At 49.4% G+C, this 459898-nt stretch overlaps 11 protein-coding genes across 13 annotated transcripts in view; 5 read left to right on the top strand and 6 right to left on the bottom strand.

Annotated features, from left to right (window-relative positions):
* Positions 1-548, bottom strand: part of LOC139680245 (cohesin subunit SA-3-like) — a 20209-nt gene extending 19661 nt beyond the window's left edge. The window contains exons 1-2 of the mRNA XM_071572690.1: positions 528-548; positions 311-361 (exon numbers count right to left, since the gene is read on the bottom strand). Coding sequence (XP_071428791.1) covers positions 311-361; positions 528-548 — 72 coding nt within the window. The remainder of the gene's footprint in view (positions 1-310; positions 362-527) is intronic.
* A 592-nt stretch (positions 549-1140) lies between these two features.
* Positions 1141-25587, bottom strand: CEP250 (centrosomal protein 250). Its single transcript, XM_071573123.1, has 24 exons — positions 25440-25587; positions 24653-24759; positions 22294-22521; positions 21651-21747; positions 21084-21182; positions 20171-20332; positions 19683-19861; positions 19050-19232; positions 18759-18903; positions 18354-18500; positions 17952-18182; positions 15983-16176; positions 15497-15624; positions 15148-15317; positions 14157-14336; positions 12485-12628; positions 11758-12038; positions 8578-8737; positions 7693-8005; positions 7141-7265; positions 6831-6951; positions 5856-6010; positions 2757-5366; positions 1141-1203 (listed from the first exon to the last, which is right to left on the bottom strand). The coding sequence occupies exons 1-24, from the start codon at positions 25494-25496 to the stop codon at positions 1183-1185; spliced, it is 6237 nt and encodes a 2078-aa protein (XP_071429224.1). The 5' UTR covers positions 25497-25587; the 3' UTR covers positions 1141-1182.
* Positions 25588-34663: 9076 nt separating this feature from the next.
* GDF5 (growth differentiation factor 5) lies at positions 34664-37651 on the top strand. The gene is made up of 2 exons (XM_071572913.1): positions 34664-35297; positions 36783-37651. Exons 1-2 carry the CDS (start codon positions 34664-34666, stop codon positions 37649-37651), a joined length of 1503 nt encoding a protein of 500 aa, XP_071429014.1.
* A 23243-nt stretch (positions 37652-60894) lies between these two features.
* UQCC1 (ubiquinol-cytochrome c reductase complex assembly factor 1) lies at positions 60895-115380 on the top strand. Of its 2 annotated transcripts, XM_071572651.1 has the most exons (10): positions 60895-61006; positions 66687-66791; positions 68650-68754; positions 73637-73744; positions 76617-76689; positions 83863-83920; positions 90117-90225; positions 107821-107898; positions 109964-110077; positions 114117-115380. In XM_071572651.1, exons 1-10 carry the CDS (start codon positions 60983-60985, stop codon positions 114249-114251), a joined length of 909 nt encoding a protein of 302 aa, XP_071428752.1. In that variant the 5' UTR covers positions 60895-60982; the 3' UTR covers positions 114252-115380. The 2 variants fall into 2 exon arrangements, with proteins under 2 accessions (XP_071428752.1, XP_071428753.1); XM_071572652.1 differs by lacking the exon at positions 66687-66791 and having other exon boundaries at positions 60938-61006.
* Positions 115381-123581: 8201 nt separating this feature from the next.
* Positions 123582-149842, top strand: FAM83C (family with sequence similarity 83 member C). Its single transcript, XM_071572776.1, has 4 exons — positions 123582-124417; positions 131405-131572; positions 135977-136101; positions 148492-149842. The coding sequence occupies exons 1-4, from the start codon at positions 123863-123865 to the stop codon at positions 149432-149434; spliced, it is 1791 nt and encodes a 596-aa protein (XP_071428877.1). The 5' UTR covers positions 123582-123862; the 3' UTR covers positions 149435-149842.
* Positions 149843-153634: 3792 nt separating this feature from the next.
* On the top strand, positions 153635-163081 carry EIF6 (eukaryotic translation initiation factor 6). Its single transcript, XM_071573007.1, has 6 exons — positions 153635-153875; positions 154564-154649; positions 156214-156389; positions 157532-157708; positions 159967-160148; positions 161184-163081. The coding sequence occupies exons 1-6, from the start codon at positions 153769-153771 to the stop codon at positions 161191-161193; spliced, it is 738 nt and encodes a 245-aa protein (XP_071429108.1). The 5' UTR covers positions 153635-153768; the 3' UTR covers positions 161194-163081.
* A 2006-nt stretch (positions 163082-165087) lies between these two features.
* On the bottom strand, positions 165088-223061 carry MMP24 (matrix metallopeptidase 24). Its single transcript, XM_071573034.1, has 9 exons — positions 222684-223061; positions 219786-219934; positions 212058-212174; positions 208868-209172; positions 186636-186797; positions 172168-172382; positions 170784-170922; positions 168909-169175; positions 165088-167651 (listed from the first exon to the last, which is right to left on the bottom strand). Exons 1-9 carry the CDS (start codon positions 222810-222812, stop codon positions 167314-167316), a joined length of 1821 nt encoding a protein of 606 aa, XP_071429135.1. The 5' UTR covers positions 222813-223061; the 3' UTR covers positions 165088-167313.
* A 13181-nt stretch (positions 223062-236242) lies between these two features.
* Positions 236243-257678, bottom strand: MAP1LC3A (microtubule associated protein 1 light chain 3 alpha). Its single transcript, XM_071573075.1, has 4 exons — positions 257568-257678; positions 244982-245037; positions 238736-238842; positions 236243-237616 (listed from the first exon to the last, which is right to left on the bottom strand). The coding sequence occupies exons 1-4, from the start codon at positions 257605-257607 to the stop codon at positions 237454-237456; spliced, it is 366 nt and encodes a 121-aa protein (XP_071429176.1). The 5' UTR covers positions 257608-257678; the 3' UTR covers positions 236243-237453.
* A 4314-nt stretch (positions 257679-261992) lies between these two features.
* DYNLRB1 (dynein light chain roadblock-type 1) lies at positions 261993-269983 on the bottom strand. Its single transcript, XM_071573126.1, has 4 exons — positions 269871-269983; positions 267168-267243; positions 264566-264733; positions 261993-262488 (listed from the first exon to the last, which is right to left on the bottom strand). The coding sequence occupies exons 1-4, from the start codon at positions 269961-269963 to the stop codon at positions 262445-262447; spliced, it is 381 nt and encodes a 126-aa protein (XP_071429227.1). The 5' UTR covers positions 269964-269983; the 3' UTR covers positions 261993-262444.
* Positions 269984-273241: 3258 nt separating this feature from the next.
* On the bottom strand, positions 273242-339656 carry ITCH (itchy E3 ubiquitin protein ligase). 2 transcript variants are annotated; one of them, XM_071572578.1, is made up of 25 exons: positions 339578-339656; positions 310924-311014; positions 307502-307640; positions 305485-305609; positions 303301-303438; positions 301239-301281; positions 299157-299326; positions 297314-297548; positions 295660-295755; positions 293758-293932; positions 292703-292769; positions 291201-291285; positions 289483-289611; positions 288775-288847; positions 287328-287399; positions 286632-286720; positions 285104-285263; positions 283982-284115; positions 281232-281372; positions 278974-279094; positions 277963-278067; positions 277662-277758; positions 277228-277300; positions 276481-276619; positions 273242-276183 (listed from the first exon to the last, which is right to left on the bottom strand). In XM_071572578.1, the coding sequence occupies exons 2-24, from the start codon at positions 310991-310993 to the stop codon at positions 276520-276522; spliced, it is 2637 nt and encodes an 878-aa protein (XP_071428679.1). In that variant the 5' UTR covers positions 310994-311014; positions 339578-339656; the 3' UTR covers positions 273242-276183; positions 276481-276519. The 2 variants fall into 2 exon arrangements, with proteins under 2 accessions (XP_071428679.1, XP_071428678.1); XM_071572577.1 differs by having other exon boundaries at positions 273242-276619.
* Positions 339657-363086: 23430 nt separating this feature from the next.
* AHCY (adenosylhomocysteinase) lies at positions 363087-391611 on the top strand. The gene is made up of 10 exons (XM_071572835.1): positions 363087-363184; positions 365302-365492; positions 368981-369056; positions 371204-371356; positions 376627-376739; positions 381218-381425; positions 382393-382480; positions 383348-383465; positions 386665-386859; positions 390652-391611. Exons 1-10 carry the CDS (start codon positions 363157-363159, stop codon positions 390781-390783), a joined length of 1302 nt encoding a protein of 433 aa, XP_071428936.1. The 5' UTR covers positions 363087-363156; the 3' UTR covers positions 390784-391611.
* Positions 391612-459898: the final 68287 nt, after the last annotated feature.

Raw genomic sequence — 459898 nt, 5'->3', positions numbered from 1 at the left:
ACAGATGATCTCAGAAGGCTTTTCCAGCCTTAAGGGTGTTATGATTCTATGATCCTGATACTTTCAGGTGACTTCCAGTGTTCTGAATTTCCTCCCAGCCCCTCTCCCACACTGCATGACCTTTATGCAAGTCAGAGACAAGACCCAGGTAAAGGATGTAGTTTGGCTGTTGCCAAGAGGAGCAGGACTGACACTGCCTGGGGCATTCACTTCCTGACAGTCAAACAAACCTCAGGCTGGAGCATCATGCAAAGCTGCACCCATCAATACAGCCACAACAGCATTTGAGAAGAGTTTTCCTACTCCTCACCTGCTCCTGTAACTCTGCTAATCGCTGACTGCAGTGAGCATGAGACTCCTCCTGTGAAGAAAAACAAGGATTTCACTTTAGTCTGCAGCCTGCTCAGGGCCATAGTCTTATATCTGACTTCTATTAGGTCTCTGTTGGGGGCTACTGCCACTGGGATTTGCCATCACTCCTCTGTATGGTCAGAGCCTCCTGCCAGCAAAGAAGCTTCTGTTCTCACCTGTCTAGAAGTGGACACCATGTGCTGGTCAGACTGGGAGAGAGACAATCCACAGGCACCTGGGAGCATCTGACCCAGAAAACACCTCCTCAGCCTCCTCCGTTCACGTTCCACCTGCACATTGGATGGCAGAAAGGCTCACAGAAACCTGACAGAAACCCTGGGCCAAAAGGACCTGTGGACATCAAGGCCAGGAGGTCTCTGCTCACAGACCCTTAATTGCACCAGGGAACAAAAGAGCACTGAATGTGGTCTATGGAAGAGAGTCAGGTGTGTGTCTGGGGACACTGGGCCCAGGAGGGGGGCACTGCAGTGAAGGTGCATTTGTGAAGTCCTTGGGATGCCAGAAGAGAGAGAAAATAAAAGGTGTGCACACAGCGGGGAGAGGGAGAGGGAAGAAAACAAGGTGAGGACTCCAAAGTGCTGTCTGGGAATGGTGTTGTGTTCCAGACAACCGGGAGGCTTTGCAGAGGCAGCAAATGCAATTTTACCTGCTCAAGAGTCCTCCTGAGCTCAGAATTTTGTTGCTTCAGCTCCACCTTCTCATCTTCCAGCCTTGCAACTGTTCGCTGAAGACATTCCAGGCTCTGTGATATGAGTCTCTTCTCTGAGAGCCATGACAGCTGCCCCCCTTCTGCAACAGCCTGCTGGGCATTCAGAGAGGAGATTCTGTGAACTGGTGCCATATAAAGATTAGAAGGTGTTAGAACCAACATATCGGGGAGAGTGACCACAACAGGAATGGATAAGGCCCTTCTCCCCCTGGTGCACAGGCTGAGGCAACATCCCCTTCTCCAAATCACAATGGAGAACTGACTTGTGTGTTCTGGATGTGCTTTCTGCTAGTTTTGTTCAGTGTCCTGCAGTGGAAGCAATCATTTCCTATTCAGCCACTTCATAGTTTTACAAAGGTCTGTGGCATCTCCAGCTCCCTTCCTCTCAGCCACTTCTTGTTGATTGTGAAGAATTTCACATTTACTCTTAGGAAAATTTCCTCTTAGGAAAATTATTTACCCTCTTTGGTCATCCTCTTTGACTATCACTGCACATTCTCCTATCTAGAGTTGTACTCTCTGTCCTTAGACAACCCAACATGTGCAAGCTGTGGGTGAAGCATGTATTTGTGCACTGATGGAACACCATGGGTTTGTTCTCTGTTCTCTTTACCTGTTACATCCTCACACAGAACTGCTCTGTAGAAAAAAATCACATTCTTAAGCTGTGTGTGCTGCTCTAAACCGAGTCAGGAGTCACCTCCCCTGCCCTGCCTTTCCTCATGAACTGCTCCTTGGAACATGGATAAATGTGGCCTTGATACCAGCACTAACCCAGTCTCTATGATGCAGCTGCATTTCCTGATCGACTGCTCTTGCACAGCTCATCTACATGAATGGAACTCAAATCTCCCATTGTTTTCATGTTCCTTCCCCTGTCACCTCTTTACTTCCTATCAGCAGGTCCAAGACCTGTCAGCATCCTGATCAGGCTGCCAGTAAGGTTTCTCAAGTCATGTGCAAATGTGTAATGCATAAATACAGTGTTTTATTAGCAGTTTTTTCTACACCAATACACTAATGGAATGCCAGAATATTGGCAAATCCCTGGCAAGGCTGTTGCAGCTGTTCCACCAGCAGGACCCAAATCAGTTCATCTGGGAGAAATCCACACAAATTTGCCTTTGTGCTTTTTGGATGGTGGAACAAGCAGATCCTGAATAAGCACTGAAGCCTTTAACCTGATCAGGCAATGGTATAAATCCCATTCCTTTTTAGTACACTGTACAAGCTGTGCCTCCATCTCTGAGAGCATCCTCTGAGCTCCAGCAGTGCAGCTGCTGTTCAGCCATCAGTTCAAAACCCTGCCAAGGTCAGTCCATCAGCCTGCTCAGTGGCTCCCTTTCATTTCCATGCCAAATCCAAGCTACCACATGTTGGCTGACCTTGCCTAGGCATGGGAGAAAGAGTTCCCCATGGGCAGCTTTTGGACCTGAGCTGATTGGAACAGCAAACTCCAGAGCTGTGTCAGTCTCTGCGGGCCTGCCAGGAGACATTCTCGCAGGTGAATGGTCTCTGCTGGAGCCACACAGACCGACGAGGCTGCAGCCCTGGCTGCTTTGCCCAAGCTGCTCAAGTACTGATGGGAATCTCTATTGCCACCTCTTGGTGGGGAACATCACTGGAATCCTTCACGGATGTTAAGAGTGGACTGAGGATCAATCCTAGTGCCTACCTGTTGATGAAATCGGTCTGTGTCCCTCTCTGAAACCATTTTCTGCAGGATGACTAATTCTTTCACCAGAGTCCCTTTGGCCATTTCACTCTCATCAAGGGCAGCTCTCAGTATTTGTGTCTTCTCTCTCCATTCGAGTTCTCTGCTTTGTGTCTCCTTCAAAGCAGCAGCCACACGCTCCAATTCCTCCCCATTTGCTTTCCTCTCAGCCTGCCATTGTTGCCTTAGCTCCTTCTGCCTCTGCCAGAGATGGTCTCTCTCATGGAGAACTTTCGTCTTTTTTACTTCCTCCCATTTTTGGAAATTTTGGATTTGTTTCTTTAGGGTCTCCCCTTCATCCTTCCATTGCAAAGTTGATGTTAATTCTTTCAGGAGTTCACTCTGCCTTGTGAGCTCTTGTTCTCTCCCTGTCAGGGTCTCCTCTAAATATCTGACTCTGTCTGTTTGGCACTTGATCTCTTCATCTTTCTTTGTCAGAGTCTGCTGAACAAGCTGGAGGTCTTCCTGAAGAGCTCTTATTTCCTCTTCTAATTCCTTTTGCTCTCTTTGAGCTTTGGTCTGTCCTTCTTTCTCAGGGAAGGCTTCTTCTAGCAGCTTCTCTTGCTCTCCCTCATGTCTAACCTCTTCATTCTTCTTGGTTGGCCTAAGCTGGAGATTCTGCCAAGGCTTCACTTCTTTTTCTTGGTGCCGGAGTTTTTGCAGAAGAGTTTCATTGTCTTCATCTTTGTCCCTCCCCACTTCCTCAAGCAGACCTATTTGCTTCTGGCATGATGTTAGTGCTACTTTCATGCTTTCTTCCTGAAGCTGGAACATGCTCATTTGTTCTGTCTGCTTGAGGAACTCCAAATGGTTCTCTTGTGACGTCTGCCTCATTTTGTCTTCATTCTGCTCTATACTTTGAGTCTGCCTGCCTTCCACCTCCTTCTGCTCTTGAAGGTCCTGGACATGCTCTTGCAGAGACCCTCTCTCTTGACCTCTGCCTTCTAAAGAGGATTCAGCATATTCTGGTTTTTGCATGCTGGCTTTAGTCTGTCCCGCTGTCTCCTCCTTTTGCTGTTGCAGCTTAGAGATGGCTTCCTCCAGAATGCGGATCTTCTCTTCTCTTTCTTTCAGAGTCAGGGCTGCTGCCTGGAAATTTCTTTGCTCAGCTTCATGCTCTTCCTCCTTTTCCCTGCATGCCTCACACTGCTTTTTAAGGGACAAAATTTCCTGCTCTTTTTCCTTTAGTTCCACTTGAAGATGCTGCAGAATTTCCTTCTGCTGTTCAGAGTCTTCTTGTTGTTTTTGGAAGGTCTCAATCAGTTCCTTCTGAGATTCAATCATGACATCCTTTTCTCTCAGTACTGTCCTCGTGTATTCTAAGTCTCTGTGCAAGACATTGATCTGTTGTTCTGTTTGTTCCTCATAGTTCTTTGTTTGTTGCTTTTGGATGTCTATGAGTCTGTCTTTTTCTTTTAAGGTTGCCAAGGTCTGCTCCAGTTGGTCACGGACAGTCCTTAGCTGCATTTCCAGGGCTTCTTCAGCTTCCTGGAGTTGCTTTTGTTGTGACTCAAGCTCTTGATCTTTTCTAGATAAAGAGTGTGTCATGTTTTCTACTTTATCAAGAAGCTCTTGCAGATGCCCCTCTTGCTTTTCCTTGTGCTGCTGCAAGAGCCTTAACTCTTCCCTTTGAGTGTCACACTCACTGTCTCTCTGCTGAAGAGCTCCCCTCAGCTGTTCAAGGCTGGCATGCACAGATTTCCCCTGTTCTCTCTCCTTTTCCAGTTCTTGAATCTGCTGACTCAGAGACAGAAGCTCCAAGTTTTTCTCCTGCAGGTTTCCTTTCATATGATCAAGGTCCTCAAGCAGATTTCTCACTTGTGATGCACCATGTTGTTCTAGAACCATTATTTTCTCCTCCTGGGATCTGATCTCCTGCTCCCTCTCTTCCAGCTGCTTGCTCACCTTGCTGACAGCAGCGCTCTGCAATTCCAGCTGCTTCTCCAGCTGCCCTATCACTTCTTGCTGGGATCTGATCTCCTGCTCCCTCTCTGCCAGCTCCCTGGTCACCTTGCTGACAGAAGCCCTCTCCATTTCACGCTGCTTTTCCAGCTCCAGTATCTGTTCTTCCTGGCATCTCATCTCCCGCTCTCTCCCTTCCAGCTCTTTCTTTAAAGCAATCCTTTGTTTTTCTTGCTGCTTCTCCAGCTCCTTTATCTGTTCTTGCTGGGATTCTGTCTTTCTTTCTTTCTCTGTTATGTCCCTAATAACCTGATTGAGAGCATTTTTTTGCATTTCTTTCTGCTTTTCCAGGACTCTCATCTGCTCCTGATACATCTTCATTTCTCTCTCCCTCTCTGACAGGATGGCTGTCATACGAGTGAGATTCTCCTGCACAACTTTCCCCTCTTCGGCCTCTTTCTGGAGCATCTCCATTTTCTTCTCCTGGTTTTCAACTTCCTCAGTTTTCATTTTTAAGATGGACAGTGCAGTTTGGAGTTCTTCTTCAAGGGAGTGACTCCTCTCTGTTGCTAAATTTGCTTGGATTTCAGAGGCTGTAACCGATTCCTCAAGAAGTTTGATGTGACACTCCAGTTGTTGTTTCTCTGCTTGCAGCCTGTCCCGTTCATGCTGCAAAGCAGGGACAAAAAGAGTCAATCATTCCATCTCTTGTGTCTGCTCTTCGTGGCAGATCTGAACTCCTGCTGCAGTGGCAGGCACGGGCTGCCCCTCTCTCCCTGCCTCTCGGGATGCTGCAGACCTTTCCTGGGCCCCCCTTTACTCTGCGTCTTTCCCAGCTCCCTCAGCCAGTCCCAGCTGCCTTTCTGCCCTTCCCTGAGCTCTTGGAGCTCTACTCGAGGTGTCCTTTGGGGAGGAGCTGCCAGAAGTGCAGGCAGGATTCCAGGTCAGACTTAAGCCTGATTTAGGCAGTGCCATGACAGTGTGCTCTCCATTGGGGAGGAAGGGAAGTTCAAAGGACCCCAACCTTTGCTTTCCTGGGTTTGGGGCAATAGGGAGTGGTTTTTAATCTCTCCTGTGTAGAGTTTCCATGCTCCCATCCCCTAGAGGATGATCCAAAACCAACAAGAAAACAACCTTTCTGGCTTCTGCCAGTCTCACCAGCGCATCCTGTTTTAGCTCCTCCATGCTCTGCAGTTTTCTTTGCAGAGACTCCACCTCCTGACGCAGAGTCTGAGCCTCTTCCTTCCTTGCAGAGGCCTCTTCCTTCAGGGCAGCTTCTAGGGAATCTCTCTTGTGTTCTGCTGTCCCCAGCGCTGCAGCAGGAAAGGCCAAAGGGCAAGGGAAAAAGCAAAGAAAGACAAACTGATGTGCATCCTGCAGACACAACAGCAGTGTCTTCTCTGCCTGTCTGTGTCACCCAGGGCCTAAGGCCAAAGGGCTTCCAAAGCTGACAGAAATGTGGGAAACTTCCAGGTAGAGAAAAAGGGAGAATAAAAATGGAAAGGTTCAGAGGAACATGAAAGTGTGTTTGCCCTTCTGCTTGTTGAAAGACCAGGACTGAGGGTTTGGCAGCCCCTCAGCCACAGTGTTAGAAGCAGGGAGAACAGACATGGGGCAAACAGGGAGAGAGACAGGAGGGGAGAGCCAGATGCAGGGTCCCAAAGGAGAAGGAGGAAGAGGCAAAAGCCAAGACTGACTAGGACCCTGGGAACTGACCAGCAATACCTGAGAGACAGTTTGAGGCAAGGAAAACAAGACACTGAGGTGAAAATGCAGTTGTGAAGCACAGTGGGCAGACTAAGACAGGGAAATGGGCAGAGGTGCCTGTCCAGCCACGTTACTGACAGGCCAATAGCTCTGGAATGGCCTGGAGTTTGGAGACATCAAGGTCCTCCTACTTAGCAGAGACATGGGACCTGAAAGGCACCTCCTCTGCACAGGATCCCGGTAGCACAGCCAGATGCACTGCCAGCCATGGGATCCTTCTCCATTTACAAGCTTGCCCTGGGTCTTCTATGGAGAAGTCTCCTGCTGCTTGGTTTTTACCCCAGGCACTGCACTTTTCCTCTGTGTGGCATCAGAGATCGCCAATGGTGAGGCAAGACAGAGCAGTGGGTGGGAAAAAAGCTGTACCTTCCTGGGTTTCAGCCAATTGTTTGTGCAGCTCCTGACTGCGGGCACACCAGTGGTCCCTCTCAGTCTTTCTTGTGCTCAGTTCCAGCTCCAAGACCTGTGTTTTCTTCCTGGTGTCAGCCTGGAAGAAGTAAGAGGAGCAGAATCACCTCTCAGAGCCACTGCTGGCACAGTAATGGTAGATATGATCATTATCCTCCTTCCTCCCCGTGGCAGTGAGACAACCCCCTCTTAACAGGAGTGACACCCATCCTGGCATTGGCACTCTGCTTGTGGGACAGCATTTCTAGGTGCCCAGGGCACACATTACCAGATCTTTCTGAGTCTGCTCCACGTGCTGATGCAGGTCTTGTAGGGCTGCTGCCACTCTGTCCACCGTGAGCTCTGCAGAGAGGTCCGTGGCCTGAAAAGCAGCTTGATCCACATGACCCTGTTCTGAAGAGAGAAGACATTCTGTTTCAAAACTTAATCCAAGGGTCTCCAGCATACAAGGCCTCTTTATACACAGGAGAAGGTGGCAGTGCCTTTGCCATCATCCTAGAGCTCGAGCCACAGCAAGCCATGTGTCACAGGCTGATGTTATTTGAGGACCACTCATGTCAGTGCTGCCCTAAAGCTGACTGCACGTGCCCTGTGCTGTGACAGGACTCGGGCCCTTTTCCGTTCTGATGCTGATCATTTCCCCATATACAAACATGGACTTGTGTCTCTGCAAAGATGTCAAACTTTCAAGACTTCCCAAGGCTTGAGGCAGCCTAAAGTGAAAGGATGAGTCTCTCAGGCCAGGATGACCACACAACACCCCTTCCTCCACCTGCTCTAAAAGCTCTAGAGATGTGCTAACCCAGCGCTCAACACTTGCCTGAGCTCCAAGTGACAAAGTCTCTGCTGTCACTGATCATGCCGTGGAGAACCAAGTGCAGTTTGTCCAGCTGGGATCGGGTTTCCTGGTGGGCACTGTTGGCCTGTTGACACTCTGTGGCCAAGGCCTCTGCTCTCTGCTCAGAGCTGTGGAGCCTCAAACGCAGATCTGACCTTTCTGCCTCCAGGGTGTGCAGAGAGTCCCTCAGGCTCTGCTCGCTTGCTTGAGACTCCTCCAGGACCTGCAGCAGCTGCTGCTGTCGAGTTGCCTGGGCAGCCTCCTTCTCCAGCACTGCTTCCTGCAGGGCCTGGATCTGGAACATGGATGCACAGAGTGTCAGGGACAGGGCAGCTCCTGAGGCAGCAGAAAGGGCTGTACAGCCAGGAATGAAGGAGAAATTCCTTCCAGCACAAAACACTCCAGAAACAGAAGGCACAAAGTCAAGGGTTGCAATGGGGAACAATAAACTCAAAACATGGAGAGGGGAGGCAATGGGAATGTTTGAGGGTGCAGCTCCAGAACACCAGATGAACTGGCTGAGGCAGAGGCACCTTCCCCAACGTGACAGAACCACCTCTGTGTCCCCACATTGCTCAGTGCCCAGCACAGGCACAAACTCCATCAGGGACTACACTGGCAACAGAGGGATGGAGAAGCTCAAAGCAGTCTGCTGCTTCTCCTCAGAGAGTTCATGCTGGGACCCAGGAGAGAACAGGGACAAACACAGGCAGGAGACACCAGATCCAGCCTTGACCTCAAGGTGTGGTGTCTCTGGGCAGAGCACAGGAGCAGCGTGTGCTGCTGGGAGGGAATCCAGTAGGGTTTAAGCAAGCTGGACATGGTATTGTATGTCCCTGGAGACAAGGACTCCAGTGCATAAGTCACCTGGTTCTTGAGCTCCTGCACTTCTCCCTTGCGATCTGAAAGGACCTGCTCAGTTTGGTGAAGAGCAGAATGGAGCTCAGACACCTCGTTCTGCTGGGCAAGGTTTGTTTCTTCCAGGGTTCTGATCCTCCGGTCCTTCTCTTCCAGACACACAGTCAGCCTGTGGAACAAAGTAACTGATGGTAAAAGGCATTCTTGTTTCTTGGGTGCCTCAGAAAGGGTGGTGGAGTTGCCCTCTAGGTGAGGCAACAGTTGGGATGTATCAAACCCTTTTTTGAGGCAGATGATGAGCACATTGAGAGCTTATGGGTCAGGATAAAAGGGCAGACAAGTAAGGGTCACTTTGCTGTGGGTGTTTGTTACAGGCCACCTGATCTGGAGGAGAAGTGGATGAGGCTTTCTACAGGTAGCCTGAAGCACCCTCAAAGTCACAGGCCCTGGTTTTTGTGGGGGACTTTAGCTACCCTGACATCAGCTGGAGAAGCAACACAGTCCAGGATGTTCCTCAAAAGTATGATGACAACCTGCTGTCACAGGCAGGGGAGGATCCCAAAAGGAATGGTGGGCTGCTCAACCTCATACTGACAACCAGGGAAGACCTTGCTGAGAGTGAAGTTTGGGGGCAGCCTTGGCTTCAGTGACTGTGGAGTTCAGTTGGGTGTGAGGGGGAAGGAAGACAGCAAGTAAGATTACAGTCAGGGACCTCAGGAGAGCTCACTTTAGCCTCTCCAGGGATCTTCTTGAAAGAATTCCATGGAAACAGGCCCTGCAGGTAAAAGGGGTCTAAGAGTGCTGGTTGATGTTCACAGATAACTTCCTCCAGGCTCAAGAAGAATGCATCCTAATGAGCAGGAAACGTGGCAAAGGAGGCAAGAGACCTGTGTGGGTAAATAAAGAACTCCCATCATTACTCAGGGGGAAGCATGAAATACACAGGAGATGGAACCAGGGTCAGGACACTTGAAATGAACACAGATGAGCAGAGGAAGCAGAAATAAGACAAGGAAGGCCAAGGCCCACTTGGAATTAAATCTGGCTAAGGATATCAAGGACAACAAAAAGGGCTTTTTCAAATCCATTGGTAACAAACGACAGTGTGTGTCTGCTCCTGAACAGAGGGGACACCCTGGTAACAGAGGACACAGAGTTACTGAACACCTTCTTTGCATCAATCTGCACTGACTAGACCACTCCTCAGAGATCTCTCACTCAGAACATAAGGGCAAAGGAATGCTGGAAGCAAGACTTTCCCTTGGAAATTCCTTGGAAAGTCTTCCTTTCAAGGAGGATTGGCTTAGAGAATACTCATATCCACATGGGCCCTGACAGCATGAGTCCATGAGTGCTGAGGGAGCTCACCAACACCACAGCAAGGCTGCTCAAGGTCATCCTTGAAAGGTCATGGAGACCAGGAGAGGTGCCTGAGGACTAGAAGATAGCAAATGTCACTCTGGTCTTCAAAAAGGACAAGAAGGAGGAGCCACAGAACTACCGGCCACTCAGCCTCCCGTCAGTCCCTGGAAGGGTGATGGAGCACCTCCTTCTGGAGGCCATCTCTCTCCACATGGACACCAAGATCAGAATTCACTAAAGGCAAATCCTGCTTGACCAACCTGATGGACCTCAACGATGAAACATCTACCTGTCTGGATGTGGGCAGTGCAGTGGATATTGTGCACCTCGACTTCAGCAAGGCCTTTGACACTGTCTTTCACAACATTCCCAGGACAAACTCAGGCAGTGTGGGCTGTGGACAGTGAGATGGGACTGAGAACTGGCTGAAAGACAGATCCCAGAGGGTCAGCAACGCAGGGTTTAGCTGGAGGCCTGTCACCAGTGGTGTCCCCTGGGGTTCAGTACTGGGCCCAGTACTCTGTAACTGGTTCAACAATGACTTGGATGAGGGGGTTGATGCCCCCTCAGCAAGTTCACTGATGACACAAAGCTGGAGGAGTGTTTGATACCCCAGAGGGTTGTGCAGCCCTTCAGAGAGACCTTGACATGCTGGAGAGATGGGTAGAGAGGAACTGTCTGAAATTCAACAAGGGCAAATGCAGGTCCTGCACCTGGGGAGGAACAAGCCCCAACACCAGCACAGGCTGGGGCTGACCTGCTGGAGAGCAGCTCTGGCAGAAGGACCTGAGGGTCCTGCGGGACAAGCAGCTGGCCATGAGCCAGCAGTGAGCCCTGGGGCCAAGGAGGCCAAAGGGACCCTGGGGGTGCATTAGAAGAGCATTGCTAAAAGGTCAGGAAGGTGCCCCTGCCCCTCTGCCCAGCCTTGGCAGGCACAGCTGCAGTGCCATGTCCAGCTCTGGCTCCTCAGCACGGGACAGACACGGAGCTCCTGGAGCGGGTCCAGCGCAGCCTGCGGAGATGCTGAAGGGCCTGGAGCATCTCTGGGAGCAGCCAAGGCTGAGGGAGCTGGGGCTGTTCAGCCTCCAGAGGAGACACTAGAGGGGACCTCCCCATGGCTGGCAGTGCCTGCAGGGAGGGGCAGAGCAGGGACTGGGCTCTGCTCGGGAGGCCCAGCCATGGCACAAGAGGAACGGGCAGGAACTGATGCCCAACAAGTTCCACCTGAACATGGGGAAGAACTTTGCTGTGCAGTGACCTAGCACTGAACAGAGCCCAGAGAGGGTGTGGATATTCCAGAGCTGTGTGCACACAATCCTGTGCCATGTGCTCTGAGATGACCCCGATGGAGCAGCGAGGTGGGACCAGAGGCCCCACTGTTGTCCCATCCAAACTTACACATTCTGTCACTCTGCTTATCTGGCTTTGATCCCAAATCATGGCCTTCAGATGGTTCTGCCAAGCACAGGGATCAGGATGCCAGGCTGATACACATCCCAAAAGTTTCAAATTCCTGGACCCAGGGTGTAGCTGATGGATGCATCCAGATCGTTACACTGCACCTTGTGCAGTGTTAACCCCCCCAACCTGACAACAGAACACCCCCTTAGAGGGGAAGAACTACTTTAAAGACCTTTGTCCTCAGAAGAACTGTAACTGAGGGATTAACATAAAATGAAACACAACATCAAGAGAATCACACACATCTGCATGGATAGTTCAGAACTCTGACACTTAGGAAATGGTGCCAGAGCCACTTAGAGCTGCAAAGATTGGAAAGAGGGAATCCACAACACAGAAAGCACAGTCCTACAGGCTTTCATTTACCTGGCTGTTTCCTCCTCTAGGGCCTTCAATGAAGACTGGAATTGTGAGTTTTGCCTCTCCACTTCTTCCCAATGGCTTCTTTCGCTCTCCAAGTTCTGCAGACAAACTTTCTGCTCCTTCTTCTCATGTTCAGCCTCCTCAAGGATCTTCCGGAGCTTCTCAACCTCCAGCACCTTCTGCTGTGACAGTTCCTGAGCCTCACTCACGTCTTGCTGAGCTTTGTGGGCAATGGCTTTCTGAGACTCTCTGGAGGCTGCAAGCTGAGATGTCAAGTGTTCCACCTCAAGTCAAACACAACAAAGCAGTCAAAGTACAGCTTGTCACTGTCAGCCATGTCTCAGACTGGGAGGAAAGGCAAAGGACAACTTTCAGTTCCACCCTGTCCCGACAGGATCAGATTCTCAGTGGATACAGACAACTTTCAGAATCCAAGGGGGTCCCCAAGGGCGTCTGAGAAACCACCTCAAAAAGCAATGCCAGCAGTAAGAGGCCAGCAGAAATCCCTGCTGGTGATTGCTGCCCAACAGGCCAAAGGACTAGCCCAGCTGTCCAGGGCAGCAGCTGAGCTTCAGCAGCCCAGGCAGTGTCCTCCAGAGCAGCTGCTTTGGAGCCCAGAGCATGAGGCAGTCAGCAGGATCAGCCCATCAGCTGCTGCTCTGCAAGGGAAAGGCGACAAAGGCACAAACCACCTTTAGTTGATAGGTGTGGCTGCTGCTGTTTCACTCACCTGTTTTTGTAGATCCTCCCTCTGCTCAAGGAGGAGAGTAATTTCCTCTTTGATGTTTTGGAGTTCTTCTTTGTATCTCTTCTCTGCTGCCTGGAATTCACTCTGAGCTTCCTGCAGCTCTGCTTGCAGCTCTGCCTTGATGGTCTGGGAACACAAATGCAGAGCAAGTTCCTGGATCTGCCCTTAGGCTCAGCTTTTTCTGCTTTCTCTCTCAAAACCGCATTCCTTCAACCACTTCTTCTGGCTTCTCTACTCAGCTCTGCTTTCATTGCAACCCTTCCTTGCTGGGGCTGTGCTCTGGAGCTCACCAGGCTCTGTGCTTTCAGTGCCTGCACTAGTCCTTCCCTTCTCAGTCCCAGGATCTGCATTTTATGTACTTAGTGCCCTTCACTCTGTTCTGTGGCTACTCAGACTTACCTGCCCCTTCTCTTGCTGCTCTTGCACCTCCTGCCTCAGCTGCTGGACCTGCTGGCAGGCTTGGCTTAGCTCTCCCTGAGTTCGGAGCAGTGTCTCTAATAAAACTCTTCTCATTCTGCTTTTCCAGCAGGACGTGCACAGAAACAAAAAGGATGGGTTCACACTCCCCATACAACATGTGTGTGTCAGGACACAAGGACTGATGGGCTCCTGCCTTCTCAGAGCACTGTGCTGCTGCCCTCCAGGGTCCTTCTCTGCCCAGGAGGAGACAGAGCTTCCCAGGGAAGACTGGCACCATAAACAGGGTCCTTCCATGATTGAAGCCCCAACAGACTCTCAGTTGTCTCCCAGGAAATGGGTGGCATTTCCCTGGTCTATGGCTGTGCTTCTGAGGGTGTCCCTCCTCTTCTGCCCTGTTCTCTTTATCTTTCAATAGTGACTGTTGCACCTTGTGAGCAGCAGAACAAGTGCAAAGCTGGTGAGAGCTGAAGGGAGCAGCTCCTTCACAAAACTCATGTGTTCTATGGAGCACATTGGTAAAAATTACTTCAGTTTCAAGGTATTCAACTGACTTAGGAAAGTTCTGACATTCCAGGGACACACTGTCATCCCTGAGCACTGCCTTGGCATTTCAATACCTGCAGACACAGTTTTGGGTACTGCTGTCCCCAGGCAGTCTGCAGGAAGAGCACTTTGGGGAGGACACAAGGAAGTCTCTCAGCATATGACAGGGTTGCTTTGGCACAGGAGATCTGGATGCAAATCAGCTTCCAGAAAATGACTTAAAGCAGAGTCCAGAAGACACCTCTGAGTTACTGCTCAGAAATATTCCAGAGGAGGGTTTTAAAAGATTTTTCTCTTGTCAGCATTCCTGCTGTGCCCTCCCTATTCCCACAAAAGAAAATCCTCATCCATCCTCCTGGGGATTCAGTTCCCACAAACTCAGTTTGGCTATAAACACTTATTAGTAAACATCACATGAGGACTATTAGAAGAGTGAAGATACTCTGAGGTGAGTCTTGCAAAAAACAGAACACAACAGCAGCACAAAAATCTCAACTGAAAGGTGATATTTCTGCCTGGCTTCTTATGCAAGGTCTCATTCCTAGTCCCAAAGAGAGGCCTGTTCACCCCTGGTGCCCCCAAATGCAATGCAGAAGACATGGAGGACGTGCTCCACCCAGCTCAATATCCTGCCATCTCCCACAGCTCCAGCCTTGTAAAACCACACCAATTCTCCTTTCACAATCTTTACCTCTTGTCTGGCATTTTCAAATCTAGTTCGTTCCTCTTCTTGTTGAGCCTGCAGGGTGGCAACTTTCTGTGTCATCTCAAACAGAATCTTCTCATGCTCCCTCTCTGTCTCTGCCTTCTCTTTTTCCCATTCCTTGAATATCCTCTGCACCTCTGCCTGGTGCTCTTCCTGTTCACTTGCCTGATAAAGGGAGGAAAAGTCTTCAAGTTGAAGTGCCTGCCAAGCTCCTCACAGAAAAATGTGAAACTTCATCCCTCCCACAAACCCCAACCTGAACAGGGCTTAGGAATGGCTTTCTGCCCTCCCACCAGAAATCATGACCTATTGTCATGGAATTTGACTGGAGGGGCAGCAGGTGCAAGAACCATGGAGTCATGAAATGCCTTCTGTTGGAGAGACCTTCACGAGCACTGAGTCAAACCACTGGAAAAAGGAGATGTCCATGCTGGCTGCCTGTTTCCTGGCACCTCTCTCCTCAGGCTTTCTCTCTGCTCTCATAGAGTCTCTGTGCTCAAAGTTCCCCTCCCTTTTCAGCCATGAGCAGGTGCAGATGGTCTGCAGGACAAGTAGGAGGTCAGGACCCCCATGACCCAGTCACAAGGACTGAAGGACCAGGGACAAGGGGCCTGTTCCATATACTTCCAGCCCAAAGCTGATCCCTCTGTCCCCAGGCAAGGGCAGAAAGGAAGGAACCAAGCTGCCTCACGTGCAGCTGGCAGTGCTGTTGGCATCTGCTCCACGGCAGGCAAGAGCTGGGGCTCATCTTGCCCTTGGGGACCACCCAGCCTGCTCTGGAACTCATCTGACAGCCACACTGAAGCCGTGGCTGCATTTACTGTCCCAGCATCATCCTCTGGGGCTTCCACTGCCTGGCCCAGCAGCAGGAGGCCTCTGGCAGGTTATTGCTCCCATTCCCTGTGCTCAGGCTCTGATTCTGCTGAACCAGCCCACAGAGCTGGCCCGAACAGTTTACACACTCAGTGTCTCCTACCAGGTCTTGCAGGAGCTTCTTTATTTCCCCTTGACGAGCAGTTTGCTCAAGTCTGAGGGTATCCTGGTACTGCTGCTCTGCCTGCAGGAGCTGTTGGGCTGTGTCTTCCCTTTCCTGTTCCCTGAGAGCTCTCTCTTCTTCCAGCTCACGTTGGAGGCACTTCACTTCCCCTGCAAACATGACCAATGGCAAGATTCAGAGTCTTTACTGACCTCCAGCCCTTTCAGTTTCAGTGGAGGGCCCTGCCTCCAGCACCTCCACGCCTCAGCAGCCCTGCAGACAGAGGGGCCTTTTCAGCAGCTTCTCTAGGCCAGGGCATCACCAGAAACAAAGCACATGAGGCTCCCACCTTGGATCACCTCCTTGGCCTGCATGACTGTGTGCAGCCGAGCTTCCAGGTGACTCCTGGTGATCTCCAGCTGAGAAACCTGCTGCTGAGCTGCAAACAGGCTGGATTCCAGGGTCTCCTTGACTGACCTACAAGGTGCAAATACAGAGATAAAAGAGTTCCTTGCTCCTGACACCCACAGAGATTATTCCAACATCACGTGGCTCACAATCCCCACATCTGAGTACAGAAATTGGGTGGCATGGAAACTTGTATATAGAAAGCATATTTGTGCCATTTTCATAGCAAAGCAGGGCCCTGTGAGGGAATGCCCAGGCCTTCCTTACTGCCAGGCCTAGGGCAGACAGCCTGGCCCAATCTGGCCTCAACAGCAAATCTACATCTGAAAAGCACAGCGGATCCAAGAAACCCCCGTGTAGCGTTTACCACCTTTACAATTACAGCCCTTCAGTCATGTCCTGCCCAGGGTCTCCTCCCTGCCTTTACCTGGCCTCTGCCAGCTGCCCAGAAAGGCCTTGTCTGTCCCGCTCCGTGGCTTCCAGTCGCACCTCCAGGGCAGCCTTCTCACGCCCCAGCAGCTCCTTCTCCCTGCACACCTGGGCCAGCGTGTGCTCCTGGCGAGAGGCCTCGTGGTGCAGCTGCTCCAGAGCCCTGCCAGCCGACTCCTTCTCCTGGGAAACCTGGAAGATGGACACGATACAGCTCGAGTCCTTCCTTTGGAGCCCTGTGTAGAGCCAGCCACTGCCCCCTTGGAGTCAGCCAGAGGACAAAAAGCTACTGCACTGTGGGCTCAAAGTTTCAGAGCATCTGCTGGATGCAGCACAGACACCCTGGGCTGCCAAAAGGCTGTCAACTTGGATGTGATGTGTCAGGCCCTTCTGGTTTGCCTGGGACCAGACACCTCCTTCATGACAAACATCCCTGCTCCAAACCATGTGCTGTCATGAAAAATATTGCATCTTTCACAACTGCCACTTTGCAAACAAGATTTCTATCAGAATCTCTTCCAGAGCTGGAAATTTTCAGACAAGGCTGAGCAGAAGCAATTTTCTTGCTGAAGCAAGTGAAAATACACAGGGTTTCTCCTTCTAGGAAAAAAACCCCACATGAAAGTGTCACCTGTCCCAGGGTGTAAAGCAGCTGTATGCACGCGGGCATGCTTGGCAGGGCAACAGCCCTTTTGGTGAGCAGTCATTTAGTGATGGAAGTCTGGCTGATGTGGCCAAAGCAGGCTCTATTTGTACAGCACTTCACACCACCAATACCATTTACTCGTCTTACACAAAGAAGTTGTGTAATGTAGCTTAAGAGTAACTGTGCTTTTTGAGCTGTTTTCTTCAGTATAAAACCTCTGCTGTGTATTTGTAAACCTACCACATCCTCCAAAACTCAGACTAACAGAGAAGAGACCATGAGAAACAAACCATTCTCTCACAGTTATCCAGTAATATCCAATATAAACCTTCCACTGGCACAACTTGGGGCCATTTCCTCTCCTCCTGTCCCTGTTCCCTCAGAGCGGAGGCCAGTCCCTCCCCGGTTTCCCCCTCCTGTCAGGGAGCTGCAGAGAGTGAGGAGGTCCCCCACCTCAGCCTCCTTTTCTCCAGGCTGAGCCCCAGTATGTCCCTTGGCTGCCTCCTGGTGCTCCAGACTCTTCCCCAGCTCTGTTCCCTTCCCTTCTCATGGCCCCTCAGTGTCTCTTGTTGTGAGGGGCCCAAAACTGACCCCAAGTTTTGAGACGAGTCCTCACCAGTGCCCAGCACAGGGGGATGGTCACTGCCCTGGTGCTCTTTGACACACTATTTTTGATACAAGCGAGGATGCCTTTGCCCTTCTTGGCCAACTGGGCACAGTGATGGCTCAAATCCACCAGCACCCCTAAAACCTTTCCCCCCCAAGGAGTTTTACAGCCACAAAGTTTCACATATGACTTAAAATGGAATTTCAGGAATTTCATGATGTCACACTGTTCTTAGCAGTACCAGACAGCAGCCATGGACTGCAGCTCTTTCCTGCTCTCTAGGCTCAAATAAATGGAGTTTTGAAAGCTGCAGACACCAGAACAAAAAGCATCAACTGAAACATGCAGCCCACACTTGTTTCAGAAAAAAGGGTCAGAATTACAGTTTGTTTCTTTTGCCACATGTGAGAGCAGTAGCCCCACTCAGATTCATGGGCAACACAATTGACTCTTTGCAGCTTATCAAAAGTCAAACAAGAGGCCAACAAGAGGCAGGTGGACTACAAGACTCTGCAGAAGCACAGGACAACTCAGAGAACTGCAGAACAGCTCTCCATGCCACCTACACTTTCCAAAAAGGAGCAAATGAAGCCTTATGACTTCCAGCTCTACCACATGTCCCCTTGACTAAACCACTGCAGAACCCAACAGGTACGGATCCCCTCAGCCAAGCAGCCAAATGCCCACCTGAATACACCACCGTTTTGGTCTCACCTGACAGAGTTTCTCCTGGGTTTCTGCCTTCTCCTCTCCCAGTGCCCTCAGTTCCAGCCGCAGCTGCTCTTGTTGCTCCTCTCTTTCCTTCAGCAGCTGCTCCAGCTGAGCTTTCTCTCTGCAGAGCTCTTCATTTCCTCTTTCACAGTAGTTCAGCTTCTCCTGCTCAGAGATCTTTGCTCTCTCCATCTCATCCACTTTAGCTGACAGAACTTCCTTCTCTTGCTCCAGCTACAATGAGAGAAGCACGGAAGAAATGAAGTACAAGAAGCATTACTATGAAAGCTTGGCTCAGACACAAAAGGAACATTACCATGGTCCGACTGTCCCCAGGCAAGAAGGCTGAGAAGATGCAATAGCTGGAGATGAACATCCGGCAACATCTTTGGCAACTCTGCTCACCTGCAGTACATGTTTGTTCAGCTGCACTTTATCCAATGCAAGAGCTTCATTGATGCTGCTCATCTTTGCTGCTGCAGCCTGTAGGTCAGCTCTTTCAGCATTCAGCTTGCTCTGAGCCCCTGCCAGCTCTACCACTGATCGCTCTGCCTGGAGAGGGACAACAAAAGCAGCAAAAACCCAGACTTCAGGCAGCAACTCCACCTCTCTGGCTGCCTCTGACATGCCCAGGGCAGAGCTCCCACTAATATTGTGGGGACCAACAACCACAAACAGTGAGTGTGGTCAGGTCACCATTCTCCAGGAGAACAACATTGCCCCTGTTCTTGTACTGCCAGAAACAGCATTTGAGGCACTTTTGCTAGCAAAAATCCCTCCAACAAGTGTCTAGGAATGAGTTGTCCATACCGTCTGCAGAGCCATGGTAAGCTCATCCTTCTCCTGCTCCAGCAGATCCCTCTGAAGCTGCAATATCTCCAGTGTCTGTCTCATGGCTAACAACTCCCTCTGCAATACTGAGTGTTTTCCTTCAAGTGCAGCCAAGTCCTTCACTCTATGAGGATAAGAAAGACAAGGTTTTTATTGAGAAACAGTCTGTGCTACAAATGTGGAGCATTTGGGCACCTTTTGTTCCTTTACACTGATCATCCTCAAGTCCAGCACTGCCCACACCTGCCCAGACAAAGCCTGAGCACTCACAGGAGCTCCTGGTCACGCCGCGCTGTCTCTACCCTCTGCTGCTGCTCTGCCTTTTCTGCCTGGGCTGACTCTTCCTTCAGCTGCAGCTCAGCTTTGCTCTGACGCAGAGAAGAGGCTTCTTGCTCCATTAATACAAGCTGTTGCTGTAGCTCTTCCTTAGTTTTCTCAAGTTTTCCACAGTCCCTGCAGAGACAAAGCTCAGTCAGGAGACCCAAGAGGCCTGGAGAGTCACAGATTCCATTTTCAGGACTCCAGGACGGAGCTGAGGGCAGTAAGCTAAGGGAGATCTTGCTCTTTCCCTCTCAAGGAATCCCATGAAGAGGGAAAGGAAGGCAGGCTTTTGTCTCCCTTCAGTGAGAAGCAGTGGCTGGGAAAGGGCACCCAAAGAACAGCATTCAGAGAAGCAGTTTGGTGACAGAGAGGTGTCTTGTGTTCCAACATCGCTGTCCATCTCCAAGACAGCCTTGGCAGTCACAGCAGAGCATGACAAGCGCTGACAGGACAATGATGAAGTGCCACACTGAGGCCTACACGTGATAGGACAGGTGCCCAGGTGTTGCCCAGAACACCTCTGAACTCACAGAACTGGAAGCAGAATGGCTCTTGAACACAGAAGGAGGAGGAAACACTCACCTCCTGAGTTCCTCTACTAAGGACTGCAGGTGCTGTTGGTGGCTGCTGGACCTCTTGCATTTTTTCTCCAGTGTGTCAAGCTTTTGCTGCACCTCCCTGCACTTCTCTTCCTGCTGTCTCTGCTGCTGCAGCAGGAAATTGTTGTAGTCCTGCCTGGCAGAAAGCTCTTCTCTCAGGGCCTGCAGGAACAGACAGGGAAAGAGCACAAACAAGCAATTAAGGAGCAGGGAAGGAGGCTCCAGAGAGCTGGCAGAAGCAGCAAGCAGAGATCACTCTCCTGAAGGCAAAAGCTTTGATGGAAAGAAGGGGTAAAGGGACAAGCGGTAGAACACAGAGCTGGTGACACCAGCAAGGCAATGAGGGACCACGAGTGCAAAGGTGAGAAATAAACTAACTCAACTGGCTGAGGAAATGGAAAGGTGTCAAGCTGAGCGAGGCATCAGTAGCTGAGCTTGTGGCCAGTGAGCAAGACAAGCAGAAGCTCTCACCTGTGTTGCCCCTCGCATCCTTGCCAGTGCCTCCAGAACCAATCCAAAGGCATGCCCTGTGTCAACGAGTCTTGGAGCCGAGAAGATGTTCCCAGACCCCGTGCGCTGGGAGCTGTCAGTGCAGATAATGCTGACCAGGCTGTCGCTGTCGTCTAACACCACCTGAGAGCCCAACAAGCTGTTAGTCTTTGCTCATTCTATTCGGTTTCCTTTACCTTGTTCTCCTTTGCCCCTCACTTTCCCCTGGAGTTATTAAAAACTCATTCCTCTCATTTCTTCAGTCCACAGAGGTTTGTCCCTGTGGCCTCAGGTACTCCAGGGATTTCTGAACACAGTTACTCTTCACAAGTGTGAGGTGGCTGGAGGCTGCTGAATGCTCACTTTTTTGAAGCTGTGTAAAATAGCTGATGATGAAACCCTTCTCCATCAATTGAATTTTAGGACTAAGTTAAGGTCACCCCTGAACAGTTGCAGTTCTGGGGAGATTATAATGGTCAGTGAACACAGAGGGAAGGAGCAGAGCTGGCAAGTGCATCAACTGAGTCAGTGACCTTTTATAAAAATCTGAAGAACAACAGAGTCATTGCTCAAGGAGGGTGGGGGAAGTGCCTAAGAAACCCTGGAACACAAATGTTAAATAGCACTCTCAAAGCACAGTCCAAGAGAGATCTCAGTGGGACAGTGAAGGCAAAGGTACTGGAACTTCTGGTGGCTCAGGTGAAATGTTACAAGATGGACAACTTGCAATTCAGAACAGGTTCTATGTCAGAAAAGTGGCCTAAACATTAAAGAGACAATGGCATTTAACACAGTCAGTACATGTCTCTCTGGCCCCCAGGCTAGTCTGTTGCCTTCCTCAAGTACTTTAAAGTCAAATTTATAGGGATGTGGTCCCTGTCAACTCTGTACTCACCTCAGTGATATTTTTAATGAGCTTTTGGAGGAAAAGATTCTCTTCTTTGGCACTTTTAGTCAATGAAGCTTCAAATTCTCTCTCTATCCTACTTGATTCCTGAAAATAAAGAAAGGGTGAGGTGGGCAGGGAACAGCTGCTCCCATCTGCAGCATTCCCATCCTCAGTAGCACTGTCACACCAATGAGTTTCAGCCCTAGTGATTCCAGTATACTCCTGCCTGTATCTAGTCCATTCCTTTGGTAAAATGAAGACCAACAGCTTGTTTTCATAGACTGCTATCAAGCTGTCAGCTCCAAACAATTCTGATCCCCAGAGACCTAGAAGTTACAGGCAGAAGAGCATTGGTGCAACCCCATGGAGGAAGACACCTGAACTGTCTGCAGATCCTTTGCCACTGCCTGCACCTGAACTGACTCCACATCTGCCAGACTCAGAAGGTTTAAGGTGCCTGATGTTCCCATATGCTGAGCATCTTTACTGCTCTCTCTCTTGAGGAAGCCACACCTCTGTGCTCAGGCTGGACAGCAAACACTGGGCTGTGTCCCAGGTAAAGGTAAAACATACTAGAATCTCCACTGTGTCGTTAAGTGTTTTCACGATCTTCTCCTTCTCCTCGTTCTGCTTCTGAGACTGTACAAGCAAGGCTGAGAGCTCCATCACCCTGAGAAGAGAAGGTCCATGTGCCATTCCAAAAGCTGTGCACACCATCACCTGTTAAAGAGCAAAGCAGCTCCCCAAAGCATAGCAGAGAAAGTTCAACCCAGAAAACTCAGCAATGGCAGCGCTTATCTCTGTGGGTTAGGACGCTTGATGCTGCAAAATGGTACTTCTTGTCCCAGAGGCCTCTGCCCTCAGTCTTGCAAGGAATCATCAGCACAGAGGTGCTACAGTGCTTGTGATGGCTCTGGGCAAATTCCTCCCAACAGCTTCAGCAGAACCCTGAGTAGCAATAGGGACACAATTCTCTTTATACTGGTTTTGGTTTTTCACTAAGAATCAACTAACAGCAAAAACACTTGTAAGAGGCAATCTCTTCTCCACTCTTGGCTTACTCAGAAGAGTTTCTGTCAGACAGATGATGTTTTTCTACCCTTTCTGTTAAGGCAAGAGTTTGCGTGGGGACAGAAATAGGGCTGTGCAGAATGGGTGTGTTCTAAATGTGAGCAAAGAGATAATGTTATAACAGCAAAGTGTCAAACACCTTTACCTGTCCTGAAGCTCCTTCTTCTCCAGGTCCCACCTAACTTGTAAGGCCACCACTTCCTGAGTCTTCTGGTTTATTTTCTGTTCCACTTGCTGTTCTGCCTGGTCCTTCAGGACAGGTTTACCCAGAGTGATGGACTTCCTGAGCTGCACGCTGGAGCTCAGGTGGGAGCAGTTCACAAGTATAGATCCAGAAATCCTCATTTGTTCTGCCTTCAGCTCTGACAAATCTCTGGAGAGAAACCAAGAAAAAGCCAATGTTCACACCAGCATCTTTATCAGCTGACTTACTTCTGAAGCATGTCATCATGCAATAGGAAATGCTGACAGGCAAGATGACAAAAACCCTGAGATTAACTCAGCTGGTTAGCACTTGGTTGTAATAATGCCAAGGTCATCAGTTCAGTCCCCTCTGTGGGCCATTGACTTAAGAGTTGGACTCGATGATCCTTGTGGGTCCCTTCCAACTCAGAATAGTCTGGGATTCTGTAAATGTGACCGCTCTTCTCTGCCCTGACAGGCATCTTTCCTGCAGAGTCATTCATGTGACACTTGGGGACCAGGACAAATCTTGGCAGCTCAGCAATGACTTTCCTGTTTTCTCCTCAGATAGGAGAAGAAAGATACGGCACTGCCAGAAGGCCTCAAGCACCCCTAATTACTCTTATTAATTGTTGCTCCTGTTTTATCTTATTAACATACTCCTGATTATCATAAAGAGATGTCAGGAATTTTACCAAGGTCCCCAGCTTCTATACAAGGGGATCAGCCTTAAATGCTGTTATCATCCCCACTTGGACTGCTAAGAGGCTCATGACCTTACCTAGACAATACAAACTTCAGGAAGGTGGTGAAAGAATCAACCTAAAATGGTGTAACACAAAAGCACAAAACCCCCAAAAACTAAATAGCAGGTGAGACTCTACATAATAGGGAAGACCTATAACCAAGTAAGACAAATGGCTGACAGTAACCCAGAGTTTGAAATTGCATGCTGACACCAGAAAAAGGTACTATTATGGCTATGTTGTTTTCCTTTGTGTAGAAGGCAACTGTGGGAAAGGAACCTCAGTGAGCCCAAGAACACGAAAACAATCATAAAAAGACGTATGAAACTAAGCAAAATAAATTGGATAAATATAGTAACAGGGTAGAGAAGCTATTCTTTCTCTCAATAATGCTGGGAAAGGAGTAAGTGGATACAAACCAACCAGAATAAATGTATATTGGAAATGAAAAGGGGAAAAAAAAAGATGCATTAATGATCCTTCTCTCAGGAGCAGTGGGAAAAGGAAACTGGTGAGATTTTTAAGGGAGGTTTTCATCATTCTCTAAAAGGGACTGCTCCATGCACCAAAGCATGCCTGTTGTAGTTTGGGATTATTATGTAAATTCTCTCCCCTGCCACTTAACTGCCCAAGCCAGCGGTTAACAAAAGAAGCAGTTAACTGTCGATCGCCCGGGTGGGGGCAGGTTTGTCTCTTTTAGTTTTTTTTGGATATTCTCCCCAGTCTTGGCTCAGCGGAACGCGGGAGTGGGGGCTCCAAGGAGGCAGCTGCCCTGCTGGTTACTGCTGGGGTTTTTCCTGGCTGTCTTGCCGCTGCCCACCTCGGACTACTTTTCGTGCCGTGCTGCTGCTGCTCCCTGCCTTGGATTTGCTGCTGGTTGCTCGTACCTTGGACGGGGAACACAGGGGGAAGAGACTGAGTCCATCTGAAAGCTCACTGCTCGTCTGTCTCGCTGGAGAGGGACTGAAACTCACTCTGCAGCCAGCCGGGCTGTGACATGGACACTTAAGTATAACCTTTCCTCCCGGAGAAAAAACCTGCTGGGTTTTGTTGTTGTTTTGTTTTTTTGGTTTTTCCTCTCTTGTGGTGTTGGGGAAGTGAGTTGCACTAGTCTGTTTACATATATATATATAGCAGTTATCCTTCTTGTATTAAAATTCCTTTTCTTAAATTTGATAAAGAGTGGTGTGATTATCGTGGAGGAGGCCCCTCCCCTGCTTGTGGGTAAAACATTTTGGTTTTTTCCCCTCAAACCGAGACAATGCCCAGCTTCAGAGAGTCTGTTCCCAGGTGTCCACACATGCTCACACATCACCACAGCCAAGTCACCTGCTCAAGGCCTCTGCAGAGCTCACAGCTCAAGCCCCTCAGCTGTATCTGAAAACCAGCAGCAAACAAAACGCTTTTGAAAACAGCCCAAAGCACGCTGAACAGCATTGCTTCCAACTGCCAAAGGAAGAAAAGGTAGGATAAATCCACTTTTGCTGTAACTAAGGCAACGTTGAGGTTCAAAAAGCAGGTGTGCAGGCAAGCCACAATTTTCCTGCAGGAGATCTCGCCACAGCTTCCACTCACCGGTCCGTGGCAGTCTTCATTTCCAGGAAATGACGGCGAAACGTCACCACCTGACGCCACAGGCCGAGCAGACGGTTGTGTTCCCCCCTTAAGTACTTGTCGTAAACCTAAACATGCAAAGACAGAAAAAAATGCCAACTCAGCCTTCACTGTCATTGTACACATCTCTCAGACAGGGCAGTACAACCACCATCACCAGGTGCCCTTTACTAACTACTACACCAGGGGCACCAAGGACACCACAGAAGCACACAGCACACCTGCCAAGAAGGGAACACCCACACTTCTCCTGCAGCAGTGGATAGCAGCAAAGCAAACTAACCATGATTCACCCCCTCACCTTGCACAGGGTCTCATGCTCATTGGAGGAAGACACACACAGGCCCTCCAAGCCCAGCATCAGGTTGCCTTAAAACAGGCAGTGGGTATGGGAGGCCTGTCTTGTTCCTCTGTTTGGCCACTTTGAATCTGAACACATACAGACCTCTCTGGTCTCCACTGCTCGAGACAAGGATTCAGGAGCTATTACAAAGACAAGCATTCCTGTGACTGCCCTACAGTGCCCAGCAAGAGCCACCATTTGCCTTCACGACTGAGCGGTATGGTCAGAGCAGGTGGGCATCTTCCACCAGCACCATCTGCTGACACTCCTTCCTCTCACTCTCCTGCCCCCTGCTTACCAACACCAAAACATCCTCAGCAGAGCCACAACCTCCACACAAGCTCTCTATGCCAGGAACAAAACACATTCTCATTCCCACCTGGCATTCCCACAGCCCATCCCTACCTCACGCTCATGGCGCCATTCACTCTCCTTCAACTCCAGCTCCTCCCGGGCCCTCATCCAATCCACCGTCAGCTTTCCGACGTCTTCTTTGAGGGCTGAATTAATCTCACTGGCTTTATTGAGGTGCTCCCGCAGGAGACTGTTCACTTCTGCCAGATTCTCACACCTTGGAAAGGGAGAAACAGCAAGGAGGTCACTGAACAACTGCTCTCCAGCATCCCCGGGAAGTTTCAGCTTCCTCAACACTGATTTTGTTGTCTGAGAGGCAGTAAAAGCACTTTCTAAGATTACTTAATAACTGTGATGAAAAACTCATATGCTTTTTCTTGCTTTGAGCCTTTAATTTGGACTAGGACTGTTTTCCCCTTTATGTTTGATGATGTCTACACTTAACAACTTGCTCCCCCTTCACGCCGATGCTCACTGGATGTATCACCTTTTTCTAGCACTGTCTGAGTCACTCACCTACTGACCCACAAAATAATTTAGGCTGGAAAGGGACCTTTCACTTGGCATACACACCCTCTCCCGACTCAAAGCAGAGCACACAGCACTATTACTGCACCACACAAAACAGACTGTGGGCCATTCTCCTGTCCAAGCAGCTTGCCCAACTGCTTCCCTTGGGGAGACCAGGTAGCACTGACAGGTTTTCCCTCACTTCCATGAGCATCCAGGAGACCAAGTATGAAGAAATGCTTCTTCCTTCTACCTTTGCTGCTCCTCTTCCACCTGAAGCAGGGCTTTCTCCAGGCTGAGGTCTGCTGTGGCTTCCCACCTGCCTGGCAGGGATCCCTTAAGAAGAAAGAAGTGTTTAGTCAAATGCTGGTGTCTCCTTCACCACTGTTACCATCCAACACGTTCCCATCCATTTGCTGGACATTTCAGGAGCTCATGGCTTTTTACAGATCTCATAGTGTTGTCACTATGGGAGGAAGGGAAGGGAAAGGCATTACTCAGTGTGAGTAGCTCTCCTCAGTCTCTCCCTGTTGCATCCTCACCACTAGATATCCTCAGCTCATAACCTCGAGTGCTGACTTTGATTTGAAGCCTGGGAATGCTCTCCTATTCTCCTACCCTTCAGTTCCTACGTTTACTTTAGCTGTGAAGCAGAAATAAAAGCACAGAGCCAGCACCGTATGTTGAACACCAGCATTCCTGCCTTTCCAAAGGCTGTGTTTCAACTGGTGCTTTCTCTAAGACAGCTACAAGATGTCACAGGTAGCAGAGCCCTCTCCTGAAACCCAAGACCAACGTTACTGCAGCAATAAAGCATTCTCACAAAATTAAAATTCTCAACTGAGCTTTTGGACTGGCATTTCTGGGATTATACTCTGCCCAAAGAATGGCAACTGGACAACATTGATGGGAAAACTCACAGTGCTTCTCTACACCCTCAGGCAGTAAGATGTTGTTTTCTAGTCATTGCTCTGGGGATGGTTTTTCTTGGTCTGTACTTAGGAATGCTACATACACTCCCTTTAGTTCACAACCTCCACACTCACCCCTCCAGCTTTCACTTGCTGCTCCAGCTCTCGACACCAAGTCTGGTACTGCAGCACCTGTGGATGCAGAGAACGAAGATGAGTCAATGCAGCTTCTAACAGAGTCGGCAGCTCCTGCATTAGTTCCTCTGAGTCTGCACGGCCCTAGCACAGAGCCGATACAGTCCACAAGAAGTGGATACAACAGCGTTAAGCTTCACTGTAACATGACAGACATTCCTTCACAGGTAGCGCTGTCTGCTCACCTGAGACACCGACTGAGGCAGCGCTGCTCGGCCTGCGGCCACGGCCCGCCGCGAGCAGCGCTCGGGCGCTCAAGGGGGTCCCTGAAGGGAGGGCAGGGAGTTTTCAGGCTTGCCTTGCAGGCAGCCCGGCCCGACCCCCGGCCGGGCCCGCCGTGCCCGCACGGCCAGGCGGGGTGTGCCGGCGGCGGGGCCGGGCCGAGCCCTGCCCGAGCTGCACCCGCGCCGCGGGGAGGCCCCGCCACCCGCTCCCGGCGCCGCGCACAGCCCCGAGCACCCCCCGGGCCCATCGCTCCTCACCTCGTCCTGCAGCTGCCGCACCAGCCCCGCCTGGCGATGCTGCGCCTCCTCCGCGCTCCGCACCCGCCGCCGCAGCGAGTCCGGGCTGCGCTTCCCGCGCTCCGCCATGGCCCGGCTGAGCCCGCCCGCCCGCCGCTCCCGGGCCCCGCCCCGCCCCGCCCCGCCGCTCCCGGGCCCCGCCCCGCCGCTCCCGGGCCCCGCCCCGCCGCTCCCGGGCCCCGCCCCGCCGCTCCCGGGCCCCGCCCCGCCGCTCCCGGGCCCCGCCCGCCGCTCCCGGGGCCCGCCCCGCCCCGCCGCTCCCGGGGCCCGCCCCGCCCCGCCGCTCCCGGGGCTCGCCCCGCCCCGCCGCTCCCGGGGCCCGCCCGCCCGCCGCTCCCGGGGCCCGCCCGCCCGCCGTTCCCGGGGCCCGCCCCGCCGCTCCCGGGCCCCGCCCCGCCGCTCCCGGGGCCCGCCCCGCCCGCCGCTCCCGGACCCCGCCCCGCCGCTCACGGGCCCCGCCCCGCCCCGCCGCTCCCGGACCCCGCCCCGCCCGCCGCTCCCGGACCCCGCCCCGCCCGCCGCTCCCGGGGCCCGCCCCGCCGCTCCCGGGCCCCGCCCCGCCCGCCGCTCCCGGGGCCCGCCCCGCCGCTCCCGGGCCCCGCCCCGCCCGCCCCGCCCCGGGGGCCCGCCCGGCCCAGCCCCGAGGGTCCCTCCGTCGCCCCGGGAATCCCTCCCTTCACCATAGGCGTCCTTCTCTTCCCCCGGGGGTCCCTCCCCCGCCCCGGGAATCTCTCTTAAGCCTCGAGGGTCCCTCCCTTTCCCTGGGGGTTTCTATCCAGCCCCGAGAGTCCTTCCCTTCCCTTCCCCTGGGGGTCCCTCCCCAGCCCCGACGGTCCCCTCCCCCCCTTCCTCCCCGGCCCGAGGGTCCCGCTCATTCCCAAGGGTCCCTCCTCAGCACCGAGGGTCCCTCCCTTCCCCCCCAGGGTCCCTTCCCAGCCCCGACGGTCCCCCCCGCCCCGGCCCTATGGTCCCTCTGCAGCCCCGAGGGTCCCTCCTCAGTCCCGGGGAACTCTCCCCCGCAGGGGTCCCTCCCTAGCCTGGGGTCTCTCCCTGCTGGGTGCAGCTGCAGCAGCCCCGTGGGAGGGAAAGCACTGCCCTGGCAGAAACATTAATTAATTAGAAAAAATGAATCCTCCGCATTCACCGAGGGAGTCAGTTAAGCCGTTGTTTAAAATAGTTTTTATTTTGGCTACTGAGTAACATCAATTTGTTTTCAGCCCCTTCGTTTTCCTGTGGCCGTGAATGCTTCGGCACAGACATTCTGGTTTTGCAGAGGGGTAGAACAAATGAACTGCCACCAGCATTTGTCTTTGGTCAGCTGTGTAGTTTGGGATCACTGAATCTCTCTTTCTCAAATCTTGAATCATTAAAACATGCTTGTATTGCAGAGGAACAACACCCGTAGAAGGCAATGCTGGCTAATTAACATGGTGCCAAGTAAAGGGACTCTGTAAGCAAATACGCTTCAAAAAGTTTGAAATAAACCCTGTATTTCTGTAATTGATAACAGGCAGAGATACCAAAATGTAGGAAGAAAAGCAATTCCACTTAGTTCAGAGTTGGGAGAATTAAGTAAAGATCCAAGAAACAAAAATAACATAAAAATTAATTCTGGATTTGGAAAAGCAGCTCTGCCTGGGCCTGAGCACCAGTTCGGGCTGGCTCCGAAGGCTCCCGCTGTCGGAGTGGTGGGAAGCAGCCAGATGGGTCCAGCCGTGGGCTCTCCCAGCCCCAGCCCTGCAGGGACAGCTCGGGGCACTCTGAGCCTCCTCTGTCCTTGGATCTGTGGTGGAAGCAAAGTCCTCTGTCCTTGCCAGCAAAGTGCTGTGGCCTCAGTTTAGTCCTCGTGTTCCTCAGACAGGCTGTGCTGGGGATAGGACTGGGGCAGCCTCACCTCAAATCCTTGGGGCACTTCTGCCCACTGCAACACAAGAAAGATCTGAAGCTGTTAGAGTGTCCAAAGAGCCAGGAAGATGGTGAAGAGCCTGGAAGGGTCATACGAGGAGTGGCTGAGGTCACTTGGTCTATTCAGCCTGGAGGACGCTGAGGGGAGACCCCTGGGGGCTGCAGCTTCTGCCTGAAGGACAGAGGAGGGGTAGCTCCAATCTCTGCTCTCTGTGACCAGTGACAGCACCCAGGGAATGGCTGGACCTGTGCCAGGGCAGGATCAGGTTGGATCTCAGGACAAGGTCCTTCCCCCAGAGGGTGGTGGGCACTGACCAGGCTCCCCAGGGCAGTGGGCACAGCCCCGAGGCTGCCAGAGCTCCAGGAGTGTTCGGACAATGCTCTGAGGGACAGGGTGGGATTGTTGGGGTGTCTGTGCAGGGCCAGGAGCTGCACTGGATGATCCCTGGGGGTTCCTTCCAGCTCAGGATATTCTGTGATTTTATAATTCTGTGATTCGTAGCTCTCCACTGTTCAAGGATGTAGCCAAGTGTCCTGGTAACCAATGACATAATTATTTCTTTGGCCTTCCAATTTTTTTACTTATCACCACAACATTGTAGCACACTGTTTTAAAATTATGCCACAATTTCCCATGGTAATGGGAACTTCATTATCTTTGGGTTTGCTCCAGCCAAAAATAACCAAGTTTTAATTATAACATGTGTGAGTTTTCTGTAATTCCTTCCTTTTAAAAAGCACAGAGCTATTAAGTTCCTTCCTAAAATTATAACTTCATACTTTTAAAAAACAGTCCCCCAAAAGCTATGGTGCAGAGGAATAAATTCTCACAGAAATAGAATGTCCATTAGTTTCAATAAGCAAAATCAATGTAACAGCAAAGGGCCTAATATGGGAGTTAATCCTTTTAGTCCTTCCTGGAATTAATTCACCTGGGATAAAACAACAAAATTCCTGGTAGATCACTAGAATAAAGATTTCCATGTGCAGCTCAAACTGCAAGTTTTGCAGCAGTGACCAAATTCTAACTCTTGGCATCACATACCAGCAGAGCCTCCTTGGAGTGGGTTTGGGACGATGAGCAGTGTCAATGTGTTTTACAGGTGTCCCAGTTCAGCAGGTGGGACCAGTTTCTCCCTGTGTGGGTGTGCCCAAAGCTGTGCATTCTAAACCCTCTCTGCCATTGCCCAGAAACTGTTCCCAATGGCCCATTGGCAGCAGCTGCCCAGGGCACAGCTGAGCCCTCAGGCTGGGAGCTGGCTGGGAAAGAAGCCTGGCAGAGGAGCTGGGAGAACTGCCCTGCAGGGAGTCCTTGGCACCTCCACACCCACCTGAGGGCTCAGCTCTGCCCATGGGCCAGCAACCATTCCAAAATCCCCCCTGACTGCCAGAGTCAGATCCCCCAGTGTGGAACTCCCTGCCCTGGGGGAGGCACTGGGGGCTCCCACCCAAACCTGAGGGGAGACAATCTTGGGGTTTGGGGACTTCTGGGACCACTCATTGGATGCAGAGGAGGAGCAGACCCTGGACAGGAGGAGCCCCCCACTCTCCACCAGACTGTGCCATCATCTGCACCAACAGGTTTTTCACCTCCTTTTCCTTTGGACTCAGAGGAACCACGTGGGGCTCAGCACAGGGGCCACCAAACCCCCCTGTGTTTGTGCCCCAGGGGGCTGGGTTAGACTGCTGGGTTTGGGGGTTAAACCCAATTTCTCTTTGTGCCATTGCATTTATTGTAATTTTTTTAAATTAAATTGTGACTGAGTTATAATCTTCTTTTGTGTTGGATTTGTTTCTCCTGCTGGTTTACCTTTAAACCAGCACAACGAGGCACCCTTGGAATTCTGGGCTCTGGGGGCATTCCCTGCTTGGCTCAGCCCTTGCTTTATTCCGCAGGGTGTGCTGACAGATGAAGCAGGTGACCTGAGCTGTCCCCAAGAAGGGCCCTGCTGGTACCTGCTGCAACACGAGGTAGGACTTCAGCTGGTTGGAGTTCAGTGGCAGTGCTGCATCCAAATGACAAACCTCCACGAGTGGCAATACAGGAGCAGCATCCATGCTCCTGTGGCTCCAAGCACTTAGATGGAGTTTGCTTCAAGAAAGCCTCTCCTAAAGATTAGTTTGCACAGCTTGTTTTGCTTGCTTTTCCTTTTTCTTTCTGTCTAACTCTATCCAGCCCACTAAAATATTTTAGTCTCAAACATGTAAATGTTGTTGGAACATATGAATGATTGTGCTTGTAATCTGATTTACTATGACATTCTTTTACCTCCTGCTCTTTCATGTCCATCTCTTAAAAAATTCGTAATTCTGTTTGCAAATCCCAAACAGGTTTCATAGAGCCACTTAAAAATATTAAATTCTTACAAGTGTTGTGAAAACTGGAAGCTGGATGGATTAAAAGTGGAAATTCAACATTCAGCTGCTTTTGTGTCTTGCTGGCAGGATGATCCCCCATGGCACAGAACCAGACATGGCACAGGGCCTCCTGCCCAGCAGACAGGTGGGCAATATGGGAAGGATTAAAGGATGGCGTGGCTGGGAGGGCTGTGGGATGGTGTGAAGTCACTCCTAGGGAATGGTTTCAGCAGAGGGAACTCAGGGACAGGCCGTTTTATTTTGAAAAGTAATTTCCAAAGTACAACTGACATCAGAGAAAGGTCCACTAGATCAAAATTAAGAAGGTTTTTGGACCCACCTTAATTCTGACATCTCTAGAGTTACTGAAATCTTCTGTCCTTCAGTTCCACCAAAAAACCAAGGTGAACCATTCAGAGCTCCTCATGTCATTCAGGCTGTTATTTATAAAAGCAGTTCAGTGTTTCTGATACCAGTCAGGGTGGGTGGGGAATGGTACAGCACACACAGATGAAGCCAAGAAGTGTTGTACCTTTTCACTTCTTGCCTCAGAAAGAAAAATCAGCTGTGGGAGGAGGACTGGGCTTTGGGTCAGTGCAAGATGAGAGATGGGACCCAGTAATGCCTGCTCAGTCCAGCCCAGTGCCCCATTTCCTGAAGGATCCCTTGGAACAACAGTTCATTTTTTGCAGCTTATGAAAGACATGCTTGGTCCACGCTCTCTCCTGCTGGGCTGAAAGCCTCAGGACAGCCGTGACACCTGGTTCCAACCTGCCAGCCTTCCTGGGGGCTGCAGCTCTGCAACATTTTCATAGAATCATAGAATGGATTGAGTTGGAAAAGACCTCCGAGATGCTCAAGTCCAACCCTTGGTCCAACTCCAGTCCCTTCACCAGATCATGGCACTCAGTGCCACGGCCAAGCTCAGTGGAAAAACCTCCAGGGATGGGGAATCCACCCCCTCTCTGGGCAGCCCATTCCAATGCCTGAGCACTCTCTCTGCAAAGAAGTTTTTCCTGATCTCCAATTTCCCCTGGCAGAGCTTGAGCCCATCGTGCCCCCTTGTCCTATTGCTGAGTGCCTGGGAGAAGAGACCAACCCCCACCTGGCCAGAACTTCCCTTCAGGCAGTTCCAGACAGTGCTGAGGTCACCTCTGAGCCTCCTCTTCTCCAGGCTGAACACCCCCAGCTCCCTCAGCCTCTCCCCACAGCACTTGTGCTCCAGTCCCTTTTCCAGCCTCGTTGCTCTTCTCTTCTCACTTGGGTTGGAAGAGACCTCTGAGATCATCAACCCTTGATCCAACCCCACTGGGATCACCAGCCCAGGGCACAGAGTGATCACAGTAGGGTTGGATCAAGACATGTTGGATTCTCTGTCCCTGGAGGTGTTTAAGAGGACACTCAGAGCCACATCCAGTCCCTTCTCCAGCCTCGTTGCTCTTCTCTGGCCCCGCTCCAGCCCCTCAATCTCTTTCCTCAACTGAGGGGCCCAGAACTGAACACAACACTCAAGGTGTGGCCTCCCCAAGGCAGAGTCCAGGGGAAGGGTCACTGCCCTGGGCCTGCTGGCCATGCTAGTTTGGATCCAGGCCAGGATCCCATTGGCCTTCTTGGCCACCTGGGCACACTGGTGGCTCCTGTTGAGCTTCCTGTCCCTCAGTCCCCCCAGGTCCCTCTGCCTGGCTGCTCTCCAGCCACTCTGTGCCCAGCCCGGAGCGCTGCACCTCATATTAAAACAAAGGCTGGTGTTCAGCGTCTGGAGGACAGCCGGGGGTTCGGGCTGTGTCCAGCTGCCCAGTGGGTGCGGATGAAGGGGAGGAAGGCGCAGCAGGAGGAGGAGGATGGCTGCCTGCAGGGTGCACTGCTGCCCCACCGCGCCGCGCCCGCCCGAGGGGCATCCCCTCCCCGGGAGCTGCTGCTCCGGCTGCGCTCACACCGGAGGGTTCAGCAGAGCAATAAATAAGCCGAAATACTCCGTCTGCGGGACGGCCCCGTTGTGTTTGTGTAAAATTAGACGTTACCCTCGTTAAGCGCCTGTGTTACAGCGCAGCCCTCCAACCACCGGAGGACAAAGCAAAGCTGCTGTTACAGTTCCCTGGAAAAAGAACTGAATGAATTATTCTTAGATTATTTAATGTATGTATCCAGGGCTCAGTTGTTGATCTTGCAGTTTGTCCTGTCTAAAGGTGAAGTTCATCGAGGGCTGAGGCAGAGGTCGTAGTGCCACTTGAAAAGGCATCCTCTGGAGTTTTGAGCCTGTGGAGCTGTTTCACATGAGGCAGAGTATGACTCATGCTAATGAAAAGGGTAAAGAAGATTTTTTTAAAGAAATATATCGCAGTTAAATTAGTTTAGACAGCATGACATCAGAGAGTAATTAAATAGGTTTGTTGGAATTCCGTTTCCAATTCCTGAGTTCAGGTTTGTAAAAGATTTCTGAGCACCTGCAGGTCTCTGTGTGTGAAATATTTTCACTGGAAAGGATTCAAAACTTTAAAAAAACCTTTTAACACAGAGGCAGCATTACGCCATTCTTCCTTCTTGGAAAAAAAAAACCAACCTTGGATTTAAACAGGACTCCTTCAAGTTTTCAGTCAGTTTTACAGAAGAAAACGAGGTGGTAAACTTTCTCTTTTCAAGAACAAGTCCTTTATAGCTGCTGACTGAAGTCAGGGGAGATCCTATCTGAGTACATGAGCATCTCCACTATGGGACTGGATACAAGTATTGAACAACGAGATTTGAAATGTTTTAATCTCAAACAAAAACCATTTTTGCTGACTTTGGTTTTTAATTTCTTTCATGTTTTCTTCTGCCAAACTGGAGGAACCTTTTCTGATTTTTTCTTTAGTGGCATTCAGAGGAAGACCAGAGGATGAAAATCCTGCATTTTCTCACTTTACTGCTTTGGCATTTGACTTGGCTGTCTCTGGATCTAGTTCCTGGAGTGCTGAGTAATTCTGAAGCAGGTCAGGGTAATCCAGGATCTAAACTAAGTTTTTTAAAAGCAGAAGGAAAGGAGAGGAGTCCCTCTGCACGGGCAGGTACACTGAGGACTGCAAGCCATGGATATAGTGCTGGGACCTCAAAGGCTAGGACTAAAAGCAGTGCTGTTCAGGCTGGAGCTCTGCTGGCCAAGAATGATGAGTCAAAGAAGGTTCCCTCAAGAACAGCAGCCACGGAGGGCAAGGTAGGACATCTCCCCAGCAGACCTTCTGGAGTAAGGACAGTGACTCCAAAGGTTCAGAATCTTAGCAGCAAGGTGGCTTTGAAAAAAACTGGCACAAGCAGTACTGACACTGATTCTTTCAAAACCAAAAAGACGAAAGAGCCTGTAACCCAGAGGGAAGCTAAGGAAACTTTCCGACATCCCCCGATAACGCCACATGAATACATGCTCTCTTTGTACAGGACTCTCTCAGATGCAGAAAGAAAAGGTGCTAATGGAAGTGTAAAACTGGAGGCTGGACTTGCCAATACAATAACCAGCTTTATAGACAAAGGACAAGGTAAGAAAGGAGCTCGTGTGTGAGTGAGTGTGGACAGAGAGATGTCTGAGAGTGTTTATACATGTAGAGAGTGTTAGAAAATAATCATACTTTTGTAAAGTCAAATAGCTCTTTTTAATGTAAACGAAATCACACGACTTTGCTGCGGATTTTGTCCTCCTGCCTCATCTTGGAAAATTCAATTAGAGGCAGAACTAGATGGTTGTGTGGCAGCCAAAGAAAACACTTAGAATATATTTTAGATGCATATTGTTGAAAATCAAGCAGTCTTTGCCTGCTCAGGTGTTTAAAAACATTTTGTAGTGTAATGTCTAAAACCATATAATATGCTAAGAATGGGGCTATTCTGTAAAACACTCCCACAGATCTCAGTATCAGGGGTCAGCCTGGTTTGTTCATGGTAGAACTGTGAGGACCTACACTGCAGAACCAGGAGCCATTATGGGTAGGGTGGAGGTAACTTTGTTAGCTCAAAGCTCCCAGGTAGCAATAAGGAGCCCACAGTTTGCACAGAATAACAAGAGTAATGACTTCTGGGACTCCAGAACTTGCAGTTCAACATTCTGGTTCCAGACATTTTTGGAAATTTGGGCTAGTGTTTGCTTTCACAGGAGAAATAACCGGGCTCCCAAAGAATGATGTTCACCTCACCCCTCTATCTGGGGAGCCCCATGTTGCTTCCAGTGAGGTTGGTAAGAGTTTTGTCACGTACTTAAGGAAGCAACACAAGCTTCAGCTGGTGAAGTAATGGGGATGGAAGACTCACCAAGACTGGATTTGTTTGCCATTTAATTATTAATAGCTTGGCTGCTGGGAAGGGATGATCCACTGCTCACAAGCGCTGCATTCAGGTTCTCAGCTCACCACTGTTGATGTCACCTCACTAAACCCTTGGCTCAGCCATGTTCCCATGTTCCTCAGCAGCTGAGGCAAGCAAATGTAAGGTCAGGTTGAAGGGAGGAATGTTTTCCTGGCCAGTTTGAAAAAGCTGTGAATCATGCAGAGTTCAGTTAATAAGGCAATGATCCTTGAGCCTGGCAGTTCCTGGGGATGCTGGTTTTAATGGACTAACTCACTACTGTATCATCTAAGGGTAAATTTGCTCATGTTTGGAGCCAGTGTGAGGCCTGGCCACCACGGAAGTTCTGTTTCAGTAAGGTAAGTAGGATATAAGTGGTGAATAGGTGAATAGGTGCTCAGCCCTGAAAAATTACTATTTTTCAATTGGCTTATCATGACTTTGAAGGTAGAAAATGCCCAATGGTGAAAGAAATGAGATTTCTCCAAGGCAAACTTAGAAACTCATTTCCCTGGTGAGTCACTGAGTTCTTCTGTGTCTCTGCACTGAGCTCATCCCTTAGATAAAAAATTCTCTTTTTGTTCAGTGGGCTAATTAAGGCAACTTCTGGGAAAACCACTAAGAACTGAATAAGTGATACTCATCTGTGCTTGGTATACATTTAATAATGTGTGTGCTTTTTTCAGATGAGCGAGCACCAGCTATAAGAAAGCAAAAATATATTTTTGACATCAGTGCATTAGAAAAAGATGGTTTGCTGGGAGCAGAGCTTCGAATATTGAGGAAGAAGCCTTCTGACACGTGGAAGTCTCATTCTTCTGGAAAAACTTCCCAAGTGAAATTATTTAGTTGCTCTACAAACAGACAAGCAGCAACACTGCTGGACTCTCGAACTGTCAGTATCACTGACACACCAAAGTGGGAGGTGTTTGACATCTGGAAACTTTTCAGGAACTTTAAAAACTTGGTTAACTTGTGCTTTGAGCTGGAAACATTTGACAGGGGGAGAGCTGTTGATCTCAGGAGTGTGGGATTTAACAGAACTGGAAGACAGGTCAATGAAAAGGCTCTGTTCTTGGTGTTTGGGAGGACGAAAAAAAGAGACTTATTCTTCAATGAAATCAAAGCTAGATCTGGCCAAGATGACAAAACTGTTTATGAGTACTTGTTCAACCAGAGGCGGAAGAGAAGAGCCCCTCTAGCAACACGGCAAGGGAAGAGGCCCACCAAGAACCTGAAGGCGAGGTGCAGCAGGAAAGCCCTCCATGTGAATTTTAAGGATATGGGCTGGGATGACTGGATAATAGCCCCTCTGGAGTATGAAGCGTATCACTGCGAAGGGCTCTGTGAATTCCCGCTGCGATCCCACCTGGAGCCCACCAACCACGCCGTTATCCAAACGCTGATGAACTCCATGGACCCGGAATCGACGCCCCCCACGTGCTGCGTCCCGACCCGGCTGAGCCCCATCAGCATCCTGTTCATTGACTCTGCAAACAACGTGGTCTACAAACAGTATGAGGACATGGTGGTGGAGTCCTGTGGCTGCAGGTAGCAGAACAGTCACTCACGTGAATATGTTATGGAAGGTAAATGACACATTGGACATAACCTCTCCTCAAAGGAGGTTAACTAGATTTCTTACCTCTAGGGTAAGGATGCTTACAAGTGCTGCTGTGTGTCTCTCCATGGGCATATTTCAGCAGCTGTCGTGCAGCTGGATACAAGGCCTTGTGCCAGCGACACAAGACTGGCTCTAACTGATGTCCATGGCAGACAGGATGATACCTCTACACCTCTAGATAGCCTGCTTTTGGCCTCAAGGCAGGGGATAAACATGGTATCAGCGAGCTGTGGATATGACCTGTTTGATCCTTTGAACTTGAGACTGAATTTATGTCTGATTCCCATGTGCTTTGTCCATTCATAAATATAGGAAAAGAGTTCTGATGTCTAGAAAAGAAGGTTGTGTTCTGGTGTGCCCCCAGCTTGGTGTAAATAGTTGCACTGTAATGTGATTTCTTTCTGATTAGCTCTTGAAACTATGCATATATAAAAAAAGGAGTCATTAAATATAAGGTGTTGGTTTAGTTTTAAGTTTTACATGAAGATAGGTGATGCAGGAGGTATTTGCTTCCATGTATGTTTTCCTCCAAGCTACATATATTTCTTAAGTATCCACCTTTCCATTATTATGTAGCAAGATATATTATTCTGTATAAGGTCCAAGTTGTTCTCAAATGCTCATAGTAAAAGTGTTCAGTTATGGAATAAGATGTAATAAATTATTGACACAGTGCTGCATTGTGTCTAGCTGTCCAACTCTGCATAATTATAATGCTATTAAGAAATTGTTTTCATGTTTTTGTACAATAAATACAAGTGAAAGGGACTTTTCAGTGCAGGAGAATACCAGGGGTATGCAAAACATGTCCATGTATTTTGCTGCCACAGGGAGAAACTGTGGAAACATTGAAAGAAAGATCAGAAAGGATGGCCTGGTTTGATCTGATGGGGGATAACACTACCTCTTGATGTATCTAGGGCAAAAATGAGTGATGCAGGTGGTTGCAAAAGAGCTCTGGTATACTTTTATTCCTCCCTCCAAGGACTGTGTGTTTGCATATCCCCTTTATTCCAGACATGGATTATAAATTTATTGTGGGTTTGCTCCTGTATGTTTCCACCCACAAAAGTAGATCCAAATGCTCAACAGCAGATGGACCAGAAAGGTCATATGAATCATCAGAAATTACTGAAGGAGTCTATCAATAGCATAAAACATAAGTGCTTAGACCATCAAGTTGTAAGATTTCTGGGGTCTGCCTCTCCTCTGCAAAGCACCACCAGTGTGGGCAGTGGCAGGGAGCAGGGTATGGCCCCTGACATCCTTCTGGGCTGCTCACACCAGCAGCAAACCATCCTAAATTCTTGCTCAATTGCAGCTCAGGCAATTCCTGCCATAAACTGTGCTACGAAGCTCTGCCCTTCCTCCTGAACTCTCTGGGCACCTGAGTCTTTAACCAGCTTAAAATGCCTGGGGAGGGGGCCCTGCTGCCAGATGTCTGCCTGGGGCTCCCCTGGGCAGGGATGCTGTGGGACACCCTCACCCACAGCTCGGCAAGGCACAAGCAGCACCGCAGGGAGGTTTGGTGTGTGGTGTCTGTGCCAGCTCAGCCCAGGGGTTCCTGCCTGCAGGGGCTGGCACTGCCTTGTGCAGACTGAGGTGCCCAGGAGGGCAGGTCCCCCACCTGCCTGGAATGAGGGGCACTCTTGTAACCTGTGCATGAGAAATCCTGGCATCTTATGGCTCTGCTCTGTGGGTCAGGGCTGTCCCCAGGGATCCTCCATCCATCTCCCTTCTGGACTCTCAGTGTGCACTTCCCAGGCCCTGCTCTCCCTCATCCTGGTGGAGTCTCAGGCCAGGCCCAGCACTATTCCCCACCAGTTCCTGACTCTTGCTCTAACTGCTTATCCAGCCAGTCTCAGAAGGCTTTCAAAACAACAAGTCTAAGCTTTACTAAACCTGATTATGATTTACCATTGCTACAGTAGGAAAGAAAACATTCTCCTGCCAAGTCCACAGCCAAGAGGGCAGCTCAGGCTTTTTTTGCCCGATCTGTTCAAGCAGTTCTTTCCCTGTTCTTGACTGTTTTCAGGTGACTGCCTTGCAGCTTTTAAAGATCCTTTGCCTTGCACTGGCTTCAGCTGCCTCCTGGGGAGGTTGACTAGATGATCGTGACAAAGGGTTGTCTCCTTTCTTCTTTATGTGAGAGTGGTGCTCCCTGGGCACTCTCTGGGAATGATGTTGGCACGTTCCCTGGGAAATCTCTGCTCTGATGCATGGCAGACACAGCTGTGCCATGCCATGTACCAACCACACAGCAACATTCCTTGATGGCTCAGGGTGATCACTATAAAATAGCAAATTCTGCCTACTTAAATACACTTGAAGCAAATCTAAGTTGCCTTAACAGACAACTGAACTCCTGGGATTAGAACTGCCTGAATTTTGCTTCAGTTCCAGCTGGATTTGTCAGATACTGCAACAGCTCTGAGGAAAAGTAACACTGGTGTTATACACAAGGCATGATAGTTTGGAAATCTGAGGAGGAAAACTCCTATTCAGCTCACACTGCAGAGCTGGTGACAAGCCTGAAGGTCCTGGTGAGGTTGGAAGTTTGTAAAACCCAGTAGGTATAAACCTGTCTGAGGTTCTTGCTTCCTGTCCTTGTGTGAATGCCTCAGTGCATGAATAAAGCAAGGTAAAGGTTCAGGTAAATGGTATTTAAATCAAGTATGTATCAGCATCTAAATGGAAAAATACACTAAGAATTTGCAATTATCCCAAAGCAAACAGGAAAAATTATCTGACGAGAAATTAAAAGAAAACTAAAGTCTTGGTAATGGTTCAAAACCCCAAGTTCTGCTCAGTGGTAGTTATATCTAGAAGGGAAAACAAAAACCCAAACCACTAGCAGGTCTTTAATATCAGTTAAAACAAATTCAAAACTACGTTGAAATGCTGGAATTATGGTGGATTATTACCACTTCAGAATTGGGTTTGGCCAAAACAGAAGCAATTTCAGCCTGAGTGTTCAGCGTAGGAGGCAACGAGACGTCCACATTGCTTGGCTGGAGCTCAGATGTGGTGACATCCAGAAGGGACAGTCCTGGCACTGCTCAGCTTTGGTTCAGCCCACAGTGAGGAGTTCATATTGGTGAGCATTATAACTCCTAAACTGAGTATTCTTGGTTTATATCAATAGTTATAAACCAGTGCTGTGATGTCCAGAGTATCATTTTGCATTGCATTATGAAATTGTTTGGTAACTTTGGGGATTCCAGTTCAACACTATTTTATTCTGACTTTCCCAATGGTGTAAATGTGTACTTGCCTGTAAGTGCTTTATTGGTACATTGTTGGAGGCATTGGGATCACCTGACACAGATTTCTGTCTCTGTAATTCATTATAAGGTATTTACTGAGTGGTTGTGATCACTTAAATCTACAGTGTTGAAGGGAGTGACCTCTTTCACTGCTCTTTTCAAAGCAGTTTGTTATTTTTAATTCTCCTGAAATTTCAGTATCAACAAAAAGATGCTGCCACAGTGAGCTGTCAGGATTTTCTCAGAATTCTCCATATTCCTTCAATATCTGCCCACAAATCATTGCCAATCTTGCCAAGACATTATATGTAAATCTACAGTTTCAGTTCTCTGGCAAGAGAACCCAAACATGGATCAAAACTTCCCAGGACTTGTGAATGTCACCAATGAGCACAACAGCACAACCCAGGTGGGCTTCACTCAGCCCTCGCTGCCCTCCAGAACCAGAGGCTTAGGGAGAAAGCCCAGTCTGGGACTGACACACAGCAGAGAAAGGGAAGAGAAACAGAGGACCTTGACTTTGGTTGAGGAAGTGGCGGAGTCACCATCCCTGGAAGTGTCCAAAACACGAGTAGATGTGACACTTGGCAATGTGGTTTAGTGGACATAGTGGTGCTTGGTCAGAGGTTGGACTTGATGATCTTGGAGGTCTTTTTCAACCTTTTCTGTGATTCCATGACTGCAGGAGTCTGGCAGTGCTTTCTTTAGCCTGGTCATTATATAATGTGCAAAGATAGACACCCTAAATCATTGTTACAGCTTTCTTCCCATGGGTGAGTTGGTGTGAGCAGCTGGATGGCAGAAAGGCAGAGAAACCTGAGCTGTAAAGCAATACAGGTTAAAAGTTCAGCTTTCCACCTTTATGATGGCAGGTTTCACTCTCTCACTGAGAATGCCTCATTTGTATTTACTTTCTAGGGTCATTATCTGTCCCACGAGAGTCTTTGTGAAGGTCCAAATTTCAAATAAGCAGTACACTATAAGACAGGTATGTGTGGATAATTTTTGTTGTATTTGGCTAAAATATGGGTACTAAGCTCAATAGGTAAACATAAAAGTATGCCATTGAAAACAATGCATTCCCATTAGTGTTTGAATATGTGCCTAAACTCCATGTACACTTTTACATGGTTATGTCATTTCCTGTGTAAAATGGGCTTGTTTATACAGCAGCCATATGAAAGATGCAGGAACCCTCTATGTGGGCTATTTGAAGCTTTCTTTAAGAAACATAAAAACCCCTTGACCCTTGTATAATAAAAGGTGTTAAAAGATACTGCTTTTATAACATCTTAGCCAAGACTAATAAGAATGTACAAAGCAAACAATATTTTTTTTAACTCCATAGTCCTGGTCAATCATGTGTTATTTTATGGATTTACTGTTGCTGTTGGGTAGTAAAATGATATTTAAAAATAAAATTGCAGGAGATTTCATTGCTTCTCAACAAAGTTAATAAACAATAATCTTAACTTTTAAAAAAAAAAAACCAAACCAGTAAATACAGAGCAGTAAATGCACTTTGCTGAGTGCTCAGAAAAGCCCATTTATTGTGTCAATCCGAGTTCACTGATGTCCCTGTTTTCCTGGTTGTTATTTTTCAGAACGAGTTTCAACTTTCTGCAATGATTTGGGCAGCTGAAGTAATACAAATGGATTCATTTTCCCCTGATGTCATTCTGAAGGGTACAGCTGTCAAGAAAAAATTACTCCATTAACAATAACACTGATTAATTGGCTGACCCTCTGCTAGGGTACAGAAAATGCTCTTTTCACATTTTTCTCCAGGAATCTCTGTGGTGTAGTATCTCGAGCCATGCTTTGCCATTCAGGAATCCAGGCTGAGCACCCTCTGCCCATCAAACTGCCAGAAAAATGCCATGAAATCAATTAAATTGAATTAAAATGAAGATGTTGCTTCTGCACATCCAGTTTCTGTCTGCCTGTTTTGACAGGACACCTTTGATCATGGCATAAAGTCAGAAATAAGCCTTTAATGGAGAAAACCGGACACCTTTCAGTTTGTTCATGCAAATGCCTTCAAAACATTAATCTTTCTCCAGAAATTTTGAAAGAGAAACACAACCTGTGTCCTCCCCATGCTGAGAGAAGGGGGTGGATGTCTTCCCCAGAGCTCTCTTTTCTGCAGAGGTGTAATAAGACTCATAAACTTCAGATGGCAAAGAAGTCGTGAAGTCCTGGGGTTGGTGATCAGGTTACAGGAACCCAGCAGGGAGGACGGAGGGCTGAGGGCAGCGTGGGGAGAAGCACACGCTGCAGGAGGGGGAGCTCCAAGGGAACGTGGCTTGGGAGAGACAACCTGAGGCCGAGCAGCTCTGGGGTGAGGCAGCCCCGCAGCAGGGGAGGGCAGCAGGGGCTGAGACTGGGCAAAGAGTGAAGAATAAGATGGACCAAAGGCAGGAGTGACTGAGGAGTGGACATACACCCACATGGGACAGAGAGGGGTGGGTGGCAGCGCTCCTGGGGGGAGCAGACATGTCCCAGGGAGCCAGTGACAGGATGAGAGGACACAGACTCAAGGTGTGCCAGGTTGGACATCAGGAGGAATTTCTTCATGGAAAGGGTTGTCAGGCTTTGGAAGGGGCTGCTGAGAGACAGGGTGGAGTCCCCATCCCTGGAGGTGTCCAAGGAATGCTGGATGCATCACTGAGTGCTCTGGGCTGGGTGACAAGGTGGGAATTTGGAACAGGTTGGACTCGATGATCTCAGAGGCCTTTTCCAACTGAAATGATTCTCTGAGTCTGCCTACATGCCTACCAGGAAAACCCCCAACTTTTTCTCAGGACTTGGTGCAAGAAGAAATTCTTTCTTTCCACTTGTCTGTCCTTCTCGTGCTAGTGGCTTCCAGGGCTTTCCTCAGACCTCTGCCCCAGGTGATGTCAAAGGCTTAGAGCAAGAGCAGGCTGGTGAATTACGGAGCCACAGAATCTTTAAGGTTGGAAAATGCCTCCAAGGCCATCGAGTCCAGCACTTCCAGGTTCACCACTAAACTATGTCCCCAAGTGCCACATCCATATATTTTCTGAACACCTCTAGGGATGATGACTCCAATGCTGCCCTGGGCAGCTGTGCCAGGGCCTGACCACCCCTTCAGGGAAGAAATTTTCCCTAATATCCAACCTAAACCTCTCCCAGCAGAACTTGAGGCCATTCTCTCTCCTCCTGTCCCTGTTCCCTGGAATAGAGCCTGACCCCCCCTGGCTCCCCCCTCCTGGCAGGGATTGCAGATCCAGAAGGTACCCCCCCCAAGCCTCCTTTTCTCCAGGCTGAACCCCCCCCCAGCTCCCTCAGCCTCTCCTGCTGCTCCAGCCCCTTCCCAGCTCCACTCCCTGCCCTGGACACGCTCCAGCCCCTCAATATCTTTCTTGTTGTGAGGGGCCCAGAACTGCCCCCAGCACAAGAGGATGGTCTCTGCTCTGGTCCCATTCGACACCTTTGCTCAGACAATATTTCTGTAGCTCAGCAAAGGCAAAGAACTCCCTATAGTGGCATTGAATAGCCAGAAACAGGAGTAGGTTCAGCACAACACTGACTGTGGCCATGTGTGCTGTTGTGGGAAGTCCAAAGCAACAGAGCTGGGAAACCTGAGTGTGGATGATGAGGGACTTTCATTTACAAGACTTCCAGGTGGATCACAAATGTCACTGCTGGGCCATAGGCACAAGAAGTCTGTTTTCTCCAAGCTAGAAGCAGCCTGGGCTTAAAAAGACTGATTATGTAGCTCTGGACTTTACAAAGTGTTTAATTTTGCCATTTTGATGCTTTTCACAACAGCCTTTGGCTCCAGCAGCTGATTCAGGGCACTAAAATAAGCAGCTTCCCCAACAGTGAGAGGGAAGAGCCAGGCCCTGGGAGAGTGACCTGAAGCCTCTGTGCTGAGCAGGAGCTGGTGAGGGGCAGCAGGGACAGTGCCCCAGATGAGCCTCCTCACTGGGAATGGGACCAGCAGCTGGGCCCTCTGTCCTGCTGGGATGCAGCTGCAGGCATGAGAGGGTCTTACTGTCTAGGGAGAAAAAGGAGAGGAGAGGCTCCTGTTAAACACAACAGCCCCTGGTTTTGTTGGGGCTTTTTAATTGTCAAGATGATGAGAGCTTGGGCCCAGTTCCTTTTCCCTGCTATACTACTTGGCTGGAGGCACCAAGACGGGGAACTCCTCGTGTTTCCCACTGCTACTGGGAAAGTCACATTCCTGCCTGCACCCTACAATGTGAAACTGAGACAGACACCTCCCCCTGAATGCCCTTTGGGGAGTAGTTGATCTGACCCCGAGGAAGGACTTGTACTAAATTCTTGCACATTTCACAAAATCACAGAACATGGCGAGTTGGAAGGGACCCACAAAGATCGTTGAGTCCAACCCTCAGCCCTGCACAGGACCATCCCCAAGAGTCACCCCCAGTGCCCCAGAGCATCATCCAAACCCTTCTGGAGCTCTGGCAGCCTTGGGGCTGTGCCCACTGCCCTGGGGAGTTTGCTCAGTGCCCACCACCATCTGGGGGAAGAGCCTCTTCCTGAGAACCAACCTGACTCTGCCCTGACACAACTCCAGGCCATTCCCTGGGTGCTGTCTCTGGTCCCACAGAGCAGAGCTCAGTGCCTGCCCCTCCTCTGCCCCTCCTGAGGAAGTTGCACCTGCAGTGAGGTCTCCCCTCAGTCTCCTCCAGCTGAACACACCAAGTGCCCTCAGTGTCCTCACACGCTGCCCCTCCAGGCTGTTCCCCATCCTCACTGACCTCCTTTGGACACCCTCTAAGAGCTTAATATCTTTAACTGGCTCCTTTTACTGCCGAGTCCTTGGGAAAGCAGCTGGGTTAGGAACAGCCTGGTGGTGTAGGTGCTGCTGTGGGAGCAGCTGCTGGATGAGAAACACTGAGAAACCCCGAGTGTGGGGAGGGAGAGAGGAGAGAAAGAAAGGACTTGAGTGACTGGCAGCAGCATAACACCATTTGATCAGTAAGCTCCAGAAAACATAAGATGGAATCTTTGTGTAGTATAAAAATGTTAAACACAAATTGATTCTTTGGAACCCCAGAACAATGGCCTGCTCTTTATCTCAAAACACAGTGGAGCTATCTGTCTCCCAAAACACTATAATGTTTTTGGTAAGAGAAAAAGCCATAAGAAATAATTCAATTCTTGCAACAGTAATGAAATATTCCCCATGCCAGTAAGATAAGAAAGTGATGAGGAGCATGTGCTGGTGTTGTCAGAGTTTTAAAACATTAAACCTGCACCAATAAGCCTACTGATTTTTAATAAATCTTGGAATTCTGGGGAAATTCCAGAGGTTTGGGAGACTCAGGAGAAAAGGAATTTAATTCTGTACTATGAAGGGTGAGTGTGCTGACCTGGCAATTATAAGGAAATTATGGGTCTGTTGATCCCAACTGAATCTCCCAGCGTGGTTGAAGGATGGCAATTTAATTCACAGGCAATAAAGGCAGGAAGAACAAGGACAGTCATTTGGTCTGATGAGTCCTGCTTACCTCAGGTGAAAAAATCTGAGTCCCTGAAGTGTCAGCTCAGTTTTTACTGCAATGAGGGAAGCAAACACAACTTTAGGAATGACTGGGAGAGAAATAGAGAACAAGTGAGAAAACAAAATACAGGCACTACAGGGATTGACACAACTCAAACACTCTGGGATACAGCAGAGCTGGAGAAGGATGGTAGGAGGGACTGGCAGTGTGGAACAGCTTCTGTGAGAGCAGTAATTAGAGTGGACCTCTTCAATGAGAGGTGACTGGGGTAAGAAGGACAAGTGATGAAGGATAAGAATGTGAGCTGGGAGTAGGTTTTCTCCTGAACAAGAACCACAGTGCACCGATGATGGCAGTTCAGGACAGGTTTCAAGCAAGCAGAAAGACACTGATTCCCCCAGGGTAACCCATCTGCAGAATTCCTGAGCACACCCTGGCTGGGATGCTAAAATACATGTATGTTTAAAAAATGGAAGAAAAATCCATACAAAGCTGCTGACCATGAGGCCATGGGACTTTCTGAGCCTGTGGTAGCTGGAAGCTCAGAAGCTGTGCCCAGAGACCCTTGCTGAACATTTGTCCTGTCCTTATTTTCTTTGTAGGGATCTGCTGTTCTCCACAGGAGATGAGCTCCATGGTCTGACCTGGCAAAACAATTCGTGTGTTTTGTATGAGGCCCAAAACCTGGCTTGAACTAATGCAGGGGGACCTCCTGGCCCAAACCAGTAGGACTTCCCTGGGGTTGGCCACTGTTCTGTTAGAAGAGCACAACTGTCCAATGTGGTCTCTGTTTCCCCATCTATTTCCTTTTTAAAGCCTATTTTTAAAGTTCCTTGGGATTAAATGACGCCATGCAATAGCTGAGTATTATGTATTTGGAAAGAGAGATCCAGGAGTGATTTAAAGACCGAAAGATTTAAAAAGCTCACCACATTCAGCTTTAAACTAATTTTGGGAATATTAGCACTTCATTTATTAATAAGCAGCTATTTCTGCCTACTGTCCAGTTTCCACTTTGGATTACTGAATTGGCTTCTTTGTCTGCTGCATGAAAAAACTTACTCCCATGGGCATTGTTCTACCTGTGCAGACTGTGATGACTTTTTTCTCTCATTTTCTGTGAAAGAGGTTGATTGACTTGGTTCTGCTTTTGCTGTGCACCTTTCTTGCCAGATTTTTATTTCTTGGTTGTTTTTTTTTAGTCTCTCACTTCTCCAAATGGTTTTAGTATGTACACACCAGGACTCACTTAATGTTGCAGTAACAGTCTCATCAACGCCACAGAGGCACCACTTTCTAATTTTACAGGATTTTGACCTTTTTAGTCCAGGGTTGAGCTTTCCTTCTCAGCTCCAGCATCATGGTAGGAGTTCAGACTCAGCCTTCTGTGATGACCAATGCTGCTTTTCCATAATCATGGCTTTCCAATGAAAAACTTTCCATTTTATAAGTTCTTGCCTCATAGCTGAAAATCCTTGTTTACAGCTGAGTTAAAAAGCGGTTTAGTGCCACTGAAACGTTCCTGCTTGACCAGATTTATGTAATTCCTGTTACTCATTATGAAGTAAAAGTTACTTTGCTTTTTAAGGTGAGGCATTGAGACAAGTAAAGGTGGAACCTGAGGAGCTTTGCCAGTGTTACTCCCTGGAGCAGAGCCCACTGTCCCAGGCTGAAGGGCTCTCCACCATCCCCTGCCTGCAGGAGGAGGGAGCTCCTCAAGAAGTCATAGGAGAAGGACACAACAGCAATCTGTGCTTCTGGAATGCTGAAGTGCTGGCCTTCAAGAGCTGGGCACACATATTTACTAAAACCTTTTGTACCAGGACATACTCCAGACATCCCAATGATGTGAAGATCAAGATGTGCTCTCTTTGGCACAGATTTAAAGGTTGTTTGAAAGCTGCTCTGGACCAGACACACCTGACTCCTGCAGATGTTGTTCTGCTGTCAGGCCTGAGAAGCACACACCCTTGGATTGCTGACAGAGGTTTGCACCTCTTGCTGTGGGTCCACAGGCACCTCTGTAACCTGCTTGCAACCTGCTTGTAGCTGCTTCTTCCTGGCCAGAAGACACTTGCCATGCCAAAGTTCCCTGCTCTCCCTGCCCTGAGCCAGCTGTCTTGAGGAGGGTTTAATTCTGGACACTGGGATGGCTTTTCTTCCCTGTGGTTTCCTGTGCAGCCAGTCCAGACACCCCAGAGCAGTGCTCACTTCCCTGGCCTGGCAGGACACCCCAGGTGTTCCTGGGCTCCTCCAGCTCCTCAGCCTTTGGGAAGCAGTGGGAGTGCCCTGCTGGACACAGCCCCCCTCATAAGGCTGGATCTTTCCTTGTTTTCTCAGGATATGGGCAGTACATTGGCAGTGCCTGAGCCATCCCCTCGAGGCTCTTTGGAGCAGCAGGAGTCTCTCACTGCCACAGGACAGGGCCACCACATTCTTTATTCACAGCACGGGGCCACCTTGAATAGCTCAGTTGGTTAAAACTTGGCTGTAATAATGCCAAGGTCATGGGTTCAATCCCCTGTGTGGGCCATTGACTTAAGAATTGGACTTGATGATCCCTGTGGGTCCTTCCAAATCAGAATAGTCTGTGATTCTGTGAATACACCTCTGGTGGCTCCTGTTGGGAGCCATGTGAAGGGAGGGAAGAAGGATTGACTGCTGGTGGGATGAGGGACAATGGGGACATTTCTCAGTGAGACTTGCTCCGTCTTTGCTGGGGGGTGACAGCGTGTCCCTGGTAGATTATCCAAGATAGCCAGACCTTGCCCCATATTATATGGTTTTCATCACAAACATAAAAGTACTTGGTATAAAACAGAAGGTCAGGAAGGTTTAAGACATGGTATATGAGAAAACATTTTCCAGATTTCAGCTTCCTCCAAGGTAATATGCAAGTGTAATTAAAACAGAACCTGGAAATATAGAGTACAGTACCCTATTGAAAGTGTGTTGTATGAGCTGAACTCCCTTCATTGATAGTTTTCCAAAACACACAGCTGCAATAATCTTTATCCAGGAGAAGGGAATAAATTAAGTCTGAACACCTCTGCATATAGTACAGCACAGTGTATAGCCCTGCACCCCATATAACCTCGGAGCCGTAATGGAAAGCTGAAAGAGGCGCAAGTGGAAAACCTCTCTGACCAGCAAACACTTTCTTCTTCAGAAAGCAGACAGATGGGAAGAAAAGCTCAAGAAACAGAGGCAGCTTAAGTACTGGGATGTCTTGTTCCTGAGGCAGTCTGCTCAAGTCGTTGGGACTCTGGTGGCAGGGTGCCAAAGCACACTCCAGGTTTGACAGGTGGGGAGGGGAACGTCCTGGGCTTGCCCCGGCAAACAGGGAGTATTGATGGCCAGCTAATGTGAACAAATAGGAGTTTATCATATTTAACAGTAGCAGCAGCCACTAGGATATAGAAGCTTGGAAAAAATAACCAGGTCCTATTTCTACACCCCCTGAATAGTCCAGCCATGGAGCTCAGGTTGTGCTTGTCGGGCTTCACCAAACTCAGCGAGGTGCAGCACGGAGCAGCCTGTTCTGCTTCATGTCTGCTTTTCCTCCTGCAGCACTGGTGCAGGAGAGGGGTAACTCCCTGCTGGAGACCAGAGCAAGGACTGCTTTGCACCCCTAGCCAAGGAATTCCAGATCACGGAATTGATCTTCATACTTGCCAAACCTTTCAAGGTCCATAATGCATTGTAAAGATTGTACTTTTATTGAAAAATATATCTTCATTTCATATTTTTCAAAAGCAATTATCCTGAGAAATGGCAATAGAAAAATGTCTGCACATTGACACCTCAGACTGAGTCTTATGGGAAGGACTAAGCATCTTTATGTTGCTAAAATATAATTAACTTCTGTCAAAAGTCGTTTTACAGCTTGTAATGTCTTCCAAAGGGTGGACTCAGTCTCAAAGTGTCCTGATACACTCTGTATGAAAAGGAGAAAAATTGTGCAAAAGAAGAGTATGCCAAATTCATTATGAACTCCCAGTTCAACCTCAGAAATGCCCTTTTCCTTCAGCTCCAGCCAGAGAAGGAATCAGCAAAGCCGGGTTTCCCCTGCGGTCAGACGGCCCCTCACCACACTGCTGGAACTCGGAGTTCTGCTCAGAGCAGTGCAGAGACATCCAAGAAAGCTCTGGAAGGAGTCAATCCACATCCAGCAGGGCTCCAAGGTATATGTTATCACTGATCTGTGCTTCAAGTCCTGATGGAGTGCATGAGACAGGAGGCAGTGCCAGAGCCGCCCCGGCTCCGGGGGTACATACAGGGCCCTTTCAGAAATGGGGCACCGGCAAAGACACTCACACTGCTGAGGGGGCCAGCTGGCACTCCTCTTCTATATTGGCACAGAACCAGAGTTAATAAGACCTGCTGGACCTGAACTGAGCTTTTTTCAACTGGGTTTCTCTTTATCATGATCTCCAGAACATCCTGGAATACCCATACAGACTGTTTTTCCTCTTGTTAGCTGGAATGCTCCAGCCCTGCTTGTCTCAGGTAACATGGACAGATCCTCTTTGCTCATGTGATCATGAGACTCCTTTGACTTTTCTTCTGCAGAAGCAGGAGCAGGTGGTTAAAAAGGAAAATGAATATAATTTTAAATCTGCACTTAGAAATTTGAGAGTGAGCAGAGAGAAGATCAAAGTTGCAAGATTTATCCTTTTGCCCTGGTCTAAAGCCGTGTTTGTTTTTCAGAAGGAGGAGGCTCTCCCCAGCAAATGTTGGGCTTGTTGAGTTGATTTTGATTCTTCATGTGGCTGAGATGAGAAAGATATGAGAGGTTGTTATGAGACTTTATATATTTAGAATATTTGAAGATGGTTGATGAACCTGTGTAGTTACATTTTAAAACATAAAAGCACAGGTTCATCAACCATGGAAGCAGGAAAAGCATGTGCTATGATAATGTTTGAAAGAAAATTATGCACTGATGGGACATTAGGACTGGAAGATCAAATATCTAAATGCCTTTGTTTAAAAGTTAATGACCTCGGAGGCGGCCTGGAGAGGTTAAATCCATAATCTTGGGACTGTAACAACCCCAGGATCCCTGTGCTGTGCATGGAAAGGCTTTTGAAAGTGGACAGAAATACACAAATTAAGAAAACACGTGGAAAATTGGTTCCCTGGTGAGTTAGACACAGAGGGTCTGGCTGCAGAGTGGTCTGCACAGAACATCATCCCTGCAGGAGAGGAGGAATTGTGGCAAGGGAAAAATACCAGGAGAAGTCATAAAGGTGTCTGTGTCTAAAGCCTGAAAAGTGGAAAATTCAGGAAAGATTTAACCTGCAGCTTCCAGCTTGGATGTTTATGCTACCAGTAGGGCTTTGGAATTGCCCACTCTCTCCTTTCTGTGCCTCTGCCCTCCCCCAAACTCACAGACTGTGCTTGTTGCTGTGTCCACGTGCTGGTGCTCGGTGTGTCTCCTCTCTCATTCTCCGTGTGCACATGCACCCAGCCCCACCATTGCTCTTCTCCAACATGTTTTAGCACTTTCAGGGAAGGATTGTTCCCTTGTCCCCCCTTGTTTTCCATTTCTTCTTCCCTTAAACTCCTCTTGACTGCTCCGTCCTGGCCCTTGCTTTGTGGTCCCTTATCTCCTCCCTGTAACAGCTGCTCCCTCCAGCCTCTTGGAATGGTAAACTCAAAGTCAGCCCTGCAGGTAAGGGAGAAGACATGATTAAGGCCAAATCAGGAGGCCCATTACATATAATTTATTGATAAAATAATTATTATTACAAATAATGAGAAACTTATTTTATAATTTATTCTGTACATTAAATATCATCATAGCCTTTCTGATCCTTCTGTGCTGTTCAGCCCCCTGATTGCCAACACACCTGAGGCCATTGCTGATGGTCCCCAATGTGTTACAACACATGTGACAGCAAGTTTCTGGGCCCCTTTAGTGGTTTCAGTGACAGGATACTGGCAGTGAGACAGGGCCAGGGAAGTGATCCTTCCTCTGTACTCTGCATTGGTGAGGCCACACCTTGAGTACTGTGTTCAGTTCTGGGCCCCTCAGTTCAGAAAGGATATTGAGATGCTGGAGCGGGTCCAGAGAAGAGCAACAAGGCTGGTGAAGGGACTGGATGTGGCACTAAGTGTCCTCTTAAACACCTCCAGGGACAGAGAATCCACCTTGTCTTGATCCAACCCCACTGTGACCACCAGCCCAGGGCACAGAGTGCCCTGGGCTGGTGGTCACAGTGGGGTTGGATCAAGGGTTGGATTTGATGATCTCAGGGGTCTCTTCCAACCCAACTGAGAAGAGAAGAGCAACGAGGCTGGAGAAGGGACTGGAGCACAAGTCCTATGGGGAGAGGCTGAGGGAGCTGGGGTTGTTTAGCCTGGAGAAGAGGAGGCTCAGAGGTGACCTCATCACTGTCTATAACTACCTGAAGGGAAGTTCTGGCCAGGTGGGGGTTGGTCTCTTCTCCCAGGCACTCAGCAATAGAACAAGGGGGCACGGGCTTAAGCTCTGCCAGGGGAAATTTAACTTGGATATCAGAAAAAAATTTTTTACAGAGAGAGTAATCAGGCATTGGAATGGGCTGCCCAGAGACGTGGTGGATTCACCATCCCTAGAGATCTTTAAACACAGATTGGACGTGGCGCTGGGTGCCATGATCTAGTAAATGAACTAGAGTTGGACCAAAGGTTGGACTCGATGATCTTGGAGGTCTTTTCCAACCCAATCAATTCTATGATTCTATGATTCTATGATTCTAACTCTGCTGCCTTGTCCCTGGGACTGCCTGTTGCTGATTAAGATGCTCTCCCCAGAGCAGTTCCACATGGAAGATCTATAACATCCACACAGCCCAGTAAGCAGAGGTGAGTGGAGGAACTTAAGGACAGCAAAAGTGTTCATGAAGGACAATAAATTGCTAGAGCTCTGACTGAGGGAATTCCTTTAGAGTTGAAATTGAAGTTGAGGTGCACAGGTAACCCTTCAGGCTCCACGTGCCATGGAAGGCAGTGTGCTGTGCTGTGCTGTGCTGTGCTGTGCTGTGCTGTGCTGTGCTGTGCTGTGCCCTGGGGCAGCTGTGAACAGCCACACTGCAGGGAAAGGGCTTGGTGCTGCTTAGAGAATGATGGAACAGTGACAGGCAGAGGAATCTTAGGAAGGACAATAACTTTCTCTGACTGTAGTGTGCCAGAATCCTCCTGTGCATCATTAGGTAGAGCTCACAAACCCAGGTGAGTGTCAGTATTTATCACACAGCTCTGAGTCAGAAAGTGCCTACTGTGATTGACAGACCACGTCACACCACTGAGAGACTCTGCTGGTAGCAAGAGCCTCTTCTCTGCACAACTGCACACTGTAGAGCTTCTTGAGATTCATCACCTTTAATGATTGTAACTCATTAATGGCAAAGAGCATTCAGAAAAATGTAATCATTTTCCTCCATCACCTTCTCACAAAAAATTGGCTGTTAACAACAGTACTTAATATGTTTTTGAGTCTAATCCACAGAGAACAGCTTAGCAAATAGGAAGCAGCAGAACTAGCTTTAACCTTCCTGCCTGGAATTCACCTCAGGCACAAGAAGGAAATGAAATGCAGCATTTCCCTGACAGAGATCCACAGTTCCCTGCATTGTTCAACATCCAGCCCCATGTCAGAACAACTTGTTCACAAAATACATTGTCAGACACAGTTAAAGCCCTTTCAGCAGGTAGCTGTGGTGAGGAAGAACACCTCGGGAAAGACTGGCTGCAGGCACAGGGATCTGGGATGCCTGTGGAAAGGAAGTCCAGGCAGGTGATTCCATTGGCCCCCTGAGGCCTGACATTTAAGAACATATGAAAGATTTCTAAGGACTACTGTGGAGTTTCAGGGCCATTAAAGCTGCTGCTACTGCCCTCCTGAGAAGCTGACATCCCAGTTAACGTGCTGGGAAAGAGGGGAGGAGAATATTATAGTTCCCCAAGCTCTCTAAGCCAGCACTGCTGCCGTGAGCAGAGCCTCACTCCCTGCCCCAGCTGCTGCCACTCACATCTGCACCAGCACTGCTGTTTGTGAGGTGATGTGGATGTGATCCAGATTCAGCCTAACCTGGCAAAACAAGCCAGCTTGGCTCATCCCAGCGGGTCACTGATCAGGCTCACCCTGTGGCCTCGTGAAAGCCGGTGCCAGCAGCAGCCAGGAGAGGGAACAGGCAGCAAGGACAGGTGGGATGGCTCCTGGCAGGGACAGGTGGGATGGCCCCTGACAAGTGGGATGTCCCCTGACAGGTGGGATGGCCCCTGACAGGGACAGGTGGGATGGCCCCTGGAAGGGGAATACACAGTAGGGACAGTCAGGATAGCTCCTTATTGGGACACGTGGGATGACCCCTGACAGGGACACGTGGGATGGCCCCTGACAGGGACAGGTGGGATGGCCCTTGGAAGCAAGATGCTGGCTCTGAGGGGCTCTGGGGGCTGTGTTCTCCTGGTACTATCACAGTGCTGGCACCTGTGCAGGGTTACACTGATGCTTGAGGCAGCCAGGATGGCCTGATCAACCTCACCACAGGAACTACAGTTGCTTCCAAGGTGCTCCCTCTGCTGCCCCTCAGCAAAGGCAGAGCTGCCATCCCCAGGGCTGAGAACACTGGGCATGCACAGCAGACCTGCCACCTTCATTGCTTCTGAACTGAACCCCAGCATGGTCTGGAGCCTCCCATGCTGTTGCAAAATGTGGAATATGTCAAGATTATCTTAAGGCAGGATGATCTTTGTGAAGTCTTTGTATACTTTCAAGCCTAATGGGCAAGAAAGGAAACCTGATCAGTGGAACAGGCAGAAGGAGCATCCCCTAGTCATGGACAACCTGGAACTAACAAGCGTTAGGGATGGAGTTTACCAAGATGTTGATGTATGTATATGAATACATTTTTAACTTCTATGACACGGTAAGCCCCCTGGTTGATCAAGGGAAACCAGCTGGTGTGATGTTTTTGGACTTCAGTGAAGCTTTCAATCCTGACTCTCTCAGGATCTTTCTGGACAAGTTGTCCAGTCCACATCTGGATAAACATCATGTGATGGGTGAGCAACTGGCTCATGTGTCGGGCACAGAGGTGACAGTGGCTGGGGTGACATCAGACTGGTGACCTGTCACTCGTGGGGTTCCACAGGGCTCCATCCTGGGCCCTGTGCTCTTCCACACCTCCATCAGTGACTTGGATGCAGCACTGGAAGGGACACGGAGCAAGTTTGCCAAAGTCCCCAACTGGGAGGAGCTGTGGAGTCCCTGGAGGGCAGGGAGGCCCTGCAGGGAGACCTGGACAGAGCAGAGGGCTGGGAATCACCAACCATGGGAAGGGCAACAAGGGCAAGTGCCGGATTCTGCCCCTGGGATGGGGCAACCCCAGATGTGCAGACAGAGGGGGAATGAGATGCTGGAAAGCAGTGCTAGGAAAGGGCCCTGGGGGTCCTGGTTGGTGGCCAGCTGGGCATGAGTCAGCAGTGCCCTGGAGCCAGGAGGGCCATCCCTGTCCTGGGGGCATCAGGCCCAGCATGGCCAAGGGAGGGGATTGTCCTGCTCTGCTCTGCTCTGGGGCAGCCTCACCTGCAATGGGGGGACAGTCTGGGGCACTGCAATGTAAGGAAGGGCTGAAGCCATTGGAGACTTTCCAAAGGGGGCAACAAAGATGGGGGAGGGCCTGGAGGGGCAGCGTGTGAGGACACTGAGGGCACTTGGTGTGTTCAGCTGGAGGAGACCTCATTGCAGGTGCAACTTCCTCAGGAGGGGCAGAGGAGGGGCAGGCGCTGAGCCCTGCTCCATGAGGACCTGGGACAGCACCCAGGGAATGGCTGGAGCTGTGTCAGGGAAGGGTTAGGATGGATCTCAGGGAAAAGTTCTTCCCCCAGGGGGTGGTGGGCACTGAGCAGGCTCCCCAGGGCAGTGGGCACAGCCCCAAGGCTGCCAGAGCTCCAGGAGTGTTTGGATGATCCTCTGGGGCACAGGGTGTGACTCTTGAGGGTGGTCCTGTGCAGAGCTGCGAGTTGGACTCGATGATCTTTGTGGGTCCCTTCCAGCTCAGCATATTCTTGGATTCTGTGACAACACTCAAGGTCTATGTATCCTGTAGATTAACTTTGCTCATTATAATACTAAAATCACATCTGCATGTCAAAAAGACCTCTGGGTTACGGAACTTGTGTGGAAATGACTAACCAGCCCTAGTAAAGGGACTGTACCTGGGAAGTTACCCACTCTGAATTTCTGTGTTATAAATAATGCTGCACAGTCTGGTGGGATGCACTGGGCTTGTGAAAACCACCCAGCCAGGTTTGCAGAGCTCTGAAATAAATAAACTTACTGACCTTTACTTCCACTGAGCAGACAATCATATGAAGCTCCAAGAATAGGACTGGGTGATTCCTTCCTCAAGGAAAGGTAGTGTCATTCAGAACCCCAGTTCCAGCATCAGGAGCTGAGCTCCAATATTGAATATGCCCAGGGATTGCTACAACACAAAAGGTTCCAAGAGAGAAAGGTCTTGCTGACCTTTACCTCCCCATCACCTGCACCTGAAACACTGGGGCTAGATGCTGTCCTTCCCATGGAAAAGCACTGTCATTCCCATCAGGGCCCCACCACCAGAATTTATGACTCACAGACTATTCTGAGTTGGAAGGACCCACAAGGATCATCGAGCCCAACTCTTCAGTCAATGGCCCACACAGGGGATTGAACCCATGACCTTGGCATTATTACAACCAAGTTTTAACCAACTGAGCTGATCTCAGAGTCATCCCACCTCCAACACTGAATACATCTGAGGATTGCTCACACACAAAAGGTGCCAGGACAGAAGGGTCTTGCTGGACTTTGCCCCCATGGGGCAGATGATCATCTGCAGCACCACCAGCAGCAATAAGTGTTTCCCTTCCCGAGGAAAGGTGCTGTCATCCACTTTCTGGACCCAACCTCTGCAATTTGGAGTGAAGCTTCAAAACTGAATATGTCCAGGGATTCTCCTACACAAAATGTCACAGGTCAGAAAGCTGTTACCAGCCTTTCATGTTGAGGAATACATTTGCTCCTGGGAGCTCGGCTTGCAAGCTGCAGATTGAGATGAGCTCAGTGTGGGAGCCCAAAACAAGAGGCTGTGAAAGGAGAGACACAGCTCGAGCAGGGAATTGCTGACCTTTTGGATAACAAAGGAGATGAAGACGTGTGAGGGCAGTGAGGTGGATGGACACACACGGGCAGCAGGAACCAAACACCCTGTGGGGAGAGAGTGAGGCTTACACAGGTAGACTGTGAGGGTATAAAAGCCATGTGGGGCCTTGGTTGGGGGTGCTCCCTGGGGGCATCAGGCCAAGCTGTTTGTGTGTTATTGTACCATGAATAAATTGCTTTATGGAACGAGATATCTGAGCCTCTTCTGTGGGAAGCCTGGTCTGTGTGTGGGGTGTGTGGGGTGTGTGGGGTGTGTGGGATGTGTATGTGGGATGTGTGGGGTGTGTAGAGTGTGTGGGGGGTGTGTATGGGGTGTGTGGGGGGTGTGTGGGGTGTGTAGAGTGTGTGTGTGGTGTGTATGTGGGTGGGGGGTGGCGTGTGTGTGGGGGGTGTGTGTGTGGGGCGTGTGTGGGTCTGTGGGGGGGTGTGGGGTGTGTGTGTAGGGGGGAGGTTTGTGGGGGGTGTGTGGGTGTGTGGGTGGGGTGGGGAGTGTGTATGTGATGGGGGTGTGGGTGTGTGTGGGGGGTGTGTATGGGGGGTGTGTGTGGGGTGCGTATGGGGGGTGTGGGGTTCGTGTGGGGTGTGGGGTGTGTGTAGGGGGGAGGTTTGTGGGGGGTGGGGGGTGTGTGGGTGGGGTGGGGAGTGTGTATGTGATGGGGGTGTGGGAGTGTGTGTGGGGTGTGTGGGGTGTGGGGTGTGTGTGCAGGGGGGTTTGTGGGGGGTGGGGGTGTGTGTGCGTGGGGTGTGTGGTGTGTGTGTAGGGGGGAGGTTTGTGGAGGGTGGGGTGTGTGTGGGTGGGGTGGGGAGTGTGTATGTGATGGGGGTGTGGAGGTGTGTGTGGGGTGTGTGGGGTGTGGGGTGTGTGTGTAGGGGGAGGTTTGTGGGGGTGGGGGGTGTGTGGGTGGGGTGGGGAGTGTGTATGTGATGGGGGTGTGGAGGTGTGTGTGGGGTGTGTATGGGGTGTGTGGGGTTCGTGTGGGGTGTGGGGTGTGTGTGTAGGGGGGGTTGTGGGGGGCGGGGGTGTGTGTGCGTGGGGTGTGGGGTGTGTGTGTGGGGTGTGTTAGGACACTGGGGAAGGCTTTGCAGTCACAGGTACACAGTTACAGTTACTCTCTCTGATAACAACCAAGGTAAGAGGAGCTAAGGATGGCTTAGTTGATGCACCTTGCACTGCTGAGCTGGAAGGAGATAATAATCCTTACATTTGTTCTGCCTGTTTTGCTAGAAAAACATTGTAGAAACACCAGTTAATAATTTGTTCTGTTTTGGTTACTGGACTAAAGTCTTTGGACCAAAGCCTTTTTTATTACAGAAAATATTATAGAATTTATACAAGAGACCACTGGGCTATGAATCACATAACTTAGATGTTTAAACTACATATAGGAGGCTCAGAGCCAGGACTTTGTACACTTGGAGGAGCTAGATCAGTGAACACAGAACAGCAAAGAATTTGCTAATATAGAATCATACAATCATAGAATGGATGGGGTTGGAAAAGACGTCCGAGATCATCAAGTCCAGCCCTTGGTCCAACTCCAGTCCCTTTACCAGATCATGGCACTCAGTGCCATGGCCAAGCTCAGCTGAAAAACCTCCAGGGATGGGGAATCCACCCCCTCTCTGGGCAGCCCATTCCAATCCCTGAGCACTCTCTCTGTAAAGAATTTTTTTCTGCTCTCCAACTTCAATTTCCCCTGGCAGAGCTTGAGCCCATCGTGCCCCCTTGTCCTATTGCTGAGTGCCTGGGAGAAGAGACCAACCCTCACCTGGCCAGAACTTCCCTTTAGGCAGTTCCAGACAGTGCTGAGGTCACCTCTGAGCCTCCTCTTCTCCAGGCTGAACACCCCCAGCTCCCTCAGCCTCTCCCCACAGCACTTGTGCTCCAGTCCCTTCTCCAGCCTCGTTGCTCTTCTCTGGCCCCACTCCAGGCCCTCAATCTCTTTCCTGAACTGAGGGGCCCAGAACTGAACACAACACTCAAGGTGTGGCCTCCCCAAGGCAGAGTCCAGGGGAAGGGTCACTGCCCTGGGCCTGCTGGCCACGCTATTTTCTCGGCTTCATCTTGGCTTGTTCTGAGGCAGGAGCGAGCCGTGTTTGTGTGCACGGAGCTGCTCTGCTCACCCCTCACCCCTCCATCCTCCTGTGAGAAATAAAACAACACGTCTTATTTTGAGCAAGATTAGTTAAGATTATTTTCTTTATTTAGGGTTTCTTTTTGTATTTTGATTTTATACAGGGCTTACAGGTGCACCACGAAGAATATAAAGTACCAGGTTCTGTGTGGACCTGACACCAGGGACTATTATGGGTGGGGACAGGAACCTACTCAGTTAAGAAACAATCAAATCCAATAGAATAGAACAAAATTCTCCCTTTTATTCAGCGCTGGGAACATGGGGGGTAATTCCACCCAAAGACATGTTCAACCAGACTTTTGAGTTTCCAGGTTTATATACTTAGTTACTACTGATAACCCTCCCCAAAGTTAAGCAGAATATTTTGGGTGACCTTTAACAGATCTAATGGGCTGCTCTTATCTCTGCAGCTATTTCCTTTTAACTAAACAATGTTACATCTTCAAGCCTCACCCTAGACAGATTTTCTGACTTACTTCTCACAGTTTAGCCTTTAATCTAAACAGGGTTTTGGTTTATTTCTTAAAGTTCAGTTTACAGCTTACAGGGTTAAATTCCTCTTTGTCTAAAGCTATGAATGGTTAAGATCCCTGATAAACTAAGGTACAAGCTAAAATGAAAAATTAATATAAAATACAAGGTCAGTATAGTTCTGGTTAAAAATTAGTAAAGACCTTATGATTTTATGGAGAAGAATCCTTTTCCTTGAGGGATCCCTCAATCACTAAAGAGTATCTGCAACAAAATGTAAGAGACAAAGGCCCCTGTTTTGGCACATGGAGGGCTCTGTGAAGAAAGCAGATCCTCTACCCGGTGTAAAGAATCTCCCGCAGCCAATTAAGAGGAGGATGACACCTCCTCCCCTCGGAGCAGACACCTTTTCCGGCAAAACCAGCGTATTAATGGATATGTTCAATCTGCCGAAACAGGCCTGGCTCTGTAAGGCTACACAAGGCGCCAGGTTCGAACGCGAGGCGCTGGGTCTGAGGCCCCCAGCGAGCGCTGAAAATAGAGCTGTCCTTCCTGTTAATATCGCCTTTGCTTCACAGTTTATTGCGGTCCTCCAAATGTAGGAAAGAGAGGAATTGCTCGCACTCCCACCCGCCGGCACTTCCCGCGGAAGGGGCCGGGCGGCGGCGGCGGAAGCGGGGCCGGGGCTGATGGCGGCGCTGGCGCGGGGCCTGGTGAGCGAGGAGGGAGGGACGGGGCAGGGAAGGGGCAGGGAAGGGGCAGGGAGGAGGCGGCGGCGAGCGCCGGGGCCGAGGGGGCAGCGGCGTGTGGGGCCGGCGATGTGCCCCGGCGGTGTCAGCGGGGGTGTCCTGGTGTCCCCCGGGAGTGTCACCCGGCGGTGTCTGTGCCCCGGCGGTGCCAGCAGGGGTGTCCCCCGTGGGTGTCCCCCGGCGATGTCCCTCAGGGATGTCCCCCGGCGGTGTCTGTGCCCCAGGGATGTCCCCCGGGAATGTCCCCCGTGGGTGTCCCCCGGCGATGTCCCTCAGGGATGTCCCGCGGCAGTGTCTGTGCCCCAGGGATGTCCCCCGGGAGTGTCCCCCCGGCGATGTCCCTCAGGGATGTCCCCCGGCGGTGTCTGTGCCCCAGGGATGTCCCCCGGGAGTGTCCCCCGTGGGTGCCTCCCGGCGGTGTCTGTGCCCTGGCGGTGTCCCCCGGGAGTGTCCCCTGTGGGTGTCCCCCGGCGGTGTCTGTGCCCTGGTGGTGTCCCCCGGGAGTGTCCCCTGTGGGTGTCCCCCGGCGGTGTCTGTGCCCTGGCGGTGTCCCCCGGGAGTGTCCCCTGTGGGTGTCCCCCGGCAGTGTCCCCTGGGGGTGTCCCCCGGCGGTGTCTGTGCCCTGGCGGTGTCCCCCGGGAGTGTCCCCTGGGGGTGTCCCCCGGGAGTGTCCCCTGTGGGTGTCCCCCGGCAGTGTCCCCTGGGGGTGTCCCCCGGCGGTGTTCCCGGGCGGTGTCCCCCGGCAGTGTCCTCTGGCGGTGTCTGTGCCCCGGGGGTGTCCCCAAGGGCTGTCCCCCAAGGGGGTCCCCCGGCAGTATCCCCGGCTGGTGTCCCCAGGGGGTGACCCCGGTCGATGTCCCCAGGCGGTGCCAGCGGGAGTGTACCCCGTGGGTGTCCCAAGTGGGTGTCCCCCGGCGGTGTCCGTGCCCCGGTGGTGTCCTGGTGTCCCCCCGCGGTGTCTGTCCCCCGTGGGTGTCCCCCCGCAGTGTCCCCCGGGGCGCTCCCCTGCCCTCCCCGCACCCCCGCAGCGGGTCGAGCCTTCCCCGCAGAGTTTGTGTTTGCAGAAGGGCTGCTGTGGGGCTGGAGCGTGTGCAGGGAAAGGAATGGAGCTGGGAAGGGCCTGGAGCAGCTGAGGGAGCTGTGGGGGGCTCAGCTGGAGTAAAGGAGGCTCAGGGGGGACCTTTTGGCTCTGCAATCCCTACCAGGGGAGAGCCGGGGCAGGGAGGTTGGGCTCTGCTCCGGGGCACAGGGACAGGAGGAGAGGGAACAGCCTCAGGCTGGGCAGGGGCAGGGGGCACAGCAGGAGGCATTTTTTCCCCAAAGGGTGATTAGACATTAGGATGGGCTGCCCAGGTGCTGGAGTCCCGGGAGGTGTTTAAGGAAAGACTGGACAAGCACTCAGTGCCATGGTCTAGTTGACATGATGGTGTTGGGTCATGGGTTGGACTCGATCATCTGAGAGGTCTTTTCCAAGCTAATTCATTCTGTGATTCTGTTGTGTGAGGGTTTGCGGTCCTGGCTGGGTCTGGAGACACATGTCTGTCAGTGTGGGCTCCTCCACAAAGTGTGTTCCCTTTGGAGGAGGTATTACCCTTATTCGAGTTTCCCTTCTCCTTTCAGAGGTGTTGGATACTGAGGGTAGTGTAAAGATTCCCGTTCCTGTGTGCCTGCAGGCTCTGACATGGCTGCCCAGGGCAGTGGTGGAGTCACCACCCCTGGAAGTGTTCAAACACCAGGCAGATGTGGCACTTGTGGACATGGGTTAGTGGTGGACCTGGCAGTGCTGAGTTACTGGTTGGACTCAGTGATCTTAGAGAGCTTTTCCAACCCTGCTGGTTCAAGTTGGAAGAGTTTGGGTCCCTGTGGATGAGTGGATTTCTAATCTCTCCATTCTTCTTTCCCATGCACTTGTGTGCATTTTTCCTTCTATTGGCCTTCAAAGTCTCTGCAGCAGAGTTCTTTATAGCATATAATCTAGAAAAGGGAATTTTGTACCTGGGTCTGCTCTTATGTCACCACACAAATACAGGGGTGGCCAGCACTGCCAAGCGGGGGCAGATTTTCCAGGATCAGGAAGAGCCTTTGACCGGAGGGCAATATCCACTTAGGAGATTAATCCACCAAGTTCTCAGAGCCAATAGCTCAGGATGTGGTTTTCACCAGCACAGTGAGCCCTGTCCTTTCCACTCTCAAGGTGAAAGCAGCCAAGCACAAACCTGCTCAAGAGCAGCTGAAATGGGGTGAGCCTGAGTTCCTGCTTCCTCCTCCCTTTCCTGCCCTTTCTCCATGCCCTTGCTCTGTTGACTGCAAATGCCTCCTCCAGCAGTTTTCTTGGCCCCAGTGGCAACATAAAAACATCTTTGTGGAGTTTTAAAGCATTAGAGAAGCAATGGCCAGCAGACAGGGAGGGGAAAGGCAGGCAGGAGGGGAGCAGGGAGTCAGTGGGGAAGCAGTGAGACACCGGGTGGCTCAGCTGTCAGTGGAGCTGCTCCCCGAGGGCAGGGCTTGCCTTGGACACCTGTCAGTGGAGCTGCTCCCCGAGGCTTGCCTTGGACACCTACTTCTGGAGGGGAAGGACTTGACCTCTGGGCTCACCCATCCCTGGGCAGATCCTCACCCAGCTGCTGGTGGCATTCTTGTGGCAAAGCTGATTCAGTTTTTCAGCCTGAGCAGACAGATTTCTCTGTTGAGGGGAGGAGACGTAGCTAGTTGCTGTTTTGTGATCTGAAGTGCACCACACTTCAACTCAAGCACTGCTCATCCCTGGCATTTCCCAACACCTGTTGCTGCCTTAGAATTTAGTGGTTGCCTGTTTGTATGAAAGTCAATCTTCAAACTTTCCATGTCTCTTCTTTCTACTGGAAATAAGGAAAATTTATTTTTGTTGTCTGTCTCCAAGACTTCTTTGGAGCTCCTGGTGTATGATAGAGGCTGAGGGAGCTGGGGGTGTTCAGCCTGGAGAAGAGGAGGCTCAGAGGTGACCTCAGCACTGTCTGGAACTCCCTGAAGGGAAGTTCTGGCCAGGTGGAGGTTGGTCTCTTCTCCCAGGCACTCAGCAATAGGACAAGGGGGCACGATGGGCTCAAGCTCTGCCAGGGGAAATTGAAGCTGGAGATCAGAAAAAAATTCTTTGCAGAGAGAGTGCTCAGGCATTGGAATGGGCTGCCCAGAGAGGGGGTGGATTCCCCATCCCTGGAGGTTTTTAATAGAGATTGGCATTTTTACTGAGTGCCATGATCTGGTAAAGGGACTGGAGTTGGACCAAGGGTTGGACTTGATGATCTCAGAGGTCTTTTCCAACCCAACTGATTCTATGATTCTGTAGAGTCCTGATGATGGGCCAGACATTTCAGCTCTACTCGTTAATACTGCCATCAGGATGAGGCTGGGTTTCACCAAGAGATCTTGATAAATAGCTTGTCTGCTACCTAAGACTTTCCTAATGGTTGCTAAGAGGATTTAGAAGGCCACAGTGATATTCTTCCCTCTCTGTCATGACAAGGCAGCTGTCTGCAGACTGTTCCTGAGTAATCCTGATCAGTTTAGGCTTGGTACTTTTTCTCTCAGCCAACAAAAGTATCACTTGTAATTTGAAAGAACGGTTGTGTTCTGCAAACAGTGGTGCTGTCTTAGAGAAAATTCCTTAGCTGCTTATATCCCCTGCTTTCTGCTGGTGTCTGTTTTCTTTATTACTGGATTCTTTATCACATCTCAGCTTTTAAGTGTGTGTTATGTTTATTTTATGTTTTCATATGTCTCTGTCTAGTTTTGTTGCAGTTGTGCTTTTCAACAGCTACGAACTCCAATATGTTCAATCTGAGCCATATTTCAACCTGGGCATGTTTTTCTTACTATTACAGAGAAAAAGCCTCAGAAAAGTTCTGTCAGATCCTTAGAATCTTGTAATAATTGTTGATAAAAAATGGCAACTTCCTTCTCACTGAAGTGTTTGGTAAACTGTTTATGTCAGAGCACTCAGTGCTGAGTCCAATCTCAGTTTAAAAACCTCCAGGGTTGGGGAATCCACCCCCTCTCTGGGCAGCCCATTCCAATCCCTGAGCACTCTCTCTGCAAAGAATTTCTACCTGCTCTCCAGCTTCAATTTCCCCTGGCAGAGCTTGAGCCCATCGTGCCTCCTTGTCCTATTGCTGAGTGCCTGGGAGAAGAGACCAACCCCCACCTGGCCAGAACTTCCCTTCAGGCAGTTCCAGACAGTGCTGAGGTCACCTCTGAGCCTCCTCTTCTCCAGGCTAAACACCCCCAGCTCCCTCAGCCTCTCCCCACAGCACTTGTGCTCCAGTCCCTTCTCCAGCCTCGTTGCTCTTCTCTTCTCACTTGGGTTGGAAGAGACCTCGGAGATCATCAACCCTTGATCCAACCCCACTGTGATCACCAGCCCAGGGCACTCTGTGCCCTGGGCTGGTGATCACAGTGGGCTTGGATCAAGACATGGTGGATTCTCTGTCCCTAGGGGTGTTTAAGAGGACGCTCAGTGCCACATCCAGTCCCTTCTCCAGCCTCGTTGCTCTTCTCTGGCCCCGCTCCAGCCCCTCAATCTCTTTCCTCAACTGAGGGGCCCAGAACTGAACGCAACACTCAAGGTGTGGCCTCCCCAAGGCAGAGTCCAGGGGAAGGGTCACTGCCCTGGGCCTGCTGGCCACGCTAGTTTGGATCCAGGCCAGGATCTCCTTGGCCTTCTTGGCCACCTGGGCACACTCTCCTCATGTTGGATGCTTCAGTCTCTTAATCATCTTTGTGGCCATTGAAACCATTTTTATTAAAAAAAGGCATATCCATTCTAATAATACATACATTATTTCCAGTGTCAATGCAGTGCATGTATGAAGGAGGCAAATGTTGTACTTACTTGAATATTGCAGAAAATGAAAGATGCAAAGAAAGTGCAGGCAAAGAAATCTCCCATCTCTTTTTTGTGTTTCTGACATTTTCATAAGAAAAAATAATTGTCTTCACTGGAATTTATTGGGACAATATGTGCTTTTGCAAGACTAAAATTTTTAGCCATGCCTGAGTAAAGTAAGGCAAAGATGCATAAAAGCTGGGGGTTGGATGAGGGCTTTTTGGAGCTCCCTCTGTCAATTGAAGAATGTTTCTTAAGCATTTGAATTTATCGTATAGACAGAAAAATTGCGGTGTGGTTTTCGATGTAGGCAGCCCACCATTTCCTTCCACTCATCTGTTTCTGCCATCAAACTGGGGTTGGATACTTGTACTGGAAGGCAAAATATTTTTATAATCAAAATTTATACCCCTGTCAAGCATAAGTTGGGAGTTGAATCTGAGGATTGTTAGAATATCCTGAGCTGGAAGGGACCCACAAGGATCACTGAGTCCAACCCCTGGCCCTGCACAGACACCCCAACAATCCCACCCTGTCCCTCAGAGCGTTGTCCAAACACTCCTGGAGCTCTTGCCAGCCTTGGGGCTGTGCCCACTGCCCTGGGGAGCCTGGTCAGTGCCCACCACCCTCTGGGGGAAGGACCTTCCCTGAAATCCAACCCCCCAACTCAGCTCCATGCTGTTCTTGTTGTATGAGTGAATAAAACCTGTGGAAGCTGAAGGACAGTTGAACTGGTTCTGCATATTTGGGTCCATTTCTCCACTGCTCCTGTCCCTGTTGCAGAGCTGCCAGGCTGGAGTAACTCAGTGGATAGCAGGATGCAGTGGATTGCTCCAGACTGCCACAGTCCCGGGCCAGTGTAGACGGATGCTCTGCAGGATTTTCCAGGTGGGATATCAGAGCATGTTAGTGTGTAAAAAAACTGGAATGAGCTTAAATTGCTAAAAAAAAAGCCAGGGTTTTTTAATAAAGAGTCTTCCCAAAGTGTCTTTGCTGTATTGCTGAAATATCAAGACAATTCTAGAACTCTCTGCTGCAAAAAGGGTGAACTCCCACTCTTTGTTACACATCTTCATTCCAGCTGTGTCTTTTCATAGATCAAAGTGATCTGTTGTGAGAAGATTAAGTGCAGAAGTCCAAATGTAGGTGTCACTTTTCCAAAGCAGCTATTACAAGCCCATCACAATTGCATGTAATTTCCAGCACCTTATTTTACAGAACACTTCCATGTTATAGAATGTCTCCACTGTACAGTGGCCTTGGACTTCCCAGTGCTGTTGGATGTTTAAATTGCTCAGCACAACATTTAGTGTTGTTACAGTGGAAGCTTTGCAGTTTGGCTTCCAGGTGTGTGACAGCAGGCACAGTGCCAGGGTGTGTCTGTCCAGAGTAAATCAACTGGAGCATCATGTAATAGCAGTTAATGATAAAGGGATGTGCTGGTTTAAAGGGAAACCGGCAGGAGAAACGGACCCAACACAAAACAGATTGTAAGGCAGAGTTACAATTTAACAACAATATCACAATAAATGCAATGGCACAAAGAGAAATTGGGTTTAACCCCAAACCCAGCAGTGTAACCCACCCCCTGGGGCACAAACACAGGGGGGTTTGGTGGCCCCTGTGCTGAGCCCCCACGTGGTTCCCTCGAGTCCAAAGGAAAAGGAGGTGAAAAACCTGTTGGTGCAGATGATGGCACAGTCTGGTGGAGAGTGGGGGGCTCCTCCTGTCCAGGTTCTGCTCCTCCTCTGGATCCACTGATGGTCTCAGAGGTCCCAAAGCCCAAGATTCTCTCCCCTCAGGTTTGGGTGGGAGCCCCCAGTGCCTCCCCCAGGGCAGGGAGTTCCACACTGGGGGATCTGACTCTGGCAGTCAGGGGGGATTTTGGAATCGTTGCTGGCCCATGGGCAGAGCTGAGCCCTCAGGTGGGTGTGGAGGTGCCAAGGACTCCCTGCAGGGCAGTTCTCCCAGCTCCTCTGCCAGGCTTCTTTCCCAGCCAGCTCCCAGCCTGAGGGCTCAGCTGTGCCCTGGGCAGCTGCTGCCAATGGGCCATTGGGAACAGTTGCTGGGCAATGGCAGAGAGGGTTTAGAATGCCCAGCTTTGGGCACACCCACACAGGGAGAAACTGGTCCCACCTGCTGAACTGGGACATGGGGTGAAAAACCTGTAGAGAAGGGGAATAGATGCCAGCTCTCAGAACAGAATTAGAGTCTGTCTCTTGGTGTTTCATTCCTGCATTCAATGAAACACAAGGGAGTAATACAAGTCATATGCTGTGAAGTTACACTGGTTGTAGTGGTAGCTTTTACCCTGTAATTTGTATTTTCTCAAGTCCTGTATACAAAGACAAATAAATGGACTATAAAGTGTAGATAAAAATTGCATAAAGTCTGTCTGTCTGCCAGATGGCAGGAAAAACAATTAGTCTTTATTAAAAGAGAAAACCATAACTAAAAGCAGTGTGAGAAAGTCAAAGCAGACAGCCTCTGGTTTTTGAGTGGAGTGTTCTGCCAGTCCATCCCATCAGTACATCTGTGGAACACTGGAAAATGTGTGGTGTGGAGCATAAAGCAAGGAGAGCCAGTTTGTTGTAACAGTTTTGATAATCAATCTGTGGGGTTTGTGATAGGAGGTTTTTCAGGATTAGCTAAAACTAATTGTCTTGGAAGCAAATCAAGAGTAATTGATGTAAAATGAAGTCAATGGTGTCTTAATTTTTTTCTTTTCTTTTATCATTTTTACTAGAGACACAAGGCTGGCCCCTTCCAGCTATCTAAATTCTGTGGAGGACTGATTGAAGCCAATGGAGCCACCACACAGCAAAACAGATCCTTTTACAATACAAATAAGGTGAGTAGAGTTGGGTGTTTTTAGTGTTGGAGGGCACATGTGCTGGGGGTTTCTACAGAGACAGGAGGCAAAACACTTCTCAGGACATGGAGGAGAGGACTCAACCTTTTTCTAAGGTATTTTAGAATAGTGTGAACAGAGGATCCAGTAATTTGAGAAGAGATGAAGAACTTGAGAAAATGAAGAGCTGGCATAGGAAGGTGCAGTTACAGTTGGGTTATCAGGGTGAAGGTTGCAGTGATAATCCCAAGGGCTTCCTTCCAGTGAGGAAAGAAACCAAGTCAAGAGCAGTAGTTATTGGTCTGGAGGGCAGGTGTTCCTTCCATACATAGTAGAAGTGACAGGATTTTTCCTGTTTCTGTAGCTTGGCAGTAACATGTGGTGACAGTTTTGCTCTCTGCTAAACACTGAAAATTGTCCTGCACTCTACTAATAACAGCTGATCATTGTGCAAGAATTTACCTGTACTATTTTGTTAATCTGTGGTCTATGTGTCTTGTACATTTATTGTCCTTTGTCTTGGCATAGAAGTTTTCTGGAGCATGAATCAGCCCCATAGGATTAGTTTAGCACTTAAATTAATATCCCTCAACTAATAAATATCCTGATTTGGCTTTTGTTAACCCACTGTGAAGAAAATGGCAAAACAGGATGCTTGTATGAGAAATGAGAGAACAGAAGGAAGAAGAGAATTAGGGATTGATGGGTAAACCTTCCATGAAAGCAGCAATCCCAGTTTGCTCTCTACCTGATAGTGCAGAGTCTACTCTGTAATGCACTTTGCTGTATAGAGTGTATTTTGCTGGTGTAGAGTTAGAGATACATACTAAGAAGGTTTTTAAATTGGTTATTTTGATATGGGTAGAAAAAATGAAGGAAAACAAGGGGATGTGTACAAGGAAAGAACCCCTGGCTGCTCTTTGCCTTCAATTCTAAACTAGAGGTTTTCTGATTTTTAGTCAGGTTTTCAGTGTTTTTCAGCTGGTGAGATAAACCAAATGTTTTGCAGACAGGGAGGTTGAAGCCTGTAAAAAAGAGTTGCACAACAGAGCTAAAGGTGTAATCCAGGCTCCCAGAGGTGGTGCATCCCCAAATCCCTGTGCCTGCCTGCACTGCTCTCTGATACCTGCATAGACAGCATCTCTAGAGCAGGTCTGGGAGAGCAGATCCAACAAACCAGGAGTGGCATGAAGGTCCTCAAGGCAGGACTCAAGACTTGCTTTTTTCGCACTGGAAAGAGCTAAGGGAGGGGTACAAGGGTTGAAAGATGAATTGGGAAACTTCCTGGTTCAAATAGCCTTAGTGTAAGAAGCCAGGCAGGATTTATGACCAGAGAGGAAGCAGTTTAAAACAGTGTAGGTTTGGGATGAGTTTTTGGGCTGCAACTTCATGATTTTGAATAGAGAAGTACTTACTCATCTTTGAAATGTGAACTTGACTATGCATTCCTGGTGGGAAAGTGGTTTGGAATTAATGGTGAGCCCAAGATGTTTATGTTTGGTGCCAAAATCAAGGTTATTTGCTTTAAGCACTGCATTGACCAGGAGAGGCAGCCTGAGGTGGGCTTAATGTCCCCTGCAGTGTCTTGATGAGCTTGTTTTGAGTGAGTTATAAAAATACTTCTGAAGTTTTTTCTCTGTGTGTCATTGTTTAAGCCCAGCTGGCAACTAAGCACCACAGAGCCACTCACCTGCTTCCCCCTCCTCGTTCCAGTGGTTCCTAGTTCTGGTTTTAGGGATGTTACAGGACTGTTTAGTTGCTGTTGGCTGCAGTCCTGGCATTGGCAGGGTGAGCTGCCGACCTCTGTCCATCAGCTGAACCAAGCACACTCTGCTTAAAGCCCCTCTCCATCTCCTGACCCAGTCCAGGCCAACTTGCAGAGGAATGAAGCAGAAATCATGGCATTTCTTAGGAAAAAACTGCTTACTGGCCAATCACTGTTTTAGTGATGAGCTAACAGCAGTTTAATTGAGGTGATTTTGATTTTGAATTTCCTCTGCATAGTGGAAAACCTGTACTGAGGGAAGCCTCGTAATGCACTTGTACATGAGAGACCTGTAGTGAAGTTCAGCCTGGATTCACTGGAGGTTCAGTGTGATTCTGATTCCTGTGGAGGAGGTGAAGGTTGGTGTAGTGAGTTTGGTGTGGCAATGGTTACTGGTTCTGCTTGAGCAATTCCTATCATTGTCTGGCTGGAGGGAGATTATGGAGTTAAAATGGAAGGTCAGGAGTCATTTGTAATGTGGAGGAGAGAATTGCATGGGATATTCTTGAAAAGGAGATACTGAAAATTGGTTTAAATATTCACATACATGGCAGTGGGCTCACTGGGTCCATGTGGAACGTGCCTTTGCAGCTGTTTTTGTTCTGGGTGGTGAGAGGGGACATGGTGAACAGTTTTAACAATCAGAGAAGGGTCTGAGTATCACAGGAGGTTCTGGACAGTGTGACACTGTCTTACTGGGCACTGACAGATGCTGAAATGGTGCTGAGTGTGTTTCTCCCTGGGCACTGGGCACAGGGGCCTCGAGCCCATAGCAGCCACCAAGGGCCAGTACACAAATGCAAAGTTTTTTATCCCAAAAATCACTATACTAGTGCTAGGAAGGCTATAGAGAATGATCCAAAATGGGAGAAGCTTTCTATATGAGAACAGACAATTTTAGGACCCTTCTAAACTAAGAGGAATAAGCATATGTATGATAGTGGCCTGTAACAGTAAAAAGACTGATAAGTGGAATTTTGAAAATTCCTACAGGAAAATTGGGAGCATCCAGTGAAATTAATCATAAAATAGTTTGGGTTGGAAGGGACCTTTAAAGGTCATTAGTCCAAATGACAATGTTGGATTTTAAAAAGGCACAAGGTTTTTGTTTTGCATCACTGAACCATGAAACTCAGTGAACCACAACTTTGTGTTATGGAGGTTACACAATTTCAACCACTGGGGTACTGAAGATACATCCAATTGAAGCTGCCAAAGATGGCTGGATACATACAGTGGAGGAATATCTGTCAAAATCTGGACAGGTACACCCCAGGAAGCTGGGGGTGTGTGTGCTGTGTTTCTGTGTTCCCCTGTCTTCTCCATGTATCTGCTCCTGGTCCTGGCTGGAGTTGGCATCCTGGTCTCATTGTTCTGGCCATGTATGGCAGCCTTGGTGTTGCTAAACTGCTTCCCTGCTAAAAAAATCCATGGTATGGTGATGTGTTAGGAGGAAACACTTAGGGTAAAATGCCAGCAATTTGAAACAGTTTAACATTTCTTTGGTCAGGGAACTGTCTCAGATTCTTATGGCTCTCAGATGTATTTCCTCAACTACGAGAATTTATGTGCAACAGATGGGTTAAAAGTAGAGTAACTTGTTGATAGCAAATGCCAATACTGCAGAGTTAATTGGTGGAAATTATTTGGGTAGTCCTGATGGCTGATTGCTGCTGCCAGGATGCTCAGGGGCAGAATGCTGTGGAATTTTCTTACCAGTTGTGTCGATCTGGGCTGGGGCAGAGTTAATTTTCTTCCCAGTACCTGGTATGGGCTCGGTTTGGATTTGTGCTGGAAGCAGTCCTGATGGCACAGGGATGCTTTAGTTCCTGTTGAGAAGAGCTGGCACAGAGTTGAGGCCTTTTCTGCTCCTCACCCCACCAGGGGAGTGTCTGGGGGGTACAAGGAGTTGGATGGCAGGGACATTCCAGACTCTGTGGCATCATTCTCCCACAAAAAGCTGTGGGGAGAAGGAGGAAGGGGACATGTTTGGAGTGATGGTGTTTGCCTTCCCAGGTCACTGTTCCTGTGTTAGAGCCCAGCTGTGCTGGCTTGGCTGGACCTGCCACAGGGAGTGGGGAATGAATTCCTTGTCCAGCTTTGCTTGTGTGTGGAGTTTTTCATTTACTAATTAAAGTGCCTTTATCTCAACACATGAGTTTTCTCACTTTTACCCTCTGATTCTCTCCCCCATCCCCAGCTGCCCCCTGGGGTTAAGCCACAGCATCAGCCCAGTGGTGTTTGAGGTGTGTGGTTGTTCTGGAAGAGAACATTTGTCCTTGTGTTTGCAGACACTGCAAAGCACTGGGGACTAAATGCTGACCTGATCTGGGTTTTCTGCAAGTACCACACGGATTAACTGTAAGGGCAATAACAACAGAGGGGTCAGGCAGCTTCATTGGTTTTAAAGTGGAGCTGCCTGGTTTCTATAATGTGTAATTACTCTAGAATATGATATATCTGTGAGAGGAAGAAAGGGAATGGGAAAGGTTAGCTTTATTTACTCTGTTTCTGTGATTTGTTTGCTTGTTTTATCTGCAGAAGACTTAAACCCAAGCTAAAACACAGACCTAGAAAGTGCTCAAGCTCTGCCAGGGGAAATTGAAGTTGGAGAGCAGAAAGAAATTCTTTGCAGAGAGAGTGCTCAGGGATTGGAATGGGCTGCCCAGAGAGGGGGTGGATTCCCCATCCCTGGAGGTTTTTCAGCTGAGCTTGGCCGTGGCACTGAGTGCCATGATCTGGTAAAGGGACTGGAGTTGGACCAAGGGTTGGACTGGATGATCTCGGAGGTGTTTTCCAACCCAATCCATTCTGTGTCTAGGATAGGAGCCACATTTTGGAAAACAGGTTTCTCTACAAACTGTTTGAAGCTGAGCTTCCACTGGGATGTTTTTATCACAATGGTTTTGCAGTGTTTGCATTCATAAACAGAATAATACCATGTAAGAAAACCAGGGTAATATTTTCTGAGAAGACCTAAATATGTGTTTGTTTTGTTGAACAAGGAAAGTAAGCAGAAACCCTAAAATTCTCCGTTAGATTTGTAGCTTTTCTAACTAAAATGATTTGTCAGATTTAATTGCTGAGACTGAAATATGTGCTATTTCAATTTTACAGCATCTTTCTGCGAAAGATTCCGTGCAGGCATCTGAAGAGAAAGTGGGTGCTTTCACAAGGATAATAGAAGCAATGGGGTTCACAGGACCACTCAAGTACAGCAGATGGGTAAAGCAGTCATTTAATAATTCCTTTGGTTATTTGATAGTTCTAAAAAGCAAACCAAAAAAACCCACATTTTTTTTCCTTGTGATAGGAACAGTAATGAAAAATCTGGAATTATTACCCATGTAAATACCTGTTTTCTGATGTAAGGAATAGTAATCCATAGCTTGAACCTCCCTTGGTCTGTGCATTGCCATCATTGACATACACACTAATTTGATCTGTATGGTCTAAAGCCTTCCTGCATTTCTTCAGATATCTGACTTTTTTACTTCACTTGTGCCCCAAAACCCACAGTAAGAGGCTTGCTATGCCATTCAAACACCCACACAGTCCACCATCTGGTCCCTAATAATGACCAATGGCAATGACATGGGGAGAATTCAATTACAGATAAAGCACATTGTGACACTTGTCTCATGTGCTCCTCCAGCCTCCACCAGGTGCCTGTTTCGGCACTTCATGAATGAAAACAGACACTTTTTGTGTAGTATTTATTAATGGATTTGCCTTCTATAAATTTCTCCAGTTGCACTTGGAACTCTTGTTTGTAGCACCCATAGCATTCAGTGTCAGGGAGTTCCACAGCCTGAGGCACCACTGGGGGAAGAAGTACAGTTGGTTTTAGTTGGTGCCTTTTAATTTTGTAGTTTAAAAAAGGATGGTTATTCTTTCCTCTGAGCTCCTATTCACATTCTGCCTTCCACTGATGATTTTATAGACCTGTATATTACATAATATCTTAGTCTTTCTCTGCAGTGAGAAGGGTGAGAGTAACTTGTTTCTTTTATTAAGTCTCTTTCATGTTTTGATTTTTGTTGCCCTTCTCTGAGCCTGTTCCAGGGCTCTGTGTTTCTGGGGCAGGAGTGTCTCCCAGGCAGCCAGCAGTAAGACATGGTGTGTGGCACTGCTCAGTGTAGCTCAGGCAGTCACAAACAGGTCCTTCTCTTTATCCTTTTCTTTTGAAATAGCCCTTTCATAAAACAGTTGTTAACACTGACTAAATGAGAGCAGTTCTGTAAGAGATACCTTCAGTTCCTTATGCAGAAGGAAGATAAAATGGACAATTTCTTTCCTGTGAACAGTGTAAAAAGAGTGAGAGGAAAAGGCAAATTGAAGGAAGGGCTGAGCCCCATTGTATTGGAATGAAAACTAGTTCTTTGAATAAAAAATATGTTAAAAATGTTAAGGTGCTTTGAATATCTGCAAGACAGAGTGCACCTCCTCTGAGTCTGGTCTGAAACTTGCTGATTGCATCTCACTGCTCAGAAAGTGTGAAGCAAAGACAACTGACCCCTGAGAGCCTTGGGTATTGTGGTTAAAATCAGTTGCTTTAATCAGGTGATGTTAAACCTCACGAGAGTGTAGTTTCTCTCCCATGTGCTTGTGTACATATTGTTGTAATAAAGATGCTTATTAGCTCTAAGTGTTGATTCAGAGTTCTCCTTAATTGCTGCTCTTTACTGCTTTAGGCTGGGGAACTTGAGTTGGGAGAGAGTTATTTTGTGGTTAGGGCCCGAGAGACCTGAGTTCATTTTTGGCCTTGCCATTGCTCTCTAGGAGATTTTGGGGAAGTTTCTTCGCATTTCTCTGCTTTTTTCCATTTTCCTCTCCCTTTCCCCATACCTCTTCTACACCCTAAAACTTCCATGATCAAATTTCATTGGTTTCTCCTTTGTTACCTGCCTTATTTAAGGGCAGGATTGTGGGAACTGTTCTTTGCAATATGTTTTTAATGTCTAGTAATGCCTGCTCTGGGGCAGTGGCTCCCACCAGGGACATCTCTGCTCCCAGGCCAGGCAGTGTTTCCTTTTAAAGGCAAACCCTCAGAACTCCTATAAGCAGTGTAAATTATTTTACTTCAAGAAGTTTAGAAATAGGTTTGATTTTTGACAGAAGCCTGAGATTACTGAATAAGAAAAATAATGGGCTCCTGTGTTTCCTCAGCAATCAGTTGCAACTTCTTTATTTTCCTTTTGGCTGGAGGGCACACAAGTAATTACTTTAGTGATTTGAACTGCCATTTAACAGGCAGGGCACTCATCCCTGTAATATAGTGAGTACTGAGAGCATCTATATGTCCCTAAAAATTAAAAACAAACCAAACCAAAGCAACTCAAACTCACCACCACTTCCTGGCTTAGGAAGGGGAGTGAGCTGTGAAGTTTTCATTTTTTAAAAATTTTTCTTCCCCTGATGTTAGCAAACAGGAATGGCTGACAGCTCTTTAAGATCTTTGTTATTAGTTATTGTGATCTTTGAAGTTTCAGCACATGTATCTGTGTTGTAGATGATGCACTGGACGTGTTTTGGGTGCAGTGGCAGGCCAGAAACAAAATGAGAACTGCCAAAGCACCTGGGAATACCTCATGTCATTCATCGTTAGGGATTCGTCTCTCACTTGTGAAGCTTAGTCAGTCAAGTTGCATTTTTCTAGGGGAAAAAAAGCTATTTTTAGGCCATGTCTGGTGTGTGACTTAATATTTAAAACTTAAATTATACAAAACACTCTCAATAGTGTACATCAATTACAGTTATTGGAGGAAACCAGAAACTGTGAATTATCTTTGGAGTCTCTGTAAGGAAAGCCACCTGATTTATTTTTCTGTTATTCTATCAAGTATTGTATCAAACTAGATTTGGAAGGATATTCAAGAAGCCATTTAATAACTTTTTCCCCTCAAGGCAAGTTTAATTATATTTCTGCCATTTCTGACAGATATAATAGTTTAATGTGCTCCTGAAAATCTCAAGTGATTGTGGTTATGCAGAGAAGTGTTTCCAGCCGATGGCAGTGCCTTTGACAAGCCCAGCAGTGCTGAGCAGCTCTCAGGAAGGAGTGGGTGCTCCAAGGGTTGTTTCCCTCTCTCTGCAGAAGGTGAAGGTGGCGGCGCTGCGCATGTACACCTGCTGTGTGGAGAAAACCGACTACGAGGAGTTCTTCACCAGTAAGTCACGGACTGAGGGCACTGGGCAGCTGCCCTGGGGAGGCAGCTTATGGTGCAATTATGGCATCAGGTGTATTGATACCAGTGAGTATCACAACAAAATGAACTGTGATAGTTTGATCCAGGCTTTTTCCTGGTAACCAGGTGTAACTAGGGAGGGGCTTGTCTCCTAGGTATTCCTCACCCATTCTTTCCCCTCCCTCCAGACAAAGAAGGATATGAGACAGGAGATAGGAAGTTTAGGGTTTTTTTGGTTTCCAGTGAGGGGGGAGGGCAGAGGGCTCTCTGCTGCTCTCAGTCCCTTATCAGAGCCATGCAGAAGATCAGAGAAAGGACATGAGTGAGACCCCCATGTGAGAGAAGGGGCTGGCTGCCTTCTAAGAGTGGTTGGTGGGATCGTGTTATACTGGTTTACTTGGTGGGTGGGTGGGATGTTTTTGTACCCATTGCTTCTCATTTTGTCTCTTTGTTGCCCCCATTTTCCCCTTCCTTTTTTCCCTTCCCTTTTCCCTTTCCCTATTGTGGGTGCAAATTGTGTACATATAATTGTAGACATTTAGAGAATATACATATATATATATATACTGACTTGGCTCAGTTTCTTTCAAGTTTTTTTTCCCCTTTCCTTTTCCCTGCTTTGGGGGCAGCTCAAACTGGGAGGCCAGAACAAAACCATGACAAGTTTCAGACCCCACCAGCACGTGGCCAGCTGGGAGCTCCCTGTGCTGCAGCATTCCCTTGAGCTCTGCAGGGAGGAGGGCAGACTCTGGAGTGGTGCCTGCTGCAGTGGGGAATGGGAACAGAGGCAGGACAGGTGAAAGTCATAATATCCTGGACTTGGAAGGATATTTCCTTTTTTATTACCAGGTGTAGCATGAACTGTGAATCCAAATATCTTTCCGCTTTTTACATTGGATAGATGGTCTCTGTGTCCTACACTGTGCCATCCCCAGGGTAACTGGGGTGCAGGTGTGACAACCATCCTCAGGGTAACTGGGATGCAGCCATGAGAACCATCCCCAGTGTAACTGGGGTGCAGGTATGAGAACCATCCCCAGGGTAACTGGGATGCAGCCATGAGAACCATCCCCAGTGTAACTGGGGTGCAGGTATGAGAACCATCCCCAGTGTAACTGGGGTGCAGGAATGAGAACCATCCCCAGTGTAACTGGGGTGCAGGTATGAGAACCATCCCCAGGGTAACTGGGATGCAGCCATGAGAACCATCCCCAGTGTAACTGGGGTGCAGGTATGAGAACCATCCCCAGTGTAACTGGGGTGCAGGAATGAGAACCATCCCCAGCTACTGATGCACAGTTTTTTATGGTGCAAGGTCAGTTAGATCACGAGGTCCTGCCTATCTCTGTCCCTCATGGCTGGGCCAGGTTTGGCTACAACTTAGAGACTTTTTACTTTTGTACTGGCCATGACCAGGACACATCTCTTGCCTGGGTAGAGAGTATGACTAGAACACAGACACAAGTCCCTCCTGTATGTATATAGGTATAATATTGGCTTGGATTGGGATGGTTTTTCCATGCTGTACACAGTCTTTTAACTATTAGCTAAAAGTCTGTTGCTGCTTTGAGCTTTATCAAGTCTGGCTGATGAAGGGGAAAGACGTGTTTTTGAGACTTACATAGGTTTAGTAATATTTTTTTCTTATGTGCCTTAGTTCCTGTGTCAGTGTGATTTAGTTGGGAGTAAACCCCTTCCCTGGATCTGGCCTGTCACGTGCATTCCTGAGCTACCAAGTGCCTTCTTACAGCACAGGCTGTGCTGCTGTGCTGCCTCTTGAGAGATCAGCTGAAGGGGCATCTTCATCTAGTGCAGAGTTTATGAGGATGGTTTGTTATAGGGTGTTGCTACTGCAAGATTTTCCAGTGGTTTCCAGAAGGTTTTCCAAACCTGTGATGTGGTTTCAGTGGTTGCAGGAGTGAGTGGACTCTGTGAGCAGTAGGATTCCCCACTAGATCAAAAACTGAGAGCCTCCTTTTCCCTGTGCACACCCCTCTCCCCAGCTGTGTGCCCTCCCAGGCTTGCTCAGATAAGTTCTCTTCTGTTTGTGGTATTTACCTCTCAGACAGGGGCTTTGCTGTTTTTAACTGGTGTTTCACTAACCCTCTTTAATTGTGCAAAGATACATAAATGTTGCCCTAGATTAAAATTTAAAGGGCTATCAAAGCATGTCTGTCATAAATATACTGGCACTGAATTTCAGGCTCAACACTGAGTAAAATAACTTCAGTTGTGGTTTTGATGTTGTCCTACTGTTTCATAAAGAACACCTGTATTTTGAAGGGCAACATTGCATTGCATTGACTTGAGACAGTTGCTACCTAAGGACAGTTTGCTGGGATTGATGGAATGCAAAATGCACCCATTGGTGGTGTAAGAACACCTGTGGTGCTGGAGTGCTTGTGGCTCCAAAGAAATTGTTGTTTTCCTATAGAAACAGATGTAAGAGGTTTCTTTTACTTCTGCCTGCTTAGAACTGCAGCTGTTTGGGGGATTAGCTCTAAAATTTAACAGGCTTGTGATGCATGTTTGAAAAGTAGTTCCCCTAAAACACAGGCTGTGTGAGGTGGAGGCTTTTAAAGTGATTTTGCCGTGGAGAAGCTTTAGGCTGTGGTTCCATGGGCAGCTGAGTCGAAGTAGGGAAAAGGCTCAGTTCTCCATCTTCCTGTGCCTGTGTCCTGGACTGGACAGTTATGTCCTTGGTGAACTGTTGAGGTTACCCAGTTTACTGACATCCTGCTGTGCTGTGTTAGTGATTAATGTGGCACATGGAAGGGGCTGGTGGAGAGCAGGTGTGGTGTGAAGCTGGTGCTGAGGAGTCTGTGACTGAGAGGGGAACGTGGCATGGAGCAGGATACCAGCTTTCAGTGAGTTCACCATGCCTTCATCAAACTGGAGCTGTTTTTTTCCCTTTTTAGCACAAGATGGACATTGCTTAAGGCCATTGCTCCCTCCTGAAGGAGCGGCCTGGGGGATGAGTAGGGACAGAAGCAGGTAACTCTGACCTCTGTGCCCCGGTGCTGCAGCAAGCCCAGGTGTGCCTGAGCCTGTGGTGTGGGTGCTGCACCCCTCCTTGATGCCATGCTTGGCTGGAGAGCCCTGAGGGCAGGATGGTGCTGCTCCCCCTCCTTGATGCCATGCTTGGCTGGAGAGCCCTGAGGGCAGGATGGTGCTGCCTGAGCCACCGCCTGTGCTGTGTTTATGCTCTGCTGGCTCCAGTTGCAGGGTGTTGATATCCAAGTGAACTGCACAGAGTCAGCTCTGCTCTCTGGAGAGCTTATTAGCTCTTTCTCTGCCGTGTGTGAGTGCTGTTAACCCGCTGAGCTGACCTTGGAAACCTGCAGCCATCCATGTGTGAAACCACTCCTGGGCTCGTTAACCCTGAGTGAGCAGAGCCAGTTCTTCACAGAGCCTTCTTCAGTGTTCTGGACATGCTTTTGTGGTGTGGCTGTGTTGTGGCAGCAATAGCAGCTGCACTGTGACCTTATGGAACTTGGACTGGTGTGTGGAATTTGTCAGAATTTGACAGAGGTGATAGTGTGAAGCGTGGATAGTGTGAGGACTAGGACAGGGTCTTATGGATGTCTCTTTCTATCTCACTGTATTTCTGCTGATGCCCAGTGGGATTTCTGAGACTTTCTGTGGCACAGGGGGAGTCCTGTGAACTGCCTGTCTCTGTATGTGCCTTAGAGCAGCAGTTCTCAGAATACAGACTATGGATGTGCAAGTCATAAGGCTGCTGTAGAATGTAAAGGGGATGTTTTAATTGAGACTCTCCAGTATTACACTGCACTTAATTTTATTATACCTGCCATTCTGTTGTCTCTTGATTTTGGATCATTCACTGACAAAACTTTGGGAACTCTGCTTTAGAGCCTGTATCCCAAATGTCTGTACTATGCTGCTTATGTGGAAAGTGGAGCTATTTTAGGACTTCAGCTGTTTCTTGTTTAAAGGAGAAGAGAAAAGCAGTAGAGGGAATAGCAAAGTTCCTGGTGTCAGGCTTGACACAGAGCTTGGGGAGTTCTAGAAAAGTGGAGGAGGCAGCCTGTGAGGAGAGAGCTTCATGCCTGACCTCAGGTTTGGAAAGTCAGAAGAACTTTTAGGATCAGGCAGGTGATAGTCAGAGCTGACCTGGAGTTTGGCTGATGAACATGGACTGTAGGGTTACCTTGAATTCATCTCCAGTTTAATACTGTTAATTACTCTCCTGTCAGGCAGCTGCAGCAACAGAGAGCTGGCCCTCCCAAAACAGCCTTTTGGTGGCTCCTAGTGGGGCTCAAAGCAGCCCCAGAGGGCTGGAGATTAGAGGACTCTGGGTTCTTGTGTCTCCCATAGCCTGTCAGGTGCCTTCCAGGCACTTGGTGCTGCCTGTCACACTCAGGGGAACACTGACACAGGGCACCTGTTCTGCAGAATGTGGGGATGTTATCCCAGAGTGTCCTTCCTAAAATTGTGGGAGTGGCAAAGATGATCTGTCATGAAAAAGTCCATGGTCAAGTTTTGCATCCCTTACCCAATGAATTTTAAGTGCAGGACATGAGTGCAGGAAAATGTGTGTCCTCATAGGAGCATTCCTGTCTCTTACAGTACCAGAGGTGTGACTGACTAGGGTGTGTTCTGTGCTCAGAGCAGGTTTATTCACCAGCTGTTATCACAGTCATTTCATAGGTAGCTTTACCAGCAGACATTTTTCTCTATCTAGTTGTATTCTGAGGGCAATAATTTTTTGTTTCATTTTAGGATGGAGCTTTCTCCCCAGTTGGTTTCCCAGAGTAAGGTGTTCCAACCCCCTAAATTTTAGAATTTTGTTCTTTTTACAAAGCTGATAGCTGAGGGAAAGATTGTTGCTTTAAAGGAGTCACCACTCCTTCAAATTTACCATGCAGACAGTCCTAATATAGAAGTTTAAAATTATTTATAAAAATAGAATTGCAACACTTGGAAAGTTAGAGAAAAAATTCTTCCCTCCTGGGTACTGAATAGGTCTTTAAAAACTTTCCATGTTTCCAGAAGTAGAGGTGTGAGCTTTGCTTTCCACTGCAGAGTGATTTCTGTGGTGGGGGACTGATCCATGGGAACTCCTTCTTGAGAACTCTGTGTCTGAACTGGGTGTTTGACTCTTGCCTGCGGAGCTTCCATTTACTGGACTGGTTTGGTTAATGCAGGCATTGTGTGCTCCTGCCCTAGTTAGAGATGCCTTGGTGGGGCTTTTGGTCAAAGGAGTCATTTCTAGGCACAGGAACTATTTCTAATAGGAATGAGAGAGCCAAAAGGGGAGAAGGGTGAGGGAGACTTGTGTTTAATCTCCAAACACAGACTGTTAGTGTCTTTGTACTGTCTTAGAGGTGATGTATGGGCACTGATGCTGAAGCTTGGCACCTCCTTGGACTGATGGAGTCATCTCTCTGGGGAGGGAGGAATAGTCATGATTTGTTTGGTTCTTCTGGTGGTTGCCTGACCGGAGTTGGCAAATAAAAAGAAAGAAGCTGTGAAAGTGTTGCTTCATGATCCAGGTGAATCTCCTCAGTAATACTTGAGAGCCAGGAAGTATAGGAGTCAGGAAGGAATATGTTAAACACAGGGAAGATAAGGTTGACTTCCTTGGGGCCCATCTGACTGGAGACTCTGTTTCTGAATGCTCTCTGGCCTTCTTCCAGCTGGGTTTGAGCAGCCCCAAGACAAGGCCAAGACAACTGTGTCAGATTCCTCTCATTAGGCAATTCCCTTAAAAACTTCTCTGGGAAGCAGATGTAGAGGTGAGTGCCTGGGAGGAAGGTTTAGGACTGACAGGAACTGAGGGACTTTGGGTGCACAGAACCCACAGGGCCGTTGTTTTCAAGCATAAGGAAGAGGAATATGGTTTCTGTGCCATGGACACGTGGAGATCTATGGTGTGAACACACACAGGGACCAGCCAGCTCTGAGAAAACAGTGGCTCTTGGAGTAGAGCTACACCTGCAGACAGGAGGCTGTTCTGTGGCCGGGTGCTGGTTTAATCCAAGTGTAGCCTGGCAGGCACACCCAGAGTGCTGTGGGCTGTGCAGACAGGGAGTCAGGCAGGGCAGATTTGCTGCTTTACAGAGTTACTCTGATAGTGGAATTGTAGCAGAAACACAGAATCCTGTCCTGTGGGAAGGAGGAGTGTAGGAATAGAGCAAAACATCAGTTCAGGAAGGACATTGAGGGGCTGGAGCGGGGCCAGAGAAGAGCAACGAGGCTGGAGAAGGGACTGGAGCACAAGTGCTGTGGGGAGAGGCTGAGGGAGCTGGGGGTGTTTAGCCTGGAGAAGAGGAGGCTCAGAGGTGACCTCAGCACTGTCTGGAACTGCCTAAAGGGAAGTTCTGGCCAGGTGAGGGTTGGTCTCTTCTCCCAGGCACTCAGCAATAGGACAAGGGGGCACGATGGGCTCAAGCTCTGCCAGGGGAAATTGAAGTTGGAGTTGAGAAAGAAATTCTTTGCAGAGAGAGTGCTCAGGCATTGGAATGGGCTGCCCAGAGAGGGGGTGGATTCCCCATCCCTGGAGGTTTTTCAACTGAGCTTGGCCGTGGCACTGAGTGCCATGATCTGGTAAAGGGACTGGAGTTGGCCCAAGGGTTGGACTCGATGATCTCGGAGGTCTCTTCCAACCCAGCTGATTCTGTGATTCTGTTCTATGATCCAGTGTGATGCCTCCCTGTTACTGCTGCTGTGGGACTTTCCAGCCTAGAAGCCACATGTTTGTCTCCTCCATTTTTTAATTTTTCCCTCCTGTAAATGTTACCCAAGTGAGCCCCAAACACCTGAAATCTTCTGGGATCTACAGCATCCTGTGGCTGCAGGTTTTAGAGTTTGAGCACAAACATGACAGTAAATTATGTCTCTTCCAATATGTTATTACTGAAAATAAATTATTATTATTCCTATTACTAATAATAATACTTATTATTATAATTACTACACCTGAAAATTATTACTGAAAATAAATTATTATTAGTATTATTATTGCTAATAATAATACTTATTATAATTACTACTGCTACTGAAAATTATTACTTAAAATAAATTTCCAAAGTACGTTCAGATTTTTGTGTAGTGAATTTCTGTTAGGGACAAAATGTGATGAAGTTCATATTAATATTGTTTTGCTTTTGTGTTTTTCCCCCTCTCATCAAGGGTGCCAAATGCCTGATACCTTGAATTCCTGGTTTCTAGTAGCCCAGCTTCATGTCTGGTAAGTGAAAAGCAAAATAGTAATGTAATTATTTTCAAGTAATAGAGTGATATGTACCTTAATGTGAGAAAAAAGTAGGCTCTGTGATTGTTGATAATAGAGGTTATATTCATTTTACTGCTGACTGAATTGCAGCAGTTTTCTGCTGAAGAACAAAAAGTCCCATACAGCTCAGAATTCCTCACTAATGGAGTGATCTTTGCCATGAGCTTTCTAAAAGCCTTCTCAGGCTATGTGGAAAAATCTTACTTGGGTGTTTTAGGAAAAGTTTAAAGTTATGTAAAAGTCATTTAAATCGGGAGAATTTGTGGTGATGAGAAGCATTTAACAAATTATAGCACTGGCATTCATTCTTGCACCTCTGAAAGGCACATGCAGGGGGGTGGATGCCAGCTTGGCTGCATGTAAAAATATTTAACACCTTAAACATGAAGGGGTTTTTTCCCTTTCTCATTTGTGAAAATAGTAGCCAAAAAAATCAGGTTTTCATCTAGCATTACATCCTTGTAAAGGTCAGGGGAAGCACAGGGGAGTACAGTCATTTTTGTGAGTGCCAGATCTTTCAGGGGCTGAAGTCCATGGGCTTGGGGCTCAGCTCTCAAAGGCTGAAAGGAAGTTTGTACTGAAATAGCTGCACTTCAGGCCCCTTATTTCCCTGGCTCCTCTTTTTCCCCTTCCCTCCTTTTAATTTCCTCAATGTATTGAAAAATGGGGCAGCTCATCATACTGAAGAGTGAATAAATGAGCAGAACCATTGAAATTATAGTCAGTTAATTAAATCAGTGGAATCAAGGAAGGATATTTGCAGGATATTTGCAGTTTATATTTTCTACTGTTCCCTGTGGGGAAAAAGGCATTAAAATTAATTGATAAGCTAATAATTCATATAGGTATTTGGAAAACTAGTGCAATAAATATTAAAAAGCAAACTGTGTCTGGGGAAAACCAAAAAGAGCTAAAATGAATCTTCAAAGAACACACTTTATTTCACATCATCTTTTTTTCTCATTGACAGGAAAATAAATCCTGTGATTGATACACAGCATCAAATTCAAGATTAATAATAAAAATAAACGAAGGGACTATGTAGAGATGAAACTGGTATAGGATGGGCACAAGTTTCTCAGCTCAAAGGTACATGGGCTGCTTTTGAAGGTGGCCAAATGTTGCCATGCTTTGAGCTGGTGATGTTAAGGAGAGTTTTACTGAGGAAACTGAAGTTCTGCTGTGTGTAAGATGTGGTGGGCAGGTGGACAGCAGAGTCCTACACAGGCAGGAAGGAACCAAATCCCTCTGCCTCGTGTGACAGCAGTGAAAATTTGAGTGTGGAGGGCAGCACTGAAGGGGAATTTTTCTGGGGTGTATGAGATTGGTTCCTCTGTGTTGCTGGCAGCACTGTCATTCTGGACCACAAATGGCAGATCCATTGTGATATTCCAGGACACAGGAAGCCTGGGACAGGCCTACTCACTCCTGGGTCACTGGGAATTGCTGCAGGCTTTGCTTGGGGTGAGCTCAGGGCCCAGCATCTTCCATGACATCATTTGCTTTCCCAGGCAGGTTCATTGCCGTGTTCTCTGGGAGTCTCTTTAAGCAGTTTGACCTCAGCAAAGTGGGAGCAGAACATTATTGCTTCTGCAGGCTCTGCCAAGGTCCAGGACATCCCACCCCTGCCCAAAGGCTCCTCTGTCTCTTCTGCTGGACCATTTGCCTCAGAGACTCCATGACCTGCCACAGAGATTCTGGTCACCATCTGCTCCTGCTCCCCCTTGCAGAGCAGTCTGTGTCACTCTCTGCTGTACTCACTTCTTCACTCTTATTCAGGGTTTTAATTTCAACTGATTTTCAGTGTCTTCTGGAGTCAGAGAAGGTGAGACTTTTTCCTAGTTTGGTGGACTTTGCCTCCTTACTTGCTGTTGTCATTTCCCAGCCTGCTCTAGTCAACTTTTCTGTGCTTTTTCATCCCAGCTTTCATAGATTTAAGGTGCTTGTCAGGATATAACTTCTTATGTTACAGATTCTTGGGGGTCCTCTTTGAATCTCTGGCTCTTATTTCTTCTTATCCGTGAATAGGATTTTTCTACTTACCTCCAATCAGAGAGGGAGGAATTCAGATTCTCGTGTTTAACCTCTGCTTTTGCAAACTCCTTTTGAGTTAATGCTCCTTTAGAAACCCTCCAGTGCCTTCCAAGGCAGTGCTAAAGTCATGCTTTAAAAAGATCAACCCATCAGTATTATTTACAAAGCCAGCCTGTCCTTATGCTTTCCTAAATGTCATGTTTTCATAGGCTGTTTCTATTACTTCACACCTTTGATGTCAGGAGGACTCTGCTTTATTTTTAGAAGACCTTTAGAACATCTCAAGCTGTTCATCTGCACTGCTGGGTTTGCATTTCCCATGCAGTGGCAGTGTGAGTGGGGTATTGGCTGAGGTTCAGAGCTGTTACCAAACTGCCAAAGAAATTACTTGTGTGACTGCTGAGAAATGTCTTGGGTCAACAGTTACCATGTAGATACCTAGAGCTCCCTTCATAATTTCACCAGACCAAGTATGGTGACATCTCTGAAGTATTCAGGATCAAAATAGAGTGCTGCTACAGTTCTTTTTCTGAAAGGATCAAAGACCTGTTGCAAAAGTTCATCCAAGCGTTGTTTCTCATAAGGAAATCTGCACTTGAGAAAGTTTTGCTGAGCCCAAGGGAGTCCAGAGGAGAACCAGAACCACCAAGTATGCAGAAAACAATTCCTGCAGGAAAAGAATTCTCTGATTTGTGTAGAGAAGGCTGAGGTCACTGTAATTCTGTGTAATGTGCTGCTTCAGAGGAAAGGGAGGAGACTCTGTTTCATGGTAGAGGACTTTAATTGCATCAGAACAGTGTTGCTTGAGAGAGATTTTAGGAATACATTTCTTGGATTGTCTCAGGCATTTAGCTGATCCTCCTTAGCCTGAGGTCATGGGCTCCAATGGCCTGAGCAAAGGCCCCAGGGGAGAGGAGGCTGTTCCCAGCCAGGCTGGGGCACAGGAGGACATGGAACCTCATTGGGGTGAGTTCAGAATTCTGCACATTGTCACAATTCTCTGCAGTGGAATGTCACAACAGAGCTGGAGACAAGTCTGTTCAGGAGCTTCCTGCTGTCCCCCAAGCTGGTGGCTGTCCATGAATGGCTTAAACAGAATAAAGCTTTCCAAAATTGCTGTTGATACTTGTGCTGTTAAGCCAGGGGAGTTTCTCTGAAGAACCAGAACATCACTCCAGGAGCGGTTGCCCTGGAGCAACTGAGGAAGGAGGAAAGAGTGACCAAGTGCAGGGGACAGCAGGAAGCTCAGGGTGGGCTTTGCCCTTAATGCATCATCTCACCTCAATGCATGGCATGGGGCACCTCCCAGCAGTCCTCAGGGTGGTGCCAACCCCCATTTCTGATGTTCCAGCCACTCTGGCACTCTGGGAATACTGACAGAAGCAGTTGTAGCAGAGGCTGTTGTAGGAAACTGATATCTCATCTAAGATGGGTTGGGTTATGGATGCTCCTGTCCTTTTCAGTCATCCTTTCAAGTCATTTTCTTCTAAAATGATCTCTCTGCATAACTTAAATACAGCAAATATTCTCCAACCCAAGCAGTGTGAGATGGACAGCTTTCTAAAGATAGTGTGGAGTCATTTTATTTTCATGGTTTGATGAAGATGAGTCAGTATTTTACTAAGCTACAGATTCTGGATTGAAACAATAAAATGTTTCACACTGTGGTGATCTAGTTAGGATTTTTATAGGTTTTAGAGAGTCTGTGTCTTAAACCTCAGAGAGCAGGTGTAGTAACAAACTCACAAACTTTCAAATAAACTGCAGAATTCCATGATCTCACTCGTGGTGCTGCAGAACAGCTCTGTGACACCACAATGCATCCAAACACAGAGCTGCCTTTTAGGCTGCATGAGCAGCAGGTTTTCCTGTGACCACCACTCCAGACCTGCTCATCAGTGACCAGTTGTTGGCTGTTGGTCTGTCACTGCTCTCTCCTCCTGCTTCTCCACCACTGCAGGCACACAGTGTAGCAACCACTGCTCATGCCTGGGAGGAGGTTTTCTTGCCAAGCCACTAGCTTTTTTCTTTTCTTTTTCCTTTTTTTCACCCCTGAGTTTGCATATTCAGCTAGAGAAGTTTAAAAATGCTTATTTTAGCCCAAAATTAGTCTTTTAAACTGAGTCTTTTTGATTTATTAAGAGTGGGATTCAGTAACTCTTACTAATCCACTTTTTTGTACAGCTCAGTTTTGTAAATGCACAAAAGGAACAAAGGTTTTGAAACTAGTGGAAGTAAAGCAAGAGTTTTAGGCTCTTAGTGCAGTTGTTTTGTGAAAGGTCTGGTATCTGTACAGCTGTTCTCTGGCCACTGAGCAGAAAGCTTTGCCATCTTTCTGTGAGCAAGTGAGGACTTGGGTTTGATACCATCTTAGTTGTATTTGTCTGCATGGACAGTGGTGCTGTTGGACAGACACCGAGTTGTCACTGCCATAACACAGCTCTTGGGAATCCTTACACAGCTGAGACACAAAGTGCCACAGCCTTCCCAGTGTTCCCTGGGCTGACTGCCCTGCCCTCCTTCTCCCATCCTCTCCCTGGAAGCTCTCAGTCCCTCCACCTTGGACTCTCCTTGCCACGCCTCAGTCCCTCTCTCTGGTCTCTGACCTCATTCCACCTGCTTGTGTTGGAGCTTGAGCTGCCTCTTGTACAGCCACTGCCATTCTAAGCTCTGCATGTAGAAATCAGATTCTGGTCTGTGGCCTTTTCTTCTTTCAATGTTGTGTTTCACTTCAATGGCCCTCGGATGAGACTTCAAAGTCTGGTTCTAACCAGAAAGAAGAATGTGGGACTGCTGCAGTTTTTGCTGCCTTCCATTTGATTTGTCTCTGTGACTATCCCTGGCAATAAGTTTTGCTTCTTTTGTAGGTTAATATCTTTTCTTTAGTAGTCAGTAGACAAGGCAATCCATCAGAAAGATTTGCATCTGGCTTTTTACAGGACACACTTCAGGTGTTTATGATTCTCCCTGTTGAGTTGGCATTCACAGGTCACCAAATACTTTTAGAGCCTGTAGATCTTAAATCCACTAAAGAAATGAACCTGTTAAAAATCATAATTTCTTCCTCTCAGCTCTTGTGGCACATTCACCATTGTTAGTATGCAGCAGCTTCACAGAGGCCTCCAGCAGCTCTGCTCTCTTGGTTTCACATGACAAGAATCACCTGTGAGCAGTTGCCCACCTGTAGCATGTCTGGGGAAAGCAATGACTTCTCTCAGCTCCAGTGTTTAAGCATCACCTGGTCTACAGCACTCAGGCAATCCTGGGCAGGCACCTGTGCCTCTCAGCATGGGAGCAGAGCTGATTTGTGAGGTAGAAGAAGATGGGACAGGTGATGGGGCTGGTCCCAGCTCAGTGAGGGATCAGCCTGGGCTTCAGTTCATGCACTTTACAGATGTTGTAAAAAAAAGGTAGAATAAAACATTTGTTCAGATGGTTTATTTCGTAGACAGAAGAGCAGCAATGGAGTTCAAGTAGCTTTAACGCTTTAAAAAAAAAGTAAAACTACTCAACCTGATATTCTCATTAAGATCCCACAATACACTTAAAAACCTCTGAGTTGGTCTCACGAGTGCTGCATGTGGGGGCTTTGCCAGGTGGTTGGACAGGTATCCAAAGACCCCTGTAGTTGAAATAATTTAGGACATTGTTAATGAGAATTTGGTTGAAGTTTGTAACTTGCTTAAGCTCCCCCAGCTTGGCTGGTTGGGGCTCGTGGAGCACTTGAGTGCACCAAGCTGAGCTGCAGCTGGCTCAGAGCCTGGGATTAGACAAGCCATGTGGTCCTGCTCTGGAGATGCTCTTAAGGCTGAGGAATTTAGGTTACAGTAGTGTTTAACTAGATTACAGTCCAGACAACAAGAATAGAGCCCACTGTCACTCTGCCATGGCTGGCTTGGCCAAAGTCCAGCAGATACAGCTCCAGAGCACAGAACAGAAAAGTTTGTGATGGTTTATTAAAAAAGAAGAAACAAAACCTGTCTCTCTGGTTTTCTTTTTTCATAACCACAAACATACACTGTGAGGAAAGTCTTAAATGAGCTGAACTATCGGTAATTTACCCTTTACTTGTGAAAAAGCCCTGGGAGCCCTGACTGGGGGGTGTGTGTTGCTGCAGGATGTGCCTGGTCCGGATGAAGCAGGAGGGGCGCACAGGGAAGTACATGTGTCGCTACATCGTCCACTGCATGTGGGAGGATGTGGAGCAGCGTGGCAAGGTGATGGGGGTAAGTCCTCTCTGGTGCTGGTAATCCTGATGATTCCCATCTTTCACTGCTTTGGGGACTTTGCATATTTTAGAATGCCTGAGAACCAACTTGCATCTGCTCCTTTGGGTCTTTATTAGCTTAAGCTGGTACGTGGAGCCCTCACTGCTGAGCTTTCATTCCCTCCCTGCTGTGCTGAGCCTTGTTTCTGAAAGTGCATCATGGCCTGGAGAAGAGGAGGCTCAGAGGTGACCTCAGCACTGTCTGGAACTCCCTGAAGGGAAGTTCTGGCCAGGTGGGGTTTGGTCTCTTCTCCTAGGCACTCAGCAATAGGACAAGAGGGCACGATGGGCTCAAGCTCTGCCAGGGGAAATTGGAGATGAGAAAAAACTTCTTTGCAGAGAGAGTGCTCAGGGATTGGAATGGGCTGCCCAGAGAGGGGGTGGATTCCCCATCCCTGGAGGTTTTTGGCCGTGGCACTGAGTGCCATGATCTGGTGAAGGGACTGGAGTTGGACCAAGGGTTGGACTTGATGATCTCAGAGGTCTTTTCCAACCCAATTGATTCTATGATTCTATGATTGATTTGTCTGAAATTAATTAATTTTCCACATGGCTTGCCATGTGATTACATAAATGGATTCTGTTACAACAGGAGGGGCATTTGGGGTTAGGAATAAGCAGCTGGGGTAGGGAGAAATGTGACTGGTGCCAAATCTATAACCACAACCTCAGTAATTCCAGTAAAGCTTGGAGTTTTCTCTGTATCTAAAATGGTAAAAGGAAAGTTAATCAACAAGGTTTTTATGTCAAGTTCCTGTAAATGACTATTACTAGTCATTAGTATATTTTTCATTTTGGATTCTCAGTATACCTGGTCTTTATCACAAAAGAAATGTTCTGAGGATTCAATAACTCCAAGGAGAGTTCATTTGCAAGTTTGAAGGAAGAGCAGGGTTGGATCTTTCTGGCCTATTCTGAGGAAGGTTATGGTAGTTAGTTGGAATGGTCATTTCTGGTGTTAAAGTCTGTAAGTGTCTCCAGTCCTGTGTTGGTGATTCCCTTAAGAGAAGGCTCTGCAGGAGCAGTGGAAGGAGGTGACAGCAGACCTGGGACAGGTGAGGCTGCCTAAGTTGAGGGCACTTGTGTGGGAGAACAGGTCTGGGAAAGGTCTCCTGTGCTGTGGAAAAGGAAAAGAACTGTTCAGTGATTAAACAGAGGTTTGTCTGTAATTAAAATAAATTAGACTGTTAGAGAAGTGACAGTTTCCATGTAGCACTAATGGCATATTGTCAAGTCTTGGTTGTCAGCTCTGTTGGAGAGGCTGCCAGGGTAACTAGTGAGTCAGGATTTGAGATACAATCACATTAGTAATTCAAGAAGTTTGATCTTTTATTTTGTGTGTGGTTTTGGAAAGTGTGCATTCTGGTGTAGCTTCAGTTATTCCATCAGCAGCAGAATTTTTTCCTGGTTATTGGGCATCTGTAGCTTTACTTTTTTACATGTTACTTTTAAAGGCAAGACATCCTCTGAATCTTCTTTTGGATTAAATCCATACATTAAAACATTGGAGAATTTCTTGCTATGTTAATGTGTTTACATAAATTCCAGTGTGGGAATCTCCTCTTTCTGACAGGGCAGTGTGAGTGAGCCAGGATAAATCAGGGGATAGCACCAGAGGGAAAGACTGAATGAATTGTGCATCTTTGTCCTTATCCAGTGCCTTCCAGGTCACATCAGTTGTTGGATGTGCTTTCTCTAGGAGCTGCACACAGCTCAGATCTGTGTTCTGGGTGTAAGTTTAAGGATGCTCTTCTTTTGTCTGCTCCTTTTGACCCTAATTTTGCTTTATATGAGTGAACCTCAATTGCCATCTTGTAGTTTTCCGTGCAGGGTTGGAAGCAGCAGAAATCAAAGAGAAGCCAAAGTGAAGCCTGGTGCAAGTTACACCTGTATTGAGAGTTCCTCAGTAAACAACAAAAGATACTGCCTACAGTCAATTCTTTGTAAAGGGAAGCACAGGGTTTCCATTTCTGCCAACTGAATTACTCCATTGCTTCCCAAAATCCCCCAAAGTATAAAAACCCCATCAGTGTTCTTATGTTTTCATCCAATCAGAGCATCAGATGTTAACACATGCATATTACAATGGTGTGATTGCTGTGTGATGGAACTGCAAGCAGCTCTGAAATTGCTGGAATGCCATTCATTCCCTGCCCTGGCAGCTTGGGCATCTGGGCAGTTTATCCTTGAATTTAAAGTTCACAGCCTTTGTAGGAGTGACCCTGCTTAGTTTGCAGTGCTGTGGCTCCTCAGACACACTCCTGGTGCTAACACAGCCTTTCTGTGGCCATGGCAGGTGCTCAGATGAAGTCCCTGCACATTTCAGGGCTTGAAACGCAAAGCAGTTGCAGCTCTGGGTATGTTTGGTACAGCTGAGTTGCACAGAGGCCTGTGCATTTAATGAGCCTCCTTGGGAGAGAACATGAACTCACTCGAGCAGGCACTGAGGATTTGTGAGAAAGCAGAGGGGACTCTCTTAGGTGGTAAATTTGGAAATCAGGCCTGTTCTCTTTCCTGTTGGTGAATGCATAGGTATTTCATTAGCCTCTAGTGATTTTTTATACTTTCATCTCTTAATTATTGATGATCTTTCAGTCATTATTGACAGTCAGTCCCCTGTGGAGACAGGCTGAGAGAGCTGTGGTGTTCAGCCTGGAGAAGGCTGTGCAGAGATCTCACAGCTCCTTCCAGAATCTGAGGGGACTACGAGGAAGTTGGAGAGGAGCCGTTGGAGAAGCTGTAATGACAGGAGCAGGGGAAGGGCTTCCAACTAAACAAGAGGAAATTTCAGTTAGATATGTGGAAGAAATCCTTCCCTGGAAGGGTGGGCAGGCCCTGGCACAGGTTGGGCAGGGAAGCTGTGGCTGCCCCTTCCCTGGGAGTGTCTCAGCCCAGGTTGGACAGGGCTTGGAGCAACCTGGGCTGGTGGGAGGTGTCCCTGCCCAGGGCAGGGGTGGGACTGGTTAAGCTTTAAGGTCCCTTTCAACCCAAACTTCCTGTAATTCCATGATTTTGTCAAGGCAAATTAACTTCTTAGTCTCTTCTGGTAGTATTTATTGTATATTAGGTGAAAGTAATTTATGCATTGGTGTTTCCAGATGTCAGCAGTTCTCTTGCTCCTTATCATGGCTCTGTTTTCCTTCCTCAGTGCCAGTGATCCTGCCTTCATATCCCACTTCCTCTGTGCCCCTGCTTGGCCAGGTCCTGGGTTCTCCTTGCTTGTTCACTGTCCTTCACTCCCCTTCCTTCCCTCTCACAGCTGTGCCTTGACTGAACTCCTTCTCTGCTCTCACCTTCAACAATTGCAACGACTTTGAAGTGACCAATAAAGGGCATTTACCCCAGTGTTACATTCTCTTTATTTATCTTGATCTGTTTATCCCTAATGATTCTTTTTAGCTGAAGCTGAGGCAATGACAGAGGGTCTGTGAGCTGGTGGAGGGATATGTGTAACAGCTAATTATTTTCAAGTCATGTAATCCTGCAATCAGTATATATTTACCTCTAAAAGAAAGTAGTCCAATATATCAAGAAGAGTAGACTAAAAGAAGGACATAATAATGTTCCCATGTCAATGCTTTGAAATTTCAGAATCTGAGCCTTTCTCACAAGTAACATAAAGGTAAAGAAACTTCACTGGATACTTTTAGAGTGATGAATTATCACCTGCATAGATCCTGGGAGGTTAGAAAATTCCACTCCCTGCTTTTTCTCTCATGCCATCTATCAAAGATCAAGATTTAACTCCAGTTCCTGTATTGTGGTACAAATGACAGCACCTGTGTGGAATTGCTAGTTGGATGCAATTAGTTTGACTTGCTGACAGACAGAGCTGCAGCTCTTCAGTTTGTTTCCATATCTAGCAATAATTCCAGCACTTGATGCAGAAAATGGACACTATATTCTGAATTGACAGCCATGGTTTTGTGAACTATGCCATCTGCTCTTTAATATACTGGTCCACTGGAGCCCAAAAGGGATAGAATGTAAAGCATTTTAACTGCTAATTTACATCAGCTCCAGCTCCAAATGGAGTTTGTATTATTTCAAAACCTGGTTGTTAAAACTGCTGAGATCTAAATCTCAGCTACAAAGTTTTGGGACCTGTTAGCCTGAGCTCCTTCAGCACTCCTGAATGTCGGCAAGAGTCAGAAACCCAAACTTGACACAGCTGTAAAAACACACAGAGAGCCTGTGGCCTCAGCAAATTCTACTGGTGCAGGCATATTTCAGATATAAATTTTACTCTGCTGTCCCTCGTACTAATAAAGTCAGTCTCTTTTGGTGGGTTTGCAGCCAGGTGTGTCCAGTTCTGTGGCTAACCAGTGCTCTTTACTTAATTTTTCCACTAGTGACATTTCTATCAAACTTTAAAAACAAACAGAAAAATTGGCTTGATGCAATGGCTCCAAGTGTTAATAGTAACATTAGGCTGGGTAAGAGACTTCCTTTGGATCCTGCTCTGCCAGAGATCTCCACCTCGTGGCTTGCAGGGAATGGATTTATACTGTGCAAGCTGGCAGCTGCCTCCCCAGTTTGGGAGGGGAATTCACTCAGGACTAGGCAGGGCTGCTGTTTGTCCTCCCAGCAGTGTCCTGGAGCCACCTGAGTGTTCACCTGGCTGACCTGAGTGTTGTGCTTTAGTAACTGTGTGGATATAGAAGTTGTTATAAATTTAAGTGTATTTTAATGCGATTAGATGAAGCTGCAGAGTTGAGCAGAAGGATTTGTAGGTGCTGGAGTTCCCTGGAATGGGATTTCAGCTGCTAATGGGACAGTAGGTATAAGGTTGGAAAAAAAAAAAAGACCCCACCCTCCAAAAAAGGTCCCAAACTGAAAAAGCAAACACCAAAAAAACCCCCAGCACTCTCCTCCCTCCCCCAGGCACCCCACAGTAATAAATCCTTCTGTGCTGTCTGAGAGAGACCATTTTAAGGCTTTGTTCAATACCTTGGTGTAGACTCACTCTACCCACGTGTGTTGTGGTGGTTTTGTGCTGCTGAAATGAATTCAAGTTGTTTTCAGTGCAGAAAAACAATTCATTTTGTAACCATACATGTTCTAAAAGCTGCCAAAGAGATAAGACATGGGGGGACTGTCAAGCCCAGTGTGCCAAACCTGTTTTAATTTATCCTAATCTCACTTTCCTGTTTTCCCACCAGACCACTTAGACCCCTGCCCCCTTTTTTTTTTCCAGGCACACATCTAGGTGTCTTTTGAATTCGTTTATTGGCTCTGCTGTACACAGCACAATAGAGCCTTTGTTGCACTTTTAGCTGGAGCTGTTTGTACCAGTGACCCATAATTTGTTCTCAATTACACTCGTGTACATCTGAAGTAATGCCATCAGAACCAATACATGGAACTGAGAGCTGGAATTAGCTCCAGGAACTTGAACACCATTTTCTGTCTTGTTACTCTTTGCACAATTAGAAGATTTCAGTTGATTAAAAGTGCCATTTCAGTGTACAGTAGCTACAGAACTTACTAAAATCAGTATAATTCTATTTAAGTTCTTCTTACTGTGGAGCACAAAGACTCTGTAAGTGAAGCCTCAGAAGTCGTGGTTGGAGGGATGCAGGATGGCTGTAGAGGATGGGAGGACAAGGTGGAACATTGATAGGACTTGAAAGCAGAGCTTGAGCTTTGTCTGAATTGAACTGTGGATTCACCTGCATTGGGAGGGTGCTGTGCTGGGATGCTCAGGAATCCTTTCCAGGGCTGTCTCTCAACTCTGACTGAAAGTCTTGCAATCGGTTTGGGATGCACATTTTTGAAAGCAAACAGGGGCAGAAAGAAGGTGGGTGCAGCATTTTGGGACTGGAATGGGGAGCTGAGCTGAAGGAAATGTGTTGAAGCAAAAGATTTCAGAGAAGGTACTGATTTTGTTTGAGGGAATGGGGTGGATATGAGATAGAGGACAGTGTTCAGTACTGCTGAAAAGAGTTTTTCAAAACCTATAAAACCAAAGAAGGAAAGGTTTTCATTTCAAATGGTCTATGCATATTTTGAAATACTTCACCAGAACATTTTGAGGAGAAAAATATTAAGATTTTTAATGACCACTTAGAATATATAATATCTCACCAGTTTCTAGTGTTCCCATTTTAAAAAACAAACTAAGCTCTTGCCAAAGTAGTGAGATACAAAAGTGCTGTGTGGTTTTTGTGCTTTTTTAAGTAGGATACCAGACATGGTAGGATTAGTTTTACCTGAAGTTTTTGTTTTAAGAACAATCATACTGTTTTAAGAACATCACAGAAAACAGTCCATCAACCTTGATCCTTTCTCAAAGAGCTTAAAAGTTCTCAGCAAGTTTCCAATATTTTGTCATTTCATAAATAAGTAGTAATATCAAGTACTGTTCCAGAGTAAAGTCAGTAAATTTGATTTTGGAAACCTTAATAACTTAAATATGCAGGACAATGAATGTGTATGGAATGTTACCTTGGACTATCTCAACTGAGGTGAGGTCTGGAACAAACAGTACACATGGTGATGCAAATTTAGCTTTACCAGGACATGGAGGTTTGAAATAGAAGTCTCTTTCTCAGGTGGTTTTTAATGTGGTTGTTCTAGAAGTTGTCTGTGGAACTAACACACCTGGCTGAAATGTTCGGGGCATGTCGAGGATTCCTGGTATTGAAATCAAGGTATAATATTTGCTTGGGTTCTTTTCAGCTGACCTGCCCCAGTTTTCTGTAGAGTCTGGCATAAAAAAACCAATTTGAATTTCCCAGATGTGTTGGATCCTGTTACTGTAAGGTGGTCCTTGGTCTGTTCTGTGCCTCACTCTGCTCCCTGCAGGAATTACACTGAAAGCTGCCTTGTGACACCTTCTGGAGATACCATTCTCATTATTCAGTATTACATTGCTCTGTATCAATTATATAGGGAAAGGTCCTTCCCCCAGAGGGTGGTGGGCACTGACCAGGCTCCCCAGGGCAGTGGGCACAGCCCCAGGGCTGGCAGAGCTCCAGGAGTGTTTGGGCAATGCTCTGAGGGACAGGGTGGGATTGTTGGGGTGTCTGTGCAGGGCCAGGAGCTGGACTGGATGATCCCTGGGGTTCCATCCCAGCTCAGGATATTCTGTAATCCTTCGATTCTCCCCATCCTCACCAGTGGGACTCACATGGCAAAGGTGTTGGTGCTGCCCTGTGTTCCTTGGGCTCTCCAGAACGTGGGGCTGTTGTCAAAGTCCAAACGTTGAGCAATGAAATGGCCTCTCCCCACAACTGCACCATTATTTTATTTTCACAGTGTGGAGGTGATGGTGGGAGCAGGAAGATGATCCCTGCAGAGCCTACCCTGGTCTCCAGGCTCAGCAGGAGTGTTGTCACTGTGACCTGGCTCCTGCCAGTGCTTTGTGTGTCACTCTCTCTCCACACTGGATTCACTGCTGTCAGTGCAGTGTTCAGTAACATGCTGTTATGTCACTTATTGTGGACATTTGCATTCTGAGCTTCTGGTCCCTTTAGAGTTTTCCCCAGAGTTCCTCAGCTGAGATCAGCTGGTCTGCTTGGCTAAGCCTTTTCAGACTCTTGGAACAGGGTGTCTCAAGAGAGGGCTTGGTTCTGTTTTAACAACTCTGAGCTGCTGCAGTGAAAACACAAATGTGCTTTTAAACTCCTTCATAAAAAAAGAAAATCCCAAGCCCAGTGTCTGTTCTAGATCAGACCCACAAACCATGGTGAGCTTCTCTGTTCTTGCTATACATTCTAATCATAGTGTTGCTTGTGCTTTTCACTGCAGGTACAAAGTCACTGGTATCTTCTGCTTCCTCTTCAGGGATGAGGAACTTCACTTTTCTGTATGTTTTTGTGCCTGCCTGTCTTGAAAGACAGTACCAAACACCAGTTAAGGATCTGATATGGTGCAGGGGGTACTGTGTGGCTTTGAGAACCTGCCCATTCCCTTCCCCTCACATAACTTCTGTGTCTCTGGCAGCCTGGGCAGCACCTGTGGGTTGTGGCTTTGCCTAAACCAGTATGGAGCTGCTGCTGGCTCTCAGCTCACCGGTTGCCACTGCCGCATTCTGGAGTGGCTCTGGCCATGTGCCCAGAGGAGAGGTGGCTGCCCCATCCCTGGAAGTGTTCAGGGCCAAGTTGGATGGGGCTTGGAGTTAATTATCATTACACCTCTGTAAAAGCTTGGATATTGTTTCATTCAGTGAGTCAGGAAATAATGCCAGAGGTTAAAAGGTTTTACCAAAATGACAGTGTATCTAATTTTAGGGATCTATTTGTCTCTAGAAAAGTGTGCACCCTGTTGATTTTCAGGCTGGTCAAAGGGCTTTGTGTCCACAAGGATAACTGCACATAAAAAGGGACATTGATCAGGTGGTGTGGATGTCGTGGGTGGGAGATGGTGTGGATGTCCTGGGTGGGAGGTGCTGGTGTGGATGTCGTGGGTGGGAGGTGCTGGTGTGGATGTCCTGGGTGGGAGGTGCTGGTGTGGATGTCATGGGTGGGAGGTGTCTGGGGTGGGAGGTGCTGGTGTGGATGCCCTGGGTGGGAGGTGCTGGTGTGGATGCCCTGGGTGGGAGGTGCTGGTGTGGATGTCGTGGGTGGGAGGTGCTGGTGTGGATGTCCTGGGTGGGAGGTGCTGGTGTGGATGCCCTGGGTGGGAGGTGCTGGTGTGGATGCCCTGGGTGGGAGGTGCTGGTGTGGATGTCGTGGGTGGGAGGTGCTGGTGTGGATGTCCTGGGTGGGAGGTGCTGGTGTGGATGCCCTGGGTGGGAGATGGGGGCAGTACAGTGTGGGTATGTGTGAAATGAGCAACGCTGCTCTGAGTTGGTTTTCAGATGGCTTGGGCATGGATTCCATAAATCCACATGGATTTGGCAGGGAACAGAAGGCTGGCCTGTGAGGGACCAGTGGGCTTAGGGGGTGTCACCTGGGCTATATAGTCATTTGTCTCAGTGGTGCTGAGTGCTGGCAATGCCTTCTGTTTGTAGATGCTGTAAGACTCCATTTTTCCAAAGTGAGGAAATGGCAGAGCCCCTGTAATTGATGGAAATCCAAGGCTAAAGCCCCAGAGGACAGAGCTGGGTACCAAGAACCTTAAAACCAGAACATCCTAAATTTGCCCTTTTGTATTTCCTATTTTATTATGTCCTTGCAGGAGGGAAGATGGCCCATATGTTGGTTCAATCCTGGTTATTCACGAAACAAATATTTGGCTTAAAATCCTTGCACACACTTTTAGGATCTTCTGGAAGTTTATTTATTCACAGCAGCATAGAGTCTGAATGAAATACAGAAGTAAGATGGAAAACTCACAGTATCTTACCATGCAGCTTTTTCATGGTTCACTTTCTTCCCTTGCCTTTTACTTGAGGGCAGGACTAGGGTAGAGAAATAATTTTTGTTCGCTTCTGAAAGGTTACAGTAATAAAGAAACTCTTGTTAACATCAGAGTATATGGCAGGCAGGAGTTTTCACAGTCTGGCATTGTTTATTTTACCAGCAATTTGGAACCTTCTGCACTCTTAAAATATTGGCAAGAAAATATTTAACTGTTAACTGTTCTGTGGCCTGCGTGTATGGAAGCCCTGGGGAGGAGGAAGGCTTGGGGAAATCGGGTTTCTCTCAGTTCATGATTGAAACCAGAAGGTGCAGAATATTGGTAGAAGGTGAAAACAATGTGACTTCAAATTAGAGTTTTACCCAACTGTGGAACTGGTGGGAGAATGTCAAACAGGTCACGTATGAGCAGGGCCCTGGAGGGAGTGGGAAGGCTGGTGGGGCAAACACAGCTCAGCCAGTCTGCCAGGCACTGCAGAAATGAGTTTGAAAGGGTGATAGTAATGGTGAGTATTTGCATTTGTCCTGTCCTTGATCACTGGATGTTAAGCTGGTTAATTGCTGACTAATTGTATGGGCTCTAGGAGCTGTCACTCAGTTTGAAATTAAATAAGTAGGTTTTTTGGACAGTTTTTAAAAGAGAAGAAGTGTGACTTGCTGCTCCTATCCAATAGGAGCTGGTTCTGGTCCCAGATTCTTGGAGAAAGAATGAGTTTTTTTATTCTTACTATTTTTCCCCTAGGGGAGGATGACCTATTTGCTATAAGCAGGATCATTCTTGCTCATATTTCTACATAAAATGTTGCCTCTTCCCATGAGGGTGCTAAAAGCTATGGTAAAGGTAGCAGTTTTTTTAATTGCACTTGCACTTTTCAGGTGAAATTCCTGCCAAGCCAGTAAAGTGACCTGATGTCTGGTGTCCAGGCTCATGGAGTGAGCTGTGAGTGGTGCTGGTGCCAGGGCAGGAAGGAGTTGGTGCCCAGAGAGAGGGGGCACCACCTAAGGTCAGCAAAAAGGGACAGAACTGAACTTGCTCAGAGCTCGTGCTGCTGCCAGAGGAGGGTGCAGAGTACTGTGCCTGCCAGTGGCCAGAGGGATCTGGGGAGAGGTGTAAGAAGCAGAACTGTGGATCAGGATTCCCTCGGGTCTGTTCTCCTGGCATTCACCAAGGAGGACCCTGAGAGCTGCACAGGGAATGTTGTGTTTGGGATCACTGACAGAAATCCTCCAGGAATGCACAGGCCCTTTTTTAGCTCTTTGGTATTTTTTGCTCTTCAATGCCCTGTGGCAATGACTTCTGCCACTTAATTGTGTTGCATGAGAAAACATTTTCTTTTTTTTTTTTTAAAGTATTATTTGTTCATTTCATCAGATTCTTTTCTACTTCTTTTTAAATGAGACACAGTGAACAATAATTCCTTATCTATCTGCTCAGTAGGACTTATGATTTTACCTCTCCATCATGTTCCTCCTCATTTAATTCTGAATGTAACTTGTATTTCCTTGTATGTCTCATCATCGTGGTCTTTTCTATTACTTTCAGAGCTGTTCTGATATTAAAAGGTAACACATATGTGCAGCATTTTATTTGTGGGTAGACAATGGATTTATGACAGAGCAGGGTTTCTCTCGTGGTTTATATTCCTTTCATAATAATTCATAAAATTAATTTATGTTTTTCTTCACTATTGAATTGTCAAACTGAATTTTTTCCTCTTTAAGATCCATTTCCAGAATTTTAGCTGTTAAATTGTTGTTCTAAAGCATGCACATTGTTACACAGATTTTATGAATTCTGTTTTAACACCTACTACTAGTGCCTGTATCAGCCCTGAATGTCACTGGTTATAATTGTGTGTGATTTTTATTTTCATTTATTGTGTTTTCTACTATTTTGTACTTACCTGTTTCTGCTGAAATACTTTTCAGAATTCCTGTCACCTTTCCTGGCTCTGCAGCCCTTTTAAGGTTATTGATGTGTTTCATTCTGTTGAGTACTTTGTGATCCCTGGATGTTTTTACTCTTGACTTTGGTGAAGTTCTGATGTCTTTGTCTATGGGTGGGTCATATCACCTGGAATAGGATGGACTGGAAGTGGTCAAGGCCAGGTTGGACAGGGCTTGGAGCAACCTGGTCTAGTGGAAGTTGCTGGACCTGGAGACCTTTTGGAGAGTATTCTCCAAACAAACAGCAAAGGTTGGGAATTACCTTGAGCTGGGATTGGTTGGGAGAACACTTGGAGGAAGCACATACCAACCTGTAGGACTGTGGCTTTTCTCAGAGCTTCTGGCTGCTGCTGAGGGCAGGATGATGCCCAGGGCCCCTTGCTCTGATCAGTGTTTCTGCTGTGACACTTTCTGACCATTCCTGAGATTTGTCCCAGGAAAGAGCTGGAGTTCCACAGCATCTCTTGAGTGTTCATTGTGAATATTTACCTTAATGATTTATCCACCTTTACTACTGTCTCCTCCAAGTGCCTCTTTTAAATTTGGTTCTGAAACTTCCTTGCAGTTTACCAGGCTGAATTCCTGGGCCTGGTGTGTTCATGATGAGTTTTAGGCTTTTAGCAAGTAGTTTTTTAAGAGGCATCACAGGAGAACCCCTCGAGAACTGCTCACCTTAGAGAATCAGCACAGCTCGACAGAGCACAGCAATTTGACCTCTTTTCCTTGTCCTGAGAGGTTGTCTGAGCTCTGCCAGCCACGTTCTGCAGGGAAGCAGGAATTTGGAACAAGCCTCCATACTCTGAGTACAGATTGGATTGTACCATGATCTCCCCTGCATCTCTACCTGGTACTGTGGCAGAGTTTCCAAATTAATAAACTGCAAAATAGGAGCAAACCTCATTTTCTGGACACCAGACAGGTAGGGATGAGCATCTGGTTTTGCTGAAACATGTAGGTAATGTTGTATAACTTTGCTGTGTCTGCTTGGAATAAACTTGCTCTAAGGAGTCCTATTTGTTATTAATCAATTAATAAGTGATTACACAATTGTTACAAAGGCAGCAGAGCATGTACATGATTTACCATTAACATGGTGTTTTTATGGATTAAAGATTTTCACAGGAGCTGGTTCTGCTACAACTTCACATTCAGCTTTTATCGAGGTTAACACAATGTTGGGGTTGGTTGTCACCAAATGTTGAAGGCTTTAAAGACTATTCTCTGAAGCTAATGATTACTGAAGTGTATTACAAAATTACTTATAAATTAAAAATTGCAAAATTTATCAGAAGAGTTAGTATTTAAAGCATACAGGGACTCACAGCTGTGGCTAATTACAAGCAGTAATCTGCTTTGCAGGCAAAGTAGCAGAGTGGTTAATAAAAAACTCAGAAAATTAATAATTTCTTCAATATCTTTGTTATTTCACAAGTATGTGAGATTGCCTGAACGAGCTGCCCTTTATTTACTGCTACAGAAATATTTTTCACCTGTTTTATTAATTTAATCTTTTTGATCTTAACTGCAGTCTTGGTCGTTTCAAAATCCCTGTCCTACAAGCACTAGTGATGTTATAGGAGGAAATGAAAGGGCTGCATGCAGCTCTGCCCATTTAATGTCATGTGTGTTTATTAAGAGGGCAGCAAACACTCAAAAGGCCCATATATAACTGTATGTGCTTAAATATTATTTATAACTAATGTAAACTACCTTACAAGTAATTCTTTCCAGTTGTGACTTGAGAGAAGGGGCATAAAAAAGTCTAAATGTTTGCTGGGTGACTTTTTTATCATGAAGGGTTGGTCCTGTGTCTCCTCCAGCAGCTTTTGCTGACGTTCCTGCTCCAGCAGTCAGAGGTGGCAGTGGCAGTGGGTGGTGTTTGTGGCAGTGGGGCTGCACAAGTGCACTCAGACCTGTGCAACTTGTTTTGCACAAGGGATGAGTTTATTTTTACTGTATCAGCATGAACCACTGCTTTGCTGTTACAACTCTGCCCACCCCAGCAGTGTGGTGTATCAGTGCACCCAGTGTAAACATCACCCGAAAGAGCCTCATCTTAGTTTGAAGAGATGGCTGTGCTGACACATCTACTGTGTGCAGGTACAGGAGCAAATGCATTGTACAGAAGAGGCTTTTTATTCTAACAACAGTGGTATAATGGGAATGAGGGGGTGGAAACCCAAGCCAGAAAATTCAAATATGAAATGAGATACACATGTTCAGCTGTGAGGGTGATATGCTTTAGCCAAACACAACTTAGTGAGCTTAGTACAGGGGGAAGTCGGTGAAATGTAATGGTCTGTGATATGCAGAGGGTCAGGTTCTATGATCTAATCATTTCTTCTGGCTGAAATCTCTTCATAAAAAAATCTAGTTCAAGCATAACTTACAGCCTAAAGAGAGGAATTGCTGCCTGAAATTCAATGACTAGTGCTTATACAAGGCAGTTAGAAGTGCCCCTTCTGGCTTTATAGACTATGGATGGATTAATGTGTTAAAGTAGCTTAAGGGTGCAACACGTGCTGGCAAAAGCTGAAGCAAAAAGAGACTCCTGTTCAAGTGCCCTCAGACAGTGCAGCCTGTGCTGTCCCAGCTCGGGCTGTGCTGGCAGGACATGGGGCTGGGGATCCCTGTGCCCTGCTCTGGGCATGGGCTGGGCCTGTTCCAGACTGAGCCCTGGGCTGGATGGCTCAGGGCACAGCACAACCCATGGGATCAGAACTGCTACAGGAAACACCATTAAAATCATCAGGTCACCATTGAACCAGCACCACCTCCATGTTTACCATTCAACTACATCCCCAAGTGCCACATCCATGTTTTCTGAACACTTCTAGGGATGGTGACTCCACCACTGCCCTGGGCAGCCTGTTCCAATGCTTGACTACTCTTTCTGCTGTTTCTTTTCCCTCATATCCAATCTAAACCTCCCCTGGCACAACTTGAGGCTGTTTGCCCTCGTCCTGTCCCTTGTTTCCTTCCAGTCTGTGCACCCTGAGCCAAAACAAGTGGGGAGGAGGAGGAGGAGATTTCCCAGGAATGCTCTTGACCCAACACAGCCCACTGATGTGATCCTAGAACAGTGTTCACTTTAAAGAGTGTGCCCCTTTGTAAGGTATTTTCCTTTGTGTCCAGCAGTACAGGCAAGCAGTGTGCTCTTGGTATCCTAGAAATCTTAGAATGCAAAACCTTGACTGAGGCTTGACACTGGAACTCATGACCCCCAGCACTTGGCTGTGGGATGATGCTCGTGAACTCTGTGAGGCCGAAGTCGAGGTTCTGTCAATGCAACACTGAGAAAGGACCATCTGTTTGCTGCCGTTGTCCCAGGGGCAGAATGTGGGATCACCGAGTCTCTCACTGAGGAGTTGTGACGTGTGGTAGGAAGATACATTAGCTGTACATTTCCTTTTGTAAAGGTCTTGCAAAGGTGAGATACGTACCAAAAATGGGCTCCTTGTTTTGGACTAACACAGTGCTGGGTCAGTCAGGCAATAGGACATAAATCTCTGCAGTGACAGCTCTGCTCTGGGTTGTTCCAAGGAAGGCAAAGGGGCGAAGGCCCGAGAAGAGCTCCAGATGTTACTGATTTTTTCCTTGTTATTAGCAATTACTCACTTGGAATTCTCTAGCAGTTTTCCTTCTTAATAACAGACTGTGGAAGAGTCAGCAGAATCATGACCAACCAGACAATGAAACTTGCCAGTGGTAAGAACATGCACAAGCTCTGGAAGAGGAAGCGCTTCCAACAAATGCTGATTTGGATTTGCTCATTTTTCTTGATTTATAAAGAGGGATTTTCTCCTTCAGTGTTTGTACCTAACCAATGCCAGTTGTATTCTTCAGAAACTGCAGTATTCCTTTAAATACCATTTTATTGCCTACGATATGGCTCCATCCCCAAACCCATATTTTACATCTGAAACTGTCTTTTAAGATGTATTTATTGCCATGTTTGTTTAACTTGGTTATCTCCTGCATCAATCTATTTCTTGCTAACTTAAAGCTGCTGCTCTTTGTTTTTAGTAGGGAAAGCTGCTTCCCCAGGGATGTGTAGTCCTGGACTTGTCTCTGTAATGGGACTATTTGTTTTCTTTGCCCCTTGCAGTTGCCTGCTGTAACATTTGTAGTATGTGTTAAGTAATCCTTGAGGTAACATTTTTATTATGTCATAAAAAGTGCGTGGCAAATATATAATAACTCATGGAATTTGTTTGTTTAAAATGGAAGGATAATTTATTGAGTGTGTTACATGAGACCTGCTCCCCCTTATTAGAGCTGTAGAAGTGCAGCTTATTTAGAAGTACGTTCTATTGAGGAAAACCACGATCTCTGACATGCACAGAGGGTTGGAGCATGGTTGGGTAGAAATGACATCATAGTTTATGTACTCAATAAAAATTTAATTAAGTCATTACAGAAGTTGCAGTCATCATTTAACCCTCTGATTTCTTATGGTTAGTTCTTTTTTAAAATGTTCAGTAATAACCAGTCTCCAAATCTTGATAGCCTATAAAATATCTGCATGAATTCTAATAGTTTATATTAATGGAAAAATATGAGTAACTGACATAAAAGGAATTTTCCTTGTGTTTGCACTATGTGCATTGCTATAAAAATCAACAGATGAAAAAAGACAGTGGTTTAATGGAAGAATATTTGAACTGGAGATTTGCTCACTTGGCAAAAACTAACTCCTATTTTGATAGAAAAGCTGTTGCTTAATTACTGAGGTGGGTACTTCTAGGAATGCTGAGAGAGTATTTAGGACAAGAGGTTCCCAGTGTGGTGGGTGTGATGTCTGTGCTTTGTAAAACCTGTCTCCAAGCTCATCCTCACCCCTGAGTGTCCTGCTGGTGTGCAGGGCTGATTATCCCTGTCATTTCTACTTCTGGGGTGTGTGAGATCTGTAGAAAAGAAGCACAAGTGCTGTGAGGAGAGGCTGAGGGAGCTGGGGGTGTTTAGCCTGGAGAAGAGGAGGCTCAGAGGTGACCTCAGCACTGTCTGGAACTGCCTGAAGGGAAGTTCTGGCCAGGTGGGGGTTGGTCTCTTCTCCCAGGCACTCAGCAATAGGACAAGGGATGGGCTCAAGCTCTGCCAGGGGAGGTTTAAGTTGGAGATCAGAAACAAATTCTTTGCAGAGAGAGTGCTCAGGCATTGGAATGGGCTGCCCAGAGAGGGGGTGGATTCCCCATCCCTGGAGGTTTTTAAGGTGAGCTTGGCCGTGGCACTGAGTGCCATGATCTGGTAAAGGGCCTGGAGTTGGACCAAGGGTTGGACTTGATGATCTCAGAGGTCTCTTCCAACTCAACTGATTCTATGATTCTATGAAATACTTGGATCCCTCCTGAGGGTCGGTACAGAGAAGCAGCTTTACTAAAGTGTTGCCCAGCCCTTGGGAGAGGAACTGAGTCACTGTGTTGAAAAGTACAGGTGGAAGGGACAGACTGTGCATGAGGGAGATGCACGGGAGGCATTTCAGCCACCCCTCTGCACCCAGCAGTTGCTCCAGTTCCATTTTAAGCTCACATGGGGTCAGTTCTCAAGCCAATGGGTGGCTTAGGCCAAACCAGCAAGTATTTAAGCAGTTGTTAAATTGAGTTGAAAGTCAGTGTGGAACTTGGACTGAGTCACACTTATAGCAGAGGGGCAAGTTGCTGGATCATCACAGATTCTGAAAGAAATGTAGTCATAGTCAAGGACTAGTGAGTCTGAGCTCCCAGAGATGCTGGAGAGGCAGAATTCATGTGCTTGCTGACTGAGGTCAGTGCTGACAGGGAAGGAGAGACCAGTGGCAGGGATGGTGTCTGTCTTTAGCATTCCTGTGCTTTCACTGCAGTAGCACATCCAGTTCTGCAAGTCTGTGCTTTGTGGATAAAAAATCAAAAACCTTTGAGTTTCTACGAATGAATCAAGGTCTGGAAAAGCTGCTCAATAGTTAAACTCCAGAGGAGTTTCCATTCTCTTGGCCTGTGCTGGCACTGCAAGGACAGCTTTGCTTCCCACTCCTGTGGCAGCGTTTTCTCTGTGCTCGTGCGCCTGTGGCAGAGCTGTTGGCTGGGCATGTTTCTGCCACTTGGACATTGAATAACACCCACTTCATTTGTGTCAGAATTAACAGAGCTGTGTCCCAGGGGGTTCCATGGGGTCTGACTGCACTGAGGTTCTGCTTACAGCCGAGTCCTCAGCAAGATGGGCTGGGGCACCCATTCTTTTCTGCCTGCTCACAGTGAAACTGGTAATATTTTCTCCTCACCCCCTCTTTAGAGCCTACACTGATGGTTTTCTGGTTTATTTTTCAGATTAATTCTGTTGCTCTAAGGGAAGATCTGAAAAGCATGGTAGAAAATTTCTATGCAGCTCTGTTTGGATATGATGAGGTAAGAAGGATGTTTTCAGAGAATATGAAACAACTAGACCATCTAATTCATGAGCACAGAATATTCCAGATGGGTAAAACATCCACTGTTCATATCTTTGGAGAAATCCTGAGGGAACAGACTTCTTAGTTATGTGCCTTGAATGAAAGTGCTTTAAAGGAAACAGCACAGAGCACGTGGGTTTAAACTGGGGTGTGGAAGGGGGGAGTGTTCTTGGTGCTGCTTCACCATCCCTGCTTGGCCATCACTAAATCATTTCCTCCCTCTGAATCCAATTGTACTCAGCTGTACTTTGAGAGCAAAGAGAGTATTGATGGAGTATTTATAGAAAGTCTATATGAGAATATTTATAGGCAGTACCTAATCATACACAGAGGCAAAAGCTCCACTGTGCACAACTGCCTGCAGGACTTCCAAGAGGAAAATACAATTACATCACTCTCTCAGTACCTATTGTTTTGCTCTAGTGAGTGTTGCTCTTCAGATGCTCGTGGTCACATGGTGATACTATTTTTTGCATTGTTAATATCTTGTAAAAGTAAACTCATGGAGTTGTGGACAGTGTTATACATGCATATTTATTATCTACTCTTAGGTATAGCCAGGATGTGTCTGCCTGTGTTTTGCTGACAATCATTTTGGAAACAAAATGTTTGCTTCAATTAAAGGCAAATGTTGACCTTTTTTATTTTTAACTGAATATTTTCAAGTCCTGTTTTGCCTTTGCCAAATGTGTCAGCAGAAGACAGGAGTTATGAGACTATGGTGATAACACCACATAATCTAAAAAGACAATAAAAGTGGGAGAGAATTTGGACAAAAAGCATGGATGGATGTGGTTTTTCTATAAACTAAAGCTAATATTAGATTTAACTCGAAACAACCTCTTGATGAGGAGGAGTTCTTTCTCATTTAGATTGAAAAGTAAAAAAAGAAAAACAGCAAAATCCAGACTACATTTCTTGAACATGTATTAAATATCATTTAATTTTTCTTTTCCAAGTGTTATGGGCTTCACACATTCCCAGGGGGTGGTGCTGCCTTCTCTGCAAGGTCACCATTTTTATGGTAAAGATTTCATAACACAGAAATGCAGTTACCAACTCCTACGTTAGGAATACCCCGACCCAGGTTTTTTCCAAATTAACTTGCCAGAATATTGGTTACAGGCTGCTCTGTACATTCATTTAAGGCCAGGGTTGTTTTTCCATTCTGGGAAAGAGTGATGCTGCTGCCTTTCCATGTGCACAGCCCGTGGCAGCTGTGGCGGCGAGGCAGGTGCCATGGCCCGGTGCCAGGTCTGCTGCCCTGGCTGTCTCGGGGCAGACCCTCTTCACGTGTGCTGGTTTAGAGGGAAAGCGGCAGGAGAAACGAACCCAACACAAAAGAGATTATAAGGCAGAGTTACAATTTAATAACAATATTACAAGAAATGCAATGACACAAAGAGAAATTGGGTTTAACCCACAAACCCCAGCAGTGTAACCCAGCCCCCTGGGGCACAAACACAGGGGGGTTTGGTGGCCCCTGTGCTGAGCCCCACGTGGTTCCTCCGAGTCCAAAGGAAAAGGAGGTGAAAAACCTGTTGGTGCAGATGATGGCACAGTCTGGTGGAGAGTGGGGGGCTCCTCCTGGCCAGGGTCTGCTCCTCCTCTGGATCCAATGAGTGGTTCCCCAAGTTCCAAACCCCCAGATTCTCTCCCCTGAGGTGCGGGTGGGAGCCCCCAGTTCCTCCCCCAGGGCAGGGAGTTCCACACTGCGGGATCTGACTCTGGCCCATGGGCAGAGCTGAGCCCTCAGGTGGGTGTGGAGGTGCCAAGGACTCCCTGCAGGGCAGTTCTCCCAGCTCCTCTGCCAGGCTTCTTTCCCAGCCAGCTCCCAGCCTGAGGGCTCAGCTGTGCCCTGGGCAGCTGCTGCCAATGGGCCATTGGGAACAGTTGCTGGGCAATGGCACAGAGGGTTTAGAATGCACAGCTTTGGGCACACCCACACAGGGAGAAACTGATCCCAGCTGCTCAACTAGGACATCACGTGCAATTTTAATCCCCCCGTGTCCTTCCTTTAGGGAATCTTGTCTGATGACCATGTTCTGGCCGCAGCTCTGTGGAGGAACCTCTTTAACAGGAACTGTGATGACCCTCGGCACCTGGAGCTGCTGGTGGAGTACGTGCGCAAACAGGTACGCAGGGAGGCCCCTCCTCAGCCCCTGCCTGGGTTCACTGAACACTTGCTTTGATTGCTTGCATGTGGAGCTCAGTTCCCATAAATAAATCTGATTTTAATATTCAGTGATCATTTCTAAGGAGAAAAAGGTAAAAATATAAAATCTGGATTATATTTATTGTAGAATCATAGACTGTCCTGAGCTGGAAGGGACCCACAAGGACCATCCAGTCCAGCTTCTGGCCCTGCACAGACACCCCAACAATCCCACCCTGTCCTTCAGAGTTGTACAAACACTCCTGGAGCTCTGGCAGCCTTAGGGCCGTGCCCACTGCCCTGGGGAGCCTGGTCAGTGCCCACCACCCTCTGGGGGAAGAGCCTTTTCCTGAGATCCAACCCAACCCTCCCCTGACACAACTTCAGGCCATTCCTTGGAATCCTGTCCTGTTCGTCAGAGAGCAGAGATCATTTTTACAGTTTGATGAAAAATGGCTGCAGAGAAGCTCATGGAATATCAAAGACAATCCTTCTCATCTCTTTCCCAACCTGTGTTATGGAGGGGCTTGAAAAATTGTCAGAAATGGGCTGTAATTTATAGATTATAATTGTTGTTGTGGAGTTGGGATCTTCTTCATAGTGAAATAGCACACAGAGCTTGAAAGTTTTTGATGATCTTTGGGGGAAGTAAAAAGTTTTGTTGTCCAGAATTATTTCTGTTTCAGGTATTACCTGGAGGGGACAATATTGAGCAGTGTTTGTCCTCTTAACCCTGAAGAAGGTTGTGAACCAGATTTCTAGGAGTGTTGGTGGGATATAGTCCAGTTGGGCACCAAAGAAAAGGGATGAGAGAGGTTTTGGGGGAAGAGTGTAGGTTGTTAGACAAGGCATTGAGGACCAGAACTTCCCCAACATCATTCTCCATAGTGTTTCCAATACTGTACTCAGGATCAGATGGAGGTTTAGAGAGACAGTATTTCAGTGTGTACCTGAGAAAATGGCATGGGGAATAAAGGGCTGAGCTTCCTAAAGGACTGAGGACACTTTGGGAATGCCAGAGGGCTCTCAGGAGGGACTGGCTTAATATAATGCTGAGAGTGGCTGATGTTTAACATCAGTGGGTCTGTAGGAAAGTTTGCAGGGAGCAAACACATAAAAGAAGTGTGTCACTTGGAACAGTTTCCTGCCAGATGGGGAATTTGTTGCACTTCTGTATATTCAAGCAAATCCCAGATTCAGTCAGCAGTTGAATAGGAAAGAGTGATCAGGCAGAAAAATGTGGCACATTGGGGAGGAATCAGCACAGGTTTTGTGCTGAGAGGTCATTCCTGCAGACAAGTGGCACACTTGAGGAGAACATTCCCAGCTTCACAAACATATATCAATGAGCTCTGAACTTCTACCACACAAGAATGAGGCCTTGAGATTACAATTGTATTATCAGAACTTCAGCTCAGAACTCTGTAGTGTTTAGAACAATGTAAAGCAAATGCTCAGAACTGTTAAGAAGCAGAGAATAAAATGGTGCTGTCTTGCCACTTTTTACATCCATGGTAGCTGTATGAGCTTGAATAATGTGTCTGGTTTGGGTGCTGAGCATCAAGGCACAACACCTGAAGTGAAGAAGGCTCAGAGAGGGGCAATAACAGTGACAGTGAAACAGCTCCTTTACTAGCAAAGAGTAGAATTCTCTGTCCAAAATAACACCTGAGAAAGAATTGGAGAAAGCTCTGGAAAATCCTGAAGACAAGTGAGCAAGGAAAGGTGTTCAGTGACACAGGAACATGGGGATAGGACATTGCCACAGTTGGTTAGAGCACTGCCATTGCACATGGATTCCAAAGCCACTGGCAAGGTTTGTGTAACAGAGTCCAGGGCTATTAAATCCACAACAGCTGCTTCTGACTCAAAATCCCCGAATGAACAGATTTGAGAGGGAGGGAAATAAATCAGGAAAATAGCATTGTGTACATGTATCTAACTCCTCCTGGGGAATTGCTGGTGGTGACTGTCAGGAACAGGACCTTGGGCTTAGGTGGCTTTTCCATGTGACTCTCTGTGGCCATTGATGCATTCATTCCTCTGCTGAGAAACTCCTTGTCCAATTACCCTTTGAGCCCAGAACATTGTGTACTTGGTCTTCCCCACAATTTCTTCTGAATCCTTCTTTATCAATGCCTGTCAGTGGATGGCAGAGAAGAATATGCTGAGAGGACACCATGTGCACTGTGCCCCTGCTCAGCTCTCCCAGCCTTCCTGAGCCAGACCTGGTGGGTTTTGCTTTCACCTTGAGGGACTTTTTCCTTTTTTTTTTACCCCTCTCTGTATTTATACTGTCCTGTGGCAGCAAGTTAACCCTATGCTGTATGATGAGAAGGTTTTTTATTCTGCTTACATTGCACCTTAACATTTCATTAGATCCCAAGTATTTTACCCGAAAAAGCTGTGGCTGCTACATCCCTGGGGATGTCCAAGGCCAGGTTGGATGGTGCTTGGAGCAACCTGGGCTAGTGGAAGGTGTGGAACAGGATGGGCTTTAAGGTCCCCTCCAACCCAAACTATTCTGGGATTTCTTGTATTGTGAGGATGAGTGTTCATTCTGTGTTCATCTCCTCCAGCTCCTGTGCTTTTTTGTGATAAATCCCAGCTGTTCTCTATAGTGAAAAACCTCAGTCTATGTGAGGCCCATTTGATGAGAGCCCTCCATGGGGTGATGATCTGGGCAGTGTCACCTGCAGAAGTGCCAGGGAGATAAAGTGACTCAGGGTAGCTCTGGGTGGCTGCTCTGTGCCCTGGTGCCAAATGCTGAGGAAGCATTAGCCAAGGCGTCAGGGGAGAGCCTGATGCAGGTGACTCCAGAGCATCTGCAGATCCTTATCTCCCAAGCCTTTCCATGGTGCTTTGTGGTCACACAATCACAGAACATCCAAGGTGGAAGAGATCCACAAGGGTCATCGAATCCAACTCCAGGCCCTGCACAGGACCATCCCCAAAAGTCCCACCCTGTGCCCCAGAGGATCATCCAAACCTTCCTGGAGTTCTGCCAGCCTTGGGGCAGTGCCCACTGCCCTGGGGAGTCTGGTCAGTGCCCACCACCCTCTGGGGGAAGAATCTCTTTCTAATATCCAACTCAACCCTGCCCTGACACAACTCCAGGCTGTTCCCTCAGGTCATGTCATAGAATCATAGAATCAATTGGGTTGGAAAAGACCTCCAAGATCATCAAGTCCAACCCTTGATCCAGCCCCACTTTGATTACCAGATCATGGCACTCAGTGCCACATCCAGTCTCATCTTAAAAACCTCCAGGGATGGGGAATCCACCCCTTCTCTGGGGAGCCCATTCCAATGCCTGAGCACTCTCTCTGCAAAGAATTTGCTTCTGATATCCAACCTAAACCTCCCCTGGCAGAGCTTGAGCCCATTGTGCCCCCTTGTCCTATTGCTGAGTGCCTGGGAGAAGAGACCAACCCCCACCTGGCCAGAACTTCCCTTCAGGCAGTTCCAGACAGTGCTGAGGTCACCTCTGAGCCTCCTCTTCTCCAGGCTGAACACCCCCAGCTCCCTCAGCCTCTCCCCACAGCACTTGTGCTCCAGTCCCTTCTCCAGCCTCGTTGCTCTTCTCAGTTGGGTTGGAAGAGACCTCGGAGATCATCAACCCTTGATCCAACCCCACTGTGATCACCAGCCCAGGGCACAGAGTGCCCTGGGCTGGTGATCACAGTAGGGTTGGATCAAGACATGTTGGATTCTCTGTCCCTGGAGGTGTTTCAGAGGACACTCAGAGCCACATCCAGTCCCTTCTCCAGCCTCGTTGCTCTTCTCTGGCCCCGCTCCAGCCCCTCAATCTCTTGCCTGAACTGAGGGGCCCAGAACTGAACACAACACTCAAGGTGTGGCAGTTGGAAGTGATCTTTTTAGGTCTCCCTCACGTAAATGGCAAAGGAGGCCAAAATCTCCCCATTGTGCTTGCTTTCTGGAGAGAAACATGTTTGTATAGTTCTTTAGAGCCTTGAGTGGGTGGTGGCAGCCCTGACAGTGACTTGCTGTGCTTGCAGGTGCAGCACCTGGACGCGCTGAGTGGGGAGGACCTGCTGCTCACAGGTGAGGTGAACTGGCGGCCGCTGGTGGAGAGCGACGCCCGCAGCATCCTCAAGCCCCTCTCCCCGGTGTACAACGACGAAGGACTCTGAGATCCACGTTGGAACAGCTTGGGAAGCATTGCCTGAAGTGGGACTGGGCTGAGGCTGTGGGCTGAGGAAGGAAAATCTGTGATTGGAAAGGAAGTGTTTCATTAGCTATCCCATCCGTGGTGCCTCAGTAGCAACCTGGACAGCCATACTCCTCTGAACCTTCACCCGCAAATAAATCCTCCTTGGTTTGAGAACCTCTGTCCTTTTTATGGCCCAGAGAGGCCCTGGCTGTCAAAGGGACAGAGCTGCCTTCTGTCTTTAGGAAATCAGGTATTCACCATGAGTTAGAGTTCTCTCAAGATGACATTTCTGTCCTTTGCCTCGTTTAAAGAGCTGCTACCCAGAGACACAGTGGTGTCCTCTGCTCCCTCAGTGGTTGTCAATGCAAGTCTGAGCTTTGCATATTAGATGTTAAGTATATATTTTAAAAGCCTGATACTGAGATGGAATGGTCCATCTTTGCTTTAGTGGAGTTAAGAATTGCTTTAACAGATTCTGAAGGGTTTTCTGTGAAAATCCTTTCTAGAAACTCTGCTCTGTTGCACAAGAATGAGAGAATGTAAAGAAAAATGCATGGTCCCCAGCAATCCTCTGTGTCTCTGGCCATCTTAGGGAGATTAAAGCCCAAATTGTGGCTGGACTGGCACTAACAGCTGCCTCAGTACTTGATGTTTCAGTCTGTCTTGCTGATACTTCCACGTTCTCTGTGAAGTTGTGCTCTAGGAATTTCTTCCTGAAAAGAACATCCCAGTTTGTGTCCATGGGACAGGACTCTGCCATCCTCCTTTCTCCACAACAGTGGTCCAGGGCTTTTTAACAAGACCCATCAAGGCCAGAGAAAACTTTCTATGGCTGTGCAGGCCAATGATGCCAACACAGTAGTTAGGGGAGCAGGAGCTGATGAGGTGAGCAGAGGCTGAGGTGCTCTGCATGGGTGGATGGTTCACCAGGCTGTTTCCAGGTCAGTGGCAAGACCAGTTTTCATTTCTCTCCTGTCCAAAATCCAAGTCAATAATAAATGTCAGTCTGGGTAGAACTGCTGTGTGTTTGTTTTCTGTGCCCTGTGTGCTTTTGATAAGAATACGCCCTGTAAAATCAGGGTTTATTCCTAATAAAAGTATTAAACAGACGTTGAAGGTGATAATCCTTAATTTGTGAATGTAATCCTTAATCTGGTGAAAGTGTGACTGTGCCTGGCTGTGACTGTTCTTCCTTCTCAATCTGCTTTCTTCATAGTGTGTTGGGAATATTTGCCCTCCCTCCTCCATGCAAAGAGCAGTGGGATGCAGAATAGAGTCTCCCAAACGCTGCCTTGCCTTTTTTTTTTTAAATCTTCTCTTAGGGAGCTTTCTGTGTATAAAACAGGCATTTTGTTATTTTCTTTCCAAGGCTAACTTCCTCAGTTTAACTTGTTATAAAATGAGTCATGTAAAGAGCCCCTCTCTGTGTGAGGTGTATCCCTTCTCTGTGAAAACATTACAGCCCAAACAACTTGCTTGTAGTTTATTTAAGATGCTTTTGTTGAAAGCTGAGCTAAGCAGAGAAACCTCTTATGTGTGAAGTATTATACAGTGTGTGTGAGATAATAACACCTTGTAATTCATTACAGCTGGCTTGTATTTACATAAAAGAAGGCTGAGCTGTGTAGGAATTTGCTGATTAATTTATTTTTAATGAGAGTGAAGTATACCAAGTACCAAAATAAACTTTGCTTTGTGTATCTTACTGCTCCTGAAATAGGTGGAAAAATTAATGGTAGATATTTTGGCTCAAAGCTACATACATTAATTCATATACAAAACAGTTATTTAAACTTTAACCCCTTTCCTGCTATGTAATTTAAACCTGGACCCACGTTATCCATGCCATGGGAACACAGGACTGGGAGTGCACCACCATCCAGCCTGGGAGACCATGTCCAGCTGTGGTGAAACCAGGGAGCTGCTGGAATTCATGGGACAACTGGTCTGGAGGTGACAATGCCCTTTGTACTCTGAATGTGGGACAACTGTGTGGTCAACATGGAACCCTTCCCTGTGTTTATGGGCAGGAGGCTCCACAAATGATGGTGCCACATGCCCTCATTAGCATCTGCCTTTGCTCCTTTTATTAGGGTGAGAATAAAGACCTGTAATGCCAGCCCTGCCTGGGCCATGAAATGCCTTCCAGCCCCTGCTTGGGCTGGGCCAGCAGTGGGGTGTGTTTGGGTGTGTAGGGCCTGGTAAGGCAGAAACTCTCTCTGAATTAAAAAAGTAATTTGTTAGAGAGGAGAAATCCAATGGAGGCTGCACAGGGCCAGGGAAGAGTTTGCTTCCCAGTCATTAGTTACCCAGAGACAGGATTTGAATGTACAATATGAGACTGGGTATTAGGGAGAAATTCCTCCCTGGGAGGGTGGGCAGGCCCTGGCACAGGTGCCCAGAGCAGCTGTGGCTGCCCCATCCCTGGGAGTGTCCAAGGCCTGGCTGGACAGGGCTTGGAGCACCCTGGGCTGGTGGGAGGTGTTCCTGCCCATGGCAGGGGTGGCACTGGGTGGGCTTTAAGGTCCCTTCCAGCCCAAACCATTCCATGATTCTAATGCAAGCCCTCTTTACTTTCCAAAGGTGAGATGGAAAGGTGCCATTGCCAGTATCTTATATAAGGCATCTTTCTTTACAGCCTGAATTTAAAGTCCTTGAAAGAAAATACATTTCCAGTAGCAAAATCTGTGCCCTGCGAGTGTTCCAGCAGCAGTGATTGGCAGGTGAGTGATTCTTACCCACAGCACTGCTCCAGGGCAGCAGAACAGAGGGATTTGAACCAAAATCAAAGCCCATCTTTTCCCATTTTCAAGGTTTTCCTGAGAGAATGATTGAGAGTATTTTGCTTATGGACAGTTATTTGTTTATGCTGCTGAGTTTTAGAAAAGTGGTCTCAGACCATTTGTTTGAAGGGCACTTTCTGTATATTAAGTGAACATATGCATGTGCATTTCTTCTGGAAGGAACCTTGTAAAGCCCTTTATCATCCAACCTGACCTCCTGTCTCATATACAGAATTTAGTCATCTCTGGTTATTCCAAAGTGCTTACTCCCCCAGCTTTCCCAGGTATTGTAAAATGAAGAGCCACGAGCCCCTAGGGAGGATTTAAGATTTCATCTGGATCTTGGCTTGCTGTCTGTGAGCAGAAGGGCCAGCACTCAGTGTCTTCCCTTCCTTCTCTCCTGTCTTTGCACCAGGGGGAGAGCAGGAGCATGTTTCGCCTCACAGGGTCAAACTTGGGAATTCTCTTGCTTCAGGCTGATTTTCTTGAGATATTTTGGAGTAGGGAGGAGTCATCTACTACCCTTTGATGCCCACTCTCTATTTTGAGTGGTTAAATGTTGTTCTGTGCCATCTCTGCTGCTGTGCTCACACCACCTTTGGGCATTGAACTATTTTTCCTGCATCTTTAACGCACTGAAGTGCTGAGAGCATGGGCATCCTGTACAGTCCCTGCATGGGCATCCTGTACAGTCCCTGCATGGGCATCCTGTACGGTCCCTGCATGGGCATCATGGATGGTCCCTGCATGGGCATCCTGGATGGTCCCTGCATGGGCATCCTGGACGGTCCCTGCATGGGCATCCTGTACGGTCCCTGCATGGGCATCCTGGATGGTCCCTGCATGGGCATCCTGGATGGTCCCTGCATGGGTATCCTGGATGGTCCCTGCATGGGCATCCTGGATAGTACCTGCGTGGGCATCCTGGATGGTACCTGTGTGGGCATCCTGTACGGTCCCTGCATGGGTATCCTGGATGGTACCTGTGTGGGCATCCTGGATGGTCCCTGCATGGGCATCCTGTACGGTCCCTGCATGGGCATCCTGGATGGTCCCTGCATGGGCATCCTGTACGGTCCCTGCATGGGCATCCTGTACAGTCCCTGCATGGGCATCCTGTACAGACCCTGCATGGGCATCATGGATGGTCCCTGCATGGGCATCCTGTACGGTCCCTGCATGGGCATCCTGTACAGTCCCTGCATGGGCATCCTGGATGGTCCCTGCATGGGCATCCTGTACAGACCCTGCATGGGCATCCTGTACGGTCCCTGCATGGGCATCCTGGATGGTCCCTGCATGGGCATCCTGTACGGTCCCTGCATGGGCATCCTGGATGGTCCCTGCATGGGCATCCTGTACGGTCCCTGCATGGGCATCCTGTACAGTACCTGCCTGGGTATCCTGGATGGTCCCTGCGTGGGCATCCTGGATGGTCCCTGCATTTCCTGTGCTGTCCACTGCTTAAACCTTGTTAAAGTGCAATTACCACTTCCCAGATTTGTGACTTGGATCCTCTCCTTCCACAAAGTGACATTTTCAGCTGTTCCTCTGCCCCACCAAGCCCTTGGATCAGAACTGCTGCTCCTGACCTGGCAGTTGGAGTAACCACTGTCCTGTCTCCCTCACCGTGCCCCTGGCTTGGCAAGTGAGGGAAATGAAAGCTGGAGGTTAAGAGCAAATTTTTCCAGCAGAGCTTTAAATCAGATGAATGTGGAATAGATGAAGAGCAGCAAAGCCATGGGAGGGTGAGCATCAGCCGGGAGGGGATTGGTTCTGCAGGTATGGTCCTTGTGATGTGCCAGTGCCACTCCTGGCACCGCTCTGAGGAGCAGTGGGAGTCTGACCCTGTGCCCTGCTCATGTTTTTCCACTTTCTGCTACTTCAATGTTTCTGTGGGACTGGTTTAATCCTGAGCAATTCTCTGTCCACAGCCCAGGGATGTGCTGAAGTACTTGAGCATTTGGAGAGGTTGGCTGATCCCCTCTGCAGGGGTGCTGAACAATTCATAGAGCTCCAAAGCCTGACTGTGCGTCTTCCAGGAACGTGAAAGTCCTGGTGAAGGGAATTGTAAAGGTTCAAGTAAATACCTAGAAACTGCTGTGTCTTTCTAACTTTTCTGCCAAGAGAGTTGTGCCACAAATACAGTGATCATCTCAGGCCCCAGTGCAGTCAAACTCAGGGGTTTGACTGAGTACATGGGATTTTTTTCTTGGAGGATGCTAGTGGCAGCTAATTTGAAATCAGAATCATAGAATATGCTGAGTTGGAAGGGACACAGAGGGATCATCAAGTCCAACTCCTGGCTCTGCACAGGACACCCCAACAATCCCACCCTGTGCCTGAGAGCATGAAGATTTCCTAGTGCCCTCCCCATCTGCCTCTTCACATCTGCTCTGCTTTGTTGTCTCCCTGATTAATAAACTCTAATCAAGGCTTCTTTGTTCTTTTCCCTGAAGAGGCTGCAATGACCCTGTGACTTGTTCTTGCCACTGACCTGGACTGTGTCCAACTTGCCTGGGCCTTTGGGTACCCAGGGCTGGATGAACACCCTTCCAGATCTCAGGGTGATGGTTCTCCTGTGCTGTGCCCTAGGGAGCAGTATCTCCATCTTCTGGATGCCTGGTCTGCACAGCCTGGCCCTCAGCACTCTCTGTGTTCTCCTGAGGAGTCAAGGAAAGGTCAGAAGCTTCCATGGGAATCTGGGAAGCTTGGCAAGGACATAGGACAGACCCTGAGGCTCAGCACCAGTGAGCAGTGGGCTCTGTTGCTTGTGCAGTGCCCACCTTTCACCTGCCTACAAAGGGACTGTCACCCATGGGTGCCTGACCTCCTGCACTGTGATGGGGCACATTAACAGTCTCGTGATCCTTCCCAGACTCCTCTGCTGAGGGTTTTTTTTTACCACTGCCCCCTCTTCAGGTCTTTGGGGCTGTCCTGTGCATCCTACATGTGTTCTTCCTGAAGTTGCTGAACATGTTGAGGGAGTACTTGTTTTGCTTACAGTCATTCAACCTGCTGAGCAGCTTGCTCTGCTCATTTGTGGGACAGAAGAGATGGTTGGGCCTCATGCTTCCACTGGGAATGCACAGAAGGAGCTCACAGGAGTATCATTCCACCTTCTGCCATTGCATTTTAGGGGCTGCTCCAGGTGTGATGTGCTGAGAGGAGCCAGCAAGTTCAGGTCAAGTGGGCAGATTAATGGGAACACTTCCCTGCACACTAATGCAGAAACCAGCAATGTCTACTGTCCTGTTCTCGCTGCCTTGTGCAGGTGTGTTCACGGGGGAGGGTCCTGCACATGCTGCTGAGCCTGGATCCTGTTGGGAAGCTGCTGCAGCTCCCAGCAGGTGAGACCTTCCTGCTTCTTTCAGGAGTGAGGAGTCCTGCACGTGCAGAGCCTTCATTACTGACTGTGTCACAGACTGAAAGAGTGGGCTGGGCTCCTTCATTCCTTATCCCACCTGCAGCTCTTGGGCTGCTCCACATCCTGTCAAAACCAGACATCTTATGCAGATTTACTCATTGTCCCACATCCTGCCCTGTGTGCCCTCTTCCTGCTGGTAGCCAGACCCACTGATATTACAATGCCCAGTTCCATTTCTGTGTGTTCCCTTTGGAAGGAGGGAAGGAAGGAGAGTCTAAAAGTGCTTTTTCCCATGTTCAGTCCAGGGCAGCAGCTGAGGGAGGGGCACTCTGTGGTCCCTCTCCTGAGTAGCTCAGCACTGGACCTTGGAGGGCCACTATGACAGATCCATGGCCACACATTGGCTTCCCTGCATGGCACAGAGGTGGTTGGGACCTCGAAGTTGCAACAGGAGAGAACCTGTGTGCAGGGCACAGTGCTGGGCAGGGGTAGCAGGGCAGGGGGTTCCTGCCTCCCCTCCCATCACTTGTGGTTGGATCATTTGGCTTGGTGCTGCCAACTGGTGCCCAGTGCCCTGTGTGATGACTCCTGTCCTCTGATTTGAGAGAGCCTTGACAAACAGATGGAAAAGATGAAACAAGGAATTTGTGTGCCCTCTGTGTGCAGAAGATTCCATAACACCATGGTTGGGAACCTTGGACAAAAAATGGGGGGATTTGACTCTGGTGCAGGAACTCAGACTGGGACTTTTCTCACCCAGCTGTGCTGGCTGTGTGCATCTGGCCAGTGAGTTGCACACCGTGGAACTCTGCTATGCAGTGCCTTCCAGAAATGCCTGTAGAGAAGTATCTTGGAGCACCGTGACGTTTTGTGGTGGAAGATGTGGGTTTCAGACTGAAATAAAGAGGGGGAGGAAAGCAAATCTGGCTTCTCATGTTCCCCTGTGAGTGCTCTCCAAGAACTATCAGGAAACAGGTTGGCAGGGTGCCCTCCATGTGTGCGTGAAGAGGAAGCAGCAGGTACATTCTGTGGAAAACCCAGGCAAGGCACTTGTGTTTGCTGAGCTCCAAGAACATCTGCAGTGGGATGCAGGAATGAAGTATTTATTGCCTAATGCAGCCAGAGCAGAGCTGCCCAGGGACATTGGATTGGAAGTGGCACTTGGAGCTGTGTTCAGCCAGAGGGAATTTTCCCCTTGTCTTTCTCTGCTGATTGCAGAAGGTGTGCAGACAGCACTTCCAGATAAGATCCCTGCTTTTAGCTGGCGAAAACGGGCTGCTGCCATTCCCACATCCTGAGTTGGCCAATCAGCCTGTGCAGTGCCAATTATAGCCGTTTATCTCTTTGCCAGACAGCAGGGACAGGACAGCTCTCATCTAATTTTAGATGTCTGCATGGTGAGCCTTTGTCCCTGCCTGGCAGTCTGAGCTCCTGCTGCTCCGTGGGCAGAGATAAAGCGCTCCCAAGGCTCCTTTCATCGGACCTGTTTCAGGTGTCTGCTGCAGGGTGAGGTAACTGACTCCTGGAAGTCTCTGCCTCTCCCCACCAACCCCGAAGGAGCCCAGCCTGACAAGCTGGGCAGGAGATGTTTACAGTCGTGTGTGCTTTCAGGTGCTGAGGTCCATGAGAAGTTACTGGAGGGAGAGTAGGTCATTACCAAACTCCAGCTGGAGACATTGTAAATCCCTTTACACAACCAGCAGCAGTTGTTTATCTGGCAGAAAAAATGCATTCAGTGACTTTTCTAAAATTCACACTCTCTTCAGCTCTTTAGGAAGACAAAAGGTAGGGTGTTGTTACCCTTCTGTTACGTTGTCACTGGCAAAGCAGCTGCAGAAAAACACCCATCAGGTTACAGCCTGAGCGTGAATTCCCTGTGTAATTGTTCCAAACTTCCTGACATTGGATTGAATGTTCACCAATTATTTCAAGTCACTGTTATTTTTTAAGCTACTCTAACACTTATTTTCACCTGTAACACTTGTGTGCCAGCAGCTTTGTTACGATTTTGTCCCATCCCTGGGGGCTTTGCCCTTGTTTGCTGCATCACAGCACAGCCCTGGCAGCCAACTTTGCTTGCCCATTGAACCCACCTTTGCTTCTGTTCTTGCCATTTGCACAGCCCAGCTGAGGCTCCATCCTGACTTCAGGGATCTAAAGACTAGACAGCTAATCCGAACTAATCATCCCACTCAGCTCTAGTCCACGGAGAGTGATAGTCCCTTGGGGACATGATTCATCCCAGCTCACTTAGAGCCTGGTGTGTGGATGTGCTGGTTCACACTCAGGCAGGGTCATCCCTCTCCACTCCATGATTATTCCAGAGCACACATTTAGCTTTTAGATTACTTAATTTAGCCTGAATGAATTAAATCTCCGGGGATTTTGTAGATAAAAGGCCAATTGATTAGACCAGCTCTCCAGCCAGTTCTTCATTCCCTGGTTGCCCATGTGGAGTTCAGTAGCTCCAGGGTGAGCTGGGTGGGGATGGAGGTCCCATGTGCTCCTCTGCACAGTTCTTCACTCACTGCTTTGTGTTCTCAGGATGTGTTCCTACACAGTGCTCTAATTCACATAGCAACATCTGCCTGTATTGTTCCTCCAAAAACAGCTCCATGGTGCTTTTGGGAAGCTGGGGTTAGCTAATCCCAAAAGAGGCAGTACCATCAGCAGCACAGCTCCAGGCTCCTAAAGCTGAATGTCCTTTCCTTCAAGGATTTCCAAGGACATGCTAAGAGAGCATGTGAGCTATTGCTCTTCTCACCTGAAGTATCTAATGACCAAGATTCCTGCAGTGCTTTATACAAACACTGTGACTGTGGTGTCAAAAAATGTGGTGTTGTGGCTTCTCTGCCTAGTGCTGGTGTAGCAGAGCCAGGCTCCCAGGAAATGCTAAGGAGGAGCGTTAGCTCTGGCTCAGGGATGAGTAAGTGTGTTTGCCAAGTCTGATTACCCACTTGGGATATTTGTATTTCATTATAACTGACACTGAGCAGCATGTTTGATTTGGAACAAATTTCAAGCAGGAACAAGTTCCAGCATCTGCATTTCCACTGCAAGCACAGTGAGGGACAGAACAGGTTGGAGCCTGCTTGGCCAAGGGTGGGGACCTCTCTGGGGAAGGGAAGGGGAGGGTGGCACATTAATCAGTTATAAGGAAAAGGAAGGAGCATCATGAAGAGCTGACCTTCCTCCCCTTGCAAAAGGGACACTCTGGGCACCGAGTATCAGGTGTGTGTCCAAGGGAACTGGGTGAGGGCGACGGGAAACCCGGCTCCTCCCCGGAGTGGGAGGCTGTACCTGGTGATTAACTCCCAAGCAGAGGAGTGGAGCTCATGCTGAGTCCTGAAGGAACCTGTTGGGAGGGGCAGCAAAGTCCTGAAGACGGGCACAGGACTAATCCAGCTGGAGAGACACTTCTTGGCATCGGCAGCTCCGGTCATGTTCAACTACCTGGCAGTGGAGGTGAGGCCCCAGCTGCACCGTGGCTATGGGGGCCAGCAAGGCGTGTCTGGGCCACTGAGGAGCCGCCTGGAGCAGCTGAGGAAGCCGTGGTGGAGGGAGCCCAGCCCGCTGGTGCTGCAGCACAGCGAGACAGCCCGGCTGGCCATCGACGCCTTCCTGGAGCAGGGCGAGCGCGGCTACCTGAGCGCCATCGCCGAGGAGCGCGAGCTGCCCTTCCTCTCCACCCTGGACATGGAGTACATCAGCCAGCAGAGGAACCACAGCCTTCCAGATGCCAGTGCAATGAAAGACAGAGAGGCTGACCCTGGCGATGGGGACACTGGAGACGGGATCTCCCTGAGCTCCGAACTGACGTCGGGCACCTACTTCCCACTCATGTCTGATGTGCACCCTCCGGAGCTGGAGCTGGGCTGGCCAGGGACACCTCTCCTCACCGTGTCAGGCCAGACTCAAGCCACTGTGATTTTCCAGAGGAACAAAACTAACAGCATTAAGGATTTGGTGCGGTCTCTGCTCAGCCGGGCACGGACGGTATGTATCGAGCTGTCCCCTGAGTGGGGTCTGTGGCTGGTCCCACACCTGTGCCCCACACAGTCCACGCTGCTGTCACTGCTCTCTGTGAGTCTGGCACGATGGGATTGCTTTTTCTGTAGCAGATCTGTAATGTTCCTGCTCCTTTCCTTTCCTGTAATTTCTTTCCACCTGGGATTTCATGTCATCCAGGCACTGGCCTTGAGGGCACTCTGCGTTTGTGGCTGTGGGGATGCAGAGCCTGGAGTGAGTGCAGGGCCTGCAGAGCTCACTTTTGGCTGTCCCAAGCGCTCTCAGCCCTCTCAGCGGGAGGCTGCATGATCAGGCCTCTTCTCCAACCCTGGACATCATGTTAAGCAGGACATCACTGGTGAGTTTCTGTGGAGAATGACTGAATAGTTTAGGTAGGAAGGAACCTTCTAGACTATCTCTTGCCATCCCCTGCCATGGGCAGGGACACCTTCCACCAGCCCAGGTTGCTCCAAGCCCTGTCCAAGCCTTTGGAGGCTTCCAGGGATGGGGCAGCCACAGCTTCTCTGGGCACCTGTGCCAGGGCCTCACCACATATGACCTGAGTAAATTTGTGGGACTGAAAATCCCTGCCTGTGGTTTGAAGTAGGTTAGAATCCTGTCTTCTAGGCTTGATATCTGTGCCTCTCTGGGGACGAGTAAGATCAGCCTGTTTTGCTCCATTGCAGTTTCTGTTGTGTTATTACAACCCTCAGATGTAATAAAAACTGGATGACTACAGTACCTGCCTACCAAGCACAGTCCTGGCATGAATTTACTCACTCAATAATGCTGCTTCTTGCTTCTTTTTGCTTGGCCACTGTGTATGAAAGCAGCAGTTCAGACCACTGTATCTCAGACACCTTTTCAGCTTTCATTGCCTTTGTCCTCTTTATGGCTCTTTCCAGCTGTTTCACGTTAATTTTCTCATGTAGTATTTGTGTAGAGATATTGAGGAAACGTTTAGGACAAAGTTCACTTTAACCTGTCAGCTTCTAAGCAATGTCTCTTATCACTTCAGTAGTTTCCTATTTAACTTCCCAGTCACTCCTTCCATTCATGTGCAGAATCAGGAGATAAGGAATTGTCAGGCCCGGACCTTGGCTGTGCCCAGAACATGAGCTGTTCACAGCTCCTGTGAGATCTGTCACCACCAGCAAAGCTGAGCAAAGGGATTCCTGTGCTCCCAGCAGCTCAGATTGCTGTGCAGCATCAAACATCCTCAAATAACCACGTGTGTCAGGGACATTTGGGCATAATGGGATCTCTTCTCTTTGGCCCAAAAGACTGTTCTGCCACGTGAGCTGCTGCTCAGTTGTAAGCAGCCCTTGCTTAATGCCTGAACTTCTATTGCACCTTACAGGAAAATACAGGAAGGTTTGGTCCAGGAAGTAAGAGACAAAAAGCTTTGTTTGTCCTCACAGGCAGCTGATTTATGGTGGCTTAAATGATCTGAAAAGTTCTGTGATACTGACCCCAATCTTGTCAACAGTGGGGATTAAGGCACAGTCATGGCAGAATGCACAGAGTAAATGACTACCAAGAAACGTCCTCCTGTCACTCAGCACGTGTCCTGGATCTCCAATGATATTCTGATCCTTTGAGCCACAGGAAAAACATCTTGCTGCTTTCTCAGTTCTCAGGAACTTGCTGTTGCTGTGGGCAGGTTGCCCAGGCAGTGGGTGCTTTATTGTACTCTCAGTACATCTCGAGCTCTTGTCTTGCTTTGCTTGGTTTGACAAAGCCTCAACCATCTTTAGCTCATCATGTTCAAGCAGGGGATTTCACACAATGTTTTTGACTGTTGTGTGAAACATGAGAATGAGTTTTTAACCATCTTATTGGTTTATTACTGATGTTCTGCTGGCTTCTGGGTTAGCAGCTCTGGCCAGTGCTTCCTATGATTAACTCTGTGATTGATGGCAGTTCCAGCTCATTCACAACCCCAGTTACACAGATTTAAGCACTTACTGAGTCGTTTTGCTCAGCGAACCATCCAAAAGGATGTTACTTACGTGTGTTTTAATGACAAAAGAGTAAACAGAGGTAAAAACATCCTTTGCTTGAAGTGCCAGTGGGGAGAACCACCTGCTTTTATTGCTTTCCAGCTGCTCTTTCTCCATTTCCAGTATTTTTTTCCACTAGACTTCCAGCTCTTGTCATAGATCCCTCTTTTATAGTGCTTCTCCTCCTCTGGGGGCCACAGTGCTGGTGGGAAGTGGGAAAGCTCTGGAGCTCCCTGACTGTTTTTCCCAGGTCCTGTGTGGGGACACAGGAGGGTGTGTGTATGCAAATGCTGTTTGGTGCTTCCCCGGTGCAGTCACACAGAACATCAGCTGACATCTTTTGCAACAGCACATTTGGACACACAAATCAGCCAAAGGACCATTTGTTTCATTGGTATCTTTGCCTGGTGTGGTTGGTCTCTCGATTTGGCTGCATTTAACCTGCTCTCTTTGAAGATGGATGTTCAGATTTCAGCTTTTCTCTTTGCAGACATAAGAAGATGCAGTGCAGCCACACCTTTGCTTCATTTGATAATCCTATTACAGTTTTACTCTCGTTGGATGAGCTCCAGTCTGGTTTCAGCTGTGCATGCTGCTCCTTTCACCTCTCTTGTTCACCTCTGACTCTGGCTGTGCACTCAGGTCTGTGTGTGATGGCAGAAGGGTCCCTGACGGTCCCCAAGGTGTCACTTCAAATGGCCCCACTGCAGCAATGACCCAAACCACAGGGCTATTGGCCAACACCAGTAAAACCAGCTATGCTGGTTAGAAACCAGACAGATGGCAAACCCCAGTGGGGTGCTGGTAAGTGCTGTAATTCCCAAAGTGATGACTCCAGGAATTGCTGAATTGTGCCTTTCCAGAAGTGGGTTTGGAAATGTCGTGGTTTAGCCCTACAGTGGCAAGGTGTGGATTTTCTAGAGCCTGTGGGGCAGCTGTGTATCTGCAGTGTCCTGACCCCCAAGGCTGAGCCATGGGCTTGGAGACTGTGATCAGGGTGGAGAGGAGCAGGGATGCTCCGAGCCAGCCCAGCCTGGCCACCCCCACTGACACCAAGGGGCTGGAGGCACTGACATGTTGTTTGGGTTTGTAAGGCCAGGTTGACTTGTGTGCTCAAAGCTTGAAACATGAGAAACATTTGGTTGTGCTGTCAGGAGCCTGAATTGCAGATGGTACTTGGATACCCAGCTCCCAGCTTCAGAGAGCTGTTGGGAGTTGTCTTTGAGGCTTTAGACCTCACTTCTCTCTTTTTTTTGTGACCATATGTTCTTAGGAGGCTTCAAGGGAAAAACTTCCAGGCTCTTTTTCCCCCAAAACTTCTCAGCTTTGGAGTTGAGCTGATGTTACTGTGAGAGCTGCCTGCTTTGGTTACAGAGAGGACAGGCTGCTCTGAGTGCCCTTATGGATACCCACAGTTAGAATGGGCAGTTCCACACAGGCACCTGCATCTCCCCCTGGCAGGGAGGGCACAGCCCTGTCTGTCCCCCCTGCACAGGGCAGTGCCCTGGGGCTGCCACCCTTCCTGCCCAGCATCCACCATGGTGCCCACCCAGAGCAACTCTGCCCAAGCCCCTGCTGGGGAGGAGGGTGTGAGCAGAGCTACAGCCTGTTCCACCTCCTGATGCCAAGGCAGACCCACTTTGGGAGACCTGGGTGAGTCTCTCAGGGCTCCCCCCAGCTGGCACAGGCTGCCCCTCTGCCTGGGGCACTCTCTGGTGCTGCAGCACAGCTGAGCCTGCCAGAAGGTGCAGGGCTGCATCCAACCCAGGCACTGGGGGCCACAGAGGACTCTGTGTCATGTGCTGCTGCCTGCTCTGCCCCATCCCTCTCACTGCAGCCTGGCAGTGTCAGTCTGGGGCAAACACCAACCCTGCACTGTGCCAGCCAGCCCTGCCAAAGCCTGCGAGGACTGGTAGGGAAAAGCAAAATGGTGTGGACCTTCTGTGCACCCCCAGTGCAGGCAGTGCCTCTGAACATGTGGGATCTGGGGACAAAGGGGCATTGGTGTCCCTTGACTCCATCATACTGACTGCCCAAGCAGAGTTTGGATTGTCCCCAAGGCCAGGCCTGCCTCAGACCTAAGCCTGAGATGAGCATGAGAAGTGTGGCTGAGAGGGACTTGCCTGAGGCTTTGCACAGGTTTGGGCTATAGTTTTTTTGTGGTGCTTCATCATCAGAGGATGCATGACCCACCAAAGTCATTTGGTTACATTGCTCCTGGTCTGTGTCTGCAGGACACTGTGCAGAGATGTGGGGAGGTCCTCTGGTGTGGGTGGCAGCAGCACCCAGTGCTGATAGTCCAGCAGCAACATTCATTTGGGAAGCTGAAGATGCTTCTCGCTGCTTGCAGAGCTCTTCCAGGGCTGGCTCCACTGTCCATGGCAGGTTGGAGTGTCTTAGGAGGGGAGAGGAGTTTGCCAGAGCCTCTTAAGGTTTCTGGGAACACAACACTGACAAGGGCAACCAAAGAGGTGCCCTTCAGAGTCAGGCTCTGCAGCCCATATCTCCCAGGGCCAGGGTGAGAGGGTGGAGACGTGGTTTGAGCTTGGACAGCAGGGATGATTTGTAGCTCTCTCCAGCTGCCTTGTGTCCCACATGGGTACCCGGGATGGCAGCAGCCTCTGGAAAGGTTCTTTCCCAATCTCTGCTGTGGTGGGCTGGGCCTGGAGTCTTCTGCAAGATGTTGAGGAGCAGTGACACTGTGTTGAGCATCATCACAGAGGAGGGGTTTGGGGACAAAACAAACAAAGCAGTGAAATCTTGTCCATGTGCAAAAGAGGTAAATCCCCAAGGGAGCAGGAAGCACCTCCTGGCACTGCTGCCCTCTGTGCCATGGCTGTGGTGCAGAGGGTCTCTCCAGGGTGTGTGCAGCTGAGAGGGACCAGCTTCCCAAGCAGAAGTCTGGGACAGGGAGCACAGAGAAGCCCCCAGAGCCCTGCTGTGCCCATGGCAGCTGCCTCCACTCAGGGCTGAGGCTGTGAGTGTCAGCCTGGAGAGTATATTCATGAAAACAGAGCAGGAGAGCCACTGGGCAGTGGGCACTCTGGGGCAAGCGTGGGAGTCTGGAGCATAAATCCAACAGTGAGACTTGGAGCTCCTCTGCTCTTTCCTGAAGCAATTCCAGAGCAGACCCCTGCCATGAATGCCATTTGTCCTGTTCCTGTTTAAAGCTTGGAGCACTGCACATGCCAAAGCTGAGCTCACTGCCATCCTCTGCTTTTAGCTCTTGGTTTGGAGAGGAGCAGCAGAGCAGCAGTGGCAGAGGATGAGCTCCACAGGGGGGTTTGGGCTGTGGAGTGTGGCATTTGTGGCCATGCTCCAACACAGGCAGGGCAGGGCGTGGAAAACAGGCTCCCTCCTCCTCACAGGGGGCATGATGAGCAGCAGGAGAGACTCCCATGCATTTGGTGTGCCAGATGTGGTGCAGGGCATGAACACTGAGTAGCAGGGCAAGTTGTTGGAGCTTCACTCCCAGACACTGATTTTGGGCCATCTTTATTTGGGCATCCTCTGCTGGGTGCATTAACTCACACCAGGGTTATGCACCCAACTTACCAGGTACCTTATTCTCTACTGTGATGGGGTAAAAACTGGAACTGAAGTAATTGGGCAGAAGTTCCTTTACTTTTTCACCTTTTGTAACAAAGTTGCTCTGCCAGTAAATCTTTCACTGTCTCTTCCATCCCGCAGTGTGTTCCCATCTTCCATGTTTTCATGATGATGGTTCAAGGTCTGAGTCACTGGGTTGCTCTGCACCCTGAGGTGCAATGACAAATCATCCTGCTCAGCAAGTGCTCTCCTGCCTGTTCCTTCCTTCTCCACAGTGTCCTCCTGACTCCCATCACTGACAGTGACAGCCAACAGATGGATCCCAACATCCAAACTTTGTGTTTCATCCAAACAATGGCCTCTCCATGTTGTCTGCTGGCAACTCCCCTCTCTGAGGAACAGGAACAGACTCTTCAGGCTGTTCCTATATGATTGATTTCCCAGCCATTGGGAACCAACCATTGTTCTTGTTGCAGGTCATACTGTACTTTGAATTTTCTAGTTCTGGGTCAACTCCCTTGTGGTATCTGCTTGTCATGATCTGCCTTCCATGTTCTGCATTTTCCTTCCAGTTTTTGAAGAGTTCACGTGGCTGTGATGGTCCCATTCCATGTCCACAGTGGGATGGGTTGCCACAGCCTTCTTCAGCCTCATTCTGCAAAGAACTGGCAGTTGTCTTGAAAATTCTTTTCTGTTTTAAAACCTCTCCTTGGAGTCTTTACCTTGCAAGTCTTCAGGGGTTTTTTATATTTTTTTAAATTTTTAATAATCTTACTGTTATTGTTTCTTCCTCCTGGCAGGTTCCATACCCACCAGTTGCATCCTGGGCTGTGTGAGCAGGAGTTCTGCCAGCAGGGGAGGGGAAGGGATCCTTTCCACACGTGTTTTATCTGATTTTGTCCAGGCACCCCTGGGATGTAACATGTACATACTCAGATACCTCCTCCCTTTCCTGGCAGTGTGTCCTTCCTGAAAAAACCTGTACTTTTTCAGATTAATCTGCCATTCCTGTGGAGTCACTCTTGCTGATTGAATGATGATTTACTCAGTCTCAGCTCTTGTTTATAATGTTTTTCCTGGCACATTTGCTTAAGACAACACGTAGTTGTTGCACTGCTGACAGTCAGTTTGTGCACTGTGTTATCCTCTCAGCCATTCCTTTCTGAGAATGATGGATGAGGTGGGAGGTACCTGGATGGGGCTTGTCTTCACAGTTATTAAAATTTGATTTTAGCTGCCATGATGGGGCAAGGGCTGTTAAACACAAGGGGCCAGAAGCATCTCCACTCAGGTGGCCACAGGGGCTCAGTCACTGAGGAGGTTTGAATACTTAACTCATAGTTTAAGCACAATTCACTTGGGCATGAGATTTCAACAGTCTCTTGTGTTTTTCCCCCCCCCACCTCTTTTTCCTTCTGGCCAGGTGATAGCAATTGTGATGGATCTGTTTACAGACATGGAAATTCTGTGTGACCTGCTGGAGGCCTCGAGCAGAAGGCACGTCCCTGTTTACCTGATCCTGGATGAAGAGTACCTGAAGCACTTTGTGGAAATGTGCAATAAAATGGCTCTTACTCAGGAGAGCTTCCCAGTAAGTTTTCAGTCACACACTGGGTATGATAAACAGGTTTTGGGATTGATAAAAACCATGTTCCCTCTGTTCTGTTCACTCTCCCTGGGACCTCTCCCTTCTCTCACTGTCCCAGGCCAAGAGACCATGGCTGTTTGCTCTTGGAGATGAAGGTCTGTCTGAATGCACAGGGGAAGATGTGGAGGAGCCTCCTAGTCCCATATTTTGATGTTTTGGGGCCCTCACTTCAGTTTTGCTTGCAGGGAGTGTGAAGTCAAGGCCAGTGAGATGCAGTGAGTTACTGAACATTTGCTGGGCTGGTACAGAGGCAGGAGGAGACCAGGGAACTTTGTTTATGTGGACCTGTGTCATCTCCTGGACACAGGGAGAGATGATACAGCTCCTGCTCTAGGGCACAGAATTGCAAGACTTCAATTGCCCACAGTCCAGATCCCTGATTCCAGTTTAGATTCCAGGCAGAGCTGCTGCAGGGCAGTAGCTGGAAGGGCAAGGGGCACAATGAGTCCCCTCAGGTGTCCTGCTGCAAATGCCACCATCACTTCCTTCTGCTCCACCCTTGGGTTAAAAATCTCATGTTAACATCTACTTTTAGGCTTTGTGATTCAGTTGTGGGTCCATGAGGGATTTGTGAAAAACTCAGTTCCTGCTCAGTGGGTGCCCATCACCAAAGGTTTGTGGTGCCCCAAGCAGGTAAAACAGCACAAATAAATGTGACAGTGCCACAGTGTGACAATGCCACAGGCTCTCTTGGGAACTCACAGCCTCAGAGATGCAACCCAGTATCCTGCTGGTCCTCAGTTCTGGCTACCACCTATCCATGGAAATTGGGGTTTTGTTGTTATTTGTTAGTCCTGCAAGGCCTGCTCTCCTCCCCTGTGTGCACAGGATTCCCTGGAGCACTGGTTCTCCTCCAGCCATCAGTTTCATAGCTTTTCCCTTCATTTTGGTGGACTTTTTCCTATTACCTCAAAAGCTTTCCTAAGTAAAATACAGGCCAGGGAAAATGTAAAAATAGTGTGTTGCAGCATTCAAAATAGATGCAGTTACAAATGTCTTCATTTCTCCTCATTTTTAACCTGTCTACACAAAGGTTAATTTAGAGAGGCTTCCTCTCTGTGCCCTGGTCTGGTTGACAAGGTGGTGATTGGCCAAAGGTTGGACTCAACGCCCTTGAATGTCTCTTCCAACCTCAATGATTGTGTGTTTTCTCCTCTGCTGGTGAAGTTCTGTCTTTTCTTGCTTCTCACAAGCCAGACCCATTCCATTCTGCCTCTTGAAATGGCAGGAACTGTTAGGACACACTGCTTCATGCTGGAGCACGTTTGCTGCCAAAAGTAGCTGCCTCCCTGGAGTCACCTGGTGGATCCAGATGAATTCCATCTCTCCAAGATTCATTTTATGGCTTCTTATCCAAGACATGGCCTTTGTTTTTAATTAAAATTAGAATGAGTTTATATCCGTGGAGATGCCTGAGTCTCTTTGTTAGGCCTGATGTCATGTCTTGTGTTTGAATGGTTAATTGCCACTCACCTGCCCATTCCATGACTCATCAGCAGCTCTTCACCTGAAGTGCCTCTTACTGTGATGCACCTCAAGCAGTCCATCAGCAACCACACAGGCTGGATACTCACAGCTGAGTGGAATGAGGGGACATGTTTTATTCCTGCCTCTGAGTTGTGACAGGATGTGGTGCTAAATCTCCATTTGGAATAATTGGTGGCCATTTGGGGTTTGATGGGGAATTTGTGGTAATTGCCCCTCCATCATTTCCCTTCTGAGAACAAAGTGTGAGCCTGCTGGTGGCAGACCTGGTGCTGAGCCTCAGCAAACCCCACAGCGAGTGTTGGCAGCAGAAGACTTAACTTGGAGTTTTCAAACATCCATCTGCTGAGCCTGGAACTGCCTGGATGGAGCAAGAGTGGTACCTGGCAGTCTGGCTTTCCTGCAGGACTGCAGGATTCTCATCTTGTTGGGATGATTCAAGGCCTGGATTGCCAAAAGGACTGACCTCCCAGGCACTCAGCAATAGGACAAGGGGGCACGATGGGCTCAAGCTCTGCCAGGGGAGATTTAACTTGGAGAGCAGAAAAAAACTTTTTCCAGAGAGAGTGCTCAGGCATTGGAATGGGCTGCCCAGAGAGGGGGTGGATTCCCCATCCCTGGAGGTTTTTCAGCTGAGCTTGGCCGTGGCACTGAGTGCCATGATCTGGTAAAGGGACTGGAGTTGGACCAAGGGTTGGACTTGATGATCTCTGAGGTCTTTTCCAACCCAATCCATTCTATGACTCTTATTCTGTGAGAGTATGGAAAAAATGAACAAGGGATCAGCAACTCACCCAGCCTTGGAAAGGATAAAGGGAGTGAAGAAATACTGTAGTGACACATTTACGGGATATCACTCACCTGAATTTCCCTGGAGGTGGAAGAGGAAGCTCCTCCCAGGGAGAACCAGTATTACTAAAACCTTAGCACTGGAAATAAAAATTCCCTGTGTTGAGTGGCCACAGGATGAGGTGAACACCTCCCCAAGCAGCCAGTGTGGCTTGGTGTGTGTCAGCAACCTGTGGTGCCATTTCAGAGGATCACAAGCTGGCAGGGACCCTGGAATGTCAAGGCAGCATCACCTGGGCTAGTCTTGCAAATCTCCAAGCATGGAGCCTGCACAGCCTCTCTGGGGAACTTGTTCAATGCACAGCTGTCCTTATACAAAAAAGGTTTCTCCCCTCTCAGGTGACAGATGAGGACACGTTCTGGGAACAAGGAAGCAAACAGTGAGAAACACTGTGCAAAGATTGTGAAGCTTCAGCTCTGTCCCTGTTAAAAATTTCCATGAACTCCTGAGAAGCCTGGACCATACTTGGAGGAGAGATCATGGTGGGGTTCCCACTGAGGCAAACCACAAGAAAATCAGGAAATCCCCTGAGCAGTAACAGGGTCAGCAGCAATACTGGGGGCAGCAGCATAGATTGCTCTCTTCCTGCTCTTCCCAGCTGGCATTGCCCACTGCCAGAGAGAGCCCATAAGGTGGGATGGACGCTGGTCAGAGCAGATGTGCTGCTGTTGTGCAGCCCTGGAGGAAATGGCACTCCTGGGTGGGCTGGGAGACCCTCCCTGTAATGGGAGAGCCAAGCCTTTCCCACCCTGCTGTGATGGGCTCCCTGCAGGGGTTTCTGAGATGGGACCCTCCTCCTGCCCACAGGGACTCTGATGGAAGAGGGAAACCACCAGAAATGGAGTCCCCTGTCTCAGATGGCTGGGAAGCCACCAGGAATGGAGTCACCCTCCTCCTCCTCACCCCTGAGGCAACTTGGTCCTGGTGTCACGAGTGGCCTGAACCAGCTGCTGTGGGGCTGTGTCTGTAGGGGGCTGAAGTTGTCAGAGATGAGCTGCCCACAGAGGGATCTGCCAAATGCAGCAGGTGACAGCTTGTGACAGCTCCTTCTGTGCCAGAGGTGCTGCAGGTGGCAGAGGAGCTGGCCTGGAGGGCAGGAAGGAATGACCTGGATGTCCAGAAGAAATTACCTGGAGGGCAGGAAGGAATGACCTGGAGGGCAGGAAGGGATGACCTGGAGGGCAGGAAGGGATGACCCAACAGTCCCACAAAGGTGCAGCCTTAGGGATGTTTATTTTCATGTGACATGTTTTGTTTGGCACTGTGTCACACAGACCAGGTCAGTAACTGTTTCCAGCCACCATTCTGCTCTTCTGCCTTCCCCAGCTGAGGAGCAAATAACTTCTGTTATGAGCAAACACCCCATATGATGAAAAAGGCTCCTGATGGGTACCAAGATTTCCTGTTTTTTTCTGGGCAGTAGGTTTTACAGGCTGAAGTTGTATCAGAGAAGCTTTTGCAGTTTTAAAGCAGTACAGCAGCTGAAACTGTTAATAGCATTTTTACATATATTGATAAAAGGCAATTGTTACAATGGAGACATTTCTCTGTAGGTGTTTTTTTATGGAGCAGTGTTGTGGTTTTAAGAAGCTCTGTATGGCACTGCATGAAAGCAGAACATTTCATTGATTAGAAACTGGCTGGTTGTTATGGGTCAAAATTTAGTTTCAATTCAGAGCCATCAGCTTTGGCAAGTTGGGCATTATCAATAATCTGGAAGAAACTGGATAGTTTTACATGCTTCTGAAAGGGTCTGTAGGCTCATGGGATTCCTCAAAGTTTTTTTTTTAAATTGAATTTGTGCCTTAGTGCAACTTGCCAGTACTTTTATTGTATAGAATCAGACAGTGTGACAAAATATTTGGTATGTAGAAGCCAGGAAATACTTACTGCCCTGCTGGGCTGTGCCTGTGGGAGCAGAGCTGCTGCTGGAGGGAGCCTGGCAGGGGTGCAGGAGGGAACATCTCAGCTCAGTTCAGTCCCTTCACCAGCTCTGCTTGCTTTGGTTGCAGAACATGCGCATCAGATGCCTCAGTGGAGACACCTATTACAGCAAAGCAGGCAAGAAGTTTGCAGGCCAAGTTCTGGAGAAGTTTGTCCTGGTTGATTGTGACCAAGTTCTGGCTGGTACATACAGGTAAGAAACCACAGCAACTACTGTGGCCAAGACTGGTGACACTGGGGAAATACTTGTTACCAAAATACTGAAAAATGGGACTCAGTGCCGTGGGTTGGTTCAGCAGCTGCCCTGCCTTCACCCCAGGCAGTGCTCTCACAGGTTTCCATCTCACCCACCATCCCTGCCCTGCTCTTATCTGAAGTGAAGACCTGGCATTTTTAGTCTTTCCTCATACAGTGGCTGGTGCATCTCTCAACCTTTTTAATTCTGTTTCTCTGCACCCCCTCTGACCTCACCATGTCCTTCCTGAGATGCAGAGACCAGAACTGCCTGTGCCCCTCCCCGAAATGCTGCCCCAAAGTGTTGGAGAAGGGCAAAAGATGCCCAGACTGGTTTGTAATGGTGGCCTTTGCTGGCAGGGGCCAACACTCACTGCATGTTTTAGCTGCCATTGCACACCAAGATGATGATGTCAGAGCACTGACGATGATGACTCTGAGCTCCTTCCTGAGCTGTTCCAGGTTCAGCATCCTCCAGGCTGATCATTTTTCCCTGTGGATACATCACATTTGCCTACACTGAAGTTCATCAGCCATATTTGTGGGGTTTTTCCACCTGCTCAGTTCTGTGAGATCCTTCTGGGTTTTCCTCACCTTCAGTGAGGTATCCAACCACCTGAAGGAACTGAGGATCCTCTGCAAACCTGGGGGTGTCACTGCACCCCTCTGTGCCTGAGGACACCCACAAGATGCAAACCAGTCCCAGCAGCAGCCTGTGGCCTTGCTGCTGGCTCTTACCTGGGCTGCAAAGTGACCAGCAAACCCTGCCCTTGGCATCCTATGCTTTCACTGGCTCTGTCCAGAACAAGACCTTTCCTCCAAGCCCATGGCAATTTCCGAGCAGTATTTGGTGTAGAACCTTGGCAAAGGCTGTTGGAAAACCCAAACCCATGTAGCTGACCAATCCTGTTATCCATGTGCTCACTGGCTCCTTCCCAAACTCCAGCAGGTCTCTGAGGCAGGACTTGTTGTCCTTGTCCAAGAGGCTGTGCTTCTCCATGCCACCAGCAATCCTGTTCTTCCCAGCACACTCTGTCATGCCCCGGGGGAAGGGCATCCCCAGTGGTCTGTGGGCCTCAGGATTATACCCAGACCCTTCCCTGCAGGTGGGATCATACTGGGAACCTCCCAGCCCTTGGCCAGGCAGCCCTTCCAGTGGTGCTGGTACATGGAGTGAAACATGTCCCAGTGTCACCAGCACTTCCAACAGGGGCAGGAAGTGCATTGAGGTTCTCAGCTATGGCCTGGCCATCACAGAATGCCCCTTTGGATCCACAGGTCTCACATGGGACCCCCAATTCCTTGTCTGCCAGTACAGCATTTGTGACCAACCTACCAGCCAAAGTCAACCTGGGGATTTTTTCTCTGCTCCTTTTCAGCCTTTTTTGACTGATTGCTGCATTTTTACACAGTTACCATTCTGGAAATTGGATCTCCACCTGCTGCACTTATTCAGATTGCTCTCTGCCACTACAGGGTTAAAATGGTGTTGTGATCATTCTTACAAACAGGCTCTTCCACTTCTACCCCTGGAACTGAGTCTTGTGCATCATTCCAGACCACATCCTGAATTGCACCTTTTCTTGTGGGTCAAACAATTTGGACTAGTTAATTTTGGCATGTAATAATTTATTGTTTCCAAGAAGTTTTTCTCCATGGCTCATCCCAGAGAAGCCTTAACCTGTATGTGTGTGAGTGGATGAAATCTCCACTGTTACTGTCTGTCCTCATTTTGCAGCCTCTGTGATCTCAGTTAACATTGTCTGTTCACCATCACAGTTCTGATCTCAGGGTCAGGACTACTGTTTTGTACTATATCTTTATTAGACTCTGAGTTTTCCCTCTAGAGATCTTTCCCACAGTATTTTCACATCGTTTCCCATCATTTATCCTTCACTGACAGTGCAGCTCCCCAGGACAGACTGCTCTGGTATTTCTGTGAATTCAGTGCCCTGGCAATACTTTATTCTCTCCCCACCAGGTCTCCTCAAACACTGCTCTCCTCTCCTTTTCTCTCTTTTCTTCTCCCTGTGAGCACCCTCAGTGTCCTCCTCAGTGCTGTAGCTCCAAGCTGCACCTTCTCTGGTGCTTTCATCACCTCCAAGAGTGGAGGTCTCACCTCATCAAACCCTGGCAAAATGATTGAAAAATGCAAGTACCTGGTTGAAGCTGCTTATTGGAGTGTCTGCACAAGCAACATGGAGAACAGTGTCTGGTGGCATTTTGGCCATCCCAAGATGTCTAAGAACAATGGAGTGAATCTCTGCCTGGAAACACAGGATCCTGGAATCCTGGAATCATAGAATTTCTTAGGTTGGAAGAGCCCTATAAGATCCTCAGGTCCAATTGCTCCCATAGCACTAAATTCTGTCCCCAGGTGCCACATCCTCACAGCTTTTAAATCCCTCTCCATCTCCACTGGCTGCAGGGGCAGGGATTAGATAACTTTGGAGCACTCCTTTTGGAATGGCTGTGTCAGCACTGCACAGCTGGAGGAGCATCTTCTTGTCCTGTGGCCCAGGGTCAGGGGATTGCTTGAGACACCAGTTGGTTCCTTGGGTCAGCTCCTCCCTGTGCCATCCTGGGCAGGGACAGGGGAATGTGCTCTCCTACAGATCTCTGCAGAGCTGAAACTTCTGGAATTCTGGGAGACAATATTTCAGTTGAATTGGGTCTTACATGTGATTCTCTGCTGTCCCAGCAAGCACAGGATGTTCTGGACCAAAAGAAACAGCCTCTTCTTGATGAATTGGTTTGACAGTGGTGAGAAACACTTCCACAGGAGAAACCCAGGAAGTCTGCTCCTGGGAATACTGCAGCCTGGATGGGAGACACTTGGATTAGTGTCCCTGCAGATGGGAAAGCTGATTGCAGAGTAGGAAAATAGTCACTGAGTAAAGCCAAAGATGCAGGATGGACCCAGGAGTGTGTAGGGATGCCACAGGAAGGAGGGTGGGAGTGTTCTCCCCCAGGGCAGGTTTCACAGCTCCCCAGTGCTGTGTGCAAGGTCAGGGGTCTCTGGCCCTCAGGGGTATGTGCTCTGTGTGCTCAGTGTGCTCACTTTGCCACTGGAGGCTTCCCCTCCATGTCTGGCCTCCAGCACCTCCTCTGGCCACGGGGTGTGCAGTTCAGTTTATGTTTTGTGTGAAGAAGGGACCTGTGGTGTTCACATCAGATAATTCTGCTGGATGCCCAATTCTTACAACCTGGGCACAGGAAATCACTGTTTCCTATTTATTTTCTTGGCTGCATCCATGATTTTTTCCTCCTCCATTATAATGTCTCACATGAACCATGTCTTCTCCAGCTGTTGTCCTTGATATCCTTGGCTGGTCAGTCATTTTGTGTGTCCAAAATTTGAAGTTTTAGGCATTTAATTGTCCATCCTTTTGTCAAATAGTCCTCCATACTATAAGATCCTCTTGCAGCTTCTGATTATCCAGTTTTCTTTTGTCCACACACAATAATTTTGTCACGAGCTGTGACATGGGCAGTTTTTTCCAGGCCTTTCTGATAATGTTGGACAGCAGCAATCCCAGCAGAAAACTTGAGAGGTTCAGGTGAATGAATTAAAACTATTTGCTAGCATCTGTATCTTTAAGCAACTCTCACTTCTCAAGAAGACTTTCCTTTGTACTCCACAGTCACTTATTTTTTCTAAAGACAATAATGGTGTTTGCTGAATGGCAGGTCAGAGTCTCTTTCAAAATTCAAGTTTGATGCATCAAGCAGAGCACACACATCCCTGTGCTTGCACTTCCAGAGGTCTGCAGGAGGCTCCTGAGGCACAACTTCCTGCCACAAAAACATGCTGAGTCCTCAGCAGTGTGATTATAGTTATTTATGCATCCAATCATGTCTCTTTGCTTCTACCAGTTGGTTCAGTATGAAAATAGGACTGGCTGGTTTGTAGTTTTCCAGGAGCTCTTGAAAAGGTTCACATTTATTGCTTTCCCTTCCTCTGCCACTAAGTTGAATTTTAAAGGATGGGTTATTACCTGGTTAATAATTGGAAAATCACTGGCTTTCAGTTTTTGAAGGCTGTTTGCTTTAATATTTTCATTTATGCACCTTTTAACTATGGTGAGTTTTGTGGTGGTTTAAAATATCTTTATTTTGGTAGGTACATTTCCCCTGAGACTCTAATGTAGCATCTTTAAGCAACTTTCATGCTGCCTCAAGCATTTAACCTTTCTGATTACTTTTTACATTTCTTTTAAAGGGCATTCCTCACTTTTTCTTTGAAGTTAAGCATTGCTGTTGTGGATTATTTTGGTCCTGAAAGGCTATTTGTTATGGGCAGGTCATGGTTATTTTTTGCCAAGTGGTTTCCCCAAAGAAACTCTCTGAAGTGGTTGTGTTATTTCTTCTTTTGTTGGTTTCCTGGTTAGTTTCTCCAGAACGTGGTCATTCATAGTGTGTACAATGCAGTTTTGGCACCTCTCCTCATAGTGGGTCCCACCCAACGTGGCAGAATCTCCCTTTATTCCTCTGCTTTCTGCCTTCTTAGTCTCAGCACCTGCTCAATGTGACATATTTACCATCAGCACTCTGCTTGCAAAGTTCCCATGGATTGTACAGTCTGGGGCTGTCTCTTCTCCAGGCTCAACGTCTCCTGTTCCTCAGGGGATTCAAGGCCAGTGGCAGGAAGTTGTGCCTCAGGAGCCTCCTGCAGACCTTTGGAAGTGCAAGCACAGGGATGTGTGTGCTCTGCTTGATGCATCAAACTTGAATTTTGAAAGAGATTCTGACATGCCATTCAGCAAACACCATTATTGGAATTTTAATCCCACAGGAATATATTTCATTTGCTGATACATCATTTACCTTACTAGACTTTTTTTTTAATGTATTGGGCCACTGCCCAGCAGCACAACCTCTTCTTGTCCCTTCTGTATCATTTCTACCTCTGCAGCTCTGCTGTTCCTTGATTTTCTTTGGCCTGGAAAGTTCCTGAGATGCCTCCTGTGTCAGAGCCATTGTTTGAACTCATAAAATCCATGTGTATGTACATGTTTGGATCTGCTCTGGTTGTTCACCATCAGGCACTTTCCTAAACACAGATTTAATTGTTCAGATGTTCTTATCAATTCTAATTTCTTAGCAAAGTGTCAGTGATTTCCATCTTGTCCTTGCAACAGAATAGAGTTTTCTTGCTTTTATTCCTAAGGTGAAGTGGGTGATCCTAGACTGTGTGGCCTTCCACAAATCCCAGCTTTGCTCCATGTTCTAATTTAAAGCCTTCCTGTATCTTCTGCCCTACATGGTTCAGCAGCCAGGTCTCAGCCAGGGTGAGGTGGAATCCAGCTTTCTTCATAACATCACTCTGTTCCCACAGTTTCCCATTTCCTTATGATTCTACCATTCTCTGTCTAACATCATTTCCATAACCATATCCTGAAATGCTCTTTTGCTTCTCTCTGCCATTCTAACCATGGAAATGGGAGCATTTGATAAAGGCTACCAATAAAACACTGATTTTTTGAGCTTCCTACTCAGATGCTTTAATTTTACCCCCGAGACTCCTCGTATGTTTTTTAATTCAATGGGACCTGCACAGACATTGGCCAGTGGCCTCTCTGCAGAGCTCCACAACTGAGTTCCAAATGTCTCTGATTTCCTTCATCTCAGTGAGCAGCTCACTGCAGAGGGACCCATCTGGGCCTCTCCCCAGGACACCACACAGTCAGTGCCTTCCATGTGCTTGGATTGTACAGTCTGGGCCTGTCTCTTCTCCAGACTCAACATCTCCTGTTCCTCAGGGGATTCAAGGCCAGTGGTGTCCTGCAGGCCACAGTGTGGTTCCCAGCTCCCAGGATATTTGGGTTTGTTCCCAATTCTGTGACACTACAAAGGTGTGTTTTCCTTAAGACACACTCTAACCCCCAGAGCTGCTGCTCATTCACCCTCCAACTTCTTTGGGACAGCCTGGAGTGCATTTTCCTTTAATATTTGCCCATTGAACCACACCCATTTTTGCAGAACACTTTTCAAACTCCTATCTGTGCAGTCCCTCTCCACTGGATATGATTTGTGAGTTTATTGAGTGTACACTCTCCCACTATTTAGGTGCTCATGAAGATACTGGGTAGAACCAGAGCCAAGATGAGAATCCCTCTGGAGTTCCAGTGTGTCCTTCTGCACTGACAGTGAACCCACAAGTGCAGGCTCTTTGCATCCTCTCTTGGAGAGACTGTCCTTGACTATCCTTGACTATTCAAGTATTCAGTAATGGTTTTTAAATGCATCATCTGTAATAAGAGATCCTTTTCTCCTCAAATACACACTCAGATCACACCTGAAAACAAGTTTTAGTCTCTGGTCACATCTGTAGCCATCAGAGTCTCTCTTTTAAGAGCCCTATATGCAGCATTACACATGCAGCAAGAGTGGGAGATAGATTGTCCTTCTCATTTTGACCCCCAGAGGCTGATTCTGTTCTCTATGCTGGCATTTTCCTTGGCAGTTTTGTAAAAGCCCTTCTTATTTTCTTGGCAAGCTGAAAAAGGGCAAATGATGATCTTTTCTCTCCAGTGACCAGCAATAGGACCCAGGGAATGGCTGGAGCTGTGTCAGGGCAGGGTCAGGTTGGATCTCAGGACAAGGTCCTTCCCCCAGAGGGTGGTGGGCACTGACCAGGCTCCCCAGGGTCCCATCCTTTGGGTCTCAGGACAAGGTCCTTCCCCCAGAGGGTCGTGGGCACTGACCAGGCTCCCCAGGGCAGCGGGCACAGCCCCAAGGCTGCCAGAGCTCCAGAAGTGTTTGGATGATGCTCTGGGGCAGAGGGTGGGATTGTTGGGGTGTCTGTGCAGGGCCAGGAGCTGGACTGGATGATCCTGGTGTGTCCCTTCCAGCTCAGCAGTCTGTGATTCTCTGATTCTTTAATTCATTCTGATATATTGCTGCCTTTTGGTATGAATCAATCACATTTTTGCAAGGTTTTCTAAATATGGGAAGCAAGCTCATTGCTTTTACCTTAAATAGCTGCAGGTAAATTAGTTTGGATGCCTCAACTCTTACATGTTTATTGATTCAATGTTTCCCTGTGTTTTCCATCTTTAACATTGTCATTCCTTTACATGAAGGAAAAAACCTACATTGAGGTGTCAAGGCAAAGCAATAATCTAAAATCTTAAGTGTAATTCTATGTTTAGCTGTTTAGGGTTATTTTGGGCATCAGAAGAAATGGTGTATTTCTTTGAGCACTGAATTAACATAATAGAGAAGGATATGGAGACATTTCCTGGTGCAGCAGGTGAGAGGAGGCCAAGGGCAAACAGGGGTAGAGCTAAACAGGATCTTGAACAGGAAAAGTTGAGTAAACATTTGCCAGATTAGGACCAGAAAAAAGTGCTGGTATTGTCAGCCTGAAAGGGAGTTCCGTGGCTGTTTGAGTTGCACCAGAGGAGCTGAAATGTCTCAGCTCAGAATGACAGATGGTCACAGGCTCACTGTGTGTCCTGCCATGGGCACAGAGGGAAAGGAGCTCAGTGTTTGCCACAGGGAAACACTCAGAATTTGGGGTTGAACCTGACCCAGCAGCTGAAACTGAAAAATGAGAGGTGAAGGTTTACAGGGTTACAAAAGCTCAGCACATGACTTCACAAGAAATAAAATTGAAGTACAGGAGGGTTTGGCAATAGGCAGGTACAGCTACAAGGGCTTGAAGCTGGAGGAGGCCTGGAATTTCTGTCAAAGCAAAGTGCTCAAGGTGTGAACTGTCCTCATACCCCAGGTATGGCCCAAGCAAGAGGAAAAAGCTTTGAGGAGTGAGTTCCAGTCACCTCAAGAGAGAAATTCTAATGAAGCAGGAGGTGTGTAAGGAATGGGAAGTGTCAGCAAGGGAACCCAACACAGAGAGCAGTGCCAGGAGATAAGGTGCACACAGCCTGGCTGGGCACACCAAACACGGTGGAGAAATGAAAAGTGAAGCCAGGAGAAAGGCTGGAAGGGTGAATGGCAACTAAGAGAGAACTGAAATTTGTGCCCAAATTAGCTGAATATATTGCACTGGTTTGGATCAAAACAAAGATGAAAAGCAAGGAGTGGAAATGATTTCAAGTGTGTTGGAAGCAGCTGAAGGAACTTGCTGCAATAAAGGCAGGTTGTTGTCACCTTATCAAAGAAAATGTCACTTGAAATTAAAGGTCTAGTAATGAGTGTTCTGTGGTTCCTACATTTAGCCAGGAGCTAAAACAAAACAGGAATTTGTGCTGGCACATGGCAAGAAAAGAATGGCTATGACAGCCCATGTGACAGCAGAGCTGTAAAAATGGGTTTGAGAAGCTTCTGAATGAAGCAAAAACTGCTGTGCTGCAGATTGGTGTCTCATCTGTTGGGAAGAGCTGAAGCAGAGGCTGAGTGTGGAGGTCTGGAGTCACCTGGACACACAGCTGGGAAAGGTCCCAGGGGGGGAATGCAGGGAACTAATCCAGGTGTGGGAATTGCTGCTGAGATGGAGAGTTGTGGAATCCCTCGGGAGCTGCTGCCACTGGTCACGCCAGACCGGGAGCAGGGGGTGCTGCGAGGACAGCAGGTGTCCCCAACCTCCCGGGGGTGATGCTGCAACTCCACCTCCCGGCCAAGGGCTGAGCTGCACCAGCTGGAGGGCCTGGAAGCGGGGCAGGGAGGGCATCCTGTCCCACAGCCACCCTTTGTGCCCAGGACATCCAGAGCAGGGAGGGCATCCTGTCCCACAGCCACCCTTTGTGCCCAGGACATCCAGAGCAAGGAGGGCATCCTGTCCCACAGCCACCCTTTGTGCCCAGGACATCCAGAGCAGGGAGGGCATCCTGTCCTACAGCCACCCTTTGTGCCCAGGACATCCAGAGCAAGGAGGGCATCCTATCCCACAGCCACCCTTTGTGCCCAGGACATCCAGAGCAGGGAGGGCATCCTGTCCCACAGCCACCCTTTGTGCCCAGGACATCCAGAGCAGGGAGGGCATCCTGTCCCACAGCCACCCTTTGTGCCCAGGACATCCAGAGCAGGGAGGGCATCCTGTCCCACAGCCACCCTTTGTGCCCAGGACATCCAGAGCAGGGAGGGCATCCTGTCCCACAGCCACCCTTTGTGCCCAGGACATCCAGAGCAGGGAGGGCATCCTGTCCCACAGCCACCCTTTGTGCCCAGGACATCCAGAACTGGATACGGGCTCTGTGTGCAGCAGTTTGTTCCTGGAGACAGCAATGTCAGGAAATGTCAGCAATGTCACTGTTAGAAGCTCACATGAACTTTGAGCACCCACAGTGGTGTGCAGGGAGGAGCTCCACAGCCCACCTGTGTATTGTGTTGTACAAGGAATTACAGAATCCCAGAATGGTTGGAAGGGACCTTACAAACCATCTCTTTCCACTCCCCTGCCATGAACAGGGACACCTTCCACTAGACCAGGTTGCTCAGACCTTCATCCAGGCTGGCCTTGGAAGTGTCTCTCCTTGTCTGCATTGAATTTGTAACCTGTTAACTTCATCCAGTGCCTCATTTTTATACCAGAAAAAGCCAAGAATGCTCATTCCCTGGCTATTTCCATCCTTGGAAGAAAAGACCTGTATCAATTTGCAGTGGTGGGAATATCTGGGGTGGGCAAGGCTCACATCTGACCATGGAAACCTGGAAACCATGGCAAGGGGCAGGGCTGTGCCACCAGGGGACTTGGATGATTCCTTCCAGGTCCTGCCATGACATAAAGTGGGATTGGTATGGGAAACTGGGACACAGGAATGCTTGGACTGGGCAAAGAGCCCTGAGAGGAATCAGTGGCAGGGACAGTCCCAGGGCCAGGGGAATGCTCTCCCCTCACAGAGAAAGGACAGTCCCTGTGAGTGAGAGGAGATGACTGGGTCCACTGGGACTGGGGTGCAGTGCCTGGCTCAGAGGGGCTGGGAGAGGACAGGAGGTGGAAGTCACTTTGTCCAGGGAGGGAAGGGAACCTAAACAAGACCTGTTGCTCACCACTCAGGTGGGGCCAGGGGCCTTGGTGGGTAAGGAGCTCATGGGAGGTACCTGCTACAACAGGAGTCTGAGACATGAGCCCTCCTGGCCAGAATGAGGAGGGCAAGCAGCACCACTTGCCCAGCTCTGCTTCCAGGTGTGCTGGCAGCAGCGGTGCCAGGCTGGGCACACAGGGATGGCAGGCAGGATCCTTCCCCTGGATAACCAGGGTCCTCTCCCAGTTCAGGAGCCAACACTCACAGGGTGAGGGGTGCAAGGCAGGCTGTCCTGTGCAGCAGGGGAGGAGCTGTGAGCAACGTGGCTGGGGCACCAGCACCCCTGGGAGCCAGGCAGTGGCCTGGCACAGACACCTTTGGCAGTGTAAGTCCATGAAATCTGCCCGTCTGGACTCCTGGATTTCTTCAAAGAACTCCCAAGGCTTTGTGAGAGATAACATTCCTCTGACAAAGCTGCCTTTCCTATTGTCTCATATTTCTTATATAGCCATTAATTGTATTCAAAAGTCTACTAATTTTTGTAGCTACACATCTGTCTGTCTATCTATCTATCTATCTATCTATCTATCTATCTATCTATCTATCTATCTATCTAATTTGTGCTGTGCAGTTATGAAACTTAATAGTCTGGGACATTAAAAGCCTTCTATCCCATTAGCAACCTCTCCCTCTCCTCATAACCAGGGCCCTTTCAAGTGGGAGGTGGCACATCCTGGTTGGTACCTGAGCCATTCCATCCTGACATTCCCTTGGCACTCTCAGGGCAGACATTCCCTGGTCCTGCCCAGTTGCTTCTCTCTGCTGTGTTGATATTCTCTAATCTCTTCTACAGAGATCTCCACAGTGGACTGACCCTCCCTTATGCTCTGTATAAATGGAGCCTCCAGGCAGGATCATCCCAAGCTCCTGGAAAACAAACAGGGATGCAGAGGAATTCTCTGAGCACTCCTGTTACATACAGACCAAGTGCTCCACAGAGAGCTGGATATTATTTCTTTCACCCTTTGCAAAGTGTGATCCAACCTTTTTTAAAGATGGTCTTTCTCGACTTAAGAGCTTCTCCTCTGTCATTCAGTCATCCCAGTTTCTGGTTTGGGTTATTTTTCCCCCCTCATGTCTTTTCCAAGGTGGATGCATTTGCTTTGAGCCTCCAGTATGGTATTTCTGAGTATTCTCTTTCACTCCTTCATTCTTAACCAATGTACCTGGTTTGCTATTATGCAGCAGTGTTGAATTTGTGTTCATTCTGTGTTACCCTTTGGGGTGTGTCTGCTGAGTGTAAACACACCCAACACCAGAATGGCCCATAAGGACTCCACAGTGCTCAGGGACAGGCCAGGAGCTGGGTTTTACTGGAAGCTCCCACATAGCTGTCTTGGGAGCTAAACATTGGTGAGGTCCCAAAACACAGTGCCAGTCTCTTGTCCTGAAATGGCATTTCCTTGAGAATAATTATAAACTCCCATTACAGCTGCTCTCCTGGAGTTTCTCTCATTTCATGCTGCTCTTCAGAGTCAGTATCTTGCTTCAGCAGCTGATAGCACAGCCCTAAGCTTGTATTCCCATCTCTGAAGGTTCTGGTTTATTTAACACATTAAACATGCTGATCTGGTTTGATTATAGCTGGAATGAAAATAAAGAAGAAGCAGCTGGTGACTGGGATGCCCAGGAGCCTGGGGAGCCTACTCTGTAAGAGGAGCTTCCCTTTTTAATCCAGGAAAATGAAGATTAGGAAAATTGTCATTATGATCTGTAGCTATATGAGGGTAGAACTAATCAGGTGACAGTTTTGGCACAAACAACTGGTAGGGTTAAACAGAGAAGGAAAATATGCAGAGTGGCAATTAATGGAGTTTCTCCCCATCTGGGGCAAAACCTGATTGGTTTTAAGATGGAATATGACAAGCTCCAGAAAAGATTCCAAAACACTGTACTGAGAGGGCAGGGACTGCACTTGCTGGGCAAAGGATGTGAACTTCCAAGACCATGCATCTGGGAATCTCACAGCAATGGTCATGGAAAACATCCTCAGCCTTCCTGTCCTAAGGTATTCCCGTGGGCTCTGCAGACCTCTGCTCCTCCAGGCAGTGTCCAGGACCTCCATTCCTCACCTCCTGTCTGTCTAAGCAGCATCTTCAAACCCATCACGTGTTGCAGATGTCAGGACATGAAAATGCAGCTCCTGCCAGGGCAAGCTGAAATTAAATGATCATTTTAGTCTTTTGTAATTATGAGATGAGCACATTCATCTCTACGAGTAATTTCAGACCTGCATACTTAGAGAAAGTTCTAATGACACAAAGTGGGGAGTAATCCATCCCTGGAATGTTAAAATCCACGTTAGGCATCTTGGCACTCTGTGAACTAAAGCTCCATGTGTTTTGTGTCTCCTCCTGCAGTTTCACCTGGCTCTGCAGCCAAGTCCACACCGGGCTGGTGACCCACTTCCGTGGCCAGATCGTTGCAGAGTTTGAGAAGGAATTCCGGTTCTTGTATGCAGAGTCCAGAGCAGTGACCAACTTCTGTGTGCCTGATCCTGGCACGTGCCTCTCCTCTTGGAACACCTCAAAGGCTGACAACTGCTTTTTGAAACCCCCTCAGGGCAATGATGCTGAGACCCTGAGCCCCTCCAGCAGCCTTTCCAATGTGAGCATCAGGAGCATAAAGATGTCTCCCTTTATGAAAAACTCCAGCTGCAGTGCCCACCAGGAAAAGCAAGACTCCAGTTCTGATCCTGGCAACAAGAAGGGGAAGGAAGACATAACTCTGAAGGCCACTTGGCCCAAGCAGCAAGAAGAACCACCAGACTCAGCAACCAGTCCTCCAAATAACCCCCCTCCACCCTTGTATCCCAAACCAAACCTTGTGACAGCAAGGACATTCCTGCAGCCAGAGCCTTCCCCTGGCCTGAGTTCCAATAAACCTGGTTGTCAGGGGGACTCCAAGGCCAACAGCAGCCACTGGTCCCCGCCGAGAGTGGAGCAGCCGCTGCAGTCCCTGTCGGAGGGTGCTGGGAGCAACGGGACCAGCCCGAAGCAGAGGGCACCTGTAGCCCCCCCCAGGGAGCTGCCAGCTGAAAATGCCAACGTGTTTGATGGGGTGGAAAAGAGACAGAGCCCAGGACATGGGAAATTTGACCTGTTCTCCCCATACCACCAGCACAAACGGGATAAGAAGCCCGCAGTGCCTTACTACGAGCAGTTCCCGGAGGACGTGCTGCTGGAACAGAGCAGCGCGTACGGCGCCGAGAAGAGGATGACTCTGGGGCACAGCAAGCTCGACCTCATCACCAAGTACAACAAGCTGAAGTCCAAACACATCCACAGTCGCTTCGAGCTCTGACCTGCGCCTCCAGGGGGACTCTGCTCTGATTTTCCAGGGGTTGCTTTTTCTTGGGGCTCGGAATCAAAATGTGGGTGTCAAATTAAGTCTTCTCCTGTTAGAAGGTGCCTGTTTAATCAATGCAGGTGACTGATCTGGATGAGATTAGCAACCACAGATCGAATTTCCAGAGACACAATCCTGGCAGGAGAGAGAAAAGCACATGAACATAATCCTCACTCTCCTTGCCCATTTGGGAAAGGACCATTTCCCTACAAACTTCCAGCAAAACCATTGGACAGCTGGAAACTGTTTGGTGTTGGGGGTGAGCCTGAGTTCTCTCTGTGCTGAGCAACTCCTCGCCCTGTCCCTGCTGCAAATGAAGGGGCCAGAGGGGGGGTGTGAAAATAAAGGAGCTGTTCTGTTGGAGAGAGCCGTGTTGGGTCCTGGCAGGGACTGAGCACCGAGCACGGCCAGGGCTGTGCTGAGCTGTGCAGGGAGGGGACAGCGCCATGTCTGGCACACCTGGCACAGGGACCATGATGGCACACCTGGCACAGGCACAGCCATGTCACACCTGGCAGAGGGATAGGGACGGTGATGGCACACACTTGACACAGGGAGAGTGATGGGACACCTGGGAAAGGACAGGGACAATGATGGGACACCTGGGAAAGGACAGGGACAGTGATGGTACACCTGGCACAGGGACAGCCATGGCACACCTGGCACAGGGACAATGATGGCACACCTGGCACAGGCACAGCCATGGCACACCTGGCAGAGGGATAGGGACAGTGATGGCACACACTTGACACAGGGAGAGTGATGGGACACCTGGGAAAGGACAGGGACAATGATGGGACACCTGGCACAGAGACAATGATGGCACACCTGGCACAGGCACAGCCATGGCACACCTGGCAGAGGGATAGGGACAGTGATGGCACACACCTGACACAGGGAGAGTGATGGGACACCTGGGAAAGGACAGGGACAATGATGGGACACCTGGCACAGGGACAATGATGGCACACCTGGCACAGGCACAGCCATGGCACACCTGGCAGAGGGATAGGGACAGTGACGGCACACACCTGACACAGGGAGAGTGATGGGACACCTGGGAAAGGACAGGGACAGTGATGGTACACCTGGCACAGGGACAATGATGGCACACCTGGCACAGGGACAATGATGGCACACCCCTGGCACAGGGACAGGGACAGCCACGACACATCTCAGAGAAGGACAGGGACAAGGATGGCACACCTGGCACAGGGACAGGGACAGCCATGGCACACCTGGGAGAAGGACAGGGACAATGTTGACACACCTGGCACAGGGACAATGATGGCACACACCAGGGAGAAGGACAGCATCAGTGGTGGCACACCCCTGGCACAGGGACAATGATGGCACACTCCTGGCACAGGGACAATGATGGCATGGAAAGGGTGTCAGCTCACAGGTGGGCTCTGCTCACGGGTCACACCTGTGCACCAGTGGCAATGGGCACAGGTGGCCTCTGTACACCAGAGAGGCACTGAGGTGGCACCCAGGTCATGGGTGGTCTGTGTGCACTCAGGTGACACATCTGCTGTCCCACACCCACGGTGTCAGCACAGGGATGGTGCTGGGCATGGCTCCTGCCAGGACAGGGACAGTGTGCCAGCACCTGGGGAGCACCTGGGCATGGGCTGGGGCTGCACCTGCGGGGTGGCCACAGTGGTGTGGCCAGGGACAGGGACACTGATGGCACATCTGGGAGAAGGATGATGATGGCACACCTGGGAGAAGGACAATGATGGCACACCTGGGAGAAGGATGATGATGGCACAGCTGGCAGAGGGACAGGGACACTGATGGCACACCTGGGTGAAAGACAGGGACAATGATGGCACATCTGGGAGAAGGACAATGATGGCACACCTGGCAGAGGGACAGGGACACTGATGGCACATCTGGGAGAAGGATAATGATGGGACACCTGGGAGAAGGACAATGATGGCACACCTGGGAGAAGGGTGATGATGGCACACCTGGCAGAGGGACAGGGACACTGATGCCACACATGGGTGAAAGACAGGGACAATGATGGCACACACCTGGAACAGGGACAGCCATGGCACACCTGGGAGAAGGGCAGGAACAATGATGGCACACCTAGCACAGGAACAGGGACAGCCATGGCACACTTGGGAGAAGGACAGGGAAAGTGATGGCACACACCTGGAACAGGGACAATGATGGCACACCTGGCACAGGGACGCAGTGATGCTGTCCCCAGGCCTGTGGGGGTTCCCCAAGTGTTTGTGTGCTGGGGACACCCGGCAGGCTTGGTGTCTGTCCCCACATGGTCAGTGTCTGTCCCATGGGCAGTGTCTGTCTGTGCCATGGTCAGTGTCTGTCTGTCCCATGGTCAGTGTCTGTCTGTGCCATGGGCAGTGTCTGTCCCATGGGCAGTGTCTGTCTGTCCCATGGGCAGTGTCTGTCCCATAGTCAGTGTCTGTCTGTCCCCACATGGTCAGTGTCTGTCCCATGGGCAGTGTCAGTCTGTCCCATGGGCAGTGTCTGTCTGTGCCATGGGCAGTGTCTGTCTGTCCAGTGTCTGTCCCATGGTCAGAGTCTGTCTGTCCCATGGGCAATGTCTGTCCCATGGGCAGTGTCTGTCTGTCCCATGGGCAGTGTCTGTCCCCCCATGGGAAGTGTCTGTCTGTCCCATGGGCAGTGTCTGTCTCTCCCATGGGCAGTGTCTGCCTGTGCCATGGGCAGTGTCTGTCCCATGGGCAGTGTCTGTCTGTCCCATGGTCAGTGTCTGCCTGTGCCATGGGCAGTGTCTGTGCCATGGGCAGTGTCTGTCTGTCCCATGGGCAGTGTCTGTCTGTCCAATGTCTGTCCCATGGTCAGAGTCTGTCTGTCCCATGGGCAATGTCTGTCCCATGGTCAGTGTCTGTCTGTTCCATGGGCAGTGTCTGTCTGTGCCATGGGCAGTGTCTGTGCCATGGGCAGTGTCTGTGCCATGGGCAGTGTCTGTCCCACCATGGTCAGTGTCTGTCTGTGTCATGGGCAGTGTCTGTCCCATGGTCAGTGTCTGTCTGTCCCATGGGTAGTGTCTGTCCCATAGTCAGTGTCTGTCTGTCCCATGGGCAGTGTCTGTCCCCCCATGGGCAGTGTCTGTCTGTGCCATGGGCAGTGTCTGTCTGTCCCATGGTCAGTGTCTGTCCCATGGTCAGTGTCTGTCTGTCCCATGGGCAGTGTCTGTCTGTGCCATGGGCAGTGTCTGTGCCATGGGCAGTGTCTGTGCCATGGGCAGTGTCTGTCCCACCATGGTCAGTGTCTGTCTGTGTTATGGGCAGTGTCTGTCCCATGGTCAGTGTCTGTCTGTCCCATGGGTAGTGTCTGTCCCATAGTCAGTGTCTGTCTGTCCCATGGGCAGTGTCTGTCCCCCCATGGGCAGTGTCTGTCTGTGCCATGGGCAGTGTCTGTCTGTCCCATGGTCAGTGTCTGTCCCATGGTCAGTGTCTGTCTGTCCCATGGGCAGTGTCTGTCCCATAGTCAGTGTCTGTCTGTCCCATGGGCAGTGTCTGTCCCATTGGCAGTGTCTGTTCCCCCATGGTCAGTGTCTGTCCCATGGGCAGTGTCTGTCCCATAGTCAGTGTCTGTCTGTCCCATGGTCAGTGTCTGTCTGTCCCATGGGCAGTGTCTGTCCCATAGTCAGTGTCTGTCTGTCCCATGGGCAGTGTCTGTCCCATTGGCAGTGTCTGTTCCCCCATGGTCAGTGTCTGTCCCATGGGCAGTGTCTGTCCCATAGTCAGTGTCTGTCTGTCCCATGGGCAGTGTCTGTCTGTCCCATGGGCAGTGTCTGTCCCATAGTCAGTGTCTGTCTGTCCCATGGTCAGTGTCTGTCTGTGCCATGGGCAGTGTCTGTCCCATAGTCAGTGTCTGTCTGTCCCATGGGCAGTGTCTGTCCCATGGGCAGTGTCTGTCTGTCCCATGGGCAGTGTCTGTCCCATGGGCAGTGTCTGTCCCCCCATGGGCAGTGTCTGTCTGTCCCATGGGCAGTGTCTGTCTGTCCCATAGTCAGTGTCTGTCTGTCCCATGGGCAGTGTCTGTCCCGCGCGAGGCGGTCGCTCCTCCGGGCCGGTAGGGGGCGCTGTGATCGCGAGGTTCGGCAGGCGCCGCTCAGTTCCGCGCCCCCCCCCCCCTTCGCCCCCCGGAAGCGGAAGCGGCAGCGGCCGCCCCTCTTGGTTCCGTCCCAGGCGGTGCCGAAGCGGCCGCGGCCTTTGCCCGTTCCCGGCGTGATTCTCACAGCCATTCCCGCTCCCGGTCCCGCTCCCAGTGCCGCTGCCGCCATGGCGATCCGCGCCAGCTTCGAGAACAACAACGAGCTGGGCTGTTTTGCCAAACTCACCAACGCCTACTGCCTCGTGGCCATCGGCGGCTCCGAGAACTTCTACAGGTCAGGGGGCCCCGATCCTGCCCTGCCCCTGCCCCTGCCCCTGCCCCTGCCCCTGCCCCTGCTCTTGCCCCTGCCCCTGCCCCTGCTCTTGCCCCTGCTCCTGCTCTTGCCCCTGCTCCTGCTCTTGCCCCTGCCCCTGCCCCTGCTCTTGCCCCTGCTCCTGCTCTTGCCCCTGCCCCTGCTCCTGCCCCTGCTCCTGGCCCTGCTCCTGCCCCTGCCCCTGCTCCTGCCCCTGCCCCTGCTCTGCTCTGCCCCTGCCCCGCCTCTGCCCAACCCCTGCCCCTGCCCTGCCCTGCTTTGCCCCTGCCATTGTATCCGCCCCTTTCTTGCCCTGCCCCTTACCCCTGCCCTGGCCCTTGCCCCTGCCCTGCCCCTGTCATTGTATCTGCCCCTGTCCTGCCCTGGCCCTTGCCCCTGCCCTGGCCCTTGCCCCTGCCCTGGCCCTGTCATTGTATCTGCCCCTGCCCTGCCCCTGTCATTGTATCTGCCCCTGTCTTGCCCTGCCCCTTACCCCTGCCCTGGCCCTTACCCCTGCCCTGGCCCTTACCCCTGCCCTGGCCCTTACCCCTGCCCTGGCCCTTTCCCCTGCCCTGCCCCTGTCATTGTATCTGCCCCTGTCCTGCCCATGCCCACCCCTGCCCATCTCTGCCCTGCCCTGCCCCGCCCTCACGGCGCTCTGTCCTTGCAGCGTGTTCGAGGGGGAGCTGTTCGGGACCATCCCGGTGGTTCACGCGTCCATCGCGGGGTGCCGCATCATCGGCAGGATGTGTGTGGGTACGTGCGGGCGGGGCCGAGCCCGGGGCGGCGGGGCCGGGCTGTGCCGGGACCCCCGCGGGTGCTGGAGGTGTGTGAGGGCGAGGGGGGCAGTGGGAAACAGCCTGGCAGTGCTGGCTCTGGGGGCCGGGAGGAGGACCCTGTGCCCCGAGGGGCACGGCCGGGACAGGGGGTGGTGTTACCCAGCGTGGAAATCCGGGAAAAGCCTTTCCTGTACTTCGGGCTGGTGGGATCTTGCTCGGTCATACAAATTGCTTGGATTTTTTTTCCTTTAACCATCCCATCGTGCTGCCACGGCCACACAAGCCCTTTGTGGGGCACTTGGCATCTTCAGGAAGAGTTCAGAGTGTCTCACTGAGGCTGAGGCTCCCTTTAGTCCTGTCGCGACAGGGAAGGGATTAAAGGCAGTGCCAATCACCCGCAGCCTGTGCCTCGCCCTGGTTTTGTCTTTCCCCTGGTGCTGGTTATTCCTAAACAGCAACAAATCTGGGCTGGGCCCTGGCTGGAGCACACAGAGCACGGGCAGCTCCAACATATCTCCGGGCTGGAGCACACAGAGCACGGGCAGCTCCAACAAATCTCCTGGCTGGAGCACACGGAGCACGGGCAGCTCCAACAAATCTCCTGTCTGGAGCACACGGAGCACGGGCAGCTCCAACAAATCTCCTGGGTGGAGCACACAGAGCACGGGCAGCTCCAACAAATCTGGCTGGAGCACACAGAGCACGGGCAGCTCCAGCAAATCTCCGGGCTGGAGCACACGGAGCACGGGCAGCTCCAGCAAATCTCCTGGACTGGGCCCTGGCTGGAGCACACAGAGCACGGGCAGCTCCAACAAATCTCCTGGGCTGGGCCCTGGCTGGAGCACACGGAGCAGGGGCAGCTCCAGCAAATCTCCTGGGCTGGGCCCTGGCTGGAGCACACAGAGCACGGGCAGCTCCAACAAATCTCCTGTCTGGAGCACACGGAGCACAGGCAGCTCCAACAAATCTCCTGGGCTGGGTCCCCGGTGGAGCACACGGAGCAGGGGCAGCTTGGAGGTGTGTGAGCATCAGGGGAGTGCTGGGAATGCCCCTGGGAACATCCCAGGCACTTAGCAATAGGACAAGGGGGCACGATGGGCTCAAGCTCTGCCAGGGGAAATTGAAGTTGGAGATCAGGAAAAGAATTCTTTGCAGAGAGAGTGCTCAGGGATTGGAATGGGCTGCCCAGAGAGGGGGTGGATTCCCCATCCCTGGAGGTTTTTCAACTGAGCTTGGCCGTGGCACTGAGTGCCATGATCTGGTAAAGGGACTGGAGTTGGACCAAGGGTTGGACTTGGTGATCTCAGAGGTCTTTTCCAACCCAATCCATTCTGTGGATGTGGCACTGAGTGAGAATCCACCACATCTTGATCCAATCCCACTGTGATCACCAGCCCAGGGCACTGAGTGCCCTGGGCTGGTGATCACAGTGGGATTGGATCAAGGGTTGGACTTGGTGATCTCAGAGGTCTTTTCCAACCCAGCTGATTCTATGATTCTGTGATTCCCCTTGCTCTGCCCTGCCTGTTGGGGCCGTGCAGGGAACAGGCACGGGCTGCTGGTGCCGAGCAGCACCACGGACCAGGAGCTGCAGCACATCCGGAACAGCCTGCCGGACTCGGTGCGGATCCAGCGCGTGGAGGAGCGACTCTCAGCCCTGGGCAACGTCACCACCTGCAACGACTACGTGGCTCTGGTGCACCCAGACCTGGACAGGGTACAGAGCTCTGGGGCACTGCCACAGCTGGGGGGCTGGGAAACCCTGCCCAGGCTGCCTTGGTGGCCTCTGGAGGAGGGAAGGAGGGAGGGTGGGTGTGTCGTGGGGCAGGACAAGGGGAGTGGATTCACACTAACAGAGGGCAGGGTTAGATGGGGGGTATTGTGAAGAAATTGTTCCCTGTGTGGGTGGGCAGGCCCTGGCACAGGTTACCCAGAGAAGCTGTGGCAGCCCCATCCCTGGGAGTGTCCAAGGCCAGGCTGGTCAAAGCTTGGAGCAACCTGGGGTAGTGGAAGGTGTCCCTGCCCATGGAACAAATTGATCATTAAGGTCTCTCCAAGCCAAAGTGTCTCGTAATTCCATGATCATTGAGTGCAGTTTGCTTTGGGTGGTAAAACTGAGTGAATTAGAGCATAATAAAGGGCACACAGAGGAGTGCACTGAGGATCACAGCAGGAGCTGGAGGGTACAGCTGAGCTACCCAAAATCTGTACCAGTTGAAGGATGTGAAAATTACAGAGGGCTGAAGTGAAAATAGAAGGTTCTTGTATGAAAGTTTAAAATAAGAGCAGAGGAGACAAAGTCACTGCTACTTTATGTCTGAGAACTGATACCTTAATAGCATTGAGAGGGGGGTGTGTGGCTGCAGGTCCTGACAGTGCTTTCAGCTGGTGCTAAAGCTGATGAAGATTTGGTGGTAGGAGTGCAAAGGGAAAAGAAGAATAAGGGGGTGGGGGAAGGTAGTGGGCTTTGCAGCATGGTGTGTTTTAAATATGTGTATGAAGTAAGATGGGCACAGAGAAATCAAAATAATTCACAGTGAAACCAAGAGGGGAAGGAAGTTCTCAAGAGTTCTGCAGAAGGATAAGACAACTTTGTCCCAGTGGTTTGGGAGGATGGCTCACTGGGAATGCCAGAGAACAGGCATTGGCACAGCTGATGTACTGCCAGCAGGAACAGGGGCATTTCTCAGTAAGGGCACAGGAGCATGTGGAATATGGGGGTTGGGTCTGTGTTTTGTATGGCTGGTTGCAATGGGCTGTGCAGTGTGGGAGGCTCTCAGAGGGCTCTGTGCAGGAACAGCTTGACTTCAGTTCCACAATACCATTTTACTGAAGGCTTTACCCTCTTCCTGTTTGCAGGAGACAGAAGAGATCTTGGCAGATGTGCTGAAGGTGGAGGTTTTCAGGCAAACAGTAGCAGACCAGGTGCTGGTGGGAAGTTACTGTGTTTTCAGTAACCAGGGAGGAATCGTGCACCCCAAAACTTCCATCGATGACCAGGACGAACTGTCCTCACTGCTCCAGGTCCCACTCGTGGTAAGGCATTTCTGGGATTGTGTTTGCCCTTCCCACTCCTCCCAGCCCAGTTCTACTGTGGCTCCACCTCAGGGACTCCTGGCTGCTGTTTCTCTACAGAGCAATTCCGAGTGGGAGATGAGGGAAAACAAACAGCCCAAGTGTCCTGAGACAGTTCTCTGTGTTCCCCGAGCCTGGAAAAGCTGCTCAGAGCTTTTAGTTTGCTCCTGAAATGTTGCTCTGCTGGGATTGTGTGTGGTGCAGATACAGAATGTGAGATTGGCTGTGGTTTGACTGAACCAGTGTTGAAAAAGATGAAATACCAAACCCTGTGCCTGCTGTGTGAGGCTGAGCTGGCAAAATGCCAACTGCCCAGCACAGGAGGAGAGAATCCACCTCTCCACACACCAAGGGAAGAGGAGCGAGGGGAAAAAAACCCCAAACCCCCAAATAGCAAGCTTCTTACATTATACAAAAGAGAGACAATTAAAAACAGAATATAATACATGTTTATATAAATGGGGGGAAAAAACCCCAAACCACCAACAACCACTGAGTCGCCCACCCAACCAACACAGACCTCCACCACTCCAGCTCCAAAAAACACCCCAACAAGCTCCCCCCAAAGGATACCTGGAAAGAGAGGAGAAAACCAACAACAAAAAACCAAAGGTACTTCCCAAAGCAAACAGCTGTGAAGTGGTGATGAGGCCCAACACCCCCAGCAGCGGTGATGGCAGCTCTGCTCAGCACAGGCCATGAAGGAACTGAGCTGAGCACCTCCCACACCTTCTTTTATACTTTCTTTGACATCAAATGATATGAAGTATCTCTTTGGTTGATTAAGTCAGGTGATGCTTTTCCTCTCTAATTTATGTAGACTCTGGGCCTGCTAAACTGAGGCCCAGCTAAAACTAAAGCCAAAACTACCACTCCTGCCCAGCTGGATGTGGGAATGCCACAATGGCTGTGCCATTACCCTTCCTGCTGGGTGGATTCTGTCACTGAATGCCACACCGTTTTCTCACCAGACAGGACAGGCTGTTCATTAACAATTTTACCTGACACCTTTAGAGCTTTGCTGGTGGGCAGAAGCTTTCAGCTCCTCAGGGGTGTGCTGGTTTAAAGGTAAACTGGCAGGAGAAATGAACCCACCACTAAAGAGAGTGATTATTATAAGTCAGAGTTACAGTTTAATAAAAATATTACAATAAATGCAATGGCACAAAGAGAAATTGGGTTTAACCCACAAACCCCAGCAGTGTAACCCAGCCCCCTGGGGCACAAACACAGGGGGGTTTGGTGGCCCCTGTGCTAAGCCCCATGTGGTTCTTCAAAGGTACAGTGCAGCTCAGCCCCAGCCAAGCCCTCCTGCCTCAGCTCACACCCTCCTGTATGCCTTGGGGATGGTGACAACAGGCACACTGCACCCGGGTCCTTTTCCAAAGGGGCACTGCCAGCTGCCACTAGTCCTTAGGATATAGTTTAGTGTGGGCTGGTGTGCTGGTTTAAAGGTGAAGTGGCAGGAAAAATGGACCCAACACAAAAGAGATTATAAGTCAGAGTTACAATTTAATAACAATATTACAATAAATACAATGGCACAAAGAGAAATTGGGTTTAACCCACAAACCCAGCAGTCTAACCCAGCCCCCTGGGGCACAAACACAGGGGGGTTTGGTGGCCCCTGTGCTGAGCCCCATGTGGTTCCTCTGAGTCCAAAGGAAAAGGAGGTGAAAAACCTGTTGGTGCAGATGATGGCACAGTCTGGTGGGGAGTGGTGGGCTCCTCCTGGCCAGGGTCTGCTCCTCCTCTGGATCCAACAAGTGGTTCCCCAAGTCCCCAAAGCCCAAGATTCTGTCTCCTCAGGTTTGGGTGGGAGCCCCCAGTGCCTCCCCCAGGGCAGGGAGTTCCACACTGGGGGATCTGACTCTGGCAGTCAGGGGGGATTTTGGAATCGTTGCTGGCCCATGGGCAGAGCTGAGCCCTCAGGTGGGTGTGGAGGTGCCAAGGACTCCCTGCAGGGCAGTTCTCCCAGCTCCTCTGCCAGGCTTCTTTCCCAGCCAGCTCCCAGCCTGAGGGCTCAGCTGTGCCCTGGGCAGCTGCTGCCAATGGGCCATTGGGAACAGTTGCTGGGCAATGGCCCAGAGGGTTTAGAATGCACAGCTTTGGGCACACCCACACAGTGGTCTGGGTTGCTGAACCAGGACAAGGGGCGTGAGCAGTAAAGGTTTAAGAGCTCAATGTGCTGCTGGCACTGAGGCTGCCCCTGCCCCCAGGCCGGGACGGTGAACCGCGGCAGTGAAGTGATCGCCGCGGGGATGGTGGTCAACGACTGGTGCGCCTTCTGCGGGCTGGACACCACGAGCACTGAGCTGTCCGTCATCGAGAGCATCTTCAAGCTCAACGAGGCCCAGCCCAGCACCATCGCCACCAACATGAGGGACTCCCTCATTGACAGGTGAGGGGGAGCCAGCTCTGGGTCAAAACCAAGATTTTGTTGTGAACTATTATTATATTGTAAACTAGCTGGTTTCACACTTTTTTTAATTATCATTTTTTTGCTTCCTCCATCCTTTTCTTACTCTCAGCAGTTGGGTTATGGAATGTGTGAGGGTCCTTTTTTTTTTGGGAAATAACATCCATTTCAGCTGTCAGGTTCTCCTTCCTATTTGTTTTTTTAAACAAACCTTGTTTTAAAAGTTTAAATGCCAGTGATTTGCTTGACATCTTGGCTTTTGATTGTTGTAACCTGTATAATGTTATTTCAAATGCTTGCTACAACCATTTCTGGTGCCAGAAAGACTTTGGACCTTGTCAGCTGCTGCTGCCTTAAATCAAACTGCAAACTTGAGGGGTTTTTAAGCCTTTTTGTCAAAGGTTTTGTCCAAGTTACCTTTCAATGTGAGCCAGGTTTTGTTTTCTGCCTGGAGTGGTAATGATATGGGACCTGCCCCCTTCGTTAATGTGTGCAAATGTTTTTCCAAGGTTTAGGCTACACCCAGACAAAAGTCCTGTGCAAACTGCATTTAGACTTTCATCTGGCTACAACTCTGAGGACCATTGCTGTGGTGCTGGAAGGGTGTTCCTGAGCTACCTGAGCCACTGGTCCTTAGTGGCTGAGTTCTCAGGTGTTATGAGAATGTATGTTTTATGCCATAATAAATTCCTTGAGCTCTTTACCCTTCTGGTACAAAGCCTTGATGTGTCTGAGCATATCAGAGCCATAATGAAACTTCCTCTGAGCTGTTAATCATTACCTGGGCCAGGCTGACAGTGCATTTTACCTTTGCCAGCTTAGGCAGGTCTGTTCCTGTGGCTGCCTGTTAGCAGCCACAACATCTGCTTCCCTCTTTTCATAGGCCCTTCTCCTCTAGGAAGGGAAATTTCTACTGGGCCTTTGTAACTGGAGGGTGAGAAGTGACTGTGCTGGTGTTTTGAAATGCCTCCTGCACTCCCTGGCACTGCCAAACTTCCCTTCTGTTTTGTCTTTTAGCCTGACATAAGCAACGCCGGTTCCAACTTCCCAGGAAGCTCCAAAGGAGTGAAATGTTGAGCTGCACTTTGGATCACAGACATCCAGACCTTCTGATGGATATTTCTGCAGGTCCGGCCCAAGGAAGAGGCTACAAAACCAATTTTTTGTAGTTTTTTGTAAACATATAAGTATTGCCAAATAACATGCATAAGATACAAATATGGAATATGCTCTCTGTCCCTTTGCTGATGTTTTCCAGTTCTTCAGCACTGCTTTCTGGTTTTGTGGTGCCAACTGAGCCCCTCAAATTGTCCCACAATATTTACTCTTGTGGCTCTTGGGTGTTGATCACTAGAGATTTTGCCTTAAGTCTTGCACCAGTGTCCTGCTGCACAGCAGTTTGTGGCACTACATGCACTGCTCTGTGTTCCCACACACCTGCTCAAGAGGTGTTTCTGCTGTAGGTAGACTTAAGAACCCCTTATATGTCCAATACCAACAATAGAGTAGTTTACTTGCCACAAAATAATCCAAAACTCATCAGCTTCTCTTTTACCCTGACTTGCAGCTGTTCCCATGGAGATGGTGATTATGAAGTGACCAGCTTGGATCAAAACGAGTTTGTTAGAGTCAGTCCAAGGGCTTCTTACAGCAAAGTGCCTCAAGCAGGGTTGGTCTGGTGTCACCTGTGCTGCCCCTGAGGCACCTGCAGGAGGGAGCCCTAAAGGCTCACTATGGCCAGTGGGCTTAGTTTGTCCTGCAGGAGTTCAGCCCCTGCACTGGGAAACTCTTGGGAGCCAGCAAATCCCAGTATTGAATTTGAACCACCTCATCTGGAGTTACCTTGGAGAGAAAGGTTCAGTAACACAGTTCTGAGCAGTCACTTCACAGGGTGCAGGTTTGGGAGTGTCCTCATGAAAAGCCCATGCCAGGGAGTGATGATGGAGCTGTAGGTGCTGCTTTTGGGTAGAAGTAGTAATTTCCTTCCAAACAGCTGTTGGTCACTGATCCCTCATTTCAGCTGCTTTTCTGCTGCCCATCAAGGGTGCACTGAAGGCATCCAAGTGCCTCCATTTCCCATCCTGAGGATAAGAGGAGGCTCTCACTGAGGTTCCCACAGAGCTGCCCTGCTCTCAGCTGGGTTCTCTTGAGGAATGCTGGCCCAAGGGCGGTGTGGGCAGAGCCCTTTTTAGCCCTGGTGCTTCAGGCTTTCTAGGAAATCAAGGAAACCTCTATTTTTGTTTTACTGTCTGGATGTGTAGGGAAGGCTTTGTAAAAGTTTTGACTGGTTAAAGGTTATTCCTTGAACTGTTAAATAAAGATTACCATGATCTCTGATCAGAGCAGCCCTGCCCTTTGATACTGTGCACCACTTAATTGGCAGTGACTTCAGGTCTCCTCTCAGCCTGTCTCAGTGTTCAGTGAGGAGCTGCTTCCCTTTGGCCACCTCACAGGGCTCAGCTCTGGGGTGGAAATAGCAGGATTGTGACTCTTCCCATCCATGTTGCCCTGTGTTCATCACAGGTGAAACAAGTCAGGCTGAAATTTTCCTCTGCAACTCTCATAACTCTTTTTTCTCATTCCAGATGCCAGACAGGAATCCTGGTTTGCACTGGTGACCTTGATCTGTGTTAGGTCTTAAAGACTCTTTAGAGAAAAATAATCTTTTCTCTGTAATCCAAATCCTTAAGTGGGAAGGGTGGTACAGTGTCTGGGGTTGTGCCATGCCCAGGAGGGGTCAGGCAGCAGGACAGGCCGTTGCTAACTGGGGTGGCACCTCTGGGAGCTTGGCAACTGGAAGGTGGCAAACATGGTACCTCTTTTAATCATGGGTTTGTGGGAATCCTGAGCTGGTGAGGTGGATCTGTGTGCAAGAAAAATGAACTGTAATAAAGAATGGATTTAGCAACATGGATCATGAGAGAGCATAAATGTGGTTTAATGCAAGTTGTGTCTCAAAAGGTCTGTGGAGTTCTTTAAAGGATTCCACAGGGATATGGAGAAGGTTTGTTGTACTGCTCTGGCAGGATCTTGTGCCAAAGGCCTTGAGAGACCATGGGTGAGTTTAGTGATCCATGGGATGAGTGGGAGGACGGGGGGAGAAAGTAAACATTGCTGTTTTCCAGGAGTTTCACAGGGAGCTGTGCCACGATGATCAGCATTACTGGCCTGTATCAAGGACTGTGCAGTGTAATGAATGTGTGTAGTTGGCTGCTCGCCCTCTGGGCTGCAACAGCCACACTCAGGTGCCCCATGCCAGGGTCCCTGGGCTGCACAAATGGCCCTGGGGGTGTAGAGAAACAGGGTGGGATCCCGGGAACACACCTACAAGAGCCTCTCACTCGTGAGAGCTGAACTAGCACTGTGTGCCCTGCTCCCCTGTGGGGACAGTGTGTCCTGGTGCTGCATTTCTGGACAGGAGCTGGATCATGGGCCCTGTCCAAGGAGAGCTTTGGCCAAGCTGATGGGCAGCAGTGAGTCCACCCTCTACTGATCAGGTGCTGCCTCTGCATCAGAACACAGGGCCCCAGCAATAGAGCCCAGGTGTGGGGACATGAAGGAACTGCCCTTTGTACAAATCATAGAATCAGCTGGTTGGAAGAGACCTCTGAGATCATCAAGTCGAACCCTTGATCCAATCCCCCACTGTGATCACCAGATCATGGCACTCAGTGCCACATCCAGTCTCATCTTAAAAACCTCCAGGATCGCAGAATCCACCACCTCCCTGGGCAGCCCATTCCAATGCCTGACCACCCTCTCTGTAAAGAACTTCCCCCTGATATCCAACCTAAACCTCCCCTGGTAGAGCTTAAGCCCCTGCCCTCTTGTTCTGCTCTTGGTTGCCTGAGAGAAGAGACCAACCCCCACCTGGCCAGAACTTCCCCTCAGGGAGTTCCAGACAGTGCTGAGGTCACCTCTGAGCCTCCTCTTCTCCAGGCTAAACACCCCCAGCTCCCTCAGCCTCTCCCCACAGCACTTGTGCTCCAGTCCCTTCTTCAGCCTCGTTGCTCTTCTCTGGCCCCGCTCCAGCCCCTCAATCTCTTTCCTCAACTGAGGGGCCCAGAACTGAACACAACACTCAAGGTGTGGCCTCCCCAAGGCAGAGTCCAGGGGAAGGGTCACTGCCCTGGGCCTGCTGGCCACGCTAGTTTGGATCCAGGCCAGGATCCCATTGGCCTTCTTGGCCACCTGGGCACACTGGTGGCTCCTGTTGAGCTTCCTGTCCCTCAGTCCCCCCAGGTCCCTCTGCCTGGCTGCTCTCCAGCCACTCTGTGCCCAGCCTGGAGCGCTGCAGGGGGTTGGGGTGGCCAAAGGGCAGGACCTGCACTTGGCTTTGCTGAACTTCATCCCATTGGAATCAGCCCAACTCTCCAGTCCATCCAGATCCCTCTGCAGAGCCCTCCTGCCTTCCAGCAGGTCGACACTCCCTCCCAGCTTGGTGTCATCAGCAAACTTGCTAATACTGATGTCTGTGCCCAGATCCAGGGCACTTCAGGACTGCCCAGGGGCTGATCTTGGCAGAAGAGAGAAGGGTGTGAGTGGGGTTGTGCTGGGGGTAGGCAGGTCAGCTGCTCCCCCTCTGCCCCCTTCCCCCAGTGCCACTACCTGTACCTGCAGAGGGCTGTTCTGAGCCCAAGACACCTCCACGAATTCCTCCCAGCCCTGGGAACTCAGGCATGCACTGTCTGCCCCAGAAGGCAGGGACAGGACAAGCAGGAGAGGTTCCATGTGTGATCACCATGAGGTGTTGTGTGGCTCTGTGGGCTTGGGCAGCACAGCTAGCCTGGCTGAGCAGGGCCTGGCACCCCAGAGCACACTCAGCTGCCCGAGGACACAGCTCAGCTCATGCCCAGCCTGGCACTGCCTGCACAGCCTGTCCCTCAGACAGGCCACAGGTCCACCCTTGGGCTGGGGGAGGAGAATATAAACAAACCCAGACAGCGCTCTCAGTTGTAAATCTGTATTTTTTTTTTTAATGATGGCTGTTGGAAGTTGCTCAAAGGTTTGGGCTGTGCCAGCCCCAGAGAGAGAGATGGCAGCGTACAATGAGCCCGAGGTGGCCGTGGAGTCCGTGGTGTGCGTCCTGCCACCCCTCGAGTACACAGAGGAGCGTGGGGGTGTCTGATTGGTGGCTCCGGTTTCCTTTGGTCCTTTGCACTCCTTCACCCATCATGAGACGTTAGCACAGGTTTCACTACAACTCGAAGTTTCTCATCTACTTGCTTCTCACTTATTTTGTAATATGTTGGTAATATTTTATGTTTCAACACAATAAACAGCTTGGCTATGGAGATCAGTTATGGAGGACAAAATACAGTTTGAGACCACGCGTTATGCAGTCCTAGTGGGCTTCACCAGACGTATCTATGTGGCTATCCTGCTTCACCAGAGCAATATTTGAGCACTAATTAGCAATCCAGAATGCTAACAATCTCTCTGCTGCTTCGTTCCTCACTGTGGTTAGGAATAGTTTTAGCATGTTTGTCTTCCTTGGGGGTTTGTTTCAGAGCTGACATTATGAAGCTGTACTTTTTCTATACTAACTGGACATTCTGTGCATTGCACTTCCATTGCACTGAAGAAAATTCAGTTATAGGCAGAGGGCTTAGGCTAATCACCTGTGATTATCATGTAATCATGGTGAGCGTGCAAAGCAGTTCCTGTGCTGACATGGATGGCACTTCTGTACAGGGCTGGACTTCACCATGACACTGCACTGCAAGAGACTCTTCCACTCCTACTCAACATGGTAGAAATCTCAGCATCAACATGAAAATCAAAAGTTTGTGGTTAGGACAGAACATCCTGAACCCCTCGTGATTGTAAGAGGGACAAGCAGAAGCTACTGTTGTAGGAAGAGACTTGTGGAAAGTCACTAGCTGAAAGTTAAGGAATTGTTCTAGCCTTTCTAGCCTGGTTCTCATGGTTCATCAAACGTGGCTAGTGATGAACTCACTCTACTGTGTGGCATGCTTCCTTTGGTCCTTGCCAAATACTTGCCTGTGAAGAAGTGAGCAAAACAAAAAAAACCCTAAATTTTGAAGGTATACAATGTTTGTAACATCTACAGGGGTTGGATTTAGTTTTATAAACAGGCCTAATTCTTACTGCACCTTGACTATTTCAGCAAAATATAATGACGACCTCACTCCAAACAAACATTTCCATTCTCCTGAAACCCAACAGACAAATTCCACAATCTAGTTACACATGCCACAGAACAACAACTTGTCTTTTCCTGGTGTCTGAACAGGGGCAGAGTGCAGTCTACACCTACACATATTCCTGGTATCCCAGGAACCATTGGTTCATTGGTTTTCACTGCTGGGAGCTTAAACCAACTTACATGACATCTAAATATTTCTTTCATGAGTGGCTCCCAAAACAAAAACATGTATTCCTATGATTGGTTTTTTTTAGACCCAATTACTTTGTCTTCAGATTGTCCCAGTCTAGGGTTGATGTTGCCAAGTGTCTGGTTTGGTGCTTGTTGAGCTCCTGCTCCGCACTCTGGTACCTCTGTGAGTGCTCAGTGGTTCCTCGTGCACTGTGCTGAGTGGCAGCATTGATTAGTTATGAATGTACAAAACATCTGACCAGCAGGTATTGGAAAATTGTATCCAGGTAGATCCCTGGACTTTGTAATAAACTAAGAAGATCTTTTAGAATGGTTCAGCATCAGAATGTCTTCTGCTTATGACACTGAATCGTTCCCGTTCATAGATTTCATGATCTTTGTTCATGTATGAGACAGCTATTAAAAAAATGGTTCTGTTCAGAGGTGGTTTAGCTACACTGGAGAATGCTGGGTTTAACAGGGAGCACTGGTGCAGGGAACTGAAGGGAGTTTCCCAGATCAGTTGAAACCTGTCTCGAAGACTCTGGTGCTGGCAGAGCGAGCCTGTGCGTGGCACCGTGACTGGCAGGCAGCACGAAGGCAGGAGGCTCCACACTGCAAGGCTGCCTGCCTGCCTGTGTTTTTTCCAGTTTTCCTGCTTATTTCAGTCCCAGGCTGTCCAAAACTCGTAGGTCACTGAAGTAGTTTTGTTTGGTAGGCTTTTCAATGCATTTTTTCTCTGGGTTTTTTTCTGTGTGTCCATAAGTCCTTGTCAGCTCAGTGAGTGGCAACGTGCAGCGAGCTGTGTCATACCCACTCCTGGACAGGTCTTTTGTAGTACACCACGTTTTGCTGCACCTCTTTGTTTTTGAACTGGAAGATTGTGTACACCAGGACGAGGATGCAGAGGGACAGGATGCAGGGGATGACCACTGCGATGGCGTTGACGGTGCTGGGCACGTCGTTGATGGTCACCATGATGTCCACGTCGTCGTGCGGCAGCCGTCGGTCTTTGCTGCGCTCCACGTCCTTCTGGTTGCAGCCCATCCAGTCCTTCAGGATGGACCTGGGGTAGCCTGGCTCCACACTCAGCCTCTGGTTATCGAACTTCCAGTACTCCTTCCCTTTGTAAAAGTAGGTGTAAACTAGGAGACAAAACAGACAGTCATTTCTCACCATTGCCAAGCTGATGAGTTGCGCTTGTGTGAGGACATGCAGGGAGCCTGAACAGTGGGAGGTGGGACTGCCTGGGTCGATAAAACACTTTATCCAGGGCATTCCCAGAACACTGGAAAGTGAAGGTGGTTTTGGAGCTGGAATTTAAAGGAGAAGCCATAACCTTGGCTTGTGTGTTCAACACTGCCCATGGAACACCATTCCCCGTGGCCAAGACAAGCAGGGGATTAAAAAATCCTGCTAACTGTGAAGGAAATGGGCTGCAGTGAGTTCTTTTTTACTGAAGCACCTGTAAATATGTGCTTGTCATTCCCAAGTGATTAACAACATCTGCAGAATTCCAATGTGTGCCTGGGTGTGTTTGGAAGAACACTCCAGGTTTCTGTTCACCCAGCCTGAGGGAGCAGGTCCTGAGTAAGATGAGTTCTTTTGGCCACAGAATCCAGATTTGGCCTGTGTTAAGGACCAGCCCATCCTGGTGCTAATAAAAGGGTGATGCTTTATGCTACATGTTGTCTGAAGCACCCCCTTCTCCCCAGACTCCTTTTCTAGTCACTCTCAAGTGATGATGAGAAAAAAATGAAAGAGGAGAAGGGAGCTGTGGTGAAAGTGTTGGGTGTCCTGCACTGAGCCTCAGCTTGGCTGGCTCTCACTGCCACCCTCCAGCCTGGCCCAGCCCTACAGCCCTGCTCTCCCAGCACAGCCCCCAGTTTAAACAGCCTCAATGGCACAGCCCCCTCTGTTAGCTCTTTCCCTAACTGGAAGAAGAGGAAGAAACCTTCAAAACAGAGAAAGAAATGCATTAGAAGGAGTCTCTGGAGGTCCAAGCCCCTACTGGGAGCATAACTGCAAGTCTAACTCCTGCCATCAGACAGGATGGAGCCTGTCACAGAGACCCCAGCCAGCTACAGGTAAGACATGAGGAGGAAATGTAGGTTATGGCATCCTCACAACCAGGGCCCAGGAAAACTTGGGCAGGGATTGTTTTGGCAGAAGAAATCCTGTTCCCTTAGAGCTGGCATTGTGATAATGAGGTTTAACAGCTGAGGTTGGGCTGAGGGTCAGGAAGGATCTCAGAGTTCTGCTGCTCACAGGGCCAGGTGACCCCAGGGCTCCTGACACTCGACTCCTGCATCAGGAAATACTCGAAACACCCCAACCCAACCCCTCAACTGCCAGCACAAGCTGTCCCTTGTCTAACAGGATTAATGACTGCAGATACATACAGCCTTCCTTGCTGATGAAAGCTCCCTGAGGAGCCTGAGGGACTCCTCTCCACACGGTGATGGGCTTTGGGTACCCCGGGTCCGTTGCTCTCTTGTCCTCGTTGTACCTCCAGTACCTGTCCCCTTTGAAGAAGTAGGTTTTGCCCACGGGCTCCCAGCGCAGCGCTGTGTCGATGCCCTCCCGGGGCAGGCAGCTCCCCAGCTCCACCAGGCTGTGGGGGTAGCCTGGCTCTGCTGTCACCTCCTTAAAAACCCAGTACTTGTCTCCTAGACATGAGTGGGGACACAAACAACACATTTGCCCAGTGAGGAGTTGAATCGATACAAACCTTAAATAGCCACAGCATGTTGAGGACTTCCAGGCCTTACTGTCACCTGTGAAAAAGCTGCTCCTCCACTTCATTTTGAACCTGAAATCTAAATTCATTTGCTGCTCCTCAACTCTTGCTTTAGAAGAGATGTTGATCGACCCTTTCCCATTTACCTTCTCATGATTTCATGATTTCAAAGACTTCTCTCCTCCCCTGTCTGCCATCCCTCACTCAGGCTGAGGTAGTCCTTGCAGGTCAGCCCAAACTTTTCAATAATTTCTGTTGCCTTCCCTGAGCCTTCCCAAGTTTTATTACAGTTTAGAGGGCTGAGCTACTGAAGCTGCAGAATGAAATTCAGAAGCCCAGTCCTGTGGTTCTGCAGTGGCTCTATCAACATTTTCCAGTCACTCTTCCTTGCTCACAACTTGCTCTCGAGTTACAGGATCCTGTTCAGACACTGGCACAGTGCAAGGAGCTAAAGGGAGTCCCAGTACAAGGTGATCATTTTGTCTATTTAGGAGGCAACTGTCCAGAAATATGATTTGGGAGGGCCCTGTGATTGGAGGGGCCCCAGTGCCCTGCTGAAAGGAGATAGGCAGGAGACTGACACTCCCTGGGAAACAGGAGCTGTTCCTTCCAGCCAATTGCCTTTAATCAATATGAACTCTATACAGAGACTGTCCTGGCAAGGCCAACTTTCCTGGTTCAGCAACCAGGACCACGGTGTGGGTGTGACCAAAGCTGTGCATTCTGAACCCTCTCTGCCATTGCCCAGCAATTGTTCCCAATGGCCCATTGGCAGCAGCTGCCCAGGGCACAGCTGAGCCCTCAGGCTGGGAGCTGGCTGGGAAAGAAGCCTGGCAGAGGAGCTGGGAGAACTGCCCTGCAGGGACTCCTTGGCACCTCCACACCCACCTGAGGGCTCAGCTCTGCCCATGGGCCAGCAACCATTCCAAAATCCCCCCTGACTGCCAGAGTCAGATCCCCCAGTGTGGAACTCCCTGCCCTGGGGGAGGCACTGGGGGCTCCCACCTGCACCTGAGGGGACAGAATCCTGGGGGTTTGGGGACTTGGGGAACCACTTGTTGGATCCAGAGGAGGATCAGACCCTAGACAGGAGGAGCCCCCCACTCTCCACCAGACTGTGCCATCATCTGCACCAACAGGTTTTTCACCTCCTTTTCCTTTGGACTCGGGGGAACCACGTGGGGCTCAGCACAGGGGCCACCAAACCCCCCTGTGTTTGTGCCCCAGGGGGCTGGGTTAGACTGCTGGGGTTGGGGGTTAAACCCAATTTCTCTTTGTGCCATTGCATTTATTGTAATATTATTAAATTGTAACTTGGACTTATAATCTCTTTTGTGTTGGGTCCATTTTTCCTGCCACTTCACCTTTAAACCAGCACACCAGCCCACACTAAACTATATCCTAAGGACTAGTGGCAGCTGGCAGTGCCCCTTTGGAAAAGGACCCGGGTGCAGTGTGCCTGTTGTCACCATCCCCAAGGCATACAGGAGGGTGTGAGCTGAGGCAGGAGGGCTTGGCAGTGTGAGCTGCACTGTACCTTTGAAGAACACGAACTTGCCGTCGGAGCGCTCGTAGGCTGCGTCGATCCTGGCGGGGAGCCCCTTCCAGAACTGCTCGATCTGCATTGGGTATCCCTCCTGCACGCGGTTGTTGCGCAGGCGCCAGAACCAGCGATCCTGGGAACACCAGAAGCCTCCTCAGACTGTTGGCATCTCACTGGGCATCCCTCCAGCATCACTAATCCTTGCCCAGACCCCATTATAGACCAAAGTCCTGCTCTGGGTGAGAGCTCCAACCCAGCCCACACCCCAGAGAGTGAAGGGCCACGTGGGGGAGGTGGCAGCCCAAAGGGTGGGAAGGTGATTGATGGTGCTGTGAAAAAGGGGGGAAAGGAGAGGGAAAAGGAGCAGGAGGAAGCAAGTCCACAGTTACAAACATTGTGATCTCTGCATGTCTTGTCACTGAGGTGTCACCCCTGTCCTGGTGCACTTGATGCTCAACTCATAGAGCCCAGGAGAGCCAGACAGCCTGAATGAACACTACCTGTGACTGTGTGAAACACACAAGGTCTGAAGGCACAAAAGAGTTCTTAAATATCCCTTTAGATATGAGACCATTAGTTAAAGCTGCAGTGGATGCTCAGGACAGAACCTGTGAGACTTCTTCAGAACACTGACCCAGCCTTCAGCTCATTTCAGTTCAGAATTTTTCTGCAACTTATGTGGTTTGTCCATTTAAAGACCTTTAATGTTTCCCCCTCCACATTCACACCTGCTGGACACAGCAGAAGTTACTGGTATTTTGGGAAAGGGATCATGGATGTCCATATTCAAGGCACTCCAAGGGGTTAATGAACAAAGGCTTTCCTTCCTCCCTGGGTGCAGTTTACAAGGAACGTTGACTCAAACTCCTCAGGAGCTTCAGGTAGGCTGAGCACTCCTGGTTCCATTCAGGTCAACTCTGAGCAACAAGGCTTGTTGCCCAGAGAAGTTGTGGATTCCCCATCTCTGGAAGTGTCCAAGGCCAGGTTGGATGGGGCTTGGAGCAACCTGGAACAGTGGGGGGTGGAATAAGCTGGTCTGTAAGGTCTCTTCCAGCCCAAACCACTCCAGGATTCTATGATTAATCATGGGTAGGTACTGGTATTGCTTTCTGGCTTTACAGGTGGCTCCTCTCAGGCCTGAATTCTCTGCCAAGACACCCAGTTCACATTTTGGAGAACAGGCACTTTGTGAATACCATCAGGCACAGATTCCAAATATTACAGAGCCAATCTGCTTACATTTCCCTCTAGCATTGCTCATTCATCAGCCTCAGAGGAACAGAGCTATTTGCACAGACATTTCAAGTCTCACTGCTGTTAACCTTTTCCAGCGATAAAATTAAAGGAAGACTCGTGGATAAGTGGAAATTCTTAGTACCTTGAAAACAAACATTTCTCCTCTAAAGAGAGCCACAGTGTTGAAGTTGCCATCACAGATGTTTGGTTTGGAGCCAGGGAGAGCTGGCCTATCACCCAGAGGAGGACTGGGAGGTCGTGGCTGTCTCTCGTGTTTTCTTTCCGAAGTCGAGTGAATTCTGCGAACAGGAAGAGTTGGTAAAGGCCTGGTTGGCTCCAGGGGCTCAATGGGAGGACCTAGAAGTGAAAAGGAAGATATTTAGCAGAGTGGACAAGGCTGGCTTTTCTGTGCTTCCCTTGTAAGCTTTAAAAGGCACCAGAGTGGCTGGAAAGCACTGCCAGGGATTTACAGAGTCCTGATGGAGAGCTCATTCCCTAGAGATGGGGAGCAGAAGGAGATGCATCCACAGGTGAGAGATGTCCCAAAACAGATGAGTGGTGAGAACTGAAGAAGAGCCAGAATGGTTTTGTAGGTCTTCCCATGGAGGCTGGAGCTAAAAGGAAGGAGGAGCCACACCAGTCATGTTCCAAACTGAAATGAAAAGTGATAACCCTTGAAAAGAAATGTTTAGTGAACCATAAAAAAGGCAGCAACAAAAAAAATCCCAATGCAAAACCAGAAAAAAGTTAGGGTTTGAAAACCAATTCTATAGTAAAGGGGAACTGCAGGGAGTTTGGAAGTTAGAAAGCAAGTATTTTATCCCAGATCATTCACCAATCTGTGCTTTCAGAACACCCTGACACACAGCCCTGAGAAGGGACCTTGCTGTCCTTGAAATGATGCCCTCCCAGCACAGACCTCCTTTTCAATCCTTCCCCAGCTCAGCTCTGGATTTTAAAGGCTGCAGGAATGGAGAGAGCTATAAAAATATAAATGATTCAGACTGGAGCAGAGGTCTGCTCTTAAACTGCCTCTGCCAGGGGCTGATTTCATTAAAAGTCTGGGCCAAGTCTCTTCAGAGAGTCACAGATTTCCTGTTGCTTCTCAGAGAAGGCCACAAGTTAATACAGCAATAAAGAGAAGGCTGCTGAAAGCAAAGGATTGTGGTGAGTTGTGTGCCTGAGGATTGTTTATTTGAAGGAATCATGGTTTCAATCTCCTCCTGAGCCTGCAGGACAAAGCCCCACCTGTGAGCAGAACTGGGGCTGGAGTTACTGAACCCCTGCCCTGGACAAGGCTCATCCTCACAGGAAGAGTTACCTGGAGCTGGACAATTGCCCACAGCCAGGGAAGGGATTCATGAGGGAGGACTGAGATACCCATGGAGGACACACACCTGGGGGGTTAGAAAAGAACTTTGGTACATAAACTTTTTAACTCTGCAGCCTCAAATGATGTTTAGGTGCCCAAGTCCTCATGGCAGCTCAGCTCTTAAACATTCCACTTTCCAAGGGTTCCAAGAAAGAATGAGTGCTGGACACGTCCTGGAAGGGTGACTGGGTTAGTGAAAGTCCTCACAGCCAGTGACAAAGAAGTCCTCAGAGAAAACCACTCTATTAATTGTTAATAAGGATGTAACAGTAAGAGTCTCATGCAGGTTTCATGGGTATGATGTTCAGAAAGTACCACTTGGATGACACAGTCCAATCCAGTGGTGCCAGGCCAGAAAGCTCCACCTGTGAGTCCTGCAGCAAGCCCAGTGTTCCTGGGGCAGATACAGCACATTTTCCAGATTGCAAGTCTAGAAAATCCTCTGTAATGCACAGCAAACTGTTCTTATGATTAATCCCTGTCACTGCTAGTCTGTGTCTTACCCATTCCCTCAGTTTGTGCAGCTCCAGATTCAGTGTTTTCTTTCTTATCTCCAGTGGCAACATTTAATCATTTACAGATCTTCATGGATGCTTTTAACATTTCTTCTTAATGAGCTAAACTGAGCAGTTCCTTTGGCCTATTGCTGCAATGGCTTTTGATTTTAAGATCCTGAGATGGACAACTTTTCTAAAGCTTTTCAAATGGATCTTTTTATTTCTTCAAGGTTTTTTCTAAAGCTTTTGAAATGGCTCTTCAGTCCACAATGGACAAGGTAACCTGTCCTCATAGTGTGCTATTTTGGGCCATGTGCAATTTTGATTAGCAACTATTTAATTTACTTTATTCCAGAGCTTTAATAAAAGCCATCAAATATTGCTCACAGAAACATTTTAGATGAGGATTCTCAGTTGATAATTACTCTTGGAAGGCTGTCTACAGGAACTGGATAAAAATGCTATACTGTGTCTTGCTCATCCTTTCCATTCTTAGCTCAGTGCCCCCATTCAGTAATGCAGCAGACCATAAAATTCCCAAACTCAGACACTGCTCCTGCAAATGATCCATGGATTTTCCCCAGATGGGGTGCAGCAAAGGCCCCCAGACACTGGACCAGGCTAAATCTGAAGATGCATTTCTGGAGCATGTCCAGATGCTGCAGCTGCAAACAGGCACCACAGGGCAGAGCAAGAGCCAATACACAAAACCATCTCCTTCCCCAAAATCTACACAAAGTGGGAGTCAAGTCCTCAGCACCCTATTTGCTTCACACCATTCCTAAATACTGCATTGTATGGCAATGTAAAACCTCAACCTTCAGGCAAAACCTCAGGTTTTACCCCTTAATTTTCCCACACTGTCCACTACTGATTCCCTACTTTACCTCAATATCTTCATCCTCTGTGCTACAGATTACCTCAAATTTAACCCCAAAATTTTCCTTACCTCTCCACTACCAATTGCCTGAGTTTATCTTGAAGTATCCATTCTGTCCCCTAGAGGTTACCTCAGATTTTACCCCCAATATTTTCCCACCATGTCCACTGATGCTTAACTCATTTCCACCTCAAAATGTATCTCCAGAGATATTTGTATTCAGTTATCTCCTGATGTACTACTTTTACTCCTGTTGCTCTTGTTTGCTCCCACAGCCACAGGACCTCACCGTGGTGTGAAGCACAAGAGCAGCACATCAGCTGCACATCTGGGGCAGCTGGAAAGCTCATGGATGCAGGACTGAGTAGGACAAGCTGCAGAGGAAAGGCTGGGAAGGGGAAAGAGGTCCCAGAGAGAGTTTGCACGAAGCCAGTTGGGGCTCTGTGTTGGTCAGGAGGGAGGTGGGAGCACCACTAAGCTCCTGCTTTGGGGAACTAAAGGAGCGAGAAGTTGGCAACCTGTTGTCCCAGTTCAGCAGGTGGGACCAGTTTCTCCCTGTGTGGGTGTGCCCAAAGCTGTGCATTCTAAACCCTCTCTGCCATTGCCCAGCAACTGTTCCCAATGGCCCATTGGCAGCAGCTGCCCAGGGCACAGCTGAGCCCTCAGGCTGGGAGCTGGCTGGGAAAGAAGCCTGGCAGAGGAGCTGGGAGAACTGCCCTGCAGGGACTCCTTGGCACCTCCACACCCACCTGAGGGCTCAGCTCTGCCCATGGGCCAGCAACCATTCCAAAATCCCCCCTGACTGCCAGAGTCAGATCCCCCAGTGTGGAACTCCCTGCCCTGGGGGAGGCACTGGGGGCTCCCACCTGCACCTGAGGGGAGAGAATCTTGGGCTTTGGGGACTTGGGGAACCACTCAATCGATCCAGAGGAGGATCAGACCCTAGACAGGAGGAGCCCACCACTCTCCACCAGACTGTGCCATCATCTGCTCCAACAGGTTTTTCACCTCCTTTTCCTTTGGACTCGGAGGAACCACGTGGGGCTCAGCACAGGGGCCACCAAACCCCACTGTGTTTGTGCCCCAGGGGGCTGGGTTAGACTGCTGGGCTTGGGGGTTAAACCCAATTTCTCTTTGTGCCATTGCATTTATTGTAATATTGTTATTAAATTGTAACTCTGCCTTATAATCTCTTTTGTGTTGGGTTCATTTTTCCTGCTGATTTACCTTTAAACCAGCACACCTGTTTTGGATGCCAAATATGCCACTGGGTGCCAGTGACAGTACCTGAGTGAATGAAATCTGAAAGGCAGCAATTTCCAGGTTTGGTGAGGACAGGCAATGCTTGCCTGGGACCTAAGCAGGGGCACAATAAGCAGTGATGTACTGCCCACTGCAGTCTCTCATTAAACAGCAGCATGCCCCCTTCTCTCTTGTGCTCCCTTCCCCAGGGCTTTGAGGGGATATGTTTGGTGAAATAACACTGGAAAAACTCTAATTAATGTCCTACAGATAGGATCCCCCATCAGCAGACTGAGCCAGGGATCAGCCATAGTGCATTGCTGCAGAAACCAAAGGGACGGGCAGCTTTTGGTTTCCTCCCTTTTGCAAAAGGCCAACACTGCTGTGCACTGCCCCAACCATTCCTGCTGCCACAGAGGGCTCAGGAAAGCCTCTCTGACTGTCAGATTAACTGATACAGACCAACAATTCGCTATTTGTTATTTTGAGGACACTGCCACCAGCTCCAGCACTGACCCCTGTGTGGTGGGAGGCAGCAGCTTCACAGCAGGGTGTGTAAAAGCACTTCAAGAGCTCTGCTGCCCTGGAGAAGGGAAAGCTGTGCCCTCTGCAGTGGGGAGAGGAACTCCTCTGCCTGAGGCAACTGTCTGGGAGGGACCCAGGAAGTCACAGTGTGCTCAAACTGCTCTCTGGAGAAGCACAGAGCTCCTAAGGGACTGATTACCAAGGTGGGGTGGTTCTGCTTCTCAGGCACAGCAAACAGATGGAGATACTCAACCCAACAGCAGTTCTGGAATTCCAACTGAACAAGCCAAAAGCTCCCCACTTTGAGAGGGGAAGAGAGGAAAACCAGAGTTTGACAGAGATCATAGAATCACAGAATCATAGAATCATCAGTTGGGTTGGAAGAGACCGCTGAGATCATCAAGTCCAACCCTTGATCCAACCCCACTTTGAGGTGACTGTGAGCAGTAAGATCAAGACATGACATTAATCCTTTCTCCCTCTATTTTAAAGAAAAAACTGTGAGACAGGAGCAATAACGTAAAGAGAACTGATGAATGTGTCTGACAGGTCAGAAAGAAACTGGGACTCTGACAGTAAGGAGCAGAAAAGGGACTGCATTATGTGCTTATCTGCTGGAAATGTGACATCTCCTGGAGTTCCCAAAGGTTCAGTGTCCCTGCACTGCAAGGCCACCCCTGTGCCTGCTCACAGCCCTGCCTGCTCACAGCCCACCCTGCCCACTGTGCTGGACAGCTCCACCTTCAGTGCCCAGGCTCCTGCAGAGAGAGGAAAGCTCAAAGAGAACCTGCTACCCCCGGGACCGGTGGGAGGGTTTTAATGAGCTCTAAATGCCCCTGAAACAGCACATAGAGAGAGGCCAAGGCACAGGCAGCTGCACACCATGGGCAGGATGGTGCCCAACAGCAAAGATTCACATGCACCAGGGGTGTGTGTGCATGATGGAAACATTTGCTGGAGCAGCAGGGAGAGATGCCAAGCCAGGCCCCACAGAGGAGGCTGTGCCCTGTCCACATCCACTGCTGGCCATGCCCAAAGCAGGGCTGGCAAACTGCCCTGGAGGAGAGACCCAGAGCTGGCAGGGCTGCCCACACAGACTGCAGGTGCCCTGCAGCTGGCTTGGATGCAGACCTGGTCATTTCACTTTTAAGTATTTCACTTCTCACTCTGCTCTGTACTGGGGCAGCCTCACCTGCAATGGTGGGGCAGTTTGGGGTGACACAAGGGAAGGAAGGGCTGAAGCCATTGGAGACTTTCCAAAGGAGGCAACAAAGATGGGGAAGGGCTCTGAGGGGATGTGTGTGAGGACACTGAGGGCACTTGGTGTGTTCAGCTGCAGAAGACTGAGGGGAGACCTCATTTGGGTCTTTCAACATCCTCCCAAGGGGCAGTGGAGGGGCAGGCACTGAGCTCTTCACTCTCATGACCAGTGACAGCACCCAGGGAATGGTTGGAGCTGTGTCAGGATGGATACCAGGAAAAGGCTCTTCCCCCAGAGGGCAGTGGGCATGGCCCCAAGACTGCCAGAGCTCCAGGAGTGTTTGGATGATGCTCTGAGGCACAGGGTGTGACTTTTGGGGATGGTCATGTGCAGGGCTGAGGGTTGGACTGGATTATCCCTGTGGGTCCCTTCCAGTTCAGCACAGTCTGTGATTCTGTGAAATATTCCTCTTACTACATGTCCCTGCCAGCCATGGAGGTTTCCTTGCTCTCTTTGCTTCTTTTCTTGTTTTCATGTGTTCTGGGCCTTAGAATTTATTCTGATGAAAGGCTTGCCCCCTCTCATGCTTACACAGGAGAGGATGAAATGCTTACACGTTTTTGTTTTTATTTTTCATTTCTGCCTTCCCTTTGTCACTGAGTGTGGCCAAAGGCAGGAGCTGATCCCACAGCAAAGAGCAGAGGAGCACACTGAGCACATGGGAGTCCTCAGGGCCAGAATTCAGGGCACAGTTAGGGGGGTGGAAAGCAGAAGCACAGCCTGTCCCTTGGTGGAGAAAGATGCTCCCTTGTAAGACCTAAGGCACTGCAGAGCACAGCCTGGCAGGAAAGCAAATGAACAGACCCTGTCCATCAGGAGCCATGAGCTCACCAGTCATTCCCATTTCCAGACTCTCATCACAGTAACCTCCCTCCAAAGCAGCTCAAGGCAGGCTGGAACAGGTTTGCTGTTCACAGCAGAGATGAACATGTGAGCAAGGAGTCCCTTCAGAGCCTTCACAGGCATTGGTCACAGGGACTGCTCACACCCCCTCTGATAGAACTGCAGCATCACACACCAGTCACAGCCTCTGCCACACACTGGCAAGGAACTCCAAATAATCAGTCAGAGGGAAAAATACCTCATGGAGAAAAAAACTAAGTGAGAGGTTATTGCATGGCTCTGCAACAGGGCCTGAACCCAGTGACCTGGTTACCAGGTGTGACCCCAGCACTGGAGCCAAACCCACCCCTGGGATGGGCCCTGCAGCCACTGCCCCATGGGAGCAGGAAAGAAACCTCCTGGAGCTGAAAACTCTGCATGCCAGAGGGAAGGAACTTCCTGGGACTGTACAGACACTGTGTGGAGAAGAAGACTTTCTTCCTCTCTATCAGAACCAAGGCAAAGAATGTCAGAAAGCTTTTGGGTCCCAGCAGATCACCTTCAGAGGGTGCCTCCCGCCACTGGCACTTTGCCTCCTCCCTTCATGCTTCCTCTGTCGCAGCCCATCTCAATACCAAGGGGACCTGTGAAGATAACACAGAGAGAGGAGGCATTTAGGAGCCACTGTGTCGATAGTTGAGGACAAAACACAACTGTACTGTCCTCCTGGCTATTGACAGAGTGTTCCCTCCACTGCCCAGCACCTGCCTGGGGGCTCAGCACCTCGAGAGGTTCAGCATGGCACAGCCAGTGGCTCCAGGGGGACAGCCCAGGGCAGAGAATCATCCATTTGCCAACAAAGGCCTGCCTTGATCTTCTTAATATCCACTCCAACAACAAAACTATCATCCAGGCTACAGTAATGCTTTGAATAGCACACAGGAGGTTTCTGGCTGTAAAAAGCTGAGCTGCTTGTGTTTTTAAAAGCAGGACTGAACCAGCTCTCCAGGTACACAGGCAAAGCTCCTCAGTTTCAATCAAAACATGATCCAAATAAGCCAGGGAGAGGGAGAGAAACCCACCTGGCTGCTCTGCAGGCTCCAGGGCAGTGCAGAGGGGCCCCTGCTCACACTGTATGAAAGAGCTGCCAACAAGCTACTGCAGGGACAAGAGACTGTCCACCAAACTCCAAGCTCAAGAACAACTCATTTCCCTTGCTCACTTGATAAACTCCTCCACAGAGCACTCTGGCCTTCAGCAGAGCCTGCAGCAGTGACCCAGCTGTCCTTGGCACAGTGCAGCCTGCAGGACAAGGCCCAGCACCCACTGCACACCCAGCAGGTGCCAAGGTCCCCACTGATCCTCACTGGGTGGCAGGAAGGGTTTCTGGAGCCCTTCCACATAGACACTCCCCTCAGGTGGAGCATTCACATGGGAGACAGGCACCTACAGCTGGAATCCTTGCTCTAAGCCAAAGGGAATGCTCTGGAACCAGGTGCTTCACCTTGCACTGCATGCCAGAAACTGGGTTCAGAATTCCCAGACTTAGGAAGGCAAATGATGAGAGGCTGGGGCTATGCAGGATGCTCCAGCTGTGGTGCTGGCAGCCCAGTTCCTCTCTGGAAAAACTTTCAAAAGCCTGACATCTGCTCCACTGCAAAACAGAAGGTTTCTACTCAGAAAGATCTGTAGGATGGGACAAGTATTTCCTGCCCAGCCATAACACACAGCAGTGCTCTGCATGAGCTGAGAACCTGCCCAAGAGAGGTGGGCTCCCCCTCAGCCTCTCCTCTGGCAGTGGCCTCCAGGTGTCAAGTGGAGCCCAAGCACAACATGAGGACCAGGCAGTTCCTCTCTGCCTGTTTTTCAGCAGAATGGGAATGGAGAGCTGGGATGTGGCAGAGGAGGCTCTGTGGGTGCACCAGAGGTGGAGTCTGCTGGTTCCTGCTGGGTCCATCAGAACCTCTGGACAGCAGGAAAGGTGCAAATGAAGTGATGCAATGCAGAGGGGGGGCTTGTACCTCTGCAGCATGCCAGAGATGTGGCACCAGGCACATTCATCCAGCTCTCTTATTGCCAAGCATTTTCCTTCCCCTCTCCTCCTACAAGCACAGCATGGGGCATGGATCCAGAAGGCTCAGATCTTCCAGCTTCTATAGATGAGGTCTTGGTTGTTACTCTATTCCCTTTCCATCTCCAAGAGGACACTGCCAGAGATGAGTCCTACACTTCATGTTTGCAGGTTCTGCACGACACCAAAGCTCTGGTGGTCCCACTCACAATGCAGTGCCACCACATGGATAGAAAGATTGTCCCCATCAGTCCTTCTGCTGTTTCCTCACAAGCCATCTCACACACACAGGGTGGTTACAAGGATCTGGGATGGAGGTTGCAAGGATCTGGGATGGAAGTTGCAAGGATCTGGGATAGAAGTTACAAGGTTCTGGGATGGAGGTTACAAGGATCTGGGATGGAGATTACAAGGACCTAGGATGGAGTTTACAAGGATCTGTAGGTTACAGGGATCTGGGATGGAGGTTACAAGGACCTGGGATGGAGATTACAAGGATCTGGGATGGAGGTTTCAAGGATCTGTAGGTTACAAGGATCTGGGATGGAGGTTTCAAGGATCTGTAGGTTACAAGGATCTGGGATGGAGGTTACAAGGATCTGGGATGGAAGTCACAAGGGTTTGGGATGGAGGTTACTGGGATGGAGGTTACAAGGATCTGTAGGTTACAAAGATCTCTATGGGCTGCCATTGGGAAAAGGGAATGGAGGTTGTGAAGGTGCTGGTTGCTCACAGGAACTGTGCCCTGCTAGTCCCAGGTTGCTAGAGCTGCTGGTGTCCAGTTCCTTGGCCAGGGGCTGCTGTGGTTTCATGACTGCCCTGGACCTCAGCCCACAAGGGATACATTATGGACACCGACTGGGAGCTCTGCCCACAAGCTGCACAGAAGATGTGTGAGGCTGACACATCCTCAGTGACATCTGGGATGACCCAGATCCTTGAGGTTATCTCCAGGCTGGTCTATCTTTGAGTGATTAGGAGACCTTCCCTTGGGCTTTGACAGGGCCTTGAGGGTAATGGCCTGGTTAACCAGCCATGTGGACATGAGTTCCCTCTGCACACCATGCCAAGCCCTCTGCCCCCAGGCACAGTGCCAGAGGTCACTCCTATATGAGAGGCTACTTCACCACCCACTGCAAACCAGCACTGAGAGCAGGATGTGAAGAATCATGGAATCACAGAATCATTATTGTTGGAAAAGACCTCCAAGATCATCGAGTCCAACTGTTGACCCAGCACAGCCAAGCCCACCACTAAACCACAGAATCACAGAATCAGCTGGGTTGGAAGAGACCTCTGAGATCATCAAGTCCAACCCTTGACCCAAACCCACTTTGATTACCAGATCCTGGCACTGAGTGCCACGTCCAATCTCATCTTAAACACCTCCAGGGATGGAGAATCCACCCCCTCTCCCATTCCAATGCCTGAGCACTCTCTCTGTAAAGAATTTCTTTCTGATATCCAGCCTAAACCTCCCCTGGGAGAGCTTAAGCCTCTCTTGTTCTCCTGCTGGTTGCCTGAGAGAAGAGACCAACCCCCATCTGGGTACAACATCCCTCCAGGGAGTTGTAGAGAGTGATGAGGTCTCACTGTCCCCAGGTGCCACCTCTACACGTTTTTTGAACACCTCCAGGGATGGTGACTCCTCCACTGCCCTGGGCAGGCTGTGCCAGGGCCTGACCACCCATTCTGTGGAGAAATTTCCTCTAATATCCAATCTAAATGTCCCCTGGCATAACATGAGGCTGTTTCCTCTCACCCTGTCAGTTGATACCTGGGAGAAGAATCACAGACTATTCTGAGCTGGAAGGACCCACAAGGATCAGCGAGTCCAACTCTTCAGTCAATGGCCCACACAGGGGATTGAACCCATGACCTTGGCATTATTACAGCCAAGTTTTAACCAACTGAGCTCATCTCAGGAGACCCCACCTGGGTGCACCCTCCTGGCAGGAGAGGAGAACCAGGTCAGGCTGTGACACAGCCATGGCTCAGCACCCTCTGCCCACCTGCAGGGCAGCCCCTGCAGCCCTGATCCCAACACTCCCAAAGTCAGGAGGCAACTCAAGAGATACCCAAGATATTGTTTCCAGTTTAATTCCTTCCTGGACACATCACTTGTGACATGGGCACATTCAAGAGAGGGAGAGATCCTTTTAAAAATACACACAAAGAACAGTCCTGATATTTCCTTATTTTGTCAGGGGACATGCTACAGGAAGCACCTCCCAGGAGATGGGAAAATTGCTGTCTTGTCTTACAACCACCTGTTCTGTCACACACAGGGAGCAAAAAGTGGAAAAAACATTTTAAACATTGACCTGACACCAATCAGCATGAATCACAAACAGGATTTCACATCACCTACTGTATCTTTAGGTGAACTTTGAAATAAATCCAGCAGAGAATAACTTTAAGATTCAGCAAATCATTAAATGACAGATCTAGACATTTCTGATGGATAATCAGAGAGGCAGCACAAGATACATTTGAAACACATCATTCTCAAAAGAAGGAAACAAAATGGACTGAAGCTTTAGCAGACCCTCTGTTCTTCATTCTAGTAACTTCAGTGGAATGAAAAATTGGAAATTTTAATTGATTTTGTTTTTTAAAAAGGATGCTACATGTAAGACAGTGGCTCTGTGACTGATTTTTCATAGTAGGTTCCCAAATAATCCATACTGAGCACCTGCTGCTGCACTGTAGAGAATGTCAGAGCAGCAGGAAATCAGGAGGTTTGGATTTTTGGAGAGTTGCTCTGGTTAGATGGGCTTTGGACATTCCCAAGGTCCAACAAAGCAGAGTGGCACTGTGGAAATAAAACACATCAGTTGAATGTTCCTGCTCAAGCTACAAGAAGGAAATTTCAGCTCTGAGAAAGTCAGATGGAGGGTTATGTTCTCCCATCTCCAGTTCCAGGGTGAAACCTCACCTGCATTTTCCACACTTTCTTTGTGATCCATAAGAGTCAAACCTAATTTTAAACTCAGCTTTATTTTTTGGACTGTAACTCTGTACTAAGGGTCAAAGTATCTGCCAGGAGAGGCAAAGGTCCTGCTGCAAAAGCTGCTCCTTCACCCTGCAGGACAAGAGATCTCTCCAGCCTCAGCCCACTGCAGTTCCAAGGCCTCAGAGAAGAACCTTATGTGATTCCACAATAATCAACAAACAAATTCCTAATTACCATCAGCTTTTCTTTCAAGCTGAGTTAAAATGTTAAGCCCATGATATTGCACACAGAGCATCCTAACACAGTCTGTGGCTGAAGCTGAATGTCACTTTATGGTGCCACTGCCAAGACAGGGGTGAGTGCTGAGCTCTGCTCTGTCCCAGCTGGGTGAGAGCTGTGCAGGGCTCTGTCCCAGTTCAGCAGGTGGGCCCAGTTTATCCCTGTGTGGGTGTGACCAAAGCTGTGCATTCTAAACCCTCTCTGCCATTGCCCAGCAACTGTTCCCAATGGCCCATTGGCAGCAGCTGCCCAGGGCACAGCTGAGCCCTCAGGCTGGGAGCTGGCTGGGAAAGAAGCCTGGCAGAGGAGCTGGGAGAACTGCCCTGCAGGGACTCCTTGGCACCTCCACACCCACCTGAGGGCTCAGCTCTGCCCATGGGCCAGCAACCATTCCAAAATCCCCCCTGACTGCCAGAGTCAGATCCCCCAGTGTGGAACTCCCTGCCCTGGGGGAGGCACTGGGGGCTCCCACCTGCACCTGAGGGGACAGAATCTTGGGCTTTGGGGACTTGGGGAACCACTCGTGGGATTCATTGGAGGAGCAGACCCTGGCCAGGAGGAGCCCACCACTCTCCACCAGACTGTGCCATCATCTGCACCAACAGGTTTTTCACCTCCTTTTCCTTTGTACTCGAGGGAACCACGTGGGGCTCAGCACAGGGGCCACCAAACCCCCCTGTGTTTGTGCCCCAGGGGGTGGGTTAGACTGCTGGGTTTGGGGGTTAAACACAATTTCTGTTTGTGCCACTGCATTTCTTGTAATATTGTTATTAAATTGTAACTCTGCCTTATAATCTCTTTTGTGTTGGGTTTGTTTCTCCTGCTGATTTACCTTTAGACCAGCTCAGGCTCTCACCAGCTGTCAGGGCCCTGAAGACCCTGGTATGTTTTAATGGCCCTGCTCAGTCTTGTCTGGCAACTTCCCCCCTGGTGCCAGGAGCCCCATTTTGGGGAGTGCTGGTCCCAGCTGAGCCCCCACTGATCTTGAACCCCCCAAGTGAGGCAGCCTGGCTGTCATCTCCTCATCTGCTCAATTTCTAAAAATGTAACTGAAACCAGAGAAACCAGCAATTTCTTCTTGATTGCACATTCACTGTCAGCGAAAAATTATGGGTTTTTCTTTCTGATTAGTCAAAGTTCACAGGAACTAAATCAACATTTCGAAATAGAAACGGCACAACAACGTTTCAGGAGCTTTCAAAAATTGACACTTCTCTATGGTATCTAATGCAAGTTTAACATTTATTACCCCAGCACGTTATTTCAAAACTCTGCAGACTCTCTGTTATCCTGAGTATCTGAGCATATACTGTGTTAAAGTGTTCACAATTAAATGATACCATAGGACAACTGCCAAGCAACTTCATCCTGGAGAAGAAATCTTCAGCTGCACCCATGGGAAGAGCTGTTTCCCCTGGGTGTGCCTCAAACCACGTTATTTTACATGTTGGACCTCCCTTGGGTATCTGCACTGCACTCCACAAATGCCTGGGTTTTCCCACTGTCCAGACAGGAGTCAGAGAAGGAATCCCAGAAAGGCTCCTCCAGGCAGCCAAACTCCAACAAATGAATCTTAATCCAGTCATGAAGATGAACCCACCTCAAACAGCTGAGATACAGTTCAGACCTTTAAGGTCTTGCTGCACTGCTTTAGTCTCACAGGTCTTGGCACAAATTCTTTTAGCAGTAATTTCACATTGACTGCCAGGTAAGTGATGCAAATGTTGACTTGTGTCAGACCTGCCAATGACCCCAGCACCAACCCCCTGGAAACATCAGCCTTCCCATTGACAACCACCTTCCAAGGATTTTTTTCATGTCTAATTCCTATAAAATCTGCTCCACTGGTTCTGGGAGCTGCTATTTGACTCCAGCTGTCCAACAACTGCAAATGTTGCACAGCTGCTCTATCCTACATTTATTAAGTAACCTCTCTGTCAAACTTGTACTTTCCCCAAAGAATGAAATCAGGGATGTTTGACCAAACCTGTTTTTCACAGGCTGTCACAGACTGTAGCCATTAGTCTCAGTCTGCCCTTGACTGTGGATTTCCCTCTGCTCCCAAAGTCTCCTTCAGCCAGTAATCCTCTGCAAGTCCCTGTCCTCACACCTCAGTATCCATGATCCCATCACATGGCACTACACATCTCCAGCCCCTTGGTTTTCTGCCATAATCTCTTTGCCTCCTTTGCCCTCTTTTCCTTGAGCCCAGTACCTTTGTGGCACATGCTTTACATGTTCAGCTGGAGATTAAAAGAAGTGTGACCTAAGCAGATTCAAACATTTTTCCCTATTTTCTAAAAAATGAGAAAAAAAGGAGTGCATAAATACTTTTTACCTTTCCTTGATGTTCCATGCTCTTTGCATTCCTTCCCTTTTTTTTTGCACTGGCTGTTCCAAATGGACAAACCTTGGGTACAGTAATAACCTGTTTTCCCCCTTCTAGTGCTCCTTGATTTTGGGACACCATGAGGGATGGAGCACCAGTGGGATCACAGAGGTTTGATCATCCTGACATGTGCAAAGATATTGCCACTGGGACAGTCATCTGCTATTTATCTCTGGATCAGGAGGTTTAAACAGCTCCCCACTCAGCTATGGCAGGAAATCCAACCCACCAGCTGCAGGAATCTTGGGCACTAACCATAAACCACTCCCTAAGACTCAAGGTTGGTGCAAACAGAGTAGTGGACAGGGTTGCTCACCATAGATCTTCTGGATCCCTTGGAGGTCATCCTGGGGCAGCTTGAAGTTGTGAGTCTCCATGTACTGGTAGAAGGGAGCCATGATGGCACTGGGGTCATTGGAGTGCTCCAGCCCCAGGGCATGGCCCAGCTCGTGCACTGCCACCAGGAACAGGTCATTGCCTGTGGAGGGAAGGCACAGCCATGTCACAGGAAGGCACAGCCACATCTCTGCACTGTAGCATTCAACTTACAATGTCTGGAATGGAAAAAGTCCTGCCAGAAGTGGACCTGTGAAGAAAATGAAGAAGCTGCCTCTAATGTCTTAACAACTGAGGTTTTTAATGTTTAAATGTACAAAATGGCTTCTATTGTCTTTTTTGGCAAAGTCACTGCTTCTCCTTCCCAAAATTCCTTGAGAGAACTGTTACTGACCCCTCAGGAATGTATCAGGGGGTCTGTAAGTTACAAAAAGTGTTCTGGTTGGATGTTATCTGCCCCTTTCTATTGGTTGTAACCCCCTTATTCCTATTGGCACAAAGCCAACCCCCCCTCTCTTACCATTGGTAAATTTTGGATCCTTCCAAGGTCCATATAAACTCTCACTCTTTAGCAATAAACTTTCTCTCTCTTGTCCCTCTCCTGTGGTCCCTGTGTGGTCCTTGTGGGCTCCCTGGGGGCCCCGTGGTGGGGAACAGCGGGGGGAGCACACCCCTCTAGGTAACTGGCTAAGCCCAGGGACCTGGAGAACCCCACTCAACCATTGCACTGCTGTCAGAGGCTGATACGTTAATGATTTGTGCATTCTAAGAGACTTTGCAGGCTTTAGACTCTTGCATTATACCCCTGATGGGCAGTTGGGCCCATCCCTCCCTCCAGTGCTCGAGCCCTGAAGAGGCAAGAAGAGCCCTTGCCCTGCCCTCCGGCGAACATGGGGGTTCGCAGCCCGGCTGGCGACGTGGAAAACAGCCCCCTGCCTCGGAGGGAGGTGCAGAGGGTATAAAATGGACAGGTAACTTTGGGAATTTGGGTGGGTTCTGTTCCTTGGCCCCGCCGCCTGCAGGACTGCTGAGATGCACCGCTGGATCCCTGGGCGGTGACTCTGTAACCTTTCCATTCTCACCTTCTCTCATCTCTTCTTTTTCTCTGCTGTTCTGGACCCTTCTCCTGTCTTTCTTCCCCCTGTGCATCTTCCCCCCCCCACTAAGGTTATTTTCTATGTCACACTATACAGAATTGTTAAATAAACACCAATTATATGGTGTCATTTCACTTTAATCCACTCCAAAGGGAATGATAATAACACCCCAGGTTACCCCCGGCCCCGTCCCAGGAGCGGGTCGTGACAACTGCACAGCCACAGCCACAGCCAAGCCCAACTCCCTCTCACTCACACAGCAAGAAGCAAATGCTTTGCTGACCTACTATCAGCTGACTTGGGCTGGGCTGGGCCAGCTGACAGCTGACTACTAACCAATGGTATTCCATACCATATTCCAACCACCTCAAAATGCAAAAGCTGGTGTAGGAGTGGCTTGATCAGTTCCTTCTAGCTGTGGTCCCAGGAGGACCAGCCCCAGCACCCCTTACCATCATGTTATCTTAGGGAAGTAAAATGTTTGTTCTTAGTCTTTCTCTCTGCTTGAGTCTGTCCCTCTGGAGATTGAGTTCTCTGGAGTGATTTGCAGCTAAAATCACAGGATTTGTGTTTGATGTGGAGAGTTATTTTTTGTCATTTCTAACTTGTGTGTGTTATATTGTAGTTTTCTTTTAGATTCCTCTTCTCTGTATAAATATACATAGTTTAAGTTTAAAGTGTTTTGCATTTCCAGGTTTTGTTTCCTTTCTCCTTTCCCTCAATGGGGGGAGGGAGGCTCTGACTCTGTATTGGGCAGTTGGCACTTTGCCAGCTCAACCCAAGGCACAGGGGCAGCTCCTGGGGTTGGTTTGAGTCCTGAAAGTCTGTGCAGGGCAGTCACTGACACAGAATGTGCCAGCCCTTGGGCACCCCTGAGCAGGGAAAACAGGCAGTGCCCGGAGGGAAAGGATACTCACTGCAGACTCTTTGGCAGAGAGTTTACAGAAAATGGCCAACAAAATCATCCCTCACACCCCTGGCTCCTCATCTGGGTGCTGCCAGGAGAGGGGAGAGCACAGCCAGACAGATAACCCACAGGGGCACAGGGTGGGAGGGGTGCTGTGTGCCCCTTCTGTGTCTTCTGGTGCTGTGTCCTGATCCCAGCTGGACCAACAGACCCCAGGGGAGATCTGTCAGGCACCTGGCAAGGCAGGAGGAGGGCAGAGAAGATCAGGGTAACACCCACAGTCCCACCTGCACTGGGACTGGGGCAGCCCCATCTCCTGCACTGGGACCTGGGGCAGCCCCATCTCCTGCACTGGGACCTGAGGCAGCCCCATCCACTTCAGTGGAATTGGGGCAGCCCCATCTCCTGCACTGGGACTGGGGCAGCCCCATCTCCTGCACTGGGACTGGGGCAGCCCCATCTCCTGCAGTGGCACCTGAGGCAGCTCCATCTCCTGCACTGGGACTGGGGCAGCCCCATCTCCTGCACTGGGACTGGGGCAGCCCCACCTCCTGCACTGGGACTGGGGCAGCCCCATCTCCTGCACTGGGACTGGGGCAGCCCCATCTCCTGTACTGGGACTGGGGCAGCCCCATCTCCTGCACTGGGACCTGGGGCAGCCCCATCTCCTGCACTGGGACCTGGGGCAGCCCCATCTCCTGCACTGGGACTGGGGCAGCCCCATCTCCTGCACTGGGACCTGGGGCAGCCCCATCTCCTGCACTGGGACTGGGGCATCCCCATCTCCTGCACTGGGACTGGGGCAGCCCCATCTCCTGCACTGGGACTGGGGCAGCCCCATCTCCTGCAGTGGCACCTGGGGCAGCCCCATCTCCTGCACTGGGAGCTTGGGCAGCCCCATCTCCTGCACTGGGACTGGGGCAGCCCCATCTCCTGCAGTGGGACTGGGGCAACCCCATCTCCTGCACTGGGACTGGGGCAGCCCCATCTCCTGCAGTGGCACCTGGGGCAGCCCCATCTCCTGCACTGGGACCTGGGGCAGCCCCATCTCCTGCACAGGGACCTGGGGCAGCCCCATCTCCTGCAATGGGACTGGGGCAGCCCCATCTCCTGCACTGGGAGCTCGGGCAGCCCCATCTCCTGCACTGGGAGCTTGGGCAGTCCCATCTCCTGCACAGGGAGCTTGGGCAGTCCCATCTCCTGCACAGGGACCTGGGGCAGCCCCATCTCCTGCACAGGGACCTGGGGCAGCCCCATCTCCTGCACTGGGACTGGGGCAGCCCCATCTCCTGCACTGGGACCTGGGGCAGCCCCATCTCCTGCACTGGGACTGGGGCAGCCCCATCTCCTGCACTGGGACTGGGGCAGCCCCATCTCCTGCACTGGGACTGGGGCAGCCCCATCTCCTGCACTGGGACTGGGGCAGCCCCATCTCCTGCACTGGGAGCTCGGGCAGCCCCATCTCCTGCACTGGGAGCTTGGGCAGTCCCATCTCCTGCACAGGGACCTGGGGCAGCCCCATCTCCTGCACAGGGACCTGGGGCAGCCCCATCTCCTGCACTGGGACTGGGGCAGCCCCATCTCCTGCACTGGGACCTGGGGCAGCCCCATCTCCTGCACTGGGACTGGGGCAGCCCCATCTCCTGCACTGGGACTGGGGCAGCCCCATCTCCTGCACTGGGACTGGGGCAGCCCCATCTCCTGCACTGGGACTGGGGCAGCCCCACCTCCTGCACTGGGACTGGGGCAGCCCCATCTCCTGCACTGGGACTGGGGCAGCCCCATCTCCTGTACTGGGACTGGGGCAGCCCCATCTCCTGCACTGGGACCTGGGGCAGCCCCATCTCCTGCACTGGGACCTGGGGCAGCCCCATCTCCTGCACTGGGACTGGGGCAGCCCCATCTCCTGCACTGGGAGCTCGGGCAGCCCCATCTCCTGCACTGGGAGCTTGGGCAGTCCCATCTCCTGCACAGGGACCTGGGGCAGCCCCATCTCCTGCACAGGGACCTGGGGCAGCCCCATCTCCTGCACTGGGACTGGGGCAGCCCCATCTCCTGCACTGGGACCTGGGGCAGCCCCATCTCCTGCACTGGGACTGGGGCATCCCCATCTCCTGCACTGGGACTGGGGCAGCCCCATCTCCTGCACTGGGACTGGGGCAGCCCCATCTCCTGTACTGGGAGCTCGGGCAGCCCCATCTCCTGCACTGGGACTGGGGCAGCCCCATCTCCTGCAGTGGCACCTGGGGCAGCCCCATCTCCTGCACTGGGACCTGAGGGAGCCCCATCTCCTGCACTGGGACTGGGGCAGCCCCATCTCCTGCAGTGGCACCTGGGGCAGCCCCATCTCCTGCACTGGGAGCTTGGGCAGCCCCATCTCCTGCACTGGGACTGGGGCAGCCCCATCTCCTGCAGTGGGACTGGGGCAACCCCATCTCCTGCACTGGGACTGGGGCAGCCCCATCTCCTGCAGTGGCACCTGGGGCAGCCCCATCTCCTGCACTGGGACCTGGGGCAGCCCCATCTCCTGCACAGGGACCTGGGGCAGCCCCATCTCCTGCACTGGGACTGGGGCAGCCCCATCTCCTGCACTGGGAGCTCGGGCAGCCCCATCTCCTGCACTGGGAGCTTGGGCAGTCCCATCTCCTGCACAGGGACCTGGGGCAGCCCCATCTCCTGCACAGGGACCTGGGGCAGCCCCATCTCCTGCACTGGGACTGGGGCAGCCCCATCTCCTGCACTGGGACCTGGGGCAGCCCCATCTCCTGCACTGGGACTGGGGCATCCCCATCTCCTGCACTGGGACTGGGGCAGCCCCATCTCCTGCACTGGGACTGGGGCAGCCCCATCTCCTGCACTGGGAGCTTGGGCAGCCCCATCTCCTGCACTGGGACTGGGGCAGCCCCATCTCCTGCAGTGGGACTGGGGCAACCCCATCTCCTGCACTGGGACTGGGGCAGCCCCATCTCCTGCAGTGGCACCTGGGGCAGCCCCATCTCCTGCACTGGGACCTGGGGCAGCCCCATCTCCTGCACTGGGAGCTTGGGCAGCCCCATCTCCTGCACAGGGACCTGGGGCAGCCCCATCTCCTGCACAGGGACCTGGGGCAGCCCCATCTCCTGCACTGGGAGCTCGGGCAGCCCCATCTCCTGCACTGGGAGCTCGGGCAGCCCCATCTCCTGCACTGGGAGCTCAGGCAGCCTCATCTCCTGCACTGGGACTGGGGCAGCCCCATCTCCTGCACTGGGAGCTTGGGCAGCCCCATCTCCTGCACTGGGACTGGGGCAGCCCCATCTCCTGCACTGGGACTGGGGCAGCCCCATCTCCTGCAGTGGCACCTGGGGCAGCCCCATCTCCTGCACTGGGAGCTTGGGCAGCCCCATCTCCTGCACTGGGACTGGGGCAGCCCCATCTCCTGCACTGGGACTGGGGCAGCCCCATCTCCTGCACTGGGACCTGAGTCAGCCCCATCTCCTGCACTGGGACTGGGGCAGCCCCATCTCCTGCAGTGGCACCTGGGGCAGCCCCATCTCCTGCAGTGGCACCTGAGGCAGCCCCATCTCCTGCACTGGGACTGGGGCAGCCCCATCTCCTGCAGTGGCACCTGGGGCAGCCCCATCTCCTGCACTGGGACTGGGGCAGCCCCATCTCCTGCACTGGGACTGGGGCAGCCCCATCTCCTGCAGCGGCACCTGAGGCAGCCCCATCTCCTGCACTGGGACCTGGGGCAGCCCCATCTCCTGCACTGGGACCTGGGGCAGCCCCATCTCCTGCACTGGGACCTGGGGCAGCCCCATCCACTTCAGTGGGACTGGGGCAGCCCCATCTCCTGCACAGCGACCTGGGGCAGCCCCATCTCCTGCACTGGGACTGGGGCAGCCCCATCTCCTGCACTGGGACTGGGGCAGCCCCATCTCCTGCACAGCGACCTGGGGCAGCCCCATCTCCTGCACTGGGACTGGGGCAGCCCCATCTCCTGCACTGGGACTGGGGCAACCCCATCTCCTGCACTGGCACCTGGAGCAGCCCCATCTCCTGCAGCACAGGCCCCCCCTGTGCTCCTGCCCTGCTGGACCCTGGCACTGCCACATCTGCAGGAGGAGCTGAGCACAGGGAGCCCCATCCTGCAGGAGGCAGAGCCACACAGGGCAAGGTTGGGTTGGACCCCAGTGGTGTGGCAGAAGGAGGAAAGAAGGGAGAAGCTTCTGACAGGAAGAGGAAGGGCAGAGGAGCCCTGGCTGGTGCAGAGCTGGAAGGAGGGCAAAGGAAGGGTACTTTCAGCTCTACAGGCTACACTCCTCTTCAGTGCATGGATCTGGGACCCCCATCTCCTTGATCTAGTGTGGTCCCTGGATGTCCCTGTGGGGCACCCTGACATGGGAGGTGACACAGGCAATGCTGTGTGAGGATGAAGACACAGCCAGAAGGGACTGGCATGAGTCTCCTCACGCCAGTGAAAAGTCTGAGCCCACAGTTGTGCCTGAATTTGGGCTCCTCTGGTATTATTATTTTTTCATTTTTTGCAAGGCACAAACCAAGAGCACTTGCAATCAGACACAGGAGAAGACAGTTGTCACTGGCTGCTCTGCAGAACCTCCAAGCAACACTTCTCTATCCCCCACAGCTCCAAACTGTGCCCATCCTGGAGGCACCAAAGCTCAGTTCTGTGCACTGGGCTGAGCTCTCCCTGGCACAGGAGCTGCAACAGTGACTCACTGAGAACCATCTCCACTTTTTGAACACTTATTGCTCCACTTTTATCCATAAAAATGTGACAACACAGGTTGAGGGGTCTGTGAGGCTTCACCTCAGGGAGCTTTGCCAGCAGCTCAAGGTACTCAAATCAATACCAAACAGGGCTACCACACCTACCACAGCAAACATGGAGCTGGAGGGGGAAAGAATCTGAATGTGCAAGACATATTAAAATATACAAATGCACTTCAAACAAATTTGTTCAAATACAAATGTCCAAGACCATATGCAGGCTAAAATTTAGCTGTATATGTACATAAAATTCCAGAGTTTATCCATTCAGGAAATCCAAATGGGCACTTAGGAATTTTTTCTAATCTTGCTGAAAAATCTGGTAGTGCAGAACAAGTCAATAAAATGTCCAATGGTGTAGTATAAAATGCATTAAGTGGTTTTATGGTCAAGTTTGGAGGACTGATCAGTCTTCATGGGTTTTCAAAATCACTCAGGTTTAGAAGATGCATCCAGTTTCCAAATGGGATTCAGAGACTCAAAGTCCTGTTTCAAATTGAATGGACTTACCCTCCTATGTCCCCTAAGTACTCATGAAAGCATCATTTTCACTGCTCCCACAACCACTCACTCTGTGGCAAAGGTCACTCATAGAGCACTGCCATGAGACCCTCATGGTTCACCATGTGCCAAGTGCTTGGGGATGATTTCTCTCACCAGTTTGGTGGCTTTTTCCTCCTTGCTGAGTATCTGCAGTATTTGCACTGGCAGCATGTCTAGACCTTGTCTCTAGGTAAACCTACACATAAATGCATGTAAGTCACTTGCCTCTATGTCCTAAACCTTTATCAGGAGCATAAGATCAGACACTATCTCAAGTTAAATTAGGTTTAAGTTGCTTTCAATCACTTGTTTCTGCCCAAAACAAATGCCAGTCCACTTTACAGCTGGAAAATGAATCCCACAGACTCACAGGATGGTTGAGGTTGGGAGGCACCTCTAGTCCAACTCCAGACTCAAGCAAGGTGAGGTAAAGCAGGTTGTCCTGTTAGGTTTGAAATGCCAAGTTTCTTGCACTGGGAAGCCTCATACAGAGCACTCCATGTGTGCTGTGCAGAAGGATCATCTTCCCTGACCTGCTGGTGATGCTCTTCCCAAGGCAGCCCTGGATGCTGGTGGCCTTCTGTGACTCATGTTTACCTTGATGTCAACTAGGACCTCCAGGTCCTTCTCTGCAGAGCAATTCCCACTCTGTGGGCTCCAACAAAGCCCAGGGGCAGGGCTGTGCTTTTCTCTTTGCTCACCTTGCTCAGGTTCCTGCCAGCCCATCCCTCCAGGCTCTCATGGTCTCTCTGAACAACAGCATCACTGGGCAGTGTATCCATCACTCCTCCAAACTTCCTATTGTCTTCAAACTTGCTACATGGGCACTCTGCTGCATCACTGATGTCATTTCATGAAGATATTAAACAGTATTAACCTCATACCAACTCCTCTGACACACATCCTGACCTCCTTCTCATGGGTACTGCAGCCAAGGATGCTACTGATCTTCACACTGTCCACTAGTTCTTCAAGTATCAGGTCCAGCAGATGTCTTTGTTGGCTCCTTGATCACCACTGCGACAACCAGGAAAAGTTCTGAGATGACCAGCCAGCCCAGAAAGATGAAGGCTTATTCCTTAGGAAGCACCTCAACACCCATGGTGGCCATTCCAACCAGCTCTTCCACCAGGGAACAGAAACATCCCTTTTCCCAGCCATCCTTATGAAATACCTGTACCTGGAAATACAGACAGATGTGGCAAACAGCTGCTTCTGTCCAGTTTTAAACCACCATTTTGACTGGCAGTGGTGTGTGAGGATGGCCCAGAGCATGGAAAATGTTGGCCTTGCATCTAGGGGTAGGTAAGAACTTGACAGGAAATGAACCTTCCAGTTCCAGCACAGCCACAAAGGGCAGGTCGACACTTGAGTGGAAAAGCTCTCCTTCTCCATGGCCAGGAGGCCACCCAAACTGGAGTGGTGATGTCCAGGAGACAGTGGCTGGAGCAGATGAAATAGAGCTCAAGAGAATTGCCAGGAAATGAACTGACCTCTGCAGGAAGCAGGACAAGAAGCTCCTCTTGGTTCTCTACAAATGCCCTGGTTCTCAACGCTGTGGTTGCTTCTCCTCTGCTCTGCCTTTGCTGAAAGGCAGCAGAATGGCAGTGGGTGACACACTCCCTCTCCTTCTGCTCCCTGCCCTGGCCAATGATTTCTCACTGCTGTTTCATGCCCTCACTCTTCTGTTCCCAGAAGGAAGAAGCCTCCTCCCAAACCCATCAAGCACCCTCTCCCTTCCAGCATGGCCATGTCATTGTCACAGAGCAAGTGCACAGCATTTCATGGCAAGAGGAGACAGGAGAAAAGCAAAGTCTTAAGATCCTTTTGTGAGCAGAGTGCTTGGAAATCCAGCTCTGGATTCATCATCCCATTTCTCCTGAAGGGTCTCTGTGTATCAGTAACATTGTTAAGCAACAGGTTCCCTATTTTTGTAAATAGGGAATTCCACAGCATGGAAGAGAGCACATTGTTCCTTTTCAAGGGCTCTGAAAAGAAAGTATCAAGGTATAAACCCACTGCCTGATGATGCAGTCCTCTCCTCAGCTTGGAGCTGGGATGGCTCTCTGTGTTGTCCCCCACTGAGCTGGAGGAGTCTGCAGAGGAGCTTGTACCTCTCACACTGTTTCTGTTGGCACTTGAACATGCAGCAAAGGCCTCTGACCTTCAAGCCCTCAACAGTTCTTGTCCAAACAGCACTCCCAATAATGTCCATTTTTTGGAAAAAGATTCATACAGCAGAATTAACAGCCCAGCTTCATACTTTGCTTTGGAAACAAGGTCAGGCAAGGGGATAAATCTCCTTAATGTCCTATTCAACCCATTCCTCCAAGAGCAAGTAACAACTAAACTTGTCCTCAGAGCACACCAACCCCCTGGGGAAGGTTGGAGGGTAAAGAAGGCACTGACCACCCTTGATTTGTATTTGCAGTGAATGGTCCCAAGAGAAATAAGACAATTTCTGCTGGTTTACACCATGTGTACAAAATAAACAGGTCTGGTCAGCTCTGCCTGAGCTTTCTCCTTCCCAGTTCTCAGGAGGCCTCCAAAAGTCCACCCAGAAGCACCAGCAGGAAGATGATCCTGTAAAACTGGGGAGAATAAGTTGGTTCACTGAGTGAAATAGTTTGACCTGCTATGCTGAATTATAAAGAAATACAGTTAATTTAGCTTCGAAGTTGTTGAGTTTTCTTTACCAGAACAATGTTAACAGCACAGAAAATGAGAACTGAGGACACACCTGGCACACTATAAAAGCATCCTCCATTATCATGATGCCCAACAAGGTGAATCCAATGCTTACCTTGCATCCAGCTCAACAGCCCCATGCTCTTCAAACACAGCTCTATACAACTTGAAACACAGGTTTAAGTTGAATATTCTTAATTAAAAGTAATCTGGGCTCAGAATAAACCTCGTTAGCTGGTGTGCTCCCAGTGAGCTGCTTACTTCAGAGAAACTGGAAAATAACCCCACATCAAACCCAGCTCTTTGGGGAAGAACTCTGAAATTGTTTGTGATGTTCTACCTTTGCCTGCAGAGTTAAGAAATACATGGTTTTGTTGCAAACACACAGAGAACACTGGAGTCACAGATAAACCAAGTGATGCATGATCTTCCTTCTACTCACATACTTCATGATTATTTACCTTCCTGGAAAAAACAGCCACTCAGTGGAGTAACAGACATTCTGAGACAGGTTCTTCTTTGTGAAGCTGCTGGCACGGGTCTTCTTGTACAGATTCATTCATTGCAATTATGATAATCCACAGCAAAATGTTTTAATTGGCTGAGCCACTCCCAGACATGTCTGTGAGTTCCCAGTGACAGTCACAGCTCCTGTGGCAGTGCTGTGAGAACCTTATTACCACCAGGATCTCTCCCTGGGCACCACAGCTGCACATGGAGCTCTCAGGGGTGTGGGCAGAGCACCTGGCAGAGTCCAAATCCAGCACAGCTCCTGACACAAAAGAAGTACAAACAGTATTGCAGATCTGATTAATAAGAGAAAAGCTCCTGTGAATCTCTGCTCTTTGTCATGGTAGTTTTATCCTTTATGAATTGTATCACTCTGCCAACTCATCTGCAGTTTACTCAGACATAATTAAGAAGACATCTGAAGGTTATGTTTTGATATTTTATTAAAGTAAGAATGATCCTGGAGAGGTCAGATGATTGTGTGTGACAATAGCATGCCTTGGGTAATTACAGAGAAGATGGTGTGAACCAAACATGCTTTAAATCCACCAAAATGACTCCTTCCACTCCAACAGCCATGCAGACACAACTGTTTCCCAAGCACAACTTAAAGAAGCTTTAGGGCTACTCTAAGCTATGCCTTGGTTCTTGCATCTTCAGACCTGGTAGGTCTGACCCATCCAATAGAATAAGATGTGGTTTGTCTCTGCTCCTCCATCCACCTCCACAACATGCTCTGCTCAAGGAAAGCTTTGCAATCCTCTGGAGACCCTGAGGAATGGATGGTGGTGATCTGTGGAATTCTGGAGTTCAGTGGCAAAGAGCTTCTTCACCTAGAAAGGAAGACAACATGTTAAAGAGAAACACGGGTGTCATTTTGTTCCCAAGGAATTATTGTAAGTGTAGCAATGAACATGCTGCATCCTGAGGGATGAATGAAACTCTGGAGAGGGACTGAACAGCTTCACTGGAGAAAGGAGTGAGCACCTGCAATCTCAACAGCAATTGTACCACAGCCACATTAAACTGGTCTCCATGAGACCAAGGAATTGCAGAGGGACAAAGAGCTGCTTCACGTTACCAAACACCACAACAGATAATTTGCCTTACTGTCCCCCAAAGGCAAACTGGGGTGGGAGTTGTGCCATACACCTTATTGGTGCTTTATCTGACAGGCACAGATGGCACCATGAGGACAATCTCCTGCAGAAATTCAGAGCAAAACCAGAAACTAATTGTCTGGAATGGTGAGACCAAAACTGGAGAAGTGGCAGCCTGAGAGAGGGGCAGTGACACTTCAGTGGCTCAGCAGCCTCACTCAGGGCAGCAAGAGGGTTCTGCTGAAACTCACCCAGATCTGTCCCAAGGGTAGGCTGCAATTCCATACAGAAGTCAATATCAAAGAACTACTAATCCCAAAATGAAAATTCCTATTTGCCTATACCAGTATAGAATTTAGTAGAACAGATGGTAAACCAGCAAAGAGAAAAAAAACTCATAAAAACATGAAAAATGTGGATATAACTTTCATTCCATCAGTCTTGAAAAGAAGCTATTATTTATGTTTTAAAAGTATTTAAATACAGCAGGGTCTATAGACAGAATTCACTCTTGCTCCAGCTGTGAAACTACTGGAAGGAACTAAAAAGCCCCAGGTCCTGGCACAGGAGTGTGGATACAAACCAGTCTGTGCTGTTTGGGATTCTTTTCTACCAATGAGGTTGAAATGGTATTTAACTCCTGGTGCTGGCAACAGAGAAAGGACTGCCCTGGAGGCTGTGAGAGCTGCCCTGGGCCACAAAAAGAGGGTGTTCTCTGCCCAGGACAGGAGATTCTCTGCCTTTGTCCTCCCCTGACATGGAAGGTTCCTGATGGGGCTGTAAAGCCTGAGCAGGACCAAGACATGAGAGAAGTGGGATGTAAAAGATTTGCCCCTCAAGGGAGTATTCTGGGTGGATTTGGGTAGAGAAGTCAAACTGTCTTCCAATCTTGAGCCCTTCTTCAGAAACAGGAGAGAAAAGAAAATGCAATTTAAGCAACTGCCAGGTTTGCTCTTGGGTGTGATGCCAAACCCAGAGCCCTGGGTGTCACCTCCTGCTGACGCCACAACCCCCCTCTGCCTGCACTGACCAGCAAACTCTTGGCAAGGATTCATCTATTCTTTTTCTTCCTGAAGGGCTTTTCCTTTTCTCCTCCCTTCAGCAAGTGGAATGCAGCAAGTTTACTAAACACACTGCTGCATTTTGGCTCATTCCACATCATGTGTTTCTGCTTTATAAAGGAAAGAGGCAAAAAGAGACTTTTTGGCTCACCTTGATTCTCGTGACCTGTTTTTGTCACAGCTGGGTTGTTTTCTTCTTTTTAAGGGAATGACACATCACCTTGATCCTTACTGACTCCTTCCTATGAGTCCCAGAGTACCTCATTCTGTGTGGAAAGAAGTAAAGTACTTTGATTATACAGAAAACAACAGGATTCCAAATACCTACATAAATATCTTCCTACTCTGTGTATTGAACAACTACTGACATGAAATGGGTGATATTTTCCCTTACAGAAGACTGTGAACTCCAGGTTTGTTTTCAAAGTGGAATTTGCTGATGACCCTCATTAATTCAGCTGTAATGCATAACCAGCACTGCAGCACTGCCAGGCTTTAAACCCCAGCCTGCACCAGCACAGCACAGCTGAAAAGCCACTGCTGGGATGTAAAACAAGAGCAAACACACCAAAAGAAAGCACCACTTACAGAGCAGCTGTCCTGGGCTGAGGAGGAGGAACCTGCAGACAGAAATCTTCGCCGGGGCCGATGGTTTCCTCTCCTCCCATTGGGTTGCTGTGGCAGGGCTGGAATTCCCACTGGGGCTGATTTGAGCTGCCTGCTGTGGTTCCTTTTTGCTGTGACTCAGGTGTGTGTGTGTGTTTGCTCAGCTGGGCTCAGCATCAGCAAACAGGGGGAGAGAGCTCTGGCTCAGGGTGAAACCAGTGACAAGCAGAGACTAAACACTGAACTGTCTTCAGTGAGCAAAGCACTGAGCAACAGCATGACCTGGGGATGTATCATAAAAAGAATAAATTGAGGTTTTAATACAATTTATGCCCCACTTGACTTCCAACATCTACGTGAAAGTCTTTCAGACAACAGGTCTTCTGTGTTAAAAGACATGAGTTACTTCAAGGCAGTTCTGGCTTTCACTCTGAAAATGCTGATGCTCATTTCCAACAACAGTGTCAGAAGCCTGAAAAAATAATGATGGATTCAAAATGCCATTTGTTAGAACAAAACTCTTTAGATGTGGAGCTGTTCTGTACCTGAGAAATCAGAGAAAGAAAATTAAAAACGTATTTAACAGCCAACCAGCACAAAGATCATGTGTGTTCTGTGTCATGAGTTACTCATTCTATTGACACTTTATAGGTTGTCTTTGCTTTCCTCAGTACTTCCATAGAGAATGAACTGAGAGGAAGTGCTAAGATAAGAAGGAGATGAGACAGAAAGCAAGGCAAGAGGCAGAGGAAACAGGAATTAATGGAGGAGAAAAGACTACCAAGTTGTGGTGAAGGGCCAGGGGCCAAGGGAAGCTGCACTGCCTTCCCCAGCACTGCCCCTGGGCAAGCCAGGTAAGGGTATTAGCAGAGAATCAACCTGGAAAAGTGGATACCAACACCAATCTCAAAGGAAAAAAGAAAGCAACAGCTGGAGACTTTGCACTCCTCTCAGCTCCCTCCCTCCAAACAGAACATCATGACTAATTAAACAAATCTAATAGGAGAAAGAATGTTCAGCCAGCAATGTTTCCAAAGTGAATGGAAACACCTGGAACTCTTTGATAATGAAGAACTATCTGGTCAGGCCAAAAAAAGGCCAAACCTACTTAGAGATCCCCCTTAATACTAAGAAATCTGTTAGATTTATGCTAACATACATTCCATGGTTATAGGATTAATCACGGGAGTGCCCACAGAAACCTTGTTCATTCAGGAATTAAAAAGTACCAATCAAAAGGATCAAACATCTGGCAAAAAATACTGCCAGCTTTTTATGCACCTATAAGCATCCAGTCCTCCCTCATGAAAGATTTCAATGTTAAAAGATTCCTGTTTTTAGAAGGGAATACCTTGTTATGGCTCAAAGCTGCCATGAGAAGTAACTGCAATTTGCTCTTCAGTTCTAGGAACTAAAATTCTGCCTGTTTGGCAACACTGATGAACTATGACTGGAGCACAAGTCCCATGGGGAGAGGCTGAGGGAGCTGGGGTGTTTAGCCTGGAGAAGAGGAGGCTCAGAGGTGACCTCAGCACTGTCTGGAACTGCCTGAAGGGAAGTTCTGGCCAGCTGGGGGTTGGTCTCTTCTCCCAGGCACTCAGCAATAGGACAAGGGGGCACGATGGGCTCAAGCTCTGCCAGGGGAAATTGAAGTTGGAGATCAGAAAGAAATTCTTTAGAGAGAGAGTGCTCAGGCATTGGAATGGGCTGCCCAGAGAGGGGGTGGATTCCCCATCCCTGGAGGTTTTTAAGGTGAGCTTGGCCGTGGCACTGAGTGCCATGATCTGGTAAAGGGACTGGAGTTGGACCAAGGGTTGGACTTGATGATCTCGGAGGTCTCTTCCAACCCAATCCATTCTATGGAAAAATGCAGCTTGAAAGGCAGGGCTGGAAGCTGCCAAGTTTAACCTTCTGTTTCAAGCAGGGCTGATCTCAAAACTCCATCAGGTTGCTCAGGATGCTCCAAAAGCCTGGAAGGATGGAGTCCTCTGCAGGTGTAGCCTCTTGTTGTACCACTCTGCTGGTGAAGGAGCTTTTTCCTTAAGCCCAGGTGGGGTTTCCTCCTCGCAGCTTGTACCTGTTGCCTTTTGTTCCTTTCTCTCTTCACCCCCAAGAAGAGTGTGGCTCTGTCCTCTCCCCAAGATCTCCTCCTGTGGAAGACTGCTAGAGATGCATCCTCCCCACCCTCCTCCTCCTCACCAGGCTGAACAAGCCCACTCTCCCTGCTTTCTTCCTGCTCCAATCCCTTATCTCTGCAGTGTTCCTGCACTGGACTCTGCCCAGTTTTCTCACACCTTTCATGTATTGAGGACCCCAAACATCACACTCCATTCTCCAAACATCACTTGTTTCAACCATGCACTAATGACAGATGTGAAGATGGCTTTGCAAAAAGATTCTGCTATGGGATAAGAAAAGCTTTCAGTGACAGAGAGAAGGGAAAAAAGGCCAGGAGAATGGCAGGCAGAGGTTTGAAGAAATAAAAGTCTGCCCAGGACTCAGACACACAAGAATTCTGCTCTGGTTTTATGGTTCAGATGTGCATCCTGGAGCTGAAAGGGCAGCAGCCCTTTCTCCTGCACCAGCCACCCATTTCTATCTAATCTTTCCTTTGGGCTCAAGGGCTGGGGCAGCTCTGAGGTAAACCAGAGCCATAAAACACCATTTGGCTACATCCCTTCCCTTCCCTGGGCCACACTATGGTCACTCCACCCTTCCCCTGGTTCAAAAGGGAAGAAAGAGGAAGAGGTGCTGGGAAAAGCACGACAGTGATGGGAGGAAGCAGCTGCAAAATTACTTGTGCAGGAACCCAAACTGAGTGTAGACCTCGAGACCAGAGCACTGGTCTGCAGTGCCAGCAGCTGAGAATGAAAAGCCTGGTGCTTGAATTCTGTCTCCCACTCAAGGTCAAATTAGGGTTTTGAAAGACACTCATCCCCCCACGATCCAGGACTCTGAAGAGGGAAAGCCACATACCTATTCCTTGGGACAGTCTGTACTAGAACAGCCTGTTCTAGTGAGACACGGTCCATAAAATCTAATGATACTGCTCAAAAACTGCACTTGTAGAGAAGAAACCTCCTATATTGTATCTCTAATGGCTTCTGGGGTGTTCAAGATGGGTGAGAAGAGGCACATCCTCAGAAGTGACAGTAAAGACAACAAGTGTCAGAAGCACAGGACATCCTCCCTAAGGCACCCAAGACAGACAAAGGCACAGCTGAGGCAGAAAATCTGCAGGTGCCTGGGCAGTTTTAAGAACTTTGGACTCATGGTAAGAACAAAAAGAGTACCAGGACATTTAGGTTCGAGTCCAAATTAATCTGGTGCATCTGGATTTTAGCAAGAACAGCCCAAGGTGTGACAGGAGAGCAGCTCTCTCAAAGCTTGGCTGAAATCCTGTGCTTGTGCAACTGAACTTCACTGCACATGCAGAGGTGGGAGAGGATCTCATCTCTAGGAACAGGGGCACAAAAGCCCCAAGAATCAGGAAGGTTTGTGATATCAACAGTGCCAGGACAGAAATCAGATCTCCAGTGAAGACACTGCTTTGAACACTGACTGGCAGATTCAATGTCAGCTCTAAGCTACACAAGCCCCACCCCCCACAACAGGTCTGTCAGGCAGCTCCAAAATTAGCTGCCCTAATCAAAATCTTCTCATTGACATCCTTGCTGAACATTCACATCAGTGAGCTCAGACAGTGCTTGGCTGTCCTGAAAGCCCTGCCAGGTTCCTGACCATATGCCACGTCCAGATGGTGGGTCCAGGAGCACGTGCTCTGTTGCTCAGGTAGATGTCCACTGCAACCATGGAATCACAGAACAAGCTGTCCAGTTCCTCTCCTCTGGGGCTGACAGAACCTTCCCAGAAGCAATTCAGTTCAGTTCAGTTCAGTTCAGTTCCTTTTCCTGCAGAACTCCTGCAGAAGCTCCTGCATTGATTCAGCCCCGAAGGTGACCCTGAGGTCTCAGTGTCTTGCACACATGGCCCTCTTTTTGGCTGCCTTTCCTTCAGGAGTCCTGACCAGGAAGCTTTCCAAAGAAGCCTCTGCAGGAACCCACTGGGATCTATGGGGGTATTTGCTGTAATGACTGTGAGGTTTGTTCACCTGCTGTTAGCAGAGCTCAGTGTTCCTTGCCAACACCTAAAGAGCCATCACAGTGGTCATCCCACACTTCCAGGGAGAATCTGGTGCAGGTGTGAAGCTGTACAGTGGGAGAGGGGAAAGGAGAGGTGAGCCTGTGATCTGCAAAATGATCCCTTGATGGGAAGCTCAGCTGCACCACAATTGCTACAGAAATCACATGTCACTGGGACTGTCCCTGAAGTGGCTGCCCTGGGCACACTCAGACCTGCAGTGCCACACCAGCAGATGACACAGAGGGTCTTACAGGCCAATTCTGGGCATGCTGAAAGAAATACAACCTGCTGATCCCTGGCAGGGTATGGATACCTCAGTTCTTACCTTGCTTTAGTATTAAAAAATTTAATATATCCATAGGAGGTTGCAAAAACTACAGATTCAGTGGTGTGGTGTTGACTACACGTGTAACTGCAATGGTTTTTTTACTTTTAAAAGACCATGAAGAAGATTTGCCTGGGATTATTATTGATACTACTTACAATATTAAACTGGAGATTAAAATTCACTTCCTCTAATTAACCTGGATTAAACTAACATTAGAGTTGTCAGAGCTGTCATGTATAACATGGGTATTTAAACCTTCTGTCACTCTGGATTCCTTTTCAGTTTGGTTTTGGAGCTATATACATATCTAATTATTATTTGCATATAAAGGCTAAGAAGGACTTGATGTGGCCAGTTAATGGATTTCCTGCCTCACCCCCATGTTTGAGCCAGGGCAGGTAAGGGACTGAGGTGCCAAGGGGGGAGATGCCAACACTGCCAGGGCTGTTCCCCTCTGTCAGGCTGTGCAGCCTCAGCAATGTCTGTCAGCACTGTGAGCCCTCAGATGGGCAGTTCAAGGCTGACTGGCTGTTCCCACAGCACATTTCAAGGAAAAAATTCTCTAAATGTAAAACCACACTGCTCTTCTTTTTCAGTTGCATCTTATTTGCCATCTCACTGCTCTGATTTGCTTTTATCCCTGCAAATTCCAATTTTCTGCTTCCTGCTCCTTGCTGCTCCCATCGACATTATCATCTGAACACAATGAATTCTGTGTCCCATGATCCCAGTTACCAAGGGCTGCTCCAGGAGTTCAGCTCCCCACCTGGCTTTGCCCATCCTCATCACAAGATTATCTAAATTAATCTTCCCCAGCTTGCTTATGAGAATGCCAGAGAAGGCAGCACAATGAAGAAATCATAAATTAAAAGTACAGTCTTACTCAGCCAAAGGAACTGAATGCATGGCTGAAAGAATGGAACTGCAACTAATATCCAGGGGGAAAGAGACTTTGTACTCACTCTGAAAGCCTGTGCAAAGATCATTCTTCCCAGAAGATAAAACAAGAGTTGGTGCACATGCCCCTGTTACCAGAGGCTCAGACAGACAACCCACAGCATCTCAGCTATTATGATTATACTAATAATTCTACTAATCATTCATGGTAATAGCCATGCTGTCCACAAGGGCAAAATCAGTATCATAATGACCAGGCAAAATGATAATGAGTATATAAATCCCAGGTAATGATCCACCAGCTGGGGTGGTAAAATTGCCAGTGAACCCCAGTGGGTTACTGGGAGGCATCTTTACAACACAGAAACTTCAACAGGATACACCACATTCTCCATGGACAAATCCTCTCATTTGTTTGCACAGAAAGATCTGTTCCAATCATGAAATCTTTCACTTGTATCCATAGAATTTGCACTGCCAGTGAAGGCTCCAAAGCAGCTCTTCTGTGGAGTGACAGCTTCACCCAAACACAGAGGGACAAACTGGGGGTGCCACAACACAGAACAAACTGGGTGGTAACAAAACTGTATGGCCCGAGAATATTATGAGGACCCACAGCACCAGTTCCAGCATCCTGCTCTGCTGACAGATTTCCCTTCACAGCTGTGAGGCTGACAGAGCTCCAAGGCAGATTGCTCAGATCCTCCCATCAACTTACACACACTCTTGTCAGAAATTTTTACATTTTACACAGTGATATTTTGTGGCTTGCTGTAAAGACACTATTGTTACTTCAATCTTACTTTAAGATTTGAACAGATGGTGAATGGCCAAAACAGTTCCTCTTTAGCCTGTGAATAAATGAGAGCTTTGCCAGTGATCTCCTGGTAGGGTTTTTATATTCCTTCACTGAGAGACTTCTTCAGTTCCAGACTGACCAACCCAAACACACATTGCAAGGACAAGCAAGACCATGTTTGAAGAAACACCTCCTCTTATGCAGACAGTGTTGTCCCCACTAACAACTTATTTTCAAAGAAAAAAAAAGGCAGTGAACTGAGCAGGAAACCTTCACAGATATGTATTCACAGACTATTCTGAGTTGGAAGGGACCCACAAGGATCAGCGAGTCCAACTCTGAAGTCAGTGGCCCACACAGGGGATTGAACCCATGACCTTGGCATTATTACAGCCAAGTTTTTTAACCAACTTCTGACCAAGAAAAACCTCTCTGAGCCCTGCTAACATCATTTCAAATAAAACCATCAGAGGTGAGGAACTGAGAGCTCCAGTGACAAGTGAAGCAGAAGGAAACCCCTCCCTGGAGAGGCCTGGGTCCTCCAGGGAGGAGCAGGACATGTTCACATTTGCATCCTAAGGCTAAGAACATAGGCAGAACCCAATTCCTCACACAACACACCCACAGTGCTCCAGTACAGCCTCACCCCTGTCATCCTCAACACACCAAACTCCCCTTCTGCAGTCAGTGCTTCCCCCAGGTGGAGGGAACACATATAACCTCACCACTCTCAACATCCTCACTGGTGACATTCTAGGAGAGTCTCTGCAGCCCAGTCTGTACAGCACAGTTATCTGGAGACAGAGACACACATGACACCCTCTGGAGTGGAAATCTCACACTCAGAGTGCACACCAGCCCCCTCAAGCACCAACTCCTGCATTTTGAGGACACTCATCATGACAGTCTCAGCATACCAGAGAAATAAGTCATGTTTTAAAAGAGCCACATGGATAAGAATAGCAAAACAAATAGCTTTTGTAGAAAGAGAGACCCTCTACTCATTGTGTGCATTGCTCTCAAACACCATCCTAAAAACTATACCCAAAACATCCTTGACAAAGAGATCATGACATCAAGTGATGGTAGAACATCCCACCCAGTGGAAAATGTCCCCCAGGACCATCCCTGCCAGTCCTTCAGCTGCCTCTCAGCCTTGCTAAGCTTCTCCCAGAAGGAGGCCTTTGGTGCAGAAAATAAGAAAACAACTACAACTGTCAAAACCTTCCCTTCCACCTTCCTGCAAGGACCTTCTCTCCCAGATCCCGGCACTCCCAGCCCTCATTTGGCCTTCCCTGGGAAGTCACATCCACTACAAGGACTCCCCCACACCCCAGAGTTGAGCTCAATTAACTACTGAGCCCAGCCTGACCTGGCACAGACCACTGGCACAGCACAAACACACCTTGCTGCTGCAAAAGCAGCTCCCAGGAGGTCTCTGACTGTCAATCCTGATCCTTGAGGGAAACCTGTGAACTGCCCTCAAGCCACAAACCTGGGAATAAAAATTCCTAATGTTTCAAGACAGCAAGACTGCTTCTCTGTCACCCTAAACCCTCCCACACTCTCCACACTCTCCCCCCTCCCCATCCCACAGATCACAACTCTCTCTTTCTCAGCCTACATCTCATCTAGTCATTTGAACATGCCAGGAAATGTTACTTCTCTTTAATTTCTGCTTTCCTACAAATCAGCATCCCCACACTGAAGCTGACAGCTCCACTTCCTGACAAAGATGATCTGAGGGGTTTTCTCAATTTGCAATCCATTTGTAAAGCAAGCTGGCACTTTTAGAGAAGGTCTGAAGGTGCCTGAAAAACTTTTCTTCTTCTCAAACTACACTGCTTGGCCTAATCACAGAATCAGCTGGGTTGGAAGAGACCTCTGAGATAATCAAGTCCAACCCTTGGTCCAACCCCACTGTGATTATCAGATCATGGCCCTGAGTGATGAAAGACATCACCTCTGCACGTCCTTAGACATCGTGGCCACAACACTCCTATGTTTTTATACAGTTTAAAAATCAAGTCACATTTACAGTTCAAGTAAACTCTTAACCCTTATCATATGGCTCAAAACATGACTTTGAATCCCTAAAGGCTTGAAGACATGTTGTTCTTCCCAGATCTCTGTCACTGTGGAAATTGGAGAGGTATTTTATGAGGCCACTGTGAAATTCTGGTTTTCAGCTTTTTACAAGTCACCACTATCAAAGGTAATGAAAACAGAGGTTTTGAAAATAGAACAGAAAGTGCTCATTGCCATTAGAGAGTAAGATAAAGCCAGAAAAAAGCAGGAATACTTCATGCTTAGTAAGATAAAACCTGTTGTCCCAATCATTAGTATTCCTTAACTAACCAGCCAACCTCTGACAGGGGGAGGAATCCCAGACTGAGAAAACAAGTATGGATCAAAACAACTTGACATTCAAATGTCTTCACTCTCAACTTTCTGCTCACCATTACAAGTACCTCTAATTGCCCCTGGTAAGTATTCCATGAGGTACCATTTCAACATGTTGTTCACCTTCTCCCTCCCAGAGTTGTTTTTGTAGCAACTAAGGCCCAAACCTCGGGAGATGTACAAAGCCAGCAGACACACTCCTCAAACTCACACCCATGCACAGTCACAAACTCACATTACTCCCCATTCAAGACAGCAAACAGGTTTTAGAAAACATCTGTACAGCAGGTGAAAGCTCCACTAAGCAAAGCCTGTCAGTGTGTGTGCATCCAGCTTGTCCCTGCAGGTGACCTGCACTCTTACCATCATGGTTGGAGTTCCCCAAGGTCCAGGGCTCGTCTGAGTCGAAGTGAGTGTCCCCCCCAATGCCTGGGCCAGGGAAGTAGGCGTGAGCCAGGAATCCACCTTCCCCATCAAAGGGAGAGCTGTCTCCATGGAAACCAGAGGCAAAAAAGATCATAATATCTGCCTCCTTCCTGTCATTTTTAATCTCATGGTAAGGGACCTCTTCGAAGGTGAGCGGTGTGACCCTCTGCCACACGTCGAAGGCCTGGCGAATGGCTCTCCTCGTGTCCACCTCGCCCACCTTGGGCGTGTAGTTGTGTACACTGGGGGAAGGAGAAAGGAGGGATGGTTAAATCTGCAGAATGCATCTCAGACTTATTATCAACACACAGTGAAAGAGAAAAGACACCTAAAAAAAACCCTAGTTTGGTGAAACTTCCAATTCTGCTTTGCAAAATGTTGTTTGCACAGCAAAGCCACTTAACTCATGGAACAGCATGAAGTGCTGGAGTCGCTTTCACAGAATCCCAGACTATTCTGAGCTGGAAGGACCCACAGGGATCAGCGAGTCCAACTCTTCAGTCAATGGCCCACACAGGGGATTGAACCCATGACCTTGGCATTATTACAGCCAAGTTTTAACCAACTGAGCTGATCTCAGCTTTGTTCTGGTACTCACAGCAGTTCTAGAGACCAGTGTGCCATGGATTACAAGTCATACATTTAAGCTGGACACTTCAAGAGGATGAAATGGTAAAGATCCAAGATTTTGTAAAGTTAAAGCCAAGATTTTACAATTTTGACAGGTCATGTCACTGAACAAAAAAAAGGCAAAGTCCAACAGTGATGAAGACACTTCAAGACCACCCGAGGGATGAAGTCAGGAGAGAATGACCCAAATTTGAAGGGAAAAGGAAAGCTCTGCCCAAGATTTTGCCCAGTCATTAATATGGAAATTAGAAAGTGTTAACTATGAACATAAGACTACAAATGGCTCATTTTACACAAACAACTCAGGCAAGTTTTTGCTCAGTATGAACTGGCTGTGTCTCCAATGTTGTCAATAAATACATTTGCTGCTAAGGGACAAAAGTCTTCTTAGCAGTTATTTATTTTTTTGCTATCACACAGCCTCACAGGTTGCATTTCCAAAGGCTCTTTGTTTTCCCCACACACTACTTTGTGTATGTGAAGTTTTGCTGTTACAAATAAAGTCATCAACAAAGTCACAGTCCTGATCTGATGTCCATACTTATTAATAAAAATCTTCCTAATGTTTTGGTTGATTTTGTATCACTTCCTAAAAATATGACAACCTTTCCAAGCTGGGTGTGGGCAGCTGAGGAACTTAGTTTAAAAATGTGAATTGCTTTAGATTTTGTCTGAATTTGTCATGGCTAAACTGGAATCCAGCACATGAAAAAAACTGGCCACAAAAATTCCTTTTGAGAAACAAACCTTTCAGTAAATTACACTTACATGAGCTGCTTCATTCTCAGGACTACTCAAAATATTTTAGAGCTCAGAGGAGTGATGGACCTGCCAGTTTTGTGCAGCCCAGTCTGTGACAGGGATGGTGCAGAATCTGGGGAGGGTAAGGGGCATTTACCTGCACATAAATTCCCACAATTGTAAACTTCACCTTAAAAAATGCTGTTCATGGGGTGTTTTGTGTCTGTGCCTTTAACAGACTCACTGAAACTTGGCTTGGGTGACATGAAATATCTATGTCATGGAAACAACTTTCAGTCTTTAATGAAGCTGCCTCAATTTAATGTAATGATTGACAGATGAAAGACACTGTACCACATTCAGAGGGGAATCAAGACACCCATCCCTGAAATGCACACTACAAACACTGCAATTGGAAAGCCAAACAGCTCCTGGTCTGACAGAGGCAGCAGTGGAGCCATCTGCCAGTCTGCCTCCTGTGGCTGTGCATATGCTTCAGGCAGGTTTTATTTCTATGGTTCTACACCAGCTTTCCCTGAGGTCCAGAAAAGGTCTGAAGCAGGACCTGACTCTCCCTCCTTCACAAACAGAGGGTGTGTCTTTACAATTTGAATTAAAGGAATGATTATTGGTGGAAGCTTTGAACTCATCCCCAGAATAACTCCCTCCTCCTCCCAGTCTCTGCAGTCCCTCACTGTTACCTGAAGAATCCTCCTCCTCCTGTCTCAGAATTCCTGGCAGAAGCATCAGAGAGCAGGAGGCCCTGATTCCTTCCCTTCACACTGTCCTATCTCTTCCTACACATTGTAATGATGCCAAGGTCATGGGTTCAATCCCATGTATGGGCCCTTGACTGGAGTTGGACTTGAGAATCCTTGTGGGTCCCTTCCAACTCAGTCTGGGATTTAGACATTCTGGCACCTTCCCCATGCTGGTCACTCACATTTCTACCTCTTCACCACAGACTTTCTTTCCCTTAGCCTTGCTCACCTGTATTACAGAAAATTCTGAGTTGGAAGGGACCCACAAGGACCATCACATCACATCACATCACATATATTCCTGATTTGCACTCCTTTGCAAACTCCTTTCCCCACCCAAAAAGAGGTAAAAGACTGTAATTTCAACCAGAATGGGGGGGTGGGGGTGGGGGATGAGGGGGGTGGTAATTTTAATTTGTAGTGACATTGTCAGAAACTTCCATTGGCATCATCCAGCAACTGCCTTTCCAAAGCTCACTGCCTGACTGGCTGAGGACACTGCTCTGGGAAAGAGCTGTCCCTGCAGAGCACTCCTCTGACACCTGCAGCTCACTCCAGCACATCACCTCAGCCTGGGTCTGGGCAAAAGCAAAAGTGAAAACTCTGCAAAAACACGTATTTAGTAAAAAGTGGCAAATCAGAAGGAGGAAGCACCTCGTCTTCACACAGTGATGTTCCTTCTGCTTTAAGGGTTTGTTAAAGATCACACACAACCTAAAGGATCCTAATGGATCAGAAAGGGGTTTGCTAAGATTTTCCTGCCAAAATGACACAATTAATGGCTGGGATTGAGGTGCCTTCACTGATCAGTTATTTGCTAATTGATAACAGACTCCTCAGTCACTCCACTGCTCTGACTGTTGCTCTGAGAATCAAAGCCCCAACAAGGCATCACAGGGAGGATCCCATTTTAATTTAAAAGCACTTACAAAATCTACATCCCAAGCAAGCACAGAACACTTTTCCCACCCAAAGGGGCAGGGAGGGGGCTGTACCTGTAGGTTATGTGCTTCTGCCTCCACTTCTGGCCCGTGAGGGCGTAGCGCTTTTTCCTCCGGCTGTGGCGCAGGTGGGGATGGTCTGGGACTCCACAGCGGGGCTTCTTCATCCACCTGCAAGGGAGGGGAAGCAAAAATCAAGCTACCAAAGGCCTGGAAAAGAGATTCCAAAGAACTCAGGGAGTGACCTGAAGGCCTCTGAGGGATGGCCAGTGCAGACCCCAAGAAGGGCTCAGCCCTCCCTCTCTTGGGTTCACCCTCTTTGCACAGAGCTGGGCACCCCATCTCTGCTGCCAACCCACACCTCAGCACGCCAAAAGGACTACAAGAGCTTCATGGGGATAGTGCCACAAGAGACAAACTCACAGGTGTGTGTGCACAGGGATCAAACTCACCCACCAACTGTTTGATCCACCCTCTGCTTGTTAAAGTGCTCCTGTGCCAGTGGAAAAAAATGCAGCTCACAACTCACTGGCTAAGACTGAGCAAGGGCAAACATGACCTTCCCAAACAATGACTAAGGCTTTCACCTCTAATGACCAGAACAGATCACCCCAGTCACACACACCAAACTCCAGGAGGTCCTCCCCATAACCCCTGACTCTTGATGTCACTCAGGATGTAGGAAACTCTTGCCTCTGTGGCCAGGTGAACTGAAAGAGCAAAGGATGCTGCCCCTGTCACAGGGATCCAGGCACTATGACCAGAGAAGTCCAGTCTCCTTCTCTACCTTCTTTACCTCCAGCCTTTACAAATGCTTATTTTTTGCACCAGCTTGGGGGTGGTCAAACACTGGCACAGGTTGTCCAGAGAAGTGGCAGAGTCTCCATCCTTGGAGATAAAACCCAGCTGGACATGGTCCTGGGTGACCTGCTCCAGCTGTCCCTGTTTGAGCAGGGTCTTGGAGTAGATGGTCTCAAGAAGTTCCTTCCAACATCAATAATTCTCTGACAAGGAGAATTTTGTTCTTCAAAATGCTATCCCACTTGGTGGTGTGGGCACACTCCAGAGCAGCCAGAAGTGGCTCAGAGGAACAAATCTGCCCGTCACTGCACGTGGCTGCCAGGGAAGAAGGAGACAAGGACAGAAAGAGAGGAACTACAGGTACTCCAAAGATCCCCAGGAACATTCCTCAGGACTTCCCAGTGTGGCCCAGGACAGGAGAGCCCAGGAATAACTCAAGCACGTGGCCACAGTCCCCCAGGCAGACTGGCACTGCCCTCAGCCACTGCAATTCTTCAGGCACTTCATCCACTTCCTCTGATGGCAAAGACAAGTGTCCCCTGTGACATGAAGCCTTCAGAACACACTGCAGGACATGCCACTGCCTCAGCACATGTGAGAAGAGCAGCAGAGCCAACCCTGGCCCTTTTCCCACACAGGACATCAAACTGTCTCCCCCTTCTCAGCAGGGCTTCCCCCACACCTCTGGCCACCTGGGGAACAACTCCTGGCTTACAAATGCAACCATTCTTTCATCAGCTGCAGTCAGCCAACAGCACGTTGTGCCCACAGGCTTGTGCCTCAACAAAATACAACTTATCCATCCAAAAATATGAGCCCCACACCTTCAGGAAGGGAACATCTCCCATCACCAGTAGAAGGTTTACTGGGACACCTCTGAAATGAAACCCAAGCAGACAGACACTCGTACAACCTCATCAGAGGACTCTTTCCCAGCACACACACACAGCCCAGCCCAGGCAGCCACACAGCTGCCCTTTCCTGATTCCAGTTCCCACATGTAACAACTCTGGGGGCTTATAATTCCAGTGCAGTCATCTGTCATCTCCTCCCCACCCAGAACAGAGCAAATGAGAGTTGTTATACATATTGCACTGGACCTGACAGGAACCCAAGCTGTGCATATAAAGCTGGCACAGATCTTCCCCACTTACATCACCTTCCATTTATCAGCCCTGTGTGTCTCTCAGAAATCCAAGCAACCTGTGAAAATCAGATCTGTCTTGCCCACACAACTGCTGCCAGCTCCAAAGGAAAGCAGTAGATCTAAGATGTGCTTTCAGAAGAGCTGTATCCATTCAACCTCAACACTCTGTATTTTTCCAAGTGGCCTTTATTTCTGTTCTGCATTGCTTCCAGCACTCTGTTAGGCAGAACTCAGGCCTACTGTCACCTGTATTCTCCTAAAATTCCTGAATTTTGTTGTTTTTTTTTAAATATGGCACCAGGTTTTTAGAATAACCTTCCACAAGCCACAGTGTGAACCAGGTTTCACCTCCTAATCTTCATGAGAACTCCAGTGCTCTGAACATCAGCAGGCCCCGATTGCAGTCAGAAAATGACCTTCTCTTTTATCTTCACTAGTACCATCTAGAGGACAAAAGATTAACAGAGGAGAGCTCCCAAACCAAGGTGAATGTGCAGAGGAATGATCAGGGCTGTGCAGGGCAGTGCTGGCTATGCTGACACACCACCAGCACCTCACACCTCAGCACCTCTGTGCTGTAGGAACATCAGCTGCCCACACAGGGGATTGAACCCCTGACCTTGGTGTTATTACACCCAAGTTTTAACCAGCTGAGCTGATCTCAGAAGCCCTGATGTTGGGGTGCTAGTTTGGAAAGTTAAGGAGCTGCTCCTCCTGCCTTGTGGGTGATGGGGTAAAGCAGCAAACTGCACATGGGAGTCCCTGCTTGAGTTAATAAAAGTTTTTCTGGAGGAATCATAGAATGGATTGGGTTGGAAAAGACCTCCGAGATCATCAGGTCCAACCCTTGGTCCAACTCCAGTCCCTTTACCAGATCATGGCACTCAGTGCCATGGCCAGTCTCAGTTTAAAAACCTCCAGGGATGGGGAATCCACCCCCTCTCTGGGCAGCCCATTCCAATCCCTGAGCACTCTCTCTGCAAAGAATTTCTTTCTGATATCCAACTTCAATTTCCCCTGGCAGAGCTTGAGCCCATCGTGCCCCCTTGCCCTAGGGGAGGTGTTGCCCACATTTTAGAGCTTAAATATATGGGTAGGGGTTGATTAGTGCATGAACACCCAAAGGCTGATGGGTGAAAATGCCAGATGGTTCCCTCCTCTGAAACTTCAGTCTCCAAAGGCTCGAGGCCTCAGCTGCAGCCAAACACTGGTGTGCTTTGCAGGCCTGTTGGGTTGCTCTGCTTCCATCTGTCCTGAGTCAGTAGGTCCATCTGTTGCATGGCAGGGTGGAGCAGCAGCACCTGCCTAGAAAGTGCATGGGCAGAAGAGAGGTCCTGCTGCTGTCAGCAGTGAGCCTGTATTTTGGACTGGGGGGCATGGGCTGGGCTGTGTTGGGCTGTCAGTCCTCAGAGCTGGTTGGGGGAGCTGAGCAGAAGGAAAAGAGCTGGCAGGGCAGCTGCCTCCAGGGTTCTGCATTGCTCAGGCCTTTGCTAAGCTCTTATTTCAGTCTGTGTTTTAAATTTGCAGCTATGAATTTTGCTGTCACTTCCCTCAGTGTCATGAGCTCTGTCCCTTTAAAGTGGCTTTAAGAATCAAAGTGCAAAGTTATTATTTGCTGTGGTTTCTTTGTTAAGTGACAAATTCTGCATAATTTGTTTACACTTACTATGGAAGCCTAAAGTTTTTCATCTTCACATGCCCCCAAGTCCTGAGCTTGTTTCTTCCTCCAAGATTGGTGCCCAGGTGTGTGAAATCCACCGTGCAGGTGCTGCCAGGGGGAGATGGGAGGGAACACCACCAGTGGTGATGCTTTTTGGTACCCAAAGGGGAGGTTGGGTGTGGGTCCATTCAGCAGAGGAGATACCCAGACTATTCTGAGTTGGAAGGACCCACAAGGATCATCGAGTCCAACTCTTCAGTCAATGGCCCACACAGGGGATTGAACCCATGACCTTGGCATTATTACAACCAAGTTTTAACCAACTGAGTTAATCTCAGTCTCCAAGACAGCCAAATTCCCTGTCCAGCTCCAGGTATAGGCTCAGGGCAAGGGGCTGCTCCGGAGGAAGATGCAAGACCACCCCCCAGGGCTTTAAGGGCTTTGTGAGCCAAGATTCCAAGACAGAGCTGCCAAAAGACCCATGATGTCCATGGCTGCCTAACTCCTCTTTCAGCCCCATTTTATTGGGCCTGTCTGAACCCCCATATCCTACCACAGTTTGTTCCACAGCTCTGCTACAGCCTTTCTGAAACCAAGTAACAAAGCCCAGGTACCTGATCAGAGCTGGGCAGTCCCCAGGCTGTCACAGCCTGAGCTAATGGCAAGCTGAGAATGTTTATCTGGAGTAGTTCCCTGCTTCAACTTTTCAGACATACAGGCCCTGGGCTAATCACAGGGGCCAGGGAACAAATCCAGCCCTCTCTGCTCTTCTCAGCAGGGCAGGTCTGGGATAAAACAATCACAAAGCTGCAGCTTGCTGCTGTTGCTCATCTGTAGCTGAGCTTTCTGACAGTCATTCTCTGCTGAGCAGTTTGGATAACCCTTTCTGAGTTCCAGGGGAAATCATCACATCAGAAAAAACAACAAAAGGCAATTACTTGCAGCAAGATTCAGATACTTATGGCTGCTTCCCCCTCCTTATTTTTTTGGATGGGAACACCAGTAACACTGGATCATCAAAATTTATACTTGGCACTGTTTAGGCATAGACTGTTGCATTCCTCCAGCTGCTTGGCATCAGAAAAGCATTTTCCCAAAGCAGTGACATCCAGTTCTTGTCCTGATAGAGCTGCTTTCCCCAGTTAAGGCTCCAAGCCCTCCATAAGACTCTCCTGAACAGAGGAAGCTGTCACAGTCCATCACCCACTCCTGAGCTGGTGGAAGTGCTACCCTTACACAGCTGTGCTGCTCCTCAAGGTGAGGGACCTACACAACGGGCTCGAGACACAGCACAAGACTCTCCCAACACATGTAAGACTATTCCTTGGTTCCCTCCATGAGATTGGTCATGACAAACACAGCAGTCATCACTTTTGCTTGGCACTAGTGTGCCTTCTCTCCAGCACATTCCCAGGACTGTAACCTTGCCCAGCTGCTCTGCAGAACTACCAGCTGCAGACACATTTCTGAGGGTCTCAGAAGGCTGTTTTATGTGTTTTTTCCTGCTTTCCTTACAAGAAACTGCATATCCTCAACATGCTACCTCAAGGTATCTCCTCTGCTGAATGGACCCACACCCAACCTCCCCTTTGGGTACCAAAAAGCATCACCACTGGTGGTGTTCCCTCCCATCTCCCCCTGGCAGCACCTGCACAGTGGATTTCACACACCTGGGCACCAATCTTGGGGGAAGAAACAAGCTCAGGACTTGGAGGCATGTGGAGATGAAAAACTTTAGGCTTCCACAGTAAGTGTAAACAAATTATGCAGAATTTGTCACTTAACAAAGAAACCACAGCAAATAATAACTTTGCACTTTGATTCTTAAAGCCACTTTAAAGGGACAGAGCTCATGACACTGAGGGAAGTGACAGCAAAATTCATAGCTGCAAATTTAAAACACAGACTGAAATAAGAGCTTAGCAAAGGCCTGAGCAATGCAGAGCCCTGGAGGCAGCTGCCCTGCCAGCTCTTTTCCTTCTGCTCAGCTCCCCCAACCAGCTCTGAGGACTGACAGCCCAACACAGCCCAGCCCATGCCCCCCAGTCCAAAATACAGGCTCACTGCTGACAGCAACAGGACCTCTCTTCTGCCCATGCACTTTCTAGGCAGGTGCTGCTGCTCCACCCTGCCATGCAACAGATGGACCTACTGACTCAGGACAGATGGAAGCAGAGCAACCCAACAGGCCTGCAAAGCACACCAGTGTTTGGCTGCAGCTGAGGCCTCGAGCCTTTGGAGACTGAAGTTTCAGAGGAGGGAACCATCTGGCATTTTCACCCATCAGCCTTTGGGTGTTCATGCACTAATCAACCCCTGCCCATATATTTAAGCTCTAAAATGTGGGCAACACCTCCCCTAGGACAAGGGGGCACGATGGGCTCAAGCTCTGCCAGGGGAAATTGAAGTTGGAGATCAGAAAGAAATTCTTTACAGAGAGAGTGCTCAGGCATTGGAATGGGCTGCCCAGAGAGGGGGTGGATTCCCCATCCCTGGAGGGTTTGAAACTGAGACTGGCCATGGCACTGAGTGCCATGATCTGGTAAAGAGACTGGAGTTGGACCAAGGGTTGGACTTGATTACCTTGGAGGTCTTTTCCAACCCAATCAATTCTATGATTCCTGCAGAAAAACTTTTATTAACTCAAGCAGGGACTCCCATGTGCAGTTTGCTGCTTTACCCCATCACCCACAAGGCAGGAGGAGCAGCTCCTTAACTTTCCAAACTAGCACCCCAACATCAGGGCTTCTGAGATCAGCTCAGCTGGTTAAAACTTGGCTGTAATAACACCAAGGTCAGGGGTTCAATCCCCTGTGTGGGCCACTGACTGAAGAGTTGGACTCGATGATCCTTGGGGGTCCCTTCCAACTCAGAGTAGTCTGGGATTCTGTGATCAGAGCCCCTTCTCCCCATCCCCTTCCAACTCCTGAGCATCCCAGCTGCAAACTTCTACACACCAACTGCACACACACAGCCTTGCTCAATGGCTTCAGCATTCACCCACCAACAGGTGTTATTGGCAAAGAGATCTCCGATGGAAAATCCCCACCTTTAAAAAGCTTTTCATTTTCAACTCATTTGAAAAGCAAACAGGATTTTCTCTATCCCTCAACAGAGAACAAGGGGCTTTTCCTGTCAGCTGAAGGAGGGAATGTTATATTCCCTGGAGAGGCACTTCCAGCCCAGCCCAGGATGATCCCCTCCTGCCCACCTCACTAAATTCCTCTGTTTCTCCCTCTTCTTGCAGTCTGGAAGGCATACAACCAAACCCCTTTGTTCTTCACACTGTTTGGTTACTTTGTGCCCCTTTCTTTTGCACTGCCATGTCCCTTTTGCCAGCACAGTGTCCTCACAGGAGAGGTGAAGAACCAGGCAGAGCACACTCCAGAAGGGTCTGCTAATGCAACATGGCCAAGAGAAAACTGGGCAGGGCCTAAGTGAGTTCCATGATTTGGGCTTTCTGCTTTTGCTCACCATCAGATGCTTTTTTTCCCCAGAAAGCATCAGGAAGCCCATTCAGAACTGGAGCCACTTTGCAGCACACACTGAGGAGCAGACTAAAGAACATGGTCCCTCCAGCCTTGGTGATTTACACCAACACTTCTGAGCTATGAAAGCACCGACCACAAGCACCACCACATGGTCAACACACAGCAGAGAACACCTAAAGCCCAACAAAGGGCAACTGTGGATATCCAAGTAGCCCTGACCATCATCATCCCACCACAACAACTCACTTCAGTTCAAACTATGGATCTCCACAAACAGCATCTATGGAGATACACAAATCCAATTAATTAAGAAATACATTAGAAGCCATTTCTGGAGCCAGAATTTTAACCTAAAGCCAGACACAGATGGAAATAAATTAAACCCTTGATGTTCTCCACTTTGAGAAGCTCACAGGATTGTGCACCAGCAATGTGGAACTGTGTTCCAAGAACAACATTAACTAGAGCTTCTCCTCACACTCACAAACAGTGCTGTTGGCAAAAAGAAAAGTGGAATTGCCCATATGTTTTTGTTAGAGACACCTTTTCATAATCAAGACTTCTCTGGCTCAGTGAGTCAAATCTATCCCTTTCAAGGACTTCCTGTACCTGGAACACTCACTCAGGTAATACAACAGTGCATTAAGAAAGGGGAAAGCAAAAGTAGCCTGTGTTAATCTTACTCAATAGTTGTCTGGTCCAAAACTCCTGTTACTGGGATTCCATAGAACTGTTGCATAGTGGCAACTGCAGACTGCACAGCTTTTCCTGACTGCAAGGCAGACATTTGGCTGTCAGATGGAAGCAAGTAGCCATACGTTTTTAACCAACCCTGAAAAAGAAAGAAACAGATGGTAAGATGCCACAGTAAGTTTTCAACTTAACAGTTCAGAACATTTCCTCAAAAGAAAAAAGTGACAAACTGGCCAAAAAAAATCAGCCATTTCTTTTTTTGGTTAGGTTTGGTAATATCACCTGATCCCTATGAAGGGCTGAAGACTCAGTTTAATATCACCTGTCCTGACAGGGCAAGGCAGAGCTGCCAATTAAAAATGGTCATTGTCCCTACTGACAAACTGGGGCAGAGTGATGGCTTTGGAGCACCAGAAATGCCCAAGAAGCTGTTCTTGTTCCAGGGACCTCCAGTGCACCCTCTCCCCTCACCAGCATGAGATTCCTCAGTCCCCACAGCAGCAGCTCCCAGGAACCCACTGCCCACCACCCACTGCTGTCTCTGGACCAGCATTCCAAGAAAAAGGCAATCCCTGGAAACTAAAGTTCAACTTGCAATATGTACAGCAGTTCTTAAAAAGCCCCAAAAACCAAACCAAACCAAACAAAAAAAAAAAACCAACCAAACAAAACAAACAAAAAACCTCACAAAACAAAACGAAACCTAACCAACCTCACAGAGAAAATCCAACAACAAAAATACCCACAAAGTTGGCAGAGACTCTGGTTTGCTGGATATTTCATCTACCAACAGCTGATACCAGCAAATTGTCAGAATAGGAGAATAGCAACTCTCCTCAAGGACTTTTGTCCCTTTCCCTGCCTGCCCCCTGAAATGCAGCCTCAGATAAAACCACATGTCAAACTTGTCAAAATGCTAAGCACAGCAATTTGAAAAGCACACATTAATTCAGGATAATTTTTCTCTCCCCTTTCTTTCCCTCCCTCACTCAGTAGGAGAAAACAGAATATTAGTTCACCATTAAGTGCAAATGCCAATAATAAAAAGTTCTTCTCATGAAGTTTTCACCATAACTTCTCATGCACCCTGCCCACTGCTCCCTTCTGGCCAATACCCCGGGGTCCTTCCACTCAATACTTAGACCAGCAGTATTATCAGACCAACACACATCCCACAAGCTTTTTCCAGCCACAAGGACAATTCATCCGACCCACAGGACAGTCCTCACCACAGGAGCACTGAGGAATCATCTGCATGTGCTGCTGTCCCACTGATCACTCAGACCAGGGAGAGGAGAGCCTTGTCTTGCTGGAAAGGGGCTCAGGTCAGGAGGACCACAGGTGGGGGAACAACCCCTGTTTCTTTGTGGCAACAAGATACCAGAATCCATCGGGAAGAGAGAATGGCCTTGTTTCCAAAGCAGGATAAAATCACAGAATGGGTTGGAAAGGACCATCTAGTTCCACCCCCTGCCATGGGCAGGGACACCTCCCACCAGCCCAGGTTGCTCCAAGCCCTGTCCAACCAGGCCCTGGACACTCCCAGGGATGGGGCAGCCACAGCTTCTCTGCCCAACCTGTGCCAGGGCCTGCCCACCCTCACAGGGAGGAATTTCTTCCTAATATCCAATCTGAACCTGCTCTCTTTTCAGCTTAAAGTCATTCCCCTTGTCCTGTCCCTTCAGGCCTCTGTCCCAAGTGCCTCTCCAGCAATCCTGGAGCCCCTCTGAGCTCTGGTAGGGGCTCTCAGGTCTCTCTGTATCCTTCTCTCCTCCAGGTGAGCCCCCCCAGCTCTCCCAGCCTGGCTCCAGAGCAGAGGAGCTCCAGCCCTTGGGGCATCCCCATCGCCTCCTCTGGCCCTGCTGCAGCAGGTGCCCCCCTGTCCCGTGCTGGGGTGCCAGAGCTGGATGCAGTGCCCCGGTGGGTGGGCACGTGGGGCCGCAGTGCCTGGGCTGGGCATGCAAAGCTGGGCACACAGCACTGCCCAACACAGACACCCCGAGGGCTGAACACAGAGCCGAGGGGCAGAACTGCTGCGAGCACAGAGATTTCCTACCCCTGCCTTGGCCTCTGACACACACAACGTGCTGCACACTTCGGTCTGACCGGTATTACCTCAGTTGGTTAAAACTTGGTTGCAATAATGCCAAGGTCAGGGGTTCAATCCCCCATGTGGGCCCTTGGCTTACGAGCTGGACTCGATGATCCTTGTGGGTCCCTTCCAACTCAGAATAGTCCGTGAATACCTGCCCTTGAGTAGCGAGGGCAGAGCGCAGCAAGCAGCGCAGCAACCAGGGCAGCAACCAGCGCAGCAAGAAGCGCAGCAAGCAGCGCAGCCCTGCGCGGGGCTCTCCGCTCACAGCCCCTCCATCCCGGCCGCGCTCGGGGGCGGCAGCGGGAACGGGCACGGCACGGAGCCCACCCGGGCACGGAGCCCCCTCGGGCACGGCACGGAGACCCTCGGGCACCACACGGAGCCCCCTCGGGCACCGCACGGGGCACCGCACGGGCACCGCATGGAGCCCCCCCGGGCACGGGGCACGGAGTCCCCCTCGAGCACGGCACGGAGCACCCCTCGGGCACGGCACGGGGCACGGAGCCCAACCGGGCACGGCACGAAGCCCACCGAGGCACCGCACGGAGCCCACCCGGGCACCGCGAGCAGCTCCTCGCCCCGACGGAGGCTCAGCATCATCCAGGACTGGCACGGCCCCTGGCCCGGCCGCTTCCCAACAAGCCGAGGCACGGCCGGAGGAGCCGCGCCCGCCCCCCGAACGCATCCATCCCGGGGGATGCTGGCAGGCGCCCGGCGGGCAGCAGGAGCAGCCCACCCCGGGACAGACTCCGCACGGCCCGGCCCGGCCCCCCGGCCCCGCTCCCGGACCTACCCGGCCGGTGCTGGTGTCGCTGTCGGTGCTGGTGTCGGTGCTGGTGGCGGTGTCAGAGCGGAGCAGCGCGCACAGCAGCGGCAGCAGCGGCCCCGCCGCGCCCAGCGCCCGGCAAGGGATGCGCGCCATGGCCCGGCGGGGCTGGACCGGCACCGGGACCGGCACCGGGACCGGCACCGGCGGGGATGGCACCGGGATGGGACAGGGCTGGCACCGGCGGGGATGGCACTGGGATGGGACTGGAGAGGATGGAACGGGGCTGGGACCAGGCTGGGACCCGCGGGGATGGACCGGGCGGCCCCGGCGGGGCTGGGATGGGGCGGCCCCGGCGGGGCTCGGACCCGCCCGGTCGGACCCACCGGCGGGGCTCGGCCGGGCTCGGCGCCGCGGCTGCGGCTGCGCGGCTGCCCGGAAGGGGAAGGGGAAGGGGAATGGGAATGGGAAAGGGAAGGGGAAAAGGAAGGGGAAGGGGAAGGGGACGGGGAAGGCAGTGGGTTGCGCCGCCGCCCACCCCGGGGCTGCCCCGCAGGGAGGTCCGGCCGGCGTGTTGGAGAACGTGCAATAGATACAAAATTTCTGAGGAAAGGATGTTCTTTGGTGTTTGATCTTTGTGAGCGGCTGCGGAGAGGAGAAGGCGATGCTGCAGCAGGGCAGGCGGAGGGTTCCCAGCCCTGGGACACCGGGAATGGGGGCTGTGCCCGCAGGAATTCCTTGGCTCCAACATCTGGGACACAATGAGGTCCGTGCCAGCAGGAATTCCATGGCTCCAGCATCTGGGACACCGGGAATGAGGGCCGTGCCCGCAGGAATTCCACGGCTCCAACATCTGAGACACAATGAGGGCCGTGCCTGCAGGAATTCCTTGGCTCCAACATCTGGGACGCCGGGAATGAGGGCTGTGCCCGCAGGAATTATTGGGTTCCAGCATCTGGGGCACCGGGAATGAGGGCCATGCCTGCAGGAATTCCTTGGCTCCAATATCTGGGACATCAGAAATGGGGGCTGTGCCTGCAGGATTCCTTGGTTCCAGCGTCTGGGATACCGGGAATGAGGGCCATGCCTGCAGGAATTCCTTGGCTCCAGTGTCTGGGACACAACGGGGGCTGTGCCTGCAGGAATTCCTTGGCTCCAATATCTGGGACACAATGGGGGCTGTGCCTGCAGGAATTCCTTGGTTCCAGCATCTGGGACATGGGAATGAGGGCCATGCCTGCAGGAATTCCTTGGCTCCAGCATCTGGAGTGCCTTCCCACAGCTGTGCATCGAGGGCAGTGGGTGGCACTTCAAGCTGTGCCTTGAGCTCCCATGCCCTCTGTCCCTCTCCAGACCAGTTTCCCAGGACATTCCCAGCCCTGCACAGCCAGCCCTGCTCTCTCCCAGGCTCCAGGAGTCCTTCCCTCAGGCCCAGCCCCCTCCTGCCCCTGCCCTGATGGTGGGCACGCTGGGATGGCAATGCAGTGCCCTGGGACTCTGGGCTCCTGGGCATCCCTGCTGGAAAGGAGACTTCCCTCCGTACAGGAGGCACTCTGGCAGCCACACTGCCACCACCAGACACTGTCACTGCTGGAACCAAAGCCCATCCCCGAGGGTGGCTCCAGGAAGCCAGAGCTTGGCTCCCCACACCCCCCAACTCACACACTTTTTCTTACCAGTTCCACCCCAGGCTTCCCAGAACAGAGATTCCAATGTTTTATTCCACAAAACTGTTTATTCACAGCAACAGAAGCAGCTCATGCTGGTGCCTCTGAGCCTTGGATCTCAAACCCCTGGGCTTTTGTACCTTCACAGCCCAAGCACACAAACTCTCAGCTCTCCCTCCCTGTCCCTGAGTGTCCAATCCCCTTGTTGGGCCACTGGTCCCCGTGCCCCTTGCTCTGCAAAGGATCAGCCTCAGCTGCTGCCCCTCAGAGCTCAATCTGCAGCTCCCACTGCAGTGCACCCCAAACCCCCAGCACCAAATGTATTCCTCAACATCTGTGTTTCCAGCTGCAGCTGCACACAGGGCCTCACTCTTGCCCTCTCAGACCCCATGTTTGAGCTGCTGGAGCTCCCTTGGCACTGCCCGGGGATGCAGAGGTGTGTGAATGCAGCACGGGGCTCATGGACCCTGTGGCTGAGCACTCAGTGTGGGAGGGGGGATTGGGGCACAGCTGGTGCTGCTCCTCTGCTTGCCAGGCAGAAGAAAGAGCTGCAGCTGGAGCATGTGCCAGAAGCTGCTTCAGAAGGATGGGAGCACCACCCCTGGGCTGTGCCCCGCGCTGTTTCCCGAGACACCCGTGGTGACCCCTGCAGGTCCAGCACATTGCTCTGCCTGCCTCTTGCTTTTGTTTGATGAGCAGGAGCTCTACAGACTGAAAGCTGCCTCGAGGAACCAGAGGGGCTGGAGGAACAGGCATCTCCTGAGAGCAGGAACAGGGGCAGGGGGCACTGGGAAGGTGGCAGAGAGGGGCCTGGGCTGAAGGGGAGCCTGAGGAAGGGGGAGGACAGGGCCCTCTCTCAGCCTGTATTTCTCTTCTGTTTCTCAAGACGTGAATCAGAAATTAGATGTTGACAGGGAAGGGCCAAATAACCACTTTGGTGCAATTGCCTGAGTTGCAGCTGCTCAGCCATTGTAAGAGTCTAAAAAAGTTACAAATTCCAGATATGGATGTAAAAACTGGAATGGTTTATTGAACACACAACACACAATTTAAAGGTACTGGGGCCAGGATGTTAATAAGGAGGATGGATTATGGTTTAATGTTAACTAAGGGATGATACAAGTTTTGGTTAGGTTGCACAATGAGTTATTTTCTACAACGGGGATTTCCATGAGGGGAAGAAAACAAAGGGTCTCAACATGAATTGGTAACATTCATCTTAAAATCCATCTCTGTATTGGAGCTGGAGAACAGCATGCTGGAATCAGCATGGTTGAACATCAACAGGCCTTGTTGTCCTTAGGGATGGGATTATGTCTCAGCCTCTGTTGGCCAGGGCTTACTGCTTAAGCTTGTCAGCTGGAAGCTGAATTTCCATCCCTACAGGCCATGACAGGGAAGAAGGTCATAAAAGGGAGAAAAGGAAAAGCAAAGCCAAAACCGGACATCTTTGGTGTGGCAATTCCTCACATTTCTCCCTGTTGGTGAGGACACCTGCCTTGCCTGCCAGAGTGACAGAACAGGGTGGCAGGAAGGGGCCTGGGGACATGAGCCCTCTCAGCTGGGTCACAAAGAATGGGAGGCCACAGGCCTGTCCAGAGGGACCTCCAGGGAGGCCTCCAGGGGGTCCCCACTCACAGGTTTGGTGGATGCTTTCTCTGTGACAGAATGTCAACACAACGGTGTGACAATGCAGTGATGTGACATCCCCATGATGTCACAGTCCCCCATGGGTGTATTGAGCCACTCCCTGTGACAACAGTTCTTGTGCCTCTGGAGCACGAGGAGTCGGTGCAGGATCACAGCACTGGGAGAGGTTTTGGAAGGAGCACTGCTGTGCAGGAGGCTTCCTGAGCTGACACCCGGGTGTCTGTGTGTTCCCAGCTCCCCCTCAAAGCACCGCACCTGGAAAGCTGAGCTGCTGGGCTGATGGATTCTGACCTGCTGGACCTCCCACTTGGGGTCAAGATCCACGTGAAGCCCGGATTCAAGCCTCTCTTCTGCAGGGGAAAGCTGGGGGAAGAGGTAAAGTAGAAAGGGGTAGATCAGCTCTTCTCCTCATTGGGGTCCCTGTCACACAGAGAAGCTGCAGCCCTTCCATTGGACAGGGCTGGGCAGTGCAGGGAAGCTCCAAGCTCCCTGGAACACTTGTCCAGTCTCTGCACTGGTTCCTGGCATGTGTGTGGCAGGGGCCCCACCTGCAGCAGGCAGCTTTGTGTCCAGGGGCCAGGGCAATGTGTCCCTCCAGCTCATGCAGCAATGTCGAGCCGGGCTCTGGGGCACCTTGGAGGGGCACTGCAGCCTCTCCTGCTTGCCTTGTTGGTGTCTTTGGAGTGGGTTGGGATTCCCTGCTTGGGGAATGCACACACTGTCCTCCTCCTTCTCCAGTCTGTGCTGCACATTCCCGAGGCAGAGACTTCCCCATGGCAAAGTTAGTGGACACAGCCCTTGGGCCTACCTAACCCAAGGAGACTGTTTTCAGTGCATTCTCCATTGGCTGCATTAGAACCATGGGCTTGACCTTTGTGGTGGGAGGTTCATTTGTGGTTGGGGCTGCATTTCTCCCTGGTGGCATAAGATGCCAATTTGCTGGTGGTGTTTGTCTTCTCTCCCCCAGCCCAGCCCAGCCCAGCCCAGCCCAGCCCAGGCTGGCCCTGCAGTCTGGCTCTGTGGGTCTCTGTGCCTTCAGAAGAATGGAGACAAGTGTTGGCCTTTAAAATACCTTTACCTTTTCACAAGGACCATCTCTTTGCTGCTCTCTCTTACCTCCTTTGTACTCCAAAAAAAAAAAATCTCTCTTACAGCTTCAAGTTCCATGTCTTTACTTCACCCTGGATGATCCCTACAACCACCACCTCAGCATAGCCTACAACTGCCTGCATGACCCCCATCTGCAGGACTACCACACACGCAAGGACGTCCTGAAGCTGCTGAAGAGACAGGGCTTGGTCACCAGTGACAACAAGGCAGGTTTGGTCATCACGCTGATGAGGAGCAGCCCTGTCCAAGCAGGTTCCCAGAGCACTTGCTGCAGCCCTTGCTGCAGGCAGAGGGCAGGGCCGTGGGCTGGTGTCCCTGGGAGCAGAAGTAGCACCAACATCCCCTTGGCAAGTGCCAGTCCTGCTCTGCTCAGGCTGCCCCGTGTGATGGGGAGGCAGCCAGGACAGGGGTGGGGAGCAAGGCTCAGCCCTAGCTGGGGGGCAATCAAGGACCCCCAAGGGGGCAATGGGGGCAATGGTGTGCAGGGGAGCAGCTCCCCCCCACTGGGCTGGGGCTGCTTCGGGGAAGGCAGTTCTGCGTGGTCTGACAGAGCCCGGGGGGTTCTGCCCTGTCCCTCCACAGGTGCTGTGCACTGTGAAGGAGTTCAACGAGTACAGGCAGTACCTGACCAGGTTGAAGCTGCGGGCAGAGTACATGTCAAGGCGCCCAGAGGTGGGCAAAGGGTGTGTTGAGGGGCAGTGGGTGGTGCCAAGGGCTGGGGCTGTCCTTGCAGGGCAGGCAGTCAGTGCACAAGGGGGAGGGCTGTGCTGCTATGCCAGCCTTGCAGCGAGGAAAGGCCCCGCGGGTCGGGGCTGTGCCAGCACCGGGGGCTGGGTGGGCATAGGTGGGAGGGCCAAGTGCCAGCACACGCCGTGCCCAGGGCAGCCCTGCTCTCCTGCCCCCACTGCCTGCCTGCAGCAGAGGGCTGCCCTGGGCCCCTGGCAATGCTCAGCACGCAGAGGCACGAGTGCTTGTGCAGGCAACACCGAGCCACAACCTGGGGTCTCCTTTCAGGAATGGGTTCATCCACCCCCACTCAAATCAAAGCGTGGCCTCAGACTTCCAAGAGCCTTCAACACAGAGCAGTGGCTGAAGGCTCGAAAGTCTTCTTCCCCACGTCCACACAAGAGAAGAGAGACCACAGTGACACTGGGGCAGGAGGATGCCAGCCTGCCCAGGAGGGTCAGCACTGATGCTGGCTCCCACTGGAAGGCAGATGTCGCTGCTGACAGATGGGTCAGAGCTGTGCTTGAACAACTAAGCCCAGCAGAAGCCCAGAAACTCCAGGAGCTTGCTCTGGCTGTTGTGCTCAGAGTTTTTGGAAATCTGAAGGTTCCTCGGGATCAGCGTGTCAGCTTTTTACGGAGGGCTGCCGAAGGCATCAGAAGAAGATCTTCTGGCAGCTGCATGAGATCAGAGCCTTCGGGCACATCTCGAGATTACCATCAGAATTTGGAAGTGCTGGCCCAGGAGCTGGTAGCAACAGTGTTGGACATGTTGGGGAACCAGCTGGAATCCAGAATTTGTGAGGCAGGATCAGCAGCCAGGCAGGAGGAGCTGCCTGCTGATGGAGGAGTAACCCAAGCAGAGAGATCCAAGGAAGCCAAGACAGCCACGTTCCACAGAGCACAACTAGTGGCTTGCCTTGACAAACTCACCGAACTCGTCACTAGGAATGTTCGAAAGCTCTTGAGATCAATGGTGGCTTCTCAGTTTGAAGGAGACTCCATCTCTGAGTACACTGAAACCCTGGAGCTCCACAGCGGCCGCCTCTCCCAGGGACAGCCACAGCCCCGACGGACACGTTTCTCAAAGCAGGGCAGGGAAGGAAGACGAGGATTCCCCAGAGCATCGGAAGCGAGCACTGAGGGGAAGTTGCCCCTCTTACAGCAAAAGTGCCCTGCAGGAAGGACTAGCTATGCCCCAACCTTGGAGTCTGAGGTTCTTGAAACGGTGGGGGAGACCATGGAGGAAGAAAAGAGTGTAACAACCTCAGGCAGCACTTTGGATCTAAGGTCCATGGCAAAACAGATCAGTCGCTCTATAATACAACGGATTTTTCAATGTGGGCCTGCACCGACCCCTGATGAGGATTTCTCAGCACCCCCTGATGAAGCCACATCCCGAGGTGGAAGGCAGAGCTATGCTACTGAGGACACCCTCCCCTCCGTGGGCCAGCGGTGTTCCCGCCGGCCCGTCCCTCCGGTGCGTCCCAAGCCCTCTGTCCAGACCAGAGCTGTGCGCCCAAAGCCCCTCTGAGGGGAGAGAGGTGTGTGACAAAGGAGGTGAAGAGTCCCCAGACAGCAAAGACAGACCTCATAGGCTTGTTTTGTCAATAAAGAGTTTATTCCTGTATTGGGTCTGGCTGAGCTGGAGTTCATTTCCCCACTGCGGCCCTCGGAGTGCTGCGCTTTGCACTGGAAGCTGGAAAGGTGTTGATAACACCCCTGTGTTGTGGCTTCTGCTGGGCATGGCACCAGCACTGTGACATTGCTGCCCAGTGCAGGGCAAGGTGCTGGGAGGGAGGGAGGGAGGGGAGTAGTAGCCAGCATTTTTGTCTCACAGGGCAGCCTTTGCTCTTGGGTAAGTGGAGGGATGGGCCCCAGCTGAGGCAGCCTGGATTTCACCAGTCATATTGGCAAATGTGTTGGGAAACATCAATCTCCCATGTTTTGCCTTTTACCTTAACTCATATGACTTAAAATGTGTTATTTCTTATATTAAAACGTTGAAACTTAGTAATATCTACTAAATAAACCATAGCATCTGGTTCTGGCAAAACAAATACATATCTTTTACTTTAACCTTTGTTTTTCTGGATGAATTAGTTTTCTCAGTTGCTGGGTTAGGTGCTGCACTCTTACATACACTACAGTTACTAACAGACCAAATCCCAGTTTGGATCAACATCCCAACAGCTGGATGCACCATGAGGTTGAAAAAGCCTGTAGCAGTTGGGAACCACCCAAGCAAATCTTCCCACCACTGATGTTCTCCATCTCTCCTCACTCATTCTAGGACATGATGTGTCTTTTCCATATTGTGATGAACACTGTGCAGTGTCTCCTGACTTTCCTTCTTCAGTCATTGTAGCAGTTGGTGCAGATCAGGATGTTCCAGCAGTTCTCTGACCAGGATAATGTCCCTCTGTCCTAGTTCAACAAGTTGGGAGCAGTTTCTCCCTGTGTGAGTGTGACCAAAGCTGTGCATTCCAAACCCTCTCTGCCATTGCCCAGCAACTGTTCCCAATGGCCCATTGGCAGCAGCTGCCCAGGGCACAGCTGAGCCCTCAGGCTGGGAGCTGGCTGGGAAAGAAGCCTGGCAGAGGAGCTGGGAGAACTGCCCTGCAGGGAGTCCTTGGCACCTCCACACCCACCTGAGGGCTCAGCTCTGCCCATGGGCCAGCAACCATTCCAAAATCCCCCCTGACTGCCAGAGTCAGATCCCCCAGTGTGGAACTCCCTGCCCTGGGGGAGGCACTGGGGGCTCCCACCCAAACCTGAGGGGAGGCAATCTTGGGCTTTGGGGACTTGGGGAACCACTCATTGGATCCAGAGGAGCAGACCCTGGACAGGAGGAGCCCACCACTCTCCACCAGACTGTCCCATCATCTGCACCAACAGGTTTTTCACCTCCTTTTCCTTTGTACTCGAGGGAACCACGTGGGGCTCAGCACAGGGGCCACCAAACCCCCCTGTGTTTGTGCCCCAGGGGGTGGGTTAGACTGCTGGGTTTGTGGGTTAAACCCAATTTCTCTTTGTGCCATTGCATTTCTTGTAATATTGTTATTAAATTGTAACTCTGCCTTATAATCAGTCTCTTTAGTGGTACGTTCATTTTCTCCTGGCAGTTTGCCTTTAAACCAGCACACCTGGATGTGTTATCTGCTGTTGTCACAAGGGGTTGGGAGACACACATATCCTTGTCCTATCTGTAGCTGACCATGACTTGGTGGCCTACCTTCAGATTGTCCTGAAAGTCTTCAATTTCATTATTTAGATCTGATTTGAGAGCCATGGAGCTTTGGAAAGCCCTCGATACAGGCCTGCCCATTATTGTTTATCTCACACAGAGGGTAACCTTTCATCCCACCCAGATTTTTGTGCTTTCAGAGGGGGTTTTAACAGGCCATTCACATGCTCCACCATCCCATTTCCCTGCTGTGTCTGAGATTGAGATGCTGACATTTTTTGGTCCATGTTTTTGACCAGCCACCTGTGAAAAGTTTATTCTTTTCCTGCCAAGTTATAGGGAACAAGCACTGACAAGGGCAAAGTCTTGCCCTTGGTGACTGAGCTCTGTGTAAACTAAAATTAATCAGGCCTCTCTTATTGGCTGCCAGTGTTTAGAGGACATTTGAAGGGGAAAGTGATGATGAGGGAGGTGAAGGAAGCCCCCAGCCCCATTTGATTTGCTGGGGGTCCTCAAAGGCCAGGAGAGGCCACCTGTGTGGGACCAAGACCCCAGATGGGCATTAAATGTAAAGGTGTAAAGGTTGTCCCTAGAAATGGGTCTCACTGCCGGTTGCCATGGCAGCACCCCTGGGAAGGGGTCCTAATGATGGTGCCATCATTTAGTGATGGTTTTCTGGTGGCTGCCATCATGGTGGTGGTTTTCTTATGGTTGCCATCATATAGTGGTGGTTTTCTGGTGGTTGCCATCATATAGTGATGGTTTTCTGATGGTTGCCATCATATAGGAGGCTTGGAGTAAGATGATCATTAAGGTCCCTACAAACTCTAAGTATTCTGTTTCTAAGGGTTTCTACAGCCCCTCCCCATCTCCCACAGCCCCCGTGGGTTCCTGTGGCCCCTTCCCATCTCCCACAGCCCCCAGGGGTTCCTGTGGCCCCTCCCCATCTCCCACAGCCCCCGTGGGTTCCTGTGGCCCCTCCCCATCTCCCACAGCCCCCGTGTGTTCCTACGGCCCCTCCCCATCTCCCACAGCCCCCATGTGTTCCTACGGCCTCTCCCCATCTCCCACAGCCCCCATGTGTTCCTACGGCCTCTCCCCATCTCCCACAGCCCCCATGTGTTCCTACGGCCTCTCCCCATCTCCCGCAGCCCCCATGTGTTCCTACAGCCTCTCCCCATCTCCCACAGCCCCCGTGGGTTCCTGTAGCCCCTCCCCATCTCCCACAGCCCCCGTGGGTTCCTATAGGCTCTCCCCCAGCCCTTATGGATTCCTGTAGGTCCCTCCTCACCTCCCCCAGCCTCTTGGTTCCTATGGCCCCCTCCCCCAGCTCTCCCAGTCTCTATGGATTTCTATAGCCCTTTTCCCAGCTGGTTTCTACAGTCCTTCCCCCAGACTTTATGGGTTCCTCTCCCCCACTCCTAATTGCTCCTATAGCCCCTTCTCCAGCTTCCACAGGCCTTATAGTCCATCAGCCCTTTCCTCAGCCTCTGTGTGTTTCTCTAGTCCTCCCACAGCTCCGGTGGGTTCCTGTAGCTCCTTTCCCAGTTGCCCTGTGCTAAAGGTTCAAACAAAGGAAGGTGGTGGTGGGAGGGTTCCTTCAGAGAATTTTTCTCACCCTACCAACACAAAGGTTTTGGGAGTTGAAGTGCCTGGACTGAGAACAAAGGAGTGGTTGGTAACTCCAGATTCCAAATTAAGGGTGGGTGGGGAGGTGAGAAAACAGACTCAGTGCACCTGGGAGGGGGAGAGGCTTTTCCTGGGTGCTGCTTCACTTCGTTTCAGGGCAGCTGCTGGGAAAGAGCCACTGTTTGCTGAGCTGGTGAGAGCTCCTGGCTCTGCTCTTTGCCTTCCCCCTTCATCTCTGGGCACCCTGAGCTTCAGAGAGAGAGATGAGGGAGAGGAGGGTCCAAGCTGCTTCAGGACACACTGCAGACCTTTTTTTCTGGGGACCAACTTCTACTGAAAGGAGATTTCTGGAAATTACCACCACCACCACTCAACTCCCAGCTTTTCCTTCTTTGAACAAAGGACAAGGAGAGAGAAAGTCTGCTCTTCCCCCATGGGAAAGGCTCCATCCTGTGCCACATGAGTCACACCCCACCCTTGTCTCTGCCTTGCTGGGAAAAGACTGAGAATTCACCTCGCAGCCAGCCCAGGTGTGACACTGACATTGTCCATAAATATGGTGCAATTATACCAGGAGGTGCAATTAAATTACAGTTTTTGGGGGTTGGTTTTTCTGGGTGCTGGGGGAGTAGTTTGCTCTGGTCTGTTTATAGTTCTATCTATCTATCTAGTAGTTAAGAACAGTTATTCTTATATACATTTTCTAATTAAAAGGTTTATTTAAAATTTAATAACGGGTGATGTGGTTATTGAGGAGGAATCCTCTCCTCTGGTTTTGGTAAACATTTTGGTTTCCCTCAAACTAAGACACCCTGGTTTGGAGATGGCACTGTGTGTGGGACTGTGTCCTTGCAGCAGTGCAGGCAGGTGACATTGGTCACTCTCCCCTTGCCAGCTGTTGCAATTCTTTGTCACTGGAGGCCACCATACTGGTCAGGCATGGTTTGCTGGTGAGGCTGTGCTGGCTGCCTCAGGTCACCTCCCTGTCTGGCACGTGCCTTAACTTTGCTTCCATAAGGATCTGCTCCATGATCTTCCAGGTCTGTAGTCCCCCAGGTCATCCTTTCTCCACTCTTTAAAAACAGGAGCACGTTTCCCTCTTTCCAGTCCCCAGGGACTTTGTGTGAGTTTTCAGATAGGATAAGGAGGGGCTTGGCAACCCCATTGGCCCATTTCCTTGGGATCCTGGGGGGCATCTCACCAGGCCCCACAGACTTGTGCCCAGCCAGTTCCATCAGGTGATCTCCAACCTGCTCTTTTCTCCCCAACATGGAGGTTCAGGGACTTGGGAGTTGTCATTGTATTATATTTTGTTTTACAGAAGAAACTGTTCTTTTCTCAGCCCATGGTCTCTTCTCCCAGGTACTCAGCAATAGGACAAGGCAGCAGGGGCTTAAGCTCTGCCAGGGGAGGTTTAGGTTGGATATCAGAAAGAAATTCTTTACAGAGAGAATGCCCTGCCCAGAGAGGGGGTGGATTCTCCATCCCTGGAGGTTTTTAAGATGAGACTGGATGTGGCACTGAGTGCCATGATCTGGTAACCACAGTGGGGTTGGATCAAGGGTTGGACTTGCTGATCTCAGAAGTCTCTTCCAACACAGCTGATTCTGTGATTCTGTCATTCTATGATTAGTTCCTGGTGAGTAAATAAAGGTGAACAGCACTGGAGTCTGTCAGAGTTACAGCCCCACAGCCCCAGTGCAGATTCACCCAAGGCTGCTCCACAGCATCACTGTGTGGCCTGAAGATGAACAGATGGGCATCAGGACTTACAGCTCTGTGCTAAGGTAGGTGGCACCAAAGGGGACTGACAGTGCCCTCTGAAACTCATGATCATCTCCAGGTCTTCACTCCCTCCTCTGAGGAGGGAAATGATCCACTGCATTTGTGTCTTGGCTTGCTGGTGCTCTGTCCTACCTGCCCTTGGCCCAGGCTCATCTGTGTTCTACCACTGCCCTCAGAGAAACCTCAGCTGCCCCTGCCCCGATGGTTCCATCATTGGGCACCAGTCACAGAGCTGTGCCATAAACCTGCAAGGCTCAGCTCTGGCTCAGGCTGCCTTGGCCAGGTCTGGGCCATCATTTCAGCCAGTCTGGCATATGTAACATCATCCACTGGCCAAGCAATGCCTAAAACAATGCCCAGAGGCATCAGCCCACAAAAAGCCCAGTCAGGCCCTCCTGCCCAAGCAGTTGTTTGCCACATTTCCTGAAGGTTGCAAGTGAAAGGGCAGCAGAAAGGGAGGACAAGGGAAGGGCCCACTTTGATCTCCCAGATGGGGAGGAGGGGGCAAGACAGCAGCATTTCCCTTCAGGGACCTTGGAGAGCCTGCACGTATCGGAAGCCAGGCCCATGCAGATCCCAATGGGGCAGGAATGGGCAGGGCTGTCCAGTGCCCCTGGGGACAGACTCCAGTGTTACCTTTAGTTACATACAACTAACTGGGAACTAAGAGTAGAGTGGAGGAAAGGAGAACAGCAAAGAACTGCCCAAAAAGTGGAGAAACCCTGCAAGTGGTTGAAAACAATTAACAGATGGGAAGCACAAAGTGCAGCCCTGTGAAGGACACAAGAGGCTGGATATGTCCCAGCCGTGTGTGCTGGCACCAGAAACCATCTGTGTCCTGTGCTCATCCCCCAGCCTGGGCAGCAGGGGAGGGGGGATTCTGCCCCTCTGCCCCCCCAGGGGAGGCCCTGTCTGCAGAGCTGCCCCAGCCCTGGGGTTCTCAGCATAGGAAGGACCAGCTGAAGCACATCTGCTGCTCCTTTCCCACCTCCCCCAGGGAGAAGCCCCACCTGTGCTGGTGCTGCTGGGGGTAGCTGAGGCACAGCCCCTCACCTGCAGCAGCCCATCCCACAGGAGGGTGGGAGAGGACCCTCCCTCAGGGACTGCAGTGTAAAGACCATGGAGCTGGTGCTTAACAAGGGCCAACCCCCAGGGCTGCTCCAGCTGCCAGGGCCAGTGGGGCAGCTGTTCTCCCCTCCACTGTGCTGGAGCTGTGCTTCCAAAGCTGCCTTCGAGCACATTCCTGCAGTGCTGCCCACCTGTGTGCCCTGCTGGAGCTGCCCCTCACACCAGCTCCTTCCCTGGACAGGAGATTCCCTGCAGGTGTAGGACACAAACAACAGAGTCAGCTGCAGCTCAGGCCAGCAGTGCCCAAACCCTTCTCTGCTGGGCCAGAATTGCTGAGGAGCAAGGACACACCGACCTGCCAAATGGCCATCAGCCCCCACCTTTGACTGCAGAGCAGCTCTGATGGAGGCTCAGGATGATCCATGACTTCCTGCACTGCTCAAAGCTTCCCTTAGAAGCAGCTTTGCAAACACCTCCACCTGAATTTTTTGTTCCCCAGATGAAGCAGCTTAGTCAAAGGACAAGACTCAGCACAGGGAGGGCAAGGACAACTATGTTTCCTGTATCTATCCAGTGCTCTGGTCTCTAAACCAATGTTCCCCCTTTGCCTCAGCCCCTCAGTCCCAACCAGCTGCTTTTCCACAGCTTGGACTAAGCAGCTCCCAAAGCCTGGGCAGGCACACACACCAGGGAATGTGAGGAACACACATCACACTTACACCAGGAACACTGACATGGACAAATGAGATGGGAACAGAACATTCCTACAAGACACGACTTGAACTTATGTTTATTTTATATATATATTTATATATATATACCTTTGTATAGATTAAACTGGGGGGATTTTATCATATACATATTTTTGGTATAATACATGAGAAACAGGGACAGGAACATGGCAAATATAAATCAGTACATTCCTTGAGTGAACTCCTTGCCACACTGAGACTGAAAAACTGCATGCAATGGGGAGACAGAGAGAAGGGAAATCAATTTTATTAGAAAAAAAAGCAAAACCAGGACAATTCAGGTACAACTGTCAACAGAGGAGCAGCACTATAGATGGCAAACCTGTATAAATTATAAGCAAATTCCACTCTGACACCTACTATGCTTTAAAGTGCAATGAAGCCTGATTTGTTTACCTACAGAATACAGGAAAGATTCCCCCCCCTCTCCCCATTCCAACCTATCCCTAAAAAAACCTAAAAAACCAAACCCAACTAAACAAACCAATAAAACAAAGCTAAAGGATATACATTACCCACAGTCCTACAGAGACGCCTACATCTACTCAGTAGCACCAAGAATCTGATATGGGTGTAATTAAAACCAATTAAAACTCGGGAGCAATGGTAACATCTGTTTGCTGCTTTTGCAGACCTCCTGCCCTTTATTAGTGTCTTGCAGGGGAGGTGGGGGCTCTCCCTGTGCTGGGGGGAGGGTGGCACTGCCCTGCCCGTGCCCCACGTGGGCTCTGGGCACACACAGCACAGCGAGAGCAACGTGGGGGACACGGGGGGACACGGGGTGACATGGGGGATATGGGAGAGCACAGGGGACATGGGGGAGGACACAATGGGAATAGGGACACAGAGGGGGACACAGAGGGGACACAAGAGAGATACAAGAGGGACACAGTGGGGACACAGGGGATATGGGGGGACACAGGGTACACAGGGGGACACCAGGAGGGATACAGGGGACAGGAATCCGAGGCCCCGCGCAAGATCTGTGCAGGAGGGGGGTGTGGAAGGAGCAGGGCTGATCTACACGGAGGGGAAGGGAAGGCTTGTGCAAGTCCAACACACACCACGAGCCTCTTTGGTGACAGGGTGATGGGAAGGGGAGGGAGGGACAGGAGGGGGGTCAGCACAGCCGCCCCTGGTGAGCCTCTGGCTGTGTTGTCCTCCGAGGCCGGGGGCCTCTGTGCCACAGTCCATCTGTCTCCACATGCCACCTCTCAGCAGCCCTCAGAAGCCAAAGGTCTCCTGGGAAGCATAGACCATGTAGAGGAAGCCATCCTCGTCCTTCTCCTGCTCGTAGATCTCAGAGATGGGGGTGGACACGCTGACCATGCTGTGCTGGTTCACCAGCAGGAAGAATGCCTGGGTGGGATTCAGCTGCAAGCGGCGCCTGCGGGGCAAGGGCAGAGGGGCAGGTCAGCCCTCCTGGCAGCCACTTCCACCCCTCCAGCAATGCTGGTCACCTGGGCCAGGCCTCACAGCCAGGACCTCCTCCTATCCCTCAGGACTTGGTATCCCTGAGTCCAGCTGAGCTGCTCGAGGCTCCAAGGCCTCCTGAGTCAGGACTCCACAAAGCCCCCATCTCCAAGTGCTGATGGCAAGGGCAAAGCAGAGGGCAAAATCCCACTGAGCTGAAGGATAAAAGGGGGACTGGAGCTCCCCCCATCAGCTCATGAGTGTTCCTATGAGGGAGAGGTCACCGATCTTCACCAGGTGCTAAGAACCTGCTTCTCAGCCCTCCAACAGTCTGTGCTATACAAAAGGATGCTGTGGCTGCCGTCCCCATCCCTGCCCTCAGGGGCTGCCACATCCCCATCCCTGCCCTCAGGGGCTGCCACGTCCCCATCCCTGCCCTCAGGGGCTGCCATGTCCCCATCCCTGCCCTCAGGGGCTGCCACCCCCCATCCCTGCCCTCAGGGGCTGCCACATCCCCATCCCTGCCCTCAGGGGCTGCCACATCCCCATACCTGCCCTCAGGGGATGCCACGTCCCCATCCCTGCCCTCAGGGGATGCCACCCCCCCATCCCTGCCCTCAGGGGCTGCCACATCCCCATCCCTGCCCTCAGGGGATGCCACGTCCCCATCCCTGCCCTCAGGGGCTGCCACATCCCCATCCCTGCCCTCAGTGACTGCCACGTCCCCATCCCTGCCCTCAGGGGCTGCCACCCTCCCATCCCTGCCCTCAGGGGCTGCCACATCCCCATCCCTGCCCTCAGGGGCTGCCACGTCCCCATCCCTGCCCTCAGGGGCTGTCACATCCCCATCCCTGCCCTCAGGGGCTGCCACGTCCCCATCCCTGCCCTCAGGGGCTGCCACATCCCCATCCCTGCCCTCAGTGACTGCCACCCCCCCATCCCTGCCCTCAGGGGCTGTCACCCCCCCATCCCTGCCCTCAGGGGCTGCCAGGTCCCCATCCCTGCCCTCAGGGGCTGTCTCTGCCTCCCCCCCAGCCCACCCCATGGTGAGTGACCTGTGAGTAAGGACAGGCTCACCACACGCCCCACTGACCGGATTATTTTGACCAATTCACTCATGTTGACGTGGTCTGGGACCAGGAACTTGGTCTTGTCCAGCACTGGCAGCTGTTTCTCCCCTTTGTAGCGTTCAATGATGACCTGGAAGAGGAAGTCCTGGGTAAGATCAGTCATGTGTGCAGTGCCTCAAGGTCAAACAAAAATCCAACGACCAGGAGTGGAAAAGCTGATGCAAACCCCATTTTCCAACACCCTCACAGGAAACAAAACAAAACAAAAAGACACGAGCAGTGCCCACCAGGTTGGCTGCAGGTGGCTCTTTGTCAGTCACCTGTGCCCAAGCCAGGCAGTCCAGAGCATCCCAAACAATGCAGTGAAGCTCCCACTGCTCTGTCTGGCTGAGAACAGTGGGCACTGCTGGGTTGATGCTGATACCAGCCCTGGTATGCAGAGATCTGGAGGAGGAGTCACTTTAACATCAGTCAGACTGACCAAACCCACAGGTTTTGCTGGCTTAGCTACAGACTGAGCTCCTGATGCACAGTCTCCTTCCCCTTTCTTTCCCACTGTCCTTCAGCATCACTCTGCCTGCTCAGGAACAGCTGTGGGTATTCCTGAACAAGCAGTTTTTAGAAATCCCATTGAAACCACCCAGGGCACTCCTTCAGAAAGGGGGAGTTTGGATTTCATCATTCCCACTCCCTGTGGAGTCCAAGGAGGATGAGAAACCAGGGCCACTCCTCCCATGTGCCAGCCCAGCTGTGCAGGGCACAGTGTCACCCCAGGGACAGCCCAGCCTGTCCTCCCCGGCCAGAGGTCTTGCTTGGGAAAGCTCTGACCACCCCACATTCTGAACTGGCTCAACAATGATTGCTGTTCCATTTCCCTGCTATTACAATGAATTATTTCCTTCTGTTAAGCTGTTTGCTGACAGCTGCAACTGCTGTTCTAAACCAGCTTGGAGAATTCTGAGAATAAGGTGGCAGGCAGTTAAAACAGGTAAATTAATTTAATAGGGGAAATTAAAATAAGTAAAGGACTTGAACAGCTTAATCCATTCCTGCTACAGTGATGCTCTGACTCTCACATCTCTCCAGTACTCAGCTGTTTTCTCCACAGAGAGACATTTGGATACTCATCAGCCCTAACTTGAAACTGGACATTATTTTTCTCTATAAGGCCAAGAATTCCCATCATTTATTTTCCCAGGTCCTTTCCAAAACTACAAGTGAGACTGCCAATGGCTTTGGGCAGCAGCAGAGAGGAGGATCCCCAGGAGATGGCTCTGTGGAGCCAGAAGGCCCATGGAACCTCTGGGAACACCATTTCCCTTTCCCTCGATCCTCTGCTGACACTCCACCCTCTGGCAGCAGCAGCAGCACTGGCACTGCTGCCAGCCTGCCCCAGAGCCAGAGCTGGCACTGGCTGGGGATGTCTGAGGAGCACCAGGGCTGTTCCCAGGGCCCAGCAGGATGGGCCAAGCAGTTCTTGGATGAGGGAGAGGTGTGAGGATCCTTGCTGAGAGCTCTGCACTGCAAACCCTCTGCAAAGCCCAGCCTGGAGAAGCTCCCCCACCCAAGGGGAACTCAGGGACCTGAGGGTGAAGATTCCCAGGGAACACCAGGCATTGCTCCTTCAGTGTCTTCTACAAGGTGGGGCCATGATTAAAGAACCTTTTTCTGATGCCTTAGGACATCCCTCACCAACTTGCTGATGGCCTCCCTCCCTCCCAGCAGGGCAGAGGAAGGACAAGATGAGCCATCCTGCTGTGTTTAACTTGAGTCTTACATGGCCAGGTGAATATTCTGGCTATGGGGAGAGGAGTGATCCCCAGGGGCTGGACACCCACAACAGCCACGTGCAGGGGATGCTGCTGTGGCCACCGGGACACACAGAGGCAACAGTGGGACCTGCAGTTTGTCAGTCTGCACAAAGGAACAGCCACACAGCAGCTGTTTGTGCCCCACCTTTCCCTGCCCTGTGCACATGGGTTGGGTGATGCCTCATCTCTCCTACGAGCAGGAACAGAGGACTCTCACTAACAGCCAGTTCCATCACAAAAAGAAAAGCCTCCTGACTAACCCAAAATGGGCCAGGAAGGATGTCCCAGCTCTTAGAGCAGCAGCTGCCCCATGCCCTGAGCAGACACAGAGCCTCTCACACAGAACAGCTCCAAGAGTCTGTTCCCAGAACTTGAGCTGCTATTTGGGTAACCCAGCTATGGGAACAGGTGGCCAATGGACAAAATGTTCTTGTCTTGCTTTGGAGGGAAAAGCATGATCAGATGATAATGTTACACCCCTCTGGCCACAGGGTGTGTGTACACCCTCCCACCCCATATCCCATAACCACAGGAGGTTCCTCAGCATGGGACACCTGCTCTTGCAGGGGAACCCACCACAGGTGTCTCTGCAGAAATCACACAAGTGGGCACAGGTGGAAAGGGGCAAGGCTTAGGGCAGGGCCTGGGCTTCTGGTCCCACCAAAGGGGCTTGGGCAGCATTTAGAGACTCAACGCTTGTTCTGGGGCCAGTCTGGAGAGGTGGAAAGGGATTTTGGTAAGGAATGTGGCCAGGTGTGGCAGCCTGACAGATGCAAGGTCCAAGCAGCAGTGAGGCTGAGAATGTGTCCCCAGTGAGCACAGGCACAAATGTGAGTATGGAACACACTCCCCAATGCCCATGGCCAGGCAGAGACTGACACAGGCACACAGGGCACTCCCACGAGCACAGGCAGCACCAGCCTCATCCTGCCCCACTCCAGCTGAGCAGGGGGCAGGTCCTTCAGTGGCAACAGACAGTGACTCCCTCAATCCAAAACGTGCTCTGGTGGTGACCCATCCAAAGTGGTGTCAGCCCTGGACACAGCCCTGGGTCTGCAACTCCCTGGAACAGTCCTGCAGGAACCCAGAGAAAGTTGTCCCTTGCTCTGAGTCTGTCATTTGGGTTTCAATACACCACCATGCCAGGACAGGGCACTGTTTGGGAGCCCCCACCTGCCATTGCCTTTCTGTGCTCCTCTGTGGGTGCTCAATGAACCCAGCAGAGTCCAAACACCCCACCAGCATGAGGGGTGGCCCTGTCCTGAGCCCCCTCTGTACACCCCTCTGTACAGCCCATGACTCACCAGTCTGGTTGAATTTACCATTGCAGGGCTTTGGGGAATGGTTTGCTCCAGTTACTGCCCAGCACAGGCTGTTCCCCAGGGATTCCTGACACTCCAAGGGTTCAGTGGGCCACAGACAGAGCCCTGGGGCTGACAGCAGGCAGGGGCAATGGGTGGGCATAGGCTCCATGTCCTCTAAAAAGGCAGAAGATGGTCTCTAAAACATCTGCTGAGGTTGTGGATGGGGGTCCCACCAAGAAGGCTGGAAGTTCTCTGCTTGCTCTGACTGCCTGAGCCAGAGCCACCCTGTGAGGGGCAGCTGAGGATTCCTCTCCAGCAGAGCTGAGCAGGAGCAGCACCTCAGTGCAAACACAACCAGCTCACCTTCTCAGCAAGAGCTCACGTGACCATGCTCAGCACTTTGTGCCATGGAAGTGCAGCCAGCTCTGAGAAATGCAGGGACAACAAAGGACCCGTGGCTTGGGGTGGACAGGGAGCCAGTGGAGGTCCCTGGCTCCTGCCTGTCTTCTTATTACAATGCCACTGGGGCATCCTGGGCTGTGATTTCCCTTCAAACACCAGCAGGCAATTCTGTGCCTCAGGCAGGGTCCAGGTCATCTCCTGAGCTGTCTCTGGGGGGCTCAGACAGACCCAGCACAGCCCCCTCCCCACACAGACCTCCATGCCCATGGCACAGCCCCTTCCTCAGCCTCCTCTGGAAGCACAGTCATGGGAGCAGGAGAGACATGCCCTTCCCTGGGCACACAGCCAGGCCACGCCCTCTGCAAATCCTCCTGGATCCCTGTCAAAGCTGAAGGGACTCACCCAGGGGCTCTGGGTGGAAACTGGAGACACAGGAGGAAAGCAGGTGCTGCTTTGCTGTGATTTCTGCCAGCACTAAGGCTGGGTGTGACCTGGCCCAGCATCTCTCCCCAACTCCCCCAGGCTGTGGCTCAAACCCCTCTGCTCACTCCAAGCCCCTCTCCAGGGATTCCAGTCCCTTGGCAAACACAGCTCCTGCCTTTCAGAGATGGCCACAATGTTCTCACAGCCACTTTGCCTGCCCTGCCCTGCTCAGACCCACGGCAGTGCCCACACCACACTCACCCTGCACCAGGCTCTGACCACTGCCCAGGACCACAGCCTGGGCACAGGCACCTGCAGGAATTCTGCCTTGGGAAACAGAGGAGACAGCACCAAACTGCTGATGGGGTCTAACTGTGACCAGGCCTTTAGAGACACCAGTGACACAAACACTGCTGGACCCCCCAAAGCCTTCTACACCCTTCTCACCTCCTGATTCGTTTTATTGCTCCAGCCAATCTTGCAGCTGAACATGCCCTGTGCTCTCCTGCCATGTCCCTCCGCCCAGGAGAGCAGAGCAGAGCCAAGCCCCTCATCCTCTCCTGTCCTGGCACTCGGCACTGAACAAGGAGCAGCGTGCAGGGCTCAGGTCTCTGCCACAGCCAAACCTCCACACACAGCTCCCCTCACAGCCACACCACTGGCCAGATCCTGCTGGCACAGAAACCTCCTCCTGGGGCACGTGCTGTTGGCCCCAACATAAAGAGCACTCCAGCCATGGCAGCTCTGCCACCAAGTCTCAGTGATGCCATGAAACTCTGCAGGGGGAAGGGCCCTGGCTCTCAGGAGCTCTGGCTCCTCCTGGATGTTCCTCAGGCAACACACATTTCTGTACAGTCCCTTGATACATGCACGTGTGTGCATTTTTTGTACAACTTCTTTCCAGCCTGGCCTTCCTGCCAGAGCCTGAAGGCACAGCAATTAGATCTGGCACAGCCCTGGAGACACACAGAGCCAGCCTAATGGCACTGAAATGATGTTAAAAGCAGAGGTCAATCAATGTGTTGATGACCTGGTGCACTGGTATCCAGAGTGCTGCCAGGGGCAGGCCCTGCTCTGCTGGGCTGGCACACCACAGAGATGGTGAGGCAGAAGGAAGAGGAAGAATTCTTTGGGCTAAAAGACACTGCTAAAATCAAAGTAAGAGTGAGGCAGGGTGGACTAGGATGGGCCAAGAGCAGTTTGAGACATTCAGCCTTGAAGGACAAACACTGAGAGATAGTCTGCAATTTTAAGAGAAGGCTGATGTTCATCCACACTTGAGAGGGAGCTGAACTAGGAATGCATCTGTTTTCCTGGTCATACATGCTGTGGTATTGCAAACAGTAACTTGGGCAAGCCCCAAGTACCTAATTGCATAGGATTTTAGAATGGTTTGTGTTGGAAGAGACCTGAGAGACCATGTAGTTCCTATCCCCTTTCCATGAGGAAGGACACCCCAGACCAGGTTGCTCCAAGCCCCACCCAACCTGGCCTTGAACATTTTGAGGAATGGAACCTTTGTAAGTTCTCCACCTTCTCAGGGAGAGAAGCAAATCCTCAGGTAGGATCTCAAAAGCACAATCACAGCTGAAGAGCAACACAGTGTATGGTGTGACATGGGCAGGAAGAACTGGAAGCTCCTGGAGTCTCACCTGTGCATGTCAGCAACAGGTGCTGGGGAAACAGAGAATGGCCATGACTGAACCTAACAGAGCCTCTGTGTTTGCAATACAGTGAAGATCATCTCCCACACCTTCCTCTGGGCAGAGAGAAATCCTTACCAGGTTATCCAGGAGAACTCAAATAGCTACCACAACAAAAAAGGAGATTTCAGAGTTTTCTTCTGCTGCACTAGCTTAGAAATAGATTTCAGATCCAATTATTCCCCTGCCTCTAGGGCAGAGAGGAAGCTTTAGAGGCAGACTCTGCTCTGCCCTGCACAGACCGTGTCTGCTGAGGGTGCCACACAGAGGCACAGAGGCTCATGGAGACCATCCTGTGTTGGTTCCAGGGAGCAAAGTTTTGTAAGCCCCAGGGAGGGCACTCAGCAGCACAGAGGGGTCCTGGGAACAAAGTCTAACCCAGAGCAGTGGGAAATTTAAGTTGGATATCAAAAAAAACTTCTTTGCAGAGAGAGTGCTCAGGCATTGGAATGGGCTGCCCAGAGAGGGGGTGGATTCCCCATCCCTGGAGGTTTTTCAACTGAGCTTGGCTGTGGCACTGAGTGCCATGATCTGGTAAAGGGACTGGAGTTGGACCAAGGGTTGGACTTGATGATCTCAGAAGGCTTTTCCAACCCAATCCATTCTATGATTCTAAGGTCACTTACCGGGATTTTGTTTGGGTGCTGCTCTCGGATCTGCTGCACCTCCTTACAACGATCCGCTGCAGGGAAAGCAGACACAGCGTTAGGAACCCCTGGGTGTGGCAGCACCGAGGCCCCCACCCTGCCAGCCACACACTGGCACAGGGGGGCACTGCCCAGGCAAGGCAAAACCGGCTCACCAGGCCTTTTCTGAGCTCTGTGTCAGCGCCAGTGCCCAACCCTTCACTGCCCCCTCCAGTCCCAGCCATCCCCCAGGTGGGACACACCACCCTGCCCAGGAACACTGGGCAGCACACCTGGAAACCAGGAAAGGGAAAGGAGACCATAAGGATAACAAAGCTAACCCAAATCTACCCTAAGCAAACAGCTCCTGACCATGGGGCAGCAGCACAGCTTCAGGGTCTGAGCTCTGCAGGTCCAGGCTCTCTGTGCCTCCTGGATTTATCACAGTTGGTTAAAACCTGGTTGTCATAATGCCAAGGTCATGTGTTCAATCCCCTGTGTGGGCCATTGACTTCAGAGTTGGACTTGATGATCCTTGTGGGTCCCTTCCAACTCAGAATAGTCTGTGATGCTCTCCCTGAGGAGATGGTTCTCCAGCTGGGACTGGGTTTAGCCATTTCCTTCTGCCTGTTGTGCTCTTCCAAGCACTGCCTGGCACAGTGCCTGGTTCCACAAGAGACACACCTTGCCAAGGACTCCTACACCAGCACAGATCTACAGAGTAGCTACAACAGCTACTGGCCTGACGGAAAGAAAAGTATTTCTAGACCTGGACAGGAAGAAAATGTTAAGCAAGGAGATGATCCGTGCACTAGGAGACTTTTCCTGCAGTTGTTCTCACACTTCCTAACCCATTTGTCCCCAGAGTTCATGATTACTGACACACACAACAGGCAGCACACAAAGCTTGAACACTCCTCCAGCTTACAGGAGAATTCTCCTGCCCTTCACAGCTTTATAGAACTCTCCTGCTCTTCACTGCTTTACAGGAGAATTCTCCTGCCCTTCACAGCTTTATAGAACTCTCCTGCTCTTCACTGCTTTACAGGAGAATTCTCCTACCCTTCACTGCTCTATAGGAGAACTCTCCTGCCCTTCACTGCTTTCCCAGAGGGCTCTCTGCTTTCCACAACCTGAAGCAGCAGAAAGGAGAGGAAGAAGAGCTACCAGAGCCAGGTAGGGCCCTGTGCCTCCTTCTGGGCCAGTACAGACCTACTCCCCTCCTGGCATTACCATTACTCTTTCGAGGCCACAGAATCACCAAACCACAAAAGCTCTTGAACACCATTTCTGCCTCCTCCAAGGGGAAAATATCCCTCTGCTAGGAATTGCCCAACCTTTTATTCTGTAGGACTCCAAGGTCGAGTAACACACAGAGCAAGATTATTTTGATTTCATGAAAAATTCACACGTTTGTTTTGGGGTTTATGGCTAAAGATGCAGCTCCCTATGTTTGCTTTTCACCCAATGCAATGCTCCAGGGATCCAGAGGCAGCCCTGTGATCCAGACAGTTCTCCCCTGAGGTCTCAATCAGCAGGGAGCCACAGCCACCCGCACCACACGTGACACTGGGACAGCAACACCTCTGTGGGAATGCTGAAGGACACAGTGACAGCAGCGCCCAGCATCCAACCCAGCACCCAATCCAGCACCCAACCCAGCACTCAGCACCCAATCCAGCACCCAACCCAGCACTCAGCACCCAACCCAGCACCCAGCACCCAACCCAGCACTCAGCACCCAACCCAGCACTCAACGCAGCACCCAACCCAGCACTCAGCATCCAACCCAGAAACCAACCCAGCACCCAGCACCCAACCCAGCACCCAATCCAGCACCCAGCCCAGCACTCAACATCCAACCCAGCCCCCAACCCAGCAACCAGCACTCAGCATCCATCCCAGCACTCAGCATCCATCCCAGCACCCAGCACCCAACCCAGCACCCAAGGAGCACTCAGCACCCAGCCCAGCACTCAGCACCCAGCTGGGGCAGAAGCACCTGCCCTCTCCTGCAGAGGCCCCCTCCCACGTGTTCCCTGGGGACAGGCTGCAGCAGGATGGAGCATCCAAAAGCCTGGAGATCCAGAGCATGACCGGACAAAACTTCTCAGCACAGGAACTTCAGGCCTTTTGGCTGCAGCCAGCTCAGACTCTGAACCTGCAGAGCTGTGTCCTCCTGGCTGGCCAGTTTTCCCACCTTCAGTATCCACCTTATCCTGCTTCTCTCTCCATACTATCAGAAGGCCATGTGGAGGAACCTCCTAGACCTCATGCATGGATGACACAACTGCTTGCATGAGAAGCCCCAACAATGCAGACAACTGTGAGAAGGGTCTGAGAAGGAATGTGCTGAAGGCACGTTATCATGGCTAGTCAATGTGGATTATCTCAGAGCACCCAACTAGCCCAGGCTGCCCGTGCCAAAGGGCAGCCACACATCAAACACCCCTTCCTGCTTCCTGGAGGGCACAAAGCATCACCACCTTCACTTCCACAGAGGAGACAGAGGTGCCCCTGGCCCAGCACACTGATAAAGATGCCACACAGAGCGTAAGACAGTCCATCATCCATCCAGCTGGATGTCAGTGCCTCAGGATCCCACCCCTGGGACCACAGCCCTTTGCACCCCTGGGTGCCTCACACAGAAGCTGCTGCTGCTGCAGGATGCTCCTTCCAGGTCTTGCTGACTCCAAGCTCAGGAGCAATCAAAGGATGAGCCACCAGTGATGGAGCTCTCAGCTCCCCCCAGGTCTGCTGGACCACAGTGGCAGCTCCCCTGTCCCACCCTTTAAACCTGCCATGTGCCCATGTCCCTTTGGCCAGCAGGGCCCAGGGCACTCGGAGCCCTCCTGACCCCAGGGGACCCTGTGGCAGGTGACTGATCTGCAGGTCACCAACTATGCAATAACAGCAGGTGCTGCTTTACTCCAGGGGCTCTTGGATCCCTCCAGAGGTCCATGTGATGCAGCTACAAGCACCTCAAGCACTGCACTTCCTCTGCCCTGGAAATGCCCATTCCAGAAGCATCATTCAGGAAAGCAGTCAGGAACAACTCCACCTGAGGTGTTCAGCTGCCCAAACACACCAGCTGAAGTTTCCAGGACACCTAAAGCTTTGCAAAGGAGCACACTCAGTCCCATCCTCGCCTTGGACAGCCAAGGAAACAGGCTTGGGAACCAGGAGAAGCTGCACCAAACCCTGCACAAGGGTAATTTCTGTGTGCACAAGAGTTCAGGCAGAAGAGATCTGCAGCAAGGAAGAGGTGATGGTCACCCACACCCTCCTCAGCCTGGGCTAGGAGTGAGAGGTTGATCCTGTGACTCATCAAAGCATCAACATCACGCAGCAGGAACAGCTAAAAATACCACCCTTAATTTAGTGTATTTACAGTAATCTAAGTCAGAGGAACAAAGAGAAAACAGTTGAAGGGCCCTTCAGAGAAACACGGCTGGAGGTGCCAGCCCAGCCCCTGAGCTCCTGCTCCCACTGGGCTATGGACAGGAATGATCCCCCACTCCCATTTCACACACAACAGGCCTGATTTTACAAGCCCTGTTCTCCTCCTGCAGCTCCCCCAAACCACAGCTGTGCTCTCCAAGGCTGAGACTTTCCCCTTCCCTGCAGCACGTGGCTACAGTTAATCCTCAGCTGCTGTGCAAACCTCATCAGAACTGTTTACACAACCCTGTCCCTACCCACCTTCTTCTCATGTGCTCCCTGTCAGAGGCAGGAAAGCGTCACACCTGAGTGCAGCAGCTCAGGGGCTCCATTGGGAGCTGCTCTCCAAGGAGCTGAGCACGGAGGGACGAGCTGCACCCAGCCCTGCTCCAGGTGTGGGCACTGCACATCCTTCCCCTGGACTCTGCCTTGGGGAGGCCACACCTTGAGTGTTGTGTTCAGTTCTGGGCCCCTCAGTTCAGGAAAGAGATTGAGGGGCTGGAGTGGGGCCAGAGAAGAGCAACGAGGCTGGAGAAGGGACTGGAGCACAAGTGCTGTGGGGAGAGGCTGAGGGAGCTGGGGGTGTTCAGCCTGGAGAAGAGGAGGCTCAGAGGTGACCTCAGCACTGTCTGGAACTGCCTGAAGGGAAGTTCTGGCCAGGTGGGGGTTGGTCTCTTGTCTCAGGCAACCAACAGTAGAACAAGGGGCAGGGGCTTAAGCTCTGCCAGGGGAGGTTTAGGTTGGTTATCAGGAAGAAATTCTTTCAAGAGAGAGTAATCAGGCATTGGAATGGGCTCCCCAGAGAGGGGGTGGATTCCCCATCCCTGGAGGTTTTTAAGATGAGACTGGAAGTGCCACTGAGTGCCATGATCTGGTAATCAAAGCGGGGCTGGATCAAGGGTTGGACTTGATGATCTCAGAAGTGTTTTCCAACCCAACTGATTCTATGATTCTGTGATCTGCCATGAGGGCAGCCAGACTTGTCCCCAGTACTTGGATTCAGAGCTCAGGGTGGCAGCAAGATAAACCCACACACTTCCACTGGTTATTCCCAGGGAGATTTCTCTGCCAGGGCCTATGGGAAGACAGGAGTATTTCTGTAGCATCGCACACGCCAGGAAATTGCCTATTTCTCCTCCAACTGCTCGTTCAACTGTTAAGGACCAACAGCAAAGCTTGCAGATTGCCCCAATCACCAGAATCTCGGCTGTTTCCCTGCCTGAGCCCCTTCCCAAGCTGTTCTCCCGAGGATGCTGCACACAGTGTGTGTATCCCATGGCAATGCAGGGTGAGATCATTCCAGCAGCTGAGGAGAACAGTGGAAAATTTTAAGGCAGACTTTGCAAACATGAACCTTTTTTATCAGCAGTACCCAGGAACCCTCCCTGGCCACGGGAGCCAGTCCCTGCTGTGCTGGGCACTGTGCAAGCCACCGGAGGAAAGCACAGCCTGGATGCAAAAGAGCCTCAGCAGACAAAAGATACAGATGGTGGGACAGAAGGAAAACACATGGCAAGTTCTCCAGCAGTGCTGTTGTGTAAGGGGCACCATTTCTCAGGAGAGAGCAGACAAGCACTGGTCAGGCACTGGAGCTGCCCTGGGGCAGCAGATGGACCAGAGGAGCAGCAGGAATGCTGTTAAGAAAACACCATTAAGAAAAAACACCACCTGGAAACGTCACCAATGTGCTCCCAGGTGAACAGCCCCTGAGCTGAGCAAGGGCTGAGAGTGGAGGGCACAGCAGAGATCAGCAATGCAGCCATGAGCTTCTGCCTCTGCCTGTGCCCCAGGTGCAGGTGCCAGCAGCACCAAGGGAGGGTGCAGACATCCCTGGCACCTGCAGCCCTGTGCCCTTCTCCCTGCCATCCACACAGCACCCACACTGGGGGTGGGTCTGCCTCACGTTCCAAGCAGATCCAAAAATGAATACATTTCTTCAGGAAGCTGCTGTGGTCAGTCCTGGGGCAGAGAGAGGGCTGCTAGAACAGAAACCTCTCTCCAAGAGTTTTTCTGCAAGGAGAGGTGGCATTGGGTGGTTTGAAATCAGGATATGTGTGGGATGAGCTGGCAGGTGCTGAAGACACAGGCCAGTGATGCAGGTCATTCCAGAGGAGCACCAATAACTATTTCTGTAATATCACATCACCCTAAGGCCAGACACCTCTAACCACACCCCCCTGCACATGTCATGGCTCACTGTGATAGTTCTGACCCAGGCCCCCCGTAGTAACCAGCTGTAACTAGGGAAGTGGCCATTACCCAGGTATTCCACACTTGTGTTTTCCAGGTAACAAGGGAGGATAACTAAGAGAGACACAGGAAGTTGCCTCCCAGCGAGGCAGGGGAGGAGGCAGTGCAGGCATCGGTCTCCCCTACCAGAGTCTGAGGCCCTGTTGCAGTGATTGTCCTCGCCTACCCCACAGGAGACCAGAGAGGGGCTGGTTTCCTCTTGAGGGAAGTTTTGGTGAGATTGTATTTTGTCAGTGTTTTAGGGGTTTTGATTGTATTTGTCTGTTTTGTTTCTGTTTTGTCCCTCCTTTGTCCCTGTTTCCCCCCTTCCCTTTTACCCTGGGAGCTTCTGATGGTGTGTACAACTTGTATATGTAGTTGTAAATGTTAGAATATATATATATTCTGATTTAATTCAGTTTCTTTCAAGTACTCGGTTTCTTTTCAGGTTTTTTTCCCTTTCTTTTTTCCCCTTTGCTTAGAAGAGCAGGAGGAGGAGGGGGAAGGCAGTTTGGGCTTGGAAGGGGGGCTGGTCAAACCAAGACACTCACCCAGCACCTCACCTGCCCTGCCCTTGCCCAGTGCCCCTTCTCAGGCCAGCAGTGCTGTGGGAGGAGCAGGAGGAGAGTCCCACATCCAGGAAGGAAGGGCAGAGCCTGAGAGCCCAGCTGGACATCTGTGCTCACCACCCAGAGAGGGTGGCTGTCCCAGGATGGAGGAGAGCAGCACTGCAGAGCCCCAACAGGGACTCTGACTGTTGGGTTTATTGAGGTCTGCTCTCTGCAAACCTGGGGGCTTCACACAGGATGAAGGACTCAGGACCAAACCTACACTGCTTTAATTGACAGCAAATGTGTCTCTCATGATGCCACAGGTGGAACCTGATGCTCCACTGCCCTCAGAAGGTCCTGCCAACATGGAATTGGCTGCTCTGTCCCCATGGCCATCCCTTCCATCGCTGCAGCTGCACTGCCAGACATGCAGTGTCTGGGAGGAGTTCTGAACACCAGGCTCCTGTGACTGCAGCAGGATCTCAGCAGCCTTCTTCATTTGCATAAGTTCCCAATCTTCCTGGCTCCAGAGCAGAGCATGAAAATGGATTTTAAAGCACAAAGAAGAAACACCTCCATTTTTTTTAGCAGTTTCAAAACGTAACAGAGTATGATTTACAGCCTGGCTGCAGGAATGAGAATTTGCACCTGGCAAATCCATGATAAGGGCTCATGACCAGGCAGAGCCACACAACAACTGTGCACTCCAAATTCCTGTCAAGACACTTGTCCTCTGCCTGCACAGCACCACTGCAGGGACAGCACAAGAGGGAATGGCATTAAACTGCCAGAGGGCAGGGTTAGATTGGACATTGGGAGGAAATTCGACCCTGGCACAGGTGGCTGTGGCTGCTCCATCCCTGGAAGTCTCCAAGGCCAAGTTGGACAGGGCTTGGAGCAACCTGGGCTGGTGGGACATGTCCCTGCCCATGGCAGGGGGTGGGATGAGATGGTCTTTAAGGTCCCTTCCAACCCAAACCATTCTGGCATTTCATGTCAACCCTGCCATGGGCCATGAAGGACAAGCACTGGACCTCCATGATCCAAACAGCTTAGAACTCACTGCATCCCCTGAGCACGGGGGGCAAACACCTTCTGTGCCATGTCAGGCTGGCAAACAGAGTATTTGCATCAGAGTTCCACATAAGGAACTGGGGGTTTGCTCAACATTTAATCACAGTTTCACTGTCCTTGGCAAAATTGCAGCAAGTTCCCTTCACAGGAGCCCTCAGGGGGCTGCTCTGCAAGGGTTTCCCTCTGTCTCCTGTGGGACCTTCCACCTGGACAACCTTCACAGCCATAACCCTCCAAGACAACAGGAACACAGATTTCTCAGAACTGCTCAGGACACTTCAGACTGCTCAGACAAAGCCCAGGCACCTCTGACAGGGCTGTATTTTGGGACAGCCCACCATGCACGTGGGAGCACCAAGAGACTTTGCCCTGCCTGGGTCACTCCTGTTTGTGCACAAACATGCCTGGACACTCAGGGACTCTCTCCAATATATTCCTTCATTTTCCCTCATTTCCAAACCACTTTCTGAGGACCAAAGGCAGCAAACTGCCTGAGCACAGAGCTGGGGGTGTTTACACGCTGCAGGCCAACCTCAGACTGTCACACGAGCAGGGTGACACACTGTGACACCTCCCAAGGGACTCCTGACTGTGATCCCCACTGGGGCTGGCCACAGAGGGAACACCAAAGCCAAGGGCCATGACTTATCCATGGCTCATGGTGACAGCCAGCTCCTGGATTCCCCAGGCTCCTCCCTGCTGCCTCAAGGGGAGAGCTGAACTTTCTGTAGTGAAGAAAGTATTAAGTGACAAACAAAACACACACAGGTTTTATTATTCCTGGCTGCCAGTCAGAACCTTGTGTTACATAAAAGAATAATAATAAAAAACCCCCAAAATTTGTGGCCTACATGTCTGGCTGGCATTTGTTCTGGGAGCTTGTTCAGTTCCTCTTGCACCACTACTTTCTTCAGCACTGCTAATTAACCTCACATCAGTCATGTCACTGAATGTCCTCGGTAATTAATCCAAGGCACAGGCAGCTCCCACAGCTCCCTCCTCTCCAGGAATCAATCCCAGCTCTCAAAGCACAACTGCCAGTGCATGGATACCTGAGGAGCAGCTGAGGACCAGGGAGGGCTCACCAACCAACCTCACATCGGGATTCAGATGCTTTTCCAAGCCAACAAGGCAAACTGTTGTGATGAGGAAAGGGCAGTGTGAGTGACAGACAATTAATTCACCCACTCCTGGTCTCTCAGCAGCCACAGGCAGGGCTGGCTTGGTGTGGGTGAGTCCCCAGGGACTCCAACACCTCACTGAGACCCCAACACCCCACTGAGACCTCAACACCCCACTGGGACTCCAACACCCCACTGGGACCCCAACACCCCACTGAGACCTCAACACCCCACTGGGACTCCAACACCCCACTGAGACCCCAACACCCCACTGCTCCCCAGGGACTCCCACACCCCAATGCTCCCCAGGGACTCCCACACCCCAATGCTCCCCAGGGACTCCCACACCCCACTGCTCCCCACAGACCTCAAGACCCCACTGCTCCCCAGGGACTTCAACACCTCATTGCTCCCCAGGGACTCCAACACCCCAATGCTCCCCAGGGACTTCAACACCTCATTGCTCCCCAGGGACTCCAACACCCCAATGCTCCCCAGGGACTCCCACACCCCAATGCTCCCCACAGACCTCAAGACCCCACTGCTCCCCAGGGACTTCAACACCTCATTGCTCCCCAGGGACTCCAACACCCCAATGCTCCCCAGGGACTTCAACACCTCATTGCTCCCCAGGGACTCCCACACCCCAATGCTCCCCAGGGACTCCAACACCTCACTGCTCCCCAGGGACTCCAACACCCCAATGCTCCCCAGGGACTTCAACACCTCATTGCTCCCCAGGGACTCCAACACCCCAATGCTCCCCAGGGACTCCAACACCTCACTGCTCCCCAGGGACTCCAACACCCCAATGCTCCCCACAGACCTCAAGACCCCACTGCTCCCCAGGGACTTCAACACCTCATTGCTCCCCAGGGACTCCAACACCCCAATGCTCCCCAGGGACTCCCACACCCCAATGCTCCCCACAGACCTCAAGACCCCACTGCTCCCCAGGGACTTCAACACCTCATTGCTCCCCAGGGACTCCAACACCCCAATGCTCCCCAGGGACTTCAACACCTCATTGCTCCCCAGGGACTCCCACACCCCAATGCTCCCCAGGGACTCCAACACCTCACTGCTCCCCAGGGACTCCAACACCCCAATGCTCCCCAGGGACTTCAACACCTCATTGCTCCCCAGGGACTCCAACACCCCAATGCTCCCCAGGGACTCCAACACCTCACTGCTCCCCAGGGACTCCAACACCCCAATGCTCCCCACAGACCCCAACATCCCATTGCTCCCCAGGGACTCCAACACCTCACTGCTCCCCAGAGCCACAGGGAATTGAGCCCCACACCCAGCGCTGCCTTTCCTCTGAAGAGGGGTGGGTTCCCAGGACTGCAGGCAGATCTTCTAGAGGACAGGATGGGCCCTGGGATGGGGAACATCCCAGCCCAGAGAGGCTGAGGCCAAACCCAGTGTCTGTCCCCAAGCCAGGAGCTCCAGCTGACCCATGGGACACACATGGCCATGTGTTCCCAACCCACTGGACACACATGCCTGTGTGCTCCCCCCCGGCATTTGCAGGATTCCAGCACAGGGGCCGAGGTGCTCCCAGTTCTCCAGCCAGTGCAGATCCAGGCCCATGTCCAGGTATGAGCTGCCCTGGAGACACAGCCTGATCCAACCCCCACCCCAGGAGCAGGACAAGGCTCCCAAGGACTCGTGCCGGGAAGTGCAGCGTGTCATCAGGCTCTGGCTGCTGCCAGGACAGCCTGTTCTGTGACACAGAGCACAGCTTTGTTCTGGGAACTGTTTGGGACTCTCACAGTGCAGCTGAACACACCTCAGCATCTGCATCTCAGCACAGGGAGGCAGAGGGTGCTGTCACATGTTACCCCCTGCACCCACCCCATGGACGGAATCAAAGTGGGGTTGGACCAAGGGTTGGACTTGAAGATCTCTGAGGTCTCTTCCAACCCAGCTGATTCTCTGATTCTGTGACGTTCTGCCGCAGACCTGCCAAGGAGCAGCTCACAGAGCTCACCCCACTGACAGCACCTCAGATCTCGGGGGCAGTCAGAGCTCTGTGCCCCCCACACACCTTGGATCAAACCCTTAAAGCTGCCCAGCCAGTCCCTTTGCAAGTCATAGAATCACAGAATCATATAATCAGTTGGGTTGGAAAAGACCTCTGAGATCATCAAGTCCAACCCTTGGTCCAACTCCAGTCCCTTTACCAGATCATGGCACTCAGTGCCACGGCCAAGCTCAGTTGAAAAACCTCCAGGGATGGGGAATCCACCCCCTCTCTGGGCAGCCCATTCCAATACCTGAGAACTCTCTCTGCAAAGAATTTTCCTCAACAATGATGAACAGAAAACAGGAAATTTTTCTCAGGTGAGACCCAAGACAAAGCAGATGAACAAGCAGAAGAAATTCACAGAAAAACAAATCTCAAAAATACAAGAGTGGGGAAAACCAGCACTGAAGAAAGCAGAATGTTCAGTGAGGGGGTGGCAGAGCAAGACCTAAGGCAGCTCCTGCCCTGAAACTGGAGCCTGGGAGCCTTTGCAAACAGCCATATCCCTGACTCTGCCGTTTCACTGGTGTTTTGGAACCCTTCCACTTCTGTGAAGTTTCAAAGCCTTAAAAATGAAGCCATTCTGGGGGCACAGAGTCACTGGTGATGTTTTCCACCAGCCTCTCCAACGGCATTGTAAACAATCGCTTCCTGCTCCTGTTGTGTAATGATTCAAAGACAAAAACAAGGCGTATTTACTTTCTCCAACAGAGCAATTCCAGCCCTGACCCAAAGCAACTGCAGGGGCTGCCAGGCCTCCTCCTCCTCCTCCTGGCTCAGCTGCAGCCCAGTCAGCTGAGAGAGCAAAAGGGCAGAGGGAAGTACAGGGAAACAAGGAGCACTTGCACCAACTCCCTCACCCCCCTCTGCCCCTCCTGGGCTATTTTAATCCTGCTTTCTTTCAACTGCTCCAAGCCTTGGATTTTGTTTTCCTTCTGGCTCACACGGATCCACAAAGGCAAACCAGGCTCCTCCTGACCGTAATAAGCTGATTGTCCCCAGTTTAACAGTGGGGAGTTACCAAGGGGCTGATTTAGGATTTTCCTGCTTTTAATACGTGGCTCAGGAGAACCCCAGCAGGGTCCCAGCAGGTACCCCCAACCCTCCTTTGGCTCTTGCTGGCGCCTGTTCCCTGGGCAGGGAGGGCTGGGGGGGCACTCAAGGCCGGAGGGTTGTGCCAAGAAAATACCAAATATTTACAGTTTCCAGGAGAGCAGCGAGAGGGGCTGGATCGGCAGCTTTCAGCAGGAAAAAGCTCTAATTTTAAACTCCTGTAGGAAACACGCCCTCACCTGCCCTTGGGCAGGGTCTGGCACAACCCGGGGCTTTGTTGGGCACAAACACCGAGCCCAGCACTGCTGATCCCCCGGGATGGGACCGGCCCAGCTCTGCCCACCCCAGCTGGCACAGGGCAAGCGACACAGCGGCCCTGGCTCGTCTGACCCCACTATCGCGACTGGCGACAACATGTGGGGCTTCCTACGGTCCCCTCCTCGCCTTCGGAGCCTGCCCAGCAAAACCTTGGCAAAGGGGTGGGCACGGGGCGGACATCACCCCCTCTGGGGCCCACGGGCGTGTGGGGACACGGGGGGACATGGGGGGACATGGAGGGACACGGGAGGGACGTGGAGGGGGACACGGGGGGAACACGGAGAGGGTCACAGAGGGGACACAGGGAGGGGACACGGGGGGGGCATGGGGGGGGCACGGGGGGAACACGGAGAGGGACACGGAGGGGACACAGGGAGGGGACACGGGGGTGGCACGGGTGGGACACGGGGGGGGCATGGGGGGGGCACGGGGGGAACACGGAGAGGGACACGGGGGGGGGACACAGGGGGGGACACGGAGAGAGACTCGGGGGGCACACAGGGACCCCCGGCCCCGCCCGGCCCCCACTCCCGAGCGGGGCCAGCGGGATCAGTGACATCACCGCGCGGCGGCACCGGCACCGATATCGGCATTGACACCGATATTGGCATCGGCACCGAAATCAGCACCGGCACCGGCACCGGCATCGCCGGCCCTGCGCGGGGGCAGCACAGCGGGGGCGGCGCGGGGCAGGGTAGGATCCCCCGATCCCCCCCATCCATCCCTGCCTCCCCCCCCCCATCCCTGCCGCTGTCCCGGCCGCTCACCGAAGGTGCGGCGCTGCTTGAAGGGCCGGTCCGAGGGCATGGCTGCGGCCCGTCCGCTCCGGCCCCGGCCCCGCCGGCTCCTCCGCCCTGCGCTGCGGCCGCGCGGTGACGTCACCGACACGCCCCAGGGGCGGGGCCAAGCGCATCGGGCCACGCCCACCCCCGCATCCCGCGGGAAAGGGCAGCGGGATGGGCCGGGACAGGGACTCAGAATGCCATGGGAAACATGGGATCGGGATGGGCTGGGAGCCCTGACAGGGACTGGGAATGCCAATCATGGGATCGGGATGGGCTGGGAGCAGTGACAGGGACTGGGAATGCCAATCGTGGGATCGGGATGGGCTGGGAGCAGTGACAGGGACTGGGAATGCCAATCGTGGGATCGGGATGGGCTGGGAGCAGTGACAGGGACTGGGAATGCCAATCGTGGGATCGGGATGGGCTGGGAGCGGTGACAGGGACTGGGAATGCCAATCGTGGGATCGGGATGGGCTGGGAGCGGTGACAGGGACTGGGAATGCCATGGGAAACATGACATCAGGATGGGCTGGGAACGGTGACAAGGACTGGGAATGCCATGGCAGTCAAGGGATCAGGATGTGCTGAGAGAGGTGACAGGGATTGGGAATGCCATGGGAAACATGGGATTGGGATGGGCTGGGAGTCGTGACAGAGACTGGGAATGCCATGGGAGTCATGGAATTGCAGAGTGGTTTGGGTTGGAAGGGGTGACAGTGACCTGGGGTGCCATGAAAATCATGGAATTGAACATTGGTTTGGGTTGGAAGGTGTGACAGGGACCTGGGAATGCCATGGAAGTCATGGAATTGTGGGATGGTTTGAGTTGGAAAGGGCCTTAAAGATCATCCCTGTGCCATGGGCAGGGACACCTCCCACCAGCCCAGGTTGCTCCAAGCCCTGTCCAACCTGGCCTTGGACACTCCCAGGGATGGGGCAGCCACAGCTTCTCTGGGCACCTGTGCCAGGGCCTGCCCACCCTCAGGGAAGGATTTATTCCCAATATCTAATCTAAGTCGGCTTTTGGTCTAAAACTATTGCCCCTTGTCCTGTCATCACTCTCTGCCCATGTGAGAGGTCACTCTCCCTCTTTTCTATGAGCCACAGCCATGACCCAGCACTGCTGCTGCCATCAGGCCGTGCCCAGTCAGCAGGGAATGCCACGGCACAGCATCACCATTTCCCAGTGGGACACCGTGTTTATTCAGAGGTGACCCCAAACAGCAGCAGATTCCCTGGTCCCATCAGAGCAGCACAGCAGAGAGCCTTGCTTAGGGCAGCAGGAGGACACCTGGGCTGGGATTTGCAGAGGTGCTCACAGGACACAGGTGTCCGTGTCCTCAGCCTGCTGTGGCTTCTTCTGGATGTCTTGGATCAAACATCTTCCAGGTGTCATAGAATCATAGAATCAGCTGGGTTGGAAGAGACCTCTGAGATTATCAAGTCCAACCCTTGATCCAACCCCACTGTGTTTACCAGATCATGGCACTCAGTCCCACGTCCAGTCTCATCTTAAAAACCTCCATGGATGGAGAATCCACCCCCTCTCTGGGCAGCCCATTCCAATGCCTGAGCACTCTCTCCGCAAAGAATTTCTTCCTGATATCCAACCTAAACCTCCCATGGCAGAGCTTAAGCTCCTGCCCTCTTGTTCTCCTGCTGAGTGCCTGAGAGAAGAGACCAACCCCCACCTGGCTACAACATCCTTTCAGGGAGTTGTAGAGAGTGATAAAGTCTCCCCTGAGCCTCCTCTTCTCCAGGCTGGCTCCAGGCTGCTGGTGGAGGGAGGGACAGCTCAGACCAGAGTGTGCCTGGGGGTCTGCAGAGAACAAATCTGAGCATGACCCACCTCACACCGACCCCCAGACAGTTCAGCCCTCACACCCACCCCACCCATGTCCCGTTGTTTCCTCCCCTGCTGCATTCACAGCCAGGGCTGTGCTGAATATTTCAGAGCCAGCAGCACGACTACAAATAGGGCAGCTATTTCTGGAGCTGGGAAATGAATCAAAACCAACTGCAAACAGCAACAGGGTTTCACCAAGAACCAGGTGTAACAACAACCCTCCTCCTGGGCACTGCAACAGGAGCAAGGGCTCGTTGGACAGTGCACTGGCACCAAACCCGAGGGAATGCAAAATGGTAAAGGATTGAGTACAACCTTGGTAAAAAAAGACATGAAAGATGCAGCTATTACAGAACTGCTCTGGTTCTGGTGTCACCAATTGAAAGAAAAATATGTTTAATGAGAATTGAACAAATTCATTTCTCCTTGTTGAGTTTATCCAAGAAAGGAACTACTTTCATGGCCAATGCCATGGATTTTCCTTGACCAAGCAGTGGTTAAACAAGCCCATATGGTAAGGCAATGTAAACTCTTCAGACTGATTTTCAAAATTAAGATACAGGGAGAGACATTAATGTCTGATAGAGGTCCTGCTAATCAGAGAATACCTAAGGGAAGCAGGAATGTTGAATCAGACAGGGTGGATGAACCTTCCTCAGGCAAAGGGGTTTGCTATTTATTGCTATAAAGTGTGAACCCCTTTCTGATGAACGTGAAACTCTTTCCAATTTAGTGATGCCATCCCTAGTTTGATCTGTGCAGACCTTGTTGCAGGATTGGGGCCATAATTCCAAAGATTATTCATACACTTGCAGAGGCAGAGGAGACCCCATTTCAGTGAAGCTCTGGAGCTTCTTAGCATGTTAAGGTACTTACAGAAATGGGATGTGCATCAAGGAAATTTTACTTCTAACACAGCAGAATGTGGTTTATACACTTCTTCCTTCAGCCCTCAGGTTCCTGAGCTCCATGCACCAATGCCTGGTCTTACTGATGTCACTGTCAAAACTTCTTTAAGGAGGTGCATTTCTGATCCACTCCCCTGTTCAGTCAAAGGTTAAAGGCACCAGTGAGCTGCCCCAACATGACCTGGAATGCAGAAGGAGCTTCCCTCCTGCCAGCATTCCAGCAGGGTACCCTCTGCTGACCACGAGTGCTCCTGGGTGCTTGTGGGACCAGGCCAGGAAGGAAATCTCCCTGAGGTCTTGGAATGCTGGTAAGGGAAGGGTATTTTTGTCCACAGAACTATCTGGATGCTCAGGCAGGGCAGGGGCTGAGCTCCTGCCTCTGCACTGCCACGTCTCCTGCAGCTGACTTGGGTTTGAGGAGCAGCTGCAGCTCTGCCCACAGGAGGGGATCTGTGCCCACAGGAGGGGATCTGTTCCCACAGGAGGGGATCTGTGCCCACAGGACCAGATCTCTGCCCACAGGAGGGGATCTGTGCCCACAGGACCAGATCTCTGCCCACAGGACCAGATATCTGCCCACAGGAGGGGATCTGTGCCCACAGGACCAGATCTCTGCCCACAGGAGGGGATCTGTGCCCACAGGAGGGGATCTGTGCCCACAGGAGGGGATCTGTGCCCACAGGACCAGATCTCTGCCCACAGGAGGGGATCTGTGCCCACAGGAGGGGATCTGTGCCCACAGGATCAGATCTCTGCCCACAGGAGGGGATCTCTGCCCACAGGAGGGGATCTCTGCCCACAGGAGGGGATCTGTGCCCACAGGACCAGATCTGTGCCCACAGGAGGGGATCTCTGCCTTCACCCCTATAGATGCAGCCACACACGAGTTAAGATCAAACATGAAGTATGAATGGTTTGGGTTGGAAGGGACCTTAAAGCTCATCTCATTCCACCCCCTGCCATGGGCAGGGACACCTTCACTATCCCAGGTTGCTCCAAGCCCTGGCCTTGGACACTCCCAGGGATGGGCAGGCACAGCTCCTCAGTGAAGAGGAGCACTTGTTGAAGGGTTTCTTTCAGAAAATGGGCGTATGAGCAATCCAGCCCACATCAGCTCCATGAGACTGAGCAGATACGAGCTGAGAAGCAGCAAGGCCACAGCTGCTGCTGACCAGTAAAGGAGAAATCACTCCTAGGAGTTCTCAGCGACTCCCCAGAAGTTTCTCATGAGAACACTTTGACTTTCACACAGGAATCTGGAGGTGCACCTGAAAACAGCCAGGATGAGTTCATATAAACATTGGACTTGGGAGATATGGATTTTAACCAATTAAAGGTTGTGGCCTGATGATGTGAGACTCAATTTAGCCAACAGAACGTGGCCTTAACCCGACATAAACCATGTGCAGTGTGGAATAAAATGTCTTCACTGTGAACCTCACAGGCCTGTGGGGTGAAGTCCTTTCCTCTGCAGAAGATTGATAACTTTAAGCACTGTCATCAGCCACCCTGGGCAGGTGAAGAGGTGCTTGGGAGGGCCCTGGAGCCAACACAAGACCCACAGAAGCTGAGTGTCTACGAGCCAAGCTTTTAGTGTCACCTACCCAAGAACACTTAAAATCTCCAGAAGAAAAACACTCAAGACAAACCCAGTCACTGGTAACACTTTTTAATTTGATATGGTCAGACTCTTTTGAAGTAAAACCAAGAGAGTAAGACAGAACTAAAGGACAGGCAGAGTTGTATTTACAGCCATTCAAAACTAGGAGAGTCAAAGCAGAGCTCAGTGGTGACATGGAAGCACACAAAGATTAGTCTTTTTTAGATTATTATTAGAATTTTATTATATTATCTTCTTAGCCATTAAAATAATCTGTTGCACTTTTTACTGCCCAATTCCAACTCACCAGTTCCCCCTCAAAACAACCTGTGATACAAAAAAAAGTGCCACTTTTGCTGTTTGTAGACAACGAATCAGCTGCTTTGGTTTTTCCAAACCTCACTGAAGTGGCACAGCACAGTTAATACTAATGCTCTATTCTTTACCATTAAATAAAAAAAAAAACAGTTGGGCAAAGGGAAAAAGTCAGACTGAGTCAGTGCAATCATTCAGTTGGATTCTGGATGACAATCAGGAAATAGTCTTTATCTGGAGAGACAAAAAAAAAAGAAAATGAATATTTTATTGCTGGTATTTGTTCACAGAAACAGGAAATTTCAACACTTTTCACATCTCACATTACTCTGTGGGAACTCCATTCTCAATGGAGGCTCCATTCTCAAAACAGGCTCTGTGTGTCAGATCACTTATGGGTTTTACTGAGAAAAAGTCTTTAGAAACTGCATGTTCCCAAGGCAGCTGAATTTAACCAGTCTGTGCCAGGAAACACCAGCAACTGGCACAGGCAATGGTGGGATCCAAACCAGCAGTGCCAGGGGGTGGTTCCCCTTTTCTCACTATGGCTGCAGTTGTGTTTTCCTGTGCCAATGCTTATTCCCATCTTTTCATCCTTCCCATGGAAATCAGAGGCTGCCCCAGCACAAACCAGAGCCTGTGTCAAGGTGTTCCTTCCCCTGCCCCTGGGGCAACAGCCATCCCCTCCTTGGCCTCTCCATCAGCACCACCCCACATGGAGCACACAGGGACAGGCTGAAATCATAAAATCACAGAATCAATTGGGTTGGAAAAGACCTCTGAGATCATCAAGTCCAACCCTTGGTCCAACCCCACTGTAATTACCAGATCATGGCACTCAGTGCCATGTCCATTCTCACCTTAAAAACCTCCAGGGATGGGGAATCCACCCCCTCTCTGGGCAGCCCATTCCAATCCCTGAGCACTCTCTCTGCAAAGAATTTCTTCCTGATCTCCAACTTCAATTTCCCCTGGCAGAGCTTGAGCCCATCGTGCCCCCTTGTCCTATTGCTGAGTGCCTGGGAGAAGAGACCAACCCCCACCTGGCCAGAACTTCCCTTCAGGCAGTTCCAGACAGTGCTGAGGTCACCTCTGAGCCTCCTCTTCTCCAGGCTGAACACCCCCAGCTCCCTCAGCCTCTCCCCACAGCACTTGTGCTCCAGTCCCTTCTCCAGCCTCGTTGCTCTTCTCTGGACTCACTCCAGCACCTCAATACCCTTCCTGAACTGAGGGGCCCAGAACTGAACACAGTGGGGAACTGTCCTCATGGGATCTGCTGGGATGCTGAGGGTGTTTCCTGAAAAGCAGGTTGCTGCTGCTTTGTTCCACAGCCCATCATTACAGCTGCAATGATACTTTTCTCAGCACTGGAAAATCAGGACTGCTTTGTTTTAGCACTCAGCCCACAGCTCTGAATGGAAACTGCTCACCAAACATATTCCTTTCCAAAGCCTGGGGGTCTCTTTACTGAAAAACCCAAAGCTTGAGAAGCTGCAGCATCCTCTCAAAGGCTGTTTAATGTCTTCTACTTTGATCAAAACGAAATGAGGGGAGTGATTTGCCACATTCAAACACAACAAAGCAAACTTTGCTCTGTGGCAAAAGCTTTCAACTCTGCAGAGAGCAGGACAGCCCCCTGCAAGAAGGGACTATCCAGTGTGAGCAGAGCAGCAGGCAAAGGGTTCCCTCACCTGCTGTGAGAGGCTGAGCTGGCAAAATGCCAACTGCCCAACTCAGAGAGGGAGAATCCACCCCCCCAGCAAGCGAAGAGGAGGGAGGGGAAAAAACCCTCAAACCCCAAAATAGAAAGGTTCTTATATTATACAAACCAGAGACAATTAAAACCAGAATACATATATATATATATATAAATGTGGGAAAAAACCAAACCAACAACAACCACCGAGTCGCCCACCCAACCAACACAGAGCTCCACCACCCCAGCTCCCAAAAACACCCCAACAAGCTCCCCACAAAGGATACCTGGCAAGAGAGGAGAAAACCAACAACAAAAATCCAAAGGTACTTCCCAAAGCAAACAGCTGTGAAGTGGTGATGAGGCCCAACACCCCCAGCTGAGCACCCAGCCATCAAAGGACTGACCAGGCACCACCTACACCTTCTTTTGTACTGGATTTTGACACCAAAATGATATGAAATGTCTCTCTGGTTGCTCAAGTCAGGTGATGTTTGTCCCCTCTGATCTACGCAGACTCTCTGGGCCTGCTGAAACTGAGGCCCAGCTAAAACTGAAGCCAAAACCTGGCAGTGAGAGGACAGTGCTGCTGATGGGCTGGCCCTGCTGTCTCACCTGGGGCCACCATGACCTCGTTCTTCTTGGAGCGGATGCGCAGGAAGGTGAGGTCGTTCTGCGGGTCCAGGTCGCGCACGGTGCTCCGCGCCTTGAGGATGAAGCTGTGCATGAGCCCGGCATACTGCATGGTGCTGGAGTTGTCCATGGTGCTTTTGATGGGAATGCCTGCAGGGAAGGGACAGCAGGCTCAGGGACACAGCTCTGGGCACTGCCAGCCCCAGCTGGGGTGGCTGTGTCACCTCAGGAGGTGCCCCAGGGTTGGCAGTGCTCTTTGCAAAGGCAAAAGGAGAGCAGGACAGATGTGGAAAGCCTGAGGTCTGCAACCACAGGTGGAGGTGACACCTGTTACCTCTGGTGCTCTACTTTTGCATTTTCATTTATTTATGAGATAGAAATAGAAATAAGTAACAGCAAAAATAAGTGTCTGCAGAGGAGAGAGGAAATAGAAATGTTTCAGTTTTGTTCTCCTGACTGGGGACACCTTTTCCTTTCAGGGAGGCTCCTGAACACCACAGTTCAATGATACTCAGAGCTGTGAGCCCTGCCTTAAGGAAACTGAATAACTTGGGCTTAGTGGCTGATCACCAAGAGACCAAAGAGCTTGTGCAAAGCCAAGGGTCTCACTGCATTTCTGATTCAGCTCCTTCCTCTAAGAGAGCTGCAGTGCTTTCCCTGTGTGCCTGATCTGTCTGTTCTTTGGGAGGAAGGGGCGTTGCTCCTCTATTACCAGTTTCCCACCTTATTACAGAACACAGATCAAAGCTTCCAGACTTTGAGTTGACCTGGGTGACTGTCTGGATGGATGTCAGGACCCGCTGCTGCCTCACACAGTCCCAGGGCTGAGGCTCCAACACTCAGCCCTGGCAGGTGGTGCAGCCCTGCCAGGTCTCTGGGTCAGGGATCACCAGCCAGGAGGGCACACACACTGTCTGGCCAAAGCTTTCCCTGCCCTACGTGTGTTCTCCCACAAAAAGCCAGTCCCAACCCAGCTCAGGTGTCAGAACAAGGCAGCAGCCAAGCCTCACATTCTGGCAGGGCAGAACCAACAGGTTCCAACAGCTGCAGCTTCAGCCTGGAGAGCACAATCCATCACTCCCCAATTGAAGGAAAGCACTTTCAAGTCAAGTTCATGCCTTGTATGAAGAAAGGTTAATCTTCCCACTACCCAGATAAAGGATACAGATGTTAAACTGATGTCACCTTTGATCTCAGTCAAAAAGCCAATAGAATTTAAAATATTCATTCATCTCAAGCTGTAAGCAAAGCTTATTCTCACTAATCTCAGTAATTACTCCACTTCTCTATCACAAGGAGCAAGCATGTGATTGGCAAGGTTTCCTTGCTCTAGAGGATCCTGCTCAAAGCAAGGATCAGAGATTTGCAAGAAATTTCATCTTTAAAGAGGTTGCTGGGGATGCTGAGCTGGATTCAACAGGATTGCTTTGGACTTGTGTTCCTTTGGAAAAGCAGCCAGCAGGAACACAAGCTGCTTGATCTGATCCTCAGGAAACTCATATACAGCTACTGCCATCTTTTCTAAGGATCACTTCTAGAACATACTCAGTTTTAACTGATAATCACACAATTTTAAGGCACTGGGCTGCTCCCAGTGTGTTATTCAGAGTGCTCTGAAGAAGCTGCTCTGCTGGACACTTCAGTGACTCCAAAAAGAGACAACTTGCTGATGAGTCCCATGAGCACCAGACAGGGCTGAGGAACTCGAGCCTGCCCAGCACAGCAGCAAGAGGCAACACCTCACGAGAGTCTCCTGCTCCTGATAAAGGTTTAGACAGACACAAGGCTCAAACACTGGCATAACTCAAATCATAGACTCACAGAATCAGTTGGGTTGGAAGAGACCTCTGAGATCATAAAGTCCAACCCCACTGTGGTTACCAGATCATGGCACTCAGTGCCACGGCCAAGCTCAGTTGAAAACCTCCAGGGATGGGGAATCCACCCCCTCTCTGGGCAGCCCATTCCAATCCCTGAGCACTCTCTCTGCAAAGAATTTTTTTCTGATCTCCAACTTCAATTTCCCCTGGCAGAGCTTGAGCCCATCGTGCCCCCTTGTCCTATTGCTGAGTGCCTGGGAGAAGAGACCAACCCCCACCTGGCCAGAACTTCCCTTCAGGCAGTTCCAGACAGTGCTGAGGTCACCTCTGAGCCTCCTCTTCTCCAGGCTGAACACCCCCAGCTCCCTCAGCCTCTCCCCACAGCACTTGTGCTCCAGTCCCTTCTCCAGCCTCCTTGCTCTTCTCTGGCCCCGCTCCAGCCCCTCAATCTCTTTCCTGAACTGAGGGGCCCAGAATTGAACACAACACTCAAGGTGTGGCCTCCCCAAGGCAGAGTCCAGGGGAAGGGTCACTGCCCTGGGCCTGCAAAGCTTTTACAAATAATTCTAATTTATTTCCTAAAATAATAACCTGAGCTTGCAGAAATGGGAAGCCAATTTTCTACTTTGCAGCCTGACTCTTGTCTGCCTGTTTTGGCTGCAGGAAACCCCCTGCCAAAGCCAGACTTTGGGCTGAGTGTAAGTGGCACAGTGAGCACAGGTTAGAGGCAGTCACAGCTCAGGACAGCGAGGCTGGCACAGCACCTTCTGAATTAACCACGATGATTCCCTGCACTCCTTTCTGGCTCTGGATTCTCTTCAGTGTCTCCTCCACCTCAGCCTGCAAAAAAAAGAAAGCACAGATGAAAAGGAGGTTACAGCTGCTCTCTCCTCCCACCAAAGCTTTGCAATAACCTGTCTGAAAGCAAAGCTGCTCAGGGATGATTCAGACACACCTGCCCACCCTGATCCACACAGCAAAGTGTCTCTGCTTTGGTACCACCTTTTCCTCAGGACCTTTTCTGTTCTTTTCCATCTGTCTTTGCTCATCACTCACTTGTGATTATCATCTTGTGTTAAGCTCAAACTCCCCTCTCATCTTTCCCTCCCTCCTTGCCAACCCTCCTGCTGAACTCCTGCAGCTGGAAGGTGCAGTCAGACACTACAGTTTAGGTGTCAAACAAAAGACATGTTCAAAAATACACAGGGAATTCATGAAAAAAAGTAGGAAAAAGACACATCCTGGTGCCAGATCACCTTCCCTTTTATCAAATGGTTGCTAAGAGCAATTGCACATAACAGAAATGAGGGGAAAAACAATGAATAAACACTGTTTATAATTCTGATTCATGCTGGGATGGCTGCAAGGTTATTTATAACCACCACCAATCATTTACAACTTAAGAAAGGAAAAATGCAACCAAGGCCAAGGCAACAGTCCCTTGTATAAACCCCATCAAAGTCAGAGGAGGTTTCAGCACCTTCTGCACATTTCCATTCCTACAAGACACAGGTCAGAATATGACTGTGGGTTCTGCCCCAGAGTGGGAAACCCTCAGCAATGGAATTGCTTTCCACAGCTGGGCAAACACCTGGCATTCTTTATTCCAATTAAAGGAAACAGAGACAAGCAGCATCTTTGAGATCCTGCAAGGCAGAAATGGTGGCAAGGGGAGTGAAATGGAGAACAAGCCATGGGGTGGACAAATGCTGAGAGAAATCTGGTGGCAAACTGTTAAATCTCTCAAGAAATTAAGAACTAATCTCCTGCCTTTTTACTGTCAGTATTGAAGTCCTGATTCATTAAATGCTTTTCTTCACAGGGCCTTAACAAACCCATTTGGATGCAGAGCAGCATCCACACAGGAGGGCACCAGCTTTTAATCTCCTCCAACCCCAAGAGCTGACCTTACCCCCAGGTGGGTGAGGTGCTCTCTGTTGCCTTTACCTTCCTGTTCCCATCTGGAAAGCCTGAGCTCCTGGATTCACCTAAAAATTACATCCTTTTAGACAATTTCAACTGTCCAGCTACAACTTGGGTGACCATTTATTTCTTTATTAGTTCTGACACGTTGTTTTGATCCCTGAATTCCATGAATATGCACTGAGCAGAACACACTGGGCAGGGAGAAACCTTCAACACAACCAACAGTGGAACCACCACATCCTGGGGCTCAGGGAATATTCCATCAGGGAATATTCCAATAAAATCACAACAGAACCAACACATCCCAGGTCTAAGGGAATATTTCAATAAAATCACAATGGTACCAACACATCCTGGGTTTCAGGAATATTCCAGTAAAATTAGAACAGAACCAACACATCCTGGGTCTAAGGGAGAAGGGCAGGGCAGAGCTGGGATGGGCAGGGATGGGGCAGAGCAGGGCTGGGCAGGGCAGGGCAGGGGCAGGGCAGGGCTGGGCAGGGCAGGGCAGGGCAGGGGCAGGGCAGGGCTGGGCAGGGCTGGGCAGGGCAGGGCAGGGGCCGGGCAGGGCAGGGGCAGGGCAGGGGCAGGGCAGGGCTGGGCAGGGCTGGGCAGGGCTGGGCAGGGCAGGGCAGGGGCCGGGCAGGGCAGGGGCAGGGCAGGGCAGGGCTGGGCAGGGCAGGGCCGGGCAGGGCTGGGCTGGGCAGGGGCCGGGCAGGGGCCGGGCAGGGGCCCGACAGGACAGGGCAGGGGCAGGGCAGGGCAGGGGCAGGGCAGGGCTGGGCAGGGCAGGGGCCCGACAGGACAGGGCAGGGGCAGGGCTGGGCAGGGGCAGGGCTGGGCTGGGCTGGGCAGGGGCAGGGCAGGGGCCGGGCAGGGCTGGGCAGGGGCCGGGCAGGGCTGGGCAGGGGCCGAGCAGGGCAGGGCAGGGGCAGGGCTGGGCAGGGCAGGGCAGGGGCAGGGCTGGGCAGGGCAGGGCTGGGCAGGGGCAGGGCAGGGGTAGGGCAGGGGCCCGACAGGACAGGGCAGGGGCCGGGCAGGGGCAGGGCAGGGCTGGGCAGGGCAGGGGCAGGGCAGGGCAGGGCAGGGCAGGGCAGGGGCCCGACAGGACAGGGCAGGGGCCGGGCAGGGCTGGGCAGGGGCAGGGCAGGGCAGGGGCAGGGCTGGGCAGGGCAGGGGCAGGGCAGGGCAGGGGCAGGGCAGGGCAGGGGCAGGGCTGGGCAGGGGCAGGGGCAGCCCCAGCTGCGGGGCAGGGGCAGGACCCGCCCGTCCCGCAGCCCCTCAGACCGGCAGAGTCCCCCGAGCTCCGCAGGGGCCCCCGCGGCAGAGCCCCCGCCCCGACAGGGCGAGCAGGGCCGGCACCGGCACGAACCAGGGCCGGGCCGGGCCGAACAGAACCGAACCGAACCGAACCGGCTACCCCGCAGAGGCCCCGCTGCCCACGGCGGGTCCCGCCTGGTCCCGACACCGCCCGAGCCCGAGGGCTCAGGGACTCCCGAGGGGGCTCAGGGACCCTCCCGGCCCGGCCCGGCCTCACCCACCATTGTTGCCGTCGCCGCCCTGCCCGGCGCTGCCCCGGAAACGCTTCGGGAGCGTCCGGGACCGCCCACGGCACCCGGACACACCCCCGGCATCCCGGGATACAGCTGCGGCATCCCGGGATAAACCTCGGACATCCCGGGTACACCCCCGGCATCCCAGGATATCCCGGGATACCCCATGAACACTCCCCAAACCCCCGGGGCGGTCCCTGATCCCGCGATTGGCAGTCAGTGATCCCACAAACACCTCCAGCCTTCCCGTGCCTGGTACGGGAAAGGGGGGTGAGACCACCCACAGAGCCTGCGGGGCCAGCACAGCGGGAATGGGCTCGGATTGAGGGAGAGCAGGTTGAGAGCAAATTGGGGAAGGAATTCTGCCCTGTGAGGGTGGGCAGGCCCTGGCACAGGTGCCCAGAGAAACTGTGGCTGCCCCATCCCTGGAAGTGTCCAGGATACACCTCAGACATCCCGGGAGACCCCACGGACATGCCAGGATACTCCACGGACATCCCGGGATACTGCACAGACATCCCAGGACAGCCCATGGACACCCCAGGATAGCCCAGATACATCCCAGATACCCCATGGACATTCTGGGATACCCCAGAGATATCCCAGGATACCCCATGGACATCCCAGGATACCCCAGAGACATCCCGGGAAACTCCATGGACATCCCAGGATACTGCACAGACATCCCGGGAGACTCCATGGACATCCCAGGATACTGCACAGACATCCTGGGATCCCCCATGGCCATCCTGGGATACCCCAGAGCCTGAGGAAGGAGGGCTGTCCCCAGCCCTGCTGTGTGTGCAGAGCACAGTGGGGGTACGAGGGATGCAGCTCTTCAGTGGATTGCTCTTCTTTGCCCCCAGACTGTCCTTGCCCCGGGGTAGCTGAGCACTCAATCCTCCTTTCTCCCTGGAGGGGCAGGAGATGCTGTTTCCCTCTGGATGTGGCTCCCCAGGGTTTGGGATGTGCCTTGGGCTGGCCCTCCCTGCTCTGCCCTGCCCTGGGGGGCTCCAGCAGCAGCCGAGAGGATAAAGGGGAGGGGGGAACTCCCACTGCCCCTTAGCACTGAATCCCAGAAGGGTTTGGGTTGGAAGGGGAGCCTGAAAGTGCTCCAAGTGCCATCCAACCCACCCTTGGGACACTTCCAGGGATGGGGCAGCCACAGCTCCTCTGTCCAACCTGTGCCAGGGCCTGCCCACCCTCACAGGGAAGGATCTTTCCCAATGTGTGATCTAAACCCACTCTGGTGCACTTTGGACACTGCTGCTTTCAGCTGTGACCTGACACAGATCACCCCCAGCTCCCACAGCAGCACAGAGAGCTGGTGTTTGTTGGGCAAAATGTAGAAACATTTGTTGGGCAAAATGTAGAAACATGACCTCAGGAAGTGTGGCTTTTGGGGTTTTGTTTTTCCTCTGAAAACCAGGATTTCATGTGACAGATAAGCTGTCAGGGACCACTTTCTGCTTAGAGAAATCAAGATTTCTCCAACGAGCCCCTGGCATTTGTGCTCTGCTGTCAGACTGACAGGTTAAGAGTGGACACAGAATAAGGCACTGCCAGAGATAAAAAAATTGTTCTTCAGGCTCCAAGAAATACCACTATTTTATGTTGTAGTGGCTGTTTGCTGCTCTACAGCCTAACTCAGCTGAAATGTAACCTCTTCTACCAGTCCAGCAGGAAGTTTTAGAGCTTGGCTACAACTCATTTTACCATGGATGGATTCAGCTCTTCAAGTCACAGCATGGTAAGATTTGGGCAATAGCTCAGCAAGGCACAGCTGCCACCAGGCACCCAAACAAGCAGGGCTTTGTTTCAACTTTTTCAACAAGCATTGCCATCCTGCCATGAACAAACCACCCCAGTCAGGCTGGTACTGACATAGCAACACCAGGATTGAAGAAAATAGCCAAAACCTAACACAGCAGTGCAACTGAGTTGTACATTTATCATACACTGCATTGTGGTTTCATTTGAACCTTTTTTAAAAAACTTCAGATGTGTGTGGTACCCTCACAGCTGCACTAACATAAAGCTGCCCAAAGCAGAGTGGAATTTTGGGTTTACACAACTTACTGGGATGCTTTTAAGTGGGTCCATCCAAAGCTTGGAGGAAGCAACTCCAAACAACATCCCTGCTGCAGAAAAAGGCAATTGTGACTGCACGTGTTTGCCTGGCACAGAAAACCATCCCTGGGGTTTGCTGCCACTGACAAAATGTGTTAACCCAGCCCGTGGGGACACCTGGGAAGGGGACAACCCCAGGGGAAGGCCTGCAGGAAGGGAAGGATGTCACCCTCAGGGAAGGATGACCTGTCTAGGGACCACTGGAGCAAACTGGACATAACCAGGTCCCTGAGACCTGATGGGATGTCCCTGTGAGGACCGAAGGAGATGGAATGTGACTGCAAAGCTCATCACAGGTATCTGGGAAAGGTCAGGGCCAGCAGGAGAGGCTCCTGCTGACAGGAGGAATGGGGAATGCCACTTCTCCCTCCAAGGAGGATCAGGGACACTACAAACCTGGTTGGTCCCACTGGAGCTTTTTTCCCCTCCTTTGTGGCACTCTGTCACTAACCCCTTGCAGTGTCATTCCTCATTTCTGTTCCCCCCACAGCAGTGCCACAGGGAAATGGAGCTTTCTTCCCCTCCTTTGTGGCACTCTGTCAATCCCAACCACCTGCAGTGTCATTCCTCATTTCTGTTCCCCCCACAGCAGTGCCACAGGGAAATGGAGCTTTTTTCCCCTCCTTTGTGGCACTCTGTCATTAACCCCTTGCAGTGTCATTCCTCATTTTTGTTCCCCCCACAGCAGTGCCACAGGGAAATGGAGCTTTTTTCCCCTCCTTTGTGGCACTCTGTCACTAACCCCTTGCAGTGTCATTCCTCATTTTTGTTCCCCCCACAGCAGTGCCACAGGGAAATGGAGCTTTTTTCCCCACCTTTGTGGCACTGTCAATCCCAACCACCTGCAGTGTCATTCCTCATTTCTGTTCCCCCCACAGCAGTGCCACAGGGAAATGGAGCTTTTTTCCCCTCCTTTGTGGCACTCTGTCACTAACCCCTTGCAGTGTCATTCCTCATTTCTGTTCCCCCCACAGCAGTGCCACAGGGCAGTGCTACAGCTGTGGCTCCTGCAGAACCTTCCTCCATCCCTGCCCCTCACTGCTCCTCAGGGCACCACCCACCAGCAGTAAAAATCCAGGAACTGTGCCCCAAATCCAATAAATTTCCAGTGCAAACAGCAGTGGAAGAGGTCCCAGGAGAGAAACATTCCCAAAGAACTGTGCTAGGAGGACAACTGTCCCAGCCCCAGATGTTCCCTCACACCCAGCAGTAACGACCAGACCACCAGCTCTTTAAGGAGTTTTATAAAAGTATTTGCCTTACTGAGATACTGTTACAGTTACCTGAGTATTTGGAATTACAACGCAAGGAAATATTGACAATAGATTTCAGTACAGTATTTTACAATCCAGTGCTGCTGATCCCAGTTTCTACAGGAGTTCACTAGAGCACATACACACAGACAGTAATTCTTGGGGAAAATTAAAAGACACCACAAAAAGGGGGCTGGAGATACCAATAGAACAGGGAAAATTACAAATCCAGTGCATGTAATAAAATGCAAAAAAACCCCTCAAAATTAAAAAAAAATTAAACAAGCATTTTTTGTTTTGTTTTACTTTTTTTCAGAATAAAAATAAAAAAGCTTTTTTTTTTTTATTAAACACAAGCAACTGGATTTAAAAAACCCCAAACTTCCACACTAGGTCAGATGAAGACATGATGTATTTACTGTGAATTCATAAGTATATGAACAGTTCCTGAGCTACCCAGAACAATAAGGCTTTGTTAATTCTCAGCATTTCATTTTCTCACATCACTCTCATGAAGAAAAATCCTAAATAAGAGTTTTTTAACACTTGATAATTAGGATCAATTGACAGTTGCACATGAATGGACACTGGTGACATACTATGAGTTTATGCAGCTCAGGTTGCTGATCAGGTGAAGCAGTGGGAGACAAATGCATTAATTTCTGCTGAAAATCCCTCCTGTGAGTTCAATCCACACCAACCTGTTACTGGGACTGGCTGCTCTGGGCTCATCCCTTTTTGCTTCACCAGAACCCCACAAAGAACTGAAAAGTGCACCAGTGGCTTATTATTCCTTTTCTTTTTTTCCTACACAACATGCTTAAGAAACTTCACAGATTTGTTAGTATTCACAAGTCAGATGCCTGAGGAATCTGAACTTGTGCCTTCAGAAATATTGCCAATTTAACACTAGAAAGTTGCTTTGAACTTTCTATATTTTTGCCAAATCTAATGTTTTATTTACGTTTTATTTCCCCTCTCTCAATGAATTCTTAATTTGCAATATTTTTAAATCATATCTGGTGCTTGGGATATCCAGCCCCCTTTCTCCCATCCTGGTACAGCAGAAAAGACACATAAACATGCCATTTAAATTAAAAGAAACAATGGAATAAGTGGAATCCTGAACATCAAAAATATATACAAGCAGGTATGTTTTTCCTGAACTAAACATTTCAACCATAAAAATATTCAACAGCCACACCCTATAGAACTAGGGCTAAGGCTATTTCAATTATAACTATTCTTTATTTTAAAAATATAGGGCTGGCAGCCTTTTGGGTGATATTTATACATGAACAATAGTTCTAGGTTCCCTACATGAATCATAAAGCAATATGCAGAACATAGACTATTTTTCATAGCTTAATCTTGCATTACTCTTGCTTAATTTAACCTCTCTTGTAAATATGTTAGATAACTACATTTCATTGTAAGAATTAATATAAACAGAATATATATATATATATATATATATAAGGCTTTTTTTCTCCTCACGAGCTGTTTACTGTAATATACCCAAATGTTGCTGAAGTTGGTGATTTTCCCCCAGTCAGACCACGAAGGTGAGTTCTCACCATCAGGAAGCTTTAAACAAGGGGCATTTTTGTGTCATCAGGAACTTCCAGCATGCCTGACAAGAGCTGTTCACTCCCTCCTGCCTTCCCAGAGCATTCATCACTTGACCTGAAGCAGCTGAAACCTGTTGTGTTCTGGTTCTTCTCAGGCCTGAATCGTTTTTTCCCTCTTGCAGTTTAGATGGATGGGACAGCAGGATTTGGATTCTTTTCCAAACTGGAAGTTCAGTTTTACACTTTCCCACTGCCCTGTTTCAGCTCTGTTATCTAGAAAAGTCTTCCAAGCAGCCCCTGCCACGCTGCTCTGAGCTGCAGGTTTGCTTTAATGTGTGCTACATGTTATTTCAAGTGTCACCTCTCCCACTGTGGCTACAGCTCATCTCTCTGGGTCTGCCTTAGGGCAGGGAAGGGCTGACCAGGCCCGAAAAGTGCACTCAGTCTAAAGGAGCAGGAAAATGCAAAATGTTCTTGTAAACCAGAAAAGAATTGAACATTAACAGATTCTAAAAGGAAGTAAAAGATGCTGTTAATCCAACAGGAACTCACTACAAAAGTTACTAGGTGTAAGAAGCTTAGGGTGAATTATCTTAGAAACCTCCCCAAAAACTTTGGCTTCCAACTTTCTAGAGCTATTGACTGATGCTCCAGCATTTCAGAAACCTGCAATCCATGTATGATCTTCCTACTGCTCTTGGCTTCAGCCAGTCTCACACATCAGTCCATCTGCAGAAATGATGAGCAGGAGCCTGTTCTGAATCCAGTTGTTCTGCACCTCTTCCCGAGAGCCCAAGGAACTCTTCGGAGCAAACTGACTGCAACATGGAGGAGAAACACCGAGGAGATGTCCACGGACACTCTGCCCAACATCAGCCTGCACACAGGGGCCTCCAGGCAATCAGTGCAATCCCAGCTGGGCTTCTTTGCAAAGCAAGTGAAGTACCACAGTGTTAATTACTATTGATTCCCAAGGTAGGGTGTGTTACACACAAGAGCTCAGATCCCTCGGAGGGCACAGCGTTCCAGCAGCTCGGGGCAGGTGTCTGTGTGCTGACAGGAGCAGGACTGGGAGAAACCAAAGCCAGGCTACGCCCTGGACTTGTGCCACAGTTTGATATCCCCTGAACAGCAGCTGGAGCCCAGCTGGCACGTGAGCAGACTCCAGGTGGGGAACAACAGTCTGGCCACACTTGAGTTAGAAAAAGGGGCTAAAGGGAGGGAGCTGCTCATGGCACAGAGGGGGATCCAGGCTGGCTCCGACACTGCTGTGGAGAGGCTCAGGATGCTGCTGCAGCATTGCAGCTACCAAGGAACTTCCCAGTGCACCAGTAGCAAAAAATGCTACTAAAAAGGAAAGACAAAACTATTGTTAAAAATCTGTCAGTCATTAAGGACACATTCTAATTAATGAATGGTAAAACAAAGCAGAGCCCAAAGCTGTATTAAACCTCTACTTCGCTCATTAGTCACTTGTAGCCGTATCTGCTCATTTGATTTCTGAAAGTGCTCAGTAGAAATCCAGAGTTAATGTGGATAACCTCAGGATAACATCCATTTATTTACACATTAGTATTGTTAAATAAATCCAAGTCAAGTCTACTTTACAATGAACTGTGCAACAAGCAGAAGTGAAGAACATACATCGTGTTGAGTTCACATTCTTCGAGGTGCAAACTTCAGCTACTCCTGCCCAAATCCTTCTGTTTCTTCAATTGCAAACAGCAGCTTTTCCTTCAACTGCTCATAATTCTTATATGGGGGAAGGTCTAAGCGATTGAAACTGGAAATAAAGAAAGAGCTTAAGTGTTGAAAAAGAATTCAACAGTCACAAAAAATCCATTATGAATACGGGACATTTTTGCTGTGCTGATGGACACTGGGATTTATACCCTGTGAGAAGCTGAATACTGACATAAATTTCTGTATTTCTGAGAGCAGAGTGCTTGAACAGTGATAGTGTTCACTAACTCTACCTATCTGGTTAACCAGAGTCATCATTCAGGTTTGAAATTTTAAGTTTGTGTGGTGGTTTTACCATCACTGACACCTGAGGACATGAGGAGTGACCTTTTCTCTAGAGGAGACTGTGAATGTGGCTCCTCCCCTAACAAGATGGAGTGCAGTAACAAAAGGATAATCCTCACCTCTTCACACACTAATGTTAATTACTTTAAATGTTCAGCAACACACAAATCCATGGAATTTGCAATGCAATCTACTCCATGCCATGAGAGGCTTTTAGAACTTCAGCTGTTTATTGGTGTAATTAGTTTTTGCTTTTACAGAGCCCCAACCACTTCAGTACATGACCCATTTACTAAAATCTCCAAGTAGATTGTGGTCAGCAAAAACCAAAGTAATATTCTGATTTTTTTTTAATGTACTCACCAGGTATGACTTCTAGGTAACCAGTTTTCCTTTCCAACTTTTTCAATACAAAATTTTTGGGGTCCATTGCTCCCTGTAACAAATTCCAATAAACAAGGCATAGGTCTGGCTACCTTTGTGCTCTATATAATACAATTCAAGCAGGCAAGGCTTAAACAAAGACAAGATCACCATAACTTGCACAAAGAAGTGTCTCACTGTACAGCTCTGCCTGGATCACAACTATGCATGTGGTAAAATGCATCAATTTAAGTGATTCTGAAGCTCAATACAGAGGTGTGAACATTCCTTCCATCTCTTTTTCCATCACAGCTCAAGTATGGGCAGGGCTTGCAAGACACCATTCAAGATAAAAATCATTTAAAGTGTCCTCAAACATATAATTTTGTTCTTTTTTAAGTACCTACTGCATTAGAGGGGTTATTAATACATACCCATGAGGTCAGCAAACCCTCCCACTGGCAACCTGCACGTTCCAGTCACAAACTGCAGGAGTCTCATCCTCTTCTCATTGTCTATTTCTTTCACAAACTGCAAAACAGGGATAGAAATAAACCTTTAGGGATAGAGTTGATACTCAGATTTTCACAGCATAATCCCCCACAGGTGAACAAGTGCCATGGTTGCTACAAACAGCTGGATGAGCAGAACAGTTTGTATTTGCACTCTCCAGGTGTGGGCAGTGCTGTGCCCTGAGCCTTGTGCTGCTCTGCCCACAGAGCCAAGTGTGCCAACCTGCCAGAACCACACGATCTGCCTGCTGGTCCTGGTGTAGTGCCTGTAGATGGTGTGTCTCTGCCAGTCATTCAGGTCGATTTCCTGCATCCCACAAAGCAGCACCTTTGGGGGAAAAAAGGGAAATAAATACATGAGTGTAAGTTATCACTTCCCTTTTGTGATCTCCCACATGGCAAAGCAGCAACCAACTGCCCCCACACTGAGCAGCACTGCAGTGACAGCACACTTGCTTTTAATTTTAAACTTTATCTGAAACTTCTACAAAAAAATTGACTTCATGAAGTATATTTAGAGAGGCCACAAAGTAAAGAACATCTCTGTTGTACTTGCTTCCAATTTCAGGAAGAAAAGCTTCCCTGAGAGGGTGGGCAGGCCCTGGCACAGGTTGGGCAGAGAAGCTGTGGCTGCCCCATCCCTGGAAGTGTCCAAGGTTGGACAGGGCTTGGAGCACCCTGGGCTGGTGGGAGGTGTCCCTGCTCATGGCAGGGAGATGGCACTGGCTGAGCTTTAAGGTCCCTCCAAACTAAAACCACTCTGTGATTCCATGTAGACATTCAAGCCAGAAGAGTTTATCTTTGCCCAGCCATAAAATTCTCCACTAGGGACAAGATGTTGTGCTTTGATGTTTTTGTCTTTTAAATGCTCCAGAAAGTGTCATTATGAGAGATCAAAGGCACCTAGAACCAGGTCCAATCCACATGCAAGCATTCATTGCATATCTGGCTTTATCTCCCATTCTGTGATGTTACTCATTCTTTGACTGAGGATCACAAAATTTCTACTGTAAGAAATTTCCACTGACAGAATCTTGGCCTTTAGAAACACCTTAAGTAGGCTGCAAAGAGGCAAGTTCAGGAAAACACACTAATCTAACACTGCTCCATGAAGCCTCCTCCATAGAGCAGAGCTGTGAGTTTTAGTGAGCTCTGCTCTTCAGACATCCTGACTGGAGTTGAGGTGTTTGATGTGTAATGACCTGGCTGAGGCAACAGCCAAACAATCCTTTACCTCCAGTTCCTTTGCATCAAAATACTGCAGATACTGTTGTGGCAGAATTTCATTGAAGCCTTCAAAGAAAGCCTGTGTCTGCTCCTCCACTCCTCTGGAAAGCCTCCACTCTGCTACCAGCCTGGAAGAGACGGCACAGAAAGGGAATTTAAGTGGCCAGTGCTAACCCAAGTCCACTTCTTTGGCTGCTTTGAGATGAAATGTAAGCTGAGTTAAAAAAATACTGGAAGCCTGGAGAGTTCTGGGAATAGAGCATTGTATCATTTTATTAGTAAGCTTTACTCTATGCAAATGACTTCTCTTTCAGTAAAACCTTAAGTGTCCAACTGTAGAGGGATTTCTTACAGAAAATGGCCATGTGAGCGACCCAGACTGTGTGGACTCTGAGACTGAAGCAGCCACCAGCAAGGAATAAACAAAGGCACAGCTGCTGCTGAGTGGTGAAGAAGAAATCACTCCCCAGGAGTTCCCACAGCAACTCCCCAGACTTTCACACAAGAACTCCTGAAAGTTTCTCACAGGACTCTTGAGATGCACCTGGGAACTGTTAGGATGTTTTATCAAAACACTGGACTTGTAAGATATGGAATAGAACCAGTAAGAAATGTTGCTTTATGGTGTGTCAATTACTATACCAATTAGCACGTAGCTTTGACCCTCTATATATAATAAACTGCTTCAGTGTATCAATAAAGGGCATTCTACCTAAAACCATAATGGATCATCGTGTGATGTCCTTTGATCCTCCCCATTATTATCTGCATTATCCAACTGTTCTGCTCCACAAGTATTTTAGACCCAAAGAGGAGGCAGCATCTCCTCCCTGATTACCCTCAGGACAGCAACGCAGCCTTGAGGTATCAGAAGAAAGTTCAACATGCAGAGCTGATTTTGTCTGACATTCTGCCCAGAAACCTCAGTCATGATGCATGACAAGATGCAAACCAAGTCCAGCTGTGCTGGTGAGGACAAGCAGGACTGACAGCTTGCCAAGGAATAACTGTGTCCATTTGGAAAGGTCCAGATTTGTTCTGTTAAGCATCAGACTCTGCTCAGTGGCAGAAACTCCACACTCCATCAATAAAAGGGTGAAAAGCAGGAGCCCCAAAGAACCTGAACCCAGGGAGAAGGAGATGTTACACTAAATTCAAGCCTAACCTGGCAGGAGCACTGGAGTCCAAAGGAGAGGTGGCTATTTCTGATTTGTGTTCTAGAAAGTTGGGGGACTTAAAAGCAGGACTGAAGGAAATGAGTGGCACTGGAATCCAAGCTCTCCCTGGGTTCCTACAAACTAGAAGAGAGTGATTCTCTGCCAAAGGCCAGTGCATTTCCTCTGCAAACACCACCTTTCTGTGAATCACTGAAGTGTCACAGATTCCTCATTGATGGGAACAGAATCCACTCCCTTCTCCCTCCCTCCTGCCTGTGGAAAAAGCCTTCACACAACACGTGGTAACAAACAGGAAAACTCTCCTGTGATTCAGTTCAGTTTGTGCCCACGATGTGTGAGGACTTTTTTTTTGTAAGCACATCCTGTGAGTTTGTGTGTTGAGGTTCACACCTTAAACCAGAGCTCCTGGACTGCTGCACACTGAGGAAGGAGGGGAATATCTGGGGACAGAGCAGGTCCCTGTTCACAATTTTATTCTTTAATGTCTCTCAGGCTCCTTCTCTCAATGTATTGCTTTAAAACAATCTGGTACTGAATATAATCCTTCATTTGTAAGAATGCAAGTTATGGCATCATTCATAACACCTGCCTGTTACCACCAGACTCTAAGATGAGTTCAGATAAAACTGGATGCAATTGCAAGTATCTTTAGAAAATAAAAACCATCACAAAAGCATCCAAAGATGGTTCTTAAAAAAAAACAAACCCCAAACTAAGCCACTGGCTGGGTAGAATATCATCAGGCTCTGAAGCAATATAATTATAGTAATTAACACATGCAATGCTTTAATGAAATACCTCACATTCCTATTCCTTGTTAGGATGTTCTGCTAAACTTAAATATCTCTAGGAAAAAGAAGACTTTCTTCTAACCCAAATCTTTTGGAAAAGTGGATTTTAGAAACTTATTTCTATCACTATTCCTCTTTCAAATACGAGATCCCAACAAATGCCCCTTGTTGCCAACACCAGCAATTACTCAGAGACACAATTTTGGCAATGCTTCAAAATGACACAGATGGTCTTTTGTTGCTGCAACTTCAGAAAGAAGATGACAGGGTATTTTAAAGTCTTCAGTTATTCTTACCTGATATAGTCTTCTTTGTTTTCTTCTGTGACCAGAATGTTGCTTCCATTTGGCTTCAAATCATGGCTTTTGATTTCACCTAATATTTCTTTATCAACAGAGAAAAACATTTCCAAGCCACACTCTTCAATATCATTCTCTCTGTAAGGAAAAAATACAATTTAAATACCTGTGTTGAGCCCTTGTATGCAACAGAGATGAGCATGAAGAGCCTGAAGATAAAAGGTTTGGAGCACGTGATAATTACGGCTTTGCAAGAAGTCCTGACTCGTTTGGCCAATGGTTGTGCTCCTGACTGGAACCTTTTGATCAGTACAACCCTTAAATTCAGCAACCACAATGCTGACAAGATGCCTCCTGATCTGAGGAATGTCCATGGAATACAGAAGCCTTTCAGGCAGGGGCATTTTTGCAGGTTCCAGGCTGTGAGTGCCTCTTCTCTCAGGCAGTGCAAGGCTGTGCTAGAGGCAGCTGCCACTGACAGGCACCAGCAGGTAAGAAGCCACTTCTCATGTTAATGAACAATCTCCAACTCCAGTTTATTCATGGCACTGCTTGGGAAGAATATCCTAAAATATCCCAAACTCCTAAATTAATAAAGTACAAATAGTGTTAAAAGGAATTTGCCAAAAAATTTCAACACATGAAGAATCTGCAGCCAAGAAACACTCCTCAAATAAACTCTGTTCCCTTGAGGTGTTACCAGCCAGAAGAGTGGCAGGAACAACATTGTCACTGATATGCTGGGATGTGTTTTTGTAAAGTGAAGAATTGCCTGTGTATGCAGAGGGTTTGGATGACAATTTTTCTCTGACATAAAGTGCAAATTCAAGATATTTTACTGGACTGTCACAGAGAAATGTCAGTCTTGAAAACGTGACTGTGGTTTGTTGAGCCCTGTGATGCAAATGAGTGTCTGAACTTCAATTTTCCAAAAAACAGGGAACACCACAGGAAACCTCAGGAGAGGAGGGAATGCTCCAGATGGATGGATGGATGATGGCATAAGATCACCCCTTCCTCTGAGAATAAGAGACACCTGCTCTGGCTCACTCTGAGCACAGAGGTTTGACAGATGATTCTAAAGGTCCCCTTCCAAGCTCTGACTCTGTGAATCTTCAAAACAGTGGGAATGAGAGAAAAAAACAAAGTACCAAGGAATTCAAAGCTACTGAAAGCTTCCTGCAGAGTTACAAAATTTGCTTTTCTGGTGAGGAACAAAACAATGCCCACCCTGACAGGCAGATTCTCCTCCCCTATAACTGCAGTCCCTTCCTCAGGGGATCCCCCTGCAGGGTCAGCCACCCTGAACTTTGGTTCTGTCCTCAGGGGTCACTGTGTGCCCCTCTCAGAGCTTTGAAGGCTTTTCTCCAATTTTAAACATCCTTAAGATTTTTTTCAAAGGGGCAAAGCCTTTCCTGGACTCCAGCCCAAAAGATTTTATCACTACAGAAATTCCTTTGCACTTTAGCAGCACATGCATGGAGTGCAGAACATACTACTCTGAAAACCAAATCAAAATTCCTTTCTCAATTCTTAAACATCTCCTAAAGCTGCTTTTTCCCCTTCTCATCATTCAAAATAATTCTTCCAAGATTCATCACTACAGGAGATGAAAATTCTGCCTTTCAGATTTAGTTTTGTGTATCAAAACCCAATCTCATCTCACACCTTTTAGGAATTTCTCAAAGAATGTTTAAAACTGTTCTGACTTTGTATCTGGGTTTTTTCTTAAGTAAAATGTTTTATGTCTCTAGTCACAAGAAAGACTAATTTTTCTGCTAAACTGTTTTCAGAAGCAAAAAAAAAAAATTAACTGAATTTGTCTGTTTTTCCTGCCTAATTTATTTTTCAACTGCTGGGAAAGGAGAATCAACATGTGCCACTGAACAAATGGTGCCCAACAACCACGGACTATCATCCTGGCATCCTCCTCTCACAAAATCAGCATGGAATTACAGTGCCTTGGACCTAAGGGGTTTTAAAAATTATTCCTTAAAATATTCATAATACATAATTCCAAAATAATTGTAATCTAGAAACTCTACATCCTTTTCACTTGCTGCTCTCTGAAGAGGAATCTGCAAAGAAGAGGAGAAGGAGGACTCCAGAAGAGCATGGCCAGGTGGCTGACCATGCAGACAGGGAAGGCTGCAAGGAGGAATGCTCTGGGATCATTAAACTTGGAGAAAAAAAACCAGGACAGGCAGAGAAATGCAAGAGCATTAACTCCCTTAAAGTGTTAAATCTTCAATAGCAACCCTGAAGTCAAAAGAATTATGTGGTAGCAAATAAAAAACTACATTAACTTCATGTTACTGCAGCACTAAAATTTTTATTTTCTAACTAAATAAGAAACTAAACTAAAAAGATTTCTAACTAAATCAGAAACATTAAATGGATTTTTCTGATTTCTTTTAATCAGGTATCTGAGAAGTCACTGAAATTTACTGAAGCCACTTTATTTGTAACAATGTTCAAGACTCCACATCTCTATGTCCAACTGGAACTACTAAAGACCAGCAAACACAGACCCCGAGATGCTGCACAGAATATTCAATGAACCAGAAAGGCTTTTGCATCAACAGATTGTTCTTTGTCTATCTAAAATTACAGTAGAAATTCCATTCAGTTAAAGATTATACTTTTCACTGGGGTTTTCAGTAAGAGATTTACATCTACTTCTCCATGGAAGTGAAAATCAAAATCACTGTATTGCTGTGGCAAGAACAAACTGAAGTCAAACTCACTTTACCCAGATGAGAGAGTTGTAAAACTCTGGGTCAACAGATTCTAAATCCTTCAGTCCCACTGCCTTGTTCAGGATCCGTTTATAGAATGGCAGAGAGAAACCAGTGTCAATGAATTTTCCATGGAATAAAGCCTGAAAAACACAAACCCAGACAAAACAATGCAAAGGATGATTGAATGCTGTACTTGTACCCATGGAATCTGACAGGGAAGAGTCAAACCAGCCTGGGTATCATGACTGATAATATGCTGAGTTAGCTCATACCAACAGGAGGGACAGACAAAAGCCCCAATGATAATTTCAACTCAAAAATGTACTGTTGTCCCAGTTCAGCAGGTGGGAGCAGTTTATCCCTGTGTGGGTATGCCCAAAGCTGTGCATTCTAAACCCTCTCTGCCATTGCCCAGCAACTGTTCCCAATGGCCCATTGGCAGCAGCTGCCCAGGGCACAGCTGAGCCCTCAGGCTGGGAGCTGGCTGGGAAAGAAGCCTGGCAGAGGAGCTGGGAGAACTGCCCTGCAGGGACTCCTTGGCACCTCCACACCCACCTGAGGGCTCAGCTCTGCCCATGGGCCAGCAACCATTCCAAAATCCCCCCTGACTGCCAGAGTCAGATCCCCCAGTGTGGAACTCCCTGCCCTGGGGGAGGCACTGGGGGCTCCCACCTGCACCTGAGGGGAGACAATCTTAGGGGTTGGGGACTTGGGGAACCACTCATTGGATCCAGAGGAGGAGCAGACCCTGGACAGGAGGAGCCCCCCACTCTCCACCAGACTGTGCCATCATCTGCACCAACAGGTTTTTCACCTCCTTTTCCTTTGGACTCGGAGGAACCACGTGGGGCTCAGCACAGGGGCCACCAAACCCCCCTGTGTTTGTGCCCCAGGGGGCTGGGTTAGACTGCTGGGTTTGTGGGTTAAACCCAATTTCTCTTTGTGCCATTGCATTTCTTGTGATATTGTTATTAAATTGTAACTCTGACTTATCTCTTTTGTGTTGGGTTGGTTTCTCCTGCCAGTTTCCCTTTAAACCAGCACAACTGTTTAATCATCCATCTAATGGCAGAATAGTTATTTCTGGGACAATTCCAGGAGAGAGCCCCTTGCTGCTTCAGAGCTTACCATGGCAATGAACCTGCCGATGAACCGGAAGTACTTGAGGTGGTCGGGGTTGATGTAGGAGGCTGGGTTAATCTGTAAGCAGTAATTATCCTTCCCTGCATATTCAAACAGGCAATACATGGGGTTCAAAACCTCGTGTGACAACAGAAAGAACCATTCCCTGAAATCACAACAACAATAAAACACATTTAAGAACAGTAACACAGCAGAAATTTCTGTAGGTAACTCTGGTTGGCTCAGGACCTGCTGGCACAGCCCTTGCCCAGAGCAGCCCCACTGACACCAGGGGAGCTACAGCAAATACACATCCAAATGCACAGTTACACTGATGCACAACTGCCAGTGGGGTGGACAAAACACCCTCAGCTAAATGAGCACATTGCAAGTCTCCCACTGACTGAAACATTCAGGGTTTGGGAAACGTTAATTAAGACAACCAACAGTAGGACAAGAGGGCAGGGGCTTAAGCTCTGCCAGGGGAGGTTTAGGTTGGAGATCAGGAAGAAATTCTTTGCAGAGAGAGTGCTCAGGCACTGGAATGGGCTGCCCAGAGAGGGGGTGGATTCCCCATCCCTGGAAGTTTTTCAACTGAGCTTGGCCGTGGCACTGAGTGCCATGATCTGGTAAAGGGACTGGAGTTGGAGCAAGGGTTGGACTTGATGATCTCAGGTCTCTTCCAACCCAACTGATTGTACGATTCTTTGATTCTATGACACAAACGTCTCAGTTACATTCCAGTGAAGGCTTTTGACTTAAACATGGATTTCTGTTCACTTCTTCAATAAACTCCACTTGGAGATTATCAGTGCAGTTCAGTGAACTGCATCTCTTTACTCACTAAGGTGAATAAAGTCCCTCCTAATGCAAACTGACAATCATTTCATAGAATCATAGAGTCAGTTGGGTTGGAAGAGACCTCTGAGATTATCAAGTCCAACCCTTGATCCAGCCCCAGTGTGGTTACCAGATCATGGCACTCAGTGCCACATCCAGCCTCACCTTAAAAACCTCCAGGGATGGGGAATCCACCACCTCTCTGGGCAGCCCATTCCAATCCCTGAGCACTCTCTCTGCAAAGAATTTCTTCCTGATCTCCAACCTAAACCTCCCCCGGCAGAGCTTGAGCCCATCGTGCCCCCTTGTCCTATTGCTGAGTGCCTGGGAGAAGAGACCAACCCCCACCTGGCCAGAACTTCCCTTCAGGCAGTTCCAGACAGTGCTGAGGTCACCTCTGAGCCTCCTCTTCTCCAGGCTGAACACCCCCAGCTCCCTCAGCCTCTCCCCACAGCACTTGTGCTCCAGTCCCTTCTCCAGCCTCACTGCCCTTCTCTGAACCTCCTCCAGCCCCTCAGTACAGATTAAAACAAGCAAACACCTTTCCCAGAGTTGCCCTCCTCAGATGTTCCGAGGAATGGAAGGAATACCCTTCAGTGCTGCTGTGAAAGCTCTGCAGTTCAGGACCCACCTGGGGTAATACTTCCCCCCCACCTGCAGAACAAGCTGTTATTGGCCATTTCAGGGCCCTTACCTGGCAACCCCTCCATAGTCTAAGCCTTCCTCGCCAGGGAAAATCACCCACAAACGTCTCCGCAGGTCCTGAGGGCTGAAGCTCATTATCTTAGTAAAAGAAAAACAAGCAGTTCTTTTTAAGAAAACAGCTACAAGCACTGGCTAAAATGATTACTATTTGCTCACAATTTAAAACGTTGGAGAAATTTTAACTAGGGTTTAGATCTACAGAAATTAACAAGAATTTTGTTACTAATAACCTAAATAGAAATAATTTTTAACGATTTCATTACTCATTTCAAGACCTGTAACACCCAGACTGAGATCCACTCCATGTACTTTGGCACACAGCCCATGCTAATGTAACACACTGTGGGGAAAAATGTGCCAAACAGAATCACAACACGAAAACTTCCTGAGAATGGGGAGCTGCTCCCCTCAAAATTGACTCTGGTTGTAAAACATTCCGAGGAAAAATTAGAAAAAACAAAGCACCTTCTCTGTCAGATGAATCAGTTTAGTGCCAAAACTTCATGACTTTGTGTGGTAGTTAACACTTAGCATGATCTTTTCATATATAAGCCTTATAATTAAACTAGTATTTTTCAGTTAAAATAATATTAACAAGACATCAAAGCGTCAAGAATGACACGTGACAGTAAATTCAAGTAACTCCACTTTTTATGGCCACTGCTGCCATGTTTTGATACAATACCTGCTGAAAGGAGTCCTCAAATAATGTTTTCCTGCTCACTGTGATCTTTATGTGCTGTGGCATTGCCAGTTGCTGAAAGGAAATGTTTTAGAGGTGAAATGTACAATCATTTCAAGTTTCTGAGTGTGGACTGTTATCTGTTGTAATATTAAAAGGTACAGTTGAATTTCATTAATCCACATAAAACAAGCCCAGTAATCAAGATATCTGAATTGTAATTTACTCCAAGAACAAACATTGGTATCTGCAGCGACACACACAGATCTCCAGATGCCACTTAGAGCATGGTAATTGTTTCACTCTTACAGGATGAAATAATCTTACAGGATACTGGAAAACATTAAGATAAATAACATACTCTAACTCAGGAGGGCTTCCTATCATGAAATGCATTAGAGGGATGCAGCACCTCTGCTGTGAGGAAAGGCTGAAGGAATGGGGATTGTTCAGCCTGGAGAAGAGAAGGCCCTGGGGTGACCTAATGGGGCATCCAGAGCCTGAAGAAGCCTAGAGGGAAAAGGGAGAGGGACTATTTACAATGGCCTGGAGTGCCAGGACAAGGGGAAAGGCTTCCCATTGGCAGAGAGCAGGTTTAGATGGGATATTGGGAAGGAATTCCTGGCTGGAAGAGTGGGCAGGCCCTGGCACAGGTTGGGTAGAGAAGCTGTGGCTGCCCCATCCCTGGGAGTGTCCAGGGCCAGGTTGGACAGGGCTTGGAGCAACCTGGGCTGGTGGGAGGTGTCCGTGCCCATGGCAGGGGGTGGGATGGGATGAGCTTTAAGGTCCCTTCCAACCTAAACCATTCTGGGATTCTGTTAATTCAACAGAAAATTTAGGTTACACTGCACAAAATCCAGAGTGAAAAATTAGGCTAATCTCTCCACTGCTTTCAAAGGATAATTCACTGACTTTTGAAAACTGGGACATTCATACCTATGAGTTTTTCCTAAACACCAAGTTATTTCATCTTTTGGTACACACAGACTTCAGAGGACCAGGACTGACATACTGGGGTTTGATATGATGTTAGGACACAGCACCATGCAGCAGCGTGCATTCCTCACTGCTCAGACATGTCTGTTGTGTGTCAAAGGCCCTGCACTGTCCACAAGAAGTGTTTCTACAGAAAACAGACCTTGGATTAACTATAGAATTACTGTGCCTCCATTCATTCCTGTACTAACAGCAGAAAGAAAACACTATTCAGAAACCTACCACTTCAAAAAAAGTAGTGAAACTGATATTTTCCTTTATTCTAAAACATTCTCAAGCCATAGCTTGTCTCACTTTAAAGCTTCCAGGGGTTTATATAAATCCTGTATTTAATCCCTCCTAATTTGAACTGCCCTTTAACCTTAGAGCAGTTTGATTACCTGTATTTACGAGGCACTGAAAGCATGGTAAGCACAACCCAAAAATGCAGAAATGCCAGGAAATGGATCCATACCTGACACCAGAACCTGAAATAGTGGACCTTGGCCTTGAAGTCACGCACGTAGGCGATCTGGGGCCCGTTGTCTCTGGAACCAAGAGCAGGGGAAAAGGATTTCAGGAGGGTTTTTGCAACTGAAGTACAAGCCTGCAAATGTAGCAGTTACACAGCTATCTAGTTGGGAGATTCTTAGTCACATTTTTTGATTTTGGGGTGTAATTTTATTGGGTTTAAACTAAAAAAATATCTCCTGTTGTCAATTGTGAAGTGCACACAAGTATGTTTTAAACAGTATCTGATTTGAACTGTAAAAAGGCCTGTAGCAATAAGGATGTGATGGCATTCAGTTAATTTAGGTTGGGAGTTAAATACTGGTTTGAACTTTATTCTGGTTCCCAAAAAATCAAATAAAGAAAGGGTGGAGTGTACTTTTAAAGAGGAAGACCAGCAGCTGCAAAGAAGGGATTTGGTCATCAGCAGGACAAGATGCAGCTCCTCCATTACCCTCAAATCTCACACACTACTTGGCAAGAAGGATTCTGAGTGCTCGGAACTCTGCCTTCTTCAGGGAGTTACCACCAGTGGATGAAAAACACCCAGATAATCAAGAAGCACAGCTACATGTGCAACTTTCTACCTAAAAAATTAAGTGTGAGGAAAAAATAAAGCCCTCAAAAATGATCTTTGCTAAACCTCCCTTCTGAAAACGTTACAGACACTTACAGAGCAGACTTGCCCGTGCGGGGATCGATGTATGTCGTGGTTCTCCTGTTGTGGTCCACGAAATAGGGAATCCCATCCACAGTAAATCTCATTTCCCAGCCCTCTGGCAAGGGCTTCTCATTTAACTGACTATGGACACAACAAAATACAGGGTAAATGATCACCTTGGTGTATAAAGTGAATTGAGCAACACCTGGGACAGTAAAAAGTCTGGCAGATCTTAAAAACCTACAGACTGAGAAACTTCCCACTCAATATTTATTCTGCCTTTTCTCCCCCTCTTCAATTTGCTCTCAATTGGACCAAAATGACTCTTAAGTAAACATTAACTCATTTGATTGCACTACCTGAAATAAAGGCAAAAAGAAACAGAAGGGGAAAAAGTAAGCAAAGTTTGTTTCTTCCACAAACAATCAGTTTTATCTTGTAACTATTAGGTTTTTCCTTGAAAACTGACATAATTCTAATAAGCAGCTTTTGGTGCCTCATGTATAATCACAGTAGCCAAACAAAGTGCTTCAGAATTACAAAAATAAAAGAAAATGCAAATACTGACAATGTGTATTTTTTTGACACCTTCCACCCTGAGTTTTGGTATAAACCAAAGCAGAATGTCCCTGAGATCAGCTCAGTTGGTTAAAACTTGGCTGTAATAATGCCAAGGTCATGGGTTCAATCCCCTGTGTGGGCTATTGACTTGAGCTGGACTTGATGATCCTTGTGGGTCCTTCCAACTCAGAATAGTCTGGGATTCTGTGATTGTATTTGGAGGAGCTGAGCAGTGTTGATGCAAAGCGCCCCACAGGGACTCCCCTCCACAGGCAGGACCCTGGTCCTCTCTGTGCAGCCTGAGCTCTGGGTTGTTGGGTGGCCTTAAGGCTCACAGTGCTCCAGAGGCAGCACCTGCTGCAGAGCTGACTGGGAAGCAAAGGCTGTTCTCCTTCCCCTTCTTCTCCTCGGTGGACAGATGGAGTTGCTTCACCAAATGGAATTGTTCAGCTCAAACAGGAGTTGGGATTGAACGCTCTGCACCCTCAACTTCCACCCCTCACCTCTGACACTGAATGGCAGACTCCAAAACAAACACAACTCCAGTGCTTTTAGTAGAGCCTTCTCTCTGCCCCTTTTTTTCCCTCCTTTTTAAAAAACTGTGAGAAGAGGTGCTGCAGTTCTTTAGGTCTGTTTTCTTTCTGTCTTTTATCATCCCTGGGAGTGTCCAAGGCCAGGCTGGACAGGGCTTGGAGCACCCTGGGCTGGTGGGAGGTGTCCCAGCCCATGGCAGGGGTGGGATGGGATGAGCATTGAAGTCCCTTCCAATCCCATTCTGGGATTCTGTGACTGTCTAAGAAACAATTAAAGTCTTATTTGGGACCTTCTGCACTAACCCATCATCACACAAGAGAAATCTCTGCCTACTCCAACAACAAAAACGTTAAGACATATAAAATGCTTAGACTTCGAAAAAGAGTAGAAGCTCCTTCTGGGGAATGAATTCATTGCTGTTAATCAAGACTTTCCTGGTAATTGTACTATTACTAAGCAATACCATGACAGTTTCCACTTTGGTTTATACCTTTTAACTTCAGTCTAATGAGCTGCCTGACATCTGTGCAGCACAGTGCAGGTCTCCCCTGTGGGAGCATTTCCCAGCTCTCCAGTCCCACTACTTTGCCACATTTTCCTTCCAGCCTACCCTGAAGCTGCAGCTGCTTCCTTACCCCTGACTCCTGGGATCTTCCCACTGTGTGATTCGGGTGTTGTGGTTGACAAAATACACTCTGCCATTGCTGTCAGTTCTCTTCTCTGAAAAGATGCACAAGGAAGACAATTTCAGTATTGTTGAGACTACATCAAATCAATAATACCAACACCACATCCTGCCTCAGCCTCTCCTGTCCTCAGGTTTCTCTGGACCTGCTCTGATCCAACATATTCTCACTTTCATTGACATTATTCCTTAGTATGCTATAAATTTTTCAATTGTACAAAAAGTTAATTAGAAAAAAAAGGAGAAATGTGAGCTGTTTTGTCCACAGGAAATTCCAGCTGCCTTGAATATTGTGATGTGCCTGACCAGCAACACAGACAGCAAACAGAGCAGGGAAGAGATGTACACACCAGTGTCAGACAGGACAAGGGCCTCGTGTCCAAATTAGAGCAGGGAATTAGAGTGGTCGATGCAGTTTCCAAGAAAACTCATTTATATTTTCCCTCAGAAAGATTAAAGTAGGCCCATGGTTCATCAAAGCTTCAGAGAAATGCCCCAATTGGTCTTTTGTACCCTTCTGCAGCTCTTCATGCCATTTTTATTTAGTGTTGCAGGAGAAACAAATTATAAAAAGGAGAAAAATTGACTTCAGCTTCAGTTTCCAAGAAAAATCTGGAAGTTATGTTGATAGCAGAACTCCACATGATGTGGAAACTCAGTTTTGCCATTTCCTGGACAATATCAGCCTGAGGACCTTTCCCTGAAACACTCTGTATGTGATGTACCCAAGCACAAGTGTGGGGAACAACAGCTTTAGGAGATGAAATTGCATCAATACCAGGGCTAAAAATCCAAATAGTTCTGTTTGAAAAGCACATGAGCCAAAACCCAGCTCCAACTCTGCCAAGTAATTACTTGCTCTAAAATTCCACAATTTGGAGCCTTGACTGTGTATCATAAAATTTGAATTCTTCTATCTGCTTGATAGTCACACCAGAAATTAGTTTTACACTTTCAGTTTTGTAATACACCCCACCCAAATTGCTATTAATTGTAAATTCTCAATCCTGTGTAGTACAAGAACCAATTTATTCCAGGGAGAGGATCAGCTGTCATTATAAAAACCATTTTCAGACCAACAAAACTCTCCAAGAATTGGCTGGGAAAGGGAACTTGGCAGTTTGATTTAGAGGATTTGGAGGCTGATTTAGCAGGAACAGGATGGGGGGGGGATCCTGCCTAATGAGAAAGGCATAAAAGGGTGACAGTGTGAAGGAAGCCATTATGATCATTACAGGGAGTAAACCAGAATACTTCAGCAACTAATCTGCTTTGCATATCCTGGTCAGAACTGTTTTAACAGCACATTTGATTAGATCTAATTTTAAAACATTTTTAATCCAGATTTTAATTTTTAAAAACTAGTCTAGAACAGCTGACAAATAATTTGGCAGAAGTGTGCTTTAATGTTTAATTACATTGCACTACAAAACACTTCCAAATCAGTCTTACCCCATCCATGTGGCAGAGGGCCAAGAGGATCAAACTCTTTGTTCTGCGTGGATGAAAAGTCCTGGTTCTGCAAGTCACACAAACAAATCAGGCATTAATGACTAGTCATTTGCTTTCCAGATGTTCTGCCACAGCCATCCTGAATTACTGAATTAAATGCATTTTTTTAATGCTACACATAAGCAAAGGAGCCAACAACTCCTTTTTCTCCACAGAGAAGGCCTATTTCACCAACCTTGAAATGCTTAGTAACTACAGGGCCAAGAGATAATTATTCTTGTTAGTACTCCTGCCTACACAGGAGGAAATTAGTGCAGTGGCACCCAAAACAATGAGAAAGCAAACCAGTTCATCCCTGCAGTCAGCACAGCTCTCCCCACACCCTTCAGGGGTTCCACTTCATCCTCACCCCTGCAGCAACTCACAGAATTCACCATCCTCGATAAACGAGCAGCAGGAGCTGCAGGGATCTAAGGTCTGTACTCATCAGAGGCAAACAATGGATTTAAAATCCTGGAAGGATGTTTTCCATCTCCCTGCTTTCCTAACATTCCCTGTGCACAGTTCACTTTACCCCGAGCAGGAATGCATGGCCTGTGAGCCTGTTTGCCTCCCAGGTGTTTGGCCAAGGCAACACAAGACACAACACAAATGAACCAGTTTATTACTAAGGTGCAGTTTGACTTGAACCAAAGGGTTTAACAATATCATACATAAAATTTAACAAAGAGCACTGTGGAGTCAGAACCTGCTTCAGCAGCAAGGGATCTGCCAGGACAAGGGGGCAGGGGGTCAAGCTCTGACAGGGGAAATTGAAGTTGGAGATGAGAAAAAGATTCTTTGCAGAGAGAGTGCTCAGGCATTGGAATGGGCTGCCCAGAGAGGGGGTGGATTCCCCATCCCTGGAGGTTTTTCAACTGAGCTTGGCCGTGGCACTGAGTGCCATGATCTGGTAAAGGGACTGGAGTTGGCCCAAGGGTTGGACTTGATGATCTCGGAGGTCTTTTCCAACCCCATCCATTCTATGATTCTGAAGTCAGCCCAAGCCCCCTTACCCCGTAGATGAACCTCTGGTTGAACTGCTGCATGGCCCCCTGGAGCTGGCTGCGCTGCAGCTGCCACTGCTCGTAGTTCCGCACCGACTCCAGCGTCGGCCGCTGCCACGTCGTCGTCCGCGTGAAATGGTCCACGTAGTAAATCCTGCCCATGTTGTCCACGCGGCGCTCCCAGCTTGGAGAGAAAGGACAAGGCACAGCTGTGAGAGCAGCCAGGGCAGGGGCTCACAGGCACCTGGAGGCCAACAGGGAAGGGAAGAGAAAGCACAGCAGCTTCTTCCCCTTGTACCCTCCACTAAAATTATGTCAGAGCTGGAGAAGTTTTAGGAGAGGCACTTTTATTTGTTACACTCTATGCAAAGTCAGAATCATTCCATTTTCTGTACTTTTAGGGTTGTTAGTTTTCAAGAGCTGCCCAAACTCCAATCCATGCTGTGCTGGTATTGCTGCAGTCCATTATCCCACCCAGAGCACAACACAGGGCTGCTGGATTCTCCCCAAAACACAGGAAACCCTGGCACTGGATTCTCCTATAAACACAGCAAACCCTGGCACTGGATTCTCCTATAAACACAGCAAACCTGGCACTGGATTCTCCCCAAAACACAGCAAACTCTGGCACTGGATTCTCCTGAAAACACAGCAAACCCTGGCACTGGATTCTCCTATAAACACAGCAAACCTGGCACTCTGTGCTGCTGGATTCTCCTAAAAACACAGCAGACCCTGGCACTGGATTCTCCTGAAAACACAGTAAACCTTGGCACTGGATTCTCCTATAAACACAGCAAACCCTGGCACTGGATTCTCCTGAAAACACAGCAAACCTGGCACTCTGTGCTGCTGGATTCTCCTATAAACACAGCAGACCCTGGCACTGGATTCTCCTGAAAACACAGCAAACCCTGGCACTCTGTGCTGCTGGATTCTTCTAAAAACACAGCAAAACCCCTGGCACTGGATTCTCCTGAAAACACAGCAAACCCTGGCACTGGATTCTCCTGAAAACACAGCAAACCTGGCACTTTGTGCTGTTCAATGCAAGACTTCCTCACACTGATTTGGCAGAAAGGGAAGGTTTGGACATTGGGTCTGGGGTTTTGATTTAATTTTGTGTTGGGTTGCTTTCTAATTTTCAGTTCATGTGAGATCAGGACTATTTACAAAACTTGAAAGAAAACATTAACATTCTAAGCAATACTGAACATGATCCTCTCTCTCAGTGAGTTCAAAATAACTTGAAATATGACAGGTGGACTCCCCTAATAAGACTGTCTGCCAGTTTTTGTTCTTTAATAACAATTCTCTTTACCATTCCACCTTTTTCCTTTGTAATTCTGCACAGTGTGTGAACCATTTGAGGATGAATGAAATGCAACAGAACAGCTCTTGTGGCTTTTTATATTTTTTTAAGAAACATTGAACAACTGTGAACTAAAATCACTGGCTGTTCTGATGGCAGGAGCTGGAAAAGTCTAATAACCAGAGCTGGCTTCTACATGCACAGTAAATTAGCAGCTGGGAACCCTGAGACAAGATCAAAGGCCTGTGAACAGTAACCTCAGGATAAGAGGTAACCAAGAGCATCCCTGATAGTTACCTCAATCCCAAAATACTTTTCTGTGGGTTTGGTTCTCTTTTCCACTTGGGGGTGCCTACTGCCTTTAGCTGGAATCCATTTTTCAGTCAGTGGAGGTGCACTGGCTTTATCTTTGACAGAGAATTCAGATTTGGTTATTTCTGACATTCAGCCCTTTTCCACACCATGCACTCCCTGGAGACAGCCTGGAGCACTTATTTCTATTTTTATTTACCACCATGCTTTCCAGCCTTAGTGAACTGCCAGGCCATTCCCTCCTGAAACCCCAGAGACATTCCAGATGCCCACATGATGATCCTCACCTTGGAGGAAGAGGCTCTGGCCGGTCCCACGTTGTTCTTTTCTCAACATGGTCTACATAGTAGACTCGGCCATGCTGGTCTACTCTTTGCTCCCAACTGAAAAGAAAACAAATATTTTAATCTTCCTCCAGACCAAACTACTCCAATCCCCCATCTACAGCATAAAGATGAGAAACATTTGCTTTCATAAAATGCTTATCTCTAAATGAAATGCTTGTGGAGGTGCATCAGAATGCTGCACAACACACAGTGCTACAGTGTTCACACTAACAGTTCTGTGGCAACTAAAACACAAACACCACTCTGCATGAACACCTTCCTGGGCATCTGAAGTCACAATTCATGCCTATGTGTACAATTTTAGTAAAGTTTTGTATTCAATATCAAGTCTATCAATAACCTGTTGAACAGAACCAACTTTAGACCATAATCCCCTTTTAGAGTAGCATTAATTCAATTTAAATCCTAAAAATATGCAGATTTGGCAGTGATCACATATATGCAGAGTTCACCAGAAGGGCACTGGTCACATTTTCTGCCTATGCAGCATTTGGGATAATGACTTACCCCTGTATTTACATCAAATGCAACATCCCAGGGAAAAAAGATTATGCTTATTTGCCATTTCTGAAAACAATAAAGCAACAACGTGTGTTTTCAAGACTGCTTTTACATTTCAGTTTTCCTGGGAGGTAATTTAGACCTCTCCTACCTTTTGGTTCAACTGCCTGTAAATTAAGGCAGGTACTTCAGCAATTCACATCAGATCTTTCCCTTACTCAGAGTCCAGAAACTTTTTCTTGTTATTTTTTAAAAATTTACAATCTAAATGAGAGATTTGAGGCAACAACAAACCAACCATCTGGCAAATTCCCCACGTGCCTGAAACACATGAGGAGCTGCAGTAGGAAATCCAAACCTTCAGGAGACATCACAGATCAGCCCTGGAGCAGCAGCTTTTCCTCTGCTTATCTGTACCACCATTTTCCTGCCTGACCTCATTCTAATCTGAAGACAAGAAGTTGTCACACTGTTTACAACCTGTGTTTCACTGACATGGGAACTATGGATAAGTATCAATAATATCTGAAAGACTAACTCTTTTCTTAGAATCATAGAATGGATTGGGTTGGAAAAGACCTCCAAGATCATCAAGTCCAACCCTTGGTCCAACTCCAGTCCCTTTACCAGATCATGGCACTCGGTGCCACGGCCAAGCTCACCTTAAAAACCTCCAGGGATGGGGAATCCACCCCCTCTCTGGGCAGCCCATTCCAATCCCTGAGCACTCTCTCTGCAAAGAATTTCTTTCTTATCTCCAACTTCAATTTCCCCTGGCAGAGCTTGAGCCCATCGTGCCCCCTTGTCCTATTGCTGAGTGCCTGGGAGAAGAGACCAACCCCCACCTGGCCAGAACTTCCCTTTAGGGAGTGCTGAGGTCACCTCTGAGCCTCCTCTTCTCCAGACTAAACTTCTTGAATGCTTGAAGACCAACCAGACAAAACAGTTAGGAAAAACTCCAAAGGATTATCAGGGTCATGCAGCAAAAGGTGGATGCTACCAATGCCTTGTTACACCTACTGTAAATAAAACACAGTAAAGCCAGAAGTGACAGCACAGCACACACACATTAAATATGTCCTTAAAGCCATACCCGGGTGGGAGAGGCCCTTGGCTGACTGTGGAGAGCGCCTGAGGAGGGTTGACGGGCTGGACCTGCCTGGACACGGGGGGAGTGGTGAGGGCAGGGGTGGCAGGAGCTGTTGTTGTCGCAGCCGTGGCCCCCTCGGGGCTCTGCTCTGCAGGAGTGTTGGGGGCTGTCCCGGCCGCCGACCCCGCGCTGGCCCCGTCGCTCTCCATGGAGGTGGAGGAAGGGCCGTTGGCACTGGCTGGGATGGCAGAGACACCAGGGAGAGAAGAGAAACCCTTTAAGTGACATCATCACCAGGCTGTGGTAGAAGTTGCACAGCACAAAAGCAAAGCTGCAAGAACTGCTGTTTCGAAGTGCACACAAAGCCACAACTTGCAGCTCACAGAAAGTCTGGAGAGCATTTCTGTCTCACTGTAAAAATGCTCTAATTCAGGAACTGCCATCAATAGCACAATTTTGGTATTTCTCACAGAATAAATCACATTTACATCATCTGTGTTCTTTAAACACTAAATGATGATAAACAAAAAACTCTCTCCTTGCACTGATCAGCTAATTATTTTTCATTTATTATGTGGAATAATAATTTAAAGGATGAGAAGCATAAAATTTTCAGGAAGAGACTTCACATTGCATGGAAAGAAACTATTGCAATGAGAAGGGAACACAGACATTCTTTGTATGTTTTCAGTTTTATCTGAATGCCATTTGGTGGGTGAGGTTAGAAGTTCAATACAAATTAGGCCCTGTTAACTAACTCCACTGGAGTAATGTTTAAAAGTAATTACTGTATTGTAGATCCCATCCAGACCCAGCATTTATCAACTGTAATAATGAGACTACTGAAACTGATTGCAGTGTATGGGGGTAAAGGAGTTATCCCAAAAACAACTGACTTTTCAGAACTACTGATCTTCATGTTTTGTAATTTTTAAATAATCAGATAAAAAAAATCTATCCATTTCAGCATGGAAGAGTGAAGACAGTTTTTACAGAATTTAATTAGAACTGTAGAGACAAGTAACCAGTACTTCAAACCCCAATATTATCAGCTTGAGACAGTTCTGTGAGCCCTTCAGCACATTTAATCTCAGCCTCAGTGGGTGGCTTCAGTGCAGCAGGAGAATTCCCTGGTGTGCTCCTGGCCCAGCTCCATTCCCAGGTGGAGATCTCACTGCACCACCATGAGAATTCCAGGTGGACATCACTGCACCACCATGAGAATTCCCTGCTGTGCTCCTGGCCCAGCTGCACCCCAGGTGGAGATCACTGCACCACCATGAGAATTCCAGGTGGACATCACTGCACCACCATGAGAATTCCCTGGTACCTCCTGGGCCAGCTCCACCCCAGCTGGAGATCTCACTGCACCACCATGAGAATTCCAGGTGGAGAGCACTGCACCACCATGAGAATTCCCTGGTACCTCCTGGGCCAGCTCCACCCCAGCTGGAGATCTCACTGCACCACCATGAGAATTCCAGGTGGAGAGCACTGCACCACCATGAGAATTCCCTGGTACCTCCTGGGCCAGCCCCACCCCAGCTGGAGATCTCACTGCACCACCATGAGAATTCCAGGTGGAGAGCACTGCACCACCATGAGAATTCCCTGGTACCTCCTGGGCCAGCTCCACCCCAGCTGGAGATCTCACTGCACCACCACTGAGCAGACGTGGACCCAAGACATTTCTAGTCTGAGGAACAATGATTAAACATGCACCATGTGCAAGCTAAAAACCACTCCCTCAGGAGTTCCCTGCCCCAGAAGTGAGCACCAGAAGCACAAAGAAGAGGAGCAGAACAGCTGTGCCCACTGGAATGGCACAGCCCTGCCCAGTACGCACCAGCCACCGACGGGGGTCTGCGGGGAGTGGGCGGGGGGGGCCGGGCCGGCCTGGGGGGTCGGGCAGGTTTGCAGCTCCCATTTGTGAGCAATGGAGAGTCACTGCCATTAACAGTCTTGTTTTCACTGGAAGCAGCTTCTTCAGAGCTTTCAAGGCCATTTGAGTTAGTTCTTTTAAAGGAAAAGACACAAAGAGTTGTTAAACAGTGCGTGGATGGCATTAAACTTTAACAGTGACAGAGTCACAGAATGGTTTGGGTTGGAAGGGACCTTAAAGCTCATCTCATTCCAACCCCTGCCATGGGCAGGGACACCTTCACTAGACCTGGTTCCACCGAGCCCTGTCCATGGACACATCCAGGGGTGTTGGAGAGACAGGTGAAAGACACCAGAATGCAACAGTCAGAACTGAGATTCTCACACCCACAGTAACTCTAAAGACTGATGCACCTGTAAACACACACCAACAGTGCCTCTCCTGAGGTACACAGACCCTCAGATGATAGGAAAGCTGTGAAATGGATGTATAGAACACATCACCAAAGCCTCAGCACACCTGCCTTTGGGGCCAGGCCCTGGATTTTGCTGCCCAGCTGTCCCACTTGTCTCTAATGAGATGAGGAGCTGGCTGAGACCTGGGGACAGCCTGTGTGCCTTTGCTCCACAGGGCTGGCACATGCTCACACACACAGAATGCTTCAAATCTTTAGAAAACTTACACACCAATTGTCCCCCTCAACTCAATTCTGGAACAGGCTGGAGCATTTAGGACTATGCACTGAGGTTTTGACAGACAGCTACAGATATAAGCTGCTCAACTTTGTAAGAATTAAACTATGTAGCAGTGCTGACCATTCTGTGCTGACCAGTTATACCTAGTGGAGTATATTCTGATGTATTTGTAGCTCCTTAAGCACTGTTAGAGGTATCTACATCTTTATTCTAAAGCATTTTATTTTCAGAGCATGTTGAGCAAAATGACTCAATTAAAACTGTAGTGGATTTACAGGTCAAGCACAAAGGCCACCAGTAACAAAACCAGAGGTTACAGTTTGAGCCCAGCACCTCTGAAATGACATTCCTTTAAATGTACACAAAATCAACCCCAGTAGGCAAGACTAAGAAAATTACAAGTCATAAAGGAGCAAGTAGAATCATGTACATTTGATCTCAGGATGATGGTCAAACACACTCATGGTCTGTCTCAGGTGCAGTGCTCTTGATTCCTATCACACCACACCAACCACGAAGGAAATGACTGTGGCAGTGGGTACAAATCATTCATGATCTCAAGTCTGTAAGAGCTTTAGCACAGGTTTTCACCAGGTTTCAGCCAGTCCCCCTTTTCTTTCACTACATGCCTGTGCAGAAAGTCCCTCTTTGGAGGGTGAAAATGAAACAGAACAAAAATAAACTTTCATGGGAAGACTTCAGACAACATAGACAAGATACAACCTATAAAAAAAAATAGTGCAACTTGACTTGGCTACTGCAGATGTGATCCAGGAGTGCTGTGCCCTGGACAGATCCTTAAAACACTTGTAGTACTGGGAACTAATTAAAGTAACATGGTGATCATCACACACTTATCCTACCAGGCAGCAGGGGCCATAAGCCTGAGAACACTGCAAGTGCCAGACAGCTCTGGGATCTTCTTAACAAAGCTAAATATAATTCTGATACCTCCATGCTATAAAGCAAACCTGGGTAAAAATAACCAGTGCCACCAACTTTGCAGTGGATTTATTTGTTTGTGTTTTTTTTTAATTATATATATTTTACTTGGATTGATCACTGTGAGAAAGATGAGGAACATGAAGGGAAAAAATCAAAAATCAGTCACACATGGAAGCAAACTGAGGGCACACAATGGGGTCCATATGGAAAACACTTCAATATATGTCAATATACAACCAAATAGTATTTTTGCTTAGGACATGCTCAGATCTTAGATGCTGCTGCAGGGCACAAAAGACACTTTCATAAAAGACATTTTCATTGTCTTCTTTATAAAACACACAATTTCTCCTTCAAAACTGTGAACACCAAAAAGCTGACTAGAAAAAGAAGACAAAAGTCTTACCGTGTATCACTCCTTACTCTGGAGCTTTCACTCTGTGTAGGACCTTAAATACCAGGAAGAGAAAGACAACAGAAGGATAAGCAACACTTGGAATCATTCCCAAGAGCAGCAGCACCTTTAATGCTCCCATTTCTTTCCAGTGCAGAGGTGACACACTCTGCTGTGTAAGTTTCTGTGAATACCTTTTTTTAAACCAATCCCACTGCAATACTTCCCCCTTATGGGAGATATAACAGGATATCACTTGACTGTGTGAATATTCCCAAGCACACACAGTTTAGTAACACTGTCTTTGCAGCAGTATAAAACAACATTTGTTCTCTAAGTGGAGCTGGTTTTTCATATTTTCTCCCTTTCTGTGATGACAGGCAGAGCAGAAAGGGCCAAACCCTCTCTGAAATCTCCTCTCTGGTTGGCTGAGGGCTTTGCTTTCTGGGGCTCTCCAGCCCAGACCCTTCCCTTCCTCAGTAAATTATTTAACATGAAGGCATTGGAGCAGGTACAAAACATGGCTGAGCTCCAGAAGAATTACAGCAGCTCAGCCCAGATTTGCAAATGTTTTGCAACTGCTTATTCAGCCAGCTTGGAAATATTTGTCTTTTGTGCCAGCATTTGCAAACCTTGAATATGCAGCACAGAAGGGCTCATTCACAGAGATGGCACCAATGCTTAATTTCCATAGAATTAAACACATGCCATTAACAAAGAAATCAGTTCTCAGCCCTGATGGGAACTATGGACAGATCTAGGCCAAAGACAAGGATGTACTCATGGAAAGGCTTAGGATAATGTGCTGTTAGTGGACTGTGCAAGGAAGGGATTTAATTCCAGAAAGAGACACCTTAACTCACAACCAACTCCCCAAACAATGTACTTTATTTGTCTGCTGTCCCTTCAATCTGGTACAACACGTTAGACTGCTCTGACATGGAACTTCCTCCTCCTCCTCCTCAGTGCTCCAACCCTGACTATCTGGGAATCCTCAGCTGAGCTTCTGCCCTGGCACACTGAGCCCAAAGCTGCACACAGGACTCAATGCCACTACCTGCAGGACTTCCCTCACCTTGTTCTCCACAGGTAAAGCAAGTGGAAGAAAGCACAGATGAAAATCAAGTATTGCTTAAGATGGAAATTTGCTACCTCTTCTAGGTATTTCTGCCCCTACACCTCAGCCCTGCCCTACCAGCCCAGCATTAGGCTTTTATTTACAGAAAAATCCCACATAATCAGATCATGTGATTGATCCTTTTAAAGGATCCAAAGAAAATGGATGAAAAGCTTTAAGAAATAATGGTTACAAAGCTGGAGTGTTGCTTCAGTTTTCCTGTGATACTTAGATGAAGTCTCACAACTACTTCCTCTAGTACTTGAAAAAACAACCCAGAAGCCTAAAATTTACCCATTAAGTGCCCAGCTGGTGCTACAGCAGAGTCTCCCACAATGCCTTCTAGAGAAATAACCCCTTATCTAGTTCTGCTTCACAATGGGCAGTACCTCAGAAACACTCCCTGCCTGTCCTGCACCAACGGAATCAAAATTCCTGACCTTCTGATTTTAGTGTAAATGGACATTTTACATTATTCATGTTTTTCAGATAAGAAAACAGAAGACAGAAAAAGTGGATCCCTCTCTGCAACTCTCCAGAGGGAACTAAATCTATGAATACATTTATTTAAATGGGCTAATTTAAGAAAAATTAATATAAACCCCTGTCTTCTAACAAGCAGAATACTTATTACTATGAATGCAAGATCAAACCAACTTACTTTGTGTTTTTTCTGTTTATGATGTTATTAAAATTCAGGGAAGTTAGAAACTTCCATTAAAGTTTGACATTGCCAGATAAAAGTTTGCAAAGCTCAGAAAATAAAGGTGCTGATCTTGTTTTTGTTACAGTAAGGCTGAAGGTCTTCCCTGTGAACTATCACTCCACCTCAAACAAAACAGTGTGAGATTCAGGTCTCTACAAAACAACTGCTGTTGTGGGTATTATTACAACATTGTCAAAGCTGCCCAAAAACCCCTGGCTGTGTGGGGCATGTTTGAACTGGGAGGGACTTACTCCTTGTGCTTGAGGCCTCGCCATTGGTCAGGAGCTCGGGGTCCACCTGCATCCCATCGAGACACACGGACAGGTCCCCCACCACCTCTGTGGGCTCCCTGTCACCCACCAGGTGCAGCGTCACCACCACCTGCTCCACTGCAACAGAGCACACAACAAGGGCAGTTTAGAACCACAGAATGGATTGGGTTGGAAAAGACCTCTGAGATCATCAAGTCCAACCCTTGGTCCAACTCCAGTCCCTTTACCAAATCATGGCACTCAGTGCCACGGCCAAGCTCACCTTAAAAACTTCCAGGGATGGGGAATCCACCCCCTCTCTGGGCAGCCCATTCCAATCCCTGAGCACTCTCTCTGCAAAGAATTTTTTCCTGCTCTCCAACTTCAATTTCCCCTGGCAGAGCTTGAGCCCATCGTGCCCCCTTGTCCTATTGCTGAGTGCCTGGGAGAAGAGACCAACCCCCACCCGGCCAGAACTTCCCTTCAGGGAGTTCCAGACAGTGCTGAGGTCACCTCTGAGCCTCCTCTTCTCAAGGCTAAACACCCCCAGCTCCCTCAGCCTCTCCCCACAGCACTTGTGCTCCAGTCCCTTCTCCAGCCTCGTTGCTCTTCTCTGGACCTGCTCCAGCCCCTCAATCTCTTTCCTCAACTGAGGGGCCCAGAACTGAACACAACACTCAAGGTGTGGCCTCCCCAAGGCAGAGTCCAGGGGAAGGGTCACTGCCCTGGGCCTGCTGGCCATGCTAGTTTTGATTCAGGTCAGGATCCCCTTGGCCTTCTTGGCCACCTGGGCACACTGGTGGCTCCTGTTGAGCTTCCTGTCCCTCAGTCCCCCCAGGTCCCTCTGCCTGGCTGCTCTCCAGCCACTCTGTGCCCAGCCTGGAGCACTGCAGGGGTTGGGGTGGCCAAAGGGCAGGACCTGCACTTGGCCTTGTTGAACTTCATCCCATTGCAATCAGCCCATCTCTCAAGTCCATCCAGATCCCTCTGCAGAGCCCTCCTGCCTTCCAGCAGGTCAACACTCCCGCCTGACTTGTCTCACGGGGGGAAAAAGGCCCTTTTTATTCACAGTCCACAGTGATCAAGGGGAAAATAACCCAAATCAACCCCCAGAACTACAGCTCTGCCCCTCCAGTATTTTCTGTGGGGTAAAAAAATCACTTTTGTATGTCAATATAAAATTATTTCTACTAAAAGGGGAAAACTGGAGCATAAACTTGTTGCTGCCTAAGGAAAGGATTACCATTAAAGCAGAGATTGAGCCTCACATTCCTGCAGCAATTAATGCACCTGTCCTCAGTACAGAGTTAGAAGGGGAATTCACTTATTCTTGATACAGAACAGGAATCAATTCTACCCTCTGACTAAAATGCTTCACCTTTACCTAATGACACCCAGATTCACATCTGGAATGTGAAGACTTTCCATCCCATCCCCAGACCAATGGGGCAAACAACTGGTTTCCAGTGGAACAGAACTGTGAATAAACATTCCTGCTGGAAGTGTCAGGACAAACCCCAGGGAAGCCCAGCAGGTGCCTGGGGTCAGACACAAAGCTCAGACATCCAGGGGATTCTCAGCCCGTTCAGCAGGACAGGGCAGTGCCAGGAGTGCACTCTCAGAGCTGGCCCCAGGCACCTCAACAGCCAGTGTGCCAGGGGGGAGGCAGATGTTCCTCACAGGACAGAGCAGTGTGACAGCACAAAGCTCTGCTGTGGCCACACAAGGGCTGCAATGGGAGTGCAGAATCCTGCATTTCTCCTTCCACTTCCCAGATGCACAGACTGCCCAAAGCCTGGCTAGTTCTGAGATGCATGAAATAATACAACATTAGCCCTACTGAGAACAAAAATACCTTTACACATTTCCTGTCTAGTAGCAGGAACATGTCAGAGGTTTCATTTTAAAGCTCTGTGAAAGAAAGGACTTTAATTAGCCCTTCACTCACTCTTGCAGACACCAGTAAAGTGAAAAACATCCTGTTTTCAGTGACACCATCACAGACTGTGTATAACAAAAAAAATTACTCTGAAAAAGTAGGAGGAAGCTCATAACAGCCACCTGCAGCACCTCAAGGAGCCCTTAAGGACCATCTACAGAGTTGCACACAACATTCCTGCTCATTAACAGACAATTCCTAATAAATCCTGGGGCATTCCCAGGTATCATTATCCCTGTACTTACGTTTCATACTGTTGGATTTCAAAGTCTCATGAATATCCAGAGCAGCACTGCCCAGAAGGACATCAGATTTTAATGTTTGATGGCTCCACACTCGGAAGTTTAATTTACTTACAGGAGTGACAATTCTGGAAAAAAAAAGTTGACCACTGTAAGGGCATTTGTGAACAGCCATTTCCTTCAGCTGTCATTTCAAGTTATTTAAAAACAAAGAAATAATGGTGGTAACATCAAACCATTTCTGTTTATCACACTGTCATGTGCAGTCATGTCAATCAAGACTGGTGCAAGACTGTTCATAACTGAGAACATTTTATATTATTACTATTTTAAGGGAAATATCTATAGAAAAACCACCAGCAATTCCCTAGTAATATATATTAAGTTCCATGAAAGCAACCTCAAAGCAACTTTCAATACCAATATTGCTTCTCTAAAGGAATATTCTCACATGTAAATATTTTTAAACTACTTTAATTGTGAGAAACAGGTATTACAGATGACTGTTGGTTTTCTCAGTGGACAATTTCACCCACATATGGTTGGTAAGTCCAGATTCCACATCAGGCAACCCCTTCAGACCCACCTACTAAAATGCCTCCAGGAGGAGGAACTCCTGGTCCATCCCCATGGGAAGAAGCCACTACACTCTTCCTTTCTGTCCTGACTCAGTGTAAGCAGCTATGCCAAAGCATTTCCTAAAAACAACCTGCCTCACCAGGCTCCATGTAGCACTGGTGTGAGCCTCAATAAACCTGATACACCTGAAGTGTCTCTGCTCAGCTCTCACTCACTGAGCAAACAGACCCGTGGCTTATTGCACAGCACAAACATTTCCACCAGAAAGGCAAGAAAAAAAGCTTTAAAAGCTACAAGAAAGTTCTTCTCCTCTACACTGATATGCATGAAAAGCACAAGCTTTTCTTAATATGCTTCTTTTCAATGCAAATAGTAGTAACTAAAGCTTCATATAAACTGAGTTACAGTAACAGGTAGAAAAAAGGTTTTAATCAGGCAGTAACGTTCAAGGTGCTTCAAGAATAATAATATAGAATTTAAGCATAAACAAAGCACAGAATTACAGAATGGTTTTGGGTTGGAGGGACCTTACAGCCCATCCAGTGCCACCCCTGCCACAGGCAGGGACACCTCCCACCAGCCCAGGGTGCTCCAAGCCCTGTCCAGCCTGGCCTTGGACACTCCCAGGGATGGGGCAGCTCCTCTGGGCACCTGTGCCAGGGCCTGCCCACCCTGCCAGGGAGGGATTCCTTCCCAGCATCCCATCCAAACCTTCCCTGCTTTGGCTTAAGGCCATTCCCCTTGTCCTGTCACCACATGCCCTTGGGAAAAAATCACTCCAATGTGCAAGCACAACACTGACCTTCATCCCAGACTTCCAAGGGACATTCTTAAGAGCAAACTACATTTTATAGGTCCTGTGTATCTTTTTTTCCATGCTGTGCATTTCCTCTCATCTTACAACACAAATACTGAGCTAAGCAGACCTGAACAGCTGCTTTCATCTTCAGCCTGATGTTATTTGGTACTCTGAGCACACAAACCAACGGGGAATTTGGTATTTGTGCTTGAATTTGGAGGTGCTAAGACAGAGCCAACTCCCTGTGCCATGGCAGGGCACAGAGTGGGACACAAATTGCAGCTCCACTTCTCAGCCACAGCATTTCTGAAGAACTGGAGCCTTAAGTATGACAACAAAGTTGTGCAAGGGATTGTCAGTTTAAATATTAAACCACCTTCCTGTCCTTGCTACTCACATAACTAGAGCTACCTGGATGTGCCACATACATTAATACAGAATATATTCCTTTACCAACACTGGGCACAATGCAATAGTTTGTAAATATGTGTTCCAGACTGTAGGATATTTACTCCTAAAACTACACAAATACCTCCCATCTCATGTAACATTCCACACCCTGTTTAAAATAATACAGCTCTCAAGCCCACTGGCAGTTGCATTAATTTAGCTCAAATAAATTGGAAAATAACCCAAACCTACACTGTAAGATGCTGTTTCCACTTTGGACTGTTTGTATTGTTGCACTTTTCTGTCTTCTTTGACTGTCCATCTACTGAGACTTCCACATAAGGGCTAGGTCCAAACCACTTATTCTTCTCTTTTAGTTTTGCTGAAATCACTGTGAAGAAAGAGAAAAAACAATAATTTACTCAGCAAGGTTTCAATAGTCAATAACATTTTTCACTTGTGTGTTTCAGTATTGAAGTGCCAGGTCATTGATGCCCGACAATAACACTCAAGGAAAAAAAAATCACAGCTGGACAAAAATACTTTGCATTTCAGACCATTTTACACAATCCTAAATCTCACACAAATGCCTGAAGCGACAGCACCTCTGTAACATCAGACACTAATTAGTAACAACCAGTACAAGATCCACACAAGTGCTTAGGTCTTGAAGGCAGAAAATACCCTCTAGAACCTTCTCCTGTCCATCACCAGCCAAGAGAATTCCTGGAGTTTGTTACACTTGCTTGTTAAAAAGCCCAAAGTGTGATCTGCCTCTTAGTAACTGGCCACTTAAAAAAAAAACAAACCAAAACAAAACTGCCACCACTTCTGGTGAAAAGAACATCATTAAGAAAATTACTTTTGTGCTAAGTATCAAACGAAACTTAAGAGAAAAGCTCTAACCACCTCCTCTTACAGAAACAACAACCTGGACAGGATTTGGAGCCACAGAACTTTATTCTGGGGGCTTGGTGGGTGTGTTTGGGTTTTTTGGTTCGTTGGTTTAGGGGTTCAGACTTTGTTTTAAGGATTCAGCATTGAGTGCATTGCTCCTGTCCTTCCAAACACTGTGGCAATGCTGCCTCTGCTTAAGATGTTTATCTATTCCTGACATTTGGCTCCCAGGAGTGTTCCTGGATTCCTGGACAACATTAAACTCACAACACAGCACTTAAGACACAGGTATTACCATTTCCAGTTGGCCAGTGGATTCACTCTGTTCTAACAAAGAACAACCTGCTCTCCTGTGTGTTTGTCACCCACCACATCCTTAAAAAACATGACTAATTCAGGCCCATCTGGCTAATCTGCCCAGAGTCCCTTTATAGGCTCTGCTCCTTTGGAGATTTACAGAAGCAGCTTAGCATGAACTGCTCCCCGGGGAAACCCTTCATGGATCACAGACACCTCACAGACTTTAACCCCTTCATTTGCACAAACATCCCTTCCCCTCCTGTCCCCACACCCCAGGCTACAGCAGCTCAGGCCTCCACAGCACGGGTTATCTCACAGACCTTCCCTGAGGCAGCAGAAATCAGTAGACTTGGACCTGCTTTGAAGGTTTGTTTTTGCCCAGACCCTCTGAAAGTTCACTCAAAGCTGAGGGCAGGATGGGGAGCTCAGGACAGGGCAGGGCAGGGAGGGCAGGGCAGGGAGCACAGAGGGCAGGGCAGGGAGGGCAGGGCAGGGAGCTGAGGGCAGGGCAGGGAGCACAGAGGGCAGGGCAGGGAGCACAGAGGGCAGGGCAGGGAGCACAGAGGGCAGGGCAGGGAGGGCAGGGCAGGGAGCACAGAGGGCAGGGCAGGGAGCACAGAGGGCAGGGAGCTGAGGGCAGGGCAGGGAGCTGAGGGCAGGGCAGGGAGGGCAGGGCAAGGCAGGGAGGGCAGGGCAAGGCAGGGAGGGCAGGGCAGGGAGCTGAGGGGAGGACAGGAAGCTCAGAGGGCAGGGAAGGGAGCACAGAGGGCAGGGCAGGGGGCACAGAGGGCAGGGCAGGGGGCACAGAGGGCAGGGCAGGGGGCACAGAGGGCAGGGCAGGGAGCACAGAGGGCAGGGCAGGGAGCACAGAGGGGAGGGCAGGGCAGCGAGCTCATGACAGGGAGCTGAGGGCAGGGCAGGGGAGCTCAGAGGGCAGGGCAGGGAGCTCAGGACAGGGAGCTGAGGGCAGGGCAGGGGAGCTCAGGGCAGCAGGATGGGGAGCTGAGGGCAGGGCAGGACAGGGCACACTTGTTTACACAGACAACAGTTTGCTGCAGTTTGTGGCTGAACTCCTGCAGAAATCCCAAACTGTTCTAATATCTCAACAGTCTCACTTCCAACCACTGAGGCCTTTATTCAGCTCCCCTGCCCTTCTGTGAGTCCCAGGCCCAGGCAGCCTGAGGCAGCAACCACCACTCCACTCCTCAGCTCTGTCCTCCATCCCCGTGTGGGGGAGGGACCTCCTTCCAAACCTCCTCCAATTCCTCTCCAACATCAACCTCCAGGGACAGATTTCTCTGATTTCCACAGGTTTTTCACACTAAGGGTCCAGAGAAGAGCAACGAGGCTGGAGAAGGGACTGGAGCACAAGTGCTGTGGGGAGAGGCTGAGGGAGCTGGGGGTGTTTAGCCTGGAGAAGAGGAGGCTCAGAGGTGACCTCAGCACTGTCTGGAACTGCCTGAAGGGAAGTTCTGGCCTGGTGGGGGTTGGTCTCTTCTCCCAGGCACTCAGCAATAGGACAAGGGGGCACGATGGGCTTAAGCTCTGCCAGGGGAGGTTTAGGTTGGATATCAGGAAGAAATTCTTTCAAGAGAGAGTGCTCAGGCATTGGAATGGGCTGCCCAGAGAGGGGGTGGATTCCCCATCCCTGGAGGTTTTTAAGGTGAGACTGGACGTGGCACTGAGTGCCATGATCTGGTGATCACAGTGGGGTTGGATTAAGGATTGGACTTGATGATCTCAGAGGTCTCTTCCAACCCAACTGATTCTATGATTCTGTGATTTACTTTGGAAGCTTCTAAGCAGAGGCCTGCACAGCCCTCCAGATCTCTCATTCTTTTTATGCCTCAGCTGCTTTTGTCAAAGAGCAGAATGAGGAAACCTTGGTAAGTGCATTTCAACAGCTGCTCTGTTGGTGGGGCACCACAAAAAGCAGAGCCTGTCATGTGAATCCATTCCTAAACAACCCTGAGGTGCTCAGTTACAGCCAGTCTCTCACCAGCATTTCCAATGAAGCTCCTTTGCCCTGTAACACGGGCAAGCACTAAGTCCAATTTAATGAACAGCAGTGCAGGGTCACTTTGCTAGAGATGGTAAAGGAGTGTCAGAGGAAGTGTTAGATTTGATACCATGCCAGGTTTCAGTCCATGTAAGCAGAATCATAATGCTTTATTACACTTCCAAAGAAGTGCTCTGAGCCATTTACTTAAAAGCATTCAAAAAGAATTATTCCTTCCTTTTTTAAATTTTACAGAAAAATGTAACATTTCAAAGTGCATTTAAGATAAAATCCTGAACAAACCAGCTCTATTTCTGCCAAGTAATCATGGCATAAGACCATTGATTTCATTGTGTGATTTCTCCTGGGCTTTGTACAACTCAGAACTTCTCGAAACTCAACATCATAACCTCTGGTTAATTGTGGGAGAAACACTTTCATTTCTAACCAGAAAAGATCTGTAATTGCAAAAGCTTACCAGTGATCTGGAGCTGTGATTTCATGGACAACCCACTGGCTGGTCCTGGCCTGGACCCACTGCCAGCCATAATATGGGCTGGATCTCGGATCTGGATGGAGAGAGAACAGAAACACTTCAACACTCAGAAGTTAATCTGGATTTTGATGTGCAGACACATTACCCTGCAAACCAAGCCACGCTTGCCTGGCTGGGTCCTTTCCCCTTCCCCAAGCACAGAACACACTTTGCAAAGGGCTCAGTCTCTATTACATGACCTGCAACTGTTCAGGTCCAAGACAAAAGAGGTCTTTTGATTTTGCCACTTCAGTTTGCCAATTAACTGAATGAATGATGTTCTAATTGCAATGTTTGCTGTAGATCTCATGACTGACACACCTGCTCAGAACTCCTGGGTAACTTTATCTTCCCATGTCAGGCATGACTTGTTTATTTTAAAAAAGAAACCAACTCCCAACCCACAAGTACAGCAAAACCACTGAAAATAAATTGCTACATTAAAAAGAGAATTTCAAATTTAGAGAAACCTGCTTTTTTATGTTTTTTTGTTTTCACCTTGTCAGGTCAAGTCTACAGATGTGCTGTAACTCTGCAAAGTGTTTTACTAGAAAGGAAATACATCACTTTTGAAGGAGGGCAAGAAAACCTGCAGTTCTTTCAGTCAGCACCCCCAGCCCTCACACCTGGGCTGGCCTGACCCTCCCAGCACATGTCCCTGATGCTCTCTGAGCCTGATTCAGCACACAGGGAGAAACTGAACAGTGTACATTGCACAGCTTCCATATTAACAGGCAGAAATGAAATGGTGTGCTATTGTATTAAAACCAGACATCTCTTTGGAATGTCCAGCCATCCCTGTGTATCAGGAATTAAAACTGTGGACATTTTGGTCTGTGTTTCTGCCACTGCCACCTGTGAAAAGATTTATCCCTTTCCCTGCCAAGTTCTAGGGAACAAAAGCTGCTAAAGTGAAAGTTTAGTCCTTGAAGACAGACTTTGCATAAACTAAAGTTACTTGAGTCTCTCCTATTTGTTGGAGAGCTGATGGTGGGGGAGCAAGGAGGGAGAGAGAGGAGAAACAAAGAGTGAGCAGAGTGAGCAGCAGGGTCTGTGACCTCTCCCTGGGGGGGTGGGGGCCTCTCCTTCCTGGGCAGAGTCTCCAGGAGGCTCAGTGGGAAGGGTGAGAGGGCTTGTGCTCTTGGCATTGTTGGTTCTTTCCCCAAAAAGACAGCAGGGCCGCTGCTGAGTGCCAATGCTCAGAAGATGTAGCTCCTGCCTGGGGTGCTGACATGTTTGGGCTTGGTGCTTTAGTCTCCGTCCTTCTCTCTCCCTTCTCTTTGGGTTCTTGTTATTCAGTCACTCTTGTTAATAAAGATACTGTTTTCTGACCTCTCTACGGTGCTCAGCCTCATTTTTCCAGCCACTGTAGAACCCACCCTATTACACCCTGTCTCCTGTTCATTCCTACAACACATTCCCAGCTTGCCATCCCTCACCAGCTGAGCTGGATCCAGGACTCTGCAGTGTATTCCCCCCCAGATAACCAGTGGGTGAGGGACATGCCTACTGGACACAACTCCCACACACCTGCAGCCCTGCCCTGCTGTGTCCCCTCTCCTGGGCCACTGCCACACTCACTCCCCCCTGCCAACCCCCCTGCCCCTCTGGGGGGTCACCCTTTGTCGGGGTAAGGCAGATCAAGGAGGCAGAGACAGCTCAGGCAGCAGCGTGATCAGAAACCTCACACTGAGGATAAAGGACTTTATTCTTAGTTACAACTTTACTTTTATCTACTTTCTCCCACACTGTGTCATCTCACAATTGGTCAGTCAGCCCAGCCAAGCACACAATGGAAGCATTCCACTGGCCAGGAGGTCTCCTGCACTCGCCAGGTGGTTTCTTCCCCTTTAGGGCACACTGCAAACTGCTTTCAGTCCAGAACACACTCTGACCTGCTCCATGGCAATTCCTCAAACATCAGGGAGTTGTGAGAGTTCTCTGTAGGTTGTGGTGGCCGATAATTAATTAATGAGGGCACAGCTCACAGGTGGCACACACAAGACAGTTGATTAAATCACTCCATGGAGAAAGCAAAAATAGGTAAAAGTAAAAGCCAACTCTCACTTCAAATCACACAATATATTCTTAAATCCCACCCATAGATCACAGTGTCCATAAACCTCATTACAGCTTTTTATAGGATGACACTTTCTGGACAGATGTTCACTTTGCCATGAGAATTTTATCTCTTCAGCATTCCATTCCCATGGGCAGCCTGACCCAAAACCTTCTTATCTCACTTTGTTTTTGCTGGCTTGCTGGTCTTTCTCACAGAACTAACTCAGTACCTGCTGGTAGGCCTCAGAATCTGCCTGCAGCTCCAAAACCTTTTTCTCAACTCAAAAATCCTTCCTTATTCCTACAGGGAGTCCACAAACCTGCTGAGGGAAACCCCACCCTACCCCTCTGTGGGACCCTTCCCTGAGGGGCTCAGCTGCTGTGGCTGAGGGGCTGCTCAGCAACACTGGGCACCCAATGGGACCCCAGGGCACAGCAAACACCCTGTGCCAGCCCCAGGGCACAGCCAACACCCTGTGCCAGCCCCCAGGGCAGGTCCTGCACTCAGCACTGGGCACCCAGTGGGACCCCAGGGCACAGGAAACACCCTGTGCCAGCCCCCAGGGCAGGTCCTGCACTCAGCACTGGGCACCCAGTGGGACCCCAGGGCACAGGAAACACCCTGTGCCAGCCCCCAGGGCAGTTCCTGCACTCAGCACTGGGCACCCAGTGGGACCCCAGGGCACAGGAAACACCCTGTGCCAGCCCCCAGGGCAGGTCCTGCACTCAGCACTGGGCACCCAATGGGACCCCAGGGCACAGCAAACACCCTGTGCCAGTCCCCAGAGCAGGTCCTGCACTCAGCACTGGGCACCCAATGGGACCCCAGGGCAGGTCCTGCACTCAGCACAGCTCCAGCAAGGAAAGCACAGGTTGGCTCAGGCTGCTGCTATCTCTGTTCTGAGCCACAGGCTGTGTGTGCACTCCCAGCTGATAACACAGCACAGGCAGGTTATCCAGCCCTGGGCATGTCCAGCATCTGTGCCAAGCACACGGGAAGTTGCACCAGGAGGCCGGAACTGAATATGGTAAAACTGGTTTTTAGAGGCTGCAACTTGAAGCAAAGTCTGTGCAGTTACTGTGACACTGGCAATTCCACTGGTATTTGGAAGTAGTGAAATGGGAAGTTCTTGCATCCTACAGCTTGCTGATGCCACTGTTCCCTCCTGCAGAATGGGACACCACCAAAACCAGGATGAACAACCTGCTTAAATAGTATTTGGTGTTAATAGTTCAGTGCTGTTCACTTTCAGATGTGAATCACACAAAACCAAATTGTGCCTGAGCGAAAGAGCTTTTAAATAAGTATTTAAAAAGTAGCCCAAATTTAGAACATTTAGAGGACAATTCTCAACTCTTATCCTGTGACTGGTTCTGAGGAGAGGCTGAGGGAGCTGGGGGTGTTCAGCCTGGAGAAGAGGAGGCTCAGAGGTGACCTCAGCACTGTCTGGAACTCCCTGAAGGGAAGTTCTGCCCAGGTGGGGGTTGGTCTCTTCTCCCAGGCACTCAGCAATAGGACAAGGGGGCACGATGGGCTCAAGCTCTGCCAGGGGAAATTGAAGTTGGAGAGCAGAAAGAAATTCTTTGCAGAGAGAGTGCTCAGGCATTGGAATGGGCTGCCCAGAGAGGGGGTGGATTCCCCATCCCTGGAGGTTTTTCAGCTGAGCTTGGCCGTGGCACTGAGTGCCATGATCTGGTAAAGGGCCTGGAGTTGGACCAAGGGTTGGACCTGATGATCTCAGAGGTCTTTTCCAACCCAATCCATTCTATGATTCTGTGTTCTACCCAACTCCCTGGGCCTTCTCTACCTTTCAGGAGAGCAACTGGATCACATCTAGACCAACCCTGAAGGAGTCTGAAGGAGGTCAGATTTTCAGAAGAGCTGCTATTTCCCCGCTGCAGAAATGACACTGCACAGAACACACCTGTGACCACTGAAGGGGAGAGTTCACCTGAACTCATCTGCCAAGCATTTACACCACAAAAAGTCACTCAGGAGCACGTGCCAAGGGTAGATTTCACTTCCAGCCCTGCAAATACACTTATTTAAATGGCTCCAGTACCAATTGATTGTGTTCATTAAGAATATGCAGAAGGAAAATCCAGCAGCTGAAAATGAGTGTCCTGGAACCCTCTCCTGAGTTCACACACACACACACACACACACACACACACACACACACACACACACACACACACACGGGTGTTCCATGTACCTTGGGAGGCACAGCCTGCACCACCAACTGGCTTAAGGAAAATCCCAGGAATCTACTGCATCCCAGCATTAATTTTAAAAAGTAACTACATTCGACATTGCTTAGTTCTCTCAACTGCCAGAAAGTTTCTAATTATTTCTGAACACCAAAACTGAAGAGTCTTATTTTTCAGGCACACTTGCTAAAATCCAGAGGTCCTCCCCTTGAAGCAATCTGCATTAATTAGCCAGGGAAGGAGCAGCAAGCAATAGTTTATCCGTGCCCTGCACTCCAAGAGCCCTATTTCCATGTTCTCCAATCCCTGGACTCCTCCAGTCCCCTCAGGTGGCAGCTGGAAAAGCCTCCACTGGTGGCAGAGCTGGTTCCATGCCAGGCTTCCAGCCAGGAATAATCCCTGGAGAGGCTCCTGCAGCTTTGCTCCCAGCTGGGCACTAATCTCAGTCCCTTCCCCACCAGGCATGTCATTCCTTACCCAGATTCCTCTAAACTCACAGGATCTAAACACTGACACCTTCATCTCCATCAACTTTGAGCTGGAATGGATCAGCAATTAAGGAATTCTGTCCTGTGGCACAGGAAAAGGGGAAGGAGAAACCAGGATAGGCAGGTGGAATTATAGACACCTCATTTCCTTAGGAAACGAAGCCAAACCAGATTAATTAGCCAAATAAGAATCTGTGGTGATTAGTGAGCCAGACTTAGAAAGAAGTGCAAGGCAATAACCCCACCAATCACACACATCCAGCTACATTTACATATATTTATAGATATAATTTCTGATTTTTATGTTTAATTAAACTGAAATTTTAGCATTTTACTCCTCTTTGTTCATATAACAAATAAACCAAACAGATTTGTGTGCAAGAAACTTCCACATTAACAGTTTCTTTTAATGGTAACACAGCAGATGATTTCAACTCAAAACCAGCCTAAGGCTACTTGTAAACTCACTCACAAAATAGAAAAACATGCACTCCTCAATCACTGCTGAAGTAATTGCATTTAGTTTTATTACAACATAAACACTGCTCAGGATTCTATGAAAAGCAAATTTCTTTATAAATTCGACGTAATGCAACAAGTACTTTCACAGGTTGAAACTCTCACTCCAAACAACTGAAAATGCATTTTCAAGGGTTTTTTTCTGCAGTAGAAAATTACACACATAGAATGGATTGGGTTGGGAAAGACCCCTCAGATCAGCAAGTCCAACCCTTGATCCAACCCCACTGTGATCACCAGCCCAGGGCACAAAGTGTCCTGGGCTGGTGATCACAGTGGGGTTGGATCAAGACATGGTGGATTCTCCCTCAGTGCCACATCCACAGAATCACAGAATGGACTGGGTTGGAAAAGCCCTCCGAGATAATCAAGTCCAACCCTTGGTCCAACTCCAGTCCCTTTACCAGATCATGGCACTCAGTGCCACGGCCAAGCTCAGCTGAAAAACCTCCAGGGATGGGGAATCCACCCCCTCTCTGGGCAGCCCATTCCAATCCCTGAGCACTCTCTCTGCAAAGATTTTCTTTCTGCTCTCCACCTTCAGTTTCCCCTGGCAGAGCTTGAGCCCATCGTGCCCCCTTGTCCTATTGCTGATCTTCATGGATATTTAGGGATCTGGTGTGGTTTGGGGTTGCTTTGGGTTTTTTGTTGTTCTGGTTTGGTTTTAAGTTATAGGAAACTCCTATTGCCATTTTTCTACCCACTTCCAAGGAACCACCAGAATCTGCAATTTGGGAGCATTAAAGCTGGAAGGTTGGGCAGCTGTGGCAGAGCAGGGCAGTGTGAGGGATATTCAGAGCATGAGCACACATGTGTAATTTTCCCAGAAATAAACCAGACAAATTCTTTGGCATATAAAAGGATATAATTCAGAAAGAGCATCTTCTTGTCATTAAAAATAACCCACTCAAATGGTTGCCTGAACTTCTTCAGTGCCTCCACACTTATTCCCCAGGAGGTTTGGTTTTACAACACCCTCCTCTAATAAGTAAATTGTTGGGTAAATTATGCTCAGCTCCATAATTGCCTGTGCCATTGTTGGTACTCAGGCAGGTTTGAACAAACAGTGCTTGAAATAAACCTGCCTCAGAGTAGGAAACCAAGCCCAAGCATCCTCTTGGCACTGTCCTGCATCCCACTGGAGTGTTCCCAGCTGGAGTGTTCCCAGCTCCTGCCCCTCTGGAATGAGCTGGTGCTGCTGGGCCAACCTGCACCAGCCCCTGGGGCACCTGAATCCAAGGCAGCAGTTTGGAGTGAAGTGCCTGGTGTGGAAGGAAGATGGAACCCTCCAGGAGCAGCCCACGTGCTACAAACACCTCTGGGAAAAGGAAGGCAGCAAAGGAGGATGGTCAGTTGTTGCTCTAAGAAATCATGAGACAGACCAGGGAGAAAAGCAGCTTTTTAGGTTGTTCAGCCTGGAGAAGAGGAGGCTCAGAGGTGACCTCAGCACTGTCTGGAACTGCCTGAAGGGAAGTTCTGGCCAGGTGGGGGTTGGTCTCTTCTCCCAGGCACTCAGCAATAGGACAAGGGGGCACGATGGGCTCAAGCTCTGCCAGGGGAAACTGAAGTTGGAGAGCAGGAAAAACTTCTTTGCAGAGAGAGTGCTCAGGCATTGGAATGGGCTGCCCAGAGAGGGGGTGGATTCCCCATCCCTGGAGGTTTTTGACCTGAGCTTGGCCGTGGCACTGAGTGCCATGATCTGGTAAAGGGACTGGAGTTGGACCAAGGGTTGGACTTGATGATCTCGGAGGTCTTTTCCAACCCAATCAATCCTGTGATTTTGGTGCTTCTTGGTTAAAGCAAAGGAAGGGAACAGCTTGGAAGGAGCTTCCCAACCCTCAAAATCAGGGAGCATAAACAGAAAAAAACCTGCTATCAAAGGCTTGAGAGATCTCCAGTGTCACATCAACTGAACTTGGGGTGACTTTATTCAGTGATGGAATTCACCTGGCAAAGAACTCAGTGCAGACAGTGACTGTGTTTCATATTCATTTAAAAGAATGGAAGACACGCAGGTGAGAGTGAAACTTTTGACTGTGTGTTACACATGAACAGCCTTGAAAATATGTTGGCACATGCTCTTTATAATTCAAAAAATACTGAAATAATTGCACATTGCTGGCTGCTGTAAGCCTTATGTTTAGTAATTAATTTTAAGAACAGGCTCAACTGCTCTTTACAGTTGTTCCAATTCAAAGTGCATTTGCTGTTTTAATAATGGAGAAAAAAACTGCATAATGAAAACATTTCTTTCACACATCTGGTAATTTTATCAACGGTTTTGAAAACCTCACTATGTAACAGGAACACAGACTTTTGGAAAGGGCATAAAATATACAAAGTTTGGTTTAAAAAACTGCATGTAAGACCAACAGGTATGTGATAAATATGTACAGGGTGTGTGATAAATTATAGAAATGCTCCTTCTCCTTCCCCCAGAACTCTGAGCCCTTTTTGAAACTGAAAAAGTTAAAAAACTTTATTGTGGGAGAGGTTTCTCTTCAATGTCAGCTCTAAACTTATGATCAGCCCAGGCAGACACAGTTTGGCAATTTACTTGCTTAGCAAATTTGCAGTTACTTTAACTGTTCAACTTTCATCTTTCAAGTAAAAAGTGGTTTGACAAAGCTGGTTTTGGTGGTTTACACTTTTTTTTTGTTCCTAAAATAAGTTTAAAGGCCTTGGTCAGGTTTGCCCAAACAAGTCCAAAGGCAGAAACTGCTGAGTAATCCCCCAGGGAGCAAAGAACAGACACAGACTATGGTGCAGAGCAGGAGCTGGGCAGGGCAGCAGCTCTGAGGTTTGCACCAAGGGTATTTATGTAGGAATGGGGCAGGGAGGGTTTATCAGGTGCAGCCTGGCTGCCACTGGGAGCAGAAATTCATCCATTATGCTGCTCCAACTGCAGATTTTACTTATCTGATCCATGTGCACAATATGTACAATCCACTGCACTTCTGACAACACAGGAGTCACTTTCTTCTCCCCTCTCCTCACAACCATTTCTGCACCACAGCACCGGGTGTATCAATCAGAAGTCACTCCTCTAAATCAACAGCTCAGTTGGTTAAAACTTGGTTGCAATAATGCCAAGGTCAGGGGTTCAGGCCCCTCTGTGGGCATTGACAAGAGTTGGACTCGATGATACCTGTGGGTCCCTTCCAGCTCAGGAAAGTCTGGGATTCTGTAAGCCCAATTCTCCAAGTGAGATTATCTGAATCTGTTCTCTAGGACTGAATCTTTCTATTGAATCTCTTTCTGCTACGAGCAAATATACCCTGCAGAGAATGTAATAAACTGAGATAAAAAGAAAAATGTAAACATGCACCTACAAATCAGCAAAACAAAGCCTAGAATGGCTCTGATTGATAACAAAGGGCACTTCTTGCAGGAATAAAAGTGAGGAGTGTTTGTGCCAAGGCCAAGATGCCTTCACTCTGATAAGACTCAGGCAGCAAATCAGCCTGTGCAGCAAAGAGCAGAGTGGCAGCAGGGTTATGTCACAGCACATCTGGCAACCCTTTGCCTGTCAGCCCAACAGGAACACACCCTGCAGCTTTCAAGACACGGATATTCCCAATAAGGAAAAACAACCAGCCTTGGCCTTCACTGGAGATTTATGGAGGATGAACCAGGCCAGACTGTGGAGCAAAGGACCAGAAAAAAACAATTGTGGACTCCCAAAGGACAGCAAATATCCGTCTGTGGAGCAGTTTGCTGTCACCAACAGGAACCCAAGGCAAGATAAGCAGTGACAGATCCACAGGTGACACTGGCCATCCCAGCTGAACACAGGGAAGTGTCCTGGGATCTGTGAGCTCAGCAGGGTAAGGGATGAGTGAATGAAGTGTGTGGGAAAAGAAGTGAGTGGGTACAACCAATCACAGAATCATAGAATGGATTGGGTTGGAAAAGACCTCTGAGATCATCAAGTCCAACCCTTGGTCCAACTCCAGTCCCTTTACCAGATCATGGCACTCAGTGCCACGGCCAAGCTCAGCTGAAAAACCTCCAGGGATGGGGAATCCACCCCCTCTCTGGGCAGCCCATTCCAATCCCTGAGCACTCTCTCTGCAAAGAATTTCTTTCTGCTCTCCAACTTCAATTTCCCCTGGCAGAGCTTGAGTCCATCGTGCCCCCTTGTCCTATTGCTGAGTGCCTGGGAGAAGAGACCAACCCCCACCTGGCCAGAACTTCCCTTCAATGTGAGACTTGAAAAGTAAACACCACATTCCCTTCTTCCAAAGTCTCACAATGGGTTTTGTTTTCCCAGTTTCCTGCCCCCTCAATGCAACGTGAATGGTCAGAGACACCACACTGAAATCCGCAACAGCACCAAAGCCCAACTGACACCAACAGATTTGAAATTACAGCAGACAATGCTAAGAAACCAAACACTGACAGCCTTGGACACCTTTACTAGAAACAACTATTGATCCAACAGGAATCCTGAGTGCTGATTCCTTGTTTTTCCTCAATGTCTGCCACTTCAAAAGAGAACATGGGAAATTCTCCTGCATCCAAAGTTTCTAAGCTGGAAATGCTGAAAGACATTTAAGCTGCCTATCATAGCAAAGACCCTGCCCAAAGACAGACAAGGTAACTCTGGCAATGTTGTGGCCAGACACCCAGGGATATTCCCACTGTAACTCTTCCCTCAGTTCCTGGGATCAGTGTTCTTGGAACCCGGTGTTCCTTGGTGAGAAAAACTGGTCTGTCAACTTCATCCTGCAGGGAAAATGTTTCCAACACTGCCTGCAATCCAAATTAAACTGTCTCCAGGGCTCCCAAAGTGGAGACTGACATCAAAGTTACAGAGAGTTCAGCCATTCACATCGCTCTGCACCGAGAGGCCTCCGTGTGAAACCTCAGCACAAACAGCTCACAGGGCTGTTTCCTACACACATGTACCATTTGATACTGAACAGAAGAACTGGGGGAAGAGACCCAGGACTGCAATATACAAAATGCAAATTAAAAACCCAGGTAATTTGAGTTTCCCCCCTTTCAGGAGCACATCAGTAATTCCCCAACCACAAAACTGTGGCAGGCAGGACCAAAGGGACAGAACAGGCATTGCCACCAACTCAGATAACTTTGCAGTGAATTTCCTTCCTAACCACGAGGATGATGTTAACTTCTACCAACTTTTAAGAAATGATCTAAAGAGGGGGAAAAAAGACCAAAGTGTACATGAACATCCTATGCCTTTTGCTTGATTCCAAAAGACCTGGCAAGAGCAGCCACTGCAGAGAAGCTGCACAGGATAATTAAAACCATTTGTGAAAACAAAGAGATGGTCTATTTTTGTTTCAGCCATTTCCTTCTCATGGTACAATCCATTTCAAAGAGGACAACAATTCCTATGTGCAAACCACTAAGCTAAAACCATTCACTGCTGTCGTCTTTGAAACAGAGCAATGTTTGAGCTGGCTGGTTCTTCACCACAGGGAAACAAGATCATCAAACCTGTCATGGTAACCCCAGGACAGAATGAAGTGGTAAAAACACAGAGGAGAACACAGTGGAACTGGAATAGTTTAACTACCACAAACAGATTTTCAAATTGCTGGATTTACTGGTATTAAGTGGACATGAACTGGATTAACTCCTGTGTTTTAGAAACCACTGCTTTTAGGAATTGATTTTGGGCATAAAAAATTCCTTTAAAAATATTTTGCAAGCACAGAGTTTCAACACAACACTGCACTGACTCAGCACCAGGTTCCATCTTTGATGATGAGGTTTCAGGAAAATTTCCAGTGGCAGTTCATGGCCAGAACAAAGTGACAGTGTGTGCACTGGGAGGGAAGCACTTCCCTTGCTACCTGCAAAGCCAGACAAATTGCTTTTCAGAAAAGAAACCAGATACTCAGGCCTGTTCCACAATAGCTGAAGGTTTCCAAGTGTTACCACGGGCTGGCAACACAAAGTCAAAGCTCAGGGAACTAAAGAGAAGTCCTGCACAAGAGTGAGCTGGAGCCAGTGGATGTCACTGTGCAGTGTGGGAGTGCAAGGAGCTGCTCCAGGCTAAAGGGTGATACTCTTACTTTTCAATCCAACCTTCAGAAAGGAATTATTTTAATTTTCTATAAATGTGTACAGTATGAACAAGTGTTGACAATGAAGTGGTGAAAGTCTTCAAGAAGAAATGAAAGAAACAACCCAAAATCTTAGGAAGCTCCATTCTGACCCATTAGAGATCAGCTCAGTTGGTTAAAACTTGGCTGTAATAATGCCAAGGTCACGGGTTCAATCCCCTGTGTGGGCCATTGACTTCAGAGTTGGACTCGATGATCCCTGTGGGTCCTTCCAACTCAGAGTAGTCTGGGATTCTGACTCTGACATTATACAGGTCTGTGCTCTTTTATCTGGTTCCTGATGGGCACAACTCTCTTCCAAGGCCCCTCTCCTGGGAGCTGACCCTGCAGGCCAAGGATCTTAATTCACTCTTGGCTGCCTTTTCTTGCTGCAGGAACAGCCCCTGAGGTGGAACACACCTGTTTTATTTATCAAACACATCTCACCAATGTGAGCCCCAGAGCTGCCTCCACAGGGGTGACTGAGGAGGGAGCAGGAACACCAGCCCTGCTTAACCCACCCCCCTGCTCTGCTCTGACCACCCCTTTGCTTTTAGAGTGGCTTAAAGGAAGTTCATTTTTCAACACACAAATTAAACCCACAATTTGGCAGCCACAGCTGAGAGTACTGTGAGCAGAGTTTGTGCCTCTTTTAATTCTCCCACCTCCTCACACTGTGACCCACATTCAGGAAAGATCTTGAGGGGCTGGAGCGGGGCCAGAGAAGAGCAACGAGGCTGGAGAAGGGACTGGAGCACAAGTGCTGTGGGGAGAGGCTGAGGGAGCTGGGGGTGTTCAGCCTGGAGAAGAGGAGGCTCAGAGGTGACCTCAGCACTGTCTGGAACTGCCTGAAGGGAAGTTCTGGCCAGGTGGGGGTTGGTCTCTTCTCCCAGGCACTCAGCAATAGGACAAGGGGGCACGATGGGCTCAAGCTCTGCCAGGGGAAACTGAAGTTGGAGAGCAGGAAAAAATTCTTTGCAGAGAGAGTGCTCAGGGATTGGAATGGGCTGCCCAGAGAGGGGGTGGATTCCCCATCCCTGGAGGTTTTTCAACTGAGCTTGGCTGTGGCACTGAGTGCCATGATCTGGTAAAGGGACTGGAGTTGGACCAAGGGTTGAACTTGATGATCATAGAATGGATTGGGTTGGAAAAGACCTCCGAGATCATCAAGTCCAACCCTTGATCCAACCCCACTGTGATCACCAGCCCAGGGCACAAAGTGCCCTGGGCTGGTGATCACAGTGAGGTTGGATCAAGACGTGGTGGATTCTCCCTCAGTGCCACATCCACAGAATCACAGAATGGACTGGGTTGGAAAAGACCTCTGAGATCATCAAGTCCAACCCTTGGTCCAACTCCAGTCCCTTTACCAGATCATGGCACTCAGTGCCACGGCCAAGCTCAGTTGAAAAACCTCCAGGGATGGGGAATCCACCCCCTCTCTGGGCAGCCCATTCCAGTGCACATTTCCCTGCAGCTGCTCTGGGGCTGAGGGGCTCCTGCAGGTCACAAACCTGAGCATCTCAGTCAAATATTCCTGGTGGGGGGACCAACAGGTGATTTGAGACCTTCCCATGACAGTGTGAAAAGGAATCTTTGAAGAGCTTCACCCCAAGTCCCCTCCTGCCCGTTGCCATGGGGAAGGAAAGGAAGGAATGTCTCTGCTTATCAAACTGCTTCAGCTGCCTGACACAGGAGTGAGGGAGAGTCACATAAATCCACATGATGTAAGCTACTTATTCATGTTATTCAATTAATTTTTAATTAGGGCAACAATATCATCTTAATGTGATCACCCAGAGAAAAAATATCAAGTCAAAATTTTAAGTTTTTTCCCCCTTCAAGCAATTTTTCTTCTTGTAATCTATTAATTGATGATTGCTTGGAAGGGATAATTTAAATCACCTCCCTTTCAATCATCTTGTGCAGTTTTAACAGTTTTCCTGCAATGTAAGAAGTTGGTAGAAATAGTCAGGAAAAGCACAAATTAACATTTCCATATTTAAAACAAAGTTATTCAAGGATCAAAAGTTATTTCACATGAAAAAAAAACTTGAAAAGATAAAAATACACAAAAAAAACCCCAAAATTTTGCCTGTTATGAAGTGCCCAGGAAATTATGGAGACAAAACACAGAGAACAGGCACTGACTTTGAAGTGGTGGTACAAAGCCCTGTGAGAAAATTCACCCAGGATGGGCAAAGTGTGTTTGGTTTTACTCTCAGGCATTTCTGAACATTCCAAACAACTGCCAGGCAGAATTTAAGCTTTTCTCTCAGACCCTTCTCATGTGTTTCCCTTCTCCTCTATGCCCTGGGCTTGAGCAAAACAGTATCTAAACCTGATCTGAAAATGGCATAAATGAAAGTGTGTTACTGAAAGAGCACATGAGGAAACAAGGGCAGCCTAAAACCAGAACACACTTCCAGGAATTGGTTTCCTTTTTTTTTTAATAGAACCAGCTTGGTGGGCTGGAAAGGGCCCCTGGAGGTCACCCTGTCCAACACCCTCCCAAACAGGGCTAATGTGAGAGCTCACTGTAGGCTGTGGTGGCCAAAAATTAATTAATGAGGGCACAGCTCACAGGTGGCACACACAAGACAGTTGATTAAATCACTCCATGGAGAAAGCAAAAATAGGTAAAAGCCAACTCTAACTTCAAATCACACAATATATTCTTAAATCCCACCCATAGATCACAGTGTCCATAAACCTCATTACAGCTTTTTATAGGATGACACTTTCTGGACAGATGTTCACTTTGCCATGAGAATTTTATCTCTTCAGCATTCCATTCCCATGGGCAGCCTGACCCAAAACCTTCATATCTCACTTTGTTTTTGCTGGCTTGCTGGTCTTTCTCACAGAACTAATCCAGTACCTGCTCGTAGGCCTCAGAATCTGCCTGCAGCTCCAAAACCTTTTTCTCAACTCAAAAATCCTTCTTTATCTCCACAGGCAAACACCAACATCAGTGTCTCACTCTCAGTACACTCAACTAGGAGCAAAATACCAGTTACAATAAAGGCATCTTAGCAGATATTCACGTTTCCAGACAGAATGACAAGGGGAGTGGCTCTGAGGCTGTGCACAAACACAGCTGCTGCTTTCCTAAGGCACAGAAGTGCCTTCCAGCTGTGGCCTCACCCACCTCCCACAGCTGGAACCCACCAAAGGGACACAACAAGTCAACATGGAAGCTACAATGGAGTCACCTAAAGATGCACTCCTGAGAATGCTGCTGCTCTGGATATTTGCAGTAATATGGGAAAGAGTTAATAAAGAGCTGGACTCCAAAGTTGCTCTCCCAGCCTGAGCCACCTTCCAGCCAATTCCATCACCAGCACCTTCCACTTGGTGAGAGATGGCTCAGATTGTTCACTTCGCACAAACCACCTATCAAACTGTTTGCTAAAACCACAGGGCAAATCCCACAGCCAAAACAAACAACTCGAACAAGGGTTATTTTGTTACATGGTTTAATTCACAGAAATGCCAGGACTCTCCCACTGTATGTTTGTACATCCATTTCACACAGCACTCAGCTGAAGGACAGAGGAGTTCCCCAGCCAGCTCCTTGGAAGGATTCTCCAGTTGTTTATTTTCCAAAAATAATCCTGGGTTTAGTGGATGCAACAGCTATTCCCTGGACACTTTAAGATGTGTGTTCCCCTGCACTTTTTATTAATAACAACCCACATAAAAGCTTCCCTTTTTGGTTTGTTTCTTTTGTTTCTTGTTGAAAATTTCACCACTTCATTGTCAACACTTGTTCATACTGTACACATTTATAGAAAATTAAAATAATTCCTTTCTGAAGGATGGATTGAACAGTAAGAGTATCACCCTTTAGCCTGGAGCAGCTCCTTGCACTCTCACACTGCACAGTGACATCCACTGGCTCCAGCTCACTCTTGTGCAGGACTTCTCTTTAGTTCCCTGAGTGTGGAATTAAACAAGTATTTTTTGGAGTGAGTATTTTCAGTCACTTCATTTCAGGACTCCCACCTTTCACTTGGACAGTTTCAAAGCAGATTGTTCCTCAGAACATTCTCCTTTACAAAATTATAAAAAGGAAACCCCCCCAGGGTTCCCACCCTCCATCATTGGGACAGACCTACTTTCTCCCTCCTGCACAAAATCAAAGCTAGAAAATTGTTTCAACAAAACTACTGGAAAGACATGATGGCAGCAGTTAAATCTGAGTGAAAAATGAGAATATTTTCAGTCAGATTAAGGACACATTTGGAGCCTGTAGCTACTGAATATGAATGTGTGCTGTAGGTAGAAAAACCAAGTCAGTCAAAGCACAAAGTGCCATCCAAGAGGGTTTCACAGACTCACAGACTGTTCTAAGTTGGAAGGACCCCCAAGGATCATCGAGTCCAACTCTTCAGTCAATGGCCCACAGAGGGGATTGAACCCCTGACCTTGGCATTATTACAGCCAAGCTTTAACCAACTGAGCTGATCTCAATAGTGACAGTTTGTGTCTCTGAGTGATGAGCTGGACCACAGACCTGCTCTTGGTTCATGTGGAAGGAAGAGCAGTAACAGAACCACCTCCTGTGTAAGCACAAATGTTTCTTTCCACAAGGAGGACAAACTTCCAGAAGTATCCAACACCCACAGAGGGGCTGAAAAACTGAAAACTGAAGAGTTTCTTTTCATTCTACACCCTGGAGAAAATCAGTCATCAAAACTGGTATTTCTAATGGCTCTCTGAAGTCACATCCAGGCTCAGGTAAAGAAGGAAGGACCCTCAACTCCTGAGAGTGACTTTCCACAGTCCTGGTACTGCAAAAAGCAAATGCCACTCCTCTCTCTGAAGGAGCAAGAGGGATGGCCCAACAAACTACAGGCTGACCAGTCTCATCCCAGTCCAAGGGAAGCTCAGAGAGCAAATTCATAGAATCACAGAATGGATTGGGTTGGAAAAGGCCTCCCAGATCACCAAGTCCAACCCTTGGTCCAACTCCAAGTTCTCACAGGGGCCATTTCCAAACTAATGTAGTCAAGAAGGTGATTTGGATCAATCAGCAAGTATTGATGAAAGGGAAATCCTGTCTGACCAACCTGACAGCTCTGCATGAGGTGGTGACTCGGGAGCTGAGACACAGCAGTGGGAAGCTGATTAACTCTGAGAGCATCTCCTACAACACCCTCACACACAGGGGCCAGGCAGGGCTGGGGTGGACACAAGGCTGGCTGAAGGGAGGTTCTGGCCAGGTGGGGGTTGGTCTCTTCTCCCAGGCACTCAGCAATAGGACAAGGGGGCACGATGGGCTCATGCTCTGCCAAGGGAAATTTAGGTTGGTGATCAAAGGAATTCTTCACAGAGAGAGTGGTCAGGCATTGGAAAGGGTGGATTCTCTATCCCTGGAGGTGTTTAAGAGGAGACTGGATGTGGCACTGAGTGAGAATCCACCACGTCTTGATCCAACCCCACTGTGATCACCAGCCCAGGGCACAGAGTGCCCTGGGCTGGTGATCACAGTGGGGTTGGATCAAGGGTTGGATTGATGATCTTGGAGGTCTCTTCCAACCCAGCTGATCCTGTGATTCTGTGATCCCTTCAGCACAGCTTTCTGTCCTGTTTTCCCTGGCTGTTGGACACACAAGCCACTGAAGCACCTTCAGAGGGCACTGACTGGGCTCCTCTGCAGTGCTGAGTTGCAGATGGGGGTGTGGATGTCTCCAGAACTCTGCCTGTGACAGGCCTTGCTTGGCCACCCCCAGACTGAAGGGAAGTTCTGGCCAGGTGGGGGTTGGTCTCTTCTCCCAGGCACTCAGCAATAGGACAAGGGGGCACGATGGGCTCAAGCTCTGCCAGGGGAAATTGAAGTTGGAGATCAGAAAGAACTTCTTTGCAGAGAGAGTGCTCAGGCATTGGAATGGGCTGCCCAGAGAGGGGGTGGATTCCCCATCCCTGGAGGTTTTTCAGCTGAGCTTGGCCGTGGCACTGAGTGCCATGATCTGGTAAAGGGACTGGAGTTGGACCAAGGGTTGGACTGGATGATCTCAGAGGTCTCATCCAATCCAATCCAATCCATTCTATGATTCTAAGCCTGGCTGAGCAGAGGCCCCAGGGCTGGGATCAGCCATCCCTGTCCTTTGGAGCCCAGGCAGCTGTGCTGGGGCCCAGGGGCAGAGGCCTGGCCACTGCTGTTCAGTTCTGCATTTATGACCTGGACAACAGCACCAAGCTCATTCTCAGCAAACAGATGGAAACACAATTCCATGAAGTTCTGCACCTGGGGAGGAATAAACCCACACCCCAGTAAAGGCTGGGGCAGCTGGACAGAATGAAGCCTGCAGAACCACTGGTGCTGGTGAACACCATGGTGCTCCCTCACAGCCAAAAAAGGGTCACCAGCACCCCTGGCTGCACGAGGAAAGCATCACTGGCAGGGTAAGGAAGGGGATCCTTCCCTTCCACTCTGTGGGCTCCCCAAATCAAGACTGACACAGATGTGCTGGTGTGACAGTGGCAAAGGACCAGAGAGATGGCAAAGTGATTGGAATACAACATATGGGGAGAGGCTGGGAGGGCTGGGACTGTAAACCTGGAAAAGAGAAACACTCAGGAGGATCTCATCAATGCATAAATACCTGAAGGGTTAAAGAGCTGAAGGCAGACTGTCCCCAGCAGTGCTCAGGGAGGGGACAACAGGCAGCAACCACACACTAAAACACAGGAAATTCGATGGAAAAACAGGGGATGGAGTTATTTGTTTTACTGTGAGGTGGTTAAACAGTGAGGAAATTGCCCAGGGAGGCTGAGTGGCCACCCTCAGACATTCCACACCCGACTGAACACGTTACTGACTGCTCTGACTGGCCTGGCTTTAAGTAGATGGGTCTGGACCAGACCATGGCCAGGAACATCCTCTGACCTCAAGTATTCTGTGATTCTTTGAGTGCCCTAAAACAACCTCAATAATTCCAGTTGTTCCTGCCCTGTTCTTCCTGTTGTTCTCCTTAGGTCTCTGTCTCGTGCAAATCCCTCCTCTACAGAGACAGCTACCAAGAGATACATTATTGTTATGGAGATTACTCTTTATTCAACCTGAGGTTCCCTTTCAGAGCCAGGTATTGATAGTTTAAGTCGTACTAGTGTGAATAGCACAGACTGTGTAAGGCAGCTCTGCACCTTCTGCAGGTTCAGCATCTTCATCTCAGTCACTCCAATTCTGTGCACAACCTACACCAGGTATTTTTTCTCACTTATAAGAACAAAGCAGCCCAGCTTGAGTCCATCTCCCACTGCATGCCCAGGACTGCTCAGCCCCAATCCCTGACAATCAATGGGACACCACAAAACATGCAGCAATGAAGTGCAGGCTCAACTGTCCCCAAAGATGCCACTGGACACTTCACACACACACACACACACTGTTTTCTTGGCATGTTTTCATTTTTTGCCCTGATAAGAAACCTCATGAAACATTCACATTATCACTGTCCTGCAGCTTGTGGTATCCTGTCATTATTTACACAACATCAGAGATGGGAAGTAATTGAATACCATGGCTGATAGTCTGTTTATTCAAAAAGACATCTGAACTTGTTGACACTTTTACATATTTCCTTCATTTTCACTCACAGGATAGAACCCTACCCAAGCAAATCTGTTCAGTATTTATCCATATGTTGCTCCATTTCTCTCACGTGCTTCTTTAAAGCTACTGTCCCAATCACTGCAGTACTTTCAATCAAACTAATTACTCTAGTTCACATTAAAGATATCCCAGGTGCGACAAATTTAGGCTGGAGTGTCACTCAAAGGATGTTGATCCTCCAACAGTTTCTAAAAGCTTCTCTTAGGTGTCTGTATAAATGAATCCAGACCTCAGTGGAAAAGGATGGCAGTGGGGCTCCACTTATGACACTAAGCCCAACCAAAACAGATGCTGGAAATCCCAGTGAAATACCCACAGGTGCCTGGATTTTGGAGGCCCAGTGCAGCTGCATTCCAGGCTGGTAATTTCCCATCAATGTTACCACTTCAGCCTCACAATTTTTACACATCCACCAACTCCCTCTCCTTTCCCAGTGCCCACATTTCTCTCCCCTATCTCACTGTACAGACACCCCCCCACAGCTCAGATTACTGCTTGATGTTATTTTCCAATTAAAAAGGCAGAAATCATTAACCTTCATGAGCAAACTTCAGAAACTGCAGAAGTTAATTTGGTGCTCATGGCAAGAGAGATAAAAGACTGATATCAGTAGATATGTCAGAGAACCACTTGAGCTTTAACTAATTTGGCTGGTTATTTTGTGACTCGGCACCAGAAGAAGAGCAAAGGTTTTTCCATTACAGCTATTCTGAAATGCATTTCAAAGGTGTTACTTTTCAAGTGTCAGTACGAAACACTTTCTCCACTGTAACATCTCACAGTAAAACAAAACACAAGGCCACCCCCTCCTGTTTCACCACCCCGCCTGCAGCTTTGCAACAGTCTCTCCAGAATGTAACAACACATCCAGTTGTGAACAAGGAGCACCATCCACACAGCAGTCCATCATCTCTGGCGTTCACACCTCAGTCCTGGCTTCCATGTCTTTCCCCATTCCATTCTCAGAGCTGCATTTCATTATCAATGGGTCATACACACACTCAAACAAACCTGCAGAAAGCTTTCAACTCTGGGGAATGAAAAACCCAGAAAGCTTGACCATTAAATCACAGCATTACCTGGAGTCATTACTAAGAATGAAACGTCACCCATCCTGACAGCTCTTTTAAATAATGTTTCTACAAATAGCCTTTGGTGAGACAGTTGCCTGTAACAGTCTGCAAACCTTGATCACAGAATCATAGAATGGACTGGGTTGAAAGAGACCTCCGAGATCAGCAAGTCCAACACTTGATCCAACCCCACTGGCACTGAGTGCCCTGGGCTGGTGATCACAGTGGGGTTGGATCAAGATGTGGTGGATTCTCACTCAGGGCCACATCCATAGAATCACAGAGTCACAGAATGGATTGGGTTGGAAAAGACCTCCGAGGTCATCAAGTCCAACCCTTGGTCCAACTCCAGTCCCTTTACCAGATCATGGCACTCAGTGCCACGGCCAAGCTCACCTTAAAAACCTCCAGGGATGGGGAATCCACCCCCTCTCTGGGCAGCCCATTCCAATCCCTGAGCACTCTCTCTGCAAAGAAGTTTTTTCTGATCTCCAGCTTCAATTTCCCCTGGCAGAGCTTGAGCCCATCGTGCCCCCTTGTCCTATTGCTGAGTGCCTGGGAGAAGAGACCAACCCCCACCTGGCCACAACTTCCCTTCAGGCAGTTGCAGACAGTGCTGAGGTCACCTCTGAGCCTCCTCTTCTCCAGGCTGAACACCCCCAGCTCCCTCAGCCTCTCCCCACAGCACTTGTGCTCCAGTCTTCTCCAGCCTCGTTGCTCTTCTCTGGCCCCGCTCCAGCCCCTCAATCTCTTTCCTTGAATGAAAGTCTTTAATGAAACTCTTCCCATCCTGAATCTTCTGTATGAAGAACTGACAAATGCACATTAAAGAGGACAAAAGAACAGGACCATCTGCTCACAGCAAACATGAACTGCATCCTTCAATTCCAAGACACTTGCCATACCACAGGGATACCACTGGGAGCCCACAGGTTTGTGCAGGGGTTTAGAACTGGCTGCTAAACCAGAACTAAACTAACCCAGTGAGCCAGAGGCCCCTGCCCAGGTGGCAGCAGTGCAGGTGCTGCTCTGCCAGGGCAGCACAGCTGGGCAGTTCCACTCCAGCAGCTCACAGGGAGAAGGGCTGGGCCCACCTGCCCTTCACAATGCCCTGCCCCAGCCCTGCCCTTATCTTTGTGCCCATCCTGGTGCTAAACTGACACTCACCGACCTGCTTAAACCCTGAAAACCTTCTGGAAAAAAGTCTTGGGTCCCTGATAACTGCAAAACACTTTTTTAAAAATATATCTGGCATCCTTTGGATGTCCAGGCAGAGTGATTCAGTGTGAACACACAGCACTGCACAGTCCCCATTCATGGCTTTCCTGTCCAGGCACCAATGGCAAACCAAAAAGGAACCCACATCCTGAAGTGCAGACCCACAGGGTTATAATGATCTTCTAAAGAGCAAAATATCCTTCCAGATAAACCCAGAGTCTACACCAGGTGAGGAGTTGTGACAGTGGTTCTTCCAGGTTTTGTTCAGGCTCTTTACCCAGTTTGTGATGCATCAGAACCTTCCTGTGCCTGATGAGAAGACACGAAGGCAAAAATGCAACGTAGAGAGTTTACTGTTTTAAAAATAGGAAGTGAAATCTCAGAAAGCAGAGAAATCCCAGCTGTGACACAGCCCTTCTCTCAGAATAGATCCCATCCCTGTCATTACTGTCTACAAAGTCCCTCCTCTCACCTCCCACATCACCCACCCCAAACTGTGAATTCCATTTTGTTGGTGTCTCCTCCACTCACAGGCAGAGTTCACAGGGCAGTTCCCAGCTTTGAAGTGAACAGGAATTAGTCTGGAAGCATTTTCACCTCTAATATCCCCATCAGGACAGTTTATTTTGTTCACATCCCAGACGAGAGCAAGACTTGGCTTAAATGTAATTTTTTGCTTTAATAACTCAAGTGTTGCAGTTCTGAGAGCCTGATGAAGGGTGGAAAGGAACAAAGTCATGATATGCCACACCTCACAGGGCTATGTGAAAACCCTTTAAAGCATGGAGAATATCCAAATAAACCACCAGCAATGTCAACAGGTCTCCACACAGAGCAAATCCACCTGCCCAAACCAGATTTCAGAGCAGGAGTTAAACAAGAACAATGAGAACATTGCTGCCTTGCCAGAGCTTATTCATTGACCTGAACTAGATCTGGCTCAGGCAAATGGATAATAAATGCAGTGTGTGGCTCTAGAAACTGGTCATTTTACCATACAGCAAATGCCAGGCCTGCAAAAGGCAAAAAGGATTCTGTTGTCTTACAAACTCAGTCTGACATGCACGAAATGGCACATGCCCATCACCTGCAAAGTCCTGCCCTGGACCCCGAGTGTTCCTCTGTCTTTAGATGAGTAACACTGAAATGGCAGTAGAAATGTAACTCAGGGCAGCATCCCCTGCAAACCCAGGTGACAGCTGTTTGGTTTGGACAGCTAGGGAAACTATTTTAATAGAGTGAGGTGCTCAGAGTGTTTTCCTAAACCTTCAGCACTTCCCTTCTCTGCCCTGTTGCCACTACACACGTTATTCCTCTTCAGACAGCTGGGAAAAGCAGCTGCTTTCCAGACCTCATTACTGATGAGAACACACGGGGTCAGTCACAGACAAGCACCAAAGCAGCTCTGTGACCTTTGAACTGGTCATCTTTAACGTCCTCCCAGCCCAAACCATCCTGTGATTGATACAAACAGCAAGGCAGTGTCAGGCTGATGATACTTTTTATCTTCTGAGCTCCTCTACTTTCTTTTCTTTCACTTCCTTTATAAAGTGCCCTTCACATACAGCGTTGCCCTGGAGGGACCAACTTGAAAAGAGAGGAAGGTGTTGAGGAAAAAGCTGAAAGCAGCTCCTTCCCAGCAGTTAAAGATTAGGCCAAATACATTATCACCTTATGAGCATGTTTATACATTGACCACCACTTTTTTATATATATTTATATTTTTATACATTTATGTATTTTTGTATTTTCATACACACAGCAATATGAAACACACACAGACATGCAGGGTACACACTTGTAGAGGCAAGTCCTATGAAGAGAAATCAATCAAAGAGATCCAATAATCAGGTAATACAGGCTCTGACAAGCCAAAGAAAAAAACTTTAAAGCTGATGAATCCTTATACAAAAAACCTCACTCCATTTGGCTGCTTTGCAGAGAGACCAAAAGAGCAGCAGCTCGTGGCACTGGAAGAGCAAAAAATTAAAGTGCCAGAAAGCACAAATGGAGCACTCAGAGCAACAGGTCTGAATCCATGCACATGTTTATGAAAGCAGCAGGAAAAGAATAAAAATGTGGATATCTCAGTACTCCAGCTGTTCAGCAAGAGCAATGATTACTAATACATAATTAAAAGCCAGCTAGCACTGGGGGCTGGAGCAGGCACTGAGGATGGACACTGACCAAAAGCATGTTAAAAATTAACACAATCCACTCCTCCATGTCCGAGTTCATCCCTTCAGCTCACTCAGCCTTCCTTTGCTTCTCCCACTGCACAGGCCAAGCAAAGCCAACAGGGGCAGGAAAAAAAAATTATTCTTTGCAGAGAGAGTGCTCAGGCATTGGAATGGGCTGCCCAGAGAGGGGGTGGATTCCCCATCCCTGGAGGTTTTTCAGCTGAGCTTGGCCGTGGCACTGAGTGCCATGATCTGGTAAAGGGACTGGAGTTGGACCAAGGGTTGGGCTTGATGATCTCAGAGGGCTTTTCCAACCCAATCCATTCTATGATTCCATGAATGACTTGCCCAGGCAAAAGTTCCACCCCAAGCACGTGAAGCTGAACAAACTGAAGAGGCTATTTTATCTTTCAGTAAATGAACATGCTCCCAGTCACAAAATTTATATTGTTCATGGATATTTCACTGCAAATGGCTATCCATTTGATGAGTTAATGAATAAATCAGAACCAGGTTACAGACCTGTCTCACCACGTCTTTTTCTATTTCAAGACCACTTGAAACTTTACCTGATCTTTCCTTCCTCAGTGATAAAATTCAAAAAGATCACCAGGTATCCAGCTAACAGAAAGAAAAAGTATGTCTGAAGGGTACCCGTGGCAAGAACCCAGACCTACAAACAACAGAAAGCAGAGCACATGAAGACCTCATGGAGGCTCCTTCTGACACACTCCCCTGGAACCTCCAGTTTCCATATCAGACTAATCACAGAATCACAGACTATTCTGAGCTGGGAGGGACCCCCAAGGATCGTTGAGTCCAACTCTTCAGTCAATGGCCCACACAGGGGATTGAACCCATGACCTTGGCATTGTTACAACCAAGTTTTAACCAACTGAGCTGATCTCAGGGTCTGTCATCGCCTCCAACCCCAAACGCCGAGATCTGCACAAGCCACACAACTTCCCCTCCTTGGTCAGGAACAAGGTCCCACACCAGAAAACTTTAACAATCCCCCAGAACAGAACAGGCATTTGGGGCTGAGCTCCAACTTCAGTCCCTGATGCAGATGCAAACATGTAACCCTGTGCCTGAGTGAAACAACAGGTCTCCTCCAGCAGCAGAGCTGAGAACAGCTGGGGCAGGTGGGTGGAAGGCAGGAATTATCAGTTCCTAAATGGAAGGACTGTAATAAAACTTAAAAAAAACCAACAAAAGAACAGTAACGTACTGCCAAGTATGAAAATATTATTTGAATTACCAGTGCAACCAGATCTGGTATCGTGTTTCCTCAGAGCAGGAGGAGAAAACCTGCCATGCCTTGGTGTAGTAAAAGAAGAAATTCCAGGCATAACTTGAGAGCTGGTCATATGAAACAGGGCCTTGGCTTCTTTAAAATGCTTTTTCCCAGTTGGTTGCAATACTTTCATTTCCATTCAGTGTAATTTGCAAATCTTATGAAGAAAAAGATCAATCCTCCACCAACTCTGCACTACAGTGAAACCCAAATGCCAGGCCCTCACAGACAGTGCCCAGGTCTCCACTGCTTTGTCCTCTCAGAGGGATGAGAGCAAAAATTACCTTTCCCTCTCCAAAAAATGTACACAGAATTAGCTCAGATAACAGTCCAACCAAGCCCAAGGACTGAAGTTCAACAAGGCCAAGTGCAGGTCCTGCCCTTTGGCCACCCCAACCCCTGCACTGCTCCAGGCTGGGCACAGAGTGGCTGGAGAGCAGCCAGGCAGAGGGACCTGGGGGGACTGAGGGACAGGAAGCTCAACAGGAGCCACCAGTGTGCCCAGGTGGCCAAGAAGGCCAAGGGGATCCTGGCCTGGATCCAAACTAGCGTGGCCAGCAGGCCCAGGGCAGTGACCCTTCCCCTGGACTCTGCCTTGGGGAGGCCACACCTTGAGTGTTGTGTTCAGTTCTGGGCCCCTCAGTTGAGGAAAGAGATTGAGGGGCTGGAGCGGGGCCAGAGAAGAGCAACGAGGCTGGAGAAGGGACTGGAGCACAAGTGCTGTGGGGAGAGGCTGAGGGAGCTGGGGGTGTTTAGCCTGGAGAAGAGGAGGCTCAGAGGTGACCTCAGCACTGTCTGGAACTGCCTGAAGGGAAGTTCTGGCCAGGTGGGGGTTGGTCTCTTCTCCCAGGCACTCAGCAATAGGACAAGGGGGCACGATGGGCTCAAGCTCTGCCAGGGGAAATTGAAGTTGGAGATCAGAAAAAAATTCTTTGCAGAGAGAGTGCTCAGGTATTGGAATGGGCTGCCCAGAGAGGGGGTGGATTCCCCATCCCTGGAGGTTTTTAAGGTGAGCTTGGCCGTGGCACTGAGTGCCATGATCTGGTAAAGGGACTGGAGTTGGACCAAGGGTTGGACTTGATCTCAGAGGGCTTTTCCAACCCAATCCATTCTATGATTCTATGACTCCCTAAGACCTTTCAAAAGATTCAATTTATGAGACAGTAAAAAGTAGGTTACTAGAAAAACAGAATACTCCCAGTCGTGGCTTGCCCACCTCCTCCTGAGGAGGGCACACACCTCAAGGTTTGTGCACTGGGCAAAGTGCAGCCCGGTGAGGAGCTGGGGCAGCTCTGCCCTGGGATGGGCACACACCTTCCCTTTCCTCAGCTGTGAGGGCACAGAGCAGCTCCTGCACCCACAGCTGAGTGCAGCATGAGGACAGAAACTACAACACCGAAACAGAAAGGCTAAAAAATAAACCCCACCAGTAACAGCACCCCCAGAAGTTTCCCTAGTACCACCTGCAAGGGTTCCTTCCTCTAACTCTGCAGGTTCTTTTGCTTTGCTTTTAAGCAGAAATGGAATTGCTTTTCCTGCATGGAAAGTGCTTCGGTGTAGTTGAACACGTTTAGCACTTATTTTAAACAGCTTAAAGCCACAAAAGATGTTTGTTTAGACGCTGTCAGTGACTCATAATGCTGTTGAAAAGCTTATCTATTGCATAGATTGGAAAACAAAGAGAAAATGAAACCTACTTTTCAAGCAGTCTAAGCTAGGCCGTCCTAGAAACAATAATAAAACTCCACAGGAGAATCATTCTACTTTACTGTCTTCTTATTTATTCTGTAGTTTCTTCCCCAAACCATGTGGAACACAGAAACAAAGAAACATTAAACTTCACTTTCAGGTGTGTTTCCCCACAGAAGAAACAGAACTTTGGGAAGGGAGAGAAAATTGAGGGAAGAAATAGCAGTGATGATCCTTAACTAATAAATTCATGTAAATAATCTCCCCTCAATCTCTCTTAAGCCTCAAAATAACTTTAATCTGTAAGAAGCTTTCAAAATTAGTGCTCAGAAGTCTCAGTTATTTTCCACTGCAACATCACCTTTCACATGTACTGTATCAGCTCTTGTTTTAGAGACAAGAAACCCCACTTTGGGTCAGAATGCTACGTATTTATTCCAATAATCAGCTGAAGGGGAAAGGATTCAGTGTGATGCTGAAATGGCAGGTAAATCACAACTAAGAATACACACCAGACCCGGCTCAGATTGAAACAGGGAACAGCAACATGACTGTAATTAAACTAGAACTGCTTTGGACTTTCGCCTCAGGAAGACAGAAAAGAATTTAAATTCTTTTCTTTCAAACAAGATATTTTTTTAGCATTAACAGCTCACAGGTCATATGTTGTTCTTAAATGCCTGTGCCTTCTCTCAGGCAAATACGAGCAAGAGTTGGACCTACAGTCACTCTCCTGACATGGAACGTCTTCTTACAAATATCAGCACAGATTTCTCTCCTTGTCTCTTTGAAAAGGTTGAGTGGCAGGGCAGCAGAGACCAAACAAAGCAAAACTCAGCAAAATGAGCAGCAATATATTGGGAAAGGATAGCTTAAAATACCCTCGTTTCTGAGTTCTTCAGCTCTAAGTAAGCCCCAGAGATAAGTCGTGCTGGGGGTTTTCCCGGAGCATCAGGAGGGTCACGGGTTCAGTCCCCTGTATGGGACTCGATGACCCCTGTGGGTCCCTTCCAACTCAGAACAGTCTGGGATTCAAAGAGTAAAGGACTGCACACAACAGACACCCCAAATGCCACACGGGCAGAAGCTCCTCTGCCTATTTAACGTCACTAATTACAGCACTAAACCAAGCCGAATTCTTGGATATCAGAGCAAATCGGACAAGTGCATCCTCAAACACCTTCATCTGCTTTCCCCTGGGCACCGCTGGCACACAAGGTCACAGACAGCGCAGGGAGGGTTAATGGCCCGAACCTGTCGGTGTTTCCAAAACAGAGCGGTGCCCCAGGCCGTGTTTACCGAGGGCACCGAGCTCGGGATGAGCCCCCGGCCCCCGCACACACCGACCGGGCTGTGCCCGGCCGGGACAGCGGCCCCGAGCCCCGCAGGGGGACACACAGGGGGGAAGGGGCAGTGCTGGGGGCTGCGGAGGGCACAGCCCCGCGGAGCGTCTGCCCGAGGGGCGCAGGGTCGGGGCCGCCTCCGGGAGCCGGGACAGGCCGGGATCCCCCTGCAGCCCGAGCGGGGCCGGGACCGCCGGGGAGGCCGCGGAGCTGCCCCTGGCCCGGAGCGGGCAGAGCGCCGGGATCGCCCCCAGCGAGCCCCTCCGACCCCGGGCCCGCCCGCAGGGACCCCGCGCCCCGCCGTGTGCCCTCCTGGGGCCGGGGTCCCCTCCCAGCCCCGTGTCCCCTCTCCTGCCCCCGTGTCCCCTCTCCTGCCCCCGTGTCCCCTCCCAGCCCCGCGTCCCCTCCCAGCCCCGTGTCCCCTCTCCTGCCCCCGTGTCCCCCTTCAGCCCGGTATCCCCTCCTGGTGCCCGCGTCCCCTCCCAGCCCCGTGTCCCCTCTCCTGCCCCCGTGTCCCCCCTTCAGCCCGGTATCCCCTCCTGGTGCCCGCGTCCCCTCCCAGCCCCGTGTCCCCTCTCCTGCCCCCGTGTCCCCCCTTCAGCCCGGTATCCCCTCCTGGTGCCCGCGTCCCCTCCCAGCCTCCGTGCTCCGTTCCCGGCCCCGTGTCCCCTCGCAGCCTCCATGCCCCGTTCCCAGTCCCGTGCCCTGCGCACCCCCTCCCGTCCCCGTTCCCGGCCCCGTGTCGGCTCTCCAGCCCCCTGTCCCCGCTCCCAGCCCCGTGCCCCGTGCCCCGTTCCCCGTTCCCGGCCCCGCTCACCGCCGCGGCCGCGGCTCCGCCGTCCCTCGCTCCAAGATGGCGGCGCGGCCCGCCCTGTCTCCGCCACCGACTGGGCAAAGTCGGGCGCCACCTGCGCAGGCGCAGAGTGACCCCCGGTCGCGCACGGACTACAGCTCCCGGCGTGCCCCGCGCACGGCGCTGCGCATGCGCCGGGCGGAACCGGAGGGGCGGGGCCGTGAGGGACAGCGGGATCCACCGATATCCGCTGATATCCCCCGATACCCGCCGATATCCGCCGATATCCACCGATATCCGCTGATATCCGCTGATATCCCCCGATACCCGCTGATATCCGCTGATATCCCTCGATACCCGCCGATATCCGCTGATATTCGCTAATATCCCTCGATACCCGCCGATATCCGCCGATATCCGCTGATATCCCCCGATACCCGCCGATATCCGCTGATATCCGCTGATATCCCCCGATACCCGCCGATATCCGCTGATATCCGCTGATATCCCCCGATACCCACCGATATCCGCTGATATCCCCCGATACCCGCCGATATCCGCTGATATTCAGCGATACCCCACCGGGATCCACCGATATGTAGCGATATCCCCTGATATCTCCCGATACCCACCAATACCCACTGCAATCCATCGATATCCATCGATATCCATCGATACCCACCGGTAACCACCGATATCCCCTAATGTCCTCCGATACCCATCAATACCCACCGTTATCCATGGATATCCATTGCTATCCACCAATATCCACCGATATCCGCTGATATCCCCCGATACCCGCCGATATCCACCAATATCCGCTGATATCCCCCGATACCCGCCAATATCCGCTGATATTCAGCGATACCCCACCGGGATCCACCGATATGTAGCGATATCCCCTGATATCTCCCGATACCCACCAATACCCACTGCAATCCTTCGATATCCATTGATCCCCACCGGTAACCACCGATATCCCCTAATGTCCTCCGATACCCATCAATACCCACTGCAATCCATCGATATCCATTGATCCCCACCGATAACCACCGATAATCCCCTAATGTCCTCTGATACCCACCAATACCCACCGTTATCCATGGATATCCATTGCTATCCACCAATATCCACCAATATCCGCTGATATCCAGCGATAGGCACCTGGATCCACCGATATGCAGTGATGTCCTCTGATATCCCCCAATACCCTCCGAGATCCACCGATATCCCCCGATACCCATCGATATCCACTGATACCCAGCGATACCCACTGATATCCATTGGGATCCACGGTGTGTCCTGTGCCTCCATGGCCTGTGGAGCCAGGCTGGGAGAGCTGGGGGGGCCCAGCCGGAGGAGAGAAGGCTCCAGGGACACCTGAGAGCCCCTTCCAGGGCCTGAAGGGGCTCCAGGGAAGCTGGAGAGGGACTGGGGACAAGGGATGGAGGGACAGGACACAGGGAATGGCTTCCCAGTGCCAGAGGGCAGGGATGGGTGGGATACTGGGAAGGAATTCCAGGTTGTGAGGGTGGGCAGGTAAAGTAAACAATCTTCTTCTTGATCCAAGGGATCCGTCCAGCGTTCGATAGCGACAAATAAAGGAAACAAACTTCGGCGGAGAGAAAGGACTTCACACAACAAATCTGTGAGACTCATAGTGAGGACATTTTGTTACACAAAGCACACAGTTTATATGGGGTCAGAACTGCAGCTTATTGGCTAAAAAGAGTTACACATCACCGCGCTAGAAACTTCAGTTGGGTAGAACTCATCATCTCACAAGTCCAGTGTTTTGGAGAACTTATCCCAGATGTTTCCAAGAACCTCTCTGGTGTGCTGTGAGAAACCTGAGGAGCTCCCATGAGTAGCTGACTCCTCCAGACAGCTGTGACTCGTTTATTCTTAGCTGCCTTCGGTCTCACAGGGTCTTCTATAGATCTGAATTGCTCACTTTGGATTTTACTGTAACTGCAGGCAGGCCCTGGCACAGGTGCCCAGAGAAGCTGTGGCTGCCCCAGCCCTGGAAGTGTTCAAAGGTGGAAAGGGCTTGGAGCAACTGGGCTGGTGGGAGGTGTCCCTGCCCATGGCAGGGGGGTGGCACTGGATGAGCTTTGAGGTCCCTTCCACCCCATCTAGTCTGTGATTCTGTGACTCTCTATACACACAGTGGGCAGTTAAATGCCTCCCTGACATGCGATCCTGTCAGATCTCGGAAGCTCAGCAGGGTCAGCCCCGGATTAGTCCTTGGATGGGAGACCTCCTGGGAAATGCCGGGGGCTGTAGGTTCTAGTCCTGAGGAACTTCACTGGCACCGTCCAAGCTCGCTCGGCCGTGGCAGATGAACCTCAGGACTGAAACGGTGGGGCCAGTTCTGCGCATGCTGAGCCTCACCTAAAATCCACTGCGCAGGCTGGAAGGGCACGTGGGGACAGCCCTGCCCAAATCTTCCTTCACAAAGTTTGGCCATACACACATACACACAGTGTGTGTGTATTCATATATATACACATGTGTGTGGCTCATCTTCGCGAAGGAAGGTTTGGGCAGGGCTGTCCCCACGTGGGTGTGCCCTTCCAGCCTGCACAGTGGATTTCAGGTGAGGCTCACGTGTGCAGAACTGGCCCCACCGTTTCAGTCCTGAGGTTCATCTGCCACGGCCGAGCGAGCTTGGACAGTGCCAGTGAAGTCCTCAGGACTAGAACCTACAGCACCCAGCATTTCCCAGGAGGTCTCCCATCCAAGGACTAATCCGGGGCTGACCGTGCTGAGCTTCCGAGATCTGACAGGATCGGGTGTCAGGGAGGCATTGAACTGCCTATATACACATATATGTGTGTGTCCATATATATACCTATGTGTAAATGTGTGTGTCATACACACACAGCAGAAAGAGGGTTGCTCAGCAAACACCCCTCGGGCTGGGCTGGCCCAGGAACACTTCAAAGAACCCACAGCTAAAGTGAACAATAAATAACACAGAGGAATAAAGGACACCACGCGCCAGACCAATGTGATCAAGTAAATGCCATTTATTACAAACAGCACACAGTTTATATAGGGTTAAAGCGACGTTCTGTTGGCTAAATGGAACCTCACACCATCAAGCCACAACTTTTAATTGGTTATAATCCATATTTCAAAAGTCCACTGTTTGGGTGAAATCATCCTGACTGTTTTCAGGAACATCTCCGGTGTCCTGTGGGAAACCTGAGGAGTTCTCATGAGAAACTTCTGTGGAGTTGCTAAGAACTCCTAGGGAGTGATTTCTCTTTTACCAGACAACAGCCACTGTGGCCTTGATTATTCTCAGCTCCTTTCAGCCTCACAGGGTCTATTTAGATCTGAATTGCTCACCCTTGATTTTTCTGTACCAACACACAGCAATCCCTGGCACCAGGTTCCTGCACTGCCACCACTGCCCAGAACCCTCCCACAGCCTGAGGGGATGTCCTGGGGGACACAATTCCTGACAGCCAAGCAGCTGGAGCATCCCTGGTGGCACTGAGGGCTCTGGGACACACCATAAAGGGTTTGCTGCCTAATGTATCCACTGCAGATATTTCAGTTATTGATACTATTAAGCTTTTACATGACACCTTTCTTCTTTTCAGTGTATTTTTTCTTAACCCAAATGCACTATTGCATTACCTGAAGGGAAGTTCTGGCCAGGTGGGGGTTGGTCTCTCCTCCCAGGCACTCAGCAATAGGACAAGGGGGCACGATGGGCTCAAGCTCTGCCAGGGGAAATTGAAGTTGGAGATCAGAAAAAAATTCTTTGCAGAGAGAGTGCTCAGGCATTGGAATGGGCTGCCCAGAGAGGGGGTGGATTCCCCATCCCTGGAGGTTTTTCAGCTGAGCTTGGCCGTGGCACTGAGTGCCATGATCTGGTAAAGGGACTGGAGTTGGACCAAGGGTTGGACTTGATCATCTCAGAGGTCTTTTCCAACCCAATCCATTCTATGATTCTATATGTGAGTGCATAGAAATTACAATACAGCTCCTCTTTTGACAGAAAGGACTGAGAGTTTGGTTTCCATGCACTGAAATCAGAGAAATACTCCTTAATTTTCAGAGAGTAGGAGAATATCCTCGGTAATTCTTCAGGAAAAAGTACATACTTTGCAAGTGCAAAGCTTAGCACATTCTTACAACTGGTAGGAATATGAAAATCCATTCTGCCTTCCACACATAAACTCCAAGGTCTCACAGCTACAACTGAGTGTTTCTGTTGCTGCAAGAACACAGCTCGAGTTGTTTCCCCCAGCAGATGCCAACCAACCACTTGTGGTTGCAGTTGACCAAGGTACATGTGCACATCAGAAATTGCTTTAATTCCAGCACAGAACAACACGTGGTGCTCAGCCAGAGCCTGGGAGTGTGGAAAAGTTAGCAGTGTGGGGCTTTGCCAGAGAGGTGCAAGTGCCTGGGAAGCAAGTTTGGAGCCAAGGTGACAGCCCTGTACAAAAACAAACAGCTTGAAGAGCTGAAATAAGTTCTAAAGGCTTTTTTTTCTTTAAGGCTTTTCATAGAATCACAGAATGGATTGGGTTGGAAAAGATCTCCGAGATCATCAAGTCCAACCCTTGGTCCAACTCCAGTCCCTTTACCAGATCATGGCACTCAGTGCCACGGCCAAGCTCAGTTGAAAAACCTCCAGGGATGGGGAATCCACCCCCTCTCTGGGCAGCCCATTCCAATCCCTGAGCACTCTCTCTGCAAAGAATTTCTTTCTGCTCTCCAACTTCAATTTCCCCTGGCAGAGCTTGAGCCCATCGTGCCCCCTTGTCCTATTGCTGAGTGCCTGGGAGAAGAGACCAACCCCCACCTGGCCAGAACTTCCCTTCAGGGAGTTCCAGACAGTGCTGAGGTCACCTCTGAGCCTCCTCTTCTCCAGTCTTTTCTGTGCATCTTTAAGTCTTTATGTTCCTCCAGAAATATTTGACCACATAAAGTTACATTTACAGTTCCATAGTTAGTGGTCTATTCAAATTAATAGCGATAAAAATGAGCTCTGCAGGCCTTGCTTGACAGAGATTTCTGCCTCATGCATCACCTGAATAAACAGTTGTCTCCCATCCAGGTTTGTGGTACCAATTCCTGCCCTGGACAGCGAGGCTGTGGCTGACTGCAGCTGGAGCTGCACATCTGCACAGCTGGGCTTCCTTCCCAGGGGATGTGCTGTCTCCCAGCTGGTTCGGAACACTGGGCTTTGATTCCCAGCTGTAGGATCATTGCACTCAGGTGCACTGTAACCTTCTCCCCAGCTGTCTGAGTTAATTTTACCTTTAGCACAGGGGAGTGTTTCATAGAATCATAGAATCATAGAATCGATTGGGTTGGAAAAGACCTCCAAGATCATCGAGTCCAACCCTTGGTCCAACTCCAGTCCCTTTACCAGATCATGGCACTCAGTGCCACGTCCAATCTGCATTTAAAGATCTCTAGGGATGGTGAATCCACCACCTCTCCGGGCAGCCCATTCCAATGCCTGAGCACTCTCTCTGTAAAAAATTTTTTTCTGATATCCAACTTAAATTTCCCCTGGCAGAGCTTAAGCCCGTGCCCCCTTGTTCTATTGCTGAGTGCCTGGGAGAAGAGACCAGCCCCCACCTGGCTATAACTTCCCTTCAGTTTGCTGGGAGAAACCAAATGCTGCTCCAAGGACAAATCCCTGTGGCTCCTGAGGCATTCAGCAGATGTTCATAGACCCATCCCAAGGGAACCATGGCCTTTTGCAGTCTCTTCTTGCCTTACTGATTTTTTGGGGGTTTCCAAGGTAAAGGTTTCTAAAGCAGATGGAAATAACACTGTGTGTGTTTTCAAGGACACCACCTCTGTTGCTTTCTGTGTTCTCATTTTCTCCCTCCTTTTTCCAACCAGCATTTCAGAAAAGTGATCATTGTCCAGCCCCAGCAGCCCTAATCTCTCTGTTTTTCAGCTTCTGATGCCTCCAGTCAAGTTCCACTGGCACCATCTGCTCTCCAAAATTCATGAGGAAAAGAATGTGTTGCAGGTGCACAGACTACTGATCAGTTTGTGTGTGCCAGGACAAGGGGAATGCAGAGCAACCCTCACATTCACACCCTGTCAGAGATCATTTTCCCTGGTAAAAATCATGGCCTGTCAGTGAACTGGAACAACAAATAAATAATTAACATGGAATACGTGACAGACAAAGATGAACATGACTTAGTGGGAGAAGAGTTATTTATTCAGCATTTTACCTTGGACAAAGGAGGGGAATACTTGATTATATTTTTTTTCCTATGCTTTTTATAACAACAAGATAGTCAGGCAGGGTACAATTTTCTTGCTATTCCTTGTCATATCTTTCTTCTGATTAGTAAGAACTCCAACAGATTAGGGCAGTTTCCTACAGTTGTTTAGCATGATCTTGTACACAGGATTTCTAGGAAAACTGAATGCTTTATAGCCTTTCAGATTTGCCACGTTTGATATGATGGATCTGTGTTTCTGGGAGTTAATTTTTGAAAGATAACATTTAATAATTTTTGTAATATTTTTCCTGTCTTTCTCAGTCCAATCCAGACTGGTCACTGGGACAGAGATTGTTTCTTGTGGCAAAATCTATGTAGCATTTATTCCCAGTTGGGCCATGGCAAATCTTCACATTCAAATCCCTAATGGAATCTTACCCAGTTGTGAACTGGCACACTGGGTGAGTGCTGTTGGTGCTGGGAGCTGAGTGGGAAACCACTGAGGATAAGGGGCTGTGTGGCAGAGTTGTGGAAATCACTCCCATGTTTGAGTCTTTCATGTGGTAATGAAAAACTCCTGCGAGATCATTAAAATATTGGGTTTCAGGCAGATTTTTGAGCAGAAGTCTGCAAATGGAGATGGCTGTCTGATAACTCAAAGCCCAGGGCTCCCTCAGCTAAAGGGCTGGAAGGAGAAGCACTGAACACACTTGTTCTACCATTCCCAGTGCAAGATCCTCTCTCCTGACTTAGATCCTGCCTTCATTCCCTCCCTTTTTCCACTTCCAGCCAACCCCACTGACCTCACATATGACAAAGCTCTTCCATCCCACATTACATAATTTCCTAAAGGTTGCACAGCAAGGTGCTGTCAGAGTTGGAAACAACTGGGGTTCTTCCTCCTTGACAAGTGTTTGATGATTTCTGTTTATTTATTTTAGTGAAGCACACAAAATTCCTGACAGAATCACGTAGATTCTGTTCCCAAAACCATTTAGGGAGAAAGGAACCCATGGAGGCCTCCAGGTCCCTGCCATGCTTGAACAAGGACCAGACAGAATCCCAGACTATTCTGAGTTGGAAGGGACCCACAAGGATCATTGAGTCCAACTCTGAAGTCAATGGCCCACACAGGGGATTGAACCCACGACCTTGGCATTGTTACAGCCAAGTTTTAACCAACTGAGCTGATCTCAGGACCAGCTTAGATAAGGCTGCTCAGGTGAGAGGATGGAGATCCCTCAGCCTCCTCATGCCCTGGTCCAGTGTTTGATGACCCATATAGTGATTTGTTTTCCTCCATAAATCTGTTAGGAACTTCACTCATGGAACTTTGGCTCCTTATCCCTCGTCCTGTGCCTGAGCACCTCTGCAAAGTGTGTGGCTCCATCTTTCCTACATCTTCCCATGGGGCAGCTGCAGAAACCAGTAAGGTCTGCCTGTTCCTTCTCCAGGCTGAACAGATCAGCTGTCTCAGCATCAGCTCGTGCATCCCGTGCTCTGTCCCTGGCCATCTTGGTGGCCTCCTCTGTGCTCTGGTACATCAGTGCCTGTGCAGGGCAGGCACCAAGGAGCTCAGACTGGTCCCAGTGCTCACAGGTGGGCTCTCACCACTGCAGAGTGCAGGGTGAGGTGTGGTAGAATGACTTTTAGGTTGTGGTGGCCAAAAGAAGGGGACAGAGCTTGCAGGTGTCACACAGGAAATATTTTATTAAGTCACTCCATGAAGAAAAATAAAAGAAAAAGGCAAGCAAGGAGGGAGAGATACACTCTAACACCAAATTATAGAATATATATATTGTCAAATCCCACCCATAGCCAAGTTCTATAGGTTGTATCACAGTATCTATAAACCTTATTACAGCTTCTAATTGGATGTCACTTTCTGCCCAGATGTTCTTTGTTATGTGAAAGATTTCTCTCTTCAACATTCTTCTTCTCATCCCTGCTTCTCTCAAAACCATCTTATATCATTTTGGTTTTGCTAGCTTGCTGATTTTTCTCACAGGACTAATTAAGTGTCATTGTTCTCAACTCTGCACCAACAAGTACTAGCTCCAAGGCCAAGCCTGCAACCTCAAAACCTTTCCTAACTCAAACCCCTGTTTTATCCTCACAGTGAGGTTCTCTGGCTGCACTCTTGGTTATGCAGCCCAGAATGGACTTGTCCTTCTGTGTCACAGGGCACATGGTGGGCTCCTGCTCCACTTGTCACCACCTCCTCCACCAAATTGCTTTCCAGGCAGCATCCCATGTGCTGCTGGGTGCTGTTCCTCCCTCCCAGGCCCAGAGCTGTCTCTGGCCACCCACATCCTTCCCCTGTACTCAGTGCTGGGGAGGCCACACCTCGAGTGTTGTGTTCAGTTCTGGGCCCCTCAGTTGAGGAAAGAGATTGAGGGGCTGGAGCGGGGCCAGAGAAGAGCAACGAGGCTGGAGAAGGGACTGGAGCACAAGTGCTGTGGGGAGAGGCTGAGGGAGCTGGGGGTGTTCAGCCTGGAGAAGAGGAGGCTCAGAGGTGACCTCAGCACTGTCTGGAACTGCCTGAAGGGAAGTTCTGGCCAGGTGGGGGTTGGTCTCTTCTCCCAGGCACTCAGCAATAGGACAAGGGGGCACGATGGGCTCAAGCTCTGCCAGGGGAAATTGAAGCTGGAGAGTAGAAAAAACTTCTTTGGAGAGAGAGTGCTCAGGGGTTGGAATGGGCTGCCCAGAGAGGGGGTGGATTCCCATCCCTGGAGGTTTTTCAACTGAGCTTGGCTGTGGCACTGAGTGCCATGATCTGGTAAAGGGACTGGAGTTGGACCAAGGGTTGGACTCGATGATCTCGGAGGTCCTTTCCAACCCAATCCATTCTATGATTCCATGATTTGTCTTTGCCGAGTTTCCTGAGGGTGTTGTCCACCTTCCCGTGGGACCTCAGTCCCTGTCCCTGTATAACTTGACAACATAAAGCTGGCTCTGAAGGGACCACAGGGACCATCTCTCCATAGAGATGCTGTTGGCAGTGTGGATATTCTCCTGCTTTGGGACAGACACAGCCCCGAGCAAGGGTCACCCGATGGCTGTGGGCCACTCAGCAGGTGTAGGCAGCACCCATTGGCTCCTGAGCGATTTTCAGTCTTTAACAGTGGCTTAAATCTTCTGTCTGACTTCAGGCTGTGCAAAGTTGGTGATTTATAAATGCAGGAGTATTTTATTTTCCCGACATTTTTCTTTACTGGATGTCAAAGCACTTTATAAATGCTATAAAGTCAGACTTCTTGTAAATAAGCTTTCTGGAGTGTTTTGTTAGCTGAGTAATTATTGGAGGAAGTCCTTTACATTTTATAATCAGACTTCTTGTCCTGAAATTGTCATCCCTCATAGGAGTAATTTTGTTGTGCTGCCTTGTTATGAGAGTGTGAATTCATTATTCCACTCATAAAGATAACAGTGTAGTGGCAGAGAAAATCAATTTTAATTGACTTTAAAATCAGAATTGATTCGTTTGACTTGGGATTTAGAAAAATATCAGTAGGAAAAGATAAATGACTTCCTGTTATCTGCAGAAGGAATTAAGGAACCCTTCAGGTTGGTGAGAAACTATTATTATTTCCGAGTAATCTAATTAAAGGGTATAACAAAGACGTGGCTATTTAATTATTTTATTACTCAATTGCTGTACAGTGCATAATCAGAGAAGTGGGAGGGAGTAATTAGGTGTCTTGGGAACGGAAATGACACAACCAAGATATGTAGATGTTTCAAAGGATGGAGAAGCTGCTGAGGAAACTGTTCTCTTCCCCCACGCCAAAGGCTGGAGATTATTTTTCCTCAGGAGTGAAAACCACGATGCTTTAAATGTGCTGCAGAGTTTTCAGCAGAAGACATGACACGCTGGGGCTGGGAGAGGGGATGGGATGTTCGTAGAGACAGAGCTCTTGTTTAGACCCAGGTTTGTTCCCGTCCCACCCTCATTGCCTCCCTCATTGAAACAAATGTGAATTACCTGCAGCCAAAGGCTGCCTCAGCCCCTGAGTGCTTTGCCTCCTTGCAATTGCTCTGCTATAAATCAGCTGGTGTTTTGGAGCAGAACAGGTGCTGATAAAAAGCCACGTAACTGTCAAAACTGATACAAAGGGAGGTGGCGTGATTTGAATACCTGGAGCTTGATCCAAAGCCAAACAAAGCTGGTTTCATTCATGATTCTTTAAAAGCCTTTATCAGCTTCAGGAGTCTGTACCTTATTTGCCTTATGTAGCACCTCATGCCAGGATACTCTGTGAGGATTTTTAGGAGGTTTTGAGTTGAGGGAGGCCTTTGGAGCTGCAGGCACTCTCAGAGGCCTGGTAGTTGGTACTTTTTGGTATGGAGATGTGAACACTGAGAACTTAATTAGTCCTGTGAGAAAAACCTGTGGACTAGAAAAACCAAAATGAGATAAGGAGGTTTTGGGAGAAGCTATCCATGAGAAAGGAATGTTGAGGAGATAAATTTCTCACGGAAGAGAGAACATCTGGGCAGAAAGTGACATCCAATCAGAAGCTGTAATAAGGTTTACAGACACTGTGATGCAACTTATAGAACTTGGCTATGGGTGGGATTTGACAATATATATCGTGTAATTTGGAGTTAGAGTGTATCTCTTTTCTTTTTCTTTCTTGCTTGCCTTTTATTTTTCTTCATGGAGTGCTTTAATAAAATATCTCGTGTGTGACACCTGCGAGCTGTGCCTTCTTCCTTTTGGCTGCCACGATCATCTGGAGGTCCCAGATGATTGGAGGTTGGCAAATGTCACCCAAATCCACAAAAAGGGCTGCAAGCAGGACCCTGGCAACTCCAGGCCTGTCAGCCTGACCTCCGTGCCTGGCAGGGTTATGGAGCAGTTCATCCTGAGTGCAATCACACAGCACCTTCAGGGTTTGGGAGGGGCAGGTCCTGTCTGACCAACCTGATCTCTTTTTACGATCAGGTGACCCACCTGGTGGATGAGGGGAAGGCTGTGGATGTGTCTATCTGGACTTCAGCAAGGCCTTTGATACTGTCTCCCATAATATACTCCTGAAAAAGCTGGTAGCCCATGGCCTGGACAAGTGTACCCTCTCCTGGATTAAGAGCTGGCTGGAGGGTCAGGCCCAGAGAGTGCTGGTGAACGGAGCTGCATCCAGCTGGGGCTGGTCACCAGTGGTGTTCCCCAGGGGTCTGTGTTGGGTCCAGTCCTGTTTAACATCTTTATTGATGATTTAGGTGAGGGGATTGAGTCCATCATCAGCAAATTTGCTGATGACACCAAGTTGGGAGGGAGTGTCGACCTGCTGGAAGGCAGGAGGGCTCTGCAGAGGGATCTGGATGGACTGGAGAGATGGGCTGATTCCAATGGGATGAAGTTCAACAAGGCCAAGTGCAGATCCTGCCCTTTGGCCACAACAACCCCCTGCAGCGCTCCAGGCTGGGCACAGAGTGGCTGGAGAGCAGCCAGGCAGAGGGACCTGGGGGGACTGAGGGACAGGAAGCTCAACAGGAGCCAAGAGTGTGCCCAGGTGGCCAAGAAGGCCAATGGGATCCTGTCCTGTATCAAAACTAGCGTGGCCAGCAGGCCCAGGGCAGTGACCCTTCCCCTGGACTCTGCCTTGGGGAGGCCACACCTTGAGTGTTGTGTTCAGTTCTGGGCCCCTCAGTTCAGAAAGGATATTGAGGTGCTGGAGCGGGGCCAGAGAAGAGCAACGAGGCTGGAGAAGGGACTGGAGCACAAGTGCTGTGGGGAGAGGCTGAGGGAGCTGGGGGTGTTCAGCCTGGAGAAGAGGAGGCTCAGAGGTGACCTCAGCACTGTCTGGAACTGCCTGAAGGGAAGTTATAGCCAGGTGGGGGTTGGTCTCTTCTCCCAGGCACTCAGCAATAGGACAAGGGGGCACGATGGGCTCAAGCTCTGCCAGGGGAAATTTAAGTTGGATATCAGAAAAAAATTCTTTACAGAGAGAGTAATCAGGCATTGGAATGGGCTGCCCAGAGAGGGGGTGGATTCAACGTCCCTAGAGATTTTTAAACACAGATTGGACATGGTGCTGGGTGCCATGATCTAGTAAATGAACTGGAGTTGGACCAAGGGTTGGACTCAATGATCTTGGAGGTCTTTTCCAACCCAATCCATTCTATGATTCTATGATTTAAAGCCACACTACCACAATACCCCAATGTTCTCCACCCTAAAGAAAATCCCACCCAAGGTTTCAGTCCCGTTGAGTGAGAGGTCCAGGTGCATGTTTCACTACATCCATCTGTTCCTTGGAGCTGCAGCATCACACTTGTGAGCTCTGAACAAAGTCTCTGGGCTTGGACTAACAGTCCAGGCTTTGAACATCCCTGACTGAGCAGGGATCTTGCTCATTCACTTGATTTCTTTTATCCAGCCTCTCCTATGTTCAGTGTGCACTGAGTAACTGGGCACTGGATTGCAGCCTTAGGGTGAGTAAGAGCAGGATGCTGGGAGGTTGCTGTACCGGTCCCATCACATGCCATTAACATACCAGGTTCAGTGCTCATGGTTTCCCAGAGTGGATTAAGGAGGGATTGACTCAGTTAAACTTGCTCTGCGAGGCCCAGGGCTTGATCCTCAGATCATGTTATGCACATGTTTGCTGCAGCTGGAGAGGGAGGAGAAGATGATGCACTAGACTTACCATCAGCTCTGAGCCTCGGACTCTCAGGGGCTGAGCCAGGCTCTTGTGTAACAGCCTGGCCCCGGGGTTCCTGTAGGGAACAAACTCCGGTGTTTTTCCTTCTGTTGAGGATAAGAGGCAAGAGGTAATATAGTCCAAACTTCCCTTCACACCAGTTCATTTATTATCTTCTGGCTCTTGCTTCAGTTCCTGCCTGCACTGGGTGTACACACTCTGTGTTCACGAGTAAATAATTTCTAGTGTTCTTGCAACAAAACCAGAGCCTCCTTTTAACCCTTGGACTAACTGTGCTCCTCCCAAAAGGCACAGCTTGATTACACCAAACCCTTGTTTGAATGTTGCTCGTCCTCATTCCCAGGGAAGCCAAAGGAAGGCTCCTTCTGCCCTCTGTTGGGCGGTTGGCAGAGGGAGGGGATGGCACCAACAGCATCAGGACCTGGCACAGTGCTAAGGACTCGGGAGGAGAAAGTCTGCTCCATAAATCCAGAATATGTTGGATTTAACATCACTGGGGCAAATGGTATAAACATCAGAGTGCAAATGCTTACTACAGTAATATAAAGATTGCTGTGGACTGAGACAGTCCCAACTGAACTGGATCCCCAGGGGTGTCACTCTGTGCTGCTGCACAAGGAGACAGTGGGAAATCACATTGGGAAGGACTTGGTGCAAACACACGAGGCAAAACACAGAATCATTAAGACTGGAAAAGCCCTCCAAGACCATCGAGTCACACCATTAACCCATCACTGCCACCACTAAACCCTGCATGTCTCAGAGTTGAAGCTCAAGGCAGGGAGTTCACTTGTGGCAGGAGCTGTAATATGTTTGTGAGTGCTCTGAGTGTGTGACTGTGCTACTGTAACAGCACTAAATTAAAGCCTCGGGGGACTCCTGCTAAGCTGAGCTGGGACTGGGGCTCATCCAGCAGTCATGGGAGAAGGATGATGCAACCTTCAGTGCTGGGGTGGCCCTCACAAGTGTGAGACTACAGAGCAAAGCATTTTGCTTAGAAGACACCAGTGATGGCATCACTGGTGTCCCCAGGAGGCACCTTGTGCCATTTGCCATGATAGGATCTGACAGGCTCATCAAACATTGTGTGTCCCTCTGCACCCTATGGCTTGTCCTGGCTGGAACCGCAGCTACCACCTCCTCCTTCACCTGCATCCTTGACCACAGGATCCTTCACTCCTCACCAAAAAGAGTAAAACAACATTGGTTTTGATGCCTGAAAAGTCTGTAAAAAAGACTCTAAGCCAAATTTCAGTAGGAGATAAGATAAGAGGGTAGTGACTTTAATGAGCCCCCAGGCTCAACCAGGAACACATTGACGTGCACGTGGGCAAGATTTAATTTCCATGGCTTTATAATATGATCCATCCAATCATTACTTTACACATCTCCAGTTCAACCCTTTTTCCACCCTGGTCCCACCCTAGTTCCACCCCCTCAGGATTTGAGTATGGGGTCGGTGAGAACTCCTCTTCATCAGTCCTCCTCTTCCTCTGGCTTCTGGAATTCTTCCAGTGTTCTGACTTCTGGGTCAGTCTGCCCCGTGCTTATGTCTCCTTTTGATATTCTTCAACCTTCTACCTTGGAAAAAAGACTAAACAGCCAAAGAATTTGAGCTCCCTGTTCTGGGACAGGGGGTAGCAATAGAAAGACATTAAACTCAAGCTGCTAGAAATATTAACACACTGGATCTTCTTTGCTACAGTTACTGTGTTCCTAAAATCTATAAAATGTGAAAATCAAAACTCAAAAATCCTTCCTGCATCAGTTTCCTACCCAGGGTGCCCTGAAGGCCCTCCCCACAATATCACTGTGCTGCACAGACAGAGCTCAATTTCTGTGTGCAATGTGTGTGTGTAAATGTGTGGGAAAGGGAAATCATTGCAGTTTACATGCAGGGGCCACCTGAGGTGCAGAATATAACATTAAAGGATTTCTTTCATTGTGGGCACCACTTTGAGATGTGTATGGACTATTTGCCAGAGTATTTGGCATTTGCTAAGGTCAGTGATACACCTGTGGGAATATCTCACCTGTATTACACAGAGGCTTAGACTGATGTTTCTCTTGGTCTTGGCATCTACAGCACTTCCCAGCCATGCCAGGAAGCCTTTTTTTAAATACAGTTATGAAGAAATGTCATATTCTTATTTTTAAAACAGTGTGTTTCTTTCCCCTGAGTTTCACAGCTTTTCAATGACTGTGATATATGTAAATCTACAACTCAGAGTGTCCCTGCTTGAACTCCTACAGTAAATGAAACAGTCACACTATAACATGAATAAAATCCTGTTATTGTTACATGGATTCTGTCAGCTACTGGGGTGTTGGTACAGAAAAATCAAGAGTGAGCAATTCTGATCTGTAGAAGACCCTGTGAGACTGAAAGCAGCTGAGAATATACAAAGCCACAGCTGCTTGGAGGAGCTCACTCCCCAGGAGTTCTTAGCAACTCCCTAGAGGTTTCTCATGAGAACTCCTCAGGTTTCTCACAGCACACCGTAGATGTTCCTGAAAACAGTTAGGATAAGTTGACCAAAACATTAGACTTGGGAGATATGGATTTGCAATTAGGTGTGTGAGGTTCAATTTAGCCAATTGAACAAAGCTTTAACCCTCTACAAACCGTGTGCAGTGTGAAATAAATGGCATTCACTTGATCACAACAGTCTGTGTGTACTGTCCAGTTCCTCTGCTGTTTATTTATTGTTTACTGGGGGGTTGTACTTTCCTTTTTCCCAATCCTCTTTTTTCACTGCATCCTATTCCCTCCCTTTTGTGCTTGTCTTGTGCCATCTGGTGTCCCAAATCCCCCAGTGACAGCAACAAGGAAAGCACAAGGGTGTATGGGAGCAGTGAAGGCACAGAATGCTCACTAACATGAAGATGCATTACAGTAGTGTGTGAGGTGTTGGGATCCATACATTCTCAGGGTGGCAAACCAAAGACAAGTTTGCAGGTACCAGCTGCTAAGAATGGAATTTGTCTGGAGACCTTGAGCTGGTGCAGAAGCAAGAAATGAAGCTGCAGAATCCCCATGGAGTACGATTAAAAGAGCTCTTTTATAAAGTTAAAATAAGTTGCATTAAGACTGTTTGGATCTAGCAATTTTTAGGAAATAAGTATTTCTTAATAATTAGCTATAACTGTGTGATGTTGGAGAGTTTGCATGGTGAGTATGTGTTTTAAGATTTTCTGTAACTCTTTGAACAAGTAGCTCTGTATATGGTCCCTCCTGAAATTTGAATAGAATTGCACAAGAATAGTTTAAATCTTGTTAATGTAAACATACTTGCCCCTTCCCCTCTTCTTTGCTCCTCTTCCCTTCTTTCCACAACTACCCAGTAACAGTAACTCATGATGAAGAGGACTGAGAAATAACATACCAAAAAAGAAAAACTCATAAAATGCGATGCAGTCAAGTGATTTATTTAACAATAGGAGTTGAAGCCCCTGAAAGCCCCTAAAAGGCTCAATTGAGAGCTGTGGCTGTGGAGATCAGGAGTTGTGACAGGGAGGTACCAATCTCCTAAATCAGAGGAGCAGGGTAAGCCATGCTGCCTGTGTGGATTCTCTTTAAGTGCTGCTCGGGCCCTCAGAAGCAACTCAGAGTGTCTTGTCAGGCTGAAACCTTCACACCAGGTGGAGCTGATGTGTCTTCACTAAACAAAATGAGTGATGGGGAAGGCAAGAGGAAGAACAGGGGAATGCCAAAGGATGGCAGCACCACCCACAGCTCTGCTGGCAAAATGATCCTTTGCTGTAGAGCATCCTGGAATGCATCCAGTGGGATGTGTGGCACGTGTTCAGCCAGCCCCAGAGATGCTCACAGGTACCCTGGGGAAAGCTTTAAAGCAGAGGAGTTGCTATCAATGCCTTTTGTCCTGCTAGCTTGGCACTCCCTCTCCCCGCAGACACTTCTGGCTTCTTATGTCCTTACAAAAGGGCTTGCCACCTAACACAGGAGTTCCTCAGGAATCCAGATGTGTGCAAGAGAAGAACTCATGCATTCTTCTCCCTCAGTTCTAATTCTTCAGTCACCTGCCCCCCTGACAATCCCTGCCCTCCCCTCACTTTGGCTCTGCTGTCCTGTCCCCCATGGGTTGGGTTGGGCACCACCTGCAGACCCTGCAAGCTGGGGCTGCCTGAGGAGAGGAGCAATTGCTCTGTCCCCTTCCCAGGACAGCAGGCACAGGTGGCAGCCCTGGACAAGGGGCTGGGGCCCAGCTGGGTGAGCAGGGACTCTGCACACTGGGAAGGGACAGCTCAGAGTTGTGCCAGTGCCGTCTGCTGGCAGTGGCACCCTGTGCACTCAGGTGACTTCCAGCACTGTCTTTGCTTCCATTTGCTGCCTGGGCTGTATTCAGAGCCCCAGTGGGAGGGAGCTGATTAAACTGAGTCCCAGTTGGAGAATGAACGTGCCCAGCTCATGAGAACAGCCAGAGCACACGCAGGGTACCTCGGGCAGCCCCTGAGCTGTGGGGGCAGCACAGGCAGCTCTGCAAGGAGGGAGCTGAACCTGCCCTGAGTCTTCAGGCAGAAGGCACAAGCTCCCAGAGACTGCCCTGTGCCCATTCCCTGCAGCCACAGCCCTGGAATGCCACAGCCCTGCCCCTCCCATCATGGCATCCCCCGGCACTCTCTGTAGCCCCCACGGCTCCCACCGCCTGCACCCACCCCCAGGCACCTGCACCCACGGGGGCCATGGCACCAGCACCCTCAGCCCAAAGTCCCCGGCACTGCCCAGCACAGCCTGCACTGCCCACCCCACAGGGCATCCCAAGTGGGGACAGGAGCCATTGCCCGCTGCCAGCAGCACCAATGTGGGCAGGGCAGGGATGGCCTCGCCTGCCTTTGGGCTCTGCCACAGCCCAGGGCAATGCAAGGGGCATGGCAAGCAAAGCCTGCACAGATTGGAGCTCCAAAGCCTTAAACATCAGCCCCTCCAGCTCCCAACCCTTCTCCCCACATCCCATGCCCAGCAATGCCCAAGGCTGCCATGGCCTTTGGGGCATCCATTGGGATTCTGCATCCCTGTGGGCTGCCCCGGCTCTGGGCCCAGCAGTGCCTTTGGCTGCAGCAGGAAGGGCAGCAGGAGGTTTGCTGCCTGCTCTGGGGGCAGCCCTGCAGGGGCCGCTCCTGGCAGAGCCCCCTCTGTGCTGGGCACAGCTTTGCCCTTGGGGACACTGCTCTGCCCCAGCCCAGGGACACCAGCAGTGCCCAGGGCCGGCACCTTGCCCAGGGCTGTCTGGGCTGTGCCAGTGCCCATTGGAAGGGGCTGTGTGATCACAGGAACCTGGAAAAGGTATGGACAGAAGGACAGCGACACCACATAGATGACAAATGTAAAGAATTTATTTACTTTAGAAGAATCTTCTTAGCAAAAAGACCATTCTTCTTTATAAAAACAACAATCGTCCTTGTGAAAATATAACCTCTTCATAAGAGCAATCATCTTCTTGGTAAAAAGTCTTCTTAAAAATAAGAAGTATCTTCTTAACAAAAACAACTATCTACCTAATAAAAAAATATCTTAACAACTTCTATCTTCTAAACAACAACCTTCTTAACAACAAAAATCTTCTAATATGAGCAACATTCTTTCTAATAAAAAACCAATATTCTTAATATTAAAAAACTTCTTGAAAAAACAACCTTCTTATCTACAACAATGTTCTTAAAAATATCAAAAATATAAAACATATTTACAGAAGAACAAAATATAACAGGTTGAACATATATACAGGAATGGCCAGTGCCATGTCCGGGTGTCCGTCAGCCCTGTAAGCAAAGGCAGGGCAGGGTCAGTGGAGGGGGCCCTGCTGGGTGGGCCATGTGCCAACAGCCTGGCACACGCTGGGCACAGGGCACTGGGCAGGGCAGGGTGGGGGTTGTGTTGCCAGAATGCAGGGCACGGGCACCGTGTCCCTGAGCGGGGACACCCAGCCCAGCCCAGCCTGGCACCAAGTGCCCCACTGTGCCTGGGGCAGGGATGGGCAGCACCTGCCTGTGCTGCTGCTGGCCGTGTCCTCAGTCCAGAACCATTGGTTGTTCCCTGTCGCCTTCCTCCTCCACTTCCATGGCTTCCTCCTCTGGCAGATCCATGTCCATGTCTTTGTCAAGCTCTTCCATCTCTATGTCCATGATCTGCCTCATGTCTCACTCCATCTCTTCCACACTCTCTGTCTGGGGCTGCAGCAGGAGCACAGCCTCAGAGAGGGGTCCCTGTCCCAGCCCAGCCCCACAGAGCTGCAGCCGTGCTGGGCAGTCGGGGGGTGCCAGCTGCCTGGAATGGCACTGTACCTTCTTTGGGAGGAGGCTGCCCATGCTGCTGGGACTGGTGTTGCCATCTGGATTGCAGGGAGGGCTCAGCACTGACGGGATTCTCGGGGCTCAGGCACAGGGAGCGCTGGGAGCTGCTGCCGGGCGCGCTGGCAGCTGCCAATGGCTGCGTTGTGCTCATCTCCGGGCACTGGCACTGCCCCATGGAACACGGGCACAGCTCTGGCAGCTGGGATGTCACAGGAGCTGTGGGGCCACTGCACAGTGGGCCATGGGGATGATGGAATGAGGAAATCCTGCAGTGCTTTGGCTGTGCAGAGTCTTTGAAAATAATGCCCTTACAACCTCACCAACCTTCCAGCAGAGCTGGTGTCTCAAGTCCAAGGTGGCCTTGGATGTTCCCAGGGATGGGCATCCCCAGCTTCTCTGCACAGCCCTTGCCAGGGCCTCACCACTCTCACTGCAAAACAACCCCTTCCCATACAAATTACACTGAATCTGCCTCCTCCATGTCCAAGCCATGCCCCTTGTGCTCTCCCTGTCCCAGCCCTGCTGAACACTCTGTGCCCACCTTTCCTTGGGGCCCCTCCAGGTCCTGCCCGGCCGCACTGAGGCCTCCCCGGGGCCATCTCTTCTGCAGGTTCAGCCACCCCAACTCTCCCAGCCTTTCCTCAGGCCGTGGTTGCTCAAGCCCTCGCTCCATCTCCGTGGCCTCCTCTGCCCTGGATCCAGCAGCTCCATGGCCTTTCTGTGCTCAGGCCCCACAGCTGGGGCAGGGAAGGGCCCTGCAGGGGCTGCAGCTTCCTGTGGAATGGCTGGGAATGTTGCGTTCTCCATCAGGAGCAAAGAAGGCTCTCCTGTGCCGAGGGAGGCAACCCAAGGATGGAGCCTGTGCTGGTACAGTCCTGGTGCCGTGGTTGGTGCTCTGGGGGTTCTGCAGGATCTGTGGGAGCAGATCCCGTGTGTCCCTACCCAGCTCCCAGCCCGGAGTGGCTCCTGGGATGCCTGGGCAAGGCTGTGGGTCCTTGCCCAGCTCAGAAACAGACATGTCCTGGGGCAAAGCCCAAGATATATTTTAGGATGTAGTGTAGAAATCTTCAACACAATTTCAACAACCATCCTCTCCTTTGTACTTTCTGTTTTCCCCCCTTCTCACAAGTTTAGCTCATGTCTGGAACCAACACATGGAATTTCTGTAAAGAGTTTCATCTTAGGGATGTGAAAAAAGTCACCATTGATCCCATGTGTTATTAAAGGCAAGATCTAACACTGGGTTTGAAGGGAAATGGGCAGATTTACTAAAAAAGGCACCTATGAAACAGACCCACGACTTTTGCTTAAGAATAAAACTCTCTCTACCTTGGAAAATTCTCAGGGACAGGGTGGGATTTTTGGGCTGTCTGGGCAGGGCCAGGGGTTGGAGTTGATGGTTCTGATGGGTCCCTTCCTACTCAGCATAACCTTATGGTATCCTATCCTATCCTATCCTATCCTATCCTATCCTATCCTATCCTATCCTATCCATCTTATCCTATCCATCCTATCCTATCCTATCATTCTATCCTATCCTATCCTATCCTATCCTATCCTATCCTATCCTATCCTATCCTATCCTATCCTATCCTATCCTATCCATCCTATCCTATCCTATCCTATCCTATCCTATCCTATCCTATCCTATCCTATCCTATCCTATCCTATCCTATCCTTTGTGTTAATGAGGAGGTTGGGATTCACTCCGTGCCTTTGGAGCATTTGGTTGCCCTGAGGTGCCAGTGCCTGAGGAAGCTTTGGGGAAGCTCCTGTTTGCCCATGGGCACAGGCAGGTGTGCAGGAGGATGCAGAGTGAGCAGCGTGCCATGATCCCGCCCTGGGGCTGGCACGAGTGGGAACTGCCAGAGCCTGAAGCCCTTCCTGCTGCTGCCCACGGGGGCAGGTGAGCTGGCACAGAAAGGTGGGTGGAGATGCAAACCAGTGGCAGCAGGATGGGGTTAGGTGGTCTTGGCCCAGGGGAACAGACATGGGACTCATTTGGGCGCCTTTTTGTTTACAGAACACCTTGGGACAGTCTTAGGAGTGTTGGTGCACCTGCAGCATTCCGAATATTAAACACAGTCCTGCTCCTTCCACATGTATGGCCTGTACAGGTGTTTTAGTGGGACTTCTGTCCTTCTGTGTGGCCAGTTCAGTGCAGGACAGTCACTGAACATCAGGTGCTGCTCAGGTCACAAATACTGACGTTCCCTTCCAGGGAGGACTGGGAGCTGGGTCTCTGGGTGACCTCTGTGCTGAGAATTATTTAAAACTTTGCAAAGTAAATCAGTGAGAATTTCTGTGTCAGAATGAGGGAATCCTTACTTTCAAGTATTTCACAGACATAAAGGAGAGCTGTCTAACTACCTGGCTGAAAAGTTCACCCGAGTTTAGCAGTGGGGCTTATGAAAAAGCTGTTTGAGATGCCAGAACAGCAGTGAGTGTGTGTGTGACCCCCAGGCAAGGCCGTGGCAGGGCTCTGCCTCCTGCATGTGCCACGGGCATTGGCTGTGCCTGGGGGCTGGGGCCACGGCCCTGCCCATGCCAGCCCTGCCCTGCGCCTGCCAAAGCAGTCCAAGGTCCAGCTCACGGAGCAGCTCATGCATCGGACCCACCTCTGCCTGGCACCTCACCAGCATGTTCCCTGTTCCAGGTTGGCTGAGCTGTGCAGAGGGTCCCTGTGCCCCTGGGCAACACCTCAGGCCAAGGGACTCCTGGCATCCCCCAGGGAGCCTCCCAGGAAAGCGGCACTGGGAGTGTGAGAAATAAAATAACACAGTCTTATTACAAGCAATATTAGTTGAGTTAAAATAAGACCTCTTTCCTTTAGGGTTTCTTTTTATATTGCTTTTATATTTTTATATTTTATATTGATTGTATAGGAAATTTATAGAATCACAGAATTACAGAATAGAATCATAGAATGGATTGGGTTGGAAGAGACCTCTGAGATCATCAAGTCCAACCCTTGGTCCAACTCCAGTCCCTTTACCAGATCATGGCACTCAGTGCCACGGCCAAGCTCAGTTGAAAAACCTCCAGGGATGGGGAATCCACCCCCTCTCTGGGCAGCCCATTCCAATCCCTGAGCACTCTCCCTGCAAAGAAGTTTTTTCTGATCTCCAACTTCAATTTCCCCTGGCAGAGCTTGAGCCCATCGTGCCCCCTTGTCCTATTGCTGAGTGCCTGGGAGAAGAGACCAACCCCCACCTGGCCAGAACTTCCCTTCAGGCAGTTCCAGACAGTGCTGAGGTCACCTCTGAGCCTCCTCTTCTCCAGGCTGAACACCCCCAGCTCCCTCAGCCTCTCCCCACAGCACTTGTGCTCCAGTCCCTTCTCTGGACTTTTGCTCAAAACTGCTTCAAACTGGATCTGTTGGCAACTGTATCTGGTCTAATTGGCGAATTTCTCCACTTATCTTGTTCTTTTGACATATCTTCTGATTTATCTTTGTTTCATGGGGTATCTGAGCTATTTTAATTAGACAAAGAGGCTGTGGGGCCTCTTGGTATGGCACCTTCAAGGACAGGTCTGTACCTTGTGATTTTTGCCATGTGCTATACATTGATTTTTATAATAACTACTAAGCAAAATCTATGATAGGTATATTAATAACATTATCAATTAATAAGCATAAGTCCCCCCAACCATGGGGACAAGGCCCAGTCCTGGGACACACTGTGGCCTTGTGTGGCATCGGCTGCCACAGCCCCAGAACCACAGAATGGTCAGGCTGGAAGAGACCACAGTGGGGCATCTGGTGCCCCCTCTCTGCCCAGCAGGGCCATCCCAGAGCACATGGCACAGGATTGTGTGCAGACAGCTCTGGAATATCCCCAGTGAGGGACACTCCGCACCCTCTCTGGGCTCTGTTCAGTGCTGGGTCACTGCACAGCAACGAAGTTCTTCCCCATGTTCAGGTGGAACTTGCTGGGCATCAGTTCCTGTCCGTCTCTTTTGTGTCTTTGCTGGGCCTCCCGAGCAGAGCCCGGTGCCTGCTCTGCCTCCTGACTGCTGATATTTATACATTTATACACAGGGGCCTGTCCTGGCCCGGCCCCTGTGGGTGGCAGCGGGCGCCAGAGCCGGCCCGGCCGCGGGGCTGGGGCTGCGGCTGGGGGGGCCGGGGATCGGCTCTGGGGCCAGTTGTGGGGCCTGAGCCCGTTCCGGGGCCCGTTCTGGAGTCGGGGATCGGCTCTGGGTCCGGTTCTGTGCCCGGGCACAGCTCTCAGCCCAGCCCAGCCCGGCGCAGCCCGGCTCGTTCCCCGCCTGGTGCTGCCCAGCCCGGCCCGGCCCGGCCCCGCCTCGCGCAGGCGGAGCCGCCTCTGCCTTAAAGCGCGTCCAGACCCGCCGGCTCCTCCTTCTGCCGCTGCCGCCGCGCGGGGCCCGCAGCTCCACCATGTCGGACCGGCTGCCCTACAAAGTGGGTGAGTGCGAGCCCGGGCCGGCCGTGCGGGGAGCGGGCCCTGATCCCCCTACGCCGGGGCAGCTGCTGCGGGGGAAGGGGCAGCCTTGGGGGTCCCCTCCTGCTCCGGGGCCCGGGGATCCCCCGCTCCTGCCCCCCCAGGGATCCCCCCTGCTCCTGCCCCCCCGGGGGGGGGGGGGTATCCCCCCTGCTCCTGCCCCCCCGGGGGGGGGGGTATCCCCCCTGCTCCTGCCCCCCCGGGGGGGGGGGTATCCCCCCCTGCTCCTGCCCCCCCGGGGGGGGGGGTATCCCCCCCTGCTCCTGCCCCCCCGGGGGGGGGGTATCCCCCCCTGCTCCTGCCCCCCCGGGGGGGTATCCCCCCTGCTCCTGCCCCCCCGGGGGGGGGGTATCCCCCCCTGCTCCTGCCCCCCCGGGGGGGTATCCCCCCTGCTCCTGCCCCCCCGGGGGGGTATCCCCCCTGCTCCTGCCCCCCCGGGGGGGGTATCCCCCCTGCTCCTGCCCCCCGGGGGGGGTATCCCCCCTGCTCCTGCCCCCCCGGGGGAGGGGGTCCCCCCTGCTCCTGCCCCGGGTGGGAACGCGCCTTGCTCCGAATGTGGAAGTGCCTCCCGGCCTGTAATCCACGTGCCCTGCAGGGTTTGGCGGCGGCTTTTGTAGAGCTGGAACTCACAAAGCACCCCGATTTTTATATAGAGATGGGTGCTCCTTGGAGGCCGAGTTCAAGAAGGAGGACGTCAGTCTGTAAGACTCGGATTCAGAAATAATCTGCCCTGGGGGTTATGGACCCTAAATACTGCAGGCTGTTTCTTAAGCAGCCCTGGTAAAGTTATCAAGCCCTTAAGAAGGGTAAGATTGAACGGCCTGTTGATGTATTTATTCCCCTGGTCCTTCCATTGCCTGTTTTCAGGCTGGTTTGGTCCAGGTTGGTGCACGGGCTGTGCCCCATCAGCTCGAGCACATGCAGGGCCTTCTGTGGCTTCGCTCTGCGGCGAAATGCAGGTACCGTGTCCCTGTTAAACCCCACGGGCTCACTCAGTCCCGCTGTTCCCCTGTGCTTTAAACGGCAGGTGTTCACCAGGGAGGTGAAAGAAAGGCATCTGACCGTGGTCTGAGTGTAATGGAAAGCTCCTGAAGTCTCTCAAAGAGCCGACTGAGTAAGAGAACACTCGGTTGATGCACCTGGGCATTACCTGTTGGACCCTTGTCTTTTTAAAGCTGAGTCAGACATTCATGGCAAGTGCAGTAGACTGTTTGAAGCCTCCCTTGTTTATTATTTTTGCTGAAGTTTTCTGCTGTAGATCCTTTTTACAAAGGCAGAAGCAGACTGGTAACTAAGGGAGTTATGGTGCCTTAAAATAATTACTGTGGGTCCATAGGGGTAGAACGTGCAGCTGTGCTTTGGACAGGCGTTGCTGTGCTGGGTTCAGCCCCTCGTGCACTCTCAGGGAGCACTCTGTGGCTGGGAAGCCACTGCCATGCAGGTCAATCTCTGTAAGAAGTGCCTTAGGTTGTGATTTACTGAATTGATGGGCCTCAGGATGTCTGTGCACTACATCACAGCTGCCTGGGAAGTTCTGGCCAGGTGGGGGTTGGTCTCTTCTCCCAGGCACTCAGCAATAGGATAAGAGGGCACGGGCTCAAGCTTTGCCAGGGGAAATTGAAGTTGGATATCTGGAAAAAATTCTTTGCAGAGAGAATAATCAGGCATTGGAATGGGCTGCCCAGAGAGGGGGTGGATTCCCCATCCCTGGAGGTTTTTCAGCTGAGCTTGGCCGTGGCGCTGAGTGCCATGATCTGGTAAAGGGACTGGAGTTGGACCAAGGGTTGGACTTGATGATCTCGGAGGTCTTTTCCAACCCCATCAATTCTGTGATTCTGTGATGATTCTATGATATGCTCATGGAGCATGCCTTTTCCCAGAGGGGCTCTTAGTTTTGATCTAAACTCGTTTGAAAGCCTCTTGACCACAGTAAATAAGGGAATAGCTGGACTGGAGTCTGGTTTTCTCCCAGCTGTTGCTGGGTGCTCAGCTGTTGCAGCCAGCGCCTCCCCACAAGGGTGTGAATGCATTCCAAGGTCTCAGCTATTCAAACCCTGCCACCTGTCCTGCTTCTCTCGCAGCCGACATCAGCCTTGCCGACTGGGGTCGCAAGGCCATTGAGATTGCAGAGAATGAGATGCCCGGGCTGATGAAGATGAGGGAGATGTACTCGGGGTCGCGGCCCCTGAAGGGCGCGCGCATCGCCGGCTGCCTCCACATGACGGTGCAGACAGCGGTGCTCATCGAGACCCTCATCGCCCTGGGGGCCGAGGTAAGGGCTGACCTTCCCCCCGGCTCTGCTGGGCCCGCTGCTCCTGCCTGTGCAACTCCTGCGGGAATCCTGGCTGTGCTTTGGGAAGAGGCTGCAATTTCCAGGTGGATGGGTTATATCTCCTCTCCTTAAGCACAAAGCTTGCTGTGTGTGCTCTGCTCTGCACCTGTGGGCTGTTGTGTCCCTCTGGACAGGCTGCACTCCTGGGTGCCTGTTCTGGGCTGGGTGGGTGGGAGGCTGCAAGAGTGCCCACAGCTGCTCCCAGACCATGCTGTGCCCACAGCTGCTCCCACGCTGTGCTGTGCCCACAGCTGCCCCCACGCCGTGCTGTGCCCCGGGCAGTGCCCACAGCTGCCCCCACACTGTGCTGTGCCCCGGGCAGTGCCCACAGCTGCCCCCACACCGTGCTGTGCCCCGGGCAGTGCCCACAGCTGCCCCCACACCGTGCTGTGCCCTGGGCAGTGCCCACAGCTGCCCCCACACCGTGCTGTGCCCCGGGCAGTGCCCACGGCTGCCCCCACACCGTGGTGCGCCCCGGGCAGTGCCCACAGCTGCCCCCACACCGTGCTGCGCCCCGGGCAGTGCCCACAGCTGCCCCCACACCGTGCTGCGCCCCGGGCAGTGCCCACAGCTGCCCCCACACCGTGCTGCGCCCCGGGCAGTGCCCACAACTGCCCCCACACGGTGCTGTGCCCCAAGCAGTGCCCACAGCTGCTCCCACACCATGCTGTGTTCAGACATGCAGTGCTGCTGTTGGATGTGCTGCCGCTCCAGGCACTGCCCCCAGCACAGATTAGCCTGTGTTAAGAACCACACTGTGCCCTGGTAAAGTCAGCAAAATCTAATGCAGCTTTCTGGGAGCTCGTGCTGGCCCTTGGGCTGTGCAGGAAAACAGCAGGGATGCAGCATGGCTCAGGGATTGAGGGCTGGGGACTCACTGGCATGGAGTTTGATGTGTGTGTGTGACTGTGCACCAGTTACTCTGGGCCATATTCAAGACTGAGACATGTATAAGATATTTACTGACATGTGTCCTGTGCCTGACTCGCTGAATGAAGTCCAGACATCCCAGCTGAGTGTTCACTGAGCAGGGCATGAGGAGGGCCAGGGTCTGAGCACTGCTTGTGTGCTGAGCAGGGGGGTTGGCTGCAACTTTGATGGGTTGTGAAGTTTGTGTGTGATCTGAAATTGCTTCTTCTTGAAGTTTAGCTGCCTGAGCTCAGGCTGCCCAGAGGTGCCCTCCCTGGGAATGGTTACAATTAAGCAGGGTCATGGTGATTAAAAAGCACTGGGAGAAGAGGAAATTTCCTCTGTAGCAGCTATGCAATTGCCTCAAAAAGAGGAGGAGGAGGTGGTAGGTGTGGATGCTGTGCCAGGCCAGCCTGGGCAAGGTACATGCTGATGTGCAGGGGTTCCTTGGCCTGTTCAGAGCTGCTCTGTGGTTGCAAATGGTGCAGTGCTGGAGGGAAGCTCTGTGGAGATACAGTCCTGGCTTTGTTCCAGCCAATCTGTGCATAAAACTCTTGTCCATCCACAGGATTTAAAAGAGAGCAGCAGTCATTGAAATTTGGGAAGCTCCTTGCTGCTCCTGTTGGTTGTTCTATCCCAGGATGTCTGAGCTAGGCAGCAGCTATGTGCTTAGTTAAACATTGCCAAGCTGCTTTAGTTTGAGCACAGCCCCAAATCCATGTCACGTGGGACTCATCCAAGTTGTTCAGGCTGATGCCTGCAGAGATGTGGTTCCTCTAAGAGTATTGTGGTTGTGCCTTTAAGGTGTTTGCTGCTGTGTTAGCTCCTTGTTGTGATGCCTCTGTATTAGTTTAGGTATTGACTTGAGTTAGGATTCAGCCCTGATTCATCTGTTGTGCCAGAACTTTGGTGCCAGAGAGGGAGGAATGAAGCTGATAAAGTCATACCCTACGTGATGAGGATGTAGCTCACTGCTTGTTGGCCCTTTTTTTTGTCTGGGTTAACAAAGATAGAGTAAATATGCTGTGCCTCAGAGTAGAAGTTCTGAATTTGTAATAAAAATGCGTCCTTTTCATAATCAGTGGTGTAAATACTATGCTCTGAACCCATCAGGTGCCAGTTATTCCAGGAGATGTCACTAGGACAAGCTGGTTTTCCAGGTGGGGGTTGGTCTCTTCTCCCAGGCACTCAGCAATAGGACAAGGGGGCACGATGGGCTCAAGCTCTGCCAGGGGAAATTGAAGTTGGAGAGCAGAAAAAAGTTCTTTGCAGAGAGAGTGCTCAGGGATTGGAATGGGCTGCCCAGAGAGGGGGTGGATTCCCCATCCCTGGAGGTTTTTCAGCTGAGCTTGGCCGTGGCACTGAGTGCCATGATCTGGTAAAGGGACTGGAGTTGGACCAAGGGTTGGACTTGATGATCTCGGAGGTCTTTTCCAACCCAATCCTTTCTATGATTCTGTCTAGGGGTGCAGGGTTGAAGTGGCCTGTGTCTGTATCAGGTTTGAGGTGTAGCAGCATGGAGGTGTTCTGTACACTGTCAATGGCATGACACCTCCTAATGTCATTGTACTGATCTGGGGGAGCTTCCAGAAACCCAGGGGAGGAGATGCACTGCTTAAGGTCATGGGTGCAGTTTTCCTGTGGTCTTTCCAGGTGTGTTTTTGCTGGCAAGTGTTGGCTGTATAGGCTCAGATGAGGTGGGTCCTACTGCAGTCCTTACTTAGAAGTGTCACTTCTTGGTGAAGTGGGATGTGTATCTGAAAGGAGGCTGAAGGATTGTGCCTTATTGCCCTCTCTCCTCAAGGTCTGTAACCAATGGACATGCAAATACCTGCCAGTCAGCCCTGTGGGGAGCAGAGTGGGAGGGGTGTGGGGCTCTGTGGTGTGGGGTTGGAGCTGCAGCAAGTGTGCAGATCCTTTTCTGTGCAACTCAGCAACGTGCTGTTGCTTTTCCAGGTGCCTGAGCCTAGTTATGAAATCTGTGGAATACACTTAGCTCAGCTGGAAAAGCTTCCATGACTGGAGCACAGAGTGGGAGGTGGGTGAGCATAATCTTGGAGAATGCCTGTTGATTGACTGTAGTGTTTCAGCTGCATTTCTGACCTTTGAGTGCCAGCAGGTGTTGCTGCATGTCCATACCCCTCAGTGAACACTTGCTATGGGGCTGTGCTGAAAATCTGACCTTTATTGACCAAAACTTTGCAAACCCACCCTGCTGTGCACTCCTGAGGATCTATAGCTGAATTATGCCCTGGCTGTCTGGGAGAAGCACTCGTGAGCAAGGAGATGGCTGGATATGTGGCACTGCTAAAGCTCCCTTACATTCTCTGCCAAAGTGACACTGTTTTCCCTGGCTTAGTCACACACTTTTCACCTTAACTTCACAGAGCTCCTGAGAAAGACAGGAATCTGCACTAATTTCTTTCTGCTCTTACTCCCTTTTTAACTCCTGTGTCTAGTAGAGAGTGCCTGATATCTCAGAACTTTGCTCAGCAAACAAAACTTGGGCTGTTTTGCAGGTACAATGGTCAAGCTGCAACATTTTCTCCACTCAGGACCACGCTGCAGCTGCTATTGCAAAAGCTGGTATTCCTGGTAAGTTCTCCCTGTTCTAGTCTGGCCCTGAGTTGGGCTCTACTGCCTGTTCCTGCTAAATCCAGCTGTGTACACATCTCCCAAACAAGCTTCAGAACAGAAACTACCCAGCAGCAGCAGTGATGGTTACAAAGCAGGGCATTTAATTCAGGCTGTGTTGCATCAGCCTGTGCCCAGCACTGCTGATAAAGGCTGTGGAAGTGCCTGGCTGTGTTACTGTCTCTAAGCCTGCTCATTAAGATGGTTGTATGAGCTGCTGATTAAATGGATTGGTGTGTAGGTGGGGGTAGCTGGAGGTGTTTGGTGCTTTCTAGAAAGCTCAGTGCTAAATAGAATCATAGAATGGATTGGGTTGGAAAAGCCCTCTGAGATCATCAAGTCCAACCCTTGGTCCAACTCCAGTCCCTTTACCAGATCATGGCACTCAGTGCCACGGCCAAGCTCAGCTGAAAAACCTCCAGGGATGGGAAATCCACCCCCTCTCTGGGCAGCCCATTCCAATGCCTGAGCACTCTCTCTGCAAAGAAGTTTTTCCTGCTCTCCAACTTCAATTTCCCCTGGCAGAGCTTGAGCCCATCGTGCCCCCTTGTCCTATTGCTGAGTGCCTGGGAGAAGAGACCAACCCCCACCTGGCCAGAACTTCCCTTCAGGGAGTTCCAGACAGTGCTGAGGTCACCTCTGAGCCTCCTCTTCTCCAGGCTGAACACCCCCAGCTCCCTCAGCCTCTCCCCATAGTGGCTGGGGAAGTGAAGGGAACTGCCATGTGCCCTGTTCCAGAGACAGGGTCAAAACCCAAGGGAGTTTTAGACTAGAGCTGGCCCAGCTGTGCTCCTGCCTGATATCCCTGAAGTGTATCAGGATGCTGCTGTCCTGTTGCTGTCACCTCCCAGTGCAGAGCAGTTCCTCAGGGGTCAGTATAAATACATAAGGCTGTCTGCTGTGTTGTTCAGCTGAAGGACAGGACATCCTCCTGGCTGTGTGCTGGGAACTGCATTACCTGAGCCCATGTGCTGGCAGCAGCTAAATCTGATTCCTGGCAGCCTGGTTCTGTGCTCTGGGGAGTGTCTCATTTCTGTTACTGCCACAAGTCTTTCCCCAGCTGTGATGCATTCTAAGGCAACAAAGTGGTCCCTTCATCAGCTCCTTTGGCATTCCCAGCTTCAGGCCTTGCCTCTGGCATGGGATGTCAGAGAGCCCGGTGGGACTCCAGATGTTTGGTGTTTGCCTTCCTCACTGCTCTCAACACCCAAAACTCAAGTGAAGAGCAGTGTACAGGTGCAGTGTTTATCTGAGTGTTTGACCTCTGCCCTTGGTATCCTGTTTTGTGGAATTTGCTCCTTTTGTTAGTATTACATTTCCCATACTGAATTTGAGACCTTGGAGGAATATGACATGAATCCTGCACATTTCTTCAGAAAGGGCAGTTGTGTGATTGGCTCTTCAAGGCTCAGGGTTAGTTTTCTGTGTAAATGTGACAGTTTAGGCAAATGTTGGGCGTGTAAATAATGTGCCTAAGGTATGTTTGAGTGGCTGAGTACCACTGAGGATCCATGAAGCCATGGAGAGACACAAATCCTGCTAAGATACAACATGCCAGGGGCTGCAGCACGTTGCTGGGGCTGGATGAGGCACCTCAGCTTGGGTTTTAGTGCTGTGCTAGAGACTAGAATTCAAACTCAGAGTTGCTGCAGAGTTTATATTCTGCTGCTTGGCTCATGCTCTAGTCTGGCCCCATTTTTCTGCTGTGCTAGAAAATGCCATAGTTGTGTTTTCATTTGTCTGTCTCAATATGTCCAGTGGCTATTTCTAATTCCTGGTAAGGGAGGATGTGTTGGAGGAGTGAGTGGGGTATGTGGATGTGAGGCTGCCTTAGTGTGCTTTGCCTTCTCCCTCTTAGTGTGGAAGAATGAGGAGAGCAGTGAAGTCTCAAAATTTTGACCATGTTTGTGGCCTGGAACAGGAGGCCAAATGATTTAATCTTTGCTCATTCTGAGATCTTTTTTTCAGTACAAATGTCTTTTCTGGCCTGCAGGCACAGATAATCATCTGTCTGTTGGCTGCTGCTGAGAGCTGCTGATGAAATCTTCCTTTGGCTGCTTCACCACATGCTGAGTAAGAAACTAATGGTGTGTGTTTGTCCCATGCAGTGTTTGCCTGGAAAGGGGAGACTGATGAGGAGTACTTGTGGTGCATCGAGCAGACCCTCTACTTCAAGGATGGGCAGCCCCTCAACATGATCCTGGATGATGGTGGAGATCTGACCAACCTGGTTCACACCAAGTACCCACAGCTCCTGAAAGGTGATGGTGCTTTGTTCTGTCAGGCACAGCTGTGCCTGGGAGGCTGTTGGGGAGTGTGTTTGTGGGAATTCCATGTGTTAAAGGGGTGGGGGAAGAGGGCCAGGCATGTGCAGACAGGCTGTGAAAAGTGCTTACAGTCCAAGACGAGAACCTCTGACCTGCAGGAGCTGTTTCCATCTCTGCTCTGGAGCTCCAGTGACCTGTCCTATCCATCCTTCACAGTGCCCATTACCTGAGAATGACCAATGGTTCTGTCTTGCCAAAAGCTTCCTGAAAAAGGTCTGCATTCTACAATTGCTCAATGTCTGTTTGCAGTGAATGTCTTTACCATTAATGCCTTTCTTCTCCATCCTCTTTGTGCACCTCTGGATGAAGTCTTGACTACTTCAGCCTTCCTTGGAAAGGGAACAGTTTTCTACCTTAAATACTGCAAGGCATTCACTGATCCAGTTTGTCAGTGAAGATGCTGATGGAGTCAGGGTTGGGATTCTTGCTTTGACTTTCAGTGCAAGTCAGTAAAACTGAGGACAGATCAGTGTGGTGCTGCCAGCACATGTTTTAGATGCAGGGAATTTGGCATGACCAGGCTGATCTGTGCTGCAGGAAGCCATGGATGGCCAGTGTTGCTAAAGGCATCTGGGATGGGAGGAAAATTGGGTGTTGATACAGTGGGATCTGTAGAGGTGAGTTTGCTGTAGAAGCCCCCTGGATCAGCTCTCCTCTGACTCCTGCTCTGCTTTAGAAGGAAGATATGGGGAAGAAATAAACAGGTGGCAGGCTGTGAACTGGTCTGTGTGAGAGGAGTCTGGGCTTTGCTCTCCATCCATGTGCTCATGGAAGAGGGAAACCTTCCCTGTGACAGGCCTCACTTCCTCCTTCATCCTCAGCCTGATGTCACTCATAATCAACAGTCAACATCTTTGTGTTATTTTAACTGTAGTGAGATGTTTCCATTGGTTTTTGCTCACCCATGGTGTGCTCCCCTCTCTGCCATCAAAGGTCTTGTGCTTCCTGGGTTTTCCCCCCGTCTGATGCCCATGACCTCTTGCCTTTCTGATGTTTGATGCCAAGGAATACCAAACTGATCATGGCTTCTGTCTTCCTGGCATTTTCCATGCCCTTGCTCTGTTTTGCAGGGCTGTTTCCCTGCCATGCCCACACAGTGTCCCAGTTGGTGTCCCTGTTCCCAGGGGTCCTTGAGCTGAGCTCCTCTCACACTTCCAGCCTTTTGCTTTCTGCTGCTTTGTCCCCTCCAGCCCTTTGCTCCTCCTTGTCTTGTGCTGCTGGTGTGCAAGGGACCAGCATAGTACAGTGCAGTGGGGCAGAGGCTGTTGAACTGTCTCATACCTTGGCATCCCTCTCTAGTCTGCCTCTGATAGAAACATCCCTACTGCCTGGGTTTGCTTCCTGAATTCATAGGAATGGCTCTTCTCTGGGTTTGCAGAGTCTGGGCAGGATGTCATACCAGTCAGCATTTCCCTTGCCCAAATGTGTGGTCTCTGCCCTGGCTGTGGCTGAAAAGCCTCCTTGCAGCAGTTCAGTAAGTTAAGACTGATCTCTGTAGAGGGTGGCAAACTTGATCTGTTTTACCTCCCAGTCCATTGCTCCTTGGAAACAAGAAAACTTCCAGAGTGGGGCCCACTGAGTAGAGTCCTGATTTCATTTATCTGATCTCTGTCCTCAGCCCTTTGCTGCAAAGTGTGCTTAAATGAAGCTGTGTAGCACCCATTTTTAGTTATCCTGGAGATAATAGAGGCTGATACATCCTAAGGGCTTGTGGAGGTATCTGACCCTCTTTGGTGAGAGGTAGAACAAGAGTAACACGAGCAGAGCGTGCACAGTGTGTGTAGTGTGTAGGTTGTGAGCACAGGAGTCATTTTGGAATGAGGCAGCTCAAAGTGCCATTTGCCATTTAAAGGCTGGAAAAGTTTTCTGGGCTAATTTCAGAGGGAATTGTCTTTCATGCTTCAGCTGCTTCTAATTTAAATAGCTGAGTCCTAGTGTGCAAATAACAGCTGAAAGTAGGACTCCTTCAACAGGGAGTTGTGTTCAGTATCTGTGGAGCTGCTCAGCTTCCCCTCTCCTTAATCATGCCAATGGCCTTTGTACTGTTGGCTTGTTCCATTAAACTAAATGCTCTTAATACCAAGAGAAACAAAGGTAGGAGGGGGCAAACCTGGAACTGAGCAAAGGAGAAAGTCATATGAGCTTGTGCAAGGGCAGTCTGTGGCATTCACTGTTGAGAAAGGGTGGAGAAGGTTGGACCATTTGTGATCCATTCATTTAGGCTTGCTCATTTCTCAGGTAAGAAATACAGGGGAGCAAAGCAGGTCTGAGTGTTCAGCAGGGCTTTTTCAATTTAATTCAAGCTTTTCCTTGCTGTAGGCCCTTCTGTGATCTCCAGTCACTTAAATCCCTCAGGCATTGAAGGTGAATGGTGTAGGTGGCACTTGAGCAGCTGCAGAGGTTTAGACCAGCTGTGAGTGTCACCTGGGGCAGTGCTCAGGTGGCCTTCAGGGAGGGAACCTGCTGGCATGTGAGGTTTGCTTGGTGCCATCTAAAGATGATGTGCTAAGCTCAGAAATGCCATCTGGAGAGCTCTGGAAGGATGAGGAGTGTATCTTCCAGACCAGAAGAGAGAGGGCAGGTTTGAGCTGGAGGTTCCTGCCCTGACCTCCCACAGCTTTGCTTCACAGGGGGATGAGTGTGCTTGATCCAGGCAGTTGCACCAGAAAAATTGATGCTTTGGGGGAGGACTTGCTACAGTGCTCCATCTCACTGTGCACAAGGCAGTGTTCTTTACACTGCCTTGTCCTTTCCAAGGAAGTCCTAAACATTCCAAAGCCTGAATGCATTCCCTCTGCAGGTGAGCACCAGGACAGTGGGGCTGTGGGGGGCTCTGTGTGAGGGTTGTGGTGAGACAGACCTCTGTGGAGATCAGTTGGCCTAATCACAGACTCACAGAATGGTGTGGGTTGGGAGGGACCTTTTAAAGGCCATCTAGTCCAACATGATGGACAGGGACACCTTCCACTCCATCAAGTTGCTCACAGCCCCTTGAATGTTCCCAGGGATGGGGCATCCACCACCTTTCTGGCCAATTTGTTAACCAGTCTGTCCCCATCTTACCAGCCCACTTCAAGCTCTGAGATGCTGTGGTGGCATCTCCCTGGAGCACTCCCTTCTCCAGGCAGATCAAGCCCTTCCATTCCAGTGTTGTTGGTCTCATTTCCTTTATGTGCCACAGAGTGCCAGTGCTTTTGCCTGCTGGTCTGAGGGGTGCTGTGGAGGTCTCATGGCTCAGGATCCACTGAGGCACCTGTCCAAAGCCTGGTGTGAAAACCATGTTGAATTGCACTCAGAGGCTTGGGCAGAAGGTGTTCTTGGTTCGTGTTGCTCACCTGGGCTTGGAGCAGATCCCAGCTGGACTTTTTAAAGCAGTGGGGATGGTTTGGACCAGACTCACACCTGTGTGTGGGTGCCCTGGGGGAGATGTTGGACTGAGGGGTTAGGGTGGCACTGGAGGGCACTGCTGTGCTGTGGGCTTGGGGCTCTGGGATAACTTGGGATTCCTCTGCCCTCCCTTTTGCCCTGCTGCCCCTTGCTGGGTGTGCCATGGGCTCCTGGCAGCTGTTGCCATCCATGACTGTTCCCCGGGTTGGACACAGCACCCTCCTGCCTTCCCCTGGAGCCACACTCCCATAGCCTGGGAGTCACAGCACCCCTGGGTGCTGGAAGGTGCAGAGCTTTGTGGCTTGGAAACACATCCTCTGCCCTTCCTGCAGACCTGTGGTGATCCTTCAGGACCCTCCTGAGCCTCGCTGGAGCCTGCAGGCCCCTTGGCTGGCTGACCCTTTGTCCTCTGGGGGTACAACCAGCTGCTCAGCTGGAGGGGCCCAGCACTAAACTGTTCAGGTTGGAAAAGACCTTTCAGGTGATTGAGTCCCACCCCACCAGTGCCAAGCCCACCACTAACCCATGTCCCCAGGTGCCACATCTGCATGTGATGGTGCTGCCTTGGTCCCTGCCTTGGGCTGTGCTGCTGCTGTTGCTCCCAACGGTGCTGAATGTTCTTGTGCTGTTCAGAGACAGGATTGTCCAGTCACCCTGTCCTATCTCCTGGGACTTGGTGGATGGGGAGGTGGTGACACTGGGACACTTCTCTATGCCCAGAATTCACAAACTACAGAAATAACTTTGGGGGATTTTGCTTGGGGGGTGGTTGTTGTTGGGTCCCACTGACTCATCCCTAAAGTAGGATTGGCTGTGACGAGGTCTGTGGGCTGTGGGTGAGCAGCTCTGCCCTTGCTGCTGCCTGGTGGTCTCAGGCACCTTTGGCTTCCCTGCTGTTACCTGTGAAATGGAAAAGGTAGTGCTCACCTTTAGGAAATACTCGGAGGGTGTGGATGGAAAAAAAAATATGTAGGAGTGATGGTGTTACCAATGAGGGAGAATCCAGAAAAATGACATGGAAAGGAGCAGTATTTGTCTGTCCATGTGCCCTCACATAAGGGAGCCTGGACTCTCACCTGCTTCACCAGGGAAAGGGCATGAGAAGAACAATTCATGAATGTTGTTTATTTCAAAGAGGTTGTAAAATTATTTTCCTCATGGGCATCTTTTCAGTCTTATTCCATGAGGTCAGTGTGAGGTTGTTTGCCTGGAGGGGGCAGTGTCTTCTCTGTATTGATTGCTGCTGGATGTAGAACTTAGCCATAGTTTTCATAGTTTCTCTTTTCTGGTGAGGCTCAGTTAGTTCCAGGTTGGTGTTGGCTGTTTAAGCAGAGCTGAGGGGGATTACAGCAGGAGAACTGGCAATGGTGAAGTCTGCATTTCAACTTTTTTCCAGTTGATCCAAGTACTTTAGATTTAAGTGTGGTTGTTTAGGTATCATCTCCTTTCAAGCCACCTTGCTAGAATGGACTGGGCTGTAGAAGCATCACTGAGTTGAACACCTTGTCCATTTTGCAGAGAATCATTTTGTGATGAATAAATTAGAGCGAGGAATCTTTTTGGTTCCATGGTCAAGAACTGGCTCATTTCTTTATTCCAAAGAATATTTTGTCCTGCTGTTTTAATTGCCTTGTGGGTGAAGAAACTGGTTTGAAGTTTCAAACTGCTGTTTGAGGATCCAAATTAGGGTTTTCATTTCTTTCCTGCTCCCTGTAAAGGATTTGTTTAACTTAGGCCTCTGGAGCATGCTCCCAACACATCCTGGTTTGCAGCAGCATTAGCTCCAACTGAGGTGAATCCTTTTGCTCTCCCCACAGGAATCAGAGGTATTTCAGAGGAGACAACCACTGGAGTTCACAACCTGTACAAGATGAAGGCCAATGGGACACTGAAAGTGCCAGCAATCAACGTTAATGACTCTGTCACCAAGGTAATGCAGCCTGAATCCCCCTGCCCTGTGCTGCTCCCTGGCCAGCTTGGGGTTGGCATCGTGTCATTCCCGTGCAGTCTTCCTTCTGCTGGGCTATTCTTGACCTGCTACTGAGCAAAGTTCAACAGGAGCCAAGAGTGTGCCCAGGTGGCCAAGAAGGCCAAGGGGATCCTGGCCTGGATCCAAACTAGCGTGGCCAGCAGGCCCAGGGCAGTGACCCTTCCCCTGGACTCTGCCTTGGGGAGGCCACACCTTGAGTGTTGTGTTCAGTTCTGGGCCCCTCAGTTGAGGAAAGAGATTGAGGGGCTGGAGCGGGGCCAGAGAAGAGCAACGAGGCTGGAGAAGGGACTGGAGCACAAGTGCTGTGGGGAGAGGCTGAGGGAGCTGGGGGTGTTCAGCCTGGAGAAGAGGAGGCTCAGAGGTGACCTCAGCACTGTCTGGAACTGCCTGAAGGGAAGTTCTGGCCAGGTGGGGGTTGGTCTCTTCTCCCAGGCACTCAGCAATAGGACAAGGGGGCACGATGGGCTCAAGCTCTGCCAGGGAAAATTGAAGTTGGAGATCAGAAAAAATTCTTTGCAGAGAGAGTGCTCAGGGATTGGAATGGGCTGCCCAGAGAGGGGGTGGATTCCCCATCCCTGGAGGTTTTTAAGGTGAGTGCCATGATCTGGTAAAGGGACTGGAGTTGGACCAAGGGTTGAACTTGATGATCTCGGAGATCTTTTCCAATCCAATTGATTCTGTGATTCTGTGATGTGCTTGAAATGAGCCCGTGATGTCTCTAGTTGGATGTGCCATTGCAGATATCCCATTTTCAGAGCATCAAGGGCTTTGTAAGTAAGGACATGCATTCTTTCTGCTTGTTAATAATGTGAAAACCCCTTTGCAGTTGTAGCTCCTGAGGCACAGTGATCTCCTGAGCAAGGAGCTTGTCCTCACTCTGAGGAGCTTAAATCCCACAGGGGAGTCAGGTACCAGCTGGAAACCAGGGTGTGACCTGCATGAGGTTGTGGCTGGTAAAGGTTGGCTGCTCAGGCTCTGGCTGATGTCTGGGAGCAGGAGTTCATAGGACAGGAGATATTTATCCCTTGCTTAGGTTTATTACTGCTCCTTGGGATAAATCCTGGTGAACTGAGGATAAAGTGGAATGATGTTTGAGAGGTGCTGGTGCTTTTTGACTGCACTTGAATTCTAGTGGGATTTCAGGCATACTTAAGGATATGTACGTAGATGGTTTTCACTGTAGTTGCTGAATCTGTTTCAAGTTCCCATGTGAACATTTTCCTGTTGGGCTTGGACTGTTTGGTCCTGCCTTCTGTGTAGTGCTGTCTGAAGAGCTTTTCTTTTCTGCTCACCAAGATGCATCTGACACTTTTATTTCATTGCTCGTGGGCTGGAATGCATTTGATCTTGGAAGAAGTTTGTTTCTTGAAATCCTTTTCACCTCAATTTGGGGCTCTTGCATAATAACTATTAATGCTGTTTAGTAGATCTGGAAATTCAGATGTTCCTGTAAAAGCCTCTTGAGTGGATTTAGGTTGAGCTCACTTTATTCTAGTGCCAAACAAGTGCTTGTTTTCAAGTACTGTTTGGTTTTTATGTAGTACAAGACTTGTACCACCACATTTAAAGATCTCTGGGAAGATTTGCAACTGAGCTGACAAATTCTGTCTGCCAGTTCTTGGCAGTTGGTGCCAGGCTGCTGTACCAGTGTTGGGAGAGAGGAGGCAGCAGCCAGTTCTGTTCCTCCCCTCTGCCCCCCAAGTGCATTTTTGGGTGGGACAGGTGTCTGCATCCAGCATGAGAATGCACAGACACCTGGAAGGAGAAGGCTTTGATTGCAGCTGGAGATGAGGAATCAAACCTGACCATGCTGTTTTCTTCCCAAAGAGGGCTTATACTGCAGGGAGAGTCTGCTCAAGGACTAGGAAAGAGGATTGACTGCCAGCTTGGAGGGTTGGTAACACAGATTTTTCTGACATTACTAATGGCAGATGTGCCTGTGATAAGACTTCAGGCACTGAGTCAGGAACTTCTGGAGGTGAGGTACAGCTTGTTACACATTAGTCCTTGCCCAGCTTCTGAGGCTGGGAGTGATGTGCTGCTATTCCTTGCTCTGGAGTAGGAGCAGCAACACTTAAACATAGACTGTGTATTTATTTTTTATTATAATGGTTTTACAGTTGTAAGCTGTAGATGGAAAAGCAAACTGTGACATCATCTCACACATATGGCACCAGCCATAGGTGCAGGGGAGGTGCCACTGTAAAGGGCAGTGCCTTGCTCACAGCATGGCTGGGCTTGGAAGGGACAGGAAAGCTCTTCTTGTTGCACCCCCCTGCTGTGGGCAGGGACACATTCCATGAGAGCAGGGTGCTGCCTGTAGGTATTGAAGATGCTCACAGCAGGCAGTGCCACCTGTGTGAAGTGACAGTAAGGAGGATTGGTGCTCTAAGGCTGTAGAAAGCCCAGGCAGGCTCTGAGACCAGAATTGTCCTATGAATGGTGAATTCTTAGTGTTAGAATCACAGAATGGATTGGGTTGGAAAAGACCTCCGAGATCATCAAGTCCAACCCTTGGTCCAACTCCAGTCCCTTTACCAGATCATGGCACTCAGTGCCACGGCCAAGCTCAGTTGAAAAACCTCCAGGGATGGGGAATCCACCCCCTCTCTGGGCAGCCCATTCCAATGCCTGAGCACTCTCTCTGCAAAGAATTTCTTTCTGCTCTCCAACTTCAATTTCCCCTGGCAGAGCTTGAGCCCATCGTGCCCCCTTGTCCTATTGCTGAGTGCCTGGGAGTTGCTTCCTTGGGCAACATAGTACAATATTAGCAGCCAGATTTTTAAAAATTCTTGGCTTGTGTAACTCTCCAGATAATCAAATCTGTTTGTACAGCCCCTGCTCCTGGTCAAAACAAAAGGCTCAAGGAGGAGCATCACAAAAATAGCACAGCAAAGTGTGTCTCTGAGTTTAGGGAGGTGTTCAAGGGGTGAAGTAGTATTTGATATCTGACTTAGCAGGGCAGCTTTGATTTGGGGGCCAGGCTGTTATTCTCATATGATACAGCAGGAGGATGATGTGCCATGGGGCATTAGGAGATGAAATCCAGGGGTTCCTGATTGTGATGACCAGCATTGTCAGTGGATACTTGCTGGATTTGCCCAGATCTGAGCAATAGTGTTCCTGTCAGCTCTTTATGGGGGGAGGTGTAATTTTGATCTTCTTGGGCTGCAGGCCCCAGTTCCTCATGGTTTGTGTGGGCACTTGCTGCTCTCAGGGTGCCTGTATCTTGCAAAGGTGGGGTGATGATGCTCTGCTGGTGTGTTTTGCCTGCCAGTGGCACTTGGTTCAGTTCACTGTATGAGAAACAGCAGCAGGGAACTGGTGAACAACTGGTTAATGCATTCAGACCTACCTCTGTGTAGAGGAATTGCTTGTGCTTTTACTTGATAAATTCAGGTTACTGCTAATAAGTTTCTGACATGTCCAAGCCCTGCTCAGTAGACAGGATATGTGTATGAAATGCCTTTAACCAGGGATGTGGTGGTGGTTTAAATGGAAACCACAGGGGAAATGAACCCAACACAAAAGAGATTATAAGTCAGAGTTACAATTTAATAACAATATTACAAGAAATTCAATAATACAAAGAGCAATTGGGTTTAACCCACAAACTCCAGCAGTGTAACCCAGCCCCCTGGGGCACAAACACAGGGGGGTTTGGTGGCCCCTGTGCTGAGCTCCACGTGGTTCCTCTTGAGTCCAAAGGAAAAGGAGATGAAAAACCTGTTGGTGCAGATGATGGCACAGTCTGGTGGAGAGTGGGGGGCTCCTCCTGTCCAGGGTCTGCTCCTCCTCTGGATCCAATGAGTGGTTCCCCAAGTCCCCAAAGCCCAAGATTGTCTCCCCTGAGGTGCAGGTGGGAGTCCCCAGTGCCTCCCCCAGGGCAGGGAGTTCCACACTGGGGGATCTGACTCTGGCAGTCAGGGGGGATTTTGGAATGGTTGCTGGCCCATGGGCAGAGCTGAGCCCTCAGGTGGGTGTGGAGGTGCCAAGGAGTCCCTGCAGGGCAGTTCTCCCAGCTCCTCTGCCAGGCTTCTTTCCCAGCCAGCTCCCAGCCTGAGGGCTCAGCTGTGCCCTGGGCAGCTGCTGCCAATGGGCCATTGGGAACAGTTGCTGGGCAATGGCAGAGAGGGTTTAGAATGCACAGCTTTGGGCACACCCACACAGGGAGAAACTGCTCCCACCTGCTGAACTGGGACAGATGTGCTGAAGCCTGTGTGTGGTACAACCTCCATATATCAAACTGGAGAACCACAAACCAACCAGTTGCCTTCTCCCCATCCTGGTGGTGGTTCAGGTACTCAGCTGCCTCTCAGCCTTCTCAGCACTTGCATTAAGTCCATTTTCCTTTCTGTGAGGAAATTCCACTCGAGTGACTTTGCTCTGCTCTGAAACTGCTCCTTTCTCTTCCTCAGAGCAAGTTTGATAACCTCTATGGCTGCAGAGAGTCCCTCATCGATGGCATCAAGCGTGCCACAGACGTGATGATTGCTGGCAAGGTGGCAGTGGTGGCAGGGTACGGGGACGTGGGCAAGGGCTGTGCCCAGGCCCTGCGCAGCTTCGGCGCCAGAGTCATCATCACCGAGATCGACCCCATCAACGCCCTGCAGGCAGCCATGGAGGGTGAGCACTGCAGGGGGGCATGAGGCTCCTGGGGGGCTCTGCATGCCAGGGTGTGCCAGAAATGAGAGCTGGCCAAGGAGTTTCAGTGGGTGTCAGCCCTGGCTCTGCTGAGGTAGAGTTGAATCTGCTTGGAGAGTGGGAATTCTTTCCTTGCAGTTGGGGAAGGATTTTAGAGGCCTGGAGGATGTGTTTGGGGTCAAGGATTCAGAGCCCATGGTGGGGTAGGGCCCCATTTCATCAGGCTCTAAGCCTGGTTTTGAGGGGGTTTATTACCCTCAGAGTGGGCAGCTCAAATGTCCAGTATGGCGTAAGATTTCACTGGAATATCTCCATGTTAAAGCACTAGGACTTCACAGAATCCCAGACTATTCTGAGTTGGAAGGACCCACAAGGATCATCGAGGACAACTCCAGTCAATGGCCCACACAGGGGATTGAACCCATGACCTTGGCATTATTGCAGCCAAGTTTTAACCAACTGAGCTAATCTCAGGGTCTTCCTGTCAGTAGATGTTTGTGGAGGGCAGTGCCAAGCTCTCTGCCCTTCCACCTGTGCTCCTTCACTTCTGTGGGTGCCTCAGGTACCTGAGCTCCTTGGTGCATTTATCCCATTTCTAGTCATACCTGACTCCAACTTGCAGGCACTGGGGGTGCCCTTCCTTTTGCAGACTTTCCCCCTGGGTCCAGCCTGAGTGCTGTGCCAGATGTTAGACCTGTGTCCATAAGACATTGAATGTGTAATTCTGCAGGTTAGAAGAGGTGAGGGATGGATGTTTTCATGTTACTGTGGTATTTATTTAGCAAGAGGAATAGGCCACTGCCTTGCATCAGCCATAGATCAGGTGTTTGTACTCACAGATCAGACCTTTTGCTCATTCTTTCTCAGTACTGTTCCACTTCTAGGATTGTATCCCACTTGTTAATAAATGTTGGTGGTTGGATAAAGAAATGGCTTTTTGTCCTTTCAGGTTATGAAGTCACAACCATGGAGGAGGCCTGCAAAGAGGGCAACATCTTTGTCACCACCACGGGCTGCACTGACATAGTGCAGGGCAGGTATGGTCAGGGAAAGCACACCTGGACAGTTAGAGTTGATTTTTTAAAATGCAATCATAACATGCCAAGCAGTATGATGAGGTTTAGCACAGTCTCATGTCTGGACATCAGAATGTAGCATGAATTTAGTGATGAATTGGGCCTTTGGTCTTTCAGTTCTGTTGGATGTTGCCACATTGCAATTGTTCCTGTCCTGTGGCATGTAATGATGGAGGGGCAAAAGGTGCAGAGGGATGGACAGACTTTTAGAGAATAAGAGCATCAGGGCTAAATTCTGTGTTATGTTAGATAAATGTGACTAGAAGAGGCAGGTAAAGGTTGAAAGTGATTCCATCTGTAAGTGCACAGAGAACCTTGAAAGCAGCCTGTTCTCAGTGAACTGCCTTGCAGTGTTTTGTTGCTGCTTCTTAGATCTCAATTTATAGCCCCAGCTCCACACAAGCTCCTTCCTGTGCCACTGGGGCTGTACCTGTAATGGAAGATGAGATCAGGTGGAAGGAGAAAAGGCCATGAGTCTTTAGAGATGTAACACTGCTGGAAACTTCAAAGTTATGGAGAAGATGATTTCTTCTCTGTAGGGAGGAGAATAACTGCAGGTATTTGTTTTGACTAATTAAATAAAATAGTATTACTTTCCATATTGGGGAAATACTTTCTCTCCAATAAGCTCTTACGTCCTTGGTAAATGTCCTTCCCTAGAAGCTTGAGGTTTTTCCAAGAGGCTTCCCAGCCCCACATGTTGTGATGTCAGTGATCCAGGCACTTGCCATTGTCCCTGAGCAGAGCTGTGGACCAAGACCATCTGCTGCTGCTGGAGGAGGAGATGTTTGTGGTGTGTTAACTTTACATACAACTTTTTCTTTGCAGGCACTTTGAGCAGATGAAGGATGATGCCATAGTGTGTAACATTGGCCATTTTGATGTGGAAGTGGATGCAAAGTGGCTGAATGACAATGCAGTGGAGGCAGTGAATGTTAAACCTCAGGTGAGACAGCCCTTGCCAACCTCCCCTCCTAAAAGAAGCAATACCTGCTCAGTGTCTGGTTCCACCCAGTGCCCAGGGGTTCAGTGTGGGCTCTGATGGGAGGTGCCTGCTGTGGGTGCATCTTTCTCCATGTGTCCTGGACAGCCAGGAGCCAACCCCACAGTGGTGATTGTGTGGACAATTAATTGCATCAAGTTCTTTTCTAACAGGAAGTCAGCTTTGGTGTTTGGGGAGTGGTGAGGAGGGACACAAATGTGCCTGCTTTGATAACCCTGAGCTGAAAGCAATGCCAGAGCTCAGCTTCAGAAAGCAAGTCAGGTGATGAGTGCAGAGCAGACCATTAGAGAGCCTGTAAAACTTTAGGTTTGCCTGGTGACTGCTCTGAATTTCCTCCTGGGAAGCTTTTGGCCCATGTACTGCTCTACACCAGAACAGTCTTGCTCCTAAGGGAATGTCATTTGGGATTGTGTCAAGGCTTGAAAATATTCACACCTCTTTGTTTTGAAGTTTTTGTTTGTTTGTTTGTTTTCACTTTGAGATTCAAGCCTTAGGAAAGCCTGTCTGGAGCTCTGCCAAACTCAGGCTTCTCTTCCAGACCTGGTGGTTTCATTTTAGAAACCTGTGGAGCCCAGACTGTGTGAGCAGAGCAGGAGAGATGTTTTATCCTTGCTCAGCTGCCATTCCCACCACAGCTTTACTTCAAGCTATGGCTGTAGCTGCACAAGGAAAATAGGGATATAAAAATGTCAGCTTTTCAACTGTGTGTCCTAAAGCAGAGAAACACAGCTAAACTAGATGAAAACTGTTCTGTAACACCAACACTGAGGGACAGCATCCTATAAAGCAAAGCAGGTGTATCTGACTTGGCATGGGACTCATAGTTCCCCTTGAGGAGGGAGTGTGCTTGCTGATAGCAGGATTCTGGGACAGCTTTTCTGCTTTTTACACACACCACACCCAAACATACCTTTTAGATCTCAATCTGCCCTTCCAGTTTTCATAACTCCCCTGTGGCTTTTTGGCCACCCACACCAAACTCTTACTGAGCATCTCTGAGAGGCTTTTCATTATCCTGGGACTCTCCATATGGCCTCAGCCAGGTCTGAAGTCACATCCTCAAGCTCTCACTGTGTTCAGGGTTGTTCTTGCCCATGGCCTCAGTGTGGAGCTGACTGTGCTCATCAGCTGTTGTCCTACAGGAACCCCCAGGTGCCTTAGAATCATAGAATGGATTGGATTGGAAAAGACCTCCGAGATCATCAAGTCCAACCCTTGGTCCAACTCCAGTCCCTTTACCAGATCATGGCACTCAGTGCCACGGCCAAGCTCAGCTGAAAAACCTCCAGGGATGGGGAATCCACCCCCTCTCTGGGCAGCCCATTCCAATGCCTGAGCACTCTCTCTGCAAAGAATTTCTTTCTGCTCTCCAATTTCAATTTCCCCTGGCAGAGCTTGAGCCCATTGTGCCCCCTTGTCCTATTGCTGCCTTCTGGTAGCTAAAGTTGTTTTAAGGCCAGAAGTGGGACTGCTCAGAGAAATACACATTATTGGAGGTTTAATTGGCTGTTAATGTGGTAACTACCTGCACAGAGGCAATAATCCCTTTATCTTTATGTGCTCTGCATTGAGGAGCCAGTCTGTCACCAGTTTATTGGGTACAATGAGTGTAGGCCCAGGTATGAAAACTGTAACAAATCTCAGGTTAAAAAAAATGACATGTTCAAAAAGGCTGAACCTGGAGCACTGTTCACTGGTTTGAGTCTGCAGTTGAACTGTTGCTGGTGCATTTAATGCTGTATTTATCTATAATATTCCATGCTGCACTGTGCTAATGGCATCCCCCTGGGCTCCATTCCATGTTGTGTTTGGATTTTTTTACTGCTGGCAGCACCAGCTGCCTGGGAACACATGCACATGTGGGAAAGCCACAAGACTTGGATAGCTGGATAAATACCAAGCAGGTGCCAAAACTGGTGTGCAGGCTGTCACAATTTGTTGTGGTGGACAAAGGGACACAGGCTGCAGGTGTCACACACAAGCTAATTTATTAAACTACATATAACACACACAAAGAAAAAAACTAAAGAAGAAACTAAAAAGCTTAACTAACTAGTTACAAGTTACACTATATATATTCTAAATCCCACCCATGGTCAGTTTTTGTAGGTTTATGACAGTGTCTATAGATTTTATTACAGCTTCTATTTGGATGTTACTGTCTGGATGTACTTTTGGTTTCATGGGAAATTACCTGCACACATTCCATTCCCATAGCTTGCTTCCCTCAAAGCCTTTCTTATCTTGCTTTATTTTAGTTATCTTGCTAGTTTTCTCACCATTTTAATTATCTTTCACTGTTCCATCTGTACAGGGAAGTACCACTCTACCCTAGGCCTGAAGCTGCCTGCAGCTTCAAAACTTTCATAATTCAAGAAACTCACAATTTTCACAGCAGGCTTTGCAGGCACTGGTGGGGATCACGGGAGGGGCATCTCAGTTGTCATTAAGGGCTCTTCGAGCCCAGTGCTGGACTGTGGTGAGTGGACAGGGGGCCCCAGGCTGTGCCCTGGGTGTCCATGCCGGGCTGTGCCATGGGTGTCCCTGTGCTGGGTGTCCATGCCGGGCTGTGCCATGGGTGCCCCTGCCAGGCCGTGCTATGGGTGTCCCTGTGCCACGGGTGCCCCTGCCAGGCTGTACCATGGTGTCCCTGTGCCGGGGGTGCCCCTTCCAGGCTGTGCCGTGGGTGTCCCTGTGCCGTGGGTGCCCCTGTCAGGCCGTGCCGGGGGTGTCCCTGTGCCGGGGGTGTCCCTGTGCCGGGGGTGTCCCTGTGCCGGGGGTGCCCCTGTCAAGCCGTGCCGTGGGTGTCCCTGTGCCGTGGGTGTCCCTGTGCCGTGGGTGTCCCTGCCAGGCCGTGCCGTGGGTGTCCCTGTGCCGGGGGTGTCCCTGTGCCGGGGGTGTCCCTGTGCCGGGGGTGTCCCTGCCAGGCCGTGCCGTGGGTGTCCCTGCCAGGCCGTGGGTGTCCCTGCCAGGCCGTGCCGAGGGTGTCCCTGTGCCGGGGGTGCCCCTGCCAGGCCGTGCCGAGGGTGTCCCTGTGCCGTGGGTGCCCCTGCCAGGCCGTGCCGAGGGTGTCCCTGTGCCGGGGGTGCCCCTGCCAGGCTGTGCTGGTGTCCATGCCAGGCTGTGCTGTCCCTCTCCCCAGGTGGATCGGTACACGCTGCGGAACGGGCGCCACATCATCCTGCTGGCCGAGGGCCGCCTGGTCAACCTGGGCTGTGCCATGGGCCACCCCAGCTTCGTCATGAGCAACTCCTTCACCAACCAGGTGCTGGCCCAGATCGAGCTGTGGACACACAGCGACAAATACGCTGTGGGGGTCCATTTCCTGCCAAAGAAGGTGAGTTGGGGCAGCAGAAAAGGTGCTGGGGAGGCAGCCAAGCCTCAGGTGTGGGCACACAGATGGGTCTTCTTTGTACTCGCCTTGGGTTTTCTGCTGAATGTGGTTGATGCAAGGAACTGCTGTTGCTCAGAGGGTGAAATGGTCACACTGACTCTGCAATGGGCTCCTTTGGGCTGCCCTGGTGTGCAGAGCTGACTGTGATAGGAGCACCCTGAGATGAGCTCAGTTGGTTAAAACTTGGCTATAATAATGCCAAGGTCATGGGTTCAATCCCCTCTGTGGGCCATTAACTTGAGAGTTGATTTCGATGATCCTTGTGGGCCCTTCCAACTCAGTATAGTCTGTGAATCTCTGAGTCTCTCACCCATCACTTTTGCCTTGAGGGGTGGGACTGTTCCCTGAGGTGCTGGGGAACCCTGTGCTGGCTCGGGGGAGCCAGGGAGCTTCTCACAACCAGTTTGTTTCCTCTGCTTATTGTCAGCATTCACATGCCTGTCCAGTTGGGCAGTGAAGCTGAAGTGACACCAAATTGCTTTTCCTTGGCTGAGAGAGTCTGGATCCCATTTGCACCTGAGAGCTTATCAAAATCTGGTCCTAAAACCTTCACAGAGCATTAATAACAGATTCCCTTGGGTTTCCCTTCAAACTTATCTCTGTGTTCTTTGTTCTTGGAAAAATCTGGATCGTATCATAACTCACAAATTCCTTTTGGAAAACTAACCTGGTTTTAATTTTCCTAAACAAGCCTGAGAATTTGAGATGGCCATGGAAAAAGATGCTAGAGTTAAACCCCACTGCTTTGGAATGCCACCTGGTGTAAATGTGAAAATACTTTCCATTTGGGAAGTAGAATTTGTATGTTTGGACTTATTGAGGAGGTGTTTGCTAAAGGATTTAAGCTTCTGAAACCATCCATTAAGGATCAAGCAAAACAAATCAGAAATGCAGTGTAGGAGTTGATCAGCAGCTGCAACATAATTGTCTTCAAAGGAACAGTTTTCTTGGCAGTTCTCTTGAAAATTATAGCCCAGTGTTGCTAATAAAATGTGGCTCATCCTGAATAACAGTTTTTAGTCACATACTTGAAGTGGAAAGGACAGGTGATGCCCATGGCAGTTAAGCACCAAGTTGCATGTTAGTGCAGCAGATGGCAGTGATCTCCTCAGGTTCCTCCCCTGGGACAAAACACTCCTGACCCTCTGTGAGGCACAGAGTGAAGCAGTTGCCTCCTCAGAACCAACAGAAGAGCTTTCTCTAATAATTTTCTGGGCTAGTACCTTTCCTTTTTTTGTGTTATTGCTTTGAGGTCCAAATGTAAAGCTTAAGAATTACCAAGGACCTTACACTGCCCATTCCTTGACTGCAAGAATGTTGCTTTGATCAGCTACACACATTTCTGCAATGTGTGTTCCTGGAAATCCAGGCAAACAGTTGTTTCCATGTTCTTGGCACCAAATCTGTCCTGCTCAGCTTTGATTTTTGAGGTGAGAATATCAGCTTACCTTCATGTACATTTGTGTATCTCTCTATCTGAGTTTCAAAGTCCCCAAGCTGAAGCAGCTGTGAAATAACTGATCTCTGCTGCAGTTTGAAAACCTCATCTGGGAATTGTCAGTGACTCAATTCCTTTTTCCTTTTCAAGTGGGTGTAATCTGTCTTAAACTTGCTGAAATACACCTATGAGAGCTTCATATGTCAGCCTAGTTCACCAGATGCAATTTTTAACCCTGCTTTTTTTTCCCATGGCATTCTGTCAGGATCTACTAACCTTAAATATTTGTGTCTCTTCTAAACACGGTCCTTGCAGTCAGCTTTTCTTTTTCATGATTTCCCTGGCTCTCATGTGGTGTTTGGCAGATTTCATGGTTCACTTCCATGTTCTTCAACCATTCATCTTGCATTTCTAGTTTTGTCTTGTACCCCTTTGACTGGGCTGGTTCTCCATAGGTGTTGTCAGTTCCATGTTACCCATTTATGAGCAGATTGAGTGAATCACACTCTGAGCAGATGTAGCTTTTTACCTGGTTCATTGCAGTGGAATTACTTCAGAGAGTGTCTTGTTACCACAGCCCCTCTGAGGGTGAAGTCTGGGACTAGTTATTGAATCATTAGGCCATGCTAGTTCCCCCAGGCTGAAGGTTTGGCCCTTGTTTTGTTGATTTATGGCCCTTCAGATCCATTGCAGCCTTTCACATCTATTTAGCTGGTCTGGGGGAAATGCCATCAGTCTTTTTCATGCTCCTGGATTTAGACCTGTATATGTTTCCTTGGCACTGATTGCTTGTGTTGTGCAGCAATTACAGATTGTCCCTCTGTTGTAACTCAGCAGCACTTGGTCCCTTCTTGTGCTGCCTTTTGTACCTGTGAATGTTCTCTGGGGCTCTCCCTCTCTCTCTGACACAGCAGCTTGTTCACCCTGCTCTTTGTTTTCTGGCTCTCCTGTACTGAGCTCCTGGAGCACTCAACTCTCTTCTAACTGTACCCATTTTTCAACCTCTCGAGTTTGCACATCTGCAAACAGACACCTCTGGGATAAAGAAATTGCATCCACATTTCTGAGCCTGTGTCCCTGTTGCAGGTTTGGCCTAGCTTTTTACCAACCCCCTTCCCCCTCCCAGAACTTTCCCAGCAAAGAGAAAAAAAAGGAAAAGAAACAAACTCAAAAGAAACTGAACTGAATGAAATAAGTTATATTTTCCAACATTTGCAACCACACTGTATACACAGTACGTAGGATCCCATCCCCAGGGGGAAGGGAAAAGGGAAAAAAGGGGACTGATCAACCAGAAAATTGAGAGGAAACAAAACCAAACCAAAAAGAAACAAATTAATCAGACAAACACAATTAAAAACCTCAAGGAAGGGGAACAAGCATGAAACAATCTCACCCAGGACAGGAGAACCACCAGCCACCGGAGGGATCAGACTCCAACACTTCCCAGGAGCTCCATGGAAAGCCTCCAAAACCCCTCCTCCCCTGCCTCGTGGAAGACACGTGTGGAATACTTGTACCTTCTTAGATACAGTGGTTACTGAGGAAGCCATGGGTCAAACCATTACAGTCCCACAGCCCACCTTGGCTTTATTCTTCCTGAAGGCAATGCCCACAGAGACAAGGAGTCTTGCTGAAGTGGTGATTCTGGAATGGATCTCAAATACCTGTGCTCTAAGATGGGATCTCTGGAAAGGAGATGTATTTTTTCCAGTATTATTAGTACTTTTGTAAGATGATAATCTGGTATGTCCAGGTGTCTATAGTGGAAACATGACTGGGACTTTATCATTTTACCAAACTGGATATTCTTATCTCTAAATAGTTTGATCTCTGTTCTTTGTTTGTTGGATGGATGTGAATGTGCAAATGAGATTGAAATGGGCATGATCATACAAAGTTTTCTGTCTCACTTAAGCTTAACTTACAGAATCCCAGACTATTCTGAGCTGGAAGGGACCCACAAGGATCATCGAGTCCAGCTCAAGTCAATGGCCCACACAGGGGATTGAACCCATGACCTTGGCATTATTACAACCAAGTTTTAACCAGCTGAGCTGATCTCAGGGTCCTGGTTTCCCTCAGAAGCACAGGGCTCCTCCCTTGGTTCTGCCCACAGAATGCAGTTCTGTGCTCACAGCAGGGCAGGGATGTTGGCAGGAGAAAAGCTCTGTTCCTTTAAGTCCCCCTTGGAGCTGCTCTTGGTTTCCATGTAATCCTCTCTCACTGTTGCCTGTGACTTCCTGAACTGGTTGGATGCTGTTCTTACGTTGCTGTCCCTGTGTGTTGTTTTGCAGCTGGATGAAGCTGTGGCTGCTGCTCACCTGGACAAGCTGAGTGTGAAGCTCACCAAGCTGAGTGACAAACAGGCCAAATACCTGGGCTTGCCAAGAGATGGGCCCTTCAAGCCAGACCACTACAGATACTGAGCAGCTGGCACTCCCCAGAGACCAAAGTGCAGGGATCCAACCTTCCAAAGCTCCTGTGTGTGCTGGGCTCCTGAGGACAAGCCCTTTGCCTGCTCCTCTCAGTGCTGCAGAGCCCCTCCCCTTGCCAAGGCAGCCTCAATGCAAGAGGGTCACTGACTCCTGGATTTAGAATTGGTTGCTTAGCTGTTGTCACAGTGACAAGGATGCCATGCCCCTTGATTGGCCTCTAGTGTCCCAGTCAGGGGAGCAGGACAGAAGGTGGCTGAGTGGGGGTGTGTTGTCCTGTCACACAGGGGGCTGACAGCTTTGAGCAGACCCCCTGCTCAGGTGGGGGCTGGTTTCTGCAGGTTGGTGCCTTCTGCCATGCCCTGCTCCAAGCAGGTGATCCTGTTGGCAGACTGGCAGTGCCAGGCCCCCCTCGACAGCTGCCCTGGAGAAGTGACACTGGAGGAAATAGGGAGGACAGAGGTTGCTTGGTCTCCTTCCTGTAAAATCAACTTCACCTCCTACTTGAAGATTAGAGCTGGATTTTTTTCTGGCTTAATTTACTCTGTCAATTTTGGTCCGAATAAAGACCTTTCTGTGCTTCTTCCATACTAACCTGGGGAGGGTGAGGCAAGATAGACTTTTCTAGCAGCCTTCTAGTGTGTTGTGAAGGGCTGAGAAGCCACTGAGGGGGTGGTTGGGTTTAGGCACCTCGTTGGATCCTCTGCAAACACCAGCAGCACACTGGTACCCCCACCTTGATTTTTCTGAGTTGTCCTGTCTGCTGAATCATGTTTGTCACTGACTCAAAGTGCTTTTATTAAAGATCTGACTGTGGCCTGACTTATTTTGGACAGTGAGATGCTTTGGGGTTTGCTTTGGGTTTGTTTACCTTTGATCCTTAAGCTGCTGAAAATGTTTAATGTCTCCATGTGGGGTGTTCTCACAGCAAAAGCCAGTGCTGGGGAAGGTCTGAGTGCTGCACTGGAGCTGGGAAAAGCTGCTCCTCAGGTTATGGAAATGTTTGCAGGGCTGCATCCTTCAGGAAAGTTGCTCTTCCCCTCTGCCCACACCAATTTCATAGGATCATAGAGTCAACCAGGTTGGAAGAAACCTCTGAGATCACCAAGATCAACCCTTTATCCAACCCCACTGTGATCACCAGATCATGGCACTCAGTGCCACGGCCAAGCTCACCTTAAAAACCTCCAGAGATGGAGAATCCACCCCCTCTCTGGGCAGCCCATTCCAATCCCTGAGCACTCTCTCTGCAAAGAATTTTTTTCTCATCTCCAGCTTCAATTTCCCCTGGCAGAGCTTGAGCCCATCGTGCCCCCTTGTCCTATTGCTGAGTGCCTGGGAGAAGAGACCAACCCCCACCTGGCCAGAACTTCCCTTCAGGCAGTTCCAGACAGTGCTGAGGTCACCTCTGAGCCTCCTCTTCTCCAGGCTAAACACCCCCAGCTCCCTCAGCCTCTCCCCCCAGCACTTGTGCTCCAGTCCCTTCTCCAGCCTCGTTGCTCTTCTCTGGCCCCGCTCCAGCCCCTCAATCTCTTTCCTCAACTGAGAGGCCCAGAACTGAACACAACACTCAAGGTGTGGCCTCCCCAAGGCAGAGTCCAGGGGAAGGGTCACTGCCCTGGGCCTGCTGGCCACGCTAGTTTGGATCCAGGCCAGGATCCCCTTGGCCTTCTTGGCCACCTGGGCACACTGTTGGCTCCTGTTGAGCTTCCTGTCCCTCAGTCCCCCCAGGTCCCTCTGCCTGGCTGCTCTCCAGCCACTCTGTGCCCAGCCTGGAGCGCTGCAGGGGGTTGGGGTGGCCAAAGGGCAGGACCTGCACTTGGCCTTGTTGAACTTCATCCCATTGGAATCAGCCCATCTCTCCAGTCCATCCAGATCCCTCTGCAGAGCCCTCCTGCCTTCCAGCAGGTCGACACTCCCTCCCAACTTGGTGTCAGCAGCAAATTTGCTGATGATGGTCTCAATCCCCTCACCTAAATCATCAATAAAGATGTTAAACAGGACTGGGCCCAACACTGACCCCTGGGGACACCAATGGTGACCGGCCGCCAGCTGGATGCAGCTCCATTCACCAGCACTCTCTGGACCCAGCCCTCCAGCTCCTGACCCAGCAGAAGGTACACGTGTCCAAGCCAGTTTTTCCAGTAGTATATTATGGGTTGGGAGCTCAGGGTTTAGCCAGGAGATTCCCTGGGGGGTTCCTCATCCATCACACTGGAACAAGCCCTGGGCCTCTGAGAGCTGAGCCCAAGCCTTGAGCAAGTGTAGGAGACACACAGTGAGCTCTGGAGCAGGAGCACCGTGGTGTCTGTGCTCCTGGGGGAGGAGAATAATGGAGGCAAACCCATCCAGGCAGGGCAGGGGGAGCTCAAGGTTATGAAAATGAAATCATTCTTCTCCCTTTGCTTTCTCCAATGACTGCTGCTGTTCAGATGAATAATTGTGGAGCCACCACTCCCAGACAGATGTTCCTGCTCACAGCCCTCGGTGCCAGTCAGAGGTGCCCTGCACATCCAGGAGGGCAAACAGAGCTGGGCTGAGTGCCCACAGCTCTGGGGGTCACTGGTGGGACACACAGGCCCAGGCAGCCAATTCTGCTGGCAGAGGATCAGGGTTGATGGAGTTAAACAGGATGAAATGGGGCTGACAGGATGTGCTGGTTTAAAGGTAAACCAGCAGGAGAAAGGAACCCAACACAAAAGAGATTATAACTCAGAGTTACAATTTAATAAAAATACTACAATAAATGCAATGGCACAAAGAGAAATTGGGTTTAACCCACAAACCCAGCAGTGTAACCCACCCCCTGGGGCACAAACACAGGGGGGTTTGGTGGCCCCTGTGCTGAGCCCCACGTGGTTCCTCTGAGTCCAAAGGAAAAGGAGGTGGAAAACCTGTTGGTGCAGATGATGGCACAGTCTGGTGGAGAGTGGGGGGCTCCTCCTGTCCAGGGTCTGATCCTCCTCTCGATCCAATGAGTGGTTCCCCAAAGCCCAAGATTCTCTCCCCTGAGGTGCAGGTGGGAGCCCCCAGTGCCTCCCCCAGGGCAGGGAGTTCCACACTGGGGGATCTGACTCTGGCAGTCAGGGGGAATTTTGGAATGGTTGCTGGCCCATGGGCAGAGCTGAGCCCTCAGGTGGGTGTGGAGGTGCCAAGGAGTCCCTGCAGGGCAGTTCTCCCAGCTCCTCTGCCAGGCTTCTTTCCCAGCCAGCTCCCAGCCTGAGGGCTCAGCTGTGCCCTGGGCAGCTGCTGCCAATGGGCCATTGGGAACAGTTGCTGGGCAATGGCAGAGAGGGTTTAGAATGCCCAGCTTTGGTCACACCCACACCGGGAGAAACTGGTCCCACCTGCTGAACTGGGACACTGGGAAAGGTCCTTACTGGAAAGTGGGCAGGGCTCAAGCCAGGGCTGAAGGGTCTCAGCTCTGCTGGCACTTCATTTTGCCCCAGGCTCTGTAAAGATTTTAAATGCCCAATTCCCAATAATTTCTCACTAGAATATCTCTGGTAACTCAGGCCTTTGCTTCTCTACTTTTTCCCTCCCAGCTTTTCTCAGCTCTGTGGAAGTTGCTGTGCTGAAGGGGCTGTTTCTGACAGGTGGGGGCTGTGCAGCCCCTGCAGAAGATCCTCAGAGTGTTCCGCCTTCCTCAGGAACAGACTGACAAACTTGTTTAAACAAAATATGAATCATCATTTTTGGAGCTCTCCAAGAAATGAGGTGGATCTGAGAGGCAGGAGAAGGTGCTGAAGATATGAAAAATGGCTTTGTAGAAGAGCCAGCGAAACAGGATAAATGTGTCTCAGATGAATATCAGACATGGCTTTTACTACAAACAATAACATTTTCAGCTTGTTAACTTCATCAAATTGCCTTACAACCCCTAATTTCTGGCCAACCTGTCTTCAAGATACTAAGAAATTTAAAAAGATGTGTTGGGCCCAGAATGCTGCTTCTGTTTCTTAGGACCAGTATGAAAAGAGAGGCACAAAGACTGTTTACAGCCTGAGCTATCCTTAACATCTGGCAGGAGAGAAATAACACTTGATTTGATCCAGACACAGCTGAGTGGCTGAACCTCATGCTGATCTTGGGGCATGGACAGTGATTTCATTGCCTGTTGTCACCAGAGAGACAAAGCCTGCAGGAGCCAAACATCTGGGGGTTGTACCTGAGCCTGAAAGCAAAGACAGAGCTCAGAATCACAGAGAGGTTTGGGTTGGAAGGGGCATTAAGGCTCATCTCATTCCACCCCTCAAGATGTCCCAGGACACTGCCCATAAGGGCAGCCCTGACTGGGGTTGCTTTGCTGGGAGGTCCTGGGGCAGCACCAAACTCAGCACCAACCACCCCAGTGGAGCTGTTGAGCTTCCCCTCATGGAGTGGTGAGGGCACACAATCTGCATTTGTCTACCCTGGGAGGTGCTGGATCTCCACCCTGCTGTGGTGGGCAGGTCCTACAGCTGGGATGGGGTCATCCTGGTCCCACTGCCTGCAGGTGGGATCCAGCTGCAGCTCCCTGGGACAGGCAATGCCTCGTGTCCCCCTCCCTCTCTTACCTTTCCACACTCACAGCAGCAGGTTCTGTGCACTCAGCTCCATGACTGATGGTTTTGCAGAAAGGGGAAAACCCAAAACTATTCCCAGCTCCGTGTTTGAAGGAAATCTGAATCCCTGTCCCTCATCTGGGCTGCCCAGGATGTGTGCAAGTCCTGAACTAGCCCTGTTTATTTGCAGGAGCTGATCTCCCCTCCTGGAGAGGGACAGGACAAGGGAGTGTGGCCCTGGTTGGTGCTTCTCTCTTCAGTCCCCGCAGCTGATGAGAAAATATTCTGTATTACAGAAAAAAAGCAAAATTAAAAAAAAAAAGAAAAAAACAAGCAATGAATCCAGTCCTTGTGTGCTCTGGCCCAGAGGAGGAGGGCACAGCCCTGCCAGTGTCTGTGGGTACCCTGCAAGGGAAGGGCAGAGGCCTCAGACAGCCCAGGGGTTCTGCCCACCCATCTCGTGGGGCTTGTCTTTGAACTGCAAACACACAACTAAACACAAACTGGTTCTCAGCTCTCGTTTTGAACACAAGGATTCAGATCCAGAGGAGAAATGGCTGAGGTGGGAAGGGGAGCCAGGGCCCCTTGTCCTGCCCTGCCAGTAGCACCCCAGTCCTCCCAGTGCAGCTGTCTGGAAAACACTGATGGCTCAGAGAAGAGTTTGAGGTTTCCCACAAGTGTTTCTTTCGTGGTAAAAAAGCCATGACATTCTTAACAAGTAAACATTTGCCTTGGTATTGAAGACTTCTGTTTGTACTGAGCAAGTGAGAAAAAACCAGAAATCAGGAGCCCAAGTTTCAGAAGGGGAAACCATGTTTTTTCTCCCAATACCTTGATTTCTAGTCATCCAAAGACAGAAGCAAAGCAGCTGAGACGTGCCTGGAGATTTATGGAGCTTCGACTCAAACCCAACTCTTTGTTTTCCTCTGCATTATGCTCTCATTTGGCTGCATTTTCCACTCCACACAATAGATGTTAATTTTCAGTAGGGTTTCAGCATAAGAATACGAGTGCTGGGAAGATTTATCCATCCCCATCTCCATCTTAAATTGATCAAGATGTTGAGTTACCAAAATCTGCTCTCAGAGCCTGGGAGGTTTGTCCTGTGCTCCAACAACTCCTTGAAAGCATCTTCCATCTCTGCTGAGTCCCCAAATTAGGGTGTCACAGCCAGGGCTGGACAAGCCCTGCAGGGAGAGGGTGTTCACTTGAAACCCTCCAAAGAACTGGCCCAGGATGCTGCTTTGAATCATCCCCTGGGGAAGGGACAGGCTTTGGCTCAGTGGAGAGGCTGCTCATTCTCTGAGGAAGGATTCTCCTCCAGAGAAGCCCCTCTGGGGCCAGCCTGGCTTTCAGGAATTCCAGGAGGTGTGTCCATAAGGCTGTTCCAGCCTTTTTCTCCCTGTGAGAGGCACATCTTTGCAGCAGCTCTGGAGAAGGCAGAAAATCCCCTTCTGTTGTCACAATTCACTGTGGTGGACAAAGGGACACAGGTGACACACACAAACTAATTTATTAAATTACGTATATTACAGCAAAAAAGAAGATGAAGAAAGAAAAGAGATCTCTCAAATTACAAGTTACACAATATATATCTTAAATCCCACCCATGGTCAGTTTTCAGAGGTTTATGACAGTGTCTATAAACTTCATTACAGCTTCTAATTGGATGTTGCTCACTGTCCAGGTGTACTTTCATTTCATGAGAAATTGTCTACACACATTCCATTCCCATAGCTTGCTTCCCTCAATTCCCCTCTTATCTCACTTTGGTTTAGTTGTCTTGCCATTTTTTCCACAGTTTTAATTATCCTTTGCTGTTCCCAGAGGTACCACTCTGCCCTAGGCCTGGAGCTGCCTGCAGCCTCAAAACCTTCATGATTCAAAAAACCTCCATCATCCTCACACCTTCCCACTGCAAGACTCACCCACTCTTGGGAACACCGTGCACTGAAGCATCTTGGACCATTTCATTCAGCTCCATTGGCTTTAGAACACACATTGCCCAGCACTGCCCCCACCAGCACTGGGGCAGTGGCTGCTGTGCTGCTCTGCATCACACCCTGCTCCAGAGCACAGGCTGCAGAGCCCGGGGCTCCTGCTGTTCCACCCTTGCTGCTGTTTGCATTTTCCCCCTCCAGGACACAGCTGGGCTGGTTTTCTGAGCTTGGTGCCACAGTTCACGTGGACAAGGTGGACACAGGTTTGTGCTGTAACTCAACAGCACAGACAGAAGGTGATGGACAACCCATTTAGAATGAAGTATCTGAGGGGGACAGAAGTTTCTGCTGTCCCTTCTGTGCAGGTAGAGCTGGGAATCCCTCCTTTGTTGAAAGGTTTCATCAATAATTGCCTTGAGTCTCTTGTCTGCTGCCCCAGAGTTGCTTCACTTTGTTGCCAGGAGGGGAGAAAATCCACTTTGCTGTCCATTGTTACCACTCCCCTTTTTCTGGGGGAAGAAGACAGTCCTCTGTTTCATCCCCAAATTTATGACTTTATTATTGCCACAGCAGTGACTAAAGCAGACCACAGTGGGCAGCAAGGCTTAGTAACCAGGGCAAAGATAACCAGAGCCCCCTGCAAGCCATGGTCAGCTCATGGGCTCACTGGCAACTTTGAGAAGTGCATTTCTATTGTCCCTGACTGTGCTGGTTTAAGGGCAAACTGGCAGGAGGAACAAACACATCACTAAAGAGATTATAAGGCAGAGTTACAATTCAATAACAATATTACAATAAATACAGTGACACAAAGAGAAATTGGGTTTAACCCACAAACCCAGCAGTCTAACCCAGCCCCTGGGGCACAAACACAGGGGGGTTTGGTGGCCCCTGTGCTGAGCCCCACGTGGTTCCTCCGAGTCCAAAGGAAAAGGAGGTGAAAAACCTGTTGGTGCAGATGATGGCACAGTCTGGTGGAGAGTGGAGGGCTCCTCCTGCCCAGGGTCTGCTCCTCCTCTCGATCCAATGAGTGGTTCCCCAAGTCCACAAACCCCAAGATTGTCTCCCCTCAGGTTTGGGTGGGAGCCCCCAGTGCCTCCCCCAGGGCAGGGAGTTCCACACTGGGGGATCTGACTCTGGCAGTCAGGGGGGATTTTGGAATGGTTGCTGGCCCATGGGCAGAGCTGAGCCCTCAGGTGGGTGTGGAGGTGCCAAGGAGTCCCTGCAGGGCAGTTCTCCCAGCTCCTCTGCCAGGCTTCTTTCCCAGCCAGCTCCCAGCCTGAGGGCTCAGCTGTGCCCTGGGCAGCTGCTGCCAATGGTCCATTGGGAACAGTTGCTGGGCAATGGCAGAGAGGGTTTGGAATGCACAGCTTTGGTCACACCCACACAGGGATAAACTGGTCCCACCTGCTGAACTGGGACACTGACTCTTGCCTTTCCCTTGCACATCTTTCTCTTTTAAGCCCAGTCTGGAACTTTTCCACACACAGAGATGAACAAGGATGTGGTGGGTTAACCCTGCTTGGCATCAGATGCCCACCAAGGCCATTGGAAGTGCCTGACTTGGCATCCATGTGCAGCCACCCCTAAGGTCATGTTCATGGCTTTTCCATGGTCTCTGTGGGCATAAAGGAAGACAATTCCTACCCTAAGAGGTGTAGGAACAAACCTGTGAAGTCGTTCCAACCATGTTCTCTTTGGGGATGCAACCTGTGCTTGCAGCCACGTGTTTCCTTCAGGTCTGATCCACAAATCCTGGAGTGGGGCAGTTTATCTGCCTGCTCCATCCAAAGTGGCATTAAAGGAGTTTAGATGGTTGCTGGGATTTGGGAACACACAGTGCAATTAGGAAAATCCAAATCAACAGTTATATTCTTTCTGAGCAGGCAACAGCAGAAAGATTCTGCCAGGGAAATCAGAACAAAGCCTCTCAAAATCACAAAATAAGAATCCTCTTTTACAGTGATAATTGAAGCCATTTGTTGCAAGAAACATGAACCTGAAATGAAAGTAGAAATAAAATCCTGATCAGACACTTCCCTGGAGAATTTTATCTTACAGACAGGAAGCAAACACTTTCTTCAATTTAAACCAACGTCAGCTTTTTGGAAACCTGTGACTCCTTTCCACCCTCTTGCTGCCCATATCCATTTTTCAGACTCCCTATGAAAAGTTACTGTTCTTTGTCCTTTTGCAGGAGATGTGAGAATTCCCAACCAATGGCATTCATCAGCTGCTCATGAAATCATTTTGGTTTCAAAGGACCATTTTTCACTCCTTTTGTTATCACCTTTGGCCTCAAAAAACAACTTCTTGCTATGGTTTTATTACATCTTTTCTGCACTTTTACTGAGGTTTATGTGCAACCCAGAGTCCTTGCAGAAAGAAAAGAAAGATGAAACTCCTCAAGGAAAATTGGAGACACTTCACTCTCAGCCAGTTCACTTCCACCTTCTGAATCCACTCCCATGGCTGAGAGGCAAACAGTGGCCTGTTCCCAGAGCACTGCTCCAGCCAACAACTGGGTCATCTCAGCACAACTCTCCCCATTGCAGGGTTTGTTGTGGATGGCTCAGTTCAAACAGGGCACCTGCAATAACAGGCTCCTTTGATCAGTAACCACCATCAAACCAGCAACCCATGGAGAACAGAAACCATCCAGGTGGGCCTTGAGCCAGCACGGCCCAGAACTGTGTTCTGGGGCTAGGCCAAAGGGACCCTGGGGGTGCATTAGAAGAGCATTGCTAGAAGGTCAGGAAGGTGCCCCTGCCCCTCTGCCCAGCCTTGGCAGGCACAGCTGCAGTGCCATGTCCAGCTCTGGCTCCTCAGCACGGGACAGACACGGAGCTCCTGGAGCGGGTCCAGCGCAGCCTGCGGAGATGCTGAAGGGCCTGGAGCATCTCTGGGAGCAGCCAAGGCTGAGGGAGCTGGGGCTGTTCAGCCTCCAGAGGAGACACTAGAGGGGACCTCCCCATGGCTGGCCGTGCCTGCAGGGAGGGGCAGAGCAGGGACCAGGCTCTGCTTGGGAGGCCCAGCCATGGCACAAGAGGAACGGGCAGGAACTGATGCCCAACAAGTTCCACCTGAACATGGGGAAGAACTTTGCTGTGCAGTGACCCAGCACTGAACAGAGCCCAGAGAGGGTGTGGAGTGTCCCAGTGTGGATATTCCCTCACTGTGTGCACACAATCCTGTGCCATGTGCCTGGGATGGCCCTTCTGGGCAGGGAGGGGGCACTGGAAGCCCCACTGTGGTGCTTCCAGCCTGACCATTCTGTGACTCTCTAACAGAGCATTACCTGCCTCTGCCTCAACATTTTGTCTTTCTGTCACCTTTATCATTGCAATGTATAGAAGCTTCAGAAGGTGCTTTTGTGAATAACAAAGACAGACACTTAAAGCAGGAAACTGGACAGAAGTAATTCAGGGGGTGGTTCCAAGTTGCCACATCCACTAAACTACAAAATTTCTGTGTTTAGAAGTTTGGCCAATGGTAAGTGGAGAGTGATGCACTTTGGCTGAAGACCCTTCAGTAAGTGTGCTGGTTTAAAGGTGAACCAGCAGGGGAAATGAACTCACCACGAGAGAGATTATAAGTCAGACCTAAAATTTAATAATAATATTACAATAGAAACACTGACACACAAGGGAAATTGCTTTCAACTCACAAAACCCCAGCAGTATAACCCAGTGTCCTGGGGCACAAACCCAAGGGGGTTTGTTTGCCCTTGTTCTGAGACCCCTGTGGCTCCCCCCAGTCCAGAGCAAAAGGAAATGAAAAACCTGTTGGTGCAGGCGAGGGCTGTGGTCTGGGCGAGAGCGAGGATCTCCTGCTGTCGAGGTCCTGCTGCTGCTCTGGATCCGACGAGAAGTTCCCAAGGTCTTCTTACCCACCACTTATGTACCCTCAGGGAGCTCTCAGTCCCTCCCCCTGGGCGGGGACTCAAACAATGGGTGATTAACTCTGGGAGCCAGGGGGTGTTGAACTGTTGATGGCCCATTGGCAGCTCCGCCCCCTCAGGCTGGGTGTGAAGTGATAATGGCTCCCTGGGCAGCTGCTGCTGATGGCCCATTGACCTTGGGGAATGAATAGAGGGGGTAGAATACACAGCTTTGATCACCCCCACATAGGGTTAGCTGGTCCCTCCTGCTGAACTAGGACAGTAAGGTATGAAGGAAGGCAGGACCCATCCTGGCTGAAGAAGGTGAGCACCACAGTCCCTGTACCTCCATGTCACAGTGTGGGATAAGCTGCTCAAATCAGATGCTCCAACTGGAGCTCAGGGAGAGCCAGGGCTGAGAGGAGGTGCCAGGACTGGATTGCACTGACAGCAGCTCAACAGCAGCAGCACCACCAAGCTCTGAGTCCTGCCCAAGAGCTGCTTTCCCCCACCCCCAAGGCTGCCCAGCCACACAGCCAAACATCCTCCTGGCACTTTGCTCACCTTGCCAAGGTTATTTATTCATTAAAGAACAGCTGAGTTTTGCAGAGGTCTGGGATTAGGCACCAAGCTGGGGTTCCTGAAGTACCAGTGCTGCTGGCTCTCTCTGGGAGGCCCTCCAGGTGGGTTAGGGTGGCATTCACAGAGCCCTGAGGAGGTGCCTGGCAGCCTGCTGGACATCCTGTGCCTCAGGAATGGCTCTGTGCAGCCACATGGGCCAGAGCTTCCGAGCCTGGACAGGGACCTGGGGAGCAGAAAGCTCTGAGGGAGCAACAAAGTGATGAGGGAAACAAAAACTGTGCTTTTCCAAATCCCTCCTCCACTTTGGTGCTTGGTTGGTGCATGTTTTTGACACGAGGCTGCTGCATTTCAGACAAATATCCCCAGGCAGGGCTGAGCAGCACCCTGAGCCCACCCCCAGCACCTGCAGAGGACTCTGAGCTGCTTGTCTTGGACATCAACAGGCAAAACTGGCACAAAATGATCAGAGGGGTGGGGTGGCACCAGAAGGCTTGGAAAGCCCCTCCCTTTTTGGGCAGTTGCGTGGATGTCTTGGGAATGCTGGCAGAAGGTGCCTGGGTATGGCAATGCTGGGCTGAGCAGACCCAGCAATCCCAAAAGGTGACATAATTTAGGAGAAATATCACTTCTTTACTCAACAGTAAAGATATCAGATATTTTCTGGATACCAGAAAAAAATTCTTTCTAGAGAGAGTAATCAAGAATGGGCTGCCCAGAGAGGGGGTGGATTCCCCATCCCTGGAGGTTTTTCAACTGAGCTTGGCCGTGGCACTGAGTGCCATGATCTGGTAAAGGGACTGGAGTTGGACCAAGGGTTGGACTTGATGATCTCGGAGGGCTTTTCCAACCCAATCCATTCTATGATTCTTTACTCAACAGGAAGTTTTTCTACATGAAGTTTGGTGACATCTTCCTCATTTCTCATATTCCTGATTTTGTTTCTATCTTATGTTCCTTCATTTTTATCTTTTTGCTTCCTGCTTTATCTTTGAATGTTCCTGCTCCTCCTTCAGCTCTTGTTTAACCTAAACCAATATAAATGATGTTTATGATGATCTGCAGCCCTGAAGAGGATCCCAGGTTGCAGTGACAGGCCCAGCATTGTTTTGCAGGACAGGAATGAGGGCAACACCTCCTTTTGTAGGGCAGGAGGTGGAAACAGAAGGCACATCTGCCCTGGACAAACAGCATTGGTTTTCTTTGCCAAAAATGCAACCTTCAAAGGGAGATCTTGGAGACGGGAAATAATAGGCTGGTGGAAACTCCAAATACAGTGAGAGGGAGGCAGAGAGAGGGATGGCATGGTTTGGAGAGCACAAGGAGCTGGGAAGGCCCTTCTGCCTGGGGCTATTTGCTGGAATTCACCCCATCTCCAAGGGCTCAGAACTCCATTCTTGGGATTATGTCATTGTTTCTTGTGAGGTTTGGTCCCACTAATTACTCAGTGCTGTTGTTCAAATGCTTGGCAGTGGCTCTCCAAAGCAAAGGGCCAAGAAACCACTGTCTGACACTTTGGGCTGGAAACAAGTTCATCACCTTGAGATTGTCACACTCAGGAAGCTCAGGGGGTTTCTGATCATCTGCCAAAGGGGATAGAAACAAATATGAATCCACACATTCCTTCCCAGTATTTATGACTGCAAATAGAATTGTAGAATTGGTCACAAAGGGGACAAGAAAAAGCATCTGCCCAGCCCACAGTTCCATGTGTCTTCAGGAGCTCTAAAGGTTGGAGATCTTGTCTGCAAAAATCACAGGGAAATATTGACTGTCTGCACAGTTTTCCCCTTATGATCAAAAATAAGCTCAAATAATTCTTTTGGGTTTGAAAATAGATGAAATGTCTCTGTAACTGAAAGATTGTAAAAGCAAATGGTTCTTCAGGCAGGGACATCTCTGCTTCTACCAGACACACTTTATAAGGGAATCAAAAAGTCTCTCTGAGGTTTCTACAACAATGAAAAAGTTCTCATTTGACCAAATGGTGCCAAACATGAAATTTGATTGAGATAAAGCTAAACAGCTTCAATTTTCATTCCTCCTTTAATTGCAACCACACTGTTTGCTTCAGTGCAGTCCTAAACAAAGCCTTATTTATTGAGCTGTCCTGGAAATAAAGCCTGCTGACTAAAAGTACTTCCCTTGTGCTCAAAGAAATAGGGAGGTTTAGCCCAACAAATCATGGAAAAGATGAAAATAGTGAAGTTTCCAGAATTTCTTAGCATGGAAATATCCCTGAAGGTCTTTTCCAGCCTTGGTGATTCTCTGCTTTTATTCTGTTTCACTGAAGACCAAGGGAAAGGCAGCAGGTTTCAGGCAGAGAGAGTTTTCTTACCTTGATGATACAGATTTCAAATTCATAGACATAAAACTGTAGTGAAGAGTTTAAGATGACCCAGAAAAGGCCTAGAGAGTCACAAAGATGCCAAGAATGGACAGACATACAGAGGATGAGGGAGAAATTCCACTCCTGTCATTGCAATTTGTTGTGGCAGACAAAGGGGCACAGACCACGTGTCACACATCAGCTAATTAGTTAAACTAAGTATAACACACTTAAAGAAAGAAAATAAACACACACTTAAAGAAAGAAAGTAAAGAGCAAAGAAACTAGAAAACACAAGTTACAAGTTCCACTATATATATTCTAAATCCCACCCATGGTCAGCCTTCATAGGTTGTGCTGGTTTAAAGGTGAACCAGCAGGGGAAATGAACTCACCACGAGAGAGATTATAAGTCAGAGCTAAAATTTAATAATAATATTACAATAACAACACTGACACACAAGGGAAATTGCTTTCAACTCACAAAACCCCAGCAGTATAACCCAGTGTCCTGGGGCACAAACCCAAGGGGGTTTGTTTGCCCTTGTGCTGAGACCCCTGTGGCTCCCCCAAGTCCAGAGCAAAAGGAAATGAAAAACCTGTTGGTGCAGGCGAGGGCTGTGGTCTGGGCGAGAGCGGGGATCTCCTCCTGTCGAGGTCCTGCTGCTGCTCTGGATCCGACGAGAAGTTCCCGAGGTCTTCTTACCCACCCCTTATGTACCCTCAGGGAGCACCCAGTCCCTCCCCCTGGGCGGGGACTCACACAATGGGTGATTAACTCTGGGAGCCAGGGGGTGTTGAACTGTTGATGGCCCATTGGCAGCTCCGCCCCCTCAGGCTGGGTGTGAAGGTGATAATGGCTCCCTGGGCAGCTGCTGCTAATGGCCCATTGTCCTTGGGGAATGATAGAGGGGGTAGAATACACAGCTTTGGTCACCCTCACACAGGGTTAGCTGGTCCCTCCTGCTGAACTAGGACATGGGTTTATGGCAGTGTCCATAGACTTTATTACAGCTTCTAATTGGATGTTACTGTCTGGATGTACTTTTCATTTCATGAGAAATCATCTGCCCGCATTCCATTCCCATAGCTTGCTTCCCTCAAAGCCTTTCTTATCTCACTTTATTTTAGTTATCTTGCCAGTTTTCTCACAGTTTTAATTACCTTCCACTGCTCCCAGCTGTACAAGAAGGTACCACTCTACCCTAGGCCTGGAGCTGCCTGCAGCCTCAAAACCTTCATAATTCAAGAAATCTTCATCATCCTCACACTCTCCCTGAGCTGAGCCCTCTCCAGATGCTGGGCTGAAGCTCCTCTGAGCTGGTGGCACTGCCAGGCCTGGCTGAGTCCCTGGCCTAGGGCAGGGCAGCCTGGTTTATGTCTTCACAAATTAGGAGCCTTCCAACCCACATGTCCTTTGCCACTTCTTCAGGTGAGGCAAAGCATCCCTTCCCCACGTGCAGTGTGTCCTGGTGACTGGCCTGGAACACCTCCAGGGCTGGGGCACCCACAGCCTCTCTGGGCAGCCTGTCCTGATGCCTCATCCTTGGCACAGTGAAAAATATCTTCCCAACATTGAATCTAAAACTGCCCTCCTTCACTTCAGGCCATTCCCCCTTGTCCTGTCATGCCCTTCTGAAAAGTCCCTCTCTCCAGCTTTCACATACAGCAGAAAGTTTCTCTGTAAAAGAAACCTAAATGCTTTCATCCCCTTGTCTTAGTTTGAGGGAAAAACCAAAATGTTTACCAAAAACCAGAGGAGGGGGTTACTCCTCAATAATCACACCACTCCTTATGAAATTTGAGAAAAAGGAACTTTAATTAGAAAATGGGTATAAGAAGGACAACTGTTCTTAACTAAGAGATAGATAGATAGATAGATAGATAGATAGATAGATAGATGATAGATAGACAGATAAATAGATGATAGATAGATAGATAGATGATAGATAAATAGATGATAGATAGATAGATGATAGATAATATAGATAGATAGATAAGATAGATGATTGATTGATAGATAGATAGATAGATAGATAGATCTGTAAACAGACCAGAGCAAACTACTCCCCCAGCACCAAATGTAAAAAAACCAAAAGAGAACAACCCCAAAAGCTGCAGGTCCCTCCTGGAGCAGTTCTATTCATGGACAGTGTCAGTGTCACACCTGGGCTGGTGTGAGGTGAGTTCTCAGTCTGTTCCCAGCGAGGCACAGACAAGGGGTGAGCACTCAGGTGGACTCTGTCTCTCTCTCTCTCCTTGTCCTTTGGTCAAAAGAAGAAGGAAAAGCTGGGAGTGGAGGAATGGTGATAATTCCCAGGAATCTCCTTGCCATCTAAGTTGGTCCCCAGGAAGTTAAAAAAAGCTCTGCAGAGTGTCCCAAAGCAGCCGTGACTCTCCTCTCTTCTCTCTCTCTCTCTGAAGCTCAGGGTGCCCAGAGATGGAGGGGGAAAAGCAAAGAGCAGAGCCAGAAAAGGAGCTCTCACCAACCAGGAGTGGCTCCTTTTCTGCAGCTGCCCAAAGAAAAGCCCCAAAGTCAAGCCAGCACACAGGGAAAAAGAAAGAAAAGCCTCTCCCACCCCCAGGTGCTGGGGTTCTGTTTTCTCACCCCCATCCCCAGGTGCTGGGTTCTGTTTTCTCACCCCCACCCCCAGGTGCTGGGGTTCTGTTTTCTCACCCCCATCCCCAGGTGCTGAGTTCTGTTTTCTCACCCCCACCCCCAGGTGCTGGGGTTCTGTTTTCTCACCCCCACCCCCAGGTGCTGGGGTTCTGTTTTCTCACCCCCACCCCCAGGTGCTGGGGTTCTGTTTTCTCACCCCCACCCCCAGGTGCTGGGGTTCTGTTTTCTCACCCCCATCCCCAGGTGCTGGGGTTCTGTTTTCTCACCCCCATCCCCAGGTGCTGGGGTTCTGTTTTCTCACCCCCACCCCCAGGTGCTGAGTTCTGTTTTCTCACCCCCACCCCCAGGTGCTGAGTTCTGTTTTCTCATCCCCACCCCCAGGTGCTGGGTTCTGTTTTCTCACCCCCACCTCACCATTCAGCTGGAATCTGAAGGTCATCAGCCATCCTTTGGCCTCAGTCCTGGCACTCCAAGCCCAAACCTTTGTGTTGGTAGGGTGAGAAAAATCCTCTGAGGGCTCCTCCCAACCCCACCTTCCTGTGTTTGAACCTTTACCAGCCCAATTCTTTGAGATTCTCCACCTTGGCAATGCCTTCAAAATCATCTGAATTTGCAGCTGCACTAGTGCTGTTGCACAGCCTGGAATTTTCAGGAGAGATCCTGTGGATCAGATGGTTCATTGAACACACTCTGGGCAGGTTATTCAAGTGGGTGACACAAAAGCAACTTGTGGGAATTTGTTCCAAGTGCTACAGAGGAAAGAGTGAATTTTCAGTTCCTGGTGCAGAGAACTGAGAGCAGGAGCATGTAACAAAAATAATGTGCACCTAAATAAGAAAGGCAAGACTTGGGCACCCCCTGAGGTTCCCCCAAAGGTGACATGGAAGTGGTTTGCTGTTCAGTGCAGACTCACTGTGACCTTGGAATCCTGTATTTCAAAAGAGTGAAAAAATTGTGGTTTATAGCTCAGCAAAGAACTGAGTCAGCACATTAGATATTCCCTACTGAGGCTGCAGGAACCTTAGCTCTGGGTTTATTAAATATTTTATGATGTAATGTCCCTCCTAACTGATCCCTTTTTAATGCAATTGCCATGCCTTGAGAAAGACTGAACCAAGTGCACTCACAGTTGGATTCTTGCAATGTATGGGGGGAAAACATCAATATGAATGATCAGCATTAAACCTGCAGTGGAGTTCATTCTTATTTCCTGAGATACAGCTCCTGGAAAGACACAAAATGGTTTGGTTTGGAAGAGACCTCAAAGCCCATCCCATCCCACACCCTCTATGGGCAGGGACACCTCCCACCAGCCCAGGGTGCTCCAAGCCCTGTCCAACCTGGCCTTGGACACTCCCAGGGATGGGGCAGCCACAGCTGCTCTGCCCAACCTGTGCCAGGGCCTCACAGAGAAGGGTGTTTTCCTCTTTTATCTGTGGGACAGAATGGAGCCACAGCAAAACCTTCTGCAATCCCAACAACTGAAGCTGAAAAATAGCTAATCCTGGTAAGTCACCCAGTGGAAATGACCCCAGTCATCAGACTGTTGCCTCCTAGTCACAAGAACCTCTGGGGAAGGCAGAGGGCCCATAATTGATAGATGATCTCTGCACAGCTGTATTGCCACTGGGAAGGAAGGAAGGAAGGAAGGAAGGAAGGAAGGAAGGAAGGAAGGAAGGAAGGAAGGAAGGAAGGAAGGAAGGAAGGAAGGAAGGAAGGAAGGAAGGAAGGAAGGAAGGAGAAAGAGAGAGAGAAAGAGAGAAAGAAAGAAAGAAAGAGAGAAAGAAAGAGAGAAAGAGAGAAAGAAAAAAGAGAGAAAGAGAGAAAGAAAAAAGAGAAAGAGAGAAAGAGGGAGAGAAAGAGAGAGAGAAAGAGAGAAAGAAGGAGAGAAAGAAAGAAAGAAAGAAAGAAAGAAAGAAAGAAAGAAAGAAAGAAAGAAAGAAAGAAAGAAAGAAAGAAAGAAAGAAAGAAAGAAAGAAAGAAAGAAAGAAAGAAAGAAAGAAAGAAAGAAAGAAAGAAAGAAAGAAAGAAAGAAAGAAAGAAAGAAAGAAAGAAACCAGACACAATTTTCTGTAATGAATTTAAATCCCAGCAGATTAGAGAACCTAATGAATTCTCAGTCAGGAAGGGGAAGAGGGAGAGAAAATTTCAGGGTGCTTAGAAACAGAAGTGGGAAAAAGAAAGGCAGCTGCAGAGGTTTGTGTCCCCTGCTGCTCTGCACATGCCCAACCTCATCTGCCAAGCCTGCCATATGGCACCTCCTCTGCCCCAGCCACTGTTCCTGCAGGAAATGTGGATGGCAATGACATTTCTGTTCCCAATTCCGATTGTTTCCTGCCTGATTTGTGGTTCAATTGCAAGTCTGAAAAATCCACCTCCCAAATGAGCTTTTTGCTCATGAAGCTTTAATCAAAATGTCTTGGACCTGCCCTCCCTCCCGTGTGCTCCAGTGAGGACTGAGCCAGGCCAGACTCAAAAGGACTGGAGTAGAAATAACCCCTTTCCTCTTGTCCCAGTTCAGCAGGTGGGACCAGTTTCTCCCTGTGTGGGTGTGCCCAAAGCTGTGCATTCTAAACCCTCTCTGCCATTGCCCAGCAACTGTTCCCAATGGCCCATTGGCAGCAGCTGCCCAGGGCACAGCTGAGCCCTCAGGCTGGGAGCTGGCTGGGAAAGAAGCCTGGCAGAGGAGCTGGGAGAACTGCCCTGCAGGGAGTCCTTGGCACCTCCACACCCACCTGAGGGCTCAGCTCTGCCCATGGGCCAGCAACAATTTCAAAATCCCCCCTGACTGCCAGAGTCAGATCCCCCAGTGTGGAACTCCCTGCCCTGGGGGAGGCACTGGGGGCTCCCACCCAAACCTGAGGGGACAGAATCTTGGGCTTTGGGGACTTCTGGGACCACTCATTGGATCCAGAGGAGGAGCAGACCCTGGACAGGAGGAGCCCACCACTCTCCACCAGACTGTGCCATCATCTGCACCAACAGGTTTTTCACCTCCTTTTCTTTTGGACTCAGAGGAACCACGTGGGGCTCAGCACAGGGGCCACCAAACCCCCCTGTGTTTGTGCCCCAGGGGGTGGGTTACACTGCTGGGGTTGTGGGTTAAACCCAATTTCTCTTTGTGTCATTGCATTTCTTGTAATATTGTTATTAAATTGTAACTCTGAGTTATAATCTCTTTTGTGTTGGGTTTGTTTCTCCTGCCAGTTTCCCTTAAACCAACCCACCTCACCACATTTTGAATGGATAGAACAGGCTTGGAGAGGCCACTGAAACCCCACAGGCAGCAGGAACCACCCAGGGACACTCAAGTGCTGAGTAGGGCTGTGGTTACTTAGACATCAGGGTTGTGGCTCTGCCTCACATGGTTTTAGAGTTTCATTCAGATAAGAAATAAGAGACCAGCTGGGGCAATTTTTGCCAGCTTATGTTGAAATTTTATCTAAGAATTTCCTGGGGTGCAGGACACAAACAAGAAATTGTTTTAAATCCAGCAAACGTGCCTCTAATTGTACCTGTTTGAAGCTGAGAAGAGGGAGGAAATAAGAAAATTATGGCCCTTGCGCTCTGGTTCATCCTGTGAGAATTCATCAAGCTAAATTGAATTTAAGCCATTTAAGTTTAGGTCTGTTCAGGCTCTAAATGTAGTCTAGCCACTCTGGTTTAAATTATGACCTTTGTTCTTACTCAAGTGGCTCCTGAGACTGACAGGACCATTTGCCCTTTTTGAAACATGAAGACTTTCATTTCATGTTCCCAATTACTCTTCATCAATGGAATTCTACTTAATTTTGCAGCCAAGAGAAACCCAACGAGGCTCAGTTACCCAAGGGAGGATCCTGAGACAGGGATAAATGGAAAGAGCTTGGAATGTGCCAGGGAACAGATGGGACCTCACTGGTGGGCAGCGTGGGAGGGACTGTGGCTTTGGTTGGGCTTGGAGCTTTTGCTTCATTTCTGGAAGTAAAAACTGAGAACTGGTGGAAGGAGAAACAAATATCATGAACTTAAGGAGTGGCACAACCAACACACAGATACTCCCCCATCATTTTTATTCATGCTGCAGTTCCTAGTTTTGAATTTCTCTGAGGGGTTTGGGTTATGTGACAAAGCAAAGCACATCCTGAATTATTCCTTTCCACTTCTGTGGGTGTGTCTGGAGATCTGGGTAACAGGACCCAAGGACTGTCCTCACCCGTGGCCCTCTCGGTGGCACAAGGCCTTTACCCCCATGTTGGCACAGCCAGTGCTGCCTCCCAGCCTGGAGGGACCATCAGGCACCTTGTAATGCCAGTGGGGGTGTCTCTGCAAAGAATTCCAGGTTTGGGCAGGACAGCCCAACCTGGGACAGGCAGGGGACCCACCAGGGCTGGGCTGGAGTGGGGAGGTGCTTCCAGAGGAGCCCCTGCAGAGCCAGAGCCAGCTTTGCATCCCAAATCTACCCAGGGATTAAACTTTGCTCTGTGCCAGGTACATTTTAGCCCAGTTTCCTTTCCATACCTGCAGCTAACACTTGGGTAATTCACTTTTTAACTCGTGTTTGAGTGAAACTCCACAGGCACCACAGCTTTGTCAGCTTGGGATAGTCCTTCCTGCACCCAGGTGTTGGAACACAAAACCGAAAAACACCCAGACCCAAGAAGCCTCCCTGTGAAAAAGAGGCCAAAAGCCCCTAGTTTTGTGAAACTTCTAATACTGCTTTGCAAAATGTTGTTGCAGAGCAAAGCACTTAACTCATGGAACAGCATGAAGTGCTGAATCGGTTTGTTCCGGCACAAATTGTCTGGTAATTATAGAAACCGGTGTGCCTCGGGGTAGAATTCATACATTAAACTAAGCCAGACTTTTCAAGAGGATGAAATGCTAAAGAGCCAAGATTTTGCAGAGCTGAAGCCAAGGTTTTACAAGTTTGACAGGTCATGTCACTGAACAAAGAAAAGGCAAAGTCCAACAGTGATGAAGATGCTTCAAGACCACCCCGAGGGATGAAGTCAGGAGAGCACCACCCAAATTTGAAGGCAAAAGGAAAGCTCTGCCCAGGATTTCACCCAGTCATTAATATGGAAATTAGAACGTGTTAACTATGAACTTACAACTATAAATGGCTGATTTGACACAAACAAGGTAGGCAAGTTTTTGCCCAGTATGAACTGTCTTGCCTTCAGTGTTGTCAATAAATACCTTGCTGCTATTAGAATACAAAACTTGCTCTTAGCAGTTATTTTTTTCACTTATAACCCGAGATCATAAGACTTAATCCATCTCTTATCTCTTGCATTTGAAAGGAAATGCAGTTTGTGTGAGTTCCTTGCTCAGTCCAAAACCTGTTTCCTGACATCCATTGTCCCCCTCACCCTTGTGTTCATGAATAATGGATTGGCTTTAGAGATCTGCTCTCCTCAGGATCAACAACCAGTAACCCTTGGTTAGCACAGGCCATCCCCTGTTTGACATAAACCCAGCCTCTCAATTATACTAACCCCATATTACACTGAGAGGTTTTACAATAAACTGTCTTTGTTCTCCCTCCGAATGAAGTCTGTTTTCTGACTGTTACATCCTGGTGCTGCAGGGGTGGCACAGCTGGGCACTGGGAAGCCCTTGGTGAACCTCAGCAAAGCCCTTCTGGGCAATGCCAGGCTTGTAGCAGCACCACTTAGGGGCAGGGCAAGTAAAGCATCTGCTGAGATTCCTACACTGGCACATGTGGTTTGGCTCCAGCTGGTGTTTGGTGCACAGTAGCATTTAATCCTGAAAAAATCATTAATAATTACAGAATCATAGAATGGATTGGGTTGGAAAAGACCTCCGAGATCATCAAGTCCAACCCTTGGTCCAACTCCAGTCCCTTTACCAGATCATGGCACTCAGTGCCACGGCCAAGCTCAGCTGAAAAACCTCCAGGGATGGGGAATCCACCCCCTCTCTGGGCAGCCCATTCCAATCCCTGAGCACTCTCCCTGCAAAGAATTTCTTCCTGCTCTCCAACTTCAATTTCCCCTGGCAGAGCTTGAGCCCATCGTGCCCCCTTGTCCTATTGCTGAGTGCCTGGGAGAAGAGACCAACCCCCACCTGGCCAGAACTTCCCTTCAGGGAGTCCAGACAGTGCTGAGGTCACCTCTGAGCCTCCTCTTCTCCAGGCTAAACACCCCCAGCTCCCTCAGCCTCTCCCCACAGCACTTGTGCTCCAGTCCCTTCTCCAGCCTCGTTGCTCTTCTCTTCTCACTTGGGTTGGAAGAGACCTTGGAGATCATCAACCCTTGATCCAACCCCACTGTGATCACCAGCCCAGGGCACGGAGTGCCCTGGGCTGGTGATCACAGTGGGGTTGGATCAAGAAATGGTGGATTCTCTGTCCCTGGGGGTGTTTAAGAGGACACTCAGTGCAACATCCAGTCCCTTCTCCAGCCTCGTTGCTCTTCTCTGGCCCCGCTCCAGCCCCTCAATCTCTTTCCTCAACTGAGGGGCCCAGAACTGAACACAACACTCAAGGTGTGGACTCCCCAGGGCAGAGTCCAGGGGAAGGGTCACTGCCCTGGTCCCTCCAGGTCATCTCCTCACTGAGCTCCTGTTCCTCCTCCTCCACATCCATTGCTGTGCTTTTTATCCAATCATTCCCAAAGGGTGACATTGTCCTGTCCCTCCTTTTCACCCTGTCACCCTCATTCTTTGTCCTTCCCCCCAAGGGAATGAGTCATGGACTCACAGCAGCAAAGGCCATTCCTTCTGCTTGCAGTTCCCTTTTTTCAGCTGTATTCATTATTTCAGTCTATTCCTGCCTGCCTCAGACCTCCTAACACATCCCGTGCTACTCCCACATCTACACACCCTGAGGGTAGACACATGGACATAGTTCTGGGGTCAGGCCATCCACTGCAGTTGTTTTAAATGCCACCTGGTTATAATTTGGAGCCTGTGCAGCTCTTATTTAAAAGGCCACAGACAAAAGCTTTCCACCCTGAGCGTATTTCTGTGCTTTCATTGGACTTGTGCTCCTCCAGATGATTTTTCCCTTTGTTTTCTATTTCTGCTCTTGCTTTTGAAGCTCACATGGCACTCTGAGCATTTGCTACTGCAGGAGCTGCACTAAATTAAGTTTTCAAAGCTGCTGTGGCAGGAGCAGCAGCACTGCCTTGGCAGGGCTCCTGGGTCACCCTGTTAAGCTCCTTCCTCACCTAACAGGACAGAAAACATGTTTTTGCTTACAGGACTTAACAGCTGAGCTGAAGCTTTCAATTGTTTGGGGATCAGCTCAGCAGTCACTTGTCTCTTCTCTGGAATTCTGAAGAGCTGACATTTTGATAGCCTGGAAAACACCAGCTAGAGGTGGGATTTTCACACTCCTGCCTGTTGTTCCACTCTTTCTTCTCTCCAGCAGGAATCAGAGCTCCAGGATCCATCATCTCCCCAAAGACACTCCCACTCCTGTTCTCTGAATTAGCCAAGTCAGGCTGTGTGAGCACCTGGGCAGCAAAACTGAATCCTTGTGGGCACAGCACATGTAACTAAGCCCCAAAGCTCTCCTGGTCTCGGCTTTAGCTGGAGAAGAGGTACATGTGAGCCTGTTTCTGCCAGAAGAAGAAAGGCAGAGCCTTGCCTTCTCTGAGCAGAGATCAGGGCATTTTTGCCACTGTCTTGGTTTTGTTTTGTTTTCCCAGCCCTGGCCACCCTCCTTGTCCACCCACTCCTCAAAGCAGGGAAAAGGAAAAAGGAAAAAAAAACTTGAAGGAAACTGAGTTAAGTCAGGATATATATATATGTATATTTCCAAACATTCACAATTATATGTAGACAATCTTCAACCACAATAGGAAAAGGGAAAAGGGAAAGGGGGAAACAGTAGCAACAAAGAGACAAAACAAAAGCAATGGGGACCAAAACACCCCCACCCACCCTCCAAGGAAACCAGTACAACACAATCCCACCAACCACTCTCAGAAGAAAGCCAGCCCCTTCTCTCACATGGGGGTCTCACTCACGTCTTTTCTCTGATCTTCTGTGTGGCTCCGAAAAAGGGACCGAGAGCAGCAACAAGTTCTTGCTCCCCACCCTCACTGGAAACAGAAGAAGAAAAGGCTTCCTATCCCCCTGTCTCATATCGTCCCTTGTCCCGTGGGAGGGGAAAGAACGGGTGAGAAATACCTGGGGGAGAAGCCCCTCCCTAGTTCCATCTGGTTACCAGGGAAAGCCTGGATCAAACCATCACAGCCAGGCCACGCTCCTGGGAGTGCAGCTCAGAGTTCCCCACAGATGGTGACCCAAGAGGAGCAAGGTGTAGTTCATCAGTCTGAGATGTGGCCCCAGAAGTCTTAGAGCACCGTGACCCTGAAAACAGCTCTATGTAGCAACAGAACTGCAATCCAGCTGGAGCCCAAGGAGCTGTGTATGGCTGAGAGATACTGAGGGTCATTTTATGAAGCAATCCCTCCCTGGGAGGGTGGGCAGGCCCTGGCACAGGTTGGGCAGAGAAGCTGTGGCTGCCCCATCCCTGGAAGTGTCCAAGGCCAGGCTGGACAGGGCTTGGAGCAACCTGGGCTGGTGGGAGTTGTCCCTGCCCATGGCAGGGGGTGGGATGGGATTTAAGGTCCCTTCCAACCCAAACCATTCCATGGTTCTGTGATGGTGGCCAGAGCAGCAGAGACACAGAGCAGGGCTGTGGCTGAGGAGCAGCTGGGTCTGACAGCTCCTCCTGCTCTGGGTGTGCAGCCCTGAGCCCCCAGAGAACCCTGTGAGCCCCCAGAGAACCCTGTGAGCCCCTAGAGAACCCTGTGAGCTCCTAGAGAACCCCCTGAGCCCCCAGGGAACCCCCTGAGCCCCCAGAGAACCCTGTGAGCCCCGAGAGAACCCCCTGAGCCCCCAGAGAACCCTGTGAGCCCCCAGAGAACCCCCTGAGCCCCCAGAGAACCCTGTGAGCCCCCAGAGAACCCTGTGAGCCCCCAGAGAACCCCCTGAGCCCCCAGAGAACCCCCTGAGCCCCCAGGGAACCCCCTGCCATGGCCAGCAGAGCTCCCACAGCTGCCTGGAACAGAGTCAAGGCACAAGTCCTGAATTATTTATTTTGTTAATGTTACCATCATTTTAAGCTACTTAAGAGGGAATGGAATACAAGTACACAGTCAGGCTCAAATAAAAGCCTGACTCTACTAAATTGGGACTCACCACCTTTTTCACAGGACAATTTATCCCATTTCCTATTTGTTTACCTAATACAGACACACCTTCAGTCATGAAGCACTCTGGAAACCTCTGAACTACTGCACATTTGGTTAAATTCTCTGCCATAAAACCTGACATTCTCCTCCAGTTCTAATATTTAAAACCAGAACCAAAAAAAAGTGGCACTTCTGCCCTCCCTCCAGGCAGGCACAGGGATTGCCTTGCCCCTCCTCATGCTGCCAAAATCACAGGGAAAAACAAATGAAATTCCTAACAAATTCAGGATGTTCCTTCTCATGCTGAAATAAGCTCCAGATTTTTCAGACATCTTTCTGAAAAATGGCTTTTCCAGACACCTCATTTCTACTTATTTGTCTGAGCTGCATCTAATGGGACCTGAAAGCTTTGGGCTTAAGTTCTTCAGATAAATTTGAAAATAGGTTCCTCCCACCTAAATGTGTCAAATGTTATTTTGAAAATAATTTGGGTGTTTTTTCCTGGCCCATAATAATTCTACTTCATCTTCTTTTTGCTCCTTTAACTACAGTATAAGGTTAAAATGTCTGAGAACAGTTACCTGCCACCATTCACATATTTTCCTTCCAAATGCACAGCAAAGAACCTTCACAGCAGAGAAAAGGATTAAAGCTTGTCATTATCTCATCTGGAATGGTAAAACCAGATTCCCACCAGGTGTAGAGATTGTTCCTGTAATTTTGCTATTAACCTTTCCTTAGGTCATTAACAATCCAATCAGGTAACCCTTTCTGATCAGTGCTTTTCCCACTTGGCACTTTGGCCACAACAACCCCCTGCAGCGCTCCAGGCTGGGCACAGAGTGGCTGGAGAGCAGCCAGGCAGAGGGACCTTGGAGTACTAATTGACAGGAAGCTCAACAGGAGCCAAGAGTGTGCCCAGGTGGCCAAGAAGCCAATGGGATCCTGGCCTGGATCCAAACTAGCGTGGCCAGCAGGCCCAGGGCAGTGACCCTTCCCCTGGACTCTGCCTTGGGGAGGCCACACCTTGAGTGTTGTGTTCAGTTCTGGGCCCCTCAGTTGAGGCAAGAGATTGAGGGGCTGGAGCGGGGCCAGAGAAGAGCAACGAGGCTGGAGAAGGGACTGGAGCACAAGTGCTGTGGGGAGAGGCTGAGGGAGCTGGGGGTGTTCAGCCTGGAGAAGAGGAGGCTCAGAGGTGACCTCAGCACTGCCTGGAACTGCCTGAAGGGAAGTTCTGGCCAGGTGGGGGCTGGTCTCTTCTCCCAGGCACTCAGCAATAGGACAAGGGGGCACGATGGGCTCAAGCTCTGCCAGGGGAAATTGAAGTTGGAGATCAGAAAAAAATTTTTTACAGAGAGAGTGCTCAGGGATTGGAATGGGCTGCCCAGAGAGGGGGTGGATTCACCATCCCTGGAGATTTTTAAACACAGATTGGCCGTGGCACTGAGTGCCATGATCTGGTAAAGGGCCTGGAGTTGGACCAAGGGTTGGACTCGATGATCTTGGAGGTCTTTTCCAACCCAATCCATTCTATGATTCTATGATTCTATGATTCCCTTCATCAGTGCTCTGATTCAGAAAACCGAATCAGCAGGAACAGACACTAAATAGGAATCCAACCAAAACTTTCTTTTATTAAATGCTTTTACACTTCTTTCACACCCTTCCTCAGTATGAGAAGGTTGACTCATCATTCCACAAAGCCAAAATAACTCTTTTTCAGTAGTCACAGTCTCGTTTTGGTTATTGATTTTAGATTGGGATTTGGGTGTTTCACTTTGCAAAGTCTGAAGTTCCTCAAAGTTGCCTTAACCCTTTTGTTCTGGACAGAGCTACACTCCTGTGTCAGACACATCTCAGTCCTGCAGCAGTTCCAACCATCCAAAGGCAACTGCAGGTCCTTCAGCTCTTCCTCCTTATCTCACCTGCTGAGTTGTTCTAATGGACCCCACAGGGTAAGCAAAACAAAAAGGTGTGGCCAAAGCAGCGATGCCGAAAGGGGCTTTTTAATTTTTCAATTTTCATATTTTGTAGATTTTAGGAACACAGTAGATGCAATGCTGTAGATTTTAGTGAATGAATATTTAGCAGCTTGTAGCATAAAGTCCTTCTATCTCTACCCCTGCTCCAGAACAGGCAGCTGAGATCTGCCAGCTATTTAGTCTCTTCCTCAAGGTACCAGATTAAAGCATATCAGAAGAGAACATAAACATGTGTCTGGGTTTGAGGGGAAAAAAACCAAAATGTTTAACCCACAAGCAGGGGAGGGGCCTCCTCCACGATAATCACACCACTCTTTATCAAATTTAAGAAAAGGAATTTTAATACAAGAAGGATAACTGATATATATACATATATATATATTTATATATATATATACACACACACATATACATATATATGTATATGTATATATGTATATATATGTATATATATGTATATATGTATATATATGTATATACATGTATATATGTATATATATGTATATATATGTATATGTGTGTGTGTATATATATATATATATATATATATATATATGTAAACAGACTAGTGCAACTCACTTCCCCAACACCACAAGAGAGAAAAAAAACCAAAAAAAAACAACAACAAAACCCAGCAGATTTTTTCTCCGGGAGGAAAGGTTATACTTAAGTGTCCATGTCACAGCCCGGCTGGCTGCAGAGTGAGTTTCAGTCCCTCTCCAGCGAGACAGACGAGCAGTGAGCTTTCAGATGGACTCAGTCTCTTCCCCCTGTGTTCCCCGTCCAAGAAGCAGAAAGGTACGAGCAACCAGCAGCAAATCCAAGGCAGGGAGCAGCAGCAGCACGGCACGAAAAGTAGTCCGAGGTGGGCAGCGGCAAGACAGCCAGGAAAACCCCAGCAGTAACCAGCAGGGCAGCTGCCTCCTTCGAGCCCCCACTCCCCCGTTCCGCCGAGCCAAGACTGGGGAGAATATCCAAAAACAACTAAAAGAGACAAACCTGCCCCCACCCGGGTGATCGACAGTTAACTGCTTCTTTTGTTAACCGCTGGCCTGGGCAGTTAAGTGGCAGGGGAGAGAATTTACATAATAATCCCAAACTACAACAACATGGAGCACTGTGACCCGAAGCCCTGGAGAGCATCCAAGAGACCTTTGTGTGCTGAAGAAGAGGAGGTGGATGAAGACAGAGGGTCCCAATGACCCCAGCCCCAATTCAACAGGGGTGGGAACTGGGGGTGGACAGAGGTGGAACTGGCCATGTGGACAGTAGTGATTGGACAGGTTATATTATAGAAGCTATTGAAGTTAGAGCTTGCTGGCGGCGCGTCGATGTATTCCTGGATGAGCGGGGCTGCTCATCAAAGTGCCTGCCCATTATCTTATCTCCTACAAAACTTGGCTCAGAGTCTTTTTTACAGACTTTGACAGCAACAGCAGCTTTGGAAAGGCAAACAGCAGGGCTGCTTGGACATGCTCATGGTCTCCAAAGTGCACAAGATTAAAACAGCATTTTGGAAGAGTCTCTTGACTTCACAAGACTTGGGGTCTTTCAGATGAGGCCTTTCAATATGCTGCTTCTTTTTGACTGCACCACTGAGAGGCCAAGGGCAAGAACCAACAATCCTGGGGTTTGCACTGGAATTGTTTGTGTAAATGAATCTTATAAAATACCATTTGTGTGAAGTGGAGACATATTCTTTCTGGCTTTCTCCCAGGAAACCTCCATTGCTCTTAAAATTTGCCAAAATGAGGAAAATAAGAAGCCTTAACAAAGAGACTTGGTGTTTTCCTTCCTTGCACTGCTGTAGGAAGGAGCTTCATGAGAACACCAGTTCTGCTCTGGGTTTGGGGTGGTGGCCTGTGGGACAGAAGCCCCCAGTGACTTCCACATGTTGCCTGTTCTGGGAGGGGCACAGCACCAGCCAGCTCTGAGGATGCTCCAGGCACGTTCAGAGAATGTGCTATAAAATATCCATTTTTAAAAGCTGAGCAGGAAAATGTGTGCCTTTCTAATTACAGGGCAAACAACTCCTAAATAGCACAGCCAGGGATTGATTGCCTTGGCACTACAAATGTGCCTGGGCAGGGCTGAGCTTAATCAATCACTGCACTGTCAAAAGAGTCATTTTAGGAAAAGACTTTATTTTTTTTCTAAGATTTAGTCTGTGCTTTATCCTACTGATCTTTAATTATGACAGTTGTTTCCCTCCATAATTTTTAAGTCAGACCAGTTGAGCCTCATCTCTCTGCACAACTCCCTGGCTCTGTATTTAGGGTGCTTTTCTGTTGGGGCTGCAATTCTACTTTATAGGTTGGGGTTGAGGAAGGCTTTGTCATCAGCCACCTTGTTATGGGTTTAGCCAGATGGGCCTAAACTTAGGTTTTAAAGTTCAGCTAAGCCTAGGATTGTCAGCTGATTTGAGCTGGGCTGGGCTAGCTCACAGCTGACTTCTTCCAGCCAATAATATTGTATTCCATACCATACTACATCATCTCAAAGGGGGTAAAATCCAGTGGGTGGGAGTGGCTTGGTCAGTTCCATCATGGCTGCACTAAGAGGAGGACATCTGGCAGCTCCTCTGCTATGCTGGGCCCTGCTCCTGTTGCCTCTGCTTGCATTTTGTTTGCATTCAGGGAAGTAGAAATATTTTGTTGTTATACTTTCTCTTTCTTGCTGAGTGTCTTTTGGAGTGCTTATGAATTCAGAGTAATGGGCTTTGTATTAATTGGGGAGTGGGAAGTTATTCCTTGTTATATATATATGTAACTTGTGTAAGTGTGTGTTATATTGTAGTTTCCTCTTAATATTCTGTTTTGGAAGGTGTTTTTTTTCCCTCTCTCCCTCTTCTGTTCCCTTGACTGGTTGGGGGGGGGAGGAACACTTTTTCTCTGTCCTGGACAGTTGGCGTTTTGCCAGCTCAACCCAGGACACACCTTTATTTCCTTCTTCTATTTGGTGGGGGTTTTAAGCCTTGGGGTTTAATTGCTGTGGGTTTTTTAAGCCTTCTTTAATCCCCTTCTCATGCTTGCCTTTGCTAACACTGGGGAGCTACAAATCTGGACCCCACTGCAGGGGGACTGGCACAGCCAGAGCCATGGACATGCCCAGTGCAGCTGGTGGGCACCTGGGGATCCTGAGGATGCTCCTGGGCACAGCATTGGGCAATCCCTGCAGGGCCCTGAGCCAGGCTGAGTGCAGGTGGCACCAGGAGTGTCACTGCCTGCTCCCTGCACTGCCTTTGTGAAGGCAAACTCCCAGCTTTGATTTTTGTGGGAGTAGCAAGGAATGGAGGTGGCCCTTGGGTTGCCCCCAGAGCAGGAGCAGGAAGGGCACCATGCCCAGCCCTGGTCTGGAAGAGAACACACCGAGGTGGTTACACCACCAGTGCGCTTCCTCTTCAGCTGAGCTCCATTCCAAGCCAGCAATGAAAGCTCTCCAAGGGGGAGAGGGGAAAACTGATGGCTTAGAGGTGGAGACAATGGTTTGGACCTTCCCTGACTGTTTTGGTGTCGGTTTTTTCACCCTCTCTTTATACCCACGTGTGGGTGCCACTTTTTGGGCAGATGGTGCCAGGTTTGTTGGTTCCTGAGGGACTGTGGCTTCTCAAAGGCTGTGGCTGCTCCAGCTGCAGCACACGGAGTTGGGAGCCCAGGGGATGGATGGATGGATGGATGGATGGATGGATGGATGGATGGATGGATGGATGGATGGGTGGATGGATGGATGGATGGATGGATGGATGGATGGATGGATGGATGGATGGATGGATGGATGGATGGGTGGGTGGATGGATGGATGGGTGGACGGATGGATGGATGGACGGGTGGACGGATGGGTGGATGGACGGATGGATGGATGGATGGATGGATGGATGGATGGATGGATGGATGGATGGATGGATGGATGGGTGGATGGATGGATGGATGGATGGGTGGGTGGATGGGTGGATGGATGGATGGATGGATGGATGGATGGATGGATGGATGGATGGATGGATGGAGAGAGCTGCTCTCTGCTCAGGCAGGACAGAGCTCCTGAGCTCATTCCTCAGCTTAAACACTGTCCATCTCCTTTCCAATTCCTGCCTCTTTCTCCCAAATCCTTCAGTGAAGAAAGATGCCATTCATTGCTTGTTCAGGAATTTGCCCTGCTCTGAATGTTTTGCTTCTCAGCTGCTGCTCAGCTTCTCCTGCTGGTGCAGGAGATTTTGGTGAAGACTCCAAGTTATTGTGTGGTTAGAAGGAACACGATTCGTGTGTCCCACATTTCTGGAGTCAATATTATGATTCAACACTGACTGGTTTTTTAATCATCTTTAAAGATGATTAAACATTTAAAGATATTTTAATCATCTTTGGAAGAAGCGGCTGATAAAATCTGCCATGACTTTATAATTCAGAGACTTCCATAAAGAGAGTTGCTGGTAATCACCTTATATCTTGAATTGGGGCTGGAAACACCAAGTGTTTCTTCTTGCAATATCTGGGAAGCGCTTTGTATAAAAAGAACCTCACAATCTTCTAAAAAGATACATTTAAAAGATCTTCCCTTATTCAGGTGGGTGTGTGCAGACCTCAAGGATGACATTTCCTGTTTACCAAGAATTCATACTTGGTAGGATTTTTTTCCAACTAACAAACTAACTTGTTTTAGATTATTAATGAATCAAATTTGTCTGTGATTATTATCAGTAACACAAACAAGAGGAGAAATAAATTTCTGTTTTATCCATACAAAGCCACATAAAGCTCAGGGTGATGTTTTTCTGATGCTCAGAATCTTTTCATTCAAAATACATGCTGGGTTTTGCAGAATAGTTCTTTTTTTGTAGTAGCTTTTTTACTCTCTGAGTCATTATCAACCCAACTTTTATTATTCAGTGGTAAAAATGCTCAGTAGAATTTTCTATGCCTTTAGAATGCAAGGAACTGCTTTGCCAAGACTCTCGGATTGATGGGCATTGCTTGAACTGCCATAGTACAAAAATCATTTAAAAAGGTGATTTTCCACCAATGTTTACAGTCCCTGTTTAATTCACAGTTCTGGAAGGACACTGGGGAAGCCTTTTAGTAAAATCATCATCTATTGTTTTATCTTTGTCCTCACTGGGACTGGAGTGTTTCCAAAATGCAACACAAATGGATCACCAGCTTTGTTAATCTCATGGTAGGAGGAGGTGGTAACAACATCAAGCTCTAATGCAACCCCAATATACCAAAAGCAGCTCTTTAAAGGTCTAATAAAAACTGGGTTTCCACATTTTGTTTCAGCTTCCTTTTTGTCCTTCCTTTTCCCAATTAATTTAGAATGTGACAAAACAGGAGATGCTGCAGCTCATTTTTAAAGGTGACTTTATTTTACCAGCTGAGTTTCAAGCCCCCTGCTACTAAAAGGATGGCAAGGCCAGGAAGGACAGGATGTGCATTTGTGAAACTCCTCAGAAATTCCTCTTAGGAATACCCAGAGAAGGTAAAAATCCTCCCTATAACCACAGCTGGTTTTAATATTTGGGGGGAAATCCATGGAAGGAGTTTCAGGAGTGTTTCAGCAATTGTGTTTCTCTGTAACTGAGGCAAAACCTCTCCCAGTTATCATGGAAATGACAATTCTGTGCTGATGTTGTTCTGTGATCAAAGCCTCTGGTTCCTGATTATTTGCAAGAATCCAAACTCAGCAAGTGCCATCTCCAGAAGGATCCTCACTGTGGTTTTCCTTACCCTTAAAAAGGCAATAATCCACAGTGTGTGTCCATGTCCCCACACAGATCCATCCCAACTGACTTTACACAGCAAGTCTGGAGTTATTTAAATGCCCCTTTGTGCTGGTTTAAAGGGAAACCAGCAGGAGAAATGAACCCAACACAAAAGAGATTATAAGGCAGAGTTACAATTTAATAACAATATTCCAATAAATGCAATGGCACAAAGAGAAATTGGGTTTAACCCCCAAACCCAGCAGTCTAACCCAGCCCCCTGGGGCACAAACACAGGGGGGTTTGGTGGCCCCTGTGCTGAGCCCCACGTGGTTCCCCTGAGTCCAAAGGAAAAGGAGGTGAAAAACCTGTTGGTGCAGATGATGGCACAGTCTGGTGGAGAGTGGGGGGCTCCTCCTGTCCAGGGTCTGCTCCTCCTCTCGATCCAATGAGTGGTTCCCCAAGTCCCCAAAGCCCAAGATTCTGTCCCCTCAGGTTTGGGTGGGAGCCCCCAGTGCCTCCCCCAGGGCAGGGAGTTCCACCCTGGGGGATCTGACTCTGGCAGTCAGGGGGGATTTTGGACTCGTTGCTGGCCCATGGGCAGAGCTGAGCCCTCAGGTGGGTGTGGAGGTGCCAAGGACTCCCTGCAGGGCAGTTCTCCCAGCTCCTCTGCCAGGCTTCTTTCCCAGCCAGCTCCCAGCCTGAGGGCTCAGCTGTGCCCTGGGCAGCTGCTGCCAATGGGCCATTGGGAACAGTTGCTGGGCAATGGCAGAGAGGGTTTAGAATGCCCAGCTTTGGTCACCCCCACACAGTGGTCCTGGTTGCTGAACCAGGACTCTGTTTTGATGTTCTGATTTAAAGTCTTAATCCCAGAGAATTAAAGTGTAATTTTCCTGTTCCATGTGAAGTCCACTGTTTGTTTTACGGTCTGTGCTCTACTTTCCTGACTCCCATATACTTAACAGAATTTTTCCTTGCCTTCTTGCTTTCAGTTTTGAAAAAGCAAGGTCAGTTTTGCACTTTTATGTTTTAAATGCCATATTTTCCTTTAATACACGGAAATGATTTTTCACAGTGCATTTCCACAATCCTTGTGCTGAAGAAACACAAACTACACATAAAAGGGAGGCTCTTTCTGACTGTGACAGATGATGTTCTGTGTGCAGAAGAGTAACCTGAGCTCTACATGACTGTTGAAAGCACTTTCTCGTTTGTTTCTTGGGTTTCATTCTTTTTTGAAAATCTGGCCAAAGTTTAGAACTTCAAATTTGTTTGTGAAAAAAAGAAAAGTATTCATGTGCACTGAATCTTGCCAAAAACCCCAACCAAATTGCAACTCAGATTGTCCCTCCCTGGTTAACAATGTTGTGTTTTGTAGACTTGCAGTGAAGCTGAAGAAATAAAGCCCTCGGCCGGTTCGGCTCCTCAAGAAAAAATAGAGACAAACATCTTGAAGAAAGTCTGGATGCACAAAAAGCTTCCAGAGCCAGATCTGAGGGATGTCACAAAGCTCCCCAGTCTGAGTCAGAACTAAGAACTGGCACACAGGGGATCCAAACTGGAAACTTTTAATATATCAATTTTGCAAGGGCCTTAAATAAACTCTGTTAACAATTTGTCAGTGGAGCCCTTGCATGTTCAGCACAGTCACCTCTCGTGCAGCCACAGGGTTTGATTTCAGCTGATGTTGCTTTTGGAAGCTCCCAAATGCCCTTTTCTAAGACTCATCCCCCCAACTCTTGGCTTCTCACTGCACCCCTGGGAATCCTCCCCAGGGGTTGGAGGTTGGAAGGGACCCTCCAGGAAGTTTTCCACCTGGGAACAGAGCTCTGGAAATCCAAGGAATAAATTCAAATACATGTCTTGCAAAACCACATGGGGTAATGAGCTGCAATAACATGTTATACGACAGTTAAACAAGTATTTTAGTTAATAACCCACGTGAGCACTCCGGACTCTGGATCACAAGGTCGTGAGTTCGAGTCTCAGTGGAGACCGTACCGGGCAGTTCCATGTCTCCCTGCCATCCCATCCCATCCCATCACATCTCGGATGCTCAGCAGGGTCACCCCCGGTCAGTACCGGGTGCTGTGACAGTCCTGAGGACTTCACTGTCACTGTCCAAGCTCGCTCGGCTGTGGCAGATGGACCTCAGGACTTAAACGGTGGGGCCAGTTCTGTGCACGCTGAGCCTCACCTAAAACATCCACTGCACAGGCTGGAAGGGCAAGTGGGGAGAGCCCTTCCCAAATCTGCATTTGTGAAGTTTGGCCATACCACTCCCCCCACATTAGAATATAACTTTGATGATAAATCTAAAAATTATTTGTTAATCATTGTCCCAGTTCAGCAGGTGGGACCAGTTTCTCCCTGTGTGGGTGTGCCCAAAGCTGTGCATTCTAAACCCTCTCTGCCATTGCCCAGCAACTGTTCCCAATGGCCCATTGGCAGCAGCTGCCCAGGGCACAGCTGAGCCCTCAGGCTGGGAGCTGGCTGGGAAAGAAGCCTGGCAGAGGAGCTGGGAGAACTGCCCTGCAGGGAGTCCTTGGCACCTCCACACCCACCTGAGGGCTCAGCTCTGCCCATGGGCCAGCAACCATTCCAAAATCCCCCCTGACTGCCAGAGTCAGATCCCCCAGTGTGGAACTCCCTGCCCTGGGGGAGGCACTGGGGGCTCCCACCTGCACCTCAGGGGAGACAATCTTGGGGTTTGGGGACTTCTGGGACCACTCATGGGATCCAGAGGAGGAGCAGACCCTGGCCAGGAGGAGCCCCCCACTCTCCACCAGACTGTGCCATCATCTGCACCAACAGGTTTTTCACCTCCTTTTCCTTTGGACTCGGGGGAACCACGTGGGGCTCAGCACAGGGGCCACCAAACCCCCCTGTGTTTGTGCCCCAGGGGGTGGGTTACACTGCTGGGGTTGGGGGTTAAACCCAATTTCTCTTTGTGCCATTGCATTTCTTGTAATATTGTTATTAAATTGTAACTCTGACTTATAATCTCTTTTGTGTTGGGTTCATTTCTCCCACTGGTTTGCCTTTAAACCAGCACAACCATATTCACTATTTCATTGTTGAAATCATTGAAATCGATTTTCCATTATCAGCCTGTTTGAAGGCACCAGCCCACCCTGACCCTCCTGCCCTCCAGCCCTGCCCCCAGCCCACCAGTCAGGGCAGATGCCAGGGCTAGAGCTGGCACTTTGCCATTGTTTCAAATTTAAGAACTGAGTTTAAGGTTTTGCCAGTACAGTCCAATAAGCCAAATTCATTCAAATCAATGTTAGACACTATTTTATCCAAGAACACTCTGCAGCTTTCATTGAAAACAGGAACAGGATTTTCTTCAGAGTCACAAAATAAATCTGTACAGTTTGCCTGCTGTGAAAATAAAAGACAAAAACCCCCAGAAATTTATGAATTGTGAGCTCTCAGAATCTGCAAACCCAGTGCAAATTTATAGCTCTGCTTTTATTTTAATATGACATTAAAACTCTTCAGCCTAAAGCTTCTGGAAAGAAATGGAGGGGAAATATGGCAGCAAGATTTTTAACAAATTATGCAAATTCACTGAAAACTGCATTCTGTGGGGACCAGATTCTGTGGCAGTCTTGGCAAAAAGGAAGGAGATGGCAGTGTCAGAATAACACACTGCTGTGAAAAATACTGCCCTTCAACACTCCTGTCATGAACTGCATGTGCTCTTTCACTCTGGGGGTACCTTCAACACAAGTGCTGAAGACTTGAGGCAGCACAAACAAGGCCTGGATGGATTCATTCAGCTCAAATCCCTCCTGCAGTTTGCCTGACCACATATTAATTTATTTTTCCAATTTTTTTTTCTGCAGAGAAATGTAAATCTTGTATTTCTCATAAATCAAGGGAAGGGTTTGTGGTACAGACACATTGAAAATTTTGAGTTTTCTGTTCTGGTGTTGAACAGGAATTACAAATTTCTCTTGAATTTCTCCCGTGGTGTTTTCCCAATGGTTTTAAATAAGCCTCCTTGCAATCAGGGCTGGCTGCAAACCTGGTCCCCAAGTCTTGATCCCAATAGGGACTGGAGAACTGGATGTGCTGCAGCTCCTTTGGGAAAGGACAGGCAAGTCCTTCCTGGGGCCCAACACAAACCTGGTCCTGCCCACTGATAAAACTTCCAACACTAAGGACTGGGGGTTGATGTTCAGTAAAGTGGGGATGTGCTGGTGACTGATGACCCTGTGACTAGTTCAGTTGGTTAAAACCTGGTGCTAAGAACACCAAGATCATGGGCTCAGCCCCAAGTATGGGCCATGCACTGAAGGGCTGGACTTGATGCCCTTGGGGGTTCTTTTCCACTCCAAACATTCTGGGATGTCAGGACAAGGACATTTCCCCTGGCAAAGCTGATGCACCCCAAGGACACACATGAAAATATCTGCACCATGCCCAGTTTTGCTCTTGACCCACAGAATCACAGAATCATAGAATGGATTGGGTTGGAAAAGATCTCCAAGCTCATCAAGTCCAACCCTTGGTCCAACTCCAGTCCCTTTACCAGATCATGGCACTCAGTGCCACGGCCAAGCTCAGTTGAAAAACCTCCAGGGATGGGGAATCCACCCCCTCTCTGGGCAGCCCATTCCAATCCCTGAGCACTCTCTCTGCAAAGAAGCTTTTCCTGATCTCCAACTTCAATTTCCCCTGGCAGAGCTTGAGCCCATCGTGCCCCCTTGTCCTATTGCTGAGTGCCTGGGAGAAGAGACCAAACCCCACCTGGCCAGAACTTCCCTTCAGGGAGTTGAAATCAGGTCTTGGGCACAGTGAGAATTGTGGGGTTTGATGAGACTCCAGACGATCAAAGAACTTTTTCTAGAGGTTCTCAGTTTAATCCAGCAGAGAAATTTCAACAGTTCCAACCACACCTGAGTCCCTTCCATGCTTTGGCACAAGGAATCCTCTGTGCAGTGCTCAGTGCTGGCAGGTGATGTGCACTGAACAGCAGAGCCACAAATCCTGGCCCTTGGCTCAGCCCTGCTAGTTTGGTGTCTTCACCTTAATTAAATTAGCCCAGATTGACACCACTGTGAAACCAGAGATCAACCAGGATGACCTCAATGAACCCACCCCAGGGAAAAGGGCTGACCAATCAGAGCTGTCCAGGAGTCCCTTCCCTGTTCTAAGCCAATCCTGTGGTCTAGGCCAAGACTCAAACCCCCTTCCCAGGCCTGAGCTGGTGCCTGAGCTCTCCAGCCAGTTCTGCTCCACCACTGTCACTCCTGGTGGCAGAAACGTGTCCCACCACGGCACAAGGGGTTTCGTTTTCCCTGGGAATTCCCTGTGCATGACACAGGCAGAAGGGCATGTGAGGATGCAAACACACCCTCTGAGCAGACAGAAAGTGGTGCTATTTTGTCTCTAATCTTGGTCTTTGTCTTCTTTTCCTGTCTTTTCTTTCTCTGGCACGTCCCGGGTGTGTCACTGCAGGGCAGAGGTTGTCCTGCACAGGCTGTGAGTGCTCATGAGCTGCTTTGCCTTCTGCTGGCAGGGAAAAAGATTGGATACAGCCTGGATGGTTGGAGTGTCAGACAGACTCAGGGAGATGCATCCTTGGGCAGCACCACAGGAATCACCCCTAATTTTCAGCTGTTGAAAGAGAGCAGAAAAGGGTCCATGGAACAGGATAAACTGTCTCAGCTTGTGACAAACCATTTCTGAGCATTGTTTAAAACAAGCATTTCAATTAAAAAAGCCACAGCAAGGGGGTTCCTGAGGATGGGAGCCCAAAGTTCTGACTTCCCACTTACTGTGGGAGCAGAGATGAGGTGGGACACACGCTGGGACACAGAGGACAACAGGTCCCACTTTCACATCCCACAAACAGCTGCCTGTGGCTCAGGCAGCAAAGGAGCAGAGGCCTGGATGGAGCTCTGGGTGTGCCCTGAGCTGGGCAGACAGTTCAGGTTAGAGCAGCTGGATGTGGGACTTTCCTCAGGATTCCTGTGGAGCAAAACACAGGAGGAGTGACTATGGATCAAAACCCCCATCCCATCCCAGCACTGAGGGACTGAGCTGTTGGAGTGTCAAGCAGACAAAATATTTACAGAAGAACACAGAGAAGTCTTGCCCCTAAAAATGTTAAAGCATTAACAGGAGAGATAAAAATCTCCTGTTGATGCACCACAGATTCATTATTTTCTTTAAATGCATCTTTCAACAGTGCTTTTAGGAAGCCACCTAAACAAACTGAGCTGTCACAGGGCAAGAATTAAGTCCCAAACTGGTTTTGAACCAACAGTTGCTTAAAGGTTAGGGAAAAAGGGATGTTGTTCAGAAAGGAAAGAAGTCCCAAGGGACTTAGAGGATGCTCATATTTGCCAAGTGGTATCCAGTCCTTTTCCAGGATCCTTAAGATTAAGGTTGTTGACAAGGTTAATGAGACCAACCATGAAGAAAGAATCAGGAGGTCTTTTACCAAAGTTCAGTCACCAAAATTGCAACAGTTCAAAGACATGCCAAAAGGCAAAATCCTGAATCCTCGAGGACCAATGTCCAGATGAGTTGTCAGAGGGATTTTCCAAATAATTTCTTATCATTTTAAAAAATGCAGTGAACACATTGGGGAAGATACTGGAGAGGGAGACAGGGATGGACACGCCACATAAACCAGTGATGCCTCTGGAATTCCACCTGCACTTGTGAGGGCCAAAATAATCCAGAGAGAGGCAAAGAGGATAATCCCAGCTGAGGAGCCATTTCCCATGCAAATAAATCCATGCAACACTGGCTCCCAGGGGAGGTGACTGAGGAAGGGGCATGTGAAGGACCCATAAAAGAGCCAACAATACAGAGAGGACACAACTGGTCAGTGTTCATCGAATTCAGGAATTCAACTCCATTTCCACCCAACTGATTTAGTAAAATACACTCAAAATATGTAAATAAGACTTACCAAAATGCCCTTTCTCTTATATGTGCATCACATTTTAGTTCTGAGAACAAAAGGGGCTTTATAGCCAATGATTTCCTTACTGCTCTTGCTGTGCTGAAGTCTCTGTTTCATATGAAGCAAGGTTTGTTCTGACACAAACCAGACCTCTGCAGGAATGGTCACCCCAACAGGGGTGGAACAGAGTTCTGCAGAGCCCTGGGATGCAGTAGAGGTCACATATGGGTGTTCAGGCACAAACCCTTGGCTTGCTTCCCTAATACAACCTTTACCTGAGCTCAGCAAAGGAGTAAGTATTTAAAGCAACACAACCTTTTGGTCCCAAGCCCAAGAGGCTGTTGAGCCAATATTGTCCAGAGTTGGATTCAATGGTCTCAGAGGTCTCTTCCAACCTTGATGGCTCTGTGGTTTTATTCAAAGCAAGCACAGTCTCTGTAGCTCTTGGCAGAGACATGGGAGGCAGATTCCAGTTTGAAGGATGGTCTTCACTGCCAGTTCCTGGTGTAGCCCAGCAGGAATGCTGGATGTCATTCCTGGGATTCATTCATGGTTCCTTCCCTGTCCTGCAGGTCCTCTGAGGCCCCTCATCAGTGAGTGCCACCAGGGCAGCTCTGGAGGGGCACAAACACTCCTGAACTGCACATGCCCAGCCCTAACACAGCTCTGAACACCCTCAGGGTGTGCTGGTGGGAACTGCTCCCAGCACCACGACTTTGTTCTGTTATTTCCAGAAGAACTTCTGCTTTTCCCCACTTATTAGCTCTTTTCCAGCTGTACCAGCCCTCAGAGGCCAGTTGTGCCCTGTCACCTGCCCATTCCCCCTGGGCAGTGACACCAACCTGCAGCCAGGACATCATTTGTGATTGAAACACCTTCCAGTTCACACTGCTTTGAATAAGCTGTTGATTTTGTCTTCTTCCTTGGAAGAAAATGATTTGGCTAATTCTCCAGAAGCAATGTGATTGAAGGCAAACTCACATTCATTTCAAAGCTCAAATCCTGTCATTGTTAGCACTTTCTTTCAAAATGTTTCAGTTGAATAACTTGCACATGTGCATTTCCTTAGGAGGGTCTGAGCTCTGCTGCTGGGGTGGCCTCAGAGCTGCAGAAGTCGCAGCTCCCACCCACCCAGAGCTCATACCCAGCAATCCAGACCCACTTGCTTCCTTCACTTCTCCCTCCATCCTACCTGTTCCCAAAATTAAGTTCAGAGGGTAAAGCATTGTGTCCTGTGCTGACAGTGCTGTGACCTGTCTGGAGATTATCACTGTGCTCATTTCACTAACTCAGAGCAAGTTATTCAAGTCTTAATATCCAAGTCTAGTCTCAAGTCATGAGTTGGCACATGCCACCATCCATGGCCTGCTTTAAATCCCATTCTGGCATTTCCAGAACTGTTAGGACCAACCACAGCCATTTTTCTTAGGAAATTATTTTTAAATCCATCATCTTCAAAATAATTTATTACATTCATTTTTTTTTCACTGTCTGGGTGGTATCTTGGAGCAACTGCCCCGTGCAGAGGTGCTGGGTGGTGCTGAACTGGATCTGCTGGGTAGGGAGGTACCTCTTTATGTGGGAGGATGTCCTGGTTCAACTCCAACTGTCAACTCAACCCCGTGGGGAGAGAACTGAAGGGTGAAAGTGAGAAATCCTGAGGGCTGAGATGAAGGCAGTTTAATAGGGAAAGCAAAAGTAGCACCAAGGAATTCATTCCCCCCTTCCTGTGGGCTGGCAGGTTCAGCCATCCATGCCAGGACAGCTCCAACATGGCCATGGTGACTTGGGGAGTCAAACACCTCCACTCCAAACATCCCCTGTCCTAGTTCAGCAGGTGGGACCAGTTTCTCCCTGTGTGGGTGTGACCAAAGCTGTGCATTCCAAACCCTCTCTGCCATTGCCCAGCAACTGTTCCCAATGGCCCATTGGCAGCAGCTGCCCAGGGCACAGCTGAGCCCTCAGGCTGGGAGCTGGCTGGGAAAGAAGCCTGGCAGAGGAGCTGGGAGAACTGCCCTGCAGGGACTCCTTGGCACCTCCACACCCACCTGAGGGCTCAGCTCTGCCCATGGGCCAGCAACGAGTCCAAAATCCCCCCTGACTGCCAGAGTCAGATCCCCCAGTGTGGAACTCCCTGCCCTGGGGGAGGCACTGGGGGCTCCCACCCAAACCTGAGGGGAGACAATCTTGGGCTTTGGGGACTTGGGGAACCACTCATTGGATCCAGAGGAGGAGCAGACCCTGGCCAGGAGGAGCCCCCCACTCTCCACCAGACTGTGCCATCATCTGCACCAACAGGTTTTTCACCTCCTTTTCCTTTGGACTCGGGGGAACCACGTGGGGCTCAGCACAGGGGCCACCAAACCCCCCTGTGTTTGTGCCCCAGGGGGTGGGTTACACTGCTGGGGTTGGGGGTTAAACCCAATTTCTCTTTGTGCCATTGCATTCATTGGAATATTGTTATTAAATTGTTAATATTGTTATTAAATGGGAACAGTTCCTGGGCAATGGCAGAGAGGGTTTAGAATGCACAGCTTTGGGCACACCCACACAGGGATAAACTGGTCCCACCTCCTGAACTAGGACAGTACTGAAGCTGCTTTCTCTTTCTAAACATTTTGCAATGTGGTGGCAGCAGATTAAATATGGCAGAGGTGGTTAAAGCAGAAGGGCCAATGTCCCATGGGCACCCAGTGTTCAGAGAGGAATGCACCATGGCACCTAAAGGGGCATTAGAAACCAGAACCACAAACCCCAACTGTGGGACACTAAACAGTTCTAAACTAATGAATAAAATAATGCCCAGTAATGAAATTGGAATCAAATGCACTTGGGAAGGGAGAATTGTAAGGCTGGCCTGATTTTTGTTTTCTTTTAATTGTGGCAACTGGGAAACTATAAATGGGGATTGATGGAGAGGGACAGAAGAGAAAACTTTGGTAGAAGTCAAGATGGATCTTGGGGAAGGGGCTGGAGCAGCAGGAGAGGCTGAGGGAGCTGGGGGGGCTCAGCCTGGAGAAAAGGAGGTTCGGGGGGTACCTTCTGGCTCTCTGTAACCCCCTGACAGGAGGGGGAAGAGGGAAGGGGTCAGGCTCTGCTTCAGGGAACAGGGACAAGACAAGAGGAAACTTCCCCAAGTTGTGCCAGGGAAAGCTTAGACTGGACATCAGGGAAAGATTCTCCATGGAAAGGGGGGTCAGGCACTGGCACAGCTGCCCAGGGCAGTGCTGGAGCCACCACCCCTGGGGGGATTTAGAAGACACGTGGATCTGAACTGAGAGACAGTTTGATGGTGGTCTTGGCAGTCTCAGGTTTATGTTTGGGCTCAGAGTTTTCCCAACCTCAGTGATTCTGTGATTCCAAACCAAATGGAAATGATACAGAAAAATGACACAAATGAAACAAAGCTCAGAAATAGGTAAAAGAATACAAATAACCTTTGGAAAACTTGGGGACAGACTGGAATAGTTAGCAGAGCTTTGTTTCGACAGAAATAAGGAAAAATTTTATAAGGGGCCTTGTGATTTAATTACAATTGCTTGCAGAAAACAACCACCAGCAAAACTTGCCTGGATTGAAGGAATTAGGCACTCAGATCCAGAACAATCACATGCACAGCTCTGCCCAAACCCACGGGGGCTCAGAGTGCTGATGATTTAACTGGTAGTGGCTTCAAGAGTTGCTCAAATGCAGCACGACCAGATGAAGCAGCAAAGGTGGAAGTTTTCAGTGGAGCTGCAGCAGCTGGATTGGGTTGGGTTGGGTTGGACTGGGCTGGGCTGGATTGGGTTGCACTGGGCTGGATTGGGTTGGACTGAGCTGGGTTGGATTGGATTGGGTTGGACTGGGCTGGGCTGGATTGGACTGGGCTGGGTTGGATTGGATTGGGTTGGACTGGGCTGGGCTGGATTGGGTTGCACTGGGCTGGATTGGGTTGGACTGAGCTGGTTTGGATTGGATTGGGTTGGACTGGGCTGGGCTGGATTGGGTTGCACTGGGCTGGGTTGGGTTGGACTGAGCTGGGTTGGATTGGATTGGGTTGGACTGGGCTGGGCTGGATTGGACTGGGCTGGATTGGATTGGATTGGATTGGACTGGGCTGGGCTGGATTGGGTTGCACTGGGCTGGATTGGGTTGGACTGAGCTGGGTTGGATTGGATTGGGCTGGGCTGGGCTGGATTGGACTGGGCTGGGTTGGATTGGATTGGGTTGGACTGGGCTGGGCTGGATTGGGTTGCACTGGGCTGGATTGGGTTGGACTGAGCTGGGTTGGATTGGATTGGGTTGGACTGGGCTGGGCTGGATTGGACTGGGCTGGGTTGGATTGGATTGGGTTGGACTGGGCTGGGCTGGATTGGGTTGCACTGGGCTGGATTGGGTTGGACTGAGCTGGGTTGGATTGGATTGGGTTGGACTGGGCTGGGCTGGATTGGACTGGGCTGGGTTGGATTGGATTGGGTTGGACTGGGCTGGGCTGGATTGGGTTGCACTGGGCTGGATTGGGTTGGACTGAGCTGGGTTGGATTGGATTGGGTTGGACTGGGCTGGGCTGGATTGGGTTGCACTGGGCTGGATTGGGTTGGACTGAGCTGGGTTGGATTGGATTGGGTTGGACTGGACTGGGCTGGATTGGGTTGCACTGGGCTGGATTGGGTTGGACTGAGCTGGGTTGGATTGGATTGGGTTGGACTGGGCTGGGCTGGATTGGGTTGCACTGGGCTGGATTGGGTTGGACTGAGCTGGGTTGGATTGGATTGGGTTGGACTGGGCTGGACTGGGATGCAGCACCACAGCACTGGAGATGGGAGCATCCAAATCCACACTTGGCAGAGGTTTTCCTTTAGTCCTGCTCCAGTCTGGTGCCAGAGCCTGAGGGGCACTCAGGGGCTGCACTGTGGGGGCCTTGAGTGGTTCCCAAAGCACCTTTTTGGGTGCAGTTTTACTTGAAATGGCCCAGTGGCTGCAACACAAACCCAGGGGGGAGAAATGGGCTCTGTCAGATCCCCTTCCAAAGTGGGAGATCTTCTTGGTCTGAACTGAGAACTGAATTGGGGCACAATTGCCTTGTCTTCACTGGCTCCAGGCCTTACATGAGCTTTGAATAGTTTTTGTGTTTCTTAATGATTCTCTCAGTAAAAAATTACTTGTTAATTATCATGGAGAACTTTGATTAGCTGTAGTCTGCTCTGGTTGCTCCTCAGTAACCATGAGGATAATATGCAGGTGGCATCCCAGATCACACTGTTTCTTATTAAATAAATTTAAAAAAAAGAGATAAAAAGAGGTGAAAAATTCCTTAAGAGGCAAACCCAATACTTTAATAATTAAAAAACATGGGTATGCACCACTTCAGTTGTGACTTCTTACTCTCTCACACCCTCCCATCAGTGCAAAAGAAAACAAGTGGACCCCAGCAGGGTTTCAAGATGACACATCTTGTGATCCTGTAACCAGAAATAAAGTTTTGCTGAGCTATCAAAGAGCTTGGTGTTCATTTGGCACCACTTACACCCTACCCCACCCAACTGTTTGCAGGGCACAGTCACCCTGCCAGCACCACTCCTCCAAAAGGGCTTCCAGGCAGACTTGAAGTCCACTTGGGAAGTCAAACTCATGGTTATTGAGGGGCTGGAGTGGGGCCAGAGAAGAGCAACGAGGCTGGAGAAGGGACTGGAGGTGGCACTGAGTGTCCTCAAATACCTCCAGGGACAGAGAATCCACCATGTCTTGATCCAACCCTACTGTGATCACCAGCCCAGGGCACAGAGTGCCCTGGGCTGGTGATCACAGTGGGGTTGGATCAAGGGTTGGACTTGGTGATCTCAGAGGTCTCTTCCAACCCAACTGAGAAGAGCAACGAGGCTGGAGAAGGGACTGGAGCACAAGCCCTGTGGGGGGAGGCTGAGGGAGCTGGGGGTGTTCAGCCTGGAGAAGAGGAGGCTCAGAGGTGACCTCAGCACTGTCTATAACTCCCTGAAGGGAAGTTGTGGCCAGGTGGGGGTTGGTCTCTTCTCCCAGGCACTCAGCAATAGGACAAGGGGGCACGATGGGCTCAAGCTCTGCCAGGGGAAGTTTAGGTTGGATCTCAGAAAAAAATTCTTTGCAGAGAGAGTGCTTCAATATTCTTGGTTACAAAAAGCATAAAATAAATCTGTTGAAGTTGTTGCTGCCTGATACAATAATTCCACCCTTGCTGGTTTTAAACCAGAATTGGACAAGAATAACAGATTGTAAAATTACATCAGAAGACAAAGAGAGGGCATCAAAAACATGCAAAGGGAAAGTGTCTCAAGATTGGGAGTGGAAAGTAAGAAAAATTACAGTTTATTCTGCAAGCCCAGGGAGTCATAAACACCAGATGAGCTGACAGAAGGAACCAAAAGACATTTTAATTTGGGGTACTTTGAAATAATATCATTTTATTGGTAAGGGATAGCCCCAAATTGGTGTTTAGTGCCTGCAATAATGTGTCAAAGTGATTTCCTGGGCACCAGCCACAGCAACAGTTCCAGGCTGCCTTTCCTGCAGGTCTTCCCTTGGGAAAGGACTCCAAAGCCTGGCAGGAAATAGGCATTAAGGGGAACATCCAGTTCTCTTGACTATGGCAAACACATGATTATGAAATGTCCTGATCTGGATAGTAATTTTTTTAAACTTGGCCTTACAATGACAGAGCTCCATCCAGGCTGCCTGTTTGGAGGAGAGTGAGGGCAATCACATCCCTCCCTTCTTCTCTCTCTGCCCCACAAGTCAATGAAGAAGCTTTTTCTTCCCTTTCTTCACTTTCCCACACTACTTGAAATGAAAACTTGAAATGAAAGGTAGAGTCAAATCCAATGGACCATTTTAGTAACATGGACAGACCATAGTCCACATTTTCTATTCTCATGAGAAAAAACTGAACTGGGGGCTTTTCTTCCCTCCTTATCCATTTTTTTCAGAAAAAGTATAAAAAATATTTTTAAAAAATTAAAATCTTCTCCCTTCATAGACTGAAGGGAAGTAAAAGAGGTAAGAGTTACATCACAGTTATCTTTCACCTGCAGTTGTTTTCTTCTGTGAGCCTTTGTCTTCTCACAGGCTTGAATTTCCCAAACCCAGTGAATGTCACTCTGGTGGTTTAAAGCAGAACCAGTGGGAGAAATGAAACCAGCTCAAGAGAGAGTATAAGTCAGAGCTACAGTTTAATAAAAGTATAGAATCACAGAATCATAGAATGGATTGGGTTGGAAAAGACCTCTGAGATCATCAAGTCCAACCCTTGGTCCAACTCCAGTCCCTTTACCAGATCATGGCACTCAGTGCCATGGCCAAGCTCAGCTGAAAAACCTCCAGGGATGGGGAATCCACCCCCTCTCTGGGCAGCCCATTCCAATCCCTGAACACTCTCTCTGCAAAGAATTTCTTCCTGCTCTCCAACTTCAATTTCCCCTGGCAGAGCTTGAGCCCATCGTGCCCCCTTGTCCTATTGCTGAGTGCCTGGGAGAAGAGACCAACCCCCACCTGGCCAGAACTTCCCTTCAGGCAGTTCTAGACAGTGCTGAGGTCACCTCTGAGCCTCCTCTTCTCCAGGCTGAACACCCCCAGCTCCCTCAGCCTCTCCCCACAGCACTTGTGCTCCAGTCCCTTCTCCAGCCTCGTTGCTCTTCTCTGGCCCCGCTCCAGCCCCTCAATCTCTTTAATATCACAATAAATACAATGATACAGAGAAAAATTGGGTTTAACCCACAAACCCAGATGTCTAACCAGCCCCCTGGGGCACGAACAGGAGGGTGCTCATTGGTCCTGGTGTGAGCCCCACATGGGCCCCTGAGTGCAGAGTAAAAGGAAAGGAAACCTGTTGGTGAGTATGATGGTCACAGTCTGGTGGAGAGTGGCAGTGCAGTCCTGTTGAGGTTGTGCTCCTCCTCTGGATTCCACAAGTGGTCCCAGAATTCCCAGACCCCAAGGTTGTCTATGCTCTGGTGCAGGTGGGAGCCCCCAGCCCCACCCCCAGGGCAGGGAGTTCCACACTGGGGGATCTGACTCTGGCAGTCAGGGGGGATTTTGGAATGGTTGCTGGCCCATGGGCAGAGCTGAGCCCTCAGGTGGGTGTGGAGGTGCCAAGGACTCCCTGCAGGGCAGTTCTCCCAGCTCCTCTGCCAGGCTTCTTTCCCAGCCAGCTCCCAGCCTGAGGGCTCAGCTGTGCCCTGGGCAGCTGCTGCCAATGGGCCATTGGGAACAGTTGCTGGGCAATGGCAGAGAGGGTTTAGAATGCACAGCTTTGGGCACACCCACACAGGGAGAAACTGGTCCCACCTGCTGAACTGGGACAGTCACCATGTTCACTGAGCACCACTGATGCAGATCTTCTGGGGACAATCTGGCACACCCTGGAATGACTAACAGAATGTTGCACTTGGAGACTCTGCACTCCTGACACCTGCTGCTGAAGGACTATGAGCATCGTGTGCCTGAGTGTTCTAGAGCCTCCAGCCTCACTGCCCCTATGAAGAGGTGTTTTAAAAGGTCATTAATAGACTTTCAAACACACCTTGCTGGGTCCCTAAAGAATAAAAACCCCATCCCAAGGGTCTGGTGTGCAGCAGCACTGACTCTCCTGTTTCCCAGCATGTTCTGGATCTGTTTGGAAGACACCAAGATCCCTTTGGGAGCTCTTGCAGTGATAGGAGGGATTTCCAGAGTTTGGATGACCCCAGTAAGATCCCTAGAGGAGATTTGTGTTGTGGCTTAGAAAAGTGATTTCTCTTGCACATACTGAAAAATAATAAACTTTTTTACTCCTTCCTTTTTTATAGGTGTCAGTGAAAAGTTTCCTGCAGGAATTGGAATGATGTCTGTCCTCTGGTCTGTTCTTTCTGCCTTAACAGTCTGTTTACTTTATTCCAGAGTACTTTCAGTTCACTGAATGACAAGTGTATTTTGATTTCTCAAATGGGCCATTTCCAAAATATGATCCACCCACAGTTTATTCTTTGTGCTGCTGGTGCTGTTCCCATTTTCTAGGCCTCAACTATAGCTGAACTTCAATGTCTTTCCATATGATTGAATGGTGCAACTCATCTTTAACTAATCTTGAACTGGCATCAGAAACAGTCACATGCAACTTTACATGACAGAAAGAAGTCCTTTAAAGGATAAAAAACACCCCCCAGTTCTCTGTTACTTGATAACAGAGCTCAAGGAGCATTTGGATGATCCTCTGGGGCACAGGGTGTGACTCCTGGGGATGCTCCTGTGCAGGGCCAGGGGTTGGACTGGATGGTCCTTGTGTGTCCCTTCCAACTCAGCACATTCTGTGATAATTTGTGACCTTCCAGCATTACATCTCGGAATTACATCCTGTGGTGGCTCCAGATCCCATCTCTCCACTTCCCCCCCCTTGCAGAGTGACCCAGCACAGCCCCAGCTCCCTCCCTGCCCTGCCTGCCTTTTCTATCCCTCTTACCAAACCAGGGGCTTTTCCTTCACTGGTGACAGTTGTCAGGATGCTCCTTTACTGCCCAAGAACCACAGTGATTCAGGAGCAAGGGCTGTTCCAGAAGGATCCACTTGCTGCTGGAATGATGCTCAGCTCCCTGTGCCTTCCTGGTGGTTTTGAGCTGGTTTTCCCTGCCAGCCCCAGCCCCTGCAGATGGATATTACAGTGTGACCATCCCTGCAATGAATGTTCTCATTCCCATAACTCCTCCTGCCCAGAGCAGAACCACAGCTTTGACCTCTCCCTCACCCCAACATGTCTGGTTTTGATTTGAAGCTGTGCCTGTCGAGTGCCATAAGTCAGGTATCAGGGAAGGCTTCCTTGTCTCCTTGTATTAGCTCTGATAAGACAGAGGGAAGGCAGGAAAGGCATTCCCAGGTCAGAAATGCAGCTGAGGCAGAGCAGTCAGGGCTGGTTCCTGTGCAACTGGATCCCATCCCTGCTCCTGCCAGAAGAATTCCCCCTGAATGGTGGAGACAATGCCCAGGTGCCTCCTCCCTGTGCTCACAGCAGTGGTGAGTTTGAAAAAGGGTTCATTCAGAACTGACCTGTACCCACAGCTCTCATCACATGAGATTTCACAGCAAGAAGCACATGAAATAATTCCATACATTCTCTTTTCAGACCTAAAGTTTTCACTTTACTTTTTAATTAGATAATTCTGTTCTCACCACGGACTGTTTTTTTTTACCTAATTATGTGTTCAAACAGTGTAAAAAGAGGTTTCAGTGAGATTTAAGATGCTTACAAGTGACAGATGCCTGAACCCAACACTCAGGAGACATCCCCCAGGGACAGTGAGGGAGCCCAACCCCACAAACTCACATCAACAGCTGCATTTGGGAGCCAGTGCTCAGTAACATCCCTCCAGTAATTAAACAGGCTTTGAGAATTAGGACACAACTCATTAGAAGCAAAAAGAACAATTTGGGGAACACACCTTTGCAGTAAATAACTTTTTATTTATTTCACAGTAGGATATTTTTGACTGCAAGTTGAAGCCAGACTGTGAAGGGAAACAAAAAAACCAATCCTAAAAAAGCTGTGTTATGGGTTCACTGAGGTGGGCCTAGATTTGGGCTCTGAAGTTTGGACTAGGCTGAAGCTGTCAGCTGACTTGAGCTGGGCTGAGCCAACAGCTGACCTCTTCTAGCCAGTAATTTTGTATTCCATCCCACATTCTGGCATCATCTCCAGGGCAGTAGGAACCAGTGTGGGAGTGGTTAAGGCAGTCGCTTCTCAGCCTCCTCTTGGGAGGACGCACGATGCTGTCCCAGGGGGGATGGAGAGGACCAGGCCCACCACTGGCTCACAGGGTACCTCAGGAAAGTAAAATGTGTTGTTCTGGGTCTCTCCTTTCTGCTTGGGTTTGTCTCCCTGGGGAATAAGTTTCTTCTTAAGTAATGTGTAGTTAGGACAGTAGAATTTGTGTGTTCGTTAAGAAGTTGAGGTGGGGAACTTGTTGTTGTAGACTTGTGTGAGTGTATATTTGTACTCTCTTCTAATTGTCTCTTTCTTTCTGTGAAAAATATATGTAGATTTAGTATAAATGCAGTTTGAAGTGGTTTTTTTTCTTTTCCCTCTCTTTTCCTCCCTTTCCCTGGTGTTAGGAGGGAGGCTTTTCTCTCTGTGCTTGGGGGGGTTGGCAGTTACTTATCTCAAACCAAGACAGCTGTCTTGGGAAAGGAGCCTCCAGAACCACTTCTAGACATGCAAAAGACTCTCCATCACCTGAAGTTTTAACACTCCAATGGTGCAGGACCAAACTGCTGTAACAGGGCAGTCCAAGGACAGCAAACAGAGTGAGCTGCAGCAACAGCTGGTTTTGTTTCAAGGTCTTCAAGAGTGTGGTGTCTTCTTTAAATTACCCTGGTTTGATTTACATGAAGAATGAAATTCAGGCAATTCAGGTCTTTCCTTTCTCTTGGAAAAACATCCAACAGAACAACCCAAACCAACCAGCTTAAACTTCTCCACCAGCTGTGGGGCAGAAAAGCCTGAAATCAACAAATGTATAAAAAAGGCTCAAAATCTGGAAGAAAACAATCCAGCACCTTTCAAGCTCCCCCATTTCTGCCCAAAGCACCACTGCAGAGAGGAAAAACTGTTGATTTCTCTGTGCTGCTTTGTAAAATGTTTCCTCAGGAAGGAGCTGTGCAGCTTGTAAGCCTCAAATGCTCACTCAGTTGGAGTTACAGCAAGAACACACAGAGAGCTGGGTGAGCTCCTGACTTTCTCCATGGGAAATAAGGGAAACTTGTGATAAAGATTCCTTCCAATATTGAATCACAGTGAAAGAGAGGATGTCAAGGCATTAACCTGCTGTAATTGCTTTAGAAGACACACAGAAATCAAGGCACATTTGTAGCAGCAGTTAATCTATGAATTCATCTGAGAGAGGCTTTCAGTGGGCCTGCCATGGCCCTCCTTGCTTTGGCCTGTGCTCAGCAGTCCTGGAGAGCAACTAAGTTGATTATTTTAATTTAATTAATTTAAATTACAGTAAGATGGAACAATGCAGTGTTGTTGTGCTCACCTGAGTGTGGGCCAGGAGTGAGTGTCACACATGTGAAGCTGAGGCTGGGCTGCTGGAGCCCAGTCTGAATGCCAAATTCTCTATACCCACGTGGTGCCACCTTTAACAGGAGGCACAAGGGCCATGGTGGTCCCAGATACCTCCCTCTGCCTGTGAGGACATCCCCATATGAGTCCTGTCCAGCTTTTGCCACTGCCCATCCCCAACAAGTTCTCTTAGCACTAATCAGTTGTTTCTTCAGCACTTTCTGCCAAGGAAACTCCCTCCTGCCTCAGAGCTGTTTTCTGTGTCCAAGGCCCATTTCTCTCTGTGCAGACCAATCTCTGAATTCAGAGGTTACCAGAAACACCAGGCCCAGCCCAGTAAAACTATTTCTGCCAATCAACTGTTATTGCTGTTCCTTGGAAGGAAGAAAGGGGATTTTCTTCTGTTGTCCTCCATGTGCTGGAGGAGGTGCCATCACTTTGGATGGGATCACAGCCTGCAGGGCAAAGTTATAACTGGGGCATTTAATTTATTAGGTATGAAGTCAAAACCTACACCCAGAGTCTTCCCTGCTGTTCTCTCCTGGGGGTTGTTATGGGTTCACTGAGGTGGGCCTAGATTTGGGCTCTGAAGTTTGGACTAGGCTGAAGCTGTCAGCTGACTTGAGCTGGGCTGAGCCAACAGCTGATCTCTTCTAGCCAGTAACTTTGTATTCCATCCCACATTATGGCATCATCTCCAGGGCAGCAGGAACCAGTGTGGGAGTGGTTAAGGCAGTCGCTTCTCAGCCTCCTCTTGGGAGGATGTCGCAGTCTTGGTCTCTTTGGGAAGGGACCAGACCAGCGACGGGGTTTCCAGACTGCCGACTGAGTTGTCATTCGCCGGGTTCCCAGGCCCAGGTAAGGTTTGCCTCGCGCCGAGGGAACAAACACCCAGGAGCCAAGGACTGTCTGTAATGACCAGTCTGATCGCCAGAGCTGATCGGAGCTGATCCAACTTTATTGAGGGGGAAAGGGGTTTATATAACTTGGGATAGGGAAGGTTCTGGAAAAGGGGCGGAACTAAGGCGGAGCATGCAAATCCGCTACAGATTATAGGGTAGAAGAACTGAGGGGGTGTGAACTGGGGTGGGAACTTGTGCCTGGCAGGACTGGAACTGCCCCTTAGGGGGAGCTGTCCAATGGTAGCTGTCCAATGGGAGCTGTCCCTTTGCTGACAGCTCCTGCCTGCAGGGGAAGGTTCTGGAACAGGAGACAGAGGCAACATGACCCCAAGAAAAGGGGATGGGGGTAGTAACAAGCAAAGTCCGTAGTAAAAAGGTACAGTCCAGTTCAGGAATGGTCCTCCTGGACCTTCCATATGTCAAATTCTGTCCGGCAGTCTCTTGCCCTCCTCCATTCCTGCATCGCCATCTCCAACAGGAGGACTCATGATGCTGCCCCAGGGGGGATGGAGAGGACCAGGCCCACCACTGGCTCACAGGGTACCTCAGGAAAGTAAAATGTGTTGTTCTGGGTCTCTCCTTTCTGCTTGAGTTTGTCTCCCTGGGGAATAAGCTTCTTCTTAAGTAATGTGGAGTTAAGACAGTAAAATTTGTGTGTTCGTTCAGAAGTTGAGGTGGGGAACTGGACTTTGTTGTTGTAGACTTGTGTGAGTGTATATTTGTACTCTCTTCTAATTGTCTCTTTTTTTCTGTGAAAAAATATATGTAGATTTAGTATAAATGCAGTTTGAAGTGTTTTTTTCTTTCCTTTCTGCTTGGGTTTGTCTCCCTGGGGAATAAGCTTCTTCTTAAGTAATGTGGAGTTAAGACAGTAAAGTTTGTGTGTTTGTTAAGAAGTGAGAAATTTGTTGTGTGTTGCAGACTTGTGTGAGTGTATATTTGTACTCTCTTCAAATTGTCTCTTCCTTTCTGTAGAAATTTATGTAGATTTAGTATAAATGCAGTTTGAAGTGTTTTTTTCTTTCCCCTCTCTTTTCCTCCCTTTCCCTGGTGTTAGGAGGGAGGCTTTTCTCTCTGTGCTTGGGGGGGTTGGCAGTTGCTGATCTCAAACCAAGACAGGGGTCCTGGCCCTGAATGTGCCAGGCCAGTTCCAAGTGTCCTTGATCCACTTCCCAGGCATTTAAATGCCAGAGTAGCGATGGAAAATGATTAAAGGGAGGTGGAACTCTGAGGAGCTCATCCCTCATCTTCATTGGGAACTCCACTTTGTGCAGAGCTCCTGCCACAGAAACCTTCAGGTCACACCAAACCTTTTCAGGGCTCTGAGAGCCCCAAGGAACCAGAGGAAGTTCAGGTCAGGCAGCTGGAATAAAATCCCTGCTGTGTGTTTAATGCAGGATATCAAACTGTGGGGCTTACATGAGTGAAAGGAGGATGAACTGGGGGATCGACATCCCTTGGATATTCTGTTTATGACCTGAAAATAAGCCAAAGGGGTGAAAGGGGCTTCTGTCTGACACTCAGGGCTTCATTCTCAGCTCTTTTGACTCTGAGCAGTTCAGCACATGCTGCTCTGCACCAGAGGGGTGTTCCTGAACACACAGAGCAATCTTGCTCCTGGCAAGCCTGATTTTGGAAATGATTCTTCTTATTCTAGCAAAAGGAGCGTCACATTTCACTGAAGTTGGGAAAAATAAACACTCCAAACCCCACATGCTATAGCTTTATAGAACCCTAGAATGTCCTGATCTAAAGGGACCTCCAGGGATCATCCAGTCCAACCCCTGGCCCTGCACAGACACCCCAGCAATCCCATCCTGTCCCTCAGAGCGTTGTCCAAACCCTCCTGGAGCTCTGGCAGCCTCGGGGCCGTGCCCACTGCCCTGGGGAGCATGGTCAGTGCCCACCACCCTCTGGGGGAAGAGTCTTTTCCTGAGATACAACCCAACCTTCCCCTGGCACAGCTCCAGCTGTTCCCTCTGGTGGTTTAAACCTCTTTGCCCTGACCCAGAACAGCAGGGCTGGTGGCAGCAGAGTGGCTGTGGGGCTGGGGCTGAGGAACAGGCAGCAAGTCCTGGTGGTCAAATCATCTCCTGGGGATCAGATTTCAGTGACATGGGAATGATGACCATGAGCCGGGGGAGAAGGGCAGGCAGGGCAGGTCTCTGCTGCCACCCCTGCACCATCCCCTGCTGCCACACCTCTGACTGCACTAGGGGTCTAAATACACACACACACACACACACACACACACACACACACACACGTATATATGTTTGTTTATTATTTTATTTCTATTTATTTTTATTTATTTATTTCTTCTCTTTATCTATCTATCTATCTATCTATCTATCTATCTATCTATCTATCTATCTATCATCTTCTCTCTTGGTTGATTTATTTAGCTATGTATTTGTTTGTATCATTTATGTTAATGTATTTCCTTCCTTCCTTCCTTCCTTCCTTCCTTCCTTCCTTCCTTCCTTCCTTCCTTCCTTCCTTCCTTCCTTCCTTCCTTCCTTCCTTCCTTCCTTCCTTCCTTCCTTCCTTCCTTCCTTCCTTCCTTCCTTCCTTCCTTCCTTCCTTCCTTCCTTCCTTCCTTCCTTCCTTCCTTCCTTCCTTCCTTCCTTCCTTCCTTCCTTCCTTCCTTCCTTCCTTCCTTCCTTCCTTCCTTCCTCCCTTCCTCCCTTCCTCCCTTCCTCCCTTCCTCCCTTCCTCCCTTCCTCCCTTCCTCCCTTCCTCCCTTCCTCCCTTCCTCCCTTCCTCCCTTCCTCCCTTCCTCCCTTCCTCCCTTCCTCCCTTCCTCCCTTCCTCCCTTCCTCCCTTCCTCCCTCCCTCCCTCCCTCCCTCCCTCCCTTCCTCCCTCCCTCCCTCCCTTCCTTCCTCCCTCCCTTCCTTCCTCCCTTCCTTCCTCCCTCCCTTCCTCCCTCCCTCCCTTCCTCCCTCCCTTCCTCCCTCCCTCCCTTCCTTCCTTCCTTCTTCATTTACATTTTTGTTTGTTTGTTTATTGTTAATTTAATTATTTATTAATTTAATTTTTGTTAGTTTCTTAGTTTGCTTATTTAATTATTTATTCATTTAATTATTTGTCTCTTTATTCTGTTGTTGGTTTGTTTATTTATTAACTAACTAACCACTCCATAGGTCTTTGGTCAAAACTCCTCTCTGTGCACTTCTGGGTCAGAGCCAAACGAACCCTCAGACTGACGATGTGTCCCGTGGGTGACACTGAGACACCTCCAGCTTTCACCAGAACAGACCTCCAGCTTTCACCAGGCAACCAGAAGGGAAGCTTTGCACCTGCACAACTCCATTTGGGGAAGGGCAGGTTCAGAGCAGCACTTTGTTGGGGAGGAGCAGAGTGTTCTTGGGCAGGAGCAGAGTGTTCTTGGGGAGGAGCAGAGTGTCCCTGAGCTGGAGCAGAGTGTTCTTGGGCTGGAGCAGAGTGTTCTTGGGCTGGAGCAGAGTGTTCTTGGGGAGGAGCAGAGTGTCCCTGAGCTGGAGCAGAGTGTTCTTGGGCTGGAGCAGAGTGTTCTTGGGCTGGAGCAGAGTGTCCCTGGGCTGGAGCAGAGTGTCCCTGAGCAGGAGCAGAGTGTCCCTGAGCTGGAGCAGAGTGTCCCTGAGCTGGAGCAGAGTGTTCTTGGGCTGGAGCAGAGTGTCCCTGGGCTGGAGCAGAGTGTCCCTGAGCTGGAGCAGAGTGTCCCTGAGCTGGAGCAGAGTGTTCTTGGGCTGGAGCAGAGTGTTCTTGGGGAGGAGCAGAGTGTTCTTGGGCTGGAGCAGAGTGTTCTTGGGGAGGAGCAGAGTGTTCTTGGGGAGGAGCAGAGTGTCCCTGAGCTGGAGCAGAGTGTTCTTGGGCTGGAGCAGAGTGTTCTTGGGCTGGAGCAGAGTGTTCTTGGGGAGGAGCAGAGTGTTCTTGGGCTGGAGCAGAGTGTTCTTGGGGAGGAGCAGAGTGTTCTTGGGGAGGAGCAGAGTGTTCTTGGGGAGGAGCAGAGTGTCCCTGGGCTGGAGCAGAGTGTCCCTGGGCTGGAGCAGAGTGTTCTTGAGCTGGAGCAGAGTGTTCCTGAGCTGGAGCAGAGTGTTCCTGAGCTGGAGCAGAGTGTTCTTGGGGAGGAGCAGAGTGTTCTTGGGCTGGAGCAGAGTGTCCTTGAGCTGCAGCTCAGCCCCAGAGCACCCAGGGGTGCTGGGGGAGTCCCACACCTTCCAGCTCCCAGGGTTTAACTCCAACCCCTGGACATGAGCAGAGTGTCCCTGAGCTGCAGCTCAGCTCCAGAGCACCCAGGGGTGCTGGGGGAGTCCCACACCTTCCAGCTCCCAGGGTTTAACTCCAACCCCTGGACATGAGCAGAGTGTCCCTGAGCTGCAGCTCAGCTCCAGAGCACCCAGGGGTGCTGGGGGAGTCCCACACCTTCCAGCTCCCAGGGTTTAACTCCAACCCCTGGACATGAGCAGAGTGTCCCTGAGCTGCAGCTCAGCCCCAGAGCACCACCTGAAGGGATGTTGTACCCAGGTGGGGGTTGGCCTCTTCAGGCAACCAAAAGCAGAACAAGAGGGCAGGGGCTTGAGCTCTGCCAGGGGAGGTTTAGGTTTGATATCAGAAAGAATTTCTCTACAGAGAGAGTGCTCAGGCATTGGAATGGGCTGCCCAGAGAGGGAGTGGATTCCCCATCCCTGGAGGTTTCTAAGGTGAGATTGGATGTGACACTGAGTGCCGTGATCTGGTAATCAAAGTGGGGTTGGATCAAGGGTTGGACTTGATGATCTCAGAGGTCTCTTCCAACCCAGCTGATTCTCTGATTCTGTGATTCTCCCAGGGGTGCTGGGGCAGTCCCACACCTTTCAGCTCCCAGGGTTTCACTCCAACCCCTTTGCTGAGCCTCACTGGAGTGTACCCCTCCAAAGCCAAGAGAGAGCTCTTCCTAAAGAAACAAACACACCAGGAAGCCTTTCAGTTTCTTGTTTTAAGATGGAATTATAAATTATAATAAGTTATATAAATTATATGCCCTTTGCTCATCCTCAGCAGCTGAGAATTTGCAGTGGAGAAGCTCCAATAGTGGCAAATACAGATTTTTGCCTTTACTGATTTCCCCACAGCTGTGCCAAAGGGCAAAGGACCACAAAAGCAGTGACTGCTGAATTCAGTTTTCAAACAATGCATTTCTTGCACAGACAGGGTGAAATCCCCTTTTCCACAGGGAGACCTTGCACTGTGTCACTTCCAGATGTTGTCCTGCAGTGGTCCATGTTGAGTTTCCAGCTGCCAACCACCAGCAGATGCTTCTCTTCATGCCACAGTCTGTAAACACTTTGCTCTCAGCAGAAATCTATTCAGGCAGTATTTTTGAAGTTCAAAGAACGGCTTTATTTCCTTTTCAGCCCCGAGTGCTTCTGTCTGGGAGCAGCAGAGACTGTGATTTCTTTCTCCTTCTGTTCATGTGTCACTAAAACCTCTCTGTTTTTCACTCAGCTCAGCCTGGAATTTACTACAGAACTGACTGAGGGGTAAAATTGTCACTCTTTGAAACTGCAATCAATGAGCAGTTTTAAAAGGGCATGTTTAAAACCCCTTGAGCTCCTCTTTCACTGAGCACACAAAGGAGCAGGAGACTTTGGTGAGCCCATCTCAGATAAATAACACAGGAGTGTTCTCTGTGTGCTGCTCTCCTGATCCCACAAACCACTTTGTAAGGTTTTCTCAGCTCCTTGAAAAATAATTCCTTTCAAAGTTGGATTAAAATCAAGCCTTTAGGAAAGGTATTAGTAGTCAGATATTATTAAAATTATTAAAAGTTTATTTCCCTCACTTTTCCCATTATTCCTGAGTTCATTAACTTGCTTTGGAACTTTTTTGATTTATTTTTTATGAAAAAAACTTCTAACAACTTATTAGAATCTTAGTAACTTATATTTACAAAAAAACCTTCTAATAACTTATTAGAATCTTAGTAACTTATATTTACAAAAAAACCTTCTAATAACTTATTAGAAGCTTAATAACTTATTAAATTTACAAAAAAACCCTTCCAATAACTTATTAGAATCTTAATAATTTATATTTACAAAAAAACCTTCTAATAACTTATTAGAAGCTTAATAACTTATTAAATTTACAAAAAAACCCTTCCAATAACTTATTAGAAGCTTGATAACTTATTAAATTTACAAAAAACCCCTTCCAATAACTTATTAGAAGCTTGATAACTTATTACATTTCCAGTAAGTTACTAAACTTCTAAGTTATTAATATTGTAAGTCATTACTCAGAGGTAATAGGAGTAGCAGGGGAGAAATAAATAAACTAACTAAATAAACTTGTAGTAAGTCTGACTTAGGAGCATTTTATTTTTTCCACCTCATTATTATTATTTATGAAGTTCAACTTCTTGAATTCAGCAAGAAGTTTCTGCAGAAAACAATGTTCTCTTTCACCAGAAGTCTAAATGGGATGAAACATTTTCATTCTTTCCTTTGTGTGTGTGAGTGTTATTTGTGATTTTTTTCTCAGACAACTCTACATGGGAAATACTTAAAGAACAGCCACAATGGAGTGAATTTGGTGTTATTTCTACATGACAATGTTTGCTGTTGTTAAACTTTCAGCTGGGGGTTTTATATTGGGGGAAATGCTGCAACCTGCCAAACTCATGATGCAAACTCATCACTCGGAGTGTTTGGGCTGAAACCTCAGTTATTATTTCACACAGCCAAGGCTGTGTCTGTGGGAACAAGGAGGAGAAACCCTGCAGATCCTGAGGCCCTGCAGACACACAGAGCCAGGGCACCCTCCCAGTGCCCCTGGGCACGACCTCTGAGTCAAACACGGGCACAGGTCTCCAGATATTCGCTCCTGTCACTGCTCTTGCTGTGGGAGCTGAAGAGAGTTGGTTTCACCCAATCAGAGAGAAGCCAAAATTGCCCCTTTTCCATCCAAAGTAGTCAATATTTAAAGTATTTACCAGACATACTGTGTGGCTGGCACAGCAGGTCAGGCAGAAATCAGAGGAAGAAACCACACTCTGCTGCAGAGCATTGGGGAGAAGAACTGTCACTGACTGGACAGGTCCTTTTTGTGGAACTAGAAGGAAATCCCATCTCTGTTATGGCTCTTCCAAAAATTCCAGAGCCCAACTCCTAGTTTTGTCTTCCCAGCCTTAAATCCACACAAACACAGACCAGTTTGAGTCCTGTGCCAGAGCTCAGGGATCCTTTGGCCCTTGTTTTCCTCTGGACACTTTCAGCTCATTCCAAGCATCATTTGGGATTTATGTCCTGGGAGTGCCTACTCTTTCCAGGTGTGCTGGTTTAAAGGTGAAGCAGCAGGAGAAATGAACCCAACACAAAAGAGATTATAAGGCAGAGTTACAATTTCATAACAATATTACAAGAAATGCAATGGCACAAAGAGAAATTGGGTTTAACCCACAAACCCAGCAGTGTAACCCAGCCCCCTGGGGCACAAACACAGGGGGGTTTGGTGGCCCCTGTGCTGAGCCCCACGTGGTTCCCCCGAGTCCAAAGGAAAAGGAGGGGAAAAACCTGTTGGTGCAGATGATGGCACAGTCTGGTGGAGAGTGGTGGGCTCCTCCTGTCCAGGGGCTGCTCCTCCTCTGGATCCAACAAGTGGTTCCCCAAGTCCCCAAAGCCCAAGATTGTCTCCCCTCAGGTTTGGGTGGGAGCCCCCAGTGCCTCCCCCAGGGCAGGGAGTTCCACACTGGGGGATCTGACTCTGGCAGTCAGGGGGGATTTTGGACTCGTTGCTGGCCCATGGGCAGAGCTGAGCCCTCAGGTGGGTGTGGAGGTGCCAAGGAGTCCCTGCAGGGCAGTTCTCCCAGCTCCTCTGCCAGGCTTCTTTCCCAGCCAGCTCCCAGCCTGAGGGCTCAGCTGTGCCCTGGGCAGCTGCTGCCAATGGGCCATTGGGAACAGTTGCTGGGCAATGGCAGAGAGGGTTTAGAATGCACAGCTTTGGTCACCCCCACACAGGGATAAACTGGTCCCACCTGCTGAACTGGGACACCAGGCTTTGCAAGAGGATGGATTTCCCCCAGTACTCACTCCCTAGAGGTCTAAGCAGAGTTTATTCCCCTGATCAGAACAGTTTTCCTCTCTGACATCCACCTTTGTAGATTCAGTTATTCTTCCTGATTTCCATCTTCTTTATTACTCTGTGCCCAAAGATGATCAGTTTGCCTTGAACACACAGTACCTTTGGAACAGGTTCATCTCTTGATACCAATGTTATGAACCTCAGCAACTTCAAAGGCACTAAGTCTGGGACAATATGAGTGTAAATTCAATTCCATAATCAGAATAACCATGACCAGAACAAACTGAAAGCATATTTTAATGTTTCCTGGGCTGTTTTACAACAAGAGAGGACTGAAAGAGAGGACTCCTGCAGAACAAACACACTGATTTAGAAACCTGCAGTTAGTTCTGATGCTGCTCTAATTCTGCAGGTGGCTTTTTTGAGCTCTTTGAAGTGTTGTGCAGCCTGCACTGGGTGGGCATCTTGCTTGGGGCTGTGCCAGCCTCACTGCATGGCATTTCTGGCCTCCTTCTTTCTTGCTTTGCTTTTCCATTTCAAATAATGGGTTTGTGTCTGAAAAATCAGATCAGTTCTTGCCGAGTCAATGCACTTGAGCTGGAAGAGGAACTTGGAAGCTTCTTTCTCTCCCTGCACAAAGCAAATCATCCAAGGTCTGTGTGTCAGTGATGCTCCCTTATCCAGCTGAATGTTGCCTCCATTCTGATAACACATTTGGGTATTGGTTTGTGGTGTTTTACCCAACCTGGTACAACAGACAGAGGGAAAAGCTGCAAAACTCAATATTTATAGCAAAAGCAGTGACACAGACAATCATAGAATCATGGAATGCTTTGGGTTGGAAGGGACCTTAAAGCTCATCTCATCCCACCCCCTGCCATGGGCAGGGACACCTCCCACCAGCCCAGGTTGCTCCAAGCCCCATCCAACCTGGCCTTGGACACTGCCAGGGATGGGGCAGCCACAGCTTCTCTGCCCAACCTGTGCCAGGGCCTGCCCACCCTCCCAGGGAGGGATTTCATGTGAACCTCTATGATGCCTTTAAGCAGCCAAAATTGGTAGGAGCAGAACTTGGCACTGTTAGCAGGGGTTGTCCTCCCTGGCCATTCACTCTGGGCAGCAGACCATGGTAATCCTGTGATCTATTTAATACTAACTAAATACTGGCAGCCACAGTGCAATTATTAATAGACTCGGGTTTGGTAAATAGAACTCAGGAGGTTGGTCTTGTGGGTGAGGGAAGAGCACAGGGCACAGACCACACACCATCCTTGTGTCCAAGCTGGGACACAGAGAGCACAGACCCAGCACAGGGCTCCCCATGCCCTTCAGGGTAGGTCAGTATTTGCTTCAGTTCTTTTGCCCCTCCTTACAAATGCCTACACCCTCAGGGGCAGGAGAGGGAACCTGCACAAAGCAACATGTCCCAGAGTTGAGCCCTTAAGGGAAGAGAAATGAGACAAAAATGTGTCACTTATTAAGTGAACAACAATAAATATTGGCCTCTTAGTGGAAAAACCAAAGTGCACAAACAAAGAACATTCTCAACGGTTTCTGAAGGACTCATCAGACTTTCAGGATGAAACCCTCCCCTCTAACCCACAAACTGCACCGTGTCTAAGTGACAAGTCCTGAGGAGATGCCTCCTCCCATCTGTGAGTCAACTGAAAGAAGAACTTTCTGCAACATCTGGAGGGCAATGTGACCTTCCCACTGCAGGATTTCCAAGCCCAGACTCCATCCATCCTGGATCTGAGAGGATATCAAGGCCAGATGCTGCTATGGATCGTTACCCTGAAGATGTGGTGTTTTCCCTCCATTGCCCTTTTCAAGCATTCAGATCTTTAATTACCCTTGATAAATTAAGCCTTTCAAACCTTGAGCCAAAGACAGGAATATTTTTTTCCTTTTAAGGGTTAAAAAAATGGGGATAATACTCTTCTGTCTCCCAGAAAACCTGCAGAATCAAGAAATGACCTGGTAATTGCCCTTTCTGTGTGCTCACTAATTGTGTTCCAACAAGTCCACTCTCCTGTGTCTGGAGACTCAAAGTCCTCCTGCACTTCCCTCACTGTCTGCATTGTCAGATAGTCAGATTTTGAATTATTGGGAGTTTCATAATTTTCACAAAAAGACCAGAAGCACAGATGTCCCCACACACAATGGATCATTTAGGAGACCTTGTCCTGGAGAACTAGATGTTATAACACCACTTCTGATTGCTCAACATCTGCCTAACAGAACATTCCTCTTGGTCTCCTTCATTGTTGCTTCATTAGTGAACACATTTACTGAGCCTTCCCAAAATGTTTGCTGTGGAAACAAAACCTTCTGCTTCTGTTAATTGCTTAATTATCCATGGCAAGTCGTCTCTGCCCTATTGTTTTTCATTTGCATACCAGCCTAGACTTCTGCCAATGCATCTTTTTATCCAGTGGAGAAACCCAGACATTTTCAGGGTGTGAATCATCTGATCTATGTCTCTATTTTAGGAAATAATACTCTAAAGGTGTAGCTTTCTGTCTTTTGACAGCAAAAGTGGGCTCATTGGCTTGGCTGTTTCCATCTGCATTTCATGATATGAACTCATCCATCAGGACTGCAGCTTCAGACTGAATGCTGAATATCTTACCTGTTGCTTTGAACCTCCAGGTAAGAGGAGTCGTCCCTGCAACTCCTCCCCAAGGAAGGGAACTTCTCCTAAAACCTGTGAGGCTGATCTCGTGTCCTCAGAGCAATAAACTCCTCACTCCTCGTCTTGGTTTCGTCCTGGCTCCCCAGCCCAACCCACCTGCCCTTTGTCCCCCTGCTCCTCAAAGCAGGGAAAAGGAAAGGGGGAGAAAAAAACCAACTTGAAAGGAACTGAGCCAAGTCAGTATCTATCTATCTATCTATCTATCTATCTATCTATCTATCTATCTATCTATCTATCTATCTATCTATCTATCTATCTATCATCTATCTATTATCTATCTATTATCTATCTATCTATTATCTATCTGTCTATATCTATTATCTATAATCTATCTATTATCTATCTATCCATCTATCAATCATCTATCTACTTATCTATCTATATATCTATCTACTTATCTATCTATCATCTATCTACTTATCTATCTATCTATCATCTATCTATCTATCAATCATCTATCCATCTATCTATCTATCTATCTATTCTCTAAATGTCTACAATTATATGTACACAATTTGCACCCACAACAGGGAAAGGGAAAGGGAAGGGGAAAACGGGCAAAAAGGAGGCAAAACAAAAGCAATGGGTACAAAAACACCCTCACCCACCCACCAGATAAACCAGAACAACACAATCCCACCAACCACTCTCAGAAGAAAGCCAGCCCCTTCTCTCACATGGGGGTCTCACTCATGTCCTTTCTCTGATCTTCTTCATGGCTCTGATAAGGGACTGAGAGCAGCAGAGAGCCCTCTGCCCTCCACCCTCACCGGAAATTGGACAGCCTAAACTTCCTATCTCCTGTCTCATACCTTCTTTGTCCCGTGGGAGGGGAAAAGAATGGGTGAGGAATACCTGGGAGACAAGCCCCTCCTTAGTTACATCTGGTTACCAGGAAAAAACCTGGATCAAACTATCACACCCCTGCGTTTAAACCATGTCCCTGGGGAGGGTGAGCACCATGTGTCCTGCTGGGGCAGGAGATCCAACACCCTGTTCCCACCAGGCTTGTGTGGGACATGTTCCTCTGGCCCAGGCTGCTCCAAGCCCTGACCTTGAGCAATTCCAGGGATGGGGCAGCCACAGCTTCTCTGGGCAACAGCGAAATAACTCTGTTACAAGTTATATTCTTAAGAAGGCACATATTTTTTAGCCCTTTTTGCTTCTTTTCCCACTTTTTTGCTGTTCAGCAAACAGTTTGAATGAAGTATAACTATAACTCCCTGAAGGGAAGTTCTGGCCAGGTGGGGGTTGGTCTCTTCTCCCAGGCACTCAGCAATAGGACAAGGGGGCACAATGGGCTCAAGCTCTGCCAGGGGAAATTGAAGTTGGAGAGCAGAAAGAAATTCTTTGCAGAGAGAGTGCTCAGGGATTGGAATGGGCTGCCCAGAGAGGGGGTGGATTCCCCATCCCTGGGGTTTTTTAAAGTGAGCTTGGCCGTGGCACTGAGTGCCATGATCTGGTAAAGGGACTGGAGTTGGACCAAGGGTTGGACTTGATGATCTTGGAGGTCTTTTCCAACCCAATCAATTCTATGATTCTGTGAGAGTATTAAACATATTTGCTGTAACTGGAAGAGCAGTGAAATATATGTATCCTCTGAGCAAGATGATGCAACCAAAATTACCTGAGTCTCTCATGCAGGTAAGTCATAGTGCAGTATAAAGTGCTACAGCATTTTCTGAGCCTGTGACAGTTGAGCATTCCAGGTGGGAACTCCCAATTTGTGCTGCCAAACTCCCCCCAGATAAAATGCCTCTGGTGAAGGTTCCAGACGCACTGAAACTTTTCCTGTGTCATGTATTGCTTTGCAATATCTCTGGGGCTGCATGCCCTGTTTTTCCACTGCAATTTCAGTACAGGTGGAAGAAAAGGAAGAGATGCTGGAGAAATAAGGACATTCCCAGGGGTTTTCCAGAGCAGGCAGTGCCCTCAGTGCATGTCCCAGTTCAGCAGGTGGGAGCAGTTTCTCCCTGTGTGGGTGTGCCCAAAGCTGTGCATTCTAAACCCTCTCTGCCATTGCCCAGCAACTGTTCCCAATGGCCCATTGGCAGCAGCTGCCCAGGGCACAGCTGAGCCCTCAGGCTGGGAGCTGGCTGGGAAAGAAGCCTGGCAGAGGAGCTGGGAGAACTGCCCTGCAGGGAGTCCTTGGCACCTCCACACCCACCTGAGGGCTCAGCTCTGCCCATGGGGCAGCAACGATTCCAAAATCCCCCCTGACTGCCAGAGTCAGATCCCCCAGTGTGGAACTCCCTGCCCTGGGGGAGGCACTGGGGGCTCCCACCTGCACCTGAGGGGACAGAATCCTGGGGGTTTGGGGACTTGGAGAACCACTTGTTGGATCGAGAGGAGGAGCAGCCCCTGGCCAGGAGGAGCCCCCCACTCTCCACCAGACTGTGCCATCATCTGCACCAACAGGTTTTTCACCTCCTTTTCCTTTGGACTTGGGGGAACCACGTGGGGCTCAGCACAGGGGCCACCAAACCCCCCTGTGTTTGTGCCCCAGGGGGCTGGGTTAGACTGCTGGGGTTGTGGGTTAAACCCAATTTCTCTTTGTGTCATTGCATTTCTTGTAATATTGTTATTAAATTGTAGCTCTGCCTTATAATCTCTTTTGTGTTGGGTTCATTTCTCCTGCCAGTTCACCTTTAAACCAGCACAGTGTGGCAGCTGTGCCCCTGTCTGCTGTGCCCACAGCCAGGGGGTGGCTGTGCCTGTGCCACGCACCCACAGCAGCATGTAAATGTTGTGTGTCACTCAGGAACATGTTTGTGGTGGGCCTGGCAGGGGCAGAACATGCCAGGCACAGCCCAGCTTCAGTGGGGGCAGCCTCGAGGCTCAGATGCCCAACCAGGCACATCCCTGCCCGCACCAACCCTCCCCTGGTCACTCCAACCCACTCCCACTCCCTCTGGCACTGCCAGAATCCTGCCCAAGATTTTCTGACAGGAATACAGACACCCTGCCCTAAATAAAAACAGTAGCTTTAATTCATCCCCTCTGAAAAGAGAGACACCTCCCTCCAGTGACATTTATCACATTAATTTTAGTGTTTCTGTTCATTTCCAGGAAGGGTAACAATGTGCTCCACAGCTGAGGGGCATGTTCAGACCTCTGGTAAGGCTTTTGTTCTCCCAGTTCCCAAAAAAGCACTGAGGGAGGACCTGCCACCAGCCACAGGAGCATCATCTTGCCAATGACTAATATTTTTTCCATAGTCACAAAAGAGAGGCTGAGCATCCTTTTCTCTTATGTAAAACTTTACATTAAATGACTTTTGACTTAGAGCTGACACTGGTTATAAATAAGACTTTGCAGCTGACAGGAGTTATAAATAAAACTCACAACTCTAAGAATCATCTGGAAGTTTGGGGTAGCACATCCCATTCAAAGAGCTCTCTTTGGAAACACAGCCTGTAATCCTTCACTCTGGAGGCAAAGAGAAGCATGTTCAGCCAAGGAGAGACAGCACATTTCAAGGTGACCTTCCCTGGAACTGAGGGTGGCAAACAGGAGACATAAACATGGGACAGCTCCAGGAAGGTGTTTTGTGCCTGCTCTGTCTGGGAGACACATTTCTTTGGTGTCCTGCAGAGGCCAAAGGGGATGCCTTGGGTGTATCAGCACTGTGGGGTGCAGGTGGTGCACAAACAGCCCAGTTAACCTCCCAGTTAACCCCCAAGCACCCCCACGGTGCCACCTGCACCCACCACCCCCATGGTCATGCTGGAGTGGGGCTCCCCTAAACTGGAGCTCCTCTGTGTCCCCTGCATTGCCACATCTGCACAGCACAGGGTGGATGGACAGGCTGGAACCTCCAACCCAGCCCCATTTCCAGGCTGGAGCACACAGGGGGACATGGGGGGACACCCAGGGCCACCACCCAGGGCACTGGAGCAGGGGATCCCTCAGCACCCCAGCACAGCAGAGTTAGCACAGGGCTTAAAAATAGGTGACAGGAGCTTTGGGGGGAAAAAAGGGCTTCTTAGCTACTTTTGCTATAATATTAGAAAAGCACCTCTGGGACCAGAGGAAATGGGGTGTGTTATGGAGAGAAAACTGATGTGAGCAGAATTGCTGCGTGATTGGAAAGTTAAAAATCACAAGGGTAAAGCAAAGGAGAACACGGTAAGTAAAGGGAGAGGAGCTGCAAGCACTGAGGGTGCAAGGTGCAGGCTGGGGCCTGGGCTGGAGCATTCCCAGCCCCACACAGCAATTCTGCAATGCTTCACACATTGGCACACTCCAGGAGGCAGCTGGTTGTCCGTCTGGCAGCGCTGTGGGTCCCTCCAGCTCCAGCGAGCTCTGGTGGAACAAACAGCACAGCTCCTGCCACTTGCTTGGTGTGGGCTTTTCAGGGAGAAATCCAAACTGTGGCTCATCTAACTTTCCACATGCTCCTCTGACTTCTATGTCTTCCTTAAGCAGATGAAAACAACCCATGTTCCATTGTCTTAGAACAGATTTTAGAACAGAGCAGTTATTTAACGTGCCCTTGTTTCTGATGGTTCAGTTCAGGCAAGAGATTGAGGGGCTGGAGCGGGGCCAGAGAAGAGCAACGAGGCTGGAGAAGGGACTGGAGCACAAGTGCTGTGGGGAGAGGCTGAGGGAGCTGGGGGTGTTTAGCCTGGAGAAGAGGAGGCTCAGAGGTGACCTCAGCACTGTCTGGAACTGCCTGAAGGGAAGTTCTGGCCAGGTGGGGGTTGGTCTCTTCTCCCAGGCACTCAGCAATAGGACAAGGGGGCACGATGGGCTCAAGCTCTGCCAGGGGAGTTTTAGGTTGGATATCAGAAAACAATTCTTTGCAGAGAGAGTGCTCAGGCATTGGAATGGGCTGCCCAGAGAGGGGGTGGATTCCCCATCCCTGGAGGTTTTTCAGCTGAGCTTGGCCGTGGCACTGAGTGCCATGATCTGGTAAAGGGATGAGTTGGACCAAGGGTTGGACTTGATGATCTTGGAGGTCTTTTCCAACCCAATCCATTCTGTGATTCTGTGCATATTTGCACCTAGTTTTCCCAAATATTCCCTGACTGGCACAGCATTGTCTGTGTTAACTCCTGCCAGGCCTTGGAAAAGGAGCTGGAAAACTCCTGGGGTTCTCCCGGCCCAGTCTCCACCTGGGAAAGGGGCGTTGCTGGAAGTGTTCCATCTGCACCAAAGGAAACACTCAGCAGCACTCAGGGGGAAGACCACCTGGGCAATGCTGGGCACTGCAGGGGCAGGGAGAACATCAAAGGCTGCCTGGGCCTCTGGGCACAGCACAAGCCTGCCCTGATGTGCAGGACCACAAAGTCATGGACTGCTTTGGGTTGGAAGACACCTTCAAAGCTCACCCAGTGCCACCCCCTGCCATGGGCAGGGACACCTTCAGCAGACCAGGTTGCTCAGACCCCCATCCACCCTGGCCTTGGACACTGTGCTGGTTTAAAGGGAAACTGGCAGGAGAAATAAACCCAACACAAAAGAGATTATCAGTCAGAGTTACAATTTAATAACAATATTACAAGAAATGCAATGGCACAAAGAGAAATTGAGTTTAACCCACAACCCCAGCAGTGTAACCCAGCCCCCTGGGGCACAAACACAGGGGGGTTTGGTGGCCCCTGTGCTGAGCCCCACGTGGTTCCCTCGAGTCCAAAGGAAAAGGAAGGGACAAACCTGTTGGTGCAGATGATGGCACAGTCTGGTGGAGAGTGGTGGGCTCCTCCTGGCCAGGGTCTGCTCCTCCTCTGGATCCATTGAGTGGTTCCCCAAGTCCCCAAACCCCCAGGATTCT

This window comes from Pithys albifrons, chromosome 18 (assembly GCF_047495875.1).
Source record: "Pithys albifrons albifrons isolate INPA30051 chromosome 18, PitAlb_v1, whole genome shotgun sequence".
Taxonomy (NCBI): domain Eukaryota; kingdom Metazoa; phylum Chordata; class Aves; order Passeriformes; family Thamnophilidae; genus Pithys; species Pithys albifrons.
Note: the sequence above shows the minus strand (reverse complement) of the source record. Positions and strands in the feature narration are given on the sequence as shown.

Excerpts from the sequence above, each read along its gene's own strand:
- CEP250 (XM_071573123.1), bottom strand. The coding sequence starts at position 25,496 with ATGAGGGCCCGGGAGGAGCTGGAGTTGAAGGAGAGTGAATGGCGCCAT. Across the intron at positions 8,006-8,577 it reads TGCAGGAGCTCAAGAACCAG|ATCCAGGCCCTGCAGGAAGC; the intron begins GTGACTTATGCA and ends TCCATGTTCCAG. Across the intron at positions 6,952-7,140 it reads AGCAGACTCAGAAAGATCTG|GCTGACACCAGGAAGAAAAC; the intron begins GTAATGTGTGCC and ends TACTTCTTCCAG.
- GDF5 (XM_071572913.1), top strand. The coding sequence starts at position 34,664 with ATGAAAATCCTGCATTTTCTCACTTTACTGCTTTGGCATTTGACTTGG. Across the intron at positions 35,298-36,782 it reads CTTTATAGACAAAGGACAAG|ATGAGCGAGCACCAGCTATA; the intron begins GTAAGAAAGGAG and ends TGCTTTTTTCAG.
- UQCC1 (XM_071572651.1), top strand. The coding sequence starts at position 60,983 with ATGGCGGCGCTGGCGCGGGGCCTG. Across the intron at positions 73,745-76,616 it reads CACTCAAGTACAGCAGATGG|AAGGTGAAGGTGGCGGCGCT; the intron begins GTAAAGCAGTCA and ends CTCTCTCTGCAG. Across the intron at positions 76,690-83,862 it reads CTACGAGGAGTTCTTCACCA|GGTGCCAAATGCCTGATACC; the intron begins GTAAGTCACGGA and ends CCTCTCATCAAG.
- FAM83C (XM_071572776.1), top strand. The coding sequence starts at position 123,863 with ATGTTCAACTACCTGGCAGTGGAGGTGAGGCCCCAGCTGCACCGTGGC. Across the intron at positions 124,418-131,404 it reads TGCTCAGCCGGGCACGGACG|GTGATAGCAATTGTGATGGA; the intron begins GTATGTATCGAG and ends CCTTCTGGCCAG. Across the intron at positions 131,573-135,976 it reads TTACTCAGGAGAGCTTCCCA|AACATGCGCATCAGATGCCT; the intron begins GTAAGTTTTCAG and ends CTTTGGTTGCAG.
- EIF6 (XM_071573007.1), top strand. The coding sequence starts at position 153,769 with ATGGCGATCCGCGCCAGCTTCGAGAACAACAACGAGCTGGGCTGTTTT. Across the intron at positions 154,650-156,213 it reads CATCGGCAGGATGTGTGTGG|GGAACAGGCACGGGCTGCTG; the intron begins GTACGTGCGGGC and ends GGGGCCGTGCAG. Across the intron at positions 157,709-159,966 it reads TGCTCCAGGTCCCACTCGTG|GCCGGGACGGTGAACCGCGG; the intron begins GTAAGGCATTTC and ends CCCTGCCCCCAG.
- MMP24 (XM_071573034.1), bottom strand. The coding sequence starts at position 222,812 with ATGGCGCGCATCCCTTGCCGGGCGCTGGGCGCGGCGGGGCCGCTGCTG. Across the intron at positions 212,175-219,785 it reads TTGGACCAGACAACTATTGA|GTGGATGAAGAAGCCCCGCT; the intron begins GTAAGATTAACA and ends CCTCCCTTGCAG. Across the intron at positions 172,383-186,635 it reads AGGGATCCAGAAGATCTATG|GTCCTCCCATTGAGCCCCTG; the intron begins GTGAGCAACCCT and ends TTTCACTTCTAG.
- MAP1LC3A (XM_071573075.1), bottom strand. The coding sequence starts at position 257,607 with ATGCCCTCGGACCGGCCCTTCAAGCAGCGCCGCACCTTCG. Across the intron at positions 245,038-257,567 it reads CAAGCAGCGCCGCACCTTCG|CGGATCGTTGTAAGGAGGTG; the intron begins GTGAGCGGCCGG and ends CTTTCCCTGCAG. Across the intron at positions 238,843-244,981 it reads AGCACCCAAACAAAATCCCG|GTCATCATTGAACGCTACAA; the intron begins GTAAGTGACCTT and ends TTCCTCTTCCAG.
- DYNLRB1 (XM_071573126.1), bottom strand. The coding sequence starts at position 269,963 with ATGCCGGGGGTGTGTCCGGGTGCCGTGGGCGGTCCCGGACGCTCCCGA. Across the intron at positions 264,734-267,167 it reads CATCGTGGTTAATTCAGAAG|GCATTCCCATCAAAAGCACC; the intron begins GTGCTGTGCCAG and ends CCTTCCCTGCAG. Across the intron at positions 262,489-264,565 it reads CGAGGTCATGGTGGCCCCAG|ATAAAGACTATTTCCTGATT; the intron begins GTGAGACAGCAG and ends TTGTCTCTCCAG.
- ITCH (XM_071572577.1), bottom strand. The coding sequence starts at position 310,993 with ATGGCTGGCAGTGGGTCCAGGCCAGGACCAGCCAGTGGGTTGTCCATG. Across the intron at positions 286,721-287,327 it reads TTGAGGACTCCTTTCAGCAG|ATAATGAGCTTCAGCCCTCA; the intron begins GTATTGTATCAA and ends TCTTTTACTAAG. Across the intron at positions 276,620-277,227 it reads TTACCTAGAAGTCATACCTG|TTTCAATCGCTTAGACCTTC; the intron begins GTGAGTACATTA and ends CTTTATTTCCAG.
- AHCY (XM_071572835.1), top strand. The coding sequence starts at position 363,157 with ATGTCGGACCGGCTGCCCTACAAAGTGG. Across the intron at positions 363,185-365,301 it reads CCGGCTGCCCTACAAAGTGG|CCGACATCAGCCTTGCCGAC; the intron begins GTGAGTGCGAGC and ends CTTCTCTCGCAG. Across the intron at positions 383,466-386,664 it reads CAGTGAATGTTAAACCTCAG|GTGGATCGGTACACGCTGCG; the intron begins GTGAGACAGCCC and ends CCCTCTCCCCAG.